The 544816-nt window shown below is 41.1% G+C and overlaps 4 protein-coding genes and 1 long non-coding RNA gene across 12 annotated transcripts; 1 reads left to right on the forward strand and 4 right to left on the reverse strand.

The window, feature by feature from the left end:
• Positions 1-43324: 43324 nt before the first annotated feature.
• Positions 43325-274700, reverse strand: pkp4 (plakophilin 4). Of its 6 annotated transcripts, none has more exons than XM_060827227.1 (24): positions 274531-274700; positions 269993-270080; positions 254413-254495; positions 235470-235605; positions 219507-219619; positions 202453-202487; positions 164816-164941; positions 164473-164672; positions 161067-161637; positions 121992-122183; positions 117726-117942; positions 114707-114839; positions 85138-85351; positions 75538-75721; positions 74756-74873; positions 71910-72101; positions 70815-70988; positions 66139-66289; positions 57933-58128; positions 56660-56744; positions 56440-56566; positions 46933-47064; positions 45569-45642; positions 43325-44232 (listed from the first exon to the last, which is right to left on the reverse strand). In XM_060827227.1, exons 4-24 carry the CDS (start codon positions 235518-235520, stop codon positions 43984-43986), a joined length of 3534 nt encoding a protein of 1177 aa, XP_060683210.1. In that variant the 5' UTR covers positions 235521-235605; positions 254413-254495; positions 269993-270080; positions 274531-274700; the 3' UTR covers positions 43325-43983. The 6 variants fall into 6 exon arrangements, with proteins under 6 accessions (XP_060683210.1, XP_060683206.1, XP_060683208.1 ...); XM_060827223.1 differs by having other exon boundaries at positions 164810-164941; XM_060827225.1 differs by lacking the exon at positions 269993-270080 and having other exon boundaries at positions 164810-164941.
• Positions 274701-274853: 153 nt separating this feature from the next.
• LOC132817447 (coiled-coil domain-containing protein 148-like) lies at positions 274854-375514 on the forward strand. Of its 2 annotated transcripts, XM_060827894.1 has the most exons (16): positions 274854-274970; positions 282796-282855; positions 288484-288605; positions 299543-299646; positions 314898-314980; positions 321338-321486; positions 323870-323965; positions 328417-328580; positions 343656-343794; positions 349322-349528; positions 356090-356230; positions 358503-358621; positions 366770-366887; positions 368316-368456; positions 373079-373236; positions 373924-375514. In XM_060827894.1, the coding sequence occupies exons 2-15, from the start codon at positions 282801-282803 to the stop codon at positions 373223-373225; spliced, it is 1785 nt and encodes a 594-aa protein (XP_060683877.1). In that variant the 5' UTR covers positions 274854-274970; positions 282796-282800; the 3' UTR covers positions 373226-373236; positions 373924-375514. The 2 variants fall into 2 exon arrangements, with proteins under 2 accessions (XP_060683877.1, XP_060683876.1); XM_060827893.1 differs by lacking the exon at positions 288484-288605.
• Positions 375515-382120: 6606 nt separating this feature from the next.
• On the reverse strand, positions 382121-405181 carry LOC132817352 (uridine phosphorylase 2-like). Its single transcript, XM_060827761.1, is given in 9 exon segments — positions 382121-382248; positions 387970-388116; positions 388528-388692; positions 388695-388736; positions 390553-390558; positions 392547-392655; positions 399614-399778; positions 404800-404917; positions 405120-405181. Coding segments are annotated over 9 exon segments (942 nt in total).
• An 18631-nt stretch (positions 405182-423812) lies between these two features.
• Positions 423813-468583, reverse strand: c7h7orf57 (chromosome 7 C7orf57 homolog). Its single transcript, XM_060827762.1, has 7 exons — positions 468487-468583; positions 458655-458754; positions 449931-450087; positions 446437-446573; positions 437859-437980; positions 435170-435317; positions 423813-423873 (listed from the first exon to the last, which is right to left on the reverse strand). The coding sequence occupies exons 1-7, from the start codon at positions 468581-468583 to the stop codon at positions 423813-423815; spliced, it is 822 nt and encodes a 273-aa protein (XP_060683745.1).
• Positions 468584-468602: 19 nt separating this feature from the next.
• On the reverse strand, positions 468603-497755 carry LOC132817449 (uncharacterized). 2 transcript variants are annotated; one of them, XR_009644881.1, is made up of 3 exons: positions 497670-497755; positions 475604-475669; positions 468603-468669 (listed from the first exon to the last, which is right to left on the reverse strand). It is a non-coding gene; the product is annotated as an uncharacterized LOC132817449 (long non-coding RNA). The 2 variants fall into 2 exon arrangements; XR_009644882.1 differs by lacking the exon at positions 497670-497755 and adding an exon at positions 477117-477168.
• Between the last annotated feature and the right edge of the window lie 47061 nt (positions 497756-544816).

The raw sequence follows: 544816 nt of genomic DNA on the forward strand, positions 1-544816 counted from the left end.
CTGTACAGAATGTTTTTTTTTATTTACGAGGTGAGGACGTTGCTGCCTAGACCAGCATTTGTTGCCCAGAGGGCAGTTAAGAGTCAAACACATGGTTGTAGGTCTGGAGTCGCATGTGGATAAAGATGGCTTTTTCCTTCCTTAAAGGGCATTTGTGGTTCAGATGGGCTTTTCCTGACGTTATACTTCAGATTTTTTTTAAAATGGAGTTCAAATTCCACCATCTGCCAGAATGAGATTCAAACTCCCCCCCCCCCCCCCCCTCCCCTTACTAATCAAACACCAATCTGTCTTAAATATACTCAATAACTTAGCCTCGCCGGTTCTTTAAAGGGCTGTCCCTTCACTGAGGCTGTGCCTTAGGTTCTAGTCTCTCCTCCTAGAGAAAATGTCTTCTACATGTCCAGGTCTCTCAGTAGTCTAAGTTTCAATCATGTTCCCCCTCATCATTCTAATCTACAGTCACAGAGTCATCAACTGCTCTTCATATGACAAGCCCTTCCTCTCTGGGATCATTCATGTAAATCTCCTCTAGATGCCTTCAATGCCAGTACATTGTCCCTTAGATATAGTACACAAAACTGAGTATTACAAATGGATTTTGAGCACTAGCCCTCTCAAAATGAATGCTAACCTTGCTTTTGCCTTCCCAACTGTCAAATGAACCTGCACATTAGCTTTAAGAGAATCCTGAAGTAGGAATCCTAAATCCCCTTGTGTTTCAGATTTACAGAGCCTCTTCACATTTCAAAATTAATCTTTGCCTCTGTTATGCCCAAAGTGCATAACTTTCCCATGTTGTATTCCATCTCCCACTTCTTTGCCTACTCTTCTATCTTGTCCAAGTCCTTTGGCAGCCTCCTCAATTCCAACACTAGCTGTCCCTCCACCCATCTTCATGCCATCTGCAAGGACTGCTCAGAAACAGCTCATGGTGAGATTAGTCTGAGGGTCATCATGCCTCAGGCAAGAGGTAAGATAGTGGGATCTTCAGTAATCTCAGCCAGTACAGGTATCTAACCTATGCTGCTCACATTACAAATCAACCATTCAGCCAACTGAGCTAACCAACCCCATGCATTAACCATTCTACGAAAGGATTGACTAATCTCCAGTTACTTAGGGGACATCCTGGAAATAAACATAAGTTTTTGCAGCGTGATGAACCTGGATGACTTTTTATTCATCTTCTTTGAAGTCTATGTAAGAGTAGCTCAAATTGGTTCCTAATGGTAGTACTGGCATGATCCCAGCTATGTTAGTATGGAGTCAAATCCAGGAGTGAAAACTGGCTTGACAGAACCCGTTTACCTTTGTGTTAAAACCAAGGTCATTTACAAACATATTCACAGGTCTGCAAGTAATGTACTTTTAAATAAGGTTTATTAAACAAGAAAAACAAACTATAGTATACCAGATTTAAAAAGTTGGAAAGCTCCCAGTACAAACCCCAGAATAATTCACTTTTGTTATGTCTTTCATTGCAGACAACATCCTTACAAAAATCCTAGTGAAGATTCATCCCTATCTCCATATCAAGAATTTATGCTTAGATTAGAACAGCAACCAATTTTCTTCCAGAGAAAACTTCCAAGTCTATAATATAAGTAATCCAAAGGAAATGAAAGTCACTTGAACATCAGAGAAAACATGAGTTCCTGACACAGTTTTCAACAAATGTTTTCTAAAACATTTCATTCTCCCATTTCCATTCTTTGGCACACCCATAAGGACCATTTCTAGATTTCTCTCCCTGTATGAGTGTTGCTCCAATGATTAAAAAGGTAGATGATACATTTATTGTAAAAATTCTAAATAGTGTAAGATTTAAGTTCTATGGTGGTAAAATATTTTCAAGTCAAAGTAATTTGGAAGTGAACTAAATACATAGCTTCCAACAAACGTGCCACTTCTCAAATTACCAGCAGAATATCTGCAAAGTAAACTGATGATGAGTTTTGAAAAAGTTTACATTTTATCAAATTTCTCAAAAACGTTCAGTTCAGATTCATGAGAGGTTTATATAATCACGAGGGGCATAGATAGGGTAGATAGCCAAGGTGTTTACCCCAGGGTAGCTGAGTCCAAAACCAAAGGGCAAAAGTTTAAAGTGTGAGGAGACAGATTTAAAAGGGACCTAAGGGACAGATTTTCCACGCAGAGGGTGGTGTGTGTATGGAATGAGCTGCCAAAGGAAATGGAGGAGGATGGGACAATTACAATATCTAAAAGACATCTGATGGGTATATGAATAGGAAGGGTTTAGAGGGACATGAGCCAAATGCTAGTAAATGGGAGTAGATTCATTTTGGACATCTGGTTGGCATGGACGAGTTGGACTGAAGGGTCGATTTCCACACTGTACAGCACTACGACTATGTCAATTCAGGAGAACTGTTCCACTGTAGCTAAAGGGGTTTAGCTTGTGAAGTCTCCAAGCTGTCAGAACTGAAAGGACATTTAGATTGTCAGAATTGGAAAGAAGTCTCTCAGACATCAAACAGGAATTGAATCAGACAAGAAAGAAATTAACATAGTGACATTTCACTGAGATTAAAGTATTTATAAAAAAGGACATTGGTAATAAACAAGTTAAACCTTTATTTTGCTGTTTATGATCTTTCTAAACTGTTATGTAGTTCTTTAAGCTTGTATGACAAAATTTTTGTTGAAGTTCATTGGCAAAAATGAGAAAATGTTCAGTGATTAACCACCATAGTAACTAACTACACAAATTAAGCTTCCGATCTATCAAGCCAAATTTCACTCTAGCTGGCTTGTCCATTATCATCACCACAAACAGGCTTCCAGACCTGTCCTAAAGCCCATAAAAACAAACTTAAGGGGTGATACGGTTTTAAAAATACAGAACTAAATTTAAGTTAATGTTGTTCGTAAGTGTGTTCTGGCTTTTGTCATATTGATCAGGTAAGATCTTCTTCACATTAAATTAGATCAAATTTTGAAACATTATGTACGCAACAATAAAAGCAGACCATTTAACACTTAAGTCTGTCCCTTTAGTCAATGAGACTAAAGGTGATTTGCAACAATACTTCATGTACATGCTTTTGTCCCCTTTCCACAAGACCCAAAGTTGTAAAATCATGAAGTATTTCCCCAATCATGCAATGAAGTATTTCCATAATTTCAGCCACAAAGGGCATGGTTCTAATCTTTTTAGATCAAATGACTATCTGTTCTCAAGTCGCCAACCAGAAGTTGTTTGTCTATCTGCGTACCACAATAACTTTGAATAAACTCCATCTGTCTTGTATATTCAAAAGATTGGAAACAATTAGTTTAATCTCACCTTTTCAGAAGAAGAATGCCTACAGTGCAAAAACAGACCATTCAACCCAACAAGTCCACACCGACCGTCCGAAGAGTAACCCACCCAGGCCCATTCCCCTACCCTATTACTCGACATTTGCCCCTGACTAATGCATCTAATCTACACATCCCTTCACTATGGACAATTTAGTATGACCAATTCACCTAACCTCTTTAGATTCTGGGAGGAAAGCAGAGCACCCAGAGGAGATCCATGCAGACATGGGGAGAATGTGCAAACTCCACGCAGATAGTCACCCAAGGCTGGGATCGAACCCGAGTCCTGTGAGGCAGCAGTGCTAACCACTGAGCCACTATTCCGCCTTTTTAAATTTGTGCCCCATGTGAGGACCGAACTCATGACCTTCAGATTATGAGACAATTGTATTCCAAGGCTAATATATCTCAAGGTGCAGTGTCCAGAACTGCGCACAGGAAATATTCTAGGTTGGGGCGGCACAGTGGCACAGGGGGCAGTACGGTGGCACAGTGGTTAGCACTGCTGCCTCTCAGCGCCAGAGACCCGGGTTCAATTCCCGCCTCAGGCAACTGTTCGTGTGGAGTTTGCACATTCTCCCCGTGTCTGCATGGGTTTGCTCCGGTTTCCTCCTACGATCCAAAGATGTGCAGGTTAGGTGAATTGGCCATGCTAAATTGCCCGTAGTGTTAGGTGAAGGGGTAAATGTAGGCAAATGGGTATGGGTGGGTTGCTCTTTGGAGGGTCGGTGTGGACTTGTTGGGCCGAAGGGCCTGTTTCCACACTGTATATAATCTAATCTAGTCTGACATCAGCAAAACTTTCTATAGCGTTGCAATCTCAAAGGACAGAATTCCATTAATTTTTTTACAAGCTTATAACATTTAATGATCCATGTGAACATATACTACCGCCACAAGCTAGAAACAGTGAAAGACTAAAGAAATCATTTAAAATGGACCTAAGACAACATGATGTGGGTAACCTCATCTAACTGTACAAACCCATTTTTCAAAGCCTTGTCCATTCACTTTGTCTTTTCAATTTTAAACTGCAGCCTATTGTTTCCAATCATGAACAGAGTTAAAGCATCAGCATTGTTTGTGGTTTTCTATGTCATCCAAGTCAGTGAGATCCTAATGGATTTCACACCCTTTGTCCCTTTGATTTACACCCATTCCTTTTCTATTCAATTTCCTAACTAGGTCAATCATTTCCTAATTTCACGACCCTCAAACATCACTTAAAGTTACAAATGAAAGCAGTATTTTATAAAGCCTTAAAAAAAGGTTTATTTAAATAATATTTAAATAAAAGTAGTAGCTTTTGAATTGCTGCTCCTTCGTCAGCTCGTGCTTCCAAATAAACCTGTTGGACTTTAACCTGCTGTTGTGATTTTTAACTTTGTCCACCCCAGTCCAACATCAACACCTCATGAAAATTGTTGGGACTACATTACATTTTCAGGTGACCAGTCATTTCCTGATGATACATTAGGATAATTGACCAACAATTCTGACTTGTAAATGGTGCAGTGACATGTACAATTTTCCAATCAAAAATATTCTCAAATCTACTGAAAATGGTGGATGATTAGAATGTCAGCAATATTCAACTTTTAAAATCCAGAAATGTCTGGGGATTGGATACTCTTTAGTACCATTATTTGAGTATGATTTGGAGATGCCGGTATTGGACTGGGGTGTACAAAGTTAAAAATCACACTAAGGGAAAGTGAGGACTGCAGATGCTGGAGATCAGAGCTGAAAAATGTGTTGCTGGAAAAGTGCAGCAGGTCAGGCAGCATCCAAGGAGCAGGAGAATCGACGTTTCGGGCATAAGAAGGGCTTATGCCCGAAACGTTGATTCTCCTGCTCCTTGGATGCTGCCTGACCTGCTGTGCTTTTCCAGCAACGCATTTTTCAGCTCTAAAAATCACACTACACCAGTTTATAGTCCAACATGTTTATTTAGAAACACTAGCTTTGAGTGCTGCTCCTTCATCAAGGAGTTGTGGAATATAAACTCAAGACACAGAATTTATAGCAATAGTTTACAGTGTGATGCAATTGAAATTATATATTGAAAAAGAACTGGATTGTTTAGAATCTTTGAGATGTTCAGCATGGAAACGGACCCTTCGATCCAACTCATTCATGCCGACCAGATATCCCAATCTAATCTAGTCCCACTTGCTAGCACCCAGCCCGTATCCCTCCTAACCTTTCTATTCATATACCCATCCAGATGCATTTTAAATGTTCCAATTGTACCAGCCTCCACGACATCCTCCGGCAGCACATTCCATACACGTACACCCCCACGTGAAAATGTTGCCCCTGAAGTCTCTTTTATATTTTCCCCCTCTCACCCTAAACCTATGACCTCTAGTTCTGGACACCCCCACCCTGGGGAAAAGATCTTGGCCTATTTATCCTATCCATGCCCCTCATAATTTTGTGAACCTCTATTAGGTCACCCCTCAGCCTCCAACGCTCCAGGGAAAACAGCCCCAGCCTGTTCAGCCTCTCCCTATACCTCAAATCCTCCAACCCTGGCAACATCCTTGTAAATCTTTTCTGAACCCTTTCAAGTTTCACAACATCTTTCCGATAGGAAGGAGACTGGAATTGCACGCATTATTCCAACAGTGGCCTAACCAATGTCCTGTACAGCCGCAACATGACCTCTCAACTCCTGTACTGAATACTCTTTCCAATAAAGGAAAGCATACCAAACGCCTTCTTCACTATCCTATCTACCTGCGACTCTACTTTGAAGGAGCTATGAACCTGCACTCCAAGGTCTCTTTCTTCAGCAACACTCACCAGGACCTTACCATTAAGTCCTGCTAATATTTGCTTTCCCAAAATGCAGCTTCTCACATTTATATAGATTAAATTCCATCTGCCACTCCTCGGTCCAGTGGCCCATCTGTTCAAGGTTCTATTGTACTCTGAGGTAACCTTTTTTGCTGTCTGCTACACCTCCAATTTTGGTGTCATTTGCAAACTTACTGACTATACCTCTTATGCTCACATCCAAGTCATCTATATAAATGAAGAAAAGTCATAAACCCAGCACCAATCTTTGTGGCACTCCACTGGTCACAGGCCTCCAGTCTGAAAAACAACCTTCAACCACCACCCTCTGTCTTCTACCTTTGAGCCAGTTCTATATCCAAATGGCTAGTTCTCCCTGTATTCCTTGAGATCTAACCTTGCTAACCAGTTTCCCATGGGGAACCTTGTTGAACGCTATACTGAAATCCATATAGATCATGTCTACCACTTTGCCCACAATCCTCTTACTTCTTCAAAAAACTCAATCAAGTTTGTGAGGCATGATTTGCCACACACAAAACCATGTTACCTATTCCTATTCCGTCTTTGCCTTTCCAAATACATGTACATCCTGTCCCTCAGGATTCTCTACAACAACTTGCCCACCACCAACGTCAGGCTCACTGATCTATAGTTCCCTGCTTTGTCCTTACCACCTTTCCTAAATAGTGGCACCACGTTAGCCAATCTCCAGTCTTCTGGCACCTCACCTGTGACTATTGATAATTCAAATGTCTCAGCTAGAGGCCCAGCAATCACTTCCCTAATTTCTCACAGTGTTCTAGGGTACACCTGATCAGGTCCTGGGGATTTACCCACTTTTATGCATTTCAAGGCATCCAGCACTTCCTCCTCTGATGGACATATTTCAAGATGTAACCATCTATACCTTCCATGTCCTTCTCCACAGTAAACACTGATGCAAAATACTCATTTAGTATCTCTCCCACTTCCTGCGGCTCCACACAAAGGCCACCTTGCTGATTTTGAGAGGCCCTATTCTCTCCCTTGTTACCCTTTTGTCCTTAATGTATTTGGAAAAACCTTTTGGATTCTCAACCCTATTTGTTAAAGCTATCTCATGTCTCCTTTTTCCCTTCCTAATTTCCCTCTTAAGTGTACTCCTACTTCCTTTATACTCTAAGGATTCACTCAATCTATCTTGTCTATACCTGACATATGCTTCCTTCTTTTTCTTAACCAAACCCCCAATTTCTCTAGTCATCCAGCATTCCCTATACCTACCAGCCTTTCCTTTCACTCTAACAGGAATGTACAGTCTCTGGACTCTCGTTATTTCATTTCTGAAGGCTTCCCATTTTCCAGCCATCCCTTTGGCTGTGAACCTCTGCCCCCAATCAGCTTTGTAAAGTTTTGCCTAATACCATCAAAATTAGCCTTCCTCCAATATATATCTCTACCTTTTAGATCTGGTCTATCCTTTTCCATCACTCTTTTAAAACTAATAGAATTATGGTCACTGGCCCCAAAGTGCTCCGCCACTGACACCTCAGTGACTTATCCTACCTTATTTCCCAAGAGCAAGTCGAGTTTTGCATCTTCTCTAGTAGGTACATTAATATACTGAATCAGATAATGTTCTTGTACATTCTTAACAAATTCCTCTCCATCTAAACCCTTAACACTATGGCAGCCCCAATCTATGTTTGGAAAGTTAAAATCCCCCACCATAACTACCCTATTAGTCTTACAGATAACGGAGATCTCCTTACAAATTTGTTTCTCAAGTTCCGACTGACTATTAGGGGGTCTATAATACAATCCCAATAAGGTGACCATCTCTTTCTTATTTCTCAGTTCTAACCAAATAACTTCCCTCAGTACAGCTGCAATGCTATCCCTTATCAAAAATGTCACTCCCCCTCCTCTCTTACCTCCCTTTCTATTCTTTCTATCGCATTTGTATCCTGGAACATTAATCTGCCAGTTCTGTCCATCTCTGAGCCATGTTTCTGTAATTGCTATGATATCCCAGTCCCATATTCCTGACCATGCCCTGAGTTCATCTGCCTTCCCTGTTAGGCCTTGTTATGAAGATGTGAATGAACTATACCTTTTAAGAAAGTTAAAAGTTAGTTGTAACAGCACCAAGTGTTCTCTATAAGACACAATGTAACATGTGCTCCAGCTATTGGAGTAGCTGGTTGCCTGGAACCAAACAAAAACAGATTCAAATTTGGCCAATCAGTTTAAATCATACCCTGAAAAATACCAAATTCCAATCAAGTTTGAACTGTGTATATTGACAATCTTAAAAGCCAATGACACAATCCGATCCTCTAGGGTATAAGACTGGGGAAAAATTGAACAGTTGAGAGGAGAACTGCCAAGCCCCAACATGTACACAGACGTGCCTGAAAAATAGCTCTCTTAAAAGATACCTTATTGATCAGTAACCTGTGAAGCAGAAATCCCAAAGAAGAAAAGACAACATAGGAAGGTTCAAATAGACGAACTGAACTGAACTAAAAGCTGCCTGGTTTTGAGATAAGAAGTTTTGTTTTGTAAATCCTAATTGGGAGTTTTATCGGACTAGCATTATAGAAGGGAAGGTAAAAGATACGTTAGAGGAAGGACTTGTGATTTGTTGTTAATTATTCTGTTATACTTAAAGAAATAAAGTTGTTAATTTTTATTTTAAATAGTTCTTGCCCACTCTTTTTACAGATTACTGGCCATAAATTTTTTTTTGTTGCTGGTTTTAAATTAAGCAGGAGGATTTACCCTGTGTCATAACAGCCTCTTACATTGAAATAAAAGCAGTTTTATTTATCTACCTCATTTTCTGCTTTGTCCCTGCCTGCCCTGACTGTTTGGCTCGTTTCTTTTCTCAACTGTACCCAGTCTCAGATTGATCTCTTTCCACACCATCTCCCTGTGTCGCACCCCTTCACCATACTTGTTTAAATCCTCGTGTGCAGCTCTAGCAAATCTCCCTGCCTGTATATTAGTCCCCTTCCAATTCAGGTGCAATCCGTCCTTCTTGTACAAATCACTTCTACCCCAGAAGCGATTCAATGATCCAAAAACGTGCATCCTTCTCCCATACACCAGCTCCTCAGCCACTATTCATCTGCTCTATCCTCCTGTTCCTACCCTCACTAGCTCGTAGCACTGGGAGTAATCCAGATATTACTAATGTTGTGGGGAAAATCACCAGCCTCAGAATCAGAGTCGGGGTTTAACGACAGAATTTATTGTACAAGGAATACCGGAGCTCCGGAGAGAGAAAGACGCCAACAGCACAGTGGTTGGCTGCAATTCTTCTCTCAACGCAGAGCACATGTCAAGATACCCTTATACATTTTGTGATATAATAGATTAACGATGAGGTTATTGTCTGTGTAACATGGTTTGTTAATTGTAAACATTGCAGAATTGTTAATAGTTTTGGTGCAGTCATTATCCGTTCCAGTGCAGCCTTTGTTAATTTCAGCGTGGTCATTGTCAGTTTCAGCGCAGATATTGTCAATTTCAATGTCTGTGCGGAAGTCCATTGTTGTAATAATGGGCGCTAATCGCTCTTCCTGAGAAGGACGATTACTGCAGCCCTAACTATTATTACTCTGTATTGAGTATGTATCAGACTGTTAGCATTTCTATCAAAGGTGTTGGCTGGACCCAGGTACTTCGGGGGCAGTATACACTGCTCATGTGTATTCGCTCGTCCACCCGCCTTAATCTATTCAATTAGGTTGTGATTGCATTGTACTGGCATTTTGGTAGCCCCAGGCAGTGGCTGTGTTTGCTCTGCTTTCTCTGTGGTCTGGCAGCCATCTTGTGTGTCCATGTGCCTAGTGTCACGCTGCCCTGTGCCATCTCCCACTTCACTCCCCTCTTTGTGGTCAAGGAAGCGACTTTGGAGATGTCCCACAGACCACCCAATTTACATGCAGTGGAAGGTCATCTCTAGGAGCTCCTCCTCCTGAGGGGTATCATGGAGTGTTAATTTCACTGGGGGCTCTTCCATGGTGACACTCGCTGCTGGTACAGTTCTCGTCAGTAGCGCCTTACAGCAGAGCTTTTAACACCCGAGGCCCATAAAGAATGAGTGCAATGAGGAGAACTATCCAGTGTGCCAAATAGGTTCCTTAAGATTTACCTATCTACCAATTTAGCCAGCTGTCTGTAATTGTGGCTCCCTGTCGAAAATTATTTAGCTGGTCTCGGATATTCTTGATGGCTTCTGTACTGTTATAGGTGGCATCAATAACATGGGTAATACAATTGTCATCAATAATTATACAAGCACCTCCTTGCTGTGCTAATTGATAATCCACCGACGATACATGTCTGCTGTGTGTAGAGTCTGAGTTCAGCCAGCTCTGTATCAATTGTTTCCAAAGCTTTTGAGGTATTATTGCCTAAGATAGTCAGGCCACACAGAAGGTAATTTTGGTTTTGAGTGCTGATGATCCCTGCTGCATACCCCAAAGATAAGGATCCCAAGAATCCATATCCCAATGATGACCCCAAAGTGGTGGGGGTCTGCCTATCAGCACAGAATTCCTGACTAATGGAGCGGGTCATTACCCTTCTCCAAACATGTCCCCAGCTGGGGCATGGTATAGTAAGGGGTGCACCTGTCCATACTGTGAACAAGTTTCGGTGGTCTGGGGTGTCTGTTGCTTAAGTCCCCTTAAATAGAAAGACAAATTTCTTCGCTGTTCGGTAACATACAATATCCTGTCCTTCCGTCTGTCTGTCCACCCGTGTGGACAATCCCCCAGGTGCCCCCCCCCCCAAGCTGGTAAGCGTCCTATGGGAATGTCTATGTGGCAGAGCTAACATGAGTGTCATTGCAGTAACCACATATGAATTGTCTGCCCGTGGTCACATTCGCTGCAGGTGCAGATAAACTGTCCCCTGTTGACTGTACAGTGCTGATAAGTGCACTGTGTCTGGATGCATGAGTCATTTTTGGGAACCAGGGAATAAATGTATCTCCATCCCTGCCCTGTGAAACAGAGTGGGTAATGACCGGGTTTTAAATGGATCTCCCCTTCCCTAGGCTGGGGGGCATGGCCCCATAGGCCAGTGGTCCTGCTCAGCTGCACACATCTATCCTGGAGCCCCCATTTGTATTTTCCCAACTGCCCCTTACATGGCACTCCTGAGGTATCTACTGTATACAGGTTGTGAGGGGTCCACACCAGGGTGGCCACAAATAGGGACTCTACTGATCACACCAGTGGGTAGCAGACAGTTCAGTTCCCATGCAAACGGAGGTGTGTTTTAAGTTGAAGCAGTTCTCTTCAAATCCTGACATGCTCCCGACAGCTGCGACACTTAAACACAGTAAAATACATACAGGTATATGCATTTTGCAGTTAAAATAAAGTTATCAGTCAAAGTCTTTGTTTTCGTCAGGAGATGCAATTATCCTTTTGTGTGGCTTGTTTTGTTGTGTTTTCAGCCACTCTTCCCGCCCCCCCCCCCCCCCCCAACCAGGATGACCATCTTGTCTGCCGTTCCTGTCTGCACCTGGAGAATGGTCAATGACAGTAGTTTGGTCACAGGAGACTTTAAACGGTTTTAGTTGGGTCCATTGCTTCCATGTGCCTTTTCCTTTCATATCTATGCAGGCATAGGTGCCCCACTTATTACCACATTGTATGGCCCATTCCATTTTGGGACAAAGCCTGGTTTGTCAGTGCTCACATCAGGACACGGCTTCTTGTTTCTGGGACCTCAGGGAAGACTTCAAGTTCCCCTTGCTTTGTCCTTTTCGTCCTGTTTATCAATTACAGATTTCCACATCCCTTTCAATTGGACACTTAATGCTATCATATACCATTAAATTTTGTCTTTTAGTGGACCCACATCAGGGTTGATCTGGAGGGGTACCCTACCCCTCCTCGGGATTACCTCCTCTGCTAATATTCTGGCTACAGTGATCGCAGTGCAGCTTCTGGTCGGGAATGCCTCTACCCACCGGGTGAATTGGTCTATGATGACCAGGCTATATGTTTTCCCATGGGAAGGTAGTAGTGGTCCTGTAAAATCCACCTGAAGGTATTCCCAGGGTCACCTACGTCTGGGCTGGTGTCCCATTTGAACTTTTATGGGTCTCCCTGGGTTATATTGTGCACAAACCATGCATTTGCAGCAGTACTTGTCTATATCTCTTCCCATTCCCTTCCATCACCACGCTCTCTAGGCTTGTTATCATGGCCTCTCTACCTGTACGGGAGAGCCCGTGGTGCAGTTCAAGCATTGTGTTGTGTATCCATGCTGGTGCTACCAGCTTGTCTGCTCACCTCCAGACACCATCTCCCCTTTGAATGCCCCCTGCAGCTCCCATTGTTCTTTCTCTTCCTGCCGGGTGTCCTCCTGTAGCTGCTAAATTTGGATAGCGTCTTTTGCTAATTCAGTAGTGGATATTGCAGCCTCGTCAATGGCTTCTTGTTCTCGGGCTTTCTGAGCTCCTCGGTCTGCTACCTCATTTCCATTGAATTTTAGCCAACTTGGACTCTCTTTTGCTGGCTCCTTGATGGACTTTGTTTTTATCACTGCAGCCTCTTTTGGGTGTTCACTGGCATGCAATAGTACCCAAATTCTTAACTGGTGTCTGATAGGTGGATCCTCTTCTATTCCATGCCACCATGTAGTCATGGACTACACAAAGGCATATTGACTGTCTGTATACATAGTCACGATTTTTCCTTTTGCTCGTTCCAGTGCTTTGGTGAGTGCTAACAATTCTGCTACCCGGGCAGACTGACTTACATCAATCCTTCCAGACATAACAGTTTATAACTTATCATTTACCACAGCCCATCCTGTTCAGGGTGACCCTGCTACATATTTTCATAACCCATCCACGAAGAGGGGGTCCTTGGTTGTGTCTGGCAGGGGGTGGTATCTTTTACTCTTCCCCCAATCTCCATCCACATCTATATCCCCACAGTTGTACGATTCCCCTGTGTCTAGAAGGCCCTCAGTTCGGGATATGGGAGAAAACCCAGCTCTTATCAGGGACCAACTTGGGGGTAAAAAGAAGTGCCTCCCACTGTGCCCGTTTCATATTGGAGACAGCCCTCAATTTCTGTGTTAAGCATCTCTACTAGGGGTGTGTTTAGTGTGGAGGATGATATTCCCTGTCATTACTATGGGCTTCACTAACCCTAATAGCCCAAGCAGCACAGTAAGGCTGCTATGCACCTGAGCAACCTGGTGACTACTAGCCCTCCTGTAGTTGAGTCATACCTACAGGACTTCTCCTGTTACCGTGGTCTTGGATGACTAGAGTAAAACTCTCCCTCATTATTACAGTGGATGTGAAAATCCTTGCTGTGATCTGGCAGCCCTAGCCTGGGGCCACTAAGAGTTGAGTTTTCAGCTGTACATCTCCTCCTATTCTGGCCCCTAGTTTACAGGTTGCAAGGCAGGCTTGCCTCTTTAATTAATCTCTGGATCAGTTCGTCCAATTTTGTGAACTCAGGTATAAAGCTCCGACTGTAGTTGAATAGCCCCAGACCTTTCAGACACCCCTGACAGTGGCAGGTTGTGGCATCTGTTGGATTGCCTTCTTGCAGTCGTGAGGCATTTCTTTGAGTCCCAGGTATAAGACTTGTATTTTGCCAATTTCTGCCTTTGTGGGGCTAACTTTTAACCTACCTGTTGCCAATTTCCATAATACTAGACAAAGTTTTCTGGTATCCTGACTGACTCAATTAGGATATCATCTACATATTGGAGGACAGTGCTACCCGCTGGTTAATCTATTCTCTTCAGAATGTTGCTCATCACCCTGTGGAAAATAGTGGGGCTGTTGTGAAACCCTTATGGCAGGTGAGTCCACGTGTACCGCCTGTCCCTTGCTGTAAAAGCAAATTTATTGAGACTCAGGGTGTAATGGGATAGACCAGAACCCATTGGCTATGTCTAAAATAGTAAAAGTCCTGTACTCGGGGGGCAAGCTGTTTAAGATGGTGGAGGGGTCTGCTACAATGGGTTGCAATTTGGGGGGGGGGGGGGCCCTTATTTAGTCCTATATAATCAATGGTGAGCCTGTAAAGCCCATCAGGCTTTATTAGTGGCCACGTTGGAGGGTTCGTCGTACTTATGGTTGCTTTCAGGATTTCCTGTCTCTCTCATCCTTTCACTATCTCCACAGCTGCTTTTTCTGCCCAAACCAATTAGAACATTATATTCTCTAATGAGATCATTGCCCATTATAGTACCCATTATTGTTATTTTGGCATACGTAGAATTCCATGGGGATATAGAGATAAACAAATTATATATATTTGTTTTATCCCCTCTTACCCCAGTTAAGCGAATCATTTTATTTGTGTGGGGTAAGAAGTTTGTGATGTATACAGCTGCTCCTGTGTCTTCTAGCATTTCACATTTCCCACTCTCCTGTTACTGCAGGCATGTAAATTCTCCCCTCTCCCTTACCCTCACAAATGGGGGCAGCTAGCGGTCAGCTGTGCTGAGCTCCAGATCCCCGAGGTTCTGGGTGATATTTGGGGGTGCCCCATGCTTTTCCCAGCACACTGCTGCTATGTGTCCTATTCCATTGCAGGTGGCTGTAGTACTTTAACTTGTTCCCTGACTATTATCACTTTGCATTGACTCCGTATCAAACTGTCAGCATTTCTATCAAAAGGTGTGGGCTGGACCCAGACATTTTAGCCGGCAGTATATGCTACTTATTTGTATTCTCTCCCCCACCCACCTTAAACTAATCAATTAGGTTGTGAGTGCATTGTGCTGGTATTCTGGTTGCCCCAGATAGTGTCTGTGTTTGCTCTGCTATCTCTCTACACAAGATGGCCACCAGACCACACTATGTCCATGTGCCTAATGCTCCCCTACCCCATGACATCACCCACTTCACTACTCAAGGACCTTTTTAAATTCCTGCCTACCTCGCTATATTCTCCCTTCAGAATCTCATCCTTTTCACTTTCTATGTCATTGTACACATTGAAACTAATAACCTCCTGCTTAGCCCTCTTCCTCTTGAGGACATTCTGCACCCTCTGAGGCATCCTTGATGCTGGCACCAAGGAGACAGCACACCATTCTCATTTTTCACTGCTAGCCACAGAAACATCTATCTGGGCCTTGGACTAGACAGTCCCCTCACACAAATTGATCTCTTAGAACCCATTGGCTCTAATGCAGTGAAGGGTATAGTCTCAAAACCAGAAACTTGGCTGTTTATGCTACGTACCTGAGAATCCGTCACTCCTTACATATTCTAAAACAGCATACTTGTTGGAAATGGGGATGGTCACAGAAGACTCCTGCACTGCCTCTCTTGCCTTTCCTGGAGCTAACCCATTTATGTGACTATATCTGTGACTCATCTCCCTTCCTGTAACTGCCATCCATCACACCCACACGCTCTTGTAAATTCCTCATTGCCTCTAACTGTCACTCCAACCAGTCCATTCAATCTGATCAGATTCACAACCAACGCATTTATTGCGGATACATACATCAGTAACACAAACTGTCCCTAAACTCCCACATCTAACAAGAACATATCACTAAAGGGTCATTTTTGCTTCTTCCAATCTACAGACCCAAGAAAAAGCATCTTATTCATAGAACATAGAAAAATACAGCGCAGTACAGGCCCTTTGGCCCTCGATGTTGCGCCGATCCAAGCCCACCTAACCTACACTAGCCCACTATCCTCCATATGTCTATCCAATGCCCGTTTAAATGCCCATAAAGAGGGAGAGTCCACCACTGCTACTGGCAGGGCATTCCATGAACTCACGACTCGCTGAGTAAAGAATCTACCCCTAACATCTGTTCTATACCAACCTCCCCTTAATTTAAAGCTATGCCCCCTCGTAATAGCTGACTCCATACGTGGAAAAAAGGTTCTCATGGTCAACCCTATCTAAACCCCTAATCATCTTGTATATTCCTTTTCAAAGCACTGCTCCAGGCTAACTTAAAATATAAGCCATAAGTATTAAGTTTAATCAAGGGACGTCTCAATAAAACAATCAAGAAAACCCACCTCTACTCACTACTGTAGATTTACAGCAAGGCTATACTTAAATCATTTGTCATTTATTTCAAGAGGGTTGAAATATAAAAGCACCATTGTGCTACTGAGACTTGATAAAGCTCTGGTTAGGCCCCATTTGGAGTACTGTGTCCAGTTTTGGTCCCCATACCTCAGGAAGGACATACTGGCAATGGAACATGTCCAGCGGAGATTCACACGGATGATCCCTGGAATGGTTGGTCTAACATACGAGGAACGGCTGAGGATCCTGGGATTGTATTCATTGGAGTTTAGAAGATTGAGGGGAGACTTAATAGAAACTTACAAGATAATACATGCTTGGAGAGGGTGGACGCTAGGAAATTGTTTCCGTTAGGCGAGGAGACTAGGACCCGTGGACACAGCCTTAGAATTAGAGGGGATCAATTCAGAATAGAAATGCGGAGGCATTTCTTCAGCCAGAGAGTGGTGGGCCTGTGGAATTCATTGCCGCAGAGTGCGGTGGAGGCCGGGACGCTGAATGTCTTCAAGGCAGAGATTGATAGATTCTTGATGTCACGAGGAATTAAGGGCTACGGGGAGAATGCGGGTAAGTGGAGTTGAAATGCCCATCAGCCATGATTGAATGGCGAAGTGGACTCGATGGGCCGAATGACCTTACTTCCACTCCTGTGTCTTATGGTCTAAATCTATTCACATCTGTTTCTGTACTGTGACCTCTCCCAATCAGGTTTCTCCAAGATCAGTTGTGAATTTCAGAGTTTGGAGTGCGTCTGGGAAAATGAACAATGTCCAAATGACACATGAATTCAACAAAGGCAGTAACTGCACAGTCTCACTGCTGGGTCAGTTAGCAGTGTGGGTTTCTCTGTTTTGAATGTTATTTTGTATGGTTATTTTTCAAATCATAATTCAAATGCCAGGCTTCACGTACCAACCAGATCTTGTATACTTTGATGTTACAACTTGAGAAACCCAAGGAAATGCCAAAATTAAGATGTTATTCACAGCTGCTGCCAATTTTTCCCAGGTCTGAATTAGAGAGAGTAATAAGCAACTGACCTTGCATTTCCTTGGGTTTCTCAAGTTGTAGCATGGAAGTATACAAGATCAGTGATCAGTAACTCCCCATCAAGGTTAGAAGGTGTATCACAAACATAAATTCAAGATTTCTAACGAACTATAAATGCATGTCAGAGACTACAGAAACACACAGTTCAGCCCAATTTGTCTATGCTGACCAAGTTCCCTAGACTATTACCTTTTGCTTGCATTTGGCCCATCTCCCTCCAAACCATTCCTATTCATTTACAATGTCCAAATATCTTTTGAATGTTGTAACCTTACCTGCATCTACCACTTCTAGCAGTTCATTCCACATGTGAACCACCCAGTGTGAAAAAAGGGATCCTCAGGTCCTTTTAAAATCTCTCCTCTCACCTTAAAAAAATACCCTCCAGTTTTGAACTTCTCTACCCTAGGGAAACAATCTTTTGTATTCATCTCATCTAAACTTGATGTGTTTAAGCCTCTAAATTGTAATATGGAAAAATTGCTCAAACAACATTTATACCTTTTAGCCAAATAGGCTACTGCCTGTCATCTGAAAAAATAAATCAATCAATGAATCCAATTTGAATACATTGGCACAAATCTTCCAGGCTCCGATAAGTCTATTATTTAAGTTGTCATCTGATTGAAAGGATAAACCCAGGAAGTTTAAGGCCTTTCAAAATGGACAATTCCATACAGTCTGACCTGCAGGACCTCTGGTCTGGGTTAAAGCAAAGACTGAAGGTGCATGTATAGGACTTGCCTTGTCAGTACACACAAAACATTAAGAAGAGGTTAAAACCTGGTAACTCCACAACCAACCAACTCCTTGACTGACCGTCTTCCAATGAAGGGGTGGATGGTCAATCTTTAAGTACTACTGGAATACAACAGCTACAGCCATAAGCCGACAGAATGTCCTCTCTTCCTGACTCTGCTGTCAGGAATTAGGCAGGAAATGCTATGGCTGTGCATTTGACAACTGGGATTAGAAGAACTGGATACCAGCACATATTAGGAAAGTTTGCATGTGCTGCTTGCAGCTAACTGGAACAACTGACCCTTTTACTTCAAAAAGGAAGTTGGAGCAGGAATAGCCTTTCAAGCTCCACCAGGAGATCATAGTCAATATGTTTCGACACCAATTTCCTGCATTTTGATATTTTTAAATATGTTAAAATCATTGATTTCCATATTGAAAATTCTCAATGCTCAAGTCTCCTGGGCCATTGGGGACAATTCCAAAGATTAACCAAATGAGAAAAATTCCTTTCCATTTTGGTCCAAAAATGGCTACTTATTCCATAATTGTGTCCCCTGGTTTTAGATCAGGGGTAGGTAATACCCTTCCTGCATCCATGCTGTTAAACAAGAGAAATTCTTACAAGATTCACCGAGATCACCTTAGATTAGGTGAATCCTTCCTTCTCAGGAGGGAGTTAGGTGAACCTGGTTTTAATCCCTCCATAGCAAATATTTTTAGCTAGGTAAGGTCGTAGTACAGAACAATCCACAATACCCTAGACATGATCCCATCAAAGCTCTATATATTGCAGTAAACTAAAATCCTCTCACTGAAATGCTTTTGAAGGTAGAAACACAAAGATGGAAAATGGAAACTAGTACCATTGCAAATGCAAGAAAGTTTATTATCAATTCAGAGGAGGAAGGAGGATGGTGCAGTTGGTTAGACACAGCAAAGTCCCCATTTTGGTTCCTTGCATATAAACTGATGTAATACTTGGAAATAATCATTTGAAGTTTCTGCTGTCATGGGACTACTTATCACTGGTCATTCCTTGACATCACTAGGTTAAAAAAAAAAGTGATGAAAAAACAAATTTCCATTGCATCAGCTGTCACGCTGACTGACAATCATTTTAAACAGTCAAATTTAACCTTAGGAGACACCAACTACATTAATAGACATTTTGAACTAATATTTGATTTGGTCAGGAAGGTTTCGAGCAGGTTAGGCTATATGGAAGGCACTACATTGAATTATACAGCTATGGAAGAGACTGTCATTTATATTTCAAATACCATCATTGCTTTCTTCAATTTGAATGGTGGCTGTCACATGGTGTAGAGTTAACTCTTGAATCAGCATTTGCGTGGCTGATGAATAATGTGAAGTTGTCTTGGTAGTGGAATCTTCTCCAGAGCAGGCTGAAACTTTTGCTGTGTAGCTTCAATTGGAAATTTACGACTCAGCTGAAAAGAAGTGGAGAAAGACTAATCAGCCTGTAAGGAACTGCAGAAAAATGCCTTTGAAGCATTTAAGGGCATGGGATCAAAAGGCATTATTTCACCTGGCATGTGCCCTGGAATGCTTTGCAAGTTATGGAAACAAATGAAACCACAGCTAGTCTGCCAAAAAGTTTTTAAAATCTCAGTGTACAATTTAGTAGTTGTGCTGTGATTACTCCTGGATAGATGCCATTTTCAGGATCAGTGGGAGGACCTCACTTACAAGCCTCTGGGTTAAGAGCTATCTCACAACAGGAGGCCGAGTGTTTGCTGTTTCTCACTACCTTCTCAAATAGTTTCTAAGTATTAACTGCTGACTAAGAGTTTTGACACTGCTTTAATGACTTCAATGTACTTTTCTCATGGCATGTCATCTTTGGTACTCACGCTATGTCAGGCAGCATACTGTACTATATTTAAAACATTTTCTATTACACTTTGACAGGACCAACATTGCCCTCAAGGTGGTAGTGATCACCTTTTTGATTTGTAGTCTGCATGATGTACGTACTCATTCCTGTTAAGTGGGGTATTGCAGGATTTTGATTTAGTGATAAAGAAAAAAAAATGTCAATACTTCCAATTTGGAATGCTGTAGTTTTTGGAAGGGAACATGCAAATGGTGCTCACGTGCCTGGGATATTGTTCTTTATGGTGGTAAAAGTTGCAAGTCAAAGCTGCTGCAATATATCTTGGAACATAAAATGTTGTCATGCCAGACAAGGTGCCAATTAAATGTGATTTACTCTGTAGATGGTTGAAATGTATTTGTCAGGATTTCATTTACTTGCTGGGGAATTTCTAGCCTATTAACCGGCTCTTGCTTTGTGCACTTGGACAGTTTGTGTTTCAGTTTAAAGTGTGAAAATTCAGTGACTATTTGAATACTGTTGTTAGATGTAATGCATTGAGCATTACTCATCTGCTAAGGAAAGAGTAAACTTACAAGTTCAAAAAATCCAATTGAAAGATGAACAAGGATTATACTTTGGTGTAAGAGAAATGTAATTATTAGCATGTTTTCCAAATGAAATTTGGTCTATAATCAATGCTTAATTTAGCACAATATTTGGATACAGCAAGCTATTAGAACTAAATAAAGAGGCCTGAACTTTCCAATCGACTTTTGGGTCAATTTCCCAACAACCAAATACTCAACTCGCACAAAAAAAAAGTAACACTTCTAAACAAAATGTTTGGGATTGAAGTGAAATGTTAGCCCTAGGTACAAAACTAACCAAATCCTGAAATAAGTGTTTCTCATCATGCTCATTTGAAGAGCCAAAAAGTTACATCATAAAAGGTTCGAATACAGTTTCAAATTTCCTAAGAAGCCCTTAGAGGTTTTGTTGAAAATAGCGTTAGTGGATTAATAGGTTTAAAATACTTACTTTTGATAAAGCTAGGTTCAATTGTAATAAATAAACTAGCTTAACACTTGAAAACAATGAGGAATTTAAACATTTTTTTGAATACATTTTATTTTGAGAAACATCCAGTTGTGTTGTGCTGTGCTGGCTTATAGCTGGTGTTTGGTAATATGCACTGTAGAGAAACTTCAGAGCAGAAAATCTGTACAATTTCCATTTGTCTGTACAGTGAATACAAATTAGTTTACACTTTCACACGGAGTGACACTTGAGTTTAAGCTAGAAACATATTACCATAGATTAGAACTTCAGTTTAATTGGAATAAACAATCATTTGTAAAGTCATCTTCACTCTGATTGATACTCTTGACCTTGCAAAATGTCTAAGAGCCCAATAGCAAAGTTTAATTTTTCTGATTCATTCATGAGATGACAACAGAACTGACTGAGCCAGCATTTATTACCCAATTGACCTTGATGAGGTGATGGTGAGCTACCTTCTTGAATTGCTACAGTCCAGTTATTATAGGCATACCCACAGTGCTGTTAGAAAGGAATTGCAGGATTTTGACCCTGTAACTCCAAAGGTACAGCAATACACTTCCAAGTTAGGATGGCAAGTGTCTCAAGGGAACTTACAGGCTGTGGTGTTCCCGTATATTTATGTTTCTTGATATCAGGCAATTCAAGCAGAAAAAGAAAAAAAAAAGAGACAAATAACTCAGATTCCCAAGATAATCCAGCCAACAGGAGTGCCAGATAAAAAGTTTATCCTCCAATGGTTATATGAACCACAAATCAAATAATACCAAACATATCAGGGTTCATGTAATAAATGGTTACTTCAGAACTATTCTACAGCAAGTAATGCAACGGAGGGGAATAAAAAACAAATTTAAGACTTTTTAGAAGGTGTAATAGGGTGTCTTATATAATGTTTTAAAGAGGAGTTTTTTTTTTAAAAAAAAAGACAGGCTGAACAATCATTCCAAAAATACTAGTTAAGTTCCAGTGCCTTAAAAATCAGTGTGCAAGGACTGACATTTGAACTGCTGGGTTGAAGGGACATTCAGGAGAGAGGAGAAAGGGAAAAAAAAAGGCAGAAAATAAAACTGAGTTACAACCAAAGTTTCATCCACTTCTAGAATCGATTGACTCAACTAAAAATCAGAGTGCATTCATTTTTTTAAAAAATGCTAAGTGCATATTGTGCAAACATTTTGAATTAAAATGCCAGTAAAATTGTTCCATATAATCCATTACTCACCTTACCAATAGTTTTAGCCAAATCAAAACTCCTTAATGACAAGTTGACAGAACTGGAAATAAAGAAAAAAAGGTGATGCAATTGAAGTAACCAAGTGGAGATTGAACTAGTTTGATTCACACATGGATGAGAAACAGAATAATCTTGCTCACTCTTTTTGACTTTGAACTGCTTCCCAACATTTTAAAAGTGAGGTCACATTTTCAATTCCCTCAATTATGTTCTCTAGTCCAAAAAACAAACCTGTTCTCCAGGGCTAGGCTCTATTTGGATTAGCAGATCCACAACAGCTTTACAGAATCTGAAGTATTTTGGAAAATCACAATCAAGGCATCCATCATCTCTTGCCACTTCCTGGAAGACCTCAAGATGAAAGCCATCAGCTGAGGACATATCAGTCCTTAGGTAAGGGTCTTTTGTGGTACAGTGGTAGTGTCCCTACCTCTGAGTAAGGCAGCTTAGGTTCTGGTCTCACCTGCTCCAGAAATGTGTAGCAACATCAGTGGGCATGTTGATTAGAAAATCTCAGTCCTTTTTTCTAATAGTTTTCCCAGTGCCTTTTCCTTACCGATATTCACATTCCTTCCTCCCTTTACTTTTTGACTTTTAAGCATTCTTGGTTTATTGAACAGAATGAATAAGCAATTCAATAACATCACTTGCAGCTCACTCAATGCCAATTTGAAACTAATGTCAGGAAATATGAAATTCATGTCACAAATTGCCATGAAATCTGGACCAAAATCTTCAATACATATTGAAGTGTTTAATCCAGTTGCCACACATTCAAGCACACCTTGATATAAAATTCTAAAAGCATAATACTGTTGATACTTATTGTTGTGGTTCTGTTCGCTGAGCTGGAAATTTGTATTGCAGACATTTCGTCCCGTCTAGGTGACATCCTCAGTGCTTGGGAGCCTCCTGTGATGCGCTTCTGTGATCTTTCCTCCGGCTTTTGTAGTGGTTTGAATCTGCCGCTCCCGGTTGTCAGTTCCAACTGTCCGTTGCAGTGGTCGGTATACTGGGTCCAGGTAAGCGCATCGACCTGGACCCGATATACCGACCAATGCAACGGACAGCTGGAACTGACAACCAGAGGCGGCAGATACAAAATCACTATAAATGCCGGAGGAAAGATCACAGAAGCGCTTCACAGGAGGCTCCCAAGCACCGAGGATGTCTGCAACACAAATTCCCAGCTCGGCAAACAGAACCACAACAACGAGCACCCGAGCTACAAATCTTTTCATAAACTCACTCAATTTGGAAAAAAAAACAAAAAAAGGTACTGGAAACACTGAACTGGTCAGATGCTGTGGAGAGAAACAAAGGGAATGTTTCATGTTTATGGCCCTAAAACTGCAATTGTTTTGAACAAATAAAAAAGTGGATAAGGTCAGAAATGGAAAGGCTGTGATGAATGTGGAAGCCAGTAGAAGTTAGAGTCAGCGTGAGTAGCTAACAGCCAGCTGAAATGGAGCATAAATGGATAAAAGGAAGAAACAAGTGAACAACTTCCTCCTTTCTTGCCAGAAATATTGGCCTTTAAGACCTGCAATGTTTTCTGCCATATTACAAGAAGATCAAAGTTAGTTGCAGTCCAGTTAAATAAAAGTCACAACTAAAACAAATTGGAAAGACAAAACCAGTGAAAAAAAAATTAAAGGTCAGATTATAAATCCTGTATTATGGTCACCTTGGTAGCAAATCAGGGAAACATTGTCCAAGAGTTCAAGTCATTACCATTGCCAAATGGAGGAAGATGTATAAATATGCATGGTCAGACATAGCTGTTATTTGTTAACTAGGTGTGCTGCAGCCAAGTCAAAGTCAAAAATTGCTCAGTTTAGGAATCTTGCTTATATAATTTGGAAGAATATCAACCCCAAAACAGTCAGAGTCAGAGTCAAAGCTTTGATCAATCACAAAAGAAATTGCTGCATGCATCAACATTATCCATGAGAAATTTTCCTGCTAGCAATGAAGGATAATTGTCGTGAATAGGAAGGACATCTTCAGGTGGATGAATAGAGAATAATTGCTTCAGACAGGTGTCAAGATCCTGTTTCTATTATATCCCACTTATTACAAATATTTTCCTGCTCTCTGAATAGTAGTTTCCTCTTTTACTCCAGTTCAAATCAAAAAAGGGGCATAAAATTATTTACCTCGAGCCCAGATTATATTTTGTGGTTTTTTGCTCACTTCCATTTTTCTTTTGATTCCTCATGACACCACTCACACCTTTCAGGAATAGAAAATAAGTTGTAATTCAGTGCATGTTACTTGTACAGTTACAAAATGCTTGCAAGAGTATGGTCTCGTAGCATTTGTGAAGAAAAAAGTTAGATTGAAGGGCCATTAACTTTCACTAGAAAAAAAAAGGAGTTTCAGAAGGGCTTTCACGCTGAGGTGGTATTGGGGGGGGGGGGGCGGGGGCAGGTAGGTGACAGACATTGAAAGGCAACAGGATGAAGTGGTGTGCAGCCATTTCTTGTGTAGACACAGTATGCACGCTTTCATTTTAAAGTGATGAATTCACATGCACATATTAACTTTTCTTGCAGGAGGGGCAGCACAGTGGCTCGGTGGTTAGCACTGCTGCCTCACAGTACCAGAGTCCCAGGTTTAATTCCAGCCTCAGGCGACCATCTGTGTGGAGTTTGCACATGCTCCCTGTTTCTGAATGGGTTTCCTCCGGGTGATCCGGTTTCTTCCCACAGTCCAAAGATGTGCAGGTCAGGTGGATTGACCACGCTAAATTGCCCATGGTGTTAGGTGCATTAGTCAGAGCAAAATAAGTCTGGGTGGGTTACTATTCAGAGGGTTGGTGTGGACTGGTTGGGCCGAATGGCCTTTTCCACCCTGTAGGAAGTGGAATCAAAAAAAACCTTTTGATTTCAAATTCTTACAAAATTAGAATCAACAGGAATCAGACGACAAACTCTGCTGATAAGGAGACATAACTAGCGCATAGGAAGATGGTTGTGGTTGTTGCAATCCTGATAAAGAGCTTATGCTCGAAAGGTCAACTCTCCTGTTCATCAGATGTGCTTTTCTAGTACCACACTTCTTACCATTGACCAGAAACTCAAATTGACTCACCATATGAATATAACAGCAGGTCAGAGGAATACTTATCACCTGATTTTCCAAAATCTGTCCATCAACAGATCAGGTGTGTGATAGAACATTCCCCACTTGCCTGAATAAGTGCAGCTTGAAAATCTCAAGGAGATCATCATCATCATCCACAAAGCAACCGGCTTGATGGACACCACATTCACAAGCATCCGATATTCAGCAATAGCACCACGTACTATCTACAGAAATTCAAAAGATCCTTAGACAGCACCTTCCAAACCCACAACCACTACCATCTAGAAATAAATTAGCAGCAGATACATGAGACCACCATCTGCAAGTTCACCTCCAAGTCACTCACCATCTTAACCTGGAAATATATCACCATTCCTTCACTAGGTCAAATTCCCTCCCTAATGGCATTGCAGCAGTTCCCCACCTTCTCAAGGGCAATTACAGAGAAATGCTGGCCATCTACTGACACCCATGCCCCATAGGAGAATTTAGAAATATTGAATTGCCAATAGGGGCAAGAACTATTGACTAGTGACTACCTGGTCAGGTCCATGCCCCCCCAACAACCCACCCTCTCATCCTGGCACTTTCCCCTGCCAACACAGGAATTGCAAAAACCTGCACCCACACCTCCTCCCTCACCTCCATCCAAGGCCCCAAAAGGAGCCTTCCACATCCAAAGTTTCACCTGCACATCCACAAATATCATTTATTGTATCTGTTGCTCCACATGCGGTCTCCTCTACATTGGGGAGACTGGACACCTCCTAGCAGAGCGCTTTAGGGAACATCTCTGGGACACCTGCACCAATCAACCACACCGCCCTGTGGCCCAACATTTCAACTCTCCCTCCCACTCAGCTGAGGACATGGAGGTCCAGGACTTCCTTCATTGCTGCTCCCTCACCACCCGATGCCTAGAGGAAGAACGCCTCATCTTCTGCTTCAGAACACTTCAACCCCATGGCATCAATGTGGACTTCACCAGTTTCCTCATTTCCCCTCCCCCCCACCTCCAACCTTCCAGCTCAGCACTCTCCCCATGACTGGTCCTACCTGCCTATCTTCCTACCCACTCCACCCTCCTCTTTGACCTATTGCCTTCATCCCCACCCCCACATTATACGCTATGCTACTTTCTCCCCACCCTCCTCATTTATCTCTCCACCCTTCAGAAACTCTGCCTCTATTTCTGATGAAGGGTTTTTGCCCGAAACGTCGATTTTCCTGCTCCTCGGATGCTGCTTTTTCAGCACCACTCTAATCCAGCATCTGGTTTCCAGCATTTGCAGTCATTGTTTTTAACCTAATATTCCAAGTGTTGCCTAACCTTCAGTGATCTGTGGACCTGCACAGCTAGATCCCTCTGGATATCAGTACTCTTATGGATTCTGTCATTCACTGTATAATTTCCACCTGTACCTGATCTTCTAAAATGCAATGCCTTACATTTGTCCAGTTTAAACTCCATCTGCCATTTTTCTGCTCATGCCTCCAACTGATCTATCCTGCTGTATCCTTTCACTATCCCAACTCCATCAATTTTTGTATCATTCGCAAACTTACTAATTAGACCAATTATGTTTTCCTCCAAATCATTTAGATTAGATTAGATTAGATTACTTACAGTGTGGAAACAGGCCCTTCGGCCCAACAAGTCCACACCAACCCGCCGAAGCGCAACCCACCCATTCACCTAACACTAGGGGCAATTTAGCATGGCCAATTCACCTGACCTGCACATCTTTGGACTGTGGGAGGAAACCGGAGCACCCGGAGGAAACCCACGGGGAGAATGTGCAAACTCCACACAGTCAGTTGCCTGAGTCGGGAATTGAACCCGGGTCTCTGGCGCTGCGAGACAGCAGTGCTAACCACTGTGCCATCGTGTCACCCACAAATGTAGACCACAAACAGAGGACCCAGCACTGATCCTTGTGGAACACCCCTAGTCACAAACCCTCCATACTGGCCCAACCAGCAACATCCACATCCCACAATTGAGAATATAAAGGCACCCTTTTCCTGCTGTTCTCCAAGTTGTTTGAAATTTGGCATCTGGTATTTGTCCTGATAAGAACACAAAAACTTCAAAAGCACAACCCTTCTTTCAGCAATATTGAAGTCCTGTACTCAGTGACCGTTCAGCTGTGTTACAAACTTCAATAAATTGCTCGTTTGATTTTTTTTGTCTAATTGTAAAGACTCTTAAGGAGCCCGAAAATGACACCACTTGTATTCTGACGTTTGCTCTTCCTAGTTTCCTCTTAGATGAGGGTGAGGACCACAGAAGTTGGAGACCGACATCAAGTGTGGTGCTGGAAAAGCACAAGTCAGACAGCATCCGAGAAGCAGGAAAAATTGAAGTTTTGGGCAAAAGTCCTTCATCAGGAATCTGGCTTTTGCCCGAAACTTTGATTTTCCTGCTCCTCTGATGCTGCCTGACCCATGCTTTTCCTGCACCACACTCTCGACTAATCTCTTCTTCGGCCTACCCACTAGTGTCCTGATGTCATGTTTTATCATTAGGCTACCCTGTCCTGTTTGCTCAATCTGTCCACCTTTTTGAAAATGTTGTGTACCCCGGAATGTGTTTCTCCTGACCACGGTCACTTGATAACCATTTTTCCATAATGCAAATTAGATCCAAACCTAGGAGGCAGCTATCTTGCCAGGAATGTTCCGTACATTCGGATGGTGACTTTTTGTTTGGAAACAATTTCTTGTATGAGATCTTAGTGGATACACTAAGAAAACTCTCCTCCTGTTCCACTGCCTTTAAAAAAGTACATAATCACCTCAAATTTGAACTGAATTATATAATCGCTGTTTAGCCAAAATCATTGAGCTTTCCTTTCCCCTACTGACCACACCTAACACATTATGTTTGTACATTTCATCTTTCTGCAACACGCTGGTTACCATTCACCATTGCTTTTCCCCTTAAAATCTTCCTCCTCAAAATACCCTTCTCTCCTTCAATACTATTCAAGTTTAAAGCCCTTTCCACTGCTGCAGTCATATGATTCACCAGGACATTGATCCTAGCACCCCTCAGGTGAATACTGTCCCATTGGTGGAGCTCCCTTTGTTCCTAAGTACTGATGCTAGTAATTGAAATCCATTTCTTCCATAATCTGAATCATGCATTCAACTTTGATCTTATTTACCCTATACTCATGGCTAGGAGTAAGACACACCTTCATGCAGTGTATGAGATTCTGCTTTCAATTTAGTCTTAATTGTTTGTAGAACAGCTTTGACATCAGCTGGAGAAACTCAGCAGGTTTGGCTGCATGTGTGGAAAGAGAAACACTTGACATTGAGTCTGCTTTGACTCTTCAGAAATGAAAGATTTGGAAAATATAATTTTGACAGAAGCAGAGTGCACGAAGAAGGCAGCCTCCTTCTTTAGAGACTGCAATTTCTCTCCCCACATGGTTGAAGATGCTCTCCAACGTATCTCACCCACATCCCATACCTCCGCTCTCAAACTCCACCCCTCCAACTGTAACAAGGACAGAACCCCCCCCTCACCTTCCACCCTACCAACCTTCGCATAAGCCGCATCTGCCGACGTTTCCACCACCTCCAAAACAGACCCCACCACCAGGGATATATTTCCTTCCCCACCCATTTCCGCCTTCCGCAAAGACTGCTCCCTGCATGACAGCTGTACAAGAGATTGGTTAGGCCACTGTCTGAATATTGCACACAATTCTGGTCTCCTTCCTATCAGAAGGATGCTGTGAAACTTGAAAGGGTTCAGAAAAGATTTACAAGGATGTTGCCAAGGTTGCAGGATTTAAGCTATAGGGAGAGGCTGAATAGGCTGGGGCTGTTTTCCCTGGAGCATCAGATGCTGAGAGGTGACCTTAAAAGAGGTTTATAAAATCATGAGGCATAGATAGGATAAATAGATAAAAAAATCTTTTCCCTGGGATAGGGGAGTCCAGAACTAGGGGGGAAATAGGTTTAGGGTGAGAGGGGAAGATCGAAAGAGACCTAAGGGGCAACCTTTTCACAGAGGGTGGTAATGTATGGAATGAGCTGCCAGAGGAAGTGGTGGAGGCTGGTACAATTACAACATTTAAGAGGCATTTGGATAGGTATATGAATAGGAAGGGTTTGGAGGGATATGGGCCAAGTGCGGGCAGGTGGGATATCTGGTCAGCAAGGATAGGTTGGAACGAAGGTTCTGTTTCCGTGCTGTACATCTATGACTATGACTATGACTATGACTAAGTAGAAAAGAATGTGTACAGAATCTATGAAAGTGCTGAAAATTTGGAATTATTTGCTCAGACTCAAAAGGAATGCAAATCAGATCAACCCAATTTCTCAAACTCTCCTTTCATCCCCTCTCTCTTCCCCCCCTTTAATGACTAAGCATGGGAAATGACTGCAGACACAGGCAACTCTACTGGTTCAATGATTATACACAAATTCTCGTCAGTGGTTATTTCTATTGTGGGTGGGTTTATGAGAGTTAAGAATCAAAATTCAAGCTGTACCCAACCTCCAGATAGCCAGAAAATAGCTCCTACAATTGATTCTAATTGTACATTGTACAACTAGCATAGGTTTGAAAAAGATCCGTTTACATTTATAGCAACCATGAACTAATTCACAAAGTGGAGGTGATAATGTTGGACTGAGGTGGACAGAAAGTTAAAAATCACAACATGAGGTTATTGTCCAACAGGTTTTATTTGAAAGTACAAGATATGGTCAGGTAGCTAGTGGGCCAGGATTCTGTATCCTACAATCCTGACCCAATAGCTACCAGTGGAAGGAGCAGCTCTCCAAAAGTTTGTACTTCCAAATAAATCTGTGGGACTATAACCTGGTGAGATTTTAAACTAATTCAGTATAGGCCCCAGGATCAAATTACCTTTGAGCTTTAAAGATTTGAACATATTGTACTTTGTTTAGTGCTATTAAAATTAAATTACAATAATTAAAAAGGGCTGAGATTCTACTGAAAAATATTTACATTGCAATAACTTCACTAAGTTCAGTTTGTTTAATACATTCAAGCAATTAACCTGATGGTACAGAAGGGATTTCAAGTGAAACTCTGGTGGTTTGCTTCAATCAAATTAACCATAATTGGCTAGATTTCTTCAGTTAATAACTAAGCACACCTAATAAAGCTACTTAATGATCAAGTACAACCACCATTCAATAGATAAGGACAATCAAAATTTCCATAAACTCAAAACTATCAAGAGAAAATGGATTTGAAAGCAGCAGACTCAAAGTTTAGAAATAAATCAACAGTAGATAATGAAAGCCAATACAAAAGGATTCCAGAATGAAAAAAAAGAGACAACCCAAAATGGTTATAAGTGGTATTGAGACATGTAGCTAAGGCTGAATGAGATCTAAAGTCTTAAAGAGACACTAAGTCACTCATCTGGAGTATGTAAATTTGGAAAAATCTCTCTCTCCTCGCATTCAGTTCCTCCCCCCTCCTCCCCCCAAAAGACTAATCACTATTTTTGAAGTCAGGTATAGTTAGTTCAAACCTTCAGTTATATCAAGACTACACATCAAAAACTTTAACTATTAACAATATTTCACAAAAAAAAACTTTCATCCTTCATAAACTATCCAAGTGATTTCAGATCATGAATTTCACACCAGGACACTATCATACTAAACTAGAACACTAAAAAGTATTCCCACATCCTAACGAAAAGCAAGTTAAAAATAACTGACCAGGATATAAAGCGAAAGCTTCCACATTAAATTCGTGTTAAAAGAGAATTTGAAAAGGAAAACCAGCCGAGTCAAGTACCTCTACTTTCAGATGTGAAAGATAATGAGCTACATTACATAGAAAATAGAGCTCACCTCTCTAGAAACTTGATCAAAGCGTTTTAAGACCAAAATAAATGTAGCTAGCCTGTGCTTTAACGAATAAAACTCTCACATACTCACTTTACACGAGCCAAACTAATCTAAAACGCCGAAAATCTACTTCTAACCAATTCTCCTCACTTTTTTTAACACCAACTGGAAACGGTTGATTCTGCGCGTTCACAGGTTTGTTGCTGAAAAAAAATGAATGGAGTCATCACCATTGATTTGTGTTTCCTAGTAGCAATAACCTTACATAAAGTTACTTTAAAATGAGTTACATGCAAATTACCTGTATCAGAATGAAAACTCATTCTATGTTTCGTATTATTTGGAAAGACCGAAATCATAAAAGGCGTCTACGATCGGACCCGTCCAGTTAATATGACACCTGGAGAGTGTTTCAGCAAATAATGAATGACGCCTGTGCCTAATTGAAAACGCTTAAAACCAAATCGTATATCTCCGAATGGATTATCCATACCCGCCCCTCCCTACATTTAAAATCGTCACTCAACTCATCCTTCCTTCTCAGTTTAATTTTTCACTCGATTCTCTGTGCACCTAGTAACTTCTCATCATTAATGAATCTGATAATGCTTATAAACATCCAAAGCTTTGGCTCGCTGAGATATGGGCTGATTCGGAGGTGATATTATTCCACTGGCTAATCATTAAGAGAAAGTGAGGACTGCAGATGCTGGAGATCAGAGTCCAGAGTATGGTGCTGGAAAAGCACAGCAGGTCACGCAGCATCCGAGGAGCAGGATAGTGGACGTTTCGGGCATAAGCCCTTCTTCAGGAGGACTGACTAATCGTTAGGCTAGCATAAATGGGCATTAGCAGGGTACAATCTTAGCAGACTGGAAAAGATTTGATCAGAAATTTAAAGATTCTGGTAGGCAATTCCCCAACACCTAGAAATTTCCAAAAGTCTCCACATAATTTAAAGAATTGAGGGTTTTGATGAAATTAATTTTATTACTCAGGAAAAGTTAAAGACTATTAAATACAGAGTTACTCAAACTATCAGACCTGATACTCACTCACACCTCTCTCAGAACCTGATCTGTCGATCATACCCACACCCCCAAGTCCTGCATCCTTTTGTGACAAAAGCACAGGGATTGAGTAACAATAAGTGTGAGAGATTGCCACACCCTATTTCTCTCTACCTCTGGCCTCTTTTGCATTCCCAACGTCAATTGTTTCACGATTAGTGTCCCTCAGCTACCTCATCTCAGGTTCCAGAATTGTTTTCTTACATTTCTCCATCTCACTTTCCTCCTTTTGAGATATCATTAAAACTTCACTCTGTCACCAAACGTTTGATTGTCTTTATATGGTTGGTATCATTGTTTTGTAATGGTTTGCAAAGTGATTTAGGATGTTGCATTATGTTTACAGTGTTATATTTTTGATTGTTCTGCTCCTTTGCTTATTACAACAAATACAAAACAATGCAATTCAAAACAGTACAAAAAATAGTACAAAACTAAACCCCAATAATAAAAAAAATTCCCCAACCTACCCTCCTATACAAATGTATAAACATATATAGAGAAGTATAAAATTTTTAAAAAACCTAAACTAGCCATTTAACTAACTAAATAAATACCTAACAGCAAACAAATAAATAGTAATAACTGAGCCCAGTCAAACAAAACACTCATACATTCACAGTTCCTCCTCCCTGGATATTGGACTCATGAAACAATCGTTACGGCTATATAAAAGCCCTTGTTAGTGTGGCAGATAAATCTGTGTCCAGGTATTTCAAAAAGAGTTGCCATGTCTTGTAAAAATTCTCAGTTTTGTGGTGTACCAAATTTGTGAGAAAATCCAGGGGAATATGTTCCATAACGATCTTCCATCAACCCGACAGGCCTTGGTGGGGTTTTCTGATATCCAACCCAGCAAGATATTCTTCTTTGCACAGAATGTAAGAATATTTAAAAGTTTTGCCTATGCGAGTCTGCAGGAAATACAATGGGTAGGCCCAAAAGGAGCGAAATAGGGTCCTTCTCCACCCCTATACCCAAAATCCTCTCCATTGCACCCATCACAGTGGTCCAATATGTTTGAAGCCTGTCACAAGACCAAAGACAATGGGTAAGAGTACTTGGGGCATGCTGAAGATAACCTGTTTTAAATTTTGACAAACGATCTGGGGCTAAGTGGACCCTGTGGAGAATCTTCAGCTGTAAAGCATGGGTCCTATTGCAAATTGATATCTTCCTTGCATTCTCCCAAATATCCTCCCATGCTTCTGAAGAAACTTCAACACCCAGCTCTCTTTCCCACATCTTGCAGAGTTGATCAGACTCATCTGAGGTGGCACCCCCCAATTGGTGATATAGAGTACTGACAGAGTGTGTACTCTTAGCCCTTAATACCCCTCTTTCTATGTCAGATTTGTAGGGATCAGTCAAAAGTGTGGTCTTTTTTTGAATAAAATCCCTAACATGAAAAAAACGCAAGAGGTCTCTATTAGATAACTCGTACTTCCGTGCTAACTGATCGAAGGACATCATTACATCTCCCTCAAATAAATCACCCATGCAAGATACACCCCTAGCTGCCCACTGTTTAAATCCTGAATCTATCATACCTGGTTGAAAACTTGGCATACCCACTAAAGGTGTAAACACAGAGGTTTTGCCAATATTACCTTCCCTCTGCCGAATTGCCCTCCATGCTTTAACAGTATTGATGACTACTGGGTTATGGCAATATTCCCTAACTGTCCTCACCTTGTCCAAAAACAGCAAACTGGTAAGGGGGCACGTTGCCTGGGAGACTTCGATATCTAGCCATATTGAAAGAGGGTCCCCACAAACCCAATCACTTACGTGGCACAGTGGTTAGCACTGCTGTCTCACAGCGCCAGGGACCTGGGTTCAATTCCCACCTCAGGTGACTGACTGTGTGGAGTTTGCACGTTCTCCCCGTGTCTGCGTGGGTTTCCTCCGGGTGCTCTGGTTTCCTCCCACAGTCCAAAGATGTGTGGGTCAGGTGAATTGGCCATGCTAAATTGCCAGTAGTGTTCGGTAAGGGGTATATGTAGGGGTGTGGTGGGTTGCGCTTCGGCGGGTCGGTGTGGACTTGTTGGGCCGAAGGGCCTATTTCCACACTGTAAGTAATCTAATCTAATCTACGTAGGTCAAAAGCAAGCTTAATTGGTAATTTTTTAATGTCCAGAAGGTCTACTCCCCCCCCAATCTGTGAGGCAACTGCAGTTTGGCTAATTTAATGAGAGGCCGTTTACGGTGCCAGATAAAGGAGCTGAACCAACTGTTCAGTCTCCTGAGTGTTAGTTTATTGAAAATCAGGGGGAGCATCCGTATAGGGTATAACAAACGAGGGAGAATATTCATCTTAATAAGCGCTATCCAACCCACCATGAGACTGGAAGTGCCTCCCATGTTTGGAGATCTTGTTTAATTTTTTCAAATAATTGAGTAAAATTGGCTTTGAACAGCCAATCCAGAACTGGAGTAATGAATATGCCCAAATACACAAACCCCCCCTGTGACCACCTAAATGGGAATCTATAGTCACTCTCAAGAGCCAACTCTTTCGTAAGACCACCCATAGGCATAGCCTCTGATTTAGCAAAATTAATCTTATACCCTGAAAAAGCACCAAACGCGTGAATGCATTGTATCAGGCAAGGCACTGAAACTGCTGAATTTGTCAAGTAAATTAGAACGTTATCTGCATACAGCAAGATCTTATGTAATTTCGATCCCACTTCTGGAGCCCCACGAATGGCCTCTGCCAACGGTTCAATCACCAATGTAAAAAGTAATGGTGAAAGGGGACAGCCCTGCCGCCTGCCCCTAGAAATATTAAAATTGCTTGATCGTACCCCGTTGGTAATGACCGCAGCGAGAGGTACACTGTAGAGAACCTTTACCCATCTTATGAAAACTTTGCGCAGACCAAACCGGTCTAGAATATAGAAAAGGTACAGCTATTCAACTCGGTCAAATGCCTCCTCTGCATCTAAAGAAATCACCGATCCCTGTATTGACTGCTGTTGGCATGCTTGAATTACATTAAGCAGCCTCCTAAAGTTATTGGAGGATCTGCGACCCTTTATGAAGCTCGTCTGATCCTCTTTAATAATAGAAGATAACACAGTCTCCATCCTTAACGCAAGAGCCTTAGAAAGGATCTTAAAGTCCACATTTAAGAGCAAGCTGGGCCTGTATGAAGCACATTCTTCCGGATCCTTCCCTTTTTTAAGGATAAGTGAAATATTGGCCTCTCTCAGAGATGGTGGGAGACAATCATGACTATGAATCATTAAACATATTCAGCATCGGGCCTGATAGTATACTTATAAATTCCTTATATAATTCACTGGGAAGTCCATCAGGACTGGGCACCTTTCCACTCTGAAGCTGCCTGACAGCTTCCTGCACTTCTTGCTCTGATAATGGAGCAGTGAGAAAGGACTGTTGTTCGGGAGTCACACCCAGGAGCTTCAGATCTCTAAGAAAGGATTCCATTTTGGCCTGCTCCTCCTCACAATTCTCAGACTTATATAATTCAGAGTAGAATCTCTGGAACGCCACATTAATCTTTTTAGAATCACGTTAGGGTCCCAGACCCTTCTCTAATCGCTGTAATGGTTTGTGGGGTACTTCTCTTTCTGGCAAGGTATGCTAAGTATTTGCCTGGCTTGTCACCATGCTCGTATAACCTTTGCTTTGCAAAAGCCAGCTCCTTCTTTGCCGTATGCGTGAGCATGGAATTTAGTGCAGACCGCAGTGCCGTAATCCTCTGTAGTTTGACCAACGAGGGTCTGTCAAAATGGGCCTTCTTGGCTGCCTTCAACTATGCTTCAAGGAGACGTTGCTGCTCACCCTTCTGCCGCTTCCTACTTGTGGAATATGAAATAGCTAACCCTCTGGCATAAACTTTGGCAGTTTCCCAGAGAACAGATGAGCTATCAACCGAGCCTATGTTGATGTCTAGGAATGCCTGAAATTTCCTAGTGAAATACTCCACACACCTGCCGTCCATGAGAATAAAGGGGTCCATTCACCAGTACCTTGAATCCACTGTAACATCCTTAATTTTAACCATGAGGTACACTGGAGCATGATCAGAGATGGCAATGTTACCAATCGTACAGAATGACACCAGATCCAGGGTTACCGCAGGGGTCAGAAAAAAATCAATCCTTGTGTGACATCTGTGCGGATTGGAGAAAAATGTGAAATCCCTACCTGTAGGGTGGAGACACTTCCAGACGTCCACCAATCCTAATTCCCCACACAAACCCAATAACTGTTTAGTTTGTGCAGAGGTTATTGAGGGATCTTTAGGCAACCTGCCTACTGTGGCGTCCATGAGGCAGTTAAAATCTCCCCCTATAATGATGTCCCGAGACTTGAGACTTATCAGTTTAGAAAAAGCATCAACCAAGAATTTAAGAGGATGAGCTGGGGGACAATAAACATTTAAAATGCCATATTCTTCCCCATTTACCAAGGCTTTAAAAATTACAAACCTCCTGTATGTGTCTTTAACACATTCCAACAATTTAAATGAGAGATTTTTCCTAACCAATATAGCCACTCCCCTACTTCTGGTATTAAATGATGAAAAATAAACTCAGTCAAAGCCCATTCTGCTGTAATTTGAGATGCTCCTTGTCATCCAAGTGTGTCTCCTTGAACAAAGCAATATCCACCTTCTCCTTTCTAAGACTCAAGAGTACCTTCTTCCTCTTAACTGGTGAGTGACTTCCCTTGATATTCCAGGTACACCATTTAATCAAATCATTAGCCATAATCTTCTGCAATTACATTTAAATTCCAGAGAGGAGGAACCTGAACCACAACTTGCTGAGCCTTAGTATCGCATGATCCACCAAATAAACTAAAACCACTACATTTAACAAACATACAAAATTATTAAAAATAATAAACAGAAACCAGAAAACAAACCTTCATATAAAGCGCCAATAGTGCTGAGTAGGGGAACTCACCCCCGCCCGGAGGGGGCAACTACCCGTCCCGAACTGCCTATAAATAAACATCTAACCATCTCAACCACCTTCACTTCTCCCAGCGCGCGCCGCATCGCAAGCACAAGCTAAAAAGAATAAACACCCCATAGAATATCAACGTGAATAAAAAAAAAATTCTTTTATTAAAAAAGGGGGAATAAATACATACTATAATTGTTTAACTTCGGTTAGTTTGTCCACAAAGTTTGCCTTCTCCGATGTGTCAAAGAGATTCATGGATCTATCTAATGTAATCCGAAGCACTGCCGGATATCTCAGGGAGTACTGAATCCCAAACTCCTTCAATCTACTCTTGACACCCTCATACGATTTTCATTTCAAGATCACTGCTGCTGAAAAGTCCTGAAAAACATGATCTTAGACCCCTCGTAAATTAGGGCCTTTGGATCCTTCCCCTGGAGTCTGGAAGCCTTCATGACTCTCTCCTTATCCTGGTAATGATGGAACTGCACCAGGAAAGGACGAGGGTGTTGACCCAGACCCAACCTTCGTGCTGTGACACGGTGAGCCCTCTCCATCTTCGATCCTCTCATGCCAGTTTCCAAGTCAAGGAATTTCGGAAGCCAATCTTCAACAAATTCTGCAGGCTGCTCACCTTCCTTAAACTCGGGCAGACCAATAATCCAAATGTTTTCTTCCTGTCCCTGTTTTCAAGATAATCCAATTGTTCACGCAAATTACAAACCTGCGCCTTCAGGGCTTGGATCTCATCCTTGAATGTACTGGCATCCGCTTCCACCACTGTGACCCTGTGCTCCACTTCATCCGTCCTCTTCTCCAGGTCTCCCAGCTGCTGCTCATGCTTCTGCAGCACGAGAGAGACTGAAGCCAATTTATCTTCAACCTGTTTCCCCAACATCTCACGAGATTTTGAGAGCTGGTTCACCAGGTCCTCATTGGCTCTAGGGCTGCTGCAGGCCCAGCCTCAGATGCTCCTCCTCCCTTTTTAGGCATTTCTGGACAGCTGAAAATACAGGTAAGTCAATTTTTAAATGTTTCTTGGGGCTCCACAATCTTTCCAACACCCCAAGAAATCCTGATGACCTGCGTTGGGTGGGTTAAAGACCGTCCTGCTCCTGCTGCGATGCAAAGCTTTTCAGTGTGATCTTATCAGATCGCCGCCATCTTAGATCCCTCGCTGCACCTCATAAGGTGAATCTTGAAATTCTGTGTCACTTTGTAGTACTCTGGCTATAGGTGTGTTTTAAAAATAGTTCATCAGACATGAAGTAACCATTATGACAGTAAACTCAGAATTTCCTTATGTTGCCCAGTCTCCTGAAGCCATCACTAACCAGCTCCTAACTACCAGGTAACTTAGTGTGCACAAAACTTAAAACATGTAGGGGACTAGAACAGCATAACAGATCAGGTAGCATCTGAGAAGCAGGACTGTTGACATTTCAGGCATAAGCCCTTCATCAGGAATTCTTGATAAAGGGCCTATGCTGAAAATATCGACTCTCCTGCTCTTCAGATGCTGCCTGACCTGCTATGCTTTTCCAGGGCCACACTTTTCAATTCTGACCTCCAGCATCTGCAGTCCTCACTTTTTTCAGTGCACAGGAGTTACACTATTGAAATACAAATGACTAAGTAAGTAAATTTTCCGTTGGAGATAATATTCGACAGCATTAATGTTCCATGGGAAGTACCATGGAACTTTAAGATCCTTGTGCTTTTGTATCTGTAAACCAATACTGTACAAATTCAATAAAACAATATCAATTATTAAGGGGATCAAGGCTTATGGAGTAAGCAGGAGAATGGGGTTGAGTAACATATCAGCCATGATCAATTGACAGTGCAGACCTGAGGGGCCAAATGGATTAATTCTGCTCCTATACCTTATGATCTTTCAAAGCATAAGTAACCGTCCTCATCAGAACACTATTGCATTATATCACAGACCAATGAAATTGAACCATTAGCATTATCACAAAAATGTACCAATCGAAGATTTTAGTAGGCTGCTTTAAACTCATTCTGCTTAGCATTCTGAAATAACCTAGGATATGATGACATAAAAGTATTAAAGAAGACATGAAAATATCTTAATAGTCAGTTAATGGCACTTGAACCATGTTGTGATGTGGTTTATTAAGGTAGTGCTTTGATTTATCCCTTAGAGGGAATACTAGCATTTGTCCTGAAGGCATTTTACTCATTAAATGCAACAATTTGTAGAGAAGTTAGAATTATTGCATGCCTGCAGTTAATTACAGAATGTGATTCTGGTATCCTTTAAAATTCAAAGCTCGATCCAAATAGTGTGATAGCATTGAGAAAGTTATTAGGTTCAGAAAATAACATTAATGTTTTGTAAAAAAAATCAGCTGCTGGATATGGGGATTGTGAATATTAAATAACATGACAATTCAACAGAAATCAGTTATACTTTCCTCCAGTGAGGAAAATTGGTTTTGAAGTTATAATTACATCATTGCCTGGATTAATTTTGGCTTAATGCCAAATGTTTTGCTCTAACTATTGTTGCGATAACCAGCATTCAAATAATGATTAAGGTGAGAGTTACTTTTGGGTTGAATGTGTAATGGTGGCAGGGCAATAAAACAGGCATCAGTGAATCAGATACCATTTATTCACTTTGTTTAATTTCTGTATCCATTCACATAAGGGGAAAAGAAATAGAATTTAAGTTCCTGCATGTAGCTTTCATCTTTTCATGGGTCACAGTTATGGCAGAAAGCCTAGCCACTTTTGTAAAAATAAATGGAACTGCAAAAGTGCTTGAAAGATTCTTACTATTTGTGTTTTATACACCTCAGCTGTAATTGGTATTTGTATCTTATTATGGAAGATTCAGCACATGAAGCATAATTTACCATGACATGAATACATTTCAAAGTAGTTGAAAATTTATAAATCTCAAATATCAGATATACTGGGCCAAATCAATAAACAGTGATAAAATAACATAGCTGTTGTTTAAATTTTAATGAAACAATGGCTGAATACAAAACGAAGAAATATCAAAAAATTAACTTGATTCTTTAAAAAGAATTCATATCTAGTACATTTGAAAATTATGATGACAGCTACAAAAATTCTTGTGAATTTATCAGAAGACACTATTTTGAAGTCAATTTTGAGCATCTTGGACATTTCAAAGTTGGCTGACGAATGGAAATTAATGTTTGCGCCAAACAGGCAATGACCATCTCAAACAGGAGGATCTAATCAATGTCCCTTGACATTCAACAGGATTACTGTGGCTGAACACAACACCATCAACATTCTAAGAGTTACTAATGACGAGAAACTTAAACAGCATTAGCTGTATATAAACTGGTTACAAGAGCAGGTGAGGGGTTGGGAATTCTGTAATGAGTAATTCACCTCCCAATTCCCCAAAACCTACAATATAGTCTACAAAGACCTAAATTCAGTGTAACAGAATATTTTCTACTTGCCTGGATGGGTGCAGCTCCAAAAACATGCAAAGCTCATCCAAGGCAAAGCAGTCCACCTGCCCAGTTGAATTCTCTTCACAAAGGAGAAGAATGATACAAAAAAGACAAAGCTGTGAGGGTGGGACAGCATATAAGCAAAATGGAGAACAGACATCAGGTGGCTCGTTTCTGAAGTTATGGAATTCAATGTTGAATCACAGAGGCTGTAAACTGCCGAAACAGAAAATGAGTGTCATTCCTCGAGCTTGCTTTGTGCTTCACTGGAACAGGACAGAAGGGCAAGCATGAAAGCAAGATAGTTTATTAAAAATGGTAAGCAACTGGAAGGTTGGGGTCATTCCTATGGACGTATTAGAAATGTTCTGTGAAGCGATCACTGAGTCTGCACTGGTCATATTCATGTAAACCTTCTTGTCTGGACAGATTGAAGCAGATCTGAAGGCAAGTGCCACTAACCCTCACCAGCTTCCAAAGCACTGCTGGGGGCTGGGATTTAGTCATGGGGATGTAGTTGTGGTTTGTCATGCAAAGCCAGCAGGAGGGAAGCAGCCAGATAGATCGTTGGTGGTGGTGATGGGGTGGGGAGAGAAAATTGAACAACAGTGTGCAGACTGAGATGAGAGGTCGATCGCAACAAAAGGAGGAGAGGACTGGGTGGGTGGGTGAAAGAGAAGCAAGAGACTGCAAAGGGTACATTGGAAGACACACATAACTGCAAAGGTGAAACAGAAGGGAAGCTGCCAAGGAGGACCTGTTAAAAGAGCTTAGCTAAGGTATACTTTGTTAGCTGGAAACACTGAAGTCACAGAATGAATTGCTTGCAAATTAATCTGGTTTTTCAATGGAACGGAAAATGTGTTAGTAATTGAAAGAAAAATATTTGCTAACTTATGCCTGTTGTCTTGAACCAACTGTGGCATATAGGAAAGTTGTACTTTCCTAATGTGGAGTGTATGTTACTGGAAAAGCACAGCAGGTCAGGCAGCATCTGAGGAGCAGGAGAATCAACGTTTCAGGCAGAAGCCCTTCATCATGAATGAGGCTTGTGGATCGGGGCTGAGAATTAAGTGGGAGGGGGTGGGGGTGGTGGAGGTAGTTGGGAAAGCAATAGATGGATGAAGGTGAGGGAGAAGGTGATAGGTCAGAGAGGAAAGTGACGGACAAGTCAGGAGGGTGGTGCTGAGTTGGAGGCTTGGGAATGGAATAATATGGGGGAGTGGGGGGAAAGGTAGAGAGGAAATGGGGAAGCTGTTGAAATCCACATTTATCCCATGTGGTTGCAGGGTCCCAAGGCGGAATAAGAGGGTTCCTCCTCCAGCCATCATTTGGTAACGTTTTGGCGGTGGAGGCGGTCCAGGATCTGCATGTTCTTGACTGAGTGGGGGAGGGCAGAGAGTTGAAGTGTTCAGCCACAAGGTGGTGGGGTTGGTGGGTGCAGGTGTCCCAGAGATGTTCTCTGAAATGATCCGCAAGGCAGTGTCCTGTCTCCCCAATATGGAGGAGGCCACATCGGGTGCAACAGATGCAGTAGACGACATTGGTAGATGACATTATTCCTGATGAAGGGCTTATGCTTGAAACGTCGAATTCTCTATTCCTGAGATGCTGCCTGGCCTGCTGTGCTTTGACCAGCAACACATTTGCAGACATTGGTAGAGGTACAGGTGAATTTCTGATGGATGTGAAAGGATCTCTTGGGGCCTTGGATAAAGGTGAGGGCACTGGTGTGGGTGCAGGTTTTGCGATTCCTGCAATGGCAGGGAAAGGTGCCAGGAGTGGGGTGTGGGCTGGTGGGAGGCGGTGTGGACCTGGTGAGGGAGTTGTGGAGGGAATGATCTTTTCGGAATGCTGATAGGAGTGCAGATGGAAGTATATCTCTGGTGGTGGGGTCCTTTTGGAGATGGCAAAATGGTGGAGGATGATGCAGTGTATGCAGAGGTTGGTGGGTCGAAAGGTGAGGACCGGGGGGGTTCTGACCTTGTTGCGTTGGGAGGGGTGGTATTCAAGGGCGGTGGTGTGTGAAGTGGAGGAGGTGCATTGGAGGGCATCGTCAACCACGTGGGAAGGGAAGGTGCAATCGTGGAAGGAGAAGGCCACCTGGGACTTTCTAGGTGGAATTGGTCATCCTGGGAATAGATGCGGTGGAGGTGGAGGAATTGAGAATAAGGAATAGTTATTGAGGAACATAAGAAATTCTTTTAAATCAGCTTCTGAACTCAAATACTCCATACATCACAAATACATGACTATGCCTTGCCTAATGAAGGAGTTCGTGAGAATGAAAAATAGTCCTCAAAAAAAATTCAAAAGGTAGCTCGAAGAGAAATATTTAACAATGGCACTCAACATAAAAATAATTTGGATTTTGCTCTGTTGATGGGCTTGTTTGATGATTTTAAAAAAAAAAGAACTTGAAAATTAATGAATTAGAATCAGAGTCATAGTTGCAATTTATTAATTGCCAATGGTGGGTGAAAAGTACAAGAACAATGAGTGCTAACTCTTAAACAGCAGTAATAGGAGAGAAAACTCAACTTCTTCACTATATGTATCAACATATACCATGGAAAACACATTATAGTCATAAAATTAAAAGGCTGGTTGGACCTTAGATGAACTTTTCCAATCTGGAAGTACCAAATTAATAAATATGCCCATGTAAATACCAGATACACCAATTCTACCTTGAATTTTTCCAAAAAGCAGAAACTTGAGCACAAAGCTTCAGTGAATGAAATGATCACATTTATTTATAAATGCATATTGCAAATGGCAGTGAAAGTAGCCACAGAATGGGAATGGAAAAATAAGTATTCAGTTCACTGAGAAATGCATGTTCTTTGAAATTACAAAACTCCTTTAAAACAAAATGTGACTTATTTTCATTTAGAATAATTCATCTTTTGTATATCACTTAGATTTTTAAATTTAATTTCAATATAGGATACTGCTTTCTGAAATAACAGCAACCCTTGTTCATATGGCATTTCCATATTTACACCAAAGAAAGCAAATTTACAAGGGGAAATGGAATACATAATTTGAAGGCTCATTATTTCAGTTAAACAAGAAGGGTATATATTCAAAATGTCTGTACAAACCAACAGAGTGAGACTATTCACAAAAGTTTCACATTTTATTTGGCCCATACTTTCTCCAATTATTTTCTTCCACCACAAACCTTTCATCACATGGCCTACACCTCCACCAAATTACAAGAGTTACACATAAGAAATCTAACATCTATACAGAGTTATAGACTCTCCCATCAATCTTCTTTTGCACTTACTTCCATGATTTCAATGTTAAAAATCACATCCTGAATTCCTTCCTGAAAGTTACATTCACATTGTCTCCACTAGAAATCTCTTACATCGATGATCACTTATAATCAGAAACAGAGCAATAATATATTGTTCTTTTATTTTTCCTTCCAAGTGTTAAACCCAGGAATCTGGGGATCCTGGGTATTGGTCTGCTCTGTAAGGCGGCCGTGTAGCAGAGTATAAGTCCACGTAGTTAGTCGATGTTTTCAGTCCATGTTGTGATGTATAATCAGTGGCAGTTTGATAATGAATTTGGTCATCAAAATAGGGGTCATCATAACAGTGTGGAGACTGCATATACAATCTATATGCGTCATAATTTCTCCTGATTGATTCTTCTTGGCCATAGTACATCTGTGGATGCTGTAACAAGGTTAAGTCAATAAGGAAAAATTAACAGATGCACAAACATTAGTGGTATAATGCTATTACATACTTAATATAAACAAGAAAAATATTTAAACAAATGAATTAAAAGCAGAGCAGATGTGTCCCCTTTAGACTCTTAAGATATATTAAGTTTATTCAGTATGTTCTATTAACATGCAAGTGTGTGTTAGTTGGTTGTAGTTAGTACCTTGCTTGATGTGAACAGCAAATGGAACATGCTACTTGATACAATCAACAAGTATGGACTGAAGGGTCTGTTTTCGTGCTGTATATCTCTATGACTCTATTTGGGATCTACGTAGCCGGCCAGGCTTGGAAAACCCAGTATCCAATTTAGATAGGATTCTGCATAAATAATCTTGATTGTGCAAAGAATTATGCTAATAACCTGTTTAGTCAGTCATGCAGCATGGTGCACTTGTACATTCTGTAAGCTACATATATTAATACACAGGTTCCATTTCTTTGCAGACAGGAAAAATATGTATGTATATTGCTCCTGTTTCAACTCAATAAACCAGGGACAGCCACACACTTGATTCTTTCTCTGGCAATGCCAGAGTCAACATGCCTTGTTTAAAATTTAAGCAAGACCTGCGTCAACTGTCAGTCATCACTAACAGGTGCATTTTCCATGGCAACATCAAGGTCCACTTGCCACCCAATCAGCATTATCTTCTTTCCAGTATAATGTTATTTTTCCCTTTTTCTTAGGTAATTTTTGCAAGTTGCCTTGATGAGTACAAGATGAAAAGCTTTGAAAAGAATGTGTCATTTTTCAACAATATTCAAGTTCTGTATTACCAAATGATTAAAAATAAGTGGCAAAACTGGAATTCATAATTCTTCTCAACCATCAAACCTGTGAGGAAAACAAGTTAAACCTAATGCGCTTAGCTAGAAAATGAAGATTGCATTCAATGACCTGTCACAAATTCCTGGATAACACAGAAAGCTCAGATACAATACTGAGTACTCATCTAATGCTTTCCAGCAAATTTACTTGTGATCCTAACCTGCAAATGAGTTTGCACAATATTAACATTTAATGAAATTTTTAACATTAATTTATCTGTTGCTCAAAATATTTACTGCAAAATAGATAGATCCTGCATAAACTCAATTCATAATAGACTCAACTGCTAGAGAAAAATGGATGGGTGTCTTTTTTTTAATTGTTGAATCTAAATTAGAGGTAGCACTTTTGATTTTCAAAGTCTCGTACTTTGTATTATACTGCTTCAAAATGATGGAATGCTCAGATATAAAAATGTTCGACTTATTTTCCTTAGAGGACTGCAACACTTACATGAAGTCGTCTTGATTCCTCTCTTGCTGGTGAAGAATAGGAACCTATGTAAATAGGTGACGGCTTACTGGAACCTACATAACAATACATTTTGATTAATATGGAAGGAGGAGGTATTAGTTGTGTTTACAATTTGTAGCCAAAAGTCAGGGTATGTAAGCCAAAAGGTTGTATGTTAGAAAGAAAACTAAACCATGGGAAACTAAGTATTAGAAAATAAAAAAATGCATTGCCACTCTGAATTTAAATTAAGAATTTATAATTTTAGATTGGCAATGGTAAACCAAGTGATGACTGGGGAGTAACAATATTAACCTTTATTAGGACAGGAAGTCCAGCTGTGTTATGCATTAACATTGAAAAGTGCAAAGAAGGGTGAACAAGACTGAATACAAAATATTGGCAAAGTTAAATAAGATTAAATACATGTGACAAAATATTATAAAAGATTTCCTGTAATATCCTGTCAACAAAAGTAAGCATTCTAAAATGGTTAAACACTACCACTCAGGTTCGAATGCCTCATGAAAATGGAAGTAAACAAATAAAATTTACTTCAAAGTACTTAGTATTTTTAAGATAGGTTAATAAAGAATCTGCTTAGTAAAACAATAGAAGGTACACATCATACATTCTAATGGAGCATCAGTGTAAAGTTGTTTTACTTGTCATGTTTCACAGTCTGTATCTTTAAGGGACATGTTCATGACATCATCACTGGATAATAGATTATGATGTAAGTTCACAAACTTCATGTAACCCCAGATCACTTGAAGTTTGATGTGCTACTATAAGCATCTATTCTTATATTCTAACAGTTTAATGTTATTGCAAGCACTCATGTGCTTGTGATTGTAATGTTTGTATATAATAGTTTGTTGTAATAGTGTCCATTTGATTCTTCAATACCACAATATCCACATCTAATGTGAAGCAAAACCCACATGACTTTGCACCAATGCTAAAACGCTACACATGAAGTTGACATGGTGACTGTTAGGTGGGTCACAGACTATGTGGACAGCTGCATTTTAAGGTCCAGGACTACGTGGTAAGGAATGTGCTAAAGGCTGGGGAAATTGCAGCAAAGATTCCATGCAGGGTCCTAAACTCCAAATTAAGGCCATCCTGTAAAGTACATTGATGGGCAGTCCCTCATGTAACAGATATTGTAAATACAATGAGGCACCTCAGAGTGCCACATACCGTGTGCAATACATTAACTGTATTGCATTTTATGACATTTGAAACATCACATAATGCTCTTTTTCAAATATTATGAATAACGATTTGTTGAACTCTAACTTCTACCCCAAAAAACTGCCAGACTTTAAAAACAAAACTGTCATTGCTCCATTCCTTACCTATAGTTAAATTTGTCTGTGTCATATTGTCTCCTGGGCTGTTGTAATATTGCATAGACGTCTTTGTCTTTTCGTAGTTGGAACGTTGATCCTTAATTCCCAAGAGTGCTGGTGAAGAGGTTGTGCTCGCCACTGTGAGCAAGATTTATATTTACAGCAAATTAGAAACCAAACTTCAAAAACTCTTGCCCTTTATGTAGCGCCTTTCACAACTCAAAAGAGCTCAAACAATTTACATCCAACAATTTATTTATGGAAAATGTGGCATCAAAATAGCTCACACCGAAATTCTACAGACAGAAATATGGCAAACCAAAAACATCGAGTGGCAGGACATTGCAGAAGCTGTAAACCAAAAAAAAATTCCAGAAAAACTCAACTCTGGCAAATTCTGGGGAGAGGATGTTCTACTAAGTTTTCTTATCTTTTCACTCTTTGTCACAACCAGAAAGTCTTACAGGTGAACAGTGGCAGTGAAAAAAAATGTGGAGAAAAGGTCTCTATTAAAAGTGGAGGGTCTCCATCATCTATATCATTTCCAGTTTCTTGGTCCTAATTGTATCTATTTCACTATGAGTATTCAATCATTATTTTTCCCCACTACCCCGTCCACTAGAAATTGGGCATGTGGTACTCTGCTCTATGAATCGTGAGTCAACAGTGTGATGCTGGAAAAACACAGCAGGTCAGGCAGCATCTAAGGAGCAGGACAGTTTTTTGGGCATAAATGCTTTCTGATGAAGGGCTTATGCCTGAAACGTCGATTCTCCTGTTCCTCGGATGCTCTCTGACCTACTGTGCTTTTCCAGCACCACACTCTCGACTTTGATCTCCAACATCTGCAGTCCTCACTTTCTCCTCAACGAATATAGGTCCAATGAATTTCCATCCATCATTACTGTCTTATTTCTTATGACTGAATGTGTTCTCTCATTTCAACATGGTTTTTAATTTCATAAACTTCTTCCAAATAAAAGATGTTGCAATGAGAACTCAAATTGGGCTACAGCAAAGAAGTGCTGCATATCCTATAAAAACCACATAGCAAGGACCAATGGAAGACAACCTTCCCAGTAGTTGAAATCAGTCAGTGTTGTATTTTGTTCTAATCTTGAGCTTAGAATTTCATTAATTTTATTTCTAGTTTCCACCATTTTTTACTTTTGCAAGGTCCATCACTGACTCCGTCCCTTCCTCGGCTTCTCTATTTATAGGGACAGCCAACTTCACACCATTTACTGTGTTTCCCTTGCCTTGTTTGCCATCTTTAAATGCATATTCTCTCAAGTCTCTGGACATTTTTCCATGCTCCACTTTCTGTCTACCTGACCACTCCACAGATAAGTCCCACCCATCTCCCTCTGATTACTTCTTCTAAATTTAAGTTTATATCATTGATATATGCCACAAAATGCGAAGGACCTAACATTGAATCCTGCACAACCTTGTAGAAATAATATCCCCGTTACAAAAACACTTGTCAATCCATAACGACCTCAATCTCTCCTCTCAGTTCCTCATCTCACCTACTCAGACAATGCCACTTTTAAAAACTTTTTTTTCTTCTCAAAGATTTCTCTCAATGGTAGAGCACATTGCCGTGTCTATTCTATTTGCACATTTCTCAACCATTCTCCTAAGTTCTTCTGCCTCATTGATATTACATTTCAAAAGAAAACTGCCCACCACCTTTGTCACAATTCCGCTTACCAAATATACTCTTTCTTCCCTTCCCAGCAATCTGCAGGACTGCACTCTCCATGATCACCTGGCTCACTTCACAATTAGCCCAATATCAACATCCACTTCTTCCAATACCATTTCCTACTTCTGTTATCTCCTAGTATAAGCACAGCAGATGAAACACCAGCCCTTTCACTTCATACATGACCATGCTGAGAGCTAAAGATACCCACCGGGCGGGAGTTTTAAATGGTACTTGCTAAAAAAAATTAACCTACTGTGCTCTTTTACTGGTCTCCTTTACATCAGGCATGTTAATTGCAATGGCATTGCACATTTTCATTCTGGCTGGCTGTGAGATCCACTCAGAATATCTGTTCCTTTCTCCTTATAGAAACTCAAGAAAGAGCATCTTATTTTCCAACCAGATAATTTATCACCTTTTGACCTTAATAACCATGCCTAACTATAGTACTCATTTCTCTCTAACAGCATCAATACTTCCCAGAATGAGGTTCCACACTTGTCCAGCACAATGTTGTGTAGCAGTGATTTCATCTGCCTTTTATTTCTAACACTATCCTGGCCACTAAAATCTTCTTGACAAATTGTCCATACTTTCCTTTCCCTCTGCTGACCTACTGTAAAGATTTACACATCATCCATGTCATTGATATTTTTTAATTTCACTGTTTATTATTCTCTTTCATCCTACACAATTATCACATCTGTCACTTAACTATTGCTAGTCCTCAAAACTGAATTACAGAAGTTTCCTTCCTGCCACTTTTTCCATGCATTGGGCTTCTTATATGTGAAGAAAAACATTTAAAACTTCCAGTTCCAAGGAAGACCGATAAGATTTGAAATTTAGCCCCACCTTTAACACTATCCACAGAACCATCCCAATCTAACCTTTGCTTTTGGCCTTTACATTACTCCAACAAAGCTTAATACAAAACGGCAGGTGCCCTTCCCTTCCACATTAAATCTAAGCCTGAGGCAATCTAAAACTCTGCTGCCTGTGCCCAAACTAATGAAGTTCTGTTCACCCGTCACTTCTACACTTGCAGATCTACAGCAGTTCCTAGTTAAGCAACACTTTACTTTTAAAATTCTCATCTTTGTTTTCAAATTGTTCCATGTTGCCTTTTCCATATCTGTAATCTCCTCCAGATACATGGTCATGTAGTTCTGGTCTCTTGAGCAATCTTGATTTTAACCGCAATGTTACTGTTGTTATGAAGGTGTAAGGGGTACTGTACCTTTAAGAGAGTTAAAGCAGCAAAACTACCTGACACAGCACCAAGTGTTCTGAATAAGGTAACAATGTAACATTTGGTTGAATAGCTCGGTTGGCTGTATTGCCTAGAGACAGCAAAACTAATTCAAATTCGGCCAATCAGTTTAAATTATATCCTCAAAATACCAAAACCAATCAAGTTTAAATTTAGCATATTGACAATCTTAACAGCCAATGACACAATCAGATGCTTTGGGGTATAAAACTAAAACAAAATTGAACAGTTAGGGGAGAACTGCCAAAAAACCAACAGATGTAGGTTGCTAGTAAGAACTCTCTGAGAGGTACCTATTTGGTGAAGGATTTTGCACAGGATAAAAGATTAACACCGACCTGAAGAGCAAATCAACAGAGGAAGATACCAAGAGAAGATTTGATAGTTGACTGGTTTTGAAATTTGAATTTTTCTGTAATCTTAAATCAGGGTTTTATTGGACTAGTATTATAGAAGGGAAAATAAACGATAGGTTAGAGGAAGGAGTTGTAAATAGTTGTTAATTATTCTCGGTTAGGCTTTAAGAAATAAAGTTGTTAACTTTTATTTTGAATACTTCTTGGCCTCTTGAATTTTTACAGATTACTGCACAGGGCAAATTTTTTCTGCATTGCTGGTTTGAATTAGCTGGGGGTGGGGAGATGTTTAATCCCATGTGACAACATTATTAGCAGATGTGCCTTTTGCTGCCAAGGCCTTAAGTGTTGGGATTGCCTCCTTAAAAAAACTCACTTCTCTCTCCTCTGTCTCTTCAAATAATGTGTGGACCGCATATCTTTAAGTGTCATGGCTTACTGTCACATTTTCTTTAACAACACTCCTCTGAAGTAGGTTAGGAATTCATATTATTCATTCATGACTTGGACAATTCATAAGAAAGTCACATATCCAAGTGTGCTGTGACACAAGTTAGGCAGCATTGTAGGGAGTGTAAACGAAAACATAAAATTACAAAGGGATATTGATAGATTAAGTCTTGATTAAATAAAGATATATGGTTCTTGGAGGGACTACATTTAGGTTTTACAACAAAACTTGGTCTTCAGGGGTTTTGAGGAGATACTACACAAGTTAGACCTATTTTCTCTGGAATTTAGAAGGTTAAAGGGTAATCTGATCATAGTCTTCAAGATCTTAATAGGAAAAGACCAGGTAAATAAAGATAACCTATGTCCAGTGGTTGGGGATTCTAGGACTAGAGGACAAAATCTGAGAATTAGAGCCATACTGTTCACGAGAGATGAGTCAAGAGTGCGATGCCGGAAAAGCACAGCAGGTCAGGCAGAATTCAAAGAGCAGGAGAATCGATGTTTTGGGCAAAAGCCTTTCATCAGGACTGGAAGGCTTCCTGAAGGGCTTTTGGTTTAAATGCCAGTTCTCCTGGTTCTCGGATGCTGCCTGACCTGCTGTGCTTTTCCAACACCACACTCTCGACTCTGATCTCTAGCATCTGCAATCCTCACTTTCTCCCTGTTCAAGATCAAGGTGTAAAGAAGCACTTCTATAGACAATGGATGGTAGAGGTTTGGGACTCTCTTCCACTAACAGCAGTAGATGCTTCATCTGTTGTTAACTTTAAATCTGAGGTAGATGAACTTTTGTTAAGCAAAGGTAGTAAGGGATATAGCCAAAATCAGGTACATGGAGTTAGGCCACAAATCAGCCATGACCCCTCAGAATGGCAGAACTGGCTTGAAGGGCTGAATGGCCTCCTGTTCCTATGTTCTGAAATGTACTGCATTAAAAGTGCTATATAAATGCAATTAGACTTGCTTATTGTTGTTAGTATTTAGTTTATTACATTTATGTCATTAATATTACAGGCATTTTGAGTATCAATAACAATTGAAGTGGCATTTACTAATACAAAGGTTTAAATTGCTTCTAGTTGACTTATTCTGAAACTTGATTCTGTTTTGACATTGATATTGGTGAAAGCTTGCTTTGCATTTTCCTGATAACCTCATTAGCACATACTTGTACATAAAACTGTGCAAATTAAAATTGTGGGGATCAGCATAAAGAATTGGGGCTGAGAAAAATGTAGTTCTGCATGAAATAACATTTCCAAAGAAAAACACAAGAGTGGAATTTTCTTTTTTTCAGTATCATGGATCCTGATGTCACTATAAAGAAAGCATTAAAATATAAAAGATACAGTGCAAGCCTCAGAGAGGAAGAAAACTACAAGAGCGGCTGTGGTGTTTGTGCCTAAAGGTTTGGGCTTAAAATTGACTGAACATTTTAATTTAACATTAATAATGTGAGAATTTAACAAGTTGAAAGTTTAGTTAATTTACTGAACAAAATTAAATGAAAAAAATTGAACATTAGCACAGATAAACTAATATACTATCAAGCAAGAAATGCATTATTTGCTATGGTTTAGACCCTGAAGGTGCAGATTTTATATTCTGGCACATTTATAATCTGAACAATTCACATGAAATTTATGGACCCAGTCTAAGGCAAGCATTTATCAGAAAAAGTTTGAAGTAGAATCACTAAACAGCTGTATAATTCTGCATTACACATGCACTGCTAAAATAAAGTTGTTGAACAACATCTACAATAATAGCAAGATCAAACAAGTACTATACCAATAGTAATGGAGCTTAATCCAAAAGGTCAATCAAAATAGTTAACACAATGAAGACAGTGTTTATAGAATGCAGTACTGGATTTCTTACCAGCAAGTCAGAGTAAATAAACAGAATATACATTATAGAAACAGGCCACTTAGCCCAAACAGTCCGTACTAGTCTTTATTCTCCATTTGAGCCTCCTCTCATTTTTTTTGCATCTCCATGGAATAGTACGTGCAGAATTGGTCTCCTTTTCTGAGGAAGGACAATATTGTTTTTGAGGGAGTGCAGCGAAGGTTTACCTGGCTGATTCTGGGGATGGCAGGACTGCTGTATGAGGAGAGGCTGACTAGGTTAGGAGTGTTTTCACTGGAGTTCAAATGAATGAGTGGGTGGGGAATCTCAGAGATTCAAAATTCTAACAGAACTAGTCAGTATAGATGCAGGGAGAATGTTCCCATGGTGGGTGTGACCAGAAGCAGGGTCACAGTCTGAGAATTCAGACTTGACCATTTATAACAGAAATGAGACATTTCTTCACCCAAACAGTAGTGAGCCTGTGGAATTCATTACCACAGAAAGCAGTCGATGCCAAAACATTGAATATATTCAAGAGGTAGCTAGATAGAGCACTTTGGACAAATGAGATCAAAGGTTACAAGAAGAAAGCAGGATTAGATCATTGAGTTGGACGATCAGCCATGACCGTGATGAATGGTGGAGCAGGCTCTAATGGCTGAATGGCCTCCTGCTCCTATCTATGTTTCTATGTTGTCTAGCTTGCTCTTAAAAGCATCTACAATATTCATTTCAACCACTCTCTTTTGCACAGTCCTAAATTCTCACTACTATTTAAGTAATTTCTTTTGAATTCCCCATTGGATTACATGGTAACAATATTGATAATCTCCAGCTATACTCTTTACAAAAAAAATTTAAACATTCTTTTCTATATTCAATATCAAAACAGAAGTACATCTATATCAATACAGAAATGGTATTGGAGGAAGTAATAGGATTAAAGACTAATAAATCACCAGGGCCTGACAAGCTAATATTCCAGAGTACTTCAGAAAGTAGCCCGAGAAATAGCAGATGCGTTGGCAGTTATCTTCCAAGATGCTTGAGACTTTGGAACAATTCATAGACTGGAAGGTAGATAATATAACTGCACTCTTTAAAAACAAACTAGAGGTAACACAGGGAATTATAAACCAATGAGTCTGACATCAGTTGTGGGGAGGATATGAGAGTCCATTATCAAGAATTTTATTGCAGAGCACATGGAAAACAGTGGTAGAATGTGATAGCAAACAGAGTAGGAATAAACAGGTCTTTTTCTGAATGGCAGGCAGTGACTAGTGGGGTACCACAAGAATTGGTGCTCGGATCCCAGCTAGTCACAACATACCTTAATCATTAAGTTGAGGAAGTTAAATGTAATATATCAAAATTTGCAGATGATGCAAACAAGGTTGAGCTGTGAGGAGGATGCACAGATGTTGCGATGTGATTTGGACAGGCTGAGTGGGCAAATGCATGGCAGATATAATATGGATAAATGTAAAGTTATCCACTTTGATAATAAAAATAATAAGGCTGGTTATTATTTGAATCATTGTAAATTGAGAGAGGGGAATGTTCAATGAGACCCGAGTGTCCTCGTGCACCAGTAAGCACGCAGGTGCAGCAGGCAGTAAAGGTGGTAACTGGCTTTTGTAGTGGGAAGATTCAAGAAGAGGAACATGGAAGAGTTGCTGCAATTATATAAGGCATTGATGATGCCACACTTGGAACATTATTTGTTAGTTTTGGTCTCCTTATCAGAGGAAGGATGGTCTTCCTATAGAGGGAGTGGAGCAAAGGATTACTAAATCGATTCCTGGGATAACAGGACAAATATTTGAGGAGAGATTGACTTGGTTAGAATTATATTCACTGGAGTTTAGAAGAATGAGGGGGAATAGCACAGAAACCTATAAAATTCTAGGACAAGACCAGTTAGATGTAGGATGGGTGTTTTGATGCTGGGGAGTCCAGAACCAGGGATCGGTTTAAAGATAAGGGTACTGAGATGAGGAGAAATTTCTTCACTCTGACAGTGGTGAGCCTGTAGAATTCACTACCACAGAAAGTGGCTGAGGACAAAATGTTGTGATTTCAAGCAGGAAGTAGATGTAGCTCTGTGGCTAAAGGGATATGGGGAAGGGCAGAATTAGGGAACTGAAGTCAATGATCAGCCATGATCATATTGAATGGTGAAGCAGGCTTGAGGAGTCAAATGGCCCATCTTACTCCTACGTGTCTACATAAACCTATCAGATCACCCCTCAGCCTGATTTTTAAAACCAAGAAAAGATAGCCAGCCTGCCAATCCTTTCCTAATATGTATACCGAAGTATTTCAGGTTATTATTCTTCTAAAAGGTACTCTGTACTCTCACTAATGGGCCTGAGGTTTAGTACTAAATAAGTGAGCCTGTACTCCAGAGGCCTAAGTTATTCCTCTTTGGACAAAGGCTCAAATTTCAGGTGCCTGCTGGCGAAGTTTAAATTCAATTATTAAAATCTGGAATTGAAAGCCAGCCTCAGTAATGCTGACCATGAAAGTGCCATTGATTTTTGTAAACAAAAATTTATCTGGTTTACTAATGTCCTTGTGAGATGTTAAAGGGTTAATTTGTTCTGCTGACCTGTAAGAAATTGGATGTCCTGGGGGGAGGGTGGTATGTTTCTGTCTTGCAGAGAGAATGTAAAAACTTAGATAGCCATTTCCTGCAGTTCAGAATCAACTTACATAGTCATCTCCTGCAGTTAAGAAACAATTTAAATAACAGTCTTCTGCAGTTAAGAAAGAATAAGAACACTGCAGCTAAGAATCTAACCACACCCTGCAATTAAGAAACAATTTAAATCAGATCCTGTAGTTAAGGAATGATCTAATCACATTGTTTCCGGAAATAATCAAATCACTACATTGTGTCTTTGGTGGCATGTGACTGTGCTGTAAAATCCTGTATAAAGGAGGACTGTTCCCTTGTTCAGAGAAATCTCTTGAGACGGCTGCGCAAGCCTTGCAAACTGTGTTAAGTATTCCTCCAAAAACTTGTACTTGTTTAATAAATTTTGACTGTTCACAGGAGTTGGCGTATTGCAGTTGCACCAAGTGTGTAAGAATCTCAAGAAAAAGAACCTAGCACTTTAAGAAAGGATATCTACTATCCTTACCCAGTCTAGCCTAAATGTGAATCTGACCCACAACAATGTGATTGATTCATGATGATCCCTGTAAACCATTCAGTTCAAGGGCAATTGGGCATGGGGGGGGGGAATGAATACTAGCTTTCCTAACAATGCCATCATGAAATAATAAATCCATCCTTTTTATTATGCAACGATTTAAATCACATGCATTACTCCAAAGGTGGTCAAACCAAAAGCTGATGTACATTCAGCGTAACTTCCAGACTTTTCAAACTTTTTCCCTCTGCAAATAAAATCTAGCATCTGGTTCACTTTGTTTTTTTAAAACAACTCTTCAGCCTCGCTAACTTGTAGTGCAACTTTTAGTGACTTATGTATTTATACTTAGGGATTCATTTGTTCCTCTATCCCACCTAAACTTGTAGTAGACAAGACATAAGTGACTTCCTTAAATTTTCCAACTAAATATTCTATTTGTTGAACAGCATTTTTCATTATATTGTTCTCCTGAAATTCCTTGCAATTTTCTTCATAAATTCATAAACTGGAATCATTTGCAAATTTAGAATTGTATTTTTGATTCCAAATCAAAGTAAAATCTAAATTGTGACAGTAGCTATGATGCAGCTTCACTCAGCTGGCAGCTCAGTTAGAAAATATTTGCATTACTTTCACATCTGCAGAGGAGCAGTTCAGGTTACAGCATTTATTTTATTTAGGTAACTACAAACTACTCACCAGATTGAAGAACAGGTGACATATTCTGATTAGTTGTTGATAAGGATGGGTGGGATGTAGAGAATTTGTGTCTGTCACGTTCCAGAGTAGAAATTGGTGTAATGAAATGGCTTTGATTCCAACCATCCTGCAAATACAAGATGATCAGGTGGGAAAACTATAATGATTAGATTATTGACTTCTAAACAAAACAAAGCTTCTTTATGTTATTGCAAATTACCTTTTTGTAAATGCTGCGAAGGTCACGATATTGCCACAATGTGTTTAAAACTTGAGCTGCGGCTTTTACTACTTTCAGCGAATACCTTCATAAAATACCAAACAAAATGTCAAATATGAAAATTAAAATTGGGCAGATAAGCCTCCAAAACTGGATGGTAACCCCCAATGCTGGCAAGCATTTCAGAATAAGACCTCAGTAAAGATATTCAGCAGTTGTCAGCTATAAGATTGATTGAAAGGCCATACAGCCCATACCTGTTAATATGTATAGCTTATTATTTCAGTTTAGCTTGCAAAGGTGACCATTACTTCTAGTCATTTGACATTTAATTCTCCGTCCCACTCTATCACATTCCTACACTGCACCTCCTGTACTTTTCTCATGAAGTTTTACAGACACTCAAGGAATGGCATCTCATTTGTTATTGGATACATTATAACCGTCCTAACCCAGCATGTTGTTCGACAGCATTAGATCACAGTCACTGATGACTGTGCCAATAGATTTCTGCCAATAGATTGTGGAGAATATATTGCTGTCATTTACAACTCATCTGGACCCAAAATGGAAACATAAAAAGTGTCAAATATTCAGCTTGTCGGGCAGCATTTGTGAACAGAAATAGAGCTAGCGTTTCAGGTTGGTAACCCATCCTAAGGATAAATCATCAAAGCATTCTTGATAGCTATTGTATCTGTTCAATCCCTGGGTGTACTGGCAAGGGTCAAAATGATAATAGACAACTTCAGTTTGAGAAGGCAACATTAATTTCTCGCCATGGAAAGCCTCAACTCTCAGGCATTATTAAACATGACTAATGGCAGAGTGGTTAATTTTTATTGGTAGGGAAATGTTTTATCACCTTGCAAAATTTCTGTTTGAGCATCCTTTCAGGAGAGAGGGTAACTGCTAGTTGAGGAACTTTAAATTAGCTACATTAACTGTTGGGTCATTTGTGCTTTGCATGATCTGTACTTTAAACGTTGGTACCATCATCCCAGAGAAGTGAGTAGAAATGGTCAAGTACATTTCACCTTCTTGAAGCAAAGTTGTATTAAGCTCTTAGGCCAACAGGTTATATTATAAAATGTAATGTTAATGCACAACTATAGCCAGTCATCAAAAAGGAGACAAATAAAATCACCATAGGCTACAGAACAGTAACTAATTTGTAGCTTAGATTTGCTATACATTAACATAATGTACAAAAGATAAAGAGGATGATACAAAATGCAGTATTTATCACAATGTTTTTCAGTTGAATACTTGCCTTTCTCCCTTCCCCCTTGTAATTTTTACAAGTTTCTCGACTCCTCCAGCATCAGCTAAAGCTTTGGCATTTTCCATATTCTTAATAGTAACCTCATGTAAAGCACAACAAACAGCAGCAACAGTATCATCAGAAAGCATTATTAGTGTTGAACCGCCTGGAAGACGATGCACAAGATCCCGCATTGCATACTTGCCTGGACCAAAAAAAGTTAATATTGAATTATTAAACAACACTAATTGTATTTCCATCTGTCTTCTTTATTGCACAGTGGTTCTATTGCAAACATGTCAACATTCAAAAGCAAACAATTAACCTGAAACAGTCTAAAGCACACTGCTCCTCTCCCACTGCAATATATGTCTCTTGCCTTTTGTTGCACTAACACTACAATGGCAAAGGTTATTGTGACTTAGACTGAAAGTATTTGCTAATGTATCAGAATCTATTGTACTGTGGCTTTTCCCTTTATTTCTTGGAGAAATTTTGGGCTGTTACAAATAATTCTGAGAACTCTGTTAAACTGGATTGTTAATTTGTTCATTGCTGACAGAGATTACATATACCTTCCCTGCTCTTTAACCATCCAGCTCATTGTGCAATTCTCTTTGGTTCTCTTTAATTCATAGTAATGTTACTGGATGATCTCAAATGAACACTGACGAGTGAATGCATGATTAGTGAACAAATTTCTTGAGTATAATAGAACCATGAAAAGGCAAGTGTTTTATGATGTCTAACTTCCATCTTAGAAGTATTGCAAGTTCTTAAAGATTGTTGCAGTCACATTGCCTGCCCTGAGAAATTAGGATGCCATGTTGTATGTACCAAAAATGCTTGAACCCATTTCTAGCTATAACTCTTTAATAACACAGAAGAAATCTGTAAACATTTTGTTTGGATAACTTTCCTTAGTATACTGAAAAATATTCATACACAGAAAGACTTGCACATATGAAGAAATAATTTTAAGAAAGACAGAAGTCCAGAAAACACAAGTAGAATATACTGGTTGTAACGCAAGGAACACTGCAAACACAATTGGCTAAATTGACAAAATACATCTTAAAATGGCGAAGTAGTCCAAGAGAGGGAACCATCTATGGTCCCTTTGGATTATAATGCAAATTATTGAGAAGGAAAAAGTCTGCACAATTCACAGCTTCATCTTTACAGTAACTTCAACGTGAACTATGTATGGCATGCCCAGGATTCCTGATGCCTCATGAATCAACCATCATATTTTATTACACAAAAAAACCCAGAAATTGATGAAGGAACTTAGCAGGTCTGGCAGCATCTGTGGAGAGAAAGCAGAGTCAACATTTTGGGTCTAGTGACCCTTGTTATTACTTTATCATGTTTTATTAATTTGTTTAAAGAACCACCATTTGCAAGTTCATGTTGACTTGCTCAAGTACCCAATTAGCATCAGACAGCTAGGAACTCTACCACAACCAATAAGAAAGTAGTAAGCCAGCAAAACCACAACTTATTTAATTACAAATTCAGAACCACAAAACAAACAAGATTTTTACAACTCCTTTCAGTGTCTATGTCTTTTCAGCTTGCATGACCAAACTGCTGCAGTGTGCAGTCCCTTGCTGTGTAGCCATGCAAGCGTGCACCTTAAGGGCACCACAGCTTTTTGCCAGGTCTTCTTGTTTCCTATATGGTCTAATTCTAATTGCTCCATTGGCAGACACATAAATTGCTTAGAGATGTTCCATTCATATTGTCCCCACAGCCAATAGACTATATTATATTAACATTACTTAAATGATAACATCAAATGAATGAGTTTACTGAAAAATTGAGCTCTCAAAATTCTATTAAAATCTACTTAGGTTCATTCCAAATGAATATCCCTTCTCTGGGAATAATGCTCCATTATAAACTTATAGGTCTTTCTCAGTTTGCTCTTGGTCAAGTAGCACTGGTCACTCCTGTAAGCACACAATGTAACCTACTTCTATGGTGGCTCCAGCATTCATATTATACAGTAAAAAGAAAAAAGACATTGCAATCATTATGAAATATCAAGTTTTCTGAAAGTCAACTTATTCGGTCTCAGTGTCTGTACTGAAATATTTCAGAGATTCAAATTTCTTATTGTATGAACTTGTCAAAATGAATATGCACAGCTAGTAATAATCAAATCTCCAACTCCGTTGCTTTGTGACTCATGATGGGCATAGTTCCTTCCTTTGTCTTAGGTTCTCTTTTCAAATCTGGCTTGATAAGATGTCTATATTTTTCTTCTATCATGAGGTGATGAGCTAGATCTTTTGTGATTCACTGGTTTGTGGTCCACCAGATGAGAAGTTCACTTACCCTTCCACGAAACTGATCAACAATATTCTTAATGCCCCTAGTCATCAGGACAATGCCATCTCAAACTTAATTTTTAAAAAGTGATCTTGAGCAAAAAGTATGATTTCATGTCATAATAAATTATTATACTTTAATCATGACCCACTCAAACTTTCTGTACATAAACACAAAAACATATCCCTCCTGGAGCTTTTGTTCTATCTGGAAAAGTTATAATTACCAAGGAATTAATACTGAATTATTGTGGAATTGCTATGCTCCGTTTACCATTGAAGCTTACCTGTTGATCATTGTCATCATAATTAGACCTAAGTTTGCTCACTATTTTGTTGTCATCTCTGAATGGTTAGGCAGGATTTTTTTTAGCAACTTCAAGAGAAAGTAGGTTCATTTTTGTCTACTTTAAATGCTTCCCAAGTTTCCTCATTCCTTGACTAATATTGGAATTCATACACTGAGTCCCCAGAGGCCGAATCTTTTTATAACATTAGAGTATGGAGAGTAAAGGGGAAAACCATTCCTGAACTGTGTCACCTTTTCCTGATGCCTCCCTCAAGGTCCTAACTATGGTTAAGCCACTCAGGAGAGGGAAAGGGGTAAGTTAGAGTAAGGTGGGGTCAGTATCATACAACACAAAAACAGGTCCTTCGGCCCAATTCACGCCTGTGGACATGACGCATAGCTTTCATCATCATTATTATCACCGTGGGGTTAAAAGCCAAAGTGCAGTGAAGGTTGTAAATCTCCCAATTACAGGTTTGGAAATTGAACCCATAAGTGGGCGGAATCCACACATTCCAATAGTCAGAACTGTGAGAGCCTGTGCGTGCAAGGCCACAGCTTCATGTCTAGATGAACGAAAAGAGCGGCCCTCTGTGTGACTGAATCCAAGTAAGCAGCTGAAATCCCCACCCAGGCTAGAGTCCCTCTGACTTCATCTGTAACCTGTCTATATTCTTCTTTACATCTATGCAGATAAGGTGGAAAGGATTTTTCAATCCAACCAAGAGAATTTTAACCTCTCACCAATGATGGAACAGATCTGAGTACTAACCTGGAGACTGAAGTAGGTCAACTAGTGTGGAGCAGGGAGTAAGAGCTGTTACTATATTTGAGCTGGAGCTGGTAAAAGGATTCAAGTAATGAAGAAGTTTTTAAATTTACAATAATGGTTTTTCTAGAGTTGCTATATTGAAGTCCTTTTTGTTTTTGACAGTGTTGACAATGATAGGAGAATGCATGTTTTTATGTCCAAGGCTTACACATTGGAGCCTGGAGGTTTACCAACCCCTTGGAGATCTTTGTCAGTGGCCTTTTGCTCCATCAGGTCCTTATGGTAGCTAATGTACAATTGCTACCCCATTTAAAAGGCATCTTCTACCCTTCAAAAAAAATTAATAACATGGAACATTAGGAACTTATGGACAACCCCTCCAGCAATAGACTGGAATATTGTACTGTGATTACCTGGGAGCACAGGTGTTTTGATATTGATACAGCCACCCTGGGAGAGCAATGAGGTGGTGATTAAATGATCATCAGGAGGAGTGCTGCCTTCATAGGGTCGTCATTGCCATTAAAACAAATTAATTAGCCATTTCAGACTCCCGATGTGGGGTAAACAAACATCTCATGACCCTTCGGCTCACTCTTGCTCAGAAATAGTGTGCTATAGTGCTTAATGTGTATAACACAACAGGACGAGAAATTGCACAATCTCAAACAATCCCTGCCCTGGATTCCAGCAAGTTCCTTCTTAGTAACTTCATCCCCAGAGTTGGATAGGGTATAGACCTGTGGGTAGAAAATCTATGAGTAACAGTACTCTGCTCTTGACAAAGTGTACAATCTGATCTTGTACGCAACACTTTGTTCTGTCAAAGAGACAATTACAAGGCCTTGTGGGAACACCCTCACTCCTTGCACTGGCTATGACATTATCCAAGTGAGGGACTGCAAGGATATTTCAATAGATTAGATTACTTACAGTGTGGAAACAGGCCCTTCGGCCCAACAAGTCCACACTGATCCGCAACCCACCCATACCCCTATATTTACCCCTTATCTAACACTACAGGCAATTTAGCATGGCCAATTCACCTGACTTGCACATCTTTGGACTGTGGGAGGAAACCGGAGTACCCGGAGGAAACCCACGCAGACACGGGGAGAATGTGCAAACTCCACACAGTCAGCCGCCTGAGTTGGGAATTCAACCCGGGTCTCTGGCGCTGTGAGGCAGCAGCGCTAACCACTGTGCTGCCCACGATATGTTGTCCATGCCATGGCATCTGTAATTCCATTGGGCTAACCAATCCCTAATGGAATGAAAGATGTCTGCAAACAAGGTGAGCAATGTTTAATACAGTATGACTGCAAGACTGCCTGAAAGGAGGGGAAGAATTGGACATACTGTTAAACACCAAATGGAGACCAATAAATTCACTTGACCTCCAGCGTTAACGTACACACCACTCCACACAATATCTAACAGAAATACCTAGGGGTTAAGGTTCATAGCTCTTTGAAAGTTGCATCACAGGTAGAGTGATTAAGAGCGTATTTAGAATGCTTTCCTACTGACTACTGAGGAGAGGAGTTAGGATGTCATGTTGAGGTTGTACGGGATGTTTGGTGAGGTCATTTTTGGAATTCTGCTATAGGAGAGGGTGCAAAAAAGATTTAGAAAAATGTTCCTGGGACTGGAGGGTTTGAGTTATAAGGAGAGGTTGTAGGCTGGGACTTTTTTCACTGGAGCATAGGAGGTTCAGGGGTGACCTTATATAGGTTTATAAAATCGTGAGGGGCTTAGATAAGGTGAACAGCAAAGGTCTTTCCTTAGGGTAGGGGGCTTGTATGCACATTAATTTTGAAGGTATGGGGAGAAAGATTTAAAAGCCTTCTGAGAGGCATCTTTTTCACACAGAGGGTGGTTTGTATGTGGTATGAACTGCCAGAGGAAGTGGTAGATATGGGTACAATTACAACATTTAAGACATGTGGACAGGTACACGATTAAGAAAGGTTCAGAGGGATATGGGCCAAATGCAGGCAAATGGGACTAGTTTGGGAAACTTCACTGGCATGGACAGGTTGGACCGAAAGGTCTGCTTCCATGCTGTCTGTCTGACTCAATTACAGCAGAATGAACTACAGCCTAATTCATTCTTCGTCACCAACATGAATTATGGCAACAACAGCAACAGAAATAATCAGCAGGAAAATCAATACAGATGGATACAAAGACTCTAAGAGTCCCCTACTCAATTAGCACCTCAGTACCAACCTGACAACTCAGTGATCCACAGTACCAATAATTCCTGGTATGTTCAGCTTGGTCTGAAGGCCTTCATAATCAGCACTTGCAAAGGGATGATCGGTCACTCAACAAGGAAATAAGAATGATGAGTTCCAGGAGCTAATAAGCCATAAGTGTACAATATGCCTGAATCTGAAACAGTGACCCATCCTGAGAACTAGAAAGCACTCTATCAGAAGTGAGAGATCCAGCTAAATAACCCATGACCTATTCAGCAGAAAGGGAGTAGAGAAAGTAGGAAATTCAGTAGCTAGCCAAAATCATTGTGTGGGACTTCTTTAGCGTAGTCAAGACTATCCATAATTCACACACCCAAGACCTTATTCCACTCCTAGCCAAAATGGAGAGGTGCTCATCAAGGACAGAGAGGCAGTCAATACCTACTTTATTGAGCACTTTGAAGAGCTCCTAACAGAGACCCCAAGTTTAATGCAAGTGGGCTCAACTCCATCCCACAGCATGCTACCCACCAACATCTCAAACAATACAAACATGTGCAGTAGAAAAAGCCATGCAACAGCTCAAGAACAACAAGACATCTGGAGCAGGTTTTGTTGGAGAAGCATTATTAGTGTCATTATATTCCCCAAATTCCCTTAACTGGAAAGAGAAAAATATGCCAGGAGATTTCCCAGATGTTGAAATCATGACCATCTTCAAGAAATGTAACAGCCTTGACTGTGGTCACTAAAGAAAACAAATTCTCTGCCGTCGGCCACAGTGAAAGTTAGTGCAAGAACCTCAATTGCCTTCTCAATGTGGCTGTAAAGTTCATTTCATAGTGTAATGTGATTTCTGCCCTCAAAGGGCCACAACAGACAAGGATCTTCACCACATGGCAACTACATGAGAGATGCAGGGACCAGTATCATTATACATGGCCACCTTTGACTTCTCCAAGGTCTCTGATATTGAACTATATAGGATTATGGAATATCAGCATATGCAATTTGTTGATAATGAAGGCCTTCAGACCAGGCACTGTAAATACTGTGGGTCACTGGGAATTGTCTGGCTGGCACTGAGGTGCTAGCTGAATAGGGCACTCTTATCAGAGTCTTTGTGTCCCTTTGTACTGATTCTTTCTGTTGCTGCCATATTGATGTTGGTGACAGAATGAATTAGGCTGTAGTTCATTTTGCTGTAATTGAGTCAGAATCATAGAGCACGGAATCAGACCATCGTTTTTACACAGTGGGTGGTATGCATATGGAATGGGCTGCCAGCAGAAGTGGTTGTGGCAGGTACATTAACTTAGGTCTCCTTGCTAATGGCAAGCTGAAGTTGCGTTGATAGACAATGGGCAATGTGAGCATCGTAACCTATATTCCCCCAGTCACAGTCTGTCCCACCTATGGCATAGATTGTAGATCATGCATTGGGCTCTTCAGTTACCTGAGTACTCATTTTTAGTATGACCATGTGGAACTGCCCGAGAAGAATGTACTTGCATATGGTAGAGTGAGAACTAATGGCATAGCAGCTGCAAACTCCCAAGTTAGGCATTATTAATATACCTTTAATTTAGACTAAGAATTATGAGGCATGGCAACTGCTAAAATCTTTGCACACAAACAAGTTTCTGGCAAAGGGAAATCTGGATATGTTGAATACTGGAAAGCTCTTTTTAAAGCTTTTTTTTGTCATTCTGTCAATACACACTAACACTCAGGTTCAAACCACTGGCAGATTTTAATGCCAACCAACATACCACCAGGGATCCCCTGTGAGTTTACTGTACACCATTAGCATTGCAGAGGGTCATCAAATTGAGCGGGGAGATAAAAACACAAATACTGACTTATCAGGTTAGGCAGCATCCACGGAGAGAAAAAAAAAGTTAATATTTCAGGTCAATGACTTTTGTGAGAACAGCACTGTGCTAAATGTGAATTCACTCAATGGACCCAAGGAGGGCACAGTAAAGTACTTTCCATGTGCTAAATTACATACATCACTATAATGTCCATGACTGGGAGCAGAAAATACTCAAGGCAGCTGATGAAATGCCAGTCTTTATATCTAATGATATAGAATACAAGAGTGTAGAAATAATGCTTCAGCTACCTAAAGTCCTGGTTATTCCATATTTTGAGCACAGACAAATAATGCAGTTCCAACAATTTTATTTTTGCCAAGAACTTAATGCTCATCATTTGAGGTGAAAAAAAGCCCAAAATTTATTCTTATTATTTGTCTGCTTAACAGTTGTTTACTTGCTGTGATCAGGTATCTAATCCAGTATTTGCCTAACAGTGAGTTGAACAAATAGCAGTGTTCTTCAGTAAATACATTGAAAACGGTCTACAGGAGAATTAGATTTATTTCTCTCTCTGTACATGATTTAAAGAGAAGGTAACGAAAGAGAAACAGGACAATAAAAGTGAAATAAATTAGTTTTTACTTATGAAAGAAATTAAACACTACTCTGAACAGTACTGTCCAATTTATTGCATCCTAATAGGGAACACTGACAGCATCATCATTATTCTAAAAGCAAAATCTGGAACAAAGCATTTTGGATTTGTGAAATACTGTTTAATTTTCACATACCTATAAGTTCTTTGTTTCGTACATCAAGGGCCATGTTTCTCAATGCAGTAGCAACAGAGCAAACAACCCGATCATTGTCCATTCTCAGAAGTTCCACAAGGATTGGAAGGCCTTTCTCTTTTCTGACTGCAGCACGTATGTATGCTGCCCACTGACATCAGGATAGGGAAAGATAAAATTAAATTGAGTCAAAACTTCAAAGTTTTAAATGAAGCACAATACCTTTAAACACATCTAGACTTAGTTCTACAGCCACTTTTAAACACAAATGTGTAAGATGTCAGAGCCGGTTTTTATGATCATCTAATATTTTCTGGATTTTCATTCAGTTTTCCAAAAGATTAAAATCGATTTATTGTGCTTTATTACATCCTGCATCTCTCTCAGATATTTTGCAACAGTGGGATTGATAGAACAGATTTACATGAAGGTGTGACTAATCATTATCTAGAATTGCTGTTTCCAAGTAACCTAATTACAGCATGTTATACCATGAAACTGAACAGAGGAAGGCATAATGGAGCAATGATCAGTCAGTGCCCACAATGCGAGAAAGCATGGAAATTAGATGCAAAGCTATGCCTTCTGTTGTTAATGTCTAAAAGAGTGACTTCACCAGCCGATAGTCCCAATAAATTGCAGCTGTAAGATTACATGTGGATTGCTTCCCCTTCACTTGTTTCCATCATTTCTTAATGTCCTACCCAATGAGCACTGATGGATTGAAATGATTTTACGCCCTTCTGAAGGATGCTGAATTACATTTCTTAATTCTGACACTTGCTTTTTAATTTTTTCCCATCCCATGGAGTTTAATTTACATTCAATGTCTACTACTTATATGCTTCCTAAACCTATATAAATATGAAACCAGATTGCTGCATATGCAATTACCTCACCAAGGAATGTAAGCGCTGTCAGAACTTTACTAATCAAGAGTTAGCAGAAATATTACATAATCACTTAAGAAGTGTCCAACAGGTGAAAATCTCTGCATCTAGCACAGGTATTCTCATATTTTAATTCTGGTAGAACTGGAAATGGCAATAAAGTTTTATATTTATGTAATATAGCTAGCATAAGCTATGACCAAAATAAATATTTTCCATTTTTCAGATCCATCACAACCACTTCTTCCGTTCTATCATAAGCTCATTCATTATTCTGTAAAAAAACAACGTTTGACAATTTAAGGCAGCATGGTGGCTCAGTAGTTAGCACTGCTGCCTCACAGCACCAGGGACCCAACTTCGAATCCAACTTCGGACGACTGTGTGTGTGGAATTTGCAAGTTCTCCCCTTCTCTTTGTGGGTTTCCTCAGGGTGCTCCGGTTTCCTGCCACAATCCAAAAGGATGTGCAGGCTAGGTGAATTGGCCATGCTAAATTGCCCACAGTGTTCAGGGGTGTGTAGGTTAGGTGCATTAGTCAGGGGTAAACATAGGGCAGGGGAATTGGCCTGGGTGAGTTACTCTTCGGAGGGTTGGTGTGGACTTGTAGGACTGAAGAGTCTGTTTCCACACTGTTGGAATTCTAATTCTAATTAGAATTTTAGCGATGCAACTTAATATTTCACATTAACTTTACACAAATGTAATAGAATTTACTGATACTAACTTAATAAAACTTCAGTGAAGTCCCTAAAGATACATGTTCCGTCAAAAGAATTCAACAAAAAGTCTGAATTAATTTTAGTGTTTTGAAGCTCAAGATACAATAAAGGTGCACTTAGGCAGCTTTAGTGAATATCTAAGTGAAACAGACCAAGAGGCTTTTGTTTGATCCCGTTAATACTGAGTTATCTTATCTCTAGTGGATCTCAAAGAATCAAAATTATACAGATTAGAGGAAGCTATTTGACTCACTGTGTCTGCACTGTGTTTATTAAAGCTTTTTACTTCTACTCAGATCTTCACTTTTCTCCATATTCTTTCAAATGTTTAATTTTGAATTATTCATCCACTTTTCTTCCAAAATATATGACAAATTTTATTTTCACTAATGTTGCTAGTAAAGCATTCCAAGTCCTAACAATCTTCTGCATAGAAGAAAAATTCTCCTAACCTTTCCCTTCATTCTTCTGGTATCAATGCTCCCTGCTCCCTCAGTTTGTATTGTTTCCAAATAAGGTGTGCCTCTCCCAGCTGCAGCCTTTCCTGATGCCTAGATGCACTATATAGGTGGAACATACAGAATTTAATATATAAATAGCTAGACTGAATAGCCATAGTATGCAACAACAAAACTGCTCTGTTGAGGATAAGACACATTCAATTCTATTAAACCCTGACTGGGATGGCAGGACTTTACGTGACTGAAAATACAATTTCCATGGTACATGCACAGCTTTATTTTTAGTCTTGGCCGGAAGTTGAACTATTGGGATGGATTCCACAGACGACAGATGGAGGACACAAACTAAGAAGGTCAAAATAGACTACTTCCCAATAATCCTTTTTGTAATAATGTCAAACAAATAACAAAGATTATTAACAATATGGTCTGAAATTTGCTTTAAATCAGTAGGCAATTTACTCCTGAAAAATTAACATAAAACTGAGTTATGTCAAATACTGAACAGGGAAGGGGAAGGGAAGGAAAATCCAAAATGAAGCTGCAAGGGAGTCACTGTGTTACATCTGTACCAACTGCTAGTTTCAAATGGAGAAATCTGGAGACAGAAGTCTGTGTCCTACTGTTCAGAAATGAAAGAACATTTCAACAATTTCCATTTAAGTTTAAAGTCATAACAATTCCACACAGTGACAAGGTTAAGGTATTACAAGGCAAATCATTTAATGCATTTGATTTTGCATCGTCAAAAACAGTCGCATATTCAACAATGACAACTATTGGACATTGGAGGATCTCTGTAACTTCCAGAGTGCATACGCATTGCAATGTGGTAATTACAAGTTGTTTTGAAGCACCCAATTCCACTCTGAACGTTTTGATACTTCAAAATCAAATTAAGAAATCGGCCTTTATTTGGGACAACTGCCTTAATTCATTACACTTATAAATTTTACATCCGTATGTGATATACGGGGCTTCGTCACAACTTCAAAATAATTTACAAGCAGGATCTCTCATTTTAAAGTTAAAATGGATATATTAAATAGCTATCAACATAAAAATTCACAAAAATCTTAAATTTGTTAAAAGGTAACTTCTATGACATTTTAAGCATGATGTATCAGGCTTTTAAATTATTACTTTTAAAGATGAGTGTTCTGATGAGAATTATATATGTGAACTGCTCATATTTAAAAATTTGTAAAATTAACAATATAATAAATAGCCCTGTCCACCCAATATAGCAGCCATGTTTTGTAACAATACCCATACTGCCTGTCTTTCAACTTGAGCTAGCTTGTGCTGGTGTGACTCTAACTTTCACCAGGAGAGAATGATGCCACAGGTGAAATTCTTGTTCCCTGGACCACAGTAGGGTCATGCAGAGTTTTATTTGATTTCAGTGATGAATACTGCCATTACATAAAATCTGGATTATTAATGTTTTGTACTGGACAAAAAGCATGATCTGCAGCTATTACAACTACATCTTGATCAAGTGCAACTTCACAACAATTGAACTTCCCTTTTGGAAGCCTCTATTCTCAGCAAAGCCTGGGAAATATAGTGCCATCTCAACCCTTGTTAAATTTAGCTTAGCCAAAATAATGGCAATGCTCCCTCTTCTGACATTAAAAATGGGAGGACAAGTTGAAAAGGTCATAAAATGTGTGGAATTTTAGGTTTAATAGAATGAAGAGCGATAACAGTAATGTCAAGTCTGCATAATTTACTGGCTAAGTTACAGGAATAACATTGCTTAGCTTTACAACATTTTCAAAGGAATATCAAGGATAGCAAGAGGTTACAGACATGATAGAGTGGTGGGACACAAAATTTTAGTTATGAGAGATTAGATTTTTATTATTTCAAATGAAGAGAGATGTTAAAGCAGTTTTGATATCTAACATGGGAAAAATATTTCTACTGAATGGTGAATTTTTATCTAGGTTTACAAATTTAATATCACCAACAAAAGACTGAAAGGAGTTTTCTTTTATCCAGAGCTTGGAATATTCTACTAGAAATATGCTGAAAATAGAATCTACAATTACTTCTTGAAAAATTAGACAGAATATAAAACAGGGGCACTGTTCATTTGGTCAACCAATCCATGCCAGTGGTTGTATATCATGCAAGTTTCAGATTTGGAAAAAATACTTGGTTATGGTGAGAGGACCAGGATGAAAGGGATTGGAACAGTGGGCATCATTTTCAGGAGAACTGGTACAGTTGATGATGGACCAAAGGATCAACTTTGTAATGTAAAATTTTACAATGCTATGGTCAGCTGCAATTTGTGCTGTGAACAAACACAAAAGAATCTGTAACTTTTTCCCAATAGTTGAAAATTGCCTGTTTGAGAAAGACACAATGCAGTAGATGGTATTCTTCGTATGCTGAGCCTGAGTGCAAGGGAGCATCAACCTGTATTTGAATCTACAAACACTGATATACAACCACTAGATACCAAAACAGTATGGCCCAAGGAGAGAAAAGATATTGTAATTTATAGAAAGGACATTACTTACTCTGAGCATTAAAATGCATAAATTGTTATTTCTAAATAATTATACATTACACATGTAATTTTTGACATACCTTCCAGTTTCCTGCTGATAGGTTCTGGAGAGATCCAGCAGATCCTTCTAATGTGGCTGGGTTTGAACTTTCAGCAAGAAGAGTGAGATATGGTTTCACTATTGATGGATGCCACAACATTTCAACTCCTTTTGGAGACTTTGAAAATCCGGGTATTGGACCGACTCCATCCCACTGTAAATGAGAGGTATTGGTTTAAAATGTTGCAGGATCCCTATAAGTGCATTCTATTCATCACCGAAAGTTGATAATTCGGCTATCTAACATCATACTACTTGGCTGCAATACTACTTATTTAATTCAAATTATTGCAAGATGTCCTTTTTTCTTTCAATAATATTTAACTATGGTCAAGTCATTTTGCTCTGTATGACTGCAAGCCTCAGCCTCAAGTTTTTTCTTTGTTTCATGGGAAGTGCCATTAACAGCAAGAACAAATAATATTTCTCTCCTGTTGGAATACTAACTGTATCATAAGACCCTGCCATATTTATTATGAAAGCTCATGACCACCTGTTTGAGGCATCCCAACACCCCAAAGTCTGATGGAGGCCTGCAACTAGAAATGAAGCAAGTATTCTTACCCAGTTAATACCTCCAAATCTTTCTCATCACAATATGCAGTTAAAATTGGGCCATGTAATTGCCTTGATTAATCTTCTTAATGTACTACCAAACAAAACAAAACTTCTAGAAATGGTTAAATTCTGAATGAAGATCATAAATCTGCAGATGTCGAGCAGCTCTTGAGATAAATTCAAATGAACTTAAGGAGTTTGAGAGTCCACTCATCCAATTTAGGACCCTCATTTATTTGATGATTACACTATTTCATGTAACTTGGATTAACCTTAAACATGTGGTGTATTCACCAGAGAATACACCATGTAATTATTGATAAGGAAGGCTTCTGACACATGGATATTCCAATGAACAATTCAGTCATGCATTAAAGTGACTATTTTATAATCACAGTCTATTACCATTGTTTGGGACCATTCTCTTGCTCTTCAATTTATTTGACCATTCAATTTTTTAAATTATTTAGATCCAATTGAAGCCTACAAACAAAGCTCCACTGAAGCAAACATTTACCTGATCTTCCTGGGGCTCTTTCTTTTTCTTTTTCTTCTTCTTACCCCAGCAACCAGTTTCAGCATCTTTATTGGGAGAGTCACTACCAAGTAATCCATCAAGTTCACTTGTTCCTATCAGTCGAGCTTGTGGAACCTCTAGTTCTAAGCGATAGGACAGATTTCTCAAGATGCAAACACAGTTTTCAACAGTCTGAAACAAGAAACATAGTTATAGTGCCACTTATTTAAATAAACATTGTCAAGCCACTGTAGCCAACCAGTCTCCAATTGCAGAACTCACAATAGTGTCCATTATTAGATGTCATCCTGCGATTGAATAACATTTGTTGGATAATCCTGAAATCTTATGAATCATGCTGAAAACTAATTCAGAATTATCAGTTGGAATCAGAGTGGCACACTAGTCCATACTGCATGCTGCACATAACACACAAAGCCCTGTTCTTTGTAGACAGAAAGAACATGAACACGCACTAAGCCTGTTTCAACTCAACAAAACAGGTAACAGCCATTCTCAGTTCATTTTTCAGGGCAAGACCTGAGCCACACTCAACCTGTCTGGTTTAATATCAATCAGCATTAATGGATGCGCTCTTTGTTGCAACAGCTCTACCAAAGTCAATTTGCCAACCAACCAGCACTTTCATCTGATGCAGTATGTTAAGTTTCCCCTGGAAATCGTAGATATTTTTAATCAAACTGTTCAGAGATGTTATGACTCTCCTGGGGCATGGGACTCGAATCTGAGTTTTCTGACTCAGAGGTAGGGACATTATCACTACATCACAACAGCCCCCAACCCCCTGAAATTGTATTCTTGCAAAACGAGCTGAGTGCAAAGTAAAATGTTTCAACAAACAGTAAGTCTCTTTTCTACAGTAATCATTTCTGAATTATCAAACAATAATCGAGGGAAATTTGGAAGATTACAAACAATGCATTCACACACTCTGTAGCCACTTCCCTAAAGATCCTAGCATATAAGCCATCAGGTCCCAGCCTTTAGCCTTACAAATTTCACTAATACTTTTTCTCTCATAAGGTTTTAACATTTGTCCTTCGGATGTGGATACTGTTGCTCAGGCCAGTATATATTGCATACCATTAATTGCCCAGGCGTTAAGCATATTGCTTTGGATCTGGTGACAAGTTAGCCATACCAGGTAAGGATGGTAAACGTTCCTTCTAAATATTAGAGAACTGGATGGGTTTTTATGACAATTGATAGTGGCTCCATGTTACGATTCAACTAGCTTTTTACTTCAGATTTTTTTAAAATTCAAATTTCAATATCTGCCATGGTGGGATTCAAAAATTAGCCTGGGGATACAAAAATATCTGTTTAAGATTTCTGCTTTATTATTTCCTCTGTCTTCTCCTTTAAGGAATCAATGTTTACTTTAGTTACTTTCTTCCTTTTTGACATATTTGAAGGTTTTACTGTTGGCTCTTACCTTCTTCGCATAGTCTCAAATTCTAATTTCTTCCTGCTTACCTTTTCCTTATTTCTAAATATTTCTCAATCTTGTGGCCGTCCACTAATCCCTGCATCAACAAATGCCTTTTCTTTCTATTTCATATCTTTAGCTTCTTTAGTGAGGCACAATAGTATGTCCTTCTTGTAGAATCTTTCTTGGAGTGGAATACACATTTGTTAAGTTCTACAGTATCTCCTTAAAAGTCTGTCTCTGCTTATTTTCTATCTTACCTTTTAACCTATTTTTCCAGCCCACTGTTTCCAACCTTATCTTCATAAATTTAAAAAGATAACTACAAAAGAGAACACATTACTTTCAGACCCAAGTCTCTTGAGAATTCATGTTATGATCACGCTGGTAGAGGATTCTTTAATGAGACATCTTTGAATAATCCTGTTTCAATTAGGTTCAAAATAGTGGACACCTGATTGGTGCAAGAACACGAACATATTATAAGACACCATCTTGAATACATTCTATGTGCATCCTCAAAGATACCTTTTCAAATTTGATTTGTTCAATCAATATGCAAATCAAATCACCTATAGTTATTAGTGTATCTTCCTTATAATCCCCTCATAGTTTTTGAGTTATATTATGTTTTACAGTATAGCTATGATTAGGGGCTCTATGAACACTAGTAACTACTATTTCTAAACTCCACCTAAATCTGATTCCACACCTTGACCTGCTGAATCAAGTTAATTTCTTATATTTTTACTGATCTCATCCTGTATTAACAGAACTACCCACCACCACCTCGTTTCTTTCTAAAATGTCAAAAACCCTCAAATATTCAGTTCCAGCTTTGGTTATTTCACAATCATTTTTACAATGCCTGTCACATCATAATGATTTATTTCTAGTTGTGCTATCCCACCTTGCAAAGTGGACCTTGCATCTGTTGTTAAGTAACATGCTGGTGGCTTTGTGTGAAAGTCTGCCTACTCTCCTTCAGTTAAGGGATTACCACAAATCTGTATCATTAGTAATTTATGGATCCTATCATTTATCTCAAAAATGGAAAAAAATAATTTTACATCAAAAATAAAGTTCTCTTTTATTCCACTCGATAATTTCTGTACTGAAAGAAATCGAGAAATGAAAGACTACATAAAAAATGGAAACGTTGCCACTATCTGTGATGTCATGTCAACAAAATTCAGTGCCCTCAAGACAGAAGTGGAAACTAGGAGTGAAAACCAGGAACTAAAACAAAATGAAGTGCTTTTAACAACTTATTGTCAAATTCTGCTCTGTAAGTGTTTTGCAGTTCATACAGAATCAAATTAAAATAATGAATACAAGCTTGATTAATGAAATGCATTATAGGAAACATCCTGTCCAGGAAACACAAATCACAAACCTTGCTATCATAATCTGCAGTGTTAACGCACATCTGGATCACATATAGTAATGAATCCACCAATCCCTCACAAGATCGGATCTTCTTTCGAGCCTCTTCACCTGCAGAGCTAAGATTTCTGCAAGATGGCAAACTTGTTAAAAAAAAAAGCTCGCCAAAACATACAGGTAATGATAAAACATTTCATAGAACATAGAACATAGAACAATACAGCACAGAACAGGCCCTTTGGCCCACGATGTTGTGCCGAACATCTATCCTAGATTAAGCACCCATCCATGTACCTATCCAATTGCCGCTTAAAGGTCGCCAATGATTCTGACTCTACCACTCCCACGGGCAGCGCATTCCATGCCCCCACCACTCTCTGGGTAAAGAACCCACCCCTGACATCTCCCCTATACCTTCCACCCTTCACCTTAAATTTATGTCCCCTTGTAACACTCTGTTGTACCCGGGAAAAAAGTTTCTGACTGTCATTGAATTAAACATAACAAAATTAGGCACTTTTTGTAGAACAGCCATTTGCGTGAGGCATTGGTTGCCCCGGCATTAAAGTCCAGGAGAATTAACATCTTATTTAGCGGTGACAAAAAAAGGAAGACTGACAGGTGAAATGAGTGAGAAGACAAAATTACAACATAAATAACCACTTCATTTAGAAAAAGCAGTTATTTGAAAACAATTTTTGTACTTGAAAACATGCAACTTAAAACTACAATCCTTTACAATATTTCCATACTCATGAGTGTTGGGCTAATGAGGATAATTTAGTTATTTACCTTAGACATCCAGTAGTATTTCGTAGTACTAAAGAAGTATGGAATTTCACTTTTCTATCTTCATCAAAAGAAGAACTGCTCCACCCTGAATGAGGTATCACTACACTATTTGTGAGAGTTGTTAGAGCATCACGAATAATTGGCATCTTCACTGCATCACATGAAGACAAATTCCAGAGAACTCCTAAAAAAAATTGGAAAATGTAATAATTTCCCAGCATTTTCTGGTTTGACCCCAGAAATTTTCTCCCCTGCAAAGAGTAAAAGCTGTTTAAATCTTCAAAACTGGTTGCGTGGGGTGCAATGCACATACACTGAAATACACAAAGCATTACAATTGGGTGTAGCAGGCTGAATGGAACAGAGTTCGTTTCCCCTGTTTTTAAACTACAATAAGTCCTCACTGAAGTTGAGGCTGTGTTCCTGAAAATGATAACATAGAACTAATGTTAAAATGTGTTGTTAAGTTCTGCAGGACCTTCCTCAGAAAAAAAATTAAAACAGTATGCCTTCTGATTTAAAATATTTTACACTGCTAAATTCCTATTTTAAGAACAAATAGCAATACAAAACAGGAACAGACCCTTCAACCCTCCAAGCCTGTGCCAACATATTTTGCCCTTCCATACTAAAACTACCCTTACTTAAATAATCCATATCCTTCTACTCTCTTCCAATTCGTGTATTCAGCCAGGTGCTTCTTGAATGTTGTTACTGTGTCTGCTTCCACCAACTTCGCTGGCAGCATGCTTCAGGCACTTACCATCCTGTGTGTGAAAAACTTGCCTCACATATCTCTTTTAAACTACTTTCCCCAACACCCTGAGCCTGTGTACCCTAGTAATTGAGCCTTCCACTCTGGCTAAAAAGCCTCATACTTTTCACTCTATCCATGCCATTCACAATTTTATAAACTTCTAACAAGTCATTCCTCAACCTCCTGCTTCCCAGTAAAGATAAACCCAGTCTATCCAACCTTTCTTCATAACTAAAATCCTCCGGGCCAAGCAACATCCTGGTAAACTTTTTTTTGTACCCCCTCCAAAGCATCCATATTCTTATGGCAGTATGGTGACCAGGACTATATGCAATTTAGTATTAAAAATATTTGACACTATGAGGAATAAATTAGGTTAAAGGGATAAAACATGGCAGGAGTGTTCCAAATCGTAGTCCGCTCCTCCTGCTTGACGTGCAAAGCCAGGCACATTTTCAGTGCCCGGGACCTGCATATGTTAAAGAAATGTCTCCAGCTGCAGCTCTTGGAAGCCAGAGTTTCAGAGTTGAAGCGGTGTTCGGAGTCACTGTGGACCACTCGTAGGGCAGAGTGGATTGTGAATAGCATGCATAAAGAGGTAGTCACACCGCAGACTCAAACTCCACAGGTAGCAATGGAATGGGTGACCGTCAGGCAGAGCAGGAAGGCTAAGCAGGCAGTGCAGGGATTTCCTGTGGCTAATCCCTTGCAAAACAAATGCCCCGTTTTGGATACTGTGGAGGGAAATGGTCTTTCAGAGGATAACAGCAGCAGCTAACACATGGCACCATGGTTGGCTCTGCTGCAGAGGGAAGGAAAATAGACATAGAAATGCTATAGTTATGGGGAATTCAATCGTATGGGGAATAGATAGGTGTTTCTATGGCCGCAAACAAGATTTCAGGATGGTGTGTTGCCTTCCTGGCGCTAGATTCCTGGATGTCTTGAAGCAGTTACGGGACATTCTGGAGTGGGAGGGCGAACAGACAATAGTCATGGTACACTTTTGCACAAATGACACAGGTTTACAAAAAAAAAAGATGAGACCCCAGAAGCAGAATAGAGAACTAGGAAGAAAGTTGAAAGGTAGGACCTTAAAAGATAGTTAGCTCAGGATTACTACCAGTGCTATGAGCTAATAACAGCAGGATATAAAGGATGAACACATGTCTGAAAAGATAATGTGAGGTGAAGGTTTCAGATTCGTAGGGCATTGAGACCGGTTTTGAGGGAGGTGGGACCTGTACAAACTATACGGGTTACAAATGGGCAGGACTGTGGACTGATGTCCTTGGGGAAGGTTAAACTAGTGTGGTAAGGGGATGTAAACCAGAGGAGTAGAGTAGTTGATGCAGAAATTGAGGGAAGAGGTAGAAACCAACGCAGACATGGCTAAAAACAATAACAGGCAGTGGAGATGTTCTGAAATACATGTGTTTCAATGCACAAAGTAAAATAGGCAAGATGGGATGAACTTAAAGCTTTGGTTAGTATGTAGATCTATGATATTATTGCGATTATGGAGACTTTGCTAAAAGAGGGACAGGACTGGAAGCTGAATGTGCCAGGATTTACATTATTTCAAGTGTGATGAAAGGGGATGTAAAAAGGGTGGGGGAATTGACCCTAGTTAAAGGAGTATCTCCCAGCTCTACTGAGGGGGGAGCAAATCAGAGACCTGTGCGGCAAGGCAATAAGGGTAGAACTCAAGAACAGGAAAGGGGAAAATCATATTGCTGGGGTTAGACTACAGACCTCCTAACAGCCATGATAGATACAGGAAAAAAATGTGTAGACAGATTTTGCAAAGATGCAAAATCAGCAGGGTTGCTGTGATGGGCGATTTTAACTTCCCCTACATTAGAATGGGACTCATCTCATGCTAGGGGCTTGGATTGGGCAGAATTTGTAAGGACCATTCAGGAAAGTTTCTTGACAGTATGTATTAAATAAATTTTAATATAAACTAAATTTAAAAACATGGAAGAAAAACATAACTTGCTACACGTCCAGTTTCCTGAATCCCCTGTTACCCAATTCTCTTGCTTGTGGCAGATCCTCTCTGCTCTCCAACACTTCATGTTGTTAACACTGCCAACCTTCAAACTACTGCCCCATTAAGTCTCAGAAGTATCCTTTATTTCTTTGAATTATTTCCATATCCATGATCTAAAGTCTGGAGCCAGAAATAAACACAAATTGTAGACATTTTAAAATAAATATTTCTGTAAAAATGTATTAAGGGGTGATGATGGCTTAGTGGTAATGTCATCAGTAAGGGACTAGAAGTCCAGAATCCCAGTGTAATCTGCTGGCGGCATGGATTCAAATCTCACCACAGTAGCTGTTCCTTCTCCAGTTTGACCTACACATGACTCCAGAACCACAGCAGTATGTTTAATGCTTAATTACTCCCTGAAATAGCCGAGGAAGCCACTCTGTTTAAGAGAAATTTGGAACTGACCACAAATGGTGCCATTGCCACTGACATTCATGTTCTACCAAAAAATAAAGAGAAGTCATTCTTGAAGCCCTTAAAATTAGACAAATCTGGGCTTTAATTTTCCGTCATTGCTTAAGCAGTTAAGAAAATGGTGTTTCCTTTTGTAGTTATCTTTCAACTGCCTTTCTAACATCTCTATTCTGCTGTTAACTGTTATTCTCATAATAATTTTTGGACGATTCCTCATCTCATTTTATTGCTGCACTTTTACAAATATGTCTGTTGGTCTACATGAGCTTTAGTGACTTTGACTTTGTTCTTAAAATGTATATTTACAGTGGTCCTTGTACTGCAATAAAATATTTAAGACTATTCACTGTCTTTCATTTTTAATTATTCCCTGTAAATTTCAATTTGTTCTTTACTTGGAACATTCCTCTTACTGCTTCATCAACTATATTCAGATTAGAAGCTCATTACAGCAAACTTTTTTCTTATAGTAACATTTTGAACTTTTCAGATTTTTACATGCCCTATTCCCAGTATTTGGGAATCATCTCAAAAGTGCTGTATGCTATTGATATAAAGGTTTTCAAATGCTACAGCTTTGATGCATTTTCTCTTAAACCAAAATACAGTAGTTCCTCATGCGATGCTCCTGAAATGTGCAACTTTAAATGAAACAATGTTAACTTGACTACTGGATTACCTCATTGCAACCAATGCAAAAGCTTCAGTTAGGTTCTGCAGGATCTTACCCTTCAGAAAAAGGACATTCAAACATTATACCCTGCAAGTTTGGACACCCCTGAAATCCTATACTTCACATACTAAACTATATAATCACTAAACTAAAGGAAATGTTCAAGCATGTTAAAAACCACTAACATAATTATCACTGCTGGTCAAGTTTCCTATACATTTTCAGAGATTTCATTATTATGTTTCCTTCAAAATCCTATTTGATAAAATCACATTAAACCTTTACATTTAGGCTTTTCACAGCAGCAACAATCCAATTACTACTTTACAACCTTTTTATCCTTATTTAGGGAGGCATTACTTAATAGTATTATTATAGCTGAATTCCCCACTATCAACATCCTGGCAGTGACCACTGATCACACACTCATCTGGGCCCATCATATAAATACTGTGACTACAACAGCAGGTCAGAGGCTAGTATCCCTGCAGTGAACATCTCCTGCCTCCCTAAAGCCTGTTCACCACTGACAAGGCACAAGTTGAGAGTGTGGTTGAATACTCTCCATAGTCTGAAGGGTTGCAGCTCCAATACCAGTCAAGAAGCTTGACACCATCCAGAACAAAGCAATCCATTTGACTGTCACCCCATCCATCACCTTCAATACTAATTCCCTTCACCAACAATATCTACAAGATTCACTACCATAACTTAAAGTTCCTTTGTCAGAATCTTCCAAACTCATGATCCCAATCACCTAGGAAGACAACAGCACATGCACGAGAACCTGAAATTTCCCCTTCATACCACACAGCATCCTGACTTAGAACTATATTATCATTCCTTTACAGTGACTGGTTTAAAATCCTGGAACTGCTTTCCTGACAGTACTGTGAGTGTCTTTACATCTTAAGGAGAACAGTGGTTTGAGAGGCAGTTCATGAATACTTCCTTCAGGAGAATGAGGGACAGGCAGTAAATGCTCACCTAGCCATCAATAACTATATCCCCGACAAATAATTCATTGTGTGCTAATATCAGAAAAATTGCATTTGACTACGCGTTGGTAAGTGATCAACCAGGAATTCCATTAAGGAAGTTTGCATATTCTCCCTGCACATGTGTGTGTGTTTCCTCTGGGTGCTCTGCTTTCTTCCCACAGTCCAAAGATGTGGCAACTAGGTGGATTAGCCATGATAATATGGGTATAGTTTGGGACATGTGGGCAGAATGCTGTTCAGAGGGTCAGTGCAGACTTGATGGGCAGAATAATTCTGAGTTATGTTAACCAGGAGATATGCTGTGACAATGCAAACACTTTCTGCTGCTATCTGTCTCATCCCCACCTTCAGGCTTTCTTTCTCACTGATTACACTCTCCATGCAGATTTACTTTTGGTGAACCGTTAGTATGCCTGTAGCAGAGCACTGAATGCAGCCAATCAAGAAGAGAAGGTAAGAATGCGTAAGGTGAGTAGAACAAGAGCATTGGGATGCTGGAGAGTAGTTGAGTGCAGTAACAAAAGCAGGGAGAACACACAGGGACTAGGAGAGTGCCAAAGACAACACCACCAAGGTGTCAGAGCAGAGTAGTATACATTAAATTTAAAATAAGCAAAAACAGAAAATTACAACAAAACTTACCACTCAAAAAAGGTTGATAAAGAAAGAGTCAGATGGGCTTATGCTACCTATATGGGAGAACTGGAAAGCAAATATAACAGTCATGCAAGCATATGTTATTTCAGATAATAGCAAGTATTGCATGTCAGAAAAAAATGATTACAGAGTTTATGTGACAACAGGGGAATGTTCCACCATAAGAAAACTGAGTGCAGAAGCAGGCAAGCAAAAATACTTGAGGGCAAATGTCCTGTGATATGTTATGATAGGGTCTATCAACAGTCTGTAATTGAAGGTGATGAATATGTCATGAAGTGTATGAACATTGAGCAATCGGTCCCTCTTTTGTAGAGCATTAGTTTATTAAAAAGGAACCTGTGTCCTCCCATTTTGGTGGCTGCTGCATTTTTACATGCCAACTGTTAACGCTTCATGAATGTATACCATAGCAAGTTGAAAGCTGTGGTGAAAAGAAAAAAAATTGCAGCAGGATATAAAAGTATGCGAGATGTCAAATGTACAAATACAGAAATGCTTAGTGTTTTAAAAAATAGAATTAACATTCAATTAGATAGCAGAAATAGACAATATAAGGTAAGCAAGGTACATTTCTGTGTCAGACATCCACTTTATATGGGTTAAAGTACACATTCAATAGCAGGGAAAGTTCTAAAATTCAAAATGTGATCTTATTTTCATAGTATTTGAGGCTTGTCCATGCTTATAGTGCAAAATCAGGGCCCAAAATCACATAACTGCATGTACACAAATACAGCAAGCAAGGTCAATAAATCATTTTTTCTGAGCTGCACAAAATAACAAAGGGTTTCCATACAAAAGCCTCAAAAATTAACTTATGTATTGGAAATAAATAATATAAATCGATAGATTTATTAATTTACAGAATATACATTGAAAAAAATAGGGAGATAGGACTAGTTAGTCTTTATGAACTCCTTCAAAGGGCTCCCTCTAAGCCACTAATAATAGAAGCGAGATTCTAAATACGCAAACCAGCATCGGCAATGTTTAACTTGAAACTATTCTACACAATAGTTTCAAGTGAACATAATTTTTTTTTAGAAAAGGTTACATTACTGTCACAATCAGAATCATAATCCACTGGGGCATACAAGACAAAATATTAGAAAAAAATGTCAATGAACTATTACATTGATTTATACCAGGCTTGTCCAACAGGCAGCCTGATTTCAACCTGATTCTAAATACACAAGAAGAACTGGAAAATTCAACAGGATGCTCCTCCCATGGGATGTTATTTCTCACCTGCATTTCCTACTATCAGCTCTTCAGTGGTTTCTAAATTCAGTGTTGGGAACTATGAAAACAGCAATTACTGGGATCAGGCCAAGCCCTGAGCAACTTAAGTGACAATAAAGAGTCTTTTTGGAGGGTCAGTGAGAATGCAATGGAGGGAACATCTGGAAGCCTGATGACAGTTACAAGGAACAAAGCTCTGAGTTAGCAAGCAACTCAGATGGAAGACGCGGCTCTGCTCTTCCAGTGCAGGCACTGAGTGCCCAAAAACACAACTATCAAGATGGCAGAATAGGTTTCTGAAATAGTGAGGGTGTCAGGGGTACGTGTGATCAAGGGAGGAAAAGTGTTTATGAGGAAAAAGTAGGCAAGAGCAAGAGAGACAGCATGCACGTGACAGTGCTTGTGAGAGATCAGGTGCAAGAGAGAGTTGGAAGGATGAAGAGGGGAGAAAAGGCCACAGGGAAGTAGGGAAATTTGAAAAGTGTAGGAAGCCTGAGATGAAACCATCCTCTTCCCATCCTACTCTCTTCCCTGCTCCTACTCTCTCCCCTAAACCTATATGATGAAAACTCAAGCTGAAGGGCAACCATCTTCTCACTTTCATGTGATTTCTGCTGAGGCCAGCTCAGAATGTGCCGTGCCAGAGGCAAAAACAAGGTCATTCTGAGTTAAATCCAGTCCTTAGACGGATCAGCAGGTCCCTCCCCTTCCCTGATCAGGTCAAAAGTCACACGACACCAGGTTATAGTCCACGTTCCTGTCTGGCTTATTCACTCGGGAAACACTTCAGTGGTCAAGGACATTCAGCCTCCGATCTTCCAAGGTAGCCTTTGTGATACACAACACAGAATCGCCAAGTGAAAACTGATAGCCAAGCTTCATACCCATGAAGATGGCCTTAACTGTAATCCTGGGTTCACTTCATGCTACATGTAACCCCACTATACTGTTTTGGTCTGTAAAATCTTCCTTACTGTCCTGTTCTGACACCCTCATCTTGATAACTTATGATCTCTCTACCTTAGTTTGTACAGTTTTGGATTACCTGTTACTTTGGTTAGACCCTCAGCATGCGACTCTTATACCTATAATATTATTCCATCCATTTCATTTGTTTCCAGCATTATTTTGTTATGAAGTTGAAAACATGTATTGTACCTTTAAGAGAGAGTGAATGCTGTCCTGCACTAACAGCCTACAAGAGCAATCTTGGTATGTACTGAAAAATTGAAAATATGTAACATTTGGAAATGGATACTGAGTTGGTTGCTGTTTTGACAACAATTTGAATTTAACCAATTTAAATAATGCCCCAAGAGATTTAAACCCAACCGAGCTTGAATTTATTGTTTTGCCAATATCAAACCAATGAGACGATCTGATGTTTGGGATATAAAAAAAGCAGGAGTTTTGAAAATCAGACAGAGCAACTGCCATCAAGACAGACCCAGGAAATTAGGAACAGTATCAAAGATATCTTTTCACATGAAACATCGTCACAGTAAAAAGATAGATAACAACTCAGGGAGATCTTCAGCCGGAAGAAGAAAGACACTGAACATGACAGCGTTGTGTGGTTTTAAAATTAAGTTGATGTAATTTTAATGAGTGTTTTATTGGAACGGTATATTGTTATAGAGTTAGAGACAGGTAATAAGCAGTTAAGAGAAAGAGGGGCTTAGATTTGTGTTGTTGTTTAACGTTCACTTTTAGAGTTAAGGAATAAATTGATTTTATTTTCTTTAAATAGTGAAATTTGGGGAGTTCTCTGTTACTCTTTTTAACAGATTATGAGATGAGGTGAGCTTTTTTGGCTGTTTGGTTTAATTAACAGAAGGATTCACTGCCGTGTCGTAACATTACCTTACTTTTAACTTTTCAGAACTGTCTCTATCTCAATTAATCAAATTATTGGTAATTCCTTCACTTGTTAGTCAGCTGTTGACACTTTACTGTCAGTTTTGATCACCTGCAGAGACTTATTATTCAACTTGTCAAAAATCTACTCACATATTTGTATTATCTTTTGATCTCTCTGCCTACAAATTCTGTGCCTGTATGCTTTTCTTCACTCCATCTGATGAAGGAGTTGTGCTCCAAAAGCTTGTGATTTCAAATAAACCAACTAGACCATAACCTGGTGTCATGTGACTTCTGACCTTGCCCACCCAATCCAACACTAGCACCTCCATATCATGATTTCTCTATTCATGACTTGGGGCATTGTCTGCCCCTCTCTAGCTCTGCTTCTTTACTAAAATAACGCAAAACAATGAATTAGCTCTGCTGCATGAAAGTTTTCAATAGCTATTCTTAATTACTTATTTAACTTATCAATTTATTGACTAGACTGTTCTTCCGTGAAACAAATGATTACTGTTAAATCTTTTTGAAATTTGCTCAGCAATTAAGTGAGGAAAAAACTTGAAAATGCAGAATGGTTGTACAAGCCTGTTTTTTGTCAATGATGGTACTGGTCCTTTATCTTGGAGACTGGAACATCCCGGGCCATAAACTTCCCATCATAGTGAATGGATGTACTCAACAACTACAATTAGTAATATTAGTGCTTATATTGCTATACAAGCTAGAAAAATTGCCTTTTAAAAAAATGTATTAACCTGGATCTGCCTTCAGATGGCTCATAAACTTATGCTAGGGTAAAGAGCTATATATACATTTGAAAGGATGCAGTTTTGAGCACTTGTCAACAAAGCATATGATAATAACTGGAGCAAAATCACTTCATAAACAATAGTTCCATAGTCATAACTTATAGTGTGTGAACACTCACCAGTAATGAGTTCCCGCATTTCTGCATCCACTGTCTTTCGTAACAAACGCAATAAGGCTGGAATTCCACCAGCATTTTTAACGGCTATTTTATTCTCATCAGTTGTTTTTCCATAAACTAGGTTCCGAAGTGCACCACATGCATTTTTATGTACTTCGAGGACTTTATGATCCAGAAGATCAACTAAGTGTTTAATTCCACCTAACATACACACCTTGGGGAAATAAACAAGGTACATAAAGAATACTTAATTGTATTACTGTACACAAATATACAATTTTGAAAACATGCATGAATAACCCGATACAAAATATATGCTCTCTTGAACTTCATGGATTAATCCTTCCACCACCAAACCTTTTCATTTGATAGATTTCTGTGTATGACAAAAACATTTGACAATGGAAGGACAAGATATGGCAAGTAGATGACTGCATTTGTGAGAAAAAAAACACATTATCAAATTCTCCAGAAGTTATTTATAGATATCAAGGATGGTGAAAAACAGGCATAAATGAACATTCAAATTTTCCTCACTTTGACAAATAGTCTTAAATGCCATATTAACAAACCAGTGTACAAATTACATAATTCCACATGTTGTGGGTCATAATCAGCAAGGTTATCAGCTAAGCTGAAATTGCTTCCATGGCATTTTCTAGTTTTATCCAAAATATCACATGCTCCTCTACCATTCACCACTAACAGGCCATTAGATTTAGTCGAATGTAATACTAATTAGTCACTATGAAATCATTAGAAGCAAAAAAAAAAGAAAAATAAACTCTTCAATGTATCCCTTCCTCTTTGTAGGGGAAGTGAGTTTTTACATGTGAGAGCACCTTATCACATCCACAACAGAATGATCAATATCAGCAACTTGTACATGAACTTGATGTCAAAAATCACTAGATGCTGTCCCAACATTATGTGTTGTTACTAAACTATGACATCATTTCAAAATTAAAGTTTACATAATTAATTACTTTGAAAATGATTTCAGTAGATATGTGCAACAGTTTGATGAATTGTACACCCACAGCTAATCATCATTGAAATATATGACAAGTATTTTTTAGCTATTAAAAGCTGTAATAGCAATTTTACTTGCATACATTAATCACTTTCAAATATAAAGTTGAATGTTGTTTCTCAATGCACTTAATTTGGCAATTTGCATACATAGATGGCAATACAAGATACAAGGAAAAGTAGTGGAGTAACTTTGTACCAAATCCTATTATTGCAAGAGCAAAGTATGCAAATATGTTGCTTGATTGATTGTTTTGAGATGATACTGTGCAGAAATTATGAGCAGAAAGTGTAATTGTTCCAAAAACAATACCTTCTAACAACCAGAAAGTAAATGCTCTCAATACCCGAGCAAGTGATTTCACACATGCAGTTTGAACACAGAAAGAGGAGTTGGCCATTCAGTATTTTAAGCCTACCCTGCTATACAATATGATCATGGCTGGTTGAACACTTCAATGCTCTTTACCCACTCCATCTGCATAACCCTGCGTGCTGCTGGTAATCAGAAATCTATTAAACTTTATTTTTTTATAGATATTTTTATTGGAAATTTAATATTTTACAAGTTTACAAAAATAAACAAAACTCTCAAGTACAAACATTGATATACAATTAAATCTTAAATAAATAATAACCAAAATTTAACAAAAGAAAAATATCGAGAGCAAAAAAAAACTCAACTAACTACTAATCTTACCTATAACTAACCACAGTGTATAATTACGTCTCTTACATTATTCAAATAAGAGAAAGAAAAAAAAACAACGGATAACACAGAAATTGGATCGTGAGATACATGCTCAGAGCATGTTAACATCAAATGTAACAAAACCCGTATTCATGCGGGATTCCTCTCCCAAGGGGCCCCGGACCAGCCAGGTTCGCAATCTCAATTAAATAAAAGCCCTTGTTAGGATAGCCGAAATATCTGTATTTATATAATTCAAGAAGGGCTGCCATATTTTATGAAATAATTCGATCTTTCGCTACACCATATTTGTAAGGAAGTCAAGGGGAATACATTCCATAATTAATCTGTGCCAATTTGAAAGTCCAGGGGGGCCCTCAGCCACCCAGTTTACCAAAATAGAAAATAATCTCTTCCCTTGCATATCCAGGGAGGGTAAGTTCGAAAAGCCCAAAAGGAGAGATACAGGGTCCACTTTAATATCCGTTCCTAAAATTTCTGTCAGGGTACTTGCTACTTTAGTCCAGTATCTACAGATCTTATGACAGGTCCATAGGCAATGTACAAGAGTGCCCACCTCTATTTTACATTTGGGACACATTGGAGATGCTCCTGTCTTAAATTTTGCCAATCGATCCGGTGCTATATGGGCCCTATGAAGAATCTTCAGCTGGCTAGCCTGAGTTCTATTGCAGATGGTGATTCTTCTGCCGTTTTCCCAAATGTCATTCCACGTTTCTATAGAGATTTCTAGTCCCAAATCCTGATCCCATGTTTTAAGCAGATTTTCCATATCTCCCGATACTTCATCATGTAGGAAATGATAAATAGTACTGACAGAAAATAGCCCGATTGGTTGTAGCACTCTACATTCTCTGATTTATAAAGACTATCTAATAACGTAGTCTTCTTCTGTATATAATCTCGTATTTGGAAGTATTGAAAGAGGTCAACATTAGGTAACCCGAATTTCTGACGCAGCTGTTCAAAAGACATTAGGACCCCTTCTTTAAATAGGTCCCCTAAACATGAGATAACCCTGGATCTCCAGAGTTTAAAAGTAGCACCTGTAAACCCCAGTTGAAATCCCCATGCTCCCACTATCGGAGCATAGGGTGATGTTTTATGTGAGTTGCCTTCATTTTGCTGCATTATATTCCAAGCTTTAATTGTGTTTAGCATTATAGAGTTTTTACAGTGTCCTTAATGATTTTCCTCTTGTCTGAAAATAAAAGGTTAATAGGTGGGCATTTTACTTGAGAAGCCTCGATGTCCAGCCAGATTGATTGCAGGTCAGACAAGATCCAATCAGCTATGTAACTTAATAGGTAACTTAACTGATATTTCCTAAAATCTGGGAAGTCCAATCCTCCCCTTGCCTGTGGAAGCTGTAGCTTCTTCATCTTAATGAGGGGCTGTTAATGATTCCAGATAAAGGAACCCAACCAGCCATATAATTTACGTAGTGCCAGCCTCGGCAACATCACCGGAAGCATTCTCATAGGGTATAAGAGACGGGGCAGGACATCATTTTAAATTAGTGCTATTCTACCCAGCCAGGAAATTGGAAGGTCTCCCCATCGCTGGAGGTCCTGCCTTATCCTTTCCAGTAAATGCACAAAGTTAGCCTTGTATAACTGATCAAATACTGGGGTAATAAAAATGTCTAAATATAAGAAACCCTCCAGGGACCACCAAAAGGAAAAGTGGGATCCGTCCACTAAGTGGAGTATCATAGCAAGGCCACTCATTGGCATAGCCTCCGATTTTGAGAAATTAATTTTATAGCCTGAGAATGCACTAAATGTATTAATAACTTGGATTAAGCGAGGCACGGACATCAGAGGATTACTGAGGAATAGAAGAACATCATCTGCATAAAGGGTAATTTTATGTTTACCTGTACCAATCCTCGGGGCCGTTATATTAGGATCAGCCCGTACAGCTTCTGCGAGAGAGGACATCCTTGACGGCAGCCCCTATCCACACTGAAGCTATCTGAACCTAACCCACTGGTAACCACAACTGCTTTGGGATCACTATACAATGTTGAGACCCATTTGGTAAACACCTTTCCCATGCCAAACCTTTCCAATGTGTAAAACAAATATGACCATTCAACCCTATCAAACGCCTTTTCCGCGTCTAATGAGACTACTACTCCTGGTATCTTTTCTTGATGGCAGGCTTGAATCATATTCAAAACCCTTCTAATATTATTGGATGATCTATGGCCCTTAATAAACCCAGTCTGATCCTCCTTTATGATATGTGGCAATACCCTTTCTAGTCTCAATACTAACATTTTAGAAAGGATTTTAAAATCTACATTTAGCAAGGATATTGGTCTGTATCACATGCAATTTTCTGGGTCCTTTCCTTTTTTAAGGATAAGAAGGATATTTGCCTCTTTCAACGAAGGCAGGAGACAGCCTTGACTGTATGCGTAGTTATACATGTCCATAAGTGGACCAGCCAATATTCTTGTAAATTCTTTATAGAATGCAGCTTGAAAGTCATCTGGGCCAGGTGCCTTACCGCTCTGAAGTTGCCTGATTGCGTCAAGTATTTCTTGGACTGTTAGGGGAGCATTTAAGACCGATACCTGTTCTGGAGTTAGGTCCGGAAAGGTCAAATTTTTAATAATGATTGCATCCTCCTAGTCCTGTCTTCACAATCCTGCGATTTATATAAATCAGAATAAAATTTTCTAAATATTGCGTTAATCATGAGTCAAAATTCCCGTACTTTCCTTGATAAACGTGATAGTTTGAGGGGCCTTTTTTCCTTTGCAAGAAATGCTAAATATCTATCTGGTTTGTCGCCAAATTCTTATAACCTTTGTTTTGCAAATAATACTTCCCTCTTAGCCGTTTGGGTAAGCGTGGTGTTTAGAGCTGTCCTAAGGGCCGTAATCCTTTGCAATTTGATCATAGAAGGTCTCTCAGCATATGCTGTTTCAGCTGCTTTTAAGCGAGCTTCGAGCAGACGCTGTTGTTCTCCCTTTAATTTTTTCTGGGTATGTATGAGATGATCAAACCTCGCGCATAAGCTTTGATGGTCTCCCACATCATTGATGGGTTGCTAGCCGTACCTAAATTAATTTCTAAAAAATAATTTAAATTCTTGAGAGAAGTACTTTACAAATTTACTATCTTTCACCAGGAAGGGGTCCATTCGCCAATGCCGAGGGGATGTCCCATTGTTCCTCACCTTGATTTCCATATATACAGCAGCGTGATCGGAAATTGCTATACTACCTATTTTACAGGATGATATGGAATTTAAAATAAATCGAGGGGGCAAAAAAACATATCAATTCTGGTATGATATTTATGTGGATTGGGGTAAAAAGAAAAATCTCTGTCCTGTGGATGAAGACATCTCCATACATCTACTAATCCTAATTCTTTGTTCAAATCCACCAATTGTCTAGATCTGGGAGATACTCCTGCAGTAGTCTTGGGAATCCTATCTATTTCTGGATCCATAATACAATTAAAGTCTCCCCCTATAATTGTACAACGGGCACCGAGAGCCATCAATTTTGAGAAGGCTTCTGTTATAAATTTAAAAGGATGTGCCAAGAGGGCAATACAAATTTAAAATCCCATATTCCTCTCCATTTATAAGGGCTTTAATCAGAATATATTGTCCAGATTCGTCGTTTATCTGTTTTAGGATTTTGAGAGGGAAATTCTTCCGAATAAGAATAACAATTCCCCTGCTTTTTGAGCTAACAGAAGAAAAAAATGCCTGATCAAATCCACCCTGTCGTAATTTCAAGTGTTCTTTATCCAACAAGTGTGTCTCCTGTAGGAGAGCTATATCAACCCTTTCTTTCTTGAGATTTGATAATATTTTCTTCCTTTCGACTGGCGAATTACTTCCCTTGACATTCCAGGTGCACCACTTAACCGACTGATCAACCATAATCGTCTGGGCAAATCAGAGACCCTACCCCGAGCATATCGCATATAAAATTCACAGAAATAAAGGCTCTCTAATACACTCACAACAGTATAATAAAAAAACTATTTCTAAATAAAAAACTATAAAACGTATTTAAATGGAGATTTTCCCCCTTGCTCCCGGGGGTATCACTTCCTTTCCAAAGGTTCATCGTATCCTCTCCCAAACAGTGCCCCACCCTTGACCCAGGCGCTCCTCAATAGGATGAGGAAAATTCAAATATATTACAGAGCTAGAGTTAACAGTGAGCACCCTACCCCCACCCCCCTCACCCACACCAACACCTGGATATATTTGCTAATGGTAATACCATGTATAAACATGTACAGCTATAAAATTACAACCTCAACAAGTAATAATTAAATATAATAATACAAAATAACAAGGGAACACAACCCCGCTCCTAGAGAGGTAAAATAGAATAAGGTAACCACCTCCCCCCACCAACATTAACTAGACCCCCCAGCCTATATCTATATATATATAGAATAACAAAATAAAAACAAAGGGGGGGGAGAAATTCGTTGAGAACAATTAAATAAATCCCTCTCCCCACCCTCCAAGATAATATTAAACAGTAAGGTAAAAAAAGAAAAGGGGGGATATAAACCGGAGTGGGTGGGGGGGGGAGGGGAGGAGAAACCAACATCAATTATCTCTTACAATTTATCTGAGAGAGTCCAAAAATCCCTTAGCCCTTTCCGGCAATCCGAAGTTACACACGGATCCTTCATGGTTAAAGCGGAGAGATTCGCTGGGTAGCGTAAGGAGTACTGAATATTTAAGTCCCTTAAACACTTCTTTGCCTCATCGAATGCCTTCCTCTTTTGGACCAGAGCTGGAGAAAAGTTCTAGAATAACATGATCTTGGATCCTTTATAGATCATGGCTTGGGGATCTTTTCCAAGATTTCTATAGGCTTCTAGGAGTATCTGCCTCTCCTTATAGCTCTGCAGCCGGAACAGGACCGGGCGGGGGCGCTGGTTCGAGCCGGGCCCGTGTTTTGCAACTTGGTAGGCCCATTCCACCCTTACCTGGCCTGATCCAGCCTCCAGATTTAACAGCTGTGGAAGCCACTGTTCAAGGAACGCTGTAAGCTGGCCTTCCTCTTCCCGTTCAGGAAGGCCCAGTAAACGAATATTTTTTCGATGACTTCGATTCTCGAGGTCGTCAATGTGGTTCTCTAAGGTCCAGACTCGCTGTTCGAGAGTCCGGACCTGATCCACGGCCGATTTTGCTGTAGTTTCAGAGGTCGCGGCCTTTAGCTCCGCCCCCTCCGACTCAGCGTTCGATTTCCTTAATGTCTCGGTCGTGCTTTTGCAGAGCGGCCGAGAGTGAGTCCCATCAACTTCGGGATTCTTCAATAAAAGCGTAGATCTTAGCATCCAGTTTGGAGATGATTTCCATGAGGCTCGCCACTGTAGCTAAGTCCCCCCGGGCGGCTGCAGATGCTTCTGCTGCAGCTGGAGAAGGTGGGGAGGGGTTCCTGCTTGCTGAGAGCTGCGGGCTCCCTTTCCTTTAGTCATTTTTACTGAAGATTAAATTGTTTAAATTCAGTACTAAACAACTAATTAAACTTAACAGCCATTTTAAATGATTTGGTGAGTGTGGTGGGGTTGGGCGACCCACCTTGCCCAAGTCTTGGGAGGAGCACTGTAGACTCAGACATGCTGCGTCGCCGCCATCTTGGATCCCCCCTCAAACTTTATCTTAAGCAGACTCAAATGCTGAGCTTCCACAACTTTCTGTGGTAGAGAATTCCAAAGGTCTATAGCCTTATGAGTAAAAATCCATTCTTCAACAATGTATAAAATGTGTTGAAGCAAAAAAAAATTTGGCTTTGTAACTGCATTAAAGTTGCAGCCAACAACAACAGACAAGTGCACTAGAACAAGCCATCAACACTAAACAACAGCAGACCAAGACAAAGAAAAGACTAGCCCTGCAAGAAAAACTGGCCAAGCTCAAAACAGCAATAACACGGACAACTCAGACTTGGATAAAGAACCTGTCTGACCAAGCGCTGTCAGACATAGAAGCCGTCCTAATACAAGGGATAAACTTCAACCGCAGGGAGCCGGACAAAAAGGACTTCCTAGCAGCACTGGAATCATTTCTGAAAGACAACAGAATTACAGAAGAAACCCAACAGGTCATCAGACAGATAGAAGCAGCAACACTAAGCAGAAGGAAAGAATGGGACACCTTTAACAGGCTGGAAAGAAAAGCCCTGGGAGAACTCAGAAGAGAACAACAGACTTCCCTTCCTAAACGTCACAGTAGGAGAGCTGCAGACCAGCATCTACAGGAAAGCCACACACATAGACTACAGGAGCAATCATCCCAACACCCACAATCGGAGCTGCATAAGAACATTTAAACCAGCCACAACACACTGCAGCATCCAGGAGCTACAAGAAGCCAAGAAAAATGCCTATACAACGTATTCAGTAACAACGGGTACCCAATAAGCACAGTCTGCAATTCCTGCACAACAGACCTAAACAGGAAGATACAACATGCCCAGAGACACTAGCCACCCTGCCACACACCAAAGACATCTTGGAGATGACGGTCATACTACTCTGGCCCCAAGATAACATGGTAGCCCACAAACCTACTACCACACTGATACAGTTCTTGATGAATTTAAAGGACCCCATACCAACAGCCAGCAGAACGAACGTCATATACAAAATACCCTGCAAGGACTGCAACAAACATTACACTGGACAGACGCGCAGGAAACTAGTCACCAGGATACATGAGCACCAACTAGTCACCAAAAGACATGGCTAACTATCACAGGTATCCATACAGACAGATAAAAGGAACATCAGTTTGACTGGGACAGGCTAAACAGAGACATGCACAGGAATTCCTTGAGGCCTGGCATTCAAACTAGAACTCCATTGATTTGGATTCCATTTACCAACCTCTCAGAAACAGAACCGGAAGTGTTATCAATCCCCACAACAGACCAAGCCATAGAAATAGTGAGGACAGAACATCAATGTTTCATCGGAGATTCACGATGATGTTACCTAGAATGATGGCGAAACATCTGAGACAAACCTACCAGCTCAGCGACCAAATTTTCAATCTTGTAGCCAGTAATTTGAAACATTGAGGTGATGAACATTATAATTATGTTTCCTTAGTGACATGTCACCAAGATAACCTAGTTAATAAGGTAAGGTTCATTCTAAACTTCCTGTACTGAATATAGGTTTGTTATTAATTTTATAGCAACTTGAACTAAGCTTTCTACTTAAGTACTGAGTGGGTGTTCAGATAACTGGGGTATGCATGCTAGGGCAGTTGCTTGCTCCTCCTGCATAATGTGGCAGGTGGGAGACATGGCACACGTCTCTGCTGGCTACATCTGCAGGAAGTGCATCCAACTCCAGTTCCTTGAAAATGGTGTTAGGGAATTGGAGCTGGATGAACTACGGATCATTCGGGAGGCTGAGGGGGTAATTGAGAGGAGTTACCGGGAGTTGGTCACTCCTAAGGCTCAGGACAAGGATAGATAGGTTACAGTTAGGGGGAGGAAAGGGGACAGACAGACTGTCCCCTTTCCTCCCCGTAACTGTAACCTATCTATCCTTGTCCTGAGCCATAGGAGTGACCAACTCCCGGTAACTCCTCTCAATTACCCCCTCAGCCTCCCGAATGATCCGTAGTTCATCCAGCTCCAGCTCCAATTCCCTAACGCTATGCAGAGATCCCTGTGGACATTCCCCTCAGCAATAAGTATATTGTTTTGGATACAGCTGGGGGGTGGGGGTGGTGGTGAATGACCTATCAGAGGAAAGCCATAGTAATCAGTTCTCTGGCACTGAGCCTGACACTGTGGCAAAGAAGGGAAGGGGGCAGAATAGAAAAGTACTCATGGTAGGGGACTCGATAGTTAGGGGAATCAACAGGAGATTTTGTGGTTAGGATCAGGATTCCCGGAAGGTATGTTACCTCCCTTGTGCCAGGGTCCGGGACGTATCCAATCAGGTCTATAAGATTGTAAAAGGGGAGGGCGAACAGTCAGAAATGGTGTTACATATTGGCATGAATGATATAGCTAGCAAAAGGATTGAGGATATAAAAAGTGATTTCAGGGAATTAGGATGGAAGCTGCAAAGCAGGATGAACAGAGTAGTGTTCTCTAGTTTACTACTGGTGCCATGAGATAGCGAGGCGAGGAATGGGGGCGGGCTCAGCTTAACACGTGGCTGCACAGCTGGTGTAGGAGGGAGGGCTTCAGATATGTAGATAATTGGGATGCCTTCTGGGGAAGGTGGGATGTGTACAAGAAGGACGGGTTGCATCTGAACTTGAAGGGGACCAATGTCCTGGGTGGAAGGTTTGCTCGAGTAGTTCGAGAGGGTTTAAACTAGTATGGCAGGGGGGTGGGAACCTGAGCTGTATACCGGAAGTGAGAGATGATGCAGATGAAGCAATAGCAAGAGGTAGACCAGCTAGTGGGAAGGATTTTCCTGGGAAGGAACCAAGGGATCGGTTAAAGTGTGTTTGCTTTAACGCAAGGAGTAACAGGAATAAAAGTGATGAACTTAGAGCATGGATCAGTACCTGGTGCTGTGATTTTGTGGCCATAACAGAGACACGGGTTTCTCAGGGGCAGGAATGGTTGCTGGATATTCCAGGGTTTAGAGCATTTAAAAAGAATAGGGAGGGGGAAAAAAAAGAGGAGAGGGTACAGCACTACTAATCAGAGAGGGTATCACAGCTACAGAAGCTTCCATTGTCGAGGAAGATCTGCCTACCGAGTCAGTATGGGTGGAAATTAGGAACAGCAAGGGAACAGTCCCCTCGATAGGGGCTTACTACAGGCTGCCCAATAGCAGCAGGGAGATTGAAGAAAGCATAGGTCGGCAGATTGTGGAAAAGTGTGGACATAGTCGGATTGTTGTAATGGGTGACTTTAACTTTCCCAATATTGATTGGAACCTCCTTCGAGCAGAAGATTTGAATGAAGCTGTTTTTGTAAGGTGTGTTCAGGAGGGTTTCCTAGCTCAGTACATTGACAGGCCAGCGAGGGGAGAGGCCATTCTAGACTTGGTGCTCGGAAACGAGCCGGGGCAGGTATCAGATCTTGTGGTGGGAGAGCATTTTGGTGATAGTGACCACAACTGCCTCACATTCTACATAGCTATGGAGGAGCAGAGGATTAGGCAAAATGGGAAGATGAAATTATGATGCGATTAGACATGAGTTAGGAAGCATGGATTGGGAGCAATTGTTCCATGGAAAAGGCACTATAGACATGTGGAGATTGTTTAAGGAACAGTTTTTGCGAGTGATGAATAAATATCTCCCTCTGAGACAGGCAAGAAGGGGTAAGATAAAGGAACCTTGGATGACGAGAGCGGTGGAGCTTCTCATCAAAAGGAAGAAGATAGCTTACATAAGGTGGAGGAAGCTAGGGTCAAGCTCAGCTCTACAGGATTACAGGCAGGTGAGGAAGGAGCTCAAAAATGGTCTGAGGAGAGCCAGGAGGGGGCACGAGAAAGGCTTGGCAGAACGGATTAGGGAGAACACAAAGGCATTTTACACTTATGTGAGGAATAAGAGAATGGTCAAAGAAAGAATAGGGCCGATCAGGGATAGCATAGCGAACTTGTGTGTGGTGTCTGAGGAGGTAGGGGAAGCCCTAAATGAGTTTTTTGCTTCTGTCTTTATGAAAGAAACGAACTTTGTAGTGAATGAAACCTTTGAAGAGCAGGTGTGCATGCTGGAATGGATAGAGATAGAGGAAGCTGATGTGCTGAAATATTTGTCAAACATTAAGATTGACAAGTCGCCAGGCCCGGACCAGATTTGTCCACGGCTGTTTTGGGAAACGCGAAATGCGATTGCTTCGCCACTTGTGAAGATCTTTGCATCCGTGCTCTCCACTGGAGTCGTACCTGAGGACTGGAGCGAGGCAAATATAATTCCTCTCTTCAAGAAAGGAAATAGGGAAATCCCTGGCAATTCCAGACCAGTAAGTCTCACGTCTGTCATCTGCAAGGTGTTAGAAAGGATTCTGAGGGATAGGATTTATGACCATCTGGAAGAGCATGGCTTGATTAAATGCAATCAACACAGCATTGAGAGGGGCAGGCCATGCCTCACAAACCTGATGGAGTTCTTTGAGGATGTGACTAGAAAAGTTGATGAGGGTCGAGCTGCGGATGTGGTGTATATGGACTTCAGCAAGGCATTTGATAAGGTTCCCCATGGTAGGCTCATTCAGAAGGTCAGGAGGAATGGGATACAGGGGAACTTAGCTGTCTGGATACAGAATTGGCTGGCCAACAGAAGACAGCAAGTGGTAGTAGATGGAAAATATTCTGCCTGGAAGTCAGTGGTGAGCGGTGTTCCACAAGGCTCTGTCCTTGGGACTCTACGGTTTGTAATTTTTATTAATGACTTGGATGAGGGGATTGAAGGATGGGTCAGCAAGCTTGCAGATGACACAATGGTTGGAGGTGTCGTTGACAGTATAGAGGGCTGTTGTAGGCTCCAGCGGGACATTGACAGGATGCAGAGATGGGCTGAGAGGTGGCAGATGGAGTTCAACCTGAATAAATGTGAGGTGATGCACTTTGGAAGGTCGAATTTGAAAGCTGAGTACAGGATTAAGGATAGGATTCTTGGCAGCGTGGAGGAACAGAGGGATCTTGGTGTGCATGTACATAGATCCTTTAAAATGACCATCCAAGTGGACAGGGCTGTTAAGAAAGCATATGGTGTTTTGGCTTTCATTAACAGGGGGATTGAGTTTAAGAGCCATGAGATCTTGTTGCAGCTCTATAAAACTTTGGTTAGACTGCACTTGGAATACTGCGTCCAGTTCTGGTTGCCCTATTATAGAAAAGATGTGGATGCTTTGGAGAGGGTTCAGAGGAGGTTTACCAGGATGCTGCCTGGACTAGAGGGCTTATCTTATGAAGAGAGGTTGACTGAGTTCAGATGTTTTTCACTGGAGAAAAGGAGGAGGAGAGGGGACCTAATTGAGGTATACAAGATAATGAGAGGCATAGATAGAGTCGATAGCCAGAGACTATTTCCCAGGGCGGAAATAGCTAACACAAGGGGTCATAGTTTTAAGCTGGTTGGAGGAAAGTATAGAGGGGATGTCAGAGGCGGGTTCTTTACACAGAGTTGAGAGAGCATGGAATGCGTTGCCAGCAGCAGTGTGGAAGCAAGGTCATTAGGGACATTTAAGAGACTGCTAGATATGCACATGGTCACAGAAATTTGAGGGTGCATACAGGAAGGTCAATGGTCGGCACAACATTGTGGGCTGAAGGGCCTGTTCTGTGCTGCACTGTTCTATGTTCTAAGATTGAGATTGCCTCTGCTCCTTCCTTGACTTCTGCTAAGGCCAATGGGTCAAATATTCTCTAAAGCTCACTCCACTCTACTCTGAACTTGTATCTTTTTTCTTATTTATTTCCTATTCCCCAGTGAACTCTCTCTGAGCTCAAGTTGGTCACGAGACCGATTGTTTGTTCCCTTCACCAAACTCCCATTAAACCACCAACCATCAAGGATCCCTTCATGAATAAATTTATGAATTAGCTTTATTGTCACATGTACTCAAATGAGTACAGTGAAAAGTTTATAAGTTGCCACTTACAGCACCATCTTAGGGACAAGGGTATCTAGGTACAGCTTCTTTGTTACAAAATTAGTTACAGCATAACAATGTCACCAACACATGGTGCCATCTTAGGTACAAAGTACATGGGTATAATCCCTGGTTACAGCATAGAAGAATGAAGAGAAAGGTCACATTACAGCTATATATCGTATAACCAAAGGACAGAAAAACAAGAAGCAAAGTTAAAAAGACAAATATCACAATCTCTCTCCAAGGGCTTTCTGCAGCAGATCAGTGCATTTGACTTCCAAATGGTCTGACCACTGGCTGCCATCATGCTTCCACACCAGTCCGCTGGCTGTCCCACCCTGCTCTGGACTGCCGATCAGTGACCCAGTTTTAGAGGCCGGCAGTCAGAGGCTGGGACCAGATATCTGAGGCCAAAAGTCCGAGAAGGCAGACAAGAAGAGAACCACAGAAGGGAGGAAAAGAGGGACAATGAAGGAGATGTGATTCAGCGCTTTTGGGGTACCTTGGTAGTGTCCTTACCTCTGGACCAGCAGACTCCGGTTCATGTCCCACCTGCTCCAGAGGTGTGTAAGAACATCTCTGTAGTAGGCCTAGTTACAAAATATCTATAACACAAAAAATAATTCAAGGAGATGACTCTCATGCCCCTGCAACTGAGTAACTGTCTGCCCATTTCAAGATCAGCTTGCAATTAACCACATTGCAATGGGTCACAGGTAGGTGCGATCAGATGACTAGGTGTTAAGGCTGCCCATGAGCACAAAATAGCTGACAATTGCCAAAACAAGCTCTGCAGAATATTGCTGACAATAGTTACAGCGTATGAGAAAATATTTGCTTAATGTAGCCTCAGCAAGTCGGCAATAGCAGCTCTGTAAGGATCAAGGTTACTGGCTGAGATAGAATGTGCAAATGCAATTTCTTACTTAGATAAGAACATTTTCCACAAAGTAGTTCTTCTTTTGAATTATTTAATCAACCTGTTACAATATTAAGAGTAGGTTTCAGTTACAATTCTTCAGGTAATCATAGATATAGATTCCATTGTAGCTATAGATCCACATATATACAAAAAAAATCATTAAAAAGATAATATTCAGGCAGTAGAAGTGATCCCCTCCTTATTTTTAAAGTCAGTAAAAACATCACGACCAGGACTGGACCACCAGTCTGTCCATCTATAAGACGTAGCAGAGAGCCAATCACAGGGATAATGTGGTGCTGCTGACAAATAATATCAAAAGGGGGCGTATACAGTTTTAACTGTACATAATCTAAAGGTTGTGCGCAGCTTACTGCAAAGAAAATCTGTAGCTGTCACAAAGCTGTATCAAAATAAAGTTGTTCCTGAATCTACCACTGGATTCAGACTCTAATTGGAAAATATGAGATCGAACAACTTGGTGCTGCTAGCAGGGTCACTGGACCAAATCTCAGACAACAGACCCACGCCAACCGCTGGGGGTATTTTCTTCTCCTTTTAAACGTTCATTATCTAAGTTTGGTCCATCCTCCACAAAATTACAAAATTCTCCAAATGGTATGCAGCTCCAGGTCCCTTAACAGATGTCTAACTTGGCAGAGAAAATAATATCTCTGGCCCTCTGACTATATGGCTAGCCTATAAATCGAGATCCATTGAAACTGATAATCATAAGAAATAATGACAGGGTAAACGAGACAAGAACTTCCCACAACAACAAAGGGTGGACAAGCCCCAGCTGATACATCAGATGATGAAATTTTACAGAATTTGAAGGAATATATACAAAATAACAAATCAACCCACCTAAAATATCTGTGGAAATCAAGCAAAAGTACAATACCTTCATGGGACAATGGTCTTGAGATGATATTAAAAAGGATCTGAGGAAGGATCACATGCATGAAAGAATGAATAAGGTGGTCCCTCATTCTAATGGGACAGATCTGACAATGGATGGAGATAACACAGAAGTCAAGTCATGACAGAGAAAAAACAGAGTTAAAAAGCCAATAATAGATGTCTGAGAGAAATTGAAATGCACCAAAAGGAGCATGGAAGAATGGGAAGAAACATCCTGACAAAAGAATCCACATCTCCAACCAAGCTCTCCTAATCCTACTATCCTGGAGCTCGTTAGAAGACTGCCCTACACCTTGCTAAGGCAATTGGAAAGCAAAATATAAAATGAGAGCCTAATCTTCCACTGACTCCAGCAACGACGAGAGGCCTGTTTAGCCCCCTGATGGACCAAGCAATGCAAAACCCTGTCCCAGCAAAAAACTGAAGGAGCGGGGAGGATCAAATACAAATAAGATTGGGCCGACTGATACAGGACTCAACACTGCTTTTGAATTATTTAATCAACCTGTTACAATATTAAGAGTAGATTTCAGTTACAATTCTTCAGATGGTCATAGATATAGATCCCATTGTAGCTACAGATCCACACATATTAAAAAAAAAATTAAAAAGATAATATTCAGGCAGTAGAAGTGATCCCCTCCTTATTTTGGATGGTGGACAAATGGTCCAAAGAACTACACCTGCCACCAAAAAGGGAGGCCTAAAGGCTGAAAGGCTGAAGGGGGATCTACAGTCTGCAACCATTGAACAGATACTAAATCTTATGATCCTGGTCAGCGCATGCTGACAGCTTGTTAGAAAGGTCAGGGGTGCCTTAAGAGAAGATGGACACAGATTAGAAGAGGGAAGGGAGGCCACCTGAAAGTGGATTGGAGTTTAGTCCAGTCAAGACCAACTAGGAAACGATAAAGGCCTGCCAACAGAAAGGTACTTAGGATGTGTTAGAATACAAGGAGTGATTTAAGACAGCCTGACTGGAAGATTCGGGATTGAATAACAGGGCCAGTCAGGATGTAGACCAGAACTGTTTAGGCTGTTTTTGTGGTGGGACTAAAGCCAACTGTAAAGCTTGGATGAATCTGGAAATCCATTGCCTACTGAAGGACAGATGTGCAGCATTCAAGTTGGATGACCCAGGTCAATACAGGAAATCCAGATAATGACCTCCGCAAAGCCATCAGAGATGCCAAGGGGCAGTACTGGACCAGGTTAGAGACCCACACCTACCAGATACCCAACACCTACGGCAAGGCCTAAAACAATATTACGGAATACAAAATGAAGCAGAGCAAGACAGCGGACAAAGGCACATCCATCCTTGATGCGCTCAATGCTTTCTATGCCCATTTTGAGCAGAATGCCAACGGAGTGATGCCTACCCTGACAGTTCCAGACACACCTGTTCCCTCACTCACTACTGAAGACATCAGATCAGCTTTCCTGGGAGTCAACGCAAGGAAAGCGACAGGCCCAGATGGTGTACCTGGCCAAGTGCTCGGTTCCCTTGGGGACCAACTGGAGAAGATATTCATCAACATCTTCAACCTCTCCCTACTACAAGCCATAGTCCCCACCTGCTTTAAAGCAGGCTGCCAACCCCGTACCTAACAAAGCACATGCCATATGCCTTAAATGAGTTCCACACAGGGGCTCTGACCTCACTAATCATGAAGTGCTTCGAGAGGCCGGTCATGGCCCACTTTAACTCTAGTGTCCAGCTGGCCTTGATCCCATACAATCTGCCTTTAAATTCACTTGGTCTATTTTGGACACCTCCCTCCTTTTTCTTGGCCTCTCAGTTTCCATCTCCAGCAACAGTTTATGAACTAGCATTCACTACAAATCCAAAGACTTGCATAAATACCTGGACTACACCTTCTCCGATCCTGTATCCTGCAAAAACTCCATTCTGTTTTCCCAATTCCTCAGCGTCTGTCACATCTGCTCTGATGAGATGATGTGCCTCTCCCAAGCTTCCCAGATGGCCACTTAATTTAAAGATGCTTTTCCCCTTTCTGGTATCCAGATAGCCCTCCACTGCACCTCCTCCAGTCCCTGCTCCACTGCTCTAAACTTCCTCCCCTCCGAATACAAAGACAGGGCTCCCCTTTGTCCTCACTTTCCACCCCATTAATCCAAACATCTAACATATAATCTTCAAACACGTCTTCTAACTCCAACCAGTACCCACCACCAAGAATGTCTTCCCCTCCCAGCCCTCGTTGTGATCTTGGGGACAGCCCATATCACAGTACAGAAGATGATGGACATACTTGAATGCATGAAGGTGGATAAATCTCCTGGTCTTGACCAGATATATCCAAGAACCTTGCAAAAGGATAGAGAAGAAATTGCGGGGGCCCTGGCGGGTATTTTTGCATCATCGTTAGTCATGGATGAGGTCCCAGATGACTGGAGGGTAGTGAACATTGTGCCCTTATTCAAGGAGGGCTGCGAAGAAAAACCTGGGAACAATAGACTCGTAAGCCTAACAACCTGTGGAAGGTAAGTTACATGTAAAGATTCTGGTTTGATGAGGAGTAGTAAGCACAGCTTTGTTCATGGGCAATCATACCTCACAAATTTGTTGGAGTTCTTTGATGAAGTGACTGGGAAGATGGATGAGGCATGGCGGTAGACTTAGTCTACATGAATTTCAGTAAGGCCTTCAATAAGTTTCCGCATGGAAAGCTGCTCTGGAATGTTAGATAATATGGAATCCAGGGACAGCTGGCAAATTGGATACACCATTGGCTTGATGGTAGGAAGCAGAGGGTAATTGTGGAAGGATGCTTATCAGACTATCACCAATGGCATGCCTCAGGGGCTGGTGCTGGGCCATTGCTGTTTGTTATCCATATTAATCATATGTATGAAAATATACAAGGCATAATTAGTAAGTTTGTAGATGACACTAAAATAGGTGGTATTGTGGACAATGAGGAATGTTATCAGAAATTGCAGCAAGGCATTGATCAGCTGGGGTAGTGGGCTGAGAAATGGCAAATGGAGTTTAATATTGGTAAGTGTGAGGTCTTGCAATTTGGAAAGCCAAATCAAGGTAGGAGTTTCATGGTGAATGGTAAGGCATAAAGAAGTGTAATAGAACAGCGGGATCTTGGAGTTCATGTGCATGATTCAATGAAAGTGGAGCCAGAGTCATAAAGATGTACAGCATGGAAACAGACCGTTCTTCGGTCCAACTCGTTCATGCCGACCAGATATCCCAACCTAATCTGGTCACATCTGCCAGCACTTGGCCCATACCCCTCTAAACTCTTCCAATTCATATACCCATCCAGATGCCTTTTAAATGTTGCAATTGTACCAGCCTCCACCACTTCCTCTGGCACCTCATTCCATACACGCACTACCTTCTGCATGAAAAAGTTGTCCCTTAGGTCCTTTTTATATGTTTCTCCTCCAATCCTGAACCTAAGCCCTCTAGTTCTAGAATCTCCAACCCCAGGGAAAAGACTTTTTCTATTTACCCAATTCATGCCCCTTATGATTTAATAAAACTTTATAAGTCAACCCTCAGCCTCCGACACTCCAGAGAAAATAGCCCCAGCGTATTCAGCCTCTCCCTAGAGTTCAAATCTTTCAACCATGGCAACATCCTTGTAAATCTTTTCTGAACCCTTTCAAGTTTCACAACATCCCTCGAAAGGAAGACCAGAACTGCATGCAATATTCCAACAGTGGCCTAACCAATGTCCTGTACTGCTGCAACATGATCTCCCAACTCCTGTACTCAATATTTTGACCAATAAAGGAAAGCATACCAAACGCCTTCTTCACTATCCTATCTACTTGCGACTCCACTTTCAAGGAGCCACGAACCTGCATTCCAAAGTCTCTTTTATCAGCAACACTCCCTAGGACCTTACCATTAAGTGTATAAGTCCTGTTAAGATTTGCTTTCCCAAAATGCAACACCTCACATTTATCTAAATTAAACTCCATCTGCCATTCCTGAGTCCATTGGCCTCTGATCAAGATCCCGTTGTAATCTGAGGTAATCTTCTTCACTGTCTATTACAACTCCAATTTTGGTGTCAAACTTATTAACGATTTCTCCCATGTTCACAGCCAAATCATTTCTGTGAAAAGAAAAAAACTAGTGGACCCAACCCAGCACCAATGCTTGTGGTAATCCACTAGTCCCAGGCCTCTAGTCTGAAAAACTACCTTCCGCCATCACCCTCTGTCTTCTACCTTTGAGCCAGTTCTGTATCAAAAGGGCTAGTTCTCTCAGTATTCGATGAGATCTAACTTTACTAACCAGTCTCCCATGGAGAAACTTGTCGGATGCCTGACTGAAGTCCATATAGATCATGTCCACCGCTCTGCCCTTATCAATGCTCCTTGTTACTTCTTCAAAGAACTCAATCAAGTTTGTGAGACATGATTTCCCATGCACAAAGCCATGGTGACTATCCCTATCAGTCCTTGCCTTTCCAAATATGTAGAAATCCTGTCCCTGAGTATTCCCTCCAATAACTTGCCCACCACAGATGTCAGGCTCACCTGTCTATAGTGCCCTGGCTTGTCCTCACCATCTTTCTTAAACAGTGGCACCATATTAGTTAACCTCCAGTCTTCCGGCACCTCACCTGTGACTATCGATGATACAAATATCTCAGCAATCACTTTTCTAGCTTCCCTCAGAGCTCTAGGATACACCTGATCAGGTCCTGGGGATTTATCCACTTTTATGCATTTCAAGACGTCTAGCACCTCCCCCTCTGTAATACAGACATTTTTCAAGATGTCACCACCTATTTCCCTACATTGTACATCTTCCATGTCCTTCTCCACAGTAAACACTAATGCAAAATACTTGTCTAGTATCTTCCCCCCGCTCCAGCGGCTCCACACAAAGGCTGCCTCGCTGATCTTTCAGGAGCCCTATTCTCTACCTAGTTATCTTTTTGTCCTTCATGTTTATAAAAACCCTTTGGATTCTCCTTAATTCTATTTATCCAAAGCTATCTCATGACCCATTTATGCCCTCCTGATTTCTGTCTTAAGGATTACTCTTCTGAGGATTCACTTGATCTCTTTGGTCTATATCAGACATATGCTTCCTTCTTTTGCTTAACCAAATCCTTAATTTCTCTAATCATCCATCATTCCCTACGCCTACCAGCCTTTCCTTTCACCCTAACAAGAATATACTGTCTCTGGACTCTCGTTATCTCATTTCCCACTTTCCACCTGTCCCTTTACCTGCGAACATCTGCCCCCAATCAGCTTTTTAAAGTTATTGCCGAATATTATCAAAATTAGCCTTTCCCCAATTTGAACTTCAACTTTTAGATCCAGTCTATGCTTTTCCATCACTATTTTAAAACCAGTAGAATTATGGTAGCTGGCCCCAAAGTGCTCCCTCCCTGATACCTCAGTCACCTGCCATCTTATTTAGAACATAGAAAATAGAATATAGAAAAGTACAGCACAGAACAGGCCTTTTGGCCCTCGATGTGCCTAATGTAAAATAAAATAACTTAACCTACGCACCCCTCACTTCACTGCTGTCCTGTGCGTGTTTCTACTTACTCTGATTCCACCAACACCTCTGGCAACACATTCCATACATTCACAACTCTTTGCATAAAGAACCTTCCTCTGAAATCCCCTCGATACCTTTCTCCTAGTATCTCAAATGTATGACCCCTCGTGCCAGTCAATTCTGCCCAGGGGAAAAGTCTCTGGCTATTGACTCTATCCAGGTCTCTCATTACCTTGTATACTCGATCAGGTCAACTCTCTTCCTCCTTCTCTCCAGAGAGAAAAAATTGAGTTCAGTCAACCTATCTTCGTAAGACAAGCTTTCCAGTCCAGGCAGCATTCTGCTAAACCTTCTTTGCACCCTCTCCAAAGCCTTTCCTATAGCAAGGCGACCAGAACTGCATAGAATATTCCTGTGTGGTCTCACCAGGGACTTGGAGAGCTGTAGCAAATCCTCACAGCTCTTAAACTCGATCCCCTTGTTAATGAAAGCCAAAATATCATTTGCTTTCTTAACAACCCTATCCACTTGGGTGGCAACTTTCAGGGATCTATGTACTTGAATCCATACTGCCAAGAATCCTGTCTTTAATCCTATAGGATTAAATTTCCTCTGTTCCTCTGTTCTTGTCATCCAAGGCTCCTTAATTTTACCCCCTCTTACCTGTCTCAGTGGAACAAATTCGTGCATCATTTGCAACAACCGCTCCTTAAACAGTCTCCACATGTCTGCTGTTCTCTTTCTGTGGAACAATTGCTCCCAGTCTGTATTTCCCAACTCCTATCTGATAGCGTCATAATTTCCTTTTGCCCAATTAAATATCTTCCCTTGGTGACTGCTCCTTTTCTTCTCCAAGGTTATGGTAAATGTGAGATCTGACACCTGTCCTGGCTCATTACTGAGCACCAAATCCAAAATGGCCTCTCTCCTTGTTGGCCTGTCTACATACTGAGTAAGAAACCCTCCTGAACACACCTGACAAAAACGGCTCCATCCAACGCAACTGCACTAAGGAGGTTCCAGTCGATATTGGGAAAGTCGAAGTCACCCATAACAACCATAGAAAAATACAGCGCAGTACAGGCCCTTTGGCCCTCGAAGTTGCGCCGATCCAAACCTACCTAACCTACACTAGCTCACTATCCTCCATATGCCTATCCAATGCCCGTTTAAATGCCCATAAAGAGGGAGAGTCCACCACTGCTACTGGCAGGGCATTCCATGAACTCACGACTCGCTGAGTAAAGAATCTATCCCTAACAGCTGTCCAATACCTACCACCCCTTAATTTAAAGCTATGCCCCCTCGCAATAGCTGACTCCATACGTGGAAAAAGGTTCTCATGGGCAACCCTATCTAAACCCCTAATCATCTTGTACACCTCTATCAAGTCACCCTTAAACCTTCTCTTCTCAAATGAAAACAGCCCCAAGTGCCTCAGCCTTTCCTCATACGATCTTCCTACCATACCAGGCAACTTCCTGGTAAACCTCCTCTGCACCCGTTCCACTGCCTCCACATCCTTCCTATAGTATGGCGACCAAAACTGCACACAATACTCCAGATGTGGCCGCACCAGAGTCTTATACAACTGCAACATGACCTCAGGACTCCGGAACTCAATTCCTCTACCAATAAAAGCTAGTACGCCATATGCCTTCTTCACAGCACTATTTATCAGGGTGGCAACTTTCAGACAGCTGTGTACATGGACACCAAGATCTCTCTACTCATCCACACTACCAAGTATCCGACCATTAGCCCAGTACCCCATCTTCTTGTTACTCTTACCAAAGTGAATCACTTCACAATTACCTACATTGAACTCCATTTGTCACCTTTCTGCCCAGCTCTGCAGCTTATCTATATCCCGCTGTAACCTGCCACATCCTTCCTCACTGTCAACAACTCCACCGACTTTCGTATCATCCGCAAACTTGCTCACCCAACCTTCTAGCCCCTCCTCCAAGTCATTTATAAAAATGACAAACAGCAATGGTTCCAAACAGATCCTTGCGGAATACCACTAGTAACTGCACTCCAAGTTGAACCTTTACGATCAACTACTACCCTCTGTCTTCTTCCAACCAGCCAATTCCAAATCCAAACCTCCAACGCACCCTCAATGCCTGCATTTTGGGAAAGCAAATCTTAGCAGGACTTATACACTTAATGGTAAAGTCCTAGGGAGTGTTGCTGAACAAAGAGACCTTGGAGTGCAGGTTCATAGCTCCCTTGAAAGTGGAGTCGCAGGTAGATAGGATAGTGAAGGGGGCATTTGGTATGGTGTCTTTTATTGGTCAGAGTATTGAGTACGGGAGTTGGGAGGTCATGTTGCGGCTGTAGAGGACATTGGTTAGGCCACTATTGGAGTATTGCGTGCAATTCTGGTCTCCTCCCTATCGGAAAGATGTTGTGAAACTTGAAAGGGTTCAGAAAAGATTTACAAGGATGTTGCCAGGATTGGAGGATTTGAGCTATAGGGAGAGGCTGAACAGGCTGGGGCTGTTTTCCCTGGAGCGCTGGAGGCTGAGGGGTGATCTTATACAAAATTAGAAGGGCATGGATAGATAAATAGGCAAAGTCTTTTCCCTGGAGTCGGGGGAGTCCAGAACTAGAGGGCATAGGTTTAGGGTGAGAAGGGAAAGATATAAAAGAGACCTACGGGGCAACCTTTTCACCCAGTGGGTGGTACATGTATGGAATGAGCTGCCAGAGGAAGTGGTAGAGGCTGGTACAATTGCAACATTTAAGAGGTATTTGGATGGGTCTGTGAATAGGAAGGGTTTGGAGGGATATGGGCTGGATGCTGGTAGGTGGGACTAGATTGGTTGGGATATCTGGCCGGCATGGACAGGTTGGGCCGAAGGGTCTGTTTCCATACTGTACATCTCTGACTCTGTGACTTTAATCCTCTGTAGTCACTTTTCAGATCCTTAGTCCCTTTCCTGGCTATATCATTGGTGCCAATATGTACCATGATTTCTGACTGCTCACCTTCCCCCTTCAGAATCCTGTAAACCCGATCAGCGACATCCCGGACCCTGGCACCGGGGAGGCAACATATCTTTCAGGACTCCCATTCCTGACCACAAAATTTCCTGTCAATCCATCTAACTATTGAGTCCCCTAACACTTGCACTTTTCTATTCTCCCCCTTTCCCTTTTGAGCCACAGTGCCAGAGACCTGACAACTCTGGCTTCCCCCTGGTCGGCAGTCCCCAGCAGCAGTGTCCAAAATGGTATACTTTTTGCTGAGGGAAATGGCCACGGGGATCCCTGCCCTATCTGTTGGTTCCCTTTCCTCCCCCTGACTGTAACCCAGCTGTTCGTATCCTGTGTCTGGGAGTGACCACCTCCCTGTACATCCTCTCAATTTCTCCCTCAGCCTCCCGAATGATCTGTAGTTCACTTAGCTCCATTTCCCTAACTCGGTTTTCGAGGAGCTGGAGTTGGGTGCACTTCCCGTAGATGCAGTTGGCAGAGACATGCGTAGTGCCACATTCTGCAGGAGGAACATGCAACTGCCCTAACATCTATACCCCGCTACTCTGAAAGCCCGCACTGGACTAAACAAAGGAAGAGAAGAAAAGAAAACTTCCCAAGAGTAGGTAAAGTTTTGCAACTTCTCTTGTAGGTACATCCACATACGGATTCAGAAAATATTCTTGTACACACTTTAATTCCTCTGTATCTAAACCCTTAACACTATGGCAGTCCCAATTCACGTTTGTAAGTTAAAATCCCCTACCATAATCACCCTATTTTTCATCGGGATAACTGAAATCTCCTTACAAATTTGTTTCTCAAGTTCCTGCCAACTATTAGGGGTATTTCTGGGAATATCCTCCCTCAGTACAGCTGTAATGCTATCCCTAATCAAAAAGCCACACCCCCTCCTCTTTTGCCTCCCTTTCTATCCTTCCTGTAGCATTTGTATCCTGGAACATTAAGCTGCCAGTCTTGTCCATCCCTGAGTTTCTGTGATTGCTGTGATATCCCAGTCCCAGGTTCCGAACCATGCCCTGAGTTCATCTGCATTCCCTGTTAGGCTTCTTGCATTGAAACAAATGCAGTTAAATTTATCAGTCCTACCTTGTTCTCTACTTTGTCTCCGCCTGCCCTGACTGTTTGACTTGTTTTCTCAAGTGTACCAGTCTCAGATTGATCCCGTTCCTCACCATTTCCCTCGGTCCCACCCCCGCCCACCTCACTAGTTTAAATCCTCCCGAGCAGCTCTAGCACATCTTCCTGCCAGTATATTAGTTCCCTTCCAATTCAGGGACAATCCATCCTTCTCGTACAGGTCACTTCGACCCCAGAAGAGATTCGAATGATCCAAAGATGCGAATCCTTCTCCCATGCACCAACTGCTCAGCTGCGCATTCATCTGTTGTATCCTCCTATTTCTACCCTCACTAGCTCGTAGCAGCGGGAGTAATCCAGATATCACTACCCTTGAGGACCAACTTTTTGAAATTCCTACATAACTTTCTATTGTCTCCCTTCAGAATCTCATCCTTTACCCTTATGTCATTGGTTCCAATGTGTAAAATGACCCCCTGCTGGACCCTTTTCCCTTTGAGGACATTGTGCACTCCCTCTCAGACATCCTTGATCCTGGCACCAGAGAGGCAACACACCATTCTCATTTTTCGCTGCTGGCCGCAGAAACATCTGTCTGTGCCTCAGCCTAGAGAGTCCCCTAACATAAGTCAAGTACTTTAAACCTGATGTACCCTTCATTACATTACAGCCTGTCTTGATACCAGAAACTTGACTGCTTATTCTACATTCCTTTGAGTCCATTACCCCCTACATTTTCCAAAACAGCACACTTGTTTGAACTGGGGATAGCCACACATGACTCCTGCCCTGCCTGCTTACCTTTTCTACTTTTCCTGAAATTAATCCATCCATCTGACTGTATCTGCAGCTTTTCTCCCTTGCTATAACTGCCATCCATCACACCCTCTTGCTCTTGTAAATTTCTCATTGCCTCTAACTGTCGCTCCAACCAATCCATTCAATCTGATAGGATTTTCAGCTAAAGACATTTATTGTAGATGTAATCCTCAGTAACACTTAAACTCTAATCTCCCACATACTACAGGAAGAGCATATCACTCTATTCAAGGCCATTTTTGATCCTTTACGATCTACACCTATAAAATAGCATTGTCGTATTGCTCTAAAAAACACTGCTCCAGGCTAACGTAATACTTATAGCTTATATTTTTTAAATTTAATCAAGAGACAGATCCCAATAAAACATATAATTCAAGAAAGAACCCACTCTACTCACTATTGTAGATTTACAGCAAAGCTACTCTTAAAATTATGCACTTCAGTTCTCTGCTGTGACCTCTCCCAAACAGGTTCCTCCAAGATCAGTTGTGAATTTTGCTGTTTGTTAAATTTTCCTTAACGTACTACGATATACAGAGATACATAAATTCCAACAGCAAAGGCAGTAACTACACAGATTCACTGAGTCACAGGTAGACACAGCAGTGAAGGAGAAACTGAGGTCTGTAGATGCTGGAGATCAAGTCAAGAGTATGTTGCAGGAAACGCACAGCAGACAGGTAGCTCTGAGGAGGAGGAGAATCGATGTTTAGGGACAGATGAAGGGCTCTGGCCCTAAACGTCGATTCTCCTGCTCCTGGAATGCTGCCTGACCTGCTGTGCTTTTCCAGCAACACACACTTGACACAGCAGTGAAGGCAGCTTTTGGCATATTGGGCTTCATCAATCAAAGTATGGAGCATAGAAGTTGCAAAGTTATGTTACAATTATACAGGAAATTGGTGAGGCCGCACTTGGAATATTGTGTTCAGTTTTGGTCACTTCCCTATAGGAAGGATGTTATTAAACGGGAAAGAGTGCAGAAGAAATTTACAAATGTTGCCAGAGACATGGATAGGGTGAATGCACTCAGAATTTTTCACAGGGTTGGGGAATCAAGGACTAGAGAGCATCAGTTTAAGGTAAGAGAGGAAAGAATAAGTGGGAATTTGAGGGGCAACTCTTTGTTTTTAAACAGAGGGTAGTATGCATATGGAATGTAACTACCAGAAGTGGCTGAGGCAGGTACATTAATAACATTTAAATGAAACTTGGACAAATACACAAATAGGAAAGGTTTAGAGAATATGGGCCAAGTGTAGGGAAATGGAGTTAGTATGAATAGATATTTTGGTCAGGTTGGACCCATTTAGACCAAAGGGCCTGTCTTCATGCTGTATGACTCTATGACTCTTTCAGAATGCCCTGGAGGTACTTAGAAACAAATGTAGCAAATCGGAGCAGAAATAGCTCATTCAGCCCTTTCAGCATGCATTGGCATTCAGTATGATCATGGCTGATCATCCAACTGAGTACATTGTTCTCATTTTCTCCCATATCCTTTAACCACATTAGTAATAAGGAATTATATCTAACTCTTTCTTGAAAACGTTCAATTTTTCAACATCAGTTGTTTTCTTCATTGAGAATTTTACAATCTCACTACTCAGGGAAGAAATCTCTCATTTTCTCAGTTCTCAATCACCTGTGTCACATTATACTGTGGCCCGTTTCTGGGCTCCCCAGTCATTCAGTGACACCTTTTAGAACGGATTTGCTCATTTTTGGCTCTTTAATATGTAAACCTCAAAGCTTGTTTTAATTCGCATTCTCAAGATAACTTCAGGTTTTCTAACAAAGATGCCACCTCAGCTTAGATAATGCATGAAAAGGTATGAAGTTAAAGTCTGTCTCTGCCCCAATCTTGAGTCAGAGTGGTTCTATTTCCAAAGTAGGATGTGTAGAATATTACATGGATTGACTGTAGGTTATGCATTTTTTGAACAAAATAGAATCTATCTACAAATATAATTCTGCAGACACAAATACACCCCATTAACTTATATGTGTGCCTGTGCAGGAGAGACAGAGTGAGTGTGTGTGTGCAATTGCATGGGAAAGAGTGCGTGTTTGTGTGTGATAGGGTATAAGTCTGTGAGAGGGTGCATGCGTGGGTGAGAGTGTTAGGCGAGTGTATGTGTGAGTGTGTGTATGAGACAGAGCTTGTATATGAGAGAGGGTCTGCACAAGTTTTATAAGTTTTATAAAACTTTAGGTCTTTATGACATTCCTGCCTTATGCTTCTTAACTTAGCATCCCAACTGATCTAACCTCTCTAGGGGGTGGAGAGGCTGGGCTCAACCATTGCCATCAGCTTTCTTTCTCTTTTTTTCTTTACTGCTGTTTTTGTTTTCTCTTAAAGCCTGGAGAATGGTGGGTAAGGGTGGCGGTTTCCGGCAGCAGCAACAATGCCATGATAATCCTGACGCAGTTCCACCCAGCCTAGGGTCTCCCGGCGAGCAAGGATCAGGACCTAGACTGAGTCTCCCGCCTAGTCTCACAGGCTGAATCAAACCTTCAGGTCTGCAGCTAGGCCCAGGCACCTGAAGAAGTAGTGGTCTTGTCCCGGTGTGAAGGTCTCATCCCAGTGTGGAGGTCTTCTTCATCTTCTGCTTTCAGGAATTCCAGCGAGATTCCGTGGGCAGTCTTAGCCACATAGCAATCTTCAGCAGATGCTTCCTGTCCAATATTCAAGGGGCCTGCTTCATCCGGTGTGGCATTCTTGTCCCAGCTGCATCTTCAGGGTATTTTATTATTCCTTATTCAGCATTCCCAGAGCACAGAAGCGTTTAACTGAATGTTGTCTTATTTTCATTTCCTTTTTATTATGTATGACTTCTGTCATTAATATTGGCATTGTGGTGGGGTGACATAACATCTTTCACTATTTTAATGTAAGAGCACACGTGACAATAAACTTTTATTATATTTATAAATCAGTTCTGCCTTCCCAGAAATCAGGCTGGTAAATCTTTATTACGCTCCCTCCAACGTTAGAACATCCTCCTTCATAAAGAGATCAAAACTGCACATAATACTTCAGGTATGCTATCACCACGCCCTGTACAGTTGCAGCAAAACATCCCTGCTTCTGTACTCAAATCCTTACACTATGAAGGCCCAACATACCATTTGCCTTCTTCACCTCGTTCTGCAGCTACATGCTTACTTTCAGTGACTGGTATACAAGGACAGCCTGGTCAGCTGTACCTCCCACTTTCCCAGTCATTCGAATAATTATTTGCCTTCCAGTTTTTGCTACCAAAGTGGATAACCTCACATTTGTCCACATTATACTTCATCTGCATGCTACCTGATAGCAGGGAGGCGACAGGCGATCCTGGTTTCACATCTGCAGTCACAGATATGTCCCTCTATTCCTCTTACATTGGGAGACATTGTGAATAGCTTTGATCAAGTCTGTTTAAGCAACGTGACACTGAAAAGTTCTAACTAAGCAGTCGATTACTCTTCTTAAAGTTTGCTCTCATGAATCTATATTCTTTCTCCCTACACCTTCTCATGATATTTTTTACATTGAAATCTAACTAAATGAAAATTGCTGGTGTGTGCCTGACATTGGAAATTAGATGGAACAGAAATTAATTTCACAGACACAGTTAAGTCTTGCCAACGTCAATGTCAGAGTGGATGAAATAATCAGTAATGTCAAACTATGTTGGGATAGAAAGGAATGCATGAGGAAGATTCTTAATTTGTACTCCATTAATACATAGCTGAAATATAACAAAAATTATCAATATAAGTAGCAATTCTAAGGCACGAAATGCTACAATGAATTACATGCACATTTCAAGATGAGTCAATTTGTACAAAAGGATTCAATATCTCTGTTAGCAGAAATATTGTAGTTTTGCAATTTGAATAAACTGTAGCGCATATTTCTGCACTACTTCAGAGCTCTCTTAAAACATGAAACAGAAATACTATACACATGCACCATACCTCTGTTTTCACTTTGTTATCACCAAAACAGAGGTGCTGCAAGTAGGCTGCTGCATTTGCTTGAACAGATGGAAACTGATGCTGGAGCATATGAATCACTTCTGGCAATTCTGGGTCACGCCAAGCAAATTCCCTGATTTAAAAATTGAAATGAGAAAATCCCAGTTAGACCACATAGGTGCAGAAGGAGGTCATTTGACCCACTGAGTCTGCTCCATCATTCAAAGAGATCATGGGTAATCTGATAATGTTTAAATCCATTTTCCTGTCTGTTCACCATAATCATTGAGTCCTTTACTGATTAATAATCTACACCATAACTGTTAACCCACAGTACAAACTGACTCACCATATCTTACAAAATCTCATTGCAAAGCATTTCCATACGTAATGTTAATAGAAATGCCTCAGGTGTAATCAAACCACCATTCCAGGAAATGCAGTTGTGCTTCTCCTTCTTCAATAGTGTATAAGAAATTTAAAAACACATTTTAGTTTCTGTTTTGCAATAAGTCCACAGTCTTTAATAATTAACTAATTCTCTGAGCCATACATCCAGATTACTTTAGTTCTTTGCATTCAAGCATCCTTATCTAATGCGAAAACTGGATAATATTAATTGGTTCTGGGGAAACAGTTTTTGTCCTGTGTCACAAGGTGGTCTTCATTTGACTCTTCATAGCATAAAAATCGGACACTGCTTAACTAAAGCTGAAATTAATTACTTCATTGATTTGTAGACGTGTGCTGAATTTCTCCGCATTCATTTTAGTGTATTTCCAACTTAAGATTTGTACTTTTCAGCAAGTTTACATACTCAATGTCTGCCTCTAAAATATACTTCTGTTTCTCTTCTAGTGATGACACTCACATGAAAGCTCAGCAACAGTTGACACCTACTTCTTAACATTTTTGGAATCAAAATTCACTGGACTTACTGCAGGGTTTCCTGGGCTTGCCTCCAAAAATTATAACATAGAAGCAGAAGTACCCCTCTGGAAATTCACGCCAATTGTTCTTCAAAATTCTAAGTGTGCTCTTACTTCAGCAGACCTGATATACCAGCACTCTGCTTTCTTATTATATCGCATGATAGTTCAATAATCTAGTGTTTTTCTGATGAGTACTTCTTGCTGCACTCGTTGGCCTCCTAGGAATGCATCAAATTTACGATTCTTTAACACTTGTTGCATTTAGGTTAAATCAGGATGACAGGTTGCATAAATTTGCTTTACATTTCTTCACTTCACCAATTTTGTTTTATTCGTTTGTGGGATGTGTGTGTTACCAGCTGACTAGCATTTTTCCCATCCCTAGTTGCACTTGAGGTGGTAATGATGAGCTATCTTCTTAAATCATTGCAGTCTATGTACTGTAAGTAGACTCACAATGCCTTTCAGGAAGGGAATTCTAGAATTTCGACCCAGCGACAATGAAGGAATGATAATATATTTCCAAGTCAGGATGGTGAGTGTTTGGAAGGGAACTTGCAGGTAATGGTGTTCCCATTTATCTGCTGCTAGTGTTCTTCTAGAGGGAAATGGCTGCAGGTTTGGAAGGTGCTGTCTAAGGACTGCTGGTGAATTTTTGCAGTGCATCATATAGAGAGCACACACTGCTGCTACTGAGCATCAGTGGCAGAGGCAGTAAATGCTTATGGATGTAGTGCTAATCAAGCAGCCTGCTGTGTCCTGGATGGTGTCAAACTTTCTGAATGTTGTTGGAGCTACATGCATCCAGTCAAGTGGGAGATTTTCTTCACAATTCTGACTTGTACTTTGTAGATGGTGAACAACAGGTTTTGGGCAGTTAAGTGGTGAGTTGCTACTTACAATTCTTCAGAAACTGAAGCAGTATGTTCAAATGCAAGATGACCTGGACAATACGCACACTTGGACTGACAAGTGGCAAGTAAAATTTGAGCCACACGAGTGCCAGGCAATGATCATCACTAATAAGAGACAATTTAATCTCCACCCCTTAACACTCAATGGCATTTCCTTCCCTATTTCTTCTACTGTCAACAACTGGAGAGTTACCATCGACGAGACCTTCACTGGGCCCATCATATAAATACAGTGACTACAAGAGCAAGTCAAAGGCTGGAAATGCTGCGGTGAGTAACCCACCTTCTGACTCTCCAAAGCCTGAAAACCATCTACAAGGCACTTAAGGAGTGATGGAATACTTCTGCCTTGCCTTGCTGAGGGCAGCTTCAAAAACACTCAAGAAGCTTGACATGATCCAGGACAAAGTCAGCTGCTTGATTGGCACCAGATTCACTCCCTCCACCACAGACACTCAGTAGTAGCAGTGTGTACTATCTATAAGATGCACCACAGAAATTCATCAATGATCCTTAGATCATTTCCAAACTCAAAACCACTTCACTCTAAAAGGGAAAGGGCAGCAGATAAATGAGAACACGACCACTTGCAAGTTCCTCCCTAATAGTATTGTGGGTCTATTTACAGCACATGGACTGCAGCGGTGCAAGGCAGCAGCTCACCCCACTTTCACCAGAGCAAATTAGTAAAATTCTGGCCAGCTAGCAATGCCCCTGTCCCAAGAGTGAATTCAAATAAAACAACCTTCAGTCATCATCTCCCATTTGACTGAACTTATGCTCTAATTTAAATTTTTTTTCAATTCCATCTCACACTGGTCTTTGCTATGCCTACATTTTGCTGATTAAAAAATGAACATCCACTTTTCCAACCCTTTCTAGATTCACTCCCTGGGCCTCTCTTTCCATTCCATTGATAACTGTTAACTGCTTCTTCTTGTGCCCGTTTAATCAAAAATGGGACCTGTTTAATGAGTGGATTAAAATAGGTCAGACGGGCTTCCTCAATTGTTTGTATCTTTTGGCACTTGCAGTGACTTGAATTAATGGGATACTAGAGAGGAATTTACTAATCAATTTTCTTGTTCACTTGTAGTTTACTACTGCTTTACTAAAGCCAGCATAAAAGAAACTTCTGTTAGCAGGGTCTCACAAAACCCCAGCTACACCTACCTTGGATCCTTCTGAATACTGTCAATTGATGGAGATCTTGTAGTAGTTTCATCTGCTGGAATGTTGTAATGATATCTGGAATAATTAGATTCAGATGGTCGGTATGAAATTGCTCTGTATGGATCAGTGTAATTACCCACTGAATTTAGAGCAAAATTATTTCTTTGGTAAGTCATAGGGCCACGTTGACTGGCTGATCTCTGCAGGTTTCCAGTAGCTAAAAAAAAAAGAAAGTATATCTTAAACCTACATCATCCTTTGGAAATATTAGAATATTGGAATGACAGATTTTTAAGCACATTTTCTATAAAATAGACATAAGCAAAAAGATTGACTAATTTACTCAAAACAAGGTGAACAGGATGCAGTTAATAAACTGGTTCAACATTATGATGAGGCATGACAAGCGATTTATTATTTTAACAGGTGGAAACAATTTTATTTGGATCCCAATAATTAATATACTCAAACCTACAAATAGAATGCCAAATGCAATTGCTGTCTTGCATGACAGATTTCATATGTTTCTAATTTCACAGCAATTTCATTCATTAATGTACATGGAAACAGTTTTCTTTTCTCCCATATACATTATTCATCTTTGTTAAATTCAAGTGCAATTTAGATCCTATTGTTAATGTTTACACCACAACTCGACTCGACTTAATTAAACCAGAGACTTTAATTATTATCCTGAAAATCCCAAATGAAATATTTTCCAATAATCGTATCTGCCCTCAAGTTCTGATATGTCAACTTAAAATAGGCTAAGTTTAAATTGTTTAGACACAGGTTATCAGCTTTGTGGCATGGACATTCAACTAGGATCATATCTGAGTACTATTTCAAAGAAATATCATAATTTTACATGGCTTGTAGGTTTTCCCAGAATAGGTTTCAGAGTTTATATTCAAATACATGTTTTCTAATGAAAACAATATAAACTACATTCAGTCGCCAATTTCAGCAAAAAAAAGGCAAACGGAATTGCTCCATACAAAAATCATTTCGAGGTTCTCATTGCTTTTAATAAACTAAATTAATAACATAATTCAAGACATTGAGAGGCACAAGACACTGACAGGCAGTCAGCATCACTGCATAGTGGGGTGGAAAAAGAAGTGAAGACCCTTGCAGAGAATTGGACAGATTGGTGGTGGACCCGACTCAGGATACTTAAGTAGGAACAAAGGTAATATAAAAGCAAGAGTCCATGTTCTGTGCAGTTAAGCTATGGCTGGGGAGCTCTGCGGTTTGTACACACTGCACTATATGGTAAATTCTAGACACTCTTGGTAGTTTGAAGACCATGTGTACAAGCTGCAGCAACTCATCCTCTGGGTTTTGGAGCTTGTGCAACAGCTGGGGACACGACAGTGCATTCATGAAACAGAGGGGTTCATGGATGGCACACTTCAGGTTGTTGTCACCCCACAGCTTAAGAAATTGCAGGCAGACGGGGTGGGTGACTGTCAGATAAAATAAGGAGGTCAAGTAGGTAGGGAAGGAATCCACCAAGTGTATTCCACTTGCAAACCTTTTTTCAGTCTTGGAAATCAGAGAATGACAGTTTATCTGTGGTGGCCAGCCAGGACCAAGGACAGAGGACTGTGGGTGCTCCAGTTATGTGGGGGGTGTTGAGGGAAGAGGGAGAAGAAAATGCAGAAGGATAAAAGTATTAGGGAATTCATTAGTGAGCAGAGTAGACAGGTACCTTCGCAACCATAAACATGACTTCAGATGGCATGTTGCCTCCCAGGTGCCAGGGCCAAGAATGTCACAGAACTTTTGTGGGGCATTCTGAAGAAGGAAGATGAACAGCCAAACATCACAGTTTATGTGGGAACCAATAATATTGGAAGGAAATGAAATGCAGTCCTGAAAGCAGATTTTATGGAGCCAGGTAAGAAATGGAAAAGCAGGATCCAGAATGCTTCCAATGCCACATGGTAGTGAGCTTAGAGATAGAAGGATAAAGCAGTTGAATTTATGGTTGGTGAGATGGTGCAGGAAGGACGGCTTTAGATTCCTGAGGCTTTGGGGCAGTTTCTGGGCGAAGTGGAAACTGCATACATTGATTGAATTAGATCTAAACTAGAATAGAATAAGCGTTCTCATTGGTAGGATGGGTGGATTTAAAAGACATTGTCAGGGAGATGATATTCTTAAAAGAAGTTCAGAGGGAGAGAAGCGGAGTTGCAATGAGAAGTTAAAACATGGAGTAATTGGGCTTAGAAGGCAGAGGACACATAGGCTTGATAAGGAAGAACCGAGGCCAGCAATGGTTAATAGAATAGGAATCTAAGGACCAAGACAGACAAGCAGATGAAGGGAAGGTAATGGCCTAATGGTATGGCCACTAGACTATTAATCCAGAAACAAAAAGTGTGGTGCTGCAAATGCAGGCAGCATCTGAGGAGCAGGAGAGTTGACGTTTCGAGCACAAGCTCATGCTCAAAACGCTGACTCTTGTGCTTCTCGGATGCTGTCTGCCCAGCCCTGCCCTCCACCGTGCTTTCCCAGCACCACACTTTTTGATTGTAATCTTCAGCAACTGCAGTACTCACTTTCTCCTTTTAATCCAGAAACTTACGTAATGTTCAAGGACCTAGTTCAAATCCTGCCATAGCAGTTGGTAGAATTATAATTTATAATTCTTCATTCTCAATCCAGTTCTCCTACATATGGGTCAATGACACAAAGGTACTTCTACTTTGGTACAATTGCCAAGGTTAGCAGATAAGCTTAGTCCAGCAAGGACTGTAATCGCATATCAGCATCACCACCCCGAGAACAGTGATTTTTGGACTAGATAGAACCTCTGGCACTATAGATGAAGAGAGAAATAATGGGAGAGTGTATTCCATAAAACAGTGCAGTTACTCGCTTGAGCGTATAAGTGACAATGCAGTCTTCTAACCCAGAATTCTCTGCCATTTTTTTTGAAGATTCAAACCTTCAACTGAAATTCTGATTCCATTTTGGATTCATTTTGTGTCTAATTCTTCCACTTTACAATTTTTCTCCTGGTTACGACACACATGTTTATCATACTCTTTGAAAAACAAGACACAGTATTTTGTCTTGGAACTGTAAATGAAATGGAGGTAATTGTGTTGCATAGGAATTCATTAACACAAAGTCTATTTCCATGGGTGGTACAAAAATTGCCCATCACTAATTCTTGGAACCTTTTAACCTGGATCTAGGACAAAATCAAAAAGACAACACAGACCCAACTAGCTTCATTTTCAGAAAGTTGGTGACAAGGTGGCAAATCAGCAATAAATGTTTAAGAATTTACTGAAAAGAGGGTGATGTGCAATGTTGGATAGGTAATTATTGAAAAAAAAATTCTGTTACTTTGATGCAATTTAGGTACTGAAGAATAGTTTTACTTCATAATTAGATTTTAGGATTTTGTTTTAATGAGCAGTGATAAACAGAAGATCACAAGTTAGAAAAGCTTGAGGGATCCAAAGGGTCATTCTTAGAATCTTAAATAACTTACAGATAAATAACTGAATTAGATAGGATATTCTAGGTCATGTCCTAATTTACAGATAATAATAAAGGCAATGAAAATGAGAAAACAAACAAGTGACTGTTGCAGTTGAAGGACTCTTGCCCAAAACGTTGATTCTCCTCCTGTTCCTCAGATGCTGCCTGACCTGCTGTGCTTTTCCAGCACTACACTCTCAACTCTGTTGCAGTTTAATGCAGATATATAACTGGCTGATAAATAAATGAAATATTATTTGAAGTGGAAAGGCCATACAGCATGTTGATTAGGAGGTTACCAAGAGACTTGATGTCTTAAGCACAACAATAGCAACAACTGAGTTATAGGGTAGATCCAGTCCAGTACTTGAAAACAATATTAATGTCAGCCTAGATTCTTGGACTATGTTGCATTGTTTAAGGTTGGGGAGGATTTGAAGCTGGCATGCAATGGTCAACAACTGAATAATGATTTGACTGTATGAAGATAAATTATTTCTTGCTTCCACTCAGTCCTTGTGATTGATTTCAAAAAATGTGAAAAAACCTGAGTAATAAAACAGTTTGCAAATCAAACATTTAAAAATCTACTCCAGATTACACCTTACACAGAATCTACCATTTTACCTCAAAGCTTTTTTTTTAAAAAAAATTCACTTCCTGTCCAAAACATTCAAACAGATGGCCTTAGTTTAGGATAGTTTTCTTTAGTAGTTTGGGCTTTGTCATTATCTCAAGAGAAAACAAACCCTACATTACCATTACCTGAGCCTGTGCGAAACACTGCAGTTTGATTTCCATGAAGAAGTTCCACACCTGCATGACTAGGACTACGATAAACCGGACTTTGAAGTGTTCTTCCTTCATAGATTGGAGTAATATGCAAATCAGGAGACACAGTAGAACGCAACTCATGTCCCAGTTGACTGTGTTGACTGGCATATGAACTACGCAATCCTGAAAAACAGAATCCATGGGTCAGTGAATCAAAGTTGATTTGTACTGAGTGTAAACAATTATTTAAAAATAAAGATGCCTTGATATGCCTATTGATTAGTATATTTTTCCACTAGGCATAAACAGTGGTTTTAAAAATAAAGATGCTCTGGAAGTCCAAAACAGTACTAAACACAATAGGATGTTAAAGAGTGGGAAGAATGTGGAACTTTCCCACAAGGATCAGATGAGGTGCATAGTAGTGCATTTAAAGAAAAATTAGATTCATTTAAATTGAGTTTAAGGGAGAAAGAACAAGAATATACTTCAAGATTCAATGAAGAATCGTGGGAGGTCTTTTGCTGCAGAGTTTTATGTCTGATTCCATTTGTTTGCATTCAAAACAGACTGATTGAAGATAGGTAAATAGGATAGTGAAGGCAGCATTTGGTATGCTTTCCTTTATTAGTCAGAGTATTGAGTACAGGAGTTGGGAAGTCATGTTGTGGCTGTTGGAATATTGCATGCAATTCTAGTCTCCTCCCTATCGGAGAGATGTTGTGAAACTTGAAAGGGTTCAGAAAAGATTTACAAGGATGTTGCTAGGGTTGGAGGACTTGAGCTATAGGGAAAGGCTGAACAGGCTGGGGCTGTTTTCCCTGGAGCGTCGGAGGCTGAGGGGTGACCTTATAGAGGTTTATAAAATTATGAGGGGCATGGATAGGGTAAATAGGCAAAGTCTTTTCCCTGGGGTCAGGGAGTCCAGAACTAGAGGGCATAGGTTTAGGATGAGAGGGGAAAGATTTAAAAGAAACCTAAGGGGCCGCTTAGTCACACAGAGGTTGCTACGTGTATGGGATGAGCTGCCAGAGGAAGTGGTGGAAGCTGGTACAATTGCAACATTTAAGAGGCTTTTTGATGGGTATATGAAAAGGAAGGGTTTGGAGGGATATGGGCCGGGTGCTGGCAGGTGGGACTAGATTGGGTTGGGATATCTGTTCGGCATGGACAAGTTGGACCGAAAGGTCAGTTTCCATGCAGTACATCTCTATGACTCTATACCAAGGCCTGGGCTTCTTTATAATATGGTTTGTTACACATGGGCATTAAGCTTACATCATTACATTATAGAATAACTATTTCATAAACGAAAACAAAAATTGTTGGAGAAACACAGGAGGTCTAGCAGCACGTTGAGAGAATCCTAGAATCTCTACAATGTGGAAACAGGCCCTTTGGCCCAACAAGTCCACACCCACCCTCCGAAGAGTAACCCCTACCCTATTACTCTACATTTACCCCTGATTAATGCATCTAACCTATACATCCCAGAATATTATGGGCAATCTAGCACGGCCAATTCACCTAACCTGCACATTTTTGGACAGTGGGAGTAAACCGGAGCACCTGGAGGAAGCCCACGCAGATACAGGGAGAATGTGCAAACTCCACACAAACAGTTGTCAGAGACTGAAATTGAACCCGGGTCCCTGGCTCTGTGAGGCAGCAGTGCTAACCACTGAACCACCATGCTGCCCTTAATGGAGTTTATTGGAAATGCCAAGGATTGAACCCAGGATGTCACACACGCAAAGCGTGTTCTACCAGTGTGCTACATCCCCTAGAAAACAGTGTTAATATTTCAGATGCAGTGACTCTTCTTCAGAACTTATTCCAGCTAGGAAGGAGTTGTTGACTGGGCTATCACTTTGCAGAACACCTATGCCTGTCCACAAAAACGACTGAATTTTTGGTTGCCTGCCAATACAACAAACCAAAACATACCCTGTCCAACATAGTTATTTCGGGCTTGCTGTGGTGCTTCAGCAAAGTTCAGCACAATCTAGAAGAACTGCACCTCATTTTTGTTTTGTTCATATTTCCAGCATCTGCACTTCTTTGATTATTTTATTTCATAAATTATATTGCTCGTCGACTTCACGCTACTGCCGCGCTCTCCAACCGCTTTTTTTAAACCCTCCCTTTCTCAGTAATTCCATTAACACACTGGTGCGGCCACGCTTGGAGTATTGCACAGAGTTTTGGACACCGCATTATAGGAAAGATGTGGAAGCTTTGGAAAGGGTGCAGACAAGATTCACTAGGATGTTGCCTGCCTACTGGGGGATGCAGTCTTATGAGGTAAGGCTGACGGACTTGACGCTGTTTTCATTAGAGTGAAGTTTGAGAAGTGACTTAATTGAGGGGAACACTCTGCCTTCAACAGTAGTAGATAGGCCAACTTTAAGGGCATTTAAATGGTCGTTGGATAAACATATGGATGAAAATGGAACAATGTAGCTTAGATGGGCTTCAGATTGGTTCCACAGATTGGCACAGCATTGAGGGCCGAAGGGCCTGTACCGCGCTGTTATGTTTAATGTTCTAACAATGTCATTTAAATGCCCAGTAAGGAATTGTTCTGTGACCTCATTGCAAGGTTGCTCCAGGGTCCTAAAGCTTTTACACAGGAGACAGTGAGGAGTGTGGAGCATAGACCAATTGACTGAAAATGAACGATTTTATTGTCACGTGTATTTTAGTGAGAAAAACAGTAAAATACAGTGAAAAGCTTTGTCACTGTCGACATGATTGAGTGCCATTTTGAATAGTTTTAAGAATAAGGGGAAAAAAAGATATAGATTAAAGACAGTCTGTCATTCCTGAGCCAGCTCATCATCACCGGTGCCTGCATCCTCTGGGCCTAAAGGTCTATTGCAATGCAGTAAATATATTAAGAATGAGGTTGATTCCATAATGTGTAGAAGTCAAGAAACTGAATAAACTTTATGTACTTTGTGATCAATTATTTGCATTTACATTCCACTTATTCTTAAATTCTGAGCTTCGAAATTTGGAACAGGAGTATACACTCAATGGAAAGACAAATAATATCCTAAAAATATGACGTCTATGATAACAAGTCAGCTACCTTCTTTACCTTCCTAATTTAATGGATAAACATTCAAGACTGGAGAAATATCAGGATTTTGTCTGCAGTCAGATTTGATCATTTTCATACAGATACTTGCTAAAACAAATGGAAAACTTTGTTCACTGAGTCAATTTTCTGCATGTTCATTTGAGAGCCCAAAACTTACTTAATGCTATTTTCCCAAATACAACTCTGCTACTGACTAAATAAAACCTGGAGATAAGATTTAAAAATAACAGAGGAGAGAAAAAGAAAAATTGTTTTGCAGGCAGGAGTGAAATTAATGAAGGAGGAATAAACAAAATCAACACTATGCATAAGAGAGGAATGGTGGAACCAGAAATAAAGCTATGTTCAACCACTTATTCATAAACCTCTAAACTGAGCAATGAAATTAACAGATATCATATTTAATTCATTTGTTAATTATAACTTTTGCAAGTAATTAGCATTAAAAATGTAACCATAAACAATAAGTAGATCAAGTAAATAATGGTAGCACAAACATTACATTGAGTCATCAACATCTTAACTGACCACAGCTTTAAAACATATGTAGGTCTCAGATTTTTCTGTCAAAATAAAATGAAATTTGCAAATAATGCTCACCATTATTTATACACAGGAGTACAGAAGTTTGAAAAGAGCAGAGACCGACATATGGAAACATGCATTTGTTATGATCAGTTGTACTATTTTGTCATTAACCTTTCATTGCCTGACTCTCTACTGACATTCATTACATGCTACAAAGTTATTGTTTTGCATGGTAAACTCGAAAGTAAAACCAAGTCATTAGAAGCATCCTTTAACAATGTGATAATTGATGTATTACCATTCTTCCCTGTGGCACTGAAGAATTAATAAGTCTAAATGTAGAGCCTCATTTCCTTACATAAATGTTACAGATTTTTTTTAAAAAAGTCACAATTCAGCAGAAGTTTTTGTCTTTTTGTCTCACTTAATCTAATCTTTCATTTATCTCTGCATCTTTGCAACTACATTCACACACAAGAATGTGAACTTTGTTCAATTCTTTTGCTACTCATTTCTCAATCCTTCAGATAATTTCTTAAGGTGGAAAGTTAGCAATGAGGAAGATGGACAACGAAGTAGATAACAGGCAGTGTGGGTGAGTCAGCAAGCAGTAGCAGGTGGTATACAATGTAGGGAAGCTTTGAAGGAACACAGCTGTAGAAAAAGAGGCAGAATACTTTTTTGAACAGCAAGAGATTGGCAAATATAGAATTCGGGAGAGAAATGGATGCCAAGTACATGAATCACAAAGTTAATGAGCAGGTACTTCAAATAATTAGAGTTATACAGATAGACATCATAGAAAAAGGTCCTTTTCCCACCGGCCTGGGCTGTCAGAACTAACCAACTAACTACTCTAATCCCATTTTCCAGCACTTCGTACATAGCTTTGTATGTCTTGGTAATGCAAGTGCACATCTAAATACTTTTTAAATGTGGAGGGTTTCTACTTCTACCATCCTTACAGGCAGAGAGTTTTCCACCACCTACTGGGTGTAAAAAAGATCCTCACATCCCCTCTAAACCTTATGTCACTTCGTTTAAATCTATGGCTCATGACCATTGATCCCTCCACAGGGGGAAAAGTTTCTTTGTCTATGTCCCTCAATTGTATAGATCTAAATCATGTTGCCTCTCATTTCCTCCATTCTGCTCCAAGGAAAACAACCTCAGTCTATCAAAATTTTCTTCATAAAGTCTCCAGCCCAGGCAACATCCAAGTATATCTCTTCTGTACTCTCTCCAATGCTATCACAACCCTCCCAACATATGGATTCCTGAACTGCATACAATACCTAATTGAGGCCTAACCAACATTTTGTACAGTTTCAGAATAACCTCCCTCCTCTTAAATTCTACCCCTCAGCTAATAAATTCAAGAATACGGTATACCTTTTTAACCACTTTATCCACCTATCCTCATATCTTGAGGAACCCATGTACATGCACACCAAAGTCCCTCTGATCTTTGGTGCTTCCCAGGTCCTGCCATTCATTATGCATTCCCTCGCTTTGTTTGTCCTGCTCAAGTGCATCACCTCATTTTTCTAGATTCAATTCTATTTGCAAATGATCTGCTCATCTGACTAGTCCACCTATATCATCCTGTAATCTAAGGCTATCCTCACTATTTACCACCTGACTAGTTTTTGTATCATCTGTGAACATAATGATCAATCCTCCTCACATTCAAGTCTAAATAATTTATATAAACCACAATCAGCAAGGATTCCAACAATGACCCCTGTGGGACTCCACAAGACACAAACCTTTAGTTAGAACAATACCTTTCGATCATTATCGCCTGCTTCCTGCCAGTGAGCCAACTTTCCTTGGATCTGGCAAATCAAATGGAAGTAGTATGTTACCTTTTCCACAAAGGGATTGGATTATAATATTAAGGAGTTTTAGTGTTATTATAAAAGTGAGGCTATGCCTGGGGAACTGTATGTAGTTTTGGTTGTCCAAGAAAGAACATACTTGCCCCGAAGGAGGCGCAACAGTTTTGTGAGAATGGTTCGTGAGAGGAGGGGTTTGTCTTGAAGAGAAATTGAGCAGAATCGATCTATTTCCCGAGAAGATACAAAGAACGAGAAGAGATATAATTGAAATGTGGAATCCTAAGGGTCTTGATTGGGTAGATGCCAAGAAAATGTTTCTCTGGCTGTGGAATTGAGATCACAGAATCAGAGGAAGGTAGGCAAAAAAAAAGTACAAATTAATAAGAGCTGAAAGGGTCACTTTACTTTTAAAGTCTGCTCTGGCATTTAACAAATCGTGGTTGATCTTCCATCTCAACTCCACTAACCTTTTAATTCTCTTAGAATGTGAAAAATTTATCAAGCTTTTCTTTTAACGTATTCAATGACTGACCATCATTTTTATCGAGAGGTGCAAGAGAGGAGTGAAGGACTGCTGGGAAGGTGAGTATAACAGTTTAAAAAAATTACCTCAGGCCTTGGGGCTTCCATTTGCTGATAGGTGCAAGGGAGAAGCGAAGGACTGCAGGGAAGGTGAGTAAAAAACAAAATTTTTTGAACACAGCGGTGAGGAGAGAGGGCAGAGAGAAACGAGGGCTGCCGGGAAGTTTTTAAGTGGGTGAGATCTAAACCTGAAACCCTACACCCCAGGGCCTCCCTCCCACCCACCACCTCAAACCGTACTAAGATTCTGTAAACTCAGTAAGTTTTCAGGCTTGCTCCTTTTTTTCTCTTCATTGTTTCATTCTGCGTGGGCTTTCAGATTAGCAGGATATGGATGTTAGGGAGAGGTGAGAGACACTACACATGTCTCTGCCGACCACATCTGCGGGAAGTGCACCCAACTCCAGCTCCTCGAAAACTGAGTTAGGGAACTGGAACTGGAGCTGGGTGAACTGTAGATCATCCGTGAGGCTGAGGGAGAAATTGAGGGGATGTACAGGGAGGTGGACACTCCTCAGACACAGAATAAGGACAACTGGGTTACAAACAGGGGGAGGAAATGGAACCAACAGATAGGGCAAGGATCCCGGTGGCCATCCTCCTCAGCAATAAGTATACCGTTTTGGATACTGCTGGTGGGGATGGCCTACCAGGGGAAAGCCATAGTTGTCAGGTCTCTGGCACTGAGCCTTGGAAGGGAAGGGGGAAGATCAGAACAGCAGTGGTGTTAGAGGACGCAGTCATTAGACGGATTGACAGGAGAATTTGTGGTCAGAAATGGGACTCCCGAAAGGTATGTTGCCTCCCAGGTGCCAAAGTCCGGGATGTCACTTAAATGGGTTTACAGGATTCTGAAGGGGGAGGGCGTGAAGCCAGAAATCGTGGTACATATTGGCACCAACTGAAAAGTGACTACAGAGAGCTAGGTTGGAAGCTGAAGAGCAGGATGAGTAGATTAGTGATCTCAGGTTTGCTACTGGTGCCACGAGATAGTGAGGTGAAGAACAGTCGCGAATGCAGCTTAACACGTGGCTGAGAGACTAGTACAGAAAGCAGGGCTTCAGATACCTAGACCATTGGGATGCCTTCTGGGGAAGGTGGAACCTGTACATGAAGGATGGGTTGCATCTGAACTGGAGGAGTACAAATATCCTGGGTGAGACATTTGCTCGTGTGGTTCAGGAGGATTTAAACTAGTTTGGCAAGAGGGTGGGAATCAGAGCTACATATCTGAAAGAGGGGTAGTTGTACATGGGGCAATGACAGGATGTAGTGAATCTTTTGGGAAGGTTTCTCACACGATGAAACAAAGGGATCAGTTAAAGTGTGTCTGCTTTAAAGCAAGGAGTGTCAGAAATAAGAGTGATGAACTTAGAGCATGGATCAGTACTTGGGGTTATGATGTCGTGGCCATAATGGAGACGTGGGTTTCACAGGGACAAGAATAGTTGCTAGATTTTCCAGGGTTTAGAAGGTTTAAAAAGAACAGGGAGGGTGGAAAAAGAGGAGGGCGTGTAGCATTGCTAATCAGAGAGTGCATCACAGCTACAGAAACAAAGGTTGTTGAGGGAGGTTTGTCTAGTGAGTCAGTATGGGTCGAAGCTAGAAATAGCAAGGGAGCAGCTACCTCATTGGGGATTTTCTACAGACCCCCTAACAGTAGTAGAGAGATTGAAGAACTGATAAGCCGGCAGATTTTGGAAAAATGCGGATGTAGCAGGGTTGTTGTTATGGGTGACTCCAACTTTCCCAATATCGACTGAAACTTCTTTGGTGCAGATGGTTTGATGGAGCCGTTTTTGTCAGGTGTGTTCAGGAGGGTATCCTTACTCAGTATGTAGACAGACCGACAAGGGGAGAGGCCATTTTGGATTTGGTGCTCAGCAATGAGCCAGGACAGGTGTCAGATCTCTTGGTGGGAGAACACTTTGGTGGCAGTGATCACAACTGCCTCACATTTACCATAGCCTTGGAGAGGGAAAGGAGCAGTCACCAAGGGAAGATATTTAATTGGGCAAAATGAAATTATGACGCCATCAAAAAGGAGTTGGGAAGTACAGACTGGGAGCAATTGTTCCACAGAAGGGCACAGCAAAACGTGGAGACTGTTTAAGGAGCAGTTGTTGCAAGTGATGCATGAATTTATTCCTCTGAGGCAGGTAAGGAGGAGTAAGATTAAGGAACCTTGGATGACAAGAACAGAGGAGCTTCTCATCAAAAGGAAGAAGGCAACTTACAGAAGATGGAGGAAGCAAGGATCTAGCACAGCTTTAGAGGATTACACGCTTGAAAGAAGGGAGCTCAGAAATGGACTGAGAAGAGCCAGGAGGGGGCACGAGAAAGGGTTGACAGGAAGAATTAGGGCGAACCCAAAGGCATTTTACTCATACGTGAGGAATAAGAGAATGATCAGGGAAAATTTAGTACCGATTGGGGCAACGTAGGGAACTTGTGTGTGGAGTCTGAGCAGATAGAGGAAGCCCTAAACAAGTTGTTTGCTTCAGTTTTCACAAAAGAAAGGGACCGTGCTGTGAATGAGAACTTTGAGGAGCTGGGATATGGGCTTGAACAGAGCAGGATTGATGAAGTTGATGTGTTGGAAATTTTGGCAAACATTAAGATTGATAAATCCCCAGGGCCAGATCAGATTTATCTTAAGTTGCTCCAGGAAGCGAGAAAGGAGGTTGCGAAGCTACTGGTGAAGATCTTTGCTTCCTCACTCTCCGCAGGAGCCATACCGGAGGACTGGAAGGAGGCAAATGTTGTTCCTCATTTCAAGAAAGGTAATAAGGAAATCTCTGGCAATTATAGGCCAGTCAGTTTTATGTCTGTGGTCAGCAAGATTTTGGAAAGAATGCTGAGGGATAGGATTTATGATTATTTGGAAAAGCGTAGTGTGATTAAAGGCAGTCAGCATGGCTTTGTGAGGGACAGATCGTGCCTAACTTAATCTTATTGAGTGCTCCGAGGAGGTGACAAGGCAAGTCAACAAAGGTCGAGCAGTGGATGCGGTGTATGTGGACTTCAGCAAGGCATTTGATAAGGTTCCCTACGGTAAGCTCATTCATAAAGTCAGGAGGAATGGGATACAGGGTGATTTGGCTATCTGGATTCTGAATTGGTTGGTTGACAGAAAGCAGACAGTGGTTGTAGATGGAAAGTATTCTGCCTGGAGGTCAGTGTTGAGTGGGGTCCTGCAGGGCTCTGTACTTGGGGCTCTGCTCTTTGTAATTTTTATAAATGACTTGGATGAGGAGGTTGACGGGTGGGTTAGTAAATTTGCAGAAGACACAAAGGTTGGAGGTGCCTTTGATAGCATTGAGGGCGATTGCAAGCTGCAACGTGACATAGACAGGATGCAGAGCTGGGCTGAGAAATGGCAGATGTAGTTCAACCTGGATAAATGCGAAGTGGAAGGTCGAACTTGAATGCTGAATATAGGATTAAAGACAGGATTCTTGGCAGTGTGGAGGAACAGTAGGATCTTGGTGTTCAAGTACATAGATCCCTCAAAGTTGCTACCCAAGTGGATAGGGTTGTTAAGAAAGCATATGGTATTTTAGCTTTCATTAACAAGGGGATCGAGTTTAAGAGCTGCGAGGTTTTGTTATAGCTCTACAAGTCCCTGGTGAAACCACACTTGGAATATGTGTGCAGTTCTGGTCACTCTACTGGGGGAAAGATACAGAGATACAGAGCGTGCAAAGAAGGTTTACCAGGATGCTGCCTGGCCTGGAGGGCTTGTCTTACGAAGAGAGATTGACTAAACTCTGACCATTTGATGACGAGGCCTGAGTTGTAGTGGTGGGGTCAACATATAGAGGTGGTCAGGCCCTAAAATTGTTGAACTTGATATTGAGTCATGAAAGTTACATTTTTGTCTCGGGCCTGCTGCAGTGTTCCAGTGAGGCTCCGTGCCACCTGGAAGAACAGCATCCCATTTTTTGCTTGGGGCCTTGTAACTTTCATGACTCAATATCAAATTCAACAATTTTAGGGCCTGACCACCTCCATATGTTGACCCCACCACTACAACCCAGACCTCGTCATCAAATGGTCAACCCATTTTCATCCCCTGATGGCCCCCATTAACAGCTTTTCTTTCTCCACAACTCACCATGATTATTCTTTTGTTTGCCTAACTGCTGCTCTTTTCCCCGCTGGGTTCCATCTCCACCTGTCAATCACTGTTTCCCTCTATCCGCACCCACCATCCCCGGTCTTCAGTATAAATACCATCCTTTCATATCTGCAGTTAGTTCCGAAGAGGGGTCACTGGACCCGAAATATTGACTCTGCTTTCTCTCCACAGATACTGCCATACTTGGAATTCTTCAGCAATTCCTGCTCTTATTTTGAGCATCTGTATTTGTGTTACAAATTTCTGAACTATTTTTTAAAAACTTCAGGGATGCACCCATAGCTTGGAAGGGAAGATCTTTCCAGTTTTATTTTCAGCTTGTGATAGTTCTGCAGACAATTAGATTTGTCAATACTGAATTAATTTAGAGTAAGGAATTAGTATTAGCCCCCGTGTGTGTTTGAACAAAACACTAATGTTATTTGAAGCTGAGAACATTTAAACTAGGAGGCTGCTCTCAGATTTTACAGACTAGGAGTTAAAGTCAAGTCATACCATAAATAAAGGTCTAGTTTATTTGATTTCAACTTCATTTCTTTTGCTTGATAAGCTTCTGCTTTATTATTAAAATCAAATCTGCAGCATTGAATGTTTATATTTCAATAAGAGTCAAATAAAACATTACCTATTGAACCACATTTCAGCCTGAGATTGAACTTATCCTGTTCAACAATGTTACAGGAACATATCGAAACATAGAAGACAGCTATTCAATCCCTTGAGTCCTTTCTGCCATTCAATACGACTGTAACTGGTCACTATCATATTCAATACCCTTATCCTACCCTCCCCCCATATCACTTGATCTCTTTAAACACAAGACCCCCTTCTTGATGATAATAAGAACAATGCTTTGATCTCAACTGCTTTCTGTGGGAATTAATTCATAAGCTCACTGGGTGAAGAATATTCTCATCTCAGTCCCAAAACATTTATCCCTTAGCCTAAAACTACGACACTTGGTTTTGGATCCCCCCACCATTGGTAACATCCTTCCTGTCTCGTCCTTTAGAATCTTCATTCTTCTAAACTCTAGTGAATACAATTCTAACCGACTCAATTTGCCCTTATACATCTATCCTGCCATTCCAGGAAATAATTTGGTAAACCTTCACCACATTTTCTCGATAACAAGAACATCCCCTCCTTATGTAAAGAGACCAAAAGCCACACAATTTTCCAGGTGTGGCATCATGAACGTCCTGTATAATTGCAGCAAGACATCCTTGTTCCTGTACTCTAATCCACTTGCTAAAAAGGCTAACATATAATTTGCCTTCTTTACTGCCTGCTACCCTGTGCAATTACTTTCAGGGTCTGGTGCATGAGGATACCCATGTTTCTTTGAACATACCCCTCAATTTCCAACCAAATAATAATCTGCTCACCGATTTTTGCGACAAAAATGTGGACAACCTCTCATTTATCCACATTATACTGCATCTGCCACGCATTTGCCCACTCACTAAGTCTGTCCAAAACAAACTGCAACATCTTTGATCCTCCTCACAGATTACCTTGCCACCCAGCTTTGTGTCTTCTGCAAACCTCCAGAAATTTCATTAAGTTCCCTCAACTTAACTTTTCTTATATTGTGAATAGCTGAGTTCCTAGTACCAATCCACAGTACCCCATCAGTTACTGCCTGCCATTCAGAAAAAGATTGTTTTACTGCTGCTGTGGTCCCTCCCTGCTAACCAATTTTTAATCCATCTCAATACCCTGCCCCTAATTGTGTACGCTTTACTTTTATACATTAATCACTTGTGGGACTTTGTCAAAAACCTTCTGAAAGTCCAAACAGACCACATCAATTGGCACTCCTGATCAAGGCAACTAGCCAGATCCTCGAAGAATTCCAGCAAATTTGTCAAACGTGATGTCAAAAACTACATTACTTTTCACCAATCTTTTTCTTTACACACCTGTAGACACATTTACAGTCAGTTATTATGTTCCCTGCAAACTTACTCCTATACTCTATTTACCTGTTCTTAATCAATCCCATGATTCTCCTTTGCTCACCAAATGGTGCTGCAGACTCAATCGGCTGAATGGCCTGTATCGTATCGTCTTCTAAACTGTTCCAAATCCTCAGGTCTAATGTTGCTTTTCTTATCAATTTGTATTACAAGCTAATCTCTGACTTCACTCATAAGCTATACTTTGGCCACTTCTCTTTGCATTATTTTTTGCTAGACAGGAATAAACAATTTTGTAGTTTACCCATTCACTCGTTGACTGTATGCCATCACCTATCCACTGTCATCCCTTTCAGTAATATTTACCAATCCATCACAACCACCTCATGTCTCATATATTGTAATTATTAAGAACCCTAATATCAGAATCAGCCACCTTACTTTCTATATTGATGAAAAATACTATCACATTATGGTTGCTCACCCCCGAGGGGTCTCCTGCAATTACATTACCAATTATGCCTTTCTCATTGCATAATATCCAGTTGAAGATGGCCCATTCTCCAGTTGGTTTTCAAAGTTTTTCTCCAGGTGGTTTTTCAAAGTATTGCTCCAGAAAACTATCCCCTACACACTCTCGAAAATCCTCCATGGTATTGTTACTAAATTTAATTCATGCAATCTATATGCAGATCAAAGTCATGCATAAATACATAAGTTCCTTCACTGTATCTATTTGATTTCCTATTTAATACTATTACCAACACCAGCACAGTTGGTGATCTATATACCACACTCACTAATGTCTTATGTCCCTTGGTATTTCTCAACTTTATCCCCACAGATTCTACATTATCAGAGTTAATAGTTTTGCTCAATATTGTGTTTTATAATCTCTTTACCAGTAATGCAAATGTACAACATATAATTTTCTAAGTGCCCTGTTGCTACCCCATGAATAATGGGTTCCAGTACTGAGAATGTGTATCGGAAATAAGCAGGCAGGGAAAGAGTTAAGTCCTGATTTTTGTGAAACAAGTGGTTCAGCTGAGTATGATTCAGATCCGATAAGAACTCACAGTTTACAATGGGTGTTGAAGGCAAGGATAATGCGTTAACAAGGTGGAAAAGCAGTCATTATGTACCGCTATTTAACAATATTGAAAACATTCAGCATGCAAGATCTGCTAATTAGGGGGATAATCCATTGTATGAGTCCAGTTAACAAAGTTAGGAACACCTATTGTATAACAGTAAAGGGCTCGTTCGAGACTCATTGATTTTAACGTTTACCTTATTAATATGTATGTTGCCTTATCTGGATGCAACTCCCTGTAAAAGACTATATAATTCATTGAGAAGTTGTTTGAGAGAAGACCGTGCACATGGGTGATCGTTCTCTCTTTCTTTCTCTCTCTCCCTCCAGGGCCTGGAATAAAAGAACTGTGTCTTCTAGTGTTTCGCTTCGATTGAAGGGGGAGTGGGATGACAATACTGGCGTAGTCGGCAGGATCTAAACAGATAGTTACAATCAGAAGGTATCAGCTGGAGCATCAATGTCTCGAGACCGATGAGCCCAAAAGATAAGATTTTAAACCTTGGTCCCTCTCAATATTTCTGTGTGCCAGTGATGGTCCCCTTGTTCAATTGCTTTCTATCCTACGGATTCCTTGAATGGTAATTAGCACAGTCGAGAGACAGTTTCGCAAGCGCGCTAGCAGGCATGAGTTAGAGTCCTCTGCACTGCATTGGGAGGATGGGGATGTGAGTGAGGTTTGAGTCCTCTGCATGGTACTGGAGTTTGAGTCCCCTGGGGTGAGGCGTGAGAGTGAGGTTTGAGCCCTCTGCGTGGTACAGGGGTTAGAGTCCCATGGGATGGGTGGGTATGAGTGAGGTTAGAGCTTTCTATATTTAAGCGAGCTTCGAGCTCTCTGTGCTAAGGGTTGAGTTTTCTGTGTTTAAGTGGGATTTGGGTTTTGTGTGTATAAATGGGATTCAATTTAGGGTTATGATTGTTAAATCTGAAATGGTTAAAGTACCTTTAGTCAAATAGGACAGACACTTGATAAATTGGGTCTTTCGTCCCTGTGAGGAAAAATCTGTTGTGATAATCCATGTGATGAGTTAAATTATTGTAGGTTGAGCACCCGACTGAACAAATTTTTGGGAAATGAACAATGGCCATTGGGGGGACTTGGGATCTAGATAAATGTTCACAAGTGGAGGATGAGGTGTGGAATTCTAATACTTTACAAAAGTGGAAAGATTTAATTACTAATTGGAGAATGGTGGCCAGCTGAACAAATAAAAAATCCCACCAAATTTCATGGAAACACACCACTAAACATAAAAATATTCCTACTACTGATGATAAAAGGAAAACCTGCCATTGGGAAGTTTTGAAGGCATGATGTGAAATGTACAATCTTAAATCTAAATCTGCTAAAGACAAAAGTGAGGAAAGCGTCTCTCAGACACCACTGGACATGTCTGGACTGTAGACTTTATTTGATAGTGGGGAAGATTCCAATGAAAGTTGTTTGCCCTGTAACTGCCCTACAGCACTGATGGCAAACCTTCAACCCCAACCTGACAATCAGACCCAGAACACCAAAAGCTCCACCACAGCCCCGTAATTTTTCCTTGAACTGGCCCCCCCCACCCCCCGAGCCTTAGAGGCTCAGCTCAGTAATGCTATTATCCCAGTCACACACACCGACCCCGTCTGTTGCCAGACTCACAGTCGTTCTAATCGTGATAAACAAAAATTGAAGCCTATTCCTAACACCCTCCATGGAAGCCAGAGCGGTTCCCAGAAACCTCGACAAAACATGTATTTGACTGGTTGCCCAGATCTTGATTCCCTGAGTAGAACACCCGAATGTGACTGTGACTGACTTCCCCATGAGTACTAATGCTATAACTAATTGCCCCAACAGCATGTTCTGCCGCCCAGAACCTGAACCACCACACCGACAGTTTTCGCTGCGCCAAGTACCCAATCTAGACCCCAACGCTGTTGTTCAAAGGCCAACAATCCCAGTCTATACCCCATGGAAACCACAGGAAATGTGGATGATTATGAATGGTGCCCAAGACAAAAGGACCCAACCAGAAGATTTAATTGAACATCTCGTCAGTACTATCTGAATCTACCAAGTCACACCCTGGGACCTTTTTAGTCTCTGTTGCATGACACTCGCCTGAAAAATAGCAAGAGTCTTTGGGCAACCATGCAACTTGGGAGGCCTTTGCTGCTGCTGTCCTGAGAGAAAATGATCAGACAGATGCAATATGAAATGCCCTGCGCTGCACCCTTCAAAAACCCATTGATCTTACTACAATTCTAAACTGTAAACCTAAGAAAGATGAAGACGATCCGGACTTTTACAACAGGTTCCGTTCCACTTATAACACCTATGCTGGCGATACCTCCTTTAATGTGGGTAACGTCTCTGCCCAGTTCTATGCACTTTTAATGCAGTGTCTCCCTAACAAAATAGGTAGATCAATCCACACTCATGCCCTAGATTGGTCAGAAAAAAGTTGGTCCCAGATGAAATTACTGGTCACCCACTTCTGGAGTTTGAATAAGTCTGGCCCGCCTGTGTCTGTTAAACGTGAAATGGTTCAGAGACCTGTCTGCGATATGGCCCCATGATATGACACCACAGGCTATCAAATGGAACCAATGCTCCGCGTTCTGGGGTGGGCTAATTCATACAGCCACAGCTACGTCACACACTCTATTGGTCCTGCAATGTACCCCTGTACAACAGGTATCCCTCCTCGCCCTGGTCCAGACACACAGGATTTTCGAGATCAGGGCCGGGGACCTCAAAACAGCCCTCAGACAAATTGTTTCACTTGTGGTTCCTTTGGCCACTGGAGGTGCAACAGTCCAAATAGACAGTCCTTTGTCAGGCCCATCGAAACCCTTCCCCCACACAGCAAAAGGCTGAGATAGGACCCCGACCGCCATGCCCCTTTCTCTGCCCACAACTCGTTCTCTTACTGCCTGGCGCTCTGCAGACAAGAAACCTCTCCAGAACACAAATTTTCCCGTCCTCACCTCCTCTGAGAAGGAGCACATCCTTTACCTTTGGGTTGAGTCTGCCTGCTTACCCTACCTCTTAGACACCAGTGCTACATCCTCTACTCTAGACGCCAATGTCTGCTCTTAGTACCAATTCCCCTTAACTGATGAAGAACTGCTTCTTTCGGGCCTTTCCTCCCAGGTCCAGGAATTCCCCTTGACCTCTAAACTCATGGTTCGTTATGGGCAACAGAGTTCCCTTATTCAGTTTGTGGTCACTTCCTTTCTGGGCCTCAACCTTGCTGGTAGAGACATTCTCCGCCATTTGAATCTGTCAGTCACTTGTGTGGTTAGGGGAATTAATATTTCTAGTATTACTGACGATTGCACCCTTTGGGTACATAGACCACCCCAACGGTGGTCCTTAGACATCTCTGACTTTTCCCTGCCACCCGACGTACAAACCATCCAGTGGAAAACTCAAACCTCACGTTACTATTGCATACGATCCCTCTGGAACGTTCTGATATACTAAAGGCCCTGTTTGCCCCTTACTTAGGACGGAACTTCCCCATTACTATCTATGCCCTTGTTAACGGCAATGCTGAGTTTGCACTTGCTGTTAAAGTGCCTAGTTTCCTTTGGTACCAGTTACTGGGCATGAGCCCTCACATTACACTGCTTGTGTTTAACGGCCATGCGGCCTGTGAAATGGGGCCCATGGTTTTTAATGCCCTGGCCAATCCTGTGCTCTGCGGTAGTCCACAATGGTTTGGGGGATACTATTCTCTCCTACTTCACATTAAGTTCAAGTCATGGAATCTTCCATCACAATCATCCGGGGTCTAGGCAATATCCAAGACAGACGTTTGGTTAACCTCGGTCGATCCTGTTGTTATCCGTCTACAGGAAAATGATACACCCCCATGTGTCTCATGGTATCCCCTTAAAAAGGAAGCAGTAGACGGTCTCCGCCCCCTGATAAAGTTCCTCTTGCAACAAGATGCCCTTGTTCCTTGCCTTTCACCTTGTAACACCCCAATCCTCAGCATTCCCAAGCCAGGGAGACCTGAGTGGCACCTAGTTCAGGACCTTCAGTCCATGAACGACATCGTTGCACCCCTCCACGCAACCGTCCTTAACCCTGCCAGCTGATTCACCATCAGTGATTTACAGCATGCTTTTTTCTCTCTCCCTCTACATGAAAAGTCACAGTATCTCTTCGCCTTCACATTTGAAGATAAACAGTATACATGGATCCGTTTATAACAAGGTTTCATCCACTCCCTCACCATTTTCTCTCAAACTCTATGGTCAACTCCTAAACTTGGAAATCTCTATGGATTCTGCCCTGGTCCAATATGTTGATGACTTACTTGTAGTAAGTAATTCCAATTAAGCCAATAACATTGACACAAACTTGCTCTTAAAAGAGCTTCACTCCCTCGGCGGTCTTCCCATCCAGTAAGATTAAACATGGTCAATCAGAAGTCAAGTTTTTGGGTATTCTACTGAGTACTCAGAACAGATCTTTCACCCAAGACAGAGTGAGTCATATCACCCTAACCCCTACCCTGGGACTGCCCAAACAGATGTGGAAATTCCTTCGATAAATTAATTTCTGCAGGCAATGGATCCCGAATGCTGCCTGCCTTCCGGAAATCCTGAGCTCACTGGCCTCACCTAATGCAACCTCACATTTCACACTCAATTCGAAATAGTTAAGTGCATTTGAATCCTTAAAGGCTGCGCTTTCTTCCCCACCAGTGCTGGGAAGACCTTGATATGACCGATCCTTTTACCTCTACGTGTCCATTGTTGAAGGCTGCACATCCGCCATCCTAGCACAGACCCATGGCGGCAGCAAGCGACCCACTGCTTACTTTTTGGCCCAACTCAACCCAGTCGCCAATGGGTTTGCCCCCCTGCACCCTGAATCTGCCTGCCATTTACCTTACGGTCACTGCTGCAACAAACCTGACCCTCCAGCAGACTGTCACTGTGTATTCTTCCCATATGATCACAGCCCTTCTGATGACTCACCAGTCACAGCATCTGACACAGGCGCGCCTTAGCAAATATGAGATGGCCCTACTTCACAACCCTCTCTTGACTTTTGCCTGCTGCACGACCATTAATCCCGCTACATTCGTTACCCATCCTCCCAAGGAACTCTCCGAACCCCCTCATTCATGTCCAGAACTAAATAAATCACCCGATAATCGACCACTTTTTATTGGACAGATCAACCAAGAATTGTGGACCATCCTTAACAGTGACTAACAGTTCAATTGTGCATAGCATCCTAAGGCAGCAGGATGAGTGGAACGTGCAAATGGAATCCTGAAGGGAAAACTTGCTAAACTCACTCTAGAGACAGGACTGAATAGGCTTAAGGTCCTGCCCCTCACCCTGTACCACACGTGCATCACTCCCCAAACTGGTATCGCTTTCACAGCAGCTGAAGTAATATATGGTCGCCCTGGATGAACTCCATGGGATGGCAACCAGGCCCCACCACAGATTGATCTGCATGTGATGGGAGATGAAATGCAGTGCTACTTCAAACAAATAACGATGCCTCTAAAGTCTCTCCATTCACAGGGGAATGAAACAGCCAAACCCTCCCCCACCGATTGTGATAGTGACTGAGAAGGAGTGGAAACTGGCAACAGGGTCTTAATCAGAGACTGGGAAAGGCCAAAGCTGGGACCATGCTGGAAAAGACTGTTCCAGGTGTTGCTACAAAACCCCACCACAATGAAGGTTAAAGGAAAGGATCACTGGATTCATTTGAGTGACTGTAAACAGTGGATCACGGATCAAGAGGAGGAGGAGGAAAAGGACCAAAAAAAGACTGATTTAAAAAAAAACTTTAATCTGTACCTCTATTTCCAGCCCTGCTATTGATACACTACGTGTCCACCGGTAAGGTGATGGGATGGGGTTGTCAAGGGAGATGAGCATTATGATAGGCTTAGCAGGGATAGGTTTAATTCTCTCCAAGCAGGGCATCAAAGGGAGGGTCAAGATTTGCAGGTGAGATAGACGTAACCAGGTCTGTCATTTATGCAGGCCTCGCTTGTACCAATATGCAAGGGGACCCGTTTGGGATATAGAATGTGACTAAAATAGTTGCTAGAGTAGACTGCTTGCCCAAACAGATCAAAAGTTGATCCTGGACCAAAGAAGTGTGTGGCAACTCCAGTGTTGGCATTGGGGCTACAATTTTGACTTTACCTGCAGAAGGGACCCCTGGAAGGGAGAGACCACCACCTATCGTATGATGGGAAGTGCAATAGGGAGAGTCTGGAAGATAACCCCTCCCTACAAGGAACATCTCCCGCTTCCCCCCCCTCCACTCCAATGTCCATGACTTGGTCCCACGGAGCCCGCCCTACATGGAACAATCCATACTGACTGTCCAGGAATACACGGTTGGCAATTATTTCTACCAAGTCTTTCAAAGACTCTATGGCGATAGCACTGTAGCTTGCTTTTTCCGAACCGCTGGAGTGAACTCTCTTCTCCATTTTTCCTCGGTGGAATTGTGGCCTACACTATCAGTGTGCTCTGGCCAGCAACAGTTGGTCACAGTCCTAAAGAATAACTCTTCAGTGCGAACGTGCACAGGCCCCCATGGCAGACTGCATGTATTTTCCCCAACAATCTGACCACACAGACAGGGATTGGCTGAAGGGGGATATAAGGTGGGGAAGGCAAAAGAGGGAAACTCCCTAGTAACCAGGATATGAGAGATGCTTCACTGGTCATGGACGGGGATGTTCGGAAGTGTTCATCTGCAAGGAAAAAAACCCTTGCCTTTACCACTCCTGCCACTGTCACAAGTGTGGACCTACCCAGGACATGTGAGGTATAAATTGCCATTGTGACAGATCCAATTGTATTTCCTTCAAAAGAGGGGAACAGCTCCTATGTGGAAAAGTCAATCGTACCCACCTTAGAGTGGATGACCGTGTCTTTACCCTTCCTCAAAAAGGAGGAAATCCACACAGACTCTGGGAGAATATGCAAACTCCGCAGAGACAGATGCTCAAAGATGGAATCAAGCCTGGGTCTCTGCTGCTATGAGGCATTAGGACTAATGACTGAGCCATCGTGCCACCAACACCCGATGGTAATGTTGGAATTAAGAAAATTTTTAAAGTTAGCCTACTGAGATCAAGTTTAACACTCAATTGTTGTAAAAATGCAGATATTGATCCTGTCCCTTATTTGGTTTAATAAGGGTTCTTTTGACTCTGAACCCACAGTCCTCCTAACAAACAGGAGGTTTTGTGCCAAATTGGGAGAGATGCCCCACGGATCAGTAAAGCAACAGCCTGACAGTCATATTCATGGAATCATATATTGCATATCATGTCTGAGATACCCAGGGTTGGGAATGGTGGTATATCCTGCCCATCAGTGGGATGGATCCTCCACAGGTAGTGCACAATGGTACACAGTCAGGGAGTAATTGCCCCAGGAGACCTCAGCATTGACTCTTAACATACAAAATCCATGTCTCTTGGCAACAGGGTGCAACAAGGGATTATTATTATTATTATTATATATCACCGTGACTCAGCTGATGAATCAGTATTCCATCATGATGAACACCATGTGGAGTGGCAAGGGCACAGAATGTATCCTGGGTGAGGGTCTTCCAAGTTTATTGCCAAGAGTGACTCAATACCATGGCTACTATTTGTGTCTGAAAGGAAATAGCTATTAGACTTGATCTATGACAGGTGAGGGAGTCAACAAGAGGGAAAAACCACTTGACCTAATCCGTACCAATTTATCTGTCTTAGATACATTCATCCATGACTGTATTGATAGGAATGGCCACCACATAATCCTTGTGAAGATAAAGTACTGTCTTCATATTGAGGATATCCTACCTTGCGGTATGTGGCACTATCACCATGCCAAATAGGATAGAATTCAAACAGATCTAGAAACTCAAAACAGTTCAACTAAGAAGAACTTTGGGTTCCTCGCAGCAGAATTGTATTCAGCCACAATTTGTGATTTCGTGGCTCAGCGTATCTCCCAGCATATATCCCACTCTACCATTAAGTCAGGAGATCAATCCTGGATAGCGCGGTAGGTAAGCCAGGAGCAACACCAGGCATAACCAAAATGAGAGCTCAACCTGTTTATGCTACAACACAGGACTATTTCTATGCTAAACAGCAGAAGCAGCATGCAATAGTCAGGTTTTAAGTGACTTCACAACCAATGGATCAGATCTAAGCTCTGCAGTCCTGCCATATCCAATTGCAAATGGTCATAGACGGTTAAACAACTGAAAGGACATGGAGGCTCCAAACATATCCCCATGCTCAATAGGTGAGCCCACCACATCAATGGAAAAGACAAAGTATTTGCATTTATTTCGAGTCATATTTCCTGAATGGATGATCCCTCTTGGTATCCTCCTAAGGACCTCAGCATCACAGACAACACTTCAACCAATTCAATTCATTCCACCAAATGTCAGAAAACATGATGATATTGGATTCTGAAAAGCCGATAGGCCTTGCCAAAATTCCAAGAATAGTACTGAACACTTATGCCCTAGAACTAAATGCACCCTAGCCAAGGTCTTTCAGTACATCTACAACACTAGCATCGACCAACAATGTGAAAATTGCCCACATTTGTCCTGCCCACAAAAAGCAGGACAAATCCAACCAGGCCAATTACCACCATATCAGTCTACTCTTGATTAAAGTTATGGAAATGGACACAACAGTTGTCAAGCAGTACTTGCAAAGGAATGACTGATGCCCAGTTGGTTTCCACATGTACCATCAGAAGTCTCCATATCAAATCTCTTTGGTTCTGGCTTGAACTGAGCGAGAGACAGAGGTGGTCAGACAAATAAGGGACAGGATCAGTATCTACACAGCTTGCTCTAAACTTTGATCACATTTTGAGATGAGTTGCAGGTTAGCTAGTGTGACTGCAGAGTAAAGGAAATTATTGTTTACCAAAGAATAAGGATCTTCGGAAAATGAGAAAGATGCTTATACTAACTATCTGAGAGGATATAGAGCAAGACTGTCTGAAGGGCAGTCAAAATGCTGATGTTACCCACCCTTGATCAGAAAGTTATTAAAATGGGGGAAGAGAAAGAAGGCAGAAATAATGAGTGATTGTAAAGGATGTAACAATTTGGGAGGATTGGGGGTGGGGGTCCCTGTACCATCCTTTGTAAGCAAGAGTGATGTGTGCTGCCTAAATGGTGCCAGAAGGGAAAAATGAATCTGGTTGAAAAAAAATGTTTGGGCAGGGGAGTGGCTAAAGATCCTGATGCTGCACCAAATAAGCAAGAGATTTTGTTTGAAGAATACCAGAAATAGGAGTCAAACCTTAGATTTATGATCTCCAGATTACTGCCTTAGCCATTTGGAAATTGGCACAGGGAAATATAGACAAGGGAGGTAAAAGATGGCTGAAGAAGTGAATTTCGTGTTTGAAAACTTTGCTGCCATTTTTTGAATAGGTGACAGAAAATCAATAAAGGCTATACAGTTGATGTTATGAACACAGTCTTTCAAAAGCATTCAAAACAGTGCCCCACAACAGACTGGTGAGAAAAGTTATAGTTCAATAAATAAGACAGTGACAATAGGGACACAAAATTGCCCAAGTCATGGGAAATAGAGAATAGTGGTCAATAGTCAAATGAATGTTTTTCAGGTTGAAAAAAAGATTTGTAGTATTGTTTCCGAGAGTGGGCATTGAGACCCTTCTTTTCCTAATATATATTAATGATCTAAATTTGGTGTACAGGGGACAATTTCAAAGTCTGCAGATGGTAAGACACTTGGAAACATTGTAAACCATAAGGAGGACAGTGTAGACCTTCAAAAGTGCATTGATAAATTACTAAAACCTAATGCAGAGAAGCGTGAGGTGGTGCATTTTGCTAAGAACATGGGAAGACAATATAAAATAGAGGATCAATACGAAAGTGATGCAGTAGATGTGTACATAGATCACTGAAACTGGGAGGACAAATGGAGAGAACAGGTAATAAAGAACCCTTTATTAAAGGAGGCACAATTCTAAGAGAAGGGAAATTTGCAGAATATGTACAAGTCATTTATTAGAACTCGGAGCACTGTGTCCATTTCTTTGCATCACACAATAGGATGGAATTGTACATTACACGTTTTCTTTCTTCAAATAATCACCTAGCGTCCACTTGAATGCCTTAACTGACCATCTTCACCACACTTCTAGGCAAGACACCTCATGACCCAAACCATGCTGTGTGTGGATTCCCACATCATACTTGCTTTGTTTGCCAATCTGTTTAAACCTATACACTGTTGTCCTTGATCCCTTTACAGTTTCTTCATGTCCAATCTATCCAGACTGGTTATGATTTTTGAAAACGTATATGCAATTTCCTCTTCACCACCTTCTCTCTCCCTCAGTATACAGAATTTCTACAGTATGGAAGCCCATTAAGTTCACACTGACCCCCTGAAGAGCATCCCAACCAGCCATGTAACTCCTTATTTCCCATGGCTAATCCACCTAGCCTGCATACTACAGGGCAATTAAGCATGGCCAATCTACCTAATTAGCAAATTTCTGGACAGTGGGATGAAACTGAAGCACCCAGTTGGTGTTTTCTTTGGTGGTGCTGGTGGTTACAGGGTCAGTGTGCAAACTCCACTGAATCTGGGTTCCAGAAGCGCTAGCCACTGAGCCACCATCCTGTCCTTAAACTCATTCTATTACTTGATTGTCAGCCTTGAGTGAAACCTGAATGCACATCCTCTGATTCAAATGCGACAATGTCAAGGGAAAATGGGACAAGAGAAGTCTTAGTGATTAAGGATGTAATCACTTCAACAGTAAGAAATGATTTTCCAAGAAATAGACAGGCAGCCGTGACTAATGATTTAAAAAAACAGAAATGGGTACAGCAATGTTCATGAGGAATGCAGATGAACACATACTGGAATGGTAGATAATTTCTTCTATGTGTCAGAGATAAGATTTTTGTAGCAACACACCCTTAAATAAACAAGGAGGCATGCCGCAGTGCACACAGTAATGAGTGATTGGCAGATTTAATTAACAGTAAAAAATGAGGTCTGCAGATGCTGGAGATCACAGCTGCAAATGTGTTGCTGGTCAAAGCACAGCAGGTTAGGCAGCATCTCAGGAATAGAGAATTCGACGTTTCGAGCATAAGCCCTTCATCAGGAATAAGAGAGAGAGAGCCAAGCCGGCTGAGATAAAAGGTAGGGAGGAGGGACTAGGGGGAGGGGCGATGGAGGTGGGATAGGTGGAAGGAGGTCAAGGTGAGGGTGATAGGCCGGAGTGGGGTGGGGGCGGATTTCTGTGCAGAGGAGATGACCTGGGGGGTGCAGTGAGGGAGGGACTCACTGAAATTTTTCTGTGCAGAGGAGATGACCTGGGGGGTGCAGTGAGGGAGGGACTCACTGAAATTTTTCTGTGCAGAGGAGATGACCTGGGGGGTGCAGTGAGGGAGGGACTCACTGAAATTTTTCTGTGCAGAGGAGATGACCTGGGGGGTGCAGTGTTTTCTGTGCAGAGGAGATGACCTGGGGGGTGCAGTTAGAAAACACTGCACCCCCCAGGTCATCTCCTCTGCACAGAAAACACTGCACCCCCCAGGTCATCTCCTCTGCACAGAAAAATTTCAGTGAGTCCCTCCCTCACTGCACCCCCCAGGTCATCTCCTCTGCACAGAAAAATTTCAGTGAGTCCCTCCCTCACTGCACCCCCCAGGTCATCTCCTCTGCACAGAAAAATTTCAGTGAGTCCCTCCCTCACTGCACCCCCCAGGTCATCTCCTCTGCACAGAAATCCGCCCCCACCCCACTCCGGCCTATCACCCTCACCTTGACCTCCTTCCACCTATCCCACCTCCATCGCCCCTCCCCCTAGTCCCTCCTCCCTACCTTTTATCTCAGCCGGCTTGGCTCTCTCTCTCTTATTCCTGATGAAGGGCTTATGCTCGAAACGTCGAATTCTCTATTCCTGAGATGCTGCCTAACCTGCTGTGCTTTGACCAGCAACACATTTGCAGCTGTGATCTCCAGCATCTGCAGACCTCATTTTTTACTCGAAGATTTTAACCTACTGCGAATCCTCTTACAAGGATGCCTTCCTTGAAGAAGCTCTCTTCCTCCCTCTACAAGGATTTCAGTGAGTCCCTCCCTCACTGCACCCCCCAGGTCATCTCCTCTGCACAGAAACGGTTCCCTCAACTCAGCACCGCCCTCCTAACCTGCAATCCTCTTCCTGACCTCTCCGCCCCCACCCCACTCCGGCCTATCACCCTCACCTTGACCTCCTTCCACCTATCCCACCTCCATCGCCCCTCCCCCTAGTCCCTCCTCCCTACCTTTTATCTCAGCCGGCTTGGCTCTCTCTCTCTTATTCCTGATGAAGGGCTTATGCTCGAAACGTCGAATTCTCTATTCCTGAGATGCTGCCTAACCTGCTGTGCTTTGACCAGCAACACATTTGCAGATTTAATTAACAACCTATCAGTGCATGAACATTTATCAATCAGCAATCATAATCAATGAGTTCAAAGTTGTCTTTGAAAAGGGAGGGACACAAAACAGCAAAGATCTGCTATTGGATAAAGCTAATTGCAACATGACAGACTATCCACTTCATGCTCAATAAATCTACTAATGGGTAAATTGAGAAGATCTATTAGCTGGCAGTGACCAAAAACAAAGAATTTAACATTATACAAGCAAGACATAAGAAAACATAAAATTAAAAAAAAAACAAACATGCATAGATCCTGGTAGAATGGTTAGGAAGAAAAGCAAACAGCAATAAATAATATTGTAATAACAGCTATGAAAAGGAACCATGAAAAGAAATTTCAAAGACACATATGTTTGTTTTTAAAAAAAAACTGTTAGGAAATAAAGCCAGCCCTTGAAAATTGATAATAATGATAGTGCCAATGAAAACAATAAAATGGCAGCCATGCTCAAAAATTACTTCAAGTCAGTTTTTTTTTACAACAGCCAAAAGCAATGAACACAAGTCCAGTCAAAGAAGCTAACAATGGACCAGGAATAGACACCCATAAAATTACAACAAAATACAGAAATGAGGAAAACAATAGCATTAAAGAATAACAGATTCCTCATCTGTTTATCCCAGGGTTTGAAAAGTGAATGAAATCATTGCAGATGCCCTAAATATAATTTTTCCTAAGTGCTGTTGATTCAGGAATCTTTCAATTATTGGCATCCTGCTTTTTAAAGGAAATATAGCACAGAAGACAAAGAAATTATAGACTAAATAGCGTAATATTGATTGGCAGGAAATTACAAGAGTCCATAACTAAGGATGGGGGTGAACTGAACATCTTCAGTCCTTTCTTCCAGAGAGGCATCATGGATTTGTTGATGGTTGATCACACCTGACAAACATTTTATATTTTCTGATGAGGTGTATAAAGTAGAGAATAGGAAATAACTACAAATTTCATAATTAGTTTTAATCAATCTGTTCAGACATGTTATGTCTCTCCAGGCCAGGTGAGACTTGAACCCAGACTTTTTGGCTCAGGTAGGAACACTACCATTGTACCATATCACCCATGTTCTGTAATTGGACTTTCAGAAGATATGTAATGAAGTCCCTCATCAGGAAATTATTAGCTAAAAGTTAAATTCATGGAATTGAAGACAAATGATTGATCTGGTTAGGAAATAGCTAAGTGTCAATGTCAGTGAGTGGAAATCATGGGAAAGTACTCTTAATTTTGTGGGACTAGCAGTGTCCCAAAAGGAACTGCACTGGGGTCAGAAATATTCCCCTTATTAATGACACAGATGGAATAGAATATCATAAATCATAAATTTACTAATAACAGAAAGACAGGTGCCATAGTAAGTAGTGGAGACAGAAATATAAAATTATAATTTGATATCAACAGCTTATGTGAATAGGCAAACCTGTGGCAAATGGATTTCAATGTGGGGAAATAGGAGGTTATCAACCTGGACCCAGAAGGATAAAGCAGTGTTCTTCGTTAATGCTAAAAAAAAGCTAGCAGAGGTCCAAAGAGTCTCAGGAATAAAATTATCTATACATACCATTAAAGAAGCTTGAATGGGTACAGAAAGTACTTAGAGACCAATAAAATGTTACCTTTATATTTAGATAAGTAGAATACAACTGGGGACAAGTCATGTTCTAGTAATACAAAGCAATTTTGACACTTAAGAGCACTGAGTGATTGCACAAATTAGGATTGGATTTTCTGCAAAGTTAAAAGGATAGGCAGTGAGTAAGGGTGCAGAGTCAATGTGAGGAAACTTACTTGAGGGAGACAAGAGGTTGAGTTAGTATGTATGAGGAAGTTTGGTTCAAAGTTGGAATTCGATGCATGGGGAACAAATGTATTTTAAATATGGCTCACTGCAAAAAGTCAGAAGTATGCTGAGTAGGGAATTCAGTGAAGAAAGTAAAGACTGCAGATGCCGGAGATCAGAGCTGAAAATGTGTTGCTGGAAAAGCGCAGGTCAGGCAGCATCCAAGGAGCAGGAGAATTGACTTTTCGGGCATGAGCCCTTCTTCAGGAAGGGCTCGTGCCCGAAAAGTCGATTCTCCTGCTCCTTGGCTGCTGCCTGACCTGCTGCGCTTTTCCAGCAACACATTTTCAATTCAGTGAAGAGTCAGGAAAAATTAATAACGAGGGAAATGATACTAAGCTGTGAGCTGATAAACCTTCAGGTCCTGACTGATTTTATTCTAGAGTCCTAAAAGATTAATGACTTAGGAGACGCATGGGTGTTAATTTTCAAAAATTCTTTAGGAAAGGTTTTATCAGATTAAATAGTAGAAAATGCAACATCTATATTTAAGGGAAGAACAAAATCATGAGAGAGAAAACTATAAGCCAATTAGCTTGATGTGTGTCATGGCAAGGCGTTAGATTCATTAAGAAGGCTTTAACTTGATAAATAGAAAAGTTCAAAGTAATCACAGAGACAGTGGATTTTGTGAAAGGGAAATCATGTTTAACCAATTTGTTAGAATTCTTTGAAGGAGCAGCATGTGCTGGGGATGAAGAGTTTGTTGGTGTACTGTACTTGGATTTCTAGAATACATTTTCCATAGTTCCACATAAAAGGCTAACATGCATGAATTCACAGTATGGGGGTAACATACTACCATGACTACAAGGTTGACTGGCAGAAAACAATAAACATACATGAATTGTTTGTTTTCTGATTGACAGAATGGGACAAATGGAACACTTAGTTCCTTTGCACCACAAAATTTTGCAGTCATTCTCCATTTAATGAAAACTTTGCTTCTTCATTCTTCCTACCAAAATAAACAACTTCACATTTCCAAGTCCATCTGTCAGATTTTTGCCTACTCACTTAAAAGGAAGAAGATCAGTATAGATAGGTTATTTTACCTTCACAACATGTCTTCCTACCTATCTTCGTGTCATCAGCAAATTTATCCATCATGCAATCCTCACATCTATGTCATCGATATCAACTGTAAAGATTGTGGGTCCAATACAGTTAGTGTGTAACATGGGAAAATGTGAACTTGTATATTTTGGTAAGAACGAACAAACAGCAGTTATATTTAAATGGGAAACAACTGAAGAATTTGGAGGTGCAACTGAACTAGGGTGCTTCAGGACATGGGTAACAAAACAGAATGCAGGAACAAGTGAATAGGGAGGATAATGAAATGCTATCCTTTACTGAAAGGCCTTGATGTGGAGATGCCAGAGGTGGACTGAGGTGGACAAGGTCAACAATCAGTTTATAGTATAGTACATCAACAAACTCTTCATCCCCAGCGCATGCTGCTCCTTCAAAGAATTCTAACAAATTGGTTAAACATGATTTCCCTTTCACAAAATCCACTGTCTCTGTGTGATTACTTTGAACTTTTCTATTTGTCGAGTTAAAACCTTCTTAAAGAATCTAACACCTTTCCCCTGACAGACATCAAGCTAATTGGCTTATAGTTTCCTCTCTCATGATTTTGTTCTTCCCTTAAATATAGATGTTGCATTTTCTACTTTTCAGTCTGATAAAAGCTGGAGCCATGACTCACCTTCTCTCAGCCTAGTATAAATACCTCCCTATTTCTCTCTTTTTTTTTAGCTTTGACAAAGGGTCAGTTAGACTCGAAATGTCAGCTCTTTTCTCTCCTTACAGATGCTGCCAGACCTGCTGAAATTTTCCAGCATTTTCTCTTTTAGTCTTTTAAATGTTGTAATTTGAACCCATATCCACCAATTCCTCAGAAAGTTAATTCTACACATGAATCACCCTGTGTAAAACTTTGCCGCTCAAGTTTTTTAAAAAACACTATCCTCTCACCTTAAAAATGTGCCTGCTCTTCTTGAAATTCCCTATCTTAGGGAAAAGACAACTACCATCAACTCTATCCATACCTCTCACAATTTTATAAACTCTTATCAGGTCAACCTCCTATACTCCAGTGAAAAAAGTCCCAACCTTTCTTTAGAACTCAGACATTCCATACCAGCAACATCCTGGTACATCTCTTCTGAACCATGTCTAGCTTAATAATGACAACACAAGGTTATAGTCCAAAAGTACTAGCTTTCAGAACACTGCTCCCTCATCAGGTAGCTGTGGAGCAGGATCATAAGACAAAGAATTTATAGCAAAAGATCACAGTATCATGCATGCAACTGACATGATATAATGAACAAACCGAGATTGCTGTTAAGTCTTTCATCTTTGAGAAAGGGTTGCAGGCTTCGATTCATTAATATATAAATTCTAGAACTTTTTTCAAGTCACAGTCTCGAGATAACAAGGATTTATATAAAAAAGTGGCGTCTTAGCTCAGACATGTATGCGTCAAGTATTTGAGAGATTCGGCCAACATTGTCTATCTCATATGCTGCAGGCAAGGATGACATAAGGTATGGTACATTAGCAAGACGCAGCATAAGCTATGACAATGGACAAATGGGTACTACCCAACAATTTCTAGACAGGGATATTTTTGCATTCGGCCTCAGATCTTCGGGTGACCAGCCTCCAAGGCGAACTTCAGGATATGTAGCAACCCACAGTGGTCAAGCAGAAGCTGATAGCTAAATTTGGTACCCATGAGGATGGCCTCAAATGGGACCTTAGGTTCATGTCACACTACAGATGACCCTACTACACTACTCAGACACTCATTCTCTCTCAGACACACATGCAAACACCCGCACACACACACATACACAAATCTATGGGGTGAACTTGTATTTGCAAAATTGTAATTCCAGATACATTCTATTTTGTTCAAAGAGCACATAACCTGCAGGCAGTCAATCCATAACTTTCTACCTTGGAAACAGAACCAGCCTGACTCAAGCCTGGGACACAGACAGACTCTAACTTCACATCTTTAATGAACGGTCTGAGCTGAGATGTCACTTTTTAAAAAGTGAACCTTAAGTTATCTCAAAAATATGACTTGAAAGTAGTTCTGGCATTTACATACTAATGAATCAAAACCTGCAACCCATTCTAAAAGATGAAAGACTGAATAGCAATCTAATTTTGTTCAATATATTGTTTGAGTTGCATGACACTGTGATCTTTTGCTATCAATTGTCTTGTGATCCTGCTTCACAGCTACCTGAAGAAGTAGCCCTCCAAAAGCTACTACTTCCAAATAAACCTGTTGGATTGTAACCTGGTGTTATGTGATTTGTAACTTTATCCACCACAGTCCAACACTGGCACCTCCACATCATAGCTTAATAATATCCTTCCCATAACAGGGCAACCAGAATTGGATATAGTATTCCAGAAGAGGCCTCACTGTACTGTACAACTTCAACATAACATCCCAGCTCCTTTATGCAAAGGAAAGCAAGTGTGTCTAACACCTTTTGAACTACCCTGTCCTAATGTGATGCAAATTTCGAAGTATTATGTACCCGAATCCCTAGATCCCTTTTGTCTACAATACTACCCAAGGCCCTACCATTAATTGTCTAATATTTTGTACCAAAATGCAATACCTCGTATTTATCCACATGGAACTCCATCTGCCATTTTTCAGGGAGGGGAAGGTGAGGACTGCAGATGCTGGAAATAAGAGTCAAAGGGTGCGATGCTGGAAAAGCACAGATGGTCAATTAGCATCCAAGGAGTAGGAGAGTCAACGTTTCCGGCATCAGGATGAGGCTTGTAGGGCCAAGGGGGCTGAGGGATAAACGGAAGGGCGTGTGGGGCAGGGCTGGGGGAAGGTAGCTGGGAAAGCGATTGTTAGATGAAGGTGTGGGTGAAAGTGATAGAGGAGGGTGGAGCAGATAGGTGAGGAGAAGGTAGGACTGTTCAAGAGGGCAGGGCTGAGTTGGGATATTGAGACTGGGATAAGATGCGGGGGGGGGGGGGAAGATGGGGAATTGAGGGATCTGGTGAAATCCACATTGATCCAGTGTGAAAGATATGTTCTTCCGCCAGGCGTTGGGTGGTTAGGGTTTGACGATGGAGGCAGCCCAGGATCTGCATGTCCTTGGTGAGGGGGTTAGATTAAAATGTTCAGCTACTGGGCAGTAGGGTTGGTTGGTGCAGGTGCTCCAGAGATATTCTGAAATTATCCACAAGTTGGCATCCTGACTCCCCAGTGTAGAGGAGACCACATCAGATGCAATGGACGCAGTAGATGATGTGTGTGGAAGTGCATGTAAATTTCTGTCAGATGTGGAAGGACTCTTTGGGGTTTTGGGTGGAAGTCAGGGTGGAGGTGTGGACGCAGGTTTTGCATTTCCTGCTAAGGCAGGGGAAGGTGCCGGGAGGGAATGATGGATAGTTGTGGGGTGTGGACCTGACAAGGGTGTTGCAGAGGGAATGGTCTCTCTGAAATGCAGATAGGGGTGGGGAGGGAAACATATCTCTGATGGTGGGGTCTGTTTGTAGGTGGCGGAAATGGTAGAGGATGATGCGGTACATCCAGAGGTTGGTGGGGTGGAGGGGTTCCGTCCTTGTTGTGATTGGAGGGGTGGGGTTCAAGGATAGAGATGCAGGAAATGGAGTAAATTTTTCAGCTCATTGCAAAAGAATCTTGATCAAATAAGTCAATCTTAGAAAAGCTTCAACACTGTCTACTATGCCAATTTTGATGTCATCCATAAACCTAACAATGCCTTCAGCATTCTCATCCAAAACCATTTATATAAACGACAAAAGATGACCCAAGCCAATCCCTGTGAAGACTGCTGGTCTTCATTCCAAAAGGCAACCCTTCATCATTACTGTCTCCTGCCATTTAGCCAATTATGAATCTAATTGGCAACCCCACCCTGAACCAGATGTGACCTAACTTTACTAATCAGTCTACCATGCAGAACCTTGTCAAAGGCTTTACTAAATCCAAATAAATGACATTTACCACTCTGTCATCAACAACCCTTTTGGCAACTTCCTCAAAAAACTCAATCAAGTTTGAGAGACACGATTTTCCTCAGACAAAACCATGCTGACTATCCCTAATCAATCTATGCCTCTCTAAATGTCCATAAATCCTATCTTTTATAAATGCCTCCAACAATTTACCCAACTGAAGTCAGACTCAAAACATCTATAGTTCCCAGGTTCTCCTTACAACCTTTCTTAAATAAAAGGTACAACATTAGCCACCCTCCAATCATCAGGCACCTCACGCACAGTTATAAATGATACAAATATTTCTGCAAGGGGTTTCACAATTTTCTCCCTTCCCACAACATTCTGGGATACATTAGATTAGATTCCCTACAGTGTGGAAACAGGCCATTTGGCCCAATGAGTCCTCACCGACCCTCTGAAGAGTAACCCACCCAGACCCATTCCCCTACATTCAGCCTGAGTAATGGACTTAACACTATGGGCAATTTAGCATGGCCAATTCACCCGACCTGCACATCTTTGGATTGTGGGAGGTAACCGGAGCACCCGGAGGAAACACATGGGGAGAATGTACAAACTCCACACAGACAGTGATCCAAGGTGGGAATCGAACCCGGGTCCCTGGAGCTGCGAGACAGTGCTAACCACTGAGCCACCATGCTGCCCCAGTTAGATCAGGTCCTGGAGATTTATCCACCTTTATATTCTCTAAGATCTCCTGAACTTCCTCTTCAGGAACGTGAACTGTTTTTATAACATCAAAGTTTACTTCTCTGCATTTTCTAGACTCCACCTCTTTCTCCACAGTAAAAACTGACAAAATATTAATTTAGAATCCCTCCCATCTCCTGGGGTTCAACACAGATGAGCTCCTTCATCTTAAGACCTTCTACCCTCTCTCTAGTTACCCTCCTGCTCCTAATGTACTTGTAGAATCTCTGGATTATCCTTAACCTTATCTGCCAATGCTATCTCACATCCCTTCTTTGCCTTCCTGATTTCTCTCAATCAATATACAGAGTGTAGTGCGTTCTTAAGAGGTTCAATTGAACCAAGGTGTGTATATCTAAAATATAATTGTCTTTTATTCTTGACTAGAACCTCAATAGCTTTATTCATCCATTGTTCCTTAATCTTACCAGCCTTATCCTCCACTCTAACAGGAACAAAATGCCTGAGCTCTCATTACACTCTTGAACGCCTCCCACCTGTCAGATGCTCTTTTACCTGCAAATAGTCTAATTCAATCAACTTTTGTAAGTTCTTGTCTCATACATTAAAATTTGTCTACTCCAATTAAAAACTGTAACTTTTATGGAAGGCTTATTCTTTTCCATAATCACTTTGCAATTAATAGAATTATGATCACCGCACTTTTATTCAGTCACCTGCCCTGCCTTATTGCCCAAATAAAGATCTAGCTTTGCTACTTTCATAGAAGCATCCACATATTGACAAAGAAAATTTTCTTGAACACATTTGACTAATTCTTCACCATCCAAACCTTTAATACTATGGTAGTCCCAGTCAATGCTTGGAAAATTAAAATCCCGCATTATTATAACTTTATTCTATTTATCTGCAATCTCCCTATATATTTGTTTCTCAATTTTTCTCTGGCGGGCCTATTGTACAATCCCAAAGTGATCTTTCCTTTCTTATTGTAATTTCTACACACATTTTTTCACTGGACATTTTTCAGAAAAATCTTCCCTAGTGACAGCAGTAGTGTATTCCTTAATCAAAAATGCCATCCCCCGCAACCACTCCTCCTTTTCTATCCTGGCTATAGCAGCTAAAACCCAGAACATTGAGCTGCCAGTCTTGTCCATCTCTCAGTCAAGTTTCTGTTATAGCTATGATGTCCCAATCCTATGTTCTTAAACATTACCCTGAATTCATCAGCCTTACCTGTTAGACCCCTTGCATTGAAATAAATGGAATTTAGTTATTCAGCGTTACTACATACTCTGACTCTCTCGCCTTTCTTTTCTAACTGACATGCTCTTCTCACATTCAGAACCTTCCCCATCAATCTTTCCATTTCATTACCACTTAGAGAAGGTGAGTGGAGGAATTCTCAGTATTAAATGTCCCGTAATAGAGTGAGCAAATCTCCCTGCTAAGACATTGGTCCCTTTCCAGTTTAAGTTAGACCTATCTGTTTTTGAACAGGTCTTTTCTATCCCAAAAGACATTCCAATTGTCCAAAAACCTAAATTTCTGAACAATACACCAGCTCTTCAGCCATTGATTTATCTCCTTTAACCTTTTGTTCCTTTCCTCCATTTGAGTTTGGTATTGGGAATAAACCAGAAATTATTACTTCTAAAAGTTTTTTTTAATCTTCTACCTAAATTCACTCTGTACTCCTTTAATCTTTTCACCAAAAAAATCACTCCAACCAATGTGTACACTAATTTCTAGCTTCTCAGTTTCATCTTTAACAATATGGCTTGAAACATTTAGAGACGTCCTTTATCCGAGCACCAGGAAAGCAACAAACTATGCTAAATTTACGCTCACAGCCACAGAATATCCTGTCAATGCCCTTGACATGAGGGGCTACATTAACAATAATTCTATTAAATGCTGTCAAACGCTGTCTAACATAATCATTCCAACTGTCCAACAACTGACTGGCCCTTCCATTTTCCTCAGAGAGATTATTCCTTTAACAGTTCCAAAAACCGTATCTCTATTTGATAGAGGAATAGCCACAGGAGACTTTTGAATTACTTTCCTACCTTTCCTGACAGTCACCTACCTGATTGATCCTGCTGGGTAATAACTTTTCTAAATCTACTAGCCATCTTACTGTGTACCTTATACATGTCCTTAATAACAATAAGCCTAAAAAAAGGATGTTTCAATAACACTTTAAAAATAAAATAAACTACCTTTTATTATCTACAGAAAAAATGTCAAAACAGAAAAAAATTAAAAATGTATTTATATATCCATATCTCAAACATACAAAACTTAAATAAAATCAACCACTTAGCTCATTAACTGAATAAAAACGATCCCTCTTCAATAAATTCCTCAAAGAAAAAAAATCTTCTCCAGGGCTGACTATGCGTAGGACTCTCCAGAAGGAAAACACCTTATTTAAAAAAAACTTCATTTTTTTCAAAATAAAACCCTTTGTAATGCTAAAAACAAACCCTTCTAAAACAGACTTTAATTTCTGAAGAATAAAAAAAAGCCTTTCGCTGTAGGCCCTTTAAAAGCTCATTTTGAAAAAAAAATCAAGTTTTTGATTCTTTTTAATGATAATAAAATAAAATGGAGAAAAATCTTCTATTAGTAAACTGTAATGACTATAATAACTGAAAAAAAACTTAACTAAGCCTGCAATCCCAGGGGCAGCTGCACGATTCTCACTGCTCCATATATTCACTGCAATGTCTTTTCTTCCCCTTCACCTTTGTTTTCTCTGCCTTTTAGATTCACCTAGCAAATGTTTTTGCTGTCTGTTTTCATTTTAGATTTTGTCCCATCTGAATCTAACTTCTGCTCTCCACCTGCCCACCAAATTAATTTCAAGTACTGAGCACCATATTCAATATTGCAATTTTCCTTTAGCAGCATCAAGTCATTTCATTGATATTTTTCAAAATGGTTTGAATTAATGGATCAACTCAAGCTAAAAATTGTGGCAATGTCAAAACAATTGCAAAGTCATGACCTGCCCACATGACCTCCAAATTGGACTCTAATTTGACAGTAATGTGATTAATTCCTCATTTTTTTTTGATGTTTGAAACTGGTGTAACCAATGTTGCAATTAAAGAGGAAGCAGGTGTGAATTGCATCAAGAGGCAATCTGCAATACCCACAAACTTTAAAAAAACACTCCCTTGGGCATGGCATGTTACTTTGTTCTGCCATGTACACAACATAACTATATCCCATGGTGTTTAGTTGTCATGTTTTTCCTTGCTGTGCTCGTTTTTCTTAAAAACAATTATTCAGTCAATAATTCAAGATTACTCTAGGATTAATGCTTATGAAATAAACACTGCTCCCATGATATTAATATGTAATCTAAATTGCAGTTACTCGAATTACTAAGGAATTCAACTTTTTAAAAGAAGTGTAGGAAACTGGCTTGAATTAGTAGGATTAGTAATATGAGGCAAACAATACAGAGAGATCAGTTCTGGGAATGAGGAGCAGAGTCCTGATGGATGAGAAAAGAACTCAAAATTTCATGATATTTAGGGGGTGGAGGCAGGTAAATTAAAGACTAGATTTCAAACATGCAGCAAGGGTGGGGAATCAAAGGAGGTCCATCTATTACAACTGGTCAGGCTAGATAATGGTCAAGAGAGGCAGAGGAGTGGCAGAATTGGGCATCTACCTTATGTGTAGAAACTGTCCTTGCATCTATAATCTCACTGCAGATAATATGCAGCTAAGGATGTTGTTGGAGGTGAAGAGAAGTAAGGATTGATCATTAGGAACTGGTCATGAATCTTCAGGGACAAGAAAATAACATTTTACTGAGTATGTTAACGTTGGTTTCAGATGTCTCTCAGATCTCCTAGGTATGGAAATAGGAGTTAAAATTCTTAGGGAGCATTTGCTTCAAAATCTGTAATTGAATCTTATACCACAGGTTGGTTTTTCAACTTGCCATTCCAAACCACAACCAACAGGTTCAACACCCACTGCCACAGCTCAAAATCTAAATGATTCAGGTTTTTTGGTCCATTTGGGCACATCTAAACATCTCAATCCTCACATGTGTTGTACATACTGTTGATGCTAGTTAAGGCAGCCCTTCATAGTAAGCTAGTAACAGACATGTTGTCATCTTGCAGCCTTTTATATCAGATGTATGTTGTCAGATGATGGCATAACTTCAAGATATAATTCTTAAAATTATCATGTTTCCACCACTGTTTGAACACTTACTTTCCTTCTGTTGTGAAGCTGATCGCAAAGTGCTTTATGTGGATGAAAAATCATTCATCCCTCTCTTCCCTTTTGTCTAATTTCTCACCTAAATGTCTGTTCAAATTCTTTCATGAGTTTATACTCTGAGGCTATACTTGGGAAACCACTGATAAACTCCTCCACAATTATGATAATTGAACTTCTTGACCTATCTTATACACCTTTTTAATGCAATTTTTCCTTCACTTCATCAGTATTGTCCTCAAGCAGCTGTTACTCTTACTTGTTCCAATGCAACTAGTTTTTAAAAGAAACCCCACAGTTCTCACAGGGTCATTTGAGATGTCCTACAGGATCCATCCTTGGCCTCTCTCCCTTGTGTGCATACCAAGTTCATGGCACCAGCACAAAGATGGCGCATACTTCCATGTTTATGTCTTTTCATACTCAATTCTATTTCTCCACCCCTTCGCTTTACCAACAACTTATCTTTGTGCTTCACACCAGACCTGACATACCTAACTCCCAGCTGGAGCTGGTAACCCCTTCCTCACCAGACCTGGAACTACCTCCTCTGCCAGATTGGAAAGCATCTCCACTGTCTGACCAGACCAAAGGCATTACAATTGGACAGCTAAAATTCAAAGTCTAAATGCATCAGAATCCTTGGTGTGTTTGAATAACCATGTGCAGGAAGGGGCACTATTTGTTTGAATTCAAGGTAAATCTATTGAACCTTGAGAAATGGCTTGAATCACTGGAGGCCATAGAGTCTAATTTTGTACCGGAAACAAAAATTCTGTAAAGCATTTATGTTAAAATGATTATTCATAATCGAACATCTGTTGCCCATTAGCAATTATGGACTTAACGTATGAGGAACTTAATGGTGAGAAAGTAAGGGTTATTACTCGTGTTAAAAGTATCAAAATGCAGTGGTGAAGAAATGACTGAGTAACTTGGTAACTGCAAGTGCATTCTGGCAGAGACCAGAGGTGAGCTAATTGGCAGTTTAAAGTGATTTGGAGAAAGATTTTTCAAGGATGAAGACAAAGAAGTGGGAGGGAGATGATATAATTGCTGAGGGATATCAGGAAGTGATCAGAGTTAGCCTCATCTGTGACTGAGGCGGTGGATATAAAAAAGACAACTTGAATTAGCGAAGTTGGGAACGTGCCCATAAGTAGGTAATCAAGCTTTTGTTTTGCTTGCCTCATTTTGTGTCCTCGCATTCAGGAAGGAATGTAACACTATTTCATGGAGCTGAAGTTTATAATGGTTATCAGGATGTCGATAGTAAAGTCAGCATAAATACAAAATGAATCTTTCACTTTTTCTCTGTTGGGACTACTTTTAAATGGTTGCAGTCTGTAGCAGTTTTATGCAAGCATTGTCATGTTCTTCAAATTTTATTATATAGTTTTTCACTTTTTTAGGATACATTAGAAAGTTTGAGATGTTAACTGAGGATTAAGTGCTAGAAAGTGTCCAGATTACATATCATTTACCCATTAAAATAAACCTTTCCATGAAAAGAGTTGTAGTTTATACTGTTATCACAAAACAGACCTGCAAGGCTGTCTGGTCGTGGTGGAACCATCCTCTCATAGATTTCTGGTGACTGCAGACAATAAAAATCAGTATCAATGGCATGGGATCTTTGCAGTGGTGCTGCCATACGTTGAGGAACAGCAGTCATAGTGGACCGTGCAGGAGATGATGATCCAGTTTGAGCTTGGGGTGGAGAATTTATTCTTGTTTGCACGTTTGCCAAAGTGAGAGGTGAACCCAGTCTCAGTGAAGAGCCTAAAGCCTGGAATGGAGAGGTGGCTCTGCTGGAGTTAGTGGGTTGTCTTGTAACTGAACCAATTCGTCTAATTGTAGCTGGTGATGTAGATCTCTGCGCAGTATGTGGAGAGCCTGCTCTTTGAGCTGGCAATGTAGAGGACAAATACACTGTAGAGTTATTGGACCGAGGTTCAGTTAATGCTGGTGACCCATAAGCACTCCCAAGAGATGTTCTCAGAGATCCCCTTGATGGTGACATTCCAGTACCATAAGCTGGTGATTGTGTTCTAGATGGAACTGAACTAACTCTTCTCATTGCCCTACTGGTTGTAACAGCAACATTCATTGGACCCTGTTTAAAACAAAAGTTAATGTCAAGTGAATTAACAGCATTTTTTAAAAGATAAAGATGAGTGCATTGATATTACACCTGGTCAAAAGGTGCTTGGGATCCACAAACATTCCTCAAATACCGTCATCCTTATTTTTGTCTTAAGCTTGATAAGGTGGAATACCATCTATGGACAATGTTTACATCCCATCAATTTCATCCTGTGAAAACTTGTCTTCAATCAAGCTGAGCACTGCAGCAAAGGGATTCTTTGCAGAAGGTTCCTCTATATTATCCCAGCCATCAGCAAGATTGACAATTCACCCACATGGAGCTTGAAAAACATTTTCAATTTTTCTCTATTTTATTAGTAAATTTGAAATCGGACATCAACTTCACAGTTCATGAGGTCTTGTGCCATCCTGTTATTTCAAAAATATCAGCAAAGTCAAAGTCAAATATGGAAACCATAATTAGAAACGCTAAAGAAATTAAATCAAAGTTCAAGAACAAACATAAGAAACAGTGTATGTTGAAGTTGTGCCACAGAATGAAAAGGAAGAATATCAATTTCCAAACTCTCAATCTCACCCACGCTGCTATAGGAAGACACCTACTGGAGATAAATCACCTCTTCACTGGATGTCCAAGACCAGAAATACCAGTTGCTCATCCTAACACTACGTTTCCAGAAACTATGTGCGCAGCCCAGGGAAAATAAAAGTCTGTCCTCAACCACCTACTAATGCTCTCATAGTAGAAACTTTTCTCATGCACTTCAGAAGGTTAATGTAGCATGTTAGTATTGGTATTTCCAAGTGTATTGTTACAAATGCATGTGTTAAGATTATTTTTATCTTGGAAATTGTAATGCTTAAATGTAAAATAAATGAAAGAATACCAAGTCTGACAGGAATGCAGACAGGCCAGGTAATTATATTTCAAAGGAAGTTAAAATTAAACAATGAAGACTCCATTAACTCTCTCAAGGGGCTAATTTGTCTGTGAGGGGTTATATTATTTGTATAATTTCTTTGGATTAGCAAAGGTTGAAGACAATTGTTTAACAGGATAAGGTTTTAAATATTTCTGATCAAAGGACATCTTTGAAGTTAAAAGGTTTTAACAGTTTTTTTGGCTGTCAGTCCACGAGGCACAAGTCAAAGAGCAGTTTGGAGAAGGCAGAGGGAATAACCACAACAAAGAACAGAGGGTCATCAGGAGTTGGGTGATTTTGATTTAGATTCACTTTGCAAAGATGCACTCAAGTCCAGTGCTTAAGGTGTAGAAATCCAAAAGTGAGAGATGTTGAAGGTAGGGCTGGAAAGTTTGCCTATCTGGCTGCTCATGGAAGCGTTCCTAGGACAGCTCTTACTTTGAAGGGGAGAAAAGGAGAAAAACCACAAGGTGAATCATTGGGCACCAAGGCACATGACACTGGGCTGGGTCCAGGAGAATTGAATAGACACTCAAGGTACTTTTTAAGTTTCAGATTCATGGTTAAATCTGAAAGTAGAATACGTAGGGACCATTTTGGGTGTTTTGTTTAAAGTATTTGAGATAAATAGTGCTTGTTCTTTGTTGGTTAGTAAAGGATTTTTGTGGAAGGGTCATAGAATCACAGAAGCATAGAATACCTACAGTGTGAAGTAGGCCATTTGACCCATTGAGTTAACACAGATTCTCTGAAGAGCATCCCACCCAGACCTTCACCCCATCTCCACACTCTCCCTGTAACCCTGCATTTCCCACGGCTAGTCCACTAACCTGCACATGCCAGAACACTCAATTTAGCATGGCCAATCCACCATACCTGCACATCTTTGTGGGAGGAATCCATGTTGACTCAGGGAGAATGTTTAAACTCCACACAGACAGTTGCTTAAGACTGGAATCGAATCTGGGTTGTTGGTGTTGAGACACAGCAGTGCTAACAACTGAGATGTCATGTCTCCTTGCAGCAATCTTTTCAATTAATAAATGGGAATTTGAATTTTAAAAAAAATCACTGTCGACAGAGGTCTTATCACTACTCTAGTGCAAAATCATATCTGCATTCAACTGTGATTTCTCATGATGATTTCCAAAGTTTTGAAATAATCTTTGTGAAAACTTCACCAATTGAACATAATTAGCAATGACCACTTGATACAGAATTTATTATTTACTTTGACATTTAACATAAACAGGCTTAGTTTTAGGAAATAATTATTTTTTGGACCCAAGACTCCACGGGCTACTCCAATAAACATGTAGACCAGAAGTAATTGCATGCCAATTAAGCCACAAAGTGGATGCGAAAGGACTTTGCCTCAGATGCCACTTTTTGTGGGGGGTTTGAAGTGGAGTATCTTTCTGTTTCAAATATGCCTCCCAACAGAGTACGAAAGGGGAGCCCCGGGGCTTCCTTGGACAGAAATATGCCTGGTGGCTGTTCAGCATCTTATTTGGTGGACTTGGGAAGAAAAGTGCACACTTTGTTCTTCAGATCTATACCCTGGAAGCTAAAAGACAGGAATCAATTGATAGAATTCAATCAAAGGTTGATGAGTCTGAGGTTTTTGGTCACTAGAAGAGTAATAGTTCTTTATTTTCACCACTTGCTATGGCAGGTACCCAGTATTTATCAATAGTGAAAAGGGCACCTATCAGAAATACTTAAAATGAGTAAACCATATCTATTTGCCAGAGAAAATGAAAATGTTTGTTATGACCACTTCCCAATGCAATGCCTGAAACAACAGTTGCAGGACGATTTTTGCCTATACAGTTTAAAATGCCAACCGTATAGAAGAGATTGATATGATGATTGTGAAGAAATTAAAATAAGGCATCAGCTTCCTGAAAATGTAGTACCTGGCCAACAGTTTGTCCCTCTGGCCTCGAATTTCGCACCAGATGATTACTGTTGGTGCTGCTCTGAACAGATTCCTGTAGGTTCCTTGTGTTAGTCTTGATCAAGTTCTGGCTGCTATAATAACTGCCTGCAGTCTCCTGGTAACCACTATCAGAATAGGAGTTCATTTGTGTGGAGCTTCGGGAGTTTCCAATAGATCCTGCACAGTTGGAGCAGACAGGTATAGCTTGTTATAATACAGCTGATTTGAGGAAATAGTCAAAGTACATTTTATTTTAGAACAGAGGATCTGAAAAAGTTGGTGTTGGTACAAATTGAAATTCATATACAACAGACCCTCACTTTCATGAAGAGAAGTTTGTTCAGGCACAGGAGTTGGCAACTTTTCACAGCCTGCTTCAATACTAAAGGATTGGGGATGAGTGTTTTCAGTAATTCTGCGTCTATTAATTCCTCCTATTGGTTCATCTGTAAGAAAAGTTAAGTGCTTTAGAATTCATTTCAAGATTAAAAAATCTTTCAATTAAGACTTGTATTTTTTAGCTATGTTGTTTCCTTTGATTAGAAATGATTGGTTTGTAATTTGGTAACTACACTTCTGACCACATCCTCAGGTGAGGAACTGTAGTCGGTTTCTGCCCTGCAAATTCCACGTAATCAGCAAATCAATATGATAATTCAAACAAGGATATACAGAATTCCATTGTCATGCGTAAGCCATCTCAGATGTCAGGAAGCATGCTTGGGAACACTGGAGACCTTCACAAAGGACCCCAATTTATTTTTGTGACGGTTAAATATAAATGCAGTTTTGAAGAATAAAAATGGACAAATCAAATTTGGGCAAACTTCAGCACAACACTTAATGACTTTTGGCTCCTCATTACCTAGCCCACAATAAAAGCTCCCCCACCAATAGACAAAATTCACTCCACACATATTACCTACCACATTGATGATAGCTATTGAAAAGGGAAAGATGGTAGTAGTAGTCTATAGGACTAACAGCAGCTATACTGTGGGACAGAGATTAAATCAGATTGCAAGTAACAAAGGAAATATATCGACCATGGTAACCTTTATCTTCATCTGGATTGGGATAGCTGGATCGGCCAACGAAACCAGGAAGAATTCATAGTGTATTCAGGATTTGGAGGGGCCGGTGTGGGACTGGGGTCTACAAACTTAAAAATCACAGCACCAGGTTATAGTCCAACAGGTTTATTTGGAACCACTGGTTTTCAGAGCACTGCTCCTTCATTGGGTGGTTATTTGTAACTATCAACCCACCCGATGAAAGAGCAGTGCTCTGAAAGCTAGTGGTTCCAAATAACCTGTTGGACTATAACCTGGTGTTGTGCGGTTTTTAATCCAGTGCATACAAGACAGTTTCCTAGAACAACATACGATGGATCCAATGTGGGATTAGGCCATTTTGGATTGGATAATATGTAATGACGCAGGCTTAATAAATGTCATAGTAAAAGATTCCCCAGCGATCATAACATGGTAGAATTCAACATTAAATTTAAGAGTGAGGAATGTAGAACACAAAGCAGAGCAGCATAGGAACAGGCTCTTAGTCAACCATGTCTGTGCCAAAACCTGTGCTAGGTTTTCAAAAAAAAGGGCAATTACAAAGAAATGGTGGCAGAGCTGGCTCGAGTGGACAGGGAAAGGATATATCCCAGTGAGGAAGAAGGATTCTAAAAAGGGGATAAGCTCACCATGGTTAACCAGCAAAGATAAGAATAACATCAAATTGAAAGAAAAATAATTACAAAATGGCCATGATTAATAGTAAGGTAAAGGATTGGGAAAGGTTTAAAAACCAAAAGACGGCAAAAAGAGAGGGAGAAAATAAACTCTGAGGTTAAGGTTGCAAGTAATATCAAGATGGACAGCATAAAAAGGAAGTGAGAAACCAAAGTGAATAAAAGTCCTTAGAGAATGAGGCTGAAGAAATAAGAATGGGAAGCCAAGAAATGGCACAAGTGTTAAAAATAAGCAATTTGCACAGTAGAAAACATTAATATTCTAAAATTACTAAATAATTGAAGGTCAAAATGAAATAACTACAATAACTATGACTGGAGAAAAGTGTTAGGAAAACTATTGAGGTTCAAGACTAAAACGTCCCCTGAACCTGATAGAATGCATCCTAGGAAATTAAAGGAAGTAGCTACAAACATAAAGGACATATCAGCAGTAATCTTCCAAGTATTCTTAGATTCTGGAAAAAATATAGAGGGATGAAAAAAATGCCAATGTAAAACCTTTATTTAAAAAGGGAAGGTGACCAAAAAAGGTAACTATAAGCCAGTTACTATGTATTTTATTTTGAAAATGTGAGAATAAATCTATTTTAAAGTATGTAATAGCAGAGCATTTCTCAATACAAAGTATGATTAAGCAGCGTCAACATTACTTTATGAAGGGGAAATCATGTCTGACCAATTTAGGAGAATTATTTGAGGTGGTGACAAGCTGGATAGATAAAGGGGAAGCGGTGGATGTCATATGTTTGAAACTCCAGACAGGCTTGAAACAGTACCGTACATTAGATTACTTAAGAGTCCACAGTGTTGGAGGTAGGATATTGGCATAGATAAAGGGTTAGCTAATTAATAGAAGACAAGGAGTTGAGATAAGGATAGCTTCTTCAGAATGGCAACTTGCAACTGAAGTACCACAGCGATCAGAGTTAGGGCTCCAATTATTTAGAATACACATTCATGACTTAAATGAAGGAACTGAATGCACTATCGCCAACTTTGCAGATGATACTAATAGATGGGAAGGCAAGAAATGATAATGGCAGGAAGAGTTTGCAGAAGAATGTGGATAGGTTAATCGATTGGGCGAAAAACTTGAAGTGAGGTTAGGCAATTTGGCAGGAAGACCAGAGGAGCAAAATATTATTTAAAACGGAAAAATGGCCCGCAGAAGGTACAGAACAGAGATTTGAGAGTCCTTGTTTGTGAATCACAGTAAGTTCAACATGTAATGAGGAAGGCAAACAGAATGTTGACCTTGATTTTAAAGGGAATGGAGTATAAATATATATATAATTTTGCCAAAAACTGTGGACAGTTTTGAGCTCCATATCTAAGCAAAGATTTACTAGCATTGGAGGTTGTCCAGAGAAGGTCGATTAATCCTTGGTGTGGTCCATGTTTTATGAGAGGTTGAGCAGATTCAGCCAGTACCTTTTTAGAATTTGAGAGAATGAGAGGTGACCTTGCTGAAACATTCAAGATGATTAGTGATTGACAAGGTGGATACAGAAAGGTTGTTTCCCTTTGTGGAGGAGTCTAGGACCAGAATGCATAATCTCAGAATAAGGGGTTGCACAGTTATGACAGATGAGGACAAATTTATTCTTTCAGTAGGTAGTGGAATTATTTACTGTACAAGACTGTACAGGGTGGGTTTTGAAGCATACACAAAGCTGAGATACATATTTTTAGTCAGTTAGAGAACCAAGGGTTTAGCAAAATGTAGAAAAGTGTCATCTCTGACAAGAGAAGTCAGGAGCAACATATTAGCCAAGAAAAAGCATACCATTTGGTGAAGATTAGTGGGAAGCCTAAGGACTGGGAAACCTTTTAAAACCAGCAGAGGATAACTAAAAAGAAGGAATAAGTGAGGAGATAAAGACATATGATGCTAAGCAAGCTGGCAATATTAAAGACTGCAAAGTGTTTTTTTAGCTAGAGAAAAGAGAAGCAAGAATGGACATTGGGCCACTGGGATATGAGGTGAGAGAACAGGAACAAAGAAATAATGGAGGAACTGAACAGGTACTTTGCATCAATCTTTACAGTGGAAGACATCAGTAACATATTAGAATTTTAAGGGAGTCAAGGGACAGAGATGAGTGTTGTGGCCACCACTAAGAAAATTTGTTGAGGGAGCTGAAAGGTCTGATGGTGGAAAAATCCACCAGGACCAGACAGATGAGTAATTGGAGATTGGCTAATGTTGTGCCTTTGTAAAGAGAAGTCTAAGAACTAAGTCCTGACAGTCTGACTTCGGTGGTGGGTAAGTTGTTGGAAGGGATCTAAAAAGATAGGGCTTATGTATTTGGATATTCAGCATAGTTTTGTGCAAGGGAGTTAGTGTAGAATAAACTTTGAACTTTTTTGAGGAAGTCACCAAGATGATGGATAAGAGCAGAGTGATAGACATTATTTACTTGGATTTCAGTAAAGCATCAACAAGGTTCCACATGGGATTCAGGGTGAACTTGTCAATTGAATACAAAAATTGGTTTAACGACTAAGATGTTAAGGGATTAATTTGCTCTGCTGACCTTCAATAAATTGGATGTTCCAGGGGTGGGGTAGTATGTTTCTGTCTTGCAAGTACAGTGTAAAAAAAATTACATTGCCATCTCCTACTATTCAGAGTACATTTACAGTATCATCTCCTATTCAGAATGAATAAGAATATTTTTGGAGTCAATCAGGTCACTGCATTGTGTCTTGAGTGGCATGTGACTGTGGGGATTGGCTGGGGTTGTCATGTGGGCATTAGTGACTGTGATATAAGATTTTGTATAAAGGAAGTAGTCGCTTTGCTCAGAGAGCTTCTCTTGACATGCTTCGCAAGCATCCTCCAAATCTTGTACCTGCTAAATAAATTTTAGCTGTTCACAGAAGTTGGCATATTGCAGCTGCACCAAGTGTGTAAGAAACTCAAGAAAAATAACCTAACACAGCAGGAGACAGTGTGATGGTGGAGGGTCGTTTTTCAGACTGGGGGCCTGTGACCAGTGTTCCACAGGGATTGGTGTTCGTTCCATTTTGGTTTGTCATATATATAAATGATTTAGATGTGAACATAAATAGCATGGTTAGTAAGTTTGCAGATGACAATAAGATTGGTGGTATAGTGGACAGTGAAGGTTATTTAAGATTACAACAAGATCTTGATCAATTGGGTCAATGAGCTAAAAAGTGGCAGATAGAGTTTAAACTAGATAAATGAGAGGTGTTGCATTTTAGTAGGGCAAATCAGGGCATAACTTATACACTTTACTGTTAAGTCCCGGGGAGTGTTGCAGAATGAAGAACCCCTAGGGGTGTAGGTTCATAGTTCCTTCAAAGTGGAGTTGTAGGTAGACAGGGTAGTGAAGGCAGCTTTTGGTATGCTTGCCTTTGTTGATCAGTGCACGGCGTATAGGAATTGGAAGTCATGCTGCGGCTGTACAGGACACTGATTCCAAACGTTGCCTAATCAATCACCTTTGGTTCAATTCTGGTCTCTCTGCTGTAAGAATGATATGAAACTTGAAAAGGTGCAGAAAAGATTTACAAGGATGTTGCCAGGGTTGGAGAGTTTGAGCCATAGGGAGAGGCTGAGTAAGCTGTGGTTATTTTCCCTCGAGCATTGAAAGCTGAGAGATGACCTTTTAGAAGCTGATAAAATCATGCAGGGCATGAATACTGTGAACAGTCAAGGTCTTTCACCCAGGTTAGGGGAGTCCAAAACTAGAGGGCAATGAGCTCCACAGATTCCCCACCTTCTGGCTTCAGAAATTCCTCATTGGAGTTCTAAAGGATTGTCCCCTCACACTAAGGCTATGCCCTTGGGTCCCAGTTTCTCTTCCTTGAGAAAAGAGCTTCTCCACGAGCACTCCATTCAGGTCACTCAGCATTCTGCAAGTTTCAATGAAATTCCCCCTCATCCTTCTAAACTCTACCACGCACAGACCCAGAGTCCTCAACTTCCCCTCATTAGGAGGAGCCTTTCATCCTCAGAATCGTTATAAGGAGAGGCTGATTAGGATGGAAATTATTTCCCCTGGAGTATAGGAGGCTGACAAATAGCCTTGGAGGTTTATAAAACCATTAGTGGCAGAGATAAGGTGAACACCAAAAAGGTGCTTTTCCCAGTGTGGGGAGTTCAAAGCTGGAAGGCATAGGTGAGATGGGAAAGATTTAAAAAAAGGACCTGAGGGTTAACATTTTTTAAAAAAAAACAGAAGATAGTGCAGGTATGCAGTGAGCTGGCAGAGGAAGTGGTAAAAGCAAATCCAACTGTAGCATTTAAAATACATTTACACGGATACGTGGATAGGAAAGATTTAGGGGGATCTGAGCCAAATAGGACAAGTTCAGTTTAGGAAACCTGATTGGCATGAATTAGTTGGACTTAATGATCTGTTTCTGTGCTGTATGGCTATTATTCTTGTAAAGGTCCCCAGACCCCTCCAACAAGCAACACCTGATGCAGCCTCAGCAGTACATTACAGCAGCAGCAATCTAGACATCTTGAAATTAATGTAAACAATGCACCTGCCTTCCTAACTGCCAACGAAACCTGCATGTTAACCCTTTGTGCTTCAGATTTCTAAAGCCTTTTCCTGTTTAGAAAATAGTACATGCCTCTATTCTTCCTGACAAAGTGAATAACCTTTCACATTGTATTCCATCTGCCATTTCTTTGCCCACTCTCCTAGCCTATCCAAGTCCTTGTACAGCCTCCATGCTTCCTCAACATTACCTGTACTCCACCATCTTGTATCATCTGCACATTAGCAATAATGCCTTCAGTTCCTCCATGCAAATCATTAATGGATAACATGACTAATTTTGGTCCCAACACGAAATTCTGCAGAACTCCACTAGTTAACGGCTGCCATCCTAAAAAACAATCCCTTTATCCCCTCTCTCTGCCTTCAGCCAGCCAATCCATATCCATGCCAGTGTCTTGTCTGGGCTCTAATCTTATTTAGCAGCTTTCTGTGCAGCACAATGTCAAAGGCCTTCTGGAAGTCCAAATAGATCACAGCCACTGGCTCTGCTATGTTCAACTTTCTCGTTATCTCCTCAAAGAGTTCTAAAAGACTTGTTAGGCATGACTTCTCCTTGAAGCTGTGCATGCTCAGCCCTGTTTACCATACACTTTGAAGTATTCTGCAATCTTGTCCTTAATAACGGACTCAAAATCTTGCTGATGACCAAAGGTCAGACAAACCAGTCAGTCTTCTGCCTCCTTCCCTTCTTAACCAGTTGTATTACATTAGCAATTTTCCAGTCTTCAGAGATCTTCTTAGATACCAGTGATTCCTAGAAGATAACCACCAATGCCTCCACAATCTACTCAGTACCTCCTTTAGTACCATGAGTAGTAGTCCATCTGGTCCAGATGACTTATCTGCCTGCAAACCTTTCAGCTTTCCAACATCTCTTTAAAGATGGGCATGACACTGACCTCTGCCACCCAACCCTTGAAGTTCTGGATTTTCCCAGCGTAAAGACTGATGCAAAGCACTAGTCATTTCCTTCACCATTTCTTTGTGTCTCATTACCTATTCTCCAGCCTCATTTTCCAGCACTTCATGGCCCACTTTTGCCTGTCTTGTAACTTTTTCTTTTAAATAAAAGCATTCATTGAATATGGGCATCACTGGTCAGTCTGCATTTATTGCTCATACCTAGTTGCTCTTAAGGTGGTAGTCCACATATTATAAGTTGACAACATACCTTAAGAAAACTCTTGCAATTTTCTTTTATATCACCAGCTAACTTACCGTCATATTTCATCTTCTCCCTTATTGCTTTTTCAGTTGTCCTCTCCTGGTTTTTAAAAGATTCCCATTGATGTTCATCACACCATATGCTTTTTCTTTTACGCTGTCTCTGACTTCTCATCAGCCAGAGTCACAGAGATGAACAGCACAGAAATACACCCTTTGATCCAACCTGTCCATGCTGACCTGTTATCCCAAAGTAAAAACAAGGACGGCAGATGCTGGAAACTAGAGTCTAGACAATGGTGGTGCTGGAAAAGCACAGCAGGTCAGACAGCATCCAAGGAGCAGGAAAAATCGACGTTTTGGACAAAAGCCCATCATCAGGAATATTCCTGATGAAGGGGTTTTGCCCGAAACGTTGGTTTTCCTGCCCCTCAGATGCTGCCTGACCTGCTGTGCTTTTCCAGCACCACTCTAATCCTGACCAGTTATCCCAAGCCAATCTAGTCCCACCTGCTAGCATCCTGCTCATATCCCTCCAAACCCTTCCTATTCATATACCCATCCAAATGTCTTATAAATGTTGTAATTGCACCAGCCTCCAACACTTCCTCTGGCAGCTCATTCCATACACTTACTACCCTCTGGCCTCTTTTATATCTTTCCCCTTTCACCCTAAACCTATGCCCTCTAGTTCTGGACTCCCCCAACCCAGGGAAAAGACTTTGTCTATTTATCCTATCCATGCCCCTCAATTTTGTAAACTGTAAGGTCACCCCTCAGCCTCCAATGCTCCAGGGAAAACAGCCCCAGCCTGTTCAGCCTCACCCTTTGGCTCAAATCCTCCAATCCTGGCAACATCCTTGTAAATCTTTTCTGAACCCTTTCAAGCTTCACAACACCTTTCCGATAGGAAGGAGACCAGAATTGCATGCAATATTCCAACAGTGGCTTAATCAATGTCCTGTACAGCCACAACATGACCTCCCAACTCTTGTACTCAATACTCTGGCCAATAAAGGAAAGCATACCAAATGCCTTCTTCACTACCCTATCTACCTGTGACTCCACTTTCAAAGGAGCTATGAACCTACACTCCAAGGTCTCTTTGTTCAGCAACACTCCCTAGGTCCTAACTATTAAGTGCATAAGTCCTGCTAAGATTCGCTTTCCCAAAATGCAGCACCTTGCATTTATCTGAATTAAAATTTGTCTGTCACTTCTCAGCCCATTGGCCCATCTGATCAAGATCCAGTTGTAATCTGAGGTAGCCTTCTTTGCTGTCCACTACATCTCCAATTTTGGTGTCATCTGCAAACTTACTAACTGTACCTCTTATGCTCACATCCAGATCATTTATATAAATGACAAAAAGTAGAGGTCCCAACACTGATCCTTGTGGCACTCCACTGGTCACATGCCTCCAGTCTGAAAAACAACCCTCCACCATCACCCTCTGTCTTCTACCTTTGAGCCAGTTCTGTATCCAAATGGCTAGTTCTCCCTGTATTCGGTGAGATCTAACCTTGCTAACCAGTCTCCCCGAGGAACCTTGTCGAACACCTTACTGAAGTCCATATAGATCACATGTACCGCTCTGCCCTCATCAATCCTCTTTGTTACTTCTTACAAAACAAAGCCGTGTTGACTGTTGCTGATCAGTCCTTGCATTTCCAAATACATGTACATCCTGTCCCTCAGGAATCCCTCCAACAACTTGCCCACCACCAGGCTCACTGGTCTATACTTTCCCGGCTTGTCCTTACCACCCTTCTTAAACAGTGGCACCATGTTTGCCAACCTCCAGTTTTCTGGTACCTCACCTGTGACTATCGATGATACAAGGATCTCAGCAAGAGGCTCAGCAATCACTTCCCTATGCATTATGTCTTATGCATTTCAAGACATCCAGCACTTCCTCCTCTAATTATGGACATTTTTCAAGATGTCACCATCTATTTCCCTACATTATATCTTCCATATCCTTTTCCACAGTAAACAATGATGCAAAATATTCATTTAGTATCTCCCCTATTTTCTGCGGCTCCACACAAAGGCCACCTTGCTGATCTTTGAGGGCCCTATTCATTTCCAAGTTACCCTTTGGTCCTTAATGTATTAATAAAAACCCTTTGGATTCTCCTTAACTCTATTTGCCAAAGCAATCTCATGTCCCCTTTTGCCCTCCTGATTTCCCTCCTGAGTATAAAGGTAGTAGGAGTATACTTAAGGATTCACTTGATCTATCCTGTCTATATCTGACATATGCTTCATTTTTTTTCTGAACTAAACTCTCAATTTCTTTAGTCATCCAGCATTCTCTATACCCAGCCTTTCATTTCTCCCTAACAGGAATATAATGTCTCTGCACTCGCTTTATCTCATTTCTGAAGGCTTCCCATTTTCCAGCCATCCCTTTACCTGCAAACATCTGCCCCTAATCAACTTTTGAAAGTTTATTTCTAATACCGTCAAAATTGGCCTTTCTCCAATTTAGAACTTCAACTCTTTGATCTGGTCTATCCTTTTCCATCACAATTTTAAAACGAATATTATGGTCGCTGGCCCCAAAGTGCTCCCCCACTGACACCTCAGTGACTTGCCCTGCCTTATTTCCCAAGCGTAGGTCAAGTTTTGCACCTTCTTTAGTAGGTACATCCACATACTGAATCAGAAAATTTTCTTGTACACATTTAACAAATTCCTCTCCATCTAAACTCTTAACACTATGGCAGTCCCAGTCTATGTCTGGAAAGTTAAAATCCCGTACCATAACTACCCTATTATTCTTACAGATAGCTCAGATCTCCTTACAAATTTTTTTTTCAATTTCCCTCTGACTATTAGGGTTTTGCCTTGCCTCCCCTTTGTATGGTTCTTTTTATTGGGATGAATCTCTGCTGTGCATCCGGTTTACTCCCAGAAACTCCAATCATTGCTGTTTCACTCTCTTCCCTATGTTTCCTTCCAATCAACTCTGGCCAGCTCCTTTTTCATGTCTTTGTAGTTCTTTACTCAATTGTAGCTTCTCCAACTCAAACAGCAGGGTGATGTCCAACACATTATGGTCACTGTCCCCTAAGGGTTCCTTCACTTTACGCTTCCTAATCAAGTCTGCTTCATTAGACATCACCAAATCCAGAATTACTTGTCCCCTAGTGGCTCTGCCAAAAGCAGCTCAAAAATAAAAACATCTCTTAGAAATTTTACAAATTCGCCTTCATGAGATGTACTATTACCCTGCTTTTTTCCCTCAGCCCACCTGCACATTCAAGTCCCACATGACTGTTGTAAAAGGTGGCAGAAAAACTGTAATTCTATTTCACAGAATTTGAAACTTGAAAGTAACAGCCCAATGCAGTTTTGCTGGTCAACTGAATTCAAAGCTTTATTGGAAGTATTGTTTGCAATATTGCTGTAGAAAATTTTAAAATACTTCAGAATTGAAAACAAGGGAAATAAGGCATCATTGTATCATTACAGAATTATTCAAACTTTCTAACAGCAGAATTTAAGCAGTATTGGCTTACTCTAAGAATACAAGCCTAAAGATGCAGATTACATACAGCACTGAAATGCTACAAGTGTAAAACACCTTTAAAAAGGATCAATAAACAAAGATTATTTCTCCTTCCATTTCTTCTTAAAGATTCCAAAGAGATTTAGGCTCAGAGATGAATCAAACAGAATACAATTGACTTGGATAAAATAATTCCTATGGTACAGAATTGTTTTAAAACAAAGTATTAAGTCTGGAGCCGAATAAGTTAAATTGTATTTTGTTTCTGGTATTTGACCTGTTAGGAGTAGTGTTAACATCATGGAACAATAGAATTTACAAGCAGAGGCAATGCCCTGGCAATGACAAAAGGATGCTGTGTATGCAAAACTGTATGCCATTTCAAGAGAATCTGCAGAAGTCTGACACAATTTAAGCATAAGGGTAAAAAATGAGGTCTGCAGATGCTGGAGATCAGAGCTGAAAATGTGTTGCTGGTTAAAGCACAGCAGGTTAGGCAGCATCCAAGGAACAGGAAATTCGACGTTTCGGGCATAAGCCCTTCATCAGGAAGCATTTAAGCATAGTAAAAATTCAAAAGCTAACTCAAACAATGACAACAAGCTTGGACCACCTCCTCCAGGAAAAACCTTGAGCCATTCCTACATGACAGCGACTTTCACGTAGTCCATTTACATCAATCTTAGAGTCATAGAGATGTACAGCATGGAAACAGATCCTTTGGTCCAACTTGTCCATGCTGACCAGACATTCTAAATTAATCTAGTCCCATTTGCCCATATCCCCCTAAACCCCTTATATTCATATACCCATCCAGCTGCCTTTTAAAATGTTACAGTTGTACCAACATGCACACCTCCTCTGGCAGCTCATTCCATAAATGCACCACAGTTTCAGCTTCGTACATGAGCAAGTATTGTCCCATCACATCAAATACCATGGCTGAAGGATCAGATGTTACAGACCTGACACTACACAGCAAAAAAGAGGAAATACTGAATATTGCAGGCATGCTACAAAAAGTGCCATGAAATATCAGAAAGTACAGAATGCACACACAAAACTACCAAGAAATCAAGCCAGAGGGCATGTTAGATACTAAAACTAAAAGTTGAACAATAGGCAAGACAGGAGTAAACAGTACATTGGACAAAGAAATGTGCTAAGTCGTTCATAGAATATGGTTTACTTGAACTTTCAGAAGGATGTTGATAAAGTCTCACATGCGACATTTGTTTGCAAAATTGAAGTGTATGGGATTTGGGGTAGTGAACTGAAATGGATGGAGAACTGGTTACCAGACAGAAAGTTAGGAATATGGATAACCGGGGGTTTGAGTAGCAGCCAGTGACTAGTGCGGTACTGCAGAAAGCACTACTCGGACCCCAGCAATTCACTACGTATAATATTAGTGATTCAGATGAGGGAACCAAAATGTAATATCCCCATGTTTGCAGACAACAAAACTGGGCAGGCAGGTAAAACATAAGCAAAAACGAGGACTGCAGATGCTGGAAACCTGCCTCTGGATTAGAGTGGTGCTGGAAAAGCACAGCAGGTCAGGCAGCATCCAAAGAGCAGGAAAATTGACATTTCGAGCAAAAGCCCTTCATCAGGAATAGGGCTCTCTTCCTGATGAAGGGCTTTTGCCCGAAATGTCAATTTTCCTGCTCCTTGGATGCTGCCTGACCTGTTGTGCTTTTTTAGCACCACTCTAATCCAGAGGCAGGTAAAATGTGCAGAGGATATGGAAATGCTTTAGTGTGATTTGGACAAGTTGAATGAGTGGTCAAATGGATGGCAAATGATATATTATGGATAAATGAGATTTATCCACTATGGTATCAAAAACAGGGCAGATTATTGAATGGCTTGGGAAAGACTTCATGCAAGTGATGGACCAATGTTCAGTAAGGGGCGGCACAGTGGCTTAGTGGTTAGCACTGCTACCTCAGTGGCAGGGACCCAGATTCGATTCCAGCCTTGGGCGACTGTCTGTGTGGAGTTTGCACATTGTCTCAGTGTCTGCGTGGGTTTCCTCCAGGTACTCTGGTTTACTCCCACAATCCAAACATGTACAGGTCAGGTGAACTGGCCATTTTAAATTGCTCACAGTGTTAGGTACATTAGTCAGAGCGAAATGGGTCTGGATGGGTTACTCTTCGGAGGGTTGGTGTGGACTTGTTAGGCCGAAGGGCTTGTTTCCACACCGTAGGCAATCTAATCTAATCAGAGAGATACCCCTCATAGAACAGGGAACATAGCCCTTTTACCAACGAGGGAGGATCGGTCTTCCTCAGCGTGGACTATAACATGGTTGCGAGGCAATGTCTTCCTGCCCTGTACCACGAATTGCATGGTTGACCCTGACCATTCTTACACAGTTCCAGGCTGGATCATTTATGACAAACATTCATCTAGTCTGGGACTTGATTCTCATCTTCCAGAGCACTGGCCTTCCTGCCCTTTTATCAGGAGAATGCATCACCAGGGTAGAGAGCAAATATTTATTGGGAATTCTATATGCATTCCAAATTGGGATGCAGTTTGTTGCATGGACTCAACTTCTGTATGCTGCCACACAGAATGTCTCATCAAGGACAATGTGTCTAAGATGTGCCCATTCATTTAGGGAGAGGAGTGTCTCAGGACTGTCCTTACCTGGTTAGTAATTTTCTACTTGTGTGGAACCACTCCTACACCTGTTTAAAGAATATTGGTAGGATTGGTTCTGCATAGGTTGAGCTTCCTGGTAAGTTTTTTGACTTACACTGTTAACATGCTCATATTCACAGAGCTAAGTGATGCATGGTGGATGTGTGCACGCAAAAATATGCACACCATAGTGTTCTCTGCAAGGAACATAGCTGGGGAAAATGTTCCAGATTCAGTCAGTGGCAGATGGACTGCCTGGGAAGAACCTGGAGCACAACCTCCCTCTACATAGAAGTTTATTTTAGATCTGTTGAGAGATCCTGGCTGGTCAACTAGCAACAGCCAAATGCCAGAATCACCACTTGCATTCATTGAGGACGTGGGACAGGCCAGGCTCAAGGACTATTCTATAGGAGTTACATATTGGCCTGAAATGAAATGATCTCTGCCATGTTGTGGTACGTGGTGGTCACTTTGATTCCTTCCCCAGAGTTTGACACAGGTGGTGTATAGATTTCTTCTGCGACAAAAGGCAGCACTCGGTTGCAGCTGAGGTTTCAAATCTTCCTTTTTTTTGGGTGGGGTTCAACGTGGGTGTATCTTCACACCAAGATAGCTACTCTGACTTCAAACCCTGCAGTAACATTTTCAGTTAAGCCTCCTCCTAAGATGATGTACCACAGTGACATATTTGTTGCACTCTGTGCAGTCTCATACAGCTCTTGCCCATATATGGATATGATCTCATTAATTCAACACCAGAGTTGCCTGGCTTTTAGCAGGATCTAATTAATGTTTGAGACACAGTTATTGCGCATGGAAGTAAGGTCATGCAGCATAGATTAAACTTAATTAAACTTAAGTGTTGCTGAACAAAGAGACCTTGGAGTGCAGGTTGGTAGCTCCTTGAAAGTAGAATCGCAGGTAGATAGGATAGTGAAGACGGCTTTTGGTATGCTTTCCTTCAGTGGTCAAGAGCATTGAGTATAGGAGTTTGGAAGTCATATTGCAGCTGTATATGGCATTGGTTAGGCCACTGTTGGAATATTGCACGCAATTTTGGTCTCCTTCCTATCGGAAATACGTTGGTGAAACTTGAAAGGGTTCAGAAAAGATTTACAAGGATGTTGCCAGGGTTGGAGGATTTGAGCTATAGGGAGAGGCTGAATGTATATGTTCAAATGTGTTTTGAATGTTGTAAGAACGCACCAGAAGGACCCTCTCATAGGTCTGTTCTTGGGTCTAGTAAGGGTGGTCATTAACAGAGTAGAAAATGTGTTGCTAGTTAAAGCACAGCAGGTTAGGCAGCATCCAAGGAACAGGAAATTCGACGTTTCGGGCCAGAGCCCTTCATCAGGAATGAGCATTAACAGGTCAAGGCAGCAGACTGTGGAGAGTGCTGCACACACTGCCTCTCATCTGTGGTTATATGCATGGCTGTGGGAGCAAAGTGGGCATTGCACGCTCTTCAGTATTGTTCAGAAGTTCTATGACCAGCAGGTGCAGACAGTGTACTCTCAACCCTCATGTTTTCCCAGCAAGCTGGGGAATGATACATCTCAACAGAAGGGGTGGAAAAAAAATTAAGGCAGGCTATAATTTAAGCTCTATGAAGAAATAAAGGATTAATCATAAATGTTTTTAAAAATGTTTACTGTATTGATAACATTGTTCTAATACTTCATCTGAAGGGACAAACGTTTTGCAAGTGGTCAAGGAATATGATGAAGAGGTAGTTATGAACAGATTGCCCTGACTGTTTTTACCTCATCTTTGTCCAATGACTGCAAATGCTAGAAACCAGATTCTGGATTAGTGGTGCTGGAAGAGCACAGCAGTTCAGGCAGCATCCAAGGTGCAGCAAAATCGACGTTTCAGGCAAAAGCCCTTCATCAGGAAAGGGCTTTTGCCCGAAACGGCGATTTTGCTGCAACTTGTTTGTTGCCTGAACTGCTGTGCTCTTCTAGTACCACTAATCCAGAATCTGGACAAAGATATGGATGAGTTTTAAATGTTAATATAACAACTGTATTACTTGTCCTTTTTCTTAAAATAAACTGGGACTTTGGCATTGATAGTATAATTTTGCAGATGGTACAAAACTTTGCAATATAGTTTGACATGGAGCAGGATAGCAGACTTCAAGGAAGCAGACAGATGAAAACAAGTAGAGACAGAGCAAGTACACTTTAATATGGATAAATACAAAATAAAACTGAGGAAGAGAAAAATAAAATAGGGGCAGTAGGTTCAAAATGGTACAAATTTAAAGGGGTAGTAGAACAACAAAAGGACTTTGGGCAGCGTACTCAAGTTTACTGACATTGATGGGGCAAGTTGATAAGGGGAAGACCCTATAGGGATACTCAATATTACAAATAGGTTGATAGTTATTGATGCATGGGCTACAGGAAATAGAACAATGGAGTAGAAACTAATTTACAAAGATCAGGTTGCACGCTTTCTCACTGAGCTGGTAGATTTGTTGTCAGATGTTTTGTCACTATGCTAGGTAACAGTAAGCCTCCAATGAAGCTGTGTTCTGTCCCGCTTGCAATTTGTCTTGTTCTGTTATGGTGGGTGATGTCACTTCCAATTCTTTTTCTCAGAGGTTGGTAAATGGTCTAAATCAGTATGTTTGGGAATGGAGTTCTAGTTTGAATTCCAGCTGCTAGGAATTCCCGTTCATGTCTTTTGTTTAGCCTGTCCCAGTCGAAATGGTATACCTTTGTCTGTGTGTTTGGATATCTGTGATGGCTGGTTGTCTTTTGGTAGCTAGCTGGTGCTCATGTATCCTGGTGACTAGTTTCTTGCGTGTCTGTCCAACGTAATGTTTTTTGCACTCCTTGCAGGGTATTTTGTATATAACATTTGTTCTGCTGGTTGTTGGTATGGAGTCCTTGAAACAGCTCCTGATGAATTTAAGTGTAGTGGTAGGTTTGTGGGCTACCATGGTGCCTTTGGGCCAGAGTAGTCAGCTGTCATCTCAAAGTGGTCTTTAATGTATGGCAGGGTGGCCAGAGTTTCTGGGCATGTTGTCTCTTCTTGTTTAGGTCTGTTCCATCAGAATCGGCAGTCAATGCTTATTGGGTACCCGTTGTTCCAAATACGCTGTACAGATGTTTTTCTTCTGCTTCTCATTGTTCTTGGGTGCTGCAATGTGTTGTGGCTGGTTTAAATAATGCTCTGATGCAGGTGCATTTGTGGGTGTTGGGGTGATTGCTCCTGTGGTTGATTATTTGGTCAGTGCGTGTGACTTTCCTGTAGAAATCTAAAGGATCCAACACATCCCATTTCTACAGATTACCAAAAAAGGAAAACAAGGGGCTCCCCTCTGACCTTTAGTCTCACTCTGGTACACTGACATACAGACTAGCAAAGGAACTGCAACACAAACTGAAACACTGAGTAAGACACAGCCCACTCCACCCAAGAATTCCTTAACAAAGGCACCAAGGTAGAAGACAATGAGGTCATGGTTTCCTTTGACATGATGGCCTTATTCACATCAACAAACATTACCCTAAACAAAGAAACACTGGCCTCACTGCTAGACAAACAAAGGACACACACGCCTGACAGTACCAACTCCATCAGCAAGGACAGCATCGTCAAATTTGTAGACTTGTGCCTCTCAACCCACTTCACCTTCACAACAAGATCTACAAACAAATCAATAGGACGACTCTGGGATCACCAATATCAGGACTCTTAGTAGGAGCAGTTACAGAGGTTAGAATGAATAGACCTTCCCATGATCCAGCCCAAGCTTTGGGTCTATGTGGATAACACTTTTGTCATTATGGAATGCAACAAATTAGAAGAAACCCACAAACACAATCATCCTTACCAATATAAAGTTCACCAGAGAAAGAAAACAACAACACACTCCCCTTTCTAGGCATCACAGTAGAACAAAACACCAATGGAGAGCTGCAGACCATGGTCGACAGGAAAGCCACACACAGACCAAATATTCAACTACAGGAACATTCACCCTAACACCCACAAATGGAGCTGCATCTGAACATTTAAAATCAGCCACAACACACTGCAGCACCCAGGAACTACGAGAAGCTAAGGAAAAATAGCTATACAACATATTCAGAACAAGGGGTACCCAATAAGCACAGTCCGCCGATTCCTACACAGACCTAAACAAGATGACACAAGATGCCCAGAAACTCTAGCCACCCTGCCATAGACTAAAGACATCTTGGAGATGACGACTCGACTACTTCAACCCCGATGCATCATGATAGCCCACAAACCTACCACCACACTGAAATAGCCCGAATTTAAAAGGATCCCATACCATAAACCAGCAGAACGAATGTCCTATACAAAATACCCGGACAGGACAACAACAAACATTACATTGGATACATGAGCAGGAAACTTGTCACCAGGATACATGAGTACCAACTAGCCACCAAAAGACGTGACCAACTATCATTGGTATCCATACACACAGACGAAGAGAGACACCAGTTCGACTGGAACGATATATCCATCCTGGGTCAGACTAAACAAAGACATGCACAGGAATTCCTGGTGGCTTGGCATTCAAACTTGAACTCCATGAGCAAACATATTGATTTGGACCTCATTTATCAACCCCCCAGAAAAAGAACCGGAAGTGACATCACCCACCACAAAAGACCAAGACACAAATAGCAAGTGGGACAGAACACCAACGCTTTATCGGAGGCTCACTAAATGATGTTACCTAGCATGGTGATGAAACTTCTGAGAACAAATATACCAGCTCAATGAGTAAACTTACAACCTGATCCAACCCAAGCTACAAATCTTCTCCAAGATCATAGTTTACAAAGACTTAACATAATTAGTGAGAGAACTACTTCGTGGTGGTAAAGAAAAAGTAGTATGAGGAAAAATTATTCCATAATCTAGAAAACACTAACTGAAAAGGGTGAGGAAACAGATTTAATCAGAACTTTGAACAGCAAGTGGGCATGCATTTGAACAGAACTATTTCACTATTATTATGGAGTAAAAGAGGTATAGGATGAAACTGAACATTTCTGTCAAAGAACCAGTTGAGGCAAAATAAGCCAAATTGTTCCCTTTGGAGCTGAATATTCTATAATACTAATTTTATTTGCGAACTGTATCTCTGGATACATGTTATTGATTTGCATGTTTGAGAAAACCTTTAACAGATCACAGAACATGTGAATTGTCAGATTTAGTTAACAAAAGGATAAAAATGAAAAGATTGCATATGTATTTTGAGCACATTGTTGGAACAGGTAATATCAATAGTTAAACCGTTGTAAACTAAGATAAAGTATTGTAGAAATGAAACAATGCAAACATGCTAATTTAAAAAATATTCAACATTCACTTTAATAATATTTCTGAAGAACTATTTGTTATAAAGATTTTCATCAGATAAACATATTTCATATTCTTTGAAGGGTTCAAAGTGCTTAAAGCAGTTCAGCTGAACCTGAAACTGACTTGCCCAAATTGGCCTTTTTGCTAAAACATAACCAGGAAAGCAAAAACTGTTTTTTTTTAAGACCTACAAAAGGTACTGAACTGCTAATACCAATTATCTACGCAGGAGTTAACGTTCAGGAAGTTTAAATGTTCACAAAAGGCTTCGTTTTCTTTATATTGATCTCATCCATAACTTCACTAGTTGATATTTTAAGTTTGGAAATGTAATAATTTTCACAACATTTAAATCAAACATTAGTTCCAGATTTCTTCCATCCTGAAGACATTCCCTCATCGTGGAATAGCTATCCACCGTGAAGGCCGAGATTTCTGAATACTTGGAAGTGTATGGTAATATAAGGCAAAGTCAGCATGATTTCATCAACGTGAGGTCATGCTTGACAAATCTGCTAGAATTCTGAGAATTTGTAAGGAGATCTCAGTAGTCTGTAAGAATAATAGGGTGGTTATGGTAGGGGATTTTAACTTTCCAAACATCGACTGGGACTTCCATAGTGTTAAGGGCTTAGATGGAGTGGAACTTGTTAAGTGCGTACAAGACAATTTTCTGATTCAGTATGTGGATGTACCTACTAGAGAAGGTGCAAAACTTGACCTACTCGTGGGAAATAAGGCAGGGCAGGTGACTGAGGTGTCAGTGCAGGAGCACTTTGGGGCCAGCAACCACAATTCTATTAGTTTTAAAATAGAGATGGAAAATAATAGACCAGATCTAAAAGTTGAAGTTCTAAATTGGAGAAAGGCCAACTTTGACAGTATTAGGCAAGAACTATCAAAAGCTGTTTGGGGCAGATGTTCGCAGGTAAAAGGGATGGCTGGAAATGGAAAGCCTTCAGAAATTAGATAACCAGAGTCCAGAGAAAGTATATTCCTGTCAGGGTGAAAGGGAAGGCTGGTAGGTGTAGGGAATGCTGAGTGACTTAAGAAATTGAGGGTTTGGTTAAGAAAAAGGAAGCAAGCACATGTCAGGTATAGACAGGATAGATTGAGTGAATCCTTAGAGGAGAAAGGCAGGTAGGAGTATACTCCAGTGAGAAATCAGGAGGACATAAAGGGGACATGAGATAGCTTTGGCAAATAGAGTTAAGGAGAATCCAAAGGGTTTTTACAAATACATTAAGGACAAAAAGGTAATGAGAGAGAAAATAGAGCCCTCAAAGATCAGCAAGGTAGCCTTGGCGTGGAAGCGTAGAAGATGGGGGAGATACTAAACGAGTATTTTGCATCAGTATTTACTGTGAAAAAGGACATGGAAGTTATAGAATGTAGGGAAATAGATGGTGACGTCTTGAAAAATATCCACATTACAGAGGAGGAAGGCTGGATGCCTTGAAATGCATAAAAGGTAAATAAATCTCCAGGACCTGATCAGGTGTACCCGAGAACTCTGTGGGAAGCTAAGGAAGTGATTGCTGGGCCTCTTGCTGAGATATTTGTATCATCGATAGTCACAGGTGTTTTACCACAAGACTGGAGGTTGGCTAACATGGTGCTACTGTTTAAGAAAAGGTGTTTAGGACAAGCCAAGTAACTATAGATCAGCCTGATGTCAGTGGTGGGCAAGTTGGAGGGAATCCTTAGGGACAGGATGTACATATACCTGGAAAGGCAAGGACTAATTAGGGATAGTCAACATGGCTTTGTGCATGGGAAATTATGTCTCTCAAATTTGATTGAGTTTTGAAGTAATAACAAAGAGGATTGATGAGGACAGAATGGTAGATATGATCGATAGGGACTTCAGTAAAGCATTCAACAAGGTACCCCATGGGAGTCTGGTTAGCAAGGTTAGATCACATGGAATGCAGGGAGAACTAGCCATTTGGATCCAGAACTGGCTCAAAAAAGGTAAAAGGTGGTGGTGGAGGGTTGTTTTTCAAACTGGAGCTCTGTGACCAGTGGAGTGCCACAAGGATTGGTGCTGGGTCCACTATTTTTTCTCATGCTCACATCCAAATCGTTTATATAAATAAGAGGTATAATTAGTAATTTTGCAGATGACACCAAAATTGGAGGTGTAGTGGACAGCAAAGAAGGCTACCTCAGATTACAACGGGATCTTGATCAGATGGGCCAATGGGTTGAGAAGTGGCAGATGGAATTTAATTTAGATAAATGTGAGATGTTGCATTTTGGGCAAGCAAATCTTAACAGGACTTATGCATTTAATGGTAAGGTCCTAGGGAGTGTTGTTGAACAAAGAGACCTTGGGGTGCAGGTTCATAGCTCCTTGAAAGTGAAGTCGCAGGTAGATAGGATAGTGAAGGCGGCATTTGGTATGCTTTCCATTATTGGTCAGAGTATGGGGTTCAGGAATTGGGAGGTCATGTTGCGGCGGTACAGGTCGTTGGTTAGGCCATTTTTGGAATATTGCGTGCAACTCTGGTCTCCTTCTTATCAGAAAGATGTTGTGAAACTTGAAAGGGTTCAGAAAAGAATTACAAGGATGTTGCCAAGGTTGGAGAATTTGAGGTATAGGGAGAGGTTGAATAGGCTAGGGCGTTTTTTTCCTGGAGTGTCGGAGGTTGAAGGGTGACTTTATAGAGGTTTATAAAATTATGAGGGGCATGGATAGGATAAATAGACAAAGTCTTTTCCCTGTGGTCGGGGAGTCCAGAACTAGAGGGCATAGATTTAGGGTTAGGGGGAAAGATATAAAAAGGGGCAACTTTTCACTCAGAGTGGTACGTGTATGGAATGAGTTGCCAGAGGAAGTGGTGGAGGTTAGTACAATTGTAACATTTAAGAGGTACCTGGATGGGTATATGAATAGGAAGGGTTTGAATGGATATGGGCCAGGTGCTGTCAGCTGCAACTAGATTGGGTTGGGATATCTGGTCAGCATGGACGAGTTGGACCGAAGGGTCTGTTTCTGTACTGTACATCTCTATGACTCTGACTTGAAGTGATGAGCAGGTCAGACCAAATATAGCCAAAGGATGTTAACTACCTGGACTTCACAGCAGCCTTTGACAAGATGTCACACAGGAGGCTACTGAGTAAGAAAAGGGTCCATGAAGTTAGAAGCGAGGGTCTAGCATGGATAGAAGCTTGGTTGTCCGTCAGAAAGATGGTAGAGTTAAAAGTGTATTTCTCAGGATGGCAGCCAGTGACAAGGGGTGTTCCACAAGGCTCCACAACGTTTCACTTCATACATTAGATATATATGTGGGAACTGAGGGCATTTTGGCTAAGTTTGCAGAGAATATAAAGATAGGTAGAGGGTCACGTAGCATTGAGATAGAGGTGAGGCTGTAGAAAGATTTGGACAGGTTAGAACAGTGGTCAAAGAACTGGCAGATGGAGTACAACATGGAAATGTGTTGGTAGGAAGAGGAGAAACATGGACTATTTTCTTAATTATGTAGAGGTGCCAGTGCTTGACTGGGGTGGACAAAATTCAAAATCACAACACCAGGTTATAGTTGAACAGGTTTATTTGGAAGTACAAGATTTAATATCTACCTGACAAAAGGAGTAGTGCTGTCAAAGCTGTACTTCCAAATAAACCTGTTCAACTATAACCTGGTGTTGTGATTTTTAACTATTTTCTAAATGGAAAGAAAATTCAGAAGTCTGAAGTGCAGAGTGTTTTGGGACTTTTCATTCAGGATTCTCTCAAAGGTAAACTTGCATGCTGAGTACCAGTTTGGAAGGCAAATGCAATTATATTATTTGAGAGGACTTGAATACAAAAGCAGGGATATATTTCGGAGGCTCTATAAAACTCTGGTCAGACCATATTTGGAGTATTGGGCCCAAAACTGTGCACAAAATCTCAGGAATGATGTACTAGCCCTGGAGCACGTTTAGAGGAGGTTCATGAGAATGGTCCCAGGAATGGAAAGGTTAACATATGAGGAATGGTTGAAGACTCTGGGTCTATATTTGATGGAGTTTAGAAGGATGAAGGGAGATACAATTGTAACATATAGAATACTGAATCACCTGGACAGCATAGATGTTGTGAAGATGTTTCCATTGGTGGGAGACACAAAGAGCAGAGGGCAGAGCCTTAGCTTAAAGGGAAAACATTTTAGAATAGACAAAACGAGAAACTTTCTCAGTCAGAGAGTGGTAAATCTATGGCATTCATTGCCACAGAAGACTGTGGAGGCCAGGCCACTCAGTAAATTTAACATAGATACATGGGTTCTTGAGTATCAAGGGGCTCAAGGGTTACAGGGAGAAAGCAGGAGAATGGGTTGGAGAAACTTATCAAACTTGACTGAATGGAGGAGCAGACTCCATGGGCCAAATGGCATAATTTCTGCTCAGATGTCTTATGATTTGGAGATACAGTGTTGGACTGAGGTATTCAAAGTTACAAATCACACAACCATGCTATTGTCCAACATGATGGAGAGGCCGGTGTTGGACTGAGGTGTACAAAGTTAAAAATCACACACCAGGTTATAGTCCAACAGGTTTAATTGGAAGCACGCTAGCTTTTGGAGTGACGCTCCTTCATCAGGTGATAGTGGAGGGCTCCATCGTAACAGAATTTATAGCAAAAATTTGCAGTGTTATGTAACTGAAATGATACATTGAAAAACTGATTGTCTGTTAAGCTTTTCATCTGTTAGAATACAGTGATAGTTTCACTTCTTTCATGCGTAAATCACAATTTTTTTTTTTAAAAGTTGCATTCTCAGGTTAGCTGTTAACAATGGTGATAGCTCGACAATATGTTGAAGGTGTTAGCCCCCTGTGTTCTCTGTCTACAACAGAATGTTTAGATGGATTCTAATCTAAAAAGAGAGATAACAGCGTTTTACATAAATTCATGCAGCTTTTGAGCTCAGTTCTACATGAATGTATGCATTTTTGAGCAAAGTGCAATGTAACTCTGCAAGTACAAATTCACCCCACAAAATATATGTGTGCATGTGGGTCTTTGTGTGTGCGCGCGCGCGCCTGTCTGGGGTGGGAATTGAGAGTGTGCGCGCACGCGCGTGTGCATGTGCGTGTACCTGTGTCCGTGTAGGAATATCTGTGTGCGCAGTGCAATGGTGATCACCTGTAATGTAACTTGAACCCAAGATCCCAGTTGAGGCCCTCCCGATGGGTACCGAACTTAGCTATCAGCCTCTGCTCGGCCACTTTCTTCTGTTGCCTGTCCCAAAGTCCACCTTGGAGGCTGGTCACCCGAAGGTCCGAGGCTGAATGCCCTGGACCACTGAAGTGTTCCCCAACTGGGAGGGAACCCTCCTGTCTGTTGATTGTTGTGCGGTGCCCATTCATCCGTTGTCGTAGCCTTTGCTCGGTTTCACCAATGTACCATGCCTCTGGGCATCCTTGCCTGCAACGTATAGGATAGACAATGTTGGCTGAGTCACAGGAGTACCTGCCATGTACAAGGTGGGAGGTGTTCCCACGCGTAATAGTGGTATCTATGTCCACAATCTGACACGTCTTGCAGCATCCACCATGACAGGGTTGTATGGAGTTGTCTTGAGAGCTGAGCAGTTTGCTTCGAACAATGATCTGTTTGAGATTTGGCGGCTGTTTAAAGGCAAGTAGTGGAGGTGTGGGGAAGGTCTTGATGAGGTGGCCATCTTCATTGATAATGTGTTGCAGGTCACGAAGAACATGGCGTAATTTTTCAGCTCTTGCGAAGTACTGAACAACAAAGGGTACCCTGTCAGTTGCAGCACGTGTCTGTCTCCTGAGGAGGTCATTACGGTTCCTTGCTGTGGCACGTCGGAACTGGCGGTCAATGATTTGAGCATTGTACCCAGTTCTTGTGAGGGCATCCTTGAGTACTTCCAGGTGTCCGTCACGTTCCTCCTCATCTGAGCAGATCTGGTGTATGCGTAAGGCTCGTCCATACGGAATGGCTGTTTTAATGTTTTGGGTGGAAGCTGGAGAAGTGTAGCATTGCGAGGTAGTCTGTGGGTTTGCGGTAGAGTGTGGTGTTGAGGTGTCCGTCCTGGATGGAGACGCATGCGTCCAAGAATGAGACAGACAGTTGAGAGTAGTCCATGGTGAGTTTGATGGTGGGATGAAACTTGATGTCACTATGCAGTTTTATCAGTGACTCCTCGCTATAGGTCCAGAGGAAGAAAATGTTAATGTACCTGGTGTACAATGTTGGTTGGAGATCCTGCATAAAGAAATCTTGTTCGAACCGGTGCATAAAAATGTTGGCATGTTGGGGTGCAAATTTAGTCCCCATGGCTGTTCAGTGTCTGGATGAAGAATTGGTTGTCAAAGGTGAAGACCTTATGATCAAGGATAAAGCGGATGAGTTGTAGGATGGTGTTCGGAGACTGGCAGTTATTGGCGTTGAGTACGGAGGCTGTTGCTGCGATGCCATCCTTGTGGGGGATGCGGAAACGTCCATTGTGACGAGGAATGTTCCTGGTTCGACTGGTCCGTGGGTGCTGTGTTTTTGTAAGAAATCCGTAGTGTCACGACAGAAGCTGGAGATCCCCTGTACAATAGGTTTCAAGATGCCTTTCACATAGCCAGAGAGATTCTCACATAGGGTCCCATTGCCCAACACGATGGGACGTCCCAGTAGAAGGCAGTAGAAGTCGCCTTTGGAAGGCAGTAGAAGTCGCCTACACGAGAAGTAAGTGGGATGAGGGTGCGTAGGGAACTCTGAAGGACTGGATCCAAAGTTCTGATCAGTGTGTTTAATTCTCGGGTTAAAAATCACAACACCAGGTTATAGCCCAACAGGTTTAATTGGAAGCACACTAGCTTTCAGAGCGATGCTCCTTCATCAGGTAATCACCTGATGAAGGAGCGTCAATCCGAAAGCTAGACTATAACCTGGTGTTGTGATTTTTAAACATAGTCCAACATGTTTAAATGGAAGCACTAGCTTTTGGAGTGCTGTTCCTTCATCAGGTGGTTGTGGAGTGCACAACTGAGACAGAATTTAGAGCAAAAGTTTACAATGTGATGTAACTGAAATTATACATTGAAAAATACCTTGTTTGTTAAGTCTCGCATCTGTGTTAGCAACCCCTTGCAGATGTACATTGTACTTTGCTCAAAAACTGCATGAATCCATGTACGACCCTTAATGCACCTTTTAGATTTGAATCAGTCTAAACATTATGGCACAGACAGGGAACACAGGGGGCTAACATCTTGAACATCAACATCTTATCTGGGCTGACACCAATTGTTACAATTAACCTGAGAATGTATCTTTTAAAAAACGTTTTGTGATTTACATATGAAAGAAGTGAAACTATCATTGTCATTCTAACAGATGAGAGACTCAACAAACAATCAAGGTATTTTTCAAAGTATAATTTCAGTTACATCACACTGTAAACTTTTGCTCTAAATTCTGTGTCTTGCAATTGTGCATTCCACAACCACCTAAAGGAGCTGTGCTCAGAATGCTAGTGCTTCCAATTAAACCTGTTGGACTATAACTTGGTGTTGTGAGATTTGTAACAGATGTCTTGTGGTCTTGTAGATCACCAGGTGGAAATGACCAGCTTCAAATAACAGTTCTGATTTATGGTAAACAGAAGTTGCTGGTAAGCTCAGCATTGTGGACCATTCCCAAATGTCCTTGACAGCAGTTAAGAGTCAACCATATCTTTATGGATCAGGCATGATCAAATCAAACCAAGAACGATAACAGATTTCCTTCAACGAAGGACATTCAGGTGAATAAGATGGAATTTTACAATAAATGAGAGCATCTTCAGGACTGTTCCAAGGTATCAAGTATTAGAACACAATGTGACAGGGCAGTACAGGCCCTTCAGCCTTCGATGTGGTGTCGACCTGTGAAATTAATCTGATGCCCATCTAATTTACACCGTTCCATTACGATCCATATCTATGTTCAATGCACATTTAAATGCCCATAATGTTGGCAAGTCTACTACTATTGCAGGCAAGCCACGCCGTGCCCCTACTACCGAGTAAGGAAACTACCCCTGACATCTATCCTAAATCTAACACCCCTTAAGATAAAGCTATGTCCCCTCGTGTTAGCCTTCACAATTCGAGGAAAAAGGCTCTCACTGTCCACCCGATCTAATTCACCGATTATCTTATATGATTCAATTAAGTCACTTCTGAATCATCATTTCTCCAACAAAAACAGCCTCAGTTCCCTCAGCCTGTGCTTGTAAGACCTTCCTTCCATAGCAGGCAACATCCTAGTAATCTCCTCTGAACCCTTTCCAAAGCTTCCTCATTCTTCCTATTGTGTGGTGACCAGAAATGTACGCAATATTCCAGGTGCAGCCTTACCATTGTCTTGTACAGCTGAAGCATGACCTCATGGCTCAGAAACTCAATCCCCCTACAATAAATGCCTACACATCATATGCCTTCTTACAACCCTACCAACCTGGGTGCTAACTTTCAGAGATTTATGCACCTGGACACAGATCTCTGTTCATCTACACTGCCAAGAATTTTACTGTTAACTCAGTACTCTGCACTCCTGTTACTTCTTCCAAAGTGAACTACCTCATACTTTTAGTAAAAAGTGAGGTCTGCAGATGCTGGAGATCAGAGCTGAAAATGTGTTGCTGGTTAAAGCACAGCAGGTTAGGCATCATCCTAGGAACAGGAAATTCGACGTTTCAGGCCAGAGCCCTTCATCAGGAATGAGGAGAGTGTGCCAGGCAGGCTAAGATAAAAGGTAGGGAGGAGGGACTTGGGGGAGGGGCGATGGAGATGTGATAGGTGGAAGGAGGTCAAGGTGAGGGTGATAGGCTGGAGTGGGGTGGGGGTGGAGAGGTCAGGAAGAAGATTGCAGGTTAGGAGGGCTGTGCTGAGTTGAGGGAACCGACTGAGGCGTCCAGCTCGCGGACGCCTCCTCTTATCGCCCCCTTGACCATGACCCCACCTCCCACCACCAAACCATCATCTCCCAGACCATCCATAACCTCATCACCTCAGGGGATCTCCCATCCACCGCCTCCAACCTCGGTCTCACAACCCCGCACCGCCCGTTTCTACCTCCTGCCCAAAATCCACAAACCTGACTGCCCCGGCCGACCCATTGTCTCAGCCTGCTCCTGCCCCACCGAACTCATATCCGCGTACCTCAACACGGTTCGGTCCCCTTTAGTCCAAGAACTCCCCACCTACGTTCGGGACACCACCCATGCCCTCCACCTCCTCCAGGATTTTCACTTCCCCAGTCCCCAACGTCTTATCTTCACGATGGACATCCAGTCCCTTTACACCTCCATCCCCCATCACGAAGGACTCAAAGCCATCCACTTCTTCCTTTCCCACCGCACCAACCAGTACCCTTCCACTGACTGAACTGGTCCTCACCCTGAATAACTTCTCTTTCCAATCCTCCCACTTCCTCCAAACTAAAGAAGTTGCCATGGGCACCTGCATGGGCCCCAGCTATGCCTGTCTCTTTGTAGGATATGTGGAACAGTCCATCTTCCACAACTACACTGGCACCACCCCCCATCTTTTCCTCTGCTACATCGATGACTGTATCGACGCTGCCTCATGCTCCCACGAGGAGGTTGAACAGTTCATCAACTTTACCAACACCTTCCATCCTGACCTCAAATTCACCTGGACTGTCTCAGACTCCTCCCTCCCCTTCCTAGACCTTTCCATTTCTATTTCGGGCGACCGACTCAGCACAGACATCTACTATAAACCGACTGACTCCCACAGCTACCTGGACTACACCTCCTCCCACCCTGCCCCCTATAAAAGCGCCATCCCATGTTCCCAATTCCTTCGTCTCCGCCGCATTTGCTCCCAGGAGGACCAGTTCCAATACCATACAGCCCAGATGGCCTCTTTCTTCAAGGACCGCAGATTCCCCTCAGACATGATCGACGAAGCCCTCCACCGCATCTCCTCCACTTCCCGCTCCTCCGCCCTTGAGCCCCGCTCCTCCAACCGCCACCAAGACAGAACCCCACTGGTTCTCACCTACCACCCCACCAACCTCCGTATACAGCGTATCATCTGCCGGCATTTCCGCCAACTCCAAACGGACCCCACCACCAGGGATATATTTCCCTCCCCTCCCCTATCAGCGTTCCGCAAAAACCACTCCCTTCGTGACTCCCTCGTGAGGTCCACACCCCCCACCAACCCAACCTCCACTCCCGGCACCTTCCCCTGCAACCGCAGGAAATGTAAAACTTGCGCCCACACCTCCTCCCTTACTTCTCTCCAAGGCCCCAAGGAATCCTTCCATATCCGCCACAAATTCACCTGCACCTCCACACACATCTATTGCATCCGCTGCACCCGATGTGGCCTCCTCTATATTGGGGAGACGGGCTGCCTACTTGCAGAACGCTTCAGGGAACACCTCTGGGATGCCATGACCAACCAACCCAACCACCCAGTGGCTCAACACTTTAACTCTCCCTCCCACTCCACTGAGGACATGCAGGTCCTTGGACTCCTCCATCGGCAGAACATAACAACACGACGGTTGGAGGAAGAGCGCCTCATCTTCCGCCTGGGAACCCTCCAGCCACAAGGGATGAACTCAGATTTCTCCAGTTTCCTCATTTCCCCTCCCCCCACCTTGTCTCAGTCGGTTCCCTCAACTCAGCAACGCCCTCCTAACCTGCAATCTTCTTCCTGACCTCTCCGTCCCCACCCCACTCCGGCCTATCACCCTCACCTTGACCTCCTTCCACCTATCACATCTCCATCGCCCCTCCCCCAAGTCCCTCCTCCCTACCTTTTATCTTAGCCTGCCTGGCACACTCTCCTCATTCCTGAAGGGCTCTGGCCCGAAATGTCGAATTTCCTGTTCCTAGGATGCTGCCTAACCTGCTGTGCTTTAACCAGCAACACATTTTCAGCTACCTCATACTTTTCCACATCAACCTCCATTTGCCACTTCTCAGCCCAGCTCTGCATCTTATTGTCAAGGTTATGACCAGTGATGTACAGATCAATGAACTCCTGGTGTGTACAATTTTAGCTTGAACAACCAGGAAGACCTTTACCTAAGTTATAGGTTACCAGGTTTTATGCTGCAATTTTTAAACCAATAAAAATAACCTTTGTGCCCGATTGTTCCAATTTTTAAAAAAGCTGAGTATCTTGTCACTTTTAACTACACTTGAAGCTGAATTAACAATTAAAATGTTCCAGATTACATGGGCTGAATTTGATTCAGAAGACAGAGTTCCAAGCTGACGGACCTGCAAGTCAACAAAAGTTTTCAAATGGGTGGGAAAGGCTCTGACTAGAATCAAGTGATGGCCAACTTGAGAAAGTTAAAGACCTCAGGTTCGAGCCCTTTTGTAGATTTCACAGATCATGCTGCTTCTGGTGTCAGCAGATGTTTCCTTAGCTGCTGAGCTTGTATATACAACATTGTGATTTTCATTAAGGGTGGCAGATTAATAAACTCTGTTTAACAAACAGCGTTGTTTTACACTGGAGTGTTGGAACAATGATAGGCGATTATATTTTAAAAATTTTAAGTTTTGCTACTCTTGGCTCATTCCTGTGGCATTTGATTTCACAAACCTCTGGCTTCGACGTCAATGACATCAGGTGTATGGAGTTTAAAACTGACAAAATTTCACTGGTTGCTATCTTACATTCTGCCCCTCCAATTGTTCCAATCCAACTCCCTCTATCACCTTATGAAAATCAGCTGCTTCAACACTGACAACTTCCACTTGTTGGGAATCAGACAGCCTGTGTTCCCTGCTCCCTAGTTGCTCAAATTGCCAAAAAGATACAACTAATTCCATTAATCAGCAGGCAAATCATTAATTGCCTTCTTAGCTCCTTCATTGTAGCAGAAAGCTAATTTGATGCAGGTTTGTTGTCTCACTATCTTCTGGTCACAAACCCCACATAGTGGGTTGCACAAAATTCTGTTCAAAGTTTCCCAGTATTGACATTTAGGTACTTTGGTTACCTTCAGCCCTTTCCCCTTTACCAACAGTCCAATATCTGTAACCCTGGAGTTTTCTGGCATTAACTGTATATTGAGGAAGGTTTGAAACATTGTACCTGGACATGAATTCTGATTCTTAATTATTTTGATATCTTCATTCATTTACTTTTTTACTCTGCATTCATTTAAAAGACTTCCCTTTTAAGATTCCTTTTCATTTAGATAGCCATGAAGGATAGACTGGATCTAAAAGATGAAGTTCCAAATTGGAGTAAGGCCAATTTTGATGGTATTAGGCAAGAACTTTCAGAATTTGATTGGGGCGGATGTTTGCAGGTAAAGGGGTGGTTGGAAAATGGAAAACAGTCAGAAATGAGAAGAGTCCAGAGACAGTATATTCCTGTTAGGGTGAAAGGTGTAGGGAATGCTGGATGACTAAAGAAATTGAGGTTTTGGTTAAGAAAACGTATATGTCAGGTATAGACAGGATAGATCGAGTGAATCCTTAGAGTACAAAGGCAGGAGTATACTTAAGGAGGCAATCAGGAGGACAAAAAAGGGGCATGAGATAGCTTTGGCAAATACAGTTAAGGAGAATCCAAAGGGATTTTATAAATAATTAAGGACCAAAGGGTAACTAGGGAGAGAATAGGACCCTCAATAGGTCAGCTAAGCAACCTGTGTGTGAAGCTGCTGGACATGGGAGAGATACTAAATGAGTCTTATGCATCACTGTTTACTGTGGGGAAGGACATGAATGATATAGAATGTGGGGAAAAGATGGTGGCATCTTGAAAAAATGTCCTTATTAGAGGTGGTGCTGGATGTCTTGAAATGCAAAAAGGTAGATAAATCCCCAGGACCTGATCAAGTGTACCCTAGAACTCTGGTAAGCTAGGGAAGTGATTGCTGGGCCCCATGCTGAGATATTTGTATCATCGATTGTCACAAGTGAGGTGCCAGAAAACTGGGAGGTTGGCTAACCTGGTGCCACTGTTTATGAAGGGTGGTAAGGACAAGCCAGGGAACTATAAATCAGTGAGCCTGACATTGGTGGTGGGTTAATTGAAGGGAATCTGAGGAACAGGATGTACATGTATTTGGAAAAGCAAGGATTGATTACGGATAGACAACATAGTGTGACATGATTTCCCATGCACAAAGCTAACTTGATTGAGTTCTTTGAAGTGGTAACGAAGAGGATTGATGAGCGCAGAGCAGTGGATGCGATCTATGTGGACTTCAGTAAGGCTCCACATGGTAAGCTAGTTAGCAAGATTAGGTCTCATGGAATACAGGGACAACTAGCCATTTGGATACAGAACCAGCTCAAAAGGTAGAAGACAGGGTGGTGGTGGAGGGTTGCTTTTCAGACTGGAGGACTGTGACCAGAGGTATGCTACAAGGATTGGTGCTGAGTGCATTACTTTTCATTATTTATACAAAAACGATTTGGAAGTAAACATGGAGGTACAGTTAATAAGTTTGCAGATTACAACAAAATTGGAGGTGGTGTACTGGACAGTGAAGAAGTTGCCTCAGAGTACAATGGGTTCTTGATCAGATGAGCCAAATGGGCCAAAGAGTGGCAAATGGAGTTAAATTTAGATAAGTGAGGTGCTGCATTTTGGAAAGGCAAATCAGGGCAGGATATATACACTTAATGGTAAGGCCCTGGGGAGTGTCGCTGTACGAAGAGCGCTTGAAAGTGGTAGGTAGGTAGGGTAATGAAGGCAGCGTTTGGTATGCTTTCCTTTATTGGAAAGAGTATTCAGTACAGGAGTTGGGAGGTCATGTGGCTGTACGGGACATTGGTTCGGCCACTGTTGGAATATTGCGTGCAATTCTGGTCTCCTTCCTATCACAAAAGATGTTGTGAAGCTTGAAAGGGTTCAGAAAAGATTTACAAGGATGTTGCGAAGGTTGAAGAGTTTGAGCTATAGGGAAAAGCTGAATAGGCTGGGGCTAATTTCCCTAGAATGTCAGAGGCTGAGGGGTGACCTTGTAGAGATTTATAAAATCATAAGGGGCAAGGGTAAATAGACAAGATCTTTTCCCTGGGGTGAGGGAGTCCAGAACTAGAAGGCATAGGTTTAGGTGAGGGGGCGGGGGGCGGGGGGGGGGGGGGGGAGGGAGGGGTGGAAACATTTAAAAAGGGACCTAAGGGGTAACTTTTCATGCAAAGGGTGGTCCGTGTATGGAATGAGCTATCAGAGGTGGGAGGAAGCTGGTACAATTACAGTATTTAAAAGGCATTTGGATGGGTATGTGAATAGGAAGGGTCTACAGGTATATGGACCAAGTGCTGGCAAATGGGATTAGAGTAGAATGTCTGGTTGGCATGGATGGAGTTGGATCAAATGGCGTTTCCGTACTATACATTTATCTCATTACTCAACAGTCATATTCTTTGCCCTTAATTCCTATTTTCGATCTCCTCTGTGGTTTGTTCCTCCATTATGAGCAATGACAATAATTATAAACCTTTCTCAGTTTCATTTTAGGCAAATTATCTTTAGTTTTAAAAGGACACTATAGCTTTGGATGTCCATCTGCCCTCCTCTTAATAAAACGGAATATACCCGAATTGTCTCCTTTTGAAGAAATCCCATTGTTCAAATACGTTTAGTCGCTTGATTCCAATTTACCTGGGCAATGATCTCTAACCAAAGCACTGAAGTTAGCCCTTCTTTGGTCAAGTATTTTACAGGAGAAAGTGAGGATTGCAGATGCTGGAGATCAGAGTTGAAAATGTGTTGCTGGAAAAGCGCAGCAAGTCAGGCAGCATCTAAGGAGGAGAATCGACATTTTGGGCATGAGCCGAAGAAGGATATTCCTGAAGAAGGGCTCACGTCTGAAATGTCGATTCTCCTGCTCCTTGGATGCTGCCTGACCTGCTGCGCTTTTCCAGCAACACATTTTTAGCTCAAGTATTTTACACTCTATTTTTTCTTCCATACAAATGAAAATGGTGCTAAAAGTTGAACAAAGGAAATTAAATTTCAAGTGACAACTTGATGGGCAAATTGGGATTATACGTTACAAGGTATGATGGTATATAAGCAATGGAAAATCTTCAAAAATTACTATATAGTGTACATCAATTATTCGTCCAAAGCAAAAACACCAAAACTTCTGTCAACTGTGGCTTAAAAAAAGTTACCATCATATAAAGATGAATTGCTAAATTGCCTTGTAGTGTCCAGGAATGTGCAGGCCAGGCAGACTAGCCATGATAAATGCAGAGTTATGGGGATAGGTGGTCTGGGTTTTGGTGGGATGCTTTTCAGAGGGACAACATGAACCTGGACAGAATGGCCTCTTTCTGCACTGTAGGATTCTGTTCTAGGATTCTATGAAAATAAAAGTTGCCAGGAACAGTAATTAACCAGAGGAGATTTTAGAATACAGCAAATAGGGACCAAGAAATGCTAAACACAATGAAAGCAAATTTTTTTTAAAAAAAAAAGGATTGTACAACTTTGTACAGATATGTTAAAAGCAAACATTTGCCCGAGGCAAATGTAGGTCCCTCATATTCAGAGATAGAAGAAACAGTCAAGTCAGTGGATGCAGTATACATGGGACTTCCAAATGGCTTTTGATATAGCAACCCCAAAAAAAGGTTAGCACGCAAACTTAGAATACATGGACAGAAATTATAATGCTCATGAGTAACATCCTTAAATTACAGTAGGTTTGGCAAGCACAAATTTCTCATTCACAAATCCATGCCAACTATGCACAGATCATTACTATGCAAATTACCCTTTATCACATCTTTTACACTTCACAGATTTATAACAGGAGAGGGAGGATTGAATCCACAGGTTGAAATGAGCAGAAAATGCTGATGGGGAGGAAGACTGATGGAAGCACAGAACATTACAATCAGAGATGCTCATGGATGTCTTCAGGGCACAAACACAGAATCTGGAAGGGAAAGTGGACTGATGCATGGTTACAAAGAATGGGGGAAGGGAGCACAGCAAGAGGCCACAGCATGTTGGATGAGCTGTGCTCTGCTGGGCAGAATAGTAGATGGCAAGTTTTATTGGGTTTCATGTTGACAATTATAATTAAGTTAATATGTAAATGGTTATTTGACTGAGAAAGCAATCAGGATGTATCATTTTAGTGCTCATTTACCACAGACTTGCATAGCATATGAAGTTAATCACAGAATTCCAGGTTATAGTCCAACAGGTTTATTTGGAAGTACTATCTTTTGGGAGCACTGCTCCTTCATCAGCCACAGAAATCAGACAAAGCACAAGATCATAGTGCCACACAACTGATACGATATATTGAACAAGTCTGGATAGCTGTTAAGACATCACATTCCCAGCTATCTTAAGGTTTTGTTAAAAAAAAATGACATCTCAGCTTAGACAATGCATTAAAGATGTGAGGTCAGAGTTTGTATGTATACCAACCTTGACTCAGACTCATTCTATTTCCAAAGAAGGAATTTATAAAATGTCACAGATTAACTGCCTGCAGATTGTGTGCATTTTGAGTAACACTTATCTGCAAGTACAATTCTGCAAATTCTCCCCATAGACACATACGTGCGAAGCGGGAGGGGGTCCGGTCACCCACTCCAACCTGTCAACCATCAATGCGCAGCCCTCCACTTCCTCGGCTCCAACCCCAACCCCAAGTCCAGGAGCTTCCCACATACGTTCGGGACACCACCTGTGTCCTCCAACTCCTTCAAGACTGGTGTTTCCTTGGCCCCCAACACCTCATTGCCACCATAGACGTCTAGTCCCTATACATCTCCATTCGCCATGATCAGGGCCTCCAAGCCCTCACTTTCTTCCTCTCCCAATGTACTCACCAGTACCCTTCCGCTGATATTTATTCATTTGGCTGAATTGGTCCTCACCCCCAACAATTTCTCCTTCGAATTCTCCCACTTCCTCCAGACGAAAAGGGTAGCTTTCGGCATCCACATGGGCCCCAGCTCTGCCGGTCTCGGCTTCGTGGAACACTGGCACCACTTCCCACTTTTTCTTCCACTACACTGACGACTACATTGGCACCACTTCGTGCTCCCACAAGGAGGGTGAACAGTTCATCAACTTCAACACATTGCACCCACACCTTAAAATTCACCTGGACCATCTGATGCCTCCCTCCCGGACCTCTCCATCAACAGTGACCGACTCAACACTGACATTTTCTATAAACCAACCAACACCCATGCTACCTGGATTACACCTCCACCCCACCCTATCTCCTGCAAAAACACTATCCCTTATTCCCAATTCCTCAGCCTCCACCATATCTGCTCCCAGGAGGCCCAGTTGCACAACACATACTTCTTTAAAGACTGCAACTTCCCCTCCCACGTGATTGGTGACACCTTCCAGCGCATCTCATCCACTTCCCACACCTCTGACCTTAAACCCCACACCTCCATCCACAAGGACAGAACCCCCCGGTACTCACCTTCCACTCCACCAACCTCCACATACGTCACATCATCCTCCGTCATTTCCGCCACTGAAATGGACCCCACCAGCCTACCTGCTTTCCGTAAAGACCATTCCCTCTGTGATTACCTCATCAGGTCCACGCTGCCCAACAACTCACCCTCCCCCCTCGCACCATCCCCTGCAACAACATGAATTGCGAAATCTGCACCCACACCTCCCTGCTCACCTCTGTTCAAGAACCCAAGGGAGCCTTCCACATCCAAAGTCTCACCTGCACTTCCATGTGCCATTTGCACATACTGTTGCTCCCAATGTGGTCTCCTCTACATTGGGGAGACAGGACACCTACTCGCAAAGCACTTGAGAGAACATCTCCAGGACACCCGCACCAACCAACCCCACTATCCAGTGGCCGAACACTTCAACTTCCCCTCCCACTCCGCCGAGGACATGCGGGTCCTGGGTCTCCTCCATCGCCACTCCCTTATCACCTGAAGCCTGGAGGAAGGACACCATCTTCCGCCTTGGGATCCTCCAACTCCATGGCATCAATGTGGATTTCACCAGTTTCATTCCTCCTCCCCCTCCTCCCCACCCCCCCCCAGCTTATCCCAGTTCCAACCCAGCACCACCCTCATGTCCTGTCCCACCTGTCCATCTTCCTTCCCATCTAGCCACTCCACCTTTATCTCTGACCGATCACCATTACCTCAATCTCTATCCATCTAATGCACTCTCAGCTACCTTCCCCAGCCCCACCCCCTCCCATCTATCGCTCCACCCCACAGTCTCCCAGCCTCATTCCCGATGACTTATGCCCGAAATGTCAATTCTCCAGTTCCTCAGATGCTGCCTGACCCGCTGTGCTTTTTCAGCACCACATACCCAACTCTGATCTCCAGCATCTGCAGTCCTTACTTTTGCCTATACAGTGTAATGAGTCACCTGTACAATGACATGAACTCAAGTCCTGGTTAAGGCCATCTTTGTGGGTATCGAACTTGCCTATCAGTTTCTGCTCAGTCACTCTGCATTGTTGGGTATCCCAAAGTCCACCTTGGAAGACAGTCACCTGAAGATCAGAGGCCGAATGTCCTTGTCCACTGAAGTGTTCCCCAACTGGAGGGAACATCTAGGTTTTCATCCTAGAATAATTCTCAAAAAAACTTTGGCAATCTCGAACACATTGACATCTTCCTAAAAGGTGTGGTGCCCAAGATTGTACATATTATTCTAGCTGAGGTCTAACCAGTGTTCTATTTCAGCTATAAAGTTCCCCTGCTCTTGTACCCTATGCTCCTATTAATGAAGCCTATAATACCGTATGCCTGATTGTTAACTGCTCTGCCTACCCAGTGACTTTTAATGACTTGGGTCAGCCCTTGGAGTAAATCCAAGTACCTGTAGTTGAAACTAGACACATTCATCATTATAATTTTTTAAGCTGTGACAAATACCAAAATTACTGATATTATGTACGAGAAACTATTTATTATATATGAGAGACAGGACTACAAATCATGCATTGCTAATTAATACCTGCTGGTCTCCAGTGGAAGGACTTTTCAGTTGAGCTGCAAGCAGAAAAAGAAAAATTATTTCACTTAATTATACTCCTAAAATTTACAAGTAGTAAATGTACATTCACATGTACAACAAATGCATGTTTGTCATGGTAATAAAAAGCATTTTCTGAAAAATTTCCACCAGTCCAGTCCATTCTGAAGGACAGCTTTTGAAATACTCCAAATGTTTAGATTTTGTGATTAACGTCACAGTTTCTTTCTATCAAACAGAAGAGATGCAACTATGTTAGAAATATCTTGCACATTGAGATATACAAACAATCCTGAACCAATTTAAGTTGCAGACACTTAGATGGGGGATAGTTCTGGAAAATGTATTGATATATTAAAATCACTCAGAACAGTGGTTAAGGCAGGAATGGAAATGGAGATCAACAACTGAGAAAGAGCTGTTGAGGCTGCAAGTAATGGGCTCCTTTAAGCAAATGTGGTGAATAAAAAGGGATAGAAAGAACTCAGATGGATATGAAGCCATGTGGTGATCATATGTCTGGGCCAGGAGCAAAGGGCCAGCTCAGGAAAGGAGGCAGAACCACAAAATGGTACAGTAGAATAATATGTAATTTAGTCCACCCCTAATCTGCACAGCCCATTCAAAATGCAATCAGTTAGTCCCAATCTTCTGCTCTTTCCTTTCAAGTACTTAACCAACTTCAGTTTGGTACATTAATGGTTTCAACTGAGGGGTACAATTTCAAAAATCACATTTGACTAATTCTGAAGTATCATAACAAGGAGGATAATGATAAAGTTAGAGTAAAGTTTAGTGGAATGAGCACACACATTGCTGATATTTAATGCAGAAAAGAGCAGTAGCATATTCATGAGTGAAAAAGAAAACAAGGCAATGATATATTGCAAGTGGTACAAGACAAGAGAACTATATCCTGTATTTCAGTACAAAAATGGGCAGTTTGAGAAAAGGAACAAAGCAAATGTGTTTTCAAGAGGTCCCACTAAGGGGATATAAAATGAGAATTTAACCCCAGCTGGTGTACCTTATCCAATGCTGGCATGTGAAGGCTGATGGAGGAAAATCAGAAAAAGAAAGGGTGCTTAGATATCATTTTGGAGATCAGATTTTAAAATACTGGTAGTAGTGTAGTGGCTACATTTCTGAAGTGATTTCTTTTTTTTTTACAAAAAATAAACATCAGAGTCCTTCCAGAACAGTGACCTGATCCAGCGTCCAAGAGCAAGTGACCACAAACCTCTGGAGTATTAATGCAACAAAATAATTATATTGTGGAGTGAACAGGTAAAGTAAACATGGGTGCCTTGTTTTCATTTCAATTTACTTTCAGAAAACCAGAGATTAAGTTTTTAAGGCAGCTTGGAGGCAACCTGACCGGGTCAGAAATAAATTTAGTCTTCTAAAAAAATAGACTTTCCAGAGTTGCTCAGGGAATAGGTTCCTTGGGCACAGTTTTAGTCTGTGCAGAATCAAATTCATTCACAGGATGAGGCCATCACGGGCCAGGTAAAAACAATGACTGCAGATGCTGGAAACCAGATTCTGGATCAGTGGTGCTGGAAGAGCACAGCAGTTCAGGCAGGATCCGAGCAGCAGTAAAATCAATGTTTCGGGCAAAAGCCCTTCATCAGGAAGAAAGGCAGAGAGCCTGAAGGGAGGAGATATAAATAAGAGGAAGGTGGGGAGAAAGAACCATAAGTACAATAGGTGAGTGGGGGGAGGATATGAAGGTGATAGGTTGGGGAGGAGAGTGGAGTGGATAGGTCGAAAATATAGGCAGGTAGGACAAGTCATGGGGACAGTGCTGAGCTGGAAGTTTGAAACTAGGGTGTGGTGGGGGAAGGGGAAAATGAGGAAACTGCTGAAGTCCACATTGATGCCCTGGGGTTGAAGTGTTCCAAGGCAGAGGGTGAAGCATTCTTCCTCCAGGCGTCTGGTGGTGAGGGAGTGGCAGTGAAGGAGGCCCAGGACCTCCATGTCCTCAGCTGAGTGGGAGGGGGAGTTGAAATGTTGGGTCACGGGGCAGTGTGGTTAATTGGTGCAGGTGTCCCGGAGATGTTCCCTAAAGCACTCTGCTAGGAGGCGTTCAGTCTCCTCAATGTAGAGGAGACCACAACGGGAGCAACGGATACAATAAATGATATTAGTGGATGTGCAGGTAAAACTTTGATGGATGCGGAAGGCTCCTTTTGGGGCCTTGGATGAAGGTGAGGGAGGTGGTGTGGGCGCAGGTTTTACAATTCCTGCAGTGGCAGGGGAAGGTGCCAGGATGGGAGGATGGGTTGTAGAGGGCGCATGGACCTGACCAGGTAGTGTTGAAGGGAACGGTCTTTGTGGAAGGCGGAAAGGGATGGGGAAGGAAATATATCCCTGGTGGTGGGGTCTTTTTGGAGGTGGTGGAAATATCGGCAGATGATTTGGTTTATACAAAGGTTGGTAGGTTGGAAGGTGAGCATCAGGGGCGTTCTGTCCTTGTTACGGTTGGAGGGGTGGGGTCTGAGGGCGGAGGTGCAGGATGTGGACGAGAGGCTTTGGAGGGCATCTTTAAGCATGTGGGAAGGGAAATTGCGGTCTCTAAAGGAGGCCATCTGGTGTTTTCTATGGTGGAACTGGTCCTCCTGGGAGTAGATACAGCAGAGGAATTGGGAATACGGGATGGCATTTTTGCAAGAGGTAAGGTGGGAAGAGGTGTGGTCCAGGTAGCTGCGGGAGTCGGGTTTGTAAAAAATGTCAGTGTCAAGTCGGTCGTCATTAATGGAGATGGAAAGGTCCAGGAAGGGGAGGGGGGTGTCAGAGATGGTCCAGGTAAGTTTAAGATCAGGGTGGAATGTGTTGGTGAAGTTGATGAATTGCTCAACCTCCTCACGGGAGCACAAGGTGGTGCCAATGCAGTCATCAATGTAGCGGAGGAAGAGGTGGGGTGTAATTACGGAAGATTGACTGTTCTACGTAGCCAACAAAGAGACGGGCATAGCTGGGGCCGATATGGGTGCCCATGGCTACCCCTTTGGTCTGGAGGATTCAAAGGAGAAATTGTTAAGGGTGAGGACCAGTTCGGCCAAACAAATGAGTGTGTTGGTGGAAGGGTACTGTTGGGGACATCGGGAGAGGAAAAAAAACAGAGGGCTTGGAGGCCCTGGTCATGGTGGATGGAGGTGTAGAGGGATTGGATATCCATGAAGAAGATGAGGCGTTGGGGGCCGGGGAAACGGAAGTCTCGGAGGAGGTGGAGGGCGTGGGTGGTGTCTCGAACATACGTAGGGAGTTTCTGGACTAGGGAGGATAGGACAATGTCAAGGTAGGTAGAAATGAGTTCAGTGGGGCAGGAGCAGGATATGAATAGGAAGGGTTTCAGAGGGAGATGGACCAAATGGGACTGCATTAATTTAAAAAATCTGGTCAGCACAGATGAATTGGACCAAAGGGTCTGTTCCTGTGCGGTATAACTCTGACTATGAAAAAGCTAAAGCTGCCAGTTTTGAGTATTTATATAAAGACAGCACGGTGGTTCACAGACAAAACAAAAGTTAATTTTCAAGACTTGAGATATATATAGAAAAGGGTAGTCATGGTGTAGTAGTACCATTGCTAGACTATTAACCTAGTAACTTGGCTAATGTTCTGGAGACCCAGGTTCCAATCCCAAAATAACAGATAGTAGAAATTATATTCAATAAAAAATGTCTCTGGAATTAAAGAATCTACTGGATGACCATGAAACCATTGTCACTTGTTGGAAAAACCCATTTGGCTCACTCATTCTTCAGGGAAGGGAATCTGCCATTCTCACTTGATCTGGTTTACAAGTGTTTCCAGAGCACTGAAATGTGATTGATTCTCAACCACCCTCTGAAATGGCCGAGCAACTGACTGTTGTATCATTTGTTATGAAGTCTCAACAAAAGTAGAAAAATCGTACAGATGACCCAACAGCAACCTAGGCACCAGAAAAGATAATGACAGAGACCTATTAGCACTGCAAAGTTCCTTCTTAAGATTTGGGAAAGGGGTCTCTGACTAGTCAAGCAATAGCTTGACAATCATTCCCACAGAAGCATACCTGACAATGTCTCCCACACCATCCTTGTAGATGTCTTGTCCCACTGGCACAATGGGGAGGTAGTTAGCCTGGGAGTCAGAGGTGTACAGCATGGAAACAGACCCTCTTGTCCAACCCATCCATGCCGACCAGATATCCCAACCCAATGTAGTCCCACCTGCCAGCACCCCACCCATATCCCTCCAATTCATATACCCATCCAAATGCCTTTTAAATATTGCAATTGTACCAGCCTCCACCACTTCCTCTGGCAGCTCATTCCATAAACATACCCTCAACATTGATTTTGGACCCCATGAAGTCTCATGGCTTCAGGTGTTTCTTGTGCCGGTTTCTACATACCATCCTCCCTCAGTTCATGAGTCAGTACTCCTCCATGTTGAGCAACACTAACAGCACTGAGATAAGCAAGGGTGCAAATCATATTCTGGGTTGTGAAATTCAATGTCCACCACCAAGAGTGGCTTGGCAGCAACCCTATTGATCAAGCTGGTAGGAACCTAAAAAGATATAGCTTCTAGACTGCGACTACGGTAGGTGGTGAGGGAAACAGACAAGAGAAAAACATTCTTGACCAGATCAATACCAATTTGCTGGCTGCAGATGCAGCTGACCAAGACAGTACTTGTAAGAGCGATCATTGCACAGTCCCTGTGGAGCCAAAGTCCCTCATTCACATAAAGAATACCCTCCATGTTGTGTGGCACTAATCAACGTGCTAAAATGGGACAAATTTCAAATAGATCGAGCAACACAAGACTGGCCATCCACGTGGTTTTATGGGCCAACACCAGATTTGTACACCAGCACAATTTGCAATCTCATGGCCCAGCATATCCCCCACTCAACTCAGGGAATTGACCCTGGTTCAATGGGGAGTGCAGGAGGGCATGCCAGGAGCTACACCAGACATAACTAAAAATGAGGTGCCAACCTTAAAGCTACCCGGACTACTTAATGCCAAACAGCATAAACATTAGTTGACAGAGCTAAGCAATCCCACAACCAACATATCAGAACTCAGCTCAGCAATCCCTCCACATCCAGTTGTGAATGGCGATGAAAAATTAGACAACTTGCTGGAGGTGGCAGCTCTACAAATATGTCCATCCTCAATGAGGAAGGACTCAACTTAGTGCAAAAGAAAAAGGTTGAAGGATTCACTGCAATCTTCAGTCAGAAGTGCTCAGTGGATGATCCATCCTGGCCTCCTCCAGTGGTCCCCACCATTAGATTCCAGTCATCAGCTAATTTGATTCACTCTACGTATTACCAAGAAATAGTTGAGGGCACTGGATAGTGCAAAGGCTACAGGGCCCAACAATATTCTGGCAACGGTAATGAAGCCTCGAGTGCCAGAAATTGCTGCTCCCTTAGCCAAGCTCCTCCAGTACTGTTTCAACACTGGCATCCATTCAATGTGGAAAATTGCCCAGTTCTGTCCTGTACAAAAAAGCAAGACAAAATCCAATCCAGTTAATTACCATCTCATCAGTCTACTTTCGATCAGTAATGGAAGGTGTCATCAACAGTGCTATCAAGCAGCACCTGTTCAGCAATGCCCAGTTTTGGTTCTGCAAGGGTCATTCAGCTCCAGATTTCATTACCGCCTTGGTTCAAACTTGGACAAAAAAAAAAGGAGGTGAATTCCAGGGGTGAGGTTAATGACAATCCCTGACATCAGAACTGCATTCAACTAAGTGTGGCATCAAGGATCCCTAGCAAAACTTGAATAAATGGGAATTTGGGGCAAACTCTTCACTGGTTAGAGACATAGTGACAGATAGGAAGATGGTTGCCATTGTTGGAAGTCAGTCATCTTCGTTCCAGGAGGTCTTTCGTGTAGTGTCCTACAGTGTGTTGCTGGAAAAAAAGCACAGGTCAGGCAGCATCGAAGGAGCAGGAGAATCAAAGTTTCAGGCAGATGCCCTTCATTAGAAATGTGTGGGTTAAGAGATAAATATAAGGGGGTTAGGGCTGGTGGAAGATAGCTGGGAAGGTGATAGTCAGATGCAGGTGGGGGGGGCAAGGGGGGGGTGGGAAAGAGAGATAGGGTGTGGTGGTGATGGGTTGGTGTAGAGGGTGGAATGGATAGGTAGGAACAAAGATGGACAGGTAGGGCAGTTCAAGAGGGTGGTGCCAAGTTGGAGGGTTGGATCTGGGATGAGATGGGGAGAAGAGGGGAGATAAGGAAACTGGTGAAAATCAACATTGATGCCCCGGGTGATTAGAGGGTCCTAAGGTGGAAGATGAGGCCTTCTTCCTCCAGACATTGGGTGGCTAGTGAGATATTTGAGAGAGTTTATAACTTGTTCTGATCTGCAGGAAATTGGATGTCCTCAGACTAGGATGGGATGCCTCTGACCTACAGATAGAGTGTAATTTACATGGTCATTCCTTGCCATTCACATCATCATTACCTATTCAGAAGTCAGTTGGAATATTGCAATTGCAATTCTGACTGCACCCTAAATGCTACAAAAGAAAGTGATTTGCAACAGATTTGACCATTAAGAAATGATTCGCATTACATTGTTTCTGGAGATGTGGTCACTGCATTGCGTCTTGGGTGGTGTGAGACCGTGAGTGGCTGGGGGTTGCCTTGTGAGCATCACTGATGTAAAACATTTTGTATAACGGAAGGACTGTTTCCTTTATTCAGGGAGAGATTCCCTGGACATGCTTTGCAACCTTAGCGAAGAATATCCAGGGTTTCTCCAAAGCTTATATGGTACTGTGCTTAATAAAATTTTGGTTGTTTGCAGAAGTTGGCTGTTGCAGTTGCACTTACATGTCCTTGGCAGAGCAGGAGGGGGATTTGAAGTGATCGGCCACAGGGCAGTGGCGTTGTTTGCTGTGTGTGGGATGTTCGCTCTCCCAAAATGAAGAGACCACCGAGAGCAGACACAGCAGGGTCCTATCCGAATCATCTTCGGATGCTTCAATGCTCTTCCCTCCATAAGTCAAAAGTGAGGATGTTTGCCAATTATTGCACAACGTTCAGCACCATTCGTGACTCCTCAGATACTGAAACAGTCCATGCTCAAATGAAACAAAGCCTGGACAATATGCAGGCCTGACAGGTGGCAAGTAATATTCATGCTACAAATACCAAGCAATTACTATGTCCAATAGAAGAAAAACAAACCATCGCCCCTTCACATTCAATGGTGTTACCATCAATGCATCCCCTACTAATCAAGATCCTTGGGGTTGCCATTGACCAGAAACTCAACGAGACTCACTATATAAACAGGCTACAAGAGCACATCAGAGGCTAGGAATCCTGCAGTACGTAACTCACTTCCTGACTCCCCAAGCCTGTTCATCATTTACAGGGCACAAGTCAGGAATGTGACAAACTCCTAGGTTTGCAACTTCAACAAAACACTCCAGAAGCTTGACACATCCAGGACAAAAACAGGCCACTTAATTAACACCACACCCACAAGCACCCACTCCCTCCATCACTGATGCCCCGGCAGCAGCAGTGTGCGTGTTATCTACAAAATGCACTGCAGAAATTCAAACAAACATCGAAACCCACAACTACTTCCATCAAGGAGGACAAAGGCAGTAGATACGAGAACACCAGAACCTGCAAGATCCCCTCCAAGCCAGCTCACCATTTTGACTGGGAAGTATATTGCCACTTCTTTACTGTTGCTGGGTCAAGATCCTGGAATTCCATTCCTAATTGCAGTGGGTCAACCTCCAGCACATGGACTCTGGTAGTTAAAAGCGGCAGCTCACCACCACCAACTAAAGGACAATTAGGGATAGGCAAGAAATGCTGGCCAGCCAATGTCCATGTGCCATTAATGAATATTGTAGAGTAATTTCTCTAGATTGGAATTGTAAAAATTGGTGATGTGAAAAGTAGGTTAAAAATATTATTTAAGACCTTTCTATGCTCTACTTTAAATTCAAGTAGCTTACTTTTATTTGTACAATAAACAAACATTTGTACAATAATTAAAGAAAACATGCAGCCTTTTGTAATTAGAATTTAGTGATTACTCACTAAAACATGTGATTTTTAAAGCCAGGTTCAATTCTGGGATCTGACTTCTCCAGTAGTACCATCAGCTGGGAGCACAAGAGATTTCCTAGGTTTCAAAGAATACAGGGTTATACTTATGTGAAATGAAGAGGGAGACTTCGTTTCAAAGGACAAGATGGACGTTAGCTATGGTGATAAGTGGATATTAAATCTGGGGCAGAGGGGCAGAGATTGCAAACAAGTTTTCAGGGGAAGCAGTTACAACAACATTAAAGTTTAATTTGTAAAACTTCCAGACCAGGTGTTTGGTTAGAAATCTGCAGAAAATATTTGAAGCCTTAGCAGCACTTTATACACTTAATGGTAAGGTTCTAGAGTGTTGTTGAACAAAGACCTTGGAGTGCAGGTTCATAAGTTCTTGAAAGTGGAGTCACAGGTAGATAGGATAGTGAAAGTAGCATTTAGTACACTTTCCTTTATTGGTCAGTATCAAGTACAGGAGTTGGGAGGTCATGTTGCAGCTGTACAGGACATTCGTTAGGCCACTGTTGGAATATTGCATGCAATTCTGGTCTCCTCCCTATCAGAACGATGTTGTGAAGTTTGAAAGGGTTCAGAAAAGATTTACAAGGATGTTGCCAGGGTTGGAGAATTTGAGCTATATGGAGAGGCTGAACAGGCTGGGGCTGTTTTCCCTGGAGTGGCAGAGGTTGAAGGGTGACCTTAGAGGTTTACAAAATCACGAAGGGCACGGACAGAATAAATAGACAAAGTCTTTTCCATGGGGTGGGTGAGTCCAGAACTAGAGGGCATAGTTTTAGGGTGAGAGGGGAAAGGTATGAGGGACACCTAAGGGGCAACATTTTCACACAGAGGGTGGTACGTGTATGGAATGAACTGCCAGAGGAAGTGGTGGAGGCTGGTACAATTACAACATTAAAGAAGCATTTGGATGGGTATATGAATAGGAAGGGTTTGGAGGGATATGGGCCAGGTGCTGGCAGGTGGGTTGGGTTGGGATATCTGGTCAGTATGGATGAGTTGGATCGAAGGGTTTGTTTCCGTGCTGTACATCTCTATGACTCTGGAGGTTCAGTTCAACATGACTTCATGATTTACAGCAAAGAAAGAGAACCAGTCACGTCAAAATTAAAAGGTTTGATAAAGAGGGACAATTTCTCCAGCTGCAAGAAGCTTAATAGCATTGGGAAATGCGATGACTTTTTGCTGCTGATGTTTGAAGAGCTTCAGGGCAGAGGAGAGGATCTGGGGGTTGCAGTGAGGGAGAGGGGGAGAGGTGGGGACTGACAGATTCTTGTCAAGAGAGGAGGAGGAGAACTTCAAGGTAGGCATCCTTGCAAGATTTGCGGTAAGGTCAAATTCAACTAGGCAAAAAAGTGAGGACTGCAGATGCTGGAATAGCATCTGGTTTGAGAAAAAGATCTGGATATTCATCTCATCTATGCCTCTCATGATTTTATAAACCTCAATGGTCATCCCTCACCCTCCTACAGTCCAGGGGAAAAGTCCCAGCCTATCCAGTCTCTCCTTATAACTCATGAGTTGAAAATGTGTTGTTGGTTAAAGCGCAGCAGGTCAGGCAGCATCCAAGGAACAGGAAATTCGACGTTTCGGGCATAAGCTCTTCATTCCTGATGAAGGGCTCTGGCCCGAAACGTCGAATTTCCTGTTCCTTGATGCTGCCGGACCTGCTGCGCTTTAACCAGCAACACATTTTCAGCTCTGATCTCCAGCATCTGCAGACCTCACTTTTTACTCGAAGATAACTCATGAGTCACAACTGAAATGGGCTTCAGATAATAAATTTGATCAATCCAAGGACAAGAATCTGGAATTTAACAGTCAGACCACTCCTCCAACAAAACTTGTGTCAAACAACCAAATACCAAGCTAGTGTGATTTTTCACTTGCAAAGATTCAACTCTCCCAAAACTCAGCTATAAGTTCATGGTCACGCGATAGTTTTTAGGCTAGAGTGAAATTCATCCGGGGGGGGGGGGGGGGGGGGGGGGTCAATATTGTGACCCTTGCTTTTCTGGATATTTATCAGGATGTGCAGGGGACGATTTCACAGTAACTAAACTCTGAATTGCAAACTGATAGGATGATAATGTGAAAGTCCAAAAGGATACTGACAAATTGTGAAGTGGGCAGATCAGGTCCATTGTAGAGAAATTGTAGTGAAGTGATGCACTTTGGTGACGAGAATATTGAAAGACAACACAAAATAGGGCAAACAATTTTAATAGGTGCAGCAGCAGAGGGACCTGGGTGTACACAGACACACCTTTCAAGGTGGCAGGACAGGTGGAGACAGCATTTGATAGAGCAGTATTTCCAGTTTAATAAATAGGGACAGAGTGTACAGGAGCAAGGAGACAATGTTGAACATGTATAAGACACCTGTTAGACCATGGCTTATTTATGGATAATTGTTGTTGCCTATTATAGGCAATATGAATGCACTGGAGCTTCCAGAAAAGACTTACAAAAATGCTTCCAGGAATGAGAAACTTCATTTATGAGGCTTGAAAAGGCTTTCAAGACAATGACGGACTGGACAGAGTAGACAGGAAGAATTGGATCCTGCTTGTGCAAAGGGAAAACAAATTTGGGCATGGGTTTAAAATAACTTGGCAAGGGTTATGTGCAGCAAAAAAAAAACTCACACTGAGTAATCATAGTATAGATTGTACTGCCTGGAAACATGGTTGAACTGAGGCAGGTAATAGGGCATTGGAAGATTTTAATAAAAATGATATGCAGGCATATGGGAAAATAAAGACAGGAGACTGGCACTAGGTAATAGAACTGTGAAGGAATGATGGGATGACTGGCCTGCTTCTGGGCAGCACAGTGACACAGCAGTTAGCACTGCTGCCTCACAGCACCAGAGACCCGGGTTCAATTCCCGCCTCAGGCAACAGTCTGCATGGAGTTTGCACATTTTCCCCTTGTCTGTGTGGGTTTACGCTAGGTGCTCGGGTTTCCTCCCACAGTCCAAAAAAAAAATGCAAGTTAGGCGAATTGGCCATGCTAAATTTCCCATAGTGTTAGGTGTAGGGGTATGGGTGGGTTGCTCTTCGGAGGGTCAGTGTGGACTTGTTGGGCCGAAGGGCATGTTTCCACACTAAGTAATCTCATAATCTAACATTATAATCCCATAAAGAAAAAGAAAACTCTTACAGGCATCCAATTTGTGCCTATTTAAAAGGACTTCAATCTGAATGCAATTTGCTATTTCTGCTTTTCACTCAAATGTACATTTTCTCTCTGGAATCTCTTTTTCCTTGCATTACCAGTTTGCGTGCATGAAGTAGCGCATGATGCTGCATTTAGATTTCAGCATGTTGAGAGTAAACAAGTTATTTTCTTCAGATTTAAAAACTTCTAAGATAGACTGTATTACACTTAGTGCCAAAAATCCCAATACATAAAAGGATTTAAAACTGATCTTGTTGTGGACAATTGCAAGGTAAGGATAAGGGGGCAAAGTTATTCTACCATCTCTCTCCCTTTCTCTCAAAAACAGGAGCGTACTTGCATTACTGGGGGGGGGGGGAGAGAGAGACCGCTACCGCTGACCTCAAACTACTTAACTAGCCTTTAAAAAACTGACCACAAAGTTCATAGCTCCTTGAAGATGAAGATGGAGTTGCAAGTAGATTAGGATAGTGAAGGCAGCATTTGGTATGCTCTTTTAATTAATACATTGAGCATAGGAGTTGGGAGGTCACACTGCGGCTGTTTAGGACATTGGTTAGGTCACTTTCGGACTATTGCATGCAATTCTAGTCTCTCCCCTATGGAAAGAATGATGATGTGAAGTGTGAAAGGGTTCACAAAAGATTTATAAGGACGTTACCATGGTTGGATAGTTTGAGCTACAGGGAGAGGCTGAATAGGCGGGGGCTGTTTTCCCTGGAGTTTTGGAGGCTGAGATTTACCTTATAGAGATCGATAAGGTCATGAAGGGCATGCATAGGGTGAACAGACAAGGTCTTTTCACTGGAATGGGGGAATCAAGAACCAGAAAATGTAGAGTTTGGGTGAGGGGGTAGAGATTTAAAAGGCACCGAAGGGACAACGTTTTCCACGCTTAGGGTGGTGCATGTACGGAATGACCTGCCACACAAAGTGGTGAAAGCTGGGGCAATTAGAATATTTAAAAAGGCATCTGGATGGGTACATGAATGTGAAGGGTTTAGAGGGACATGGGCCATGTGCTGGTAAATGGGACTAGTTAATTTAGGATATCTGATTGGCATGGACGAGTTGGACCATATAGTCCATTTCTATGGTGTACATCTCCAAGACTCGATAAGTGGTTCAGCTGCTAGGAATTCTGTGGGAAATAACACATCACCTTAAATCTTCCTTACCTGTCCACAGAAGTGCAAGTCAGGAGTGTGATGGAATACTCCTCACATAACTGAATTGAGTGCGGCACCAAATACACACAAGCGCAATACTCGATTGATACCCCAGCCACCACTTCAACATTCACTCCCTGGGAGGAGTGCATATCATCTACTAGGTTCAATATATTAAGTCAAGACAACACTTTTCACCATCTTCCAAACCTATGACCAACTTTAAGGAGAAGGGCAGCCGATGCATGGGAGCAATGTTGCCTCAGAGCATGCATGCGCAGCAATACCAACACTGTGCACAGAACCCCAGTTGTGGCACTGATTTCCAGAATTGGATTAAATGAGCTCGGCAGTGCTCGGTTCTGTAACTAGCTCCGGTGTCCGGGCAACAAATTTTTGCTTAAAAACTACAAAAGCTAACCACGTGTTTGTGAAAACGGACATCAGAACAAAGATTCAACAGTTATATAACGTATGTAAATAGCATTAATTTGCCAATGCATGAATAACTAGTCATTACCAATCTTAGACAATAGCTTAAAAATGTTTCAAAGCTATGCGACAAAGCAAGTTGCCTTGTAAAAGTTTAAGATGTTACAGAAATTTATTAATTAAAATTTCTTCTCCAAATTTACACTCCGAAGCAAATGCTATATTTAAAAGGCCAAAAATCTGGAGCCAAAAAAGATCAATGTTACAGAATTAAAATGCACATAGACATTTATAACCTTACTTACATAACAAAGAAAGGGATGGATGTGTTACTGCTGCTCAACACGGCAGCTTCAACAAACTCCATCTCTGAATAAAGGCATGTTGCGCACAGAAAAGTGTCAGCTGAGATCCTGGAGCTCAATGAAGCTCAGCATTGAACTAATCTGCATGGACTTCAGTAGGCCAAAAAGGGCCCTGTGTGCTACGTAGACAACAACAGGGGGAGGAACAAGCTGCACATTAATGATATTAATGGAGAAAAAATTGCAGGTGAAATCAAGTAGAACATAGCATAAATTAAAAAAAGCTGGCTCTCAATGATAAGTGTGTTTAAGGATGAAATTGGTAATTTTCTAGGTTCAATATTTTTAACCCCTGCATAGCTGCAATCAAGGTCAAGAATAAAATACAGAGTCAAAACATCAGAGTACAAGTCAACAAATGTTAAACTATATCACGAGTGTTGACCTTGTACATAGCCTAATGGCAGAGCAGAGTTCCAACACTGGAAACTACTGAAGAATTACACAACAAATTCCTAATATCAAGTATCACAATAAGGAGTCAAAAAGAAAAACGTCAGCACAGTGGAAATAATTCTAAACTTCAATTCTTAACTTCATCAACTTCATTAAATACAGAATGCAAAGGAGCCAAACCCAAAACTAACACACTGAATCTAAATAACGGGAATAAGGGCATGAGACACAAATTGGTAAGGGTAGACTTGGATACCTTACTAAAAGGTGTTGACAGTGAATAAGCAAATGGTTCATATGTAAATAATGTGTGCATAAGTTATAACAATTCTTCTTTCCTATCTATTTCAAAGATGGCACAATCATAGCTTACAAAAAAAAAATTAGGGATAGTATTGATCCTAAGGAAGAAACAAAGTTCCCAGTGAAAGCAGCATGTTTGATGACTGGAAACATTTTAGAATCCAACATTTAAAGAAAGAACAAAGTTTGACCAAGATGGGAAAAATAGCATACAAGATTATAACTACAGGGACCATAGAAACTGACCACAAAAGATTCTATAAAATGTGTGAAGAGAAATACATTAGTAAACGAAATGTAGGTCCCTTACAGTCAGCAACCAGGGAAATTATAATGGGGAACAATGAAATGTCAGAGATTGAACACATTCATTGGTCTGTCTTCACAAAAGAGAGCACAAATAACTTCAGAGAAATATTAGGGAATCATGCATCTAAAGAGGGATGAAATGAAGGAAATCTGTATTAATAAGAAAACACTGCTGGGAAAATTAGTAGGGTTAAAGGCTGACAAGTAACCAGTTCCTGATAGATTATGTCTTGGAGAACTGGAAATTTTAGATGCACTGGTCATTTTCCAACATTCTTCTTTACAGATCATAGGATGGCAAATATATCACTATAACTTAAAGAAAATAAACAAAACTATAGACCAGTCAGCCAAAAAAAAATAATCAGTAAATGGTAAAAGACATAACACATTTGGAAAACATTAATGGGATTGGACAAGTTCAGCATGGACTTATGAAAGGCAAGCCATGTTTAACAAATCTATCAGAGTTTTGAGGATGCAACTAGAACAGATAAAAAGACCCTGCACATGTGGTGTATTTGAATTTTCACAAGGCTTTTGTCAAGGGAGTGCAGTGGAGGTTTACTCAGTTGATATCAGGGATGACAGCATTTTCCTAGCAGGAGGGATCAGTTAGACTGTGCCTGCATTCACTAGAGTTCAGAAGGGACCAAATTGAAACGTACAAAATTCTAACAGGGTTGGACAACAAGACATGGAAGAGGTTTCCCTGATTGGGAGGTCTAGAACCAGGTGATTTCAGAATTTAGGGTAGGCTATTTACGACAGATGAGGGAAAAGTCTTCACTGAATGGGTAGTGAATCTGTAGATTTCTCTACCAAGGCAGGCTGGAGAGGCTAAGTTACTGAATATATTCAAAAAAGAGATCGAGACATTTCTAGATTTTAAAGGCAATGAGAAAACAGAAATATGGTATAGAGATAGAGGATTGTTCATGATCATACTGAATGCTCCATTGGAGCAGCGGCTATGGCAACAACAGGAAAGAAGCAGAGTGAACCTGAAAAAGCTCGAGGGGTAGGGCCTCGATCAAGCTCAGTTGCAGCAGTGGCAGCAACATTTGGGAAGCTGAGCAAATCTAAAAACTTTGGGCAAATTGTTGATGCCAGACTTGTTGATAAATGGAACTTTTCGAAAGTAAATGGCTTTAAATGAAATGCCTAAAAATGATACAATTACATGGTTGAGCACATGTAAGCATTGCAGGTCAGGCAGCATCCAAGGAACAGGAAATTCGACGTTTCGGGCCAGAGCCCTTCATCTGGCTCTAGCCCGAAACGTCGAATTTCCTGTTCCTTGGATGCTGCCTGACTTGCTGTGCTTTAACCAGCAACACATTTTCAGCTCTGATCTCCAGCATCTGCAGACCTCACTTTTTACCCACATGTAAGCATTCTCTATTTATAGACTTTTAAATGTGCGTGCTACCAGTTTAGCTTTAATTTCAGACTGTATTGGCAAAGGGGGGGTATAAGTTAATCAATTCATATGGCAAGGATTGCCCATAAACGTTGTGAAGCTTTAAGCGCATAGCATAATTTAAGCTTGTCAAACTTTCAACTGTCATAATTAATTTGTATTAAAAATGCAAGTAGTATTTTGTCAGCAATTAGAAAATAGTGCTTAAAAACGGACCAAAACATCCATTATTTACGACAAAGTTCCTAACGTGATTGAACACAACAGCTGGCAAAACCCTTTTAAAAAAAGTGTTTTATTCACATGAATGATGTAAACAACAATCATAAGATTCCTCACATTTGTTCTCAACTCTGAAGATGGAAACTAGCCAAATCAGAGCATTTTTTGCTTTGTTTGAAATTGTCAGATATCTCCTTTAAATTTCTAAATTTAACATACAGAAAGATGTAGTTTGTCATCTCCTAGAACTGACTGTTCCTAGTTTGCTGATCTTGTAAACACCCTCGTTTTGTACTTTGGCTATTCAAGGATGATACAAGTTATCACAAGATATTCATTCAACAATTTCTGTGAAGGCAATCCTAATCATCAAAACAATCTTTATCAGCAATAACAGAGTACTGTGTACAATTCTGTACCAGGATACCAGTGATGGTTAAGTTAGCAGGCTTCTGAGCTGACATGGTTACAAGAACCGCTGCTATCTTTTCTCAACAGTCCTATTGTCAATCAAATCACATCTTGGAAGCATTACTCGCTTCAAGAAACATTAGTTGCAACAATTTATATAGCCCCATTATACATTGCCTTTGTTTTTTCCAATACAGATTTCAATACAAACATTTATTACTTTGTTTTTGGTACAGTGTATTTCATTCCTACTACGTAATAAAGTTACTGTTTTTGGAACAAGGCTGATTGTACGAGTAGCATGCCAGCTGACAATTGCTTTGTGAACTAATGGAGAAAAGTATTATTCAATCAATTCATTTAAAAAAAAATCAAATCCATGAGTCCTTTTTCAATTAAATTAGAAAATTTAAAACCCTCAGCAGGTTGTAGTTAGAGATCCCACCAAATCAGCTCCACCAAAACATATTATCAATGATAACACTTAAATTGATAAGGAGCATTTATCATTGGTTAGAATAAAGGAAAAATCTATTCAGGCATCTCAACATGGATTTGGATACTCTGCACAAATGACAATGTTCTTTCACAGAATATTATGAATTAAACAAGGAAAGAGAAAATCAAATATGAAATCCATTTGTAAATGGAAGAACACAGTCAGGAATAATGTCAAGGCAATTGAAAAGCAATAAATAAAAATGCAGGCCTTTACCTGATACTAGCAGCACTCGGTGATTCAGTTCCCAGCTTGCATCTTTCTAGCTGATTTGCAACAATCTGCCGTTCCAACTCAAGCTCTCGTGTAAGCCTTTCAAACTGGAGCTCCTGCAGCAAAGAACAGGATCGTAAATGCACTGGGTTACAGACAATATTCAAATCTGGTGCATACCAAAGTTTTATTTATTTTAAATTACCACATGTTACTGTGTTCAATGCAAACATTTTCACTCATCTTGCCCCGCCCACTCATTAAGAAACAGTCTGCAACAAGATTAAGCTTTCCATCTCAGAAGATCATTCAGCAGGAAATCTCTATCCTTTTACTTGAACTCAGATGTTTAGGGACATGTACAAAATATCTACAGGCATTTACTAATTCCTTTGCATGCAGTTATTTCAGCAATCCTTCCCAGAGTTTCATCAATTACTGGTACTGCAGCATATGATAGCTTGAGTACAGACTCCTTCCATTTTGTCTCAACTGAAGATATATTTTTCAGCAGTCTTATCATTTTTAATCACAATCTAATTTTATTTCAATGTTCAAATTAGCTAATACACCTAATATTTAGACTACTGATGAGCACTGCCTGTTTCTTAAAAATTTCAGACTGGAAAGAATTTTCACTCAGCTCTATTGGACAGATTCAGCAGCATAGCTTTGCATCATAATAGCTCCCTTCTCTGAAGCTGGTCACATGTAAACTGTGCTGGAGAAAAGAGACAAATACACAGAAAACTCAGCTTTACCTCCTGAAGACGCTGTTACAATAGGATCCCATAATTTTGATGTTATAAAAGAAATAATTTCAAGACATCCAATGGCATGCAAATAAAAATAAGCTGTTGCCTAGCAATTTAGTAATATCATATACCATCACGCCTCTATGCACAAAGTCTAGTTGTTTCATACATAAAAAATATTTTAAACCACTCAAGGAAATTAATATACATTCAAATTATAGTTTTTAAAAATCTAGTTATTTCTATCAGCATCTGAATAACATACCAAATATTGATATTTTATAACTACTGTTTGGATTTTATTGAATTTACTTTTAAACATTCATTGAGGACTCAGTCAACATATATTTACACAAAATTGGCATGCAAATTGCTCTACCTTTCTACAGCCAGTCTCTAGCTGTGACAAGAAATGTAGTTACATCATATTGACAGTTTTTAATCTAGATATTTTTAAACCAACTGGTTCAGAGAGGTTATTGCACATCTGTAGAGCACATGGAATTTGAACCCAGGCCTCCTGGATAACAAATTTACTGCTAGGCTTAAAGTTTTGTATCAAGTAGTACTTGAATCACATTTACAAAATTTCACTGTCAACTTAAACTGTAGCTAATTTTACATAAATGTTAAGTGACTTTTAAGTAGCAGGAATCAGCTGATAGCAGTTTCAAACAAAGTTAATAAAAAAAAAGTGTGCCCCTACTCAATAAATCAAGAATTCAAAAAGAAATCAACTAAGATGGCATATAAGTGGACTGTAAAATTGAAGGTTAACTTGTTCAAACAGAAAGGTGCAATATCCAGAAAGAAACATTTTTCCCCTTTCCATAATAGAGACCCTCAATAATTTTATCATTTCCATAGGAACTGTGAACTAAGCAAGCTGAATGTGATATTTGAATGGCGAGAAAGTAAAAAGACAAAGTACTGTCATATGTTTGGGGCCAGAAGTTAATGCAGCCTGATTCTTGTTCAAAGTATTCTACGGACATTTTGTTTCTGGCAAGGTATTAGGCTCAAACAGATGACAGTTGTTTGAATGTTAATAGAAGCCTGGTAGGGAGGTCGGTGCCAAGTGACTGATGAATAAAAGTGAAAGAAAAACCAAAATCTATTGGTTTTGAACTGCACTTTTGTCAGAGAGACTGTGGCTGTGAAAGTTACAGGATGGAGGTTTAGTCAATAGAAGATCAGTTATAACGATCAAGTGAATTTACTTCACAATTTACTGGATGCTGTTTGCATTGACCAGCATCTTCAGAATCCAAGCAAAATACAATCCCATGTGCCTGTGATATTACAGATCATGGAGACTACTTAAATGAACTGGTCAGTTCTATCTCCCTCAGCTTTCCTCTCATTTACCCCTTAATTATGTCTGTTTGCCTGTACATCTTTGACAGTGTGAGGGGCTAGAATCAAAGAATTTGGGTTTAAATCTCAGACATTTAGATTATCCTGTTATTTAACTTTGCTCAGTGAAAGCCGCTGCATTATTAATGAACTTAGTTATTTTATTGAAGCTATCAACTTGCTAACTGGTATTGGTTACTCAAAGTCTGGTATTCATTTTTTTTCTAAAACAAAAGTCTGCTTAGGAACTGCTGGGCAATTTTGATGGTCATTGGAGTATTTTACATTGCAAATAGAGATAGGGAGGCTCCATGCCATAATAATAAACACTGATGTAAACGGCAGAAGGAACTACAGATAGGCTGGTCCAACTGGCCTTACTGAGAGACCTTTCCAGAAAAAGTTATGTCCTTCCTGCACAGTTTTGCTTAGTGCAGCTATGCAGGTAATTATGAAACAGAAACACAATTATCCTCTAAAAAACTAGAAATTAGAACTTGTGAAATAGTAATCTTTAATAAATATTCTAAGTAATGGCATAATTAGATTAAATTCAAACATTAACAGCTGTTAAAATTAGCATTTTCAATGGGATGTTATACAATTTTTAGTTACAAAGCAGTGTAATTATACAATTATGATTATGCGTGCACAAAAGGGCTTATTACTGGTATTTTAACAAACATTTTTAAAATTGCTGAAAAGCAGTTTCACCTTTTCAGTAATGCTGAAGTTCCAGCACATCTTTGAATTTCGATACAAAATTAATCTTGCAATGTGATATCAACTGGGCTTGATACTGTATGGAATACAGCTTCAATATATATAGTGTTAAGTTTATGCACTCGATTCTTGTAGCTGATGTGAACATTTCAAGAACATACATAAATATGATGAAGGCAGTGAACAGATTCCTAGTGGGTTTCTCAAACCATTCACATGTAATAGGCTGGAATGAAACTCTGAAAATCGGGCATTTAGCATAAAGCTCCCTATTCTACAAAGATTTACTACCAATCTCAGATTGTTAGCGAACATATTCATATCCTGAAGTACTGCTGGGAAATGACATTAGTCAGAGACTGAACTGCAGATTACCACTCAACAGATGTAGCATAGCTAGCTAATGCAGGGGGAACTTTCTTCCATGTCCTGAATTCAAAATTTATCCCAGCACCTGAGCAATTTTCCCCCATATTCCCCAAATAATTTGCCAATTAATGCTGAATATGTTCTATAAATGAATGTATGTGTACGATCTCATTACTGGTCTTATTTTTAATAAGTCTTTGATAGCATACAATGCCCAACAGTATGGTTTTCTACAGATTTCAAAACATAGGATACCATAAAGTGTTTTGTTGTTATCCAAAATAATTTCAGAAATCTTGCTACTGCCTGATTAACTATTCACTTTCAAACACGACCAGATATTCTGTGTATAGAAGATAAATCCTGGCTTCAAGAAAAAAAATCATTTATGTTGATTATATTGTGAAAGCAACTTTGGGAGATGGAAAACCAACACTTGTAACAAATTCACATTGCGATGAATTCACACTCAAATGAAAGAATACACAAAACATTTAAAGTCCGCATCACAACTATTGTGCCAATATTTGTACTAATCCCCAGTTTGGATCATTGATAGTTTACTCTTAGAAGTTTTACCTGGTAATTGCTTTGGCCAGTGATGACAATTACTGGCCCTCAACGCCCTATCCTCTTCGGTCCTCTACTTTGCTCTTTATGCTAATATCCATTGTTTCTCATTTTCTTGCTATGGACTTATTCAAAAAAGATCGGTTCCAAATAGAGTCGCCTTGTACACAGCGCAACGATAATAGCCTCAACTCTTCCTGGCTGTTCCCGGTTTTAAAAAAATCATAACACCAGGTTATAGTCCAACAGGTTTAATTGGAAACACTAGCCTTTGGAGCTCATGTGCTTCCAATTAAACCTGTTTGACTATAACCTGGTGTTGAGAGATTTTCAACAATGCACACCCCAGTCCAAGGAGAAAGTGAGGACTGCAGATGTTGGGGATCAGAGCTTTGACACCCCAGTCCAACACCAGCATCTCCAACTCATGGCTGTTCCCTGGAATGGTTTATCACCACTACTAAGTCCAACTGGCAAACCAAGTCTAATGAGGTTAGCCATTTGCTGCTACATTCTTCTTTCAAAAGAAATGAACTTTCTGGAGACCAAGAACGATCCTTGGCTTCTCAGCTCCATTAAAATCCTGTTTTTGTCTCTCCAATTTTAACTATTCAGTGTGAGAGGCAATGTTCTCATTACAGACAGAGACCATACATATTCAACTGCTTCTAATAACTTGGTTATCAAAACAAGCCTCCCTACCAAGTCACCAATCAATTCCCCTCCAAACATACAAGTCTACGTCAAGGCCACAGCTCTGCCCAAGCACATCCCATCTACCAAGCCAAAATGCTACTCTCAACGGTGTTTCTACTAAACTGGTAAGCAACAAACTTTCTTCATAACCCAAATAGTATAAAATGGTTCTTTTCTCAGATACTGGCATCACCCTTGTGACCATGCAAGATAGCAGCAATTTCCATTTGTTTTGAAAGCTCAAACTCAATGCATAACCATTTTACAGACATGGGTCCATCTCTTACTCAATTTTTCCTACAGTACAAAAACATTCCAAAAATATCAAATTATATTCTTCCTTACTGAGCAGAGGACGACCGTTACACCCCTAACCACTCCATTCTCCCAACATCTTTCATCTCCTGTTACATGCAACAACCCTCACTTAGCTTCCTCTACTCTAATTTTAGCTACAAAATCTCCAGCATGTGTTTTTCGCCATTCCCATCCTTAATCTTTACCGCTTCATCCACATTGTTTTTGGTGACATGATTCATAGATGGGGCTCAGCTTCCACAAATACACTAAACTCCATCACTGACCCATCTCCATTACTTGACACCCTGTCTTAAACTAGCCATAATTTCCTCAAAACACTATTACAAATGATAAATTTTCAGAACATGCTTTAAAAAGGGCATTAGAGTCATACACAATGGAAATCAATCCTTCAGCCCAATTTGTCCCTATTAACCAAGCTTCCAAAACTAAACTAGTCCCATTTGTCTCTACTTGGCCCATATCCCTCTAAATCGTTCCTATCCATCTATCTATCCAAATGTCTTTTAAAGGTTCCAAGTGTACTTGCCTCTACCACTTCCTCTGGCAGCTGATTCCATACGCCCATCAACCACTAAGAAAAAGTTGCTCCTTAGAATCCCTTGAAATCCTTCTGCTGTCACCTTAAACCTAAGTCCTCTAATTTTGGACTCATTGAGGAAAAGCCTTTGCTATTTACCTTATCTATGCCCCTCAAGAGTTTAATTAATCTCTTGAAAGTCACCCCTCAACTTCCTACACTCCAGGGGAAAAGTCCCAGCCTATCCAACCTCGCCTTGTAACTTCAACGCTTCAGTTTCAGTACACCGTTGCAAGATGACCAGAATTGTACACAGTACATCATGCACCCCTAGGTCTCCGTTTGACAACAATGGCCCTACCGTGGGCAGCACTGCTGCCTCAGCGCCGGAGACCCGGGTTCAGTTCCCGCCTCAGGCGACTAACTGTGGAGTTTGCACATTCTCCCAGTGTGTGCATGGGTTTCCTCCCACAGTCCAAAGATGCGCTGGTCGGGTGAATTGGCCATGCTAAAATTGCCCGTAGTGTAAGATTAAGAGGTAAATGTAGGGGTATGGGTGGGTTGCGCTTCGGCGGGTCGGTGTGGACTAAGTAATGTAATCTAATCTAATCATTAACAGTTAAGTTCTGCTTCGGTTTGTCATGCCAAAATGCAAGACCTTTGAATTCAATGCAGATAAATACAACTGCCATTTCTTGGTCCAATCAATAGAGATCCTGTTTGCACAACCTTCTTCACTGCCCAATACAATTTTGGTTCCATCCGCGAACTTCCTAACCATGCCTCCTATAAACAATTTGGATAGGAATAATGAAACCAGCACAATCCTTGAAGCACACCACTGGTTTCGCTCTGCAAAACCACTTTTTACCACCACTGAGTACTGTCAAGCCAAATTTTGTATCCAATTGGTTATCTCTCCATGGATCCAATGTGATCTACTCCTACAAACCAGTTTACCATGCAGAACCTTGTCAAGGCATTGCTAAAGTCCATGTAGATGAAGGCACAGCAATAGACATTGTCTGTCTTCTTAGTGTCTTTTTCAAAAAACACACAAATCGTGTTAGCAAAACACAATTTCCCATGTACAAAACCATGCTGACCACCTCCATTAGCCCTTGCCTTTCAAAAGGCATGTAGATCCTATCACTCAGAATACCTTCCAACAATTTAACCCATCACTGATGTCATCTTCACTCGTCTGTAGTTTCCTGGCTTTTCCTTGCAGCATTTAACTAACGGGATAACATTAGCCACCTTCCAGTCTTCCAGCACCTCACCTGTGGCTATCAAGGTTATAATTATTTCTGCTAAGAACTCTGAAATTTCTTTCCTAACTTCACACAATGCCCACACTTGATGTGGGACTTATTTACCTTTATGCATTCAGACCTCCAGCAGCCCCCTTTTGTAAGGTGGGCTCTTTTTAAGACAATTTATTTTCTTGAGTTCCTTAACTTCCATATCTTTCTCCACAGTAAATATTGATGCAAAATATTAATTTAGGATCTCACCAAACGTCTGTGGCTCCACACAGACCTCATTGATTACAATTTTAAAAATCCATACATTGGGACTTTGTGAAAAGTCATTTCAAGATGGAGGTCATACTGGCCATGTCTGTTACAGTGGACTATTTCAAATGCTACTGAACTACAATACCTCCATCAAATTACAAAAGGAAGTCTTTTAGAATGTATTTGTCTCTGGGCAATGAAAGATGCCCTTTTAAGTTGCAAAACAGTGTTTTGTGCCTCAACAGGGAACCAAAATGATAACAATGGTTTTTGAAAATCTAATTGCCTCAACTAAAAATACAATGAAGTCTTGTCCCAAAATCTGAACTAATCATCCTTCACAGCTGGAAAGATGACGCAGTCAGGAACAAATACTCTTATACAAAAGGCTGCAACTTTGAGAAATCATCCTCAAGAGATATTAGACCAAGGGGACAAAAGGTATACAAAATACTGCTCCATTGGAAATCAGGCAGAAGAAATCAAAATCACAGAACTGATGAATATAGGACTCTTTCCTTCCCAAATTTGCTGTTCTTAGGAAGCTTTGAGGAAAAGCACCACCTATTCAACCACAGAATTCATTGCAGCTGCTGAATTTGACTTTTTGCATTAATCTTTTCACATTAACAAGTATTCAAGTAATGGGTCCAAACTGGACAAGAAAGTCCCAATGTGTCGTTAACACAAATATCCTGGTTTTATCAGTAACTGGAGTGTTGGCTCTGCAATTCCACCTTGTTGTCTCTGTAGATCTCTCCGTAATAACTTGCAACAAACAGACCTGTAACTTATTTAAACGAAAGCTTGAGTGCTTGTCTACTCCAATTGCATCATTATAAATAAAATGGAGGCTACACAAGCTATATTAAATTATGGTTTGGTGAACACTTAGTGGACACAGCTGGTGCTCATGACAACTGGGTAAAACAAAATCAGAGATCAAATATTTCGGATCTTATTTTTTCCAATCACAGTACTGACACCCATCAACTACCTTTCATCCCTACCTGAGACCACATATTTCTGAAAGCTTCCTGTTTATTCGATACTTCAAAACCATTGTATGATCAGTTTCTGGCCAACACTCAGCTGGATGGGAATATTCTGCCCCATCTATGTGCTGCCTTTCAGTAGCACATTCCAAATGAACAGTGCTAGTTTTCCCACATACACAAGAAATATACAACTCCACATTACCACCATTACTCCCTATTGCTAAATCAAAAAACCATCCTGAATGAGAAGAAATTTCCTCCTGATGACAGACAGACCATTGTTTTCCATCACAGTTCCAAACTATTCCCTAGTGACATATTCTATCCTTCTCCTGGCAATAGTCTGCGACAAAGCCAGTCTGTTTGCAACTGTGGAGTCATATGCAATTCTGAAATAAACTGCCAAACTCATTCATGCCATCACTAAAGACAAACATCACAACTTCACCAGGCTCAGCTTATCTTCTGAAACCTGTGTTACCTCTAGATTTGATCACTCCAATTCACTCCTTCATATCTCATTTATCTTCCAAACTGGAGGTCATGAAAGCTGTTCTAAGTCTTAACTTCCAAAGATTTTACAGACCAGATGGAAGCCATTGGCCCTTCTGTCTGTGCTAGTTAAAGATCTGATTATACTAATTCAGCAAGTTTTGAGAAGATGTACAATTCAGATGCAGGTTTGCTCATTGAGCTGGAAGGTTTGTTTTCAGACATTTCGTCACCATACTAGGTAACGTCACCTGGAGGCTCACTGATGAGATATTAATTCAATTTACCATCTTTTGGACTATAGCCCTGAAGCTATGGCAAAGTAGGTGAATGCCTACAATACAGCTCTGTTACAGGAAATTGACTCAACTATCTCTTCATGCACCAATTTACATTCTCCCTTAAGTTTCCAAATGAGAAAAGAAAATCACCCCAACTTTCCTTACTTTAAATCTGTACTCCAGTGGCTGATCCCTCGAATTAATGGAAAAACGTTCTTTACCTATCCTATTCCTCAATCTTATACTCTTGAGGTCTGCTCTCAATCTTCACAATAACCCCAGCCTCCCCAATCCTTCCTCCACTGGGTTGGAGGTCTGGGCTAACTCAAATTTCCTCTGCAAGCTTCAGCGCAATCACATCATTACTATCACTTGGTGACCAAACCTGTACGGTATTCCAGTTGTGCCGTAACTAGATTAGGAGTTCTAGCATAACCTCATTGCTTTTGTATTCTATGCCTCTGCTGAGCCTCTCTCATCATCTTATCTCTTGCCCTGCTATGTTAAAGGATCTGCAGATGTGCACACCACGATCCTTCAGATCTTCAGTACTTCTGTCAAAAGCATTTGTTCCCCTTAATCAACACACAAGGGCTCATTACTTTAAAAAGTAAAAAAGGTAGGAGGTTGAGGGGATTTGATGAAGTGTTTTTACACCCAGAGGGTGGTGGGGAGCAGTAATGCACTGACTGGAAAGGTAGTTGTGGCAGGTAACCTCAATCTTCAAAATGTATTTGGATGAATACTTGAAGTACCACAACACAAAGCTTAGTGGCCCAGTGTGGGAAAGTGAACTAAAATATAGGAAGCGATTTTTTGGCAGTACAGACTATCTAGACTGAAGGGCCTCTTCTGTGCTGTATGATTCTACGATTCCAGGCAGTTATTAATGCAATATCTTGCCTTGTTGGCCCACCAGAAATATATTACCTCACCTTTCCAGGATGAATTTTAAAATACAATATAGCACAGTTACAGATCCTCCAAGCCTGCACCAATTCATCTTCCTGATTTACACCCACTACTTAGTGTCCCTTCACGGTATGTATCCCTCTGTTTACCTCAGATTTGTGTCCATCAAGATATGCCTTAAAAACACTGGTCTGCTTCTACCACTGGCATTCCAGGCAGCCACTACCCTATGTAAAATGTTTTTCCCCCTACACTTCACCCCTAAACTCTTCCTACATCCTCAACCTTAAGCCTGTGCCCTCTTGTAATTGATCGCTCCACCTTGGGATAAAGAATTTGACTATCCACCCTATTTAAGCCTCTCTCAATTTTGTAGACGTCTATCAAGTCATCCTTCAACCTCAGTCTTTCCAACAAAAAGAGTTTGTCCAGCCTCTGCTCAGAACCAAAATCCTCCAAGCCAGGCAATATCTTGGTAAACCTTCTCTGCACCCTCTCCGAAGCATTCACGTCCCCTCTGGGGGTGTGGCAACCAGAATTGCACACCACATTCCTTAAGTTTTTCATAGCTGTCATACAACTTGTCACCTTTTTTGCCTGTCATTTCTCTGCCAAAATCTGCAACCTATTTCCAACTGTCTCCTTTCATTATCCTCACTATTTGCAACTTTACCAATTTTGGCATCATCCACAAACTTACTAATCAGGCCAAACTACATTTTCTTCCAGATTATTTATATATATATTACAAAAGGTCCCAGCACTGCTCCCGGCAGTACACCATGAGTTACCAATTTCCATTCAAAAAAGTACCCTTCCACCACTACTCCACCTTCAAGCCAGTTTTGTATCCACCTGGCCAGCTCACCCCAAATCCCATGAGACTATCTTCTGTACAAGCCTGCCATTAAGTACCTTTTCAAATGCCTTAAAGTTCACGTAGAGAACATCCACTGCCCTTTCCTCAAATCACTGTCATCTCAATAAAATTGGAGACATGACCTTCTGAGCACAAACCCATGCCACCTATCACTAATAAGTTCATTAAATTACAAAATACAAATAAACCCAGTTTCAGTATCTTCTCCAACAGCTCTCCCACCACTGACATTAGGCTCACCAGCCTGCAATTATCTGAATTATGTGTTTCCCTTCTTAAACAAAGGAACAACACTGACCATTCTCCAATCCTCTGGATCTTTGCCTGAAGCAAAAAAGAGGATGCACAGGTATCTGTTAAGGTCCCAGCTATTTCCTCCCTTTACTCCCACCATACCCTAGGATAGATCCTGTCTGGCTCTGGGAACTTGTCTACCTTCTATGTATTTCAAGACACCCAAAATTTCCTCCTCCATTGTGTTTACCTGTCCAAGAGTATTTACATACCTTTCGCTAGCCTCAACATCCTTCTTTTTAAAAAATATCAATGTGAAGGGTGCAGCAAAGATCTCACTGATTTCACACAACCTCCCTCTTTCATCCTTCAGTGGGCCTACTCTTTCCCTGGTACATGTATAAAATGCCTTGGTATTCTCCAAATCTGACGGCCAAGGACATTTCACAGCCCCTTTTAGCTTTCCTAACTCCCCATTTGAATCTCTTTCTACTTTCGATATTTCTCAAGGACTTAATCTGTTTTTAGTTACCTAGACCTTATGTAGACTTCCTTTTTTGACTAAGCTGATAATTTCCCATCATCCATGGTTCATAAATGCTGCCATTTCTGTCCTGCACACTGATCACCTGCTCCTTAAAATACTCCCATGTCAGATGCAGATTAACCCTCAAAACCCTCAAGCTACATTCTCTAATTCTTGTTTAATTTGGTTATGGTTGACCTTCCTCCAATTTAACACCTTCAATCAAGGTCCATCATTGTCCTTCTCTAAAAGTATCCAAAAATTTACAGAACTTTGGTCACTATTCCCAAAATGCTCTCCCATTGAATATTTGATCACCTAGACAGGTTCATTTTCATTTCCAGGTCCACTGTGACCCCCTTTCTCATTAGAATATACACTTCCTGTTTCAAAACACCCTCCTGGACTCACCTAAAACTGCTCCCATCCAAAGCCCCAGCACAAAAGTATATGTGCGTGCATGCAGCAGAGTTAAAATCACCTACTGCAAAGCCCTATTTCCACATCTTTCCAGAAACTGACTACATATCTCATCCTCTATTTCCTGCTAGTAGTTGGGAGGTCTCTATTTCAGTCCCAGCATTGTGACTGCACCCTTCCTATTCCTGAGTTCTATCCATAATGCTTAACTGCAAGATCCCTCTAGGATATTTTCTCTCAAAATAGCTGTGATATGTTTCTTAGCCAGTAATGCAACTCACCCACTATTTTTGCTTCCTTTTCCATATCATCTAAAGCATCATTATAGAATGTTAAGCTGCCAATCCTGTCCCTTTCAACCACATCTCCGTGATAGCAACTTCTTAATTATGTGCATTAATCCAGGTTCTAAATTCATCCATCTTACCTATTATACTTTTTGCATTGAAGCAAATACAGTCAAAGCTTATTTCTGCTGAGCTCAACAACTTCTCCCTGACTGCTCTTCTGCTAGCTATATTTGCCTTAGACTCGAGCTCTTCCATCTCTATACTTACTGAACTGCTGCTCAGATTCCCAATACCCCACCACACTAAAGCCCCGAGTGTCACTATCAAACCTTTGTCAGGATATTGGTGCCCCTCCAGTTTAGGTGCAACCCATCCTTCTGGTACAGGTCCCACCTTCCCTGGAAGACACCCCAATGATCCATACATCGGAAGCCCTCTCCTCTACACCAGCTCTTCAGCCAATTATTACACCAGAGGTGTAATACTTTATTCCCTGAAGTGTCATTGCAGGACCTTGTCACTCTGTCTATATTGGCACAAATGATGTAAGTAGGTAATGACTGTGTACCTTCCCACTTCAGGATGCACTGTACCCGCTCAAGGACATCCATGACCCTGACACAACGAAGATAACAGACTATCCTGCCACTGCATTGTCTCACCGACCAGTCCATTGACATCATCCTGCAGTTTATAAATAGCCTCTTAAGTTATACCTAATATATTTAAGCTCAAATCAAATCATGTACATCATGAACAGTAAAGGCCTCAATACAGAACCATACCTAATGCTACTTGTCTTGAATCTGCCCTGAGGGACCTTATCAAAAGCCTGGCTAAAATCCAAGCAGACCACAATGGATTCATTGCCCTCAACACTCCTGGTTATCTTCAGAAACTAGCAGAGTAACAGATAAGTGCTGGGGGTGGGGGTGGGGGGGGGGGGGGTCACGATTATTTACTACATATAAAAATGACAAGTGGTGAGGGTGACAATGAGTCTACTGGAAGGATATAGACAGGTTAGGGAATGGGCAGAGACTTTACAGATGGAATATACTGTGTACACAGTAGAAAGAATAGAAGAGTAAACATTGGGGAATAACTGCAGAAAGAAATGGAGTCCTTGTGCTTGAATCACAAAACGTAGCATCCAAAGTTCTTCTGGCAACGGGGAAAGCAAATGGTCTGTTGGCTTTTACTCAAAAGAATCAAGTATAAATGGAGAGGGGGCTTTGCCAATACTATACAAGGTACTATAGCCAGATCACAACAAAAATAGTAAACAATTTTAACCTCCTTGTTGAAAGAAAGATTCACTGTACAGCCTCCAATGCCAGTGTAAGTTTATTTGCTTGATTCTGGGTATGGAGAGTGAGCGTAAGCAATAAAGGAGGAATTTTTAAAAATTTGTTTACGGGAAGAGGGCAGTCAAGAGTCAACCACGTTGCTTTATGTTTGGAGTCATATGTAAGCCACACCAGGTAGAGATGGCATCTTCCTTCTCTGAAAGGTCATTAGTGAACCAGATGGGGTTTTCAATTATCTACAATGGATTCATGATCATGAGACTCAAATCCAGTTTTGCATTCAATTCAAATTCCATAGTCTGCCATGGCTCAATTCAAACTTGGGTCCACAGAACATTTGGGTCCCTGGATTAACAGTTCAAGAAGATTCACTAGGCCACTGCCTCCCTTTTTTCCTGGATTAGAATCTAAAAGCCATTCAGCCCACCAAATCTGCACCAACTTTCTAAAGAGCATCCCTCCCAGATCCCTGACGCTGAGGAAGCAGTGCTAACCAATGAGCCACCATGATACCCAAAGGCTGAAGAATCTGCAAAATGTCTTACCACAGAAATGTGTTGAGACTGGGTCATCAAATACATTCAAGGTGGAGATGAAAATTTTCATTAAAAAGGATCATAGGGAAAAAGGCAGGGAAGTGGAATGAGGATTATATCAGATCATGACCTCATTAGTTGGCAGAGCAGACTTGTTCAGATAAAATGCCTACTTTTACTTCTAGATCTCATAGTTGCACCTTAATATAAATGAGCCCCAAGCTTTGGAATGTCTATTCTCCAGCCTCTTTCCTCCACCAAGATATTCCTTAAAGACAGCTTCCTTGGCCAACTGTAAAATACAAAAAAAATCACAGTCTGCAGATGCTCCAAAAGCTCGTGGTTCCAAATAAACCTGTTGGACTATAACATGGTGTTGTATGATTTTTAACTTTGTACACCTCAGTCCAACACTCCAAATCGAAACAAAAAAATACAAATTGCTGGCAAATTCAGATCTGGCAGCACCTGTGGGAGGAAGACAGTAACTGTTTTGAATCCAATCGCTCTTCTTCAGAAGAAAGTGTTTGATCATCTGACCCAATATCAGACACATCATGCTAGTTTTAAATTTATTGTGAAGCACCTTAAGACATTGTTATGACAAAAAAAAAGGGTACTATTTATTGTTTTTTTTCATGTTGATATCCTAACTTCTATAATGCTCATGTCCTAATGCTGCAGCCAAATCTATTGGCAAGTTTGGCCTGTCCACCATCTCTTACTTTTGATGCAGCGGCTCAGATTCCCAAAGTTTGCAACTTTCATAATTAGGTTAAAGTGTCCCACAGTTCTGCCCATCAATTAAATCTAATTTCTTGCTGTCCTATAACTCTACCGTTCCCACATATAAAACTTTTCAATTCTGGCATGCATCCGCCAATCCATTTTCCATTGGTTAAGGTGACCTTAACCAATCAATGGGTCACTCCTCACATTTCCATTTTTGTTTGGAAAATATTTTTAGGTTGATTACCCTGAAATTTTTGTTTTTGGTATTTTGTTAATTTTAAAAAGTAAAATACAGGTCTTCCACATTAAGTCCAAACACTAAATCTGTTAATTTAGTTATCCCTGAAGAATGTGGTTAGTTGTCTCCAAAACAGCCAAAGAAACATTTGTGCAAATACTTACCCAATCCTTTAAAAAAATGTAGCTGTTCTTCAAGTACCAAGTAAAATTCCGTACTTGAAATAGTATTGAACTAACATACCTACACTACTGTTCGTGGCAAGTTAGGTCACTGAAGCAGTTACCTGGCTGCTACAACTGTCTCAGTCTTCAGATGGAGAAAGGCAGGAGGATAAATTTTCCACCCGCTGGTAGCTCTCCATTCGTCACTGGTAGACTAGGAAATTGACTAGTTTCTAATAAATTAAGCCAGCTGTTGCTCAGTAGACAAGCTCAAGGGAATTACTTTCCAAAACTGCTGACAGCCACTGAAAAATAATACAGCATAAAACTATTTCAAATAAAATGTGCAAGGAAGGAAAAGTAATGCAGAAACATTTCTTACACTCAGAAAATGTAATTTAATGTAACTAAAAATGAAAAGCACAAATACTGATTAGAAGATGCCATTAAGATCAACATCTAAAGTAAATAACAGTTTGAAAGATTAGGTACAATTCTGCTTCCGGCTCGACTTACATGCTGCACTTCTCAGCTCGTACGGTCAGGTATTTTGTCCGAGACACATTTCATTGCATAGAATATGAATGCTTCACATCAATGAATCTCACCTAATAATTTAAAAGTCTGTCAATTTCACAACTGTTTCTTTGGAGCCCCATTAAGCCTTGTATTTTCTGACACTAACATTAATTCATGAATATCTTTAAAAGGCAACAGCTTTTATAGTAATTCCATTTATAACATCTACAAATGTTATAGATGTTTAGCTCCTGAACACATTCATTCAGTAAATCCATTCTAAAAATATAACTGGCTTCACTGCATTTCTCTAGTAAACTTCACAAGTGAAAAGAGCTAGGAATAAGAACAAAAATAAATTTAAACAGGATGCATCTTGCTATTCAGTCCTTTTACCTAATACAAATCTGGACATAATGAGATACTGCATAGTAACATATTCATGTGGCTATATCTGTAGTTTTAAATGATTTCCAACTAAGCTAAGATTTAAAAAATACAGTTCAATTGAGTTGTCTATTAAAGTATATTATCCAGAATAATATACAAGGACGACAAATCAGCCTATAACATCTATAATTAAGCAAAATTATAACTTCTGTACCTGTTCTTTGACTGAAGCCAAAATGGTAGTTGCTGTGGTCTCAGACTCCATGGCTGGATCAGTGGGAGGTTTTCCCACAAGGGCAGTAGCCCCTATTCCCTCAACAGGAATGTGTCATCAGGAGCTGACATGTTACCTAAATGTAGCAAAGAAAGGTCATTTGAAAGTGTCTTAGTTACCATTATTTTCCTTGAAATAATCCATAAAAACAGTAGACACAAGGCGGCATTCAACTCATCTTCTTTAATGCCTATTCTCTAGCATTTATCCTGAAACATTATCCTTAATTCTTCCACATATCTAAATAATATTGTCAACAGCCAATAGAGGTAGCCAACTTGCAGAAACCAAAGAACTGAAGATGTTGAAAACAGCTGAAAGCATCAATGGAAAGATTAGGGTAGTTAACACTTAACACAAAATCACTCAACATTGGTTAGGCCACTGTTGGAATATTGCATGCAATTCTGGTCTCCTGCCTATCGGAAAGATGTTGTGAAACTTGAAAGGGTTCAGAAAAGATATACAAGGATGTTATCAGGGTTGGAGGATCTGAGCTACAGGGAGAGGCTGAACAGGCTGGGGCTGTTTTCCCTGGAGCTTCGGAGGCTGAGGGGTGACCTTATAGAGGTTTACAAAATCATGAGGGGCATGGATAGGATAAATAGACAAAGTATTTTCGCAGGGGTCAAGGAGTCCAGAACTAGAGGGCATAGGTGTAGGGTGAGATGGGAAAGATATAAAAGGGACCCAAGGGGCAACTTTTTCACACAGGGTGGTACGTGTATGGAATGAGCTTCCAGAGGATGTGCTGGAGGCTGGTACAATTGCAACATTTAAGAGGCATTTGGATGGGTATATGAATAGGAAGGTTTGGAGGGATATGGGCTAGGTGCTGGCAGGTGGGACTAGATTGGGTTGGGATGTCTGGTCAGCGTGGACGGGTTGGACCGAAGGGTCTGTTTCCATGCTGTACATCTCTATGACTATTCTGTATAAAAGTTTACACAACCGAAAGCAAGTGACAGGAAGCGCTCATTATCCAATTAGCACTTTACAGGCTTCTGGGTGGAACAATTTCTGACTCTACTTTTTTCTCCATTTGATAGAATAGAGGCAATGGAGGAAGGTCTCACCACACCCAAAAACTTCCAACAAGTATACTGGGGAGGTTACGGTCTCGCGGTATTATCACTGGTGATCCAGAAACCCAGATAAAGTTCTGGGTTTGAAACCCACCGTGGCAAATGGTTGAATTGGAATTAAATTTTTAAAAATTTGGAATTAAATATCTAATAATGACCATGAATCCATTGTCGATTGTCAGAAAAATGTCCTTTAGGAAAGGAAACTGCTATTCTTACCTGGTTTAATCTACATGTGACCCCAGACCTACAGCAATGCGGTTGATTCTGAAATGCCCTCTGGGCAATTAGTGATGGATAATAAATGCTGCCCAGCCAACTCCCTCACCCCATGAGTGGATTTTTTAAAAATTACAAAATAAGTACTTGACTAACTTATCACAATGCACTGTGCACCCATTCGTGGCACAGAATGCAGTAGAACCAGGGAGAATAAAGAATAAAAAAAAGCACAGCACAGCAACAGGCCCCTCAGCCCATCAAGACTGCATCAATGATGGATAACTTTCTAACTAAAAACCTTTTGCCACTTATACAATCTGATTCCCTCTATTGCCTACCTACTCAAATCTGCCAAAATGTCTCTTAAACATTACTATTGGTTCCACCTCCATAATGTCCTCTCGCAGCACATTCCAGGCACTTGCCACCCTAAAAAAAAATTGCTTCTCACATCTCCTTTAAATTTATCCTCTTTAACCTGAAACCTACAAACTCTAGTAATTGGCATCTTTATCCTGGAAAAAAAAAAGGAATTACCCATGCATCGCATAATTTTGTAAACTAAGGTTGCCCCTCGTTCTTCAGTGTTCAAGTGAAAACAAACCAAGTTTGTCCAATCGCACCTTATAGCTAATACCATCTAAGCCTTGCAATATTCTGGTAAACCATTTCTGTATCTTTTCCAAAGCCTCCACATGTTTTTGTTAATGTGGCAACTGAACCGTATGGAGTCCATGTGGAGGGAGGATTCATGGGCCCAGAGTCAGTGAGCAAGAGAAAAAGATCTTCAAACAAGAATTCAAGTCAAAAGGTCAACAGATAAAAACTAACTGAACAGTTCAGGTGCAGTCAAAGAAGCAAGCAAGAGAAGGCAGCAAGAGGAAAAGGAAGAATTCAGAACTTGGTGCGTAGCCAACTGAAGGTACAGCTACCAAATGGTGGAACAATTATTATTGTCAGTACTCAAAAGGCCAGAATTAGCTTGGCACATATTTGAAGGTTATATGTTTGGAACATATAAAGTAATGTCATGGAAGGATTTGAAAAAAAAATTAAGACATTGCTTGACCAGAACACTAGATCAGAAAGCTCCACAGCAATTGAGAAACAGGATTGCTCCAAGTTAAAAAGCAGGTAGAGTTTTGAATGGCCAAGTTTACAGAAGGTAGAAAAAAAAAGGGTTAAGGGCAACTGGAAGTGCACTGGAATAGTCAAAGCTAGAAGAAATGAAGGAATTTATATGGTTTCACTAGATTGCCTGAGACCAGGAAGCCAAATGATGTTATGGATGTAACTCAGCAATTTTAAAAGATAGTGAGAATTAGGTCAGAAGTTCACCTCAATCAAATCTGATCATGTTGTGAACAGACTGATAGTGAGGAAAAGTATTAGAATTGACAGCTAGGAAATAGTGTTTTCAGTCCCTGCACCAAACTATGGCTCCAATAACTCCAACATTTAAAGTGAAGAAAACTGCTGCTTATCCAAGATTAGAGGTTGGACAAATGGTCCAATGATTTCACTACACTGGAGGACCAGGTTAGATGGAGTTGGATGCTTCAGTTTACATATTGTAAACTAATGAGGCTTTTTGATGCCATCACCAGGGGGCTGCAAATAGATCAGAAATAGGAGGGGTCAAAGATTACTTATGACCCTTTGGGAACACCAATGATATGGGGATAGGGAAGAGAAGATATTGAAAATGTTCTAGCTTGAAATAGTCAATGGCTGATATTTTGAGGGAGAACTGATGATTAGAAAGGAAAAAAGGATCAACATATGAAGTGAGAACCATTTATCAGGTTACACTGGGGGTGGGGAGAAGAACAGAGAAAGAGTGATGAGAAATTTAGCTGTAATAGAATCAAGGGGAATAAAGGAGCTGGCCCTCAGTACAAGATGGAGCTCAGGTTAAAAATCAGTTCAGCTCAGTGATCCAATTTACAGGTGCAGAAATGTACATACACTCGTGAAATCATTACTGGAGTGCAGTTTCAGAGTCCAGAGTCCAAGGAAGCAGAAACCCAGGAAGTGTGACTGCGTAGCAGTTGAGGTAATACACTGTGGAATAGATTGAGGGGGTGCAATATTTGATGGTCTGGTACAGAATCATAAATGGTGATATTTGTACATTGCATTTAGTACACTAATTTGTTGTTTAGTTTGGAAGGATTATTTGAGACCTTTGACAGCAGAACAAGAGCCTTTTCACCACCTCCAAACCATATGTGGAAGAGTTAGTTAGTTTAAAAAAAAAGGAATGTTGTGGGTCAATGAGAACAGGACCAGGGTTCTGCCAATGGGAGAAAATAACTCTTCAGAATACTAAGGAGAGGGAGAGGATGAGGATATGTTTGATGGTGGCATCTCAGAGCAGTCAACAGAAATGGAGGAGGATAATCTGTTTAAGAGAGGCTGCAATGGTGAGAATGAGAGAAATCTTATTGTGGTTAATAGCTTTCCACATGAAATGGTGACTACAAACGCCAAGGAATGGAAAGAAAAGAAAATTGAAGATGGACCATATGAATACAAGAGGAAGTTGAAAATTGAAAGCAGAGTCTTGAAATGGTGTGGTTTGTGGAAAAAATAGAAAGCACTGCCAATATGCTGAATGTATAAGAAAAAAAAACAAGGAGATAGAGAGCAGAGGTAGACTTAAAGGGGAGGCACAGCAAGGACCCAAGCTGCTACCCACAGCAACACTTTTTTGGGGAGGAGTTGTTCAATGTGTGAAGTCAGCCATGGTTGGTTTGCAGTTAATGAGAGAAGCAGATGCTCTCAGATTTTCTTGGTGGGGAATGGCTGTTGAGATATAATGTAAATTTTGTGTGTTTTAGAAGGTCTGTTTGGTGTTTTTTTTAAAAAAAAAGCCATTAAAAGTAACCAAGTTCATATGCCACTACTTTGTAATCCAGACTCTGACCCAATGTGCTAGAGATCAGAGATGCTCTGAATTGTTAATGTTTTTAAACTGTGGCGGCTTACGGCAGATGGGATAAAAATGGAAGGCTATCAGCTTGTGTTTGGTCCAGGATAATGAAGGATTAATTTAGAAAGCCCAGAGATTTTAAACAGTTTGAAGGAGACTTGATTGGGAGTTCTGGCAGAAAGAATAGGAGCATTTCAAGTAGTAATGGAGACCGTGTACTGGGAAGAGGTTCAACTGCCAGACAATACCAGGTCATTGACAACTGTTAAAGTTAGACCAGAGAGATTAGAGTGCTGCAGAGAAGTACAGTAGTTTAGAAGAAATGTGATTAGCATAGCAATTGAGATGTGAGGACATGTCAGCAGCCCTCAATTAAATAGGTAGGCAAGAGGCCAGGTGACACCACAACGGTACATCCTTCACATAAGGAAAATCGAAATTAGATTGTTCAATTTCAGATGGACAAAGCATGGAAGCCTTTAACCTAGCTCAGTAACTGGGAAATGAATGGGATTACTAATTAGGCAAAGCACAGAATACCATACAATGAGAAACAAAATAAAAATCTTTTTCTTCATTTTTCTGCTTTAACATTGTACTTTTTTGTCTTAAGATGGTGGATTAGCGACATTACACAACACATCACTATTTTGTAACAAGACACACATGGCAATAAATAAATCAAGTATCTCCTGGTTTGTTCTTGGAATATCACCTGTAGTTTTATTGCACAGGTGATTTAAATGCATGGCTTTTTTGCTGTATACACAGCAATTTAATACAGCTGATTTGTGCATCAGGTTGCTGTGTAGCTTTAAAGTGAATATTATATCCAACGTATTTCAGAAAAAATACTTAGAGCCAATTTGTGGTTTGGGGGCTATTTGATGTCATACTTGGTATTAAACAGTCAGAAGTTCAGATGAATCATATAATAGCAAATGAAAAAAGTTTTAAAAGCTGCCCCACCACAATACCTACAATGAAAGTAGTCATACATAAAGTAGTAAAATTAATACAATCAGAACAATAAACTCTGGCATTGGTATGCTTCCCTTATCACTCATATCTTGCAGCTTTTGGTGCTGGACTTTTTTTCTCTGCTTTGTTTCATCATGCTTATTCTGGTCTGGGTCCTAGATTTTCCCACTGACAGTCTAATCAGAATGACCTTGCTTCATTCTGGCACTTAGTAAATTAACCCCTCATTCTCCTCAATGTCAGTCAGTCAGTCAGTCAGTCAGTCAGTCAGTCAGTCAGTCAGTCAGTCAGTCAGTCAGTCAGTCAGTCAGTCAGTCTTATGGTTGGTGATCCTGCCTTTGACTGACCAACAGTGGTTTACACAGCTGTTGCAAATATTACAATCCAAGTAATGCCCTTTGTAGTAACCATCTCAATAGGCTTCTACATGCAGTGTTTTTTTTCATCTCAAACATCTACATTCCACTTTTACACTAGCAGTTTCTCTCAACATCTTTCAGATTTTTTTGCTGCAGCAAGCTAATGTGACTAACTCCCAGAATCCAAGTCTTCCATTTTACTATAGTATAACAAAGAATATTCCGAATAAAGCTGGTGTTAATTTCTAACACTAACATTTCATGTTCTGGTTATCTCCGGTTTTCAGAAAGAAGAGTCATAGAGATGATATCTTAACAAGGGGGAAGGGAATTACAGATATGATGTACTGAGAAAAGTATTAACTGTAACAAACAAGATCCCAAGAACAAAGGGAAATTCATTATGAAAACAAGCTCAGTTCATTAATTTACCTACATCTGAAAGTAGAAGTGCAGTCAAAAACAAAATAAATTTAAAATGAGAATCAACGAGAAAACAAGGTATCAGATGCTTATGGATTAAGGAAAACCAATATAGATTTGCTGAAAGCAAATCATTTTTAACTTGACTGAAGTTAAAACAAATGTGAATGAGGTGTATATAGACTTTTAAAAAAAAAGGTATTTCGTGAAATGCCACAAACTGGACTTTACGTTTGAAGCCATTACAATAAAATAGGATCCTTGAACTCATTTGTTTAGGCTCCATCTCAGCCAGGGAAAAAAAAACGTTGTAATATAAACTTGGAGGTTTGATTTAAAAAAAATTTTAGGAGAAATATTTCAAATCATCTCTCAAGGAAGAGTTATCAATATCAATGGTAGAGTTAAATCAGCAGTAAATGTCAACTAGTGTTACTTAGGATGTGAATATGTTGGAGTCACCAATAGGACAACCACAGAGCAAACAAACATGTTCAAACTAATTCAAAAGAAAAAAGTTAACATGGATGTTCAATATCAGCAGACTTAGAGTAATTAATTGTTTGTATAGAAGACAGGCTGAATATAAATCAGTTCAAGTTAATACGACCAATATCCACAGAATCAAAACAAAAGAAAACATGGCTTGGTGCAGAAATGCAGGATGCTGCAAAAACAAAATGTTTTAATACAGCAGCCACATTCTATGAAGGAAAAGGTCTCCAGATGATGTTACTGGCAAGTACAGTAGCGCCTCGACATACGAACAACCCTGTTCACGAACAAATCGGTTTACGAACAGGATTGTACGTAAAGTTTTGAATTTCATACATACGTTGAAGCAAGGTACGAACGAAGGTACGAATGCAAAAAGCCTGTGTGCAACCACATGGTTTCACTGTTCTGCTTTGCTACACGCTTGTTGAACGCAAGCGTTCGCGGGCCCCGCATGATCTTATTCAGTTTGTCTTTGGCGCCTGTGCTGTGAACAGCCATCCAAGCATTTGAACGGCTATCCGAACAATTGGAAAAATTGATTCAGTTTGCGAACTTTTCGGTTCGCAAACTGGGTCCCCGGAACTGATTAAGTTTGTAAGTCGAGGCGCTACTGTTCTTGTAACAGTCCTCAAGTCATTCACCTGCCAATCTTCAAAGCCTAAAGAGAATATGTTCTCGAATTGTGAAAATCGCCAGACTTCCTGAATTTGTGAATGCAGAGACTTAGGGAGAGATGGAGAAGAGTAACTGTAATTATACACATGAAATGTATAAATGTTACCCAATAGAACAGAGCTTGGTGAGATAAAGAAATATTGTATAAGGTAATGGTTCTGAAATAATCAACGTCAGAGAACGCATTAAGTTCCACTCAGATGATACCATCAGAACTTGGTGGCAAAAAGGCAGAACATCTTAGATTCTTGTAGAATGAAGACCCTATGGTTTTCTAAAAGTAAATAACAGTGCACAACTTTCAATCAAGTTTAATTGGCTAATATGCAGGAAACTAAAGGCAAGAGTTTCTTCTCAGATTCACTGAACAGTTCCTCTACCACTATTAAGTTGGCCCTTTGATCCAAATAAGAGGACGGTACCAAACCAATCTGATCACAACAATGGAACATTAATAAGACCAGCTTTTTGATCTATATTTATTACCTTGACATTGAAGTGGAAGGTTTAAGTTGTAAAGAAAGGCTGGATAGGCTGGATAGGCTGGGATGTTTTTCCACTGGAGTGTAGGAGGTTGAAAAGGTGACTTGACAGAAGTTTAGAACAGAACATTACAGCGCAGTACAGGCCCTTCGGTCCTCACTGTTGGACCGACCTGTCATACCAATCTGAAGCCCATCTAACCTACACTATTCCATGTATGTCCATATGCTTGCCCAATGACCAATTACTGAAAGTTGGCAAATCTACTACAGTTGCAGGCAAAGCATTCCATACCCTTACTGCTCTGAGTAAAGAAACTACCTCTGACATCTGTCCTATATCTATCAACCCTCAATTTAAAGCTATGCCCCCTCGTGCTCGCCATCACCATTCTTGGAAAAAGTGTCTCCCTGTCCATCCTATCTAACCCTCTGATTATCTTATATGTCTCTATTAAGTCACCTCTCAACCTTCTTCTCTCTAATGAAAACAGCCTCAAGTCTCTCAGCCTTTCCTCGTAAGACCTTCCCTCCATACCAGGCAACATCCGAGTAAATCTCCTCTGCACCCTTTCCAAAGCTTCCACATCCTTCTTATAATGCGGTGATCAGAATTGTACACAATACTCCAGAGTGGCCGCACTAGAGTTTTGTTCAGCTGTAGCATAACCTCAGAGTTCCGGAACTCTGTCTCTCTATTAATAAGAAGGCATACAGTGTTTTAGCTTTTAACAGCCCTGTCAACTAGGGTGGCAACTTTCTAGGATCTGTGTACCTGGACATCGAGATCTCTGCTCATCTACACTACCAAGGATCTTACCATTAGCCCAGTACTTTGCATTCCAGTTACTCCGACCAAAGTGAATCACCTCACACTAGTCCGCACAAACTCCATTTGCCACCTCTCAGCCCAGCTCTGCAGCTTATCTATGTCTCTCTGTAACCTACAACATCCACAACTCCACCTATCTTAATATAGTCTACAAATTTACCAACCCATCCTTCATGCCCTCATCCAGGTCAATTATAAAAATGACGAACAGCAGTGGACCCAACAGTGACCCTTGCGATACACCACTGGTAACTGGACTCCAGAATGAACATTTCCCATCAACCACCACCCTCTCTTCTTTCAGCAAGCCAATTACTGATCCAAACTGCTACATCTCCCACAATCCCATTCCTCCGTATCTTGTACAATAGCCTACTGTGGGGAACCTAATCGATCGCCTTACTGAAATCCATATACACCACATCAACCGGTTTACTCTCATCTACCTGTTTGGTCACCTTCTCAAAGAACTCTAAGGTTTGTGAGGCAAAACTGTGCCGACTATCCCTAACCAAATTATTCTTTTCTAGATGATTATAAATCCTATCTCTTATAACCTTTTCCAACACTTTACCAACAACTGAAGTAAGGCTCACTGGTATAGAATTACCAGGATTATCTCTACTCCCCTTCTTGAACAGGGGAACCACATTTACTATCCTCCAGTGTTCAATCATACCTAGTCTAGTAGCCTGTATCTCAGTAATCTCCTCGACAACATTGTAGTTTTCTAGAGTGAATACTGTCGAAAAATATTCATTTTGTGCTTCCCAATCTCCTCTGACTCCACACACAACTTCCCACTACTATCCTTGATTGGCCCTAATCTCACTCTCATCATTCTTTTATTCCTTAAATACCTATAGAAAGCCTTAGGGTTTACCCTGATCCTATCCGCCAACAACTTCTCATGTCTCCTCCTGGCTCTTCTGAGCTCTCTCTTTAGGTGTTTCCTGGCTACTTTATAACCCTCAAGCACCCTAATGGAGCCTTCACATCTCATTCTAACATAAGCCTTCTTCCTCTTGAAGAGAGATTCCATTTCTTTCATAAACCACAGTTCCCGCACTCTACAGTTTCCTCCCTGCCTGACAGGTACGTATTTATCTAGGCCACAGCACCTTTTCCTTGAATAAACTCTACATTTCTAATGTATCCATCCCCTGCAGTTTCCTTCTCCATCCTATGCTTCCCAAGTCTTGCCTAATCACATCAGAAATGCCTTTCCCTCAGCTGTAACTCTTGCCCAGTGGTATACACCTATCCCTTTCTATCACTAAAGTAAACATAACAGAATTGTCATCGCTATCACCAAAGCGCTCACCTATTTCCAAGTCCAACACCTGGCCAGGCTCATTACTCAGTACCAAATCTAATGTGGCTTCGCCCCTTGTTGGCGTGTCGACATACTGTGTCAGGAAGCCCTCCTGCACACACCAGACAAAAACTGACCCATCTATAGTACTCGTACTATCATGCTCCCAGTCAATATTTGGAAAGTTGAAGTCCCCCATGACAACTATCCTGTCTCTCACTCCTATCAAGAATCATCTTTGCTATTCTTTCTTCTACATCTCTGGAACTATTCAGAAGCCTGTAGAAAACTCCCAACAGGGTGACCTCTCCTTTCCTGTTTCTAACTTCAGCCCATACTACCTCAGTTGACAAGTGCCCAAACATCCTTTCTGCAACTGTAATACTGTCCTTGACCAACAATGCCATATCCCCCCCTCTTACTTCTCTGTTCTGACTGAAACATCCAAATCCTAGAATCTGCAACAACCATTCTTGTCCCTGCTCTAACCATGTCTCCGAAATGGCCCCCACATCGAAATCCCAGGTACCAACCCATGGTGCAAGTTCACCCACCTTATTCCACATGCTCCTGATGTTGAAGTAGACACACTTCAAATCAACTTCTTGCTTGCCAATGCCATCTTACGTCCCTGAAACTGGATTTTGGATCCCTTTTCTCAACTTTTTCTATACTCGAACTACAATTTTGGTTCCCATCCCCCTGCTGGATTAGTTTAAACCCACCCCAATAGCGTTAGCGAGCTTCCTCCCCAGGATATTGGAACCCGTCTGCTTTAGATGAAGACCATCCTGCTTGTAGAGATCCCACCTACCCAAGAAAGAGCCCCAATTATGCAAGAATCCAAAACTCTCCCTCCTGCACCACCCCTGTAGCCACGTGTTCAAGTCCTCTCTCCCTATTCCTTGTCTCACTAGCACGTGGCACTGGCAACAAACCAGAGACAACAACGCCTTCGTCCTAGCTCTAAACTTCCATCCTGGCTCCCTGAATTTCTGCCTTAAATCCCCATCTCTCTTCCTACTTATGTCACTGGTGCCTATGTGGATCATGACTTGGGGCTGCTCCACCTTCCCCTTAAGGATCCCAAAAACGATCAGAGACATCACGAACCCTGGCAGCTGGGAGGCAGCACACCAACCGTGAGTCTCTCTCGTCCCCACAGATCCTCCTATCTGTCCCCCTAACAATGGAATCCCTAATGACTACTGCTCTGCTCCTCTTCCCCTTTCCCTTATGAGCAGCAGGGACAGACTCTGTGCCAAAGCCCTGTACCCCACTGCTCCCCGCTGGTAAGTTCTCCCCCACCTCCCCCCAAACAGTATCCAAAACGGTATACTTATTGTTGAGAGGAATGGCCACAGAGGATCCCTGCACTGCCAACTGGCTCCCTTTCCGTCCTGACTGTAACTCATTTGCCTTTTTCTTGTACCTTAGGAGTGATAACCTCCCTGTAACTCCTCTCAATAACCCCCCATCTGCCTCCCGAATGATCCTGAGGAAGTGGTGGATACGGGTACAATTACAACATTTAAAAAACATTTGGATAGGTAAGGGAAAGGTTTGGAGGGATATGGGCAGAAGCAAGCAGGTGGAACTAGTTTAATTTGGGATTATGCTCGGCATGGACTCGTTGGACTGAAGGGTCTGTTTCCTTGCTGTGGGACTCCAAGGTGTTCTACAAAACCAAAACCTTTAGCCGACAGTATTGAGAGCTGTGAAACTTAGTTATAAACATGCTATACCATAGAATAGAAAGGGAAGACACATAGCAGACAGTGATATAAAGGATACAGACTGACAAGAGTTGTGGCAAACCCTCACCTTAAAAGTAATATAGCAAGGCGTAATGTTAGTATTCTAGACTGTCTTCAGAACACAATCAATTGAGGTACCAGAAATGACAATGACAAAGACAAACCTAGCCCCATTAATCCAGCAAAAAACTTCCTTACAAATGTCAGAGCTTATCAAAATTGGGACAGCTATCCCACAGACTAGTCAGACAATTGCGTGACAAGGTAAAACTTTCAGAATCGTGTCAATTCCCAGACACTATCACTATCCCTGGACATGTTCTCACCCACCAGGACAGATTCAAGTGATATAACAAGAACAATTTGGGATAAGCAATCAATGAGAGCTCATGGTGTAGGTAATATCATATTAGCATGGAAAAGAGATTAAGAAACTAGGCAAAAATTGGTCTTTTTCAGATTGGCAAGTCAATGGTTCAAGAATCAGTACTGGAAACTCAAGTATTTATAATGGAGAAAAATAACTTCGATGAAGACATTTGCCAAAATTTGCAGAGGCCACAAAGATAGGGAACTAAGTTTTGAAGAGGACATGAACAGGGGACAAAGATACAAATAAGTGAGTGGGCAAAGATGTGATAAGACATGAAACTACTGCATGAATCACAACAGGTTAGTATGTAGGGACAGCAAGCAATTAGGAAAGCTAATTAAAACAATTTATTGCAAGCAGTTTTAGCAACGAAAAGGTGGTGGTTATGCTTCATTTACACAAGATATTGGTGAGGTCACATGTCGAGAACAGTATATTGTATTGGTCTCACCATTTACAACGAGATTGTAAATGCTTTGGAGGCAGTTCAGAGATGGTTTCCCAGACCAATACCCGGGCTATTTTCAGGAAAGGCTGGGCAGGTTAGGCTTGAAATTGCTAAGTTTAAAAAGAGTAAAAGAGACAACTTGACTGAACACAAGATCCTGAGGAATGCTCACAGGGTGGCTGTGAAGAGGAGGTTTCCTCTTATGAGACACATTCTAGAATTGAAAGACCACCATTTAAAAATAGGGAGTCACACAATCACAATGGTAAAAGGTTACTAGAGTACAGGCTGACCTTGACTATCTGAATGAGAGGCAAGGTATATTTTGTTTGGATCACAGAATTCAGATAACAGATGGCATTTTTACAGAACCATGAGATCTCGTTCAGATAATCCAAAATTTGGATAATTGAGGTTGTTCTGTTGTGGGATATGGATTTGTGGTTACAGAGAGATTAGCCATCATCTTAAAAACTGAGGTGGCTCAAGGGGCTGAATGGCCTGCTCCAGCTCCTTGTTCTTGTTTGTATGTGACAGACTGCACTGGTCACATGCAAAACTATTCACAGAAGAAACTGTTTCACTGCACTTGATTCAATACTTCATATCCTAACAGTCAGAAAGAACAGGTCAAATTATCCAAAATATGAACTCCAAAAAAAAGTGTCAAGACAGACAAGTAACATATTATAGTGCTGTAGCAAAACTGGTAGATTACTATCAAGAAATTATTAGATCACACAGGCTTCAGCTGATTATATTTTGAATACTTTGAGATATTAAAGAGTTAATTTGCTCTGCTAACCTGGAGGAAATTGGATGGCCCAAGGCTCGAGTGGTATGCCCCTGTCTTATGGGTAGAATGTAAGCAACTTATATTCCCACCCCTTGCCATTCAGAGCCATTTGCATGGCCATTTCTTAGTTACTCAGTAAAAAGAATTATATTATTATCCCCACTCAAATCAATAAGAACATTGCAATTAAAATTCTGACTACTTCCTGCAGTTATTAAACAATTCACAACAGATCTGGCCATTAAGGGATGATTTACATTACATTGTGTTAAGTGGCATGTGACTGCAGAGGAACGGCTGAGGGTCATGTTGTGGGCATTACTAAGGTGAAACACTTGTGCTGTATAAAGAAGAACTGTTTCCTTTGTTCAGAGAGAGATCCCTTTGCAATGCTTGCAAAGCCATGTCAAGCGTGTTAAGGGTTCCTCCACAATTTGTACTTGCTTAATAAAATTTTGGTTATCCACAGAAATTGGTGTATTGCAGTTGCATAAGATGTGCAAGAATCTCAGGAAAAAGAACTTAATCAGTTACTTGATGCCAACTGAAGAGGATGATAGATTTTGGACAACCATACTGTTTGCTGCATAGATTGAAAAACAAATGCAAATGAGTATTATTAAAATATATGAGTCATGGTGCTTCTATACTTAAGCTGTTATGCTTTGCCTCTTGTCCTTCACTTTGAGCTCATGTTTGAAAATGAGGTGACTTTATTGGAACAGGAGTGGATTGGGTGGATACTCACAGCTAGTTTCTTCTTGTTAGGAAGAATAAAATTATAGGTCTTCCCTTTAAAACAGATTAGGAGATCTTTTTCTCTCAAGCTCATTGGAGTACAGAATTCTATTTCAGAGTGGTAGAGGCTGGATCTTTTAACAATAAAAAAAACCTTATTCTAGGCATAATTCTACAATCATAGAATCCCTACAGCAAGAAAGCAGGTCATTTGGCTCAATAAGCCCACTCCAAAGAGTATCCCACCCAGACCCAAACCCTTACTCTATCCCTAACCCTGCATTCCCCATGGCTAATCCATCTAGCTACTCATCCATGGACACTTCGGCCAATTGACTTCAGAGTCCAAAAATGCGCAGGTTGAGGAAACCCATGTAAATGCTACAAACATTCACCCGAAGATGCGGTTCAGATGTAGGGTGTAAGGACCGCAGTTGGGAGAAGGTGGAGCTGAGTTGTATGGGGTAAATAGTCAGTTATTCTCAGTTGTTACTAAGAAGCAGTTACATCTGTTAGACCAGTTTTTTAAAAAATTCTCTAATTTTTCCTGGGTAACTATTAACTACAATGGAACCCTCCATATTCAGACGAAAATGAATGCTTTGAGGATTCCAGGCAGAGGGAATTATCTGCTGGATGATTCAATTTTCTGTTGTAGAAGTCAACATTTCAGGTCTTCTTCAGGACTAGGAGAGGATGTGCCAACTAAGTCATACCCTCTACCTGTGTTCACCTAACCCTACCTCACCACCCTGCACCCTCCCCCTACACCAACCCAGTCCTGAAGAAGAGTTACACCCAAAATGTTGACTTCTCCACCTAATGATGCTGCCTGGCTTGCTGTGTTCTTCCAGTCTCCTGCTTGTCTACCTTGGATTCAAGCATCTGCACTTTTTGTTTTGTCTCTATTCAATTTCCTGAGCAGTATCCTTGGAGTTTGTCAAAAATTCCATAGGCCCTGATGCACAACTCCATCTATACTGCAGAAACTAATAGCTGGCTATTGGAAAATCTGGGCATTAAAGTCACATCATTGTTTAAACTCAGCAATTACTCAGTTATCTGCTGTAATAACATGGCTTATTTATTTTAGCACAAGGTATTTTAAAAAGTTAAGAGGAGCTCCACTATAGGCAATATATTTATGGGATTAAATCAAACACATCACGTAAATACAATGTTTAAAAGGAGACTGACTCAAGTTATCTGCTGCAATTCTTTTTGCCTACTACCCCCAACCCCATTCATATTACCTACAGGTATTGGATACCCAGCTGATCAGCATACATATTAAGGCTTAGCTAGCAAACTCTGATTACATGGAGCAAACACCATATCTTTATTCTATTCTGCCACTCTGGCTGCCAGTTCAAGTAAAAGTAAAAGCTCAGGATTAATTACAGGGACTATTTCCATGAATCTTACCTGATCCTTTTGAACACTTTTAAATGTTCCTGAAGTGCAGTGCCCAGATTACTACTCAAGACAGAACAAGTCTATTGTATGTCTGTCATGACCACCTTGTTTCATACTCAAAATGACTCAAAATTTGCAATCTGGGCTCCATCTCCCTATCATTTACTACTCCCATAACAGCATACTACTAACCTTTTCATAGCTAAAATTAGCTTTGAAGGGGAGTCACTGAACCCGAAAATGTTAACTGTGCTTTCCATTTGAAATTTCCCTTTCATTGCTAATCTCAATTTATTATATACTGGACCCAGCAGCTTTGTCTTATGCAGCTGGCAGGGATGTGTGCACAGCTACCTTCGCAATTTGAAAAAAAAAGTAGTCATTTATGCGTAGTGGGGTTGGTCAGGATGGGACTGGAGGATCACCATGCCTCAGACGTGGGGAGAGTTTGAGAAGTAGAGTCCTTCATGGTAACCTCAGCTGGTGCAAGAACAGAACCCATGCTGTTGATGTTACTTTGCATTGCAAGCTTGCCAGTCAATTGAGCTAACCAACTCCACATTCAAACAGTAATGAAGAGTTCGCAAAACCTTCTGAATAAAATCAGTCACAAACATTTTAATATAACGAATGGTGTGGATCAGTGATTAGTCAAGTTACTAACATGCAAATTTCTTCAAAGCAACATCCCAAAAGTTCTTAACTGTGTTTTTCTGGATTAGACTTGCCTTATTCAAATATCAGCTAAGGATTTCTTTTTCCTGGCCAAAAAGTTTCATTGCTATTAACTATTTTTCAGCTGAAAGGATATATAATTGGGTTCCATATCTGTATTCTCACCTAGATGCAGTGAAGTAGTAGTTGCGAACCCAGGAAACTTTGTTTACTTCCTATTTTAATAAAGCCCTTGCCAAATCTTGTTTGATTAAAAAAAATTAGTTTACTAAATCGTGTGGCTGAACTTGCAAGTTAGTAACTTGACTAACTACTAGTCACTGAGCCAGGCCATTCATCATATCAAAATCACTTAGTTCAGTTGACTGGCTAGCTCACAATGCTAAGTAACATCAACAGCATGGGTTCAGTTCCCCACTGAGGTTCCCGAAGGTCTCTACTTCTCAACCTCTCCTCACATTGGAGGAATGCCAACCCTCCGGTTAATCACTACTTGTCCCATCCCAACCTATCCCACGTAAATGACTAATTTCTTTAGGCTTGTGAAGGTGGCTACTATACACATTCCCATCCTGAAATGAAAGCAAGGCCAGTATATTGGTGCATAAGACAAAGCTGACACATTCAATAATTCATTATTAATTTCAAAATTAGATGGGAATTTCAAATAGGAAGCACAGTTAACATTTTGGGTCTAGTGACCCTTCTTAGAATTAATTTTAGCTAGGAAAATGTTGTTATGTGCACTGAAGATGGTATTGGGGGCGGGGGAGGAGAAGAGTAAACGACAGGTAGAGATGGAGACCAGATTGCAAATTGAGTCATTTGAATACGAAACAAGGACATGATCGACATTCAACAGACTCGTTCTGTCTTAGAGTATTCTAGGCACTGCACTTCAGAAACACCTAAAAAGTGCCTTAGTAATCCAGCCATACAAATTCTGAAGAAGCACCAATACAACTTTTAGTTCAAGCATTAAAACACATTCCAGTTCAGTGTTGAAATCTGGTATTATTCGCATTTTTGCATAGTGAACTGGAATATCAGGCCATTCGGCTTATCAAGCCCACACTAAACCTCCGAACAACGTCCCACAGACCCAACCGCCTACTCTATCCCTCCATTTTTCGTGGCTAACCCACCTAACCTACACAGCCCTGAACACAGTGGACAATTTTAACATGGCCAATCCACCTAAATTGCACATCTTTAGGCTATGGGAAGAAACTGGATTACCCAGGAGGGAAGACACGCACACAGAATTGAACTTGTGCCCCGCAATGCTAACCACTGTGGCAATTGATTGGTATAGATTCCTCAACATCCAGATTGCTAAGCAGCAGCCAACAAGTTGCATTTAATTTGGCTTATCATCCATTCTGAGGACAAATAGCTTTCACTTGCTGAAAACAGCATTACAGCTTCCCCAATAACGTATTACTGAAACGCTGATTTCATTAGAGAAATTTGGACTAGAAATATTCATGATTCAATTTCTTATTTGAGCAAGATTGAACATCTTACACAGTGACAGTTAGGACAATATAAATTTCCTTGGGTACTTCAGAGGAAACAATATATGTACACAAGACAATGCTGGCTACTGAAATGTTTGTCGAATTTCTTCCATTAAATCATTTGATGCTTGGAACAAACAAGTGGTGTTTGCACCTAGCAATGAGAGAATGCTCTACCCGAACATTACGCTCATTCACTTAAGCAGTCACCTTAGAAATGAAGTAGTACTCCCTGGATACAAATGAAAACCAGGAACGGAAAAAAAAAGTCAGCAGCACCTTTCAGTTCAGACTATAGTACAGAAACTGACCAAACTCAAAATGAATTAGTAAAGAGTTATTTGTTCCAATAATGGTATGCACAAAAAAAGATTAATCTTTTCACTTTCACCACAGATGCTCTCTGACTTGGGACAGTTTCCAGTAATTTCATTTGTGTTCAATGCTTAGCATCTACAGCACTTATTTTTGCAGCAGCCATATTGCTTCTCATTTGGAAGATTACAAAAATTTTGAATAATTTCAACTGACACGAGTAGTTCATGCTAAGTTACATATGCTGGACTGGTGCATATCAAGTTAGTGAAAAATGAGCATGCTAGTATCAACTAGATGACAAAATACCTGAAAGCAGTATTCTGATCTCAAAAGCATTTTCTGATCTTTCAATAAAAAGATCTCTAATAATGAACCAAAATTAGAGAACTGGTCTGGTACAAATCATCTAAAATAAGACCTCAAGGAATTTCAACTGCAAATAATCAAAAAGGAACACATCTTTCAGAACCTATTCCACACCAGAAGAGAAGTTCAGATTCTGCTAGATAGCAAGTGAAAATAAATAAGGCCACACATTAAGGATTTAATTACCAAAGTTTAAGAAATCCTGAAAGTTCATCACCCTTCCTTTGAATAACAAGTCATGGATGTTTATAAGGTTTGGGTTGGCAATGTTTCTCACAGTTTATCACCTAAGTACCCAGCCATTCACATTACCAATGTAAATAGCCAAAACAGAATGGTACAGCAACTAGAGAACTGGACATTGGCCTCTCATATCCACCGGTATCTAGGCCATGGTAATAAACAGCTGAAGTACATACATGGGGTACCTGATTTAAGAAAATCTAACTTACGAATGCAAGCCCATAGTGATATAATTTTAAAGACCGGACATATGAACATTTTCTGTTGTCATGAACGACTGCTTTATATTTTTCTGTACTGCGAGCCGATGTACAAGCGGACTCTGATATGGAACCCACTTGCAACACAGGACTGTCTGTCTTTCTTTTCTGCACATGACCGGAATGCTCAATAGCAAACAATCTGCGACAAAGAATTATTGCTCACCTACTCCTGAAAGGAATTTCTCCATTCAACAGACCCAGTGATGCAGACGCAGGATTAGAAAGGTGTTGTTCATCACCATAGCCCTGAAACCCAAAAGAAGGGCCATTAAGGCTCGTGGAAAACACAGTCACAAGCATTATTGAGAAAGTAGTAAGGACTACAACTGCCCCCAAAATTTTAATTTTTTGCTCACTTGAAATTGGAATGTCACAAACATTCTGCACAGATATAACAAACTGAATCATGCTGGTCTCAAGAAAACTAGGAGAATTTAATGTCACTTATAACTCAGCAAGCACTCAAATTCCTTTGGTAAAAGAGATTAGCACAGTGGCAGGTAACTATTACCAACACCACTGAAAATAAAACTGAAAAGCTATTTGAGTTTTGCCCTGTACTCTACATTTTTGAGTGGCCTTCACCACTGAAGAGAGGTAACACAGCACCAAGCCAAAATCAACAGTACCTATACTGTTTTAAGGTTAGGTGGACAGAGGTGAGTTGCTAAACCTCGCAAAATCACCAATAGGATACTCCCCATAAAAGAACTACAGCTGCTGTAAATTAGAAACAAAAATAGAAATTGCTGGAAAAGCTCAGCAGGTCTGGCAGCATCTATGGGGAAAACTTAGAGTTAACATTTCGGGTCAAGTGACCCTTCCTTAGAACATTCCCAAAATTGATTTAGATCCTATATATTTATTGGAGGAGTTCTGGTTAGAATGGCATGCGTCCAAGAATCCTTGTCGGCGTCTTTGTTTCACCTGTCCTAAAATATGTGGGGTGTCCTTCTTTGTCTGTATGTATGGAAATTACTGATAGTGGGTCACGTCTTTTAGTGGTTAGTTGGTGTTAGTATATCCTGGTGGCAAGTTTCCTGCTTGTTTGTCCGATATAGTTTTTTAAAAAATAAAACAGTTGTTGTGGTTCTGTTCGCCGAGCTGGGAATGTGTTTTCTTGCATGGTATCTTGTAAATTATGTTAGATTTGCTGGTAGCATGTAATGGATCCTTTAGTTTCATTAGCCACTGCTTGTGTGTTGGTAGATTCTATCTACTTTCCCTTGAAAAAAAATCGGAAATAGTATCACCCACCTAAAGAAACCAAAGATCTATAAATAGAGATGTGGGACATATCACCAGCACCTCACCGGGGACTCTCTGATTATGTTACCGAGAATGGTGACAAAACATCTGAAAATAAACATCTCAACTCAGCGAGCTAACTTACACTTATTATAAAGGGATATCAACTTGCCCAACAGTAACTGGGGTAATCATTGTGAGACAGGTTTAGAGGGAGAGGTATTTATGAAACAATTCCTGGAGAGCTTTCTGAGCCAGTACATAGAATGTCCTACCGAAAATGGGGTGATATTGGACCTAATTGTAGGTGACGAAGTCAGGAAAGTGTGGGAACATTTTGCAGACAGTAATCATAAATCAGTTAGGTTCAACTTTGTATGGAAGAGTGGTCTGAACTCAGAATTCTAAATTGGGGGGGGGGGGGGGGGGGGGGGGAAGAAAGAGAAGAAACGAGGCCAATCTTATGAAGATTAGGTATGATTTGTCTCGAGTAACTTGTGAGCAGATCATTTTATTGACCCTTTCAAAAGTAGAATGATTGTAAAGGCAAACAAGTTCCAATAAACAGTGTGATCAAAATCTCTAACAAATCCTATATAGAAGGGATATACAGGATTGGATAAGGGAGAAAAAGGGAGGCTTATGGTAGATACAGAGGGCTATAAAAGGAAATACAGAATGTGCAAAGGAAAATTTAAAATTAGATGAAAAAAGGGACAAGAATAATGGCAGGTAAGAAAGGAAAACCCTAAGCAATATTTTACAAGTTCATTAAAAGAAGAGCTTTTTCACTACGGGGCCGGGGGGGGGGGGGGGGAAAGCTATGTGGGTATATAAATCAGAGAGAAAGACAGTGACCTATTTAAAGAAATCAGCATAGAAAGAAGATTGAATTCTGAGGAAAGGTCATTCAACCCGAAACGCTAACTGATTTCTCTCCACAGATGCTGCCAGACCTGCTGAGCTTATCCAGCAATTTCTGTTTTTGATATATAGCATCTGCAGTTCTTTTCCAGAGAGGATGATGGAGTTGACTAGCAGACTTTAAAAGTAGATAAATCTCAAGAATCCTTATGAAATGTACTCCAGGCTGTTGAGTGAGGCGCGAGAGGAAATACAAAAGGACACTGAATTTTTTTGTTAAAAAAATCACAACACCAGGTTATGGTCCAACAGGTTTAATTGGAAGCACACTAGCTTTGAGAGCAACACTCCATCAGGCGATAGTGGAGGGCTCAATCCTAACAGAATTTATAGCAAAAATTTAGTGTGAGGTACCTGAAATTAGACATTGAAAAATTGATTGTCTGTTAAGCCTTTCATCTGTTAGAATACAGTGATAGCTTCACTTCTTTCGTGTGTAAATCACATGTGAGCCTTCCACTATCACCTGACGAAGGAGCGTCGCTCCGAAAGCTAGTGTGCTTCCAATTAAACCTGTTGGACTATAACCTGGTGTGTGTGATTTTTAAACTTTGTACATCTCAGTCCAACACCAGCATCTCCAAATCATGACAGTTATTTGGAAGAAGTAACCACGTGTACTTTTGACAGACTATGTCGGTTTCAGCAGGGGCCCTTAGTTTCACTGTCAGTTTACTATGCAGGATCTTAAGAGCCCAAGGGATCCAAAGGAATTTGGATAATTGATCCCAAATTGGCTGAGTGTTAGAAAGCAGAGGGTGTTGTTCAAGGGCTCAGAGACTGGAAGCCGGTATCCAGTGGGATTTCTTTTGGATCAGCATTGCAGCCTTGCTGTTTGTGGCAATACATAAATAATTAAACTTGAACTAAGTAGTATTGATCAGGTTGACTAGCATCCTATAGAAATTCAACTTAATTTCACTACTAAGAACATAGAACAGCACAGCAACAGGTCAACTGCCCACACCCTCTCCTAATTCCTATGAGCAGACCCTTCGGCTCACCGTTTTAATGCCATGATGCCATTCTAAACTAATCCAATTTGTCTGCATATGGTCCATATCCCTTTATTCTGTGCCTATTCATGTATTTGTGGAAATGCCTCTTAAACACTGGTATTGTCTGCTTCTACCATCTCACCTGGCAGTGTATTCCAGGCACTTAGCACCCTCTTAAAAGAACTTGCCTAACATGTTTAAATATTTTCCTTCTATCATAAACCCATGTTGAGAGAGAAATGGATTCCTGATGAAGGGCTTGTGCCCAAAACGTTAATTCTCCTGCTCCTTGGATGCTGCCTGACCTGCTATGCTTTGCCAGCAACACACTCGCAACTCTGATCTCCAGACCTCATTTCTCCTCCTCCATAAACCCACGTCCCCTAATACAGTAAACTATTAACCAGCACCTGTGGGACCAGGAGTGTGCCAGTTGACTAAATATTCTGGATAATCAAGAGGTATGCACAACCACAATAAACTCTGACCAAGCAAAGATTCAAGACATCATCCCTCAAAATAAACTTCAATACATCTCCTAAATTCAAGGTAAAAACAAAGTAACAGAAACAATGTGGTGTTATACTTTATGTACAGCACAAATCACTGAAAAAGTAATGCAACTTTGCCTTCAATACAACTTAGCAGCAGAAAGCCTTCCCACTCTCACCATTAACTGACTAGTCCAACAGTGAAAAATGCGATAACACAGTCAACTTTCAGTATACATTTTAATTATACAGACCTCTTTAATAAACTGGAAACTTTATTAAAAGACTAATATGTGCAATAGAACAGTTATCAATTTGTTAAGAATGGAAAAGACTGAAGACTTTTTTTAAAACTGAAAAAAAAGCAGCAAAAATGCACATTAAACCAAAGTATACATTTGAGCAACTGGTACACACTCAGTCCTACGGGTGCCAATTAATAAACAGCTGGTCATAATTTTCTTTATTTAAAATTCAATGTCACTCTCCATCCTAATGAAGAAATCAATCCTATCGTAGTTATTTTTCCCCAAGGGTCCACACAAAACTGGACTTTCAATTCCTTCCTTGTTACACTATGCCCAGTCAAGAATGGCCTGGTCTCTAGTCAGTTCAACATTTTGATTCGTAAAACTTATATAGAAATGCAAGCATTCCTACTCTATGGTACTGCTACAAATTTGATCTATATGCAGACGGAAGTCAGTCAATTACAGCTACACTTTTGTTACTTTATCTCTAATTTTCTTTTTAATGACTTCAATTTTACTACTACAGTTTGGTTGTCTGTACAATCCTTATTGTTTTCTGCCCATCGGTGTTTCTAATCTCAACCCATATGGAGTCTACTTTGCCAAGGCCAACATCCTTCCTCACAAATCAAATTTATTTCCTTTTTTGATTAGAGATACACTACTTCACTTTCATTTTTGGCTGTCCTAAAAACACAAAATTCCTGGACATTTATTTCACATTCCTGGTCACTCTCCAAATCATTCTACAATCCCTACATCATGCCCATGTAGAAATATTTGCATGACAAATTCATCCAGTGTATTGCAAATCGCGTGTACATTAAAGGCACAAGACCTTAAAGCTGGTCTTGTTAACATTCTTAATCCCATTCACTGCGGTCTTACTCAATTCCAGCCCTTGAATTATTTCCCAATCACTCTACTTCACACTGTTTTGTGTTTCAGTCTTGCCACCATCTCCATGTCATTTTAGATTAAACCTTCCCTGACCCCACACTTGCAAATACACCCCCCCAGCATAACCGTTCCAATCATGCCCAAGTGTAACTCATGCATTAGGACTGAAGTTTGGATTATCTAGGGAAACAAAAACAAAACAAGCAAACAAATGTGACTTTTACTTACCTTCCTTTTATTTTTGCAAAAACACTTACTTTTGTAAAACAGAAAAGTCTACAAACTTATTGAATATATATTATCTACAGCAACACTGGTAAGTGAAGCTTTAACCCAGTACACCACCATAAGATAAGCTGGATCTCCAACAAACTGGAAACTTTATTAAAAGACTAATATGTGCAATAGAACAGTTATCAATTTGTTAAGAATGGAAAAGACTGAAAACTTTTTTTTAAACTGAAAAAAAAGCAGCAAAAATGCACATTAAACCAAAGTATACCAAACTTGGTTTTAACCAGCACCTTATCAACTAGCAAATATTCTTGAAATACTACAAAATACCACCACATCCTGGCTGTCAATAATGTATAACCATGATATGTACAGCCCCTGCCATATGTTTCTACCACTTAGCTTGTCTTTTTACAATGGGTTTAGGAGGCAGATTTGATATTTTTACAAATTATTTTGAGGAATGTCAATGCTGCAAAGCATCACTTGGTCAAAGTTTATTGCAGTTGTATATACCTCTTGATCTGAATTATTTGATCAAACAGTACACTCCTGGTCCCATGGGTACCAATGAATAAAAAGTTTGCAGTTAAAGTGATTTCTTTTCAAATCTGCCATCACACCTTCATTGTCAAAAACACTCGACTGTATGTCCTTGATAATTACAGGCAGTCAGAGTTACAGACAGCACAGAAACAGATGCTTCAGTCTAATTCTTGATTACTGATCAGATATCCTAGATTAATCTAGTTCCATTTGCCAGCACTTGGCCCATTTGCCTCTAAACACTTCCTACTCATATACCCATCCTGATGTGTTTTAAAATGTAGTAACTGTACCAGTTGAACAGTCCCTCTTCAGTCACTGTGCCCCAACTCTTCATAATTACATCGATGACTGCATCAGGGCAGCTTCCTGCACCAGGCTGAACTGGGGCAGTTTTTCGACTTCGCCCTCAACTTCCACACAGCCCTTAAATTCACTTGGTTCATCTCAGACACCTCCCTCACTTTTCTTGACTTCTCCATTTCCATCTCAGGGGACACCATCTCCAGATGAATGTTTACTACAAACCCAAAGACTCCCATAACTACCTGAACTACACCTCCTCCCACCCAATACCCTGCAAGAACTCCCATTCCGGTTTCCCAATTTCTCTACCTCCGCTCAGATGAGAATCTACCCCAGATGTCCATCTATTTTCCTCCCTTTATCATCCAGACAGCCCTTCACTGCACTGCCTCTGTTCCCCGTTGCACTGCTCTAAAACTCCCCCTCCGCCAAACGCAATAAAGACAGAGACCCCCTTGTTCTCACCAACCGCCCCACCAGTCTCTGCATTCAATGCATCATCCTTAAAACACTTCCACCAACTCCACTTAGACCCCACCACCAAGAACATCTTCCCCTCCTCACTTTCCACAAGGACCGCTCCCTTTGACAGTCCTTGGTTTGCCACTTCCTGCCACCCCCCGAACCCACAGGTCCTTCCCCCTGCAACCGGAAAGATGCAAACCTGCCAATAACTAAGCCCTCACCTCCATCCAGGGCCCCAAAACAGTCCTTGCAGGTGAGACAGAAGTTCCCCTGCCTCACTTCCAACCTAATTTATTGCATCAGGTGCTCTTGATGTGGTCTTCTCTACATCAGTGAGACCAATTAAAAACTTAGGGATGGTTCGCTGAGCATCTCAGCCAGGCCCGCAGGGGCTGATCGAACCTCCCAGTCACTATCCAGACCCCTTCCGACATGATCATCTTTGGCCTCCTCCATTGCCACAATGAACCAAACAGCAAATTGGAAGATCATCACCTCATCTTCCACCTGAGCAGACGACTGCCCGGAGGACTCAACACTGAGTTCCACAATTTCAAATAACCTCCCTTCCCATCCCCCGACTCCCTCCCTTCCACTCCTCCTTGTCAACCGGATTCATTCCTCCCACTGACCAACCAGGTCATACCCTCTGCCTGTCATCACCTATCCTCACTTCATCACCGTTTACCCACCACCCTCTATCTGCAGCTCCCCTATACCTACCCCCAGTTCTGAAGAAAGGTTACACCCAAAATGTTGACTACATTGCCTCCTGATGCTGCCTAACGTGTTGTTTTCTTCAAGCTGCCTGCCGGTCTACTGTACAACTTCCTCTGGCAGCTCATTCCATACACACATCACCCTTTGCGTTAAAAAAGTTGCCCCTTAGGTCTCTTAAATCATCCCCCTCTCACCCCATGCCTTATCTAGTCATCCTATCCATGCTCCTCATGATTTTATAAGTCGTTATCAAGGTCACCCCTCAGCCTCCAAAGCTCCAGGGGAAACAGCCCCAGCCTATTCAGGCTCTGCCTGTAGCTCAAACACTCCAAACATGGCAACACTTTTATAAATCTTTCCTGAACCCTTTCAAGTTTCACAACATCTTTCCTGGAGGAGGGAGATCAGAATTGCACATTCACTGTTCCAAAAAAAAAATGGCCTAACCACTCCTATACCTTTCTCCTTTAACACTGTAGTTGCATTCCAGCAAAACCATGCTTAATATAAATAATGGGGCCTATGGCAAAAGTGGGGTTAAGGGCTGACCAGCAAAAAAAAAATCACTCAGATCACCCAAAAATGTCCAACACAAAAGTATAGCGTAGCCTGAATAAAGTGTATAAAGTAAATTTAATAGTACATTTAAAAAATATTGTTAATGCAAGGACAGAGGGTCATCATGATTCCCTCACTCCTGTCAAATAGCTCACTTACACTCAAAAGCCTTTATAAATATCTAACCTCTTTTCCAAATATTACAGCCTTTCGTGTTCACCACCGAGAACATCACCAAAATGCTTCTTGCTAACACTCGTCACTTCATTTCTATTTTTGAAAAAAAAATAGAATCTAAGAGTAGTGTACCTTTCACAAGAAGCTGCTCAATGTATCGCTCACAAAAAGCTGCTCTGTCAGCAGCTAACATCAGCACATGCACAGAATGGCACGAAGACTTCAGCACATGCACTGAACGAAGTGCACAAAACAATTACTGCTGGAAATCACACTATTGCCAGAAGTGTTCTCATAACTCTCGTTTCTTAATTCCTCAGTGACATGAAGCAAATTGCACTGCCAGAATGCACAGAGAACTACTCGTACTACCCAATCTCCAAATTTTTCCACCTGCCAAATTTTTACCAACCTAACCTCACCAAATCTACTTCAAGTGTCTATTAATTCATTCTCAATCCAGTTGGAGTAGAAAGCTATGCCTTTTAAAAAGGTGACAATCATAATAATCTTTGCAGCAGTTACATGGGCAGAGATCCCGCTCTCATTCCACACCACAAATGTAAAGCAGACTGGGAAATTTAATTGGCATGGTTCAATGATACCACACTCAAAGTCAGAAACTTTATGAAGAGCTGAAAATTCTCTCTAGCGTCTTGGTTGATTTTTATCCTTAAGCCAAGGACTAAAAGAGCTGAAAATGTGTTGCTGGAAAAACGCAGGTCAGGCAGCATCCAAGGAACAGGAAATTTGACGTTTCAGACATGAGCCCTTCCTCAGGAATCCTGATGAAAGGCTTATGCCCGAAACGTCGAATTTCCTGTTCCTTGGATGCTGCCTGACCTGCTGCGCTTTTCCAGCAACACATTTTCAGCTCTGATACTTCAGCATCTGCAGACCTCACTTTCTCCCCAAGGACTAAAAGCAAAATTATGCATGCACATTACAGTTGGCAGGATCTTACCATTTACTAACTGGCTGCCACTTTAAGCACAGTTTACTGCAGGCACAAAATACTTCTCCAAAGTTGTGCAATCCACTTATTAACTAAGTCACCCTCATGTTGACAGCCTATACTGGTCATGATAGGGTTAGGGCTGCTAGTCTAGCAAATTAATCCTTAAAATTTTCAACCTTGCTTTCAAATTATTCCATCACCTCACTCCTCCCATATCTGTAACCTCCAATTCTAGAACCCTCCATGATCTCAACTGGACTCCAAATCTGGCTCCATCTCACTGATTTTAAGTTGCATCAGAATGAACGCATGGGTTTTTAAATTGTCCCAAACTCTGGAATTCCGTTCTTGAATCCCACCAACTCATTACCTCTCTTCTGCTTTAAAAAAGGTACTCCTCAAAACATAAAAATCTTTGTCTGAAGAAAGACTGCAGCAGTACAAAAGGCAGCTCACCACCACCTTCTCCAGGGCAACTGGAAATGGGATAAAATGTCCACATTCCATGAACAAATTAAACGAAAATCTTGTGACATCTGTCCTAATCTCTCCTGGCTGGCTGTTCAATTTGACTTCATAATGCTTCTGTGAAATGCCTCAAAACCTTTTACTCATGTCTAAAAAGTGCTGAATTATAGATGATTGCTGAAGTGAAGCATTTTTGGACAGAGGTTATGAAGGCTAATGTTCTTCTTAGAGTTGAAAATCACAACACCAGGTTATAGTCCAACAGGTTTAACTGGAAGCACACTAGCTTTCGGAGTGACGCTCTTTCATCATCAGGTGATAGTCCAACACTGGCATCTCCAAATCAGCTCTTCTTAGAGACTTTAATGTGTTATAAATTATTGGTGTCATCATGAAGACTTCCTTCTTTGCAAAAGTATATATTAGCACTGAAACCAGGTATCTTAAGAATGCCTCAAAATACTGATGAAATATCTGGTAATCTTCCAGCATTTGAGGCATGTGGGAAAAGCAGTTGAAGGAGGGGGCTGTATAAACCAAACTGTGCTTACAAATTAGGTGCAAATAGCTTCAAAAATTGTAGCAAATCTTTTTCTGCATTCTCTATCTTCATTTCTAACCTCATGTATTAATCCCTAGAAGAACAAGCAGCAACTTGGAGTATTTTAATACACTATTAGCATGCTAATACTTGCAGTTACATTCCACAGAACAAATCAGAGGTTACTGGTAAGGAAGTAACATGGAATTGCCCAACTGAAAATTGGTTACTTTTTATTATTAATCTGGAGTGAGTAAGTACTTGTCACCAGATCAAAAAGATGACATGCTAACTAATCTCAATGCATTCATCTAAACTTTACTACTAGCGCCGAAAAAGCAAAGGAAAAACAGAAGTGATGAGAGGTAAAAGAGTTGGAAATCATATCTAAGCATATGAAAACAGACTCATGCATGTCTTGGATTTTGCTGTGGAGGTGGAGACAAAAATGATTGTTTTAATTACTGCCCCAATATGTATTTCCATATTCCACACACAAGCAAAAATCCAGAAGTTGCTCAGTTACTTGGTGGCAAGTCTGAATATTGCTGAAGAGGGACATGCAGCTGAAGCATATAATCTTATACATTCAGACTGAATTTTTTTTTAATACTGCTTTGAAATTTATTGTACACAAGGAAGGGGTACCAATTCCGAAATTTCAGATGCATCATTCTCACCTTTGTCCAGTGTGTTCAAGTTAATAAAGCTTTTACAAAACAGCTCTTTTCAGAAATATTTGATTTGGTAAGTGAAATGGTTCTCCAGAGCAAGTGTTGGAGAGGTTCCCACAAAATTCCCACCCACCCAGCTAAGATTCAATGCAGAGAAGAGTGAGGTGACACACTTTGATAGATGAAACATAGAAAGACAACTTAAAACAGGAGGAGATGGGGGTACAGGAGTAGCGGGACCTGGACATATATATGCACAGATGACAGAAGGTAGCAGGACAAGTTGAGAGAGCAGTAAATAAAAAAAGCGTACAATGCCCTCAACGTTATTAAAAGCAACATTGAGTATAGAGGAAGGTGATGTTGAACTTGCATAGGACACTTGTTTGACCTCAGCTAGAGCTGAAAATGTGTTGCTGGAAAAGCGCAGCAGGCCAGGCAGCATCCAAGGAGCAGGAGAATCAACATTTTGGGCATGAGCCCTTCTTCAGGAATGAGGAAAGTAGATAAAAGGTAAGATCAGATAAAAGGTAGGGAGGAGGGTCTTGGGGGAGGGGCATTGGAAATGTGATAGGTGGAAGGAGGTTAATAGGTGGAAGGAGGGTGATAGGCTGGAGTGGGTCAGGAAGAAGATTGCAGGTTAGGAATGTGGTGCTGAGTTCGAGGGTTGGGACTGAGACAAGGTGGGGAGGGAAATCAGGAAACTGGAGAAATCCGAGTTCATCCCTTGTGGTTGGAGGGTTCCTAAGCGGAAGATGAGGCGCTCTTCCTCTAGCCGTCGTGTTGCTATGGTCTGGCGATGGAGGAGTCCAAGGACCTGCGTGTCCTAGGTGGAGTGAGAGGGAGAGTTAAAGTGTAGAGCCACAGGGTGGTTGGGTTGGTTGGTCTGGGTGTCCCAGAGGTGTTCCCTGAAGCGTTCCGCAAGTAGGCGGCCTGTCTCCCCAATATAAAGGAGGCCACATCGGGTGCAGCGGATGCAATAGATGATGTGTGTGGAGGTGCAGGTGAAGTTGTGGCGGATATGAAAGGATCTCTTGGGGATACGGAGGGAGGTACGGAGGCGCAAGTTCTGCATTTCTTGCGGTTGCAGGGAAGGTGCCGGGAGTGGAGGTTGGGTTGGTGGGGGTTGTGGACCTGATGAGGGAGTCACGGAGGGAGTGGTCTTTTCGGAATGCTGATAGGGGAGGGGAGGAAAATATATCCCTGGTGGTGGGGTCCGTTTGGAGGTGGCGGAAATGACGACGGATGATACAATGTATATGGAGGTTGGTGGGGTGGTAGGTGAGGACCAGTGGGGTTCTGTCCTGGTGGCGGTTGGAGGGGCGGGGCTCAAGGGCGGAGGAGAGGGAAGTGGAGGAGATGCGGTGGAGAGCATCGTCGATCACGTCTGGGGGGAAATTGCAGTCTTTGAAGAAGGAGGCCATCTGGGCTGTACGGTATTGGAACTGGTCCTCTTGGGAGCAGATGCAGCAGAGATGAAGGAATTGGGAATATGGGATGGCATTTTTACAGAGGGCAGGGTGGGAGGAGGTGTAGTCTAGGTAGCGTTGGGAGTCGGTCGGTTTATAGTAAATGTCTGTGTTGATTCGGTCGCCCGAGATGGAAATGGAGAGGTCTAGGAAGGGGAGGGAGGAGTCTGAGACGGTCCAGGTAAATTTGATGTCAGGGTGGAAGGTGTTGGTAAAGTGGATGAACTGTTCAACCTCCTCGTGGGAGCACAAGGTAGCACCGATACAGTCATCGATCTAGCGGAGAAAAAAGGTGGGGGGTGGTGCCAGTGTAGCTGCGGAAGATGGATGTTCCACATATCCTACGAAGAGGCAGGCAGGCATAGCTGGGGCCCACGTGGGTGCCCATGGCTACTCCTTTGGTTTGGAGGAAGTGGGAGGATTGGAAAGAGAAGTCGTTCAGAGTGAGGACCAGTTCAGTCAGTTGAAGGAGGGTATCAGTGGAAGGGTACTGGTTGGTACGGCAGGAAAGGAAGCAGCGGAGGGCTTGGAGCCTTTTGTGATGGGGGAATGGAAGTGTACAGGGACTGGATGTTCACGGTGAAGATCACGGTTGAGGACCAGGGAAGCGAAAATCATGGAGGTGGAGGAGGGCGTGGGTGGTGTCCCGAATGTAGGTGGGGAGTTCTTGGACTAAGGGAGACAGAACTGTGTCGAAGTATGCAGAGATGAGTTCGGTGGGGCAGGAGCAGGCTGAGACATGGGTCGGCCGGGGCAGTCAGGTTTGTGAATTTTGGGCAGGAGGTAGAAACAGGCGGTACGGGGTTGTGGGACTATGAGGTTGGAGGCGGTGGATGGGAGATCCCTTGAGGAAATGAGGTTATGGATGGTCTGGGAGATGTCAGTTTGGTGGTGGGAGGTGGGGTCGTGGTCAAGGGGGCAGTAGGAGGTGTCCGTGAAGCTGACATTTGGCCTCAGCGGTGTAAAAGTCGGTGCGCCAAACTACTACCACGCCTCCCTTGTCTGCCGGATTGATAGTGAGGTTGGGGTTGGAATGCAGGGAGTGGAGGGCTGCACGTTCCGAGGGTAAGAGGGGTGGAGAGGTCGAGACGGTTAATGTCGCAGCGGCTGTTGGCTATGAAGAGATCAAGGGCAGGTAAGAGGCCAGCATGGGGTGTCCAGGTGGACGGGGTGTGTTGGAGGCGGGAGAATGGGTCGTCAGGGGGTGGGTGAGAATCCTGGTTGAAGAATTGTTCGATGTCTCGCTGTGTGTTGAACTCGTTAATCCGAGAGCATAGGGGAATGAAGGTGAGGCCTCTGCTGAGGACTGATCTTTCATCCTCAGAGGGGTAATTCTGGAGGGATGGTGAAAACACGGCAGGGCTGGGAGCTGGAAGTGGGGTGGGAATCGGGGCAGGGTGGGGTTCGGCGTGCGGGCGGAGACGCATGCAGCGTGGTCATTGTGCAGGTGAGTGATGTCACTGGGGTGGAAGTGGCTGCAGCGACAGCAGCCCAGGGGCAGAAGTGGCTGTGGCGACGGCAGAAACGGTGTCGTTCCCAATAGCCGTGCACCCTGCGAAAACCACAAATCTGTCGGCGATGGTCTTCCTGGCGATCGTGGAGACAGTTGTCTGGGCGGTGATTGCGGAGGCTGCAAGGACGGTGGGGGTGGAAGTGACTTCATGGTTCGCAGGCGGCGGTTGCTGCTGCGGGCACTGCAGCGGCCAAGTGGTTAATGGCACCCGAGTGATTTCGGAGGCCGATGGAAGATTCTGGAACAGTTGAGGAACCCAGAGTGTGGGGGTAAGTACATGAAAGTTTTTGATACTTATTGTCTTTAATTCATGAACGTGTTTGGTACTTACTGTCTTTACCTCAGCTGGGGTCCTGTGTACAACTGCCACATTTTAGGAAAGATGCGACTGCAATGGAATGGTTCCAAGAATGAGAAACTTCAATATATACAGATTAAGCAGCTGGAAGATTTTTCCTTGGAGAGGAGGCAGTCAAGAGAAGATTTGACAGAGATTTTTAAAATCACGAGACGGTTGAATACCATCGCTATTCAGAAGCTGTTCCTACTATAAAGGAAAATTGAGGGCAGAGGTTTAAAGTTATGTACAAAAGAATGATGTGAGGGAAAAAAAACCACAAACTTTCACTCAGTGATTCGCTAGGGTTTGGTATACACTACCTGGAAATATGGTTGAGGCAGGCTCAACAATTGAGGCTTTCAAGAAAGCATTGGATGATAAGGGTGCAGAGGAAAAGCCAAAAAAAAAAATTGGCTCTCGGTAATTATGCCTGTTTGAAGGGCTATGTAGGCACCATGGGCCAAACAATTTTATGATCCTATGTTGAATGATTTTTAAACTAAAACGTTGTTGCGAAACACGTTATAGGCTATGAAAAGAACTTCATTTGCAATTTCTCAATTATGATTAAACAGTCAGCTGAAAAATTAAGTTTTAAAAACAAAGTTTTCATGCCAATATTGGGTATCAAATCTCAGTTGGTTTGCTCTGAAAATTCAGGTGAAGAATTCATTATTTTGAACTTCCTGGCTTGTCTGCTGAATACTTCACTGTGTTTGGAATATTTATAAGTAAACCTATTCAGAGATGATATTTCACACATCTACAGCAACTGGGACTTGAATCTAGACCTCTGGCTTGAGTAAGGGCACTATCGCTATCACAACAGTCCCCTCCATGTGAGTGGATGCTTAGCCTGCTTGCTAATATCATTGCTATTACACACCGAAAGATCCTTTTGTTTTTGTAAATATATTAGTGAAATAAATTTTGACTTTACAAAAATAAGTTCCGAAAAACACAATCAAATACCAGTATAGAGAGAAAAAAATTCAGATTACAATACAACTACTGTCTATAACTACTAATCTACCCTACAAAACGAAACAAAACCTAACTATGCAAAACATCAATAAATAAGTGACTAACAGATCAAAGAAATAAAAGCAAAAGAAAAAAAACAATAGCAATGCTAGACACACAAGCTCCCAAAAGAATGGGAGCATTGTATATATACCTGTATTAACTCAGGAGTTCCCCTCCAGGGCCCAACAAACCTAACCGCCCTGTTAAACGAACATCCTAGTTAAGACAGCCAACAACTCTATATCCAAACAACTCAAATAGGGCTGCAGTGTCTTATACAAGTGGTCTGTTGTGTGATGCACTGTTTTGTAAAAAAAAATCCAAGGGAATGTGCTCCATAATTAATTTTCGCCATTCCAGCAAACCCTGCGGGTTCTCAGACACCCAATTTATCAGAATATTCTTCCATGCACACAAGTAGTTTATTCCCATGCCTGTCTAAAGATGATAAATTCCATAGACCTAAGAGGAGAGATATCAGGACTACTTCAACTTCAGGTAAACTCGAAACGTCGAATTCTCTATTCCTGAGATGCTGCCTGGCCTGCTGTGCTTTGACCAGCAACACATTTGCAGCTACTTCAACTTCAGTCCTTAATATCCTCCCTATCTCTCCCGCCACAGCGCTCCAAAAAAAAACAACACCCACACCACCAAGGAGCCTGTGGCATGTCCAGAAGCAATGGGTAAGAGTACCTACACTTATTTTACATTTGGGGCACATTGAAGAGGTCCCTTTTTTAAACTTCGCCAGACGGTCCGGTGCTAGATTATCCCCGTACAGAACTTTTAACTGCGTAGCGCATATCTTATCAAAGATTGAGATATCCCATATTTCAGAAGAGATCTCCACTCCTAGCTCTTGTCCCAGACCTTGCAGAACCAGTTAGTATCCTGCCAGGCCCTACCACCCAGCAGACGATAGAGGGTACTAACCGAAATTGTGCTTTTCGAACATAGCAACAACCTCTATCAGGCTTATAGGGCTTAGTGAGAACGTAGTCTTCTGGATGAAATCCCGAACCTGCAAAAAAAACAGAAAAGATCTCTGCTGGGCAACCAGCTCAGTTGCTCAAAAGACATCATAACCTCCCCCTCAAACAAGTCTCCCAAACTGGAAACTCCTCTCACTGCCCATAGTTTGAACCCTGAGTCCATCACCCCGGTCGGAACCCTGGCATACCAACAATAGTGGTGAAGTTTTGGATAAGCAACCCTCACTGATGCATTGCCTTCCATGTCTTGACTGTACTAACAATAGGGCTCCAGCCCATTCAGATATCTAGGGAAAACGGTGGTTGCAAAGTTTTCATAGAGTCACAGTCAGATGTACATCATGGAAACAGACCCTTCGGTCCAACCTGTCCATGCTAACCAGATATCCTAAATAATTCTAGTCTCATTTGCCAGCGTTTGGCACTTATCCCTCTGAACCCTTCCTGTTCATACACCCATCCAGATGTCTTTTTAACGTTCTAAATTGTACCAGCCTCCACCACTACTTCCGGCAGCTCATTCCACATATGCACCATCCCAAGTATATATTCAGTTGGTTCTGATATAACAACAGTTCTTGTGCAATCCTGCATTACAAGAAAATCATACAATAGCCGCACCATGTTAACTAATGGGGTCGGAATTGCATTCTAGCCAATACAGGTAAAGAAAGTTTGCACTCTACAAGTGGTAGAAATTCATCATTTGTGTTAAGCCAATTCACATTGAAGAAACATACATTATAGCAGAACCAACTAAATTCTCAAAAAGGTAGTGCTGTGATTTAACAAAAGACAGTGCATCAATGATTGTGCCACATTGTGACAGATGGTGGAACAATTTATAATTGCATAAAATCCCCATGAGATCAAAATTACCAGTTTGTATAACTGACTTACCTCAGTGCCAAAGCAACTCCCTAGATTTTTCAGCAACAGAAAGGTAACTATTCATCATAACACTCCAATTTAAAAAGGAACACTTATAAGGATTTCTAAAGCCTTGCAAATAAAGTCCAACCCTTTCAAAATTCCAAGCACCCACAAAACATTTCTTAAAATTAAAATAAAATTTGTTCTGAGAACTGAATCAACACTACATGCCCTACTGCAAAGGGCTTTCAGAAAATCTGAAAAGCACACTGGACAGATAGGTAATGAAAAACAAAATGGCAAAGCAATGGCAGAGTTTAAGAGCATAGATACAACCCAAAATACCTGCAGCCAGCATTATATTAGAGACAAAACACCCCTAGATCTAGAAAAATATAGGTCAATTAGCTTCAGTGTCAGGACAGAAAATTTTGCTACAGGATGAAATAACAAAGAACAATTGAAAAATAATCACCAGCATGGAACGTTAAAAGGAAGCAGTCACGTTTAATCAAACTTCATTATCCCTTAGAAAAGGCAGACAACATGAGGGGACAGTGTTGAAACATTCTAAATCAGAAAATTGCTTCTATTTTTATACTGTATTTGTTTCAATATGCCCAGACTAATGAGTTGAAAAGATAGTATCGTCATTAATCAAATCAATCAAGAACAATATAAATGGGGAATACACAAGAGACAATAGTTGCAGGAGTAGGTCATTCTGCCCTTCGAGCTTGCACTACCATTCAATATGATCATGGCTGATCATCCTTAATCAGTATCCTGTTCTTGCCTTATCTCCATAGCCCTTGATTCCACAATCCTTGAGCTCTATCCAACTTTTTGTTAAATGAATCCAGAGACTGGGCCTCCACTGCCCTCTGGGGCAGAGCATTCCACACAGCCACCACTCTCTGGGTGAAGAAGTTTCCCCTAATAGACAATAGAAATATTGATAGTTTCACATTTCAATACTAAACTTCCATGTGGAATGGATGATGCCGGATACAAATACATGAGCAAGATACAGACTCTCACTTTGAATGAGAACTTAAGGAGCTAAGTGGCCCCCCATGTTCCTGTCAATACTTCAGTCTGATAAGAAATTGTTATTAATGTAGCAAAATAGCATAGATGCACCATAACCGCTAGTATAACCAGTTGGGTCATAATAAATATGCTGTAAATTGCACATGTTCCATCTCACCTATTTGAGATCATTATTTGCAATTATAAAGTTGTACAGCACCAAAGCAGACCCTTCAGTCCAATTCATCAATGCCAACCTAGATTAAATTGGTCCCATTTTGCCAGCATTTGCCCCATATCCTAAACCTTTCCCATTCATGTACACATCCAAACGCCTTTGAAATATTGTAATTACATGAGCCACCACCACTTCCTCTGGCAACTCATTCCATACAGCCACCACCCTCTGCATGGAAAGTTGCTCCTTAGGCCCTTTTTAAAAATCTTCCCCCTCTCACCTTAAACTGATGCCCTCTAGTTTTGGATTCCCCTACACCAGGCAAAAAAACCTTGGCTATGCACCCTATCTATGCCCTTCACGATTTTATAAGCCTCTACGAAAGGTCACCCTCTTAGCCTCTGACACTCCAGGGAAAACAACCCCAGCTTATTCAGCCTCTCCCTATAGCTCAAACCCTTCAACCGTGGCGACATCCTTATAAATCTTTTCTGAACCCTTTCAAGTTTCACAACATCATTCCTAAAAAGGAGGGAGACAAGAGCTGAATACAGTATTCCAAAAGTGCCCTAATCAATGTCTCAGATAACCACAAAAATGGCATCCCAACTCATACTCAATGCACTGATCAATAAAGGCAAGTGTATCAAATGCCTTCTTCGCTACCCTATTTACCTGTGACTTCACGTTCAAGGAACAATGAACTTGCACTCCAAGGTCTCTGTTCAGCAACACTCCCCAGGATCCTACCATTAAGTGTAGAAATTCTGTCCTTATTTGGCTTACCAAAATGCTACACCTCACATTTATCCAAGTTGAATTCCATCTGACACTCCTCGGCCCATCTGATCAAGATCCTGTTGTACTCATCTTTCTTCATTGTTCACTACACCACACTGAAATATTCATAAAAGTTGAAGTATGAGAAGGTACTATGCAAATGTCTATTTATTTTTTTTTGCTCAACACTTAATCTGACAACAGTGCTTGCTTGAACAAGAAATTAAATTTGGGAGGCAACTTCTATTATTGCTGCTCTCCCCACAATGCCACAATCGCAAATCTAAGAAAAAATCCCATATTTTATGTAATTCTCTCTCCTGGCATAGTTTTTTTTCCCCACCAAGAGAATGCAAGATTTGATATGTTTTCATTTGGGGCTAGACTTGTTACAGGTGCTCCAAACATCATAAGTTCAGGCTAGAAAATCAAAATACATTATTTATAAATGCTAAGCATGTAAAGAAAAACAACGAGTGAGTTAAATTGATAAACAATATATCTCTGTCCGAACAAGGAACTGGTCTTCCAAAAAACTGACTTTTGTAAAATTCCCTGTAGAAAAACACTCCTGCTGCACAAAATAAATTTATTCTCTTTTGAACAAGCAAAAAAAATTGCAAAGATGCCACTTTTGAAGTGAAAACTCACTAAACTATCTGGAAATCCGATTTCCCTGTAAATAACCCAATTTGCATCACGCTTACAAAATGTCATTCAACAGCCAAATTCAGAGGATTTAGTAGATATACTGGATAGGTGCAGTTGACAATGCTTCGCTGTAGGTTTCTGCAGTGTCTCGAAAAGAGTTGCTTAAATATAAAAATGGTCTGGAACAACTACGAAGAATATTCGACATTAACACAAGTCGACAAACGAGTAGAAAGTTAAACAGCAACCACAGCCAGCCACACACACACACATTTGGTGACGCCCAGTTACCGCACAGGGACTGTTTTATCACCATTAACAATCAAGGATCGTATTCTCGACAGACCAGTACAGCCAATGCAGCACATTGGCGCAAAGGCGTATTTTTCCTAATAATGATGCAAAATAAGCGCTCAAACCCCTTCGATTGGTTTCTAAACAGTGGCCATATTCTATTATTATGGTTCTGAAAGATATACACTAAATAAGGGGCAGGGAAGAAAATACGTAGCCGACAACGGACACGAGGTCAAAAATGCAGATTTATCTCAATAGAAATTTTCATTTTATTGCCGCCACACCTTCGCTGCAGGAAGGACTCATTCAAGTGAAACAGTCCGCAATCGCGGAACACCACGACACCATTTTCAATTAAAATGCATCGTTTCGGGAGTATTCTCGCTTCGGCTTTCATCAAGAACAATAGAGACCCGATGGTCATTGAAGCCGTTCCGTTCCTTGCCTTTGAGCATTGAGACACGAACGGGAGAAGGGTGGCACGAGTTGGGAATAAATAAAGCACCCGAGCTCTGGATCTGAGCCACCCAATGAAATGTTCCTCACCTTCCTCTGGCCCGTGGGTATGTGAACACCTGTCTGCGACTCGTGAATCAACCTCCCTGCTCACTCCCTCCCACATACATACATTCACACACACACGCCTCATTTAACACCGAAACACTTACTGCTCTGGCTGACCGGGCCTGACTTCGAAAGGAAGCACCATAGACGATCAGACGGGAACGGTAACCCCGTTCCGACACCCACAAGCTCTCACTCTCACATCTCCCAACTTCAGGGGGAAAGGGAAAAAAGAGAGAGCGAGCTGGATCCGATCGTCCCTGCGTCACCGCCCTGCTCCCAGGCACGGCTTGGCCGCATTGGTCAGCCCACCAACTACCCTCGCCTCCATTGGGCGCTGCCCTCGCGAAATGAGCCAATTGGGAAGGGCGTACTTGGTTGCCATCGCGGCGTCGCCTGTCAACAATCCGCGGTTGAGTGAGGAAGATGGAAAGGTGAGTGCGGCCTCCTCCACTGCAGCGGGCTCACCTGGCTGCCCCCAGCGCTGGAATCCGCCTCTGGGAACGGCTCACCCATCAGTTTGACCTGCCAGGACTCCTGAGATGTGAGTCAAGTTTCCACCAGTTTACGCAGTAAAAAGGAAGAAGTAATAGTAAATTGTTTTCCTAGTGAACTGATGTTTTTCGCTCCGGAATGTTTTCGTGGATAATGTTAGCATTGTGAGTCCAATATAAATATTGGAGGCAAGATAAACCATTGCATTGCAAGGTATGGTGACTGATAAATAAGTAGCTTCGTAAGTATATATTTTTAAATTTCTCATAAATTCCGTTGATAAACGTTATCCCAAATGTTCAGTCTAATGACTAGGTTCCGTAGATTGATCTTACAAAATGCTGGAAAAGGTAGTGTCTGATTTGTTCTCTCTCTCCCTCTCAGAAAGATTAGCTTCTTCTTGTGCTCTTCGCTGTCCACAACCTCCACATCTGCCATTTCCACCTCTTCCAGAATGAGATCATCCAAGTATATTTCTATTCTTTCCCTTATCAGCATTCTAAACGAACCATTCCCACAGCAACGTTCTAGTGGTCACCTCAATTGCACCTTAAAATCAATTAGTTCTGAGACCATGCCAATACTTCTCCCTGTTCCCAACTTCATCATTGTTATAATGAAATACAATCAAAACTTACAAACCAGATTGATGCCCAAAGCTTAAGTGCCACTGTTGAGTTTGATTTCAGATTGTAGTCTGTCGCCTATTTTCACATAGTAGTGTTAGTGATGATTCTACTAAGCTGAAAATGTGTTGCTGGTCAAAGCACAGCAGGCCAGGCAGCATCTCAGGAATAGAGAATTCGACGTTTCGAGCATAAGTCCTGATGAAGGCTTATGCTCGAAACGTCGAATTCTCTATTCCTGAGATGCTGCCTGGCCTGCTGTGCTTTGACCAGCAACACATTTTCAGCTGTGATCTCCAGCATCTGCAGACCTCATTTTTTACTCGATGATTCTACTAATCCAATTTATACTCAGAATTTTTATTCCTTTCCTTGCTTTTGCTTTATTCCTTTTGCTTTATGCAACTATCCCATTTGTTATTTAGTCTCTCTAAGCACAGATCTCCCTTCCAAGTTCCATCCATAAGCTTTGTACTTAAAATCTGTTATCATTAATATTTCAAAGCCAGAAAATATCATCAACTGAAGATCCTATTCTGTTCATCTTCATAGGTGCTGCCTAATGAGTATTTCCAGATTTTTAAAAAAGAAAACAAAATATAAGCCTACTAGGAATTTCACGCTGTGCATTTCTCATGTTAACATTTTCTTTCTCCTGTTGTGAAGGGATTAGCTATTTGTTAGATGGCTGGTCACTTTACAATATCTTGCATCTCATTCATTACCCAGTGCTTGAAGCCACAAGTAATTTTGAGAGTTTTGAATGAACGTTTCAGCACCTTGTTTCTGGCCAAAGCAGGAATTATTTTTTCCCTATTTATTGACATGACTACTTTCAGTCTCTAGTAATGAGTGAAAGATTGTCACCAAAACATTCAGTTTCAGAGTCACGTTATAAAATTCATAGTCTGATTCACTCGAACCAAAATAATTCTAAAGAAGAGTATCCCATCACCAAGTCCTCTATCGATACACAAATAGTCCTTGACTATATTACTGCCTCATCAAATCAATATCTGACAACCTTTTTATGTCAGTCAGAGCTCGCTAATTAGACGAGATTAACAGCCCCTATCAGGGGACTCATTCTATGAGGTCCAGCTGGCTGATCTTGTTGTAATTACTACATAAACAAATTATTGCATTTGTGCAATAAATGCAGTCAAATATTATGATGCATAGAACTGTAGTATTGTGCCAATGAACTAAACTCCAGACATTCAACATTCTCCATATCAATATACTCCACCTCAACTAGTTGTATTTCCATTGGCATCATTGCTTTCAGATTCCTGCCAATTTAGGTATTGACTCACTCAGAAGCCAGATAATGAGCATAAAACCAAACAACAACTGAATGTTACTGGGATTCATTCACCAAATGTTAGTCAATTCTGTTGTAGAGCCAGAACTGCAAAATAAAACTTCATTCTTGTGAAAGCTGCTGGAAATCTCTACTTTTCTAGGAATCTTTCCAAAGAGCAGGGAATTGATTAAAAAAAAGGCTATCTTCGTCAGAGATACAGCACAAGTTAAGACCAAGAACTATCTATTTGACATCTTAGCAGAGTCAGCAATTTAAATGTGACTCATCATGAAAAAATTTCTAAATTGTAGAAGCTATTACAGAAATTGAGTCTTTAGGTCTACGACATTGCCCTATTAACCTTTTGAAATCTATCAATTTAACCATGCTTCATTTGGTATCTAAGAGATGGTCTTTCTGGTAAATTTCATCCATAAGCTTAGAAGATCCAAAACAAATTGTCAGCTAGCTGATAAAATACTTCATTTCCAATGTTTTTGATTCCCTCCCCCCCCCCCCCCCCCCCCCAAATAAAAGAAATTATACTAGTCCTTGTGTTAGTCCAAGTCCACATAGCCATTTAATTTTTTCCCCACCCTTCACAAAATTCAGATTCCAAGAACATGGTGGGTAATTTACATTAGTTTCAGCCATTATTCACGAAAGTAATTCATTAGAATTTGATTTCCCATCTACCACTTCCCAGCTTTTACCTTAAGCAGTATTTTCTGCTATATTTTCATTCTGAAGCCATATAGGGAAGGAGAAAACCAGTCAATAACTAGAGTTAATCTAGACTTACTCATTATATCTGCGTGTCTTCTCAGCATTTCAATAGTCTCTTTATATTTTAAATAAATATGTAACAGTCAATTAAACTAACTTAAAAGTCATAAGGCTCTTAAAAGGATAAGACTTCAAAAGAAAATTAAGTTAATTAAAATGTAATATGTGCAATTTTTGAGCAATGTAATTCTGACTGGTTGCCCATCTTTTACACTCCATGGACTGCTCCTCAAAACTCTGCTGCCTCATGTCTTATTGATTCATCACACTTTATGGTTGCTAGCTCCCAGTTTAACCAAACATACATTTTAAAATTCTCATTCTAATGTTTCAATCCTTCATGGTCTTTCCCTTCCCTATCTTTGTAACCTTCTCCACCTGTACAACCATCTAGACACTCTTCCTTCCTATATCATTAACTTCACTACCAATCCTTTCCTTCATGCTATCACTGAAGCATGTTCCTGCAGTGGTCTGAGCCCTAGGTTACAAATTTTTGTTTCTCTATTTGTTCATTTCTCTTATCCTTTGAAACACTTACTTCCTCTTTGACCAAATGTTTAGTTTGTTATACTTTCCTGTAAAGTACCATTTGCTACATCAAAGGAACTATATTAATCCAAGTTATCGTTAAACAGCTTGTAGCTGTTATCTCATTAGAGACCAGGAATTGAACTTGAGACATGTTTGGGCTAGAAGATTCATGTATTCACTGAATAACATGTATAAGATAGCTAGCACTTGAAAGGGTTAACACATCATGAGCTAGGCTTTGCCAGTCAAGATAGGAAGAACATTAGACCACTTTCGGAAAAGTGGCTTCAATTTTGATCTATCTGCTATAGGAAGGATGTTGTAAAACTTGAAAGGGTGCAGAAAAGATTTACAAGTATATTGCCAGAATTGGTGGGTTTGAGATATAGGGAAAGGCTGGGGCTATTTTCCCTGGAGTACTGGAGGCTGCAGGGTGATCTTAGAAAATCATAAGGGGCGTGGATAGAGTCAAGGTCTTTTGCCCTGTGGAGGGGAGTCCAAAGTAGAAGACATAAGTTTAAGGTAAAATGTGAAAGATTTAAAAGGGACCTAAGGAGTGACTGTTTTCAGGCGGAGGGTGGTGCATGTATGTAATGAGCTGCCAGATGGGGTGGTGGCTGTACAATTACAACATGTAAAAGTCATCTGGATGGATACATGAATAGGAAAGGTTAGATGGATATGGGCCAAATGCTGGCAAATGGGGTTAGATTAATTTAGGTTATCTGTTGGCATGGAAGAGTTTGACTGAAGGGCCTGTTTCCATACTGTACATCTCTATGACTGTTTGGAAGAACAGTGTATTACCAGTATTTGTATAATTTTTCATAGTGTGTTTTAATGCTAAGTCAATGTAGCTAACTATAATATGCACTTTTATGTTGAACCTGACGTCTTATAAGAGACATCCTATATCCCAGACATAATTCAGCTAGCTTAAATAATAAAACTATTTACTTTTCATCAAGATCAAGCTTATCTTCTACCAAAAACATCATGTGGCCAGCCATCACCACTTGGTACTTGTAGCTGAGACTAATGCCAATACAAAAGTATGTGGCAATGAACTTTTTCAAAGTTTCTGAATCACACCAATATAGTATGCTGAGAGCTTAGAGCCACAACATTGTAATAGGTAAGATCATTAAACCAAATCATTTTGTTCTGATTCTTTTCCAAAGTCTTTTGAAAACTCGTGCCAAAGCAGATTTATCAATTAGCTGTATATATTAATATTATTACTAAAACGTTTCAAATTACAAGAAATATTCTATTATCATTTTGTTTGATAATATGAACAGTAAAAGTACTAAAGCGGCTGAATTTTCATTTTCCTTTGGCCTTGCAGAGAGAAACTCTTCACAAAACTCGGTGAAACTGACACTTAGCCAATGAGGCCTTTGCCGCATCTTATAAAACTTACCTTACTAACCACTTACTCTGCTCCTATTGCACCCATGTTATCTGATTCTAGCCCTATTTTACCACTTGTACCGGCAACAATTCAACTTTGGAGAAATGGTCCAGCAGCCCTAACGCCATCTTGGAAAGGCCATTGCGCATCCAGACAGGCTATGTCTGCTTGGACCTGTCATGCATGGTTACCGACATAAGCTCCAGACATGGTAGAGAAGGAAAAATTAGTGACCTGTTTTGCATGTGGGGACGTGGATGACTTATTGAACAGGATGGTGCCAGGATCAACCATGTAGCCATTACCCCAAAGCATGCCAGCTTGGTCCGAGGTTGCCATTTTGGCCAGTGCAGTCTTTGGAGGAACCCACAGCACTGTAGGAAAATGGTCAATGTCTTTCACTCCATCAGTGTAAGCACCACAATTTTCTCTCCAAAAATTAGTACTCACTTTGTCTCTGCTACTGTTCCCATCTCCAACCAAGGCTCATGCTGTACTGTTCTCATGATTGCTTGCAATATCAACCCTCACTTGCTATAACTCTCATCCCCTAACAGCACTAATCTAACATGTCCTCTGTGCTGCCTATTCACACATCTGGAACACCTCTTACACTGTGCCCCCCACTTTCATCTTTCTTAGTACCTGCCCTTTTCAGTCATTCCAGGAGGAAAACAGATTACAATAGGGCAGGAGATGTCAAGATGGGTGCCAGGCTTCCTGACATGTTGCTGAAAACTCCTTATGAGACGATGATCTTGACTTGGACCACTGAGCAGCTGACCGTGTCCAAGTCCCTGACCAAAGGTTATCTCATTTGACCTAACTAAGGTCGCTGACAATCATGACAAGCTGCTTGGTTTCATGTCTGTGCTAAATGGCATAGCAATACAGCAGAAATGTCAGTTTGATACCTCTGGCAGGATGGATAAATGCAAGTAAAGAGAAGGCAAGCATGAATGCTTTGAGCATCCAAATAGGATTAAAGTGAGTGAACGTGAAAAGAGCAAGTCTGGTCCAGTCAATGGGCTGGGTACCTGAACTTGAACACAAACTGTTCTTGCTGGACCGTTACAAGATAGTTTCCATTGAACCCTGAAGTACAATAGCGAAGTGCAGAAGCTTACTGTAAGTGGATTGGAAATCTGTCATTAGGGTTTTTAGAGGCTGACATATGCTAGATACCAATGTCTGGGGTAATATATAGGATGCATGTACCCATGTAGCGTACCCTGAGATCATAGAATCTCTACAGTGTGGAAACTGGCTAATTGGCCCAACAAGTCCACACTGACCCTCCGAAGAGTAACCCACCCAGACCCATTCTCCTACCCTATTCCTCTACATTTACCCCTGATGAATGCATCTAATGTACACATACTGAACACAATGGGCAATTTAGCATGGCCAATTCACCAAACCTGCACATCTTTGGATTGTGGGAGGAAACTTGAGCATCCTGGGAAACCCACACAGATAAGGGGAGAATGTGCAACTCCACACAGACAGTCGCCCAAGACTGGAATAAAGTGTGAAGTGGATACCTGATGTTGGTGCTTGCTGTTTAACATGGAAGTCCTCCAGAGCAAGCAGTGAACTGAAGTTGCCAAATCCTTTCTGTGGCTTCCATGACAAGAATTAATGGCAGTTGGAATGATGGAAAGTTGCCTATTAATTGAACAAAATGTGCAGTTAATAAAGTCATTAGTGAGCAACAATCCCCCTTAATAGGCAACTTTCAATTGTCTCGTGAGAATTTTGCCTTGACTGGAACTTAATTAAAGGATACAGAATGTTATTCCTGATGTTGAGATGGACCTATTCTACCACACTTCTTTCCATTCATTTCCCTGTAAACTCTGCCTGTAATACTTAACTTACATTGACAACCATTAAAGATAAAAGTTCCTGATGAAGAGCTTATGCTCGAAATGTCAACTCTCCTCCTCAGATGCTGCATGACCAGCTGTGCATTTCCAGCACCACACTCTTTGACTCACACCATTGAAGATAGGGAATCAATAAAGATGATTGTGTTAAATGAAACAAAAAAACCCAGAAAATGCTGAATAACTTAAAATCTCAATGACAATGTATTCCATTTTGAATTGTAACTCTAAATCTTAAATAATTTGTTGCTTCAATTGTATATAAATTAATATTTCATAGAACTATAGTTGAATTTTGTTGCGACTCAGGAGTAATGCACTGGAAATCAAAATCCACTGTTTCTAGAGTTGTCACAAATGTGGAAATTTGTTTAAAACTTTGAATTTTCCAATTGTACCTATGTAATTCAGGTTATAAGAATATGCACAGCTGGCTTTTATCATTCATAAGAAAATCACTAATTGTTATAATCAAATTGAGTTCAATCAATGGCAAGAAAGAACTGTGAATTGCTAAATTTATAACTTAAACTCTACCCCTTTTTAAAAAGAATTCCTATACACATAATACGAACATAAGAGACATGACAAGAATATTAGGAGTAGGAAAAGAAAAAGAGAAACAATTTAAGAACATCAATCTGGGCTGCAGGAGTTAGAGTTGTTTCTTTTTGGTTTCTGCCACTTTCTTTCATTTCCTGCTGATCATATGACTTTGTTTGCACATTGATGTTGTCTTTTATTCACTGGTTGAGAATTTGCTCATTTTAGTGTCTCTGAAGGTAGTTTCCTCAACCTCTGCCCCCCTTTCTCCTTTCAACAGGCAGTTTGCAAAGTCAGCAACTTGCAGGAAAATAGCGAGAATAGTTCCTTGGAGCTTTTTGTGTTACTTGAGATTGAGGTGCTTTTGATTTTAACAAGTTAGGTGTTTCTGTTCTATTATTCACATCCAGGACTGTAGCCACTTTCCCAGGAGCTAATCAAGTGGCTTTTGCTATGCTGAGCCCCACACAACAGCTGTTCAGTTGAAAAATCAAGCAAAGGACATTCCTTAGGCATTACTGCCTGAATGCACACCTGGAGTCAATGCTTCTGGAATTCTCCCCCAACTATTTGAATAAGGCAACATTGGACATCCAACTTATAATGAGTTCTAGTAACTTGTTAAAATTGTAACATCTTCTTCCACACATTGCTTGGTTTAAAGCAATATCCTTTCCAACATTTTAGTCTACAATCTAAAATAAGTAGTCTTTACAATTCTCTGAATTTTTAAAAATTCAATGTATAAAACTGGGATAAACTTTTTTTTTCTTCAGGAGCAATGAGTGGAAGGGATCTTCGAATGTTCATCACAAATCACAGAGCAGATGATGCAGGTATTTATGAATATTCTTTAATAGTAACTCATCTAGTTACTCAGTTTTGTAACCCATTCAATCCAGGTTTGATTTCCTCATTAGTGCATTAGGTCATCTATCGTGGCTCAAAGGTAACATTTTCAGAAAGGAAAAAATCTTCCAGCTTTCCCAATTCTGACTGATGTCTGGGCTGGTATGGGCAGTGATCTTCTGAGGGATACACACCCAGTGTTTACTTTGTTCAGAGCTAGCTGATCCTCAACATATCATATATTTAAATAATTTATCACCATTGCTGTCTGGTCTCTCTGAAGAAAAAAATGACGTGGCAAGGAACCCAATAAATTTGACAGGAATCATTATTGGGAGAAAATAAGTACAGATTAGAAAATAAACTAGCAAAACAATTTTCAAATCCTTATTCTCTAAGTATATTTTGGAAATAGTTTTAAGTTTTCTTCAATTTAGATTTATTCAAATTATACATGTTTAATTGCCTGAATGTTATAAGCCAACCTGTTAAAAATATAGTATAAAATTTAACACTGGCATGATGAAGCCATAATTTTGATTAAGAATGGAGACACAATATTAGTGAACATGCAAATGATCAGCGGCAATTACACTATTAAAATCCAGAGCAGTTAAGTACAAGACAATTTTACACTCATGTTAAAGTCTATTATAGATCAGACCAAACCCCCTCAAATCATGTCAAAGATATAGTCTAGACCCTTTTTCTTAGTTAACATACAAGTGCAGTGTGTTGCGTTCTAGATGCAATTCAATTGGCCAAACTGTTGGACATGAAACAAAACACTGTTTATTCATACACTGTAACTAAAATACAAACAAAAGAAAGGATTGGAATCACTTAACCCTATTGGAAAACTTAACAGAATGATAGGTTATTTAACTATTAAAGAGCAACTGTTCCAAGATAGTAATATACCATAAACATGCCCCTGACAAAGACAAATTCAGTAAAAAAGGCTGTCTCACAATCAGTTCTAGCAGCATGAAGAGAACCCAAGCTTTTAGCTGCAGCAAAGAGAGAGTGAGGGAGATGTAGCGACTTCCACAAACCCAGTAGTAACTAAAAGCTAGACTAAAAATCCTGGTTCTAAGGGAGCTTGACCCCACCCATTCAGACTGCTTCTATTAGGGTCATAGAGATGTACAGCATGGAAACAGACCCTTCAGTCCAACCTGTCCATGCCGACCAGATATCTCAACCCAATCTAGTCCCACCTGCCAGCACCCGGCCCATATCCCTCCAAACTCTTCTTATTCATATACCCATCCAAATGCCTCTTAAATGTTGCAATTGTACCAGCCTCCACCACTTCCTTATTCCATACATGTACCACCCTCTGTGTGGAAAAAGTTGCCCCGTAGGTCTCTTTTATATCTTTCCCCTCTCAACCTAAACCTATGCCCTCTAGTTTTGGACTCCCCGACCCCAGGGAAAGGACTTTGCCTATTTACCCTATCCATGCCCCTCGTAATTTTATAAACCTCTATAATGTAACCCCTCAGCCTCCGATGCTCCAGGGAAAACAGCCCCAGCCTGTTCAGCCTCTCCCTATAGCTCAAATCCTCCAACCCTGGCAACATTCTTGTAAATCTTTTCTGAACCCTTTCAAGTTTCACAACATCTTTCTGATAGGAAGGAGACCAGAATTGCACGCAATATTCCAACAGTGGTCTAACCAATGTCCTGTATAGCCCCAACATGATCTCCCAACTCCTGTACTCAATACTCTGACCAATAAAGGAAAGCATACCAAACGCCTTCTTCACTATCCTATCTACCTGCAATTCCACTTCAAGGAACCCTGAACCTGCACTCCAAGGACTCTTTGTTCAGTAACACTCCCTAGGACCTTACCTTTAAGTGTATAAGTCCTGCTAAGATTTACTTTCCCAAAATGCAGCACTTTGCATTTATCTGAATTAAACTCCATCTGCCACTTCTCAGCCCATTGGCCAATCTGGTTAAGATCTTGTTGTAATCTGAAGTAATCTTCTTCGCTGTCCACTACACCTCCAATTTTGGTGTCATCTGCAAACTTACTAACTATACCTCTTATGCTCACATAGTTCCTTGAAAGTAGAGTTACAGGTAGATAGGATAGTGAAGAAGGTGTTTGGTATGCTTTTCTTTATTGGTCAGAGCATTGAGTACAGGAGTTGGGAGGTCATGTTGCGGCTGTAGAGTATATTGGTTAGGCCACTTTTGGAATATTGCATGCAGTTCTGATCTTTTTCCTTTTGTAAGGATGTTGTGAAACTTGACAAGGTTCAGAAAAGATTACAAGGATGATGCCAGATTTGTAGGATTTGAGCGATAGAGGCTGAACAGGCTGGGGCTGTTTTCCCTGGAGCGTCAGAAGCTGAGGGATGAACTCATAGAGGTTTATAAAATCAAAAGGGGCATGGATAGGATAAACAGGCAAGGTCTTTTCCCCAAGGTGGGGGAGTCCAGAACTAGAGGGCATAGGTTCAGGGTAAAATATAAAAGGGAGCTAAGGGGCAACTTTTTCATGCAGAGGGCGATGTGTGTATGGAATGAGCTGCCAGAGGAAGTAGTAGAGGCTGGTACAATTACAGCATTTAAAGGCATCTGGTTGGGTAAATGAATTGTAAGGGTTTGGAGGGATATGAGTCAAATGTTGGCAAGCGGGGCTAGATTAAATTAGGATATCGTCGGCATGCATGAGTTGGATTAAAGAGCCTGTTTCCATGCTGTATATCTCTATGACTCTAAATACAAAACGGAGATAGTGAGGATAAAATTAGATTCAGGAAATACACAAATAATTTAAACCCCATTTTGGTGGAGTACAGTTCATTAATTTGATGGTACGTTATCACAATGTATTGTTGAGACCAAATGTTTATTGAAAGTACTGTTGAGTTGTTGTTTGTAAAAGTAATCACTGGATTATTTTTCTTATCCTTCATTTTCTATACTATTTGTTATGTTAACTGAAGAATCAGTAATAATGATAGAATTATGAATCAAAACATGCTAAATTCAATATTGTGTGTGTAATGTCATTGTCAACATTTCAAGGTGTTTTGAGTCTGACTTCTAACTGTATTTTAGACAGTATTTTTTTAAAAAATCCATTTTGACATGAGGATTTTATATATTTTGTGAATTTTCATAATTAATATAATTCCAATGGAATTAAAAATCATTATGTCAATAAAAGAGGATGTCCTCCAGTTAAATACTTTTGCATCAGTGAGGTGGAACTGCATATTCTGTCAAAAGTGGAGCAACAAGCAATTAAAATAATCCATATGAATCGACAAAGTAAAGGTGTTGAAAAAGAAATATCAAAGGTGATTTTGGATCATAAAGGGGACCTAGGCAGGGAGACAGAGGGCATGTCAAAGGTACTAAATGAGCAGTTTGCATCTGTCTTTATTGAGGAAGCTGCTGCTGCCAAAGCCATAATGGATGAGAAGATAGTTGAAATACTAGATTGGGTAAAAATTGGTTAGATAAAGACACTGAGACAGACTGCCTGTGTTAAAATTGTTAAGTCATCAGGATCAGATTAAGTGCAACAAAGATACAGGGAAATAAAGTTAGAAATTGTGAAGTAATGGCTGTACTCTTCCAATCCACCACCACTTAGGGTGGTGCTTGAATAGAACAGAATTGCAGATTGTTGTTCAAAAAAAATAAGAATCAACCCACCAACTACAGGCTGGTCAATATTAATCTTATTTGGTGGCAAAGCTTTTTGAAATGAGAATTTAGGAGAAATTAAATCACTTGGACAAGCGTGGGTTAACCAAGAAATCATATGAACTTACAATTTAAGAACAGGAGTAGGCCATTCAGAGTCTTGAGCCTATTCCACCACTTGATAAGATCATGTCTAATTTGGTTGTGGCATCTATTGTACTTCCATATCTAGCCTCTATACTTTTTCACTCCCTTTATTAGTCAATAATCTAACTCAGCTTTAAAAATATAAAGACAGTTACAGATATGAATAACCCTCAGAGAAAAATCTCATCCTCATCGCCATCTTAAAAGGAAGACACCTTATTTTAAAGTTTAGTATCTCACATAACAAGATTGTTGGCATTCATCCTGTCAAGTTCTCTCAGCATCATTTGTTTCATTAAGATTACCTCCTATTCTTCTAAACTCCAGTTAATATACACTCAATCTGTCTAGTCTTTTCTCATAAAATAATTCCCTCATCCCAGGAAGAATGTAAGTGTTTAATTTGAGACACTTCTTTTGAAGAGATAGCACAAAGATTTGATGAAGGCGATGTTGTTGAGGTGCTGTACATGGATTTCTAAAAGGTATTTGGTAATGTACCATGTAACAAGCTTGTCAACAGAGTCGAGCTCATTGAGTAAAAGAGACAGCAGCAGCATGGATACGAGGTTGTTTGAGTGACCGGAGACAGAACGTAGTGTTTGTTTTTCAAAATGTAGGAAGGAATATAATGGGACTCCCCAGTGATCAGGATTAGAACCACACCATTTCTGATTTATGAATTTTGATTTTAAAACAACATTTTATTTTATTCTTAATGTTCTAGACTTGGGCACATGTTCAAACTTTGTACATAACAAAACTTAGAAATATTGTGTACTGTAGGATATTGACAGATTTTAAGAAGACATCACTGATGGAATGGGTGCAGGGGAGTGGAAAGTAACACATGTTTGTATGAAGAGTCAGAATAGGCAATACAAAGGATACAATTTCAAAGGGAGTGGAGGAGTAGAGGGACCAAAATATTGATGAATTGTTGAAAATGGCACAGCAGGTTGAGATAGTACTTAGAAAAGCACATGAATTCCTAGGTTTTATATGTAGAAACATAGGGTACAAAAGCAAAGAAGTACTAATGAACTTTTATAAAAGAGAGATTCAACATCAACTGGAGTATTGTGATAATAGAGTCATAGAGTTTTACGATCTTTCAGTCCAACTCATCCATGCCAATCAGACATCCCATTCTGTCCTCGTCCCATTTGCCAGGATTTGGTCCAGATCCCTCTGAACCCTTCCTATTCATATGTGTTCAACTTTGAGCACAGCACTTCAGGAAACATGTGAAAGCTATCGAGATGTCACAGAAAACAATGATGAGAATGATTCTGAGAATGAGACTTCAGTTAAATGGAGCAATTAGCAAAGATGGAACTGTTCTAAGAGAAAAAAGATTGAGAGGATATTTGATAGAAATGTTCGAAATGATGTGGGGTCTGGACAGATTAGATATGGTGAAACCATTTCTATTCCTAAGAGTGAAGAACTAGAGAATACCTATTGAAAGTAATTGCCAAGTGAACCAGAGGCAACATAAGGTAAATAATATAAGTGCATGATCTGCAAAAGGATAATGTGTAGGCCTAGCAAGTAATTAGGAAAGCTAATAGAATGTTAAAATTTATTGTGAAGGGAATTGATTCATAAGAAAAGAGATTAGGCTTCAGTTTTACAAAACCCTGGTTAGATCGAATCTGGAATATTGTGGAAGAATTAAGATGTCAAACTCAAAACCAATATTTTTATGTGCTCTTATATTTCACCTTTCCAGGCACAAATAATCGTGACACTGCAATGAAATTTCTAATGCTTTAATCATTTTCTATTAGAGAAACTGGTTATAAGAATGAAATATGGCCTTGGAAGTCAAAAGTATAAGCCAGTTGACTATGAACAACTTAAGGCTCTTGCTGAAGCCAAAAGGGTGGCATGTCTTCACACTGATCTTAAGGTAAATCAAATTTATGCAAAGGTAAGAACAGAATGCAATACCATAACTAATAATAGTCAATGGTAAATAAAAATATATCAACAAAAGAGAATATAACATAATGATAATGTCACAGAACTTGTAATCCAGACACCTAGACTTATGCTCTGGGGTTCAGGTCCAAATTCCACCATGGCATCTGATAGAATTAAAGTTCAATAGATGAAAATGTCTGGAATGAAAAGCTAGTAATTGTAACCCTGAAATTACAATTGATTGCAGTAAAAACCCAACTTGTTCACTGGCATCCTCTAGGGAATGAAATCTGCCATCCTAACTTAGTCTGCCTTATCAACAGCATTGTGATTGACCATAAACTCCCCTCTGAAATGCCTTAGCAAGTTTTTCAGTTCAAGGGAAATTAAGAGTGTGCAACAGATGCTGACCTGCCAGCAAAAATCATATCCTGAGTGAATAGAAAAGCTTTTTGTTGCTAATATGAAATTAAGAACTGTGGATGCTGGAAATCTGAAACAAAACAGAAATTGCTGGTAAAACTCAGCAGGACTGGTAGTATCCATGGAAAGAAAGCAGAGATAACATTTAGTGTCCGGCAACTCTTCAATAGCTTGTTAAGTCTGCTTTCTTCTTGGACCTGGTGAGTTTCACCAGTAATTCCTGTTTTTGTTTCATTGTTTTCTTTGAGAAATAAGCAAAAGAAAATTTACAGCCCAGGAACAGGCCCTTCCGCCCTCCATGCCTGAGCCGATCCAAACGTACTGTCTAAACCTGCCGGTCAATTCCTAAGCATTTGTATCCCTCTGCTCCCCACCTACTCATGCATCTATCCAGACGCACCTTAAATGAATCTACCGTGCCTGCATCTACCACCTCTGCTGGCATTACGTTTCCAGACGCCCACCACCTTCTGTGTGAAGTACTTGCCACGTGTATCCCCTTAAACCTCCACCTTTCACCTTGAAAGCATGACCTCTCGTTATTGAATCCTTCATTCTGGGAAAAAGCTTGTCTGTATCCACCCTGTCTACACCCTTCATGATTCTGTAAACCTCAATAAGGTCCCCCCTCAATCTTTTTTTCTAGTATAAATAAACCTTACCTACTCAACCTCTCTTCATAGCTAGCACCTTCATACCAGGCAACATCCTCATAAACGTTCTCTGCACCCTCTCCAAAGCGTCCACATCCTTTTGGTAATGTGACGACCAGAACTGTGCACAGTATTCTAAATGCAGCGAACCAATGTTTTGTATAATTTCAACATAACTTGCCAGCTCTTATACTCCAATGAAGGCAAGCAAACTCTATCCACATGTGCAGTAACCTTCAGGGTATAATGGACCTGCACTCCCAGATCTCTCTGCCCATCAACTTTTCCCAAGGCTCTTCCATTCATTATATAATTTGCTTTAGAATTAGACTTGCCTAAATGCATCACCTCACATTTGTCTGGATTGAAAGCCATCTGCCACTTTTCTGCCCAACTCTCCAGTTTATCTATATCCTCCTGTATTCTCTGACAGTCCCTTACGCTTTCTGCTACTCCACCAATCTTTGTGTCATCTGCAAACTTGCTGATCATACCAACAGTGCCCTCTTCTAGATCGTTCATGTATATTACAAACAACAGTGCTCCAATACTGACCCCTATGTAACACCACTGGTCACCTTTCTCCATTTCGTGAAACTCCCTTCAACCACTACGCTCTGTCTCCTGTTGCTCAGCCAGTTCTTTATCACCTAGCTAGAACACCCTGCACATCATGTGACTTCACTTTCTCCCTTAGTCTACAATGGGGAATCTTATCAAACGCCTTTCTAAAGGCCATGTATATGACATCAACAGCCTTTACTTCGTCTAACAACTTGGTCACTTCATCGAAGAACTCTATTAAGTTGGTAAGGCACGATTTCCCCTGCACAAAACCATGTTGCCTATCACTGATAACTTCATTCTTTTCTAAATATAAATGGACCCTATCTCTCAGTACCCTCTCCAGCAACTTCCCTACCACTGACGTCAGGCTCACTGGTCTGTAGTTACCCGGAATATCCCTACTACCCTTCTTGTACAGGGGGATTACATGAGCAACCTTCCAGTCCTCCAGCACCTCACCTGTATTTAAGGATGCCACAAAGATATCTGTCAGGGCCCCAGTTATTTCCTCCCTCGCCTCCCTCAGCTACCTGGGATAGATCCCATCCGGTCCTGGGGATTTGTCCACCTTAATAACCTCCAACATACATAACACATCTTCCCTACTTATGCCAACGTGATCCAGACTAATTAAACTTCTATCTCTAATCTCAAGATTCATCATGTTCCTCTCCTCAGTGATCACTGATGCAAAGTAATCATTCAGAATCTCACACATTCTCTCAGGTTCGGCACACAGCCTTCCTTCATCATCCTTTAGTGGACCGTTCTCAATTTGGTCTAGTTCATGGAAGAATTGTGTTGAGACATATCTCGGAAGATTATTTCTGCATATCTCTCCATATTGACCTCCAGAAAGCAGGTTGCCAACTTGCCCTAACAATTTGAAAACCTTGTATGAATCTTACTATTTTTTTATAGATATACAGTGGAAAACATTCTATCTGGATTCATCATACCATAGTTTGGCACTGCTCTCCCCAAAACCATAAGAAACTACAGAGAGTCATGTACACAGCCCAGTCTGTCTCATAAACCAGCCTTCTATCCATTGACTCTGTATTTCCTGCTGCCCCGGGAAACCTAGCAACATAATCAAAGACTCCTCCAACTGGGTTGTACATTTTTCAACCTCTTCTGGGCAGATGATATTAAAGTCTGTATACACATGCGAAGATTCCAGAACAGCTTCTTCCCCACGGTTATTAGACCTCTGAACGGACCTCTCAAGTTTTAAATTTAATGTTGATCTCACTCCCTGAGCACCTTCTCTGCAGCCTTAACATTATATTCATTGCTCTGTTCTATAACCATAATGCACTTTGTATGGACTGCAGGCAAAGCAAAGCTTTGCTATACCTAGGTACATGTGACAATAAGAAATTAAATCAAAAGAATGCAGTATTTTAGAACAGTAACTCAAACAGGTCTGCATACCAGATATGGAAATGTTGGTTCATTTATATTTAATCTTTGGACTGATAGAAACTTGCTAACTGGGTTTTCTTGTTCATCTCTTGTGACTTTGAGATAGCCATAAGAATATAGTTACTTGAAGATTAGAAACTCAACTTTATGCAACATAGAGACAATTTTAAATTTAAAAGTTCTGAAGACTGATCACTGGTTCCAAAATGTTGACTCTGTTTTCTCTACACAGATGTTGCCAGACTTGCTAAGTTTCTGGAGCAATTTCTATTTGTTTGTGACTTTAGAGAGTTTATTCTATTCACTGTTTTTCTCTTTCCTTTCTTCCTTACCATTTTCTTGCACACACAAGGTAGAAAAGACCATCATTCTCAGTCCATTAGACAGTGGAACCTCATGCATCACCCTCTAATGTATCTAGTAAATCCCATCTTGGGGAATGCAATTATATTTAAAAACATATTGTGGTCAATTTTAAAAAGAATTGAGAAATTCATGCCTGAAATTGTAAGGCAATCCAGGCGAGTGTGGTATGTAACCAGATAAACTAATTATTCCACTCATGAGTTCTAATTTTCTTGGAAATGTAGAATATTACAGGACCAATGACAAATATTTTCATCTGAATAACTGAATTCAAATGAACAAACTAGTCATTATCTCTAATCTTCAATAACACCTGTCTCCCTTTTAAAGCTCCCCCATTGGCTTGGCCAAATGGTTAAAATTTTCTTCAGCTTTTCTGCCATTGAAAATCATTGATAAATAATCTGGGCTGTGCTAAGAAACCAGAAACCAATTTATAATTATTAATCAAGTTCAAAATGTGATACATTTGGGTGAGTTAAATTTACATACAATAATAAAAAGGCAGAATAAATACGCACATCCATTGCACCTTTTTCGTATGGAAAAGAAGGGTTCATGAAGCCAATTCATGCTACATTCCCATGATAACACCCTGTCTATTTCAAGTCTCACTACTTGATCTGAGAACTAAGATTGACAATTAACTGCATCTCCATGCTAGTGATGGCCCAAGTAGTCAGCACTCTCCCCTCATTCTGCATCAATTAGTGTCTACTTTTTTCAAGTTTTTGCGTCCTCACGTTCTGATGAGTGCAATATGGATTTGATTCCTTGTCCTGTTTTAGCAATTTTAAAGTTCTGTTCTACCAGAAAAAGTATTTAAATGCATCACTCATAATATTAAATCGGTTTCTAGTGTAATTTGTAGCACACATGCAGCAAATGTTGTCTTTTGGCTCACTTAATTTCTCCTAATCAGGTCAATAATTTGCCTTCAATTTTATAAATTTTAGTTGGCACTGTCATGTGGAATTTATTGATTGCCAAAGAGAAGTCCATGTAAGCCATACAACATCATAGAACAGTTCCAGCATGGAAGGAAACTCATCATGTTTGTGCCATGTCTCTGTAACAGCTGCACAGCTAGTCCAACTTCCCAGACTTTTCACCATAGATCTGCAATTTTTTTGTTTGCAAATGATTATCTAATTCCATTTTGAAGTACATGAGTAATTCTACCTCCACCACAGACTAACGTTTTGCTGTGTAAAGTAATTTTTCCTCATGTCACCTCTGTTTCTATTGCCAATTATCTTAAAATAGAGTCCTTTGGTTCTTGACCTCTCCACAAATGTGAACAGTTTCTCTCTACCTACTTTGTTCCAACCTGCCATACCTTTTACCATCTGTATAAAGTACTTCCCTCAACCTTCTCTTTTCAAATGGATAGTTCACTTTCCCACTCTATCCATGTAACTGATATCGATTGTCATCAGAACCATTCCTGTAAATTTCTTCTGCACCCTCTCCAATGCCTTCATTCTTTTGTACAGTAAAATGTCCAAAATTGGAGACAATTATCTTTTTAAACTCCGATCAGTGACTTATAAAGCTTCACCATAATTTGTTTCTGTACGCAAGATTCAGGTATGCCTTATTAACTGCTTTCCCAATATGCAGTGCCACCATCAAGGATTTCAGAGTCTCTCTGCTACTGTACAATTTTTAATATTGTGTTCTTTGTTTTATACTGCTTTCCCTTGTTCTTCATATGAAAATGAGTCAATTTGAATTTCTTTCTAGTAAATTTCATATGGTATTTTTCCACCATTCCATTACCATTCCCATTTCTACAACTAGTTATTTCCTTAAGAATCTCTGTTAAGATGAAACATGAGCTGCATTCAATATATTTACATTAGCTCTCTCTAATTAGCTAAAATTTCTGTGAAATGCTCAGCCACTCTGCACCTCTCAATCTAAATATTTCTGCTTTTGCTAAAAGCCTCTCCACACTATGAAATAATATATTCTACCACTTGGTCACTGCTATTGGTAACCTATAAGTTCCATTGCAGTTTTCAGTGCTGTCTTCATTTATCAATTCTGATAGTTTCTGTTGATTGCATTCCATTCCTTATACCTTTTTCTAATTGTAAGAGATTGTAAAGGCCCCATTCTTTTCCTTGCATTTTCTTCTCTTACTATTATTCAAATAGTATTTTGTTATCAATGAAATTATCTTTCCTGTGCCAGTTGCATTCTTGTCTTTGAGCAGCCAACGTTGGATGACTGACTCAAAATTAGTTTAAAACAAGTATCTCCTCTTTAAAGGGGAAAAAAACAATTCAATATTTGCTGTAAAACTAAAATAAAATTAATATATCATATCATAATATTATTGTTCATATCAGCAGTTCATATCACCAGTTACAAGATTAGATTTGAAATTTGGGAGGTCCAATCAGAAGTCTAATAACATCAGGGAAAAAGCAGTTCTTGAACCTTTTGGTACGTGTTTAAACTTTTATGTCTTCTGCCTCATGGAAAGGTTGGAAGAGATTACAACCAGGGGTGGGAAAGGTCCTCTTATAAGAGAACATAGAACTAGCACTATTTAAAAAAATTTGTGGTGACCCATTTAAATAGAGATAAGGTGAGTTTTTTTTTGAGAGGATTGTGCATCTTTAGATTTCCTGTCAAAGTCGTGAAACCAGAGTCATTGAATATTTTTAAGGCAATGGTAGATAGATGCATGTTATGCAAGGAAGTGAAAGCTGATCAATAGTTATGTGAGCATTTGGATTTAAGTTTCTAATCAAATCAGTTATTGCAAGGTGGAACAGGCTCAAGGGGAGTGAATTACATACTCGAGCCATTAATCTGTATGTTTGGGAGCAAGGTAAACAATTGAATTTATGTTGTTGCTCATGAAATAATGTAACTAGAGAAAGACAGTGCATTTCTCCCATCTTGGTCAAAACAAACCTTGTGCTATTCTTTGTCAGGACATTGAGTAATTCATATGTCTGAAGAATTATGTCTCAACAGGATCATAATAATGCTCTGTGCATTTGTTTATTAACTAACTATTTGGGCAAAAGACCCTGACCTGTCCTTCTGCCCTTTTGCTGTCGTCTTCATATCTCTCAGCTTCAACATATTATTTTTTGACCCTGCTTAAATACTTACTCTACATGAAAGGAACATTAAAGTATGCCCATCACCGTGAGTGATTTGAATTCTGCACTTGCCGTTTTCATTTTATTTAGTGTTTTAAGATATTTTTACTTCCTTTATAATGACTTTGCCACATCTCACCTGCTCAATTTTCTTTTAAGAATTTCTAATACTTAAAGTTAAATGTTTCCATTGGTCTTGTCCCATCATCCATTTTGGATGTTAGCCTAACATGACAAGTAATTTAAAATCTGACAAAACTGATTTGAGTGGGTCATTTTTGAAATGACTGTTTTGGAATTGAACACGTATTGCAGTAGTATATAAATTATTCCGCCTAAGGTGCCAAACTTCAGGCATAAGCTTTTAAAATATAAGTTTTATGCTCCATGGGGCGATTCAATTTAATGTAACAATTCTTCAAAAGTAATTGGTTTAAAGGAATAATCTTCTAATAGCCATGTAATGGTACTGAAACACTAATTGAAAAATACACTTTATTATTTTGTGGCTAGAGTTAGGTTTGTCTTCCCAGTTATCCAACCAAGCCCACATCTGAACCAGATATTAACTAAGAAGGTTGGAGGAAAAGTCCAATGGCATGTCAAACAACTGTTTATTTATGCACCTTCTAATCATTGATTCAAAATGAATATTTTTAAAGCTGTGGTAGTAGAATCATTTTCATGCCTTTTCTATTGCAAACATGCACAGCAATGCAAGCAAATGCTTTTATAAGCCTTTATAACAGGAAATCGATTCTTTGGTTGGTTTACAATACCACAAATGTTTAATGTACAGTAGCTACACCATTCAGTTTTGCAGAACTAGTCTATTGTTATGGACATATTGTCTCACACAATGTGGAGTAGCGATGTTCAGGAATTACTAGAATCTTCCACACATGGTTTAATATTAACGTTATATCTATGTAAAATGCAGTGGCCTATGCCAATATCAATATTGTGTGTGGCCTTTAAATCTCTTCAGCAGAATTAATTAATTCTTTAAGTAAAATCCACCAACACATTGGTATTAAATTATATAGGCATTCCAACATTTGACTTGGAATTTTCAAAAATTAATACTTTGGACAAGTAGGTTAATATCATATCAATTCTAGCCTACCTGCCTCGATCCCTTGCAATTCGCCATAGCTACAACAGGTCCACGGCAGACACTATCTCCCTGGCTTTACATTCATCCCTGGATTATCTGGATAACAAGGACACCTACGTCAGGCTCCTACTCATTGATTACAGCTCCGCCTTCAACATTATAATTTCAACTAAACTAATCCCCAGAGTCTGAGACCCAGGTGTCTGCTCTGCCCTCTGCAACAGGATCCTTGGTTTCCTGACCCATAAACTGCAATCAGTGAGAATAGGCAAGAGCACTTCCTCCACAACAATCCTCAACACTGGCATCTCACAGGGTTGCGTACTCAGCTTCTTGCTATATGCCTTGGATACTCATGACTGTGTGGCCAAATTTTGTTGTAAATTCATCTACAATTTTACTGACATCACCATCATTATAGGCTGGATCTCAAACAATGATGAGGCAGAATACAGGAAAAAGATAGAGAGCCTGGTGGCATGGTGTAAAGTTACCAATCTTCTCAACATCAGCAAAATCAAAGAGCTGGTCATTGACTTTAGAACACCTATCTACATCAGAGGAGCTGAGGTGGAGATCGTCAAGAGAGTCAAGTTCCTGGGGTGATGATTGCCAACAATCTGTGTTGGTCCACCCTCATTGATGCAATGGTCAAGAGAGTGCAACAACATCTCTATTTCCTCAGGATGTGAAGGAAATCTTTATAGAGACTTACCAATTTTCATTTTATAGATGCACCACAGAAAGCATTCCATCCGATGCATCACAGCTTGCTATGGCAACTGCTCTGCCCAGGACCATATGAAACTGCAGCGAGTCATTAACACAGCCCAGTCCATCATGCGAGCCAACCTTCTATCCATTGACTCCCTCTATACTTACAACTGCCTTGGAAAGGCAATTAATATAATCAAAGACCCCCTCCCATCCCAGTTACAATCTCTTCTAACCTCTTTCATCAGGCAGAAAACATGATAGCTTAACACACGTACCAACAGATTCAAGAACAGCTTCTTCCTTACTATTACTAGACTTCTCAAATTTCAAATTTAATGTTGACCTTGCTCTTTGTACACTTCTCTATATTGCATTCCTCGCTCTGTTCTATTACTGTTGTGCATTTTGTATGGTATGATCTGCCTGTACTGCATGCAAAACAAAATTTTTTGCTGTACCTAGGTACATGTGACAATAAATCAAATCAAGTTAAATATAATCAATTTACATTAATGAGAAAATGTAATGTCTAGGGTACTTTTGCACTATGCCATGGAGTGGTTGAAAACAAGTGTGATCTTCTCCATCTCACTGAGTTCTAGATTTCATTTGTGTTGTTGAGTTGAGGGAGGGATAAGTAAAAGATAGGGAGGACAAAGATAACATAAGAGTTACCCTGTATGCACCTCATATTTTCTTAGGAGTAGATAATGGTATGGTTAAGCAGACAGAGGTGATAATAGAAGGCAGACATAATAAACATAATGGCCTACTTATGGATGGAACAGATTAAATTCCCAGACAAATTTCTATTTACGTCAGATCTCAACAAGTGCTATCTCTGCTCAAATTCATTTACTACTTGTAAACAATTGTGTTTATAGTCCCCACTTGAGCTTGCAAGCTTTGATTTTGTAAATGTTGAATTCAGACCATATTTTACAAAAGTCTACATTTATATGGTATCTTTAACATACCAATTTTTGTGCAACTTTTGCTATTAGGACAGGTGATAAGCTTGGATAAAGAAATAGGTTTTAAGGACACTAAAGTTGGTGGAGTAGTGGACAGTGTGGAAAAATGTTGCAGGTTGCAGGGGGACTTGGATAAACTGCAGAATTGGGCTGAGAGGTGGCAAATGGAGTTCAATGCAGATAAATGTGAGGTGATTCACTTTGGAAAGAATAACCGGAAGGTAGAATACTGGGTCAATGGAAAGATTCTTGGTAGTGTGGATGTGCAGAGGGATCTTGGAGTCCATGTACATAGATCCCTGAAAGTTGCCACCCAGGTTGATAGTGTTGTTAAGAAGGCTTACGGTATGTTAGGTTTTATTAGTAGAGGGATTGAGTTCTGGAGCCGTAATATCATGCTGCAACTATACAAAACACTGGTGCGGTTGCACTTGGAATATTGTGTATAGTTTTGGTCACCCCATTACAAGATGTGGAAGCATTGGAAGAGGTGCAGAGGAGATTTACCAGGATGTTGCCTGGTCTGGACGGAAGATCTCATGAGGAAAGACTGAGAGATTTGGGACTGTTCTCATTGGAAAGAAGAAGGCTAAGAGGGGATTTGATAGAGACATACAAGATGATCAGAGGATTAGATAGGGTAGACAGTGAAAGTCTTTTCCCTAGGATGATGACGTCAGCTTGTACGAGGGGACAAAGCTACAAATTGATGGGTGATAGATTTTAAGACAGATATCAGAGCGAGGTTCTTTACTCAGAGTGGTAAGGCATGGAATGCCCTGCCTGCTAATGTAGTTAACTCAGCCACTTTAGGGAGATTTAGACAATCCTTGGATAAGCACATGGATGCTGATGGGCTAGTTTAGGAGGATGGGCTTAGATTAGTTCACAGGTTGGCATGACATCGAGGGCTGGAGGGCCTGTTCTGCGCTGTATTGTTCTATGTTCTTTGTTCTAAGGAGCACCTGGAAGTATAAGTGAGTGTATTTAGGAAGAAATTTCACAGCTAAGGACCAGACAGTCCAGCCAAAGTTATACCCACCAATGGCAGAGGTGAAGGAAATTGGTTGAAAATGAAATTGAAGTAAAAGTTTCCAAGGCTGAAGTAGGTAACAAAGATGGGGAAGAATGAAATGCAAAGGTTCACAATTTTAATTTTTTCTTCTCTTTGTATCATGCGAAGATTTTTCCTATACAGCTAATGCTGTATAGTCCTCAGTTGTTTTATCCTTCATGCTTGAGTTGTTCATGAGAAAAGTTTGGTAATTCATTCCACAATGTTGACGTATCATAGCCATTCATGATGTTGGCTTCAACTTAGCCCACAGACAATTAAAAGTTTCATGAATGGATGGCTAAAGACAAAAACTTGGCTGAATTTTCTCCCCTCATCCCTTGCCAATTGTAGTGTTCTTACTGTTGTTTGAGGTCAGATGATTTAGCATTGATCAGTAACTCTCAATTTCCATGACTCAGTACTCCATTTCCTTGCGCAATTTATTGATTGAACAATGTGGATTCATGCTATTTTATCCCTTTTATTTTATGTATAGATTCAGAAAATCTTGCAAGCAGGAAAATTAAACAAAGAACATACTTTGATTAATCAACATCAGCGGGTATGGTGGGAGGAGCATCCAAGACTGATGGAAGTAAGGTGAGAATTAACACCTGAAATGTTCATATAAGGTAAAACCTTCATCAAGTGATACAAGAATATCACCAAGATTACAACTAATATAGAATATTGCCACCACCTTAAACAAAGGTAGACGAGCAGGAGGCTGGAAGAACATAGCAAGCCAGGCAGCATCAGTAGGTGGAGGTCAATGTTTCAAGTGTAACGCTTCTTTAGACACCTTAAACAAAAACAGTAAGTGTTGGAGAAACTGAGCAGGCTTGGCAGTATCTTTAGAGAGAAACATAGATTTAATGTTTCAAGCCCAGTGACCCTTCATTGGAACTGAAAATAACTGGGAAAAGGTGATACTTAGGCTGATGAGTGAATAGAAAACATGGAGTTGGTGCCCGACAGGGAGATAGAGGAAGAAAAGTTAGTAAAAAGGGATAGGCAAACATGGATTGCTGATGTCAAGCCAAGGGAAATATAAATGCTGAGTAGAGTGCTAATGAGAAGTGTAAAATTTGAAAATGGGTTGGCTGTGCTGAGAGCAACCCATACAAAACAGGAACTAAGGGTGTGGAGGTAGTTAATGAGCATAGAGGAGAGTATTAATATTCGAAAATTGTTAAACTCAGTGCTGAGTTCTGAAGGCTGTAAAGTAAAAGATGAGGTGTTATTCCTGCAGTTTGTATTGAACGTTGCTGGAGTACTGCAGCATGCCTGATTCAGAAATGTTGGCATGTCCTCTTACTATTCCAACTTCAGTATTTTCTGTGCAGTACGCAACTTCATAAAATAGCATTGCAGTAGCAAGTAGCCTTCTACCAGCATAAATAAAAGGATTGTGAAGAGAAAACAGAGTTGATGTTTTAGGTCCAGTGACCCTTTTTAGAATTGGTTCAGGTCACTGGACCTGAAACATTAACTCCATTTTCTCTCCACAGATGCGAGACCTGCTGAATTTTTACAGAAATTTCTGTTATTGTTTCTGATTTCCACCATCTGCAGTTTTTTATTTTTTAAACAAAAGATTTGATCAGTGCCTCATTTCCCAAGTGCGATTATTTCAAAATAAGGTTTTGTTCTTAGAAAACTTGAAAATTAATCTTCAATTGGAGGCAGACAAGGTTATCTGCCATCATGACTAGCTGTCCCATGGTCATTGGCTAAAAGGATTCAGAATTTTGACTTGCTGTAAGTTATTGACCCCTAGAAATAGAATATATTAAGTCATGCTCAGGGAATAGGGTGCTCCTGAATGGGTGGTCTTCATCGGGCGGTCCCCAAAGAACTGTCTTCTCTAAATGGAAGATGAGCTAGAAGAGGAGGAAGGTACAGTAAAGTGTTTCCTAACATTTCAGCTAGAGAGTTTGATGCTGCCTACACAACATTAACAAGACTGACACATTACATATTAATAATTCGTTTGTTTTCTGGTGTTAGTGAACCATCCCAATTGTCATGGTTCTATTCTTTTTTTGTCTACTTTAACTAATGTATCATATTTAAACTGCTGCTTTGTAACAAATTCAATAAACTGTCAGAAAACTGCTGCAAATCATTGACTGCTTCTAATAGATAATTGATCAAAAACACACCAAAGATCAACAGTACGTCAGGAGTGGGACATCGCAGAAGTCAAGGATTAATTGGTTTTAAGTTTGAGAAGCTGAGAAAAGCAACTTTGACTGAACCTATGATGGTACTGGGATTTTTAAAATCAGAAATGGTAGATAGTTCAATGGAAAAGTTAGGATAATAGATAGCAGGAGCTGTTCTGAAAATTGGAGAAATATATGATGGTATATCAAACGTATCTGACAGGTTTTCAGAAGAAATGAACAATTAAAAACAGTCCAGAATAAATTAGCCATCTACTGTAAGGACATCCAGTACACACTACAAATCTGAAACCTTCAACAATGATTCTCTTTCCAGATCCTTCACTCCATGCTATCAGCCATGCACTGCCATCTACTCTAACATTTACTACAAGCCCACTGACTCCCACAACTATCTAGACTACACCTCCTCCCACCCTACCTCCTGTAAGATCACCAGTTATTCCCAATTCCCCTACCTCCGCCGCATTTGTTTCGAGGATGACCAATTCCACCTGAGAAAATCCCAGATGACATCCTTCTTCCATGTTCACAACTTCCCTTCCCATGTGGTTGATGATGCCCTCCAGTGCATTTCCTCTACTTCATGCACAACTGCCCTTGAAACCCACCCCTCCCAAAGCAACAAGGACAGAACCCCCTAGTCCTCACCTTCCACCCCACCAATCTCCGCATACATCGCATCATCCTCTGCCACGTTCGCCACCTCTAAAAGGACCCCACCACCGAAGATATACTTCCCTCCCTACCCCTATCAGCATTCTGGAGAGACCATTCCCTCTGTGACACCCTTGTCAGGTCCATGCCCCCCCCACCAGCCCACATCCTGTCACCTTTCCTTGCCACTGCAAGAACTGCAAAACAAAAGATTTATCAGTGCCAAGTTCGGTGTTTTCAAAATAAGGTTTTGTTCTAAGAAAGCTTGAAAACTAATCTTCAATTGGAGGCAGACAAGGTTATCTACCATCATGACTAGCTGTCCCATGGTCATTGAGTAACAGGATTCAGAATTTTGATTGACTTGCTGTAAGTTATTGGCCCCTAGAATTAGAATATATTAAGTTATGCTCAGGGAATAGGGTGCTCCTGAATCCACACCACTTCCCTCACCTCCATCAAAGGCCCCACATCTGTCAGAAATTTACTTGTACCTCTACCAATGTCATTGACTGCATCCATTGCACCCGGTATGGTCTCCTATACATCAGGGAGACCGCACGCCTTCTTTTGGATTGTTTCAGAGAACATCTCTGGGACACCCACACCCACCAATCCTACCGCCCCTTGGCCAAACACTCTCCCACTCCATCAAGGACCTCAGGTCCTGGGCCTCATCCACCACCAAACCATTACCACCTGACACCTGGAGGAAGAATGCCTCATATTCCGCCTCGGGACCCTGCAACCTCACGGGATAAATGTGGATTTCAGCAGCTTCCTGATTTTCCCCCCCCCCCCCCATATTATCCCAGTCCCAAGCTTCCAACTCAGCACCATCTCTGGACCTGCCATCCCCCCTCTGACCTTCTCCCTCACCTTCATATACCTATCACTTTTTCAGCTACCTTAGCAGGATTTATACACTTTATGGTAAGGTCCTAGGGACTGTTGCTGAACAAAGAGACCTTGGAGTGCAGGTTCATAGCTCCTTGAAAGTGGAGATAGATAGAGTAGTGAAGAAGGCATTTGGTATGCTTTCCTTTATTGGTCAGAGTATTGAATACAGGAGTTGGGAAGTCATGCTGTGGCTGTACAGGACATTGGTTAGGCCACTGTTGGAATATTGCATGCAATTCTGGTCTCCTTCCTATCGGAAAGATGTTGTGAAACTTGAAAGGGTTCACAAAAGATTTACAAGAATGCTGCCAGGGTTGGAGGATTTGAGCTGTAGGGAGAGGCTGAACAGGCTGGGGCTGTTTTCCCTGGAGCGTCGGAGGCTGAGGGGTGATGTTATAGAGCTTTACAAAATTATGAGTGACATGGATAGGATAAATAGACAAAGTTTTTTCCCTTGGGTGGGGGAGCCCCAAACTAGAGGGCATAGGTTTAGGGTGAGAGGGGAAAGATATAAAAGAGACCTACGGGGCAACTTTTTCTTGCAGAGTGTGGTACGTATATGGAATGAGCTTCCAGAGGATGTGGTGGAGGCTGGTACAATTGCAACATTTAAGAGGCATTTGGATGGGTATATGAATAGGAAGGGTTTGGAGGGATATGGGCCGGGTGCTGGCAGGTGGGACTAGATTGGGTTGGAATATCTAGTTGGCAGGGACAGGTTGGACTGAAGGGTCTGTTTCCATGCTGTACGTCTCTATGACTCTATGACTTCTCCCTTGATATAGTGAAAATCAAAACATGTCAAGGAGAAAGCTGTGAACAGACAGTAGAAGAGACTGAGATTGTTACTGACAGAGCTTCACCCACTGATCCTGTCCTTATGTAGTAGTGAGATGAAACTGGACTGCAGTGTTAGTGAAGACCGAGCATAAGATCATAAGAAATAGAAATAAGAGCAGATAGTTTGTCCCCTTGAGCCTGTTCCACTATTCAATAGAATCATGGCTAATCTGACCCTCCTCGTGTCCAATTTCCTAGCCTTTCCCCTTAACCCTTGATGATCACGAATGTGGACTCAGAGGCAGAGGCAAAGGATCTTAACCACAGTTGACAAAGAGGATTAAGACCTGTTCAATTTCCTTTCCTCCAGTGAAGTTAAAACAGCATCCTGTGAAAATTGGATGATGTTCAGAGAGAATTCCCACATCTGACACAGTCTGAAAGCAGGTTTATTTATTCATTTTGTGGAATGTGGCATCACTGGCTGGCCAGTATTTATTGTCCATTCCTCGTTGCCTTTGAGAAGATGCTGGTGAGCTGCCTTCTTGTACCGCTGCAGTCCACCTGCCATGGGTTTACTCACAATGCCATCAAGGAGGGAATTTCAGGATTTTGACTCAGTGAAGGAACAGCAATAAATTTCCAAGTCAGGATGGTGAGTGGTTTGCAGGGTGATGGTGATGGTGTTCCCATATATCTGCTGCCCTTTTCCTTCTAGGTGGAAGTGGTTTGGGTTTGGAAGGTGCTTTCTCAAGACCTTTGGTGAATTTCTGCAGTGCATCATGTGGATAGGACACACTGCTGCTACTGAACATTGGTGGTGGAGGAAGTGGATGCTTGTGGATGTATTGTCAGTCAAGCAGCCGCTTTGTCCTGGATGGTGTCAAGCTTCTTGTGTGTTGCTGGGGCTGTGCTCATCCAGGCAAGTGGGGAATATTCCATCACATTCCTGACTTGTGCCTTGCAGATGGTGGACAGGCTTTGGGGAATCAAGAGGTGCATTACTTACTGCAGTATTCCTAGCCTCTGACCTGCTCTTGTAGCCACTGTGGAGAAAGTGAGGACTTCAGATGCTGGAATCAGAGTCAAAAAGTGTGATGCTGGAAAAACACAGCTGGTTAGGCAGTATCTGAGGAGCAGGAGAGTCAATGTTTCGAGCATAAGCTCTTCATCAGGAATATGGGTGGGCAGCCCAAGGGGTCTGAGCGATAAATGGGAGGAGGGTGAGGTGGGGGAAAGGTAGCTGGGAATGCGATAGGTAGATGAAGGTGGGAAGTGATTGTTATAGGTTGGAGTGGAGGGTGGAGTGGATAGGTGGGAAGAAAGATGGACAGGTTGAACAGTTCAAGAGGATGGTGCCAAGTTGGAGGGTTGGATCTGGGATAAGGTGAAGGGAGGGAAGATCAGGAAACTGGTGAAATTGACATTGATCCCATGTGGTTGCAGGGTTCCAAGGTGGAAGGTGAGGTGTTCTTCCTCCAGGTATTCAATGGTGAGAACTTGGTGGTGGAGGAGGCCCAGGACTTGCATGTCCTTGGCAGAGTGGGAGGGGAATTTGAAGTGTTCGGCCACAGGGAGGTGGGGTTGATTGGTGCGTGTGTCCTGGAGATGTTCTCCGAAACGATCTGTAAGTTGGTTTCCTGTCTCATTGAGAGCAACAGACGCAGTAGGTGAGGTGTTTGGGAAAATCTTTGCCAGACGTGGAATATTCCTTTGGAGCCTTGGATAGAGATGAGGCAGAGAAGAGGTTTGGGCGCAGGTTTTACACCTCTTTAGGTTGCCTCCTCCACTGCCAAATTCTAGCCACCTGATGGCTGGAGAAAGAACATCTCATCTTCCGCTTTGGGACTTTCCAACCACAGGAGATCAATGCCAATTTCACCAGTTTCCTGATCTCCCCTCTCCCCACCTTATCCCAGATCCAACCCTCCAACTCAGCACCGTCCTCTTGAACTATCCTACCTTTCCATTTTCCTTCCCACCAACTTACAAGGACATACTTGGGCAATTTTCCATTTGGAAGAGCTTGGCTGGGGGTGTGGCAAGTTCTGGAGCACAAGTCTTCAGTACTATTACTGGAATATTGTCCTGGTGTATTGTCAAAAGGGATGTGTGAGAAGCCTGAAGTCGTTGTCCACATCAGTAAGAGCAACATAGTTAGGGAAAGGGTTGAAGTTTTTCAGAATGAATATAGGAAGTTGGGTAGAAGGTTAAAAAGCAGAACTTCAAAGCTAGTAATTTCTGGATTACTCCTGGAGCCATGTGCTAATGAGAGTTTGAATAAGAAAATAGGGCCAAAGAATAATTGGCTGAGGAGATGGTGCATTGGGCAAGGATTCAGATTTTTGGATCATTGGAATATCTTCTGGGGCAGAAGAGACCTGTTCAAAACAGACAGTTTTCACCTGAACTGGATGGGGAATCAACTTCCTGGCTGGAAGATTTGTTATTTCTATATGGGAACCTTTAAATTAGTCGGAAGTGAGAGAATAGAAAGACAGGTGAGGATGGCTCTGAAGTTAAAGAGAGCAAGTTAATTAGAAAAGATAGGCAAGAGCAAGTAGAGAACGTGGTAACTCTGATGAATTAAACAGCATTTATTTCAATACAAGGGTTCTTACAGATAAGGCAGATGAACTCAAGAGTATGTATGGGAACATGGGATGGGACATCATAGCTATTACAGGAACATGTCTGAGGGACGGACAGGACTGGCAGCTCAGTGTTCCGGGATTTTAATGCTATGGGAAGGATAGAAAAGATAGAAAGGGAGGCAAGAGAAGAAGGGGAGTAGCAACACCATTAGGGAAATCATTACTCTGTATTTAGAGGGGATATTTCTGAGGGATCGTCCAGTGAAGCTACATGGGTGGAACTCAAAAATATGAAGAGGGTGATCACCTTGATGTATTGTAGGTCCCAATAGTCAGTGGGAAACTGATAAGAAGAGCAAATATGTAGAGAGATCTCAGATCATGTAAGAGTAAAAATGCTTTAATAGTAAGGGATTTTAACTTTCCAAAGAAAGACTGCGACTGCCATTGTGTTAAGGCATTGAATGGTGAGGAATTTGTTAAATGTGTTGAAAAAATGTACTTTATCATTCTGTACTGTCTACAGAAGGAGCTACACTTGACCTTCTCTTGGAAAATAAGGCAGGGGAAGTGACTGAAGTGTTGATGGGGGAGCACTTTGGGACCAGTTATCATAATTTTATGAGTTTATAAATAGTTATGGAAAAGAATAAGCCTTGTTTCAAATTAAAATTCATAATTGGAGTAAGGTAAATTTTGATGATATGAAACAGGAACTTTCAAAATTTGATTGGAATAAACTGTTTGCAAGTAAAAGGATGACTGGCAAGTGAGAGGCTTTCAATAGCGTGGGAATGAGAGTACAGAGACATTATATTCCTGTTAGAGTTGTTATGGACCAGGCCAGACCCCTCAAAATATTTAGAAAGTAGCCCAGACCCTACCTTGCATTTTTTTAAAGGCAGATATAAAGTAGATATTCTAGGGTTGGTGCAGCTGAGCAAACCACTGACTTCAAACAAAATAGAATTTATTTACACACTACAATTGAAACACAAACAAAAGAAAACAGAATTTAGAATAACTTAACTATTTGAAAACCCACCAGACTCAAAATCTCAACTTAACGAAGCTGTTCCAATTTCCACAACATCCCATAAACACACCAACTGGCAAATGGTAAATTCAAACACCGGTTCTTACAGGCAGGAGAGGTTTCAAAGAGAAAGTTCAGGCAAGATCTCTGTTGAAACATGGAACCTCTTTTCACTATAGCTGCTTCTCTGCTACCAGTAACTTCTGACTGCTAACTAAAACTAAACCAAACTAGAAAAAACCTGAAGTGGCAGAACTGGCCACTCCTCTTTCATTATGCAACTGTGTTAAAAACCTAAAGGCCTCCTCTTATTGTTGACTTAGGCGGTGTCTATTAACCATTTCAGCACTACTGACTTTACAACCCCTCTTCAAAAGGGGCAGCAGCATCACAGAATGAAGGACAAGGCTAGTCAGAATAGAATTAATAAAGATATTGACGCATATGTTAGATATAGACAACTGGGATGAAACAAATGTCTTAAAGAGTTTAATGGATGTAGGGGCGTTCTTAAGAGGGAAACCAGGAAGGAAAAAAGGGAATATAAAATAGCCTTGGCAGATAAGGTTAAGGATAATCCAAGGAAATTCTACAAGTACATTAGGAGCAAAGGTGAAAGCCACAGAGAGTGGTTTGTGTGTCGAATACACATCCAGAGGAAGTGGTGGATGTGATTACAGTTACAATGTTTAAAATACATTTAGTTAGATTGATGAATAAGAAATGTTTGGAGGGATATAGGCCACGCACAGGCAGGCAGGATTAATTTAGTTTGGAGTTATAATCGGTATGGACTGATTGGACTGACGAGTCTGTTTCCATGCTGTATGACTCTGTGACTTTATGAAAGAGCAACTAGGGAGAGAATAGAGTCCCTGTAAGATCAGCAAGATCATCTATATGTGAAACTATGGGAAATGGGAGAGATACTAAACAAATGTTTTGCATCAGTTTTTACAGCAGAGAAAGATATAGAGGTTAGCACACGGGGGGGAAATAAATATTGATGTCTTGAAAACAGTCCATATTACAGAAGAAGAGGTACTGGAGGTCTTAAAAAAAATTAAGGTGGATAAGTCTCCAGGACCTGATCAAGTATATCCCAGGACATTGTATGAAGCTAGGGAAGAAATTGTGGACCCGTAGCAGAGATATTTGTATCATCTATAGCCACAGATGAGTTGCTGAAGGACTGGAGGGTGGTTAATGTTGTGCCTTTATTTAAGAAAAGCTGTAAGGAGAAGCCTGGGAATTTTAGCTATAGGGAGAGGTTAAATAGGCTAGGGCTGTTTTTCATGGAGTATCGGAGGCTGAGGGGTGACCTTATAGAAGTTTATCAAATCATGAGGGGCATGGATTGGGTAAATAGACAAGATCTTTTCCCTAGGTTGGGGGAGTCCAGAACTAGAGGACATAGGTTTAGGGTGAGAGGAGAAAGATATAAAAGAGACCTAAGGGACAACTTTTTCACACAAAGGGTGGCGTGTGTGTGTGGAATGGGCTGCCAGAGGAAATGGTGGAGGCTAGTACAATTGAAACATTTAAAAGGCATCTGGATGGGTATATGAATAGGAAGGGTTGGAGGGATATGGGCCGGGTGCTGGCAGGTGGGACTAGATTGGGTTGGGATATCTGGTCGGCATGGACGAGTTGGACCGTAGGGTCTGTTTCTGTGCTGTACCTCTCTATGACTCCGTTGACCAGTCTGATATCAGTTGCGGGTAAGGTGTAGGAGGAGATTCTGTGAGATAGGACTTACAAGTATTTGGAGAGGCAATGACTGATTAGGGATAGTCAGCATAGTTTTGTGCATGGGAAATTGGATATCTCAAGTATAGGGGTTGGGACGTTATGTTGAGGTTGTACAGGATGCCAGTGAAGTCATTTTGGAGAACTCTGGTCACCATGCTATGGAAAAGGTGTTATTAAATTGAAGAGGGTTCAGAAAAGATTTACAGGATACTGCTGGAACTGGAGATTTAAGTTGTAAGGAGAGGCTGGATAGACTGGGACTTTCTTTACTAGATTACAAGAGGTTGATGGTTGACCTTACAGAGGTTTATAAAATCATGAGCAGCATAGATAAAGTGAATAGTAAAAATCTTTCAATAGGGTAAGGGAGTTTAAAATTAAGGGGCATATTAAGGTGAGAGTAAAAAGATTTAAAAAGGACCTGAGGGGCAACTTTTTCACACAGAGGGTGGTTCATACGTGGAATGAACTGCCAGAGGAAATTTTAGGTGCAGGGATAGTTACAATATTTAGTGGACATTTGGATAGTGTAGTGATTGGAATCGGGTGGAGCCTATTGACTACAATGCCCTTGATTGGGAGTGTTAACCTGGGCCAGTCAGGAAAGCCCTGTCTGACCACTATTAACAGGAAATGTAGAATCTCTGTAGTCTAGGGGATTGACTATTAAGTGGCTGGTCACAGTTAGTGCATTGCCTGCAAGTAAATAAAGGGTGACTTTGTGATGGGATTCTGGTCTCTGTGAAGTAATTTCAGTGGCAATGAAAGAAAACAGTATGTGCCTGAAGAACATTGGCTTACAACAGTTATTGAGTAAAAAGTGAGGTCTGCAGATGCTGAAGTTTTTTCGAGTAAAAAGTGAGGTCTGCAGATGCTGGAGTTTTCTGATGAAGGGCTCTGGCCGAAACGTCAAATTTCCTGTTCCTTGGATGCTGCCTAACCTGCTGTGCTTTAACCAGCAACACATTTTCAGCTTACAACAGTCATTGTGGAGTTGGATTAAGCATTTCTGGCATCATACCTTTATTTGGGAAACTTGACTCATTTGATCTTGCTGTTGAAGACTGGGGCCAGTATGTGGAAAAAATAATTTTTTTTCTGAGCCACTAGCATCGGGGCAGATGAAAAACAAGAAGTAATCTTTCTGACTGCTTGCAGACCTGCAGCATTTTTGATTATAAGGGGCTTAACTTTCCCAAAGGCACCAGACACTTAAATGTTCCAAGAAATGATGCAGTTGGTTAAAGAATATTACAATCCCAAACCCCTTCTAACTCTGAGATGCTATTGGTTTAATTGGCTATTAGAGAACTGGAGAAATCTGTATTGTGACTTTTGATGAGGTTGAAATGACTGGCAGAGGCAAGTAATTTTGGTTTCACCTTGAATGAGATGCTGAGAGACTGTTTAGTGTGTGGAATTAATGATGTAGCCATGCTGAAGTGCCTATTAGCTGAAGCCTAACTGCAGTTCAAACAGGCACGACAGCTGGCATTGTCATAAGAAAATGAAGAAAGTGGAGCGTGGGAGCAACAGGGCATCCCATTAGAAGTGGACTCCATCACCTGGCCAACTCAGCTTGGGAAACACCATTTGAGTATAGGCAATTGCAGAGGCTCACGCAGGGCATATCTGGAGTAGAGGGACCCTATGCCAACCCACAGCAGAATCCCATGTCAAAGTTGAGCTTTGGCCAAGTGGCTAAAAAGTTCTTCGGGATGTGGGCTGGCAAACCATTGTAGTCACTTTTGTTATGCGGAATTGAGACAGCAAAGGGGTTCTACAAGGCCTGACTTGAATAAGAAAACTTATAGGCTGAGAGAGTGCACACCGTGGAAAGTCCACCTACGTGTGGGTTCAAACTATTAAATTGCTTTGTGACATTCAAATCGGAATCGATTTAAAATTAATATTTGTTTAAATGTTCACCCAGTTCCCATGGAGACCGATACTGGTGCAGCTATATCTGTGGTTGCAGAATCTGTCTTTAACAAGATTTGCTTGGGACTCCAGCCCTTAAGTTTGTGCGAGACTTCAGCCAGACTGAGACACGTTAGGGAGAAGTTGCAAATTAAGGGTTCAACTTCTCCTATGAGAAGCAGTTGGTGCAGTTACCTCTGAAAGTAGTAAAAGACTTGGGCCCAAGCCTATTGGGGCAGAATTTGTGAAGAAGATTCACCTAGATTGGCTCAAATTTTTCGATGAGAAAGTGGCTGCCTCAGTGAAGGGCTAGTGACATCCCCAGGGGCTTTTCAGGAAAGGCTTGGGACCATCAAAGGGACCAAAGCTGCTTTACATATTGACCAGGAAGTGATTCCAGCATTTTGCAAGTTCCTGGTGCCATTTGCCTTCTCAGCAAAATAGAGGCAGAAATCAGGAAGCTGGAGAGTGAATGAATCATCAAACTGGTGCAGTTTGCAGAATGCACAGTACTGATCATACCGATTGTGGAGCCTGATGGCTCGGTTTGTCTTTGTGGGAATTTTAAGCAAATGGTAAACCACTTCTTGCAGCTGGATAAATACCCAATCCACTGCAAAGAGGACATGTATATAAAGGTGACAGGGGGCTGTCCTTTACGAAGTTGGACATGAGCCATGCCTCCCTGGAATTGACTGACTGAGTAGTCCTAGAAGTACGCTACAATTAATACCTACAAGGGTTTATACCAATATACAAGACTGCCATTTGGGGTATCATCAACCCTTTTCCAGTGAACCATGGAGAATGTTTTACAAGAGTTACTCTAGGTTGCCATTTATCTGGATGATGTACTAATAACAGGAATGACTGATAAAGAGAACTTGGATATAGTGCTTAAATGTTTCTTCTAGGAGGAAGAAGGCAAAAATGTATGGTCCAGGTGCCCTAAGTGACCTACTTTGGTTACAGAGTTGACAAAACCGGGTTACACCAGTTGGAAGATAAAGTGAGGGTGCCTCAGCTTCCATGTCTGTACTGGGGCTTATGTCTTTCCTTTGGTTAGTGAGTTACTATGGAAAAGTCAAATGTAACCTGACCTCCATCTTGGCACCCTGACACCTGCTATTAAAAAAGTGTCAGCCTTAGAAATGGTTAGGGAAGTGAAAAAGCAGCTATCCTGAAATAAGGTGTTGGCCCACTATGATCCAAAGTGAGAGATAGTGCTGACAGGTGATGTCACCCTGTATGGTATTGGGTAGTGCTGGCGCATTGTTGGCCCAGTGGAGAGGAATGCCCATTAGCGTATTCTTCCCAGGTTTTGACTGATGTTGAATACAAATATACTCAGACAGAGAAGGAAGGTTTGGCAATCATCTTTTGGTGTGATGAAGATTTGCCAGTATCTTCATGTCCAATAATTTGTCATAGTAACAGATCATTATCCCCTGCTAGGATTGCTGAAGGAAGACAAGGCAATTCTGGTAGAATTCACATTGGGTCCTGTTTCTTGGCATATAGAATACAAGTTAGAACATGGTCCAGGAAGTCAAATGGCTAATGTGGATGCCTTGAGGTGCCTCCCACAGGCAGATATTCCACCTGTGGTGTCTCCCATGGAAGATTCTGTTTTGGTTTTAAACTTCCTGGACACCCTACCAGTCACAGCTGACGATATCTGACTGTGGACACAAAGATTCTGTTCTAGCGAAACTAAAATGGCTAGTGGTAATGGGGGAAACAGAGGGCCATTGCAATCAGAATTGAAACATTTCTGCACCTGGCAAGACCAGGTCACCACTGAGGACAGCATATTACTATAGAGAACAAGGATGATTATCCTGAGTAAAGGTCACTGCCAGACACTGGCCAAACTCCACCAGGGTTATCCAGGCATTTCCAAGATGAAGATGCTAGCAAGACGCTATGTTTGGTGGTCAGAGTTGGATGCTGACATAGCTACATTGATGGGGCAGTGCCCAGAATGCCATCAAGGTAAAATAATTGCCACCGCAGCACCATCACATATGTGGGAATGGCCAGATAAATCCTGGACACCATTACATGTCGCCTATGCCATTCTTTCATGGGCTCAATGTTCTTGGTCATCATGGACATCCATTCAAAATGGTTGGATGTGCATAAAGTTCATTCAGCAAACTCAGGATGCCAATTGAGAAGCTGCGAGCATTATTTGCGATGCACAGACTCCTGGAGATATTGGTCACAGACAATAGGATGTAATTTACCAGCAGGCAGTTGGTCTATTTCCTAAAGTCCAATGGCATTCAACACATAAGGCCCGCTTCATACCAACCATTGTCCAATGGCCTAGGAGAAGGAGCAGTTCAAATGTTGAAGGCAGACTTAACGAAGCGACCTACAGCATCACTTGATATCAAACTGTCCTGGTTCCTATTCAATTATAGAGTCACCCCTCATACAACAGGGATGGCTCCAGCAGACTTGCTGACTGGGAGAAGATTCTGCACCAGGTTAAACCTGATATTTCCAGACCTGGATGGAAGGGTGAAACTGCAGCAAAAACTCAAATGCTGGCCACAAGCGTACTGTAAGTGAGAGAGAATTTAAATCAGGGGCGGGGGGGGGAAACGAAGTTTGGTGTCAGAATCATGGAAATGGCCCTTTATGGGTTCGAGAGGTCAGGTCCTGTGACTTACAAAGTTCACGTCGGCAATACAGTCCTGAACAAGCACACAGATGACCTGAAAGCTGTAACCGCACAGACTGGGCAGGAGCAAAACATACCTGGTCCCTCACAACAACTAGAAGGCCTGTTCAACTTTAGTTTCTCCCTCCTCCATCTAGTGTCGAGGAAACCTCAGAATCTGAGATGGATGCAGCCTTCATACTGTTACTGCAGGAAGAAGAAAAAACTGTCCTGTGGTGCTCCGGATGCAAGAGATGGTCCACTATCCAATACACCTCGCCATGTCACAGTCTAAGTCAGAGAAACCTGACTGGGGCGAAAATGATACCGGAAAAGCTACAAGAGAAAGACCAGGCCTACATCCCTGGAGTTGAGTTGGGATGGGGTGAGGGTGCAGTGATTGTTAACTACTATGTCCTTGATTTGGGATTGTTAACCTGGGCTTTGACTACCAATATTAACAGGAGATTTAGAATCTCCTTCCTTGAGGGGACTGACTCTGAACTGGCTGGCCACAGCCAGTGCACTATGCACAAGTAAAGGGTGACTTGGTGACAGGATACTGACCACTGTTCAGTTATTTCAGATAGGTACATGAATAGGAAAAGTTTAGAGGGATCGGCATGGATGGGTCGGACCGAAGGGTCTGTTTCTGTGCTAGACATTTCTATAACTCTACGTCTCTATGTGGGCTAAATGCAAGCAAATGGGACTAGTTTAGTTTGGGGAAACTTGGTTGGCATGGACAAGTTGGACCAAAGCATCTGTTTCTGTGCTGTATCAAATTGACTATGTGTATAATACTAATTTTTTACCATGGCCCTCTGCTGTGCGAAATCACTGTTCTTTTTCAAATCCTTTGCATTTTTGAGTATAAGTGCAATCACCTTGCTATTTCTCTCCAAATTCATTCGTGATCTGTATCTCCCATTTTGTTAATAGCTTGGAAATTTCTCTATTTTGTTTATCATGTTTTCTTTGATATTGTGGAGTATTATGAAATACCAAATAATTAAAGAAAGAAGGAACTTCCTTTTCTTCATTGTTAACTTCGTGAAGGCAAAAAATGGTTCATTGATTATCATACAAATTATACCATTGTTAATTCTCCTCCTGAATAAAACCCTCAAGTTAAAAGTACGACAAAATCCCATGATTTCACTCAACAATCAAGAGTTAAGAAGTGCAACAACACTAATGTTCCTTGTCCTGCTTAGCATTCAGCAACATTTGCTGGTACAGCAGATACGATAAACGAATATATGTATCATAGTGATACCATAAAAGAGTATCAGTGATATTACAATAATTACAGCTATAACTATACAACTTAATAATTTTTCCTTTTACAGGAAAAAGATAGAATCACAACTTCAGCAATTACTTGAAGATGGGAACACTGAAAATGTATTCTATTTCGAAATGAAAGAATATGGTACGTGTAATCCATGTGTATAGTGAATTTTGGTTGCTTGGTAAATGAAATTGGGGAGTTAATAATTAGGAACACAGCAGTGTTGAAGTCACTAAGTCAATATTTTATTTTCATTTGTATATTGAAGCGCACTACTTGTTAGTATTGGGATGCAGATTTTATAGAAAAGGAGGTATTTAGGGGGAAAAACCTAGGGGGGAAAAGTACTGAATCAGCTATTGGAATCAAAGGCAGATAAGTCTCCAGGGCCTAATGGCCAACATTCTAGCACTTGAAGGAAAGCAACAGAGATTGAATCCATTAGTTATAATATTCCAAAGTTCCCTGGACCTGGGAAAAGTTCCAGTGGATTTTAAAATTGTTAACACAACAAACCTATTCAAAAACGAGGGAGTCAGAAAGTAGGAAACTACAGACCAGTTAGTTTAACCTGTGTTGTTGGGAAATTGTTAGAATTCAGGTTTGTTATATATTGACTAACACTACAAAAATAGGGATAAGAGTTTTTTGTTTGTACAGAGTTGGATCAACAGGGAAGAGAATCTGCCACCCCATCTGGTCCAGCTTTGGTGGTGGTAGATTTCCTTCTTTGATGATCCAACTTGGGAGTACTCTCTTTCTTTGTCATCTCTTCAAAAAACGTAATCAAGTTAACAAGACATGATTTACCACACAAAACCATGTTGACTATGTAGTAAACAATCGAATCCCTTGGACAGATCCTTGCTACACTCCACGAGTTACATCATTGTCAGCAATGTGCTGATCAATCCTCATTCCATACTAATACATTATCACCAAAACCATGAGCTGCTAGTTTATGCAATAGCATTTTGTGCGGTAACATATCAAATGCCTTTTTTGAAATCCAGATATAACACATCTACCAATTACTCTTCTTTTATCTTTGCTAGTTTTACTTTAAAGAGCTCTAGCAAATTTGTCAAATATGATTTCCCTTTCACAAAGCCTTGTTGGCTCTGGTTGATTGCATTAAGCTTTTCTAAATGCTACTTAGAGTCATAGAGATGTTCAGCACGGAAACAGACCCTTCGGTCCAACCTGTCCATGCCAACTAGATATCCCAAACCAATTTAGTCCCACCTGCCAGCACCTGGCCCATATCCCTCCAAACCCTTCCTATTCATATACCCATCCAAATGTCTCTTAAATGTTGCAATTGTACAGCCTCCACCACATCCTCTGGAAGCTCATTCTATACACGTACCACCCTCTGTGTGAAAAAGGTTTTTTTTTATATATGCTAGCCCAGTGTAGGTTGCATCTGGCTGAAAATGTGTTGCTGGAAAAGCACAGCAGGTCAGGCAGCATCCAAGGAACAGGAGATTCAACGTTTCGGGCATAAGCCCTGGCCTCTAATTCTTTCATTTGTTGGACTTTAAAAGGATTTCTGGACTCAGTCTTGGCATAATATCAATACATCTGCTCTGGTATCTAATGTAAAACTGGCTTCTCTGCCAATTACTTTCTGCTCTATGTCCCAAAATTCATCCTCTGGAACTATACCAGCAAAGAAATTAAATCCTTGTTGTGCACCTCTCCCATCTCTACAGAAGAGTTCATTCTGCCACTTTTTCTCCCTTACCGGTGGAAATCTGCTATGGCCATTTTTAATTTTGCATGCTGCTTCTGCTCTCTTACCCCAGCATTACACTCACGACTTTCTATAAAACTGGTTGGGTTGTCAAAGTGAAGTTCCTTTATGGCTTGGATCACACCTGGCTCCTTTGTGCACTTCCCATTGATGTATTTTGTGTGTTCCTTTCTTACCCATCCCTAAGTTTTGTTTCTGTATTATTTTACTCATTGTGACCGATTTATTTCTTCCTGTTGCTAACTGCATTCTCTTTCCCACACTTCCTCCAACTTCCTATTCCATGGTCCAGTGCCTAGGTGCACCTTGAACTTCCTCATCAACTTGCCTTTATCAGCATTGAGCTTTTCTTCAGGTATTTTGCCCACCGTTGGGTTTGGATTTGTCACCTGGCCTCATGGTTTATTGTCACTTGTCTTCAATTCAGCCTCTTGTCACCAGCCTTAGATTCCATATCTCTGGTCACTGTTGCCATGTAGTAATGTAAGCATAATGTGAATATATTCATGTGAGCAAACAGGCTTTATTGAATAGAACTGTATATAGTCAGAGTAGGCAGGGACAAGGTAGGACTAATAAATTAAACTGCATTTATTTCAATGCAAGGGGCCTTACAGGGAAGGCAGATGAACTCAGGGCATGGTTAGGAACATGGGACTGGGATATCATAACAATTACAGAAACATGGCTCAGGGATGGACAGGACTGGCAGCTTAATGTTCCAGGATACAAAAGCTACAAGAAGGATAGAAAGGCAGGCAAGAGAGGAGGGGGAGTGGCATTTTTGATAAGGGATAGCATTACAGCTGTGCTGAGGGAGGATATTCCCGGAAATACATCTAGGGAAGTAATTTGGGTGGAACTGAGAAATAAGAAAGTGGTGATCACCTTATTGGGATTGTATTATAGACCCTCTAATAGTCAGAGGAAAATTGAGAAACAAACTTGTAAGGAGACCTCAACTATCTACATGAATAATAGGGTTGTTATGGAAGGGGATTTTAACTTTTCAGACATTGACTGGGACTGTCATAGTGTTAAAGGTTTAGATGGAGAGGAATTTCGTAAGTATGTACAAGACAGTTTTCTGATTCAGTATGTGGATATACCTTCTAGAGAAGGTGCAAAACTTGACCTACTCGGGAAATAAGGCAGGGCAGGTGACTGAGGTGTCAATGGGGGAGCACTTTGGGGCCACTGACCATAATTCTATTTGTTTTAAAATAGTGATGGAAAGGATAGATCAGACCTAAAATTGAAGTTCTAAATTGGAGAAAGGCCAATTTTGACGGTATTAGACAAGAACGTTTGAAAGCTGATTGGAGGCAAATGTTCGCAGGTACAGGGAGGGCTGGAAAATGGGAAGCCTTCAGAAATGAGATAACAAGAATCCAGACAAAGTGTATTCCAATCAGAGTGAAAGGGAAGGCTGGTAGGTACAGGGAATGCTGGATGACTAAAGAAATTGAGGGTAAAAAATGAGGTCTGCAGATGCTGGAGATCACAGTTGATTCCTGATGAAGGGCTTATGCCCGAAACGTCGAATTTCCAATTCCTTGGATGCTGCCTAACCTGCTGTGCTTTAACCAGCAACACATTTTCAACTAAAGAAATTGAGGGTTTGTTTGAGAAAAAGAAGAAAGCATACGTCAGGTATAGACAGGATAGATCGAGTGAATCCTTAGAAGAGGATAAAGGAAGTAGGAGTATACTTAAGAGGGGACATGAGATAGCTTTGGCAAATAGAATTCAGGAGAATCCAAAGGGTTTTTACAAATACATTAAGGACAAAAGGGTAACCAGGGAGAGAATAGGGCCCCTCAAAGATCAGCAAGGCGGCTTTTGTGTGGAGCCACAGAAAATGGGGGAGATGCTAAATGAATATTTTGCATCAGTATTTACTGTGGAAAAGGATATGGAAGATACAGACTGTAGGGAAATAGATGGTGACATCTTGCAAAATGTCCAGATTACAGAGGAGGAAGTGCTGGATGTCTTGAAATGGTTAAAGGTGGATAAATCCCCAGGACCTGATCAGGTATACCCGAGAACTCTGTGGGAAGCTGGGGAATCCTGGGCCTCTTGCTGAGATATTTGTATCATTGATTGTCACAGGTGAGGTGCTGGAAGACTGGAGGTTGGCTAACATGGTGCCACTGTTTAAGAAGGGCGGTAAGGACAAGCCAGAAAACAATAGACCGGTGAGCCTGACATTGTTGGTGGGCAAGTTGTTGGAGGGAATCCTAAGGGACAGGATGTATATGTATTTGGAAAGGCAAGGATTGATTAGGGATTGTCAACATGGCTTTGTGCTTGGGAAATCATGTCTCACAAAATTAATTGAGTTTTTTGAAGAAGTAACAAAGAAGATTGATGAGGGCAGAGCAGTAGATGTGATCTATATGGACTTCAGTAAGGCATTTGACAAGGTTCCCATGGGAGATTGATAAGCAAGGTTAGATCTCATGGAATACAAGAAGAATTAGCCATTTGGATACAGAACTGGCTCAAAGGTAGAAGGCAGAAGGTGGCGGTGGAGGGTTGTTTTTCAGACTGGAGGCCTGTGACCAGTGGAGTGTCACAAGGATCAGTGCTGTGTCCTCTACTTTTTGTCATTTACATAAATGATTTGGATGCGAGCATAAGAGGTACAGTTAGTAAGTTTGCAGATGACACCAAAATTGGAGGTATAGTGGACAGCGAAGATGGTTACCCCAGGTTACAACAGGATCTGGACCAGATTGGCCAATGGACTGAGAAGTGGAGATGAAGTTTAATTCCAATAAATGTGAGGTGCTGCATTTTGGGAAAGCAAATCTAGCAGGACATATACACTTAATGGTAAGGTCCTGGGGAGTGTTGCTGAAAAAAGAGACCTTGGAGTGCAGGTTCATAACTCCTTGAAAGTGGAGTCGCAGGTAGATAAGATAGTGAAGAAGACATTTGGTATGCTTTCCTTTATTGGTCAGAGTATTGAGTACAGGGCTTGGGAGGTCATGTTGTGGCTGTACAGGACATAGGTTAGGCCACTGTTCGAATATTGCATGCAATTCTGGTATCCTTCCTATTGGAAAGATGTTGTGAAACTTGAAAGGGTTCAGAAAAGATTTACAAGGATGTTGCCTGGGGTTGGAGGATTTGAGCTATAGGGAGAGGCAGAACGGGATTTGGGTGTTTTCCCTGGTGTGTCGGAGGCTGAGGGGTGACCTTATAGAGGTTTAAAAATTATGAGGGGCATGGATAGGGTAAATAAGCAAAGTCTTTTCCCTGGGATCGGGGAGTCCAGAACGAGAGGGCATAGATTTAGGGTGAGAGGGGAAAGATATAAAAGAGACCTAAGGTGCAACATTTTCTCGCAGAGGGTGGTGCGTGTATGGAATGAGCTGCCAGAGGAAGTGGTGGAGGCTGGTACAATTGCAACATTTAAGAGTCATTTGGATGGGTGTATGAATAGGAAGGGTTTGGAGGGATATGGGCCGGGTGCTGGCAGGTGGGACTTGATTGGGTTGGGATAACTGGTCGGCATGGACAGGTTGGACCGAAGGGTCAGTTTCCAATCTGTACATCTCTATGACTCTATTACTATCAGCTTGGTAAGAGAAGACATCTTATTTAGAACCCTACAGCTCTGTGATCGAATTCCATGTGATCTAATGTCATTCTAACTTAGTTCCCTTTGCATATTCTCTGTAGTTGTACCTAAAATAAATGTGCAGTTTACTTTACAGTCTCCTACAGTTGGTGCTAAACCCTTCACACTATGGAACCTCTCTCACCATCAATCACATCTGGCCTGTGTCAATCATGACCCTTCATCCATCACTCCCTGGTGGGAAAACTGAGCAAAAGAGTTGTTTGTTTCTGTACGGCTGGCCTAAGGGTGCTGACCCCATGAAAGGCTGTCAGCGGCCTCTTAATTACCCGATTGTCTCAATTCAGTGGATCATCTCCAAAGGAGACAACAGGGGTTACACACTTGCTCCAGCTGACAGCTGAGATCACCGCTTATGTTACTGTGATTCCCTCTTATTATTACTCAGAAACAGGTTACAGAGTTTTGGACGAGCTAAGGGCTGTCAGATATGTGTTATTTTGAACACCAGCAAGAGCTTAGTTTTTTCACAGTTGAGGATGAAAATGCGTGGCGTGGAGCAAACAAGTTAAGGTTTAAATAAAAATAAAAAATTTCAGTGGTAGTTGAACACAATGTTAAACCAATGTCTTTTATACTCAGCAACATAAGTGTTCTGCAGTGGAAATAGAATGAGGGAAAGTGTTGGCACTATTAACAACTAAAAAATTATTGAACAAAGATTAATTTTGATTTAGTTTTGTTTCATGGAGCTGCTTTTCGTAGGTCTCGCCAAGATAACTCTCCCTTCTCATTGTTCATGTGTTTCATCATGTCTCATCTATATATGTCATCCTGAGCCTTTTTCAAATAAGGTTGTGAAACAAATGCTGGCCTTGCCAACAATGCCTACATCCCGTGAATGCATAAAATAAGTCTTGAACTGCTGATAAGTCCATTTTTTAAAAACTTGTGTTAATTGTTCTTTGAAAATTTAAGTAGTTCCTTGCACATTGCTACTTTCACGTGAAAATGGTAAAATATCACTACAGGGATTGAAGAATTTTTAAAATGTATTTACCCTTTCAGTAGTAGAGTGAAATTGTTCGAACTGTATCCTTTGAAAAAATCATTACATAGCAGGCACATTGAGAATTTCTCTCTAACAAAGGTGCAATGTTGCAAAGAGACCAAGAAGCTTTTAGAACAGCTACAGTGGATCCAATCTTGCAATTGAAAAAAGACTTGAAACAAAGGCTGATTGAAATACAGCATTGTTACCAGGGTGATGGACTTAATTCCTGCCAGATACAGCAGCAGGTACAAAACTATTTAATTTAATTTTTATTTACTTTGGGTTTCATAGCAAGTCATCAAACAATTTTTGCATTACTTTGCTTTGCATTTAACTTACTGTCAGTGAACATTTATGCTCATTAATGTTTAATTTCTATATTTATATGTAGAGGTTACTGAAAAGGTAAAGTATTCTAGAAATAGAACAAAATCACAAAAATCAGGTATTTGTTGTAAGTTGTCCTTAATTTTGCTTTAACACAGCAACAAAGAACAACTTGTTTTTAAATTGTGCCATTAATGTGATAAAATATCACAAGGCACTTGACAAGAGTGTTCTAAAACAAATTCCAAAACCATCAAGTTGCATAAAGCGTTATTAGGCCAGATGACTGACAGCTTGGTCAAAGACATAGGTTTCTAAGGTTGTTTTTATTGACATTGAAAAGATTGGGAGGTGACCGTATTGGAAGAAATAAGATTCTAAGGGGGCTTGACACCGTTGATGCGTCTCCTCATGGGAGTATCGAGAACTGGAGGCACACTTTCACAGTAAAGGATCTCATTAGAGAGAAAAAGTGGAACTTATTCTCTTAGAGGGTCATTAGAGTCATGCAGCATGGAAATAGACCCTTTGGTCCAACCAGTCCATCCCAAACCATAAACTATCCCACCTGCCTGTGCTTGGCCAACATCTTTCCAAACATTTTTTATTCATGTACTTATCTAAATGTCTTTTAAATGTTGTAACTGTACTTGCATCCACCACTTCCTCTGGCAGTTCATTCCACACATGAACCACTTTTGTTTGTGTAAAACAAAAATTGCATCTCAGTCTTTTTAAAATCTTTCTCCTCTCAGCTTAAAAATATGCCCCCTTGTCTTGAAATTGCCTACCCAAGGGAAAAGACTTTTGTCTTTCCCCTTATCCATACTGCTCATGATTTTCTAGAACTCTATAGGATCAACTCTCAACCTCTATGCTCCAATGAAAAAAAATTCCAGCTTATCCAGCCTGTCCTTATTTCTCACACCCTCCACTTCCAGCAACATCTTGGTGAATGTTTTTGTTTTGGACTGATTTGACCAAAGGGTTTGTTTCTGTGCTCTATGACTGTCAGAAGGTGATTTACATGCCTCAGCATTCCCAATCCCAGCACTTGTGGCCACTGTATTCATATGGTTGTTCAGTTTGGTTTCTGATCAATGGTATACCCCACAGATATTGATAATAGGAGGTTTAGCAAAGGCAATACCATTGAATGCCAAGGGAAGATTAGTAGATTCTGTCTTGTTAAAAATGGTCATTGCCTGGAACTTTTGGTCTGAATGTCAAGCCCTAGACTGACTGTTGGCTAGATCTTGCTGTATAGGAACACAGATTACTTTAGTCTCTGAAGTGTCATGAATGGCACTGGAACATTCTCTGATAATCAGTAATCCCTTCTTCTGACCTTACGATGATGGGAAGTCTTGGTGAAGCAGTTAATGATGGTTCTTATGTTTCCTTGCATTATACTTCTGAAAACCTCTGGTACAAGTGATTTGAGAATAAGCTGTCCCCAAGTTTGTTGTATATTTTTGTCTTGGAGCTGTGCAGAGATAGCACTAGTTTTCATGTGTGTAACAAAAATTTATTCACAATACTTCAAAATATCTTCAGTGCTTCATAGTAATTGAAACGGGAGTAGACCTTTTGGCCTGTCGAGCCGGCTCTGCCATTCATTAAGATCATGGCTGATTTGTCCATCATCTCAGCTCCTCCTACCTGCATTGTCTCCATAACCCTTAATTCCTCTACCATGCAAAAACCCATCCAATTGAATCTTGAACCTGCACTATATTTGTGGCTTTTTTGTTTCCAGCAACTTCTATAATCTTTTTACTTTTCTGTGAATCCTGAGCCAGATTTAACAAATCAAGCATAGTGAACATCAGGAGTAAACAGACTCACATAGTCAAGCACAGAGCTTTTCAATGATCTTTAACAACTGCCAGGACAGTGAATAGAAGAATGTAAATGCTTGCTTCTGCACAAGTTCACCGGTTCTGTCATGCCCCTGGGACATTTTTGCAGAGGTGGAATGGCATGTCAGCAGGAGGCAGAAAGCCAATGGAAGTAATTAAGGGTGACTTAAAAGCTCCTAAAGGACTATGACTGACTGGCATTTTCCACTCAGCCACAAGGTTTCCACAGGAGGTGGAAGCTAGTTTACCTGCCTGAATGTGACCACCTCGTGGCCAGTCTAAGAAGGAAGAGAACATAAATGTCAGTCAAAGCTTTCCAAAATTTCTCAAATTATTACTGTTTTAAATTATCCTGAGGGGAAACTAATTGTAACTCCTCAACACTTGCTATTCCTCTGCTTATGAAACACATATTTTCTTGATCTTTATATGCATTTAGGTGGAATCTGTAAGAACCCAACAGAAAATGATAACAGACATGCTTGAACAAGAGAGAAGCATCTTGGAAGAACAGATCAAAAATATTGAATTTGAGGTAAATAATTTTTTTTAATTATACAAAACAGGAAGGTCCATTTCTAATTAGCTAGATACTGAAGCATTGGAAAAGTGAGTGCTTTTTGGTTCATGTAAGTTATGAATTATGACTCAGTCCAAATTTCCTTGACTTTGACCTTAGTTTGAAATTTAGAATAAATTCCTTTCATTATTTGAAAAGTACCTGAACGCCTGCACTGGAAAGATGTTTCTGTTGCAGGTTGGTTACAGTTGTCTTTATAGTGAATGACACAGCTCAGCAATTAACATCCTGGTGACCCAGAAATCATGATGCTTCTCCTCCATTATGGCCACTTGGCATGACAAGACCTGTTGATATGTTAATGGTACAATCTTAAACTGTTTCACTATTTAGCTTACACATAGCACCATCATAGCTTGAAACATCGAAAAATCAGGAAGAAATGAAATGATCACACAAAGACATAGAAAAGAGGAACGGGAGTAGAACATTTGGCCCTTTTTTAAGCCTGCACAGCTATTCAACCTGACCATGGCTGATCATCCAATTCAGTACCTTTTTTTCTTCCTCAGCTTTCTTCCCATAGCGTTTCACCCCATTAGACGTAAGGACATTCAATGTATTGGCTTTGATCACTTACTGTGACAAAAAATTCCACAGACTCACCATTGTCTAGACGATGTAATTTCTCCTCCATTCAGTCCTAAATGTCCTATACCATATCCTTAAATTGTAACCCTTGATTCTAGATTCCCCAGTCTATGGGAACATGCATCATGTGTTTACCCAGTCCAATCCTGACAGATTTTTAGAGGGTTCTATGAGATTCCCCCTTATTCTTGTAAAATCCAGTGAATATAATCTTTTCCAATACAGCCTATCTTCGCACATCAATGCTGCCATCCCAGAAATTAGCATTGTATTGGCTAAGTAAGAACATGGAACATAAGAAATAGAAACAGAAGTAGGCTAATGATCGAAAACATTTCTAATTTCCTGATATCCATATATAACTAGGTTTCTGAAAATGTTTGGTCTCTGTTTTGAATATATCAATCTACTAAGCATCCACAGTGGGCTACAGTTGAAAATTCCAAAGATTCACAACTGATTGGTTGAAAGATGATCGTGTTGTGGTTATATCGATATGCAGTGAGTTGGGCATTTATAAAGAAATGCCATAAGGAGGTAGGACACAGCAGGAAGAATCAGAGCCAGTTTGAAACTTGGGGCAGGATTTTACCTTGGGGTAGCTTTTCCTGTGCTGTCACCAAAAGGTCATTGTGAAAGTTAACCTGCTCCAATGGGCTATCCCCAGCTATTTAACACTCAGAGGAGTCAGCAGCTCCAGAGTATCCAATCCAAACACTAGAAAGCTAGGTGCCAGTTGACAGGTTATACAGTTGGGTAGTATTTTAGCAGGGCCAAAATAGGAGGACCTGGGTGGGGATGCAAAGAAAGTAGGGCTAGGGTCCACAGGCCACAGCATGTAGATCACCCAGTGGGGACAGAGTTCGGTAACCTCAATTGACACAAGAGCACTTGCCCACTGGACAGTACATTATGGCTAGGTTGATGCTGGAAGGCAAAAAGCACAGAATTTTATGCCCCCTCACCTGCAAATCTCCTTTCTGGGACTTTAATTTCTGTCCAAAGTCAATTGATTGCCAAAAGATTGAGATAATGTTTACTACCTTGTTATTGTATGCAACTATTTGAACTTGTACATTAGAATTGCCAATTGCTGCCATATTGCTTAATCTATTGGATAGTTCAAACATGGCATAATAGTGGATGTACATATTTGCTTTCTTATGCTTTCTTTCATCATGTAATACTTAAACCATGACATTCTCTATTTAAGGTACCTTCAAATTGACATCATTTCATTTTGGCATGGCAACTGCCATAGGATTCAATGGAGTGCACTTAAAGATTTCAGATTCTTAGAACATCATGATGAGTATTAGGTGACTGGACGCTGTATAACTGAGTTGTTTTTCTTCTGACTGCACTGACACTAATGTGCTGGTAGAAATAATTACTCAGTAAGAAGCATTTAAATTAGTGAGATGGGAGGAAGACACAAACCAATCTCAAACAAGAAGCTTAGAAAATATAATACAAGCATTTCTGCAGACAAGAGAGTGGTTAAAGTGAAATAGAGTGATAGAATAACAGTAAACAGTGTAACACAAGTCTAAAATAAAAACAGCAAAATGAGGAAGTTCAGACTTGGAATATTGACTGTCTCTAAAAACTGTTGAGAGTGTGTTGCTGGAAAAGCACAGCAGGTCAGGCAGCATCCGGGGATCAGGAGAATCGATGTTTTGGGCTAAAGCCCTTTCCTGGTGAAGGGCTCTGGCCCGAAGCATCGATTCTGCTGCTCCTCGGATGCCGCCTGACCTGCTGTGCTTTTCCAGCAACACACTCTCGACTCTGATCTCCAGCATCTGCAGACCTCACTTTCTCCCTGTCTCTAGATACTGTCATTTCAAGTATTTTCTGTTTCTTTTAGTTCAGATATCCAGCATTTGCAGGCTTTTACTTCTGTAAAGGAGTCATAAATGAATCTAGGTTGAATTGTTTTTATCTGATTGTGAAATATTGTACAAATAAAGTGGTAATTAATGTATGTAGACGTCTAGGCATCAATTTTTATTTACTATAAACTTATTTCTGAAGTATCAAGCCAAAAGGATGCTGACCTGTTACACTAGGTTTATACTCACAACCAAAGAGAAAGGGTACCGTTGTTTGGATAGGTGAAAATCTTAAAATAAGAAGCTAGAACTAGTGATACAAAAAAAACTTCCCACATACATTTGGGACACTACCCAAGCCCTCCATCTCCTCACTGGCCTCCAATGCCTCATCTTCACCATGGACATCCAGTCCCTATACACCTCCATCCATCATGATGAGGGCCTCCAAGCCTTCATTTCTGCCTCTCCTGACGTCCTCACCAGTATCCTTCCACTGACATACACTCATTCATTTGGCTGAACTGGTCCTCAACCTCAAGATATCTGGTGCCTCATTTTTATGTGCCATGCTGCATTATCATTTTGAAGAGGACATTTAAAGTTCTGTCGAAACTCTTCAATTTGGAAACTCTGAGAAAAGCCTGGAAGAAACCACCTTCAACCTCTCAGTAATAAAGACGATCACTTTTTTTTAACAACGATCTGGCTTTTTGAACTTGTCTGAATATTCAAAAGATCTGAAGGTAGAATCAGTTTGGTTAGAAAAGCAAGGAAATATATGATGAATGGTAGGATCCCGGAAATACAGAGGATCAGAAGGACTTTCGTCTGATTATTAACAGATCCTTGAAGACAACAGGACAGGTGGAAAAGGTGATGAAGAAGACATACAGGATGCTGCCTCTGTTTGTTGTTATACTGAATACAAGAGTAGGGAAGTTATGCTTTGAGCTGTGCAATCTGTTAGTCAGGCCTCAGCTGGGGAATTGTGTGCAATTCTGGTTGCCACACAATAGGGAGGATGGCATTGCATTTAGAGAATGTGGAGACAAGATACACCAGGATCTGGGTTTAGAGACTCCGCTACGAAAAGGGACTGAATAAGCTGGGTGTTTTCATAGAGGAATTTATAATGGAGGGGCAGAATTGAAGATAAAAGGCAGGAGGTTTAAATACGATTTTAAGGAAGACTTTTTTTCACCTTTTAGGATGGTGAGTATCTGTATCATTGCTTGAATGGGTGTTCTAAGTGGGAACCATCATAATATTTACTATTTAGATGATCATTTTAAAGCATCATATCATATAAGACTACAGTCCAGGTACTGAAAAATGGGACTACAATTGATAGGTGCTTGATAACTCGCATGGGCCAAAGGGCCTCTTTCTATGCTTTAAAACCCAATGACTGTGACGTTCAAATAGTACATAGGTGCAGAAGTGATGAGAAAAGTAAATGAATGTAGGCATTTATTGCAAGAGGAGCTGTGGTGCTGCATTAATAGTATCCTTTCTTCTGGTTCAGAAAGCCTTGGTTCAGGTCCAGCCTATCACAGGTGTGTCATAACATATCCAAACATGTTGATAATGCATTAGAAGCAAATGGTGATAAATTGTTGCTGTGACAACCTCTAAACTGGAAGTACTACAGTAAGGAAAATTCCCTTAATATTCAGTGGAGTCTGCAAGTGTTTTCAAGAATGTTTGATTAAGTCATTTAGTAGTTTGTATAAATTATAAAGGGATTAATAAATATAGTTGTGTGGAAGGTAACTTTCCTTCTCATGAAAAATTGGCCAGAAGTATGTACTCATGAGATAAGTGAAATCTCTGCAGTTTTTCTGCTCTTGTTTCATGCTCAGAAGAAAATTAACTTCATTAACCTTATTTCAGATATTATTGGACATTAGGATCATTAGGTGGAAAATTATAGCAAGGGTCATTACTTTTCATAATTTTCTCTTTTTTTTATATAATCAGGAAGAAATCTCTCCTCATCTTGATGAAATTCCAGAGGATGTGCACTACTTGGAATGTCCATATCTCAACTTGAAGGCCTCTGTTCTGCAAGAGTTCCAGAACCTGAATGCAAAATACAAATCTCAGCTAGAGGAAATCAATCACCAACTTAAATTTATGGACAGGTAGGATAACAATTACACAAGAAATGAATAATGAGATTAACCTAATCCACAAGTGATCTTCCTGCCAATTAGATTTTTAAAAAGCCTTGATCCTGCAGTGGATGTGTTTGCATAACTATGAAGCAGAGATTTTTGTTTGTCTGCCTGCCACCCGACTCATGCTGAAAATCAGGAAAGTCAGTGGATACTTAACAAAAAGCTCCCAACTTTCAATTGCAAGCATTCTACTAGATATGGTTTTAGGCAAAAACTCAACAAGGATCAGAATTGCATTGTGTTTCTCTGCAAATATTGTTATGATCCAAGTAGAGCAGCGACTTTTTAAAAAAATACATTCAATCATTCCAGTTATTCAGAAATTCCAGTTATTTATTAACAGAATAAAACTATAATAACCTACAGTCAAAAACAAAAGTTTTTTTTCTTCCACAAAAGTCAATAAAGCAAATACTACCTTAATCACCTATACTCTAAAACAAAAAGTCAATGTTAGTTAAACATGAATCAACTGCTAGTTGTGGTTTAGTGAAGACTATAAATTTACACATTAAGTGGCAGGTACAATTAAGATGCATCATGTGATTTGATTCAATCATAGAGTTCTTCAAAGCTCTGTTTTCCTTAAGAATTTCAGCTCCTCACTTTCCAGGATGTAGATTAATCCCAAGCTTGTGTAAGTGCATAACCCACTTGACCAGATGGTCTTCACCAAATTGGCACGTGTATGCAAAACCTCCTCAGCTTGATCTGGATGGCTTAGATCACTAGTGTTATTTGTGAATAAAAGAAACAGCTCCAGCAACTGGCTGTGTCCATCTCTTCCTCAGCCAGATGGCAAGCACTGCATAGGGAGTGGTGTGAGTGAAACACACCACACTGAGAGTTACACTTGATTATGTTACCAGGATGAAGTCATCTCTCTTTTGTTCTCATTCGATTTATAATTCTACAATAATATTGTTTGACATTGATTAGTCTTCTGTGTGTTAATGTATTGTGGTAAAGACTGAAAAGAAAGTTGTAGGGTAACTAAGCACAGGAGATATTGTCATGAACTGGGCCCCCAGTCCATGTGGGATGATGATGTTGAGGCTTCATGCTTCATGCGCTTGTGTAGCAATGGGATGATTGAAATGTGTGTGCTCACTGGATAATTTATCTCTCTACTGGAAAGCCTGGGACATTGCTTTTTGCTGAGTCAGGTTATCCTTGTAGCCATGTCAATCAATTGATCGCTCTGAAGCCTTTATGGCTTTAGCAGCCTCCCTTCAGTATGTGGATCCTGACTTTCTCAGAGATGCCTCCTTCATGCTACTCATCCCTGTCCAGCTCTGAGCAAGAGTGTTGTATCAGTCTTTCTCCTGATCCAGCTTTACACCTCTTTGTATATCTCTTGTTGTGGAGCATGCAGCAAAGCAGCTACAAAACTGGACATTCTGCCTGGCTAATACCGGAGGACATTACTATAATCGTGAAGGCAAAGGAAGCATATCTTCAACGTGCCAGTAGTCTGCTCAAAGCAGGTCCATGTTGAAAGATGATTTTGGTAGTCACACCTCTCTGCTTCTCTGCCTAAATAGCTGACAGGAACATGGTTAAAAATCACACAACACCAGGTTATAGTCCAACAGGTTTAATTGGAAACATACTAGCTTTCGGAGCGACACTCCTTCATCAGGTGGTAGTGGAGGGCTCAATCCTAACACACAGAATTTATAGGAAAATTTTTCACTGTGATGTAACTGCAATTATACATTGAAAAATTGATTGTCTGTTAAGCTTTTCATCTGTTAGAATATCATGATATTTTCACTTCTTTCATGTGTAAATCACAAAACCTGAAGTCCGCTTGGAGGATGGTCACCCGAAGGTCCGAGGTCGAATGTCCTGGACCACTGAAGTATTCCCTAACTGGGAGGGAACACTCCTGTCTGTTGATTCTTGTGCGGTGCCCGTTCATCCGTTGTCGTAGCCTTTTCTCGGTTTCCCTGATTAACCATACCTCTGGGCATCCTTGCCTGCAACGTACAAGATAGACAACGTTGGCTGAGTCACATGAGTACCTACCATGTACAAAGTGGGAGGTGTCCCCACGCGTAATGGTGGTATCTATGTCCACACTCTGACATGTCTTGCAGTGCCTATCGTGACAGGGTTGTATGGAGTTGTCCTGAGAGCTGGGCAGCTTGCTGCGAACGACAATCTGTTTGAGGTTTGGTGGTTATTTAAAGGCAAGTAATGGAGGTGTGGGGAAGGTCTTGGCGAGGTGCTCATCCTCATTGATAATGTTGCAGGTCACGAAGAACATGGCGTAGTTGCAGCTATGTTTTTCGTGACCTGCAACACATTATCAATGAGGATGAGCACCTCACCAAGACCTTCCCCACACCTCCACTACTTGCCTTTATATAACTGCCTAACCTCAAACAGATCGTTCTTCATAGCAAGCTGCCCAACTCTCAGGACAACTCCATACAACCCTGTCACGGTAGGTGCTGCAGGACATGTCAGAGTGTGGACATAGATACCACCATTATGCATGGGGACACCTCCCACCTTGTAAATGGCAGGTACTCATGTTACTCAGCCAATGTTGTCTATCTTATATGTTGCAGGCAAGGATGCCCAGAGGCATGGATCATTGGGGAATCCGAGCAAAGGCTACGACAACAGATGAACGGGCATCGCACAAGAATCAACAGACAGGGGTGTTCCCTCCAAGTTGGGGAACACTTCAGTGGTCCAGGAAATTTGACCTCGGACCTTCAGGTGACCATCCTCCAAGGCAGACTTCAGGACAGGCAGCAGCGAAAAGTGGCCGAGCCGAGGCTGATAGCTAAGTTCGGTACCCGTAGGGAGAGCCTCAAACGAGATCTTGGGTTCATGTCACATTACAGGTGACCATCATTGCACTATACACATACTCCTACATGCCCTCTCACACACACACACAGGCACTTCTATACACACATACACACGGACACACATATACACAGACGCGCAAACAGACACACACACTCCCACATGCACCCCCTCACAAACTTAAGACACTGTGTGTGTGTGTGTGTGTGTGTGTGTGTGTGTTTCCTCTCTCTCACACACACACACACACACACACACACACACACACACACACACACACACACACACACACACACACACACACACACACACACACACACACACACACACACACCCCAACACAGACAAAGATCCATATGCACACATATATTTTGTGGGGTGAATTTGTAAGTGCAGGGTTACATTGTACTTTACTTAAAAACTGCATGTATTCATGTAAAACTCCATTATCTTACTTTTTAGATTAGAATCAATCTAAACATCATGGCATTGACAGAGAGCTAATACGTTCAACATATTGTCTAGCTATCACCATTGTTAACAGCTAACCTGAGAACGCAACCTTTTTTTTTAAAAGGTTTTGTGATTTACACATGAAAGAAGTGAAACTATCATGATATTCTAACAGATGAAAGGTTTAACAGACAATCAATTTTTCAATGTATAATTGCAGTTACATCACACTGTCAATTTTTGCTATAAATTCTGTGTGTTAGGATTGAGCCCTCCACTACCACCTGATGAAGGAGCGACGTTCCGAAAGCTAGTGTGCTTCCAATTAAACCTGTTGGACTATAATGTGGTGTTGTGTGATTTTTAACTTTGTACACCCCAGTCCAACACTGGCATCTCCAAATCATGGCAGGAATATGGACCACCTCTTTAAGCAATAAATATTATCACCTAGCAGCTACCCACAGAGTCTGTGTGTTGGCTTGAAGATGTGCAATAGCTGGTGCTCTCTCAGGAACCAGGTATTATTGCAGTTGCCCTCAGTGCAGACATGTAGACAGGAATTGATGAAGTGGAGGCCATTTCTACTGAAGAATCGAGTTCTCTGGTCTGTTTGGTGTCTTAATAGCTACTTGGACGCAATTTTTAAACTCCTGGAACTACAAGAATCCAGTAAAGCAATCTTACAAATTCCAATTAACTTGCCGTGCCTGCTGACTGAAAATCTGAAACTGTGACAATGGGGCCTTTTAATGAGCCCCATGACCAAGCACTTCATTAGTGCCATTGTTGGTTCCAGACACTTTAAAGCTGTTTAATTACTACCCCAACCATCACTACATTCAACATTAACTCCCTTTTGCACCAATGCTGAGTGATAACAATATACACCATCTTCAAGAAGCGCTGCAGCAACTCACAAAGGCTCCTCCACTAACACCTGCTAAACCTGCAGCCTCTACCTCCTATGACGAGGAGTGTAGTATTTCAAGAAATGGGCTCATCATACCTTCCCTAGACCAATTAGATATTGGCAGTAAATGTTAGCTTTGCCAGTGAAGCCCATATCATGAACATTTTTTTTCTAAATCTTAGTGGAAGTGTGGAAGTTGATGTCAACAATAACCTGTTCTTGCACAGGGCAATTGTTACAACTTATGTAAGTATAATCAGCACAGAATCTGTGCTTGGATATGAGCTTCAAGTTATTATGCAGTATTCTCAGTAAAATCCATTGAAGCTGTTATGTGTTGTTGAATAAAGAATGAGTTTTTAATTATATGCCAAGCCATGATGTCAGTGATGAATAATCTCTCAGCTCTGACAAACCAATATTAGAAGTCTGGATTGTCATTTCATCAATTCTGTTATAAAACTTACAGAGAACTCTTCTCAAGTTTGTTTTCTTTTCAAGGTATGGCACTAACCCAAGACCAGTTGGAAGCTATTTAACTTTGCAGAAACCCTCCTGAAGTTTGATGAAAGAAAGTGGAGGCATTTTATTTCTTTTGAAAAGATGGGGTGGTACTGTTTGTGCAAAGCAAGCTCTCGAACAGAGCTCAAAGTCCATGTCATGCTTTCTGAGGAGGCTTCTACAGATTATAAGAGGGAAATAAAAGGTTACACTTGGAGCATACGAGTTAGCCTCTGAGGCTTACAGGCAGAACTTTTGGAATCTCTGGAAGTTGCTGAATACTTTTTAGTTAGACTTAGTTAGAATTTAAGAGGGTAAAGCAAAATAACTTTGATCGTTGGATGTAGGCATTAATGATAGAGATTATGTTTGGGACCCTAATGGAAATAACTCCCTGGAAGAGTCAAAAATCCAGTGTTTCCCATTGTAAGAATGCATATTAAAAGCAAGAGATTTCAACTGCCAGACAAGCAGCCAAAATGGGCTTGTCCATAAGCCCAAACCTTTTCCATCACCACAAACCTGAGAAAGATAAGCGTGTTAAAAGGAGAAAAGTAGCTAAAGAGGAGAAAGGACAGCTGAGAATTCCCTGGGATCTCCAGTTTAGTCCTGAAAGGAAGGTGCTAAGAGTGGAAGTAATGCCCTTTAAAGCTTTGTATGGATTGCTGGATGTTTCCAGATAAACCCATAGGACTTGCCAGGTTCACAAAGTCTTTTTTTTATTTCAAAAATATACTTTATTCATAAAATAATTTGGTGGTATGTACAGTTGGTCATGCCCTACATACGTAAACATTTACATACAGAGATCAGAATTTATCATTTTTATACACAGGTCTGTACACTTATCCATCATATGTCCATATATTTAGCTGAGGCGTCAGCAGAACCCAAATGACTGCGTGGGCCCCCTGTTCTTCTTAGGCAGGCAGATGTTACACGGTGGTCTTTCCCCACCGCGCCTTGGCGGCAGCTGCCCCAAGCTTCAGCGCGTCCCTCAACACGTAGTCCTGGACTTTGGAATGTACCAGTCTGCAACACTCAGTCAGGGTCAACTCCTTCAGCTGGAGGATCAACAGGTTTTGGACCACCCAGAGTTGATGATCCTCCAGGCACAGTTGATGTTCGTCTTGGTGTGCATCCCGGGGAACAGACCGTAGAGCATGGAGTCCCGCATCACGGCGCTGCTCGGGACGAACCTTGACAAACACCACTGCATTCCTTTCCAGACTTCTTCTGCATTGGCACATTCCAGAAGGAGGTGTGTGACAGTCTCGTCCCCCCCGCAGCCACTTCGAGGGCAGCGTGCGGTGCGGCTGAGAGTCCAGGCATGCATAAAGGATCATACAGGCAGAGCCCTTCTCACCACCAGCCAAGCCATTTCTTGGTGCTTGTTGGAAAGTTCTGGTGATGAGGCATTCTGCCAAATGGCTTTGACAGTCTGCTCAGGGGACCGCTCGATAGGATCCACCCTCTCCTTTTCCCGAAGGGTCTCAAGGACACTACGTGCTGACCACTTCCTGATGGACTTGTGGTCAAAGGTGTTTTTCTTCATAAACTTCTCCATGAAGGACAGGTGATATGGAACGGTCCAACTACTCGGAGCGTTCTGCAGCAGCGAGGCCAGGCCCATCCTTCGCAACACCGGGGACAGGTAGAACCTCAGTAAGTAATGACACTTGGTGTTTGTGTACCAGGGATCTATGCACAGCTTGATGCAGCCACACACAAAGGTGGCCATCAGGATGAGGGTGGCATTGGGTGTATTTTTTTCCCCCGTTGCCCAGATCTTTGTACAGCGAGTTCCTTTCAGACCTGGTTCATCTTTGACCTCCATTTAAATTGGAAGATGGTCCAGGTGACTGCAGCGGCACAGGTTCTGGGAAAAGGCCAGACCTGTGCCACGTATAACAGCAATGACAGTGCCTCACAACTGATGACCAGGTTTTTTCCTGCAATGGAGAGCAACTGTAGCTTCCATCTGCCCAGTTTCTGTCTCACTTTGTTGATACGCTCCTCCCAAGACTTGGCGCATGCCCCAGCCCCCCGAACTAAATACCCAGCACCTTTGGGTGGTCGGCCCTGATGGTGAAAGGGATCGAGGATTGGTCGGCCCAGTTCCAGAAGAGCATGGCCTTGCTCTTGTGTCGGTTTACCTTGGCCCCCGAGGTCCACTCGAACTGATCACATATGCACATGAGGCTGCGCACGGACAGCAGATCCGTGCAGAAAACGGCGACATCATCCATGTACGGGGAGGCCTTAACCAGCAGGCCCCTGCTGCCAGGAATAGTTACCCCTCTCAGGCGCGCATCCTTCCTGATGGACTTGGCAAATGGCTCTATGCAGCACACAAACAAGGCAGGAGAGAGAGGGCAGCCCTGCCTGACTCCAAATCTGACTAGGAAGCTATCTGATTCCCACCCATTGATTTGAGACTGCACTGACAATGTTGGTGTAGAGCAGTCTGATCCAATTGCAGATTCCCTCCCCAAATCCGATTTTGGAGAGAACATCTCTCATATACCTGTGTGATATTCTGTCAAAGACTTTCTCCTGGTCCAGGCTGATCAGGCAGGTGTCCAACCCTCTGTCCTGCACGTAGGCAATCGTATCCCTGAGGAGGGTGAGACTCTCAGCGATCTTCCTGCCCGGTATAGCACAGGTTTGGTCAGGGTGAATCACTGACCCTAGAGTAGACCTGACCCAATTGGCGATTACCTTTGACAGAATTTTGTAATTCGCATTCAACAGTGAGATTGGTCTCCAATTTTTTAGTTCCTCCCTCTCCCCCTTCCGCTTGTAGATGAGGGTGATGATGCCTTTCCTCATGGATTCACTCATGGTACCTGCCCGAAGCATACTGACATACACCTCCAGCAGGTCCTGGCCAATCAAGTCCCACAGAGCAGAATAGAGCTCGACCGGTAAGCTGTCGCTTCCAGGAGTTTTATTCTTTTTGAAGGACTTGAGGGCCTTGAGGTCAGCTCGTCCAGAGATAGCGGCTGGTCCAGCCTTACCATGTTCTGTCGTCTAAGACCTCTGTGATAGAGGACAGGAACGACTGGGAGGCCGCACTGTCGGTTGGCTTTGCGTCACACAGGCTGGCATAGAAAGATTTGCTGATCCTCATGACGTCAGCCTGAGATGACGTTATCGAGCCATCTTCTTCTTTCAGGCTGCTGAGCACGGAGCTCTCTTTGTGCACCTTCTGGAAGAAGAAACGTGAGCATGTCTCGTCCTGCTCCACCAAGCGGACCCTGGACTGGAAGATTATCTTGGAGGCCTCCGAGGCAAAGAGCGAAGAGCCCTTCAACTCCTTGAAGTCCTCCGTGACATCGACCCCCATCGCCTGCAGCAGGAGCAGGTTCTGCATACTTTCCTGGAGCTGGGACAGTTTTCCCTGCCTCTCTCTCGCCTCCTGAACACCTTTGAGGATGAATAACACTTGATGTTCCCTTTTACTGTTTCCCACCAGTCCGCTGGGGACTCAAAGAGGAGCTTCACGGTTCTCCAACCTGCGTAGTCCCTCTTGAGCTCCTCAATGTTTCCCAGGGTCAACAGCTTTGTGTTCAGCTTCCACGTTCCCTTACCAGCCCGCTGCCCATCCTGTAGATGACAGTCGGCCAGCAGGAGGCAGTGGTAAGAGAAGAACACCAGCTTGACGTCGGTGGATCTGACCAAGAGCATTCGGGACACAAACAGGTAATCTATCCTTGAGCGGATAGACCCGTCTGCCCGTGACCAGGTGTATCTACCCTGCGCTCCGTCTGCAGGAGTGCTGAAGACGTCGTGCAGCTTGGCATCTTTTACCGTGTCCATCAGGGCTCTGGACATGGCGTCCAATTTACTGTCCCCCCCCACCAGATCGTCCATCTGCATCAGATACAGTTGAAGTCTCCGGCCAGCAACAGTGGAAGCTGCTACAGGACGGCCAACCGTTCACTCTTACCCACTGGGGCGTACACATTAATCAGTCTCAGGGGACCATTCCTGTACATGACTCTGTGATGAGGAGGCACCCGCCCACCACCTCCTTAACCTCAGAGATGGTGAAGTTGCCTCCTCGCAACAGGATACCCAGGCTGGAGGCGCGGCGATCGTTGCCCTCCGACCAAACTGACGGCCCATAGACCCACAAGCTCGACGCTTCTTGGCCTTTTGGCTCAGAATATAGAGTCATAGAGTCATAGAGAGGTACAGCACAGAAACAGACCCTACGGTCCAACTCGTCCATGCCAACCAGATATCCCAACCCAATCTAGTCCCACCTGCCAGCACCCGGCCCATATCCCTCCAACCCTTCTTATTGATATATCCATTCAGATGCCTTTTAAATGTTTCAATTGTACTAGCCTCCACCACTTCCTCTGGCAGCCCATTCCCCACACACACACCACCCTCTGTGTGAAAAAGTTGCCCCTTAGGTCTCTTTTATATCTTTCTCCTCTCACCCTAAATCTATGTCCTCTAGTCTGGACTCCCCCAACCTAGGGAAAAGATCTTGTCTATTTATCTAATCCATGCCCCTCGTGATTTGATAAACTTCTATAAGGTCACCCCTCAGCCTCTGATACTCCATGAAAAACAGCCCTAGCCTATTTAACCTCTCCCTATAGCTAAAATTCCCAGGCTTCTCCTTACAGCTTTTCTTAAATAAAGGCACAACATTAACCACCCTCCAGTCCTTCAGCAACTCGCCTGTGGCTATAGATGTTACAAATATCTCTGCTACGGGTCCACAATTTCTTCCCTGGCTTCATACAATGTCCTGGGATATACTTGATCAGGTCCTGGAGACTTATCCACCTTAATGTTTTTTTAAGACCTCCAGTACCTCTTCTTCTGTAATATGGACTGTTTTCAAGACATCAATATTTATTTCCCCCAGTTCGCTAGCCTCTATATCTTTGTTCATTGTAAAAACTGATGCAAAACATTTGTTTAGTATCTCTCCCATTTCCCATAGTTTCACATATAGATGATCTTGCTGATCTTACAGGGACTCTATTCTCTCCCTAGTTGCTCTTTCATAAAGTCACAGAGTCATACAGCATAGAAACAGACCCGTCAGTCCAATCAGTTCATACCGATTATAACTCCAAACTAAATTAATCCTGCCTGCCTGTGTGTGGCCTATATCCCTCCAAATATTTCTTATTCATCAATCTAACTAAATGTATTTTAAACATTGTAACTGTAACCACATCCTCCACTTCCTCTGGAAGTGTATTCAACACACAAACCACTCTCTGTGGCTTTCACCTTTGCTCCTAATGTACTTGTAGAATCTCCTTGGATTATCCTTAACCTTATCTGCCAAGGTTATTTTATATTCCCTTTTTTCCCTCCTGGTTTCCCTCTTAAGAACTGTGTAGTTCCTGAGGACCAGAGGAAGAGATTCTGCTGGAGGGCTGCAGGTTCGACGCAGCGGACATGTGCTGGCAGGGGAGATACCACAGGGGTCGTATGGCGGATCGTCGGAGCTGCTGAAGATCATCGCTGGATCGTGATTGGACGCTGAAGGATCGTTTGGTTGTGCTGACCTGCTCTTGATGGATCTTTATGCTGGCTTTGGCCTAACGCCAATTCAGGTACCAGTCAACCTCAGAGCTATGGCCTCAGCAGCCGCTCGCAGTCCAGGCCAGGGCATTTGCAACACAGTTAGGGTGACTGTGAAGAAAGTGGAGGAGCGCACACTGGTCAATCGGATGTTGTTCGTGGAGAAGATTTTGCTGGAGTGCTGCAGGTTCGAAGCAGCGGACCTGTACTGCCTGCAGGATTTCCCTGCGGCAGGCTATTTCAACATAACCTTCAGGAGCGTGAAGAATTGTGAGCAGCTCCTGAAGATCTTCAAGGAGAAGGAATGGAAACCTCTGTTCTCCATCTTGTCAGCGGTCCCGTTGAGTGTGATTCCTGCGCAGAGGAGTCGTGTTGTAACAATCCATATGTACAACCCCCATGTCCCAGCAGCAGATGTCCTGACCTTCCTGAGAAGATACGTCCAGGTCGAGGGAGAGAGTACTGATGTGATAGATCCTTTCAGGATCTGGACCAGCAAATGACAGGTCAGGGTAACACTGAGGGTCAATGCCAGTGGGAACATCCTTCATCCACCCTCCAGCTTTGCCATCGGAGGAAGCAGAGGTTACCTGACATATGCAGGGCAGCCAAAAGTGTGCCGAACCTGCAGGAGGTCAGGCCACATGGCGGCGGATTGTAAGGTGACCATCTGCCGAAACTGCAAGCAGGAAGGCCACCCGACCAAGGAATGTAAGGAGACCAAGAACTGTAATCTGTGCGGAGAGGCGGGCCACATGTACAAGGCCTGCCCAAGACGGGCCGCCACCTATGTACAGATGGCCAGAGATGGCAACACGAGCCGTGGACTGCCTAAGACCACAAAACAGCACGGGAACGGTGTCTGGAGGCACCCAGAAGGAAGGGCAGGCTGTAGCGGAGCAGACGGTAGACAGTGGGGAGGTGCAGCAGCCAATCCAAGCTCCTTCAAGACAGACGGAGGAAATGGAAAAGGAGGGAACAAAGGAGGCAGAGGATTGGATTACTGTCAAAAGCAGAAAGAGGAAACCTTACAAGGCCCAAAGCCACCCAGCAAAGGGGGAAGTGACACCTACACGACAAGGATATAGGCCGCTCTTCCGACGGTGAGGACGAGCGCAAGGAGGGTCATCACCAGAGGAAGAGACAGAGGGCTGCAGGGAAAAAGGAGGGCAGAATGGCCCAAACAGGAAAAGACGATCCCTCTGAGGGGATGGGTAAAGGCCTCCCCCCACCCGGTGAGGACCAAGAGGTACCCAACGGCCCACAGCTCCGGGTAACTTGGAGCAGCGGTTCTGTGATAGCCTTGCTGTCAGATGGAGAACTGGACTGTGCCCACCCTGGGCCCGACACGAAGACACCAGGGCTGGGAAATGGCGCCAGCGTGGAGCCGGACAGCTACCCCAGCCCTGGGTAGGGTCCAGCAGTTTGCCATCACCACGGGGATGCACACAGCTACTCCAGAGAGCCAAGACCAGCAGCAAATGGACACTGGTCATCTCGTAAACTGATAAAATGGGGATAAGAATTGCCAGCATCAATGTGCGTAGCATCAAATCGGCTACGCGATGTGTTTCTACGATGGCCTTCCTGGCCAATGTTAAAGCCAACGTCCTGTTTCTGCAGAAGTGTGGGATACCGCATCTCAGCTTGCTGGGTTCACAAAATCAATGCAGAGAAAGGAGCCCTGACCGAAAAGTACAACAGACCAATGTGAAGCTCTGACTGCAGCTGTGGTGCTGTGTACACATAACATAGTGAGTGTGAGGGAGATGAATGAGATATCTGAGAGTTAAGAAATTCTTGTCAAAAGTAGAAGTAATTCCTTATCCCTCAAATAAGACAGATAAACTTGTATATTTGCTTAGGGTACAGAAGCCAACAAACTATTTTGCTGAGGATTAGCATATCTCTTTCACCAGAGAGTACATTGAATGGTTTTAATGAACAGTATTAGCAGGAGTTTATCTCACCTTTGTACTGACTGCATCCTGAAGTGACCTAAAATCTGAACTGTAACTGTTTGTAGTTTACCTATAGGCAAAATTGACTTACTCTTAGGGAGTGATTATGGCTGGAGTAAAGTCATAACTTCTCCATTAGTCACAGAAATACCAAGTGAGGTCAAGAATACAAAGCAGTTGCAGAAAAGATTCCAGGGCTTTCTCCTTTATGTGTAGTGATCTGAGCAGTGACCAAACACATTCCAGCAGCAGAAGCCACATTGGCATCACAGACCAGTACGTTGTCTGAACCTGACACAAATGGCTGTCTGAATCTTTCTTTGGGGAATTGAATAATCTGAAGGAGAGTTCAATAAGCCTTCTGAGGCTCAACAGACTGATCCAGACCTAACTAGTAGAACAATTGGCTCAAAATTAAACTGAAGGGAATTCCAGAATGCTAAAAAGGGTTCTGATGAGGAAGTGGAGACTTCCTTGCAGACAAGAGAATGAAAAGTACTCAATATTTTGCCAAGAGCGGTGCCACCCAAATATTTTCAGGACGTATTAAGCATAGCCCATGAAGTTTCTATGGCTGGACATTAAGGGATCCAGAAAACCGACGCACTTGTCAATTTTGTTAATGACCGCGATTTCATAAAAGCATGGTGCAGTTTAGTAAATATGCCAGTGTGTCAGACTGAGGGAAAACCGAAGCTTCCATACAAATTGTATCTCTAATTCCCATGCCAGCTTTTGGGAAACCATTTAGTAGGTTGTCAGTGGACTGCATGGTACTAGAAAGAGACAGTACACAGCTCCAATCTTGGTCAAAACATAAAACTGGGGGCTTGTCCAAGTCAAAACATTCACCACTCTGTCAATATGTGTTCTTATATGCAAAGATCTATGCACATGCCCCTTAAATCGTCTTCAATGTACATTCTTTAGAAAAAAATCTCTATTGTCTCCCCCAATCACTTCTGCAAAATAGATCAGCTTGCAATAATCTGTATTCAATTCCATTTGCCACTCGTCTACCCATTCAGATAACCTATTCATCTTCTACTACAGTCAATTTATATCATCTTCACTGTTTGACACTCTTTCATTTTGGTAGTTTCAAACAATTTGACTTTGCATTCCAACATCCATATCATTTATATGCATCAAAAAGCAGTTGTCCTAACACCACTGTCTACCATCCTACAGTCTGAAAACTAACAATTTATCATTACTGGCTCTTTTCTGTCCTTAAGCCAATTTTTAAAAAAATCAAGCTGACATTGATCCTCCTGACCATGAGGTTGATCACCCTTTATATGGTACTTTATAAAACACTTCAGTTAAAATCCATACAGACAATGCTCATTGCATTAAGGCTCATTATCAACCTTCTCATTAGTCCATAAAAAATTTTTTTAAATTGAGCGAGAGTAAGCTTACTTTTGTATTTGTACACCAAGTAAAAGATAGACAGTTTTTGGCTATCAGTAAGAAAATTCTGTTGCTAATTGTATTATTACAGCAGTGACTACATTTCGGTGTACTTTTCCAAACTCAAGGTCCTACGATGAGATGGGGCTGTAGTTCTTGGAAGGATGTCTTGAGCTTAGGCTGACATTCTGTACATGCAAATGCATGTAGGTTCAGATTAAGTCAAGTACAATGTACATGCACACAACAGAATGCTGTGTTACAGAGCAATTTGTGTCCATAGAGACAAATTATGAAAGGTTAGCTTGCAAATAGAATAACTAATTAGAAAGACAAAATGTTTCTTGAAAGGAGAATGGTTTATAAAACTGGTAAAGCTTTTGTTAGAACTGTACATGGCATTGCTGAGACCAAACCTTCAGTAACATATGCATAAGAATAAAAGGTGATCATATGATAAAATTGTGATGGTACTTGACAGGGTAAGTACTAAGATGATAGTTGCCTCATGGCAAAATCTGGAAAGACAGCATAGTTTCAAATTAAGGTACAGTAGCGCCTTGACGTATGAACGACCCCGTTCACGAACAAATCCGTTTACAAACAGGATTGTACGTAAATCTTTGCTTCAACGTATGTACAAAATTCAAGGTATGAACGAAGGTACGAACACAAACAGCCCGTGTGCGACCACGTGGTTTCATTGTTCTGCTTTGCTACGCGTTTGTTGAACGCAAAAGCTCTCTAGCCCCACGTGATCTCATTCAGTTCGTCTTTGGTGCGTGCGCTGTGAACAGCGTTCGTTGCTACGTCTGAGCATTCTTACGCTATCCAAACAATGGGAAAAATTGATTCAGTTCGCGAACTTTTTGGTTCGCAAACCGGGTCCCGGAACGGATTAAGTTCGTAAGTCGAGGCACTACTGTATTTCCCATTTAAAGTGAGGATCAGCTGGAATGTCTTCTGTTGGAGGGACGTGAATGTTTGAAATTCTTTAACATTGGAGGCGGATCATTCAATATATTCAAGATTAGAGTTTTGGTCTACGAAGGAATCAAGGGTTTGTGGGAACTGGCAGGAAAGTGGAGCTGAGGCAGCTACAATCCTATTGAGTAACAGAGCAAGCATGAGGGACCAAGGCGTCTACAGCTGTTTCTTTTGTTTTTGTTTTTGCATTTTTATATTCCCTGACGAGTAGCTACATGCAATGTGTGTCCATCACAGGAGGTTTCCAAAAACATTATAGTACCCAAAAAAGCCATCCTGGAAAAATTTCCTTTGGTGCTTGAGCAATCTAAATGCATTAATAGTGGGGAAATGCAACCTAATTAGACTTTCTTTCTGATACTGCAAAAAAAGTTTTTATGTTTAACTTTGCTGTTAAAGGCATTTCTCCTTTTTTTTTAGGAATTGTGGTTGGAGTGAAGAAGATCATTGGACATTTCTAGTTATTGTGGATTTGTACTCTCATGAGGCACAGAATCGAAATATGCTCTACATGGATATGCTGTTGAGGTTGTTGCCACACAAGTCCAGGCAAGAACTGGTTAGTCCCTTACTTTGAATTTAGAGGATGTATATGTGGGATTTTGAAATGTTATTCTAAGATTATTTCCTCTCTTATAGTGTCCACTTTTGGTCACTATTTACAATGGGAACATTCAGTGCTTAGAGACAGTTAAGATGCTGTTGTCAAGTGTCAGAATTGAACACTAACGGAAACTCTGGCCTATTAAACCTTGAACTTCAGCACCTTGCAGTGCTGAACTCATTTTGGCATTTACCAAATTTGATCACCTGTGATAACTTCCACAATTTGAGGCATGAACTAGTCCTCTGTGTGTTTCTGATTGTCCATGTTGCTGTCTCTTTGACATCTATGAATTGTAGAAGCATAATTACTTCACTGTTGTGGATGCCATTGACTAATTCAAAGATTAGTTCAGAAATCTTTTGATAGTACTTCTTCTATTAAAGATCCCACAGTCCACTGCCAGTCCCTCAACTATTGACCCTCCCTATATGAACATAAAACATTACAGCCCTCAATGTTGCACCGACCTGTGAACTAATCTGAAGCCCATCTAACATATACTATTCCATTCCTGTCCATATGCCTATCCAGTGACCATTTAAATGCCCTTAAACTTGCTGAAACTATGACTATTGCAGGCAGTGCATGCCACACCCCAACTATGGATAAAGAAACTAAATTTTGATATCTATTCTATATCTATCACCCTCAGTTTAAAGCTATGTTCCCTCACGCTAGCCACCTCCCTCTGAGGAAAAAGGCAGTCACTATCCAACCTATCTAACTCTCTAACCTTATGTCTTAATTAAGTCACCTCTCAACCTTCTTTTCTGTAATGAAAATAGCCTTCAGTCTCTCGGCCTTTCCTCTTAAGACCTTCCCTACATACCAGGCAATATCCTAGTAAATCTCCTCTGAACCCTTTCTAAAGCTTCCACATCTTTCCTATAATGAGATGGCCAGAACTGTACACAAAACTCCAAATGTGGCCGCACCAGAGCCGCAGCATGATCTGATGTTTTCGAAACTCAATCCCTCTACCAATACAAGGTAACACACTGTAAGCCTTCTTAACAACCCTATCAACCTGGGTGGCAGCTTTCAGGGATCTATGCACCTGGACACTGAGATCTCTCTGCTCATCTACACGACCAATAATCTTACCATTAGCCCAGTACTCTGCATTCCTGTTACTTCTCCCAAAGTTTATCATCTCATATGTTTCCGCATTAAACTCCATTTGCCACCTCTCAGGTCAGCTCAGCAGCTTATCTATGTCTCTCTGTAACCTACAACATTCTTCGTCACTATCTACAACTCTACGGACTTTAGTGTCATCTGCAAATTTACTAACCCATCTTTCTCTGTCCTCAACCAGGTCATTTATAAAAATGACAAACAACAGTGGACCCAAAACAGATCCTTGCGATATCCCACTAGTAACTGAACTCCAGATGAATATCACCAGCCTCTGTCTTTTCTCAGCCAGCCAGTTTCTGATCCGAGCTGCTGAAACACCCTCAATCCCATGCCTTCGTATTTTGTGCAATAGCCTACCATAAGGAACCTTATCAAATGCCTTACTGAAATCCATGTACACATCGACTGCATTACCCTCATTCACCTGTTTGGTCACCTTCTCAAAGAACTCAATAAAGTTTGTGAGGCATGACCAACCCTTCACAAAACTGCGTTGACTATCCCTAATCAACTTATTCCTTTCTAGATGATAAATCCTATCTCTTATAACCCTTTCCAACACTTTACCAACAACTGAAGTGAAGCTCACAGGTCGATCATTTCCAGGGTTGTCTCTACTCCTCTTCTAGAACAAGGGAACAACATTTGCTATTCTCCAATCTTCTGGATCTATTCATGTTGACAATGACAACATGTGTATATGAATAAGAAGGGTTTGGAGGGATATGGGCCAGGTGCTGGCAGGTGGGACTAGATTGGGTTGGGATATCTGGTCGGCATGGACAAGTTGGACCGAAGGGTCTGTTTCCATTCTATACATCTCTATGACTTGATGACTGTATAAAGATCAAAGCCAAAGGATAATCCATAGAATCCTAGGATAAATCCCATTCGGCCCAGGAGACTTATCTATTTTTAACACTTTCTAGAATTACTAACACCTCCTCCTTATGCACCTCAATCCCATATGGTCTAGTAGCCTGTATCTCAGTATTCTCCTCACCACATTGTCTTTTTCTAGTGTGAATACTGACGAAAAGTATTCATTTAGCATTTTCACTATCTCCTCTGACTCCACGCACAACTTCCCACTACTATGATTGATTGGCCCAAATCTTACTCTAGGTCATTCTTTTAATCTTGATATATCTATTGAAAGCCTGAGGGTTTTCCTTGATCCTATCCACCAAATGACTTCTCATGTGCCCTCCTGACTCTTCTTAGTTCTCTCTTTTAGTCTTTCCTGGCTAACTTGTAACTCTCAAGCACCCTAACTGAGCCTTCACATCTCACCCTAACATAAATTGCCTTCTTCCCCTTGACAAGTGATTCAATTTCCCTAGTAAACTGTAGCTCGTGCGTTCAACAACTTCCTCCCTGCCTGGCCGGTATATACTTCTCAAGGATAGTCCTTGAATAAGCTCCAACCCCTGCAGCTTCCTTCCCCATCCTATGCATCCTAAATCTTGCCCTAATCGCATCATAATTGCCTTTTCTCCAGCTAAACCTTTTGCCATGTGGTATATACCTATCCCTTTCCATCACTAAAGTAAATGTAACCGAATTGTGGTCACTATCACCAAAGCCCTCACTTACCTCCGAATCAAACATCTGGCCGGGTTTATTACTCAGTACCAAATCTAATGTGGCCTTGCCCCTTGATGGCCTCTCTACATACTGTGTCAGGAAACCCTCCTGCACACATTGGGCAAAAACTGACCCACCTAAATACTGAAGTATAGTACTCCCAGTCAGTATTTGGCAAGTTAAAACTCCCCCATAACGACCACCTGTCACTCTTGCTCCTATCGAGGATCATCTTTGCTATCCTATCCTCCAATTCTCTGGTACTATTTGGAGGCCTATAGAAAACTCCCAACAGGGTAACCTCTCCTTTCCTGTTTCTAATCTCAGCCCATACTATCTCAGAAGATGACTCCGCAAACGTCCTTTCTGCAACCGTAATACTGTCCTTGACTGACAGTGCCACACCACCCCCTCGTTTACCATTTTCTGTGTTCTTACTACAACATCTATATCCCGGAACCTGCAATAACCATTCCTGTCCCTGCTCTACCCATGTCTCTGAAATGGCCACAATGTCGAAATCCCAGGTACCAAACCAAGCTGCAAGTTCACCTCCCTTATTCCAGATGCTCCTGGTGTTGAAGTAGACATACTTCAAATGAACTTCTTGCTGCTGGTGCATTCTTGCAATCTTGAAATCTTCACTAGTCTCAACCTCGCGTATACTCGAACTACCATTTCTGTTCCCATCCCCCTGCTGAATTAGTTTAAACCCACCTGAAGAGCATTCACAAATTTATTGGTACCCCTCTGGTTCAGGTGAAGACCATCCTGCATGTAGAGGTCCCACCTACCCCAGAAAAAGCCCCAATTATCCAGGAATCCAAAACCCTCCCTCCTGCACCATCCCTATCGCCACATGTTCAATGTCTGTGTGTGTGTGTGTGTGTGTGTGTGTGTGTGTGTGTGTCTCTTCCTTTGTGTCTCTCTGTCTGTGTGTCTCTCTGTCTGTTTGTGTGCCTGCTACCTTCCCAGCACAAAGCATGGGCAATCAACCAAAGACAACAGCTCTTTCTTTGCTCCAGCTGTATGCTTACACCCTAGCTCCCTAAATGTCTGCCTTAAATCCCCATCTCTCTTCCCACCTCTGTCATTAGTGCATATGTGGACCACAACTTGGGCTTCTCCCCATGCCCCTCAATGATCCCAAAAACACGATCAGAGACATCACAAACCCTGGCACATGAGAGGCAACACACAGTGAAGAGGGTTACCTCAGATTACAGCAGGATCTTGACCAGATGGACCAATGGGCTGAGAAGTGGCAGATGGAGTTTAATTCAGATAAATGCGAGGTGCTGCATTTTGGGAAAGCAAATCTTAGCAGGACTTATACACGTCATGATCAGGTCCGAGGGAGTGCTTATGAACAAAGAGACCTGGGAGTGCAGGTTCATAGCTCCTTGAAAGTGGAGTCGCGGTAGATAAGATAGTGAAGAAGGCGTTTGGTATGTTTTCTTTTATAGGAAAGAGTATTGAGTACAGGAGTTGGGAGGTCATGTTGCGGCTGTACAGGACATTGGTTAGGCCACTGTTGGAATATTGTGTGCAATTCTGGTCTCCTTCCTATTGGAAAGATGTTGTGAAACTTGAAAGGGTTCAGAAAAGAATTACAAGGATGTTGCCAGGGTTAGAGGATTTGAGTTAGAGGAAGAGGCTGAACAGGCTGGGGCTGTTTTCCCTGGAGTGGTGGAGGTTGACCCTATAGATGTTTACAAAATTATGAGGGGCATGGATAGGACAAATAGGTAAAGTCTTTTCCCTGGGATCAGGGAGTCCAGAACTAGAGGGCATAGGTTTATCGTGAGAGGGGAACTTTTTCACACAGAGGGTGGTACGTGTCTGGAATGAGCTACCAGAGGAAGTGGTGGAGGCTGGTACAATTGCAACATTTAAAAGGCATTTGGATGGGTATTTGAATAGGAAGGGTTTGGAGGGATATAGGCCGGGTGCTGGCAGGTGGAACTAGATTGGGTTGGGATATCTGGTCGGCATGGACGGGTTGGACCGAAGGGTCTGTTTCCATGCTGTACATCTCTACGACTCTCTGACTATGCTGTTTCTGAGATTCCCCCTTATTCTTTTAAAGAATATAATCCTAAGTGATCAAGTCTCTCCATAGTGAAGATATAAACAAAGTTTTGAAGACAAAAAACATGGGCTCACTTAAAAAGCAATTTGATTCCAGAATGTGAGTTAAACTTTGTGCCTTGCACACTGGGAAATCTAATGAAGCACATTCATTGTCCCTATCCACTTCTGATTCAATGACTGAAGCTTTTACTTACTTTGCTACACTATTTGGGTGCTTCATGACGCATTGTAGATCAGGTGAAAAATCTGTAGGATGGGTGAAAATTAGCTTCAATGAGTTTGGGCATTCTAATCTAGTGAACCTGTGTCAATATCCTGAAAAGTTCCTAACTTTCTATGAATTAATGTGATTAATATGGTATTGCACCAACATTTCTCACACTACACTTCGGAAACTAAGATGAATGAATTTTTTTATACAATACGAAGAGTGTTTTACATGTGTCTTGAGGTGATAGTACCTTAGTTTTGGGAAAAAAGTCATTACACGCTCCATCCTTTTAAGTCGAGGTGCAAAATGCTGACCGATTGAATTTAATATCTGTAAATAAATATGAATCTTTTCAGATTTATGAAACAGATCAGAACATCAATAGATAAAAAAAATTGGCCTAAAAGATGGATTTTTATTGAGAAAGTAACAAAGTCTTACTTGCAGATTGATCACTGGAGATTATGGGATGGATTTCAATTTAAGAAAGAGCACCGGAAAGTTCTGATTCAGAGTTGGACCCGTGACAAGAAAGACTTGCTTATGAAGACAGTGATGATATTTGCTGAAGCTTGTATTGCTCATGAGACTGACGTATTGCTGGCAAATGACAGACGGAAACAGCAGGAAATCTGTGCTGAATTAAACTACAAGGTGAGAAGAAACATTGATTTATACAAACATCAGACCAAATTCAACTGTTCCTCTATCTTTATTTGCCACAAATAATTAAAATAACTTGATAATCTCCTTATGCTTCTAAAAATTGTCCTCCCCATTTATTATTTCTGTGCACAGTGGCTGATGTGACAATGTTTCGCATGTGAATATTTGCAGATTTTAATCTTCAGTGTTGAGATGACTTTCTGACAAGGCATAAATCCAGATAAGATATTTCATGATTTCAATACTTACTAAAACTGAGTCTTTACTCCTTGCAACCTTATTGAGTTCTTTGAGAAGGTAACCAAACAGGTAGATGAGAGTAAACCGGTTGATGTGCTGTAAATGGATTTCAGCAAGGCGTTCGATAAGGTTCCCCACAGTAGGCTATTGTACAAAATGCGGAAGAATGGGATTGTGGGAGATATAGCAGTTTGGATCAGTAACTGGCTTTCTGAAAGAAGACAGAGGGTGGTGGTTGATGGGAAATGTTCATCCTGGAGTCCAGTTACCAGTGGTGTACCGCAAGGGTCGGTGTTGGGTCCACTGCTGTTCGTCATTTTTATAAACCATCTGGTTGAGGGCATAGAAGGGTGGGTTGGTAAATTTGCAGACGACACTAAGGTCGGTGGAGTTGTGGATAGTGACGAAGGATGTTGTAGGTTACAGAGAGACATAGATAAGCTGCAGAGCTGGGCTGAGAGGTGGCAAATGAAGTTTAATGCTGACAAGTGTGAGGTGATTCACTTTGGTCAGAGTAACCGGAATGCAAAGTACTGGGCTAATGGTAGGATTCTTGGTAGTGTAGATGAGCAGAGAGATCTCGGTGTCCAGGTACACAGATCCTTGAAAGTTGCCACCCAGGTTGACAGGGTTGTTAAGAAGGCATACAGTGTTTTAGCTTTTATTAATAGAGGGATCGAGTTCTGGAACCATGAGGTTATGCTACAGCTGTACAAAACTCTAGTGCGGCCGCACTTGGGAGTATTGTGTACAGTTCTGGTCACCGCATTATAAGAAGAATTTGGAAGCTTTGGAAAGGGTGCAGAGGAGATTTACTAGGATGTTGCCTGGTATGGAGGAAAGGTCTTACGAGGAAAGGCTGAGGGACTTGAGGTTGTTTTCATTAGAGAGAAGAAGGTTGAGAGGTGACTTAATAGAGACATATAAGACAATCAAAGGGTTAGATAGGGTGGACAGGGAGAGCCTTTTTCCAAGTATGGCGACAGTGAGCACGAGGGGGCATAGCTTTAAATAGAGGGGTGATAGATATAGGACAGATGTCAGAGGTAGTTTCTTTATTCAGAGAGTAATAAGGGTATGGAATGCTTTGCCTGCAACAGTGGCAGATTCGCCAACTTTCAGTACATTTAAGTCATCATTGGACAAGCATATGGACGTACATGGAATAGTGTAGGTTAGATGGGCTTCAGATTGGTATGACTGTTCGGTGCAACATCGAGGGCTAAAGGACCTGTACTGCGCTATAATGTTCTGTGTTTGTGCAACTATGGCTCATAGCTTTGAGTCTGCAGGCTGCTTGAGAGAGCCAAAAAACTCATAGCCAGACATGATGGCATTCTGAGACAATATAAATGCTACATGGAATTAATCCATGTAGAGCACTAATGTGGATTGGTCAGTGGTGCTGAAGGGAGGAATTGTGAAGTAAATACCAGTTGTACCTAGCTGGTTCAACTCCAGCCATCAAAATCATAAAGGCTGGGGAGGTCAATAATGATGAGAAAGCTAAGGAAACAATCCATCATGGGGCAATCTCTTTATAGATTTTCTTGGCCCCTCAGACTGTGCCTGTGGAGCCCTATGACAAAGGTGCACATTCAGTGAAATGGGTGCAGCAACCGCTGGAGGGATGTCCTCTGGCACCTGCATAATGAGGATAACTGCAGTGGACATTTCAGCTACAGGCAAGTCATAAGTGAGCAGGCTGTATCTACCTCATCTGTGGGCACAGGGGTGCACAGTATAAAATTGGCCAATAGCAGATGCTGCATGATTCACTGGGGCTGTCAACACTAAGATTCCTTGGAAACTATAAATTCAATGTTTATTCAATATAAATAAAAATAGAAACAAAAACATAATGTGAGACTTTTAAAATAAGGATGGAAATATGTTAGTACATCCTGGTTGAGTTATCCCCGTCATCCCAAGTAACATTCTCAATGTCCCTTGAATTAATGTTCAGATCCTGTCTGCAACTCCTTGGAAAATCAACTAGTATTACATTAACTCTTATAGTATATGTATCAAATACAGTTTAATTTTGTCATATTTGATGTAACAGCTGCTTGTTTAAATCAGGCACAGTATGTAAGACTTAAACCATACCTTACTCTGCTTTTGTCTACACTATTACAAAAATTGTGAATTTTTTATTGTATTCTTGGCTTCCAATAGTAACAAAAAAAATTATGTTGAGATTGTGTATTGTTTTAGACATGGTTATGCCAACCTATTTGATATGAAGTTGACAGCTACAATTTTTTAACAAGCCTTCGCACCCTATCAAATGCTTAAAATGATCGAAACAAAAACAATTATTTGAAATAGAACATAATTGACAAATTGAATAGTGTATGAATACTCAAATCAAAACCACAACAAATATTTAACAAAGCACCTGTCAAATTCTAACTCCTTTGCCTTAACTGGGTTTTTTGCCCAGCATATGCAAACAATGCATAGATTCTGTGCTGAGTATTATGGTTCTTTGTCAAGTGTCAATAACCAGGGTTTCACAGAAAGTTTCTTTATGCGAGGCCCTGGCAGGTTTTCTCACCTTATCATCCTAAACTTGCCTCATTAACTACCCACCTGCCTAGCGGGGACACTCTTTCATCCAACATTAGCCTAATCTTGCAATCACCATACTCAAGAACTCATCACTCTCATGATCTCCTATAATGGATTGGCAACTTTGGGGCCAATGCCATCTCTAAAAGGGCATTGAGTATCTGGACAAAGGCTTACATCATTTGTGACATTTGCTCTGGACATAAAAAAAATTCAGGAAGTTGGCACCTTGCTTTGTGGACAAGAACCTGGATGTTTTGGTGCAGAAGAGGTATGTCCTTTTCCTCAGCAGAGGAGCCACGTCTGTGGTAGCCTCCCATGTATGTGCAGTCTCTTCCATCCAGAGAAATGGGCAACAATATGAAAAGAATGTCAATGACTTTGTTTGCTGTATAGGTTAAGTGCTCCACCATCTTCTCTCTGCTAACTTACACTCATTCCATCTGTCACTGTACCCAGTCCTCACCAAGGCTTGCATTCTACCACTTACTATTGCATCCAACATGTTATGTCATTCAATGCACATCACCAGTGCCAACCAGCCACTTGCATCTTATATACCTCCCTTTTTCTCAATCCAGGAGAAAATGGCCAATAACAAAGCAGAAAGAGTCAAGAAAGATGGTAGGCTATCCAACATTTGGCTCCTGACCCCAAGAGGAAAGGATCATCACCCTGACTGTCCCATCAGCTACCTTTTAATTTACTGTGCTGGGACCTCCTGAATGAAAAGTACTGTCCTTGACTTGACTGAGGACTGCTGGCACCCATGACAAGCTTCCTAGCTTTGTGTATGTGCTAAATAGCAAGGAAAGACTAAACCATTAAGAGCCTTTCATTTCTACCTGAAGGGGAAATGTGCAAAATATTAAGGCAAGGAAGGCAGAAATGCTGTGTGTTGCACCTAGGCTTAAAGTGAGCGATGCTAAGAGAGTAAATGAACAGCCCTGAGGTGCAGCCTAGTCTAATCTGTCAGGTTCGATCCTAGTCCCAGTATATAAAGTTACCTTTTAGCAACATTTCAATGAGTTGCCGGTGCTCACGCTTATTGTTGGTGGATCAAAGATGTGCCATGATGATGAAGAGAGGTTGGCACATGCCCAGTGCCAAGGACTGTTGACAAGGGGTGCATGTGGTCAGTGCTCAAGGGATGTGCCCTGAGATGCCATGTGCCCAAGATGGAGGGCTGGTGGATCAAGCAACAAGCTAGAGTCACTATGCACCCACTCCAACTTCCTTGTCAAGCATCTTCAGCATCAACTTTCCGTGCAGCAGTTGATAGATTAGATATCAGCATTAAAACTGAGGTGAGGTGTGCTTTTAATGAAGCTAACAACCAGCAATAATATCTATAAAACGCATCTTATTGTTGCCAAGTGAGAATCTCATTCAATTCCCAGGACTTAATTGGAAAATGCAACTAGTTATTCCCAAAGTTGAGAAATGTCTCACAGGACTTCTCACACAGTTCTTCCAGATTTCTTGCCATCATTCAGGCCCAATAAAGTTCTGCCCAGTATTGCAGATCAATCAATTTGTGCATTCTTTTCACCAGTTAGAATTCCCCTCCAAGCTTTCCTTTTAGTTTTATTCGTATGTTATGTGGATAAATGAATCAATGGCTTCGTTGCTGGATTAACAGAAATGTGATACTCCAAGTCTTCAAAATGTTCCACTGTTTAATTGAAACATTCTGGGTACATTTGTATCAATTCTTCTTTGTATCGCCCTGTGATTACAGGATGCTTTTCACTGAGTGTACTATCTTCAACTCTTAGCTACCTTCTTTGCCTCATGATTCATTGAGACAATCTGTAGTTCTTCACATCTGCTCAATCCTAGTACATGAGGACCGTCTGTCTGTTTCTGTAATATAGACTGTGCGATTAACATTCTTCTCTTTGTCTGTCTGATTTGGGTGGTTCCGCATGTCAGTGTATGGTGCTAGAAAAGCACTGCAGGTAAAGGAGCATCTGAGGAGCAGGAGAGTGAATGTTTCACGCATAAACCCTTCATCAGGAATAAGAACAAACCCTGCTGGCTTTCTCTTGGCTTAACTGATGTCTAGCTGTTCTGGTCATCAGGATCTTCAACTGTGCTCGTGCCTTCATGTGTTGTGTAGTGAACATACCCTGCAGTATTGTGAGCTTGTCCTTTCTAATTGATATTTTCTGCAGTTCAACGTACAGAACCTTAACTTAATTGGTCTATCAACCTTTCATCTGTGTCCTTCAATTTCTATTTTCTGGCAGCATTTTTAATCTGTGACAATTCTTTTAATATGCTCATTTCATTCTTTTCTGAGGCTTTCATATTCATATTGGTAGACCGACAATTTGATTTTACTTGGAGATAAGTGCTGTATTTTTCAAAACAAAACCAAATTTCTGCTGTATTCTTCAGTAAGCTTTCAGTTGTTGAATAAATGTAGTCTTTTGTCTGTTGCCTGCGAAAGATTATAGTTGACCCTCTCTTCATTGCTCGTTCCTTTTAGGAAACTACTAAAAGTCAGTGAGTTCTTTTGCTTAAACTTTTCAACTGACTCCCATGATATCGTCAGCTTCTCAATTCATTATGGATTATAGCATGCATTAATTCTGTGCACATTGACATTCCATTTTTTAGTTTTATTATGTTGAACTTAGTTTTTTCTCTCTCTCTGCAACTAATTGGGATGATTTTGCTGACCAGCATTAAATTAATTGAATAAAAACAAAGAACTGTGGATGCTGAAAATCTGAAGAAAAGCAGGGCGTGCTGGAGAAATTAAGATGCTTTAGGTTTGTTCACATCTGTCACCACATTATATATTGTGGTTGCCCTGCCTCCCAGAGTTTGAAATAACCATACTTCAGCCTTAAAAAGGTTAGAACTTTTCATCTTTAACTCAATTTGCCATGATGTCAAATTAACCGACTACCTTAAGCCATTGTAGTGTTCCTTACAATCTGGCTCTCCAGGGCAGCTATGTCTATGGCCCTTTGGAACATTTAGATATTCAGTTGGTTCCTGACAGATTAGTTCCTTGCTCTTTATTGTATAATAACTTATATCAGTAAGTGACAAAATGATTAGAAGCAAGTTAAGGAGAAATTCTTTCATATTTAAAGTCTGGGATTTGGAACTTATTGCCAGCTGGGATGGTAGAAGCAGGAACTCTCACCAAATTTAAAAAGTATTTACATATGCATTTGAAGAATCTATAAGGTTATGAATCAACAGTTAAAAGCAAATTTTGAACTGGATAACCTTTATTTTGCCTGCACAGATAGATTTGCTGAATGGTCCCCTTTCTGTATTTTTGTACAGACAATTGATTATCGTATAAATTAGAAACATGTTTGTTTGTTTTAGGAACATATTGTAATGTTTCCCCCGTGCCTGCTCAGGGAGTTCAAGCAAGAGCAGAGACTAATAATTGAAACCTAGGACACTCTTGATCTTTTGTGTTCAGTATCCCATTACTCAGAACATTTACCAACTGAGTTATCAAGAAACCTACGAATGAAGTCTCATCTGGAAATCACCAAACCTACAACTGATATTGAAACACGATGAATTACAATTTATCAAATCAACCATGAACTGGATATATACCTGTAATCACCTGCATTTAATTTATCAATTTTTTAAAAATTGAGATTAATGTGTTTCTTTACTTGTTCCATAGAGTACATATTATGCTCTCCAATGATTTTGATTTTACTTAATTAAACGAACAGTACATTTCACTAGGTTCAGGAAATGCGTGCACATCAAGAGGAAATGGCTAGACTGGAAGCAGCTATTGCTGCACAGAAGAGAGAAAGAGAATTGGAACAGGAGAGGAAGGAAAGAGAAAAGGAAATGTGCCGTAGAACCATGGATAAAGAAAAAGTAAGGAGATCTGTACAATGTGAATAATAGACTTTGGTGCTATTGGTTCTGTTTTTATAATTAATTGCTGTAATTTTTTGGAAGTCTGAAATAAATATGATTCTTCACATAGCTCTGAGTGTAGGATCTCTAACGTGACTCATGTAATTACACTACATTTTTGTCATTGAGGGCTAACCTCTTAACACAATTGTGCTACAAGTATTGAAATTACTGAAGCATGTGATTTGATATTAATAGTTTGTTAAGCATAATGACATCATTTAATCTGCTACTCTGGGTTGTTAAATTTAAAATAATCGATTTACTTTATTGTAGCTTTCTCTTATATACAGATCACTTGCAAAAGTGCAATGTTTGCTCTATTATTTCAAAATTGCTGTTGTACATTCGATGATTTTTTTTACTGCAGCAGGACATTTGACAGTGTCAGTTAGACTTGGGCCTTGCATTTTATGTTTCCCATCAGAAGTTGCTGAAAGTGTGAGTTGAAAACATCATATTGAAACATGACTTTTGGAATGTGCCTGATCAGATGGGCTGAGGAGTGGCAGATGGAGTTTAATTTTAGATAAATGTGAGGTGCTGCATTTCGGAAAGGCAAATCAGGGGCAGGACTTAAACATTTAATGTTTAGATCCTGGGGAATGTTGCTGAACAAAGAGACCTTGGAGTGCAAGTTCATAATTCCTTAAGTGGAGTCACAGGTAGGTAGGATAGCGAAGGTACACTGCCTTTATTGGTCAGTGCATTGAGTATAGATTCTAGATTAGTGATGCTGGAAGAACACAGCAGTTCAGGCAGCATCCGAGGAGCAGTAAAATCAACGTTTCAGGCAAAAGCCCTTCATCAGGAATGCTGAAACATATTGTGACTGTACAGGACATTGGTCAGGCCACTTTTGGAATACTGTGTTCAATTCTGGTCTCCCTGCTCAGGAAGGATGTTGTGAATCTTGGAAGGGTTCAGAAAAGATTTATAAGGATGTTACCAGTGCTGGAGGATCTGAGCTTTAGAGAAAGCTGAATAGGCTGGGACTATTTTCCCTCGGGTGTCGGAGGCTGAAGGGTGACCTGGCAGAGGTTTATAAAATCCTGACTGGCATGGATAGAATAAATAGGCAAGGTCTTTTCCCTACGGTGGGGGAGTGCAAAACTCTAGGACATAGGTTTAAAGTGAGGGGGAAAGATATAAAAGGGACCAAAGAGCAACTTTTTGTGGTGCATGTGTGGAATAAGCTGCCAGAAGAAGTGCTGGAGGCTGGTTACAATTGCAAGATTTAAAAGGCATATGGATGGGTATATGAATAAGAAGGGTTGAGAGGAGTATGGGCCAAATGCTGGCAAATGAGACTAGATTAATTTAATTTAGGATATCTGGTTGGCATGGATGAGTTGGACCGAAGGGTCTGTTTCTGTGCTGTACGTCTCTTTGACTCAATGAAAGCACCTACATTTCTTCTGAACTAATTAGATTGAAGGACTGTGTAATCTGTACAGTAAAGATTATGAAAAGTTTAAATCTGAGTGAAAAATTAGTTACAAAAAGATAAAGCAAAATTTGACTCCGAGCAATCAAAAACTGACAGAAAAACTAAAAAGATAAATCAATTTTAACCTAAAGAAATTAGTCTACACTTTTAATAGTTAAAAGAACCCTTACCTAGTGAATTTTTACTCCCAGCTTTCAGACATAACAATTTGGCATAAATCAGTGGCACAGAATTACCATCACTGGTGTTGAGAGGCTTACATTTGAGAACTTTTAAATTGTTGGACTGTACAGAAGAAGATGAGATTTCTGGCATCACCTGAGCATTTCAAGGCTTATAGAGGTAACACTTGTGAACCAATGAATAGCAGGAGTTGGAGTTCAGATGAGATCAGGCTACATTGATAAAAGTAAAATATTTTGAAGCTGGAAATCTAAAACAACCACAAAGAATACTGGAGAGACTTAGCAGGTTTGGAAGGTCTGTTTCTCTCCACAGATGCTGCCAGACCTGGTGAATTTCTCCAACATTATCTGTGTTTGTTTCCGGCTACAGTGATATTGATCAGCGTAGCTAGGACATATGGTATGCTGTCACACAATCAGCTGCCTACAAATACCGAGATTTGGCATTGGATGTTTGTCCTCTGGTTCAGAATGACTTGCTGATTTTTATCCCCTGGGGGAGTCGCCTACCTACAAGACATCAAGGCCACTTTGAAACTGCATTTTAATGCACTGGAATTCACTAAACCTAAAAGATTCATCTGTATGTTTTTAGATAAAGCAGTTCTGTGCTGAAAAGCAACGTAAGAGGGAAGAATTAGAACAAAAACATCAGCAGCGACTTAGAGAATTGAAAAATGAAATGGCAGAGCAAGCTAAAAGGGACAGAGAGCGGTAAGGATGAATTGCCAGTTCTCAAGTTAAGTGTTCCCTTCTGTCATCCACTGTCTTTGTTCTTCAAGACCATTGATTTTTCTTCTGCTGTGATCAACAATGTCACAAATTACAAATATACCTGCAATACTTCAGAGCTGTACACATACCATGTTTCTCAATGTTGTCACACAGCTGGTCTTTTTTCTAAAAGCTGCTCCTTTTCTCAAGGATACTGTGTCTTTGGGTTATTTTCAGAGAGGCTGTAAACCAGCTCCCAGCCCAGGGTAATTGGTACAGAGATGAGAGAGGATTTTCAGAGGCCTTTTGTTTATATGTAAACAGATGAGACTTTAGGCCATGAGGTCATGTTTTAGATGTGACCTGTATAATGAAGGATGAATGGTCAGCTCTGTAGCTGAGCAGTTCAGTCCAGAACTAGTTAAAAGTTCAGCAGTGGACTGTGTGAACAGGCTACAAAACTTCTCTTTCCTTCTGCCCTTATAACTTCAATCTGTAAGCATTTGTTCAATTTTTACTGTTGTTTCAGGGGGGTTGCTTGTTGTGTATATTCAGAACAGCATAATTAAGTCCAGTTTGGATAGACTGAGTTCTGTAAGGGTTCTTTCTTCTATCTTTGTTCCATTGTATAATTTTGTGAATACATTTTAGTCTCTTTTTTAAAACCTGGTAGTCAACCTTGTTAAAAATGAGGTCTGCAGATGCTGGAGATCACAGCTGAAAATGTGTTGCTGGTTAAAGCACAGCAGGTTAGACAGCATCCAAGGAATAGGAAATTCGACGTTTCGGGCATAAGCCCTTCATCAGGAATGAGGAGAGTGTGCCAAGCAGGCTAAGATAAAAGGTAGGGAGGAGGGACTTGGGGGAGGGGCGATGGAGATGTGATAGGTGGAAGGAGGTCAAGGTGAGGGTGATAGGCCTGAGTGGGGTGGGGGCGGAGAGATCAGGAAGAAGATTGCAGGTTAGGAGGGCGGTGCTGAGTTGAGGGAACCGACTGAGACAAGGTGGGGGGAGGGGAAATGAGGAAACTGGAGAAATCTGAGTTCATTCCTTGTGGTTGGAGGGTTCCCAGGCAGAAGATGAGGCGCTCCTCCTCCAGCCGTCGTGTTGTTATGTTCTGCCGGTGGAGGAGTCCAAGGACCTGCATGTCCTCGGTGGAGTGGGAGGGAGAGTTAAAGTGTTGAGCCACGGGGTGGTTGGGTTGGTTGGTCCGGGCGTCGCAGAGGTGTTCTCTGAAGCGTTCCGCAAGTAAGCGGCCCGTCTCCCCAATATAGAGGAGGCCACATCGGGTGCAGCGGATGCAATAGATGATGTGTATGGAGGTACAGGTGAACTTGTGGCGGATATGGAAGGATCCCTTGGGGCCTTGGAGGGAAGTGAGGGAGGAGGTGTGGGCGCAAGTTTTACATTTCCTGCGGTTGCAGGGGAAGGTGCCGGGAGTGGAGGTTGGGTTGGTGGGTGGTGTGGACCTGACGAGGGAGTCACGAAGGGAGTGGTCTTTGCGGAACGCTGATAGGGGAGGGGAGTGACATATATCCCTGGTGGTGGGGTCCGTTTGGAGGTGGCGGAAATGACGGCGGATGATACGTTGTATACGGAGGTTGGTGGGGTGGTAGGTGAGAACCAGTGGGGTTCTGTCTTGGTGGGGGTTGGAGGAGCGGGGCTCAAGGGCGGAGGAGCGGGAAGTGGAGGAGATGCGGTGGAGGGCATCGTCGATCACGTCTGGGGGGAATCTGCGGTCCTTGAAGAAGGAGGCCATCTGGGCTGTGCGGTGTTGGAACTGGTCCTCCTGGGAGCAGATGCGGCGGAGACGAAGGAATTGGGAATATGGGATGGAGTTTTTACAGGGAGCAGGGTGGGAGGAGGTGTAGTCCAGGTAGCTGTGGGAGTCAGTCGGTTTATAGTAGATGTCTGTGTTGAGTCGGTCGCCCGAGATAGAAATGGAAAGGTCTAGGAAGGGGAGGGAGGAGTCTGAGACAGTCCAGGTGAATTTGAGGTCGGGATGGAAGGTGTTAGTAAAGTTGATGAACTGTTCAACCTCCTCGTGGGAGCACGAGGCAGCGCCGATACAGTCATCGATGTAGCGGAGGAAAAGGTAGTTGCGGAAGATGGACTGTTCCACATATCCTACGAAGAGACAGGCATAGCTGGGGCCCATGCGGGTGCCCATGGCAACTCCTTTAGTTTGGAGGAAGTGGGAGGATTGAAAAGAGACGTTATTCAGGGTGAGGACCAGTTCAGTCAGTCGAAGGAGGGTGTCAGTGGAAGGGTACTGGTTGGTGCGGTGGGAAAGGAAGAAGCGGAGGGCTTTGAGTCCTTCGTGATGGGGGATGGAGGTGTACAGGGACTGGATGTCCATCGTGAAAATAAGGCATTGGGGACCGGGTAAGCGAAAATCCTGGAGGAGGTGCGACCAACTCAACACAGACTAGACCTTTCCATTTCTATCTCGGGCGACTGACTCAACACAGACTAGACCTTTCCATTTGTATCTCGGGCGACCGACTGAGTGAACTGGTCCTCACCCTGAATAATTTCTCTTTTCAATCCTCCCACTTCCTCGAAACTAAAGGAGTTGCCATGGGCACCCGCATGGGCCCCAGCTATGCCTGTCCCTTCGTAGGATATGTGGAACAGTCCATCTTCCGCAACTACACTGGCACCACCCCCCACCTTTTCCTCCGCTACATCGGTGACTGTATCGGCGCTGCCTTGTGCTCCCACGAGGAGGTTGAACAGTTCATCAACTTTACTAACACTTTCCATCCCGACCTCAAATTCACCTGGACTGTCTCAGACTCCTCCTTCCCCTTCCTAGACCTTTCCATTTCTATCTCGGGCGACCGACTCAACACAGACATCTACTATAAACCGACTGACTCCCACAGCTACCTGGACTACACCTCCTCCCACCCTGCCCCCTATAAAAACTCCATCCCATATTCCCAATTCCTTCGTCTCCACCGCATCTGCTCCCAGTAGGACCAGTTCCAACACCGCACAGCCCAGATGGCCTCCTCCTTCAAGGACCGCAGATTTCCCCCAGACGTGATCGACGATGCCCTCCACCGCATCTCCTCCACTTCCCGCTCCTCTGCCCTTGAGCCCCGCTCCTCCAACCCCCACCAAGACAGAACCCCACTGGTTCTCACCTACCACCCCACCAACCTCCGTATACAACGTATCATCCGCCGTCATTTCCGCCACCTCCAAACGGACCCCACCACCAGGGATATATTTCCCTCCCCTCCCCTATCAGCGTTCCGCAAAGACCACTCCCTTCGTGACTCCCTCGTCAGGTCCACACCCCCCACCAACCCAACCTCCACTCCCGGCACCTTCCCCTGCAACCGCAGGAAATGTAAAACTTGCGCCCACACCTCCTCCCTCACTTCCCTGCAAGGCCCCAAGGGATCCTTCTATATCCGGCACAAGTTCACCTGTACCTCCACACACATCATCTATTGCATCCGCTGCACCCGATGTGGCCTCCTCTATATTGGGGAGACGGGCCGCTTACTTGCGGAATGCTTCAGCGAACACCTCTGGGACGCCTGGACCAACCAACCCAACCACCCCGTGGCTCAACACTTTAACTCTCCCTCCCACTCCACTGAGGACATGCAGGTCCTTGGACTCCTCCACCGGCAGAACATAACAACATGACGGCTGGAGGGGGAGCGCCTCATCTTCCGCCTGGGAACCCTCCAACCACAAGGAATGAACTCCGATTTCTCCAGTTTCCTCATTTCCCCTCCCCCCACCTTGTCTCAGTCGGTTCCCTCAACTCAGCACCGCCCTCCTAACCTGCAATCTTCTTCCTGACCTCTCCGCCCCCACCCCACTCCGGCCTATCACCCTCACCTTGACCTCCTTCCACCTATCACATCTCCATCGCCCCTCCCCCAAGTCCCTCCTCCCTACCTTTTATCTTAGCCTGCTTGGCACACTCTCCTCATTCCTGATGAAGGGCTTATGCCCGAAACGTCGAATTTCCTATTCCTTGGATGCTGCCTAACCTGCTGTGCTTTAACCAGCAACACATTTTCAGCAGTCAACCTTGTTAACTTACTCTAGGTAATTTTCACTGTACACTTATAAAAACAAATTGCAAAGTTATGGTCTGGGCTGCCTGCTTAATGTATTGAGTGGTCTGGCCTAGTCCATAACAATGTGGATGTGATTGGCTTTTTATTTCCCCAATTAGTGATACTGCACTGTAAAAGTTTTTATTTTTCTCACCAGTGTTCAATGCAGTATGTTTCTCATGTGAATATGATTGCATATTTTCAGTGAAGCAGAAGAATATTGATCTGGACAAAAATTTTACGAGTGTAATTGGTGTTGTGTGCATCTCCGACTGCAGTGAGAGCAATGATTCGGAGCATAGAAGAAGGCCCTTTGGTCCATCAAGTCTGTGCAAGTTCATAACAATCACCTAACTATTCTAATTCCATTTTCCAGTATTTAACCCATAGCCTTGTATGCCATGGTATCAAAAGTGCTCATCTAAATTCTTCTTAAATGTTTAAGGATTTTTGCCTCTACTACCCTTCCAAACTGTGAGTTCTAGAATCTCACTACTCCTGAGTGAAAAAAGATCTTCATCAAATCCCCTCTAAGATACGTGTAGAATCAGAAAATGGGTGAGATTCTGAACGAGTACTTTGCTTCGGTATTTACTGAGGAGAGGGATGTGACTGATGTTGACGTTCAGGATAGATGGTTGATTACTCTAGGTCAAGTTGGCATGAGGATGGAGGAAGTGTTGGGTATTCTGAAAGGCATGAACGTGGACAAGTCCTCAGGTCTGGATGGGATCTATCCCAGGATACTGAGGGAAGTGAGAGAGGAAATAGCTGCGGCCTTTACAGATATCTTTGCAGCATCCCTGAACACAGGTGAGGTCCCAGAGGACTGGAGATTGCTAATGTTGACCCCTTATTTAAGAAAGGTAGCAGGGATGATCCAGGTAATTGTAGACTGGTGAACCTGATGACAGTGGTAGGGAAGCTGTTGGAGAAGATACTGAGGGATAGGATCTATTTATATTTGGAAGAAAATGGGCTTATTGGTGATAGACAAGATGGTTTTGTGCAGGGAAGGTCTTGTCTTACCAACTTAATAGAATTCTTTGAGGAAATGACAAAGTAAATTGAGGGAAGGGCTGTAGATGTCATAAAAATGGACTTCAGTAAGGCATTTGATAAGTTTCCCCATGGTAGGTTGACGGATAAAGTGAAGTTGCATGGGGTCCAGGGTGTACTAGCTAGATGGATCGAGAACTGGCTGGGCATCAGGAGACACTAGTAATGGAAAGGCGATTCTCAAAATGGAGAGCTGTGACCAGTGGTCACAGGGATCCGTGTTGGGACCACTGTTTGTGATACATATAAATGATCTGGAGGAAGGTATAGGTTGTCTGATTAGCAAGTTTGCAGATGACAATAAGATTGGTGGAGAAGAAGATAGTAAAGGGAACTGTCAGGGAATGCAGTAGAATATAGATAGGTTGGAGAGTTGGGCAGAAAAATGACAGATGGAGTTCAATCCAGGCAAATGCGAGGTGATGCATTTTGGAAGATCAATTCAAAAGCAAACAATGGAAAAGCCTTGGTGAAAATTGGTTGTATAGAGAGATTAGATTAGACTTACAGTGTGGAAACAGGCCCTTCGGCCCAACAAGTCCACACCGACCCGCCGAAGCGCAACCCACCCATACCCCTAACCTAACACTACGGGCAATTTAGCATGGCCAATTCACCTGACCCGCACACCTTTTTGGATTGTGGGAGGAAACCGGAGCACCCGGAGGAAACCCACGCAGACACTGGGAGAATGTGCAAACTCCACACAGTCAGTCGCCTGAGTCAGGAATTGAACCCGGGTCTCAGGCGCTGTGAGACAGCAGTGCTAACCACTGTGCCACCGTGCCGCCCTTATCTGGGTGTTCAGGTCCATTGTACCCTAAAGGTGGCAACACCAGTCGATAGTGGTCAAGAAGGCATACAGCATGCTTTCCTTCATCCGTCTGGATATTGAGTACAAGAGTTGGCAGGTCATGTTACAGTTGTATAGGACTTTGGTTCAGTCACATTTGGAATACTGCGTATAGTTCTGGTCGTCACATTATGAAAAGGATGTAGATGTTTTGAAGAGGATGCAGAGGAGGTTAACCAGGATGTTGCCTGGTATGGAGGGTGCTGGCTATGAGGAGCGGTCGAGTAGATTAAGACTATTTTCATTAGAAAGACAGAGGTTGAGGGTAGACCTCAGTCAGGTCTCAAAAGTCATGAGAGGTATAGACAGGTTGGATAGCAAGAAGTTATTTCCCAGTGTGGGGGACTCAATTACTAGGGATCATGAGTTCAAGGTGAGAGGGGAAAAGTTTAAGGGAGGTATATGTGGAAAGTTTTTTACGCTGAGGGTGGTGGGTGCCTGAAATGTGTTGCCAATGGAGTTGGTAGAGGTGGGCACGATAGCGTCAGTTAAAATGTGTCAAGACTGATACATGAATAGGCATGGAGCAGAGGGATACAAATCCTTAGAAAATAGGTGACAGTTTTAGATAGAGGATCTGGATCAGCATAGGGCCTGTTCCTGTGCTGTAATTTTCTTTGTTCTAACCTTACTGTCCCTTACCTTAAATTATATCCCTGGTCATTGATTCCTCCAAGAGGAAATGTTCTTTCCTGTCTAACCTAGGATTACCTTCTATAGGAAAGATGTTGTGAAACTTGAAAGAGTTCATAAAAGATTTACTAGGAGGATTTGAGCTTTAGCAAGAGGCTGAATAGGCTGGGGCTGTTTTCCCTGGACCGTTGGAGACTGAGGGGTGACCTTAGAAGTTTATAAAATCATGAGGAGTATGAATAGGGTAAATAGATAAGGTATTTTCCCTGGGGTGGGGCGTCCAGGACCAAATGGCATAGGTTTAGGATAAGATGGGAAAGATTTAAAAGGGATCTAAGGGGAACTTTTCCACGCAGATGGTGTTGCATGTGTGGAATGAGCTGCCAAAGGAGGTGGTGGAGGCTGGTACAATTACAACATTTAAAAGGCAACTGGATGGGTATATTAATAAGAAGCATTTGGAGGGATATGGGCCCAGTGCTGGCAAATGGGATTAGATTAATTTAGGTTATCTGACTGGCATCGAAAGGTCTGTTTCCGTGCTGGACATCTCTATGACTGTGTGACTGTCTATGGCCCCTCATGATTTTATATATCACAGCCATGTCCTCCCTCAGCTTCCTTTGCTCTAAGTCTATCCAAACCCAGTCCATTCAATCTGTCTTCATAACTAAAATTCTCCAGTCTAGGCAGCATCCTGTTATATCTCCTCTGCAACCTTTCCAGTGCAATCATATCCCTCTTATAATGCCTATAATCCATGACTGCACACAATACTCGAGCTGTGATCTAATCAATATTTTATACAGTTCCAGCATAAGCTCCCTAAACTTAAACTCTGTCCCTCCATTGATAAAGGCAGCTATCTCATATGCCTTCTTAGCCGCTTTATCAGCCTGTCCTACTACCTTAAGAGACCTGTAGCTCTGCACACCAGTGTTCCTCTGATCCCCAATGCTTCCAAAGGTCCGACTGTTTGTTATGTATTCCCTTGATTTGTTTGTCATGCCCAAGTACATCAACTCACACATTTGTTGAATTCCATTTGCATTGATCAGCTAGTCTGACCAGACCATCTGTATCCTTCTGATACTCTCCTCAGTACTTATCACCTCACCAATTTTTGTATCATCATTAAAATTATTGATCAATTGTCCTACCTTCAAGTCTAAATCAATTATGTATTTGGAACAAGATTATTGGACTATTGAGATTTACAACTTTAATGTAACCAAAACCATTATGATGAATTTAAGTCATATAATAGAAAATTATTCTTCAAAACTATTTCTCCTTTGAATACTAACACACACAGATGGGAACTAGAGGGAAGAGGGTTAATTACTGACAAGGGAAGCCCAAGTACCAATCTCTATTTCCTGGATAGGAGTGTAATAGCTGTTTGAAAGTTTGACATCTGTTTCATTGAGTGGCATTTTAACTGACTTATCTTTATTGGATTTATTAGCATGAGATTGTAAAAGTGTTGATTATATATAGTATTGTTAATGATAGTGTGAAGCACCGACAGGAATTGTTACAGAAACGTCGTCAAGAAAGAAAAGCACTAATTTTGCAGCAAATGCAAGAGGAAGAAGAAAGGCAAAAAGTACTTGATGCTTACTGGCAGAAGGTACTGATTTCGTTTTCTAAGTAAAATTCTTGACCTAAAATAAAGCCTAGACTCTTAAATTTTGACTCTTATCTTATATAAATGCATTATAGTGACGCAAATGCAACAACTAGTCAACTATGATGCTGGTGTTGAGATGCATATGATAACAACAAACCAATGCCTCACACATATTAAGATGCCTACTTTGATTTACTTTTCTTTCAACTAGATTTTGTAACTAATACGATTATGACAATCAATTGAAAATCTGATATCTCTTTGTTACAACCATGATGATTCACTGTCCTACCATCTTAACTCTAATGCCTAGCCTTCAAGCTATGCTGCTTGGTTTGCAAGGTACATTTGTCAATGTGGTCAGACAGGTATTGGGTCAAATTTACTTCGAGGTGAGATACTTTGGGATATCCCATATGACCAAATGATGCTGGGATACATTTTCATGAACATCAGTATTTTTGTTATTTCATCCATAGTTGTTCTCATCTGAGTCAAGATAATTAATTTTGCCAGGAAAATCAATTTATTTTGACAACAGTGCTAACTGATGCCACTTCCCTTCATTAGACAAGGAAAGGAAAAGTACTGGCCTATAGTAGTGACCTTATAAGGCAGATAAAACCAGATGACAGGACACAGTACAAAATAATTATATTGAATAGCTCCATGTTGATTTTAAGTTGCCAAAAAGGTAGTAATGTCATCATTATGGGGTTGGAATAGTCATCATTCCATTAATAAAGACAGATTGTCTGTTGCCATTTCTACAGGGACCTGCCTCTTTGGCAACCAAAAATTGCCTATTTCAGGTGGTAATCCCCAATTAATATGCACATTTTTGACATTATAGGAATCACCTTTCATTTCCAAATTTATGTAAACAATGGACCTAACATCTGATAGGCATGTAGCTGAGTACATGATTTTCAGCCACTAAGGCTCATGGCGCCGTGCACGATTTTAACCTTTTAGCCCCCTTTTTTCAAAATTCGCTCACAGGTTGTGGGTATTGCTGGCTGAGCCAGCTAGACTGGTTGCCCATCCTTAATTGCCTTTGAGAATGTGGTATTGAGCTGCCCTCTTGAGCCACTATAGCTTGTGGTGTAGGTACACCTACAATGCCTTTAGGAAGGGAGTTCCAGGATTTTGACCCAATTACATCAGCTAAACAGAGTGCTGCACAAACTTCTTTCTGGACCCTTCTACTATTAGTACATTTGGTCTGCAGATATTACATTATTTTAGAAAGTGCTTTGAATATTTGAATAATATTTAATAAGGTAAATAGTTTAAACTTTAAGAGATAAAGTATATTTGCAACAAAGACAATATTAATTTATTAGCATTTTCTAAACATTATACTTTATCTAGAAAGGAATTATAATGGCCACCTAATTCAAATTGATGCGTTAATTGTGTTCACAGTTTTCTGTCACTGCTCAGTTTGATCCTGTCAGGATGATGGGTGACACAGAAGCATCGAAAGCCCGAACTGGAACTGGAACACAAGAAGAATTCTTGCTCCAAAAACCTTTATTTCATTTGTGCACATACACAGATAAACAGGTACATCACAACAGCATTTCCATAATATAAAACACAGCTTATCTCTGGAATATATTGTACATATAAATATAGATATTTTTTAATCAGCCTGTTCAGAGGTATTACAGCACAGCTCTGGAGTAGGTGGGACTTGAATCTAAGTCTCCTGGCCCAGAGGTAGAGGCTCTACCAAAGCACCACAAAAATTAAAATTATATAACTGGGTATGTTCTCAAAATATTTATAGTATTTCCTTTAGCTATTCTGCCAGCTTTTAACTGTCTAAATTACAACTTTCCATATATAGAACATAAAAACATAGATATTTGATAAAAACATTGATACCAAGCCAAAACTAAGCCGCCTTCAGCCATTCCTGATGAAGGTCTTATGCCCAAAACATTGACTCTTCTGCTCCTCTGATGCTGCCTGACCTGCTGTGCTCTTCCAGCACCACACTTTTCGACTTTGACTCTCCAGCATCTGCAGTCTTCACTTTCTCCTAAGTCAAAGAAGTAAAGATGACCAAAGGATGGTCTTTCAGGAAGAGATGTTGGTGGAAAAATAGAGGACTTGAAACAGGGAATAGTATGTAAGAGATGGTCTTGTAGCACAGTAGGTAATATCCCTGCCTATAAGCCAGAAGCTCTAGGTTTAGGTCCTTCTCAAAGGCGTGAATATGCATTCATGATGTGGCTATCTAGGTTGGTTATCAACCTATAAATTCTTTCACCATGCCAATGGCAGGTTATAAGAGTAGGGCAGTCTCCTGGTCAGCCATGCTTGATGTGGAGTGGCTTCCCTCTGCCAGAATCTCTGGTGACAGGCTTGCTATGTAGCAGGAATAAAACTTGCTATTGTAACAGATAAAACCATGTACTTTGTCTGCCTCGGTTGCGACTGTGCGTGGGAAAAGAGGAGTTATTGTGTAGAAGAGGCCATTTATGCACTGGAATCACAGAATTGCTATAGCACAGAAGGATGCCGTTTAACCTGTCAAGTATGTGCTATCTTTTCCAAAGAAGCAATTCACCAAGTGTCCCTTTTCTGCCCTCTCCTTCAGCTCTGCACATTCTTCCTTTCTAAATTATAACCCAACTCCTCCTTGGAAGCCACAGTTAAACCTGTTTCCATTGTGCTCTTGAACAGTGCACTCCAGACTGCATTAAAAGATTTCCCATCATGTCACCGTTGTTTCTTTTGACAATTAGAGTCATACAGAGTGGAATCAGACCCTTCAGTCCAACTCGTCCATGCCAACCAGATATCCTAAACTAATCTAGAACCATTTGCCAGCATTTGGTCCATATCCTGCTAAACCCTTCCTATTCATATACCCATCCAATTGCCTTTTACATATTGTAATTGTACCAGCCTCCATCACTACTTCTAGCATTTCATTCCATACATGCACCATCCTCTCCATGGAAAAAAGTTGACCCTGAGGTCTCTTTTAAATCTTTTAAACCTATGCTGTCTAGATTTGGACTCTCCAACCCTGGGAAAAGACATTGGCTATTCACTTTATCCATGCTTTTCTTGATTTTATAAATCTCTATAAGGTCACCCCTCAGCCTCTGACATGCTAGGTAAAATAGCCCCAGACTATTCAGTCTCTCCCTATAGCTCAAACCCTCCAACCCTGGCAATATCCTTAAATTCTTTTCTGAAGTTTCAAATCGTCCTTCCAATAGCAGGGAGAACAGAATTGCACAAAGTGTTCCAAAAGTGGCATGACCAGTTACCTGAAATCCATGCTGATTCTGTTCCCAGTCCTTCCACTGATACAAACTGTGTTTCCTAATCCAAGTCCCTCATAATTTTAAACACGTCTATAAAATCTCCTCTTAACCTTCTCTTCTCAAAGGAGAACAGTCCTGACTTCTCCAGTTTGTCTCCATAACTGAAGTTCCTCACTCTGGATATATCCTTGTGAATCATTTCTGCACTCTCTCAATGCAATCACATTTTTCTGACTGGAGGCATACACTAATTGAGTCCAAACCAATATTCTTGACAAATTTAACATAACCTCAATACCCCTATTTATAATGTTAGGGCTTCTAAGTGCAACAGCAAAAGTAAAAAGAAGAGGGGATAACAAGATGGCAAAGTCAGAGGAATGAAGGTTCAGGTGTGAGGGATTGACTTGGTACTTGGAAGCTATTATTTCTGATGCCACAAGTGGTTTTAAGAGGACTTGTCTAGTGCAGTGGTAGTATCCCTGGATTGAAGTCCAACCTCCTTCAGAGGTTGTATGAATATCTCGCAACAGGCTGCTTAAGAAAATATCTAAGAGGTTTTAAGTTAGAACAATGCAAATGGACATGCTGGAGTTGGTATGAGACCAGATATTGTTGCAAGAATTTTGGCTGAGCAGATGTTTGTAGAGGATGGGAAATTGGCTGGGTGCTTGGGAATTGTTAAGACACACAAGGGTCCCACAGCAATGTTGACATAGGATGAAGGTAGATGATGTTGAACTAGACAATCGTTCTGGTGCAGAGGGTTAAAATCTCAGCTGGATATGCAATGGATGAGTTAATAAATGGAGAGGGAGAGCTGGGCTTCTTGGAACTATGAATGTAGAATGATGAAAAGTAGAAGTGGACCAACTATTATCTTAGAATGCAAGAACTACAGGTTTAAAGACTTCATAAGAGATGATGGAAATCAAAGAGCCACAATCAATTAAGAGTGAGACCAAGTGAAATAGTCCTACTAGGTTGAACAGCATTGCCCCAATTTTCCAATATGGGTTGGAATCGCATTTTCCAACCCAGATCAGACAAACATTTGTCCTCATGTCCATGGAAGAGTTTTTTTTTATGGGGGTGAATCTCTGGGCCAGAAATCTTCCCAACTCAGTCCAGGAATCTGTGTAGGCAGCTGTGGAGGGGTTGCTGCTGAAACAACACCCCTCTTGTGTCAGGAGCTGCAGTATTTAGTGGCTTATGGTCCAAAGCAACTTTGACAGTATTGAGAGAACGAATGTAAGATTTGTAGAGGGATGGGGGTATTAGGGCGGCAGATAGGTGAGGTGATAAGGTGCCAATTGAGTGAGCGTGTACAGGTAGCAGGTGGAAGTTGGTTGAGGGGAAGAGTGCCGTATAAGTGAATGATGGTAAGAGAAGTGGGTAGTGTAGCCAGTAACTGGGTGCTTAGGTTAAATTGGAGGATGTCAGGTGAGGTGAACTAGTTCATAGAATCCCTAAGGTGTGGAAACAGGCACTTCAGCCCAACAAGTCCACACTGACCCTCTGAAAAGTAACACAGACCCATTCCCCTACCCTATATTTACCTATTGATTAATGCACCTAACCTACTCATCCCTGAACAATATGTGCAATTTAGCATGGCCAATTCACCTAACCTGCCCAATTTTGGATTGTGGGAGGAAACCCACGCAGACACTGGAAGAATGTCCGTGTGGTATTTGCACAGTCACCTGAGACTGGAACCGAACCTGGATCCCTGGTGCTGTGAGGCAGCAGTGCTAGCCACTGAGCCACCATGAATCTATTCGTTGAACTACTAGTTGTAAGTAATTGAGTCAGTTGTTAAGGTAGAGTGGGTAGGGTAGGAAGTCTGATTAGGTCAGCTGGGCAACGGGTTGGGAGTTGCTGGTTGAAGGGGAAACGAATAGCATCCAAGGATAGATTTGGGTTTGGGCTAACATTTGGGAGGTGGGAGTCAGGGGAGGGTGTGTAGAGTCCATGAGAGGGTGGAGTCAGGTTAGGGGGAGAATTGGATTTAGGACAGACCCATGGAGGTTGGTGTTCAGACTGATGGGGGAAGATGGGGATTGTGTCCTGAATGTTGGATCAATGGGTGGGCGGAGGTGTATATGTGCATGTGTCGAGTGGAATGCATTTGAGGATTGGGACAGTGTGAATTGAGGTTCAGTTTTATGGTTAACCAGGAGGTTTAAATCTCCCTAATTTTGCCTGGTTAATGATCTAAGGAAGTGAATTGGGATCAACCAACTCTGATATGGAGACTTTAACAGAGGGTTTCAGATGCTAGGTGATTGACCATTTGGAAGTTCAGAATTTCTGGGCAATGCCCTCAATCAGCTGTGTTAGGACTTTCTATACCCAAAACTCTCCAATTCTGTTTATTCTTCAGTAACAACTATCTTCCTTTCAGGAATCTAGGCCCATATTGTTGAATGAAATATCATTATAATGAAGTAACAAAAATGTAAGATTTATGCATTAAAAAATGTCCATTCTATAAATGGAGTTTTTTCCTATCCATATAATTAGGAGGTAAGTGCATTAGTTACATAACTGTCACGTGATATTTCTACAAATATTTTTAGAAGCTAATGATTTCTAGCATTATGTAGAGTTCCAATTTATTACTGCGTTTAGTTTTGATGGATTAATTTGTATCTCTTCCTATTGGTATATTGTCCCATTAAACATTATGCACCACTGATTCCTACCTGAACAGCCATTCTTTGAAACACTCGGTGCCTGCATCAGTACAAGCACCTGACAACTCCATGCCCTCTCCCTGACATCAAACATACTCAAGATCTCATCCCATGGATTTCTGACTCAATATTTTCTCAGTAAACTTCTAACTTTCATGTTTATCTTTGAAAATCAAAACTAAACTGTACTTTTTCTGAGTAGGTGGTGGCTGATCCTCGTGTCCGAATTGAACAAGCATTACGAGAAGCAGGACTTCACAATACCTTTTATGCACGGGAGGTTTTATCAAAGATTCCTCCAACAAGGCCGCCAAGGAGAGATATGGAGTCTACTCTTTTTAAAGACTGAATTTATTTGAGGTAAAATGGTTCAGAGTTTATCTGTTACACTATTTTCTTTCCATGTAAACTGTATTTGCTGGCTCACTCAAACAATCTATTTACATTAATTTAAATGATGAACAATGGAATGGGATAGAGAAAATTGTAGTGGAAAATCAGGTAATACAAAGCTGATTATTTTCAAGCTTGCCAGCCTTACTCAAGTATTTGAAAATGCAACAACAGAAATTAATTAAAATGCAACTTAAAGAATTTGATAAACCATCAATTAAAAACTTCATGGCAAAGCATCTTGAATGAAGGGAAATGTGGCTACATGGATAGAGGCTTGTCACTGGATTAATATTCATACCAGCAGAATGAGGCCTTAAGTTGCTCATGCAAGAGCCTTAATTGGCAGCTGGGGAGAAAGATTGTGCTTTGGTCTTGCCACCACAGACTTAATCAGGTTTGCAAGTAGAAAGATGGTGGGATTCCCATCCCCCACCCTCCTGCCTAGTTAAATAACCCCCATAACTAAACTCACAAGGTGCTGCTCTGTCATTTCCTGTCTCTTGTGTTGAGCTGTGAGGAGAGTGCAGTGAGATTTCAGAGTGATCTGCTTAAGTTAACTGAATGGGCAAACACATGACAGATGTAATATAGATGAAGAAAATGATCTGGGTGTCCTTGTGCAATAATAAATGAAATATCTTTCCTTCACAGAGATTGGCAATCGGACATATACCATTCTCTCAACATCATGGCACATCTCTGACTCACTTAGAGTTCTCCACTTCAGTATTAAAGTTTGTAATGCATTGACTTTTTACATTGTACGGTAGCTGCTGGACGCTTGTGTACAGTGACAAACACCCATCTCATGCATCAGAACAGGGTGCATTTCAGGACACTTAGCTTGCTATTTGGAGTTTATTCACATTGTAACTCCTTGGATGTTCACAATTTCTCTTCCTTCCTTTGCCTTGCACTTTGCTCCCTCATTCAAAGCTTACAGGCTCACAATATGCTATCTTCTAGTGGAGACACAAAGCCAGGCAGCCTGTCATGTTTGTCAACAATAAAAAACTAAGGCAGTGGACATGTACTGTACCACACTGCTATTTCAATGTCATACCTGCAGCATGTGCCAGCAGCCTACACAACAAACACACAGTGTGCTTCAACCAAATGCCCATATCTCAAAGCCTAAGATATGTCCTCCTCCAAGTCAATGGGAACTGCTTCCAGTTAGTGGATACTGGTACAGTAAGTCAAAAGCTGATACCATCCAATATCAATCCAAGGGTTTGGACACAGTCAGTGTTTGGGATGATCAGAGTTAGGATGTTCATATCACTACAGTCCTGGGAGTGAGCGTCAGTCACTCATATAGTGGTAAGTCATTCAGGGGTCTAGCCATCCATCAGTCAGAGCAGTAAGGGCATTGGTCATGTTTTCTGCAGGGTATTTTAACTTCTTTAACTCTTAGTGATTAGAAGCCAGCACTGAGGTGGGAATGCTGGAGAAGTCATTTTGTGAAGACTGAAGGCAGCATGCTGACTGAAACTCAACATCTTGGGGTGCAAGACAACAAAGCAATGGGAAGGCAAGGGACATTGTGGGGAGAGGGGTGTCATCGATGATCATTGCCACCCTGACTTGTGGAGACAGTGTTTTATATACCACCGAATGCCTGTGGCTTTGGGAGTAAAGTGTGAAGGTAACCAGATAAGTAAGAGTTGGTTGGGAAAATAGGGAAGATCAAAGCTGATAGAGCTGACAAGGAGGGCAAATCAAAAAGTAGCATGAATGTTTGGGAGATCACCGAGATTGAGAGGCTAAGCTTGTGACTTACTCTGAGAAACAAAACACAGAAATTGCTGGAAAGTTCAGCAGGTCTGGCTGGCAGCATCTACCGCAGATTCAGTTGCCATCAGTTCTGAGGAAGGGTCACTGAACCCGAAATGTTAACTCTGATTTCTCTCCACAGGTGCTACTGGACCCACTTAGCTTTTCCAGCAATTTCTGTTTTTGTTTCTGATCTCCGGTATCCACTGTTCTTTCATTTTTTACTTAATCCTTGAGGTTTACCTGTGTTACGTTCCATCCACATTCAAATTGCAAATGTGCATTGAAGTGGAAAACAATTGCCACCACACTCGAAGTATGTGGAGTGCATGAAGTTCCCCTCAGAACGAGCTCTACTTGTAAACAATGTGAGGCCCTTAAAGGGATGATAATATTAAACAGAGGCTAGTAAAGTACAGGTTAAAAATTTATGTTGCCATACAGTTTTGTGTATGGACCAACGGTTCTGCATTCATCAAGTGTGTCAGGTAAAATTCCTGGGCACCAAAAATCTTGTCCATTTAATTTGACATGACAAATCATTCCTGATAATGGCTGTGAAGCAAAGTAATGTCAGGTTAGCTGTAAAGATTCACCTTCATTGTAAAGTTCACAATCAAATTCCAAGATGACATGGCAGGAGCTGTTTGTTTTACATCTTGGCCTCCTTCTACACCAAAAACCGTAACACAATTCAGACTTGTCAAAAAATACAGAATGCAGCCTAGAGTTATAGTCAGGTCTGATATGACTCTCATTCAGAATTGTCAACAAATCTCGGTGGCAACTTGCCGTCTGTCAACCATCTCCATGGCAACTGTGGATGGCAATTCCTGATTTCCAGCAATTGACCTGGTGTGTAGCTGAGCTTTAAATATGGCACCGGTGATGGACATCTCAGCAAGTCCTGGTAGTGGCAAGTACTTCCTATGTTGCTAAGTGCAGTATAGTGCATGAGTGCACTATGAAGGCATAGAGTACACATTATGTGGTGAGCAACAGAGATTTACACGAGGTAGTTCACAAGAGTTCATGGAACTCAACCCTTTGTAGCACATGAAATATTTTGGTAAAATTCAGCCACCTGTTTCTCCCCCAGAAGTTGCCAGACCTTCTGAGTGTTTGCAGCATTTTGTGTATTTATTTCAGATTTCTAGCAACTGGAGAATTTTGCCTCTGGATAACATTTTTCACCTTGTTTGTAAATGTTTGATTCCTATTTAAATAGGGATTTTGAAATGAAAGAGTTATGAAAACTGAATGTAATTATTTGTTTTAATTTTTAATGTTTTAATAGAATTATTAAATTATGATATGAAAGATTTCATGAACTGTTAAAATGCTGACTCATATAGAAACTTTATAATCAATCCTGCATTAAAAAAACTCTCAAAGAAATGGCCACAAAGTCAAACATATTTTATTTATATGAATTTAAAAAAATGTAATTAAAAATATCATTTAAAAATGATTTCTGTAGGTCTTTAGCAGTAAGTATGAAAATATGCCATCCTCATTAAGTGCATTTAAATTGTCAAATGTGACCTGTGACATTTAAAAATTGGATTTTGCCTTTAATGCATCATAAATAAATTGAGATTAGCAAGGATAATGGATGTAATTGATAAACTTGTCTCAAGTATCAAGACTATTTTCTTAAGTTCCTACATTCAAACAACAATATTTTTGATTCATTTATATTAAACTATAACTACTATTGCAACTTTTTTGCATATTACTGTAAAATATTGTTAATGTAAATTGCAGTGTACAAATCAATCCAATAAATTTACTTAATTTTCTCAGCAGCAAAACTCATACTTTTATCTGCTTGATATATAAGTTGATTTTCCCTTTTCAGTTCTGAAATATTATACACAAATTAATGGTCAGTTTTCATACCAGCAAAGCACACATGCACACAGAGATGACTGCATATAACATGGCAAATGATGAACAAAAATTAGCCCTCTAGTAAAAAGAATGAAATATTGAAGCTGCTTTCAAGTTAAACGTATCAACATTTGCTGACTCATCAAAACATTTGCTACAGCGAGGGGTTTCAGTGCCCATGAAAACCTCTGTGAGAATGGAAAAAGCAGGAATCTGCCCTGAAGAAGATGCTCAAGACTAGTGTACCATCTGAATAGAAACCAATCACTGATCTGAGCTTCAGAAGCATGAATCGGAATCAGTCCTCGAATGGTCAGAACAATTACATTGTTACCAAAAGTACAATGAGTCATAGAGATGTACAGCATGGAAACTGACCCTTCAGTCCAACCCATCCATGTCGACCAGATATCCCAACCCAATCTAGTCCCACCTACCAGCACCCGGCCCATAGCCCTCAAAACCCTTCCTATTCATATACCCATCCAAATGCCTTTTAAGTGTTCCAATTATACCAGTCTCCACCATTTCCTCTGGCAGCTCATTCCATACATGTACCACCCCCTGCGTGAAAAAGTTGTTCCTTAGGTCTCTTTTATATCTTTCCCCTCTCACCCTAAAACTATGCACTCTAGTTCTGGACTCCTCCACCCCAGAGAAAAGACTTTGTCTATTTATCCTATCCATGCCCCTCATGATTTTGTGAAACTCTATAAGGTCACCCCTCTGCCTCCGATGCTCCAGGGAAAACAACCCCAGCCTGCTCAGCCTCTCCATATTGTTCAAATCCTCCAACCCTGGCAACATCCTTGTAAATCTTTTCTGAATCCTTTCAAGTTTCACAACATCTTTCCAATATGAAGGAGACCAGAATTGCATGCAATATTCCAACAGCAGTCTTACCAATAGCTGCAACATGACCTCCCAACTCCTGCACTCAATACTCTGACCAGTAAAGGAAAGCATACCAAACACCTTCTTCACTATCCTATCTACCTGTGACTCCATTTTCAAGGAGTTATGAACCTGCACTCCAAGGTCTCTTTGTTCAGCAACACTCCCTAGGACCTTACCATTAAGTGTATAAGTCCTGCTCAGGTTTGCTTTCCCAAAATGCAGCACCTGAATTAAACTTCATCTGCCACTTCTCAGCCCATTGGCCCATCTGATCAAGATCCTGTTGTAATCTGAGGTAATTTTCTTCACTGTCCACACCACCTCCAATTTTGGTGTCATCTGCAAACTTACTAACTATAGAACACTACAGCGCAGAACAGGCCCTTTGGTCCTCGATGTTACACCGACCTGTGAATCATTCTCAGCTCATCCCCCTACACTAACCCATCATCATCCATGTGCTTATCCAAGGATTGTTTAAATCTCCCTAATGTGGTTGAGTTGATGACATTGGCAGGTAGGGCATTCCACGCCCTTACCACTCTTTGAGTAAAGAACCTGCCTCTGTCATCTGTCTTAAATTTATCACCCTTGTAGTCAATTTATAGTTATGTCCCCGCGTACAAGCTGACGTCATCATCCTAGGAAAAAGACTTTCACTGTCTACCCTATCTAATCCTCTGATTATCTTGTCTGTCTCTATCAAATCCCCTCTTATCTGCCTTCATTCCATTGAGAACAGGCCCAATTCTCTCAGTCTTTCCTCATAAGACCTTCCTTCCAGACCAGGCAACATCCTGGTAAATCTCCTCTGCACCTTTTCTATTGCTTCCATATCCTTCCTGAAATATGGCGACCAGAACTGTATACACTATTCCAAGTGTGGCCGCACCAGCATTTTGTATAGTTGCAGCATGATATTGTCGCTTCGGAACTCAATCCCTCTACAAATAAAACCTAACACACCATATGCCTTCTTAACAGCACTATCAATCTGGGTGGCAACTTTCAGGGATCTATGTACATAGACTCCAAGATCCCTCTGCATGTCCATACTACCAAGAATCTTTCCTTTGACCCAGTACTCTGCCTTTCTGTTATTCTTCCCAAAGTACATCGCCTCACATTTAGCTGCATTGAACTCCATTTGCCACCTCTCAGCCCAATTCTGCAGTTTATCCAATCTCCCTGCAACATGTAACATTCTTCCAAACTGTCCACTACTCCATTGACTTAGTGTCATCTGCAAATTTACTAATCCATTCACCATTGCCTGCGTCGAAGTCATTTATAAAAATGACAAACAGCAGTGGTCCCAAAACAGATCCTTGTGGCACACCACTAGTAACTGGACTCCAGGCTGAATATTTTCCATCGAACACCACTCGCTGCCTTCTTCCAGAAAGCCAGTTTCTAATCCAAGCTGTTAAATCACCTTCACTTCCATGCCTCTGCATTTTCTCCAACAGCCAACCAAGTGGAACCTTATCAAAGGCTTTACTGAAGTCCATGTATACCACATCAACTGCCCTACACTCATCTACACACTTGGTCAAAAACTTAATGAGGTTTGTGAGACATGACCTACTCTTGGCAAAACCATGTTGACTATCTGAAATCAAATTATTGCTTGCTAGATGATTATAAATCTTATCTCTTATAATCCTTTCCAAAACCTTTCCTACAACAGAAGTAAGGCTAACTGGTCTATAATTACCTAGGTCAACTCTACTGCCCTTCTTGAACAAGGGCACAACATTTGCAATCCTCCGGTACTAAACCTGTAGACAATGACGACTCAAATATCAAAGCCAAAGACTCTGCTATCTCCTCCCTGGCTTCCCAGAGAATCCTCTGATAAATCCCATCCGGCCCATGGGACTTGTCTACTTTCGCTCCTTCTAGAATTGATAACACCTGTTTGTAACTAACCTCAATCCTTTCCAGTCTAACTATACCTCTTAAGCTCACATCATAATCATTTATATAAATGATGAAAAGAAGTGGACCCAGCACCAATCCTTGTGGCACTCTCCTGGTCACAGGCCTCCAGTCTGAAAAACAACGCTCCACCACTACCCTCTGTCTTCTACCTTTGAGCCAGTTCTGTATCCAAATGGTTAGTTCTCCCTGTATTCAGTGAGTCTAACCTTGCTAACCAGTTTCCCATGTGGAACCTTGTCAAACGCCTTACTGAAGTCCACACAGATCACGTCTACCACTCTGCTCTCATCAATCCTCTTTGTTACTTCTTCAAAAAACTTAATCAAGTTTGTAAGACACGATTTCCCACGCATAAAGCCATGTTGATTATCCCTAATCAGTCCTTGCCTTTTCAAATACATGTACATCCTGTCCCTCAGGATTCCCTCCAACAACTTGCCCACTGCCAACATCAGGCTCACTGGTCTATAGTTCCCTGGCTCATCCTTACCATCCAAGACATCCAGCACTTCCTTCTCTGTAAAACGGACATTTTTCAAAATGTCACCATCTATTTCTCTACATTCTATATCTTCCATGTCCTTTTCCAAAGTAAATCCTGATGCAAAATACTCGTTTAGTATCTCCCCATCTCCTGTGGCTCCACACAAAGGCCGCATTGCTGATCTTTGAGGGGCCCTAATTACCCTTTTGTCCTTAATATATTTGTAAAAACCCTTTGGATTCCCCTTAACTGTATTCGACAAAGCTATCTCATGTCCCCTTTTTGCCTTCTTGATTTCTCTCTTAAGTATACTCTTACTGTCTTTATATTCTTCTAAGGACTCACTCGATCTATCCTGTGAGTCCTGACATATGCTTCATTCTTCTTCTTAACCAAACCCTCAATTTCTTTAGTCACCTAGCATTCGCTATTCCTGCCAACCTTCCCTTTCACTCTAACAGGAATATACTTTCTCTGGATTCTCGTTATCTCATTTCTGAAGGCTCCCAATTTTCCAGCCATCCCTTCACCTGCGAACATCTGTCCCCAATCAGCTTTGAATGTTCTTGCCTAATACCATAAAAATTGGCCTTTCCCCAATTTAGAACTTCAACGTTTAGATCTGGTCTATCCTTTTCCATCACATGCTGTATGCATTTCAGTTTATTTGTTATGGAGTGATGGTCTTGAAAGCAGAACAGCCGAATTTAATGAAGAGGTGGTTCCTTATGATAATTCCATTGCTAAAGTGATTCAGTGAATTCATTGAACTCCCGACATCAAATGCTGAAAACAATTAATTTGATAGTTTTAAAATACTTCAATTGCACTGAAAGGAAATTTTAAAATAGTTAATTCATTCAGTGAACTACTTGAAGTGAATATGAAATAAGTTTGCTATTGACACGAAACTAAATGGAATTAGAGTTCTGAGAGGATGCAAAGAATCTTCGAGGGTAGTAAGGTTAAATGAGTGGGCAAGAAAATGATAGATGACATATAATGTGGAAAAACATGAAGTTATCTCAATTCAGCTGGAAAAACAGAAATGCAAAATGCGTGGCAGATTGGAATGTGTAATATCCAAAAAGACCTGGGTGTCCTTGTTCTTAAGTCACTGAAAGCTAACATGCAAGTTCAGCTAGCAATGAAGAAGACAAATGGTATGTTCGCCTTTCTTGCAAGAGGATTTGAATATAGAAGGAAAGAAGTCTTGCTGCAATTGTAAATTATATAGAGCCTTGCAAGGCCATATCTGGAGTATTGTATACAAGTTTTGGTTTCCTTACCTCAGGAAGGATTTACAACAAATGCACATTGAATTCATTGACCTATTAAGGAAACTAGTCTTATATTCTCAAGAGCTTAGAAGAATGAGAAGTGATCTCAGTGAAGCATAACAAAATTCTTGCAGTACTGTACAGGGTAGATGCAAGAAGCATGTTTCCATGATCCAGCTGAATGGCAGAACAAGTTTGAGGGACTGACTGGCCCACTTTTAGTCCTAATTCCTATATACTGAGATTGTTTCATTCGCAGATAGCAACAGCCAACACCAGTGATTCACATTTTACACTAGCCCCTATTTTTAGAAGGACTTTTGTAGACTTCCAATGTTGTCCTCTGTGATATTTTTATGAAATTATTTAAATAATTATTCCACATTGTTTGTGGAAAATAATTCAGATTTTAACCTGACATCTACTTTAAATCTTTCATTTATCTCTTTAGATTAATGTGATAAAGTTAATACAAGCCATGAGTTCTATTCTTCTATAAAATTTACAGTCTAAGACATTCCTAATGTTTTGCACAAAATATTTCAATTATATTTTATATTTTCAATTATATAGATTAAGTTTTTTCTATGAACATCAACACCAGTTTTTGTGGATGCTTTTGGTACTCAAGCAGAACTTCATGAGGAGTTGTGATTTGATCACCATCAAATTGATTTAATAAAGTCACACAGACGACAGCAGCTGAGAGAAAAAAAAGTTAATAATTGCATTGTAAATGAAATATTTATATAATTCTCAAGTTTTGCTCTTTTTAAGTCAATATTATTAAACTATCCAAATGCAAAGTGCACATAAAGTTTATGCAAGTGTATGCATAAGAGATTTCACTTGGAATAGCTTTTCATTCTAAAGGTGGTGGGTGAACAAGGTCCAATCAAATATGGACGGAATACTTGAACAATCCAGTAGGCAGAAAGGACATTATATGATTAGGCATATGGGAGGTCCAGAAAGATGAATTGTATCTATTCCAGTGCAAGGAACTTGACTAGTAAGGCGGTGGAATTTAGAGCATTAGTGCAGTCACTGAGACATCGTTGAAGGAAGGCCAGACAGTTCAACATTCCAGGATAGAGAAGTTTCAGGCAGATTAGGGAGAGACGTAAGAGAGACAGGGCATTACATTTTAAAAAAAGGAAATCATCAATGCAGTAATGAGGGAGGATATCCTAGAGGGTCTTCAAGTGAAGCCATCTTGGTAGAGCTTAGAAATAAAGAAGAAGCAATTACTTTGCTGGGATTTTACTACAGGTCTGCCAATAGTAAGAGGTAGAGAGAGGAGCAGTATGTAGGCATATCACAAAGATGTTATCGGGAATTTCAAGTTTGGTAATATTAACTGGAGTTGCCTTAATATGAAATAATTAGACAAGGTAGAATTTTTAAAGTGTATCCATGAGAGTTTTTTTGTGCCAGTGTGCAGATAGTACTAGAAGTGCTAGATCTAATCCTAGGGAATGAACCAGTCAAGTAGTTGAAGTTTCAGTGGGCAACCATTTTGAGGATATCATTAGACAGGACCTGGCAAACATGGACTTGGAGGAGCTATTTGCAGGTAAGTCCACATTTGGAAAGTAGAAGTCTTTTAATGGTAATATAATGAGAATTCAGGGCACGTGTGAACCTACCAAGATTGAAGGGCAAGGGCAGCAAGTCCAAGGAACCCTTGATGTTAAGGGATGTTGTGGGTTTGATAAAGAAACAAAAGGAAGTATATGTCAAGTACAGCACATTAAAAGCAAGGGAGGCCCTTCAAAAGTATAGAGTGTAGAGAGTTGCTTAAAAAGAAATTGGGAGAGCAAAGAGGAGCCACAGATAGGAAATCCCAAGGTATTTTGTAAGTATATTAAGAGTCAGAGATTACCAGGGAAAGAATAGGGTCAATTAAAGACCAAAGGGGCAACCTGTGTATGGAGCCAGAGGACATGGGTGAGGTCTTAAATGAATATTTTTCATCTACATTTGCAGAGCAGAAAGACACAAGGAGAATGTTGGGATGGGGAGGTTTTAGAACATGTTAAGATTAATGAGGAGGAGGTCATAGATACTTTGGTGGATGTAAAAGTGCATAAATCTCTAGAGCCAGATGAGATGTTTCCCAGAATGCTATGAGAGGCAAGAAAGGAAATTGATAGGGCCCATGTAGAGATCTTTGATGCTTCATTGACCATAGATGAAGTGCCACATGACTTAAGGATAGCTAATGTGGCTCCTTTGTGCAAAAAAGGCAGCAGGGATAGGGCAGGTAATTACAGACCAGTTATAGTGAAATCAGTGATAGGGAAATTATTAGAAAGAATTTTGAGGGGTACTATTGATGAATACTTGGAAAGACAGGGATTGATCAAGGATAATCAGCAGGGATTAATTAGAGGGCGATACTGTCTGACGAATTTAATTGAGTTTTTTTTATAAGGTGACTAAATATGTTGGTGAGGACAGTGCATTCGATGTGGTTTACACAGACTTCAGGAAGGCCTTTGACAATGTCCCATGAGAAAGGTTAGTCCAAAACGTAAGAGCCCGTGGGATCCAAGGCAAGTTAACAAACTGGATCCAAAATTAGCTTGCAAATAGGAGGCAAAGGGTGATGACAGAGGGTTGTTCTTGTGATTGGAAGAGCATGACGAGCAGTTTATCACAGGAATCAGCTTGGGTGTGAATGTTGAAGATGAACTCAGTAAGTTTGCAGATGAGACAAAAATTAATGGTATTGTTGATAGTGAGAATGATGTATCAAGCTTCAATCTGATATTGATCAGTTGGTAAATTGGGCAGAGCAATGGCAGATGGAATTTAACTCTGATAAGTGAGAAATGAGACCTCATAAAAGAAAGATATACACATTGTATGGTAGGTAACCATGGAGTACTGAGGAACAAAAGATCTTGGTGTAAAAGTATATTGATCCCTGGAGGTGTCAGCACAAGCAGACAAGGTAGTGAAGAAGGTATACAGGATGCTTTCCTTCAGTAGCCCAAGGCGGGATGTGGTGTACAATATAGGAACAAGGAAGTTCTGTTACAACATTATAAAATATTGGTGAGGCCCCAGATGGAATACTGTGTACAGTTCTGGTCGTCACACAGTTGGAAGGAAGTGATTGCACTGGAGAGAGTGCAGAGGAGATTCACCAGGATGTTGCCTGGGATGGAAAGTCTCAGTTATGAGAAGAAACTGGATAGGCTGGGTTTGTTTACTTGGAGTAGAGATGGCAGAGGGGGGGGGGTATCTGATTGAAGTCTGCAAAATTATGAGGCATAGACAGAGTAGATTGTGAGAATCTTTTCCTCATGGCAGACATGTATAAGACCAGAGGACACAAGTTTAAAATGAGGAGTAAGTGGTTTAGAAGCGATCTGAAAAGAAAATTGCATCCAGAGGGTGATAGATAAATGGAACATGATGTCTGAGTGAGCGGTGGAGGCAGGCACTTTCATAACATTTAAGAAACATCTGAATGAGCATTTAAAATGCCAGACATGGTAGCCTCTGAACCAAGTGCAGGTAAATCAGATTAGTGTAGTTTAAAGTTTGTTATTCAGCACAGGCATGTTGGGCAGTAGGGTCTGTTCTTATGTTGTATGATTCTATGTGTCTAACTCTTACCTGATGTGTTATCATCAGTGATTCTCGAGTAGGTCCTGTTGAGGGTGGGGTTACAGATTTGAAGCAGCTGAGAGTGGATTCATTTGATTGAGAAGAACAGGACGATTGGTATAGGACTGAGTGCAGCTGACAACAGGTTTTGTCATTGTCTGGGCATGACTCAGGAATACAAAGGCTGTGCTTGATCTTAGTGGCTTTCACTGGAAAATTGATAGTTATTAGCCTCAGCCAAGAAAGGTAGAGTAACCCGAGGAGTGTTGTGGAAAGTTTCAAATAAAATTTCCATAGGGAGCAGCTTTCTCTCTGCCTGGTCACTGCCATTTATGAGTTGTTTTAGTACTCAGAGTTAAGTGTGTTTGCCAAACTTTCAGTTCTTTTAATTTATTGCTGTGCTAGGCAGACTATGTCAAGCCAGATGTTTGCAGGCAATGTTGCACAGATATGATATTCGCTCGCCATACAATATACTGAGAGCTCTACTCCTCTTGTCAGTATAAGCAATTTTTAGGAGATCTGCTATAACTTCAATTATGCTACAAAAATATTGATACTATATAGGAAAACTGTCATAAATCATTTTCTGGAGAAACTTTAATATTGCAAATAAAACTGCATGGAAAGACCTCATTTTAAGAGGCCCTTAGTCTGTGGGACTTCTCTTACTCCTATTTCAAAAGGATGTACAAAAAATACAAAAAGGTGCGCCTAATTTTATGAATTTTTGTTATTTTGCATGAAACCTGGTACCTTAGGCTGGAGAATGAAGTAAGTTCAAGCTGCCTGAAGCATAGTTGTAAATTTCATAGTGACGTACTCCTGCTACCCGTAACTGAAAACTTGGTTCATAAACTGGCTATCTAACAGCAGCATTATGTTGAAAACAGCTTTAATTGATTCACTGTGGAATTTCTGTCCTATCTGGGAGGAAGTCCTGTCTTGGAGAGCTGCCAGTCAGCTGCTCTATAGTTCTCACAGCACCAGATTCAAACAGTGGCCACTGCTGGGACAATAGCCAGTTCCCAAGAAAGAAAAGCAATGTAACTCAAACTCCAGTAAGTGCAGTGTTTTTGATATGCTTGGCTAGGAGGTCCTGGCACATAGTTGCCCATGGAAAGGGGAAAGGTGGCTGGGAGGCCAGGTTAGAGAGACCAGCTAAGGAGAGTTAAAGGAGAGAGTCTGCTCTTGGAGGGGATGCTAATAGTGACTGGGATACCTGATGGTAAATTGCACAGTGAAAATTGCTGGGCTATTCACCTTACTCCACCTTATCTTGTCACTCAAATAATAGTTCAGGCAAACTGAGGCTCTTAACTGGGTGACATCATGGCACAGTGGTTAGCAGTGCTTCCTCACAGTGCCAAGGACCCAGGTTTGATTCTAGCCTTTGGTGACTGTATGAAGTTTGCACATTCTCTCAATGTCAGTGTGGGTTTCTGCTGGGTGCTCTGGTTTTCTCCCACAGTTCAAAGATGTGCAGGCCAGATGGATTGCCCTTGAAAATGTGGGGTGGGGTCTGAGTCAGATCCTCTTCAGAGGATCAGTGCAGACTCGATGTTAGGATTCTGTGATTCTATGATTTTAAGTGATCACTAATTGGCGAGTTAAGGGCCTAAGTGACAGTGGGCTGCCTGACACCTTCCCATATGTCGTAATATGGAAACAGGAGAAAGTGAGGACTGCAGATGCTGGAGATCAGAGCTTAAAAATGTGTTGCTGGAAAAGTGCAGCAGATCAGGCAGCATCAAAGGAACAGGAGAATTGACGTTTTGGGCATAAGCCCTTCTTCCGTGATATGGGAACAGGTTGGTATAGGTGGAAAGTGTGGTGCTGGAAAAGCACAGCAGGTTAGGCAGCATCCAAGGAGCAGGAGAATTGATGTTTCCGGCATAAGCCTTTAGGCATAAGCTTCCTGATGAAGGGCTTATGTCCAAAACGTCAATTCTCCTACTCCCCAGATGCTGCCTGACCTGCTGTGCTTTTCCAGCACCACATTCTATACTCTGATCTCCAGCATCTGCAGTCCTTACTTTTTTTCTGGTATAGGTGGAAATGCTACAAGCCATAAAACTGAAGCTTAGTAGGAAGCAAATGCACAGCCAACACTTAAAGTCCTCTAGTTCTCTGCACCTGTCGCATCCAAGCTGTCCTGTGGCACAATCTGTGATCTGCCTCTTAATATCTATGCTTAGAAGAGTAGCAGTAATATTTTTCAGCTACAATCTGAAAATAAATGTTTCTGTGGTACTAATTTGTCAACAGATCTAACATAAATTTTTTAAGCAGTCGTATAACTGAGGTTTCTTTCTGAAGAATGGTCACGGGATCCAAAACATCATCTCTGCTTTCTCTCCACAGATGCTGCCAGATCTGCTGAGTTTTCCCGCAGTTTTTCTTTTAGTTAAGGTCTCTTTCTACCTTTTATCAAAGGATACGTTTCATTTTTATTTGCTGGTATGTGGAACCAAATTTATTTTGACCATAGATTGATAAACACAGTAATAATTGACATGGACAAGTTGTGTAATAAATTTGAGAAATTGTAGAAGAAAACAAAATCACACTTTGTCCTTAAAATTAGTCAATTTAATGCTTTTGTTTACTCACATTTTGTGGATAGATAACTGAAAGATCATTATGCAATGGAGAAGAAAAACTAAATGTATAATAAAAATTATTAAAAACCTATTAGGCTTAGGAACTTAAGTAACCAGGAACAGATTCTTACATTTCCATAAATTATGGTTAAACGTGTATCTCTAATCCTCTGGTTATAACTTTGGAAGCAATGCTTACCTTTTAGATCACAGCTGTGGCACATAGCAGCAAAGACAGTGGACTCCATTTCAATGCCTCTGACACCAGCTTTATATGCCTTTCTCAAATACTCCAATTTTTCATCATTTGAAAAAGAGCATAAAGCACCATCCAAATGTCCTTGCCCTACAACAAAGAAAAGGTACAATTTTGTCAAGTTTTTGCAATTAATTTATGAAAATTGAATCAGTAAAGAATTATTTTAAAATTCAAGTGAATTAATTCTGTTGTCTATGGGATAAAGACTTAGGTTATATATTCCCGAGTTCTGAGGAAGGGTCACTGGACCCGAAATGTTAACTTTGATTTCTCTTTACAGCCGCTGCCAGACCTGCTGAGCTTTTCCGTCAACTTCTGTTTTTGTTTCTGATTCTGCAGTTCTTTTGGTTTTTATGAATTACCTCTCTGTTATCCCCAGAAATAATAGACTACATTGCTTATTGAGGGTTAAAATGTAATATCATTTTTTTGTATCAAGGTTTTGCTTGTTTCATATAGGATTGATAAGTTTATCCTGTGTGTTTTTTAAAAAATTACCTTCATAGAAATCATAGGTGCACATAGTGTTTCCAATAATAATAGGATAATCATCAATCTCACTGCCACAGTTCAATAATTCTTGTGCTAGATCCTTGTCCAATTCAGTGCTTCGTGTAATTACTTTTCCCAGAACCACTTGTTCAAACTTAGGCTGAAAGAAGAATCTACTGCTGTACCTGTAATGACCACAGTTCCAGGATCCAACCCTGAAGAACAAGCACAGTTTGATAATAAATTGCTGACTTTTAATACAGTTTAAATGACAATGTAAGAGAGGATTACTGTGTTGCATCATGTCATATATTATCTCTTTCTCAGATTAAATTTTCCAGATGAAGCTCATAGAATTAGGAGGCACATATTTAAGACAGATGAGATTTTTTTCTCTCGGGGGTCGTGAATTTTTAAAATTCTTTTTATCCACTCGTGGGATGTGGGCATCCCTGGCAGGCCAGCCGTTTTATTGCCCATCTCTGTTTGCCCTTGAGAAAATGCTGATGAGCTGCCATCTTGAACTGCTACAGTCTGCTGCACTCTGCCATTAGGGAGAGAAATCCAGGATTTTGACCCAGCAACAGCGAAGGAACAGCAATATATTTACAAGTCAGGGTGGTGAGTGGCTTGGAGAGAAACATGTCTCGATGAAACATGTCTCGATGGTGTGTTCCCATATATCTGCTGCTCTTGTCCTTCTAGATGTAAGTGTTTGTGGGTTTGGAAGTGTTTGCTGCTGAGGATCTTTGGTGAATTTCTGCAGTGCAGCTTGTAGATAGTACACTCTGCTGCTACTGAGCATCAGTGGTGAAGTCAAAAAGGGATAGGGCATACACAGTTCAGGTAGTCTGTGACTGATCATGTTCTGTCCATGCATTGGAACCCAGTTTGAGGTCAGGATGTTTGGTTCATGCACAAGGTGTATTAGCTAGCAAAGGTTAATCTGTGGTGATTCTTAGTGGTTCAGTATACAGATAAAGAAGATTAAAGATAGAAGTACAACTTTACTCATCAGAAGAAAATAAAAAGCGTATGCCCAGTCAACTGATGTCACAAACTGGTGTCCCAAGTGTATCAACTGAAAACTACTATATCAATAAGTATAATTTCCTTTATGGCTTCTATGATAAATTAATAAATTCCATAGAACTTATGAAATCATACCTACCCAGAATGAATGTTGTAACTAATCAAGACTGTTAAGCTGGGTCAGTGTAACTCACTTCTACAATTATATTTGGGACTTACAATCAAGTTAACATTATTGTAAGATTTTGGATTTCATTTTATCAAATGGCACCTATTCAGAAAAGATTTACTTGCTGACATTCAGTTGGACTTAGGCCAGGGCTGCTCAACTCCTGATCACATTCCACCCTTGGTCCGAAAGTGGATAAAAGAGCTGAACTCATGAGATGAGATGAGAATGACTGCCCTTGGCATCAAGGCCATATTTGACTGAATGTTGCATCGAGATGCTGCAGCAAAATGGTGATTCGCATCATTAAATCCCCACTATTAACATTCTTGAAGTTGACCAGAAACTGAACTTAATCAGAGCAAGTAAGTGGCTTGGAATAGTGCAGGGAAAAACTCACTTCCTGATGTTCCAAAGCCTATGTACATCTACAAGACATGGTCAGGAATATGATGGAATATGCTCCATTTACCTGGATGAATGCAGAGCCAACAAAACTCAAAAAAAGCTCAACACCCCAAGTCAAATTGGGTAGCTTGATTGGATACATCCACCACCCAAAACAATTCACTCCTTCTACCACTGATATGCAGTGGCAACAATGTGTACAATCTATGTAATGCACTGTGGCAGCTCACACAGGTTCTTTCGACTATACCTTCCAGATATATGATGTCTATCGTCTAGAAGGTCTTCAGACGCATGGGAACACCACCACTGTAAGCTTCTCTCCAAGCTACACACATCCTGATTTGGAATTATATCACTGTTCCTTTACTTTGGCTGCTTCAAAATCTTGAAACTCCATCACTTACAGCATATGTGCAAACCTACATCTGTGGGACTGCATCAGTTCAAGAAAGCAGCTCACCACCAACTTCTTAACAGTGATTAAGGTGGTCAATAAATTCTGGCCTGGCCAGCACTGCCCAAAACCCATGAAAGAATAAAAATAATGCACAGCTCTAGGAACTCCATTTAGATATTGAAAATATCTCTGTTACATTCCTAGTACTCCTTGATCCCACATTCAGTAACTGAGCTTCTTCACAATTGTATAAGAAGAATTGAGAGAATTACATTTGTAGTGTGTCTTTCATGAAGTCAGACCATTCCAATGTACTCACAGTGAATGACGTACTTTTGAAGTGTATCCAGCATTGTAATGCAGGGAAATATGGCAGATAAATCTCGGCACAACATCGTGGGCCAAAGGGCCTGCTCTGTGCTGTACCTTTCTATGTTCTATTTTCAATGTTCTATAATTGATCGTCAAAAAGGATGTAGAGAATATGGATAACAGAAATGTACTATCCAGCTTATTTAATATATAGGGCAGAAATTTACAAGAATCGGAAAGCAGAACACTGCAGATGCTAGAAATCTGAAATAAAAGCAAAATGTTGGATCAGACTCTCAGATGCTGCCTAACCTGCTGATATTTTTTTTCCCAATCAGTTCTGCTTTTATGAAGTTACGATAGTTTAATGAATAGGAAGGCATTAGAGGGATGAGGACCATTTGCTGCCAAATAGGGCTAGATTAATTTAGGATATCTGGATGAGTTAGATTGAAATGTCTGTTTTCATGCTGTACAGCTCTATGACCCTATAAACACAAAGAGAAAGTTGAGATGGTTTGATTGCAGAAAACCCGGTCAGACTCCATTTTTTGAGCATTCTGTTCAGTCTGGGCACAGGACCTCAAACAATATATATTGGCTTTGAAGGGATTACAGTCTAGATACATACATATTTGAGTCATGTCATGGAGGTTTGAGTCCGGTTTAGTAGACAATCAGAGGAAACCTCAATTTGTAACCACTGAAATATATGATACCAGTTAGCTCAAGTTAAGGCAGCAGATTAAGTGACGTTCACTAGCATTCTTAAAAGCTGTTTTAACATGTCTTTTATGACACAATCTTAATTTGCATTGAGGTTTTGCTGCCATTGCAGAAATCAAGAAAGAGCAAATTGTCCTGCATCCCCTTTTAGCAAGGTTTTAGGAATTATGTATATATTATATCTAGTATCTATCTGGTACAAGATTTAATGAACAATGAGATAGAAGATTCTTTAAATTTGAAATTAGTACCTTTGACATCTCTGTTGAGACTTTTAAGATCATGAACCACACTTGGAGGCACCAATTATTATCAGTTAACACATTGCTCAAGATGATCAGGAAGTTTAATTGTTTGAATACAATGTGAAAAGAACAAGGTAATATTTTCAGAAATGCTTTCAGATCATTAAAGGCCATCCCATATGTCATTAGGGAAGATATCATAGAGAATGTGTGCAGCTGACAACATTGCCTCACTTGTCTTTGGATAGATTTTGGTTCAATGCATGTTTCATTTACTCTATTGGGGACCTTGGAGCTGGAATACATGGGAAAAATGATAATAAAGACAGTCTTGGCTTCTGCAACACTTTTCTCCATCCAGTCTGTCTGCTCACATGTTCCTTTCACAGAATCCTGGTGACTTTCCCTCCCTATTACTTACCTGAGTGTTGGTGGTGATCTCTTACCTTCTCAGACTGTAATCCCTAATTTAGAAATCATATAGAAATCATCCCAGATATCCGAAAATATTGCTTCCGCTTCCTTAATAACACCCACCTTTACATTTAGTTTACTGTTTCCAAAACCTCTGTCCATGCTGACTTCCAAAATACCCTATTCCAGTGCTATGTTGTTTGTTCCCCACTGTCTTTGTTCTGTAAACTTTAATTTATTTAAGCTTCCTGCTGTTAACTTAAGGTAAGAGTGAAAGGAGTGAGAGCTAGATTAACACATTTTTTGACATACCTATTACCACCTGATGTTCCCATATATATGATAGTGTCATCCCGGCACTTGGCATGGTGAAGTAATTTAATAAGTTCATGAAGCATGATTGATATCGATGGCACACCCATTCCATGCTGCAAATATTTAAATAGATTTGAATCAAGAGTTTGTTCATTTTGTTCTTGGTATCAGAAAACAAGGAAGGGTAGAGCAAATACTGTTTCATAACTCTCTCTTATTCATATCCTTAACTTTGTTGATGCAAGCATTGTTTTGGAAAATATCTGAAGCATCAAAGTCAGGGGATACAAATTGAAAAATGGTGGGTGAGTTTCTGTTGGGCATTTCCTGCCTCGCCCCTGCAATATCAGCAGATGTTTGGCAGAAAGCGAGTTTTGGCACGCCAATGTAGTTTCCATCAAACCCTTGACAAAATTACACCCACAATATAGGAGAACAAATTATCTCTGATATATGACAAGACTAATATATATGACACAATTTGTTTATAACGAAAGGGAGAACTGTAATATATTTCATTAAAAATCTAGGGTAATATGTGGACTTGCTGTAAATAACCTTATTTTCATGATTTATGGAAATATTATAATGTCAGTATTTATCTTTGAAACTGCCAAAATGAACCTTTTGTAATGTTATTTCCCCATGTAAGTAATTGTTTTAATAATAGTATGGCGTGGCAAGGATCGATCCACTCTGAATATTATTTGAAGAACATTTTGCTTATGACAAATAACCAAAATTTTTAATGCTTAAAATGTGCTTAAAATTATAAATATAAAAGTTACCCATATGGCTGTTGAGTGATTAAAATTTATATGCATCCATCTTGTTCTAGTCTGTTTATATATACTTAGAAACAAAGCACCATTAAATTGTCACACTGAAGACATCTAAACACAAATGTTCAAGCTCTTAAAAATGGAAATAATCTAAATGTTAACCTTTACAGGAAGGTGTGCAACTTGCATACCATAGGATTACAGAATATAATAATTTTATAATCATAATAAAATATTCTGAAATATCTGTCCCACATGTATGTTTTAATTTTCTGTAACAAACAATCTTCTACCAATGCTAAGATGTCCCATCAACATAAACCACTTTCCCAGATTCTGGGGCTGCTCCAAGGAGCACCAGTTTAACATTTTAATTTCTCAATACCAATGCACTGGAATCTCCCTGCAAGTATCAAATCAGATTCTAGGACTCTCAAAAGGTATTGTGAGATTTTGAGACATCTATCCACTGTTTCCAAATTTCAGGCACCCACTCCAGTATTCTTCGATCCCAGCATATCCTCCCACTGAGAAATCAGTGTTCCTGATAATTTGTGGCCACCTTCTATCTTGTAAGATATTGATTTATGTGATGGTGGTCAACTCTGTGTAAACCATTGCCTTATGTGGCTCAGAAGACCCACTCCAGCATGGCAGTCTCTTTTATCAGCTGAGGATGAAGGCAGAAGACTGAGAAAGTGCAGGATTTGGTGTCTTCTGTTTTCTCTGGGACTCTTCTCAGCAGCTGAACTTTCCATCCTTGCTCACCTCTTCCAGTGTCCTCGCTGTCAGCCTGCAAAGATCATGATTTGGAGATGCCGGTGTTGGACTGGGGTGTACAAAGTTAAAAATCACACAACACCAGGTTATAGTCCAACATACGATCGAGCCCTCCACTTTCACCTGATGAAGGAACATCGTTCCGAAAGCTAGTGTGCTTCCAATTAAACCTGTTGGACTATAACCTGGTGTTGTGTGATTTTTAGCTTTGCAAAGATCATGGTTGTCAACAACTGTCTCTCAGTTATCAGTGTCAATTCAGATCTTCATATCCCTCTTGCAATTGTCCTTTTAAGTATAGATTCAGATACCCAAAGGGTCATGAGTTAGTGGTCAGTTCACCATGCGGGAGGACTTTGGGTATATAGTTATCAACCATCCAATGAGTGTGACTGATCAAGCAGAAATGTTGTTTTCTTAGCAGTGACTGTATGCTGATGGAATGAGCATGACTCAAGGACTCTGAGTTGTCTTCGTTTCAACACTTCAAAGGAGTGCCTTGAGGATACATACTTGATAGACTCACAGTGTGGTGTACTGAGTGGTACAACACTCGCACTTCTTTAAAAAAATAACTGACTCACTGTGAGTACTCCATGTTTTACGGTCTTGCACAGGGCTTTGCTGAGACCATATCGACATACTTTTTATTTACCATACTTATCACTTGCCATTTGAGAAGTACTTTGTACATCTGTTCCTTCACATTTTCCATACTATGTTCATTTGCTATTTTCTTGCCAAAAACTAAGTCTATCCAAATCCTCTTGAAACCACTTTGCATCTTCTTAACAGCAAACATTTCCACTTAGCCCTGTATTATCCATAAACTTAGTATTTTACATTTAGCCATTTCTAAATGATTCATTTATATTGTGAACAACTGGAGCCCAAGAACTAATCCTTGCAGGACCCCACCAGAAACAAATTACCAATGCAAGAATGACCCATTTATTCCTGTTCTGTTTTCTACCGCTTAACTAATTCATAATCTGTGGCAGTTTCTTACTTCCTAGTCCATGTGCTTTAATTTTGCAAACCAACCTCATGTGGGGGACTTTATCCAAAGCCTTTTGAAAATCCAAACACGCTACATCCATTGTCTTGGCTTTATCAATTTGTTCATGTAATCGTCAACAGTCTCCTTTAGGTTCATCAAATACAATTTTTCATTCACAAGTCAATGCTGACTATGCCCAATCAGATGATTACTACTCAAACGTGCATTAAACACAATTTTTATAATAAATTCTAGCATTTATCACTACAACTGATGTAACACCAATAGGTCTACTGTTCTCCAAGTTTGCCACCTTTTGATTGGCACGGACTATTCCAGAATCTATATGATTTTGGAACATGATGACCAATGCATCCACTGTCTTCATATTTACCTCTCTCAACATTCAGGGACATAAGACTGGACCTTGTTTTTCCACACAAGACTGAGTTGTGTTGAATTTCTTACTGAGCGGCAGACCAAGTTTTCTTGTGTTTTATTATATATACCTCATTACTTACCTAATACATTCCTCTGACAACTCTCAACAATTTCTTTCCTGTCTTACCATGCACAATTCCCAGAACAAGGTGCTGCTCACCAGTGTCCTTTGTGCTCATGTCATCTTGTTGTGTACCCAGACAAGCCCTGTCAGTCCAGAGCTGTCCTGCACAGTTAATGACATTTGCCCAGGACATAGCAGATGGGGGAAATTGACACACACTTTCTGGTTATGGCACTAGAGGTCTTGCTGGACAGTGTGGTATGGTCGTGGGATTCTGTCTTCCATCAGTACCAGTTGTGGAGGCCACAACACCAGACCATACCAGCCTCATCCATGATTGCCAATTGTCTTGAAGAAGTCTCAACTATCTGGGAGAATACCCAGCAATGTAGGGAGAAGTTAATGCCCTGCTATATTCCATAGTGTAAGTGCCACTATCTTCTCCGATATCTCACACTCAATCTGTCTCGGCTACGTACTCACCTCTTAACAAGGTTTATGTTCTATCTTTCTCACTGTAGGGTGTAACATCTTCCTCAGTCACTCAGACCTATTCCAACATGAGGTGAATTGTTCTGTTAACAAGACACTTAACAAACGCCAATCCCTGTCATATGACTTCCTGCCGCTGCCTAGCAAGACAATAATTGTACTGCTTATGAAAAACATAAAAGAATGTATAAGTTCCTCCTGACTTTGAAGTGAAATTGTCTCCACTTGTTGCTAAATTCTGCCACATATCTTGCCTTAGTCCATGGCATTCAAGTCCTTTTAAGATTCCACTTGTAGAATATCAGGTCCTGAAGGCTCATTAGCCTTCATTTTCTTTCTCCAACATAATCTTCTCAATAATCATAACTTCATTCAATTCCTTATTCTTTCCAATATCTTAGATCTCTAAAGTTGGGAGATTTTCGAATCTCTCTCAGTGAAGACAGACACAAAGTAATCATCTTTCCTTTCAGTAATTTCTTTACTCTCCACTATGAACTCCCCTGACTTAAATGACTTCTCTAAATATTTCCTTTTAATGTACCTAAAGAAGTTTGTATTTTCTTCATTTCCTCCCTTTCTTTACAAGTCTCCTTTGCTGAATTTTAAACTACTCCCAATCCTCGGATTTACTATTGTTTCTGACAACTGTATAAACCATTTCTTTTAATCTTTTACAATACTTAACTACTTGGTTAGCCACAGTTGACTGATCTTTTTAGATTTTGTATTTTGAAAAGTGCTTTGGAAATTGTTGACTTCCACAAGTTTCATGTGCTCCCAGCATTCAGATGAAGGTTAGCTTTAACTCAGCATCTTACATTGTCAGTCCCTCTCATTGCAATTACTTACATGTGCTGCCCTAAAATACTTCCCTCTTCTTTATCAGTCTCATGGGATGGAAACATCAGGAAGTCGCGAGGGTGTCACTGATGGGCCCAATGGATTGGCTCTTGTTGCGGGATATCTGTCCATGTGCAATCACATGTCAGCATACAATTGGGTACTTGTGCATGAATCACGTGATGCAGCAGACTGGAAGCCCATGATTATCTCATGTGGTCTAGGGTCTAAGCACCACATTTAGAGGGCACCAAACAATCAGTCATTCTCTGTAAGCCACAAGCATTATTTGTGCTCTTCTGATGAATCCTTCTATTTGAAAGCATATTTTGTGTTGTGCCAGCCAGCCATCTACAAATGGTAGCATTCCTGGAGTAGACAGTTCCAAATATTGTTAGGTGGCTATATTCAATTCTCTCTGATAATAGTGGGTGGAGTTTATTGCAACGTTTTCAATTTGTCACTCAAGACAGTTCAAGGATGACTGAAATTACATATTTGGGGAAAGTCATTTTGTGAAAGTGTCAGAGAAAGATATCACCTCCATGTTAGGCACTGCTGCTTTTTGCTGTACTATTGAAAAGGCACTACGCAGAGTCAGTGAAGTTGCGGCCTCAGTGAATTGGCTATGTGTTGTTAGAACTAAGGGAGAGGTTTTAGGAGAGTTCGTAGGCAGCTAAGAGTTAGAGTCAGGGCTCAGGAAAACTGCTGGGATTGTATTGTACATTTTATTATTATTTTAGCATTATCTAGTAAATTTTATTGTTGTTTATTTAAAGCCATGGAATCTTGTGGCTTTGTCTGCTCATTCAGTCCCATAGACCTCCCACATTGTTGACTTGAAAAATAAAAATTACTGGTGCCTAGCCAGATTATAACAAATTGTATTCTGGTCCAGGATGATAACACTCTCTAAAGGGAGGTTTTGAGAACTGTCATACCTTCTCCACCTGATAATCCCTGGATCTGTTACCACCCATATAGAAGTGGCAATGCCTAAATGCAGGCAAAGCATGGCCCCATAGTTCAATGATCCTCCTAAAATGTCTCTTCCAGGCCATTAGGAATGGCATACAGTACTGATTTCCTGAGATAGCAGCAGAAGGTCTTGTGTCCAGTTATGACCCCTATGACAAGTGGGATGGTCTATACTTAGCATCAGCCAAACCACAGTCACCATCCGTGGTCAATTTCATCCTCATGATTCACTGCACATTCTCTGCTTGTCCACATAGCCATGACTATGAACACACGCAGTGGCACCAGAACTAGAAACCATCACCCTGTATTCTGCAGCAATAATCCTTGATCTTCCCTCCAACATCACTCCTACACCCCTGCACTGCTTTCAGTCACCAATTCTACCAATTCCCCTGTTAGTTTAATCAGCTACCATTAACCCTTCAATTTCCCTCAAGTGCAATGGGAATGCCTTCTCACTACCCTTGACCTGCCACCCATCATCCTTAACATTCCCTGTGTGTTACCTTCAACTTTCAGGACTTCACCATTAACATTCCTTGTACAACAGCTGATTTCTTACAATCAATCTGACCTACTTTCAACACTGATCATCTCTGTGCAATCCAGCTTTCTGCCTCTCCTCACATAATATTCTGATGGGCTGCCATTTCCATCCCTTCCTCCCTCAGTCAGCCATACCAAGTTCACCTTCTGTCACTCGATTTCAATTCTCCTTTGTTCAATAGCTGAACAAAATTTCCCAGAGAAGCAAAAGCAACTCCTGCTCACTCCAGATCCACCAGTAAGACCATCTTACCTGTTGCACACCACATTTAATCAACTGTGAATCTGAAGTCAAATGTTTCTCATTCCCTGATTACTTAATTGAAAAGGGACACAAATACTTTTTAATGAGCATGCATGACATGCAAATGTATTTAAAAAGCGATTCCAATGCTTGTTACCTTGTCCCTTACACCTATTTTTAACCACCTTGTCCTCATGCAGCTATAGTCTTCCACATCACTTCCTATCTCCTAAACCCTGAACTAATGATCCTCCACCAATCTTAATTATTACTCTCCTTTCCTGCAAAGCTAATATAGCAAAGGGCAACAGTGGAAGGAAGATGGTGGTGGTGATGAGGACTACATTACTAAGAGTTGCAACTGCATGCTATCGCCAACTTGATAAAAAAATAAAGGAAAAGGATCTTTTATTGCATGTGCTCCTGCAAGGTGCTAAATAAATGTAGCATGATGGAATGTCTGAAAATCTACAAATAACCTCATCCTGTGAAGAACAATCAGAAGCAAGCAATACTGTCTCTAGGCAGAATATTTAAAAATAAAGTTTACACAATAATTTCCTATCGACAGAAAGTTCCAGAAGCCTGTTTTAAAAATATAACCATGAGAACTATTGCATCTGACTGGACCGCATCTACTTTATCCTGGGTTCAGATCCAGAAAACATTCATCTGCTGCATTTTCAGCTTTTACTTTGACAAATTCAAATCAGACCAACACTAAATAACTTGGAGAACAGATTGTTGGAATCTCAGGCTCATGTGCAAACTTGAGGAAAATATTTAAATGAGGAGGTTAGGCAGAAAAGAATTCCACCTGAATTTCCTCATAAAGAAGAAATTACTAAAACTGTTTCTGCAGGGCAGGAACGCCCATATGATAAAGAAATTCACCCACCAAATCACTTATGGACAATACAGGGTCAGTTTTGTACATATTATATCTGTCAGTCTCGGCACAAATATCCAGGAGGCCACTGTCACTTTCATTTAGTCCAAGTTCCATATGCATGAACTGTGCAAAAGCTTTCATCCGGTTTGCACTGCCTCCAACACAAACAAACTGAAAAATGCAGGACCAAATTTCAGATTCTACATTAAGTCAATATAATGTTTTAACTCTACCTGTAATTTCCCAAACAGTTCATCTTAAGACTATATTGTACTTCCATGTATTTCCTCTTTAGGTAGGGTCTATCACTTTCCATAGGTTTCATGCATGCATTACCAGTCCCATTATAAACCTCTTAGACTTTCCATTATTAGCAACCAAGAATGAAAACTGCAGATTCAGGAAAATCCTCCATTAAGTTATGTTTAGCTCTTCTCTATATTTCACATGAATATTTATTTGATTAAAATCCACTCTTCAATTCCTGGACTGATCTCTCAACCTGTTTTTATCTGTAGAAATGCTCCTAAACTATGTGATCCCTTCATTCCCTTTCATTCATTCATTAAAAATGGGCATTGTTAGCTGAATTGCATTTATTGCCCATCTCTAGTTGCCCTTGAGAAGATGATGGTGACCAACCTGCATGAATTGCTGAAGTCCATTTGGTGTAGGTACACCTATGATGCTATTCAGGAGGGAGTTATAGGATTTGGACCTAGTGACTGTCGAGATATGATGATATATTTTCATGTCAGGGTGATGTGTGATTTGGAGGGGAACTTACAGATGGTGGTGTTCCTATGTATCTGCTGCCCTTATAGATGGTCGTGATTATAGGTTTGGAAGATGCTATCTAAGGAGCTTTGGTGAATTTCTGTATTGTATCTTGTATTTGGTGTACACTGTTGCTATTGAGTGTTGTTGGTGGAAGGAGTGGATGTTTGTGGATGTTTTATTTTGAGTGGTGTCAAACTTCTGGAGTATTTTTAGAGATGCACCTACACAGGCAATTGGGGAGTTTTCCATCACATGCTTGACTTGTGCCTTATGGATAGGTTTTGAGGAGTCAGGATACAAGTTATTTCCTGAAATATTCCCCATTTCTGATCTTATGATGGCAGGCCCAGAGGATCAAAACAGAGATTTCACTGATATGTGACGTCTAGTGTTGACAACTGAGTATACAGTGGTAATTCATGAAATACTTGATGGGAAAAGAGATTATGGATAGTCATCAGATAATTTGTTGTGCTCTCTACCCCAGGTCCTTGAATCAAGTCTAAAAGCAAGAAGAAGAAACAGTTTTCCTCCAGCTCCAACTCCACCTTCACTTTAAGCACTACCTCTAAGGATGATGGTTCAGAAGACTTAGAGGAAACACCATCACAGCCTTCACCACCTCAGAGACATTCAGCTCATTGGGTATACATTCCAGATTATGCTCAGAGTCACAATCTGTTGAATACATCACTGACACATGGTGATAGCAATGGAGGATGTGAGTGCTAATGTCTCTTACATTTGAATAACTGTTAGATACCAGGACCCTACAGAGACCCTCACAGTGATACAGAGTGTCTGAAATTGACCATAAGAGATTTCATGGAGATATGGAGGCTTGGCAGGAATACCAGAGGCTATGTGTAGACTTCTACAGAAGGAGTTTAGATCAGAGTAGTGCTGGAAAAGCACAGCAGGTCAGGCAACATCCAAGGAGCAGAAAAGTCGATGTTTCAAGCTCAGGAAAACCTGATGAAGGGCTTTTGCCTGAAACGTCGATTTTCCTGCTCCTCAGATGCTGCCTGACCTGCTGTGCTTTTCCAGCACCACTCCCATCTAAACTCTGGTTTCCAGCATCTGCAGCCCTCACTTTTGCCTTCTACAAAAGGAGTGTTAATCTGTCCAAAGTTGTTTACTATTGTGGCTCCAGAAGGTGAATGCTTGGCTGCTCTCATGGAAAAGATGGCAACTAGTTTAGACAACGAGATACAGATAAACAGGCCATGGGTGCTGGACTTGTGCTCAAATTTGTACTCCATCTTTGTAGCCAATGTGGCAGTAGCGAGGCAAAAGTGAGAGAAAAGACATTGATCTTGTTCCAGGTGTCCCTTCTCCCAAAGGATGTGCCATCATGCACTGAAGGGAGGAAGGGCTAGCAAGCCATCTTTGAGGCCTCATCTCAGAGACACTCCAAGGGTGATCTTCCTCTGTTAGAGTCCCCATCACCTCAAAATGAGGCTGAAGACACTGCAGGAGAAGCACAGCAGGCTGAAGCTCCTTAGGTTTGAGCCATCAAATTACGGCTGTCAAGGTCATCTCAGGTAACAAGATACTGCAGCAAGTATACTTACTTCTTTTCTCACAATTTAACTAAATATCAGGGAATCACCTTAGTTGGCCAAATGCGCAGATCATTAGCTCCACCCAAAGCAATCCTCTCTTTTCAAGGAATTGCGTTTTTAGAGCAACTGCTTCAAAAAAGGTTGTAAGGGGTAGTGCATTTTACTTTTCACCTTCTAGGGCACATATAATATAGTACAATGAAAGCTATGTAGGTTAGTTTGATCTTAGAGGGAGATAAAAGATCAGCCCAACATCGAGGGCTGAAGGGCCTATGCTGTGCTGTACTGTTCTGTGTTTTATGTTCTATGTCCATCAATCTTGACCACCACATATAACCTTTCCTCTCCTTTCTGTTATCCTTGAACCTACCTCGCATTGGCCTTAAACCTATAATCATTATCCTACACATTCCTTCTCTCATCACTGGCCCTACATCTCACCAACACAATGTTTGCTTTGACGCTGAGCCCCTATTAACTGCCTCACTTCTTTTTTATAATACCCACCCCCTATCATGAAATCATTTCATCCTGACCTTGGACTTTTTTACCCATCACATCTCATCCCTCCACTGCCCCCTCCCCCACCATCAATGCGACTGGCCTCTTTGCTTCCCAGTACTCTCAGTCCAGCTCACAGGACCCCACCATTGAGTGCTCTAACCCCACTTATCTCTCTCTCTCCAATCAGCCATCCTAGAACGTCCTTCATCCAGTCCAAGAACAGGACTTCCACACTAGTGATACTGGAATCCATCCTCCTCCACAACTCCCTACATGAAATTTTTCCCTGCCTCTCTTTCTTTCTCCGTCCCTGTCACCCTCCCTCTCTCTCTGAAATTCTCTCTCCCTCCCTCTGCTGCTCCATCCCTTCCTTTCACCATTCCCTTTAGATTGCCATCCACCTGCCTTCCCCCTTCCTCACCGCTTCAGTGTGCTCTCTCCATTCTGGTTAGACTGTCATCTGCCTCCCTACCTTTCTTTCCTCCCTACCTTAGACAGCCCAATTCTCTCTTGACTGCCACTACCCAATCACAATGATCACCTCATAGAGTGATAGAGTCACAGAGATGTACAGCATGGAAACAGATCCCTTTGGTCCAACCCATCCATGCCAACCAGATATCCCAACCCAATCTAGTCCCACCTGCCAGCACCCAGCTCATATCCCTCCAAACCCTTCCTATTCATATACCCATCCAAATGCCTTTTAAATGTTATAATTGTACCAGCGTCCACCACTTCCTCTGGTAGCTCATTCCATACATGTACCACCCTCTAGTTGCCCTTAGGTCTCTTTTATATCTTTCCCCTCTCACCCTAAATCTATGCCCTCTAGTTCTGGACTCCCCTACTCCAGGGAAAAGACTTTGTCTATTTATCCTATCCATGCCCCTCATAATTTTGTAAACCTCTATCAGGTCATCTCTCCGCCTCCGACACTCTATGGAAAACAGCCCCAGCCTGTTCAGCCTCTCCCTACAGTTCAAATCCTCCAACCCTGGCAACATTCTTGTAAATCTTTTCTGAACCCTTTCAAGTTTCATTTTCCGATAGGCAAGAGACCAGAATTGCATGCAATATTCTAACAGTGGCCTAACCAATGTCCTGTACAACTGCAACATGACCTCCAAACTCCTGTACTCAATACTCTGACCAATAAAGGAAAGCATATCAAGCGCCTTCTTCACTATCCTATCTACCTGCAACTCCACTTTCAAGGAATTATGAACCTGACTCCAAGGTCTCTTTGTTCAGCAACACTTCCCAGGATCTTACCATTAAGTGTATAAGTCCTGCTAAGATTTGCTTTATCAAAATGCAGCACCTCGCATTTATCTGAATTAAACTCCATCTGCCACTTCTCAGCCCATTAACCCATCTGATCAAGATCCTGCCTCAATGAACAATGGTCAAATGAAGGAAATAACCATTTATACTCATTCTAGAAAGTTGACTACCTTGCTGAACAAGGGTCACTAGACTTGAAACATTGACTTTGCTTTTTCTCCACAGATGCTGCCAAATCTATGGACCTTCTCCAGCAATTTCTGCTTTTGTTTCAGATTTCCAGCATTTGCAGTGTTTTGTTTTACTTTAGACTACCAAGCCTTTGCATACCATTTCTTTGCATTTATGAATCCACAGGTACATAATTCTCATTTGTGGATAACTTAATTAGACAGGTCCCAGGAAATCTGGTGAGATTCTCTTTGAATGAATATGCATGATGTGCAGACACAGTCACACACTTGCTGTCAGGAAACTCAAACCACCATCGAATCTCGCAGATCTTATTACAATAGTTTCACCCCACCATCGGAAGCTGATTTTTAACTACACAAAATTTAGCGACCCAACTACTTTGATTCCCTCTCCAAGGAGAATCATAAATTTCCATCAACTGTAATTATCAACTGCATTACAAAAAGTAAATAAGTGTTTATTACAAGAGTTACAAGAGTTTGTTGTAAGCAATATTATATGATATTAATTTAACTAAATGATACATCAAGGAAGTGAAATTCTAATATTTTACATTTACACGCATTTCTGAAGTTTTTTCAAAAATTATTCAGTGCTAGGAAGCCTGATTGGGATACAGGGGTAATGTAGGAAAGGAAGTAATGGCATTATTATAAATTCTTGTGAACCGGGCGAGACGCTCAATTATCATCTATTATTTGTCTCATATGCATAATTTTTCCCTCTCATTTTAATTTATTTAGGCATTACTATTTTTGTTCATTTCCTTGTTCAAAAGAAAAAAAATGCTAAGGTAAAGGATAATTTTTGATTGCTTTCTCCTGGCTGCTCTGTTCTGTCCCACTATAAATAACTGCCTACCTTCACATCTCCAAACATTGCTTGAAGATTGTGTGTTTTTGTTCCCAAATCAAAATGATACAGTAAGTCTTCAGGCATTGAGGACAAATGTGGGTTCTTTACATGTACTACAGCATTTCTGAAATAATTGAAAAAAAATTTAACATTAGGTTTCTCAGCAAGCAAGTTTCAATAATCATTTCTAATATTTCATATTACACAACAAGATATTACTTCGTTAGAAAGAAAATCACAATCTCTTTTAGTTCATCATAAACAAGGGGAAAGTATATAATGGTATTTTTCAAGCTGAGTTATGAAGGAAACCAGAAAGTACTCACTCTCTATAGTCTTTTTGTTCATTTGCAATCGCTTCAGAATTATTGGTTAAAATTAGTGCCATCCTGATCCTTCCAGTATGTACTAAATAATCTGCAGAAATTTGAATAAAAATTATTATCAATTGTAAGTTAAGGTAAGTCAGCTCTAAATAAAATTGTTTAACTAATCTAAATTCTTATAAATACTTAAATTAATGACAAATTATCAAATAGGAACAAAAACTTACGGTTAAATATAGAATTTTAAAATATCCTGAAAAATACAGAAAACTGCTAGAAACTGATAAAGATTCTTCTTTAGTTTCTAGGTTCAGTTGTCCTAGTTTACATCCTTATGAATAGCATCGAAGTGACAAGTCCATTTTATGTACACTCTGCTTTGATATGCAACAGGTACAAGCACTGTTGTTTTTCAATCCATTGGTTACTTATTTCTGTTTGATCTGACTAGATACACAGTGACACTCAATATCAGGAATTCAAAATAAACACATAGCTTGAGAGGCCATTGACACAAAGTTCCTGATGTAACTACATTAACTAACAGCAGGTTTATTTTTTCACAATACCAATGAAGCCTTTGATCCTTTAGCACTTCAGATATATCAATGTAACAAAAGGTGATTTTAAATGGAGCTACATTGTCATATAACACTAACTGGGAGTTTCTTCAATCAGAAATAAGTACAGAAATATTACACTGTGCCTATGTGACTTTAAAAGTGAAAAAATAACAAATGTGCCTAAGTTACAAATAATACAAAACAGCAGAAATGCAATAGCAGAACATTCAGAACAGAATAGGAAACTCAGCTATGAGGTCAATGGCAGGTCCCACAAAATTTGAACAATGGCTCAAGTCAAACAACTGGTTAAGGATGAATACTCAGTGGCAACATAAACCGAAAGAAATTTATAATTAATGACACAGTGAGGAGAAGAGCTATTCAATGGATGGAGTATTAAAGTCCATTGGTTCATTGCTCAGCGCAAATAAATAAAGTGAATAGGATATTGAGCTTGATAGTCAGAAGAATTTGATTTTGTTTAGAGCACATGACATAGTTAAGAAGTGATTCTGAGTTTTTACCGTATGCTTCTCTGGCCACAACAGGAATATTATGTATAATTCTGATCATTGAGTTATGGGAAAGGTATGTAATTACCAATACAGAATTCCACCATTTGTGCCAGAACTTTGATGGAGCTAGCCACTTAATTACATTTCCCTGCTCACTCCCCATAGCTTTCAAAATATTTAGGTCCTTATATACTTCGGCCTTGGAGAGGATGGGGTGGAGGACAGTTAAAATGCAGAGTAATTTTTTTTGTGTTGTAAGAAGTGCCTACAGTATTTTCCCTTGCGGAAGAAATGCTCAGGGTGATCTTATTGAAGTATTCAAAGTGCCAATGGGTATACACAAGATAAATGTTTAGCATGTTAATATGCACATTCTGCAGCAAAAATGCATATCACTAAATGTTTGAAGGAAGAATAAAAGCATTTTGGGTTTAGCAAAGATGGTGAATATATGAATGAAAGATGATTGTATCAGTAAATTCAAGAGACAGTTTGGATATATACTTCGAGAATAATTTGATGGACGAATATGAAAGGAATATTTTTTCATCCAGCTAGTTGTTGCATTATCCACATCATTCACAGCCAAATATAGTAGGACTGCAGAGTTTTGATTTGATATGTTGGTTGTGGAATTGATTAGCTATGTCTATTCCATCTGATTCCACGGTTTGGTGTCATCTGTATTTTCACCAACTTGACATCTCATTTTCAAGCTCCCAGCATGCTTCATTGCATATGAATGATGGGATTTGATCCTAATCTTCTCTTCATCTGATATTAATCTAAGTACACTTCCAGTACCCACAAATGAGAAGTCTGTCTGAGGTAGCTTGCATCTTAAATAGTAGCATAAATGCTGAAGAATTGTACCGAGCTCTTCTGAAGAAGCAATGATAGGAGCAAAAATTGAAATCTTCATGTTTAACAGATATGCATTCCTACCATATATTTCTATAATACCTCTCCTTATGCCCTGTTGGATCCATGTGAAAATGACTAAATTCAGAAATGTGCCTGAACAGCACACATGTGATCCACCTACTACAGCAATGTTTGACTTAGGCAATTTATGTCATCAAGAGCAATTTAAAGCATCTAAATACTTAAATAATAAGCATTGTTGTCCTTACACAAACAATGCCCTGGTAGGAAAAGGTTGCAAGTCAGATTTCAATAGCTTTGCAGTTTTATTTTATGGTTATAAAGAGAAAGCACAACCTTCTCAGACAAAGTCTGTGCAAAAAGTCTAGATAAATCCTTAGTCATCTGTAGGTCTTAGTATGCACATATCTATAGTCAGGTTTTGCTATCACTACATTCCTGCAACCCTTCTTCAGCCTCCGTTCCTTTGTGATATTCTCATCGACTTCCTCTCTTAAAACATAGGCACAATGGAATCTCCAGAACAAAATCAATGATATCACTATGCAAAACATTATTTAATTTTGCAGAAGTTTAGCTGCTGCTTCTTCCAATGTGATTCACAGCTAAAACTAGATGGAGATTTGCATATCAATGTGACCGAGCACATCCTTATCCTCTGGGGAGCACAGCAAATGAGAAATACAGTCTTACAGGATAGAAATTCAAAAGAGTCTTTACAAGCTCAATTTGGGAATGGAGAAATGGAAGATTCAGGGAAATAGAAAATTATGAGATTTGGCAGTGGGTAAGTTTGGATGAATCATGTACTAAGTGGAAATATTTGAACAGAAAGTAGACCTTTAAGTTCTCTTGAACAGTTTGCTCACCATTAGTTCAATGATTCTAGTTAAAAAATGCTGAGATGCATGAGCACCCACATAAGCCAAGACATAATTTTAAAATGGCATTGACACTTGTGTTTCCCCTTCTGAAATACTGGGCAGAATCTTCTGTACTTTGAAATATTTTAGGCATTGGGGCTATGTCTAGGTTTTACCCACAGGGGACTCATTAAGGATGATAATACGTGCTCCAATATTGGTGTTCCTCCCTCAGACCAACATCCTGATTATCTAACCATTGGTCACGTCAATCAACTGTTTTGGAAAGAACACTTTGTCTGCATGCATGAAATAAGATTTCCAAAACAAGATCTCCCTACTCTGAACTTTGTCATGGCAGTGGTGACCTGGAGGACAGAAAAAACCTCTTCGAGGAAGTACTCAATGACTCCCTAAAAAAAAATACACTCATTGACACACTGGAATTTCTGATCTAAGACTGCTCAAACTGGAGGAGAAGCATCTATGAAGATGCCAATCATCTTGAGAATCTCTGATTGACACAGGTCAAGGCTAATCACTAACAGTGGAAGGAGTTTGCAAAAACCCAAGCATCTTCACAGTGAGAGTGACAAATGCAGTGGAAGGGAGGAGTGGAAAGGCATGAAGAACAAGAGTGATAGGACACTCAACCGTGAGTGGGACAATCAGGCATTTATATACCTGTAGATGAGATTTCATTGCCTCCCTGAGGGCAGGGTCAAGGATATCATGGAACAGTTGCAGAATATTCTAAAGAGGGAGGGCAAGCAGTTTGAGGTTGTTGTTTATGCTGCTATCAATGATATAGATATAAAGAACTGAGTAGTTGGAGGAAAATGGCCAAGGGACAGATGGAAACTGTGGCAAAGGCATGGAGTTTTTACCTGGGACTGAAGACAATGACTTGTACTTTACAAGGATGTTGTAGCCATTATGTGCAGGTAGAAAGTTGAGAGCGAGCCTGTCTGTGCTGAACCTGGGAAACACAACATTATTCATATAGTTCAAATAATACGATGGCTGAAGTCATGGCCTCTAGCCATTGACAGTAGGATGTCCTACCTCCAAGTGCTTCCAGCCATCAGAAGGTTGACAGTTCTTCAATCCTAGTTGGGCCATCAGGAGCAGTGGGCATGCAGAGCAATCCCACTGTTGGGACTGCAATAACCCCTGAACTAATGATTCTAGAGCAGGTCCAGTTTTACAGATTTTCCTTACGGAACTGCTTCTAAGTCAAAGTTCATTGCAGAGCATTTTGGCTCATACATTAGGCAAAGACACTTCTCTTTAAATAATACAACACATTAAAAAAATCACTTGTCCCATTGAGTCTTCTGGAATAAATCCATTTTGTCCTGCTCTCTTGCTGTTTACCCACGTCACTGTAATGTTTTCTCCTTCATGTATCCATCAATTCCCTTTTAATCATTACAATTGAATCTGTAAACCTCATCTAATCAGGCAATTCATTTCAAATCCTAACCATTTGTTACATAAAAATGTTTTTCTCATTTTGAATCTGGTTCATTTGCTAATCACCTTAATTCAAAGCCCTTTGCTTATAGATTCTGAAACCATTAAAAACAATTTCTTTTTGTTTGCTCTATCAAATCCTTTTGATTGTAATTACTTCTATAAATCCTCCTTCATATTGTCTGCTCTGAGAATAATAATCCCAACTTCTCTAGTCACTCCAAGTTACTCACCCTAATACCATTCCAGTTTACTTTTTCAGAAAATTCACCAAATTCCTCCTCGTGTGTAGTGCCCAAACTGAGCATAATATTTTTCAGGATGTGAACATGACGTTGACCTATACTCTGTCAATGAAGAATCTCTATTTCAAGGGATTCAGGGTTAAAACAGCTGCAGGAAAACCTACTTTGGTTGATAAGATGAAAGGAAGATCTGGAAGGGCTGACCTCTAGTTCTTGGTCTGTTCTCTGCTAGACAAGTGCCAGACGTGTGCAGATGCTGGTTTTGGACTGGGTGGACAAAATCAGAAATCACACAACACCAGGTTATGACTAGATTTAGATTACTTACAGTGTGGAAACAGGCCCTTTGGCCCAACAAGTCCACAGCGACCCACCAAAGCGCACCCACCGAGACCCATTTCCCTACATTTACCCCTGCACCTAACACTACGGGCAATTTAGCATGGCCAATTCACCTAACCTGCACTTTTTTGGACTGGGAGGAAACCAGAGCACCTGGAGGAAACCCACGCAGATATAGGGAGAATGTGTAGCGTTACCAGAGATGGTTAACAACAGGATATTGGTGACTAGGACCTAGTTTCAGTGTCCCGTTAGATCAGGAAAGGAGAGGGTCATGCCAGTTGAAGGTGACCTGTCATCTTTGACTTCCTCAGCATTCTCCTGCCCAGCATTTTGATGGACTGCTGTACTTTGTACATATTCCTTCCTCGACGGCTCCTTCTCAAATCTCCACTATTTCTGATATTGCAATAAATGACTATACTTGGAAAGAAGTTAATTGACTAGAAAACATTTTAAGACATTCAAAAATAGAAGGAAAATAACTACATATGTAGGCAGGGAAACTATTGGAGAGATCTCATTGGAGGGCACAGATGCTTCAAACCCTACACAGAAGAAATGAATTAATTTCTGTCAGCATTTCCAGAAACATTGTGCACCTTTAAGAGAGAGATTGGAGAAGCATGAACATTATGATGTCTCGGGCATTTGATCTGGTGTCAACTCACATGGAAAGAATGGCCACTGTGTGACAAAGCTTCTCCCAGTTTTCTGGGTTATTACTTATATAGAAGGTCCAGACAGACAGATTTTTAATCAGTAAAGGAGTAAAGAGCTCTTGGGAAAAAGCAAGAAAATGGATTTGAGAATTATCAGGTCAGTCTTGATTTTATTGAATGTCAAAAAGAAATTGATAGGCTAAGTGGCATCCTTCGCTCCTATGTCATTGTTTTGGCATCTTATGGGATGATGCCAAATGTTTGCTTGATGCAGTTATGTGCATTGAGATATTTCATGACAATAGAGGTCATATATAAATGCAAGTTAGTCTTGACAGTTGGCTTGTTGCTTTAGGTATGTAATTCTTGCTTTGGTGCATTTAATGAATATATGTGTGAGAGATAGTGAGTTCACATCCTGTGTGAGCCCTTATGGAGTGTAATTTACTTTCAATTTTGGCTCGTGTGGCCTGGTAGTAGTGTTCCTACTTCTGGGCCAGAAAGTCCAGGTTGATGTCCTGCTCCAGAAATATGTGATTCCATCTCTAAACAGATTTTTAAAAAATGTTTATGAATGTAAATTAGAGAGAATCTGGGCTAGTGAACATGAACAAAGAGAACTGGGGGAAAGCCTGAACTGTAACAAGCTGATCATAAGGAAGTGTCAGAACTACAATTAAGGCCATTATGGATGGTCTGATCCAACTAATTGGAGTCTCAGGGTAGTTTCTGAATATTTAAATACTCCATAGCAGTGTTGACTACATGTTAAGTTTAGAGCTGTCATTAATGTTATGAATAATTCAGTAAATGCAGAAAGGGGATTGCTGTGTCTTAATTATCCTGTCATGGTGTCATTAACCTTTCACAGGAGGGTTAGGAAGTAGAGAATGGTTTGATTGGCATTGACTTATTCTACTCATAAATAATCCGCATTAAAAATATCAAGATTTTTTTTCTATTGGTGATGATGTGATAAGGATTTTTTAAAAAGAATGTGCATTTAGCTAGAATATTCTCTGAGTTATGTATGGATTCACGTTTGAAAATTGAGTAGCCTATTAAAATGCATTTAATGCACATTAGCAGTGAGAAATCTAATTAACCTCAAAATACATTTTAATAGCAGTACTTGTGCCATCATAAGGATGATGATAAAACTAAGGTAAAATAAAATCAGTCTCTTGATGTGGGCATCTATTTTGCTTGATGATGTTGTCAAATTTGCACACATTTAAATTCTAACAGATATGACAAATCGTTTGCAAAGATTTCCAGTAAAAAAGAGTTTCAAGTCCACCAACAACCCAACAGAAAATAATTTTTATTTTCTTTAAGGTTAGAGATCCACAGCCAAGATTATAAACAATTTCAGCAGTTGAAAGTATGTTATTATTGTGCATTTGTCTAAATGCCACTGATCTCTGATTTTGCTTTCTATTTTAAATAGGCAAATTAAGAACATAAATGGTTGTATTATATGTTCAAAACTACTTCTATTTCATTGGAATTCCCAAAACATTCTATAGATTTCCAAAGTGTACAACATAAATTCTAGCAGTTTACAAGCTTCTGGCTGCAAACATATCACCAGACTCTGCCAGTTCCATGTTAGGGGAAGATACTGGGGGTATTGGGGAAGCGCAATCTTCATGGATATAATTTATCTTTTCAACAATCCCATTACAGTACATCCGATACAGCACTTTACCAAACCAATGAAATAAAACAATATGAGCTGTTGTTAGGCTTGAATCACCAGTTCATTGTCCCTGAATATACAGCTGCAAGTAACATTAATAATGCTATCTCCTGCTTGTATATTTAGTACAGATTTGGCAGTGGTTGTGTTTTTTTTCATTAAAGTGAGGTGACAGCTGTCAAATAGGGTGCTGTGATATGAAGACAGATGCACTTCCTGATGCAATGGGTTAATTCAATTTTAAATGTCTGACACAGTTTTGCTACTGATTACATAGCTCTATAATAACCGCTTCAAATTCCATATGATTATCAAAATGAAAATTGCAGGTAAAGGTATCTTTTTCTTAATAATATTCAAGATCAATGTTATAATGTATTATATAGGTCCTTACAAATGTATGAAAACATTGGGCAAAAAAAACTGGCACATATGAAACAGGAGTATAGGTAAACAATTCAGCCCTTTAAGCCTAGCCTGCCATTCAGTAAGATCATGGTTGATCTGTTTGAGTTTCAAAATTCATATTCTCATTCACCCCGAATAACCTTTGATTTCCTTGCCAAACAAGAATCTACCTACTTCTATCAGAGCCTGTCCACCATCTACAAGTCACAAGTCAGGAATGTAATAGAACATTCCCCATTTGCTTAGATGAATTCAGCTGCAGCAACAGTCAAAAAGCTTGACACCATTCAGAACAAAAAAAACCATATCTACAGACATTAATTTCCTCTAGCATAAATGAGCAGTACCAGCAGAAATTCATCCAGAGATGTTCTCTGAAACGATCCGCAACACGGCTTCCTGTCTCCCTGATGTAGAGGAGACCATACTCGGTGAAAAGGATGCAGTAGATGACATTGGTAGAGGTACAGGTAAATTTCTGATGGATGTGGAAGGATCCCTTGGGGCCTTGGACAGAGGTGAGGGGAATGGTGTGGGCATAGGTTTTGCAATTCCTGCGGTGGCAGAGAAAGGTGCCTGCAGGGGTGTGAACTGGTGGGGGGCTTGGACCTAACGAGGGAGTCGCGGAGGGAATGGTCTCTCCGGAATGCTGATAGGGGTGGGGAGGGAAATATATCTTTAGTGGTGGAGTCCGTTTGCGGGTGGCGGAAGTGGAGGGGGATGATGCGATGTATGTGGAAGTTGGTGAGGACCAGGGGTGGAGTTCAAGGATGGTGGTGCGTGAAGTAAAGGAGATGCGCTGGAGACATCGTCAACCACTTGGGACGAAAAATTGCGATCTTGGAAGAAGGAGGCCATCTGGGACTTTCTTAGGTGGAATTTGTCATTCTGGGAACAGATGTGGTGGAGGCAGAGGATTTGAATAAGGGATGACATTTTTAACAGCAGGTAGGATGGGAGGAGGTGTAGTCTAGGTAGCTGTGGGAGTTGTGGGCTTGTAATAGATGTCTGTGGTTAGTCAGTCACCGGAGATGGTAATGGAGAGGGTCAGAAAGTGGAGGGAGGTGTCCAAGATGGTCCAGGTGAATTTGAGGTTGGGTGGAAAGTATTGGTCAAGTTGATGAACTGTCCAACCCCCTCATGGGAGCACGAGATGGTGCCGATACAGTCATTGATGTAGCGGAGGAACAGGTGGAGTGTGGTGCTGGTATAACTGTAGAAGGTGGACTGTTCCACATACCTGACAAAGAAGCAGGCATAGCTGAGTCTCATGCAGGTGCCCCATCTACCCCTTTGGTTTGTAAGAAGTGGGAGGATTGGAAAGAGAATTTGTTGAGGGTGAGGACCAGTTCAACTAGGCGGATGAGGGTGTCGGTGGAAAGGTACTGGTTGGGACGGTGTGAGAGGAAGAAATGGAGGGCTTGGTGACCTTCGACATGGTGGATGATATGTACAGGGACTGGATGTCCGTTGTGAAGATGAAGCGTTGGAGGCCGGGGAAACAAAAATTTTGGCGGAGGTGAAGGGCATTGGTGGTGTTACAAATATAGGTGGCGAGTTCCTGGACTAAGGGGGACAGGACGGTGTCGAGGTAGGAAGAGATGAGTTCAGTGGGACAGGCACAGGCTGAGACAATGGGTTGACCAGGGAAGTCAGGTTTGTGAATCTTCGGTAGGAGGTAGAATTGGGCGGTGCGGGCTTCATGGACAATGAGGTAGGGGTCTGTGGATGGGAGATTCCCAGAAGTGATGAGATTGTGGATGGTCTGGGAGATGATGGCTTGGTGACGGGAGCTGAGGTTGTGATCAAGGGGGTGGTAGAAGGAGGTGTCTGTGAGCTGATGCCTGGCTTCAGTGGTTGGTGTGCCACACTATTGTCTGCGGGTTTGATAGTGAGGTTGGGGTTGGAGTAAAGGAGTGGAGGGCTGTGTGTTATGAGAGTAGGTGGTTGGAGTGACTAAGGAGGGGGTGGACAGGTTGAGGTGGTCGATGTCATGGCGGCAGTTTGAAATGAAGAGGTCAAGGGCAGGTAACAGACCGTCACAGAGTGTCCAGGTAGTTGGAGTGTGTTTGAGGCTGGAGGAAGGTCCTCGGTGATTGGGCGGGTGTCTTGGTTGAAAAAGTGGGCCTGGAGGTGGACGCAGCGGAAGAAATGTTCAAAGTTGCAGCATGTGTCGAACTCATTAATCTGGGAGCATAAAAGGATAAAGGTGAGATCTTTGCTGAGGACTAAACATTCATTCTCTGTGAGAAAGAAGTCTGGGGGAATGGTGAAGCTGGAGGTGGGGGTGGAGACAGTTGCTTAAGTGGGCATGATTTTGGGGTCAGGAGTGATGTCACCAACGGAAGTGACGTTCACAAAGGGGGAAAAAGTGGGGCTTGTGGCGGTTTTTCTCAACCCCATTGTCCCACTTTCTCCCTGTAACTCTTGAACTCCTTGACAATCAAGAACCTATCTATCTCCATCTTAATATACGCAATGGCCTGGTCTTCACAGTCTTCAGTGGTAATATATTCCATAGATTCACTACTCTCTGGCTGAAGAAATTTCTCCTTATTGCAGGTCTAAAGGGTCTTCCCTTTACTCTAAGGCTGTGCCCTCAGTTCTGAGTCTCTCCTACGAATGGAAACATCTTCCCAACATCTAATCTGTCCATGCCTTTCAGTATGTTATAAGTTTCAATTAGATCCCCCCTCCATCAAATATAGACCCAGAGTTCTTAAACGTTCCTCATATGTTAAGCTTTTCATTCCTGGGACCTTTCTTGTGAATCTCCTCTGAACACGTTCCAGGGCCAGTACATCTTTCCTGAGATATGGGACCCAAAACTGCGCACAATACTCCAAATGTGGTTCAATCCGAGCCTTATAGAGCCTCAGAAGGACATCCCTGCTTTTATATTTAAGTCCTCTCAAACGAAATACCAACACTGCATTTGCCTTTCTAACTACTAAGTTTACCTTGGGAGAATCCTGTATGAACTCTCAAGTCTCTTTGCACTTCAGAATTTTCTCCCCATTTAGAAAATAGTCCATGCCTCTATTCTTCTTACCAAAGTGCATGACCTCACACTTTCCCAAGTTGTACTCCATCTGTCACTTCTTTGCCCACTCTCCTAACCGATCCAAATCCTTCTGCTGCCTCCCTGCCTTCTCAATGCTACCTGTCCCTCTACCCGTCTTTGCATCATCTGCAAACCTAGCCACAATGCCCTCAGTTCCTTCATCTAGATCATTAATGTATAAAGAGAAAAGTTGTGGTCCCAACACTGACCTTTGCGAAACTCCACTTGTCACCGGCTGCCATCCTGAGAAGGGCCTTTTCATCCCCATTCTCTGCTTTCTGCCAGACAGCCAAGCTTCTATCCATATTAGCATCTTGCATCTGACACCATGGGCCCTTATGTAACTCAGTAGCTTTCTGCATGGCACCTTGTCAAAAGCCTTCTTAAAGTCCAGATAGATAAGGTCCATTGGCTCTCCTTGGTCTAACCTGCTTGTTACTTATTCGAAGAATTCTAGAAGATTTGTCAGGCATGACCTCCCCTTGATAAAACTATGCTGACTTTGCCCTATTTTACCATACACCTCCAAGTATTCAGAGATCTCATCCTTCACAATGGACTCCAAAATCGTTACTCACGACCCATGGTAACAGTGACTTCTTCATGCATTTGCAAATGCTGTGCCTTAGTGCCCCCACAGACCTTTTTTGTGCTGGAGACAACTGCTGAGCATGGTGCTCCATTTGCCTGAATGGCCTCAGCAGCATTTTCTGATTAGGCTCCATCGCCCCTCCCCCAAGTCCCTCCTCCCTACCTTTTATCTTAGCCTGCTGCACACACTTTCCTCATTCCTGATGAAGGGCTTATGCCCGAAACGTCGAATTTCCTGTTCCTTGGATGCTGCCTGACCTGCTGCGCTTTTCCAGCAACACATTTTCAGCATTTTCTGATTAACTGAGATCAGGAAGGCCCTGCCATTTTAAGTGAGTCTTGCCTCATGGCAAAATTCTCGTCTGTTGCTGTGGCATTTCGAGGTACTTGTGTTACTGGTAGATGGATGGAAGCTTTCAATATCAGGAGCACCCTGCAAGGAGCTCTGGAGGCACACTGGTGCTCAATGGCATGAAGTTGAATTGACCCTCCCTACTTACTAAGATGAATTCCTGGGCATTAATATTTCCTTGGTATTGCACATTGTGTGTCAGGAGCTTGGACTGTTATGGCTTCTGACTACTGGTATGACGGTGCTCAAACCAGTTGGTGCCATATCACCAGATGATTGATGTCCAAGCATGCTGGCACTGAGGGTGACAAAGAAATAAAAGCTCGAATTACTAATGTGTTATATTGCTTGCTTTCTTGGAATTAATTAACTTCCTGCAGAACTGGTGTCTATCTTGGAGATGAGAGTTGACACTCAGTAAAGTGTCATGTCCTTTCGGTTGGTGCAGATGTCATTTCTGGCAGGTTCACAACCATGAGAATCTCTCCATCTGTGTTTTTGTTCTTAACTTTAAAATGTGCATGCAGGTCAGAGTTTTGAAATCGTGCATCTTCTCTACCCTTCTGCCATTTCAGTTCCTTTGTGTGGTTATGTATACCAACTGCACCTGTAGCAGACATTCTTGACAAATGTCAGGATAAGATTCACAAGGCATGCAGTCACTTTGGTTAACAGAAGAGTGAATGATCAAAGTGCTGCTCTAAACTGATTGCTTGTTCCTTATTTTGTTACACTGGGTAGTCATTATTTTAAAGACTGCAGGATTGAAAATTCCTTCATACTGCCACCTCTGTTTTGGATGGGATTTATGTCACTGACTCTTCATTTGATATACAAATGAGCAGACTGAAAAAGATGATATGTATATTGCTTTCAAGATTTATAGCTGATAAAAAAACTTTTCTCATTGATGGATAAGTTCTGCAACTCACCATATGGAAGTTCAAAGCTAGGGTAATCCCAGTTAGAATATCATATAGCTCATGTCTTAGTCACCTCACCAAACCTGTATTTTAGATTAAACCCTCAAAATGCTATTTCTCATTTCCCAGCTCAAACCAAATCATATGAACCCGTATACCATGTTTCTTGTGTGCATTAACCTACATTAACCACATTTTAAAAAGTTTTTTTTACTTTTATTCTCATGAATTGCCTGTCCCTAATTGCCCAGAGATCAGTTAAGAGCCAAACACATTGCTGTGAGTCACATGTAGACCAGAGAAGGTGAGGATGACAGTTTCCTTTCCTAGACATTTTAGTGAACTAGACAGGTCTTTCCTAACAATCAGCAATGGATTTGTGGTCATCATTGCACTCTTAATTCCAGATTTTTATTGAACCTCAGTCTCCAGAACATTACTTTAACAGTCCAGCATTAATGCCACCAGGTCAGCACCTCTTAGCTTAGAAGCTTGTCATAATTTCAGTTCTCCCTGCTTGTAACTTCCCCCAAACCTCCCATCCTCTGAGATTTTTGTGCTATTTGCCTTTTGTTCATCTCCACCTTTCTTTACTCCATCATTGATTATGATATCTTTAGCTGACAATGACATAAGTTCATGAATTCTCTACCTAAATCTCTCTATAATCTCCTTTACCTCACAAGACACAGCTCAAAAAACTTTCTTTTGTCAAACTTCTGATAAGCTGTATTAATATCTCCTGTTGTGGCTAAGTGTCAACTTTTATTTGACTGTATTCCTGCAAAGTACCTTGAATGTTTAATTATGTTGAAAGAGATATACAGGTGCAATGTTTTTAAAGTAAAGAAGTGCAGGAAATTTGTTTTCACCCTGACCTTCATGGTCAATCCAAAATTTGCATTTTAGTTTGCACCCTATCCCAATGCTGTGCTTATAATTTAAGGAATGTACGAGATCTAACTCTTTTATAAATCCTACCATCATATATCTCTAAAATGTCACCACACAATTGATGGAGTCAAGTCTGAAAAGTCACGAGTTTCACATTTCTTTTCTGATAAGCATGAGATTAAACTTTTTTTCTTTTATGCAGCCTCGAGGATTCAAATATCTTTTTTGTGGTCTGTGACTAGATCTGAACCCTTTTCTGAAGAATGTAGTCTGATTAAAATCTGTAAAATTTGAGCACATCTTTCTTTGACCCATCTTCCACTATTTTGCCAATCCTGTTGAATACAATAAACTCCAAACAAATTATAAACAAATGCATGTCAAAGCATAAACATAATTGACAGTGTCAAGGACCTAGAGGTTTTATATCACGTTATGGATTCATTCTGTCCTTGAGGAATATTGCAAAATGATCTTAACAACAGCCAGTTCTTGGTATTTTAAAAAATATCAATTAAGTCCCAGACAGTGAAAATAAATTCTGAACAATATTTTACATACTACATTGTGTGGAATTTTTTTGCACTTGAGGCGATGGGTTAAGAGGGGACTGTGGCAACTTCTCAGGACAGAAGTCCAACATATCCCCACTGCTGTTGATGTCTACCAGAGGGGATTACGTTTCTAGATACGGATTGCGCTTACTGGGAGCAGGCAGACAATTGAGCCTGTTAAGGAACCAATTCATACTTATTTTCTGGAGGTTTTTACAATTTTGCAAGGGCACTTGTGAGGGGAGAGGTGTGCAGGGTACATCCGGAGGAATACAATCCTGCTGTCCTTCACTTTCTCAATGACTACAAGATATTTTTGCTTTAGTTCGGCCACAGCTGGAATACTGTGTGAAATTTTGGGTGCAATACATCTGGAAGGATGTCAAGGCCACAGAGAGGGCAGAAGAAGATTAACTAGGTCACCAGAAAAATCAAAACATGACTTCAATTACCTGGAGAAATTGAGGTTGTTAGTCTTATAGCATAGGTTGTGAAGAGAAGTTTTAACAGCGGTTAACCATGGTCACTTGGAGACATTCTTGTGATTGTTCCATAGGAGAGGGAGCCCATGGGCTGCTGTGAATCAATGGAGGCATGACCCTGATTGAAACTCATTTTCAAATATGAGGTGAGCATTGCAAAACAGATAGACCCTAAAGATTAACTGATCTTTTACTCCAACATTGCATTCTGCAGGTAGACCTGTCAGTCCTTGTCAGCATTGCCCAAGTGAAAGTTTATATATCTGACAGTTCAGTAACATATCACTGATCTCATGTAGCAGTCATAGAATCATAGAATAGTCACAGCACAGTAAGAGACCACTTGCCCCTATTATGACCAGTCAGCTCTTCACAAGAGCAACTCATTAAACTCTTCAAAATTGTGAAGGACTTTTTTGGTGGAAGGAGAAACAGCAGAAACAGATGAGCCAATCACCAGAGCACGTATATTAAAAAAACTAATGAGGAAAGAACCAGAAGCAGGTTTTTTTTTATTCTCGGGTTGGTTAGGAATGTACTGCTGGGATTGTTGGTACATTCCAAGTTTTTTATCCTCTTTTTCTTCCTGCTACTTTCAAACCCTTGTTTCCCATTATACTGTTTCCTTTCTCTCTTCTCTTTGCTTCTTTGATCCTTTGCTCAAACTATTTAGTTGAAAATCTTCATTTCTTCACTAATTATATGGTTTGCAAGGACACTGACCCCAGCACAGATCAGGTAGAGACAGTCCCAATGATTCAGTCCCACTTTCCAGATTACTGGTGCCAGTGGCTCATGAACAAGAATCCACTTGTTCCACATTAGCCTTTGAGTTTTGCATTAATCACTAATTTTGTGTACCTTATGTTAATTTGCACACAGCTCAGATAATATTGGATGTAGGTTTGCTCGCTGAGTTGGAAGGTTTGTTTTCATATGTTTCGTCACCATACCAGGTAACATCTTCAGCAAGCTTCCGGATGAAGCACTGGTGGTGCAGCCCGCTTTCTATTTATATATTTGGGTTTCCTTGGGTGATGAAACATCTGAAAATGAATCAGCCAACTCAGTGAGCAAACCTTCATCCAGAACCTCAACCTGAGCTACAAATCTTCTCAAAACTCGCTAGCTCAGATAATAATTCAGACATTATATATTTTAAATTCTGCTTTTCAATTTAGTGAATAACTCTGCATATTCTCTATGTAGAACCTCTTTCCTATTTCTACCTATGATATTGGTGCCCACATAGACCACGGCCACTGGATCCTTCCCCCTTCCCATTCTACTATAAATTCCTTCCCAGTTCTGAGTTGTCTTGAATGTTGGAGCGAGTCACAAACACAATTTTTCAGACTCTTGCTTTTTGACATATGAAACAGTGTCAATCCCCCTCACTATATTATCACCAACAAATACTACCATACTCCTTTGTCAACACCTCCCCCCACCCCACCCAATTGAATGACTTCTACATCCACTGTGTAAGTCCTATTTTCATCCAAACAGGTTGACAGAATCTCGAACCTGTTGGAAAATGGTAGAGTCCATGCCTTTCCAATATGTCTACACTCTGTGTTCCATAATTTGCTTCATTTGAATTCCTGAAGAGGTGTGTCTGCCTCCTGGTATAAAGAATCCAGCTAACTTCCTCCTCTCTGATGGGTTGCAGTATCTATAGTTCAGCCTCCAGTTCAACACTCTCAACCAAAGCCATTTGTACTTCAAACACTTACCACTCATGTATTTACCCTAAGCCACAAGGTTTCCAGGAGTTCCAGTATGCTACTGCATGGACATGTCATCTGAGCTAGGAGGAAGTGAGGACTGCAGATGCTGGAGACCAGAGTTGAAAAATGTGGTGCTGGAAAAACACAGCAAGCCAGGCAGCATCCGAGGAGCAGGAGAATCGACGTTTTGAACATAAGCCCTTCTTCAGCTCCTGCTCCTCGGATGCTGCCTGGCCTGCTGTGTTCTTCCGGCACCACATTTTCCAACTCTTGTGAGTTTTAATTATTTAATTGCACATTCACTCATATATGTGCCTTTTGTACAGTTAACTTTGTCAGCATTTTGTATTGGAGAAAGTGATGACTGCAGATGCTGGAGATTAAAGTTGAGAGTGTGGTGCTGGAAAAACGCAGCAGGTCAGGCAGCACCTGAGGAGCAGGAGAATTGACCCATTTTGGGCATAAGCCCTTTATCATTTAGTATACTATGTCAAAATGTACAAAAGATCATAGCCATTTACCAAGCCTTTTCTCTATTGTACAGCAAGCAACAATTCTAATCAACTCCAATAGATCTAGCTGCCTCTGACCTCCTCACGGTCCTCACCTAGCCTCCTTCTCATATATAAGATTCTGTGAGGGCTTGACAAGGTAGGCATTTCTCTTCATACGGGAAATCTAAATCTTGGAAGTAAAGTTCAAAATGAGGGGTCTCCCATTTATCAAGTAATGAGAAGGAGGTTCATTCTAGATGGTCATGGTGTTTGTAATTCCCTACATCAGAGGGGAGTGGAATTAGCATTACAGAATGTATTGATTTCTGATCAACAAGAGAATCAAGAGTTATGGAGAATAAGCAGCAAAGTGAAGTTAGGGCTACAACTAGATCAAGCAAGTACTCACTGAGTGGTGGAGTAACCTTGAGCATCCAATTGGCCCACTGCTTCCCCTATTTCTTATGTTTTGTTAAATCTGCTTTTAGCTAATTTTTTATTTATTCACGGGATGTGGGTGTCATTAGCTGGGCCAACATTTATTTTCCATCCCTAATTGCGCAGAGGGCACTTGAGTCAACCACATTGCCGTGGGTCTGGAGTCACATGTAGGCCAGACAAGATAAGGATATCCCAAAAGGACATCAGATTTTTCCGACAATCGACAATGGTTTCATGGTCATCATTAGACTCTTATTTCCAGATTATAATTGATTTTGGCATGGCAGGATTCGAACATAGGTTCCTAGAACATGACCTGAATCTATGGATTAATAGTCTACCATTAATACTGACATGACTGTTACAAGATCAGTCAGGTGGACATCATTGAATATGAGTTCCCTGATTGGCACTGTTAATCTGGTCCAATCAGGCAGCCTTGGCTGACAGTTAAAAACTGGAGTGTCAGACATCTTATTCACTCTTAGAGCTGGCTCTGCTGCAGCTGGGTCAGCATCAAGGGCTCTTCATCTGTAAAGAAAGGGTGACTTGGTGACAGGATACTGGCCTCGGTGGAGTTATTTCAAATACGACTAGGCCATCGCCTACTGTTTTGGCTAGTTGTAGCAACACTCCAAATACTAGCTGTTCCATGTGTTAAAGGACATACCAATATGTATTATTTTCAGGAAACTTTGTGAAGACTTGCGAAAAATTATAGAATACAGTTCAACGCAGTCTGATGAATTGGCACCTCTGATAAACAGTGGTAGCAGCATATAGCATCCACTTGTTACAAAGCAATAATTCACTAAGCTTTATTTGACAACACCTTCCAAAAACCATCTCAGAAGATGAGTAAGAGGAGCTAAGGAACACTACTACGTGTGGGTACCCCTCCAGTTACACAGCATTCCGACTTAGACCTGTTTCAATATTTGTTCATAGGGGGTGAGTCAGAAACTTGGAATTCCCTTCTCTAGCAGTATTTGCTGCAAGTGCACCTAAAATACATGGAATAGAGCAGTTCAAGAAGGCAGATTACCACCACCATCTCAAGGCCAGTTATGGAAGGACAAGAAATGCTGGCTGTGACAGTGATGTTTACACCCCAAATACAATTTAAAGAGTGTTTCTCTACCCTTTAAAGTCTATCAAACAAGAGATTAGTCCATTTTCATTTTTATAGAACATTTATTTAACCTTTCGCACTGGAATGAAATTAATTATTTATACAATTTGAAAAGACAAATATAAACCTCAAAAATTCTTCATTTTTAAAAATTAAACTTTAAGATTATATTTATATGGATTAATAACAATTCAGTTTGAAAAACTGCAGGCAATTTAAACTACAAGAGTAATTTTACATGAAAGAATAGCATTTTATTTGCTCATGTCAAATATCAATTTGATGACAAATATAAAAATCTCAGTACTACAAAATCAATCAGAATTTTAAAATTAACCTATTTATTATTTTCCCCCATAGCTGACAAGAGTTTCAGGCAAGAGCAATCTCAGACTGCAGACGGTTCTCCACACTTCGACGAATCTCTTTTGGTCTAAAGTTAAAGAAAACATTTTATCAAACTGGGCATCAGCAAATAGTGATTTAACAGCAATCAACAATTTTGAAAACCTAATTTCACATGTAGTTCGCATGCAATTACTAAACTTAACTTTAACTCTACGTGACAAAAGGGAACAGGATGGATGGACAACTAAAATAGTAGCTTCCCACTTAGAGTTATAGAGTCATAGAGATGTACAGCATGGAAACAGACACTTCGGTCCAACTCATCCATGCCCACCAGATATCCCAACCCAATCGAGTCCCACCTGCCAGCACTTGGTCCATATCCCTCCAAACCCTTCCTATTCCTATACCCATCGAGATGCCTTTTAGATGTTGCAATTGCACCAGCCTCCACCACTTCCTCTGGCAGCTCATTCCATACACGTACCACCCTCTGTGTGAAAAAGTTGCCCCTTGGGTCTCTTTTATATCTTTCTCCTCTCACCCTAAACCTGTGCCCTCTCGGTCTGGACTCCCCCACCCGAGGGAAAAGACTTTGTCTATTTATCCTATCCATGCCCCTCATAATTTTAGAAACCTCTATAAGGTCACCCCTCAGCTCCAGGGAAAACAGCCCCAGCCTATTCATCCTCTCCCTATAGCTCAAATCCTCCAACCCTGGCAATATCCTTGTAAATCTTTTCTGAACCCTTTCAATTTCACAACATCTTTCCAATAGGAAGGAGACTAGAATTGAACACAGTATTCCAACAGTGAACTAACCAATGTCCTGTACAGCCACAACATGACTTCCCAACTCCTGTACTCAATACTCTGACCAATAAAGGAAGGCATACCAAATGCCTTCTTCACTATCCTATCTACATGTGAATCCACTTTCAAGGAGCTATGAACCTGCACTCCAAGGTCTCTTTGTTCAGCAACACTCCCTAGGACCTTACTATTTAGTCTATAAGTCTTGCTAAGACTTGCTTTCCCAAAATGCAGCAACGCACATTTATCTAAGTTAAACTCCCATCTGCCACTTCTCAGCCCATTTGGTCAAGATCCCATTGTATTTTGATGTAACTTTCTTTGCTGTCCACTACACCTCCATATTTGGTGTCACTTGCTAACTATACCTCTTATGCTCACATCCAAAGCATTTATATAAATGATGAAAAGTAGTGGACCTAGCACCGATCCTTGTGGCACTCCACTGGTCACAGGTCTCCAGTCTGAAAAACAATCCTTCACCACCACCCTCTGTCTTCTACCTTTGAGCCAGTTCTGTATCCAAATGGTGAGTTCTCCCTGTATTCCATGAGATCTAACCTTGCTAACCAGTCTTCCATGAGGAACCATGTCAAATGCCTTATTAAAGTCCATATAGATCACATCTATTGTTCTACCCTCATTAATCCTCTTTGTTACTTCTTCAATAAACTCAATCAAGCTTGTGAGACATGATTTCCCACACATAAAGCCATGTTGACTATCTCTAATCAGTCCTTGCCTTTCCAAATACATGTACATCCTGTCCCTCAGGATTCCCTCCAACAACTTGCCCACCACCGTCGTCAAGCTCACTGGTCTACAGTTCTCTGGCTTGTCCTTACCACCTTTCTGAAATAGTGGCACCATGCTAGCCAACCTCCAGTCTTCCAGCACCTCACCTGTGACTATCAATGATACAAATATCTCAGTAAGAGGCCCTTATAACTGTGTTCCACATAAGTTTCCACTTATCAAGTTTGTGTTTTCCTGGGGTAGGCAAAGCATATGATGAACATATTTAAATTGAAGTCGTATGACACAATTAATGTAATTGCACCTCAACCATTTTAACTGAAACATGTATAATTCCAGCACTGGAGCTTCCAGTAAAACCCGCCAGATTGGTGTCTCAGAACCACTGAAGCATTATTTTGTGGGCACTCCACTGCAGCTAATTGAATTGCAGGAGCAAATATGTGAACAAGATTAAAGTAGTGATCGGAGCCAGGATGACTATGAGAGCCTTGATTGGGTTGTTAACTTCGGACAAGCAGGAAGCCCTGGCTGACCAATATAAACAGGGGAAGCTTCTTTCGATTCTGGGGTTGCATGAACCTTGATGATATGAGAACAAAGTGGAGGAGGAAGTGTATGCACAGGATTAGGTGTAAAAAGCGAAAGATGAGGCAGAGATCCAGGTGAACAACTGCTGAAGATGCAGTACTGCTCAGACTTTGTTGAACCTTTACATGGCAAATGGACTCTGGTGCTATTTCTACATTGTTTATGAAGATCATCCATTTTGGAGGCTCCTCAGATGCTGGTAATGAGAAGATATTGAACATTGGCCTTTGTGTATAATAGCTGTTGAATAAAATACAAAATTCATTTGTGAAAAAATATATGCACGGCGAGTTCAGAATTCTCCTCAGTTTCGGTGACTGACTCCGAGCTGGCTGGCCATAGCCAGTGTACTGTGGGGCAAAAAGAGTTCCCTTGCCTAAGAAGATATTGCCTTCCTTTTTCTTCTTTGTTATTGTGTTTTTGGTTTGTTTTCTTTTCTTTCACTGAGCTGTAAAAAAAAGGGTATAAACAGAGGATATGGCCCTCTTGTGATCCAGTGATAGTGTCCCTACCCTTGGACTGAGAGACCCAGTCCCACCTGTTCAAGTCCCACCTGCTCTAGAGGTGTGTAATAACACATCTGAACAGGTGGATTAGAAAGAATACGTTAAAGAATAAATAAATCAATTGCCCTAAAGGGCCTAAAATCATGCATTAGGCTTTACATAGTTCAGAAATGTAACAATTTGAAGCCAAATAATTAGCTTCCCCAATGTTTCTTTGATAACAAAGATAAATGCTAATTAGCTTTGGGACAGAGATCCTGTTTCTAATACCACTAAGACTGAAGAGAGATATTGAGGGAGAAATGAGGGGAAACAGGCATTATATTTCACAAAAATATGTAATGGCATTTCGAATCTCCTCAGTTCAAGGACCTATTTTGAGCTGGCTGGCCACAGACAGTGCAATGTCTATAAGTAAATTCTACCTTGATTCTACCTTGACCCTAGCTGGAATTTCATGGATCATTCAGAACTTACTGGACATTTTCAGGTGCTTGCTACAGCAAAAAAGGGGAGTCATGCAACTTTTTCTAAGGAAATTTTCCTGCAATTACTTTATAACTAGGTTGAGTTAACGAATGGCACAAAGTTAGTTCATGCCTAAGAACATGGTTAAATGTGAAGTTGTTAGTTTTGGTAGAAAGCACAGAAAAGCAGCATATTACTTAGGTGAAGAGAAATAGCAGAATTTGGTATTATAGAGGGATCTGGGTATGCTGGTGCATGAATCACATGTAGTAGTTAGGAACGCAAATGTCATGTTGCTGTTTATTGTAAGGGGAATGGAAGATGTATTCCTGCAGTTGTTTAGGGCACTGGTGAGTGATCATTTTGAGTATTGTGAACAGTATTCATCTCTTCATTTGTAAAAAAGATATCATTGCTTTAAAAGTAGTTTAAACAGGGTTCACTTTGACTCATTCCTGGAATGAAGGGCTTATTTTCCAAAGAAAAGGTTGTTTACGTCTATCGCCCATTGGAGTTTTGATTAATGTTAGCTGATCTTCTTGAACCATATAAAATCTGGAGAGGATTGGATAGCTGCTGGTTGTTCTCTTTATGGACAGAGACTAAAATTATAGGAAATAAAATTAAATCTCCCTACCCTATCATCTGCATAAAAAACATTTTCCTAGCTATCATCAGTTCTGAGGAAGGGTCACTGGACTCGAAATGTTAACTCTTATTTCTCTTCCCAGATGCTGCTAGATCTGCTGAGCTTTCCCAGCAACTTCTGTTTTGTTTCTGACTCATAGCATCTGTAGTTCTTTTGGTTTTTATTTAATATTTAACTCACTGCCACATCTCTTCTTGGCATGCCAACCTTAAAGAAGTTCTGCTCCTCTCTCTAACGGAATTTCCATTCCAATCTTTTTTTCTTTTCCACTGACATTAATTTCACTGTCACTCCTGGTGTATTTGTTAAAACTCATTTCCACAGCCACAGCACATTCTTCAGTGATCTCCTCCGGCTCAGATTCATCCCACGTGGATTCCAACTGCAGTTTCATCCCTCATACTTTGAATCCACCCAGGATCACAGGTATCTCCATCACGTTCAATGTTCCATAGTCAGCTGCTCTTGCCCACATCCCGAGACCCACACTCAGTGCCATGCACCATCACATGCACACTCTCGACCTCGCTCTCCAACAGCATCATAACACGCTGGCTCAGGGCCGCACGACTCTGCAGTTCTACTTCATCCTCTGGCTCATTCACCGTGCAAATAAAAACATTTTATTTTCCTTTTAGGCATTAAGATGCGCAAGATGCAACAGCTCAGGGATACCCATGGCCCTCTGGAATCTTCCTCCCTTCCCCTTTCCTCTGACTCCATCCCCTCTCTCAACTCCACCTCCTGTCAGATATTCACCATCCCTCCTAACCTTCTGCTCTCCGATGCTCAACGTACTGCACTCAGAAAGGTCTCAGCTGTATCCCTCTGCGTCCCCACATTAATGAATTTCGGGCACAACATGATATTGAATTCTTCGTCCATCATCTTCGCCTCTGTGCCCATTTCTTTGGACAAGAATCCTCTCCCCATCCCACTGAGTCCTTTGCCTAGCTCCAACACTCTCCCCTCTACCTGGACCCCTCCCTCTGGCCTTTTACCTGCACTTGACTTGTTTATTGAGAACTGTCAACGTAACATTGGTTGCCTCAATTTCATTGCTTCTCTCTCCCAATCCAGCCTATCTCCCTCTGAACTGACTGCACTCTGTGCACTTAGATCCAATCATGACGTTGTTAGTAAGCCTGCCAATAAGGGTGGTGCTGCTGTAGTCTGGCATACTGACCTCTACATTGCAGAGGCTGAGTGGCAGCTCTCAGATACCTCCTTCTGTCAACTTCAGGCCATTGTGTCAACTATAGTCACTGACCTCATTTCATCTGGTGAGCAGCCCCTCATTGCATCCAAATTGATAGTCCCCAAGCCTCAATTCTACCTCCGCCTGAAAATCCAAAAACTGGCCTGCCCGGGCAGACCCACTGTTTCAGTATGCGACTGCCTCAAAGAACTCATCTCTTCATGTCTTGACTCAGTCTTTTCTCTCCTGGTCCAGTCCCTGCCCACTTACATCTGTGATTCCTCTGACACTCTACACCTTTTTTGGAATTTCCAGTTTACAGGCTCCAGCCGCCTCCTCTTTACTAGGACGTTCAATCCATCCATCCCACATCAGGATGGTCTCAGGGCTCTCCGCTCTTCCTGAAGCAAAGACCCAAACTGTCCCCACCCACCACCACCCTCCTCTGCTTGGCTGAGCTCATCCTCATCCTCAACAATGTCTGTTTTAACTCCTCTCTCATTTTCTCCAGGTCTGAAGGGTGGCCATGGGTATTCGCATGGACCCCAGATTTTTTTAGATGACTTACAGTGTGGAAACAGGCCCTTCGGCCCAACAAGTCCACAATGACCCTCTAAAGACCAACCCACCCAGACCCATTCCCCTACATCTACCCCTTCACATAACACTATAGGCGATTAAGCATGGTCAATTCACCTAATGTGCACATTTTTTTTGGACTGTGGGAGGAAACTGGAGCACCCAGAGGAAACCCACGCAGACACAGGGAAAATGTGCAAACTCCATACAGACAGTTGCTTGAGGTGGGAATTGAACCCGGGTCTCTGGCGCTGTGAGGCAGCAGTGCTAACCACAGTGCCACTGTGCCACCATGCCGCCCACAGTTATGCCTGTCTCTTTGTGGTGTGTGAGATACATTCCTTGTTCCAGTCCTATTCCAGCCCCCACACACAACTCTTTCTTTGATATATCAATGATATCATCAATGCTGCTTCTCTTTCTCATCCAGAATTGAAAATGTTCATCATTTTTCAGCCCACCCTCACTTTCACCAGGCTATCTCTAACTCCTCCCTTCCCTTATCCAACTTTTCATTTTCAGTTTCTGGGGATAGAGTGCCCACAGATTCCCACAGCTACCTGGACTATATGTCCTCATATCCTGCTTCCTGTAAAGACTCCATTCCATTCTCCCCGTTCCTCCATCTCCATATGTTCCAATGAAGCCACCTTTGACAAGACAGCCTTGGTTCTTATTCAATCAAGGATTCCCTAACATCATTGTCAACAGGACTCTCAGCCAGGTCTGACCCATCTCCTGCACTTCCACCCTCACTCCCTCTCCTCCCTCCTGCAACAGCGAAAGAGTACCCCTTGACCTTACCTACCATCCCACCGGCATCCACATCCAAGAGATCATCAGGTGCCATTTTCGCGACCTCCAGTGAGATGCCACCACTAGACACATTTTCCCCTTCCCTCCCTTATCCACAGGGACTGTTCCCTTTGGGACACCCTGGTCCACTCTTCCTTCACTCCCAACACCCCATCACAGCCCCATGGCAACTTCCCCTGCAAAGGTGTAACACCTGCCGATTTATCTCTTACCTCCTCAGTATCCAAGGGCCCAAGCATACCTTCCAGATGATGCAGCACTTTACCTGCACTTCACACAATCCAGTCTGCTACATTCACTGCTCACAATGTGGTCTCCTCTACATTGGAGAAATGAAGCATAGATTGGGTGACCACTTCACAGGACATTTACGTTCTGTCTGCAAAGAACACCCTGAGCTTCCAGTTGTCTACCACTTTAGCACACCACTCTGTTCCCTGGTCAAAATTTCTATCTCAGGCTTGCTGCAATGTTCCAGCAAAACTCAGTGCAAGCTGGAAGAACAACACCTCATTTTCCACTTGGGAACCCTGCAGCCTTCTGGATTCAATATTGAGTTCAATAATTTTAGGGCTTGAACTCTCCTACGTCGCAGCCCACGACCCTATACACCAGGTCTTGTTATCACATAGTCTGCCATTCCACACGACCTGTTGTTAGCCACTAACAGTCTGCAGTAACAGCTACTCAACTAGATCATTACCCACTCTTTTGCCTATCCAATTCTTCTTCTCTCTCTTTGGGCTCTATCCCCACCTATCACTTACTTCTTATCCCCTCCCCCACCCTATTTTCTGCATATAAACTGACAACATCCCAGGTACCATCAATTCTGAGGAAGGGTTACAAAACGCTGGATCCAAAATGCTAACTCTGATTTCTCTGCACAGATGCTGCCAGACCTGCTGAGCTTTTCCAGAAACTTCCTTGTTTTTGTTTCTAAAATTATGGGACATAGTTTATGAATAAAAGGTCATCCCTTTATTAGAGATTTTTTTTCTCTCTCTCAAAAGTGGCTAGCTTGTGGAATTTTCTTACCCAGAAAATAGTGAAGGCTAGGTCTTTAAATTTATTTAAGGCTGACATAGACAAAGGAGCCTTGAGTTATGGATTGTAGAGAACTATGTGGATATGAGACCATATCAGCCGCGATCATATTGAATGATGAAGCAAGTTTGAAAGACCAAAAACCCATTCCTGCTCCTAAGTCCTGCGTTCCTCTGTTCTTACAATATAATTGAATTACATACTTTGAAGGACCTTGACGGATAATAGCAGCCGCTTCATCAGAACACCACCTGTACATTCCCTTCAATCCATCATAGCAATAACTCTTCACACTCACTGGTCAGAATTCTGAGGGTATGCTTACATCATATGGAAACAATGTTTTAAGAAGGTGTATTACCACAACCTTTTAGGTAAGCCATTTAGGATTGAGATGAGGAAATAAAGTTCACCCAGAGAGTGGTGAATCTGTCAAATTTGCTAGCATAGAAAGTAGTCAAGGCTAAAACATTATATAGTTTCAAGAAGGAATGGGATATAGCATTTGGGATTAAAGGGATCAAATGGTACTGTAGAAAATTAGGAACAGGTTATTGGATGATCATCCATGATCATAATGAATGGCAGAGCAGGCTCGAATGGCTGATTAGCCCACTCCCACACCAATTTTCTTTGTTTCTCAATTGCAGTTAGGAATGGGCAATAAATTGCCAGCAATGCTCATATCACTTGAACAATTTTTTTAAAAATGGGTCATGTGCTCATTAATCAGTACTATTCCATAGGACCTTTGCTTTGTATTTCTCCATTTGTTGCTGCCTAATAAAGTAACAGTTTAAATTCCAATTACTAAAATTACATAAAAGATAATTAAATGGAAGAATTATAAATTGAGGTTGAGTTAAGTTTAAGTATGGAGCAAAAATCCACAAGGCCGTGTTACATCTGAGGTGTAGTGGCAATCTGAAGTGCATATCTTAATGTTGTATGTTAGAACAGAATTTTACACACTTTGACTCAGACACAGTTGAAGGAGCTTTGAGCCAATGTAGTCATATTACCCCACGTGAAGCACAATGTAAGTATGGAATATGGTGTTGATTGAATAAATGACATTTCACATGGGAATCTGTGACTTCTCACCAGTGTTTTAAAGATTAAGTTTTACTTAGTTTATCTTATGTATTATATGAATAGTCTTTATTATTTTGTGTTCCTGAATGTATGAATTTATTTTTCATGTCAGGCAGGGAAACCACAAACAGGAGAGAGTCAGCAAATATGAGTCAGCAAGAGGGAGAGAGTTGACTTGCAATAGAGATGGTGACTGTGACAGTGTCAATGAGCAGGAGAAGGTCAACCTTTGTAGAAAGTCCCCAAGCAGCTGAGAGTTGCCCAGCAGGAGTGAGTCACCCAGTGGGCGAGGCTTGTTCAGTGGGAAGGAATTGACAAGGGAATGAAAGTTGGTCTGTGTGGAAGTCAACGAGCAATAGCTAAGTATTTAGAGTTAGCATGTTTCTTTTCTCTTTCTAAATATAGTGTAGTTAAACATTCTTTCATTTACAAATATAGGAATTTAGACATGCTCAATATTTAATCTTAAAAGATAAAATGTGTAAAAATGTAATTTTTTTCTGATGGGAAATGTTCCTAGAGAATATAGCAACAGCTTTTACCCTGGTTATAATTTGATTTGCATAAAGTGTTTCACATAAATGACCTCCGTGTTGGACAATGAGCAACAAAATCCAACAGCCTGATGCATGGGCACTAGCCAAATATATTCCTCCTCTAACTCATTGCTTTCTGGAATCAGATGACCATCCATGGCCACCCTCGCTCTTCCACATTGCACAGGCAGTGCACTCTAAAAACACAGACTTGCACTGTAGAGTGCTCCAGCAACCAATGTTTCCTTTAAGCTGCGTGGATGTCTGCATGTGGGGTTGGTCCAATGTTCCACACATGATGTATGTCAACTTTAACATCTGGTTCTGGAAATCACTGCTGTGCATGGACCTCAGAGATATGCATAGTCGGAATGAAAATTAGAGGGAGCTCTGCCAACACTTGCATTGAAGGGCTGCAGCAAGAATACTTTATGCACAGGGACAGGTACTCATCTCTCAGACTGCTCCCAGCTGCATCTCAGGGAGGCTCAGATGTTGTATTAGTGCCTACTTGTTTGCTCACAGCATCCTGGTAAAAACAATGACTGCAGATCCTGGAAACCAGATTCTGGATTAAAGTGGTGCTGGAAAAGCACAGCAGTTCAGGCAGCATCCGAGGAGCAGGAAGATTGACATTTCAGGCAAAAGCCCTTCATCAGGAATAGAGGCAGAGTGCTGCAGGATGGAGAGATAAATGAGAGGAGGGTGTGGGTGGGGAGAAAGTAGCATAGAGTACAATAGGTGAGTGGGGGTGGGGATAAAGGTGATAGGTCAGGAAGGAAGGTGGGGGAAGGTAACAAAAAGTACAATGGGTGAATGGGGGTGGGATGAAGGTAATAGGTAAGAGAGGAGGGTGGAGTGGATAGGTGGAAAGGAAGATAGGCAGATAGGACAAGTCATGGGGATGGTGCTGAGCTGGAATGCTGGAACTGGGGTGAGGTGGGGAGGGGGAAATGAGGAAACTAGTGAAGTCCATATTGATGCCCTGGGGTTGAAGTGTTCCGAGGTGGAAGATGAGGCATTCTTCCTCCAGGCGTCTGGTGGTGAGGGAGCGGCGGTGAAGGAGGCCCAGGACCTCCATGTCCTCAGCTGAGTGGGAGGGGGAGTTGAAATCTTGGGCCACAGGGCGGTGTGGTTGATTGGTGCGGGTGTCCCAGAGATGTTCCCTAAAGCGCTCTGCTAGGAGGTGTCCAGTCTCCCCAATGTAGAGGAAACCGCATTGGGAGCAACAGATGCAATAAATGACATTGGTGGATGTGCAGGTAAAACTTTGATGGATGTGGAAGGCTCCTTTGGTGCCTTGGATGGAGGTGAGGGAGGAGGTGTGGGTGCAGGTTTTTGCTTTTCCAGCATCACTCTAATCCAGAATCACAGCATCCCTGCCTTGCCTCGCCAATTAGTGAAGTTACACAACCAGTTAACTTGCCTGGTGCTCAGTGTGGGAGGGGCACACCTTGCTACATGGCAGTATGCTATCTCATCTCATGTCTGTTGCAAGTTCCAATAGTATATATGGCAAATACACAGCATATGCAGCAAAAGGCAGCCAAGTATCCAACACTTAGGGGTGTAGTCAAGATTTACAAGGATGTTGCCAGGGTTGAAGGACTTGACCTATAGGGAGAGGCTGAACAGGCTGAGGCTGTTTTCCCTGAAGCATCAGAGACTGAAGTGTGACCTTATAGAGCTTTACAAAATTATGAGGGGCATGGATAGGGTAATTAGACAAAGTCTTTTCCATGGGGTTGGGGAGTCCAGAACTAGAGAGCATAGGTTTAGGGTGAGAGGGGAAAGATTTAAAAGAAACCTAAGGGGCCGCTTAGTCACACAGAGGTTGGTACTTGAAGGGGTAGAGCTGCCAGAGGAAGTGGTAGAAGCTGGTACAATTGCAACATTTAAGAGACATTTGGTGGGTATATGAATAGAAGGGGTTTGGAGGGATATGGGCCAGGTGCTGGCAGGTGGGACTAGATTGGGTTGGGATATCTGGTCAGCATGGACGGTTTGGATCGAAGGGACTGTTTCCATGCTGTACACCTCTATGACTCTATGACTTTACTCCTCAATCATGTCCATTGAGGTACCCGTTAGTCAGGGAATCCTGGCACAGTAAGTCAAAGACAATCTGCCATACTCATCAAGGCCACTGGACATGGTTAGGTCTCTATTCAGGTGTGCATTTTGTGCAGGCCTGCAGAAACTAAAAGGTAAAAGTATTTTATCAGACACCAAAACCTGGCTGTCTTAAAATGATTACATATATTAACAAGGAAGAGAAATAACTTCTTGTCACTCAAAGTTCATATAATAATGAATGGATATCTTACCTGTGTTCACCAAAGATTTTGAAGAAAGAATCATTTTCTGCAGTAACTTTATTCTTTTCATTTCCTCTGATGCCAGTCATCCTCTTTCCTCTATATGTGGGCTGAATTTCCTGAGGCAAAACCTCAGTTTTCACAGCAACTGTATGTTCTTTGAAAGAAATCAAATTCTGAGATTAGAGAGAACATGTTTAACTAATTAAACAGTGCATTTTACATTCAATATCCATTAAAATTACTACAGCAAACAATCCTCATGTTTTAATCCTTACAAGTTTAGTTGAAGTAAACACTGACTTTAAATTGGGGAAGATGTCTTTCTGACCCCAGGCAAAGAGTAACTAAAGAGCAGAATTTTCAATTATTCCTTTTTTGACTCCAAAATGATGGATAATGGGCATTGTACTGGCACAGTTTATTCAATGCTGGAGAATGGAGCTACTGCAATCATTGTGAGGCAAGGTAGGGGAGATTTTAAGGAGAGCTTGTTTACTACATGTTATAGCCAAAGATTTTACAATTTTGATTATTATCAAAATATGAAACAGCAGGAGACAAGAGCAAACTTTCAGAATGACTGCCTGAGGAAGTGTATGGAAGGAACATTGTTCTCCTTGAGTCAACTGACCCCTGCAAGACCCAGGGTGATATTTTAATCATCAAGTGCTGTTCCCAACAGAGGATTGAAAATTACCTCCATTTTTGGACCTTGATTCATTGTTTGCACCAGCGCACCCAGGAAACCAGGCACTTCACTCTTTCACTAGTCCACACCATTGGCCACATTTTCTATCATCTTTTGGATTCCTCTTCCAATGCTCTATGATCCCAGTTCCACTCTATTCTCCCTCATCATTGATTCACCAGTGCCAGTCTTAGGCCTCCTTATAAGCCGCTATTCTCCTACACCCCACTTCTGTTCAGCAGAGTTCAGCAAGAATAATAGTTGAGCTCACACACAAAGGTATATTAGAGAATTCTCATGCACTGCTGACTTTACGTTAAAGGTGCAGCAAAATTTATTTAAGGGATTGTGGTAATGATTACTCATGACATGCAAAATGAGTTGGAACCTATCGCTTAATCTCTGCAATTCAACCCACTATCAGGAATCAAAATTTTAGCACTCATTGAGTTCAGTCACCCTACACACTGCATTTCCTTCTCTTGTAAGTCCCAAACTCATGGTGGGCGGCACGGTGGCACAGTGGTTAGCACTGCTGCCTCACAGCGCCAGAGACCCGGGTTCAATTCCCGACTCAGGCGACTGACTGTGTGGAGTTTGCACCTTCTCCCCGTGTCTGCGTGGGTTTCCTCCGGGTGCTCCGGTTTCCTTCCATAGTCCAAAGATGTGTGGGTCAGGTGAATTGGCCATGCTAAATTGCCTGTAGTGTTAGATAAGGGGTAAATGTAGGAGTATGGATGGGCTGCACTTTGGCGGGTCAGTGTGGACTGTTTGGCCGAAGGGCCGGTTTCCACACTGTAAGTAATCTAAACAAATCATTTTGTCAATTGAGAAATTGTCAAACATATTTATCAGTGACATTGAATATCTTAAGAACTGTAAACTTTGTGATAAATTACAAGTTTATAATTGTTCCAACATCTGAATTTGACAATAATACACTAGTTTTTAATCTTTTCCAGCATCTTGTGATGTTCTGAAACAGTTATTACAAATGTTGTCTTTCCTCCTAAGAATCATGAGGCTTTATTTCTGAATAATTGAAATAAATGATACTGGTGAAAATTTAATGAAGTTTCTTTTCCCTGTCCCCAGATGTGTGGCCAAATTATAGGTGCAACCTGAAGCAGATAGAGGCAATTGAATCTCTCTGGCCAGAGATAAGGTCAGTTACCTCCTAACTTGATTCAGTACTTTTTTTATAGTGGTTAGTGACCGTCTCATTCCAAGGTTTTGGCTGTAAGTGTTCTAAAGAAGTGTCATATTAGACTTGAAGTGTTAATGACATGCTCTCCACAGGTGCTACCGGGTCTACTGAGTTTTATTCAAAACTTTTTATTTTTATTACAAATTTCCAGCATCTGCAGTACTTTGCTTTAATTGTAGGCTATAAGCTTGTTTTTTACTGGTGCTCTGGTTTTGTTCAGGGGGTGAAAATATGGGACGTGCAGTAACTGACACTCCAATTATTTCTACAGTGTGGGTGAGTCCCTTAGAATTTATCTACCTTGGATACATTTGGAATAGGAGACAGGGTCTGGTGGTGAATTGCTCACTCAAGATTCAAAGGAGGGCCAACCTTGCTACAAAGACCTACAATATTCTCCTTGTTTTCTCATGATGCCATTTTCCTAGCCTCAGGCACCTGCGCTCAATATTCCATACACTGCATGACATATGTAGGGAGCAAACTTTGCATTATTTGTTTTATTGTCTAAAGGCTTTCCAAGTACAACATCAAAATGTCTGCCACCATTTTTAAAATTGTCAGAGATCAAAACCATTTTATTACATATGTAGTAGCACCCTTATTTTCAGTCTAAACCAATACTGCCTCAACTACCTAAGTCATTTCTCTGAGCACATACAATAAAACTCATTTTCTTCTAGTCCCTGATGAAAAATTACATTGCAATGTTGCAGATGCATCATAAAGTTCCTCAATTTGCAAGATATGACCAATCAGAGGAATGTAGTTTTCTGGATTGGTGAACTATGATACAGTACCCATATTTTGTTCTTTGCTGCTCTTCACATCCTTACGTTCTGAAAACCAATCATCAGCATAGCCAAAACTTAGCAACTTTTGCATGCTAACTGGTGGTTCCTTTCTGCGGGAAAATCTGTAACTTCGGAAAATCAAATACAAAATGTTTTTACTTTTAATTACAAATAATTACAATATAAAATATTGAACTAGGACATATATTATAAACAGTAGGTCATTGAGACTAATATATACATATTTCAGAAGATATTGTGGAAGTATTTATAAATAATCATGTGACAAAACAATAGATATTTCAATCTATTTGACAGTATCACAAACAAATTCAATCATATTGTTACTTAATATCTTGCTGGATGCAAGTGAAATTCATCAATCTGCCACATGACTAATTAATTTTCCAATTTATTGGGGAATAGGTGAAATTTCAAACTGACCTTTTTGAAAACAGCTATTTCTAGAAACTAGATATTGATTCGTATTTGCACACACATAATGTTTAACTTTAACCATGTTAAAATTGTGGATTACTAACATTTAATCTTTTTTTCCCTATAAATCAACTGTTCATCATCACAGCAGACTAGCTGGTTAGTCTATTCTATTGGAAGTGGCTCACACACAGAAGAATCCATTAGCTTTCCTCTGACATCTGGCCCAATAAGTAATATTTCTACTTGTGAGCAAGATTGGGGAAATAGGCATGGAATCATAGATCAATATTCTGCTGGACTATGCCAATGTGAGAGGATTTCCTCCAGCTGTAGACCTCTCACCATTATTGTATATTCATGAGAATAATTGTAGCCTTTCTGGAACAAACAATAATCAGTTCAACCTAACCAGTTTAGGTTGCACCCAATCTTTTCTCCTGTATATATTGGCATGGATGTTCTTTACTGCTTCCCATATACCCCATATGTACACCATTCAGCATGACTGAATGGAAACACTTTCACCACTGAAAGTTCCTTCCCAAAAAAACTGTGGGTACTGGCCAATTGAAATTTTCAGATTTTTGTTAAGCAACAATGTCAATGAATATAGAGTAAAAGCTGATAAATCAAACTGGACATGATCCAATTGAATGGAGGAAGAGTTTTAAGGGGCTTAATAGCCTTTCCTTTCCCCATATTCCTGTATACCACCTTTCACATTTTCCGTTTGTCCCAAAGCATTAGACAATGATGCATTTCTGAAGTGTAGTCACTGTTGTAACATAGGGAAACTTACTAGCAAATTGATGCACACGAACCTTCCACAACAGCTTTTTAGTTAATGTCTTGATAGTGGTTTTGGTGCAGGGATAAACAATGGCCAGAGCATCTCCCCTGTTCTTCATTGAATATTGCTGTGGAATCTTTTACTGATACCTCACATGCTATAGTCTCAGTTTTACTTCTCATTGGAAAGAAAGTACTTCTTAAAGTAAGACATCCCCTCTATTTTGCACTGAATATTAGCCTAGAATATATGCTCAAGTACCTGGAGTGTGACTTCAACCAATGACCATTTGACTCAGAGATGAGAACACTATGACTAAGTCCATGTTGGAATTTGCTAAGTTCTTTCATTCCTTCTTTAATATTTTTTATTCCATTTTTTACAAACATTTAAGTGAAGAAATTTGTTTACAGAGCACTTTTTAAAAAATCATTGATGACGGCTTGTTTCCACAATGCCCCGGCCACCTGCCCTAGGGATTTTGAAGCAACTCTATAGCATGTCACATGAACAAATTTCTCCCCTGTAAATCTCTGTTGTGTTTTCCATGATTTCTTTCTCGTTCAAACATTATCAAAGGTGGAGTTTTATATTTTCGCATTGATATTAAAAATGTAGTAAGAAATACATTTTGATCTTTTGGAACTACAAAAGATCGGTTGATCCAAATTTATTAAGACAAGATTTTCCATCTAAACACTCATACATTCCTATTTTCTGGTCATACAACAGTACATTCAGCTAACAGCAATATGGGTGAAGAGTGTATTAACAGGCAAGCTGCAAGAATGAGAAAATTGATAAACACTGACATGTGCCAAAAATTACACTAGACTCTTCCTCAAAAACATTTGTTCAGCTTCTTTCATTAATACAGTGTTCTGCTAAAATGAGTCCCTGCTAGGGCATGAACTATTAATACAAATAAACATGGTTATGCAATCAACAGGGAATGATAGTGTTCCCGTGTTTATGTTAAGTCATCTACTTTACTGAGAAATAAGTCAACTGAACTTAAAAATAAACACCCGGAATGTCCAGAGGGCCATGCAGCCACTATAAATATTTAGGAGTTGCCCCTGTTATGACTTCCATCCTTTACTTCACCAACATATCCAGTGACTCTGCCACTATTGATACATCGTCAGCAATTGTTAGATGTAGGTCTGGAAACATTGCTCTGCCAGCTGCATGAGGAACTGTCCCACCTTCCTCTTTGCATCTTTCTTGTATACTTTTATGAGATGACAGTCTTTATTTTCAAAATGAGCCACCTTCATTTGGTGCACTTAACCCAGCAGATCCATCAACTACTACATTCTAAAGTTGTAGTATTGCCCAGATATCTCTGTAGTAACATTGTAAGCAATCAATCAACTTTTAAATCATTGCTACAACTTGCCCTTTAAAGGATTGGCTGCAACATTTAAAAACTGCTGCTGGATGTTATTATTTTTCTCCAGTCATGTGCAATATAGGTCAGGCTTTCTGTTTATTTTTCTTATGTGTTAATAGCTTTGAAAATTAGGAGGAGTGTTTTATGCAGTCTGCATCCAGAGCTATGTCCTGTGCCAGAAAGTATGATAGCTAAAATATTGGCCTCTACAAATAACAACAACAGGGGAACATTTAGAGTTTAAGATCTTAGAGATAATTAATTCATTTTTGTTCTTGAAATGTAAGCATTCCTGGCAAGACCAGAATTTAATCTAAGTCACTAATTGCTCTTGAAAAAGTGGCCTGCTTTCTTGACCCATTGCTGGCTATGTGGTGTATTACATCAATAGTATTGTAAGTGAGATGCTCCAGGTCTTTCACCGAGCAACAGAAATGGGGAACTGACACAGTTCCAAGTGAGCATGGCATGTGACTTGGGGGAACTTCACAGACAGTGGTGGTCCCAAGCCTGGTTGCTCTTGCCCATCTCGATGGTAGAGGTTGTGGATTTGGAAGGCACTGTTTGACGAATTTTGGTGACATGCTGCAGTGCATCTTGTAGATTGTACATACAGCAGCAACAATGCACTGGTGGCAGAGGGAGTAAAGTTTTAAGGTGGTGAATCAAGTGGGCTGCTTTGTCTTGGATTATGTCGAGCTTCTTCAGCATTGTTGGAGCTGCACTCATTCGGGCCAGTGGGCAGTATCCTATGACTGTCTTGACTTGTCCCTTATATCTTAGCCCAGTACACTTCAAAATGATGTTTACAAATAATTCAATTGAGGGGAAATTATTATTGGTGATCTCAGTGATGAATATTGAACATGTTCATTTCTGAATTTCTCTGTGCACAAATCTAATCAAGATATTAAGAATATACCTCCATTCAAATACAGGCAGAGAATATATGAACATAAAAATTAGGAGCAGGAGTAGGCCTTTCAGTCCTCGAGCCTGTTCTGCCATTTAACAAAATTTTGGCTGATCTGATTGTGGCCTCAAATCCACATTCCCACCTACCTCTGATAACCTTTGATTCTCTTGTTAGTCAAGAACTTATCTACTCTGTCTCAAAAATATTCAATGAATCTGCCTCCATCACTCTCTGGAGAAGAGAGTTCCAAACACTTACGACCCTCTGAGAGAAAAGATATCAGATCATGTGAACATGTTGAACATTATTCATCAATGTCATCTATAGTCATTTGTGCACTATAATCTGTTCTTTGGAACACAAAATTGAAAGACAACTATAAAAGTGCAAACCAAGCAACTACTTTAGAAACAAAACTTGCTAAAATTTTGGCTCAATGCCAGAACAGACCTGCATTGAACAGTTAGTATACAAGACAGTAATAAAGAATGAATTAAGGCTAAGAAACACAACTTCCCATTTAAAAAAAAATCCTTTAGTGCTTAACCCATTTTTGTCTACCATTACAACAAATTTTCTCCACCAATATCCCCCAAATTTCCTTTCCCCCAAAATGGTAGGATGAAAATCTCTTGTGTGTTAAAGTGTAAAGACTGAGAACACAGGCTGATCTCACTAATAGAAGACAGGCAAGATTATAACTGAACAACAGGCCACACCTAAAGAACAGATAGTTTGAACACAGGCGAAAGTGAGGGGCTGATGAAGGGCATTTGCCTGAAACGTCGACCCTCCTTCTCCTCGGATGATGTCTGACCTGCTGTGCTTTTCCAACACCACACTCTCGAACACAGTCAAGGTATGTCACCATAAAGTAGGTAGAGAGAACCAAAAAATTCAGGGCTCTCTGGATAATAAAAAACACAGGGATCAAAGTGAAGAAGAAAAGGTGCATCTGTAAGAAATGCCAGGTGGATAATATCTAACCTAAAACTAGGCTGGTAACTGAAAGTTCAGAGGAGAAATGAAAAAAAAAGAAAGCAAATAAAAGAAGCAGAGAGAAGAGAAGCTCCTGGAAGCTAATATAAAAGGGAATTTAAAAACCATTTGTTGACATTTGAATAGTAAAAAAGCGAAAAAAAAGGAGGTACTGATGGACCAAAAAGGGGATTTACGCACATGACTGAGATATTAAATTAATCCTTTCATGTTACCATCAAGCATCTGTCTTTACCAAGGAAGAAGGTATTTGAAAGGACAGGGTGAAAGAGGTAGTCGTTCAGGCAGCTGAGAGTTTGGAATTGGTAAGGAGGTAGCATTGTGCACAACATCTTCAAGAAAAATTGATAAGGCACCAGGACTGGATAAAGGAGACTAAAGTACTGCAATGTGACAAAAAGCATTCCAAAAAAGTGTAAAGCTAAGCCCAGCAACTACAGACGAGTCAATTTAACTTTAGGTGCTGGGAGAGCATTTTGAAACAATAATTAGAGTTATAGAGATGTACAGCATGGAAACACACACTTCGGTCCAACTCATCCATGCCGTCCTGAGATCCCAGCTCAATCTAGTCCCACTTGCCAGCACCTGACCCATATCCCTCCAAACCCTTCCTATTCATATACCCATCCAGCTGCCTTTTAAATGTTGCAATTGTACCAGCCTCCACCACTTCCTCTGGCAGCTCATTCCATACACGTACCATTCTCTGTGTGAAAAGGTTGCCCCTTAGATCCCTTTTATATTTTTTCCCTCTCACCCTAAACCTATGCCCTCTAGTTCTGGACTCACCCACCCCAGGGAAAAGACTTTGTCTATTTATCTTATCCATGTCCTCATGATTTTATAAACCTGAAATGATCACTCTTCAGCCTCCGATACTCCAGTGAAAACAGCCCCAGCCTGTTTAGCCTCTACCTATAGCTCAAATCCTCCAAACCTGGTAACATCCTTGTATATCTTTTCAAACCTTCCAAGTTTCACAACATCCTTCCGATAAGAAGGAGACCAGAATTGCACACAATGTTCTGAAAGTGACCTAATCAATGTCCTGTACATTCATAACATGACCTCCCAACTCCTGTACTCAATACTCTGACCAATAAAGGAAAGCATACCAAACGCTGCCTTCACTATCCTATCTACCTGCGACTTCACTCTCAATGAGCTATGAACCTGCATTCCAAGGTCTCTTTGTTCAGCATCACTCGCTAGGACACTACCGTTAAGTGTATAAGTGCTTTCCTAAAATGCAGCACCTCACATTTATCTTCAGGACAAAATAAAAACTATTTGGGCAATGTAGAATAATTAAGAAAAGCCAACATCAATTTGTTTATGGTAAATTTTGTTTAACTAACTTGAGAGCTTTTTGATGAACTAATGCAAGGGTTGATTAGGGTAATGCTGTTAATATGGAATACATGGAATTTCAAAAGGCATTTAAGTGCTACACAACAGACTTGTGTGCAAACTCAGGACTCGTAGAATAAAGCAGACAGTAGAAACATGGATCCACAATTATAGCAGTTCTGAAAAAATGTCAGCCTGGACTTGAAACATTAACTTTATTTCTCTCTCCATAGATGCTGCCAGACCCGTTGAGTTTTTCCAGCATTCTCTGCATTTGTTTCAGATTTCTAGTATCTGCACTATTTTGCTTTCATTTGAGTGTACCATCCTGGGCTTTATCAATTGGAGGTTTGTGTACAAAAACAAGGAAGTCATGTTAAACTTGAATAATGCACAGGTTCCCCCCAATTGGAGTAATTTGTCCAGTTCTAGGCACCATATCATAGGAAAGATGTGAAGGGATAGCGTGCAGAAAAATTTCACAATAATGGTTCCTGTGATGAAAAACTTCAGTTTTGTAGAAAATTGGAGAAGTTGGGACAGTTTAAAAACTAAAGTTGCTAGAAAAGCTCAGCAGATCTGGCAGCACCTGTGAAGAGAAATTAAAGTTAACGTTTCAGGTCCAGTGACTCTTCCTCAGTTGGCACAGTTGTTCTTTGAGAAGAGAAGGTTGAGAGAAGATTTTATAATAGCCTGGACAGAACAGATAGGGAGAAAGTGTTCTCAAAGATCAAGAACCAGCAGGCACTGAATTAAGTTACTTGGATAAAGAAGCAATGGCAACATAAGGAAATGTTTTCTACTTTGCAAGTGGTTAGAATTGGGAATGAATTGCCTGAGAATGATGTGCAGGCAGGGTCAATCAAGGCATTCATGAGAGAATTGCATTATTATCCACAAAGGAAGGACAATGAGGAAACGCTCTGTTCTCTGGTACTTGGTGTATTGCTGTTTTCAGCAAACCAGCACAGACATGATGGATGAAATGGCCTTTTTAAAATTCACTTGTGGGACTTGTAATTCACTGGGCATTGCTGATGGGCCAGCATTTATTGCCTGCTCCTAGCTGCCCTCGAGAAGGTGGTGGTGAGCTGCCTTGTTGAATCACTGCAGTTCATATGCTGTAAGTAGAAGCCTGCACTGTCATCATTCTATGAATCAAGAAAGTTTTTTGTAACAAGTTTGTTAACATTTTTAATGGAATAAATGAGTTAATTCTAGCATGAATGCAAATTTGGCTAAGTGATGAAAAACAACAATGGTAAATGGTTGTTTTGGAACATGAGAGCGGGCCATGGTGGGTTCTGCAGACGTTAGCAATTGCTATATTGATCTATACTAATGACATAGGCTTGGCTGTGCAAGAGCACAATTTCAAACTTTGTAGATGTTATAAAACTTGGAAGTACAGTGAACTGTGAAGAGCCTAGCGATTGACTTTAAAAGGATAAAAATGGGTAGATGGAATGAGTGTATATGTGGCAGATAAAATTTAACAAGGGAAGGAATGAAGTAATACATTTTAGTAGGAAAAATGAGCAGGGAAATATAAAATGCAGGATAACAATTCTAAAGCAGGTGCCAGAACAGAGACACCTCAGGGTAATAGTAAATAACTTGATAAGGTTGTAGGTCAGGTTGCAGAAAGAAATTAGTAAAGCAAACAGGATCCAGAGCTTTGAGGCATTGAGCTAAGAAGCAAGGATGTTATAAACCAGTAGGTTGGGCTCAGTTGGTGTAATGTGTCCAATGCTGGTAATACAGTAGGAACGATGTGAAGATATTGAAAAGGCTGCAGAAAAGATCTACAATAATGCTTCCATGGGATGGGAGACTTCAATTAAATGGATAGACTTGAGAAACATGAATTGTTCTCCTTAGGGAAGAGATGTTTGAGAGCAGTTTGTTAGAGGCATACAAAATCATGAGGAGTTTGAACAGATTGAATAGGGTGAAATGTTACATTGGCAAATTTTCTGGAAAACTGGAAGGCACCAAATTAAAATGACTGGCAAAAACACCAGAGATGACTTGAGAAAGTGTTTTCATACAGCAAGTGGTTAGGATCTGGGAGCACAACTTAACAGTATGACAGAGACAAATTAAGTCATGATTTTCAAAAAGAAATTGGATAATTATGTGAGGAGAAAATATTTTTAGATCCATGGAGAAAATGTAGGGGAGTGGGATAAGCTGGCATGGATACAATGGGCCAATGACTCTTCTGTACCATAAAAAAAAGATGATTCTATAATTCCAGAAGGAAGGTCTATTTTCTAGGCTTCTGACAACGCTGTGAGGAAGTACATATGAGGAGCTCATGGGAATTCACCTTCAGACATTTCTATTCTCTCTGGCATTTTGCACTGGCCTCTCTGGTAGCATGGCTACAAACTATCCATTAAGTAGAGCATAGTAGACACAGACCGATGACATATAATACTACAGTTATAAGATTTTATACTTCCTAGTTTAAAAACTATAATCTTTCCTGTTTAGAATGCAACAGTTAATTTGAAAACTGCCTTTTATGGCTGATGTTCCAGAAAAAGCCTGACACTAAATTAAACATTTCCAGCTGTTCCAGTTTGCTGTCCGATGATTTTCTAGTTATACAATAACTGATCACTGTTGAAAATGTTTATTTGCTTATGGATACCTTAGCACTGTTATAATCTGCAGCACTCACCTCGTTGTATTAGCCGGTATGCCAGACTGCATTGACCATTGCTTTGGTTCAGTACTTAAGGTCATGTCCTCCATCTTAAGATGAGATGGAAAATTCTTGTCCAGTTGTCCCAAATTATCAACTTCAGGAGTCCCTGACTGAGCAAATTATATCAGAGTAAAAAGTGAATAATCTAGAAACACACTTTATTTCTGAAAATAGTAAGAAAAATAATTATAGTAAATAAAGAGAATCTCAACTTGAACTTTTAATTGTAATAATTTCCTCTGTTCTTAATTTTTCTATTTGATACATTGTTTTCAATTGAAAGATTGGGCAGGTTTCCAAGCTTTGAAGATGCTATTCAATAGATCACTGCTCAAAATGATCCATAGTCTATAAAGTTTTCATTGTCTCCCTGTATAAATGCCTACCAATGGCTTGACATCTTCTTTAATGGCACAGCTGAGCATGAAAATTGCTCATGCATTCATCTATCCATAACAAGCATGGTCCCTAAAAATCAGGGTTACCTCTGACAATGTTTTTTAGAGCAGGATCTAAATTTTTGCTGGTATGGAAAACTGCACATTTTTCACTCTAAGACATAATAGCATAATAAGTTATCTGGTTAGAAGCAGTTTCTGAGCTGTTGTTGATGTGATGAGTCTATATCATGACTCCCATAGCTAAAATAATAAAAATCTTTGTAGCATCCTAGGGTAATTTTACTGCTTCCATGAGACTGTAAGGCTCATCAACTCCTTCAAGAAATGTTCAGTCACAGCAAACATCAACACACTTTTCACTGAAGAACACTACTGGACGGCAAACTACTTAACACAACTGCATCAATCCCTTTTTTCAGGTCTCTCAATTGAAAAGAATTAAGACTTCTAGTAAGCTGGAAAAATACAATAAATACAAAGCCCACATTCCTTTAGGGGCTAAAAATGGGACGCCATTATTTTATTCAATTAATATCAATCATATGATGAGATAGTGAGCACCCCTATTGGTTTAATGGAGAACAATATTCTTTTTGTTTTCTGACTGCAATGTGAAAATGTAAATTATTGTTGACCTCAGTACTGTTCCAACTTAATAACATTTATGATCTGGAATAAATTATCTGGTTGTGAGATAGTTACCCTAGAGTGGAGACAAATTAATGCGTTTCCCATGGCAAGTAAACCAATGGAATCACTAAGCCTCTCCACATTGGGTGTGATATCCAGTTTGCCATTCAAGGTCTTCTCACTAAGACCTCTCTTGTAATTAATGAGACTGAACTGCTTAGCTTCCATGATAGACTCCATCACAGTGAGAGTCGATAAAGTGTCACGCTGGAAAAAGCATAGCAAGTCAGGCAGCCTTGAGGAGCAAGAGAGTCAATGTCTCGGGTTTAACTCTACATTAAGACTGGGCCAGTTCTGATGAAGGGTTAAGCCTGAAACGTCAACTCTCTTGTTCCTCAGATGCTGCCTGACCTGCTGGGCTTTTTCCAGTGCCACACTTTATCGACTCCATCACAGTGATATTATCTTCAAACCACTCAGTTGTTCTGCTATTGCTTCTCATGCGTTGATAATGTGATCTTGCTGAGTGTAGTATCTACAGATTCAAGAGAAAATTCAAAGTAACATAGAAGACTTCTCCTGATGTCCTGGTCAACATTCATGTCTCAATCAACATCACTAAGACAACTCATTTAGCTTATTGCCATGCACAGATTATTGTGGTTTCTACTTTACCAACTCAATTATTCTTCCAAATAGTTCATTGGCCATGAACTGCTTTGTGTGGCCCTGAGGATCCATGAAATGAAAAGTTATTTCCTTTCTTTCCACACACAGTAGTTTTTAATGAGTCATGAATTTTATAAATCCAGCCGTTAGCTAGTTGGACCAGAATTTTGACTGACACACGTCTCCTTCTGGCCTCTAAAGAAACATAAACATATAAATCTTGATAATGCCCTTTTCTGGTACAGATCCCATTCCTGCTGACTGACCAGGTATGAAATGTGTTTCTGATGAAAAGCTCTGTTGACTTTAGGCTGGTCTTCCTGATGTTTACTCAGAAAAGTAGGCAAATAGAAATAAATGCTATTCCTGAAGAATATCAGTGGGTAAACACCCTGTTTCCATTGAACAAATAGGATCAAAATAATCCTTTAACATTTCCTTTATTCTAGGTAACAATATTCTATCTCTTACAATAGTTATTCTTTTGGGTTATTGAGCCTGGATTTGCATCCTTGAGTCAGGTAACAAGAACTATGAAAATCTGCTTCAGGAGAAAGTGATAGGAGATGGGATCGTTATTGGTGGGATTGGAGGTGGGCGGGATAGAATTGCCTGGTGCAGTCAGCCTGCCAATCCAGAAAGGAGGGTTTGAAACAGCCAAAATAATAACTAGGGGCTGAGGTAGACCACTACATAGGCCCTATGCAGACTGTGTCCAGGAAGGTACACTGTAATAAGAACATAAAAATAGTGGATAAGCACTTGAAATGTCATAACATTTAAGGTTTATGGGTCAAGTGCTGGAAACTATAATGTTTGGATAGATTGCCGCAGATTTGATGGGCCAAAGGGCTTCTACTATACTATGACTCTAAGGTGCAGGAGTGGGCCACTCAAAACCTCAAGACATCCTAGGCATTCGACAAGATCATGGTTGGCATGCCCCAGGCCTCAATTTCTCTGTCATAGCCCTCAACTCCTTAATACTTCAGAAATCCATTTTATCTCCTCTTTAGATACTTTCACTGATCTGGCCTCCACAATTCTCTGCTGTAGAGAATTCCAGACATTCATTACCCTCTCAGATATGAAATTTCTTCACATCTCAGCTTTTAATGAGTGTCCCCTTATTCCGTGACTATCCCTCTAGTCGAGGTTTCCCCAGTAGTAGAAATATCTTCTCAACATCTCCCCTGTCAAGCTCTGTCAGAATCTTATACGTTTTAATAAGATTACTTATTGAGACAACAAACCACAAATGATCTCGATAAGCATATAGCATGGTCTTTTTGAATGGATGTATTAAACAGCTTCTACAGCTCAAACAATAGACAAGTGCTTGTGTATTTCTTTTATGGGTAAGTGTGTAGACAGAAGAAAATATGTTGCTTTCTTGTAGATTTTGAACATAAAATTAGAATTTGCTTGACCTAAAGGAGAAGAGTCTTTGCCATGCTGGGCTTTAGCATTTCCATCCCCATTCACCCACTATAGAGTATATGTAAGCAATGGAGCCAGAATGTATTAACAAACGCTTCATAAAGTCATTTACTCACTGTCTTTACTTATGTGAAAAAGATATCTACTTACTTCAAGGTAATAAAAGACTCAATCATCCAGACTCATTAAAATATAAATAGGTGAAATCACAAGCATTTCTATAACTACACCTTCTGAAATTGACAATAGAGATCATCAGCCAGAGCTATTCATCAGGCAGGGGCTCAGAGTAATGAATGTCTGGGCTCTTGAGCTTTGAGATTTTACCTTACAGTTTCCTGAGTCACCATGAATTTCCTCCTTCTCCCACAAATGTGTATCAGTTGTTTCAACGGGAGTGGGGGAGGGTTTATAATTCTCACTCTCTGACTTGTCTTGAATTATGTCATTAGACACCTCACTTGTAAGCTTCATCTGCACTGTCCTGAAAGAAGGAGAATATGGTGATTATCATTGTTCATTACTCCCAATATCAGCAGTTACATTGACAGTATTTTCTGGAACAGTCAATACAATGAATGGTAAAAATCATGAAAGTAGTAACTCGAGCCCCATTGGCAAGTTAACTAGTGAAAGGTCACACGGTCGGAAATGACAAATGACGTCTACAGATTACCTTCAGAAAATGTCCGGAGGTGATTCTTAGACAAAAATAAAGCCGATCATCCTTAATGGATTACAGACTGTTCAGTGAAAGAAGAACCTAGAAGCAGTTTATCAAAAGAACATTTAAAACCAAGCAAATCTAAAAAATGAAATGGAATGTATGGGTTACTAATATTAGATGATGTTGTTTGAAATTGACTCTTCAGGGTGTTTTCATTAAATAGTTTAAATATACTGGTCTCATGGATGAGCATTGAGACATGACAGTTGGTTTCACAACTGAGCACAACAGCACAATAGTTATAATACAATAGTCGTAATCCAACAGACTGAAGCTTAAGGTTGAATCTCAGCATGGCAGCTAGCAAATTTAAATTCAGTAAATGAAATAAACCTGGAATAAAAAAACAATTTTTATAATGCTAGCCATCAAACTAGCAGATTATCATTTTAAAAAGGCCTGGATGGGTTCATCCATATTGTTTAGCAAAGAAAATCTACCATCCATATATGATCTAGCCTATATGTGACTCCACATTATTATGAAATCCTTATAACATTTAAGAAGGAAGTACTCTTGCAATGCCCAGGCAGACAAGGCTATGGGCCAACTGTTGGAAAATTGATTAGTATAGTTTGGTGGTTATTTTTGACTAGCGTATGTTCGATAGGCTGAAGAGCCTTTTTCTGTGCTGTAGACCTCTAAGACTCTATATTTCAGCAATATTATTGTCTGTTAAATGCCCACATGGCAGGTTGAGAAAATACAGGATACTGGATTTTATAAATGGAGGCTTAGAATACTAAAGCAGAAGTTCTGTTGAACCTTTCAAAACATTTGTGTAGCCTCAACAGGAATACCATGTCCAAATCTTGGCACTGCACTTTAGGAAGGACAGAAGGCAGAAAAGACTTACACATCTAGTGATGAGGAACATTTCTTAGGTAGTAAGATTGGAGAATTTGGGACCATTTTCCTATGAAAAGAGAAGGTTGAGAAGAGATTTGATAGACAAATTCAGAACTATCGTCAAGATTAGAGTGGTGCTGGAAAAGGACAGCAGGTCAGGCAGCATCTGAGCAGCAGGAAAATTGACGTTTCAGGAAGGAGCCCTTCATCAAGAACAGTATTGTCCGAAACGTCAATTTTCCTTCTCAAACACTGCCTGACCTGCTGTGCTTTTCTAGCACCACTCTAATCTTGACTCTAATCTCCAGCATCTGCAGTCCTCACTTTCGCCTATATTCAGAACTATGACAGGTCTGAACACAGTAGCTAGAAAGAAATTATTCCTATTGGCAGAGGTGTTAAGGACCAGTGATGACAAATTTAAGATGATTGGCAAAAGAAATAATGGTGATATGACGGAATTTTTTTTAACTCAGCAAGTGATTCATATCTAGAATTAATCTGCCTCTCAGGTGGACACAAATAAAACTTCACCCTTCAAGTGGCACTGGTTAGGTACCTGAAGAGAAACGAGTTGCATGATTATGGGAGAATGGATGGGAAAATGAGTTGCTATTCACAAAACCAGCAAAGGCAATTTGGACCAAATGACTCCTATTTTAAAATCAACCAATAATTCCATGTATCAATTTAACATAGTACAATTACATAAAATGGCTAATATTTCAGTCTCAGGTTTGCTGCAGTGAGATTCAGCGCAAAGCAGGAAGAACAGTACAGTCTATTCGCATGAAGAAATGCATGTTTCTTCGACGTTAATTGGTTTTAACGCGATTGAAGAATTTAGATTGTTATTTGTAGAACACGAACTCTCTTTACCTGTATTAGCTATAACATGATTCCGGACTCAGTAGTTTAAATGGCAGGGCTATTGTGCAGCTTTCTTATAACGCAAGATCGCACGAGACTGGAGCTATCATACTATATCAGAACAAACTATATCTCAGTTTTCACTAGGGATCCTGCTGTGTTTGTGCCCCTCTGTTTCTCAACCTCTGCTTCTGACCGTCTATTCATTTCCTTCTGTTTTTCACCCTGCAGATTTCAGGCCTCAATGCTGAGTTCAATAACTTTAGAACCTGAACACCTCATTCCATGTCCTCTACCACCCCCATACACAAGGCCCTGTTATCATAGAGGCTGCTTTCAGCACAGCGAACCCATTTAGTCCCTATTATCAGCTTTTCTCCTTTCGTGACTTATCATCCGTTCCTTTGTCTACCTAATGTGGTCTTTTTGGGCTTCGTCTCCATCATCCACTTATTCTTTCCTTTCCCAAGATTCAGTGGGCTCAAAACGTTAACTCTGCTTTCTGTCTACAGATGCTGCCTCACCTGCTGAGTTTCTTCAGCAACTACGGTTTTGTTTTACATGATATGACCTCGCTGAAGCTGAACTAGTACTGCAAGGGAGGCTATGTTGTGGAGAAAAAGATCTCAATATTAACCCTCGCCCCACACAATGGTCAGGTTAAAGACTTCTGCATGGAGAGCACACTCCTAACATTCTGATTACATGCCTACAGCTTTTTTTATAGCACCAGATATCATGTGGGACAGGACAGCAGTTAGGTAATTGTTGGTGAGCATTTCAGGTTTGTTTTTGCTCTTCAAGTTAGAAAAGTGTGTCACTCTCAGAACCGAAAATCTGAAACTTACTAGTCATCTATTTAATTAATAAACCACGTTGGCATGCACTACTGCCTCACAGCACTAGAGACCCGGGTTCAATTCCCACCTCAGGTGACTGACTGTGTGGAGTTTGCACATTTTCCCTGTGTTTTGCGTGGGTTTCCCCCAGGTGCTCCGGTTTCCTCCCACAGTCCAAAAATGTGCAGGTTAGGTGAATTGGCCATACTAAATTGCCCGTAGTGTTAATTGAAGGGGTAAATGTAGGGGAATGGGTCTGGGTGGGTTGCTCTTCGGAGGGTCAATATGGACTTGTTGGGCTGAAGGGCCTGTTTCCACACTGTAAGTAATCTAATGTAAGTAATCTAAACCACATCAACCAATTTATCTATTGAATTGAACTTATTGGTTGACCAATAATTTTGACTAAATACATAAGGAAACAGTTTAGATAGTGTGACAATGCTATGGCATTAAGAGGTGTGTTTTGTCCAGATTTCTTTTAGTGAGAAAGATTGGGGGACTGGTGTCAAGCAGTCTTTGAGAAGATAAACAACTTCTGAGGCCTTGCGGTGTTTTTTTTTGGAACAATAAAAAAACAGCCTGAGTGGGTGTGGTCAAGCTCTCACAGATCAAGGATTTTTAGTTAGCTTTTGGCAGTTGTTGCTAGAGTCTCAGCAAAGTTGGAAGGCAGTGAATCTCTCCCAGCACTACACTTGCTCTCTTTGAAATGTTGTTTGATATTCTTTCCTCCTGGATTGGAGAACTGCATGTGAGACAACCTATTTTCTGAATTTGCCTTTTTGCCAAACCTGTGTTTATGGGATGTTACTATATTGGAACAGTTAATTAGTAATGGTTACTGTATCTATTATTCTGTTAAGATTTCCATTAGAGTTGTTATTCCAAGTTCTTCATTATTTTTTGTATTTTAACTGTAGTGTTTGGGTAAATTGAGTTTTGCTTAACGTTGTGTAGTTTGACCAATCGAATTGCACCGTGAATACAACATCTGACATTTACCTTTAAAATAAGAGAATGTTAGTATCTATTTTGGGGGAAGGGGTGGGCTGGTCTTGTCCATAAAAATAGATACAACAGCAGAGATGGTGTGTTGTAGCTTCAATATATGGGCAGTATAGCAATCTCAGACAAGCATATGTGCCTTAAGTGTTTGCAGCTCAAGGAAATATAGTCAATTGTTGAGCTGGAGTCTATGCTCCTGACACTGCTGGGCATTGGGCGGGAGAGAGTTACCCACGTACTTCCTTCCAGGAAAAGTCTTAACACTCATACTTTAGAATTGGTCAGAATGATGGGACAGTGATTTAGCAAGTATGGAAATGCAGGATGTGGTGATGGAGGAGATCTACTCCTGTTGTTTTATCAGATACAAGTGGCTTGTTGCCTATGTGGACAATAACAAGGATTGCGGGGTGGAAGGGCAAATGGATCACAGCACTATTCTGCAGAAGCCCATTCAAATGGGAGGAGTGTAAAGCAATGTGCTAGTGTTAGGGGACAGAATAGTCAGGGAAATAGGTAATAGTCTCTGCCGTCAAGCCCATGAGTTCTCAAGGTTGCCTGTCTGCTTGGTGTAAATGTTCAGTCCCTTTCTTCAAAGGGTGAGAAGAACTTGGAGTGGGAGAGAAATGATCCAAATGTGATGATCTTCGTTTGAAATTAACAACATTGAATGAGGTTCGACAGACAGAGTTTAAGGTGTTTTGTTTGGAATTGAGAAACAAAGCCTCAAGGATAATTTCTAGATTACTGCCTGAACTATGTGCAAAATAACATAGAGTCAAGCAAACTAGAAAGAATTACATGTGTAGCTCAAAAATAGTGTGGAGAAAAAGTAGTTTGGCTTCATAGGGCATGGACATTAGTGTTAGAAAAAGAATGAACTATTCGATTCGACTAAGCACAGCTGAAACCATGCTGGCTGTTAATTGTATATTCATTGTGTTTAATTGTGCACAGAAGATATTGCTTATTGAGAATCCACATTAATACATATTATAGTAAGCTGGATAATTCAAAAGCTACCATGAGCAAATGGTGACAGACAGTCTGTCTCTTGACAAAGAGCTCAATACAATCATTTTGGAGGCAGTGAGTAACTTTGGCTGACTAAGAAAATAGGCATGGAGAAACAAAAAGCTGACTGGCAGGATCTAGGTACTTATTTATAATGCCTGCACCCTCACCATATTTCTATATGGTAACTTAAATCCTCAAGAAAAAGGCTCAATAATTTCCCACTCCAGTGTCTGTGATGTATCTTGAATATCACATGGAAAGACAAATCGCAAATAAAGCAGTCCTTTGAATAATTAACATGTCAAGAATGTTGACACCAATTAAGCAAACAGGGTTTCTGGTTTGGGCATGTGCACTGAATGGAAGGTGTCTACATATCCTAAGGATATGCTACACTGGGAGATAGTCAGTGTCAAAAGACCACAAGATGCCCAAAACTTTGAATAAGGGATGCTATCGAAAGCTACATGAGTACCCTCAACATCAAACATGACAAGTGGAAACTCCAGCAGACAATCAGTATAAGTGACAGCCTAGGCTGTGGTCAGGAGTTCACCACAATGACATGTGGCTTCAGAAGCTTAAAGTAGATACCATTCCTGGGAGCAAGATGTCAGTAGCGATCATCCCACACCATCGGCAAGGGGCAATTTCATGCTGTCACCCTCACCAAAGTTCTCAGGCTATATTCATATCACCTCCTACAGGGAGAAGGATGTCCATCATAAAATGAAACCATAGATTACTGGGAGAGTGTTTGAAGTCAGGAAAGAGTAACCAAAAAGATGATAAAATGGAACAACATTAGAACGAAGTTAAACTAGCCAGGAATGCAAAAGCAGATTGTAAGAGTTTTAATAAATATATACAAAAGATAGCAGATAAGGTAAACATTGATTCCATAGATGCAGGTGCAGAAAAAGTTATGATAGCAATGAGAAAATGTCAGGGATGTTAACCACGGGATCTCAAACACAGGAGTACAATTATGACTTCCTGTCACCCATTAGCCTCAATGTATTCCTCTTACCATCAGCTTTCCCATTCAGGCCACTACCTAAACTTGTAGCAGGTGGCCCACAGTGTCCTCAGATCCTCATTGGTCCATATGAGGCAGGTCAAGAGTTTCAAAAAAAAGTCATTTCACACTCAAAATGTTAACTTTGTTTTTCTCTACCAACGCTATCAGACTTGCTGAGTTCTCCAGCAATTACTATTTTTATTTCAGATCTTCAGCATTATTGTCTTATTGAAGTGAGATCCTACTAGATTCCTTGTCAACTGCTCTGCCTAGCCTACAAGGGGTGCTGGAAAAAGCACTTACATTGTGGATTTGTCAGCTTTTATCTTCGCTGGTGAGTTTTCCAATAGAAAACAACAGGATTTATGTTGGACACCAGAGGGTGAGTCACTCATCCAACTTAATCGCCTTTATTTCCAACAGGTAAATTAAAGTTGCCTTGAAGTTTATCTTTGCTACTGGAAACTAACCGAATCAATTTTGTTTGATATTTTGTTGCCATTTCTTCTCATACAGTCATAGAGAGATATACAGCACAGAAACAGACCCTTCAATCCAACTCATCCAGGCCAATCAAACATCCTATATAAATCACTTGCCATTTTCCAAAATTTAGCCCATATCCCTATAAACCCTTCCTATTCATATATCCATACACATGCCTTTTAAATGCTGTAATTGTACCAGCCTCCATCACTTCCTCTGGCAGGTCATTCCATACATACACCACCATGTATGTGAAAACGTTGCCCCTTAGGTCCCTTTTATATCTTTCTCCTCTCACCTTAAACCTATGCCCACTACTTTTGGATTCTCCCACCTGAGAGAAAACAGCTTTCATATTTACTCTATCAGTGCACCTCATAATTTTATAAACCTCTACAAGGTCACCCTTCAGCCTCCGACAGTCCGAGGAAAACAGCCCCAGATTACTCAGCCTCTCCCTGTGGCACAAATCTTCCAATCTTGGCAACATCCTCATAAATCTTTTCTAAACCTTGTCAACTTTCACAACATCCTTCCTATAGGAGGGAGACCAGAATAGCACGCAACACTCCAAAACTGTCCAAATCAATATCCTGTACAGCTGAACAGAAGCTCCCAATTCCTATACTCAATGTACTGAACAATAAAGGCAAGCAACAAACACCGCCTTCACTATCCTACCTACCTGCATATCCACTTTCAAGGAACTATGAACCTTGACTCCAAAGTCTCTTTGTTCAGCAACTCTCCCAAGGACCTTACCATTAAGTATATAAGTCCTGCCCTGATTTGCCTTTCCAACTGCAGTACCTCACATCTATCAAAATTAAACTCCATCTGCCACTCCTCAGCCCATAGACCCCTCTGATCAAGATCATGTTGTACTCTGAGATAATCTTCTTCACTGGCTACTACATCTCCAATTTTAGTGTCATGTGCAAACTTACTAATCATACCTCCTATGTTCACATCCAAATCATCTATATAAATGACAAAAAGCAGTGGACCCAGCACCGATCCTTGTGGCACTCCACTGGTCACAGGCCTCCTGTCTGAAAAGCAACCCTTCACAAACCACCCTCTGTCTTCTACCTTCGAGTCAGTTCTGCTTTGCAGCTACAACTTATTATACAAAATTTTTAAAAATTCTAGGTCATAAGTTGTTTCTTTTGAGAATTTAGGAGGTGGGGTACAAATCAATGAAATACAACTTTCACTGACAACTTTAAGTGAAGGAACACAGATGACACATCAATTACTCACAACACCTTTGACAAAAATGGACCAGAACTAAACTGCTTGCCACATACGTTTTGTGCATATAACGCCTGACCGAAAACCTTTAGACCATAAATTATTTTTCGCTTACTACCAGCTCTGTTTACATCTCTAATACTGTCCCCTGCAGCAGCTCTGAGCAATCTTGCAACAAATGTCAGTTTATTTTGGAACACAGATTGTGACAATCCAGAGTAAATATGAAAGCATCAACTAGATCCAATTATAGTTACAATTCTTAAGAGTATTGCATTATTAGGAGAGAATAAGGATCCCAACCACTGCTGGAAAGTCGCTTATGATTTCCAGCATCTGTAGTTCTTTTGATTTTGTTTAGTGAGTCTATGAACCTTTGGGTTGGCCTTATGACTGACCCCACCTGATTACCCACCCCTGACTTCCAACTTCTACTTGACTCCCCAGTCCCCCAGGTTCTGCTCCTCCCTGGCATGACATCACCACTCTACCACCATGCCTCTGTCACACTGCAATCTGACTCAGCCTGCACCCTGCCCACTCTACCTAGCAGGCAATGCAACCATCCCATCAGCTTGCCCGCACTACCACCTGCCATCCTACCATATGATACCCCTGCCATTCTAAACCACTTGTCCACAAATCACATTCACACTCATTCACTAACAAACCGAAAAACTTTTTTTAAATGTCTCAAAACCTTTCAGTGTGTTAGTAAATGAAGACTTAACAGAATACAACAACTAGGGTGAACGGCTTCTCTTTCTCCATCCTTGATTCCCCTGTGCTATGAAGAATGACTCTCATGAAAGACCACTCCATGATTCTGAATAGGCTCAGAAGTTCCAGGCAGTAATATGGAGCTTTGAAATATAGTAAAGGAGTGGGATCGGAATTATGTTCCAATAGTGACTGCCAATTCTCAGAAGACTCAGTCCATTATTTCTACGGCCAGGCACACAGAGAATTTGAAGCTTACTTACTGATTATTTTCTTGGAATGAAGATTCAGGTGACAACCATTCAGGTTTCTTGAGGGGAGTACATGTTGATTTTGGTGACAATCCACCAAAGGTTAGTAGATCTTAAGCAAAACAAAGAAAAAGTTTTTAACCCATCTCTAGACATTTCCCTGTATTGCAACTGTTGTTAAACGATGAATGATAAAATGTTACAAACACATTGGACTACATTCTTTGTCCAGTAATACAAGGATGTTGCCAGGGTTGGAGGATTTGAGCTATGGAGAGAGGCTGAACAGGCTGGGGCTGTTTTCCATGGAGCGTTGGAGGCTGACGGGTGACCTCATAGAGATTTACAAAATTATGAGGGACATGGATAAAATAAATAGACAAAGTCTTTTCCCTGGGGTTGGGAGTCCAGAACTACAGGGCATAGGTTTAGGGTGAGAGGGGAAAGATATAAAAGAGACCTAAGGCGCAACGTTTTCAGGCAGAGGGTGGTACGTGTGTGGCATGAGCTGCCAGAGGAAGTGGTGGAAGTTGGTACAATTGCAACATTTAAGAGACATTTGGATGGGTATATGAAAAGGAAGGGCTAGGAGGGATATGGGCCAGGTGCTGACAGGTGGGACTAGATTGGGTTGGGATATCTGGTCGGCATGGACGAGTTGGACCGAAGGGTCTGTTTCCATGCTGTGCATCTCTATGACTCTATGATTGATTTTAGTGGATCAGTAATACTACTACCAATGTGAATTTGCAGTTAATCTGCTCACAATTCTTCCTTGTCACTTCATTTCATGGCAGTTTTTCCTTTAACTGGTAGTGTTGCTCCTGAGAGATTTACTGACATTGAAGCAGAAGTTTAATTCTGCTGCAGCTTTTCAAAGACCAAGTGCGGAAGCACAGAGTGTGATGAGGCTGGACTGCTACAATGTATGAGTGCCAAATTGGGAATGTGGTGCAAGTTCTGATAGATTTTTCCTCAAGCTATAGTTAATATTAGTCATCAGATGCTGACTTGGAATATTAAACATTTACTTTTTCCACTACTGATGCATAGTGGCAGAGATATGTATTATCTCCTCGTTGCACTGCAGGAACCTGTCGAGACTCTTTCATCAGCACCTTCAAAATGCACAACCTCTATCACCTATAAGGATAAGGGCATTGGATGAACGAGAACACCATCAGCAAGGTCCCCTCCAAGCCACATACCATTCTGACTTTGGAGTATAGCACTGGGTGAAAATCCTGGACCCATCTCCCTGACAGCACTGTGGGTGTACCAACAGCATAAGGACTGCAAGTGTTTTGAGAAGGCAGCTTACTATCTCAGGGTCGATTGAGGAAGGGCACAAATATTGGTCTTGCTAGTAACTCCTACATCCTGTGAAAATGAATGTAAAAATGTTGCAAGTGTTCAAGTAGATCATAAACTCACTATAAAAGTGAATAGGTTTATTATTGTACAAAATGTGATGAGGTTTTAAAGCAATGAGGTTATGGCCACTAACTTTTGAATTTGATGTAGATGGAAATCTCTCTGGTGACGTTTTCTCAGATTTAATTTTGATTAGCTGTCATACTCTGCCTTAGAAAATTTGTGTCTCACACGGATATGGTCAAGGACATTTGATTTTTTTTAAATCACCCGGTTAAAATGCTTTATGATACACCTCTGAAGAAGATGGGACTTGAACCTCAGTGTTCTGGCACAGGGGCAGAACACTATCACTGTGCCACTAGAGTCCTCCAGCTTTTGCCTTAGATTTTTTAAAAACCAATCTGTCTAGGCATGTTATGACACACCTCTGGAGCAAGAGAACTTGAATGTAGGTAGCCTAGCTCAGAGGTCAGACTACCACTATGCCACAAGGCATCTGCAAACTCTGCCTTTGTCATGTTTTATAATTATTCTGGATCAGTGGTGCTGGAAGAGCACAGCAGTTCAGGCAGCATCCAATGACCAGCGAAATCAACGTTTCGGGCAAAAGCCCTTCATCAGGAATAAAGGCAGTGAGCCGGAAGCGTGGAGAGATAAGCTAGAGGAGGGTGGGGGTGGGGAGAAAGTAGCATAGAGTACAATAGGTGAGTAGGGGAGGGGAATGAAGGTGATAGGTCGTGGAGCAGAGGGTGGAATGGATAGGTGGAAAAGAAGATAGGCAGATAGGACAAGTCCGGATAAGTCATGGTGACAGTGCTGAGCTGGCAGTTTGAAACTAGGATGAGGTGGGGGAAGGGAAAATGAGGAGTTGCAGTGGGAGAGGGATTCCCTGAGATTCTTGTAGAGAGAGGAGGAAGACTTCTTCAAGGCAGGGCTTTTGCCCGAAACGTCGATTTCGCTGCTCGTTGGATGCTGCCTGAACTGCTGTGCTCTTCCAGCACCACTGATCCAGAATCTGGTTTCCAGCATCCGCAGTCATTGTTTTTACTTCATTGACTTTAACCCTACTGCGAATCCTCTTGCAAGGATGCCTGCCTTGAAGAAGTTTTCCTCCTCTCTCTACAAGAATCTCAGGGAGTCCCTCTCCCACTGCAACTCCTCATTTCCCCTTCTCTCACCTCATCCTAGTTTCAAACTTCCAGCTCAGCACTGTCCCCATGACTTGTCCGGACTTGTCCGACCTGCCTCGCTCCTTTTCCACCGATCCACTCCACCCTCTCCTCCCTGACCTATCACCTTCATCTCCTCCCCCACTCACCCATTGTACTCTATGCTACTCTCTCCCCACCCCCACCCTCCCCTAGCTTATCTCTCCATGCTTCAGGCTCACTGCCTTTATTCCTGATGAAGGGCTTTTGCCCGAAACGTCAATTTCGCTGCTCGTTGGATGCTGCCTGAACTGCTGTGCTCTTCCAGCACCACTGATCCAGAATCTGGTTTCCAGCATCTGCAGTCATTGTTTTTACCATGTTTTGTAATTAACTTGTTCAGAGATGCTACTACACACACCTCTGGATCAGATTAGAGTTTAATCTGGGCCTCCTGGCTCAGAGGTAGGGACAGTAACATTGTGCCACACAGGCCCTAGACTCTTACGGAAAATGATAACCTAATTAAGGAGCCTCATTCATAGAAACTACCAGCTGTGACAGTTTATTGTTAAGCAATTCAATGTGTTACTCACTCTATCAGGAAGCTTCCCTAGCAGTTGGAATTTCAGTATGAGTCATCAGTGCTTGATAAAAGTAGGCTGGTTTTGCTATTAGCTGAAAATGTGTTGCTGGAAAAGTGCAGCAGGTCAGGCAGCATCCAAGGAGCAGGAGAATCAATGTTTCAGGCATGAGCCTTTCTTCAGGAATGTGGAGAGTGTGCCAAGCAGGCTAAGATAAAAGGTAGGGAGGAGGGACTTGGGGGAGGGGCATTGGAAATGCGATAGGTGGAAGGAGATTAAGGTGAGGGTGATAGGCCGGAGTGGGGTGGGGGCGGGGAGGTCACGAAGAAGATTGCAGGTTAGGAAGGTGGTGCTGAGTTCGAGGGTTGGACTGAGACAAGGTGGGGGGAGGGGAAATGAGGAAACTGGAGAAATCTGAGTTCATCCCTTGTGGTTGGAGGGTTCCTATGCGGAAGATGAGGCGCTCTTCCTCCAGCCGTCGTGTTGCTATGGTCTGGCGATGGAGGAGTCCAATGACCTGCATGTCCTTGGTGGAGTGGGAGGGGGAGTTGAAGTGTTGAACCACGGGGTGGTTGGGTTGGTTGGGCCGGGTGTCCCAGAGGTGTTCTCTGAAACGTTCAGCAAGTAAGCGGCCTGTCTCCCCAATTTAGAGGAGGCCACATCGGGTGCAGCGGATGCAGTAAATGATGTGTGTGGAGGTGCAGGTGAATTTATGGCGGATATGGAAGGATATCTTGGGGCCTTGGAGAGAAGTAAGGGGGGAGGTGTGGGCGCAAGTTTTGCATTTCTTGCGGTTGCAGGGGAAGGTGCCGGGAGTGGAGGTTGGGTTGGTGGGGGGGATGTGGACCTGACAAGGGAGTCACGGAAGGAGTGGTCTTTTCGGAACACTGATAGGGGAGGGGAAGGAAATATATCCCTGGTGGTAGGGTCCATTTGGAGGTGGTGGAAATGATGATGGATGATACGATGTATGTGGAGGTTGGTGGGATGGTAGGTGAGGACCAGTGGGGTTCTGTCCCGGTGGCGATTGGAGGGGTGGGGCTCAAGTGCGGAGGAGCGGGAAGTGGAGGAGATGTGGTGGAGAGCATCGTCGATCACGTCTGGGGGGAATCTGCGGTCCTTGAAGAAGGAGGCCATCTGGGTTATATGGTTTTGCTATTACACAGAATGTGATGAGGCTTGAGTGCAATGAGGTATATGTATTCACTTCTGAATTGGTATGGTGGAGTTTTGGTGCAAAGATGAAGATCTTGCTTTCCATAACCATCTTTTCAGTCTCCAGGAGATGAGTATTCAAGACTTTAATTTGCAGATAGTTGATTTTATCCCTCTAAATGCAAGCAGCATTTCAAATCAGTACTGGAAAAACATAGGGATTGCATTAAATTTATAGCTTAATAGTTAAACAACTTGGTGTAACAACTGACAAAGCTTAAATCGTATTTTTAACTTTGAATTAGTGTTTGCATTGTTTATGATGGGCATTGCTTGTAAATAGTTAATTGACTACATGGGTGATTATGGGTAGTGGTTAGTAAAAACACATGTGATTTGGTGGTGGGAAAGTTGCTCAGATGTGTATGATAGCGCTTCTGGGTATAAAAAGATTGTGAGATAAAGGTGACCATAGTCTGAATAGATCAGATGGTTAGAATATGGTGCTAATAATGCTAAGGTCATTGGCCCAATTCCCATTTTAAAAAACTTGTATTAGTCAATTAATTAGTTAAATTAAGCAATAAAGGAGGTGATATGTTGCAGTTAGAGCATGTGAATGCTGGTGGACATGGTTTGTGAAACCAGCTAAATATTGGGGAAGAGTACTGCATCAATTCTCTTTTGATATTTTTAATCAAGCTGTTCAGACTTATTATTATACATGGTGAAATTCAGTACTGCAGATGCTGGAGATTAGAGTCAACAGTGTAGTGCTGGAAAAGCACAGCAAGTCAGGTAGCATCCGAGGAGCAGGAAAATTGACGTTTCGGGCGAAATCAGCATTCCTGATGAAGGAGTTTTGCCCAAAATGTTATTATACATCTCTGGGGCAGGTGAAATTGGAGCCTGGGCTTTTTTTTGGTCCAGAGATAGTGACATTAACACTGCGCCACAAAAGCCCAGATGAGAAGTCCAACATATTGTCCCTGGCGCCCGAAAGCTATGCACAATCCTACGTCCCTGATATTTTTTAATCAACCTGTTCAGAGATGCTACTATATGCTTCTGGACTGGTGGAACTTGTGCACAGGGCTCCTGGCTCAGGGATACTACCATTGTGCCACAAGTGACTCCCCCCCCTCCGCCCCCCAATCCTTCTTTATACAATGCCTCAAGGCCTTTTCAGTTAACAATGGCAGAGGCTGTACTGCTTGTGGGTCTTAACAAGAAGAGGCACTTGTCTTAACAAAATGCAATTTATTACATGATTGTTATGTATGCAATTTACATTAGTAAGACATAATACTAGGACTATGCGGTGTCGGGTATATCACGTCTTGACATATCGAGCAGATCCTAAGCTGGACTTCTCCATTCCTCAATCAGCACTACATGAGATCATCATATTGGGTGGTGCTGAAGCAGAGTCCAATGTTAACCAATTCAGAGCGATTCATTTATAAGCCAGCACCAGTGCGATTCATGCTATTACATTACATTATATGCTTGCAGCTTGAGAAACTTTGACTCTGATAGCCGAAATCTGATTTCTTTACACGATGATGCATCAGGGAAGATAAAGTTACTTTGTTCCCCTTTGTTCCAGGAAGCAATCACACCTTTCATCAATCAAGGACAACAGGTGTGGCGATGATGTAGGCATGGGGGTCCAAAGGCAGCAATGGATCCTTGCAATTACCTAACAGACTCAAGGTTCTTGCAACTTGAGTAGACTAGAGTAGAGGCTGCAGGGAGGATGAACAAATTGTCAAAAGCACTCTGCTGCAGGAAGCCGTCCAAGTTGACAGAAGTAAGAATATATTTGATATTCTGGAACGACAGAAAGAAAAGAAAGATGCTTGTGGTAGTTCTGATAGTAATGGACAAAATCAGTGTAGTTGATGAAAGTAATTTTGGTTTAGAGCAGTGTTTCTCAACGGGGTGGAAGTGCCCCCTGAGGGGCGTTTGCCCTCCTTCAGTGGGCGTTGAAGTCAAAGGGGGCGGCAAGAGGGCACTGAACGACTTTGTAGAAAGCTTACCAATCATTTGGAAGACTGCCGTGTCCTTGAAGGACATTGCTGTGTGCAGATGGATAGTCACATAACACGAGTCTGTTATTTTCCCTGCACCCATGGAGGCATGCGCTCTGGTTGCTGCGCTACTATTGATAGTCTTTTCTGTGAATAGCAAACCATTTGAACTCGTTCGCAGTTGGCACTGATTCTACTGCCGAGATCAATATCACCTAACTCGTGTCGCTTCTAGGAAGACGAAACACAGCTTTTCAATTGTTCTACCAGGTGGCAGAATGAATGCACATTACAGCTAATTAGCCAATCAAATTTTACCACTTGTCTGAGCGTCTTAAAATTATCATGATCATGATTCCATCAGGGTATTTGAGCGACAGTGTAAAAATGGCCTCATCGAGTAAGAAAAATTGCAGGCAGTGTAGCATGGACTATTTGCAATATGGCTTTATTCAATCTCCATCTAAAAAGCAGTTACCACTGTGCTTCTTCTGTGAACAAAGTTTTTCCAATGAGGCCATGAAGCTTTCTCGTCTAATTAAACATTTGGAAAAGAAACACAGTGACAAAAAGGACAAAGATTTGGCATATTTTCAAACATTAAAGAATAAATTCAATTAGTGATCAACAATTTCCACTGCTTTATCAAACATGGGAACCACAAATGTGGATGGCCTTGTGGCATCATACAACATAGCAAAGCTAATTGCAAAATGTGGTAAACCTCATTCTGTGGATGAATCCAGCTATTGCCGAAGTGTTATAAACTGTGCTACATCAGGAACCATCAATGACTATCAAGAGTATTCCTCTTAACAATGATTCTGTGAGAAGGTGCATCGATGAAATGGCCTCAAATTTTGATAAGAAAGAAATCACCTTACAAATTGATGAAAGTCCTATATACAGAAATTAAGCTTTACTTTTGGAGTATGTATATTTCATCGACAAAAATGAAATACAAGAAGAACTATTTTTTGCTCTAGATCTACCAACAGATACCAAAGGTAAGACTATCTTCGACTGCGTCAAGGATTATTTTGATAAAAAGTCTGTTCCCCTCAAAAACAGTGTTGCTTGTGCTATGGATGGTGCGCGTGCTATGACTGGCCAACATCGGGGATTTGTCGCATTATTAAAGAGAAAAGTGCCACATGTTTTCACAGTACACTTCATTATCCATCGGCAGCATCTGGCTGCAAAGAAACTTAGTGAAGCCCTCAACCATTCTCTACAAATGGTGATAGATGTGGTAAATTATATAAAGAGACATGCTCTGAATGAATGACTTCTCCGCCAACTCAGTAAAGCGAATGAGGATGAATTTCTGCAATTGCTGCCACACACCAAAGTGAGATGGCTCTTGAAAGGAAAATGCCTCAATCGTTTCCATGAACTGTTCGATTCTATCATCGAATTCCTACACAGAAATAATGAAAACCTTTGTATGAAAGCCAAAACCATAAAACACGACTGTGCATACCTCGCGGTTATATTCGATAAGTGCAATTCGCTGATCATGCAGATACAAGGAGATAATGTGAGTTTCATAAAAGCAAGGAATGCTGTTACATCTTTTATTGCGAAACTTGATCTCTTTCATCGGAATATCAGTCGTTGTGAGTTTTACCAGTTCCCGAGTTTAAACAATATCGTGGAGGATGTTACTGATGATCAATTTCTTATCTACTCAGCTCACATTTGTGCACTGCAGGATCATATGAAAATATGATTTGCTGATCTTATCAAGATGGAGATCCCTACATGATTGACTGGCCCCTTTATTTCATGCGCAGAAGAAATGGACATTTGCCTTCAGGAAGAAATGATAGAGCTCCAAAATGACACTGCAATGAAAATTCGGTTTTCGCAAATGGGTGAGCCCCTTTTTTGAATTCAAGATGCCACCCGATGTCGTTTCCCGTTATTAAGCGAAGAGGCAAAGCGGTTTGCACTACCATTTCCTACTTCTTATTTGGTTGAGAAAGGATTCAATGCTGTCACCAGAATACAAGATAAGACCCGCAATTGTATGATTGTTGTTCAGCGTGGTGACCTGAGATTGCTTTTGACAAAAATTGAACCAAATGTATATGATTTAGCAAGACAACATGAACCACAAGGATCGCATTGACTATTTTGCTGTCACAGACTAAATTTTATACAGAGTGAGCCAAAAGTAGGTGGACAGTAAGAACAGTAATAAGTGATAACTTTTTTTTGTTGTATATAAAACATATTTCACAAAAGTTTTCTGTTTTCAGCACTACGGTGTATTGCAGTTATTTATGCAAAAACAGACTTTGGTGATTTAGGGACGTTGCATGATTTCAAGGATAAGAAGGGGGCGTTGAATATGCAAAGGTTGAGAAATACTGGTTTAGAGGATGAAAATACAATATCAGTTTGGGTACAGATATGAAATAACAAAATGTCTCTGGTGGGAATCGTTTATATGTCCTCTGTGAGTAGTTACACAGTAGGACAGAGTATAAACCATGAAATAATTCAAATTTGAAAGAAAGGTACTGCAATTCAGTGGTAGCTTTGAACCTTCACATAGATTGGACCAACAAAATTGACAAAAGCAACCTGAAAGGTGGGTTCATGGAGGATATTCAGGACATTTTCTTCAAACAATACATTTGGGAGCCTTCCAAGGAACTAATTATTTTGGATATCATTACTTCAGAGGCCTTCACTTTGAATCTTACTGATTATTCTCTTTCCCTTTCAGCATAAGAATATTAGGACACCTTAATTCTGCATCAAACAACCCTTGCAGACACTGAAATGCCTTTTTTTACTCAAAAACAATCTGGCACCTGACACTGCCTCCCATTAGAACTACTGCAGTTCAAGGACATTTCATTTAAAAGAACAATGCATTTCCTGAGTGTATACATTGCAATAGTAAAGCTGTCTATGCTACTTATGTTCTAAACTTTGTCATCTCTCTTCAAGATATTTAAATGGCCATAGAAATACAGCTGGGTACTGCTGAAATATTGGCCTTCTTATTTCAGGATCGATGTCAATGCATTGGAAGCAACTCAGAGAAGACTTACTCAACAAATATCCAGAATGGGTGGGTTATCGTAAGAGGGAAGATTAGAAAGGCTAGACTTGTATCCACTGGAGCGTAGAAGTGCAAGAGGTGGCTTGATTGATCCTGAGGAATTCTGACAGGATGGCTTTGGAAACAATGTTTCTTCTGAGAGAACCTACAGCTAGAGGATACTGTTGAATAAAATCATGATTTGTGCACTTAATTTGAGCATGTGAGGGGCCTCTAAAATTCTTCAAAAGACAGCGGAAACAAAGGCTTTGAGTATTTTTAAAGCAGAGGTAGATAGATTATTGAAAAGCAAAGGGTTGAAAGATAATTAGGGTAGATGGAAATATGGAGTAATCAGATCAGCTGTGATCTTACTGGATGGAATCAAGCTTGAGGGGTCAAGTGGCCTACCCCTGCACCTAATTCATATGTTTGTATGTGAGATTTGAGATGTACCCACCTCTATTTTTTAGCTGCCCATGGACTTACCTGGAATGCCCCCTCGTTTTGCCAACTTCACGTAATCCGAATCAGAATCAAAAACAGCATTACGCCTTCCTCGGAATCTTTCCTCTCCAGTTGTCATGTAGCCAAGGCCAGGGATCAGTGAGGTTTCCCGTTGTTTATTGCTACAATTTCCTTCTTTTAAGTTTAAGGTAGCTTTAAATTGCTCTGTGACAATAAGTAAGATGAGTTTAAAACCTCAAAAACATACATAAATACTCAACATCTGCAGAGGATATTTTACTTCAGGTTTCTTAATTAATAGTAGTGAATCAAAACTAATTAAGTTAACCATAAATTTCACTGAATATCAGATTGGAAACAGCTGACATGCCTGCTGTCACTTTGGCTAGGACTTTCTGCCTTAATGAAATCTCAGTTCAATCTTGATCCACCCACTCAAAGGTCTAACTGGATTCCAGCCAATTTGCTAATGTTATGGTCATTTAATTCATGGCCTACATTAAAAAAAATACATTATTTAGAAAGGGGGAACAACATTGAAGGGGTGTTAGATGTGTATCACTGCATCGTGGAGATATTGCCTGCTGGCAAGGAAAAAGCAGTGAGCACATTTTTTTTACAGGTTGACTTTGTGCACTGAGGAGTAACTCTGTGCTAACCCTGCAGAAAATAGTTAATTCTCACTGTGCCATTCTAGTGTTGGATGCTAAAAGATGCTTAGTTCAATGTTCCCAGTTTTTCAGGGCATTAACAGATGACATATAAAGACAGCATGCTATTTTTAGAGGCAGGCCTTTGAATACCAGCCCATATTTAGGCACATGTATTAAATGCCTTTGTCAGGTCATTTCTAGTCATGGAAAATATCAGAAATGGGAGAGGAAAAGACAAAAGCAGCACAGCAGCACCCTATATATTACCCACCCCATTCTGCAATATATTAGCCAGGACCACAGAGCAATTGGGGCAAGTTGGCAGTTGGAGAGGCTAGTAAAATTGGATGTTCTACCATGAGTGCTATTCCCAGCACCGACCAGTTCCCACCCATCCTTGCAACGTTTAAATTGATTACTTGGCTAAAGCCCCAAAGGGCTTCAAACAGATATAGAACAATTCATTTTCTACAGAATAGCAATACGCATCTGTGCAGTTATTTCACTCTCATTGCTCTAAACGTCAATGAGTATAGACCCAGCCTGTAACTTTTCATGAAGAAAGACTGCTTCATCTCAGCAATCAACCGAGTGAACCTGCTGTAACCTGTCTCCACTGTTTCAATAAAGCTCTTTCCTAATGGCCCCTACTTCAGTCCAGCCACTGCCAGCTGAATTCCTTTCAATGATGTTGGATTTCAGGAGTTTTAACTGGTATTTTGAGATCAGATTCAGCATTTCCACTTTCAATTTTGTGAAAACACATTTCATTCCCACATGATATTGGAAAATAATAAATGACAGTGGTACACAAATAAACAGGAACTTGTTCTTACTGAAGCAGCTGTAGCAATATTCCATTTGTTGTAAACTCAGAGAAAAAGCTCAAAGGTTGGAACAACATAAAAGTAGTTGATTTAGAAAAAGTATAGAATAGGAATATGAATGGTAAACATTGATGACAATGACTTACTAATTATTCTAAACAGATACTGACTTAGCTTAGATCCATTTCAGTGAAAGATTTTGCTGTGACATTAATTTGGGTATATATCAGTATTTTCTAAAAGTCATCATGTTTGACCTGATCCCTGCCCATTATTATATCATTCATTTCCTCCCGATATATTTCATCTCTCCCCCCATTTAGTGCTGCCTTTTCTTTACATTAACTGTCTGAACAAACTACTATCTCATTGAAAACCCTCTCAAATTTTGTGCTACATTCATCATATGAGCTATGTACGTATGGTAAAAAAGAATTGGCCTCCTGGAATCACCCAGCATTTCATCAACATCCAGAATTTCAAGCCTCCTTCAGTTCTGAAGAGCCATAACCTAGCACTTTCTAGTTTTATCTTCAAACTCTTGTAACTAAAAGAAACAGTATTAATAGATCAGCTTGGTTCACAAACTGTTAAATATCAATTATGTTACTGAATCTCCGTATAAACAAAGTGGATAAAGACATTGTATAAAGGCACAACTGAGAACACCCAAGTTATTATATGCAAGCTCTTCAAATTGCTAAATATAGATTTTTTCTGAATCTGCAAAGTTTTAAATTGATGAGACATGGCCGGATTATTTAGTAATCACAGAGATGAGTGTTTCATTTCGGATACTGAAAAATCCTTGTACTCATGAAATTCTGTAGCTCTGTTCTAAATCCTACTGACTAAAGCATAAGCCTCACCAAATGACCAGTGAACAATGTGCATTCTCTCAAAAAATGCTCTCATAATCATTTTTACAGGCTTGCGGTCAGACACAAAACCCTCTTTCTGAAACAATCTAGGCACTGACCCAATATAAGTGCACAGTCAGCAGATCACTGAAGATTGAACATGCTACCCATTACTTAATAGAAAATATCAATCACAAAAACTTCTGAGTAAACTGCAAAATATTTTAAAAGATATCAATTTGAAAACTACCTTTTCAGTTTGAGCCGACAATGTATAATGATATCAGGATACAAAAAACATAGGACAAAAGAGAGGAAGCTGAGTAATAGCCCTTTAAGCTGGCTTTGTCATTTAATAAGATCAGAACTGATCTGCTATCATGACTCCACTTCCCTGCCCTATTCTCATATTCCCTTATTCTCTAATGGCTTGGCTTTACACTTTTTATGCTCCTTTGCTGGCAGCTTTAAAGGTGGCAGGGCACATAAATTCCAGCAGATGGCTTCCTGAAACTACTCACCCAACCAACTTGTGTGAAATTTCATAAGAAGCAGGGTGGCATCGGGTATCCTACCTATGCTTGGCAAATCACTGCCCACTTAAAGGGCTCATCCCACTGATTTGGGTGGAAGCTAATGCCACAGGAAGTCCGGCAGGTTTAGTTGTGTGACATACTATTGGACAAGGTGGGGGAAACAACGTTTGCCTCCCCTTGGGGTTACTGGAGATACCTGTGGAAGAAACTAATCACTACCCAGTCATTGGATTCTTGGACTCAGCACCTCACCCTTCCTCACTCACAAGATCAAGACCCCTGTTCCCAGACTAACTTGGGCTTCTAGTATAGTTGGACTACCTGTAGTCCAAGCACTGGAGCTGCTGGGACTGCAGAATCGCCAATCATACAATTGATAGACAGCTCTTTCTGAGCCAGGTCATCCTCCTGAGAAACAGGAAAAGTCTCAACTTAAAACAATTAAGACTACTCTCAGTGATAAATTGCTGTAGTGCAGCCATTAGGATTGTGGGTGGGTTTCCCTGACTTTATATTTCGGGGAGGTGGGTACTGCAGTGCCTTGTAAAATCCTGTAAAATTTAGTGACCAGTTAGCCACTAAAAACTCAGAAAATAAATGATAAAGCATTTAAGTCCAATTCCATAAATTAATATTTTATAAATAGCTGTGGAACATCAAGTTTGCATTTTTAAAAACCCTCTAGTTTCACCTTTATTCAAGGTACTGGTATCCACCTGTACAGTAGATGTCATCTGGAAACTCCTCCAAGAACTATTTAAGAAGGTCATGAAATTAGTTAATCATTGAGGACTCAATCTTATCCTCCCACAGATTTCAGCAGAATTCAAAGAATAATGCGGGGGGGGGGGGGGAAATTATACTAAAAAATAAAAATAATACTTGGAAATGAATATGCTGGTCATACTCATCCTACATGTGGAAGTACAGTATACAAGATTGGTCAGAGAGTATGTCCCATTCCCTAATTTTAATGTTGCTTGCCTTTTGGGAGGAATGTCTTCCTTCCCTGAAAAGAAGTATAATCACCTCATTATCAACTCTTACATTTGGTATCAGCTAAGACAGCACAAGCCATGAATCAACCATGTAAGCTTTGAGTGGTGCTGGAAAAGCATAGCAAGTCAGGCAGCATCTGAGGAGCAGGAAAATTGATGTTTCGAGCGGTCTATGGTGATGGATTTAGGCTCCAGCCTCTAAGGAGGCGTGAGCTCGAATCCCACCACTGCCATTTGTGTGGATGAGGGTTGCACTGCAGGGAGTTAAAGTTCATGTTAAGCATTGATATTGGAAAGGCGTTTGCCCGAAACGTCGATTTTCCTGCTCCTCGGATGCTGCCTGACTTGCTGTGCTTTTCCAGCACCACTCTAATATAGACTCTGGTTTCTAGCATCTGCAGTCCTTGTTTTTACCATGTAAAGTTTGAGTTTATTTGGTTCATTGTCTCACAGGCTATGGCCCTGAAATGCTGTTTGCACCACAGTCACAATTTTTCAGAAGGACTCCAATGGAGTTTGCAAAAGTTCCTGTGGACTTTTGACAAAACTACAGTTCTAGTCCACTGATCTGCATATTAAGCCCCGTGTCTTTATTATTAGAGGTAATTCATTCCTATTAATTTTGTGTTAGTTCAGGCTTAGAATTTAATGAAGGAGAATAATTTGCTCTGACCACTATTTGCAGCAGAATCATATGCAAAATCCTTTGTTGCAAATGGTAAATTGGAAGAAATCTCCATAACGTTTGAGAGTTGATGAAAAATTAAGAACTATTTCTTGTTACAATCATAATTTCTAGTGCTTCTCAATTTCATTGGATTGTACTGGACTGGGCATTTGAGAATAATTTAAATCGTTGATGAACAGATGCTTCTGCCCATCTAAATTGATTGACTTTTTTAAAATGTGAGATGCGAGTGGCACTGGCATTTATTGTCCATCGGCCGAAAGAAGGTGGTAGTGAGCGACCTTTTTGACTGTTGCAGTCCATGTGCTGTAGTTAGCCCACTGTAATGTTAGGGAGTTCCAGGAAGTTTGACCCAGCAACACTGAAGGAATGGCAATATATTTCCAAGTCAAAAGGTGAGTGGTTTTGAGGGGAATTTTCAGGTTGGTGTGCCCACGTATCTGCTGTCCTTCAAGGGGGTAGATGTCACAAGTTAGAAAGTACAGTCAACAAACATTGCTGAGTTACTGTAATGCATCTTGTAAATGGTATGCATTGCTGCCATTGGGCATCAGTGGTGAAAGGAGTGAATGTTAGAGGCTGCGGATTGGGTGTGAATCAATTCAGCTACTTGTTGCTGGAAGGGTTCAGCTTCTTGAATGTTTGTACTCGTCTAGGCAAGTGAAGAGTATTCCATCACACTTCAATTTATGCCTTGTAGAAGTGTGATGCACTTTTAAGGGACCTGTTCATGATGTCCTCACCATATCATGGCCTGTGACCTAGTGGTTGAAAGGTCTATCTCCATCTTAAGCTCCATCCTCTTGCATCATAACCAACTGTACTTTGGTACATCTGAACTGCTTAGCTTGAGCCTAGACATACTAGTCTCTATGTTCATAATGTACATAGCAAATACAATGAGCTGTAATAATCGTTCATTGAATTGTTCAGTACCACATGACCCATGTCTCAGCGTTATGTTACAGGAGTTAACATAAGTATCACAGCATGATAGCTTCAGATTATCAAGTATCACACCACTCCATGTCAGATAGTTGACAGGTTTTGCAGAGTCAGGAACTGAGTTACTCGCTGTAGCATTCCCAGCTTTTGAATTGCTTTTGAAGCCACAATATTTGAATGGCTCATCTAGTTTATATGAACAAGCCATTCAGCCCCTTGAGTCTGCTCTACTATTCAATAATCTGATTGAAACCTCAAATCCATAATCTTATTCTACCTTTGATAACCTTTCACCTTGTTTAACAGGATGTTGTTTATCTCTGATTTTAAAATATTCAATGGGCTCTGTTTCCACCACCTCTTCAGGAAGAGAGTTCCAATGACACACAGCTATCTAAGAGAACTTTTCACCTCATAACTGTTCTAAGTGAATGACCTCTGATTTTTCCTGATGAAGGGCTTATGCTCGAAACGTTGAATTCCCTATTCCTGAGATGCTGCCTAACCTGCTGTGCTTTAACCAGCAACACATTTTCAGCTGTGACCTCTGATTTTTAAACAGTGACCCCTCATTCAAAATTTTCCTAAAAGAGGAAACTTCTTCACATTTATCACCTCAAGAGCCCTTAAAATTCTCCATGTTTCAGTCAACTCATTGTTTCTCTTAATTTCATTGTATACAAATCCTGCCTGTCCAACTTTTCCTCCTAAAGTAACCTCTCCATTCCACAAAAAGGTAAAGTTATCATATTCTGACCAGACCATAGGGCTACTTTCCCATTAGAGAGAAATGATGGGTGGTCATTTAACCTGAGGGTCACCACACCTCAAGCAACAGGAGAGTTTGAGAAAGAGAGTCCTTCATGGTCCCCTCAGCTGGTGCAGGAATTGAACCCACACTGTTGGCATCACACTTTATAACAAATCAGCCATCCAGTCAACTGAGCCAACCAACTCTAGGTCATATGCATATCAGTTGTAAACAGTTGAGGATCCGACACCAATCTCTGTGGTACAACTTTCATTACATTTTGCCAACCTGAAAGAGACCTATTTAAGCCTATTCTCTGTTTTCTGTTTGCCTGACAATCTTCAAAAGGATTAAAACTGTAAATGTAGGAGAAAGCAGTGAATACTATAGCCAACATTGTTGCATAAATGTACTCAAGAAACCTTTTCTCATGGACAGTTTGCCAATTAAAAGAAAGCATATAGGTAAAACCTCCAGCCAGTTCCATTCTGACTTTCACTTCGTTTTAGAAACACCAAGAAGCTGAAGGATTCTCCATGTAATATTTTTGTTGTAACAACTTTATTTTTATTGAAAGCACAGTACCATTTCTTCAACGCCACTGGCAATTTGTTTAATATTGAAATCCCTCTGTTAGTATTAATCCATCATCATTTAATGAATATATAAATGTAGCTTGATAGGCAAAATATGATAATTAGAACACATTTTGGTAATGATGACAGTAATAATAGTTTACAAAGAACTAAATAGTGTGAATTTTAAAAACATATTGTGATATGTAACAGATTTACTTCTTCCAGCAGTAATTTATTTCACTGCAAACTGTTTATTCCATTAAAATTATATACATGACTTAATAAACATTAAAAACGCCTACCAGATTGGTCATGGATTTTACTGTCAGCCATTATTCTCCCTCAGTTGATGACTGGTCACTCTGGAACTGTAAAATAAATCTTGTGTTAATATTTGCACAATACCTGCAGTATGTTTAAGGTGTAAATCTTTAAATGCATCTTCTCATAAGTCACAAGCCATTCATGTAAGACTGCTTATTCGTTGCATTCACATCTGTTTCTGTTTTCTTTCTGTTCTCTCTCTAGTAAACAGACACAAATGGGCTGAATCTTTCACCTTTCTGACAAAGTGCAAGTTTTGTTATTTTGTTTTGGATGGTTCTCATTGAGCAAGATTTCTTGCTGTTATCTTAGCAAATTTGTCTCATGAACTACATACCCTGATAAATGGATAGATAGAAATGTATTGTTACTTAAATTTGTGAAAATACAGTAAAATGTGTATAAGTCACCACAAAAACAGAGCTATTTAATTACATAAATTACACATGTAAAAAATGAGACCAAGTTAAGACAAATATAAATTTTTGTTCATTCCACGGCCTCTTGGTTTCACAAACTGGCCATTGCAGAAGACCGAGCCCTTCTCCAACTTCCGAGGACTAGGTCCTGTACAACTGCTGAGAACCGGTGGCCTCCCAAAACTGCCAAGAATTGGCTGCCTGTCAAAGCTGCCAAGGACCAGTTGGTGTGGTGGAACCACCAAGGACGGGCCCACCAAAACTGCCGAGTCCTGAGTGGTATCAACTGAAACTGCCACAGCTCAGTCACAAAAGGAAGGAAGGTTTAAAGTGAAATTAAGAAATAATAACAAATGATTAGAAACAATAAAACAAAGAGAAGGATGTGGCCAGTCAGCTGAAAGGGAGCTAATGGGTCAGGAGCCTGAACACCACCTAACCTGCCATCTCTGCCTTCTTGCTCCTTGGTATCTGCTGCTATAACAATCCTAATGTTTGATTCTAGCCCATCTTATCACGTGCCATTCTTGGAACAATGTGCCACAACTGGAATATCCTGGAATTCACTGGCATTCCTGGTGCCACCTGCAGCCAGACAAGCACCATCGGTCTAGAGCTGCAATGCACGGTTCATGGAGTTTGCCCATAATATGGCAGATAAGGGAAATTTGGTGCCCCACTTGGGTTAGGAACCTGGAGGGCTGGCCAGATAGGTTAGCACACAGGTAGGATATCATCTTCTCCCCACTGCGGTCCACCTCAACTCCAGGACCAGAAAATAAGGCTATGATGCCAGACCATGCCAGCCTGCACCAAGGTTGTCACATGAGTCAGTGCAAACTCAGCTGTCTGGGGAATGGCCAGCATGTTGGAAGAAGGTTTATGTCCTTCTCCACTCTACCAGTGTATGTGTTACAATCTTTTCTTCCTTATGCCTCAGACATACTCTATCACGGTTACAGCATGCACCTCCCACAAAAGGCCATTCTCTACCACTTTAACTTTTTCCCCAATGACCCTAATCTTTGAAACTGCTAATTCTGTATGACCTCTGTGCTGCCAACTTACTCACTTGGGACACCCTCAACCTGCAACAAAAATAACAGCTGTGCCGATTACTTCCATTTCCCTGAATACCTGTCCTTCCCTCATCCTAGGAGAACAAGAGTCACAATAAAACAAGTTAAGACTGCTAGTGAGTTGCCTAACATTCAATTCCTCACTCCTTATCTGGACAACATCTTAACACTTTTGCAAAGACTGCTTGGTTAACTGTTTCCTAGCTGCTGGACAGGTATTGGAGGCTGCCCTTACCTACTAGTGGAACCTCCTGAGCAAAGAATATATCCTTCACTTATACAGTCATAGAATCATGATGATGCACAGCATGGAAACAGACCCTTCAGTTCAACTTGTCCATGCTGACCAGGCATCCTAATCTAATCTAGTCCCATTTGCCAGTATTTGCCCTGTATACTTCTAAACCCTTATTACTCATATACACATCCAGATACCTTTCAAATGTTGTAATTGTACCAGCCTCCACCACTTCCTCTGGCAGCTCATTCCTTACATGCACCACCCTCTGTATGAAAAGGTTGCCCCTTAGGTCCCTTTTAAATCTTTTCCCTTTCACCCTAATGTCCTCTACCTTTGGATTTCCTCCTTCCAGGGAAAAGACTTTATCCATTTATCTGATCTATGCCCCTCATGATTTTATAAACCTCTATAAGATCACCCCTCAGCCTCTGACGCTCAAGGGAAAACAGCCCCAGCCTATTCAGCCTCTCCCTATAGCTCAAATCCTCCAATCGTGGCAACATCCTTCTAAATATTTTCTGAACCTTTGCATGTTTCACAACATCCTTCCAATAGGAGGGAGACCAGAATTGCACACAATACTCCAAAAGTGGCTTAACCAATGTCCTGTACAGTTGCAAAATAATCTTCTAACTCCTATATTCAATGCTCTGACCAATAAAGTAAGCATACAAAATGCCTTCTTCACTATCCTATCTATTTGTTACTCCATTTTCAAGGAACTATGAACCTGCAGTCCAAGGTCTTTTTGTTCAGCAACACTTCCAAGGACCTTCCCATTAAATGTGTAAGTCCTGCTCTGATTTGCCTTTCCCAAATGCAACACCTCACATCTATCAAAGTTATATTCTATCTGCCACTCTTCAGCCCATTGGCCCAGCTGATCAAGATCACATTGAACTCTGAGGTAACCTTCTTCGCTGTCCACTACACCTCCAATTTTGGTGTCATCTGCAAATTTACTAACTCTATCTCCTATGTTCACATCCAAATAATTTATATAAATGACCAAAAGCAGTGGACACAGCACTGGTCTTTATGGCACTCCACTGGTCATAGGCCTCCAGTCAGAAAAACAACCCTCCACAACCACCATCTGTCTTCTAACTTCAAGCCAGTTCTGTATCAAAATGGCTAATTCTCCCTGTATTCCATGAGATCTAACCTTGCTAACCAGTCTACCATGAGGACCCTTGTCAAATCCCTTACTGGACTCCATATGGACCATGCCTATTGCTCTGCCCTCATCAATCCTCTTTGTTAGTTCTTCAAAAATCTCAATCAAGTTCGTGAAATATGATTTCCCACGCACAAACCCATGCTGATTATCATTAATCAGTCCTTGCCTTTCCAAATACATATAAATCCCGTCCCTCAGGATTCCCTCCAACAACTTGTCCATCACCAAAGTCAGGCTCTCTGGTCTATAGTTCCCTGGCTTATCCTTACCACCTTTTTTAAATAGTGGCACCACGTTCACCAACTTCCAGACTTTTGGCACCTCACCTGTGACTATCAATGATACAATATCTCAGCAATCACTTTCCTAGCTTCCCACAGGGTTCTAGGGTATACTTAATCAGGTCCTGAGAATTTATCCACTTTTATGCATTTCAATACATCTAGGACTCCCTCCTCTGTAATATTGACAGTTTTCAAGATGTCACCATCTATTTCCCCACATTCTATATCTGCCATGTCCTTCTCTAGAGTAAACACTGATGCAAAATACTTGTTTATTATCTCCCCCATCTCTTGCGGTTCCACACATACGGCGCCTTGCTGATCTTTGAGGGGCCCTATTCTCTCCCTAGTTACCCTTTTGTCCTTAATGTATTTATAAAATCCTTTTGGATTCTCCTTAACCCTATTTGCCAAAGCTATCTCATGTCCCCTTTTTGCCCTCCTGATTTCCCTCATAAGTATACTCCTACTGCCTTTATACACTTCAAAGGATCCACTCGATACTTGACATACGGTTCCTTCTTTTTCTTAACCAAAACCTCAATCTCTTCAGTCATCCAGCATTCCCTAGACCTACCAGCTTTTCCTTTCACCTTAACAGGAATATACTGTCTCTGGACTCTTGTTATCTCATCTTTGAAGTTTTCCCATTTTCTAGCTATCCCTTTATCTGTGAACATCTGCCCCCAATCAGCTTTTGAAAGTTCTTGCCTACTACCTTCAAAATTGGCTTTCTTTCAACTTAGAACTTCAAATTTTAGATCTGGTCTAACCTTTTCCATCACTATTTCAAAACTAATAGAATTATGGTTGCTGGCCCCAAAGTGCTCCCCCACTGACACCTCAGTCACCTGCCCTGCCTTATTTCCCAAGAGTAGGTCAAGTTTTTCACTTTCTCTAGTTGTCACATCCACATACTGAATCAGAAAATTTTCTTGTACACACTTAACAAATTCCTCTCCATCTAAACCCTTAACACTATGGCAGTCCCAGACTATGTTTGGAAAGTTTTGACTGAGGATTGCTGGCAACCATGACAAGCTTCCAGGATAAGTGTCTGTGTTCAGCAGTACTGTGAGCCTGGTATCTCACGCTGGGGCCAGTGTGTTTCAAAGATGTTAGCCTGCTGTCAGTTAGGCGTGCTGAAGCACCTGCCCAGGATGACATCGAAGCTGAGGCCAATTCATGTCTGGGGATCAAGATGGGAGGTTTGACAAAGTGGAGGGATTGACCACAATAATGGGGGAGTGGTTGCAGTTCTGCTCAGTGATGTGGTCAGGGCAGGAACCATAAAGTTTTGTTGTGGGGCTTCAAGGAATGCTAGAAGGCTCCAACTGAGGGAGGTGCTAGAAAAGTACAGCAGGTCAGGCAGCATCTGAGGAGCTGCCTGACCTGCTGTGCTTTTCCAGCACCACACTCTCGACTCTAATCTCCAGCATCTGCAGTCCTCACTTTCATCCGATTGAGGCAGGATCAAGGTTCAGCAGAGGCAGTGAGACCTCAACTGTGAGGGGCTTTGGGGGAAAGCTCAGGCATCTCAATGGTGATGGTGATTACTGGCATCTCAAGGAGGGGATGATGGAGGGTCACAGAAACAGTAGGATGTTGGGGCAGGAGTAATATTGGGACTTGAATTCCAATGAGCAAACCCACTCTCACCATTCTTTCAGTACCCCAGGTAGTATAGCAAATGTCATTGTTGCCCCTTGAAGCTGTATAGAATGCAGTTTCCACTGGAATACATGATGGCTGGGAGAAGGCATCAGAGAAACATTGCTATCTGCTGTCTTCACAATTCTCCCAAAAGGATCAAGATGACATTAACTATCCTTTCCATTTTTCTGGTCATCCATATTTCTCAGAAGAAAGTGCAGGCATCAACCGCAGCAACAGCAACAGCAGCAATATTAGCAACTTGAGAAGCGGGAACAAGTTGTGGATCAGCCTCCAAGGTACAACAGCCTGCACAAGAGGGCCAATTGAAATCAAGTCAACAGGGATCAAAATTGCTATCTGCCTGCAACAGATTAATGTCATATCAGTGTCAATGAATATGCTGGGTCAATGTCTTCTACTTGTGCCAGCTGCTGTGCAAACACCAATGACGACAAAGACTAGGAGAAAATCCCACTCTAGGTGCCTTACAGGTGACTGCAGCCTTCAATTTCTACACCATAGGAACAAAGTGCTGTATTATCTCAACCAGTCCAACAGCATCTGGTGGCAGAGAAGTAAAGTTAACATTTCACATTCAATATGATTCTACTTTGGAACTGAAGGGAGCTGTAAAATGATGCTTAATTTGGTGTGAACACCAGAAAATTGTCAGTTCTGCTGACAGAAAACCCATGCAAACAGAACACAGAAGGGGAAGGGTGTAATCAAAATGGAGGCCAGTGTTCATGTTTTGAAGTTGTTGTGAAAAGGCATCCAAGTAAATTGCTGTTTCACTTGGAATGTTTGTTTGAGGCCTTGAACAGTGAAGAGGGAGGAGGTGAATGGGCAAGTGTTATATGTTTTGCAATTGCATGGCAAGGCACTGGGGTGGAAGTAGATCAAGAGGGGTTAGGAATGAGGAAAGAGTGAACCAGGCTATTGTAGAGGGAAAGGTCCCTGTGAACTGCTGACAGGGGAGGGAGGGAAAGATATGCTTGGTTGTGGCATGGAAGTGGAGGTAGCAGAAATGGCGGAGGATGATCCTTGAACAAAGAAGCCTGAGGAGTGGAAAGAGATGACAAGAGGAATCCTTTCAATGTTCTGTGTAGGACGGTGAGGAGTGAAAGGAGAAGTGTGAGAAATGGGTCAAAATGGCTGAAGGCTCTGTCAACAATGATGTATTGGAACAAAACAGAACTCTTCTCCCATTACCTTTGCATCCATGTCTACAGGTATCATCTCTATGCTCCACAGACCCTTGCCTTTCTCTCCCTCCAACTAGAAGCAACCCTTTGGCTTATTACTTGCACTTGATGTTTTCAACTACTGAGCGTCTTGCTGCACCTGGATCTCCAAGGCCACCCTTCCCATGAAGGCAGCCAAATGCTCACATGTTAGAACCATCACAGAAGAAGGAAGATGTACAGATGTCTCCACCTTTCAGTCCAGTCTGGTAGGAGCTGTGGCATCCCTGCCTGTCTGCAGGTTGGACATGCCAATTATGATCAGTTCCAGTGGCATATCTTCTGCATGGGGTTCAACAACATCTGGTCTTCTAAGTATCACAGACATCAAATGTTTCTTCCAGTATTGGCTGCAGACACCTACCAATGATGTGCTCACCAGACTGAGTCCTCAGGGTTAAGATAGCTAATGTACCCCCTGAGGTGACCGCATCTGTGTTCTTGGAGAGTGAAAGTGAATACATGGCTGGCTCACCCTCTGGGATGTCACATGCTTTGTCCTCTGTGCTCTCTTCTGTTCACTGTTGACCATTTATACCTCATCAAGAGAAGAAAGAGAAACAGTTGGTGAAGAAGCAGTAATCTTTGCGCTGAGACTGGCTGCACTTCTGAAAATAGCAGACAAAAATGTTCCTCACTGGTTTCTGTCACTCCAATCTTTCCACTGACCAGAACTGACCTTGTTCTTCATTGCCAGCTGGATCACATCTTCCTCCAAACCAGTGAGGATACAAAGATCAGAAAGCTCCCTACCAGTCTGGGCCCGTCCTTGCTGTGCATCACCTTCTCCTGCAAGGGAGACGGAAGGCTTGAGTGTGATGGGAATGTGAATATGAACACTTGATGAGCATCTCACTCCTCAAGAAACTCGCCTTCCTACTTTAAGAATGGGAAACCCCGGCCGTTTTGTTAAACATATGCTCACCAACAGAAATTTTCAATGTGTTTATAAATTCAAAGTTGTGCAATATGGACTACTCTCCATTTTTATTCTAAGGTCCTTAGATAACTAAGACTTTAACGAAGAGAAATTCCAACTGGCAGATTTAATGTGCTTCTACTGCATTGCTGCATGTGCCATTTTCATGCACCTACTTCAACCTACTTAAACCAGATCAAGTTCAAAAAAGATATACCAGGATGTTGCCAGGAATATAAAAAAATTGTTTGAGATATAAAAATAGACTGGAAAAGCTGGGACTTTTTCACTGAAGCTTTTGGAGTTTTATAAACCCTATTGAGGTTTATAAAATCATGAGGATCATAGATAAAGTGAATGACAAGGGTGGGGGATTCCAAAGCTGGGGTCTTATTTTTAAGGTGAAAGGAGAAAGATTTAAAAAGGAGTTACCCCCGAGGGGTAACTTTTTTAGACAGGGAGTGGTTCATGTGAAATGAACTGCCAGAGAAACTGCACGTAGGTACAGTTACATTTAAAATATATTTGGATAAGTTTACGAATAGGAAAATTTGGAGGGATATGGGCCAAGAACAGGCAGGTGGGACTAGTTTAGTTTGGGAACATGTTTGGTGCAGACTGATTGGACCAAAGGGGTCTGTTTCCATGCCATATGATTCTATGACTGTGAATCTATGAGTTAAATTTCTGTGTAATGTTGTATGAAGGCATTAAGTTATCATGCATAGACGAACTTTACTGATGAAAATTATTATCCTTAGGGTTCAAGAAATATGTTTAATCACTTTCCTGATAGAAAAAAACCATAAATATATTAACATAAAAGCATAAATGTATCTTAAACTGTTGCTTAAGCAATCACAAATCTAAATGTAGGCATCAAATTACATTTCATTGGTAGTATTTCTAACTGCTGTTATGTTGCATTTTGAAGAGGTTAACTCCACCTACCGGGTGAAATTCTTCAAAGTAATATTATTAACAAGACAGAGTACTGAATATTCTGAGTAATGCAGGGCACCAACTCCCAGAGGGCCTATTTATACACTGGATAGTTTCTTGTTCTCTGGCTGCTGATTTCTGAAAACAACAGAAAAAGTGCTAGGATCAAGCTTGTGGTCAAAGCATTCACTTTGGATGCACTGACTGATAAGGTATCTCTTTCAAAGGAATGGGAGCAGATTTCCACGGTGCCACATTAGGGGTAGGGACAGCTACATTGCATTAAATATTTGTTGACTATTTCTCTGAAAAATGGCAATGGATTCTACTGTGACCTCTGTTGTCTGTCTATGAAATGATTCTCAGTGCATGTAGGTAAATCTGATGTGTATTCAGAATTCTCCTTTTTAAACCAGGGGCCAGACCAACGTTGAGTGGGTCACCTGATATTAACCAAGGCACTTAAACTAACATTTACACGAAGCCCTGTTGATCCTGCAAAGTCCTCCCATAAACACCTGGGAGCTTGTTCTAAACTTGAAAGAGCTATCCCTCAAACCAGTCAAACAACAGCCTGACAAAATCATACTCATAGAATTATACCTTGCAGGCATTGTCCCAGACAACACTATACCATCAACAGGACAGAACCCCTCCAGAGGTGATTGGACAATGGTACACAGTCAGGAGGGAGTTGCCTTGAGAGTCCTTAATATTGACACTGGACCCCATCTCACAGCATTAGATCAAATACAAGCATGGAAATCTAATCACTACCATCTTGCCTACCCTACATGGCTGATGATTCAGTACTCCTCCATGTGAACACTGCTTGGAGGATGCACTGTTGGGAGCAAGGATACAGATGTATTCTGAGTCAAGAATTTCAATGTGCACCATTCAGAGTGACTCACCAACAGCACTACTGATCAAGCTGGTTGGGTCCTAAAGGACATTGCTGCTAGACTGGATATGCAGCAGGTGGTGAGGGAACTAAAAGGGGGGAAAAATATACTTGACCTCATTCTCAAAAATCTGCCTGGTGCAGATGCATCTACCCATGTCTATATTGATAAAAGTGAGGGACCTTATGAAAGAGTTGCCTTCACTGAGAATACCTTACATCGTGTTATGACCCCATCACCATACTAAATAAGATAGACTTCAAACAGATCCAGTAACTCAAGACTTGGCATCCCTGAGGATCTATGGGCAGGGTGTAGGTTTGCTCGCTGAGCTGTAGGTTTGATATCCAGACATTTCATTACCTGGCTAGGTAACATCATCAGTGGCGACCTCCAAGTGAAGCGAGGCTGTTGGCGGCTATGGGCAATTGGAAGTCTTATATTCCAATGCATAGGTCAGCATATCCCACATTCTACTATTACCAAAAAGCCAAGGGATCAACCCTGGCTCAATGAAGAGGGCAGGAGGACATGCCTGGAGCAGCATCAGGCATTAGTAAAAACAAATGAGATGTCAATCTGATAAAGCTGCAACACAGCATTAGCAAAAAGTTAAAAATCACACAATACCAGGTTGTGACTTACTTTAAGTCACATTCTCAAGCTAACTTAAGGTTTCATTTTTTAAAAAATGACATCTCAGCTCAAACAATGCATTAAAGGTGTAAGGTTAGAGTCTGTCTGTATCTCAATCTTGAATCAGATTGGTTCTATTTCCAAAGTAGGAATTTATAAAATGTTTATATGGATTGATTACTTGCATTGACTATGTCAAGAATATTACTTAAAACAAGTTCTGGGATTTACATTAATGAATCAAAACCTGCAACTCATTCTGAAGACTTAACAGCAATCTAGGTTTGTTCAATATATCGTTTCAGTTGCATGACACTGTAAACTTTTGCTTTAAATTCTGAATCTTATGATCCTGCTCCATGACTAACTGATGAAGGAACAGCGCTCTGAAAGCTCGTACTTCCAAATAAACCTGTTGGACTATAACCTGGTGCTGTGTGAATTTTAACTTTGTCGACCCCAGTCCAACACCAGCACTTCCATATCTTAGCAGAAAGTGATTGACATAACAAAGTGATTTGCAAGCAATAGATTAAATCCATTCAGTTGAGAATGGCAGTGATTAATTAAACAACTCCCTGAATATCCCAATCCTCAATGATGAGGTTTCTCAGCATCCCAGTGAAAAAAAGGCAAGTCTGAAGCATTTGCAACAATCCTCAACCAGAAGTACCAAATGAATAATGAGGAACACAGACGCCAACATTCAGCTAATTTGAGTCAAACATGTGATTCAGTAAACAACTTAAAGCACTGGACGCATCAAAGTCTATGAGTCCTGCCATCATTCTGGCAATGCTACTTAAGACTTTAACATGACAGCAAGTTTCACCCTTCATAACTAAGCTGTTGCAATATTGTTACAATGCTATCACCTACCCAACTATGTGAAAAATTGCCCAGGTATGTTCAATGCACAAAAAGCAGGACAATTCCAGTTGTCAATTACCATCCCATTATTTTATTCTTAATTATCAGCAAAGTGCTTGAAGGTGTCATTGACAGTGCTAGCAGCACTTACTGCTCACTGATATTCAGTTGAGTTTCATTAGGGCCATTCAGCTCGTGACCTTCATACAGCCTTGACCCAAGTAAGGGAAAAAGAGCTGAACTCAAAACGGGAAGTGAATAGTGAAGGACTTTGACCTCAAGACAGTTGTTGACCAAGTGTGCCTTACAGGCCTAGCAAAACTGGAGTCAGTGAGAATTAGAGAGAGAATTTGTCACAGGCTGAAGTTACAATTAGCACAAAGGAAAATGGTTATGGGTATTGGAGATCAATCATGTAGCCATAGAACATCACTGCAGGAGTTCCTTAGAATAGATATTTTCTAATTAGCCTGCGCAAACCTCTGGAGCAGATAGTGTCCTGCCCTAACCATCTTCAACTGCTTCATCAATGACCTTCCCTCCATCATTAAGTCAGAAGAGGGGACATTCTCTGATGATTGCACAATGTTCGGCACCGTTTGTAACTCCTCAGATTCTGAAGTAATCCACGTTAAAATCAAGCAAGACTTGGACAATATTCAGGCTTGGGTTAATAAGTGACAGCTAATGTTCACACCACACAAGTGCCAGGAAATGACCATCTCCAAAAAGAGCAAATCCCACCATCTTCCCATGATCTTCAATGGCATTACCACCACTGAATTCTAAAATAATCAATATCTTTGCAGTTACCATTGACCAGAAACTGAACTTAACTAGCAATATACATATTTTGGCTGCAAGGGGTCTGTGAATGAATAAAAATTACTAGAGATTACAGGTTCAGGATACAGGTTTCATATTTCACAGTCCCTACACCCCAGTTTGATTCCACTGATACGTGAATCCCTGGCACTAGTAACTTTCCTAATAAGGGCATTGTTCTCGGTTTGTTCAAATGAATTCTGGATTAGTGGTGCTGGAAGGGCACAGCAGTTCAGGCAGCATCCAACGAGCAGCGAAATCGACGTTTCGGGCTAAAGCCCTTCATCAGGAATAAAGGCAGTGAGCCTGAAGCGTGGAGAGATAAGCTAGAGGAGGGTGGGGATGGGGAGAGAGTAGCATAGAGTACAATAGGTGAGTGGGGGAGGAGACGAAGGTGATAGGTCAGGGAGGAGAGGGTGGAGTGGATAGGTGGAAAAGGAGCTAGGCAGGTCGGACAAGTCCGGACAAGTCATGGGGACAGTGCTGAGCTGGAAGTTTGGAACTCAGGTGAGGTGGGGGAAGGGGTAATGAGGAAGCTGTTGAAGTCCACATTGATGCCTGGGGTTGACGTGTTCCGAGGCGGAAGATGAGGCGTTCTTCCTCCAGGCGTCTGGTGATGAGGGAGCGGCGGTGAAGGAGGCCCAGGACCTCCATGTCCTCGGCAGAGTGGGAGGGGGAGTTGAAATGTTGGGCCACAGGGCGGTGTGGTTGATTGGTGCGGGTGTCTCAGAGATGTTCCCTAAAGCTCTCTGCTAGGAGGCGCCCAGTCTCCCCAATATAGAGGAGACCGCATCGGGAGCAATGATGATATTAGTGCATGTGCAGGTAAAACTTTGATGGATGTGGAAGACTCCTTTAGGACCTTGGATAGAGTTGAGGGAGGAGGTGTGGGCACAGGTTTTACAGTTCCTGCAGTGGCAGGGGAAAGTGCCAGGGTGGGAGGGTGGGTTGTAGGGGGGTGTGGACCTGACCAGGTTGTCACGGAGGGAACGGTCTTTGCGGAAGGCGGAAAGGAGTGGGGAGGGAAATATATCCCTGGTGGTGGGGTCTTTTTGGAGGTGGCGGAAATGTCGGTGGATGATTTGGTTTATGTGAAGGTTTGTAGGGTGGAAGGTGAGCACCAGGGGCGTTCTGTCCTTGTTATGGTTGGAGGGGTGGGGTCTGAGGGCGGAGGTGCGGGATGTGGACGAGATGCGTTGGAGGGCATCTTTAACCACGTGGGAAGGGAAATTGCGGTCTCTAAAGAAGGAGGCCATCTGGTGTGTTCTATGGTGGAACTGGTCCTCCTGGGAGCAGATACAGCGGAGGCGGAGGAATTGGGAATATGGGATGGCATTTTTGCAAGAGATAGGGTGGGAAGAGGTGTAATCCAGGTAGCTGTGGGAGTCAGTAGGTTTGTAAAAAAATGTCAGTGTCGAGTCGGTCATCATTAATGGAGATGGAGAGGTCCAGGAAGGGGAGGGAGGTGTCAGAGATGGTCCAGGTAAATTTAAGGTCAGGGTGGAATGTGTTGGTGAAGTTGATGAATTGCTCAACCTCCTCGCAGGAGCACAAGGTGGCGCCAATGTAGTCATCAATATAGCGGAGGAAGAGGTGGGGAGTGATGCTGGTGTAATTATGGAAGATCGACTGTTCTACGTAGCCAACAAAGAGACAGGCATAGCTGGGCCCATACGTGTGCCCATGGCTACCCCTTTGGTCTGGCGGAAGTGGGAGGATTCAAAGGAGAAACTGTTCAGGGTGAGGACCAGTTCGGCCAAATGAATGAGAGTGTCAGTGGAAGGGTACTGTTGGGGACGTCTGGAGAGGAAAAAACGGAGGGCTTGGAGGCCCTGGTCATGGCGAATGGAGGTGTAGAGGGATTGGATATCCATGGTGAAGATGAGGCGTTGGGGGCCGGGGAAACGGAAGTCTTGGAGGAGGTGGAGGCGTGGGTGGTGTCTCGAACGTACATAGGGAGTTCCTGGACTAGGGGGGATAGGTCAGCGTCGAGTTAGGTAGAGATGAGTTCAGTGGGGCAGGAGTATGCTGAGACAATGGGTCGGTCAGGGTGGTTAAATGAAGCTCATCCTTTCTGTACACTCCAGTTCGAAAAATGGAACTAGTAACAAGAACCATTTCTCCAGCTGTGTATTTAATCCTTTATTTCACTTTCATCTTTGCTTAAAGACAGGCATTCTTCCTGCATGTATTCCACCCTACTGGAAAGGAACATTTGAGCAAAGTGAAAACCTGTTGGTTTTCTGCTGAGTTGGTTGCACTAAAATAAAATACTGTGTCTCAAGATGTAATTGAAACATAGATCTGCTTTTTCTACAGTCCTGAAAACTGCTACAGCCTAAACTGTAGGTACCAGTCAACAGTCTATATTGAATGAAATGTCAAAAACTTAAGCAAATGCTCACCTTTGTTTCGCATTTCTGTACACTCCATTTGCAGAATGCTGGAAGAATTCTCCAGACTCATTAATAGCTTCTATAGAGCCATGTGGACCCTCCTTCTACTGCAACATTGTGGAATGAGACTTGGGAATCAGAGCAGTCCTGTTCAGTAGCAGGAATGCTATCAATGGAGCCATTAGGCCTCATTGTACCTTGAGGTCTTCTGTCTTTAATGAAGTAGAGAGGTCTTACGATCGTTATTGAAGAGATATTGCATTGAAAATTATTAGATTGTAACTTTACAAATTTCTTCTTTTTTCTCAAGACTTGAAAATTGTTATCTACCTTTTTCAAAATCAAGATGAAGTTTCAGTGGAGGTCACCAACAATTCATAGTATTAATTCATTGCTGTATTCTATATTCTGAGATGAAAACAAACATGATCAATCTTCCCATTGATACAAAAGGTACTTTATGTCCTCTGTTAATCACTGAAAATGTTATTTTTGTTTCAAGCTTTTCCTTTATTTTGTCCCCTACTCATCTAAATTAGATTAGATATAGATTTATTGTCACATGGATATAAAAATACAATGAAATGTTTCTTTCATGTGCAAAATGCAAAGTGTCACCATGCTCTGGCGCCATCTTGAAACATTTAATAAAATGCAAGATTTTCCTGCAGAGTTCATCTTTCCTGCTTCTTCTTGTTATCCTCTGCTATTCTTGCGTTTGCTGCTTGGTAGCCATATAATGGGCTCGAGGGTGTCAGTTACGGGCCCACCTCCACACTTGCCATCATTCCTGCAACGCTGTGTCTGAGTTGGAGCCATGGGCCTAGTCTCATGCCTCCTGCCACGCCTCTGACACTCCTCCAGTTGCTACCATCAGTCATCAGTCGCCGGGGTCCTAGCTCCAGGCTCCTCCACCCCCGGTGCTACAGCCTCAGTGAACTCAGCGCCAGAGCTGGAACTGGCCATGGATCTGGGGCAGTGCGTGGCCCGCTCCTAACCAATTCCCCACAGGAAGACCCATTGCCTCTCCTGCTGTTGATGCCACCATCAATTGTTGGGAGGAGCCAACTCTGTCACACATGTTTTGCAGGCTGGTCCCACTCTCGCCCTGCCGATAATGATGTAAGAGGTGAAAGTGGGTACTGCAGATGCCGGAGATTAGAGTCAAGATTAGTCTAGTGCTGGAAAAGCACAGCAGGTCAGGCAGTATCTGACAAGCAGGAAAATCAACATTTCAGGCAAAAGCCTTTCATCAGGAATGAGGCCAATATTTCTTCGAGTTGGTACCTGGCTTCAGCAGTGCAGAGGTCAGTGTGCCAAACTACCACTGTACCCCCCTCGTCCGCTGGTTTGATGGTGAGTAATGCTGTGAGAGAGTTGTAAAGGGAAAAACAAGAAGAAGAAAAAAGAACAAAAGCCAAGAGCAAAAGTAAAAAGGGAAAAAAACAAGAAAAGCAGACAGACGTGAACAAGCTCTGGGCCAAGAGCCTGAATACAGTGGAACATCCTAACGTGTGGGACAAGGAATACTCGTAATCTTCTAGCCCCTCACTTAATATATCATTCTTCATGTCTGAATGAAGGCAGGCTGTTTGGGTCTGCAGGCAGGATATTCTACGTAGGGTCAGGAGCTCAAATTCTTTCTCGGTCATGATCCCTGGGAACTGGGGATTGGTGAGTAGCCTGTGGTATGATGTTCATTTGCATGATGATGATGACCAATGAGCAGACATAGGCACAGGATAAATCCCTCAAGTGAGCAACAGATGTTATAACATGACACAACCATTATTATGGAGGTCTGAGGTCATGGCCTTACTTCCACTCCCATGTCTTATGGTCTTACAGATGGAGAGGCAGAGGCATAGAATCCAAGGCAGGAATGCCCCACAGTTTACAGATGCAGCTGTTGAAGTTATTTTGGAAGCAACTCGTAAGAGGCAAGAGGTCTTGTTCCTGGAGAGTGGCAAGAGATGACTAACAAACTAGGCTTGACTGAAAATGACAGAAACTGACAGTAATTGCAGTGTTGTCCAGAGGTCCAGGGTGCAGTACTGAACCCTATGGTCAGGTGCAAGCTAACAGTGGACACTCCAATTGAGCAGCCTGAGTGTTCACGTGTACTCCTGACCACAAGAGGAAAGTTTTCCAGGATGTTTACTGATCCCTTAACCACACTGACAGCTCTAATACTGGATGGAACCTGACAGTACTGTTCCATGCAACTTCTCACTTAGAACAGCCACAGACACCAATGAGGCCCCCATTGCCTTATCTCTCTCTTTTGTCCTTGCAAAGGAAAGTTTACATTCTGTTCAAAAACAGAAAATGCTGGAGAAACTCAGCAGGTCAGCCAGCATCTGTGGAGAGAAATCAGAGTTAATGTTTTGAGTCCAGTTATTTTCTTCAGAAGAGTCTGGATTACTCTGGATCCCTGGGTTACCAGTCCAGTGATATTATCGTAGTAATGGTAATTTAAGGGAGTGCCAAAGGAAGGTAATTAGTTTCTTTCTGTTAATGTCACTTGGCACTTCTTAGCACAAGCCTGAATATTGTCCAGGTCTTGCTACACATGATCACAAATTTCTTCAGTATCTGAGCAATCATGATTGGTGTTGAACACATTAATTTTTTACATAGGTGATAATTCTCAGAAAATCTGTTTTTGCCATGTTGAACAAGAAATAAAAATTGGTCAGGATGCCAAATATAACTCCATTCTCTTCTTCAAAATAATGCTTTGACTCTTTTAAATACAGGAGAAAGTGACGACTGCAGATGCTGAAGATTAGAGTCAAAAAATGTGATGCTGGAAAAGCACAGCCGGTCAGGCAGCATCCAAGGAGCAGGACAGTCAACATTTCAAGCATAAGCTCTTCATCAGGAATCACATTCCTGACTCTGCTGTTCCTCCAATATTGCCTGACCACCTGTGGTTTTCCAGCGCCAAACTTTTTGACTCTTTTACATCCAGCTGATCAAGAAAATGGGGTCTCAGTTTAACATTTCAAGTGAAAGATAGCATCACTGACAGTTAAATTTGTAGAACTCATTGCTGCAGAAGGGTGCAGAGATCAAGACGTTGAGTGTATTTAATTCAAAGATAGATAGGTTCTTAATTAGTAGGGGGATCAAAGGTTATGGGGAGACTGGATGGGCTAGTTCTGCTCCTATATCTTTTGGTCTTTATGGTCGAGTGCCATTTTTCCTCAGTACTGCACTGGGGTGCTTGCCTTGATTTTTGCATTCAGGCTGTGGGATAGAATTTGAACCTGGAGCCTTGTGACTCAGAGGTAAGAAAAGCTAACAATTATCTTGAATGCTACCAGCTGACATAAAGATGCAACATTATAACAATTTTTAAAAATACCTTAATTTCCTTCTGAATCCAGCCATTCTTTCCTCCTTTTAATTATTTCTGGACCTGATTTTACATTATTTTCACTACTTCTCACCGATGCAAGCACCCACAAGGAAGAAAATGCCAGTTTTTTGACCCAGAAACAGTGCAGGAATGGAGAAAGAGTTCTGAGTCTGGATAATAAGTAACTCTGAGGAGATCTTGGAATTGGTGGCGTAATCATGCACCTGATCCCCTTGTCTTTCTAGATGGTACAGTTTGTCAGTTTGTAAGTTGCTGCTGGAGAAGCCTAGTTGAGGTTGCTGCAGTAAATCTTGTCAATGTTACACACCACTAGCACTGTGTACCATTGGTGAAGAGAGTGAATGTTGAAGGTGGTGGATGGGGTGTCAGTCATATTTGTGCCAGATGATGTCAAACTTCTTGAGTGTTTTTCAAACTGGCAAGTATAAAGTATTCCATCATACTCGTGACTTGTGTTTCATAAATGGTAGACTGTCATTGTGGAGACAGGACATGAGTTACTCACCTGCTGACAGACCTGCTCTTGTAGCCACAGTATTTGTACGGCTGATCCAGTTCACTTTTTGATCAATGGTAACCCCCAGGATTCAAGTGTTATATTGGGGGATTCAATTATGATAAATTCACTGAATATCAAAAGGCGATGGTTAGATTCTCTTTTGCTGGAGTTCATCATATCTGTGACACAAACATTACTTGCAGCTAATCAAGCTTGGATGTTGTCCAAGTCTTGCTGCATTTGGGCATGGACTACTGGAGTATTGAAGATGTTGGGAAAAATGTTGCACATTGTGCACTCATCATTGAACATCTCCGGTTCTAATTTTATGCTGGAGGGAAGGTCATTTATATACCACTGAAAATGGTTGGGCTGATGTCACTGTCCTGATCAACTCCTGCAGAGTTATGCTGATGGTTGACTTTGAGCAATCACAATCATATTCCTTTGAACTAGGTGTGACAGGAACCAGGGGATACTCCTATTGACTCCAATTTTGCTAGGGCTCGGTTACCTTGATGCCACAGTCGGTGAAATGTGGCTTTGATGTCAAGGGCAGTCATTCTCAAGCTCAACTCTGGAATTCAGCTCTTTTATCCATCTTTCAATCAAAGCTGTAGTGAGGTCAGGAGCACAGTGGCCCTGGCAGAGCCCAAACTGAGCATCAATGAGTGCATTATTCTTTTACAAGTCCCATTTGATAGTACTGCTGACAAACTCTTCCATCACTTTGCTTGAGAGGAGACTGAAGGGGCTGTAATTGGCCTGGTTGGGTTTGTCCTGCTGATTTCAGATGATACAAACATTGAACAATTTTCCACTTTGCCAGATAGGTATAAAATATAACGCTCCTCCAACTGTTCACGCTGTGCCATGCAGGCATTATGGAATTGCATTCAGTTTTTATCTCTGATAATTTACTTAGATCACCTCAGCAGCAAAAATAATCAGTGTTTTTCAACTGATCTTGTGTCCCTGGTCAGTTAAGGGAAAAGATAAAATCAGCCTTAGTCCTTTCCCGGTTTGTCCTTCTTAGAAAGAGTGAATGTAATGCATATAAAAATCAAGCTTAGGTACAGAACCTAGCTTGACTTAATAACCAGTCTGAGTCACACTCTGGGCTGGCAGAGTGGAACTGTGCTCATTAAAATTCACTACAATTTATGGTAAAAAACAGAGATAATACAAATAAACAGAAAGCAGTTGCAAAAGACTCATGTGGTGCAATGATAGTGTACTGGGGTGAAAGACTGTAGTTAAATTGCCTCCTGCCCCACACATGAGTCACAATGCAACCGAACAAGCTGAGTTCTTCAAGATCTTGAGACTCAGCAGTCATGTTGTTATCTCTGAGCCAGCAGATTCGAGTTCAAGTCCAATGTCCCTGACGTGTGCTGCAACAAGTCTGGACAGGTTGATCAAAAAATAAGAAATATAGCTGCGAACCATGTTTGTGCTATAGTGGTATTATCACTGATAATCAGAGTTCTTGCACACAAGACTTGAATTCTAAGGAGCATGTTACAAACATGTTTTATGTGAGCACAACTGCTGCTTCAGTGGTAATTTGATTTCATGCAACATTGCTAAATCTTGTTTGTTTCAGCGAGGAAAAAATAAAGTGTCATTCCATTCCAATTCTATCCTCATGTGTTTCTGTCATGTCAAATCGTGTAATATATACCTTAAGTAAATTAATTATGTCTTGAGTCTGTAAAGAAATATAAAAGATACACTTATTAACTTGGTCAAATTCACTTGCTAGAAATTCATTCTCAGGATTTGACTGTCACTGGGAAACATTCATTCTCAGTTGCCTGAGAAGGTAGTGTTGGGCATTCTTGAAATGTAGCCTTCATGTGACAACCTTTGTGGAGAGTTGACTCTACTACTTGGCTTGCCAGACCCCCTCAAGGTCAGCAGAGCCATTCAAGTTGAGGGACTAAAGTCACATATGGGCCAAACCATGTAAGGTCAGTAGATTTTCCTCCGAAAAGGATATTAAGTTTATAATCCATAATTGTGCAATACCTGTAACATTATGGCGCTTAGAAACATCATAAAACAAAATATCAAGAGTTAGAGGTATAATTCCAAAAGGGTTGCAGGAACAGGGAGATCTGGATACCTAAATACATTAATCATTGAAGGCAGTAGGATAGGTTAAGGAAGTGCTTAATAAAGTACATGTCCCCCTTGGCTTTCTAAACAGGGCATAACAACCACAAGTTAATTATGTTAAACCTGTATAAAACACTAGGTCAGCCTTAACTAGGGTATTGTGTTCAATTTGGGGCATTGGGTTTAAGACTGTAGAGAGGTTGCAGAAAGAATTCACATGAATAGTTCCAGAAAAGAAATTTTAGTTACTCAAAAAGATTTGAGAAATTGGGATAGTTTCTTTGGAAAATGGAATTTTGAGAGGAAATTTGATACAAGTGTTCAACATCCTCACTAGTCTCGACATAAGAGATACAGAGGAACTGTTCCCATTAATGGAAGGATCAAGAATCAAAAGGCATGGATTTAAAGTAATTGACAAAAGAAGCTATGTTCACATGAGGAAAACATTTCTTACATAGTGAGTATTTTGGATCTGGAGTACACTGCCTCATGGGAGTTAGAGGCAAGGTCAGTTGATGTTTGTAAAAGGAAATTGGATCAGTATCTGAACAGGGAAAATGGTTCAAGTTGAATTGCTCCTTCTGAGGGCCAAAGCAGATACCACAGGCCAAAAAGCCTCCTTTTAACCATTCCAGAATTGATGATCCAGAGAAGGTGATGGAATTCATTCCACAGCCTGATGAGTGAAACTCCAACAACACTCAAAGTTTGGCTGTATAGAAAGCCCATTCTGTGCCACATTTTCTGGATCAATACCTTGAATGATTAATAGAAAAGAGTTTGAGATAGTTAACCAGATGCACTGACTAGGGCGCTAGCTATTTTAAATCTAGAATTATGCAATGATTATTTACTAATTAATAGTTTAACAATCTTGTTGTAAAAGAACCTTTCAGGAATAATTATCATAGTAAGACAAAATGTTCTGTTAAGTTTGAAAAACATGTAGTTAGAGCCATAGAGTTATAAAGATGTACAGCGCAGAAACAGGCCCTTTGGTCCAACTTGTCCATTCCGATCAGGTATCCTAAATTAATCTAGTCCCATTTGTCAGCACTTGGCCCATCCCTCTAAAGCCTTCCTAATCATGTACCAGTCCAGATGCCTTTTAAATGTTGTAATTGTACCGGCCTCCACCATCTTGGATACAGACAAGCACAAAGTAAGAAAAGCAAGTTGATTGTGGTGGATTGGAGAAATATATTCGGAAATTCGGTAGTGGATAGGCAATAGCTAATGTCTGAAGGAATGATGCTTGGTTTTCAATAGATGCACATACCTTCAAGCAAAATTACCCAACAGTAGGGGAGCACGGTGGCACAGTGGTTAGCACTGCTGCCTCACAGCGCCAGGGACCTGGGTTCAATTCCCGCCTCAGGCGACTGACTGTGTGGAGTTTGCACGTTCTCCCCGTGTCTGCGTGGGTTTTCTCCGGGAGCTCCGGTTTCCTCCCACAGTCCAAAGATGTGCGGGTCAGGTGAATTGGCCATGCTAAATTGCCCGTAGTGTTAGGTAAGGGGTAAATGTAGGGGTATGGGTGGGTTGCGCTTCGGCGGGTCGGTGTGGACTTGTTGGGCCGAAGGGCCTGTTTCCACACTGTAAAAATCTAATCTAATCTAATCTAAAAGTAGAAAAACCAGAGAGCTGTGGCTGACAAGGGAAGTTAGCAGTAGATAGCATTAGATGAAAAGAGGAGGCATATACAATTGTCCTCCTAATGAAAAAAAAGTAGGGATTTTGGAATTGTGCAAAGAAGGGCAAGAGACTGATAAAGAAATAATTGAATATAAATGTAAAATAGCAAAAAACTTAAAAACCGATTGAAAAACCTTCTCTAGGTAATTAAATCGGAAAAGATTTGAATATGAGATGTGGGTCTAATACAGACAAAGACAGGAGAATTTATAATAGGAAATAAGAAATGCAGAGAAGTTAAATAAATCAATGTCACCAGAAAAGAGTTTCTTTCGTAATTATTGCATTGTAGTCTGTGAGGGCTAGCTAGGTGTGAATTGCAAAGTTTAATGAGGATCGAGCAAGGGGAACTTCACGGCCCAGTAATGATACACATACAATTGCAGCAGAAGTTGATGGGCAACAATTTGAGGCAAGGTTATTGTCCCTCCTTCGCCCAAGAGGTACCGTATGCGAATCAGTTGTTCGCGTCTCCCATCTCTAATTCGTGGTATCATCTGGGTACAGAGCTTATCTAGGGTCTCTCGAGGTCTGTATGGTTCAATGGGTGCCACTTTCCGACTTCTGCTTGAGAAATCGCAAGGTTAGACCACCCATGCTATTAGGTAAGCAACGATATTCCTTCTGAAAACAGCCTGTCATTATTTCCCCAGACTCGCTACATGAGTGCCTATGGCTGGCCCCGTTCCCTGAAGGGAAGCAAGGACCCCTCAGCCAGAGGCACTGCAGACACACCAACCATTACCTGCAGTCGCCAAGATCAGCTGGCCTGTGTCTGGAGCCGAGGGCGGGCGATCGTCGCCTAAATCCACCACTTCACCAAATGTTTTCCGGGCAACTGCCGGAATATCACCATAGCAACGCCAAGCCGTGACCGTAGCAACCAGAATGTTACAATGTCGCAGAAAGGTCATATGATCTCTCCCCACAACTCCCCGCCTAGAGGTTGCTCTCTCTGCATCTTCCTACTCAATGTATCCAGCCTTCTCTAATCACAATTGCGGTATTTTACTTTGGAAGTATTATTATTTGCTCTGACCTGTTAGGAATAAGTACCACATTAGAGGACTTAATGAAATAAACGTTAGTAGTATTAATTTAAACATTCACTTATTATTGTGTTATATATGGTTCGGTCGGTAGCCCAATCGCCTCCTAATCATAAGGTACCGGAGTCTAAGTCCCACATTCGGGCTTGAGAAATAAAGGCTGACACTCAACTGCAGTCCTGAAGGAATTCTGGTCTTCAGTATGAGATGATAAATCTTGAAGTGGTATCTCTATTTCTCTCTATCCTGGATGTGCTAAGTAATTCTAACATTTTTTAAAGAATCCACGGCAACATTTGAAAAAAGAGCAGGAGTGGTATCCTCTATGTCCTGACCAATACTTCATTCCTCAACATCAAATAAAATGTCACTACCGTATTGATGTTTACGCGAGTTTACTGTGCACAGTACATTGCAACAACGTCTGCTTGATTGGCTGTAATTGGCTTGAAAAAAATCAGACACCCTGAAAAACACTAAAAATTGTAATTTTTAAAATTATTTCTTAGAAAAAAATCACAGCAAGTTGTCCCAATTTATGATTGCAGGGTTTTGTAGTCAGTAGTAAAGAAAGGGGGATTTTTTTTCTATCCCAGTTTAATCAGTCTTTCCAGACTTGGAGGAGCAGAGATAAAGGAACAATGCTTGTTGTTGAGCTTGATGACAACAAACAGATTTCAGGGCATAAACTTGCTGTAAACTGGTGTCTGATCCAGAATGTCAGTCTCAACAGGGGACCTGTGATGTCTGAGAGTTGGCCAAGGAGCAGGGCACTTCTTCAGCAATCCACATTGAAGAGTTTTCATTGAGTCTCTACCATGCAATGCAAATTTAGAAAATATGAATATGATTGAAATGATATACAGATAGCAAAATAGAAAAGGGAAACACAGATAGAATTAATAGAGTGAAAAAAGTTAATACAATTTTTAAGTATTTGAAAATTGCCAACACTAATTTTCTTTTGAAGGAATGTGATACTAAGTTTGAAAATGACATTTTCGTTGCTAGAGAGGATAGTAATCAGTTATTTACATTTTAATGTATTTAAACTGTTGTTTATTCCTATCTGTGCCAGCCTAAACCTTTGAGCCATTTTAGTGTGGAATTAGTGAGGTGTTGCATTTTGGTAGGATAAACCACGGCAGGACTTCACAATTAATAGTAGGGCCCAGGGAAATGCTGTCAAACAGAGAGATCTAGGAGTGCAGTTACATAGTTTCTTCAAAGTGGTGAAGAAGGCATTTAGCATGCTTGCCATCATCAGTCAGAATATTGAGCATAGGAGTTGGGACGTCATGTTATACAAGACATTGGTGAGGCCACATTTGTAGTACTGCATACAATTCTGGTTGCCCTGTTATAGGAAGGATATTATTAAACTGGAAAGGGTACAAAAAAGATTTACAAGAATGTTACCAAGACTGGAGGGTTTGAATTACATGGAGAGGCTGGATAGGCTGGGATTTCTTTCCCTGGAACCTAGGAGGCTAAGGGATGACCTTAAGGAGGTTTATAAAATCATGAGAGGTTTAGATAAAATGAATAGCCAAGATCTTCTCCCCAGTGTGGGGGAATCCAAACTAGAGGTCATAGCTTTAAGGTGCGAGGGGAAATATTTAAAAGGGACCTGAGGGGCAACTTATTCACACAAAGATTGTTGTGTATGTGGAATGAGCTGCCAGAGGAAGTGGTGGAGGTGAGTACAATTACAGCATTTAAAAGACGTTTGGGTAAGTACATGGATAGGAAAGGTTTAGAGGGATATAGACCAAATGCAGGCTAATGGGACTAGTTCAGTTGAAGAAAGCTGGTTGGCATGGATGAGTTGGGTCAAAAGGTCTGTTTCCATGTTGTATGACTCTATGACTCATAGAGCAATGTATTTCCGACAGCAATGTTCGGGTTTCTGGTCAGAGTTTTCTTCCCTGTGAAGTGGCAAGAATGATGACAAGCAAGATGATTCAATTGGGCGAGAGTCCAAAAAGCAAAATGTTGATGTTGAGCACAAAAATCTGTTCTGATTATTTCCTCACGCCTCGTTGGGCATTTCAGAATCTCACTGTCAGATCGTGGGAAGCTTACTTCCATGCACTTACATCTCGTTGTCAGTCCAACTCACAGTATTGATATCACACTTCCAAATTTGTTCTCTGCAATTGAGAAATTTGATGGTGCAGCAACTCAAGTGGTAAAATAGAATTAATACTTGATGACATGTCTCTCTAGCACCCACTATAACTCCCAGAATGGCCGTGCAAGCTTTTTACATTGAACCACTTCTTGTGCACAAGGTACCTCCATAATTAATGCAAAAACTTTTCCTGGACCGTCCATTCAGTCAACTTGGCATAAGCAAAGCACCAGCCTGACAACAATATCATACTTCCCCTTGGCTCACTGACAGTCACTAATTCAGGGCATCATGTACATACCTCAGAGCTGAAGGCCAGTCAGGGCTTACATTCTTGTTGGTTTCTGCTGAGGTATAGCCAGGTATGTTTTATATCCACACAAGATTTTTAGCACGCACATGGAATTAAGATCTTTGATGTTTCCTTAGAGGTGGAAGCCTCTACATCTTAGTTTGGTTCTTAGTGCAGGAGAGGCAGGCAGCTTATGACAGCAGGGAGCACTGAAAGTAAAAATATCAGTGAGAGTGGGTAGACTTGTCGTTGGAGACATATCAATGTTAGAACTACAGTATGTGCCAGCAGTTTTCATAACAAATATGCTACATGTGCTTAAAGAAGACAGTCATATGTGAAAGTCAAAGAGGACAAGTGCTTAGTGGGATGAAAGTGGACTTCAGTCAGTTAAGGGATACTGTCACAGTCAGTCAAGGGGTTAGCCTGCTTCCAGTTAGAGGTTTTGCTTGGTCAGTCAGGAGATTAGTCCCACATAAGTCCAGAATTCCATTCTTTTCCAATCTGAGGACAAATGCAAACTGTCTGGTAATTACATATTGGTCAGTCCAGGTGTTGTTGAGCGATCAGTCCAGAGACTCGGCCATAGTCATTTGTGGGGCTTGATCACTGATAGTTAAGGGACTTATCAGGGACAGTACATGACATCTTGAGGAAAGAAGGCAGATCAAGTCTGGCAATGGCCGTCATTGCCATGGGGTGGCATGGTGGCTCAGTGGTTAGCATTGTCTCACAGCACCAGGGACCCAGCTTTAAGTCCAGCCTCAGGCGACTGTCTGTGTGAACTTTGCACATTCTCCCCTTGTCTGCGCAGGTTTCCTCCCACAATCCAAAAATATGCAATTTAGGCGAATTGGCTATGCTAAATTGTCCACAGTGTAGTTTAGATGCTTTAGTCAGGGGTAAATGTAGAGTAATAAGGTAGGGGAATGGGTCTGTGTGAGTTACTCTTCAGATCATCGGTTTGGATTTATTTGGCCAAATGGCCTGTTTCCACATGTAGGGATTCTATGATTGTATGTGGCAATTGAGGGAATAGTGACATTGATTGGAGGCATTTACAGATAGTTAATGGGAATTCATAGTTAATGGGAGGAGACTCAGAGATTTGCGAGGGTGGTTCAGGCTGTCACAGTTACTCAGTCTCTACATGCGGTTGATATAGGAGCAGCAAGTTCATAGGAGCCTATTGAGTCATGGAATTTGGGGTTAATGCAGAAAAATTAACAATGATGTAAAGTGTCTCAACCAAAATGGGTGGAAGCTGAATGATCATTGAGGCCATAGGCATAGCAATACAAAATGGAATGTAAAGAATGGGGGAAATTTGTCTCCTAGGTGGAGACTACAAGTCACTCATACAAATTCAATGTCAGCAATATTTGTAATCAATCTGTTCAAGGATGTTACTTATGCAGCTTTGTTGCAGATGGGAGTTGAACCTAGACCTTTGGGCTTGGAGGTAGGGATGCTACCACTATACCACAAGAGCTCCAGGTTCAACGTTGGAACCTTGAACCTTGTCATATCAGATTGGAAGTCAATGCATAATAAGTTCACAAAATGACTGTGGCTGCGTGCAGAGTGTGAAGGGTGTATCACTGTTTTCTTCTGTGGGGCAGGAATTTGCTATCCATCTGCCTTCAAAATCTATTTCATCTGGAGGTCAGTAATTATTGAAGAATATAGGTAACAAATTATGTCCTCAAGCATATGTAAATGATTTTAGTATAAATCAATGATTTAAAGTCTGTGCATTGTCTCAGAAGAATGGTTATTCAATGCTTTTCTCATAGCCATGGCTTACATTGCATAAGCAATCCTTTTTTTTTAAATTCACTCATGAGATATACATATTGCTGGCTGGGCTAGGTTTATTGCCCATCCCTAGTTTCCATTGAGGAGGTGGTGGTGAGCTATATTCTTGAACTATTGCAATGAATTGCCATCATATACACCCACAAAGGATGGAATTTCAGGATTTTGTCCCAATGTCATTGAAGGAAAGGTAGTATACTTCTAAGTCGTGATGGTGACTGACTTGGAGAAGAACTTGCAGGTGGTGGTGTTCTCATGTATCTGCTGACCTTGTCTTAGTTGAAAACAGTTGTGACTTTGGAAGCTGCTGTATAAGGAGATTAGGTGGATTTCTGCAGTGCATCTTGTGGATGGTACCCACTGCTGCTACTGAGCATTGGTGGTGGATGGAATGGATGCTTGTGGATATGATGCCAATCAAGTGGACTCCTTTGTCCTGGATGCTGTCAACATTCTTGAGTGTTGTTGGAACTGCACTTGTCCAGGCTCCATCACACTCCTGAATTGTGCCTTGCAGATGGTGGATAAGCTTTGGAAAGTCAGGAGGTGAGTTACACTCACTACAGTATTTCTGGCCTCTGATCTGCTCTTGTAGCCACTATTTATATGGCCACTGTATTTATATGGCTACAGCTTCCAGTCTAGAATGTTGATAATGGGCTTTTCAGTGAAGGTAATGTCACTGTATGTCAAAGGGTTGTCTCTTATTGAAGATGGTAATTGCCAGGCATTTGTGTGGGGTGAACATTATTTGCCACTTGTCAGACCAAGCCTCGATATTTTCCAGGACTTGCAACATTTGGACATGACCGCTTTAGTTTCTGAGGAGTCATGAATGCTTTTAAACATTGTGCATTTATCATCATACATCCTCACTTCTGACCTTACAATGAAAGGAAGGTCATTGATGAAGCAGCTGAAGATGGTTTCGCCTTGGACACTATTCTGAGGAACTCTTATAGATATGTCCTGGAACTAAGATGACTGACTTCCAACAACCACACCCATCTTCCTAAGTGCTAGACATGTTATCACCCAACAGAGAGTTTCCCCTTGATTCCCATTGAATCCAGTTTTGCTCGGGCTCCTTGATGCCACACTCAGCCAAATGCAGCCCTGATATCACTCTTACTTCATCTGTGGAATTCAGCTCCCTTGTTAACACTTTCCATCACTTTGCTGACAATCAAGAATAGATTGATGGGTTGTTAATTGGTTGGGCTCGATTTGTGTGCCTGGACAATTTTATCCATTGTCAGTTAGATGCCAGTGTTGGATCTGTAGCATTAGCTTGGTGAGGGGTGCAGCCATTTCAGGAGTGGAAATCTTCAGAAATACTGTTGTCAGAGCTCATAGCCTTTGCAATGCCCAATGCCTTGTAATATTTTTTGATGTCACGTGGAGTAAATTGAATTGGTTGAAGCCTAGCATCTGTGATGCTGGGGTTTTCAGGTGGAAGACGAGATGGATCATCTGCTTGGTACTTCTGATTGATTGTTGTGAATGCTTCAGACTTGTGATTTCCACTGATGTGCCAAGCTACCCTGTCATTGAGGATGGGACTATTTATACAGCCTGCTTCTGTGGTAAATTGTTTAATTGTCCTTAGCATTCACGATTGCATGTGGCCGGACTGCTTAACTCGGTCTATCACTTTCTGTTAATGCAGTTTAGCATGCAACTAGTCCTGTGTTGCAGTTTCACCTGTTTAACATCTCACTTTCTTGAGTTTTACCTGATGCTGAGGAAGAACAATACATGAGGTTTCCTTGTCCATGTTCGAGCTGATGTCATGATACTTTATGGTGTCCAGAAGCAATGTTGAGAACTCCTAGGGCAACTTCCTCCTGATTATATACCAGCTGCAACTCCGTACTACTTGCATGCCACCAGCATTACTACGAGGCCTGTTCTGCCATTGGGCAGAGATGGTGAAGTCTGGATCATTAAGATGTGGCTGTGTGAGTAAGAATATGCAAGGCTCCTATTTGACTAGTCTGTAAGACAGCTCTACCAATTTTGGCATTAGCCTCAAGATATTACTAAGGAGAATTTTGCAGGGCTAACAGGGCTGTTTTTGTCGATGTTGTTTCTGGTGCCTAGGTCGATTCATTTCTTTGTATTGTATTCTTTGTATTGTGATAATTGAATTGCTTGCTAGGTCATTTCAGAGGGCAGTTACGAGTCAACTACACATTGCTGTAGGTCTTGAGTCAAATGGTAATGATAGCAGATTTCTCTCCCTAGAGGGACATTAATGAATCAATGGTTTTATTTTCATCTTTAGATTCTTAATGCCAGTTTTTTGTTGAATTCAAATTTTACTATCTGCCATGTGAGATTTGAACATAAGTCCCCAGAACATTACCTGTATTTCTGGAGAATAGTCTGGCATAATCTCTGGATCATGACATTGTAAAGATGGTGGTTCTATTTTTAATTGAGGGCTGAAATAGGTAAAAAACTATTTTAGGTTTGCTGAAGGATCACTACATACTTTTGAAATAATATAATCATGACACCCATTGTAGGTACTGATTATATAGGTTCAAGCAAAAAAAGATGAGCTGGAGCCATGGCTGTGTACAAATGGATATTTCACCAACAATTATTGGTCTAAAGATCAGTTATCAATGACATTCTGCCTGCCAACAATTTGTGATTGCCTCTCAGATAGCTGCACAGTTTAGGGCTGTGAACAAGAAAGGAAGATGTGGAAGTGCCAGTGTTGGACTGGGGTGGACAAAGTTGAAAATCACATAATAACAGGTTATAGACCAACAAGTTTTATTTGAAAGTACAAGCTTTTGGAGCACTGCTCCATCATCGGGTTGCTAGTGGGGTAGGATCCTAGGACACAGAATTTATTGTAAAAGATCAAAGTGTTATACAACTGATGCAGTGTTTTGAACCAACCTAGATTGCTGTTAAGCCTTTATTCACTTAGAATGGGGATATGGGTTTTGATTGATTAATATGTAAATCCCGGAACTTCTTTCAAATCACAGTCCCGAGACAACTTAAGATTTTATCGGTATTAAATAAAAAGGTGACATCTCAGCTCAGACAATGCATTAAAGATGTAAGTTTAGTCTGTCTGTATCTCAACCTTGAGTCAGACTGGTTCAGATAGGAAGAATCCATCAGGTCTCCATTAGCACAGAGCTTTCTCTGCTTTCTGCAGTAAAAGCCACTTTAAACTGAAGTAATCCAGTTTACTTTTCCTTCCACAGTTGCTGTAACTCTGACTTTTAATTAATAAAATCCAGGTATTTGTAAGTGTGAAGCAGTCACCCAGTGCCTCTGCAAACCAATGAAAACATCTGGAGAAGGAACACTGAAAAGCAGCATTCTATCAGTTCAAGGGCCATCTCAGCAGACCTCATGAACAGGAACCACTGAACTGCTTTACTAATCTTTCCTTCCATCCATAATACCCATTTTTTTTCCAATCTATATATATCTATAAGGGGAGTATATAAAGGGTTGCAGTTTTGACTAGTAGAGTTACATGCTATCTGTTTATAATTGTTTACCTGTAACTCGAATCTACTAACTTGAAATTCTGATTGCATATTGAAGCTTAGTCAATGTTTTCTGTCAATCTGCATCTGAAAACCAGGTAAATTGGGGAATCTATTAGTAGGATTTTAAAAACATCTTTAACTTCTATGATGACTCTCGGAATAGAGAGAATTGATTTCCAGCTTACTCCAACAGTGTGACATTAGAGTATATTTTAATGAAATATCCAATTAAAAAAGTCCACTTTGGATGAGAGGTCCTGCTGAATCTCAGAAAAAAATCCAAAGAGGTATGACAGTGAGCAAATGTATATTTCTAAAATGTATTCAGGCCCGATGGTGGAAGCATTAACAGATAAATTATTTAGGCTGATAGGCTTATTTTAATTGAACTTTTCCAACCCTTATGTCTCTCAACAGGAAACCTCCAGTTGTTGCGTGGCTCTCACAGATTTGTTGTATTCTTCAGTGCAATTAACCAAATCAATTTGGAGATATCTACTTAGTATCCAATGAGTTAAAAAAGGAAACTGCAAATGCTGGAAATCTGAGTGCAAGCAGGAAGGGCTGGAATAGTTAATCTGAAATATTATATTATCTTTTGTTTTCAGAGATACTAATGAACCTGCTTTTCACATTCGTATTTCTAACTTAACTGTCTAACTGGTCATGATTAAATGGATTTTTAAAGGAAGGATTTAATTAACAATATGTGCAGATTATTTTAATGCCATCAAGATGTTCAATAAACTGGTCACTACACGACTTCAAAGTGGGAAAGGCTTTTATAGAGTCATAGAGATGTACAGCACATAAACAGACCCTTTGGTCCAACTCATCCATGCTGATCAGATATGCTAAATTAATCTAGTCCCATTTGCCAGTATTGACCCTTATTCCTTTAAACCCTGCCTATTCATTTACCCATCCAGCTGCCTTTTAAATATAGTAATTGTACCAGCCTCCTCTGGCAGCTCATTCCATACATGCACCACCCTCTGCGTAAAAACATTTCCCCTTTATGTGCCTTTTAAATCTTTCCCCTCTCACCTTAAACTTATGCCCTTTAATTTTGAACTTCCCTATTCTGGGAAAAAGAATGGCTGTTCACCCTATCCATGCCCCTCATGATTTTAAAAACGCCTATAAGGTCACCATCAACCTCAATGTTCCAGGGAAAATAGCCCCAGCCAATTCACCTTCTCCCTATAACTCAAACCCTCCCCCAGAAACATGCTTGAAATCTTTTCTGAACCCTTTCAAGTTTCACAACATCAATCCTATAGCAGGGAAACCAGTTGTGTACAATCTCTTTTTTTCCAGATTGTGGTAATATTGATTTAGAGAGGGCTTGCTATTCACTCGGTTAACCCTGAACACCACGGGATTTCTATGGGGTCGAGGTTTTCCAGTTCTGCTGGAGAGATGAACATGGCATATTTGCCTGCGCTCTTTTCTATTATTTGTAGTTATAAAGAATGTTGCTGGCAAGAAGGAAACCTGCATTGATTCTGGGTGCATATCATTTCCCGTTATCCTGATAACAAACATTTCCTGTTCCTGAGAAATAAAACAAGCAGCTCCAAAAAAAGTTGAATGGCTTGTTTAAAATCTTCACTCTCTTTCCTTTTGGGAATGGGGGAGGTGTTGGAAGAACTAGCTAGCTGATTGTTAAGCCTGTTGAACCACATTTTGTTCCAACTTTGTAAAACGTTGGTTAGGTCACAGGTAGAATACCTCTTGCAGTCTGGTCACATGGCTACACTGAACAAGCTGCAGAGGAGATTCACCAGGATGTGACCTGAGATGCAAAGTCTCAATTATGAGGAGAGAGACTGGATAGTCTATGTTTATTTTCCTTGGAACAGAGGAAGCTGAGGGAGGATCTGATTGAGGTATACAAAATTATGAGAGGCATAGAATCTTTTCCCCTTGGCAGCCATGTCTAAGGCCAGAAGGTATAAGTTTACAGTCAGGAGTATGTAGTTTAGAGGAGATCTGAGAAATGCTTTTTCATTCAGAGGGTGGTAAAAATATGGAACATGCTGCCTGACATGGTGGTGGAGACAGATACTCTCACAACATTTAAGAAGCATCTAGATGAGCACTTTAAATGCCACTGCATAGGAGGCTATGGACCAAGTGCAAGTAAATGGGATTAATGCAGTTTGGCATTGGTTGGTATAGACATGGTAGGCTGAAGAGACGGTTTCTATGCTGTATGACATCATAAAAGTTCCTTCCAATGCCACAAACCCCAGCACCACCAAATGAGCCACAAAACCTCTTCAAAGATTTAGTGAATTGTTAGAATAAAAAGTGAATCAGTTTATGCCTATGAGTTTTCTATCACATATGTAAGGTTGTTTGGCTCAATTTCCTTATATTAGCAAAATAAATTCTTGAAGTATGAAGTGATTCCTCTAACCTGATGCACTTTTATTCTGGCAGTGAGCCCTATAGTGGCCACTGCCTGACTCATAGTTGTTGCTGGTCTTACTCAATGCCTTGGAATCTATTGGGCATTGCTGTTGTTACTGAACTGATTATTGTGTCTTCAATATAGTCTTCCTTCTTTTGGATCAATTCAAGTGGTGCTACCTTAGAACTCAAATCCTTTTCAATAATTATCTGCTTTTAGACAGTTAAGTAAGTTAAAAATAAAATTCTCCTTCAGCCTACACTGGCCGTGGTATAATGTTCACCTCTAAATTACTTCCTACAATCTTTCTTTGAAGCTTTCCATCTAAGTTAATTAAAGTCCTCCTATACCCTTGGGGGCACAATAATAAATAAATTATAAGTCTCCTTTGACTGACTCTTATAAGTTCATCAATAAATTATGGGTCCAATAAATTATTCCAGTAATCCCCTACACTTCCCCTACAGTAACTTAATTATAAATAATCATCCTTTCCCAATGTCAGTCAATGTATGCTTTTGGAGGAAAAGGTAGCATTGACTGTTACTTAATAAATTACGTATTGCCACTGCTGAATCTTATTTAACAAATTAAAGAATTAAATCACTCTTTTTTTGAAATTATTCTCCAAATATCCCAGCTCAGGAACTCCACACTAACTTCACCTGTTTGGAATAATTTCCAAGTAAATACGTTCAGTCAGTTTTGTGTATGGATTCCTTCAGGTATTGTTTTTGTAAAGTAATGTCTTGTTACTTTATATAGAATTAAGCCTAGATAACCCAATTTTAGGAAATGGCATGATGCATTTAAATCCCCCTTCTGGCATCTGGCTGAAATTAGGGGCACTGAGGTGATGAGAATGGAGGATGTCTAGCTGAACAATTAGACAGTTGTGAACCCCCACACAGGGATACTCTCCTAGCCTTCTGACCTCTCGCCTCTTGTCCAGGTCAATTGAGTGACAGAGAATGTTTACTGCCATTTTAAAGATAGCAGTCCTCTCTGCTACTTTAGATCATGGCTTCCACTTCATCTGCTTTTGAAAAATTCATTGGTGGAATGAAGGTATCACTGACTAGGCCAGTATTTATTGCATTCCTTAATGTTAAGAGTCAACTGCATGGCTGTGAGTTTGGAGCCACATGTAGGCCAAAGAAGATAAGAGCAGCAATTTCCCTAAAAGACATTAGTGAACCAGGTGGGATGTTCTTGATAATCAACAATAGATTCAGGGTCATCATTAGACTTTTAATTCCTGATTTTTATTGATTTTACATTCTAACGTCTGTCATGAAGTAATGCAAACCATTGTTTCTAGAACATTACCTTGGTCTCTGGATTGGCAGTCTCAACGAAAATACCACAAGGCCATCACCTGTAGAAGTTGCCACTGTCTAATTGCAGGAATATTGAATTTGGCTTCTTTTTTAGCGATATCAGTGGGTGTCCACCATGTACATATGAAGATGAGATCACAACAATGGTGAGAAATGATCGTCACTCAGAAGATGAATATGTAGAATTGATTTGGGTTTAAATAAAAAATAACAAACAAAATAAGTCACTGATGGTAGCATTTTCTAGCTCCTCAACACCATCTTGGTGTGGAACAGAGTATAAATCAAAATATACTGAAGGCATGCAAGATATCATGGGTGATTTTAATCTTCACATGAATTAGACAAACCAAATTTGCAATGATAGCATTAAGGCCATGGTCGTAATGTGTATTTGGGACAGTGTTTAGAATAATACATTGTAGAACCACAGAACTGTAATGAGGATTAACTTATGATCCCACAGTAATGGATCCCCTGAGAAATAGTGCTTGAAACATTATAGAATTCAGTCTGGGTGTGAGAAACTTGTGTTTGAATTTAAAGTTATAAAACTATAGCAAAGGTATGAAGTGAGTCAGCTGAGGTTGACTGAGAAAAGGTAAGGCATTGGAGAAAGAGAGCAAACATTTATTTTGTAATTCTCAACAAATATATATTCTATTGAGAAAAGAAAGATGATACAATAAGGATGAATATCATTGTTTGAAATAAAAGGCAATCCAAAGATGGAATCTAACAGGTATGTAGAAGTGCCACTGGACAAATAGAATCATAGAGTCATAGAGATGTACAGCACGGAAACAGACCCTTCGGTCCAACTCGTCCATATCAACCAGATATCCCAAACCAATCTAGTCCCACCTGCCAGCACCTGGCTCATATCCCTTCAAACCCTTGCTGTTCATATACCCATATGATTTTCCTATCACGATTTGTACAAGCCTCAGGCAGTAATCCAGAGATTTTAACACTTGAGGACCTGTTCTTTAATATAGTTCTGAGTTCCTGATAATCCCTAAACATGTCCTCTTTCCTAGAATGCCCAACGTGGACCAAAACAACTGGATCCTCACACTCTCTCTCCAACACCCTTTTAAGGTGGTCAGAGATGTCCCTCATCCTGGCACCGGCAGGCAACACACCATGTGGTACTCTGTATCCAGCTTACAAAGGATTCTATCTATTCTCCTAATCATGTAATCCCCAACAACTACCACCTGTCTTTTTGCTAGCCCCTCTTGAATGTCCTCCTATGCCATAGTGCCGTGATCAGCTGAGTCATCCTCCCTACAACTCTGTTCCTCATCAACACAGGGATCAAGTAACTTGTAGCTGTTTGACAAGGCCAAGAGCTGAAGCTCCTCTGTTCCTGAACCCAGGCTCCTTTACCTGCCTCACTTACAGCCACACGCTGCTGTGCCTGGCCACTGGCCAAATTTGTTGTACGTAATCTACCAGGTGTGACCACCTCCTGAAACAGAGCATCCAGGTAACTCTCCCACTCCTGAATGTGCTACAGTGTCTGAAGCTCTTCACAAAGAGAATTGATGAGGACAAAGTGGTTGACGTGATCTATATGGACTTCAGTAAGGTGTTCGACAAGTTTCCCCATGCGACACTGGTTAGCAAGGTTTAATCTCATGGAATACAGGGAGAACTAGCCATTTGGATACAGAACTGGCTCAAAGGTAGAAGACAGAGGGTGATGGTGGAGGGTTGCTTTTCAGGCTGGAGGCCTGTGACCAGTGGAGAGCCACAAGGATTGGTGCTGGATCCACTAATTTTTGTCATTTATGTGAATGATTTGGAAATGAATGTTGGAGGTATAGTTAGTAGGTTTGCAGATGACACCAAAATTGGAGGCGAAGTGGACAGCAAAGATTGTTACCTCAGATTATAATGGGATCTTGATCAGATGGGCCAATGGGCTGAAAAGCAAATGGAGTTTAATTTAGATAAATGTGAGGTGCTGTATTTTGGGAAAGCAAATCTTAGCAGGACTTACACATTTAATGGTAAGGTTCTCAGAAGTGTTGCTAAACAAAGAGACCTTGGAGTGCAGGTTCATAGCTCCTTGAAAGTAGAGTTGCAGGTAGATAGGATAGTGAAGAAGGCAGAGTATTGAGTACAGGAGTTGGGAGGTCATGTTGCAGCTGTACAGGACATTGGTTAGGCCACTTTTGGAATATTGCATCCAATATTCCTTTCAGAAGGATGTTGTGAAACTTGAAAGAATTCAGAAAAGATTTACAAGGATGTTGCCAGGTTTGGAGGATTTGAGCTACAGGGAGAGGCTGAATAGGCTGGGGCTGTTTTCCCTGAAGCATCGAAGACTGAGGGGTGACCTCATAGAGGTTTATAAAATCATAAGGGGCATGGATAGGATTAATAGACAAAGTCTTTTAACTGGGGTTGGAGAGTCCAGAACTAGAGGGCATAGGTTTAGGGTGAGAGGGGAAAGATTAAGGGTTACTGCGGATTAAATCTGCCATAAATGCTGTCGGATGCGAATCTTATGGATTGGTGGGAGAGACAGTTAGAAGCTATGAGGAATTTGCAACAGCAACACTATGTGATGGATGGCAGTTATAGGAAGGGGGGGAAAGTCTCAGATACAGTCACATAGATGGGTAAACTTCAGGAAGGGTAATGAGGTAAGCACTTAGGGCAGGAGTCTTTTGTGGATGTACCCATTTCAACAGGTATGCTGTTTTGGAAAATGTAGGGGGTGATGGATTCTCAGGGGAACATAGCACAAATAGCCAAGTTTCTGGTATTGAGACTGGCCCTAATACAACGAGGAGCACATCGACTTCCAAGAGATCAATTGTGTTAGGTGATTCTGGAGTCCAAGGTACAGACAGACGTTTCTGTGGCCAGCAGAGAAGTAGCAGAATGGTGTGTTATTTCCCTGGTGCCAGGATCAAGGATGTCTCAGAGAGGGTGCAGAATGTTCTCACGGAGGAGAGGGGCTAGTAAGAGATCATTGTCCACATCAGAACCAACGATATAGGAAGGAAATGGTTGAGATTCTGAAGGGAGATTACAGAGAGTTAGGCAGAAATTTAAAAAGGAAGTCCTCAAGGTTAGTAATATCTGGATTACTCCCAGTGCTACGAGCTAGTGAGGACAGGTATAGGAGGATAGAGCAGATGAATGCATGGCTGAGGAGCTGGTGTATGGGAGAAGGATTCACATTTTTGGATTCATTGGTATCTCTTTTGGGGGAGAAGAGACCTGTAAAAGAAGGACGGATTGCACCTAAATTGAAAGGGGACTAATACACTGGCAGGAAAATTTGCTAGAACTGCTTGGGAGAATTTAAACGAGTAAGGTGGGTGCGACCAGGGAGATAGTGAGGAAAGAGATCGGTCTGAGGTGGGTACAGCTGAGAACAGAGGTGAGTCAAATCGTCAGGGCAAGCAGGGACAAGGTAAGGCTAATAAATTAAACTGCATTTATTTCAATGCAAGGGGCCTAACAGGAAAGGCAATTGAACTCAGGGCATGGTTAGGAACATGGGACTGGGATATCATAGCAATTACAGAAACATGGCTCAGCGATGGGCAGGACTGGCAGCTTAATGTTCCAGGATACAAAAGCTACAGGAAGGATAGAAAGGGAGGCAAGAGAGGACAAGGGATAGCATTGCAGCTGTGCTGAGGGAGGATATTCCTGGAAATACATCCAGGGAATTTATTTAGGTGGAAGTGAGAAATGATCACCTGATTGGGATTGTATTATAGACCTCCTAATAGTCAGAGGGAAATTGAGATACAAACTAGTAAGGAGATCTCAGCAATCTGTAAGAATAATAGGGTAGTTATGGTAGGGGATTTTAACTTTCCAAACATCGACTAGGTCTGCCATAGTGTTAAAGGTTTAGATGTAGAGGAATTTCTTAAGTGCGTACAAGACAATTTTCTGATTCAGTATGTGGCTGTACCTACTAGAGAAGGTGCCAAACTTGACCTACTCTTGGAAGTACAGCAGTGCAGGTGACTGAAGTGTTAGTGGGAGAGCACTTTGGGGCAGCAACCATAATTCTATTTGTTTAAAATCGTGATGGAAAAGGAGAGACCAGCTCTAAAAGTTGAAGTTCTAAATTGGAAAAAGGCCAATTTTGACGGTATTAGAAAAGAACTTTCAAAAGTTGATTGGAGGCAGATGTTCACGGGTAAAGGGACGGCTGGAAAATGGGAAGCCTTCAGAAATGAGATAACAAGAATCCAAAGAAAGTATATTCCTGTCAGAGTGAAAGGAAAGGCTGGTAGGTATAGGGAATGCTGAATGACGAAAGAGATTGAAGGTTTGGTTAAAAAAAAGAAGGAAGGATATGTCAGGTACAGACAGGTTAGATCGAGTGAATCCTAAGAAGAGTATAAAGGAAGTAAGAGAATACTTAAGAGGGAAATCAGGAGGGCAAAAAGGAGACATGAGGTAGCTTTGGCAAATGGAATTAAGGAGAATCCAAAGGGTTTTTACAAATATATTAAAGACAAAAGGGTAACTAGGGAGAGAATTGGGCCCTTCAATGATCAGCAAGGCGGCCTTTGTGTGGAGCTGCAGAAAATGGGGGAGATACTAAATGAATATTTTGCATCAGTATTTACTGTGGAAAAGGATATGGTAGATATAGACTGTAGGGAAATAGATTGTGACGTCTTACAAATTGTCCAGATTATAGAGGCAGAAGTGCTGGATGTCTTGAAACGGGTAAAGGTGGATAAATCCCCAGGACCTGATCAGGTGTACCCGAGAACTCTGTGGGAAGCTAGAGAAGTGATTACTGGGCCTCTTGCTGGTGTATTTGTATCATCGATAGTCACAGGTGAGGTGCCGTAAGACTGGAGGTTGGCTAACGTGGTGCCACTGTTTAAGAAGGGCTGTAAAGAGAAGCCAGGGAACTATAGACCAGTGAGCCTGACCTCACTGGTGGGCAAGTTGTTGGAGGGAATCCTGAGGGACAGATGTACATGTATTTGGAAAGGCAAGGACTGATTCGGGATAGTCAACAGGGCTTTGTGCATGGGAAATCATGTCTCACAAACTTGATTGAGTTTTTTGAAGAAGTAACAAAGAGGATTGATGAGGGCAGAGCAGTAGATGTGATCGATATGGACTTCAGTAAGGCGTTCGACAAGGTTCCCCATGGGAGACTTATTAGCAAGGTTAGATCTCATGGAATACAGGGAGAACTTACCATTTGGATCCAGAACTGGCTCAAAGGTAGAAGACTGAGGGTGGTGGTGGAGGGTTGTTTCTCAGACTGGAGGCCTATGACCAGTGGAGTGCCACAAGGATCGGTACTGGGTCCTCTACTTTTTAACATGTACATAAATGATTTGGATGCGAGCATAAGAGGTACAGTTAGTAACTTTGCAAATGACACTAAAATTGGAGGTATGTGGACAGTGAAGAGTGTTACCTCAGATTATAACAGGATCTGAATCAGATGGGCCAATGGGCTGAGAAGTGGCAGATGGAATTTAATTCAGGTAAATGCGAGGTGCTGCATTTTGGGAAAGCAAATCTTAGCAGGACTTATACACTTAATGGTAAGGTCCTAGGGAATGTTGCTGAACAAAGAGACCTTGGAGTGCAGGTTCATAGCTCCTTGAAAATGGAGTCACAGGTAGATAGGATAGTGAACTGACTGTGTGGAGTTTGCACGTTCTCCCTGTGTCTGCGTGGGTTTCCTCCGGGTGCTCCGGTTTCCTCCCACAGTCCAAAGATGTGCGGGTCAGGTGAATTGGCTATGCTAAATTGCCCGTAGTGTTAGGTAAGGGGTAAATGTAGGGGTATGGGTGGGTTGCGCTTCGGTGGGTCGGTGTGGATTTGTTGGGCCGAAGGGCCTGTTTCCACACTGTAAGTAATCTAATCTGAAGAAGGCATTTGATATACTTTCCTTTATTGGTCAGAGTATTGAATACAGGAGTTGGGAAGTCATGTTGCGGCTGTACAGAACATTGGTTAGGCCACTGTTGGAATATTGCGTGCAATCCTGGTCTCCTTCCTATCGGAAAGATATTGTGAAACTTGAAAGGGTTCAGAAAATGTTTACAAGGATGTTGCCAGGTTTGGAGGATTTGAGCTATAGGCAGAGGCTGAACAGGCAGGGGCTGTTTTCCCTGGAGCGTCGGAGGCTGAGGGGTGACCTTAGAGAGGTTTACAAAATTATGAGGAGCGTGGATATAGTAAATAGGCAAAGTCTTTTCTCTGGGGTTAGGGAGTCCAGAACTAGAGGGTATAGGTTTAGAGTGAGAGGGGAAAGATATAAAAGAGACCTAAGGGGCAACTTTTTCACGCAGAGGGTGGTACGTGTATGGTATGAGCTGCCAGAGGAAGTGTTGGAGGCTGGTGCAATTGCAACATTTAAGAGGCATTTGGATGGGTGTATGAATAGGAAGGGTTTGGAAGGATATGGGCTGGGTGCTGGCAGGTGGGACTAGATTGGATTGGGATATCTGGTCGGCATGGATGGAAGGGTCTGTTTTCATGCTGTACATCTCTATGACTCTATATAAAAGTGACCAAAGGGGCAACTTTTTCATGCAGAGGGTGATGCATGTATGGAATGACCTGCCAAAGGAAGTGGTGGAGTCTGGTACAATTGCAACATTTAAAAAGCATCTGGATGGGTATATGAATAGGAAGTGGGCAAATGGGACTAGATTAGGTTGTGATATCTGGTCGGCATGGACGAGGGAGTCACGAAGGGAGTGGTCTTTGCGGAACGCTGATAGGGGAGGGGAGGGGGGAGGGGAGCGTATCATCCGCCGTCATTTCCGCCCAGCGTATCATCCGCCGTCATTTCCACCACTTCCAAACAGACCCCACCACCAGGGATATAATTCCCTCCCCTCCCCTATCAGCGTTCCGCAAAGACCACTCCCTTCGTGACTCCCTCATCAGATCCACACCCCCCACCAACCCAACCTCCACTCCCGGCACCTTCCCCTGCAACCGCAGGAAATGGAAAACTTGCTCCCACACCTCCTCCCTTACCTCTCTCCATATCCGCCACAAATTCACCTGCACCTCCACACACATCATCTATTGCATCCGCTGCACCCGATGTGGCCTCCTCTATATTGGGGAGACGGGCCGCCAACTTGCGGAAGGTTTCAGGGAACACCTCAGGGACGCCTGGACCAACCAACCCAACCACCCCGTGGCTCAACACTTTAACTCTCCCTCCCACTCCACCAAGGACATGCAGGTCCTTGGACTCCTCCATCGCCAGAACATAACAACACGACGGCTGGAGGAAGAGCGCCTCATCTTCCGCCTGGGAACCCTCCAACCACAAGGGATGAACTCAGATTTCTCCAGTTTCCTCATTTCCCCTCCCCCCACCTTGTCTCAGTCGATTCCCTTGAACTCAGCACCACCTTCCTAACCTGCAATCTTCTTCCTGACCTCTCCGCCCCCATCCCACTCCGGCCTATCAACCTCACCTTGACCTCCTTCCACCTATCACATCTCCATTGCCCCTCCCCCAAGACCCTCCTCCTTACCTTTTATCTTAGCCTGCTGGACACACTTTCCTCATTCCTGATGAAGGGCTTGTGCCCGAAATGTCGAATTTCCTGTTCCTCGGATGCTGCCTGACCTGCTGCGCTTTAACCAGCAACACATTTTCAGTGCTAACCACTGAGCCAGCATGCCATCCTACATGTAGTCTAGCATTGTTCAATATATCATTTTAATTGCATGACACTATGATCTTTTACTATAAACTCTGTGTCTTATGATCCTGCCCCACTAGTTACCTGATGAAGGAGCAGAGCTCTGAAAGCTAATACTTCCAAATAAACCTGTTGGATTATAACCTGGTGTTGTGTGATTTTTAATTTTGTCCACCCCAGTGCAACACAGGCACCTCCACACCATAACTTTTAACATTGACATTTATACTTTCGGTTTAGATCTATATTCAAGCCTGGAATTACACTGTTAATGACAGAACTGCTACCAAGCAGGTAAAGCTGATGTATATGATTATTAGGTGAAACCATTTGCATTCGTTTTCACAGATAGTTTTATTATTTATTTAATGATTTAACATTAACAAGGGCATACTTGAAATATATCTTACCCCATCCTCCTTTCAATTGATTTTGTCTGATGTTCACAAATATTGCAAAGATTTTATTAATTTAGCTGATTTATCTCCTTGATAGAAGATATGGTGGCACAATGTATCACGCCCCACCTCTGAACAAGAATTGCCAGATTCAAGTTCAGCTCAGGACTTGATGATCAAGGACATTGCATTCATAATATTACCAAACATGTTAAGTATCAACCTGCAGATCCTTTCAATATGTGCTAATGATAGGTGGTCATTGAGGGAGAGATTCCTAGTCAGGCATAAGATGGAAAGAAAGTTAGGGCTTCTCCATTAATATTTATATCTCCAAAATATAATATGCCTGTGAAAGTGCATTTGCTATTGCAACTTGAACTCTCTACATTAATTATAAAACACTGTCACCATATTAATAAATGTTTAACTCATTTATCTGCAAAACATACACATGGACCAGCAACTTTGCAAGCTTAAGAGTAATCAACAATTGGAGATCCAAGATGGCGGCAATCCAGTAGGTCTGCCCTGCTGAGCTCTGCACCATAACCCAGGCAAGGTGGTGCATTTACCCTCCCTTTTTTAGCTATTGTGGCAGAATCAGCAGTTTTAGGTTCCCAGAATTACTGTGTATTAATTTTGCTGATCAGGGAAGACAACCAAAGGAAAAGGGCTGTGAGGATCGCAACAAGCAGCGCACTTCCCTGCAAGAACTGACATACCCGTGACTGCAGCGTCGGCCTCCCTTAACGTTCCTGTGGATTTACCTGAGCAGCAGAGCCTGGTCTAGGAGTTTGTGAAACTCCAAAAGAAGATTGATTCAGGGACCCGGACCATCTCGGAACTAATCTCGGCCATGCTGCAGAAGCATGATCAGGAGATCCAGTGTCTCGGGCAGCGCATGGTGTAGGTGGAGCAACAGACTGTAGCTTCAGAAACCGCGGTAGAATCCTCGGTGGGTCGGGTTCAGGCCCTGGAAGGGCAGATACAGGCCTTAGTGGAAAATCGAGGTCATTGGAAGAATGTCTGTTTGATCGGGCTGCCGGAAGGAGACCAGCTAGTCAGCTTTATGGAGCAATGGCTCTCACAGTTCTTGGGGCTGGAGGTTGAAGAGGGCGGGATGTGAGTGGAGCAGGCCCACTGCGTCGCAGTGCGCAGTCCCAGATCAGACCAGCGCCCCGCCCAGTCCTAGTGCGGCTCCAGTACTACAGAGATAAACAAATTGTGTTGGAAGCTTCCAGAGCATTAGGGAAGGATCCAGAAGCCTTGATTTACAAGGGATCAAAAATTATGTTTTTCCAGGACTTTTCTGCAGTTGTGATCTGCAAGAGGAAGGCCTTTGATGAGAGACTTGAATATTCAGTACTCTGTAAGATATCCAACAGTGTTATGTTTCATCCACGGAGTGTCCGTGTTTACTTTTGACTCATCAGAAAAGGCAAAGGAGTTCCTGGACATTTTAAAATAGACTGGCTGGTTCAAGTAATATGGACAATAATGTTTTCTTTGTTTTCTCTGTGGTTTACCTTGTTTACTTGGTTTTGCTCTTTTAATATGTGGGGGTCCTTTTTTCTCTTTTCCTTTCTTTCTCCCCCTCCCATTGTCTTTTTGTTCTATTATTTTATTTTCTCTCTCCTGTTCTGGGATGGAGATGTGGTTTGCGGTATTTTTTATAAATATTGACTGGGTTCAAAGTACGGGTGGGACAGGTTGAATGCCCTCTCCTAGTTTTGTTGTTATAAGATGCATGTACTTTGTTTTGCCTGGGTTTGGGGCGTGGCTTCAGCTAGAAGGAACCATGAAGGGGTTAGTGGGTAGTATGAGTGCCCCCTGTGGGCAAGGGGGCAAGTCTCCTCTTATTTGTTTTATATGTTGATTCATTGTAGAAGTAGTTGTTAGAAGTTTTGCTTTGGTAGTTTTTGTAGCTATATTTTCTAGTTTAAACAAATTTTTTAGTGTTTTCACTCGGCATGTTATAAGCGGGGTTCTTCCTCCCAGAGGCGGGGGGATCGCAGGCTATCCCAGGAGGCCATAGCTAATAGTCCTTTTAACTAGTGCACCTGGAATATTAAGGGCAGTCACTCACTGATTAAGAGAAAGAAGATACTTTTGACTCTTCGAAAAGAAAGGGTCGATGTAGCCCTGCTGCAAAAAGCACATTTAGCTGGTAAAGAGCATTTAAAGTTACAGCAGGGAGGGTTCAGTCGTGTGTTTTTCTTGTCCTCTATTTCTAAAAGCAGAGAAGTTGCTATACTCATCCAGAAGAATCTCCCATTTCAGCTGTTAGACCAAATTAAGGACAACTATAGGTGATTTGTGGTCCCTAAAGCTTTAATATATGGAGAGTAGTACGGGATTTTGAATGTATATTGCTCCCCCACCCCAGCACACATGCTCAAATTTTTAACAGATGCACTTTCCAGGTTGATGGTCCTTGGAGTGCATCATACAACTGTAGGAGGAGACTTTAATCGTCTTATGGACCCTGCGGTAGATAGGACGCCCAGGGGTCTCGTGGGCATATCCCAGCAATCCAGACAACTGGTTGATCGGAGTGGGGAGCTGGGGCTGGTGAACGTGTGGAGATGTCTTCACACTGAGGGTAGGGACTTTACTTTTTTCTCTAACCCACACAAGTGCTACACTAAGATTGATATGTTTTTTGCTCCACTGGCCGTTTTGGATTCGTGCTGTCCTGTAGAATTTGGAACATAGCCATTTCTGATCATGCAGCAGTGTATCTGGAGGTTAAGGCTAGAGGCAATGGGACAGGCTTGTGACAATGGCACATGTATCCTTTCCTTCTGAAGGTCAGTAAGGTGACTGAGTATTTTTCACGGGAATTTGAAATTTTTTGGATATTAATTTGGATACGGCCAATAACCCGTTGGTGCTCTGGGAGACTGCCAAGGCCTATGCAAGGGGTTTGGTTATTTCTTACTCAGCAACCCAGAAGCACCAGAGGGGAGAGCAGCAGCATTTGCTTGAGGCCCGGCTGAAGGTAGCCGAGACGGCATACTTTGACAGACTGTCTGTAACCGAGTTGCAGTGCATTACAGCCCTCAGGGCTGCTCTGAACTCTGCGCTCACCCAAACAGCAAAGAGGGAGATTTCCTTTGTGAAACAGAAGTTATTCGATATGGTGATAAGCCGGGTAGATACCTGGTGTATCTGGCCAGAAACAAAAGTGCCTCCCAATCTATCACATCCATCAGAGAGTGTGCTGGTACTCTCACCTGCGATTCCAACAAGATTAACATGTCATTCAGGCAATTCGAGATTAGATTTCCTACAGCATGGAAACAGCCGCCCCGCCCAACAAGTCCATACTGACCCTCCGAAGAGTAACACACTCAGGCCCATTCCCCTACCCTATATTTACCCTTGACTAATGCATCTAACACTATGGACAGTTTAGCCTGGCCAATTGACCTGACCTGCACATCTTTTGATTGTGGGAGGAAACCGGAGCACCCAGAGGAAACTCACAGGGAGAATGGGCAAATTTCTGAGGCAGGAATCTAACCCGGGTCCCTGGTGCTGTGAGGCAGCAGTGCTAACCACTGAGCCACCATGCTGTCCCAAATTCTATTCTGAGGTATACTGGTTGGAGGGCTGTGAGTACAGGTTGGCAAAGATGGAATCCTTTTTTAAGACCTTGGAACTCTCAGGTGTAACCTCGGAGCAGGTGTCTCTTTTGAATGCCCCTCTGACAATCCAAGAGATACGGGAGGCAGTGAGGCAGCTCCAGAGCAGTAGAGCACCTGGCCCAGATAGATTTCAGAGCTTATAAGCATGTTGGCCAGGCCAATGATGGACATGTACAATTATTCGTATAGTCAGGACTGCCTCTCATTCTCTCTGAGAGAAGCTAATATCTCCCTTATTGTCAAGAGAGCGAAAGCTCTAAACAACTGTACTTTGTACAGGCCCATATCGCTATTAAATGTGCATTTCAAAATTTTGGCATTGAAAATGTTGGCATTGAGGTTAGAGAAGGTCTTGTCTTCCATCGTAAAGGAAGACCAGACAGTTTTTATTAGGGGTTGCAGGCCCTCTAACAACATTAGAAGAGTACTGAATATGGTCCAGGTATGCCAGCAAGGGTCGATTCTTGGTAGTCTCTTCTTGCAGAGAAAGCATTTGACTAGGTGGAGTGGCCAAACCTCATTTATGGATGTAAGATTACTCACTAAGCTGGAAGGTTTTGTTTCAGACGTTTCGTCACCATACTAGGTAACATCCTCAGCGAGCCTCCGGTGAAGCACTGATCATATGGCCTGCTTTTTATTTATGTGTTTAGTTTTCCTTGGGTTGGTGGCATCATTTCCTATGGTGATGTCATTTCCTGTGGTAATGTTATTTCCTGTTCTTTTTCTCAGGGGGTGCTAAATAGGATCCAAGTCAATGCGTTTGTTGATAAAGTTTTGGTTCCAACAGGAACTCTATCAATAAATACATTGACTTAGAATCCATTTACCACCCCCTGAGAAAAAGAACAGGAAATGACATCATCACAAGAAATTATGCCACCAACCCAAGGAAACTAAACACATAAATAAAAAACAGGCCATATGACCAGTGCCTCACCAGAGGCTCACTGATGATGTTACCTAGTATGGTGACAAAAAGTGTGAAAACAAACCTCCCAACTCAGCGAGCAAACTTACATCCAGAAGCTCCACTGAACTACAAATCTTCTCAAAACTTGCTAATACCTCTTTTACGTCCTGGAACGGTTTGGTCTTGGAGGGGTCTTCACCAGGTGGGCGGTAGTATTATGTAGTGACCATAAGGCAGCAGTTCTCACAAATGGTATAAAGTCTGACAATTTTAACACTGATAGAGGCAGCCAACAATGTTGCTGTTTACATTAGTAATTGAGCCATTGGCAGAGGCTATCTAGAAGGACCCCAGTATAATTGCTCCAGAAGTGGGATCAGGGGGTATAAGATCACCCTTTATGCAGATGATGGTCTTCTTTTTCTAATTAACCCGACAATATCTGTGCCCCATTTAATACAAGTGATTAATTTATTTGGTTCTTTCTCGGGGTATAAAATCAATTTTACAAAGTTGGAGGCCATGCCTTTGGGGGGGGGGTCTTGTAGGATGTTGGGGGGGGGCGGGGAATCCGATTCCCTTTCTGGTGGTCACAGGGAGGTTTCCTGTATTTAGGCATTTTATTACTCCGGCCTTTGATCAATTATATAAAGCTAATTTTGTGCAGTTGCGAGAGAAGATAACCTTCAACGCTGGGAGGTTCTTCTGATATCTTGGTTGGGTAGAATAGCACTGGTTAAAACGAATGTTCTTCCTCGTTTATTATATCCCACGCAAATGCTCCCTTTGACGTTACCTAGGCAAGCGCTACAGAGGCTTAATAGTTGGCTCAGTTCTTACATCTGGCGCCATAGGCGGTCTCATATTTATTTGTGTCTAGGTGACATCCTCAGCGCTTGGGAGCCTCCTGTGAAGCGCTTCTGTGATCTTTCCTCTGGCATTTGTAGTGGTCTGAATTTGTCGCTTCCGGTTGTCAGTTCCAGCTGTCCGCTGCAGTGGCCGGTATATTGGGACCAGGTCGATGTGCTTATTGATTGAATCTGTGGATGAGTGCCATGCCTCTAGGAATTCCCTGGCTGTTCTCTGTTTGTCCAAACAGCTCGGCGAACAGAACCACAACAACGAGCACCCGAGCTACAAATCTTCTCACAAACTTTGGTCTCACATTAATCTTGCTAAATTGCAGCTTCCGCAGGGGATGGCGGGGTGTGGACTTTTCAGATTTGATGAAATATTAATTAAGTTCCCTATTATCCTATGTGGCTGATTGGGCTTGCCAAGATCCGTGGTCAAGTTGGCTGGACATCGAGGCCTCCCAGACAAAATGCCCCTTCATTAATTTATTGTTTATGGACAAGATGAGAACTTCATGGACCATTGCAGAAATCTGATTGTCCTTAACACTGTTAAGGCATGGAGAATGATGCGACAAGGTGAGGGCAATTTACATAAAACTTCCCTTTTTACTCCCCTAGTAAGAATGTCGGGATTTTGGCTGGGATTGATGGATTCTGGCTTTAGATTATATTCCCTACAATATGGAAACAGGCCCTTCAGCCCAACAAGTCCACACTGACCCTCCAAAGAGTAACTCACCCAGACCCATTCCCCTGAATGATACACCTAACACTTCAGGCAATTTAGCATAGCCAATTCGTGTGGCCGGTGGGAGGAAACCGGACCAAACCCATACAGACACAGAAGGAATGTACAAATTCCACACAGACAGTCGCCCGAGGTTGGAATAGGACCCGGGTCCCTGGTGCTGTGAGGCAACAGCGTACCCACTGAGCCGCCATGCTACCCCAGCTCTGGGAGTCTAGAGGAGTTTCCTGTTTGGGGGATTTATTTCAGAGGGAGGTCATGATGTCTTTCGAGCAGCTGAGCCAGAAATATGAACTATCTAGGAGGGACCTCTTTTGTTATTTTCAGATTAGGGACTTTATACAGAAAAAGACAACATTATTGGATCATTCCTATAAGTCTAATGTGGAGAGGAGAGTACTTCAGTTCACAGGTACTCTCTCGATCAGTACCCTCTATCATTTATTAGGAGGTAGTGTCTCAAAGGACATTGAGTGGCTGTGCGATATCCAGACCCAGGAATTGGGGGTGGAGATCTCATCAGAGGTATGGGAGAATATTTGGGAGAACATGAAAATGATGTTGATTTGTAATCAGAGGCAGGTTATGCAACTCAAGGCACTCCACGGGGTTTATTTGACACTGGAGCAGTTTGCAAAATTTAAGACAGGAACGTCTCCAATGTGCCTCAAATGTAAAACAGATATTGGTTCTCTTACTCATTGTTTGTGGTCATGCCACAAACGTCGTAGGTATTGGGGCGCTATAGAGAGTGTTTTGGAAGGGGTTTTGGGAACCAATGTCAAAGTAGATCTGGTGTCTCTCCTCTTCGGTCTGCCGAATCTCTCCTTTTTGGATGTGCATGTGAAGAACCTGTTTAATTCTGATGAGTTGGGTATCAAAAAATCCCGCAGGACTTTCAGGGTGGTGTAGGTTAGTTATGGAACACATTCTCCTGGACTTCCTCACAGGTATGATGCACCAGAAAACAAAATGCTTTAATAGGATGTGGTGGCCCTTTTTGAACTATATAGATGCAGACTTGTCGTCTATGTTGGTCAGGGCCTTTGTGTGGCAGTAGGGTCTGAGTCTGGCAGGAAGTATCCCAAATAAATACGGGTATGCCACCTGATGCTCCCGGTGATGAGGAGCTTTGGTGGGATTGTGCTGAGTGTTGTAACTTAATTTAATTTAATTTAATTTAATTTAATTTGCCTTGGTTCAATCCGATCTAATTCAGTTTTTTTTTGTTTAATTATTTATTGAATTGTAGTATGGGTACGTATTTTAATTTTTTTTTCTTTTAAAATGTTTGTGCAGTAGTGTAGCAGTTTGTTTATTGTTATATCATGTGTTTGTTATACTATTTGCAGTACTTTTATAATTTTGGAAAAGAATTCAAAATCCTTTTCCAATAAAAATATTTACAACAAATGTCATCAATAATTAATGATAATGGCAGTTGCTAATTTGAAAAATGCAGGTCAGCATAGAATCATAGAGTCATTGGGATGTACAGCACTGAAACAGACCCTTCAGTGCCACTCATCCATGCCGACCAGATATCCCAACTTAATCTAGTCCCACCTGCCAGCACTCAGCCCATATCTCTCTAAACCCTTCTTATTCATATACCCATCCAGATGCCTTTTAAATGTTGCAACCATACCAGCCTCCACCACTTCCTCTGGCAGGTCATTCCATACACGTACCACCCTCAGTGCTAAAATATTGCCCCTTAGGTCTCTTTTACATTTTTCCCCTCTCATCCTAAACCTATGCCCTCTAGTTCTGGACTTCCCAACTCCAGGGAAGAGACTATGTCTATTTATTGTATCCATGCCCCTCATGATTTTATAAACCTCTATAAGGTCACCCTCAGCCTCCGACGCTCCAGGGAAAACAGCCCCAGCCTGTTCAGCCTCTACCTTTAGCATAAATCCTTCAACTCTGGCAACATCATTGTAAATCTTTTCTGAACCCTTTCACAACATCCTTCCGATAGGAAGGTGACCAGAATTGCATACAATATTCCACAAGTGGCCTAACCAATGTCCTGTACAGCTGCAACATGACGTCTCAATTTCTATACTCAGTACTCTGGCCAATAAAGGAAAGCATACCAAATGCCTTCTTCACTATCCTATCTACCTGCGACTCCACTTTCAAGGAGCTATGAACCTCCACTCCAAGGTCCCTTTGTTCAGCAACACTCCCTAGGATCTTACCATTAAGGGTATATGTCCTGCTAAGATTTGCTTTCCCAAAGTGCAGCACCTCACATTTATCTAAATTAAACTCTGTCTGGCACTTCTCAGCCCATTGGCCTATCTGATCAAGTTCCTGTTGTAATCTGAGGTAACCTTCTTCATTGTTAGTACACCTCCAATTTTGGTGTCATCTGCAAACTTATTAACTATTCATCTTATGCTCACATCCAAATCATTTATATAAATGAAGTAGAGGACCTAGCACCGATTCTTGTGGCTCTCTACTGGTCACAGGCGTCCAGTCTGAAAAATAACCCTCCACCACCACCCTCTGTGTTCTACCTTTGAGCCAGTTCTGTATCCAAAAGACTAATTCTCCCTGTATGAGATCTAAGCTTGCTAACCAGTCTCCCAAGGGAAACCTTGTCGAATGCCTTACTGAAGCCCATATAGATCATGTCCACCACTCTGCCCTCATCAATCCTCTTTGTTATTTCTGCACAAAACTCAATCAAAACTGTATTTTTCATTTAAACTGTTTGTATTGGCTAAACATTTTACATTAAATTAATCCTCAGACCATTGTATAAGTAAAGGACGAGTAGATGTCGGTTTGCTCGCTGAGCTGGAAGATTCGGTTTCAGACATTTTGTCACTTTACTAGGTAACATCATCAGTGACCCTCCGGATGAGGTACTGGTGGTATGGCCCACTTTTTATGTATGTGTTTAGATTTCCTTGTGCTGGTGATGTCATTTCCTATGGTGGTGTCATTTCCTGTGGTGATATCATATCCAGTTCTTTTTTTTCCGGGGGAGCGTCCTGAGGAGAAAAACAGAATATGGCATCATCACAGGAAATGGCATCGTGGGAAATTATGTCACCAGCCCAAGGAAACCTAAACACATAAATAAAAAGAGGACCATACCACCAGTGCTTCATCTGGAGGTCACTGTGATATTACCTATTATGGTGACAAAATTTCTGAAACTGATCCTTCCAACTCAGTGAGCAAACCTACATCCAGAACCTCAAACTGAGCTACAAATCTTCTCAAAACTTGCTAAAAAGACTAGTATTCAATTAAATCTTGTTTGGAAAGTCCCAAAGCATTTTAAAACCAATGAATTATTTTGCTATACAGCAGCAAATCTGTGCATAACAAAGACCCTCAAACAGCAAGGAAATGATTGACCAATAATCCTCTTTGGTGGGATGGTTGTGGAAGGAATATTGTCCAAGATACTGGAAAGTTCTTGTTATTCTTCCAGAGATGGTAACAAATGTTAGTAACTAGCTAAAATTGGCAGCACAGTCCTAAACATACTTAACTGTGAAGAACTGTGTAACGTATATGACTTCTTCATTTTGCAAGTATTTTTTAACAAGTTGGGCTACTATCCTATGCCCTAGAAAATTAATGGTGGAAGTTAAAAATAGAATTTTTAAAAGGAGATTAAAAACAGATGTTTCTATATGGTTATAAGCTGACATATTTGCCCTCAAGGCATATGACCTATGTGTGATAGATAGAAAAACTGAAAGTCAGGCAATGAAAGTAATTGAATGAAATAATGTGAAGTATTTCTTACATCCAAGTGGCTCAATTCAACTACAGGCGGTCCCTGGGTTGCAAATAGGTTCCATTCTTGAGTACATTTGCAAGTCAATTTGTGTGCAAGTCAACACACACAATGCAGGACAATGTAAATAGTTGTTCATAGGTACGACAAAACATTTGTATGTTGTATGTGTAAAATTAATTATAATACACTCCTGTACAGGATCACATTCATAAGTGTGAGCATTTATAAATCAGGGACCCCTTGCATTCACTTAATTACCTTGTTTCACACAATTATTTAAGTTAACAATTTGAACACCGTAAATATGAAATTGTGAGACAAGGTGTGTAATTTATATATTGTTTAACATTATTTATTTGAGCTTAGTTTATTGAATTTGAATTAATGGTATTTTAAGGGTTTAATGATTAATTGTAAGTATTTCTATAGTCATGGTAATTAATTTTAAAACACAACGCGAGAGAAAGATGGTAATTCTGTTTGTTTACCCTGGGACAATTTTACGATTTGATTTACAAATACAAGCAGGTGGCAATGGTTTTCAGTTTGGGAAGTCAGTGATTGCTTTCATTTTTCTTTTCATTAGGGGAAGCTTCCATTTCTTGGAAAAAAGAAACGTATTTTTACTTTCAGTTGGGACTGTTCTGCAGGAATCTTGGCTGTAGCTAGATTGTAAAGCATTTTGTCCTGAGAAAGGGAAAAGATAGTTTAGAATTGTTAAAAATAGGTCAGTGTAAGGAACGTAGTACAAGTTCCAAACCAGAAATGTTTGGCTAAAACGCTGAAAAGCTTATTTGAAGGTGAAAAAGGTGTATGAAAGTTGCAGGAAGATGCTATCAGATGCTCAAGATCATGTGTTAAAGCCATGTTAAAATTAAGCACTAAAAGTGTGATAGAGAAGGGCATGCTCCCTCATGTGAGTACTGTTAAAGGTGCTTTTAGGATTAACGATGTTATTCTCTTTTACCATGTGCTTTAAAATCTTTAAATTTACATTTTATGTAAATAGCTTGTTTTGTTCTATTTTACCTTCATTTTTGTGTAATAACCTTTTTTATTGCGAAACTGAAATCTGCAGCATTGCATTTTCTGTTTCAGTGAAAGATCACTTCGTTAAAAACAAAATGAAACAAAATATGATTTATCTAGCCAGATCTTAGACAGAGATCTGACCTGTTTCGTCATAACAATTGTTGGCTGATCCAGGACTTGTTAATTCACTGGATTTAAGAAGTATCTGTCTTTCTTTTTAAAATAATTGGTGTAGGGTGGCTCTGGACATAAAGTAGCCATATTCTGGTGAAGTTTATGTCTGGAATTTGAAGACCATTTTGAATTTTCAAAAGTTTCTGGGGGTGTAAGATATAACAGTAGATTATTAAAAAAATTTTGACAAAAGCTAAACTGAAAGAATTAACAGATAAATGGAAGGGCAAGAAGTAAACGTAAGATAATGTAAGAATAGATGCTTCAAGTGATTATTCAACATTTAGAACTAGAAAGAAAACCCTAAAATTGGGAAGTCACAACTGGAGTTAGCTGAGATATAGTTAAAAATGAAACGATTTTTGAAATTAAAGAAAAAGATAAAAAGATAGAAATTTAAGACAGAGAAAAAGGACAGAAAACTTGAAAAGGAAAAAGAGATGAAATTTAAAAAGACTTGAACTGCAAAAAAAATAGATAAATTATAAAACATGGATTTACTGAAAAAAAAGCTTTGAATACTAGGTAAGGAGAAGATAATAGCTTGGAATATGATTTTGATTCCAATGAAGAATTTGATTAAACTAAGAAACTATGGCAAAATCTACTGAGGATCGCATCAAAAGGTAATTTATCTCATTTGAAAAGGTAGGACACACATGAAGTAACCAAAAGAGATTTGGATCTACATGTTTCAGAGGGTTTTGACAGATGCAGCTATGTATGTGGGCACCGGTTTGTCAGAAGAACAGTCTAGTACAAAAAGTACTGTTAAAGAGGTAATACCATGAGGATCTGGAATGCAAAGCTTGAGAGCGTGATTGATACAGATTCAGTCATGAGGAGAGAAATTAGGAGAGAAAATACAGGTCGAGGGAAAGAAAGACAAGGGGATGGCACCATGAACATAAAAATATAAAAATTATAAGCAGGAGTGGCCATCTGGCCTTCAAATCTCCTCCACAATTCAATAAAATTATGACTGAACTGATATGTGTCTACAGTGTCGCATTCTTACCTACCCTCAATAACTTCTGACTTGCTTGTTCATCAAGAATCTATCTACATCCACCTTAAAAATCACCAAAGATATTGTCAACGCTTCTCTCTGGAAATTTCAAAGACCAACTACACTGTTGGGAAGAAAAATGTTCTCAGCTATTTTAATGGGTGACTCCTTAATTTTAAATTATGCCCCCTAGTTCTATTTCTTAGTGAGTTGCTCCTTCAAAGAACCAGTCTAGACACAATGCCTGCATGTCCTCTTTCTGAGCTGTAGCCATTTTCCCGGTTGTAAGGATTTATAGCCCAAAAATTAGAATTAGAAATAGATTTTATTGTCATGTGTACTCAAGCATAGGAAGACATGAGTAAAATGAAATTTTCTGGTGCCATCTTGGTTACAAAACCAGAACTTAAAAAAACACAGAAAAATTTTAAAAAGACTCAAAAGGAAATAAAACATTCAGATCTTAAAAATCTTAAAGTCACTTATCTCCATAAAAGTCTTTGGAAAGCTCAGCTACCAATGCATGTACCCAGACCTAGCCATGGCCTGGATAGTTGGTCAACCTGCAAGTCTTGCATCAATCACTGGGAGGAACCATATTCTTGTTGCTGCTGCTGATGACACTGCCATCTTGGATTGCTGGGAGGAGCTTTACTGCCACTATAGCCACTGACCAGAATGCAGGAAAGACCCATGTCGTTGCTACCACTTACACCACCACGCTTAATTACTGGGATGGCCAGGAGGCTGCCAGCATTATACAAAAGGCCTGCTCTTGCTGCTGATGTCATGCTACTGCTGTCTTCGATCACTGAATGGAGTCCGAGAGGTCACTGCCTCCAATCCTGCTGCCCCCTCAGACTGCCAGGAGGTTGCCATTATTCCACACATAGCCTGCTCTTGTGCCATGCTGATGATGCTGATTTGCCACAAAAGGCTTTAAAGAAAAGAAAACGAGGAAAACAGAAAAGGAAAAGTGCAAAAGTAAAAAGAGGGAAAGAAAACATAAGAAATAAAACAAATGGGAGTGGATGAGGCCTGGGCTCTGTCCTGCTACTCTGCTGCCAAGTAGAATTCCAGAAATTAATGTATTAATTATGGACTACCTTCATTCTGTAGTTTTTGATACTGTATGCACTTCAATGGTAGGCAGAGTAGATTGGTTAAAATGTTATCTTAGTTCACTAAATATTAATGAATATAAAGATACTTCCTAATTTTCAATGGCTAAAAATTCCGTTAAAAATAGTTGATGAAGAATGCACAAGACTAACAGAAGAGATCAGAGAGAATTTGAAGTCTGTGTGATAATGTCAGGTGATTTACCTATTTTAAGATTCAATTGATATCTGACTATAATTAGATCATTGCCTTGAATCTAAAGGTATAGAGAAAGATAGAAATGTTTTTCCTTTGCATTTTATTGACCTGGCTGAGATTTAGTTGCAGGTGGCAATACCTCCTGTTGCTGATGTCCCCTTTAGCTTGTCCGCTCACCAGACTGTCAATATCGCTGGCTGGAAAATTGGAGACAGAGCTACAATATGTTAATGAGATCAGGCCAATAGGTTTGGCAGCACATCCTAGCCTCCAGCCTTGCTGGAGATCATTGGGCATTTTTGGCCTCTTCCCCCATTTTCCATAAATATCATGTCCGTTTCTTTGCAAAGTAAGCATACATGTATATATCTGAAAAGTAGCCAACAAGAACAGATTGTTGCCTTTGGGATTACTGGCTTCCCAAAGAGTATTAGATTAGATACACATGGCACCTCTCCTTGAGACAGCTACCTTTTAAAATTTTGCACAGGTTTTGATTGCTGAACATCGAACATGACTGATCATAATGTGAGAATTATGGAAGTTTGTGTGCAGTTCACAGGAAGATGTCACAATGTTGCCATATTGCAACAGTCGAATGCCCCGACAATTTTCAGTAGGAACAGCTAGCTTATGAATGATTGTTGATGGGAAAGGGCTATCATCTGAACACCTGGAGTTGAAGACAGTTCGGATACTGTCACAGTTCCGGTTGTGGCAATGTTCTGCTGAAATGCAAGGGGTCAACTCCAGATAGCAGCTTATTAGTTTTCAAACAAGAGTTATATTAAATCAACCATTTTAGTTTGAATTAGTGAATAGGTTTCAAACAGACTTCTGAGCTTGACACTGAAGCGTAGAATGCTGAAGAGCAAAGACTGACTTTTAACAGAACTACATAGCAACTTGTGAAGTGAGAGGCAGTTTCTTTCAGTAGCAATTGACACGATGTTCACCCTGTAACATTTACCTGCCCACACTTGCCACCCCACTGCAAAACTGAAATAGCTCACAAAGGCGGGTATCCCGTCACCAAGTCACATTTTATTTACATGTGCATAGTACATGATACTGATCCAGCTAGCGCAGAGCCAGCTCCTAGAATGCACAGAGCCTCTAACATTTCTGTTTATATATGTCAGCCAGGGCTCCCTAATTAAATCAAGTTAACAGCCCCAATCAGGGAACTCATATTCTATGAGATCCATTTGGCTGACCTTGTTCCAATCAGGACATCCCTTACCATCTAAGTCCTGGGACATAGGCCCATTCTTTATCTTGTCACCTTTCCCAGTGTGTTTAGCACACTAGTCTGATTCCTCCAACGCTGCTTCGGATACTGGCAGCGAGTACCAGACCATAGACCACCTCTTGTGCCTGCAGTGTCTCGGAAGAGATTCAGTTTCTTCAGGTTGTAACAGTATCGAAGCTGCTGTGTCCATCTTGTCATCAAAGATGAACGGTGAAAACCCACAGGTTCTGACAGCCTTGCTGGATGTTCTGAGGGGCTGGGTATGATTTGCTCCTGGCCTGTTTGCGGGGTTGCAACTTTCACATGGCCCACATGCTTATTGAGGACCACCTAACCTACCCAAACTTTGTGCATCATTGGACGTGACCATGTATCGATCACTTTTATTGCCCAAGCAAGGCTATTCCCATGGTTTCAACACCAAATATTGTCCCCTGAAGTAAACTGCTCCTCTCACTTAGAGGAATCTTGCATCCGGCTGGGAAAATCAAGTTTAACCTGATGCAGAGTCTTCTTCCTTTTAGAAACTCTGCTGGAGCTATCCCTGTAGTTGCATGAAGGGTAGTTCTATAATCTAATAGGAACCAGGACAGTTTGATGTTGAGTGAAGCTGTAGGCTGTTCCTTTTTCTTTTGTAAATATTTTTATTGAGAAAAAAGGTTTTAAATATTTTCACAAAACTACAAAATCACTACAAAATCATATAACAACCTTATAATATAATGACAATAATAATGGAAAACAAACTACTACGCTACTCCACAAACCACTGACAAAAAAACCCTACAAAAACGACAATTCAATAAATAACTGAGAGAAAAAAATTAAATTAAACCAAGGTAAATTAAGTTATATTCAGTTAAGTTATTGCACTCAGCGCAATCCCACCCAAGCTCCCCACCAACGGGAGCATTAGTAAGCAAACCCGTATTTGTCCAGGACTCCTCCCTCCCGAGGGGTCCCCAGACCACTAGACATAGCCCTCATCACTACATAAAGGCCCTCGCCAATGTAGCTGACAAGTCTACATCTATATAATTCAGAAAAGGCTGCCGTGTTCTGCAGAACAGTTCCATTTTCTGGTGCACCATGCTCGTAAGGAGGTCCAGGGGGATGTGCTCCATGTGCCCAATATACCGGCCACTGCAGCGGACAGCTGGAACTGACAACCGGAAGCGGCAGAGACAAACCACTATAAATGCCGGAGGAAACATCACAGAAGTATTTCACAGGAGGCTCCTAAGCACTGAGGATGTCACTAGACAGGGGACGAAATGTCTGCAATACAAATTCCCAGCTCGGCAAACAGAACCACAACAACGAGCACCCGAGCTACAAATCTTCTCACAAACTGTGCTCCATAACTAATCTACACCAGCCCGATAGTTCCAGGGGATTCTCTGACATCCAGCTCATTAGAATGTTCTTCCCCGCACAGAATGAAAGAATATTAAACAGTTTCTTCCTATGCATGTCCAGCCAGGGGAGATTTGGTAAACCCAAGAAGAGGGACACTGGATCCAACTTAACCTCAGTTTCCAAGACCTCTTCCAAAACACTCACTGTGGCACCCCAATAACTGGGGAATGGGCAAGAACAGCAATGGGCAAGAATGCCAACATCTGTTTTACATTTGGGGCACGGTGGGGATGCTCCTGTCTTAAATTTTGCAAGCCGCTTCAGTGCCAAATGAGCCCTGTGGAATACCTTCAGTTGCATAACCTGCATCCTGTTATAAATCAAAATCTTTGTTACCTTCTCCCAAACATTCTCACACATCTCTGACGAGATTTCCGCTAAACTTGATTGAGTTTTTGAAGAAGTAACAAAGAGGATTGATGAGGGCAGAGTGGTAGATGTGATCTATATGGATTTCAGTAAGCCGTTTGACAAGGTTCCCCATGGGAGACTGGTGAGCAAGGTGAAATCTCATGGAATACAGGGAGAACTAGCCATTTGGATACAGAACTGGCTCAAAGGTAGAAAACAGAGGGTGGTGGTGTAGGGCTGTTTTTCAGTCTGGATGCCTTTGACCAGTGGAGTGCCACAAGGATCGACGCTGGGTCCACTAGATTAGATTAGATTCCCTACAGTGTGGAAACAAGCGCTTCGGCCCAACCAGTCCACACTGACTCTCCGAAGAGTAACCCACCCAGATCCATTTCCCCTCTGACTAATGCATCTAACACTATGGGCGACATAGCATGGCCAATTCACCTTGCTATTTTTCATCATTTATATAAATGATTTGGATGTGAGCCTAAGAGGTATAGATAGTAGGTTTACTGATGACACCAAAATTGTAGATATAGTGGACAGTGAAGAAGGTCACCTTAGATTACAACAGGATTTTGATCAGATGGGCCAATGAGCTGAGAAGTGGCAGATGAAGTTTAATCTAGATAAATGTGAGGTGCTGCATTTTGGGAAAGCAACCCTTAGCAGGGCTTATACACTCAATGGTAAGATCCTAGGGAGTGTTGCTGAACAAAGAGACCTTGGACTGCAGGTTCATAGCTCCTTGAAAGTGGAGTTGCAGGTAGATAGGATAGTGAAGAAGGCGTTTGGTATGCTTTCCTTTATTGGTCAGAGTATTGAGTACAGGAGTTGGGAGGTCATGTTGTGGCTGTACAGGATATTGGTTAGGTCACTGTTGGAATATTGTATGCATTTGTGGTCTCCTTCCTATTGGAAAGATGTTGTGAAACTTGAAAGGATTCAGAAAAGATTTACAAGGATGTTGCCAGAGTTGGAGGATTTGAGCTACAGGGAGAGGTTGAACTGGCTGGGGCTGGAGCGTCGGAGGCTGAGGGGTGACCTTATAGAGGTTTATAAAGTCGAGGTGCATGGATAGGGTAAATAGACAAAGTCTTTTCCTTGGGGTGAGGGAGTCCAGAACTAGAGGGCATAGGTTTAGGGTGAGAGGGGCAAGCTATAAAAGAGACTTAAAAGGCAAAGTTTTCACTTAGAGGGGGTACGTGTATGGAATGAGTTGCCAGAGGATGTGGTGGAGGCTGTACAATAGCAACATTTAAAAGGAATCTGGATGGGAATATAAATAGGAAGGCTTTGGAGGGATATGGGCCGGGTGCTGGCAGGTGGGACTAGATTGGGTTGGGATGTCTGGATGGCACTGATGAGTTGGACCGAAGGGTCTGTTTCCATGCAGTACATTTCTATGACTCTATGATTCTAATTCCCGAGTCCAGATTCCGCATAGCCACTCAATGTCCTTTGAAACATTACTTCCTAACAAGTAATAGACATCGCTATTTATTAGACCAGTAATAGCCCGAGACAGCGCTCATAGACTGGAGCACTCTCCTCTCCATATCTGAGTTATAGGGATTAACCATCAATGTAGCCTTTTTATGTATAAAGTCCCTAACTTGAAATTAACTAATAGCTCATATAGCTCATAGATAGCTCATATTTCTGACTCAGCTGCTCAAAACACATCATGATCTCCCCATCAAATAAATCTCCCAAACAGGAGACTCTGCTAAATTCCCAGAACTTAAAGCCAGAGACAAACAGCCCTGGCTGGAATCCTAACATTCCCACTATGGGAGTGAAAGGGAAAGTTTTTTGTAAGTTTCCCTCACTTTGCCGAATCATTCTCCATGCTTTAACTTTGTTAAGGACAATCAGGTTTCTGCAATGGTCCATAAATGTCCTGAGCTTGTCCATAAACAACAAATTGGTGAGGGGGCATTTTGTCTGGGACTCCTCAATGTCCAACCAAATTGACCACTGGTCCTGGCAGGTCCAGCCAGCCACATAGGATACAAAGGATCTCAACTGATATTTCTTAAAGTCCAGGAAATCCAAACCTCCCATTCCCTCCAGAAGCTGTAATTTGTCCAGCTTAATAAGAGGCCGCCTATGATGCCAAATGAAAGATCCAAGCCAACTGTAAAGCCTCTGTAGTGCTTGCCTAGGCCGCATCAAGGGGAGCATTCACATGGGATAGAATAAGCGAGGAAGAAGAGTCATTTTGACCAGAATTATTCTACCCAACCAAGATGTCGGAAGATCCTCCAAGCACCAAAGGTCCTGCCTTATCTTCTCTAGCAACTGCACAAAATTAGCTTTATATAATCGATTGAAGGCCAGGGTGATAAAAATGCCTAAATACAGGAAATCTCTCTGTGACGACCTGAAAGGGAAACTGGTTCCATCCCCAAAACTGGATATTCTAGTAAGGCTCCCCACAGACATGGCCTCCAACTTCATAAAGTTAATTTTATATCCTGAGAACAAACCAAAGAGATTAATCACTTGTATTAAATGGGGCACAGATGCCCTTGGATCACCTAAAAAGAGAAGAATGTCATCTACATAAATGGTGATCTTATGCCTGCCTGACCCTACAGTCAGGGCAATTATGTTGAGATCCCTCCGGATGGTCTCCATCAGCAACTCAATCACCAATGTAAATAATAGTGGCAAGAGAGGGCACTGTTGTTGGCTGCCACTGCCGATACTAAAATTATCTGACCTTATACCATTACTGAGAACCGCTGCTTTCAGGTCACTACCACCCAATGCCATTACACCAACTGCCACTGCCACCACACCACTACCACCCACACTGCCAACCACTTGTCAAAAACCCCTCCAAGACCAAACCGCTCCAGTACATTAAAAAGGTACATCTATTCCACCCAGTCAAATGCTTTCTTTGAATCCAGGGAGACTACCAAGCCCGGAATCGAACCTTGCTAGCATACCAGACCATGTTTAATACTCTTCTAATATTGTTGGTAGACCAACAACCCTTGATAAAACCTGTCTGGTCCTCCTTTACAATGAAAGGCAAAACCCTCTCCAACTTTAGCGCCAGCATTTTCGACAGAATTTTAAAATCCACGTTCAGTAACAAAATGGACCTGTATGAAGAGCAGTCCTTTCTTAAGAATAAAAAAAAATCTGCTTCTCTCAGAGAGGATGGGAGGCAGTCCTGACTGTAAGAGTAGCTGTACATATCCAAGAATGGCCTGGCCAGCATGTCTATAAGCTCCTTATAAAACTCACTTTGAAATCCACCTGGGCCGGGCACTTTACCACTCGAGAACTGCCCCACCACCTCCTGTATTTCCTGGATTGTCAGGGGGACATTCGGAAAGGATGTCTGCTCTGATGTTACACCTGGAAGGTCCAGGGTCTTAATAAAGGATTTGCCAATCTGTCCTCACAGCCCTCCGACTGGTACAGCTCAGAGTAGAACTTCCTAAACGCTGCATTAATCTTTTTAGCATTGCAAGAGTACCAACACTCTTTCTGATTGATGTGATAGATTGGGGGGGGGAGGGTATTTTTCTTTCTGGCCAGATACGCTAGATATCTACCCAGTTTGTCACCATACTCAAATAACCTGTGTTTTGGGTTCAATAAGACAATTAAAGTCTCCCCCTACAATTGTATGATGCAGCCTGAGGGCCATCAAGCTGGAAAGCGCATCTGTTAAAAATTTAAGGGGATGTGCCGGGGGCAATATATATTCAAAATCCCATATTCCTCTCCATGTATGAAAGCTTTAAGAATTATGAACAGCTCATATTCATCCTTAATTTGGTCTAACATTTGAAATGGGAGATTCTTCCGGGTGACACCTCTGCTTTTCAAATTTAAGGATGAGAAAAATGCTTGTTTGAACCCTCCCTGCTGTAACTTCAAGTGCTCCTGATCGGATAAATATGTTTCTTGCAGCAAGGCGATGTCGACCCTCTCTTTTTTAAGGCTTGAAAGTATCTTTTTTTCTCTTAATTGGTGAATGAGTCCCCTTAACATTCCAGGTGCATCATTTGAATGAATGACTCGCCATAGCGTCAGAAACAATCCGTGACACCGCACCCCCCCACCTCCCCCACCAAGGAGGAAGAACCCCACTCATAGCGTGCCAAGTGAAAACAACCAAACAGTTTGTATAAATTTAAAAATCCAATTTTCAAAACTACCAAATCAAAACTTCTAACAGCTACTTCTACAACATACCAAGGGCTAGGATTTATGAGTATCTGGAAATGGGATAGGGTACTGAGGGATAGGATTTATGAGTATCTGGAAAGACACTGCTTGATTAGGGACAGCCAGCACGGATTTGTGAAGGGTAGGTCTTGCCTTACAAGTCTTATTGAATTCTTTGAGGAGGTGACCAAGCATGTGGATGAGGGTAGAGCAGTGGATGTAGTGTACATGGATTTTAGTAAGGCATTTGATAAGGTTCCCCATGGTAGGCTTATGCGGAAAGTCAGGAGGCATGGGATAGAGGGAAATTTGGCCAATTGGATTGAAAACTGGCTAACCGGTCGAAGTCAGAGAGTGGTGGTAGATGGTAAATATTCAGCCTGGAGCCCAGTTACAAGTGGAGTTCCGCAGGGATCAGTTCTGGGTCCTCTGCTGTTTGTATTTTTTATTAATGACTTGGATGAGGGAGTCGAAGGGTGGGTCAGTAAATTTGCAGATGATACGAAGATTGGTGGAGTTGTGGACAGTGAGGAGGGCTGTTGTCGGCTGCAAAGGGACTTAGATATGATGCAGAGCTGGGCTGAGGAGTGGCAGATGGAGTTCAACCCTGCCAAGTGTGAGGTTGTCCATTTTGGAAGAACAAATAAGAATGCGGAATACAGGGTTAACGGTAGGGTTCTTAGTTAGGTGGAGGAACAGAGGCATCTTGGGGTCTATGTACATAGATCTTTGAAAGTTGCCACTCAGGTGGATAGAGCTTGTAAGAAGGCCTATGGTGTATTAGCGTTCATTAGCAAAGGGATTGAATTCAAGAGTCGTGAAGTGATGTTGCAGCTGTACAGGACTTTGGTTAGGCCACATTTGGAGTACTGTGTGCAGTTCTGGTCGCCTCACTTTAGGAAAGACGTGGAAGCTTTGGAGAGGGTGCAGAGAAGATTTACCAGGATGTTGCCTGGAATGGAGAATAGGTCGTACGAGGACAGGTTGAGAGTTCTCTGCCTTTTCTCGTTGGAACAGCGAAGGATGAGGGGTGACTTGATAGAGGTTTATAAGATGATCAGAGGAATAGATAGAGTAGACAGTCAGAAACTTTTTCCCCGGGTACAACAGAATATTACAAGGGGACATAAATTTAAGGTGAAGGGTGGAAGGTATAGGGGAGATGTCAGGGGTGGGTTCTTTACCCAGAGAGTGGTGGGGGCATGGAATGCGCTGCCCGTGGCAGTGGTAGAGTCAGAATCATTGACGACCTTTAAGCGGCAATTGGATAGGTACATGGATGGGTGCTTAATCTAGGATAGATGTTCGGCACAACATCGTGGGCCGAAGGGCCTGTTCTGTGCTGTATTGTTCTATGTTATGTTCTATATTATACCAACAGAAAATACAAATGAAATGAGACTTTCCTCGTTGCCCACAGGGGGCACTCATACTACCCACTAACCCCTCCATGGCTTCCAGCTGAAGCCATGCATCCGCCCCAGGCAACACAAAGTTAAGAAAAAATACACACATCTTATAACAAGAAAGTTAAAAGTGGGTACTCAATCCGTCCCATCCATACTGTAACCATAGGCACTCCTGGTAGAACAGAAATATGTAACTTCCCCCACCTCCCCCAATCACGCTCCCCCATCCCATACCAGAAGAGAAAACCAAAAGGAAATGAAAAGAAAAATAAAGCATGATAGGAGGGGAGAGAGAAGGGAGAAGAAGAGAGAAAACAAAATAAATCAAATATGTCCCCGTCAACCAGGTAAACCAGTAAAATTAAAGGGAAAAGCAAAATAAACATTATTGCCATATTATTCAAGCCAGCCAGTCTATTTCAAAGCATCCAGAAAGTCCTTTGCTTTTTTCGGTGAGTCAAAATTGAACACGGACCCTCCATGGCTGAAATGTAATGTTGCCGGAAATCTAACGGAATACTGGACATTCGAGTCCCTTAGCTGCCTTTTTACCTCATCAAAGGCCTCCTTCTTACAAATCATGACTGTAGAAAAGTCTTGGAAAAGCATAATTCATGATCCTTTATATACCAGAGCCTAACGATCCTTCCCCAGTGCTCTAGAGGCTTCCAGCATCATTTGCTTATCTCTGTAGTGCTGGAGTCGCACTAGACCAGGCGAAGGCGCTGGTCCGATCGGAGCCTGTGCACTGCGACCTGGTGGGCCCGCATGACTCGCACCCAGCCTGCCTCGACTTCCAGCTTCAAAAACTGCAGGAGCCATTGCTCTAAGAAGCTGACGAGCTGGCCTTCTTCCTCTTCCCGTTCTGGAAGCCCCACCAGACGGATGTTCTTCCAATGGCCTCGATTTTCGAGATTGTCGACTTGCTCCTCCAAGGTCCGTACCCACTGTTCCGGGGCATGAACATGACCTGCCGAGGATTCCGCTGTGGTTTTGGAGGCCACAACACATTGCACTACCTCCCTGACACACTGCCTGAAACGTTGGATCTCCTGGTCATTCTTCTGCAGCATGACTGAGAGCGGTTCAAGCCTGGCCCAGGTCTCCTCCATTGCTGAGTCAATCTTCTCTTGGAGTTTCACAAACTCTGCTCTACTCTGCAACTAAGTCCCTGGAGCGATCGCGAAGACTGACACTGCGGCCATAGTCATATTTGTTGTTGTGGGGGGGAGTGGCCTCTGCTTGCTGCAATCCTCATGGTCCCTTCCCTTTGGTCATTTTCCTACCTCTTTTAAACTGACACTGAACAATTGTAAGGGTAAAAAAATAACTGTTTCTACCACATTGGTAATGAAGGGTAGGTGGTGAGTGTGCCACGTTGTCTGGGTTCTGTTGCAGAGCTTAGCAGGGCAGATCCACTGGGTTGCTGCCATCTTAAATCCTCCAGGCTGTTCCTTTAAGCCTACCTTTAAAGTTTGGACCACTCTTTATGCCAGACTATTGAATGATGGATAGTACAGAGCTGTCCTTACATTTGACTTTAGGAAATACTTGAATTCCCTGCTGGTAAATGATGACCCGTTATCTGTGACAATGCCTTTGAAAGTCTGTGTATTGCAAAAGATGCTTGCAGCTTTTCAATCATTGTCCCCTTGTCTGCCGATTGAACTCTATATATTTCCAACCACTTTGAATGGGAGACCACAATGACTAAGTGCATAAAGCCCACGAAAGAACCAGCATAGCTGACATGTAACTGAGTCCAGGATTTACCTAACCATTGCCATGAATGTAGTAAATTTTGTCCTTGTTTGTACTCTGGACACAGCTGCACCAATGGGGCTATGTTGACATCCAATACTGGCCACTAGACATAACTTCTCACCATCATCTTTATTTTGAAAACCTCTGGATGACCCTGATGGAGGTCAGCAAGTATCTGATGGTGACCTTTGTTCAGGAGAATCACTCTTGCTCCCGTAATAAAAATGCCATCCTCTATGGTGATCTGGTCTTGCTGGATTCAGACAGGTTTCAATGTTGGTAGTGGTAGCCTTTTTGTTTGCTCCATCACCACCAGCTTGTTTCAGTTTTGCCAGGAACGCATCCTTTCGTGTCCTCAGTCTGATACAGTCAGTGGTGCCCAACGTGTGGCCAGAAAGTTTAAAAGCAGAATGGACTCCTTTGGGGGAGGCACCACTGTAACCACCAGAGGGAAGCAGCTCAAGGCATCTCCATTTGCTATTTGGCCTCCTGGATGTAGTTCTAACTTTTAATTATATACACTCAGAATAAGAGCTCACCACTGGATTGGACCTGAAACTGTGGGTGGCATGGCCCTGTCCTGTTTAACTAGCCCAAGTAGTGGTTGTGATCTATTACTATTACAGATTTATATCTGTAATTCATAAATAAAGGTATTAGTGGAATTTTCTAACACCAAAGATGACCACCAAACCTTCCTCCTCTATCTGTGTGTATTTTTAGTCAGCATCAGTCAAAGTATGGGAAACATATGCTATCAAGTGTTCCTCTCCACTAGGCCAATGGTGAGCCAATACGACCCTAATACCATATGTGTAGGCATCGCATCTCAGCACCATATCTCACTTGGGATCATACTGTGCCAACATCTTAAATGACAATAGCTACTTCTTCACTTTCTGAAATGCTACATCTTGCCTGTGAGACCGTTTCCAAGGCTGACCCTTTCTCAATAGCAGATGTAAGAGTGCCAGGATGGAGGCCAAATTACGTATGAATTTTCTGTAATAACGCACCAATACCTAAGTTCTGGCTCAGACATGGCAGCTTGCACACCTTTGATCACCTTCACTTCATCTTCCATTGCGTCTCCCTTTCTGCTTATGAGGCTTGATTTCTAATTTTGTTTGATAATACTTGCCATATTAAATTGAAATGTTAATGCAAGTTGTTGTTATTTTGTTGTGGTATTGTACAAAATTACCATTTTGCCAGTTCTAATCTTTCCCATTGATAAATGAAAACACATACCATAGTCTGTAAACCAAAGGTTCTATCCATTCTACCAACTTGACAGTTGACATGATTGGCAGCTTCTCCACAGTGGAGATGAGGATAACTAGAACTGAGTGGTTGCAGGTAGATGCTCTTTCAAAGCTGCCAGCTGATGTTTTTGCATAGTCCAGCAGCTTCCACGAAGAAACTGAATTCTATGAAACTGAAAATGGAGATTAGGTCGAGATGCAAATTCCTGAAGTCAGCACAGCACTCAGTTTGAAGGGGGACTCCCCTGTATTCTCAATCATGACTTGGCAATTGCATGTCAGGTTTTCCAAATGCAATCACTTTTTACTCCGTGTCCTTGTCATGTACACCTCTGATAAATTTTGCAACATAACTTTCCTAGCAGCATCTGTAAATGTGACCTAACTGGTGGTGAATTGGAAAGTGAGACAAGGACACTTGTAAACGATTGCATTTTATTTGCATAATATTTTTCACACTTGGTGTTGTTCTAGGGGCCCAGTTTCTGTTCCTGCTTCCTTTATTTTGTGCCTAGAAAGTAAGCTGTATGGAAAACAAAAGAAAGATCAATGTTATGCATTAAGATGATGGAATTACAAAGTGATCACTGGAGAAAATACAATATATTAGTTGTATACGTATGACTGGATATATCCAAAAAGGATATTTGCTTTATTTCCAAAACAAAAAAAAAGTTTCCAAAACAGAATACTTGTAGCTGCAATGTTAACTTATCTATTGTTGCCACAGATGGTGATTTTCCTGATAATGACTTCCAGCATTTTGTATTTTTGTTCAAATCTCCAGCGATGGATGTTTTTATTTGACATTTTCAATTACTTTGCTACACCTCAGACAAAAATCAACAATTATTACAGAAAAATCTATCGGTTCTATTTTCATACTTGCCTCCTTTGAGTAGAGTGGTGCTTTTCTTTGTGTCCTCCTAACCTTTCCTTGCTTCAATTGCTGTTTAAATTCAATCTGAACAGAGGCTTTTACAAATATGACAGCGATAGTGTCATTCAGCAAATTGCGTAAGGTTTGTCCATGTGAAATTAAAATTGAAAAAGAAGAAATTACTTTACTTCATTATCTTTGCTGGTTCAGTTTTCTCACAATGACATATGTTGCGGGTGGTGTTGTGGAACATTGCTTTCAATCAATGTTGATTGAATAATTTGTTTTGCTTTAATGCTGGGTCTCCAAAACACGGTAATTAAAACTGTCTGTCAAAATGCTAGGCTTACTGTTTGGATAATAGCTTAACAATTACGTGAAAATGCTTGTTGCTAACAGGGCGTTATTTCATTCCGCCATGGAATTTGCTATTAGATTCTTTATCAGAACTATGAATAATGTTGGAATAACTTTCCACCTACCTAATCTGCAACTATTCCAGGCTAAATCCAGAATCTCCACTGCTGGCCTGGCTGTGATCCACAGCACAGACCAAGCATCAAATCTGGTACTCTTGTAGCAAGGTTGTAGGCAGAACATTTAGAATGATATACAATTAGTTACAGGATTCATTACCCAGCTATATCGGCACATTTCAGTCAGGGAGGAGTCTCAGTGCTTCCTACTTAAAAATTCTGAATATTTTCATGAAAAATAATTCAATTTTAACTTTGAAAATTCTTAATTTACAGTTATTAGGATTTTAAATATAAAAAATTAAATAACATTCCAGTTTGACCTTCTTCAACGAACTGTGTCAGAATTACTTAAAAACTACAGACACACCCTTTCTTTCTCAGAGGCACTCCCCTCTTCACCAAATTGCTGGGTTCATGGAGAAACACTTTGCCTTCGAGATAACAGATGTACTTTTCCCTCCAAATGCCCCACATTTAAGAGAAGTACTTTTCTTCAAACTGCTGTCTCCACTTCACACAAACACACTTTTCTCCTTGGTTATCTAATCAAAACTCTACCCAGCTGCAGCTCTTTCCTGATACTGCTACTTTTTGGAGGGGAGAGGAATTCCTGTAAACAGACAGGAATTCATAATCAATCACAGCATTGGGATTTGCAAGTTGGAACTTGAAGCAAAGAACTCCAGGGTGAAGTATTGGTGTCAGGTAGGAACCACATGCA

Source organism: Hemiscyllium ocellatum, chromosome 7, assembly GCF_020745735.1.
Source record: "Hemiscyllium ocellatum isolate sHemOce1 chromosome 7, sHemOce1.pat.X.cur, whole genome shotgun sequence".
In the NCBI taxonomy this organism is placed as follows: Eukaryota; Metazoa; Chordata; class Chondrichthyes; order Orectolobiformes; family Hemiscylliidae; genus Hemiscyllium; species Hemiscyllium ocellatum.

Excerpts from the sequence above, each read along its gene's own strand:
- c7h7orf57 (XM_060827762.1), bottom strand. The coding sequence starts at position 468,583 with ATGACAACTGGAGAGGAAAGATTCCGAGGAAGGCGTAATGCTGTTTTT. Across the intron at positions 450,088-458,654 it reads TCATTCCAAGAAAATAATCA|GACAGTGCAGATGAAGCTTA; the intron begins GTAAGTAAGCTT and ends TCCTTCTTTCAG. Across the intron at positions 423,874-435,169 it reads AAAATCTTTGGTGAACACAG|ACCAAAAGAGATTCGTCGAA; the intron begins GTAAGATATCCA and ends CTTTAACTTTAG.
- pkp4 (XM_060827224.1), bottom strand. The coding sequence starts at position 235,520 with ATGGAGTCTGAGACCACAGCAACTACCATTTTGGCTTCAGTCAAAGAA. Across the intron at positions 114,840-117,725 it reads AGTATTCAGAAGGATCCAAG|GGAATTTGCTTGGCGTGACC; the intron begins GTAGGTGTAGCT and ends TTTTTAAATCAG. Across the intron at positions 47,065-56,439 it reads GTCACCTGTTCTTCAATCTG|TGGCGAGCACAACCTCTTCA; the intron begins GTGAGTAGTTTG and ends TCTTGCTCACAG.
- LOC132817447 (XM_060827894.1), top strand. The coding sequence starts at position 282,801 with ATGAGTGGAAGGGATCTTCGAATGTTCATCACAAATCACAGAGCAGAT. Across the intron at positions 282,856-288,483 it reads TCACAGAGCAGATGATGCAG|AGAAACTGGTTATAAGAATG; the intron begins GTATTTATGAAT and ends ATTTTCTATTAG. Across the intron at positions 323,966-328,416 it reads TCAAAAATATTGAATTTGAG|GAAGAAATCTCTCCTCATCT; the intron begins GTAAATAATTTT and ends TTATATAATCAG.